General features: G+C 42.0%; 4 protein-coding genes and 2 pseudogenes across 5 annotated transcripts; 2 read left to right on the top strand and 4 right to left on the bottom strand.

The window, feature by feature from the left end:
• Positions 1-168253: 168253 nt before the first annotated feature.
• CD24 (CD24 molecule) lies at positions 168254-173096 on the bottom strand. The gene is made up of 2 exons (XM_044236248.1): positions 172939-173096; positions 168254-169921 (listed from the first exon to the last, which is right to left on the bottom strand). Exons 1-2 carry the CDS (start codon positions 173005-173007, stop codon positions 169757-169759), a joined length of 234 nt encoding a protein of 77 aa, XP_044092183.1. The 5' UTR covers positions 173008-173096; the 3' UTR covers positions 168254-169756.
• Positions 173097-205534: 32438 nt separating this feature from the next.
• Positions 205535-205909, top strand: LOC122898517 (annotated as a pseudogene).
• Positions 205910-208740: 2831 nt separating this feature from the next.
• On the top strand, positions 208741-223565 carry MTRES1 (mitochondrial transcription rescue factor 1). Of its 2 annotated transcripts, none has more exons than XM_044244632.1 (4): positions 208741-209104; positions 216321-216799; positions 218925-218997; positions 223037-223565. In XM_044244632.1, the coding sequence occupies exons 2-4, from the start codon at positions 216333-216335 to the stop codon at positions 223214-223216; spliced, it is 720 nt and encodes a 239-aa protein (XP_044100567.1). In that variant the 5' UTR covers positions 208741-209104; positions 216321-216332; the 3' UTR covers positions 223217-223565. The 2 variants fall into 2 exon arrangements, with proteins under 2 accessions (XP_044100567.1, XP_044100575.1); XM_044244640.1 differs by lacking the exon at positions 208741-209104 and adding an exon at positions 210135-210313.
• Positions 223566-234693: 11128 nt separating this feature from the next.
• On the bottom strand, positions 234694-265710 carry BEND3 (BEN domain containing 3). The gene is made up of 4 exons (XM_044244621.1): positions 265622-265710; positions 250602-250649; positions 249899-250101; positions 234694-237346 (listed from the first exon to the last, which is right to left on the bottom strand). Exons 2-4 carry the CDS (start codon positions 250636-250638, stop codon positions 235094-235096), a joined length of 2493 nt encoding a protein of 830 aa, XP_044100556.1. The 5' UTR covers positions 250639-250649; positions 265622-265710; the 3' UTR covers positions 234694-235093.
• Positions 265711-304973: 39263 nt separating this feature from the next.
• Positions 304974-560928, bottom strand: PDSS2 (decaprenyl diphosphate synthase subunit 2). Its single transcript, XM_044244610.1, has 8 exons — positions 560357-560928; positions 450915-451049; positions 408399-408597; positions 383755-383829; positions 351748-351921; positions 350674-350805; positions 331843-331875; positions 304974-305816 (listed from the first exon to the last, which is right to left on the bottom strand). Exons 1-8 carry the CDS (start codon positions 560650-560652, stop codon positions 305658-305660), a joined length of 1203 nt encoding a protein of 400 aa, XP_044100545.1. The 5' UTR covers positions 560653-560928; the 3' UTR covers positions 304974-305657.
• On the bottom strand, positions 491117-491312 carry LOC122897210 (annotated as a pseudogene).
• Positions 560929-576716: the final 15788 nt, after the last annotated feature.

The following is a 576716-nucleotide window of genomic DNA, read 5'->3' as shown; positions in this document are numbered from 1 at the left end:
ACCATTGTCTCCAAATAGGAAGCTTAATTTTAGGAGATATAAGGAGAATCTGTATGGTATAAGGTCTGTGATTCTTGTGGAGTGAGAAAAGCATGTCCTAAAATAATAGGTACCGTATTCTGTTCACGATAAACAAAGCCATATATCAGCTTGTGTGTGTATGTGAATAAATGGAAAATTTAATACCAGTTACCTCCAAAGAAGAGGAAGGGAAAAGAATTAAGTTTTAGTCTATATGCTTCTGTATTGTCGCAGTGCTTTATAACCAACAGTTCTGTGATTTAAGTATTTGAGTTTTTTAAAAATGATTTATTTATTGGGGTGCCTGGGTGGCTCAGTGAGTTAAGCCTCTGCCTTCCGCCCAGGTCATGATCTCAGGGTCCTGGGATTGAGTCCTGCATCAGGCTCTCTGCTCAGTGAGGAGCCTGCTTATCCTTCTCTCTCTGCCTACTTGTGATCTCTCACTCCGTCAAATAAATAAATAAAATATTTTTTTTTAATTTAAAAAACAAAAGATTTATTTATTTGAGAGAGAAAGAGAACACTTGTGCTTGAGTGAACATGGCGGGGAGGGACCGAGGGACAGAATCTTCAAGCAGAGTCCCTGCGGAGCACAGAGCCTGACAGAGGGCTCGATCTCACAACCCCGGCGATCATGGCCTGAGCCAACACCAAGAGTCGGACACTTAACTGTGTGAGCCTCTCAGGTGCCCCCAAGTACTTCTTTTTTTTTAATTGTAAGAAGAGATAAAATTATACTGATAATGAGAGTTAACCAGCTGTTCTATATATATATATAAGCAGTCTCTCTTCAAACAAACTGGGAGCAAAGAAGTGTTCTGGGGAAAGGCAAGTTTCTGAGACCCAGCAAAGCAAAGGACCCTCTGAGAGGAGTAGAAAGGATGTAGAAAGGGGAGTGATCCACAGTAGAAGAGGACGCTGAGGGGAGGGGTAGGGAGGGGGAGAGGATCCTGGGAAGAAATACAGAGACTCAAAAGTAAGAGGGAAACTGGACTAGGGATGCTTTGGGGGTTTCCCAGTGGAAACAGGAATAAAATACTGCTTTGGGTTTGCTATTTGGGGTGATGTACTTATCATTTGTCAGGGAAGTGGCTCATACCAGAAGCTTCCCGTTGGTCCTTCCACCAACATGGGGATTCTACTAGCTACTGAGTGTATCTCCTGGAATGTACATTATACATTATATGTATATATAATGTACATTATAATGTATATATTATATATATAATGTACATTATATATACACATAGATATACATATATATATACATATATATACATATATATATTATATATTGGCATTATATTGGCCTGTGGTCTCACTGGACCCCTTGTCAGAGGAATTCAGGTCAAGGCTTTATCATCTGATTTCCATAGCCCTCACTCAGCCGCATTTCTGGTGTAGGGATCAGCATAAACTCAGAAAGCTGGATGGTTTTCTTTTCCCGGTACCCAGTCACCCTAATAAATGTTCACTGGTCCCACTAGGCTAGGGGAAGGAGCAGGGTCCTTTCTAAAAGGGATCTGGGTCTGCCAACTGGCTTAGTTAAGGGAACTGGATAAGAGGTCATGTATTCCCACTATGGGGATGCAACTTAGATCTTTGCCCAGCAAAACTAGACGTTTTCTCCCTGTATATGTGAAGAACTGATTTAGTAAACTGCCCTTCCATCTCATTTCTGGGAATCTAGTGACCAATTTGCCATTTCCACAGATGCCTGCAAATGAAACAATCTATCTCTCCATCCCTGTGGTTTATTACGGTAATCACATTTACCTTGTCTCTCATGGTTCCACTGAGACCAGGGTAACCAATTCCATGATGGCATCGGCACTGCCGCCTTGGACCTTCAGAGAGATACCTCAGAGCTCTGCAAGGATTCTGATGCCTCCCTTACCAAGTCTTTTTTTTTTTAATTTCATTTATTTATTTGACAGACGGAGATCATAAGTAGGCAGAGAGGCAGGCAGAGAGAGACGGAGAAGCAGGCTCCCTGCTGAGCAGAGAGTCCAACGTGGGACTCCATCCCAGGACCCTGAGATCATGACCTGAGCCAAAAGCAGAGGCTCTAACCCACTGAGCCACCCAGGCGCCCCACCAAGGATTTGTTTTACTGCCTTGGTGAAATGCTTTTCACATCCTCACAGAGCATTTTGATTAGGCGACAGCTGAACCTGTTGGAGTAATTGATTTATTCCAACATTCCCATTTCCCTGAGCCTCTAGATTCCTTCCACTCTTACAGCCTTGCTTCTCAAAGCATAATGCGCAGACTAAACAACATCTTTGTGTCACCTGCAACCACTTTAGAATCTCATTCCTGTCCTAGACCTGCCAAATCACAACCTGCATCTTAACAAGGTCCCCAGGTGATTCATAAGCACATTAAATTTTGCTTTACAGCAGTGGTTCCCAAACTTTAATGTGAATCAAATTCATTTTCGAAAGCACAAATTCCCAGGGCTCAGCTCCAGTGTCCGATTCTATAAATCTGGGGTGAGATTCAAGAACTGCCATTTCTAACACATTCCCAGTTGACACTGATGGCTCCAGGTGACATGGTGAACCATTCTGTATCAAACAGGGTTGTATGTTACACCAGAGAATTTACAGAATTTCAACCTATAACACTGTAGGCCCTCATAGACTTTAGATGACTCCACAATCTTTAAAATCACTACATTTGACAGAACAACTGAATGCCACAGCATCTAGATCTTCCAATGGCTTGTCCTTCACTTACTTTTCATCCCATGCTATGACCATTGATGATCTGAAGATTGAGATACTACTGCATGCATAGACTATCAGTGTCTATTTCCATATTTTGAACCTCCCCATTCCCCACAAGTTTATCCCTTCAACTCCTCATACATGATCAACCCAACCCCAGAATCCAATTATGAAGCTCTATTTCCTGGTCCAAACTTTAGTATCAACTACTGCATCAGAGTACCAGTAAGAAATGGGTTATATGCTCAGATTAGGATAATTTAAAGTGGGAATTATTTACAGTGGTGTAGATGGGGTATCAGGAAATCACAAGAGAGAAGGCAAAACCCAGGAGCTAGTAGCAGTTAAGTGTTAGTGCCCTAGACTTCAGGAAGAGGGTCATATGAAAGAGGTCCCAATAAGAGAAGCACTGGTCTTCAGTCAAGGAACTCAGACAACCTGTGACAACCTTACAGAGGGAGCTAATAGAATAAATACCTTGTCCTCACTCTATCCCGTTTCCAGTCTCTTACCAGGGATCCTCAGTAGTCACACCCAACTGGAAGCCACAGACAAACAAGGCAGAGGTTATAGTCAACGAAGTCAATGAAGAGTGATCTGGAGAGGAAAATATAAGACCTCTAGCATGGTGGGGAGGGCTGTTGGTTTAGTTTTAAACAAATGTGCTTGTGGCATCTAAGCAGAAGTATTAAGCAGGTAGTTGAGTGGCTCTGGAGATTGGAGTAAAGTCTGAGAGCTGTACAAATTTGAGAGCTCTCAGCATATAGGTGAGGCCATGAAAGATGGTAAGATGACCTACGCAGAGTGTAGAGTGAGAAAAGAAGAGAATCTGAGGTTGAACCTAAGTAGTTCCAACATTTAAAAGTCAAGTGGAAGGGGCGCCTGGGTGGCTCAGTGGGTTAAAGCCTCTGCCTTTGGCTTGGGTCGTGACCCCGGGGTCCTGGGATCAAGCCCCACATGAGGATCTCTGCACAGTGGGGAGCCTGCTTCCTCCTCTCTCTCTGCCTACTTGTGATCTCTGTCAAATAAATGAATAAAATCTTTTTAAAAAAAAAGTTAAGTGGAAGAGGAAAATAAGGCAGAGGGACAGAGAAATATAGGCAGAGAGGTGGCAGAAAAAACAAGAAGAGTGTAGGCGCCTAGATACCACGGAAACTTGCTAATTTTCCCTAAAAGAAGGAAGGGTCAGCTTTGTTAAAGTCTACTGAAAAGTCACATAATATGAAGACTAAGGAGTGTCCCTGAGATTTAGAGGCATGAAGGTCACTAGATACTTTGATAAAAATGGTTTTAATAAAGAAGTAGGGGAGGAAGGCCTTGCAGGAGGCTAATGAATAAGCAGGTGTTGAATTGGGGCCAATGATGACTATGCAGCACTTGCAGTTTGGGTGAGAATGGGAAGAGAGGGAAAAAGTAGGGCCACAAAGAAAATGTGGGGTCCAGAAATGGGATGTTTTTAAAAAAGGAGTGACTAAGACATGTTTAGATGTTGATGAACAGAATATATGAGAGGGGAGCAAACCAAAGACAGAAAGGAAGGATAATTGGTAACATACCTTTTCTGAGAAAGTTGAAATCTGCAGCATGGGGAAGAGAGGTGACCTTTCTAGGAGAAGGGACATTACTTCCATCTTATCAGAAGGAAAGAACAAAGGATGGACACAGGCATAGGTGGCCGAAAGTGAGGTAATTCCCAACCTGAGGGCTTCTATTTCCTCTGGGAAATGGAGTGAGGGATGAATGGGGACTTAAGGCTTTGAGAAGAAAGTTTGAAATGGTTATTTCAGAGAATGAAGGGAGGGTGGACAATGGGGTTCCTGGGGGGTGGGGGACTGTTGAGAGTCAACAGAGGTAATGACTGAGAAGACCCTGCTAGGCTGGGGTGGTTTTCCCCAACTGTGCGTTGCTGCCTAGGTGGAGACGCGAGGAAGCTCTATTGTTGAGTTTTTCCAGGACTGATTTCTTTTCCAGGTGAGTATGAGGAAAAAACGAAATAGACCAGAAGGTTTAGGGTACTGGCAAGATAGTGACTGACAGAGTGGACCATGGACTCTAACATGGCTTCAAGGGAAACAAAGAGTAGACTGGTGGATAATGAAAAGGAGAGGGGCCGGCGGCCTAAGGGCCTCAGTAAACTGAGGTGTGGAGCAGGTGAATAAATAGGCTAGAATACAGTGAGAGGAAGTTGTAGTCACGGTGGGAGATTTGAGAGATGAGAAGGTTTAGGAGAAGTAGGTAGTGGAGAAGGTTCAGGAATTGAGAAGCCAAAGTATTTACTAGGTCATTGGTGGATATAGTAACGTCTCCTAGGAGGATGGCAGGGCTAGGGTGTGAGGGAATATTGTGAGCCAGGAGGTATAGTCCTTGGGGAATGAGAGGGAGTGTCTGGGAGGCCAGTGGATGAAAACAACACCAGAACTTCAGAGGAGAGGCCATTTTATAGTAATGTTTGTATGTGGTGCCCAGGAATGAGTCTATACACACCCCTCCTCCTGGGTGTGTAGAGTGCGGAAGAATACTTAAAAGAGTTACAAAGAAGCCATACTCTATGGGTAAAGATGGGTCTCAGTTCAGGCAAGGAGATGGAGGTTCTCCATGGGGCTGAGGCACCAAGAGCCCTGATGAGAGCAGAGGCAGTGGATCGGAAGAGGGATGAAGAGATGAGGCTTCAACTTGATCATGTTTGGGTTACAGCTTGTGAAAAAGCTGTCACTAGAAAGATTTCATTCTTATTTATTTAATTATTCATTATTTATTGAGAAAGAGTGAGCAGGGGTGAGGAGAGGCAGAGGGAGAAGGGGAGAGAGAAGATCTCAAGCAGGCTCAATGCTCAACGCAGAGCCCGACACAGGGCTCGGTCTCAGGACCCTGAGATCATGACCTGAGCGGACATCAAGACTCAGATACTTAGCCAACTGAGCCACCCAGGTGCCCCTGTCATTAGAAAGATTTCAAAATCAGTCTCTGTGTTCAGAAAGCATTATTTCTGCTTCTCAAAGACATGCACACATGCCAACTCTAATTGTCCTTCATTTTCAGCGGTGACCCTGTGTGTGTGTGGTCCGGCTCTGAAGAACAATGCCTAACCAGCAGTATTTTCTCCATGCTCAGGACTGTCCTTGGGCTTCTTTGGTTCCAGCTGCTGTTTGCTTAGTCTGGCATGATTTTTTTTTCCTTTGTGCCCTTATTTCCTGATTTGCCAAACCCTATGGTTTCAAAAGAATCCTCCCACCAAGGATGACTTTAGGCCTCTGTTGTCTGGATGGTTTTCTATGTCAGCCTCTCACCACATCTTTCGATCCGGGCCTTGAGCTTGTCCTCTAGTGATTTCTCTGGGCTGTTCTTTGCTGGCTTCACTTCTTGAATATCCACCCTCTGCCTTTACCCATTCCCAGGGGAATGGATGGGGTTATTGGGCAGCCGTGTGTCTCTAAGATCACCAGGTGGGTGACAGTATCAGCAATATCTATTATTAAGACAGGAGAGGACGTGGAACTAAACATTCCCAATTTTTAGTAATCCCTTGGATAGTTAAGCAAATTCTTCAGGTATTGTTAAGTAAAACAAAAGCCAGTATGTAAACAGTAGAACTGTGTTTGCCAGTTTTCCCTTTCAACTTCCCAGTCTTATCCCTTTCATCGTGATTTTCCTACTAATTCATAGAATGAAAGGTGTGACCTCATCTTGACAAACATCACAAGTGTGTGTTATTGTTTTTCTCAGTCTCTGTGGACAGGCCAGCTTAGAAGGGAAATCCCCTCACATGTGAAAAACACACTTAGCAAACTCATTTCTCTACACAACAGGACGACTGAGAATAATCATATGAGAGCATATTGCCATTTGGATAGCTTCAATCAAAACTCTTCACGTGATTTTTAGTTCAGTGTTCTCTCTTCCATTTTGTTTTGTTATTACTGTTTTGAATTTTATTGTTGCTGTTGTGTGAGCCCTCCACAATTTCCAGGTGGTGCTGTGTACGGATTGGCTCTATTATTGTCACTATGGTTATTCCCATCTATCACCTAAAATGCCTATAAACAGTCTCCAACAGCATGGCCCTTGCTGCCTATCGGCCTCCATCTCGAGGCCCTGGAGAAATGTCTGCCCCTAGAGAAAGTCCCATGGTGCAGCCCATCAGACAGAGTTTTAATCAGTTAGCTCATCAACCTGCTCTTTAGTAACACAAACAAAAATATAACTTACTGTTGCTATGGGCAATTTACTTCTAAATTCTTGAGATTTGTAACTCCAGAACCTCCCTGATATCAGAGGCACCTCTTCAGAGCCTGACTAGAAACTCAGCCTTAAAGGTACCCTCCACATATCTGTTCTAAAAATCTTACTGCAGGAGTTGAAGATATATTTTTCCTTAAAGCTACAACTGAAGCTGGCCGAGTTAGACTTAAGCAAGAGACTTAAATTTTATGCTTGAGGGAAGAGTTTTCTTGCTTTTGCTTTCTCCCTCTGGATATGAACACCTCTACACACGTAGCCTTATGCCAAGCAGCCTTCTTGAAACCCAAAGGGAACCAACCTTAAGATGAAACCTGTGTGGCAAAGAGCAGAGCAAGGAAGGAGAGAACATGCATCCTGGTTGACATCCTTGAGCTGCTGAACTCACCAGCTCTGGAGTCCACCCCACCCCCAGGATCTTGTGAGATAACAAATGTCCTTATATTTAACTCACATTGGTAAGCCAATGTGGGCTTGTGGGAAGTCTCCACATAAGTTTGAAAGCTCTCCCTCTGAGGCTCCCTCCTTTCTGGGATTCCCTCCTTCCCAATTTCAAATGGCTGCGGAAGCCCCAAACCCCTAATTTCTGAGTCTTCTGCTCAGTAGGATCACTACCTTCTTCCGGAGCTTTGTCTCCAAGCACGATGGGAAGGGCTTCGTGCCGTCAGAGGAAACACCTCCTCAGTAGAGATCTTACCCAGTGTGATTCCGTTTGTTCAAGGGTCCTATCTTCTCCAGAGATGGTTTTGGCTACGGAACCAAACCATTTTGTTTGCTCTCCTGGGCCTTAAAACATTTTGTTATATTTGTTTAGGGTCCAGAATTTATCATAGTCTTTGGCAGAACGGTTAGTCAGAGATGCTTTACTCTGTCATTGTCAGAAGTTGGAACTGACCGGAAGGGCCCAAGCTGGACATTAAAATCCCGAGTTTGGTGGGAAAGCTGGGCTATCCTTTACCTTGTGCCACACTCTCCCGTGTCTCTTCGCATCAGAAGGGGATTAATTTTGCTGAACCAAGGCTGAAAACTGAAAATTCTCCTGAAGGAATCATACTTCAAAGCATTATCAGTCATTCGTAATTTAGAATGGACAATCCTTTTCGGAGAGCAGGTTTTGATACGGGTTAGTGAGAAAGAATAAGAAGTTCCTGGTCACATCTGTCTCCAGATGGCAAGGGACAGAAAACTTGCCACAATTTTGACCTAAACAAAAGCATTTATAGACACATATAAGTTAAAACTCCACAGCAGGGCTAGTTCCAGACAGAGCTGGATTTAGGACTCGTAGAGGATCAACAGAACGTGGGTTGTCTGCTTTTGTTTTTTGTTTTTCTTTTGGTTTTGGTTTTTGTTCCCAGCTTTCAGACCTGCCTCCTGCGTGGTCAGGATTAATCCCAGCTTCCCGGGACTGCAGGAGGACTCCTCCAGTCCCGCCTCCTCTCAGGTGTATGGTACAGAGGAGAAAAGGAGAGCCTAGTTCCCAGTAGTAGCCACAAAAATCACGCTGCCTCTCCCAGGTTCTGCCTGGGTCCCTGGGCCACGGTGCCTATCTCTGGAACAATCACACGGCCATGAAATAGGATGAAATGATTGGCCTAAGGGTGGCTCACCTGCTCCACCCCACAGTCAGAAGGGTGTCAGTTCCACCGGCCCCTCACATACTGAGAGTGGGAGAGGGAGAGGGGTAGCCCCCCCATAAATATTGGGGAGTAGTGGGGGGTGGGACAGTCTGCCTGATAACTATCTGGCTTCTTATTCACTGTAAAGGCAGACACATGCTGGTGCAGAAACAACAGACGTGGGGAACCTGGGTGGCTCAGTAGGTTAAGCCTCTGCCTTCGGCTCAAGTCATGATCTCATGGTCCTGAGATGGAGCCCCACATCGGGCTCTCTGCTCAGCAGGGAGCCTGCTTCCTCCTCTCTCTCTGCCTGCCTCTCTGCCTACTTGTGATCTCTGTCTGTCAAATAAATAAATAAAATCTTAAAAAAAAAAAAAAAAAGAAAGAAACAACAGACACCCCCACCAAGATGGTTATTGGAAGAGACTGGAACGTGGGTAGGTGTCAGGCGTTTAAAAGGTTATATGCTAGAGAGGTAGGGAGCTGGAAAGAGAAAAGCTGCCTTTTTTCCCTCTTAGCCCATAGGCTCAGGACTGCTGGAAGCAGGTGCTATGCTGTATCATTGCTTCATGGCTGGCATGCTTGGGGACCTGCCATGAGTGAAGTCCATGAAATTCAGATGCCACAGCAGTATCTTAAAAAGGTATCAGGTGGAGAGTGGCTTTCAATGCGGAATCCAGGCCTCCAATTAGAAGCTTGTTCCACTTGCTAAATTTGGTGTGGGTTAAATGCCCACTGATCTCTTGTCCCTATAGCATTTCATCACTGTGATGAGTGCTCCGGGAGCAAATCCTCCCGTCCCCACCCTTTCTAACGGTAGGCAATCTGTATACCCTTAGAATTCTTTCTCCAGATAAATTGCCAGGCCTGCCTTTCAATCTCTTCCACTAGTGAGGGCACAATCCAAGGAAAAAAGAAGACGAACAATCCCAAGCAAAGCGATGCTTCCAAATGTTCACTGGCTTGGACAGCACCTGACCAGCCTCCCTCATGGCTCCAACCATCCAGCAGCCTTTGTTATGGGCGGGGGGAGACATGATACTCCCTTTTGTCTTCCCATCTGTCTCCCCTTCCAGAAAACCTGGGGTATCCCAGGCACCACTGAAAAATACCTTGGGATCTCTCAATCCATTCAGTCCTCATTGGTTGCTCCTAAGCATCTCCTGACTAGAACCTGGTCATTCCAAGCTCATGAAAGACTTCCTCCAGTAATTAAGAGCACTCTCCCTGATTTTCAAAAATGTGCGCACTTTTTAGTACCTAACACTTTTCTACCATAAGCATACCTCATTTTTACCGCACACACAAAAAATTAAAATAAATGTGGATATTCAAAGTTTAAAGATTCCCAGCAAGCTGTCCTCCCTTAGAATTTCCAGTGACCGACTTGGAAGTCGCTGTTCACAGCCTTTCGGGCTTTTTCTGTCACTAAAGTTATATATAATAATAAAAAGACAACATACTTATGACTAATTTTAAAATGCAACATGGCAGACGTGTCTGGAAAGAAGAATTCCCATCAGCCCTTTTTTCATACCCACATTCCTCTGTGAGGAATTCCTAGCCTTTTCAGGTAATCAGAGCACCCCTTCCTCCTTCATGAAATAACTCAGCTCACTTCCCTCAGTTTCACCTTCCTGGTGAACTGGTCTTTTGAAGGGTAGAGATATTCTGGTAGATTCTTCCTCCTTCCTGCTCTCCCACCCCCAGTTTCTGCACTTTCTCTGGGTCGCACTGCATTGAGGACACCTGTCGCTGACCTCATTCTCAGCTTTGTTTGTTTCCCTGATAAGATTACTGACCAGGTGCTAGAATCTTCGGTTTGCAGAGCAACTGCCTCGGTGCCGTTCCTGTGACCTACACTCTGGACGGAGCCGACTTCATTATTCAGGACAGGCTGCAGGTCCAGTTACCAGCAGTGGCCACCTCTGGGGCCAGACAGAAACTTGTTCAGCCAGTTCCCTTCTCTTGCTGAGCAGTTCCAAGACTGACACACACAGATTGACAAAAACACTGAAAGTGTCTGTGTTCCGGGAATGAATCCCACCAGAACAAGCCCGGTCTGTTGCCGGACTCCTATTCTCATTTCCTCTTCCCCCACACTCCGCCTTCCATCCTGCCCCCACCTCCCTTTGCTGCAAAGCTCTTGGACCATCAAGTTTGAATGCAGCATTGAGATGGTGATTAAAACAGTGTGTTATTTTCTGAAGGTCAAGCAACCTATGACAATAAAGCAGGTGTAAGGTATCAGGAAAACAGACGCGTGCTGCCTCCGCACTGGGTACAAACGCACAAATGGCTGGACTTTGAAGAGCCTCCACGTTCCCAAGAAGTCTTGGAGCATTAAAATTGATGACGGTGATTTAGTTGCCTTTCGGAGCAGCAAAAAGCGTATAACCAAATCCTCCTGGGCTTAGCCATTTTCAGCCCAGGCATATTAACTTGGCTTAGCTGTGCGTCTGCTTTTGTGTACACACGCACAGTATTTAACCACCAGTGCAGCGGGCCCCAAATTAAAACCATATTTCGTTAGCACCGCGTGTTCCAGCCTTAACAGTATTTATCAAAGGGGAAGCTGCTGGATTTATTGAAAGAAATGAACTTCACCAGGGTCTGGCAGGCCCAATCCTGAGAGGGAGTTCTGATTTTTTTTTTCTCCCTGCCCACAGAGCAGTGTTGCCACTGTTGGCTCCAGGCTGTTTTCCTTGCTTTGGGCAGTGCTCGCTACTGTGACCCGTCCGGTGCCTCCCTTCCAGCCACCTGGGGGCCTCACGAGACGTCATCAGCTCCACATCCATTTATCTTTTGAGGCCCTGTTTGTGTTCCCTTCCCTTGTGAGGTCTGTTTTTCCTCTCCTGCTCTCTAGCCTTGTTCTGAGCATCACCTGGGAAATGTAGCATCCCAGGTCCCACCCCTGACACCCAGAATCTGCATTTTAGCACAGATCCCCAGGGGATCTCAGTGCACCCTGAAGTTTGAGAAGCACTGCTCTACCCCCAGTAACTTTTCTACCAGTGGCTCTCCCTGGAGGTCAGGTTAGGCGTTTTGGAAATGCCTATAGGATGGGGGGGGGGTGTTGTCCCAATGGTGGATGCTGGACGGGAGAACTACTGACAACTGTGGGCTGGGTGGGTCCTGGACAGCCTGCAGGGGAGAGGACAGCCCCGTAGAAGGAAGACTTGATTCTTATGTTACATGGCTTTCTCAGGTGCTGCGAAGCAGCCAGGGAAGTAAGAAACCTATTTGTCACAATCTGAGTCTAGATCCTAATTCTTCTTTACACAAAGACACCAAGTATTGCTTGCACAGTTTTAATATACACTGAGTTGTGTAGGAATTCAACTTCTGTGAAAATTCAGGGAAGACTGCCTTTGTTTTGTTAAGAACTTCACCTCTGTTCAAAGCTCTGGAAACACACATGATCCAGGGCAATGCTGCTCACAGAATGTCAGTCTCCAGGGCAGTATCTCCACATCAGTCTGCATTTGTAGCTATCTCAACAGTGGCAATTTTCCATCTGACTACTTCATTACGTTTTTCGGTGTAAATGTGCCTGAGCAGTTATATATTAAAATACATATGATTTTATTATCATTAGCATTTTTTTCTTTCTTTTTTATATCAGAGTTGAGGAATTCATTATATAGTTGCTGAGTCATTTATATTATTCATGGCTTCTATTTCAGGAAAATAAAGGAACCATATAAAACTGTCTGTTACAAGAAGAGAATGTTGGGTCTGATCGGGCTGGGAACCTTGGCTGTACCTTCTTTAATTCTTCAACTGGCTCTAAGTACATACTGTCTTGAAATGTCGGCTATATTTTTAGACCATGCACAGGCTCCCCTACTAGATTACAAATATCCTTAGTGTGGGACTCTGTTTTATGATCTTGGTCTTCTAATCACACCCCTTAATACATCTCCTGAGCACCAGGTCATCAGTCACATGGCCTTTGGAGGACAGCCGTTCCCGGCATTCCCTTCTTTACCGCCTTCCTACTGGGTGCAGAGCACTGGCAGCCTGGAGCATGGTCATTAAGAAAGGGTTTGGGGGCACTTGGCTGGCTCAGGGAGTGGAGCATGAGACTCTTGATCTCAGGCTTGTAAGTTCAAGCCCCCCCCACATTAGGTGTAGCGATTATTTAGAAATAAAATCTGGGGCACATGGATGGCTCAACCAGTTAAGTGTTGGACTCTTGGTTTCAGCTAAGGTCGTGATCTCCAAGGTGGTGAGATCAAGCCCCATGTCAGGCTCTGTACTCAGCAGGGAGTCTGCTTGTAGAGTCTCTCCCCCTGCCCTTCCCCCATTCTTGTGCTCTTTCTCACCCTCTAAAATAAATAAATAAATCTTTTAAAAAATAAAATAAAATATGAAAGAAAGTGAAAGGAGGGAAGGAAGGAAGGAACAGAGGGAGGAAGAAGAAAGGAAAGGAGGGAGGATGGGGGAGGGGAGAAAGGGAGGGAGGGGAGGAAGGAAGATGGGATGAGATGATGGGGATTTTCATGGAAGGAGGTTTTCTTAGGAAAGAGTTGGGTTTGGGGGCAGGGGGATAGAGCAGTCAGTGAAAAAGATATTTCAGAAAGGGAAGCCAGGGCTGAAGTGAACTTGATCTTCTTCATAACTTTGTCAGAAAGAGGCTGCCACCATTAACAAAAAAACAATCCCACCAAAGTGTCTAAATAGACAACCCCCTGTTCCTTGGACTGCTCAGTTCCTAGGGTCAGATGAGAGGCCCTCGGTTGTCTCTAGCCCAACAGTCCTGCAAACAGCGCCCTAACATACTCCCAAGACAGCGTAGGCATAGGACTTAGGAGGACATGTGTTGTGATGAAAAATGCTGGTGGGGCCTGAGCTGACCTAGAGGCAAGGGGAGGGAGGGAGGGCCAGCCAGAGAACTGGTGAGGACACTAGAAAAAGAGGAAGGTGGGATGTGGCCCAGAAGAAAAGGGACCACATGACATTAGACTCCTCTCCGCCATTGGACAGCAGCTCGGTCTCAACCAATAGGCAACTCAGCTTCTCCTTAATCTCCTGTCACTCACCGGAAGGTCGCAACAGCCAATTTGAGACACATAAACAAGGCTGCAGAAATTTATCTTTCTGCCAGCAATGAAGACACTCCTTCTCCCCCCTGGAAGCCTTGGAACACACTCAAAGAAAGATGGGTGACCTTTTTGTCTGGCTACTGTGCGGACCGTATTTGCCTCTGGGCTTAGTGGCTGAGTTGGTAAGATCTGGAACAAACTCTAAGAGCCAGGGACAAACTGGGCACCAGACAGAACATCAAAGCTGGGAAGAGATTGCTCCAGCAACTTCCCTCTCAAGGTGTTTTCGTGTACCTCTTAATCCTTTTTCCTGGAAAAGGAGGGAGCTGAAGAGAGGCACAGAGGTCACACTGGAAAGGAGTTCCAGAATCAAATTATATCTATACATCTATAAACCACATGATTCGCTGAGTACCAGCTGACGTGCAAACACAAAAAGCAAAGCTCAATTAAACTAATGTGAGGGGGAAGGAAATTGTTCACTGAAGCCTGAGGAGTCCTGCTTGGCTAAGCAGGGCAGTCCAGGCCTGTCACGAAGAGGTGGGCAGAAGGCTCCTCTCCTAGTGACCCAGGGCACATGGATACGGCTCCCTTCCTTGGGCCCCTCCAAGGACACAGCTGCCCATCATGCCTTCAGAATGAACTCCATTCACGCTGAAGGAGAGCAGGGGGATACTACTTTTGCTTAGAAGTCACCTTAACCAAGGACAGCAAGGTAATCTAAGCATTCTGGTGCTAGAAAGGACTTTAGATCATCTCCTTCACACTCATCGTCTTCTAGGTAGGGAAATGGAGGCCTAGGAAGGAAAAGAGATTTGGACAATGTCTCCACAGAGACATTCTGGTACATTCTCCACAGAGTTGAGTCTAAGACACAGCTGACTCCTAGGCCCACCTTTCTCCCTTACCCCCTGTCACCTCCCCAGAGAACATGGTGGCTTTCCAGCTTGTTGCGGTTTTCTGACGGCCCTTGAATTATCAGAGCTCACATTCACCTACCCTGATTTTCAGCGGCCCTTATTGGGGCTGGATGAGGCTACCATCCATGCTGCTCCATGAGGCTCAGAGACCAGTGGGAAGGAAGTCCTTGTCTGAGGTCCGTTGTGGACTAGGAGAGATCCAATAGATCCCTTAGATCTATTGATCCCTAAAGGATCCCTGAAATTCCTTAGATCCAATAACCTATACCACTCCCTGAGAACTCCATTTTCAAGTTTGTGGGGGAGGAATGGAAACTCTTGGTGGACCCAACTAGTCATTCAGCAGAAGCTAACTCCAGCATGGGTGTGAGCAGTTGCAAACAGAACTCTTGGGCCAAGTTTGACTCTACGTCCAGAAGTTATGATCCAACCATAGGAAATAGCAGTAATTTGAGCACCAGGTGATTAAAATAAAAACTTAAAAAAAAAAAAAGGGAAAGAAAGAAAAAAGGAGAAAGAAAATAGTAACCTGCCAGGGTTGTACACAGGTGAAGGCTGTGTACAACCAGAAATACCCAGAAAAGAGGAGCTGCTTTCTTAGGCCCTATGCTATCCTTAAGGTGTACCTATCCGGCCCTCCTTGGGGGTACCCTTTCTCCCATAGAGTAATGAGTCACGGGGATTAGGATATGTGTCCACTTAAAGCCCTTACCTCACCTTCCAGACCTTTCTTTGATACCCAGGCTCCCAGAATTCCCCGCCCAAGGGTCCTGAGCCCATCTCCAGATCCTGCACAAGCGTCTCCTTGGGTACTGAGGATGGAATGTTCCACAGCTGTGCTCACCCCTAGGCCCACGGGGACAGCTCCTCACAGAGAATTGAACTTACGGGCTGGATTGTCTTTATGTGTGAGAAAGAACTGGGGGTGGGCAGAGAAAGGGAACTCCAGGGAGCAGATAGAACTCTGAGGGGTCCAAGAATTCTGTTTTTTTAGCTGGATTTACAGCTTTTAAGTATTTAGATACATAGTGAGCAAGTCTCCATTTGCACTCCCACCCCAGCCTCAAATGTTGGGAGGCTTTCTGAAGCAACACAGAAACTGGGTTCCTATGATTAGATGGTGGGGAGAGAGGGGGGCGTGGTTTTATCCATTGAGACATCACACCAGTAGGATCTAACCCTCAGCCCTACACTGACGGCGTAATTATCAGGCTGGCTGATTTTTATTCTTTATTCATATAAGACAGTTTGTCCTATTATATTACTCCTAACCAAACACATACCAAGAAATCTGCAGGTTCTACCAAATCAAGAATTGTTTCCAATACTTTTTGCAAATAAAGCAACTAAATTGTTGAGACTAAAAGGAGTTTATTTGTTTCACCCATGAAATAAACCACCCTGAAGAGAGAAAATTAGGATTAACTTCTTTGCACACACATTACACTACTCATGCTAAAGTATTAAAAACTAAATAGCCACAAATACAGCATACCAGCCAGACTCCCAGGGTTCCCAATTGTTCCTTAACTGGGTACACCTAGGATGGTACTATGAGCAGCAGCCCCTGGGTTGAGGAAAAATCCCAGAGTTCTGGAGTGTCTGGGTGGCACCACTGGTTAAGTGTTCCACTCTTGATCTCAGTTCAGGTCTTAATCTCAAGGTCATTAGTTCACGCCCCATGTTGGGCTCCCCGCTTGCCATGGAGCCTACTTAGAAAAAATAATCCCAGGGTTTATCCAAAATCCTCTAGGAAATCAATTAGAATTCCAGGTAAATTCACTGGAAGAAAATTTTTATCATGTAACAATACACAATAGTAGGTACAGATCTTAGTCTATAGATACGTACATTTTTCTTTATTTTTTCTATAACACATTCAATTTCTATTTCAGCCTCCATTTCACCAGAGACGTCAAAACCTTATCTCAATCAGTTCAGGGTTTTAGCTTTGTTCTAGTGCACTATGTGGTGTGTGTGTGTGTGTGTGTGTGTGTATGCATTTGAAGGCCTCTAGTCTTTTCTTTTTTCTTTCTCTCCTTTTTTTTTTTAAGGTATAATTGACATATGACATTATATTAGTTTCACATGTGCGATGTAATGATCATGTGTATTGTGAAATGATCACAATTAGTCTAGTTAACCTCCGTCAACACACATAGTTACCGGATTATTTTCTTGTGATGAGAACTTTTTTTAAAGAATTTATTTATTTATTTGAGAGTGAGAACGTGGGCAGGGAAGGGGTAGAGGGAGAGGCAGAGAACCTCCTTCAGACTCTACGCTGAGCCCAGAGCCCAACATGGGACTCCATCTCACAACCCTGAGATCATGACCTGAGCCGAAACCAAGAGTCAAGACGCTTACCCAACTGAGCCACCCAGGCATCCCATGATAAGAACTTTGAAGATCTATTCTTTCAGCAACTTTCCAATATGCAATGCAGTATGATTAACTACAGCTGTCAAACTGTACATTACATCCCCGTGACCTCTTTATTTTATAATTGGAGGTCTGGACCACCTTCACCTATTCCAGCCACCACGCCCCATACACACACCTCTGGCAACCACCAATCTAGTCTCTGTATCTATGAAATTAGCCATTATTTTTAGTTCCACCTGTAAATGAGCTCATGTGGTATATGGCTTTCGCTGTCTGATGTTCACTTAGCATTCTATGAGGGCCTTCTGTCCTGTGTCCACATTGGCCTCTGCTGAGGCACCATTGTCCATGCCCAGGGCAGCTGAGCTGGCTCTTGCTTCCACCCACTAAGCCTATTAAAAGCCAGCCACTCTTTTCTTTCCCTCTTGGCAGCATGGAAGTTGTTCTGTGGCTCCCAATCCACACTGTGACCTGGAAAATTCTGGGTGGCTTTCTCTACAGCCCTGCCCACTTAGGCATACCCCAAATCCATTTCTCTATCATCTTGCCACCTTCCTGGGACTCTACCCTAGAAGTAAGAAACAGGTCCCCCTTTCTCCCTTCTCACTGATTCCATCAATGGGTTCCATTGCCATGCACCTGGGACACAAAATCCCACCTGCAAGAATCCCTTAACGAGTACACAGTTGTACTTATCCTCTAAGCCACCTCCTCTACCAGAGAAACACGGGGTTTGGGGACAAGGACCTTCAAATAAAACACCATGTATTCCCAAATCTCTGGTATATATCGGGGTCCTTTCTTGACTCTCAGGGCTTAGATTCAAGAAACTCAAAAGCCAGCACAATAGACGTTTATATCTCTGTTCTCTGTTGAGTGTCCTTCACTGAGGCCATGAGCACACACTAACCTGCTCAAAGCAGCAAGGAGAGGAAAGGTGAGTGAGAGGGTGAGGAAAGAGTATTAGGAAGAGAAAGTTCAAAATTAATACCCGACCATAATAACAGCAGAGTTTGAAGTGTTTCCAAATTGCCTTTGACAGAATCCTCTTTCTAAAATACAAACAGGATGATCTGACTGTTCTTTTTCCAGCCTCCAGTGGCTCCTCATTGCCCACACAGGCAATACAAGAGCCTCTCCATCTGAGAAGTGAAGGGCCAGAACCATCGAATTATTTGTCTGGGAAATCTATCATTTGCATGTACAGAGAAAGCAAATATTTGTGTGGAATTTCCAACCCCTGAAGCATCAAGGCCCGGGAAGAAAACTGAACAATTTTCCAAACATCTCCAAACCCTGATTCTTTTTTTTTTTTTTAAGATTTTATTTATTTATTTGACACAGGGTTAGAGATCACAAGTAGGCAGAGAGGCAGGCAGAGAGAGGGGGAAGCAGGTTCTCTGCTGAGCAGAGAGCCCAATGTGGAGCTTGATCCCAGGACCCTAAGATCATGACCTGAGCTGAAGGCAGAGGCTTAACCCACTGAGCCACCCAGGTGCCCTCCAAACCCTGATTCTGACCCTGACTTGAGCAGAACTTCTGACCTAATTTTGGAAGATCTTGTTTCGTTTCTTAAATCAAATATCCTTATCCCGCTTGCACTACGGTTGCTCTGGGTCAACCCAACAAGGACACGAGCAACATGAAAAATACCATGAGAACAGTTTCAATGTCAGCCTGTTCTCCTTTCTCCCTGCCAGACCCTGGGTTCTCTTCTCCAAACTGCAGCTTGAACTCCTCCTTCAAGAAGCCTTCCTCTGCAGCTCTGTCCCTGTCCTAATCGTACCATGGCTTGTGTGAATAACACAGGTCCTGTCTATTACAGTTAAATGTGTTCATGTTGCTTTTTTCCTGTCTTCTTTCTTTTATCACCCTATAAAATCTCATGGAAAAAGCCTGTAGCCCACCCTCAATCTTGGCCACATCCTAACCACTTAGTGCAAAAGTCTGCGCAGAGGAAACGTAATCATTTTTGCAGTTTGATTTCTGGGTCTCCACCACAGCTCCTGGGCAATCATTTATCAGCAAGCAAATTAGTTATCAGAAAAACAGCCAAGGTTTCCAGACAGGATCATTTGTATTTCCACTGCTGGAAAAAAACAATACCCACCTCTTGACTTGCAAAGAGGAATTTCAATAGAGGCCTGCGGTCACGGCGTCACTGGTAGATTTTGTCTGAGAGTTTTGACACTTGTAACTTTTTGACCTGGAAAGATGAATCAACTTTTATTTCAGAATCATGCGTTCACCTAGGTTCCTTTAGCCTCAAGGTGTAAAAGCCAGACAAACGCGATCCCCAGCAACAATGACAACAACAAAACGCATATAGTCTCTGGTTGATCACCCACGGACACCATTCCTGAAAGCCAAGTCCCACCCCATATCCTACAGCATCCAGGATGGGCTCAGAAGTGGCTCAGAGGCTGTACCCATCCCAGGGATGGCCCCATCTGCTGCCAGAGCTGCTTCTCTCGATGTTTCTACTGATGCCCAGAGCCTGCTTCTTCTGCAGGAACTGCCCCACATCCGCACCTCCAGGTTTAGGCCTGTGAAGCAGCTAAGAATGGAGGAAGTGTCTCCCCACCGGCTTCCTTCTGTTGCTTACTCCTAGGTGGGCAACTTCACGAGGCAGGCCAGACTAGGGAGCTTTTTGAGGGAGGACACATTCTGTCACAGGGCCCCCACACCTGGAACCGTACTGCTTCAGGGGATCAGCTGTGCATCAGCTAGAGATAAAGCCAGCTCCATCTCCTGCTGGAGCATAGAAGGGGCCTGTGAGAGCCCTTTCTTCCCACGCCAGCACAGGCAGGCCCTCTGGACAAGGCATGCTAGGAAACTGTCGTTGGACATGGATAACCAGTGCTCAGACTGTACAGCTGCCAGTGGAGCAGATGGGCAGGAACAGGGCAGCCTGACCACTCTCCTGCCCTGGAAGAGGCAACCAAGAGGAAGGGGCCCTAGGAGAGGGTGCCACACCCCAGTGTCAGGGCTGGGGGTGAGTGGGACCCCAGGAGAGTGCCAGACTTCAAGGGGACATACCAGGGCCACCTGAGTGGCTCAGTCCTTGAGCGTCTGCCTTTGGCTCAGGTCATCATCCCAGGGTCCTGGGATCGAGCCCGGCACTGGGCTCCCTGCTCCATGGGAAGTCTGCTTCTTCCTCTCCCACTCCCCCTGCTGTGTTCTCTCTCTCTCTGTCTCTTTCTCTGTAAAATAAATAAATACCAACGTGGAGGCTGAACTCAGAGGAACCCTCCACAGGTCGCCCTGCCCTTTATCCCGCCTGGGGTCCTCTCTGCCACGCTACTGAGCTTCTCCTTTTCCTCTGTCCATTCTTGCTCATAGAAAGATCTCTGTGTGTCTTTCATCATAAGCACCAAATCACATCCGTAACACTCCTCCATGTTACCTTCACTTTCAATTTTACTGTCAAAATTCTTTTCTCTGCCCTCATTGCCATGCCCCGCTGTCCCACCCACTCCCAACCTTTCCCCGAGGAAACCACAAGTTGCACATTAAAGCTGCCCTCACCCATCCCATCTCCAAGTTTCCAGGGCCATGTGACCATCTGTGATCTCCTGTGGGGACATCGTCCAGTTCAAACACTTGACCAACAGTCCGCAACAGCGATGGCTTCCAGTCTCCCCATTCATCCCAGGCAAGGGCACACCTGGCTGGTTTCAGAGCCCCAAGATCCTCCCCTGTCATCCACAGTAAGAGAGGACCCGTCCCAGTAGAGGTAAAAGTTCCAGTGCACAGTCCACATCTCCCTCGGGTCAAGAGGGGGTGCCCAGTGGGGACTCATTACCTAGCAGGAGAGGAAACAAGGCTGAATGTGCCCAGAAGTTACAAAGTCAAAGAAATAATACTAATGAGCAGGCGCTGAGCTCTAAGCCCTGTGCTAAGTGACCGTGTTCACCGAATCACCACGGTAATCCTGGATGTGAAATGCAGTTACTATACTCACGGGCTCAGAATGGCTCCATAATTCACCCATGATCACACAGACCAAAATGGAGAGAATGACTTCAGGCATCTCCCTTCTGGTAATTAGGTAGGATGGGCTCCAGGAACTGGACGGAAAAAAGCAAGACCTGCTTGGCATAATAAAATAGAGGAGAGCGGCTCCTCTACAGGCCCGAGAACTCCAAGAAAGAGAGAGGAGACCTCCCTGGGAAGAGACTTCAGGGATCTGATACTTACGATGACCTGTTAGAAACGTGTCTGGCACAACTTGCTGGCATGTTCTTGCGCTGGCTTCGACAGAACCACACTTCCCTTCTGCGACCTCCCAATCTTCAGTGAAAGTCAGCCAGATGCGCGGACACCACCTACTACAGCATGCATGAACAGATGTAGGAGTTGCTTGGAGAACAAGATAAGGGAGTAATGTCTGGCATGATAGGAAGCGGGGGAGGAAGATGGTAGAAGCCATGAGTGGCAGGACAACACTGGGCCACTGGAGAATTTGACCTTAGCGGAACTGGAGGGAGAGGGGAACCATGCAAATGTTAGTGCCCTGGAGAGTCTTTGAACCTGGCTAGCAGGAAGCTTAATTCCCCCTGGAATTTGCAGTGGAGGCTTGAGTCCTTTGATGATGATCTTAAAGAAAAAGTGACATTCCCAGAAAGCTAAAGGATTTGGAAAGCCTCTGTTTTGCCTCGCAATTCTCCCAATGGAGTAAATAGCTCATTTTTTCCAAGTCATTTGAGAGGTCTGGAAGCAAAAGCCAGGGGCCTGACACGGGGTGTGACTGGCCCTCTCTGCTCCGACAGCTTCTCTTGAATGGGGACACCAGCTTCTCTTGAATGGGGACGACAGCTTCTCTTAAATGGGGAGATTCTACCTGCTTTCCAACCCCATCCCTTTACACACAGATCTTGGTCGAAAGCTCTCCTTCATATGGAACTTCCTGTTCTGTCTTACTCCCCATGCCAGAGCAATCGAAACCTCTTTCCTTGAGAATTGCAGTGTTATAAGTCCTAACTCTGTAGTCAGGCAGCCTAATTGTAGGACCTAAATGTCACTGGGATTCAGTTTCCTTATTTGTAAAATGGGTGATAATAATGCCTATTTCATAGTGCAGGATTACAGGGGGAAAAAATGAAAAGAGAAAAGGTAAAGTATCTAGCATGTAGTTAGCTTGCAAGAAAAACTGTATTACTTTTATGGTTTTCCTCACTTAAAATGGACACAGATTGCTTGTCTTAAAATCTAGAAACTGAAGGAAATTTTCAAATTAAGTTGCAATGGGCAACACATAAACCTTATTAAAGTTATTGAAAGAAAAGCATATGCATTTTAAAAACCAGTAAATCTAACATGTTATTTTCTTTATTATATCATCTCAATATAGATTTACATTGTTAAGTAGTGTTCCCCAAAACTTTTATAACCTATTAATTAAGTACTTTGATAGTCTCAAGACATAACTTAAGAAAATAAACAACTATAATCTAGCTGTCTGCATATTTTGACACACTATCATTACATGGTGTATTTTTAAATTAACAATGCTTATTTTATTTCTAATGACAAAAGTCAGCCTGCTTATTGTAAAACATTTTAAAATATAAAATATAAAAGAGGAACTAAAAATCGTCTGTACTTTTGACTATTAACACTTTGATGTGTCTCATCTTTTAAAAATTGCTCATTAAGGGACACCTGGGGGGCTCAGTTGGTCAAGTGTCTGCCTTCAGCTCAGGTCATAATCCCTGGGTCCTGGGATGAAGCTGTACATCAGGCTCCCTGCTCAGTGGGAAGCCTGCTTCTCTCTGTCCCTCTGCCTGATGCTCCCCCTGCTTGTGCTCTTTCTCTCTCTGGCAAATAAATAAATACAATTTTTTTAAAAATTACTCATCAAAATAAACCCACTTTCACTGAATACTACATAATGAAAATTTTCTATTTCGGGGTGACTGGGTGGCTCAGTGGGTTAAAGCCTCTGCCTTCAGCTCAGGTCATGATCCCAATGTCCTGGGATTGAGGCCACCATTGGGCTCTCTGCTCAGCAGGGAGCCTGCTTCCCCCTCTCTCTCTGCCTGCCTCTCTGCCTACTTTGATCTCTGTCAAATAAATAAAATATTTTTAAAAATTTCTATTTCATTATCGCTTTAAAATGCAACGTCCATTCTTGTATAACATTCTACAAAACATCTATAAATCTATAATGTAATTTACGTAACCATTTTCATATCTATCTATGTATCTATAAACACTTACATTTAAGGTATTTTTATTTTATGTACATAGAGCTGGCATTGTTTCTGCGGTAAGGTAATATATTGGAGGATCCATTCAAGGAAGTTCACCTTGTCCAACTAAATGACAGGAACACTGGCGGCACACACGGATGCTGTATTTCCGGGTCAAACTGTGCCAGTTTGAGCAGACATGGCAAAAAGGAGAACCTTGTCTGAATTTTTCTGGATGCTCCTGGTGACCCATTTTGCTTTGTCCAACGTAAAGAAGCAAAAGGCCATACACTTATATGTTTGGATTGCTTCTAATTGTTTCCAGTTTTCATGTGGACAAAATTCTCTCTCTCTAAATCTGTATGTTTCTCTCATTAGTTCCCATATTTCCTCAGATCTCCTAACAACCTATGTAGCAAATAAGAACAATGAACAATTCTGTCCAAATGACAGACGTACAGCTTCTCCACCCCCCGACCCCTTGCATAGAGGAAAGAACTGGACACTCTCTTCAAAGTCTCCACCAGTTTCTCTTGTTGCTCCTCTTGTTTATATTACTTAGTATGAATATTCATACATTTTGATGAAAAAAAATTAATGTATTTGAATATTGGGTGGTGCCCCAGAACCATCTAGAGATATTCCTTTGTATGTTCTATAGGTACCATATGTCCTTACTAAAATTCCAAAATCAAACCTTCACAGTTTCAGATAAAGCGATCATTCCCAATACTGGATCAATTATGATGATCTGGCAAATTAAAAAAAAAAAAAAAAACAGTGCTGTCCAGGCCCAGACCTAAAGATTCCCATTTCCCCCAGTTTTGTTTTGTTTATTTGTTTTTTTAATGTGCTTTTTATTTTGAAATAACTATAGATTCATAGGAAGTTGCAAAAAGAGTTCAGAAAGATCATGTGTTCCCTTAGTTTCTCTCACTGGTGACATCTTGTAATGAGGACATTGACATTGGTACAATCCCCAGATTTTCCCAGTTTTAAATCTGCTCTGTGTGTGTGTGTGTATGTGTGTGTGTCTGTGTTTCTGTGCAACGGTATCACATAAAGATTCATGTAACCACCACCACAATCAAGATATAGAACTGTTCCATCAGCACAGGGCTCCTGTGCTACCTCATCACTCTCATTGCCCCATCCTCACCCCTGTCCCCACTTATTTTTGAGTGCCCGAGAGGTATTTCACAGACGAATCTCAGACATGTTTCCCCCCTCCCTCCTGCTTGATGCTGTCACTTCCTTCAGACCTGAGGAAGGCCTGGTGCTTCTCCTTCTGCTATCTCTGTTCCCAGAGATAATGCCCAGAAGGCAGCTTCCAGGAAGCCCCCCAAACCCACAGACCTTAAATATGCCAAACAGGACTGTGATCTACGTCATTGACTCAGGATGCTCTCTATGAAAGAGAGAAGCTACCTAGTCTCCAGCTGTCTGCCACACTTTGCTGCCTTCGTCCCACCACAGGATGGTTATCTCTCAGAAGCAGGCGTCCCCTACCAGTTCTAAATGTCGTTCCCTTATCTTTGGAGGTCAGAGCTAAGCCCTGGGGCTGGGCGAGACAGACACTGCCCTTCCTCTTTTTCTCTCAACCTCTGTTGTGCGGGGGAGGGGGGTTGCTCTGATTAAAGCTTCTCCCTCAGAATTCTCAGTTCCCCTAGGTAAGCAGCCATCTTGGGGGTTAGCTGCACACAAGTTCATCAGATGCCATCAGGCCAGACTACAGAATCCCAGTTCAGGCTTGGCTGGGAGACTCCCTCCTGTCAGGATAAATGCAACAGCATTAAAAGAAACCAAAACTGCCAACTTGATTTCAGGGACAGTCATTACTTTAGTACATCCATGGTCCCAGTCCAAAGAAAGCTTTCACTGAGTCTAGCTTTGGTCAATGTGTTGGATTGTTTAAAGAAGCTAATTATCCTCTCAGACGAGATGTGCTCCTGGTAATTAATCTCTAGCCCTCAGCATGTAAGTTGCAGACGAGCGATGGGGGCGCAGAACTTAGGTAGGAGAACTGACATCGCCCAAAGCAGACATGGGGACTCTAGAACCTTCCTGCAGGTCAGGGGAGTATGTTTCAGGTAATGTAAGAATTATTCTAAGAGTACAGTGCTGCTATTGTGTGGCTCTGGATGTCAGCCAGCAGTAAAAGAAGGGCGTGTGTGGTGTCTGAGGTGGCTCAGTGGGTTACGCCCCAGACCCTTGATTTCAGTTCAGGTCATGAGGGTTGGGAGATGGAGCCCTGCCTGGGGCCCCCCTGCTTAAGAGTCTCTCTCTCCCTCTGCCCCCCATCCCCCATAAGCTCTCTTTATCGCTCTCTAAAAAAAAAAAAGAAGAAGAAGAAGAAGAAGAAAAGAGAAAGAGGAGGAGAAGGAGGAAGAAGGGGAGGAGGAGAAGGGCATGTGAATGTTGAGTTGGCAAGGAATGGACCACAGCGGCTTTTATACCCTGTGACCTCAGCTAAGCTGGTACTGTGTTTCTAAGAATTCCCTTCCCTGTATAGGTCTGGGTTAGTGTCGGCAACAAGAAATGCTTTGCATCAGATCTAGAAGGAGGAAGTGAACCCCATCGTCTTATTTCCTGAAGGTGGTGGCAAGCATACCAACATGGCCGCCGACGGTGGGCTTGGCTGGGGATGGTGAGGCAGCATGGAGACCAGAGCCCTCAGGCTTCCACCAGATCTCCTTTATCAGTCTCCCAGAGTCTTGATCCAGGTGCAAGGGCAGTCCCACGTCAAGGAATGTCCGCGACATGCAGGATCAAGGTTGGAGCTGAGGACAGAAAGATGCAGCTTGCAGTTTGTCTACAGGGTCTGTTTGTCCTTGTTCTGACCCACTCCCAGGGGTTCTCCTTGCTAACCCATAGCATCCTGGCTGCCCTCCCTCCACCCCAGCCCCCATCCCCGGCCCCAGCAACTTGAGGCTCAACTCTAGACGCAGGGCCAGCAGCACATAGAAATGGCCTCCCCCAGTTCATGCACATGCAAAGGGAGGCCCGTGGACACCTCGTTCTCTGTCACACACAGCGGTTCTGCATTTTTGATGAAACGCGGGTGGATAGCGAATGGTGTATTGATTACCTCCCAGAGACGTTCTGACTGTACTTGGAATCTGTGGATGGAACACAAGATCAGGTTTTAACTGTATGTTGACTGGAGTGCTGGAAAAGGAGCAAGAAATGAAAATGCCCCATGGAGCTGCTTGGAAATAGATAATCTCTATTCAGAAAAGCAAATCCTAAGCAACACGGGGGCCCTGCTCCCCTGACACTCAAGTACCCTGCGTGTTCTTCAAACAGGAAGCACCTTTATAAATGCTTAATAATTCATTTATTTGACAAATTCTGTATTGTTTGCCTCTCAGAGAGGTCTGCCCACACACTGTGCCCCAAATGGACTCAAACACATAGCAGCTATGATAAAAAACAACAACAAAAACCCACCCACACACACACAAAAAAAGCGCAATTGCTCAGGTATTTTTTTTTTTCCCCATCATAGCCCTGACCTCAATCTTCTTTCACTTTAATTTCATCCCCCAAACTCCAAACTCTGGGTTCTGAGGCCCTGACTCAGATCCCTGCCTGGGATCTACTGAACGTCATGTTTATCCACGTGCAGCCTGGTATTTGGACCTCAGTCTTCCTATGGACCCTTGCTCGACTTCGTCCTTTAGGCCCCAGCACCACCCATGACCTTGGCAGGAGTTCACAGCTTCCATCTTGACTACCCGGATGGCACTTCCCACTGAGAAGGAGGTGGTTGACATCCCAACACCACCGTCAGGAGCCAACAACCCAGAAGGGGACATAAGCCACATATGGAAATACAAATGTAAGCATCCAGGGAGGAAAGCACAAACTCATCCATCCAACCCAAGGTAATCAGGTGGGTCCTCTTAGGTGACATTTGTAGGACTAGTAAACAGCATATTTCAAGGTCCAGCAGATGAGCTGGGACGGTAGGAAGGGAAACATGCTTCAGAAAATAGAGAGAGCCAGAGAACTGGGGTATGAGGGCTTGCATGGATAAAAATCAGGGAAGTGATTAAAATAGTGCAGAGAAGAAAATGAGGAAATACATCCAAATTTCTATTTTCTAGTCTAAAATGAATGATAAGAATTATGAATGACAATCATAAGCCTCTGGTTTATTAATCACTTCAGACTTGTCTTTCACAAACCTCTCGCTGGAGCGACAAACACCTGAGGAGTGAAAAAAATAAATAAAAAAAACCAGGTGAACACAGCATGTTAGTTGGTTGCCCCCACACTGAGAGCACACCTGTGGCCACAAGAATGGGAGGAGACGGTCCCAGCTCTGTAGCTATGGGCGGTTTGGGAAAGCACAGCTCATCTTCTGGACTCTATTAGCACTCTAGACAGGCTGAGCTGGTAAACATTACCCACCAATGCATTTTTGAGGGGTGTCTGGGTGGCTCAGTTGGTTAAGCATCTGTCCTCAGCTCGGGTCATGATCCTGGGGTCCTGGGTTTGAGCCCCATGTCAGGCTGCTGAGCAGACTCAGCAGGGAGTCTGCTTCTGCCTCTCCCTCAGCCCCCATTTCCCTCTACTTGCTTCTCGCCCTGCTTGTGCTCGCTCTCTCTCTCTCCCCATCCCTGTCAAATAAATAAATAAAATCTTTAAAAAACAACAACAAAAGAATGCATTTTTAAACCCTATAAATAATATAAACAACTTCTCCAGTAAGGCATACAGGGACAAAAATGGCTGAATACATTTCTATTATACAGAAACACAGCACGATATCTTTCTGACAGCTTAGGAAAGTGGAGATTTCCCTAATTTAAAAAAAAATTTTTTTCTTTTAGGGACACCTGGGTGGCTCAGTTATTAAGCATCTGCCTTCAGCTTAGGTCATGGTCCCAGGGTCCTGGGATCGAACCACGCACGCATCAGGGCTCCCTGCTCAGTGGGAAGCCTGCTTCTCCCTCTCCCACTCCCCCTGCTTGTGTTCCCTCTCACTGTCTCTTTCTCTGTCAAAAAATAAACAAAAACTTTAAAAAAAATTTTTTTAAAGAACACCCGTAAAATCACCATTCCCTCTAGGAAATTATTTTGAATACATTTCTATAAGACAGGTGCGGTCCCTCACAGGATTCTCCAGATAAAAGGATAGGACAAATGTGAAATATTTGTAAGCTTATCTAATAGATGTTATTCAAGTCAATACATTTGGAGTAAGTTCCCCACTTGCTCACTAATGAAATCAACCCCAGCTAGAAAGCTTCTTATTCATGGTAATGAAATAGTTCCTCTCAGGTTCATCAGATTAAATAGAGATGAATTATGTCTAGACTTTTGGTAGACCCATCCAAAAGAATGTGATTTACTGCAGGAGAGCCAAATCGTGACACTGTGATCATAATATCATGCCTCTGAATTGATGGGAGCAAAGTAATGGGAAACCCTGGGGCCCCTGGGTGACTCAGTCACTTAAGCATCCACAGGTCTTGACATCAGGGTTGTGAGTTCAAGCCCCAAGTTAGGCATGGAGCCTACTCCAGGAAAAAAAAAAAAAAAAGTAATGGAAAGTCCTAAAAATGGAGGAGATGTGGGAATATTTTTTACATATGACCAGTATAAACCCAGGATCTACATGATTCAGTCTGTTAGTGGTATGGTGGTGAAAGACACACAGCCCAGAGGAAGAAAAGAATTTCAAAGACTCAAATTCTTTTTTGGGAAACCATGAAGAGAAGGCACGTACACAGCAACGTTCCTGAATTCTCCTACCCTCTCCGCCCATGTTGCCCCGAACTGCTCTTCTCAAGCATCTCTCTCCAACTCCGCCTCACAGGGTGTCTTTCCTCACCTTCCTTCCTCTCTTCTTTCTAACTCCTGATTATATGCAGTCGTACAACCCTTCTCCCGGTGATTCAAAAAGGAAGAAAAACCCTTGCTCTTTAGGAGGTTTCGGAAAGGAGGGAGGACACTGGGCAGACCATTTCGGCATTATTTTCAGCTCTCTGGGAAAAAGAGGCAAGCTGCAGACATTCCCACATGAGAATGTTTACTCTGTGGAGCACTCCCCCTGCCAGAGAGAGATAAGAGAACTTAATTTATACCGAGACCAGGGCTAGGGAACCCAATTCTGAGGCAGAAATGAATCTAGGACCACACGCTGATAAAAAAGTTATCTTTCAACCATCTTTTTTGGGCTGATCTATTTCTTTATTATGAGAGATTAAATAGAAGATTATAAAATAGTTTATAGGAGACAGTAAATAGCTTTGAAAATTAAGAGAAGGCAACATAAAGCCAGATTTCATAAATGCAACAAGTAAAGATAATATCCTGATGTGTATCCAATTATATTTCCTCATTTGGACAGTGTGAGTAATAGAGATTTCATGTTAGGTCAACTACAGGCGGGTCAGATGAAACAATGTTCTCCTTCATGTCAAGGTTACACCCTGACTCCAGAAAAACACACAGAGTTCATCCCTCACAAACCCCTGGTCCTCTGCCCGCTCTTCGGGTCCCATCAGTGTTCCAATATCTGTGAAGTCAGCTTTGTCATTTTTAAAGCAAAATTGTAAGCAAAATGTCGTTCTTATACATGCAGTCCAGGGTGCCAGGTGGGGACTGGGAAGGGGCAGAGCCTCATAAGGAATGAGCGTGCTGGGCTCGTCTGCTCAGCCTGGCAGGAGCTCCAGAACTGGCTGAAGAGGGAGGCCCCGGTCACGAAGCAGGGGTTGGAACCCCGGGGGCAAATGACTGGAAGCCAAAAAAGTGTGGCGAGAGGGAACCGCAGGACCCTCCCGGCCTGAGGTGGCATTTCCGGTGTGTGCTCAGGCAGCTTTTCTCATCTGTGCCCTGTTGACGTGATCCCAAGAGCAGGCCCCGGACCTAGGGCTTGTGAGGGATGAACTGTCCGGTGTTTTCCATGCTGGAGTCAGGGTGTAGCCTTCAGGGGAGGGAGAATATGGTTTCATCTGACCCGCCTGCAAATTATCTAACATTGTCTCTATTACTCACACTGTTCAAATGAAGAAATATAATTGGATAATTTCATCTGTGAAGGCCTCCCTGACAGAGAGTTCACACATCCCTCTGTGAAGGGGGAAAGCCAGAGCAGGACGGGGAGAAATGCAGGAGCACACTGGACCTTCCCTACCACCGACCCCCCAGAACAATTCAGAACAGCACTATCTCTGCCGGCCAACAGCTCTGCCCAGAGAATAAGCGGACAGAGCTCGCAGCCCACGGTGACAGACTCAGCCTTAAGCCAACCAGGCCTTCATCCCGGAGGGACTGTGATGCTGCTGCTGTAGAGAGATAAACGGAGTTTTCATCTGCTCGGAGATGCTGTATTACCATAGACTAGGTGATTGAAACAATAGAAACTTTAATTTCTCACAGTTCTGGAGGCTAGAAGTTCAAGACCAAGATGCCAGCATAGTCAAGTTCTGGTAAGAATCCTCCTTCTGGGGGCGCCTGGGTGGCTCAGTTGGTTAAGTGACTGCCTTCGGCTCAGATCATGATCCTGGAGTCCTGGGATCAAGTCCCACATCAGACTCCCTGCTCAGCAGGGAGTCTGCTTCTCCCGCTGATCTCTCTCCTCTCATGCTCTCTCTCTCTCTCTCTCTCAAATAAATAAATAAAATCATTGAAAAAAAATTAAAAAAAAAAAAAAAGAATCCTCCTTCTGGTTTCTAGCCACCCTGTCCCTGGGTCCTCACATGGCCAGAGAAAGAGAAAGAAAAAAGCTCTCTCAGCGGGGCACCTTAGTGGCTCAGTGGGTTAAAGCCTCTGCTTTCAGCTCAGGTCATGATCCCGGACTCCTGGGATCAAGCCCCGCATCGGGCTCTCCTCCTCTCTCTCTGCCTGTCTCTCCACCTACTTGTGATCTCTGTCTGTCAAATAAATAAATAAAATCTTAGAAAGAAAGAAAGAAAGAGAGAGAGAGAAAGCTTTCTCAGCTCCAGAGGATTCCCAAGGCCCCACCTCCTTAAAACCTTGAAAATCCTTGAAAAAGGATTTCAACATATGGATTTGAGGGGGACATAATCAGTCCAACACACACACACACACCCCATCTAGGCAGAGCACTCTAAAATCACACAGTGCAACAGTCAGCAACTTTCCACGGTGGTGGTTGCCCCTTTGTCTAAGCAGCCTTCCAGATGAAGGTCAAGAGTTCTGGTTTTGTTTTTAATCACAAGATACTGTGCTTTGATAAAGAGGTATTGCGGACTGAAGACTGCCTGGTGATACTACTAATTATGTAAATCTGAGAAAGCCATTTACCTGCTCAGACTTTCAGTTTCCTCATCTGAAAACCCACCTTGTAGGGTTTTCGTGAAAGTTAAGTGAATGAATTAATATATGAAAAACAACCGGCCAGAAGTGGTACCAAGTAAGAGTAGAGCTGAGAAAAATGATTTGCTTGGCTTTAACAGATGTTCTCCGCAGGTGAAAACTCAGGTTAGTGAGAAAGGTAGTGTGGTTGGTTGATACAAAGCAGCCCTCTGCTGCTTGCTGACAAATTTTGACTTTGCAACCTCGGGCCCTTAGAAGCATCCAGAAGAGGAGAGGCAGTCACAGGGCATCTTGGAGTGTAGCCTGCAAGGATGCTTGTAAAACACTCAAAGCTTGTTAAAAAGTCCACAGCCAATCTCTTCTGGATATCTCCACCCAGCTTCACTGAGCGACTGTACTTCTGAGGGAAACAGAGGCGATTTTAAAGCACAAAGGAGCTGCCCAAGGATTCCAGTGGTTTTCGGGGAGCAGGGAGGCGGGGATGGGATGTGCTTCCACGCAAGCTTGGCTGGAACTGACTGGGAACCAGACGGTGTGCCCTGAACAAGTTGAGAACGATTTGTCTCTAGCTTTGGTAAATAGTGACATCATCTTTTGGCATTTTTAAATATTCTATTGTTTACAAAGACTCTTGCCATTCATTTCTTTTCCAGGTTTGATAAAACAGGCCTATTTCCAGCCTGTATTAATCAAAACTCTTGAGTAAAAGAGGCTTATAGAACCTCTCGGAGAAAAACAATTCATGGCAGGAGGGAAAGAGAGCCCCGGCCGGGGAAGACAGCAGAACCAGGCTCCAGGTGGCCCACGTACAAGTGGGGACCAGGGTCAACCCCTGAACATATTCTAGTCTCCGCTTCCTCACCCGTGAGACGAACTGAGGCATCTTGGAGGTTCCTTTCAGCCCAGAACACTAAGGAACATGAGGACACATGAAGCAAACAGCTGATTTTACCCAGGGCTTGAACCTCATCTGTGGTTTCTGCTCCTTCAAGGGAGAAGGGATTAGCTGCCATTTAGACACAGGAATGCAGCACTTTGATTATTTTGGTGTCTGTTTTCACAGCCATTGAAGCTGAACCTTGCAGCCAGCCAGTGAGACCTGACCGGACCTCCCCTCTCACTGGAAAAGAAGCAGGCCTGGCTGATACCCGACACCACAGGGGTGCCAGCCCCCACCACCAGACACCCCTACAATTAAACCTCATCTTGTTGCTTACAGGGTGTGTGGCCTTGGTTAACCACAACCCTGCCTGAACGCCCCACTGGCAGGCCAGCTGAGAGCTGTTGCTTCCCATCTAGCCCCTAAGAGGCAGGATTAGAGAAGTTACTTAAAATGTTACAATGTTACATTCCTAAAGCCTCTGCGGTCACCCAGAGGGACTCCGGGCAAGATGGCTGCGCCCAGCTCCTTCACTCCTCGCCGAAACTAAAGTTACCTGTGTCCTTGGGGCGGCATGGTGTGGAGAAAGTGGAGTGAAACGAAAGCTTTTTTGGCAGTTAACTTGGGTTCTCTGAGCAGGTGGCAAAGGAAGAAAGCATTGGCTTTATTTTAAAGGGCAGCTAAAGTTCAGGGAGAAGAGGAAGTGTTGTTATTCTTAATTTTTCACACTCTCCCTGACCCCAGCCTCCATTCTGTAAATAGCCCAGGGTACCATTTGCTGCCAGCAGAAGTATATGGATACCTCTGGAAAGCTATGAATGATTTACAAGCTGGGTCAATAATTAAGTTGCTGGGGAATGAGTTCAATATACAACCAGCCTTAACTCTTTGAATTTCAGAAGACATGCTCCTGGGACTGGCAAGAGAATAACGGTGGGAAAGAAAACACAATTCACACAGATTTTAAATGCCTTGAGACTGTAAAATGTGTCAATCTGTTATTTGAGAAAAGATGATGGTGTTTCCCATCTTGGTCTGTGAGGACCTCCAGGACAAAGGAAACCTGGTTTATTGGTGAAAGTACCCAAACCCACAGCTTCTGTTCGAGCTCTGCTCTGGGGGCCGAATGAGTTCAGTGGACCCTCTCCTCAGGGACCTCTGCAACGGAGCTTTTAGGCATGGTGGATCCAGCTCATTCCTGAGGGGAAATCACCAACACGTTTGTCTGGTGGAAGGGAGTGTGTTTTAGGGACAGCTTCTTTTTTGTGCCTAGTCTACAGGTAGGTAGCACAGCCCCAGTTGTGCACTCTAGCTAAGGGGTCAGGCTAACAACCCTGAAGGAGTCAGCATGTGTGTGTGCATAAGTGTAGGCTAGAGAAGTTCAAAGAAGGAAGTCAGCCAGGCTTGGGAAGTCTTCCCAGGTGGGGCGGGGCTAGGCCGGGCCTCAGATGGTTGGAGGGATGAGGGACAGGACACTTGAGAGAAGACAATAGCTTCTTTCACACAATCCTTTCAGCCACACACCTATCCTGAGGCCTGCCTTCCATGAGCCAGACACGGGGCCAGCGGCTGGGGATACACCAGTGAGAGGGAAGGAGAGTGCCGGTTACGGGCTTAGCTGTTTCCCCCAAAATTCAGACACTGAAGCCCAACCCACAGTACCTCAGAATATGACTATATTTGGAGATACAACCTTTAAAGAGGTGATTACATTAAAATGAGGCCACTAAGACAAGCTGACTGATGTCCTTCTAAGAGGAAATTTGGACAGGAAGACATCAGGGATGCACGCATATAGAGGCATGACCATGTCCTCATCTGTGAGGCAAAGAGAGAGGCCTCAGCAAAAGCCAAACCTACCAACACCTTCATCTTGGACTTCTAGGCTCCAGAGCTGTAGGAAAATGCCTGTTGTCCCACCTGGTCTGTGGTACTTTGTTAAGGCAGCCCTAGCAGCCTAACATGGTGGCCCTGCCCTCTCAGGGTGTATAGAGAAAGACAAAAGAACAGTCATGCAATCAAGACATTAGTGACAAGAGCACCAGGTACCAGAAAGGAGAAGGACAAGGCACTTTGGGAACACCGGAAGAAGGCAGCTGGACAGAAGGCGCGCCCCTGAGTCCCAAAGCCCAGCCTCAGGAGGCAGAGCACTGGGAGACAAGCCCAAGCCACCTGTGGAGTGGTGGGAAATGTGGCCAATGAACCAGAGGATGCCACATGGCACGGTCCTTGACATGGGTGGACATATTCATGCTCCATCCCCCAGTATGGCGCCATTTTGGGTTTCTAAGAGGAAGAACAGCACAAGGAGAATAGTACTTTCGGGAGATTTTCCTTGCCAGCATGTGTTGAGGGGAGAGCAGGCCTCCAGCACAGGGGTAGAGGGAGGTGGTGCAGGGGGCAGGTGGTCCAGGGAGGAGGAGGGCTGAACCGATGTGGCACGAATGGCGGGGAGAGACTGTTCACGGAAAGCATTCTGAAAGTAACAGGTCTTAGTGGTTGATAGGAAACTCTTTTAATCATCTTGTCCCTGGAGTGGTCCCTTGGTGACATTGCTGACCTACAGAAAGTCCTTTCAGAGACCTGTCTACAGAGACAAGTGGTGCCACAGCACCAAGTTTTGTGCAAGAGACATAAAGCCCAAATGGGGAATTCATCTCTCACCTTCCTTCTCCATCCCCGTGCAATACACTACTGAGACCCACACGGCTTCTCGAATCTGCATAATGGATATCATAGTGTTGGGAAGGCATTTGCTTACTGGGAGACTCAGTAAGAAAGTAATACCTGGAGAGTGAGCCATCATGCACAAAGTCAAGTGATTCCTCTCTGAGGGCCTTCCAGCCTCTTGCTGCATTTTCAGCCATTCACAGCTGGGGTGGGCGGAGAGGGGATGTGGGTCAAGAAATTATGAAGTAACCAAATTTTCCATACTTACCCCCCTGAAGGAATCGTCATGGCTGATGGACAGAAGCAGGCCAGCACTTGCTTAGATCTGCTGGGAAGGAAATGAAAATATGAAAATCACCAAGGTTAAAAGTCCAGACAGCCTTCTGGCTGTCAAAGTCCATGGGCTTACAGAAACTTCCAGATAGAGATCCAGGACTGTCGAGTGCTGGACGAAGCTTATCAGTGGTGTTAAGAAGAGGGACGCCAAGCCCACAGTCAGGAAATCAGGGTGCCATGAGTCAAGTCTCACAACCCACAGACAGGGGCCAAGGCCCAAGCTTACGATACAGAAGGCACAGACCAGAGAACGTCAGCCCTCATCTGTCGCCATCTGTCAGCAGCCCAAGGTTAATTTGGAGATCAAATTAGAGGCACTGCACTCTGAGAGACCCACATTTGAAGTACTAAGTAAAAGCTGATATTAACACATGTAGAAATAAAACACGGAGCAGGAGAGTCCAGCAAAAAAATCTTGGCAGGGCTCCTGACTCTAAATGCATTCTTGGGATACTGGAGGGGTGCAGGGGAGAGTATTTTTAAAGAGGAGACCATGTGAGTCAACTATTTTGTGCATGGTCAGCAGAGTTTATTATTATTATTTATTATCATCATTATCATCATCATCATTATTATTATTATTAAAATCTCTTTTAGCATATGGCTTCAAGATGCTTCCTTTTGTACCAATTTAAAATATCAGTAAAGACTGCAGTCAAAGGTAGTAAGACCAGGGCGCCTGGGTGGCTCAGTGGGTTAGGCCGCTGCCTTCAGCTCAGGTCATGATCTCAGGGTCCTGGGATCGAGTCCCGCATCGGGCTCTCTGCTCGGCAGCGAGCCTGCTTCCTCCTCTCTCTCTCTGCCTGCCTCTCTGCCTACTTGTGATCTGTCTCTGTCAAATAAATAAATAAATAAAATCTTTAAAAAAAAAAAAAAGGTAGTAAGACCAGAAAAACCGGTCTATTTTATTTGTAATCAGTGTGGTCAGCTGCATGGGCACCTCCCAGGAGCCTGAGGAGACCGGAGAGTCTCAGACCCCAGCCCACACCTACTGAACCAGAATATGCAAATAAACAAGATTCCCAGAAGCCTGCGTGCCCAGTGTTTAGTTTAAAACGCAGAGCTTTAGAGCATGTTAGGCAAAAAGAAAAGTTGGGAAGGTTTGGGTAGCTAAGCACTGGCTTGCTTTAAATAGGAAGTCACCTTGTAGCCAGCTCAGTGCCCGCTCCCACTCACGGGGTGGGAGAACGAGCAGCTCCTGGGCCACAGCAAGATGGCGTCGGCAGTAATGGAAGACAGAGGAAAAGGACCTGGTTTCAGCTTCACCCCCAAAAGGACCATACAGGTGCTTCTCCTTCTGAGGGTAGTTATACATTCTGTTTTGTCCATAAAAGTCCAAGGCCCATATGATTATAGATGATGCAAAGGAAGCCTAAGCCATGTAAAAGAAAAATTATTTTTCCTTAACATGGGGTAACAATCATCTTCTAAAAATTGTTCTTGGTAGGATATGCCCCATTAGTCATTCTCTCACTTACTTTTCCAAAGAGACTGTGCCAAGATCATCCATGATCATTCCTCTGCTTTCAGCCTGGCTGAAGAGGAAATGTTCATAGTATCTATGACTTCTACCTGCCGGTGACTTGTACCAACCCAAGAAAGAGATGGTGTTCATTCAAAGACCTGCTTAAATTCTGGCACTTCTAGTTACTATGTGACCCTGGGCAAGTCCCTTGATTTCCTAAAGTGAAGAAACTATAAAATGCCAAGTGTTAATTATAATTAATTACTCAGCACAGCAGCAGAGCTTAGCCTGCCCTAATAAAAGCACCACCATGACCTCTGTGTGACAGACAAGGAGCCTAAGCCTTGAGCTGTATGGCCTTACGTCCCTCAGCTAGAAAGTGGCCGAGCCCAGACTGGGAGAGGCCAAGTCTGCCTCTCAAGAGCTCAGAGAATGGTTGCACCTGATGCCAGCACCTAGATGCCCAGAAGCCATTCTCTCCTTCCCAGCTCTGGCCACTCTGCCCTGTAACCGACATCCCTGCCCTTGAAGTTGGAACAAGTGAGGCAGATTTGCAGAGGGTCCTCGCGGACAATTTATGTTAGGAGAGTATTCAGTGTTCCCATAACTTGTCTTACTACCTTTGACTGCGGAAGTCTCTACTGATATTTTAAATTGGTACCTGTTCAATCTTCTCTCCTTTGCTTCTGAATCATTTGATTTTTCTTCCTGAAAAATCCAACCCTTTGTGTCAACAACAAAAATCTCGAAATGAGGTGGTAAAACAAATGACCCATTGACTCTCTGACCATAAAATAATGAACTTTCTCCCTCTCTCATCCCAGTCGGATTTCCTCATTACCCTGCTTCTTTTACTTTTTCCTTCCTTCTTTCTTTCTTTTTTCTTTTTTCTTTTTTTTTTTTTTTTTTTAGTGCAAATGAAACTGACCTTCAGTCTCCCTCCCAGGCTAGAGAATAAGGATGCCCTTAGGTTGAGTGAAACAGAGAAGGTTGAAACTGAAAGACAGAATAGATTTGAATTAAAACAACTTTCTCTCAAAAGCATTTAAGAGAGTTCAGCGAAGGTGAGGCATGCTGAGAATGCTGTATTTCTTGGTATCTTCTGATTAGCTTTTAAGATCATTAGTGGAAATGGCAGTATTGCTTGAACAGCAACCACATTCCTGGAGAGAACCAGGAAGGCGATTGCTGAGAATCCCAAGCAGTAACCCCACGGGCTTACCGGCTTCTTTAGTTTCTGTTCCCTCCCTCGGTGGCTTCAGTGACATCTCAGTGACCCTAGGGGCAAGATTTTGAGGTATGATTTCGGTGGCACTCCAACTCTGGACACTTTGCCTGCATTACCCTTAACTATTCCTCACACATCACATATTTCCTGGGGAAATATTGCAGGAAGCACAAAATGGCTGCATGCACACACATAGTCCTCACCACAATCCAGCAATGGCGCCTTCTATTATTACCCCATTTCGCATATGAAGAAACTGAGGTCTAGACAGATTTAGTAATTTCCCTAATACCATTCAATAAATGCTGGAACTGGAATCAAACCCAAATCTGTTTGACTTCTGAGCCTGGGTTAAAACAAAAGGTATCATTTCTGTTTTATCTTAATTCCTTGTTTTACGTCTACATTTCCATGATTGCAAGATAGCAGAGAGAAGCGAAAATCAACCCAACAAGAATGTTGTGTGGGTTCTTTTTTTTTTTTTTTTTCTTTTAAGTTTATATTTATTTATTTGAGAGAGAGAGAAAAAGCACAACTAGAGGGGAAGGTCAGAGGGAGAGGGAGAAGCAGGCTCCCCGCCAAGCAGGGAGTGCAAGGGGTGAGGGGCTCGATCCTAGGACCCTGGAATCATGACCCCAGGCGCTCTGTGTGGGTTTTTAATAACCACTAGTCTTCCTTATTACCATCTGGCTGGCCAAGTGGCAGCCAAAGCAGGTACCACCAGAATTAATATTCAACTGACTATTTCTGTCTGTCTTTTCTCAGAGGTGAACTACCTCGGAGTAATGATGGTAATTTTTCTTTGCTTTTTTTTTTTTTTTTTTTTTAAATCTCCCCCCAACAGTGCCACATTGTAAGAAAGAAAGATTGGCAATTGCTGAGTATTTAGTATGGACTAGGTCATCACACAGACTGCCACTCAATCCCTCCCAAACCTCATCAGACATCATTAATCAATCACACTACTCTTCCCTAGAAAGACGGAAGAGTGTCTCAGGATCCTTCTCAACACCGTGCTTCAGGCAATACTAGCCATCAGTTGGATCTGGTACACTGGGTGATCGCTGTCTGCTTCTGCTTGCCTGTGTTGCGGCTGTGGCTGGATACCTTCCGCCCAAGCCCGTTATGGGAGCACTGACTACCCAAGTTCCAGTTAGAAGTTATGCAAGGAAAGCCAAAGTCATCATAACGCAAAAACATTCACTAAAAGAACGGACCATTCTTCTATTTTATACCTCCTGAGCCATCCCTCTCCTTTTCACCGTAGCCAGTTCCCCTGAGGGGAGAATGTTATGTTCTTCGCGAACTGTTTCATAAGGAATACATGCAGAAATGCAAAGAGACGGCAGATGTGGAGAACTTTTCTGTGAAGTGGGTGAAGGTGTTATTGGCCAGCTGCTCAAATCAGACACGTGAAGCCCTATTAGCGAATGAAAATCTGGGAAAGTTACACCAGCCAACAACTGAAGAAGAGAAAATCTGAGGGTGATGACAGCATAGGGGCTTCAAAAGAGATCATTTAAATATCAAAGGACTGAGCTGAAACTCAGGGGAAAACTGATAAAGCCATGGAATATTTTGCCAAAAAAAAAAAAAGACACTGTTTATGCATGTACTGTGAAAACCAAACATAAAATGAAGGATTATGCCATCCCCCTGCACGAGTCTGTCAGGAAACAATTATGCCAAGAAAAAGAATCAGCGCCTCGATAGTCAACCTTGAATTCGTGATGATCTTTTTTTGCAGGTAATTCTAGACAAAATGAATTAGATCCAATGTTACCACTCATACTGAGTTTGGAATTTTTTTTTTAAAGATTTTATTTATTTATTTGACAGACAGAGATCACAAGTAGGCAGAGAGGCAGGCAGAGAGAGAGGAGGAAGCAGGCTCCCCGCTGAGCAGAGACCCTGATTCAGGACTCGATCCCAGGACCCTGGGATCATGACCTGAGCTGAAGGCAGAGGCCTTAACCCAGTGAGCCATCCAGGTGCCCCTAAGTTTGGAATTTAATATGGAGTTTGGAATTAAGGTGGGGGGGGGAATTTTGTTGTTTTTGTTCTGTTTAAGGAGAAACAAACTTTTAGTCCATACTTTTTTACGAATGAACTAAGGTCACAGAGTCAATGATTTGCTGAGGTCACAGAACAACTAAGACATGGTCCCAAGGATCCAGAGGAGAGGCCGATTTCACTTTTTCTCAGTCATGTTCCTGACCTGAATCTAAACTCCTCAGTTCCCCAGACATGATAATGGAAGTGGTGAGACTGGGTCTGATTCATTTTGTCTTGAATTCCCTGCAAATAAAACTTCATCAGGAATTCAAAGAAAGGCACAGTTCCCATCTCCTGCCCCACCTGTCTATCTCCCAAGAGATAAGGTGTTTCCGGATGTTTCTTTCCAAAACTGGGTAAGGCAAGGAAGAGAAACTGAAACACAGCCTTCGAGGTGAGGGCTTCTGGGCAGTGTTTCTATGGGGTTGAGACCGTGGACGCTGAGTCAGACCGAGGAGAATGTGGCTCCACAGAACACACCAGAGGCGTGACCATGGGTATGAAACAGCCTCTCTGAGATGATCGTACCTGCAAAGCACAGATGACAGTAGCCACCTCAGGGTGCAGTTTCGAGGTTCAAGTCAATGACTGTGTGTAAAGTACCCAGAGTAAGTCAGATTCCTATCCCACCACGCTGGGTCTCCTTCCTCCAAGTCTTGGTTCAGATCATTAGAGATGACCTCCTCCTCCCCTACTCTGTTGCTGCCAACCTGAGGCAGAACGGCAATGCTGAAGCCAGGTAAGGAGTGAGCCGCTGAAGGAGCGTGGCTCGGCTCCCACTGACCCCACCACCCCCAACAGACGTCATAATGGGCAGTGGCTGAGTCCTTCTGTCAACCGTGCAAGACACTTTTCCTGCGCTCAGCTACTGTCTAGGCTGAAGAGCAGAATCTCTCAAAAGTCTTTTGCCCCAAATCCCATTTCCAAATGGCCTCTGCTCTGGAGCCAACCCCGCAGGTTTTGTCAGCCAGGTCTTCAGGAGAAGGCCAGGTCTGGGCTCCCAGGCCAGGTGGTCACACGCCCGTCTCTAAAGCCAGGAAATAAGGTGCCTGGGTGAAGCCCCATTCCAAGGCTACTATACACAGGTATACACAATCATGACCCAAAGGAGGAAGTAGGTGAGGGGGTCAGGAGTGCCCGTCGTTCTTTGTCATCGGCTGAGGGGAAGGGGAGCCACTGGGCTATAACATTTCATGGGGACACCAGCCTTGTCCTGGTGTCAAGAGCCCTGGTATGTGTGCTTGGTTTTGGTACCATCTCCCAGCATCTGTTCCATTCTCGGTAATAGTGGTTCCCAAAAAACAGTGGTTCCAGGGACCCCTGGGGATGGGTTTCATGAAGTCAGAACTATTTTCATTAGAACACTAAACTGTTATTTATTCTTTTCAATCTTCATCTCTCAACTGGTGTAGAGAGGAGTTTTTCAGAGTTTTTATACGATTGTCTGAGGTCCTCAAGTGCTCTGATGATGGAATGTGTGTATTTTCTCATGTTTTTAAAATTTCTCAGCTTTAGGTTTTTTTAATAATTTTTTAAATTTTTTAATAAACATATAATGTATTATTAGCCCCAGAGGTACAGGTCTGTGAATTGCCAGGTTTACACACTTCACAGCACTCACCATAGCACATACCTTTCCCGATGTCCATAACCCCACCACCCACTCCCTACCCCCCTCCCCCTGGCCACCCTCAGTTTGTTTTGTGAGATTAAGAGCCTTTTATGGTTTGTCTCTCTCCTAATCTCATCTTGTTTTATTCTTTTCCTACCCCCCAAACCCTACACGTTGCATCTGCACTTCCTCATATCAGGGAGATCACATGATAGTTGTCTTTCTCTAATTGACTTATTTCCCTCAGCATAATACCCTCTAGTTCCATCCATGTCGTGGCAAATGGCAAGCTTTCATTTCTTTTGATGGCTGCATAGTATTCCATTGCGCATATATACCACATCTTCTTTATCCATTCATCTGTTGATGGACATCTAGGTTCTTTCCATAGTTTGGCTATTGTGGACATTGCTGCTATAAACATTCGGGTGCACATGCCCCTTCGGATCACTACGTTTGTATCTTTAGGGTAAATACCCAGTAGTGCAATTGCTGGGTCGTAGGGTAGCTCTATTTTCAACTTTTTGAGGAACCTCCATGCTGTTTTCTAGAGTGGTTGCACTAGCTTGCATTCCCACCAGCGTGTAGGAGGGTTCTCCTTTCTCCTCATCCTCACCAGCATCTGTCATTTCCTGACTTGTTAATTTTAGCCATTCTGACTTGTGTGAGGGGTATCCCATTATGGTTTTGATTTGTATTTCCCTGATGCCAAGTGATATGGGGCATTATTTCATGTGTCCATTGGCCATCTGGATGGTTTCTTTGCAGAAATGTCTGTTCATGTCCTCTGCCCATTTCTTGATTGGATTATTTGTTCTTTGGGTGTTGAGTCTGATAAGCTCTTTATAGACTTTGGATACTAGCCCTTTATCTGATATGTCATTTGCAAATATCTTCTCCCATTCTGTCAGTTATCTTTTGGTTTTGTTAACTGTTTCCTTTGCTGTGCAAAAGTTTTTGATCTTCATGAAGTCCCAACAGTTCATTTTTGCCCTTGCTTCCCTTGCCTTTGGCAACGTTCCTAGGAAGAAGTTGCTGCTGCTGAGGTCAAAGAGGTTGCTGCCTGTGTTCTCCTCAAGGATTTTGATGGATTCCTCTCTCACATTGAGGTCCTTCATCCATTTTAAGTCTATTTTCGTGTGTCGTGTAAGGAAATGATCCAGTTTCATTTTTCTGCATGTGGCTGTCCAATTTCCCCAATACCATTTGTTGAAGAGGCTGTCTTTTTTCCATTGGACATTTTTTCCTGCTTTGTCAAAGATTAGTTGACCATAGAGCTGAGGGTCTATTTCTGGGTTATCTATTCTGTTCAATTGATCTATGTGTCTGTTTTTGTGCCAGTATAGCAGTCTTGATGATGGCAGCTTTGTAATAGAGCTTGAAGTCTGGAATTGTGATGCCACCAACTTTGGCTTTCTTTTTCAATATTCCTCTGGCTATTCGAGGTCTTTTCTGGTTCCATATAAATTTTAGGATTATTTGTTCCATTTCCTTGGGAAAAAATGGGTGTGATTTTGGTAGGGATTGCATTAAATGTGTAGATTGCTTTAGGTAGCATAGACATTTTCACAATATTTGTTCTTCCAAGCCATGAGCATGGAAAATTTTTCCATTTCTTTGTGTCTTCCTCAATTTCTTTCATGAGTACTTTGTAGTTTTCTGAGTATAGATTCTTTGCCTTTTTGGTTAGGTTTATTCCTAGGTATCTTATGGTTTTGGGTGCAATTGTAAACGGCATTGACTCCTTAATTTCTCTTTCTTCTGTCTTGTTGTTGGTGTAAAGAAATGCAACTGATTTTCTGTGCATTGATTTTATATCCTGACACTTTACTGAATTCCTGTACAAGTTCTAGCAGATTTGGAGTGGAGTCTTTTGGGTTTTCCACATATAGTATCATATCATCTGCAAAGAATGAGAGTTTGACTTCTTCTTTGCCGATTTGGATGCCTTTAATTGCTTTTTGTTGTCTGATTCTCAGCTTTAGTTTTAATATGCTAAATATCAATGAAGGGAACCTATATACATGAAAATTCATGGGAGATCAGCAATAACTTTTAAGTATAACATCCAGGTCCCAGGTACAAACAAGAAGACAATGAAAAGCAGGTCTCCCTTTTCTACCCTGTTCCCCAGACCCCACGGTCCTCTCCCCAGAGGCAGACGCATCCTCCCCTCCCTGTGATGTCTTCCCCAGACAAAAGCACGTACAAATATGTGTGTCAAAGCACGGACAAATATGTGTGTCCCCGTGATCACCCCATGAACAGCACAGCGCTGTACACCTGCTCTCGTCTCTGATATGTCATTTGCCAGTGCAGACCCATACTGCCATCTACTCAATCAGGTCCTTGCTGAAGGACACCTGGCTTGTCCCTTCCCTCTTCTGCAACTTACCATGTTGCAATGACTGTGCCCATGCAAATGTTCTCTCACCTATGAGGCAGTCTCTGTCCACATCCCACACAGCAGCATTTAGTTAGCCAACCTGCTACTAAAAATCATGTAGGTGATTTTGTGTCCCGCACAAAGCTGGAACAAACATCCTTTCACATACATCTGTTAACATAATGTCTTACAAAGAAATTGCTAGGTCAAAATGTATTTGAATTTTAAATTTTCATCGATAGTGTCAATTTTCCCTCCAAAGAAGTTGCACCAACCGACATGTCTCCCAACTGTCTCTGAGCACCTCTTTCCCAACTGCCTTCTCTATGCTGTTTATTATAAAAAATTTCTGATCTGTGACAATCTAATCGGTAAAAAATATTATCTTGTTGTTTTAGTTAGCACTTAATTATTCATGTGTTCAGCCCTTTTTCTCTGTTTATAAATCATTTGGATTTCTTTTGTCAGCTTCTAGCTGTCCTTTGCTCCTTTTTCCTGTAGAGTTGCAGATCCTTTTCTTCCTGAGTGGTAAAACTGTTTAAAATGACATTCAGTAAATTAGCTCTTTGCCTCTGAGATAAATAGATAGATAGATATCAAATATTTTCCTAAGTCTTATTTGTATTTTGATTTTCTTTATGGTAATTCTTTGCTCTGCAAAAATTTAAATTATTTATGTAGTCAAACTTACTAGTCTTTTCTTTTATGGCTTCCAGATCTTGCGTCTCAGGCTTGGAAATTCTGGCCCCAGTGAGAGATGATTAAATTTTAAAATTCTTTCATGTTTAAAAAGAAAATTCTTCCATGTTTATTTCCAACACTCTTACCATTCCACTTTCTCACCCCTAAGTTTATGATCCATCTGGAATGCATCTTGGTATAAGGCATAAGAAAGCGGCAATGCATTTCTTTTTTTAACAGAATGGTTAGTTACTCAACCTGAGGCCATTTGTTGAATAAGCCATCTCTCCCTACTGACTTGAAGCAAGTCTTCATAGGAGCTTCTCTTGTTCCCAAACATCATCAACACAGGGCCTAGAACTTGAGAAGCAGCACCTGTTGCAGTGGGGGGCATTGGTCTGGACAGGAAACCGCCCTCCTAGGCAGGGCATGTGCATGTTTAGCCCTCTTTGTGCTGAAGGGGAGGTGCCTCTGGCCATCCAGCGCCCTCCTTACCAAGTGGGCTCCTCACCACCGGCCAAAGGTGGCTCCTGGTGCTTTATGGCAGCCAGAAATAAAACTCTCTACAAAGACATCATTTCGAAAACGAGCACAGTGAATGATATAGTAATATACAAACTTCATTTATAATTTTGAACCAAAAACTTGGAATTCAGGGAGGGTCATCAACAGAGAGGCAACTGGATATACTCAAAGGGGCCCTGGGTAGAGAGCTAGGGATCTGGCCTCTTGCATGAGCTGTGGGGTGGTGGACAAGTACTCTTTCCTCTTCTGTGCCCTCCTCTTTCTCATTTATAAAATATGGAGATTATGCTAGAAACACCTGAGCTTCCTTCATTGTGCTTCTTTCCAAAGTTTTTTTCTACTCTTTTCTTTTTTTTTTCTTTTTAGGTAATACTTACACCCAATATGGGGCTTGAACTCACAACCCAAAGATCAAAAGTCACACATTCCACCAAGTGAGCCAGCCAGGTGCTACCCCCACCCCACCCCCACCCCCAAGGTTTTTTTTGGTGAGATTCCCCTGAGCCCACAGGCATGCTCAAGGATTCCTTGACTTCCCTTTGCCCTGGAGGCCACAGATTACAACTCTAGGATGAAATTTCTCCTTTGTGTTATTATTATTCAAAAGCCTTTTCAAAAATTTCTCATGAAATGAGCAGTCTTCCACCTTCTTGGCCCTTCCTTCTTGGGCAACCTCTCCAACCTTACCAAGCTTCTCTTTTTAGTCAAAAGGCCAGACCAGAGGGACTCAAGCTTGCATGGTCCCCGGAGATCACTTGACCCTTGGGAAAAAGGAAATGCTAGGTCTGTCTTCGTAAGGAAAAGAGGCCCCTTCTGGGGGACATTTGATGCAGGCTGCGTGACCCAGCAAAGGTTTCCGAATGTAGAAAATTCAGGTTAAGGTTGTATTCATCCTGAAGCAACCAAATCAGGAAGTTCTCAAAGCAATCATTTCACAAGAAGGGGAGATTAGAGATTTAGGGTGTGGGAAAGATTGCTGCTCCCCCCCCCCAAAAAAAATTAGGATTGTTTTCTAGATGTCCAGAAATACACATTTAACGCACAAGGCAAGCTGAAATCAGAAGCCTGGAGCCTTTCTTTCACAAGCCTTGCTGAGAGTTTATTTCAATAGCGGGCTGCACAGATACAGATGGGATTGCAGAGGAGGAGTGGACAGTGTTAAATACTATGAATTTTGATGTGGGTGAGCTGCTGAGCAAGTGAAGATTCTCTTTAGACATATTCCTTAAGACTTCATTTTTTTTTAATTGAGGTATAATGATATACAGCCTTAGTAGGACTTTACACTCTTAGATAGGATACAGAAGTAAAAGAAGACAAAATGAAAAGAATCACGATATGCCTATAGGTCTTGGTATTAATAACCTGGTATTCTGGTTCCCCAAGAAGCTTCCAGTTTCCATGTTTGTGGACATAACAATTCAGCATTCAAAGGCTTAATTCTATTCATTCAGATTAAAGGCCAGCAGTGTTTCCATCGGGGGAGGAGATGGGGGGAGGGGAGACAACAGTGAATGGAAACTTCCACATTTTACTTTGCTCAGGTGTCTTATTTTTTATAACGGATATTATTTCCTTTAATATTTCAAAGAAATAAATTGTTAAAGAGCTCATCGAGTCATGTGCCTCCGTGAAGCAAACAGGTTCGAGGATACCACCTTGGTGAGGAGGGTTTGGCCAGTTTGCTAAACTCTGGAGTCTGCTGAAGCTACCCTTTGCCTTTGTGTCATCTGCTCTTCTCCCCTCATCCATAGAGATGACTTGTGAATGCAGCTCCTTTGCCCACCCACCACTGGGGCTGAAGTGGGAGTGGGAGGCCGGAAGGGCAAGTGTGGAAGGCGGGCCTTCCGGGGGTGAGAGACCCAACCAGGTCAGCGAGATCAGAGCTGGAGACACCTTTGTGGGATTCTCTGCTTCTGTCTTAGACCAGACTCTGCAATGGGAAGCCCGTTCAAGGTAGAAAACCATACCCTGTAGAACGAGGCAGGTCCTAAGCACCCCTGCCTGCCAGGTGGGCACTGTGAGGTGGCTCTGGGCCAGTGAGAAGCCACAGGGCTGGGAGAAGAGGTGGAGGAACAGGAGGGCTGCCCCCACCAGGAGGCCCAAGAAGCTCACCACGCAGCATATCTCTGGCTGAGAAAGAGAACTGATGAGTTTTACCAAGGGCCCTTGCACAGAGCATTGAGAGGGGCTCAAGGTGAAGAGAACCAGACAAATCTGACTCCAGTGACTGGAAGGCTGAGCTGTAGTCTCAAGAGCCCTGCTGCTCAGCTAATGGGTGTTAGGGTTGTTTAGTTTGGTTTTTCAGTTCATTAAAACTCTTCTCAAAACTCTGGGTTAAAGTGCACTCTTCACACAATTTTTCACTTCCTGGGGGGCTGGGGGCGTGGTAGAGGGGGGTTGGATTTATTGAATAACCAGTGCCTTTCTCCCCTCCCCACAAATAAAAGTGACATCCCCTTTGGACGTCTTGAGGGCATACATTTTGCACACACACAGAATTCTCTGAGGTAAACTTTCCAACATTTTCTGCTGCCTTGACAACCCTGCTGCCAGCCCAAGTCTATCTCCGATTCCTTTCTGCTGCTTCCACCAGCTTCAGCCTCAAATCTCATTGGCAGTTTCCGAGCCCAGATATTTTAGATAGCTCTGTAACTTGATACCCAGTCCCTCAGTGTCATTTTGAAACTTGAACCTGAGGTCACAACACTTCTACTTCAACAGTCTGCTCTGAAACAAAGACCTGGAACAGTGAGCACGTGGCTGTTGACCAAATCAGTGCCATCGGATTGATGACTGGCCATCCTTCTACATGGTTTAGGTGGCCTGTGGACTCTTAGATGGTCTCTGATAAGAGTCATAGCCTCCTTCCATAATACACTTACCTGACTTCCGCTGCTTACAGGAGAAAAGCAAAAATCAGACTCCTGCTTTACACCCCACAACACTCCCAAGGAACTCAGCCAAGTCTACAGGATCCTGAGTACCAATATCCAGACCTAGACACCCTAGGGATGAGGGAAGGGACTCAACCTTGGAGAAAGACTGAATAGTTGGGGCTCAGATCTATCCCAGGCTACCAAGTTCCTAGTCCCCCAGGTCTACTTGTCTCGATCGGCCACACCCTATATGAGCAACAATTTAACCGTAAGCAGACTCGAAAATTAATTTTAAAACTTCTGAATCAGCAACAGCTTCAGTTCCCCAAACCGGCATCATCGTAGCATCTTATCCTGGACAAACAGATGATAAAGATTTACTTACTTACTTACTTATCTGTTTATTGCAACTCTCTGAGGAAACTTGAGTTGATTAAAAAATAAAAGTTACCAGATGGTAGAGATCTTAGATGTGCACTTTGAGGCTGAGGTAATAAGCCTTTTGAACAAACTGCGAAATAAAAGACAAGGGGAAAATTCAAGGGGACTTTGGCACAGATTCTTTCTTATCGTTTCCTGATATGGTTTTCACATCAGATATTTAACAGCCCATCAATCTGATTATAGTACAATTAGTCCCAGTTCCAAACCTGATTAGCCACTCTGGTCTTGTTTCTTACAAAGATTAATTTTAGATCTTTCTCAATTAGGATGAAATGTCAACCAAAATGTAGTACATAAAAGTGTTATTAACATTATCATAATAACAGCTTATGCTCCCTCCACTCGAAAGCATAGAACACATTTGCCTACAATGAGTGGTGGAAACTCTTCTCTTCCCAACTTTAAAGAAAAGCGCAAGATGCTGGAAGGGAATATGAATGAAATATTCTGCTGAGATCCTTTTGCAAATGCTGCCCTAATTCATGCAAAATCAAATTTATCTCCACTAGATGAAGTTTAACTGGTTGAGGCCCACAGAGGTGACAAAGATGATGTATTAAACTCTTCTAAGAAATGATAACTATGGAAACATCCGTTGGATTCCATACTTTTCGATTTGCACAGCCAAATGCCCTTTATGAATTAACAATGAGATTTGACAGAACTGATTTTCCTTGGGAATTCTAGGAGATATTCTATTTTTAACCAGAAGCTTAAAAAGTATAGTGAAATCACTGCTTTACAGAAAGTCTACGTAAGACTTCAGGAAAAGTTCTCATCCAGGGAACAAATAAAATCGCAAAGATGAAGAGCGCATTGAGGAAATCACGCCTAAACTTCTTGACAGACAACAGTTGCTATCATTCCTCTATGCCATGAACGTCCGTGCCTGTATGATGGCTTCAGAAAAGAAATGAGAAACACAGCTTCTACACTATCAGCCAGAGACTCGAGAAAATCCCCAGTCACTGACACAAAGGCTAACCCTAGCATTTACATTCTGAACCAGTTCTAGGAATGAAACCTCAAATGCAAAGCCCGCGGTTTTATCTGATGGAAAAATGAATTAGAAACATCTTCAATTTACATTTTGGAAAATGAGAAGCATCAAGAAAAAGATTAAAACCATGTTTTATCCAACAACCCAGGAGCCTGAAAGTAATAACTGCTAATATTTCAGGCATTTAACCAATATTTTTGAGAAAAAGTACTAGAACCACACACGTACACACACACACGTGTGTGTGTGTGTGTGTGTGTGTGTGTGTGATCTTCTTTAAACAATACTAGGACCTACCAGATATAAATGTACAATTAAAGGGCTATCCTTACAAGGCCAGCTGGAAGAGGCTGTTCCTTCTCTCTAACACTGATAGATGCAGGAACCATCATAATGGTACAAGTGTAAAAATGGCCTCTACTTTTCTCTTCACAGCACAAAGTCTGTTAAGATGAAGTGATTGCAAGAGTTCATGTCCAGAGGTGTAAATTCAAGATGCATGGAACCCATCATCTCACAATAGGGAGTCATAATGTTTGCTATGTTCAATTAAGCAAATCCTACCATTAAAAAAGGATGGCAAGGTCTTAGCCCCAGGGGAATGCCAAGCATTCAGAAACCTCTGCAACTGATGCAGGAGGAAATGACCACACAGAGGAAAGACTCTACTGTGTCTCTACTGTGAGTTTCAGGGCCATGAATGGAGAGAAAGGAAAACCAGACAGAGCACCGCTCACCAGGCTCTGTGCCAGCCATGCTATCAACATTGCCCTGCAGCCCTACAGCAACAGTATTTATTTTACTGTTGATGAAACTGAGGTTCAGAGCCCAAAGTCACCAGCTCTTAAGCAGCAAAGCCAGGATATAAATCCAGATATCCCCATCCCTGACCCTCGCCATGACTCAAAGTTCTGTATCACCAGAACTGGGATCCTTCTGTCTCCCCAGTTACACACAGGATGAAAAGGTCACTCCAAGTGCCTGCCAAGCCTCAGAATCCAACATCTCATTCCATCCATTCCTTCAAGATCCACTAAGCACCTGCTACGCACCAAGGACTATTCTAGATGCTGGTGATAGGATGGTGAACAAAAACAAAGCACTTGCATTCAAAATAGAGAATAAAGAAATTACAAGTGTGTGCGTACCTGTGCGTGTGTGTGTGTGTGTGTGTGTGTGTGTGTGTGTTTGGATGAATGGATGGATGGATGGATGCATGGATGCATGGATAGACAGAAAATGTCAGATACCAAGAACAAAGAGTAAGCATAAGGGGATACAGAGTGGCAGGGGTGGTATTGTACCTCTGTTTTCTGTGGCTGCCATCACAAGTTATCACAAACTTGAGGGCTTACAATAACAGAAACTCGTTCTTTCGGTCTGGATGAGAGAGTCCAAAATCAACACGATTGGTAGGGCCTCCCTTCTTCCAGCAACCATCAGGGACATTCCCTCACTTGCCCTGCAGCTCCTGGTGGCTGCCAGCATTCCGCAGGGCTGCATCACACCAACCTCTGCCTACGTGTGCCCACCACGTCCTCTCCTATCCGTCCCGACTCACCCTCCGACTTTCTCTGCTAAGGACACATGTCATTAGCTTTAGGGCCCACCCAGATCATCCAGGATGATAGCCTCACTTAAAAATCCTTCATTTCATTACATCATCATGGACCCATTTTCCAAACAAGGTCACATTCACAGGTTCCAGGGATCGGGATGGAGAGCTGTCCTTTTGAGAGGCCACGATTCATAATGGGCTGCTGCCACTGCTTCTCATGGACGTGGTCAGGAAAGCCGAGTGGTCACTATTGAAAGGACATGGGGGCAGAGACCCGGATACAGTGAGGAGCACACATAGACACCTGGGCAAGAGACAGAGGGAGGAACGAGTCCAGGGACCCTGAGGTAAGAGCGTGCTGGGCGTGTCTGAGTCACAGCAAAGAGACTGTGTGGTTGGAACCAGCACGAACCTGGGGAGAATGACGTAAGAAATAAACCGTGGTGGACACCTGGGCCCCATATGACGGCATAACGGCTGATGGCTATGAGTTTTCACCATTGTGTGGCCTGCAAGAGGCCAAAAAATCTAACACTTGGATGATAGGACACGTACAAGGACAACACACTGCCTAGTGTCTCCAAATATTTTAAGAACTCTGGTGGAGAGAACGTTAATTATCAAAAGTTTCATTCTAGACTACCAACCATATCTCTCTACTCTATAAAATGACACCTCTGCAAGAATTTCCCTGACCTTACCCCTGTCTGAGCTACACAGCCTCCTTTTGTGTTTCCCTGGAACCCTGCGCATGGCTGTCCTGCAAACATCCTGATGTGCTGTGATGGGTCTCTACCAACCCTATCAGGCCAGGGGTATCTTCTACTCCGATCTACACACCTCTTAGGGACCGAAAACAGCTCATCTCCATATTCCCTCCACCCACACAGTGTCTGGTCTGCAACAGATGAGCAGTTAACATGCGTCCAAGGACTAGATGAATGAGCCAAGAGTGAAGATCTCATTTCTCCATTCTTGGAATGCCCCAAATCCAACTCCAAAGAAACTTCTAGCCCTGGAGGGCTTATGTTAACCTGGGAGTAAATGGAGCTAAGAATACGTTTATCTTCAATCCTAGAGATTAGTAAAATAAGAGACAGAGCTTTGTTTCCTATTGTCACAATTAAGACGTTAGCAAGCAGGAGACCTTGGTTCTGGTTCCATCTTTGCCAATGATTCTGTGACCTCAGGCAAATGACTTCAGTTCTCTGGGCTATGGGGCTTCCCCAAAAGGAAGAAGGGGCTGGACCTGATAGAACATAAAGCCGTTTCTCAGCAGAAGAGCTCCAGGCCTCCTGTGAAGTCCTCAAAGGTAAACCAGCATTATAATTACTCATTTAATTTCCAAGCTCCCTCTTGTCAATGTTCTCAGCTGGCTGTTGCCAACAACCCAGGCCCTTTCTGGACAACGTACCTCAGTCTGAGAACCTCTTTCTCTGTGATTCTCACTGCCTCGTCTTCTCATTTAGTTCTACTAAAGCCTATTTCTCAAACTTTTCTGCTGAAATACCCACCAAAAGCAGAAGAGAGTAAAGGAATTACTAGTATAAGAAATCCTGGGAGAAGTTCTAGGGGCTACTCTCTAGAGGCTAAGGAATTTTTTAAATTTTTTATTCTTTTTTTTTTTTAGAATTTTATTTTTAGGGGTGCCTACGTGGCTCAGTTGGTTAAGCATCTGATTTGTCCTCTGTTCCCTTGCCGTCCCCACGACCCAGTCTTCCCTCGACGCCCTCCGTTCCTTATTGCTCTGGTAGGCTGAAACCGGGTGGGACTTGGGCAAAGCTTGACTTAATATCGGAGAGAGCAAAAGGGCAAAAACACAGAGAACAAGAAGTTCAGGCGGACTTGGGAGGTGCTGGGCCCCCCCTGTCCACAGCTGGCTCCTTCTCAGACCTTGGTCTGGTCCATTCTCAGTGGAAATGCATGGTCAGCCTCAACCAGACCTCCACCTCACCCACGCCTTCCCGTCTTCCACAGGGAAGCCAACCCGTGAGCATCTGAGCAGGCCCAGCCCTGCAGCCTTCCTGGCCTCTCCTCGTTTCCCGGCTCCAGGCTCAGGCAGGCCCTGGGCAAAACCACAGTCCACTCAAGCTGCCCTACAGGGCCCTCATCTCCTGGTGCTGCCCAGCCCTTGCCCAAAGTCTATGCACGGTCGGATCCCGAAACTGATTCACGCGGAGGTGGAAGCGATTGGCAGCCTCAGGATGAACCTCTCTTCTAAACGGGGATCCACCCTGGAGACAGCAGCTGTGAATCTGGAAGGCCTGAGGAAAGGTGTCCCTCTGAAGAACACTGCGGCCCACCAGCCCCAACCTCCGCCTGCCACACGGTTCTCCTCACAATGTATCTGCCACACCAGCCTGCCTGTACCGGAGCCGCTTTCTGAGGATGACCCTTCCCTTATGGACCTTCAAGAATCGGGGTGCTTCTAGAAAAAGATAGCTCTGTGGACACACACAAACTCTCCGTGCAAAGATTCCCTCCCTCCCGCTAGAGAAGGCAGCCCTTTGGGCAGGCTGGGGTTCTGCCCCAATTTTGCCAACAATATGTGACGATAATTTATTACTATAGGTTGCGGCAAAAAGGTCCAGAATGCATTGCTGTGTCATAAAAATTATTTTGAGCAGAAGGCATTTGAGTTCTTGAAACCTCTTATCTGCCTAAAAACAGAGCCTCCTCAAAAAATTCAAAACACATCAGTTATCATAAACCCATTCCTTGGGACAGCTAGAGGTAAGAAGTCTCCATAACACCTAAACAGACATTGTCACAAAGCCCTCATATCTGCCCCAGGCCTTTGTGCTGGTCACAGAGAACCGTGGAGGCATGGGGTGGGGAAGTGGGGTGGCAAGGAGCTTCCCCCAGAGCTCTGAAATCCTCCCACAGAACCCCAGGTGTCTTGTCTCGTCACCTGCAGCAGACCTTGTCTTAGGCAAGCCTGGACCACATTTGGATGACCCTTGGGTTTTCCCTCATTGTTACAAAAAACCCCATCTTAGAAATGAAGTCTCTTTTTGCCCAGCTGGTTTTAGCCCTGCCCTAAAGCCAGCTTGCTTTTATTTCTTTCACTTCTCACAATGTTGGCAGAAAATGCTTTTCTCGTTTGCCTCTTATCTGAAGACTTTCATCCTCTCACTGTTCCCCTTACATTCTTTTCTTCCTAGAAACTTCTTATCTTCTGCCATCCCCCAATGCCTCCTCCAAGGGAAGAAAGCCAACTTTCCCCTTTGAGCATTTTACCAAAGAGTTTCAGGGTCACAGATGAGCCTCCTTGGGGAGGTGCTCGCTCCTTGGGATGTGGAAGCCTTGGGCTGTTCCCTGGGCAAAGGGGACAGGTTCCTGGAGAAAGCCTTGAGACCCTAGATAGTCTTTCTAGACGGTCCCCCCCCCCGCACTGTTGCCATAGAAATCAGACCTAATTTCTTCAGTGTTGATCTGCATAAGACTTTGTCAAATGCTATTTAGAATCACAAATGAAGAAGAGCATTTCCCTATACCTTACCAAACACACATGTTAAAAAGGGCAAAGAGTTGAGATAATTTGGAAATTTTTGTGACAATTTTGCCAACAATTTGTGACTATATTACTACAGGTTGCGGCGAAAAGGTCTAGAAAATACTGCTGTGGCGCAAAAATTATTTTGAGCAGAAGGCATTTGAGTTCTTGAAATCTCTTATCTGCCTTAAAAGCAGAACATCCTCAAAGAATTCAAAACACATCAATTATCATAAATCCGCTCCTTGGGACAGCTAGAGGTGAGACGTCTCTATACCACACCTAAACAGACCTTGTCACAAACCCGTCATACCTCCTGTGAGCCTGAGGTCTCATTCATCTCTCCAGAAAGTCCTTTGTTTTCCTTTAAGTGCCCTTCTTCCCCTCCCCCTCCCCATTAAGACAACATATAAGCCCTAAATTTTAACCACACCTTTGAGTCACATTTTTCTGTGAACGCCTGTACGTACGTTAATACAAACGCATGATTAAATTGTCTTGTCTCCTGCTAACTGTGTCAGTTTGATTCACAGACCTCAGAGAACAAACTTCAAGAGTTTAGAGGAAAAGCTTTTTTTTCTTTTCTGGCAAGGGTCTAAGGTAGATCAAGAGGAGAGAAAATGCTAACATTGACCTACTCTAAGAATGTATAATACTTCGCAAAGCATAAGCATGTGGAAAGTTGAAAGATTGCTTGGTATCCTTAAAATGTAAACTTTATACAAATCATGCAAATCAGTGTTTTTCTACTGCCCTTAAGGCTATTCCTGATGAGTTACATTTTGCATAATATCCCCAGTAAGCTTGACTTTTTTTTTTTTTTTTTCAGATTTTATTTATTTATTTGACAGAGAGAGAGAGAGACACAGCGAGAGAGGGAACAGAAGCAGGGGATGTGGGAGAGGGAGTAGCAGGCTTCCTGCTGAGCAGGGAGCCTGATATGGGTGGGGCTCGATCCCAGCACCCTGGGATCATGACCTGAGCTGAAGGCAGATACTTAATGACTGAGCCACTCAGGTGCCCCAAGACTGTAGTGTGTGTCAAGAGGAGGTACAACTCTGTTACTTCCCACTGACAGATTATATCAAATCACTGTTTAATCTGCTAATATACATGATATTCCTTTTGATAATTATATTAATTTTTTTTAAGATTTAAACTAGTTGTTACTGAAAACATACAAAATATTTAGACAACAAGCAAAATGAACGGACCAAACATTTGGTTGAATCTCAACAATTCAGTAAATAGTAACTGGAAAACACGAGTGCCCAACTTTTACATAAAACGTTCCTCCCTTGTCATAAAATTTAAGACAACTACAATACCCCCGCCCCCCCCCAAAAAAACCCAAAAACAAAACCCCACAATTCTTGGGAATCTATTTGTTGCAATAAAACTCTCTAAGAAAGAAAGCAGAAGAATGATGAATCTGGGCTAAAGGTGATCGTGACTGGAGAGGTGGCCAAGGGATGACATGGAAGTGAGGAGACCATATACTTAAATGGAAATCATTAGAAAGATCTTAGCTTTTGTTCAGGATGGTGGCTTCCGCAGACACTTATTGCAGTCTTTGACATGACTAAAGAACCAAGGAAATAAAGAAAACAGGAAAAAGAAATTGAAAAGTTCAGAAATGTGTAAATATATAAAACATATTGGGTCCCTACTTTAATGCCCCCAAAGGGTCCATTGTGCTTATATATCCTTCCAAAATTTGTCATTGTAGTGTTTGAAAGCATATTCTAATTCCCCATTTAGAAGCAACAAAGAGGGGCACCTGGGTGGCTCAGTTGGTCAAGGGTCTGCCTTTGGCTCAGGTCTCGATTCCAGGGTCCTAGGGTGGAGTCCCACAATGGGCTTCCTGCTCAGTAGGGGAGTCTGCTTCTCCCTCTTCCTCTGCCCATCCCCTGCCACACTCATTCTCTTTCTCTCCCTCTCTCCTTCTCATAAATAAAATATTTCAGAAAAGATGAAGAAGAAGCAGCAGCAGCAACAAAGAGCCAGCAAGTGCACTCCCAGAGAAAACAAGGGAGGTTTTGAGTCAAGTCGCTGGTGTTTACAGTGATACAAGAAGAGCCTCTTGAGTAATTTGCACAGTACAGCAAAGTCTTTGAAAAGCAGAGTAGAGTCTTAAGCAAAAGGCCTATTACTATTAGTAATGGAAACCCACAGCTTCCTCCTAGCTCAACCCAGGCTGCTCTTCCCTCAGAGCCGCTAAACAGACAAGTCTGGAAACCCTTTCTCTCTGCCCTGAGCTCCTCCACTTAGACCAGAATATTCAGACAGGCTAGTGAGGGCAGAGGGCTGTGAACATATATTCGTTGACCTCTCCACCCTCTACAAAACCACAGAACTCTCAAGGGCCACAATCCAGCAGAAGAGAGACCAGAGTTGTTGCTGTCTTCTCCTCCTCCTCCTCCTCCTCTTTCTTCTTCTTCTTCTTCTTCTTTTCTTTTTTTCTTCGTAATAGAAATGAGTATAAAAACTTTCTAGGTCTAGTCCCCAATTGGGAAGAAGAATTTGTTAATTCCTTATTCACAAGCTCTTCCTAAGACAAAGATCCCGCTTAGATCTTCCCAATGGAGACTGCAGCACTCCATCGATCTCTCAGCAAGCGACCCCCATAGCTCTTCCAAAGAAAAGATGCCCCCGCCTCTTCCCCGAACAGTCCACTTCCTCAATGGCACCCTAAGGAAGTTACAAATCTCACAACCCAACTTGACCTGCATGTGCAGAAAGTAGGCAGGAAATAGAGGTGAAAGAGGAAATTACACGCCTTGCAGTTACTGAGGGGGGCTTAGATCTCATTGCTTAATTTAGGCTGCTGGAATGCTGTCCCACCCCCACTGCCTCTATCTACCAACTGCCACCATTTCTTCAATAAGCAATTAGATTTAATTAACAGTTCACCTCAAGTTTGGACCAACCAGTAGTGTGCTGGTAAATGTTCAGCTGCTGGCTCTATGGGAAAAAAAAATCTGTAACATCTGTGCATTTCCATGGTGTAAATACTCCCACTACAGCTGATTTTAAGCTACCAAAATGATGTCGCAGAATACAGAGTTGGGAAATGATGTGCACAATCAGCTGCTTTGAGCAGGCTTCCTCACACCACTAACTATAATACTTTCATAATAATTTATCATTATTTCCATATGTAATTCTACAATTGGCTCATATTTTGCGGCCATGCCTCAATTTCTTCATTTTTATTTATTTATTTACTTGCTTACTTATTTAAGCCCAACTCCAGACTTGAAATCATGACCCTGGTGAGTCTTGGCTTAAGACGTGAGCCAATATCGAGAGTCAGATGCTTAAGCGACTGAGCCACCCAAGTGCTCCAATTACCTTGTTTTTAAGCGTGATAAAACAAGACCCACTTCCCCAGATGATTGTGAGAATCCAAGTGACAGGTACATAAAGTTTTTGATTTGTGTCAGCCCTTCTTCCCTTATCTCTTTTCCTACCTCTCACTTTATACCTTCATTCTTCTTCCTCAATGGAAGGCGTAATCCCATCAAGGATCCAAGCCCAGGAAAGTATTTCTTGGAGCCTTGGAGACAGAGAAGTGCTCCAGTTGGGGGCAAATGGGATTGCCAAGAGGGCATTTTCTTACAGAAAGATATTAGCAGACTCTATATGACATTGCAGTCTACACAATAAATGGGTCTAACAGCAAATGGCTCTGTGTCTGGTGTTCTCCATGTGGTACCCTTGGAGAACCTTACAGAAGTAGGCAGAGCGTCCTACCTGGGGGATAGAGCCTATGCAACAGTGAACGGATTCTCTGACGGCACTGACACCATATAGCACCATAGATAGAACATGGGTTAAGTAGGTTTTTGTGTGGTTGCCCCATTTCCTGTGGAAGGCATTTCTGTGGGAAAGTGCATTTCCAAATTGAAGCCTATTTAACCCATATTGAATTCAGCTATTAATATTTGGGGGCCTATAAATATATAAAAATAAATCCCCTCTATTAACAAATAGATAATATAGGAGAAAATTCTCTCCCTCAACTATGAAGCTTTACTTCTTTCTTTATAGTCACGTTTCTAGAAAGAGTGGTATTGACTTCACCTCACTCAGTAGGACACACAGTTTCTCTCTATCCACTTCCCTGACAAGCTCTGGTACAAACCACCCAAGGGTTCTGAAGTAGTTTTGAAGATATATTCATAAATTCTTTGATATTTGATACTTCTCCCCTAAAGGGGTGGAGTGCAATGTCCCTTTTCTTGGTTGTGGGCTATACTTGGTGACATGCTTCAGATAAATAGAATACAGCACAAATGGTTGGTTTTACCACTTTTAAGATTAGGTTATAAAAAGACCTCAGTTCTTGGATCAACTGCTATGGAGAAAACTACATCTTGAACAGTCCCTCAGAGAGGCCCACAAGGGAGGACCTAAAGCCTCCAACCAATAGTCATGTGAGCGGCCATCATGGAAACTAACTCTCTAGTCCCAGTCAAACCTTCAGAGACTGCAGCTCTGCCTGACAACTTGACCTATAAATTTGCAAGAGACCGTGAGCTAGAACCACCTGGTTAAGCTGCTTCTGGATTCCTGACCCTCAGACACCAGAAAATAATAAATGTTTGTTGTTTTAAGCTGCTGAATTTTGGGGTGATTCATTATACAGCAATGGTAAACTAATACATCTCTCTAAAGAACAGATCCCATGACTATGTTTTTATCCTTTACCTGACTCAAATTCTACCATGTATAATGCCTCCTTTTCTTTTTTCGTATTCCGTTTTGGAACCATGAAGCCCTGTTTGTCCTTACCTTCTGTGTACACCCACCTCTCATCATCCTCTCCTCTCTGGCCTTCCCAGAGTTCTGCTTTGATTCTTTCCTCATTCTACATGCACTACTTCATCCACTCTCATGACCTTGATGAACAATTGTATTCTTTTGAAGACAGGTAGCAACTTACACTCTCAGAAGCAGATGAAGTGTTGCTTTAAATAGCTGGAAAGCATACAGCTGGAATAGCTCATAGAATTCCTAGATCTGCAAGAATTTGGGCCCCAGGGACCAGAATCCAAGGCTCAACTCTATCAGGACATTTTATCTCTGACTACTTATTGTAGCTGCTTGCTTTGGCTTCTCTTTGAGTGTTTGCTGCATTCTTTTCCTGCTACAGATCAGCCATGCCTGCAAGCTGGAGGAGATGGCCCCAGGATGTCAGTTCCACTGAGACCACATGGAGTAGTAGAGAAGTCTTTCTAAAAAGAAAGGATAACAATCATACACAAATGTCATGTGTCCACCATACTGGTAGGGAGGGGTGACTCCATCACCAGCCTAACGCTATCTCCAAAACTCCAGAACTATACATCAACTGACTCCCAGACATCTCCAGCAAGATAGTTGTTGACTGCTGTATTAGTTTCCTAGAGCTACCATAATAGAATACCCAAAACGGGGTGGCTTAGAACAACAAAATGAACTATCTCGAAATTCTGGAGGCCAGAAGTCCAAAATCAAAGTGTTGGCAGAGCCAAGTTCCCTCTGAAGGTGCTGGGGAAGTATCTGTTCTTGGTCTGCCTTCTAGCTTCTGGTAGTTCCTTGGCTTTTGGAGGCACCACCCCAATCTCTGCCATCATCTTCACATGATGTTCTCCTTGGGCACATGTCTGTCTTTGTGTCCAAATTTACCAGGCATATTGCATTAGGGCCCTCCTAATGACCTCATCTTAAATTGACTACATCGGCAGAGACTCTATTTCCAACAAGGATCCCATTATGATGTATTGGAGGTTAGGACTTCAATATATAAATTTCAGGGAAACACAACTGGACCCATAGCAGGCACTGTCAGAACTCCAATAAAGAATCCATTATCTTTGCCTGTTCTCTCCCTCCCTGTTCCCTGAACCAGTTCTCTTCCCCCATATACCTTGTCCTGGTTGTACACATCACCACATGACTGTGGTCCAAACCAGAAATCTGCAGTAATTTTGGTCTTCTTTTTTCTTCCATATTTCATCAATCAGTAAGACCTGCCAGGACTACACCTTAAATGTCTCTTAAATAGATGCCCTCTTCGCCAATCCCAGAGACACTACTTTAGCTCAGCTTCTTAATAGTTCATGTCTGGATGTTACAAACACTTCCTAAATGATCTCTTTACCTCCAGTTTTGATTCTCTGTCCTGCCCCTCCCCTTTACCCTCCCACCAATCCATCCAAAACCCAGAAACTTGTATAACCTGTCAAAAATATAAAATAAAAGTTTTTCATCACATCAGAACTTACTCGATAAGGCCCAGTAATACCAGACAAATCACAAAGTTCTTCGTAAAGCACACCAGGCCAATACAGTAGTCCCTGCTCAGACTCGCCTCTGGCCATTCTTCCCTTTCACCTTTACACATAATGAGGTGCTTGGCATTCTCCTAAGATTGAGCCTCTCTTCTCCCCACCATCTGCCTGTCAAAGCCTCCTCATTCTGTAAGGTGCAGCTCAGTCACTTCCTCTGGGAGGCCCTCTGTCTTGGTCTGTGGAGGCTGCTGTAAGAGAAATACCATAGACTGGGTGCCTTCAACACCAAACACTGATTTCTCAACAATTCTGAAGGGTAGCAGTCCAAGATCAAGGAGCCAGCAAATCAGGTGTCTGGTGAGAACCTGTTTCCAGATTGTAGACAGCCGCCTTCCGTCTGTTTGCTCACTTAAAAGACAAAGAGAGAACAAGTTCTCTTTGGGCACCAATTCCATCGTGAGGGCTCCACCCTCATGGCCTAATTATTTCCCAAAAACCTGTCTTCAAACCCGGTCACACTGGGACTAGGCTTTCCACACATGGACGTTTGGACCACACTTAAGGTCAGGAACTGGTTGCCAGGAGAACTTTCAGTCCCCACCCACTCCCTTCCTTTCCAGGGAGGGGAGAAGGGCTGGAGGTTGACTCAGTCACCAAAGCCCAGTGATTTAATTTATCACTCATGTTTATGTAATGAAGCCTCCATAAAAACCCATGTGATAGGGCTCAGAGAGCTTCAGGGCCAGTGAGCACATGGAGGTGTGGGGCAGTGGTATGCCTGGACAAGGCATGGAGGCTCTGTGCACCCTTCCCCACATACCTTTCCCTGTGCATCTCTTCTAAATGGCTATTCCTGAGTTGTATGTTTTTATAATAAACTGGCAATCTGGTAAGTAAAATGTTTCTCTGAGTTCTGTGAGCCATACCAGCAAATTAATCATACCCAAGGAGGGGGAGCAGGAGAATCACTGATCCAGTTTTCAGTCAGGAGCACAGGTGACCACCTGGGCTTGCATTTGGCATCTGAAGTGGGCGACAGTCGTCTTATAGTGTTGGGGCCAATTCCACGTTAAAACCTGTTAAACCCCTGGGGCCTGCCTGGGCCTACTTAGCCATAGTGACTCCATGTTGTTTGTTGTTTAATAAACGCCTCAGCAGTTACTAGTATCGGTTCCGGGTAACCGTTACTAAAACACACAGGTAGAAGACATGCAATCAGCCAAAGCCACATACGTAGAGGTCTGCGGTTGCACCCTATAAAACTAACCTGTAAGACCAAGGAGGGGGTCGCTCTCTTCAGAGGCGGCCCTGGCCGGTCAGTCTAACTTCCAATGCTTGGCATAGAATAAGGCTTTGCATAACTTTCACTTTGTCTCAGTCTTGTTCCTTTGATAATGGACCCAACAATAGGACTGATCCCTTATCCCATGAGAACTCCATAATGCTATCTCCAGGTAGATGTCTGTCAGAGTAAGTTAAACAGTAAGACACCCAGCCAGTGTCCCAAAATTGCTTCTTGTGGTGGGGAGACTATCCCCATCCCTGCCACCCCCCTCACCCCTCTGGCCCCTAACTTTCAAATTGGAATTAGAATCCTTTTAGGTATCAACCCTCCTGGGCAGCAATGGGTAAGGAGCCCGATACCATCCAAATGAATCCTCTCTGGCACCAGTGCAGTCGACCAGCCGCAGGCAAGGGGAGGCTGGCAACAGGCGGGGGGTGATGACTCAGCTCCCAGGGTGCTCCAGAACCCGGACAGGGCACTAGCTGAGGCCCTTTGCTGGGATCTTTCACCCCAGCTCTTCCCAGAAGGCCCTTGTCCATGGGCAACTCCAAAACGAACCAGCTAAGGGCCAGTGATGGAAGAGTTAGAATATTCAGTTCCGGGCACAAGGGTGGCTCAGTTGGTTGAGCGACTGCCTTCAGCTCGGTCATGATCCTGGAGTCCCAGGATTGAGTCCTACTTCAGGCTCCCCGCTCAGCAGGAAGTCTTCTTCTCCCCCTGACCCTCGCCCATCTCGTGCTCTCTTTCTCAAATAAATAAATAAAATCTTTCAAAAAAGAAAAAAGGAGATGAAGAAGAAGAAGAAGAAGATCAGTTCCTATCATGTGACTATGGAGCCACAGCCTCTCTCCTTGAGACCTTCAGCCCCAAAGGACAGGCACTGTGTCTTCAACTTTGTAGACCCAGCACTAAGCACAGGGAGGGTCACACAGAAGTGACGGTACCAGTAGCTTCATCTATTGAGCCTTGTCTATGTATCTATGCGCCACACACTCTGGTAGGAGCTTTATGTGTACTCAGTTTTAACTGTCATGAGGTTTTATGACATTAGGGCTATTAATATCTCCATTGAATAGATGGGGATACTGAGGCACAGAAATACCAAGAAATTTGCCTGAAATTGCATACCCAGTAAGAGCAGAACAAGGATTTGAACCCAGGATCTCCAGTTCTACAATCTATCTTAGGGGGTTTGGGGGATGTTTGTTTTGGTTTTGTTTTTTGTTTTTTAAGATTTATTTATTTATTTGAAGAGAGAGAGAGAGAGAGAGAGAGCATGCACAAGTGGGGGAGGGGCAGGAGAAAGAGAGAGAGAATCCTGAAGTTGAGTACCCGCTGAGCATGGAGCTCAATGTGGGGCTCTATCCCAGGGCCCTGAGATCATAACCTGAGCCGAAATCAAGAGTCAGCAGCTTACCTGACTGAGCCACCCAGGCACCCCCATACCTCAAGCTTTTATACTCTATGGCCTACCAAGTAATACTGATGAATCTTTATAAACAAAATTAAAATGGTAATACCCTCATTTCATTTAAGTATACACAAAATCACTTCGGGGGTATCCAGGAAGTTATCTCAAAGCTAGACGTTTTCATCCTCTAAAGCAGCCGAAACATGAAACCAATGTTGGGGCAGTTCCCAGGCCATGGGTGCTAAGAAGCCATAGAGAGAGAAAGTTATAGTGTTTTTTTCACCCTTGAACCCCAAACCAAAAACCATGAGGGCAAAGACTCCGATGCAAATTTGTGATAGAACCAGTTCTCACGTGGGCCACTGTTATGGGTTGATTGTTTCCCCCCAAAGAAGACATGTTGAAGTCCTAACCCCCAGTACCTCAGAATGCGACCTGATTTGGAAATAGGGTCTTTGCAGATGGAATTAATTCAAAATGATGTTGTCAGGGTGGGCTCTACTCCAGTGTGACTATGTCCTTATACAAAGGGGAGAGAAAGACACAGTGACAGGCATGCACACAGAGGGAACACAACAAAAAGTGAGCATAAAAGAAGAGACTGGAGCAACTACAAGCAAAGGAACACCACAGATTACCAGCGAGCCACCTAAAGCCAGGAGTGAAGTCTAGACGACCAGATCCTTCTTCACAGCTCTCAGAAGGAACCAGTCCTGCTGACTCCTTCATCTCCAACGTCTAGCCTCCAGAACCCCGAGATGATACATTTCTATTTACACCACCACCCCAGACCCAGGTTTGATACGACAACCTAGAAAATTCATACAGCCGCTTTTTGTAAGCGCTTCTAGGTGACTAGAAGGTGGAACAGCAATAATGGTACATGATTTTCCTGATCAATGCCAGGAGGACAGCAAGGGAATGCAAAGCAAGAAAGGTAGGGATGAAGAGTGCAAATCACCATAGGCAGAGGAGTGTTTCATATGACCTCTGGTTTGATCTTCCATCTTAAAAGATGGATAAGATTAAGTAAGAGGAGAGGAGAGGATTCTAGAAGAGGGCCCAGCACCAGCAAGGAGACGGCAAGTGTGTCTGGGTGTCTGGAGAACCGTGGACAGTGTATGACTTAAAGGAAGGGATTTGGTAGAGAAGAATTGGTATGTCAGTTGGCTTGTAAAAGTGAAAATCTTAACATATGGCCTGATTCCACACACCAGAGATCAACAGCCATGTATCTAAACAGTATTTTTTCATTAAACACGTGCTTTTGGACGCTTATTGTGTTTGCCAAGTGTGGGGATCACTCATGAAACCTCAAGACAAACTAGGTTTCGTCTTTGATGACAGCAACAGTCAATTTGACTTTCCAATCTACTGTGTCAACTTGTAGCTCGGCTGAGTGATTTCTTTAAATGGCTGCAGTACGAAACTCCTCAAATGCATAGCAAGTCCTCAAACGCATACTTTGAATAAGGAAGCAAGTATTTATTATGGGACCCTAAAAATGCGCATGACGTAAAGTCATCTAATTTTATAAGCATGCAAGTACTGCCGTACTGAACTACCATATCTAATGCCATCAGAGGGTTTTGAGAGGAAATCCATCATTGTACTAAAGCCTCCCTGACGTCCTCCGTCCGGTAAAGAAAGCCAGGAATGAAATGCAGCCCTCCAAAAAGAGATTTTTTTAAAAATTCCTGGACTTCAGTTCTCAATTTGGAGGTTTATTACATTTCTTGTACACTCCTTCATCTCTCTATAATTACCATCTGTTTTATTCAGTTCTTATGACTGCCCAGTTCTACTGCCAACTTAAGTAATGTTTACCTTCGCTTTAGTCAATATTTGCCATTTTTAGTAAATGTTATACCATTATACTGCTTAAACATTTATTAAGCAGTTAAAATGGAGTCTTTACCTCATTTCATATTTATCTTTGAACAGACCAGGTCCAGCACAGATGAGCATCACAGAATTCAGAACATATATTTAGTTGGCTTGAGCAAACGTCCTTCGATACTTGGCAACGTAGGGGACCCGAGCAGTTGCACAAAGAGGAACCAGCCTGGACAAGAGCCAGGAAGCCTGTTTATTCATGACCCTACCAACTCCAACCCTTGTTGGAAGAAACTAGTCAATCTGAAATAAAAATTAGAACTTAGCTATTAATTAATCTTGATGCACACGCCGAGTACATCAGTATGCCCAGAGCAATCTAATATTTCTCATATTCTACGTTGCTTTTTCAGCTGGTAAAATTCTGGAAACACAGACCTCTTCCTCCTGTAGCCACAGTGAGTCAGCTTCTGTGTGGCCAAAGCAAGCACATAGAAAAGAAGGTAGGTAAGGAGAAGGAAGACTTACAGCTTTAATACCAATAAATTCTTTGGATCCCACCAAGAAAGAACAGAGGAAAAAGACCCTCTAGTGAACAGCCTGGGACCCGAGCTCACTCATCCTGTAAATATTTATGGACCGTCTACTATGTGGTACTATGCCAGGGGCTAAGATTATAATGTTGAGAAAACAGACTAGATTTCTGCTGCTTTGGGGAAAGACAAAAAATAGGCAAGTAAGTAAGAAAAAAATCAGATGTTGAGAATCACAAGAAATTTTAATAGGATAATTTGATAGAGAGTAGACTGCTATCTCCTGTGCATCCACCACCCCAGAAGACCCTTCAAAGGGCTGAAAGCTTAGTCTGAAAGACTAGAAACATCTACCCATTAGAAAATCAGGGAGAAGAGCATGCCCAGCAGAAGACACAGTTAAGCAAAGGCCCTGAGGCAGGAAGGAGTCTGGCCATTTCTGGGAATAAAAAGAAAGTCAACTTTTCCCCCCAAATGTTCATGATGATCATGTATTATTTAATAATAAGAAAAAATGCTATTTGGGGAAAACAGTTCATATCCCTTGACATTTGCAGGCATCAATCTTAGTAAAATTCTGAATGAAGAAAAAAATTGGGGGTATACTGCTACTCCCAGCAGCATCATTAATAATAGTGAAAAAAATAGAAACAACCTAAACGTTTAACACTAGCTGAGTGGTTACAGAAATCTCAACATATCCATTATTGGGGATTAGACAGTCATTAAAGTTCTCAAGGATTTTGAGATAATGCTAAATGAAAACGAGCAGAATACAAATCAATGCCCTCAGCTATCTAGAAATTTTAAAATAGGGAAAAAAATATAAAATGTTTAAAATAATTGTGTTTGGGAGCAGAATTATTTTCCTATCTATTCTGAATTTTCCTTTAATGAAGATGAATTGCTTGTATGATTTAAAAAAAAAACAACTTGAGACTTAAAATAGAATACTTCTTTGCTCTCCACTTTGGCATCCCCCTGCAGTAGACAGACATATCAGCAGATATAAAATCTATGTACGAATGACTGTGTAAACACCAATGAAGCACACAGGATGTAAATCAGGGGCAGTGGGTGCTGACTCACAGCAACCCATGCCATCAGCCCAGAGACTGCACCGAGCAGTTACCATCTGGCTAATACATGAAAGAGAAAAGGCAGGAAGCAGTGGAAGGAGACACGAGATTTCCAGATTCCGCATCCTGGAAGGAATGGAATGCCCCCACTGGGAGGGCACAAAAGAGGGAAAAGGGAAAATTCTGGCAAGAAACTCGGGGAGAATGCTAGGGTTCTGAAATTCAGAACTGGAAAAGAACAGGTGTGCGTGCTGTCACAGGTCAGAGTCCCTGGAAAACAGATTCTGAGATAGAGTTTGCGAGTACGTAATTTGTTGCTGTTGGGAGTTAAATTTTGCCCCCTAATGAGATAAGTTGAAGACTTAACCCCCACACTGAGGCGTGTGACCTCTTTTGGAAAGAGGATCTTCACAGTTGTAATTGGTTAAGATGAGATCATACTGAATGAGAGTAGGTTCTAAACTTAAGGCGGCCGGTGTCCTCAGAAGAAGAGGGCAACTTGGGCGCAGACAGGGAGAGCGCCACGTGACAATGACAGCGGAGATGGGGATGACACAGCAACAAGGAACGCCAAGGATTGCTGGCAACACCGGCGGCTAAGAAAAGGACTTGGAAAAGAGTATCCCCTAGAGCCCTGAGGAGGGAGCAAGGGACCCTCCAGAACGGTGAAGGGATAAATTTCTCTTGTTGTAAGCCACCCCCTTTGCCATACTTTCTGTGGCAGCTGTACATAGAGATAGAAATACATAGAGCTGGGAAGTGCCCTAAGCAGCTGCACACGGGAGGGGGCAAGGGAGGCAGGTCTGCAGAGGGAGGCCTCAGACTTCAATGTCAGTGCAGAAGTGGCCTTAGCCCCCAGGAAACTCAAGTGTCGGGAAGACCCTGTAGAAATGCTCCCAATAGAGGCAAAGGGTCTTTGTGTCTCCAGCATACAATTATCATTGGATCAAGGCTGATGCCAGGAAGGGTTGGAACCTTGGCTGAGACAGCTTCCTTCTGCTGAGGGCAGGCTCCAGAGAAAGGCTCAGCTGGGAGCCGTCAACCTCCAACACTACCAGCCGCTGAGCCAGAAAGGAGAGCTGGGTGGAACCCCATACACCATTACTGGTGGTCATTTTGTTTGAGCTTGGGAAGGGCGCAGGGACACAGAGACAAGGGTCAGTTTCTTTAAGGACCAATTAAGTCAAGAGAGAGAACTGGAAGCAGGGGAGGGGCAGAGAGAACAGAAAAGATGGGGCTCTGAGAGCTTGAAGAGACTTAAGGGGCTTATGGTCCAACCCTACAAGCCCACGTTGGACTCTATCCAAAAGCCACCTTCTGTAGAGTGACTCTTTCCCTAGAAGATGGAGAAGTTCTTCTGCATTGTCAGCTACGATCAGTCTTCCTACGGCTCAGTTTTTTCCACTTGGTCAAACAAAAACCTTCCTTTTACTTTGTTACTTACTGATTGTTGACAGACAAAAGATTTGCTGAGTTTTATGTTCTGCCGTTTGCTGTTACTTATTTCCTACTACACGCATTCTCTCCCAGCTTCTTTCCCAAACCACAGCTGGGACTCTGTGCTCAGGAGCACCAGGGAATGCATCCCCCTCTCTCCACCGGGCGGCTCTTCAAATATTTGAAGACACTTTCTACGTCCTCCCTAAATCTTATTTTCTCCAGGACAAATATCCCCAGGACTGGAGGAATTCTAAGTTCCTGTCCTGCTAATAGGATTCAATTACACTCCGTTTACTTGATCTTCTTTACACACCAGTGTTTCAAACATTTATTCAATTAGCACATATTTAGGAAGCATCTCTTGTGGGCCAGGCAGTAGGTTCTGGAGATGCACAATAAATAAGGAAATTCCTGCTGCCTGAATTTATCCTCTACAGGAGAAAAGAGAAGGAAATCTCTCTCTGGTATTACCAGTGAAAAGAATGGCAGTTGAGCGAAGAGCAAAAAGACAAAGGACAATAAATGTGTGGAGAAATGGCAAGACAAAGGACAAGGGGTTTGGGCTTTTGAGGCAGTGCACTGTAGGAAGATACATATATGGGGGAAACGAATGATAATTATTTTGGGGTTTGTGGTATTGTGATTTATAATAAGAAATATATATTTGGTCTTCATCCTGTTTCTGGCACAGAGCTTCTAAAAACCATTGGAGTTTCCTAAGCGAAGAGAGCTATAAAGGTGTCTCTTGTGTTAATGAGGTGACTTTTAAAGATTTATTGATTTATTTCACAGAGAGAGAGAGTAGGGGGTTTGGGGGAGGGGCAGAAGGCGAGGGGGAGAGAGACTCTCAAGCAGACCCCCTGGTGAGCAGGGAGCCTGACGTGGAGCCCGACGTGGGGCCCGACGTGGGGCTCCATCTCATGTCCTGAGCCGAAATCACAAGTCCAGCTCTTAACCCACTGAGCCACCCAGACGCCCCCAATAAGGGGACTTTTAGAGAGCGAATGGGGGCTGGTCTTCAGGGGAGCCAACCATGGGATGTGAGGGTTGGAAATTTCAGTCCCTCCCCTTACCTCCTGGGAGGGGAGAACACTTCGAGACTGGCCAGTCTCTAGAGATTGGTCAGTCACCAACGGTCAGTGATGTCATCAACCACGCCTGTGTAATGAAGCCTCCGTAAAAATGAAGTGGATAGGACCAGGAAGAGCTGGAGTTCAGAACACGTGGAGTGGGAGAGGCAGAAAGCAACAGCTGGAACGACGGAAGCCAGGGCTGAGCGAGTATGATGCTGGGAGTGTACGAGGTGAAGGGGCTCTGAGTACTAGCGGGGTCCAGAACGTGACTGAGAGGATGAAACTCCTTGGAAGCAGACAGGCCCGGATCTGAGGGCTGCAGCTGTTGTACAGCTTGTCCACTTGCACACAGAAACCCATCAAGGCCCTGAGGCTGCCCTTCCTGACATGGCTGCTTCGAGTCGCCAGCTACGATCCATATATTAGCCATCCCTCCCCGCTGTTGTCATCAGAACAACCTGTGGGGGCATCCCGGGGGGCTCAGTGGGTTAAAGCCTCTGCCTTCGGCTCGGGTCATGATCCCAGGGTCCCGGGATCGAGCCCCGCATCGGGCTCTCTGCTCCTCAGGGAGCCTGCTTCCTCCTCTCTCTCTGTCTGCCTCTCTGCCTGCTTGTGATCTGTCTGTCAAATAAATAAATAACATCTAAAATAAATAAATAAATAAAAGAACAATCTGTGAACATTCCTTTTACATTACTCTGTAAGTTGCTGATAGAAATACTAAATAGGTCTGAGTCAAATATTTACCTTGAACATGCTTGGGGAGTTCCAAAGATGCTTTTATAGTTATGAAGGATTTTGTTTTATATACGTAGGAAGAAATGTCAAGATGACGTTCTATGTACTCAGCTAACTAATCCCTCATCTCCAGTCACTTTGCCATGATGCCTTGATCATAAGGCCTGGCAGAGGGAGGAGGGCGAAGTATTTATCTTATGGTTTATTTCCTGGATTTCTGTCATGTACAGGAAAGTCATAGCTCCTGGAATCTACTGAGTTTAGGTCCTATAAATGATAACAGGCAGCTTCTCCCGCTGACCTCTCCCCTCTCATGCTCTCTCTCTCAAATAAATAAATAAAATATTTAATAATAATAATAATAATAATAGACTCTACATCTCTCAATAAGTTATATACAAAATCCAAAAAGGCTCTTGGGCTTTCTAGCAGTGATGTTTTAATTCTGTTGCACCTTGACCTGATAAACTCAAATTTCTTATTCAAGTCTAGGATGCTAAGGGGGGTGGGAGGGGTCAGGGAGGGAGAATGAGCGGGTGCTGCTGGGAGCCAGCACACCCGGAGTGCAGGGAGCCTAGAAGGATAGACACAGGGAGTCAGATGAATGAGATTCTCACATAGGCCCTGCTCTTCTTAGCTTCTGGGAAGTGGGCAGGCCACTGATCTGGTTTCCTCTCTCCTAAGTGGGGATTACACTACTTGAGTAGCCTTGGCTGAGTAGGTTAGCCTGGGAATATAAATGACGGATGGGAAAGTGCTTTGTAAACTCTTCGCCAGTAGAGATATGCACCATGTTTATTAGAGAAGACCTGTTGGGCCTGCCTTTCAAACCTTCAGCAAGTCTTTGTTGCTATTAACTCTTTGCCCATCTCTGCGCATCACCCTTCTTACCAGCAAGGTCTCTGCAAAACCGGGGCCATCTGAAGAGCTGCTTAATTCTGGCTGCTGAGAAAAAAAAAAAAATTCTGGCTGCAGAGAAAAGCTTCTTGCCAACCTAACCCAACCCCAAGCCTCTCAGCCCACCTCAGCACCAGGTAGCAGTGAGAACAATCTGAATGTACAACACTTTCATGAGTGATTTTAAATGTCCCAAAGGCGGGGGAGGGGTGCAGCTTGGGAGGAGGAATAAGAGTCAGTTGACGCACAGGAAACCTTCTCCCCAAGGCCTCTCATGAATGCAGCTGCTCCCCCAAAGCTCCCTTGTCTCTTCCTCTACCCCCTGCTTTCCCCTCTTACTTGCATTTTTCATTGGTGTGTGGCTGATAAGCTGATGCTTCTCTCCTCCAGTAGCACCAACTGCCCATCGCAGCCCAGAAGCTCAGCTTTGAACATTCAATAAAGGAAATGTAAATACTTCATTTTTTTTCCGTTGACATTTAATTTTCCAAGCCACAGCTGCCTCTGTCCTAAAACTATGTATTATATGGACTCAGAGGGGTAGCCGGAGGAGAGAGAGATCTCCAAGCCTTCACCTCCCACTCTCCTTCAGCTCCTGGGGAGAGTGCTATCCCAGGAGAGCCTCTGACTCAGAAACTGGAGTTCCTGGGTGGGCTGCTGGCACCAAGCTATGGCCCACCTCCTCCTTGTCCCCCCACAACAACCACTCAATAGGTTTTAGTCCCTAGGCAGATAAGTGGCTGATAAATTGTCCGGTAACATGTAGCTGTTAAGATAACTAACAGCATGTACCTGCTGTGGGGTATTCAAGGGAAAAATGACTCACTCACCTTGGAAAAGTTTAAAATCTATCGGTCTAGGTGAAGAGGGTTTCTTATGTTCTCATACTCAAAGGACCTTAAATTTGGACAAGACCTCAGGAAAATAAAGGTCTATCCCCTGCCTTTCAGCAGGAAAAATATCTTTGCTTATAAAGCCCTTGAGGTTCAGACACGTAGAGTAATTTTCTCAAGGTCATACATTTGGCTGGGATAAGAAACAGGTCTCCTCCTAGCCTTCTGGTTCTCTGTGAGAGAACATAAGATAATGTTCATGTACTTTCTGTTCAGAAAGCAGCTTTTGCCTTCTAAGACCATCAACACAAAGTTGTGAAATTGATCACCCTATAGTTCTGACTCCCCTTAAGATACTTGGGTCATCTCAGACTGAGGCCAATTAAACCCTAAGAGCTATGTTTCCAAACCATTGGTGAGCAAGGAGAGAGGACAAAGTAGACACCATCTGTTCTAAGGAGGGTAGAGATACTGTTAAGAGGGAAGAAACAAAGTTTAATAAGCAATGAAACAATCATGTGACAGCAAAAGAAAGGTTTTTGAAAGCATTAAACAACAATTTCTTTTTTAAAAATGTGGTACAGTGGGAAAAGGAAGAAGCAGGAAGTGGCCTCGAGGAATGCAAGCACAAAGGCATATTGATTAAGAAGTGTGGGTAGTTGCATGAAACAAATACAAAATAAAGCCCAGAACAGGTTTGACTCTGCTGAGACATGAAATTATAGAACATGAAGCTCCTTCCTTTTCGTCTCTCTGGCTGTCACGCAGGTACTTCTCTCACGGTGTGACCGTGCACACACGCACACACACGCACACACACACACACACACACACACACGGTATGTATTGTAAGTGCAGCACAAACTCCCACATCAAAGCTCATAAGCATCCAATTTCAAGGTTGTTACAAGGCCAGAACTTAAGATAGGTTATTTCAAGAGCTTTTCCTCAAATGTTACCAGCTAGAAAAGTACTTTTCTCTGTCTTGCCTTTACATTCAGTTGAAAAGTCCTTTTGGGGGTGTCTGGGTGGCTCAGTGGGTTAAAGCCTCTGCCTTCGGCTCAGGTCATGATCTCAGGGTCCTGGGATTGAGCCCCGTATCAGGCTCTCTGCTCAGCAGGAAGCCTGCTTCCCTTCCTCTCTCTCTCTGCCTGCTTCTCTGCCTACTTGTGATCTCTGTCTGTCAAATAAATAAATAAACTTTAAAAAAAAAAGTCCTTTTCATTTTTCCTCATCTCCCTGAGATAGAAGTCTGTGACAACATTAGGAGTGCTAAGATGGTGAACAGTAGTGTTCTTGTGTGTTCCACTGAGCAAGAATTTAAATCTACCAGCTGGACTCCTGCTGGTGAAAACCCCACCTCAGAGGTCTGCCCTTGGGGCAGATCAGCACTGGCCATACTTTCCTTGACCGCCCATTCCAACCGTATCCTTCTTCCCACACTCTTTTCTGATCCATCTTGTTTTCTTTTAAGTAGTAGACTTTATCTTTTTAAGATTTTATTTATTTATTTGAGCAGGGAAAGAGGCAGCAGCGCAGACCCCACTCAGCTCAGAGCCTGAAGCAGACCTTGATCTCACAGCCCTGAGATCATAACCTGAGCCAAAATCAAGAATCGGACACCCAAATGACTGAGCCACTTAGGCACCCCTAGACTTTATTTTTTTTTTTAAGTTTTATGTTTGCAGGAAAACTGAGGGAAAAGTATAGAGTTCCCATATATCCCCTCCTCCCTCTCCCAGTCCCCCTATCTGTAACATCTTGCATCAGTGTGGTACATTGACTATAGCTGATGACCAATACAGATACATGACTATCACCAAAAGTCCATAGTTTACACTAGGGTTCACTCTTTGTGTTGTACTTTCTATGGGTTTTGACCAATGCATAATGACATGTATCCAACAGTACAACATCATATAGACTAGATTTGCGGTCCTGAAGATCCTCAGTGTTCCACCTGTTCACAGTTCCTCTCCAAATCCCAGAAAACCCTGATCTTTTTAGCATCTCCATAACTTTACCTTTTCCAGAATGTGACATAGTTGGAATCATACAGTATGTAGACTTTTCAGATTGCTTCTTTCAGCTAGCAATGCACATTTGATGTTCCTCCCTGTCTTTTCGCAGTCTGACAGCTCATTTCTTTTTAGTGCTGAGTAATATTCTATGATCTAGCTGTCCCTCAGCTTATTTATATATTCACATACAGAAGGGCATCTTGGTTGCTTCCAGTTTCAACAACTATGAATAAAGCTGCTGTAAATATCTATGTACAGGGATTTTTCTGTGGACGTACCTTTTCATACCCAGAAGTGTGATCCCTGGACCATCTGGTAAGAGTATGTTTAGTTTTATAAGAAACTGCCAAGCTGTCTTCCAAAGTGGCTGCACCATTTTGAATCCCCACTAGTCATGAATGAAAATTCCTATTGCCCCACAGCCTCGTCAGCATTTGGTATTGTCAGTGTTTTGGATTTTAACCATTCTAACAGCTGTGCAGTGGTATCTCATTGTTTTAGTTTGCAAATCTCTAGTGACAGGTGACAACAAGCATCTTTTCATATGCTCATTTGTCATCTATTCATCTCCTTTAGTGAGGTGTCTGTTCAGATGTTTTGGCCATTTTTTTTTTTCAATTGAGTTCTTTCCTTATTGCTGAGTTTTAAGAGTTCTTTATATTTTTTGAATACCAGCCCCTTATCAAACGTGACTTTTGCAAATATTTTCTCCTAGCCTGTGGCTTGTCTTCTCATTCTCTAAAACAAAAATACATCTATTTTTCTAAATCAGTGTGTTTTCTATCTTTCCCCTCCCTGTTTCCTTGGAAGAATCTTCTCTGTCTGAAAAATGAAGAAATAGAAAGCTCTGTATAAAAACCCTCAAGGCCCTAGGAAGGAAGCCAGACCAACCCAAGAATTCCCAAACAACCTGACTATTCAAGTCCTGAAGCCAGACCAACCCAAGAATTCGCAAACAACCTGACTATTCAAGTCCTGAAGAGAATCAACTATGAGAAGCTATAGCACTGGACCAGGAAGTAAAAGCCACCCTGGTGTCAGCAGAGCCTAGAATAAAGCACTGTGAAGGAACCCAGAGACGGGAAAGATTTCAATTCTCAGAGAGCTCCAAGCTTGGTGATGTGTGGGGTATTTCCCAGTCACTATTCTTTCCTCTCACGGGCTCAAGGAATGTTGTGCCTGACGAGCAGAGGGACCAGCTCTTTCTTCTCAACCCATGAACTCCACACACAAAAAGAATTAATACATCCAGTCTAAGAGAGCTGAAGAGGAATATGGTTACATTTTACCAATAAGTCATCATTTTCCACATTGGTTCCACCCTGGACTCTGTCAGAGAAACTGAAGGTGTTCTCTAACACAGCCCAGACCACCCCAAGAGGCCGTGTGGGCAAGACCCTATACACACACACACACACACACAGAAGGATCAGAAATACCTAAAGGTATTCTGAAGGAGAGGAGGTCTGAAATACCTCCTCTCCTTCAGTCTCATGTTTGCCCTGATTACCTTGCAGAAACTGGAGGAACTTGTCAAGTAGGTTTTACCCATTTGTTGGCTTTTCACTGTTGCCAAATATAAGTCCCAGGAGTTGTGTTTGATTACTCACTCTCTCTTTTTTTCCTTAAAGATAGATTTATTTATTTGAGAGAGAGAGAGAGAGCACGCACACAGGGGGAGGGGCAGACAGAGAGGGAGAGAGAGAATCTGAAGCAGACTCCCCACTGAGTGGGCCCCCCCCCATATGGGACTGGATCCCAGGACCCTGAGACCATGACCTGAGCTGAAATCAAGAGTGAGACATTTAACCAGCTGAGCCACCCAGGTGCCCCGTTCACTCACTCTCTTGACTGTGTGAGCCTCTTTCTATCACGCATAGTGGAATAAAAGAAGCTAACCCCTTTTAGTGCAACAGGAGGCACCTGTAAAATCTGCCGTAATGGATCCCATCTGATTGGCCCACTGGTCAGGCAAGACCTAGAAGATTCATCTAAAAGGTGAACTGACCCCATCCACAAAATTCAGAATAAAATTAAAATTAAACTATAGAGCAGATGTTGGAAAGTTAAAAATATTTCATTTCTTATGATGGCTACATCATCACTTTTATATTTATATATCAAATCATTTACCCTTTCCTTTTCTCTCTTTTCCTTTACCTTTCATTTACTCTCTCTCTCTCTCTCTCTCTCTCTCTCTCTCTCTCTCTCTGCCTCAGCTGGGTGGACTTTAATGATCCCAGGTAAAAGGGCCCAGCTATGTCTGGGTCCCATTGGACAACTACCCAAAACCTAAGAATGGGCCAGCCCAGTCCTAGGGTCATCGAAAAGTGCCGAAGAAGACCGCATACTGACAGACATCATTAATTCTTAGGGTTTTTTTGTAGTCTGCCCTATCTTTTCTATCATAAACTACATAAAAGTATTATATTAACATGATGCTTTGCATGATGGTGGCTGAAAAGGGAAGAATATTTTGCCTATTACCAAATACTTCTTCCAGATAGCTAACAAATCTGTAAAAATGAAACATTTGTATCTATTAATAATAAACACTCCTGAATTGTCACATGTTCTGGCTCCTCGGCCATTTAAAATTTGAAATTTTTAAGGTAGATTTTTAGACATCTTGAGGATTGGGAAATAACTAACTTTCTACCAGACCTTAAAAACTGTAATTTTTTTTTTCAGGCAATTTAACCTTTACATTGCTTTTCATATTAATTTGACTTTGCTTCCCGCCCCACACTCACCTCCTCATATCGTGTCCCCAGTTCTCCTAGCGTGGACTGACAGTTTCCTGTCATGGAAGCCACGAGCCACTGGCACTCCAGGCCTCTCAGCCAGCCCAGTGGGAAGCAGAGTATGGCGCTCTCTTATATCTGGGAATCAGAAGGTAAACTGCAGTCTGTATATTCACAGGTGTATAATGACTTAGGGGAAGTAGGTATTTCCTTCCTTGGGGGGAGGGGGTTCTTCAAAAATAACCCTCTTTCGGGACAAACAGTTTGGTTTAAGTACTTCCCTGACTAGATTCTGAGGAAAACAGGTCAGGAGACTTCTGTCTGAGGGATCTATTACTGGGGATGAGGAAGGGACTCATCCGATTGGAGTCAGAATGCAAAGTAACACTCCCATCACAAATAGCCAAACCTAGGTCTCTCCCCTCAAGGAAAAACCCTTAAGTTTGTTGCTCCCCAGGTTATAGAACACAGTAAACCCTTGAACAATGCGGGGGTTGGGGCGTCAAAGCTCATGCAGTCAAAAAGCCACATATGGGGCACCTGGGTGGCTCAGTTGGTTAAGCCTCAGGTCATGATCTTTGGGTCCTGGGATCCAGCCCCGCATTGGGCTCTCTGCTTAGCAGGGAGACTGCTTCCTCTTCTCTGCCTGCTTCTGCCTACTTCTGATCTCTGTCAAATAAATAAATAAAATCTTTTAAAAATAATAATAAAACAAAAGTAAAACAAAAATCCACATATATAAATTTTGACTCCCCCCCCAAACTTAATTACTAATAGTCTACTGTTGACCAGAAGGCTTAGCAAGAATATATACAACACTTTTGTTAGAAACTAAAAGAATGTTATTAAATTCATAGTAGGGATGCCTGGGTAGCTCAGCCGTTAAAGTGTCTGCCTTTGGCTCAGGTCATGATCCCAGGGTCTTGGGAACGAGCCTCGTGTCATGTTCCCTGCTCAGCAGTGGGGGGGGTGGGGGGGTGGGGAGGGTCTTCTTCTCCCTCTCCAACTCCCCGTGATCATGTTCCCTCTCTCGCTGCCCCCCCCTCTGTGTAAAATAAATAAATAAAATCTTAAAAAAAAAAAAAAAAGAAATTCATAGAGAAAAAAAGTACATTTATAGTACTGTATTTAATGAAAACAATCCATGTATAAGTGGCCCCATGCAATCCAAACCCACATTGTTCAAGGGCCAACTGTATAATAATGAATATCACTAGCACTGTTGAAGAAAAATGGTAGTACTGCCCACAGCTGTGGAGTAAAATAATCAGACTCAGCCTAAGATGAAGGACTTCGTTCTCATTTGTATCAGTTTGCTTACTAAAATTCTGACTGTTGTGACAAAGTAATTATGTAGGGTAGGAGCTATTTCTTACAGCTGACTTTCTAATAAAGCAGCCCCAGGGGGCTAATCTACCAACGTTATTGGGTAAAGAATTACAAGTTGAAGCACAATGGTAAATAAATGTACCGCTGCTCTTACCAAGTCTGAATACACTAAAATTAACGTCCAGAGCCTAGCAGTACAATTAATTTTGATATAATGCCCAACGTAGAGCGTGGGCGGACTTGCTAAGTCCTGAACAGCAAAGACAGGGGAGGGAAGAACACAGAGCCTGAGGCATGCAAGGACTGCACCTAAAATTCATGTCCTAGCTAATCTCCCCCAGATCTTCTGGAATGTAACTGAATGAGGCAGAAGTGTCCTCCGCACTGGTACTTAGAGGATGAAAGGGTTCTTTTTCATGCTGAGAAATTTAAGGGATTGCTAAACAAATGTGGATTCCACCCTGAATGCCAAGGCTAGCAGGCCACGCAGCAAAGGTAAGACTCTGGGCATTCATTCAAGGGAAGGTTTAAATGTTTCTAGAGCAGAGATAATGTTTCCAAACAACCCCCCATCCCCACCCCCACCACCGCGATGTCATCCAAAGGTAATTTTGTGGAAAACATTTTGTAATGTATACAAATGCCAAATTGCTATGTTTCACCTGAAATGAACATAATATCATACATTACCTATACCTCCATTTTTTCATGTAATTTTGTATAAAATGTAGTTTATGTATAAAATGTTGACTCAATACATATTTGTATTTTCACAAATATTCAGTAAGTGCTCACCTATAGTTCTAAAATTAATTTCAATGGCCCCTTGTACCTCATCAAAGCAACTGGAACCCTGTATTTAATTTTTTTAAAAGCATTCTAATATGTCCCAAGTTCTTAAGTCCCAGAGGAGGAGAAGTAGGCAAAGCTAAGCCCTTCACAAACAGTAACAGAAATGATCTCATTAAGTACCACTGTCCAAACACGTCTGCTCTTCAAACAGACCAGGTAGTGAGCGATCCAGTGGAAATGCTGGTTTCTGTTTTATCTCCTCCTACAGGCTTTTCTCTTCAGCTAAAACTGAAGCTTATGTTCTTTACAGGGATCACTTGTTTAAGAGGGAAAGAAAAACATTCCACAGAAATTGCTTTCAAAACTAAAAATTATGGCTTAAATAATGCTATCCCTATTGGTCAGAGCCTAAAATATAAAATCAGCAACACAAAAAGACCCTTTAAACATTCACACTAAATTTCCTCCTAATTCTGGCTTCCCCTGCTGCACCCCTCCCTCCTCATTTAGGGCAACACAAGCAATCTCTGTTCCCAGCAGGTGTTTAAGAGGAAAAACAAACCCCCTCCACCAATGAACTCATTAGGAGCTATTAGTAATATGTGGGATCTGTTCAATGCAACAAACTTTTTTGTGCCTCTGTTAGGTTCTTGGGATAGATCAGTGAAGAAAATCATGAAGAATCTCTGACTTTGGGCAGCTAACATTCAAATAGGAGAAGAATAACAATCAGCATAAAAAGTAAACTATTCAGTAGGTTTGAAGATATTCAAGAGAATGGGCGGGGTGCGCATCATTGAGAAGCTGAGCGCGGATGTCTCAGGGAAAAGCTTTCTGGGCTAAGGGAAGAGCCAGAGCAAGTGCTGGGATGTTGGAGCGCAGCCACAGCGTCCAAAGAACAGTGAACATCAATGTGGCCATAGTATGGTGAGGAGGATGGTGGTGAGAGAGAAGCTCACAGGGGTGGAGCGAGACTATGGGAGGATAGCAGAAAGCGTCATCCCAAAATATGCCTCTTGGGTATAAAGATTATCTTGAGTTAATTATTTTAAGAAAGAGCGGACACAGGAGAAGCTCTGAAAAGAGAGTCAAAGTCACTCTGTTGCAGTGGGGTGTTGTAAGGGACGTTCACATTTATAAAGAAGATTTCCATTTGCAAGTGGGTCGCCCTGTCTGTGCAGAAAATCTAAGTCACCAGAGACTTACCGATGGAGATCTCCCCACACTCTTTTGTGGTCGGCTGAAAGTGATATTTCAGCTGTAGTTCTACTCAGGTTTCTCATTTTTTTCCTTGGTGTGTCCCACCTATCTAAAGTTCTGTTTTTCTCTTGCTAATCTTGTGTTATAGGGCCTCAGCCAAGAACTAAGGAAGATAGAAGGGAAATTCTCTTTCCTCCCCTACACAAGGACCCCAATTCCCCCCCCCACTTTTTTTTTTAAGATTTTACTTTTAAGTAATCTGCACACACAGTGTGGGCCTCGAACTCACAACCCTGAAGACAGGAGTCCGACACTCCACGGACTGAACCAGCCAGGTGCTCCCACTCCCAACCCCTGCCACAATTTCCCCTTCTTAAAGACTTCTTGCAGAGGTGGTTTTTATCCTGGAAAGATGACACGTCTGTCAGCAGAACTCTAGTCCCCAGAGTGCTTGTCCCATGTCTTTGAACATCAGAGGATGAGACAGGGTTTAATTTTCCTAACTTGCATAAATCAGCCTACAAATTTCCATTTATTGCCGCCTCCTATCTTAACATTTAACTTGGAAATGCTTTCTAGTAATAGCTCTTCCTTCCTATTTGCATAAAAGATCTTCATTTTGGAACTTCCTGCCCTCAGATGAACATTGTAAACTTTGCCTTTCTGTTGGCTATCAAACTGTTGACTCTTAAACATGACATTTGCTTTTGGTTCAGACATAAAACTTTCTTCTCCAGCCACACTTTCATCCCAGTTATGAACTTTACCAACTAAGGTATTTCCTCTTTCGAAGCCCATCCCTCATCCGTCCACCTTCCACTGCCCCTCTCACTCTTACTCCTCTGTCCCCTCAAAAAAGCACAGTCATCTCTGTTATTCAGAGGGGGGTATCCATCTGTGGCCCATGTATACCCTTTACTTACGAACTTCCTTCCCTGGTTAAGTCATTTCAAGCACCATCACCAGAGAAAAGCTGGAGACCATATTTTAAAAAACACATTCACTTAAATGTGATTGAGACAATGCCATTATTTCACCAAATTTTATTTTTCTCTTATGGGGCACTACATTTTTCAGCTTACCTTGAAGTTCTTTTGGACCTGATGACTCTGTACTGGCCAATAATGGGAGATGGGTAAAACAGACATAATTAATTCACTCCCTGGTCTGAACATTAAAATATATCATGCAGTTCTACATCCTCTCTTCCCTTTTTTCAATAATCTTAGAGGCTACATGTTGAGCTACATCACAAAAAGATGGCAATATGGTTCTCAGAGTCTCCAGAAAGAGTACCCCTGATGACCAACATCTGAATCTACTTTGGTTGCTAAGTCACAAAGCCATGGAGTTTCAAGGGTTGTTTCTATAACCTAATCAGGATATTCTGTTATCATGTTCTACCTTTTTTTTTTTAAGATTTTATTTATTTATTAGAGAGAGAGGGACCATGAGCAGGGAGAGAGGAAGAGGGAGAAGGAAAACACTCCACTGGGCAGGGAGCCCTACACAGGGCTCAATCCCAGGACTCTGGTATCATGACCTGAGTGGAAGGCAGACACTTTACCGACTGAGCACCCAGGTGCTCCCATATTCTACCTTGTTTTATTCTTGTTCTATTCCCCTCCACCTCCCAAAACAACATTTCATAGATGGAGAAACCAAGGCTCACTGAAGCCTTGGTCTGATTAAGCAAGCATACTGGAAAATGAGGCAGCCAGCTCTCTGGCCTCTCCCTACCAGAACTACCCTGCTATTCCTGGGGCTCTTGGTATACACTTTCTGTTCTTTGTCATGTAAGGAAGGGAAAAAAACCTTTTTCCCTCCAGCCTCCTCAAATCCCTGGCTGGGGTTCTTAAGTTAAAATGACAAAAGACAGATAAACAAGAGGAAAAGAAAACAGGAGTTTGTTAACATGTCTGTTGTGCATATACAAAAGAGCCCTCAAAGAGGTATTTCGTCTTAGAAAAAGAACAAAGAATTTTAGAGAAGGGTAAGACAAAGGAAAAGGACTTTAAGTTGCTAGGGCAGCAAATTATGGGAAGGCGAACATTGAGAAAATAATGGAAGAGTCTATGGCCATACCACCCTGAACGCGCCCAATCTCGTCTGATCTCGGAAGCTAAGCAGGGTCGGGCCTGGTTAGTACTTGGATGGGAGAAAATAATGGAAGATAAGGGCTAATTAGTACAATCTGATATGTAGATGACTCTGGTTCCGTCTCTGGGCTCATAAGGATCTAGAGTTGTCTCCAATGGTTAACTTCTGTCCTTCCTGATAGAGAGGGGAGCAGGGGACACCTCTACAAATTTATGCCCTCCTTTTAGGTAATGGGGGAGGGCAGAGAGCTTTTCTTGTACTGTATCTGCCTTTTCTCAATTGCCTCCAGCTCAGAATAATTCTTATTCCAAAGTGGTACATTTTGGGGTGACATATTCTGCTACCCTTCAGTAGTGGCCTACAATTTTTTTGGACCATTCATCAGCAATTATCCTACACTTAACCTCTTCAGAAAGGTCATATGTAATTAACCACCATAGCTCTGTTTAATGGTCAAGAAGAAGTAGAGATTCCCACTGGGGAACAACAGCAGACTTCTCTGATGTTTAGTTTATACAACCAGAAGAGCCACAAGTTTCCTGCTTCTACGCAATAAGGCAAAACAAACAAAAACAAAAAGCCATATATTAAAACCAGGACTGTACAGAAGAACCAAAGCAGAAGTCACCAGATGCTATCAAAAGGAACTGAAGCAAATCAACATTAATTCAGGCTTCTCCTGTACTGTGTCATACAGAACCTTTATGCCATCTTGTCATTGTGCAACATGCTGTCATTTATAAATAACGCCTCCCAAGAGACACAGGGAGTATCATTTTCAGAGTTTCTGTGTGTGGACATGCCCAAACTTTAGAGATAACATGGCAAACATTCTTATAGTCAGTCTTCCTTCCCTCTATCAATAGCATCACTACTTACCCAGTTATCAAAGCCAGAAATCTGAGTTGTCATCCCTGAGTCATCTGTTTCCTTCACCTGACAGCAAGTCCAATAATTCTTCCTCCACAGTAATCCTCATCTCTGACCTCTCCTATCCATCTTCAATGTCATCTCATCTCTTACCTGAATTAATGAGTAACTTCTTAATTTGGTCTCCCAGCTCCCACCTGAAACTTCTATTCCCCCAATCTCCTCAGCAAGGTGATCCAAAAACATAGATCAGACCATCTCATCCTTTCACTTAAAATTCTTAATAGTTTCTTATTGCACTTAGAATAGGATCCAAACTCTACTACAATCTCCAAGATTCTGCGTGACCTCTGCCTGCCCATCTCTCTGGCCTCATCACGTAGACTTGTTACGACTCCACTAACAGGGCTTCCAGCAGCTCTATCTCACCTTTGCTCTGGGATTTGCTCTTGCCTCTACCTGGAATGCTTCACCCTAGATGCCCTCATAGCTGGCTTCTTTTCATCCCTTGGGTTTATTTTTAGTTGTCACTTCCCCAAGGAGGCTTAACCTGACTACCTTCACGAAGAAGGTCGTTCCCCCATTATTCTCTAGCATGGTACTCAATCTCCTCAGAAAACTTACCACAGTCTATAGAAAACTTATCCATCTGTTTTCTTGCCTTCCATCTCCACTAGAATGTTGTGTCCACAGAGGTAAATAATAATAGCTAATAATTTCTTTGTGCCAAGCTCTACCGTAAAAGCTTTATATATGCAAGCATTGCCTGCCAAATTATCTCCCAGAAACAACATCTTCTGTTTTTTAATACCCAAACTTCACAGAATATATGTATCTCTCAATTTAGAGTTTGTTTTAAGCTGACGGAAAATTTTATATTTGTATCTCCAAAAGTTCAATGCAGTTTAGCAAAAACTGAGGGGGGAAGTTTTCCAGTTACCTTCCAAATTCAAGTGGTAGAACAGCAGCAACACTCATAGACATTTTGAAAAGCACAGGGAGTATCCACAGAGGGGGCATAGTCTTTCGATGTTGCTGATGCTCAAAGTGACCTCACAGTGTCATGCTCAGAGTGAGTCATGCTTTGTCACTGGCACCTGTCCTGAATGCAGATACGAATGCTTTCCATATTGAGCCACTATTTTTGCTGAGAGCTGTACAATGAGTATGTGAAAAGTTCAGAAAGTTTTGAAGAGAAGAGTTGATAAGAAATTAAAGGAATAAAAACAGTAATTACAATAGAAGAGATGTTACTGTACATAAAGCAACTGTTTTAATTCTTTGGTGATAGTATTTTAAACACTTTGCATCCTAGTGTGACCATTGTTACTAGTACATAGGTGTGTGAAGGAAAAGAAAAAACCTTTTTCTCATAGGTTACGTCTTGAGAACCTGCAAATTAAAATGACAAAAGAGGAGTCCCTGGGTAGCTCAGTCAGTTGGCTGTCTGCCTTCAGCTTGGGTCATGATCCTGGGCTCCTGGAATCCTACCCTATTTTGGGGTCCCTGCTTGGCGGGGAGCCTGCTTCTCCCTCTCCTCCCACTCTTGCTCTCTCTGATGCTATCTCTGTCTCTCTCTTTCAAATAAATAAAATCTTTTTAAAATTTTTAAAAATTAAAAACTGACAAAAAATGATTAACAGGAGAAAAGATAGATTTTTATTCACATATATATGGAGTTCACTGAAAAATGAGACTCAATGAGACAGAATTTAGAGTTTATATATCATCTTAATAGGGGAGGGGGAGGAACAGAGAAGCACTTCTGGGAGAACAAATGACTTCTTAGAAAGAAGGGGAGAAAGGCCACTTATGCAAATGCTTTTTGAAAAATAAATATGCCTTTAGAGGTGCCTGGGTGGCTCAGTGGGTTAAGCCTCTGTCTTCCGCTCAGGTCATGATCTCAGGGTCCTGGGATCGAGCCCCATATCGGGCTCTCTGCTCAGTGGGGATCCTGCTTTCCTCCCTCTCTCTCTCTGCCTGCCTCTCTGCCTACTTGTGATTTCTGTCCATCAAATAAATAAATAAAATCCTTAAATAATAATAATTTTTTAAAAAATTAAAAAATAAAAGAAAAATAAATATACCTTTAGAAAAATAGATGGAGGGCGCCTGGGTGGCTCAGTGGGTTAAGCCACTGCCTTCTGCTCAGGTCATGATCTCAGGGTCCTGGGATCGAGTCCCGCATCGGGCTCTCTGCTCTGCAAGGAGCCTACTTCCTCCTCTCTCTCTGCCTGCCTCTCTGCCTACTTGTAATCTCTCTCTGTCAAATAAATAAATAAAATCTTTAAAAAAAAAAAAAAGAAAAATAGATGGAAGATATGACAGTTTGTGACAATGTCTATCTGGATGTCATGAAACCTGACATCATCTCCAAGAAGAGAATATTAGAGTTGCTCCCAGGGATGGTATTTATAACTATTGAGCTCTTTTGTAAGACTCATCTTTTAGGCAGACAAGACTGCTTAGAAACTCAGATGCCATTGTTCAAAATAACTCTTATCCCAAAGTGGCATATTTTGGGGTGGAATACTCTGATTCCTTCAGTTGTTTAAGTGTATTTTAGTTAAGATTTCAGAAATTGGGATCTTGAATTGATGTGTAATGTATTATAATTTTTTTCTTTTTAAAATAATGTGAAATAGAACTCAGCATCTTCACACAGAAAATCTAATTTTTAGATTCAGATCACTGATATATACTGAGATGCCAGTATTAACTCATCTAAGCAAATGTCTATCTTATGTGGTAGGTATTTTTATTGACCTTCCCTCTTTCTGTGAGGCATGTAAAGATTCAGTAACAAACCCAAGATTCTAATGGGAATAAGTAGTAGAGCTGGACCTGAACCCAGGAATCCTGAATCCAGAATCTATCTTCTTAACTACTCTAGGGATAAATGGCCTCTCCCAAGGAAAGATCCACAACCATCTAGTGCCCTGTATGTGTCCCAGTGCTTGACAGAGCTCAACCCTCTGTAGTAGCTAATCAATTACTTATCCCAAATAAATTAATTAATGAGTTGAAGAAAAACAGAATTTTTACCCATAAAATTATTTTGCACTGAAAACAATTAGCAAATGCAAGAAAGGTCTCTCTGCCCTCCTCCTATGCTGTGTAAAGACAGGATATAAATTCTCCTTCTTTGAAGACAGACTCTTACCAGGTGACAGTGAAGAAATCCATAAACAAACCTTATTCCATTGGTTTCCTGCCATATATTCAGCTTCCCATAGTTTGCCACCCTTGGAAACCTAAAACTACTTCCTTTTGTCCTGCATTTCTCTACAAATTTATTGTTCTTTGTTGAAGATGCTACATAAGCCAGAGTTCTAAAGCATCTCCTTGAGTTACTCTGAGTTTCTCCTGTGTATAAATTAGACGTACATGGTAATGAGCTTCTGTTTGTTTTTCTCCTGTTAATCTGCTTTTTGTTACAAGGGTCCCAACCAAGAACTTAGAAGACTAAAGGAGCAAGGATTTTTATTCCTCCCTTATAGATGAACGGATGGTTAGATAAAAATACTTTTACTACAATTTGCCAAGATAACTGGCCTATTATCTTCAAAGCCTTCAAGATCCTGAAAGCGTTCCTGAGGAACTCTTCTAGACCAAAGAAAAACAAAGAGATATGACAACTAAATGCAATCGTGACTCTGGATTCGATCCTTTTGCTATAAAGGATGCCAGTGGAGTAGTTGACAAAACATGAAGGGGGACTATGGATTAGGTGACTGCTGTGGGACTGATATCACACAAGAATGACACGCAGATTACTTCAAAGTGGAAACATGTGAGCTATAGCAAATGCCCAAAGAACTCCTATGTGGTCAATTTTCCCTTATCTGACTGTCAGAACTTTGGGAGAGTCAGCTGTCACAGCCCCTGCCAGAGAGGTCTCCAATCAGGGAGGCCTTACCTTGAACACCAGCACATTCCAAAAATTGTGTCAACAAGCTTCAATCCCAACCTTACATCCTTTGAAGCCCTAAACACAACTACCTGCCCCCTTATTAAACCGATGTATAAATACCTACCTTAAGCTGTCTAGGTTACCTCTTCTTTTTTTTTCTTAATAAAGATTTTATTTATTCACCTGTGAGAGAGAGAGAGAGAGAGACCACAAGCAGGGGAAACAGCAGGCAGAGAGAGAAGCAGGCTCCCTGCTGAGCAAGGAGCACAACATGGGGTTAGATCCTAGGACCCTGGGATCACAAACTGAACCAAAGTCAGACACTTAACTGAACCACCCAGGCATCCCCAGCTTACCTCTTCCTCTGAAACCTTCCACATACATAACAAACCTTCCTCCTGTTAATCTATTGTCAGTTAATTCACAGCTCCCCCCACCTCCCGCTTCAAATGTAAAATGGTAGAAGAAAATCCCCCCAGCATAATTTATCACTGTCAATTTCCCAATTTTGATGGTTATATTATAGTTACAAAGGAGTGTCCTTGTTTGTCAGGAGAAAAATTGGCTTCTGTGAACACTTTTACTTTTACCATGACATCTGCAGGAGTCTTTTTGCTGCTGTTGTTCTAAGTTGTGAGTTAAATAAAGTTTGTACTCTCTTACATGCGGGAATGGGCAAGTTATATGTAATGGAAGGATGGGTGATGTTGGCCACATATATCGAGACTATAGTCATGCCTGTCAACAGAAGCCAGAGTTAGTGGAGCCCAGGGGAACTTCCTCCAGGCTCAGACCCCCTAAAGGTCATGTGCTTCAGGCACCAGTGGTAAAACCAATTAAGAGAGGAGCAAAGGTTAGAGATATTTATTTATTTACTTACTTACTTACTTGGGTGCCTGGGTGGCTCAGTGGGTTGGGCCGCTGCCTTCGGCTCGGGTCGTGATCTCAGGGTCCTGGGATCGGGTCCCACATCGGGCTCTCTGCTCAGTGGGGAGCCTGTTTCCTCCTCTCTCTCTCTCTGCCTGCCTCTCTGCCTACTTGTGATCTCTCTCTGTCAAATAAATTTTTTAAAAAATTAATTATTATTTATTAAGAATTTAATTCCAGTGTTGATCACATACAGTGTTGTATTAGTTTCAAGTGTACAATATAGTGATTCAACAATTCTGTATATTACTCAGTGCTCACCATGATAAGTGTACTCTTTTTTTTTTTTAAGGTTTTATTTATTCAGGGATGCCTGGGTGGCTCAGTGGGTTAAAGCCTCTGCCTTCTGCTCAGGTCATGATCCCAGGGTCCTCGGATCGAGCCCCGCATTGGGCTCTCTGCTCAGCAGGGAGCCTGCTTCCTCCTCTCTCTCTCTGCCTGCTTCTCTGCCTACTTGTGATCTCTGTCTGTCAAATAAAATAAATAAAATCTTTTTTTTAAAAAAGATTTTATTTATTCACCTGACAGAGATCACAAGTAGGCAGAGAAGCAGGCAAAGAGAGAGGAAGAGAAGCAATCTCCCTGCTGAGCAGAGAGCCCGACACAGGGCTCAATCCCAGGTCCCTGAGATCATGCCAAGACGAAGGCAGAGGCTTTAACCCACTGAGCCACCCAGGTGCTCTGATAAGTGTACTTTTAATCCCCGTCATTACCTGTTTCATCCACCACCACCACCCACCACCACCTCCCCTCTGGTAACCATCAGTGCAAAGGATAGAGCTTTGAGTGGGTTTTACTCTTATGCACATTTTGACTTCCTCATGTCCCACCACAGGCCATTACCATCACCTTGTACATCCACACTAAAACCCATCTGGGCTCCCCAGAGTGAGACTGAGGGCAATGCAGGACTTAATGAGTGGGCTCAGAGCATGGCACCCCAAAACATGGCAGTTTAACATATTGACTATTTTGAGTTAAAGGCACTTGAAAAACAACAGGTGTAAGAAATGCGCTCTGACTTCCCCTTTCCCCCCCTGAAAAAACAGGAGATAAAACACCCATATATAACAGGCCTTCCCTGCACCGGGAGGAAAAGAACCTTCTCATGACCAGAGAAAAGGAGTCAAGGCCAAGAAGAATTTATACAAACATTGTCAAAGTTACCCTTATCTTCCTTTAGTCTCTTCCTACATTTTAGCTACTTTTCTGTAATTACTACTCTTTGTTCAATCTAGTATATAAAAATGTAGGCCTTCCCACTTTTTGGGTCTTCATTTTCCTGTGAAGGCTCCCATGTACTTATAAAAATAAATTTGTTGCTTTTCTTTTATTATTCTGTCTTATGTCCACTTAATTCTCAGGTCCAGTCAGAGTTCCTAAGAGGGTAAAAGAAAAGTTTTGCCTCCTGTGCAACCCTAAAAATGTCCATTGGGGGAGGAGGAGACAGGGCTCTGAAGACTACTGCCACCAAAACAGAATTTTGCCTTCTTTTTCTTTTCTCAACAATTTACGGTCACACATTATTTGGGTTATTCTCAACATCAACCGACAAAGTAAAGTGTAGAACTGACCATATTTATAAACATAGTCTGTTTCCCATGACAAATTACTTAATTTGAGGAACAATGTAGATTCTTGGCTCCCCGGTCCCCCCCCCCGCCGACACAGAGGTAAATGCTGCCAGTCTCAAGGATGTATTTTAATTCACTTTCATATATTAATTTGATGCAAAGACATCATTAACTCCCCCACCATACCTTTGTTCTCCTGATGCTTCCTTTTATTGCCTGGGCATCTTGCTGACTATCACAGATTAGCGAGGGTGGCTCTTGTTTTTGATACACTTTAAAGGCCCAGTGGGGCTTCTAGGTTCTTCTTCACCTCTCTGTATCAGCCATAACTGCCTGAGTTTATGTTCTATTTGTTGAGTATCACTTTAGGCTTTATTTTCACTGTGTGGAGGATTTTATCACCCTACATCGACCCAGTTACTGTGCCCATTTAATTATATTGCTTAACTTTCTTATTTGGATGAATCTTTCAGAATCTTAGAAAGGCAATTAGACTGGTTCCCAAGATTTTACTCTTCACACTTAAGAATTTTATTTAAAATGATCATGGTTGTTAAAAAAAAAAAAAACCAGACATGGAAAAATTTTTGGAAGAAAATACATCAAAATATGTTTTTTCTTTTTAATTGTCTATATGAATTTGTATTTTATTTACATTAGAAAATGTACTTACCTTGTTAAATAAAATGAACAGAGAACATTATGTTTCTTTTTAAAAAATCTTATATATATCTTTATTGGGCAGTCAGTTAAGCATCTGGCTCTTGGTTTCTGTTCAGGTCATGATCTCAGTGTCATGGGTTAGAGCCTACGCTGGGCTCTGTGCTCAGTGGGAAGTCTGCTTAAGTTTCACTCTCCCTCTACCCCTCAAAACTATGTTCTCTCTGTAAATAAATATATAAATCTTAAAAAAAAATTTATACATATCTTTAGGTCAAGGTGAAAACTGGTAGTCCTGGTTTACATACGACTTTTTCCTCTAAAACAGCTGTAGAAAATATTTCTCTAGAAATAAAAGGGGGGACCCCTGGGTGGCTCAGTGGGTTGAGCCTCTGCCTTTGGCGTGTGTCATGGTCTCAGGGTCGTGGGATCGAGCCCTGCATCAGGCTCTCTGCTCAGGGGGGAGCCTGTTTCTACCCCCCCGCCTGCCTCTGTGCCTACTTGTGATCTCTGTCAAATAAATAAACAAAATCTTTAAAAAAGGGGGGGGACATTTCTTTGATGCAAATCTGATTCCCTATCAACTCTCAGTATAAGATTAATGATGTGATCCCACTGGAAAAAATCCATTCACTAAACTGAGCTTTAAAAAAGTTGAATATTCAAAAATCTTTTAAATTTTTAAAATAATAAAAAATACAAAAAAATTCAAAGATTGAATAAGGGGTTTCCTGGCTGGTTCAGTCAGTAGAGCAAGCAACTCTTAATCTTGGAGTCATGAGTTTAAGCCTTACACTGGGCAGAGAGATTACTTAAAAGAAAAAAAAATAGTTTTTAAAAAGGTTATAGGAATTTTGGAGGGGAGGGGGCTGAGGGGTTGGGTGAACCTGGTGGTGGGTATTATAAAGGGCACGTATGGCATGGAGCACTGGGTTTGGTGCATAAACAATGAATCTGGAACACTGAAAAGAAATAAAATAAAATAAAGAAGAAAACTTTCAGTAGTGGGCGCCTGGGTGGCTCAGTTCGTTAGGCCGCTGCCTTCGGCTCAGGTCATGATCTCAGGGCCCTGGGATGGAGTCTCACATCAGGCTCTCTGCTCAGCGGGGAGCCTGCTTCCTCCTCTCTCTCTCTCTGCCTGTCTCTCTGCCTACTTGTGATCTCTTTCTGTCAAATAAATAAAAATCTTTAAAAAAGAAAAGAAAACTTTCAGTAGTGATTATGTAGCACTTTTAAAACGTGTAGATGAACTCAAAACAATACTGTAGTTTCTGTTAATAAAGTACTCCTCTGCCTCTCCACCTATTCATTCAGCAAAGCATCCAATTCCTGAGCCCCCTGAGGTCTTAGGCAAACAATTGTGATGAAGACAAACTCATCCTTGCCATTCTGAAGCCAGCAAGCTGTGGGGAACAGCAGCAATGAAACAGGCCATCAGGAGATTACACTGGGGGAGTCATGGAACCTGAGATCAAAGACAGGGGTAGTTGGACGTAGTAGATGACCTCTTTGGACAAAGTCCTCATGAGCTTACTTAGAATTTCCCAAACTTACATTATATATCTAATTTTTATTTTATTTTATTTTTATTTTATTATTTTATTTTATTTTTATTTATTTTTTATATTTATATTTATACTTTATATATTTTTTAATTTATTGTTTTATTGTTTTATTTTATTATTTAATTTAAATTTTATTAAAACTTGTATTAATTCCTATAAGTTAGCCTACAGTGTAATGTTAGTTTCAGGTGTACAATATAGCAATTCAACACTTCCACACAACACCCTGTGCTCATTACATCAAGTGCCCTCCTTAACCCATCACCTATTTAGCCCATTCCCCACCCACCTCTCCTCTGGTAACCTTCAGTTTGTTCTCTATAATTAAAAGACTGTTTCTGGGTTTCTCTCTCACTCACTTGCTCACTCTTTGGATTAGTGTTTTTGTACTCTTTGGGTAAATACCTAGTAATGCGATTGCTAGAGCATAAGGTAGTTCTATTTTTAACTTTTTAAGGAGGTTCCATACTGTTTTTCACATTGGCTGTACCAGAGGTTATAATTTTTTTAGATGCAAAGTCCCGGGTAAGTCTTACTGGCCCATCCTTTAACTGGAAAAGAACAGCCCCCAGCTCTGGATGGAACCCTTCCTTGATAGCCCTTATTGCAGAATATTGGTGTGATCTGCTCCCCACCACCTCCACCCCAAAAATGGAGATAATAGGTCCAATTCACTTAGTTGTCTTGGTGTCTAGCTCAGGACCTGGCCCATTTACTATATTTAATATTGATGAGTGAACTGTTTACTGATGAGCAATGGAACCGCACATCCTTGCCTTATATGAGAGTCCACGGGGCTCACTCTATGAATCTAAGGAATTATGAATTACTGAGAATTAGTACTCATCTCTAGTAAAGAGTAGAAATTAGAGAGCTTAAAGCTATTATTTCTTAAGTGCAAGTGCATAAAATAGCTCACATTATGTAACACTATGAGTGTGTCTCCTGATCTTATCCAGATGCGGCTATAAAAAACGGTGGCTTGAGATGGCCCAGACACAGAGATAGCCTCACCGGGCCAAGGGCTGCCATGCATCCACACGTGAACATAGCTCTCTCATCTGCCAGTGAGCATCCCAACATTTCTGGTCCAATTTTCTTTCTCCCCAGCTGTACCCCAGCCTATGCTGACAAGGCACCCCCGCCACATTTCTTCCTGGGCATGGTGCGAAGGCAGAGACAAAAAAGGAGGCAAAGAGTTTATAGGGGAGGAAAAAAACCTTCCCCGTACTCTCCTACTTTCTCCAGCTGGAGCCTTGTAAATTAGAGTGACAAAAGACAGTGGATTACAAAGAATTAACAAGAGGATAAGAAATGAACAAACCAGAAGTTTATTAATATGTGCTTCATGGACACACACGGGAGCATTCAGTGATGAGTAACTCACAGGAGTGGTATAGTATCCTGGGCTTAAATAGCATCTTAACAAAGAACAGTATATTTTTAGAGAAATAGCAAGACAAAGGAAAAGGACTTTGAGTTGTTAGGGGTGGCAAATTTTGGAAAGGCAAATATATGAGGAACTAATGATAAATGAGGGCTAGTATTTACAGGTTACAATCGATTCCTTTAGTACCATCTCTCGGCTGATACACGTCTAGACTTGTCTCTAGTGATTAACTTCTGTCCTTCCTAGTAGAGAGGAGGGGACACCTTTACAAATTAACAACCTGCTTTGCAGAGAACTTTTGTTGTATCTTTTTCTTCTCAACTACCTACAGCTCAAAATAACCCTTATGCTAACGTGGTATATTTTGGGGTGGCATATTCTGCTGCCTTTCCAAGAGGTTCAGTCAATCTACATCCTGAAGAGACCTCTGAGCTGGGAGCCAACACACTGAGGCTGATGAGAAAGTGTTTTGAGCGGATGCGCTTGCCAAGAAGAGGGTTCTGAGAGTGTGGATTACAACAGAACTTGTAGAGGAAAGAAAAAGGGGACATGAGAAAGCAAACTAAGGATTACGACCTGGATCTTCTTTAAAGTCCTTGAAGAGACCAGGATAAAGCACATTTCTTGTTTATCTATTTTTCTTAGTTTGGGCTGCTCTAACAAAATACCACAGACTGGGTGGCTTACAAAAAGCAAGAATTTATTGTTCATGGTTTTGGAGGTTGGACATCCAAGACCAGGGGGCCAGCATGGTTGGGTGAAGGCCCTCTTCGAACTGCAGACTTCTTGTTGTGTCCTCATGTGGCAGGAGGGGCTAGGGAGCTCTGTGGGATCTCCCTCATAAGAGCAGTCATCCATTTTTGAGGGTTCCATCTTCATGAAATAAGCACCTCCCAAAGGCCCCACCTCCTAATACCGTCACCTCTGGGTATTAGAATTCCAACATACGAATTTGGGGGAAGAGGTGGTGGCAGGGACACAAATGTTCAGGCCATAGCACCATCTATCTCTCTACTTTGCCTTTTGGAACTGTACTTATTGAAACATGATGCCATTCCAAGACTGATTGATGAGGCCACAGCATTCCTAGATACCTAGATACCTCTACTTGGTCTTGATGAGAACTGATGGGCATCTCCCCATGTCCACACTGAACTCCTTATCCTTTTTCCACAACCTACCCTACCCACAATTCTCCTTAGCTGATGGCAATTCCATCCTTCCAGATACTCGGGCCAAACCCTTGGTGTCCTCCATGACTCCTTTCCTCTCATCAAGATCTCCTCCAGGCTTGACTTTTCAAGTACATCCAGAATCTGATCACTTACCACATGGTTCCTCCCAATTTGAGCATCCATTATCTTAAATTACAGCAATGGGCTCCCAACTTGTCACCTAGCTTCTACTCTTGCCTTCCTACAATCTGTTCTCAACAGGGAAACCAGAATGATCTTTATCTACCTTCTCATAAGGTACAAAAGAATTCAGCTCATTTATCTCCTATGCTTAAAATGCTGCAATGGTTTTCTTCTTCCTTAAGATAAAAGCCAAAGTCCTTTTAAAGGCTTAGAAGGATGTGTTCAGCCCCCTCCACCCCCACTTTACCGATTATTCTTTCTTTGGATAACTCCTCTTCAGCCATAATGGCCTCCCCACTCTTGTGCACACACATGGGACACATTCCAGCTGAGGAGTTTAGGGACCCTAACTGCTCCCTCTGCTGAAACTCACTCCATAGCCACAAGGCTACCTTCTTCCCCTCATTCAAGTCTTTGCTCAGGTGTTATCTTTTTTTTTTAAAGATTTTATTTGACAGAGAGAGATCACAAGTAGGCAGAGAGAGAGAGAGAGAGAGAGAAGCAGGCTCCCTGCTGAGCAGAGAGCCCGATGCGGGACTCGATCTCAGGACCCTGAGAACATGACCTGAGCCGAAGGCAGTGGCTTAACCCACTGAGCCACCCAGGTGCCCCTCTTTTTTTTTTTTTTAAGATTTTATTTATTTATTAGAGAGGGCTCAAGTTGGGGGAGCAGTAGGCAGAGGGAGAGGGAGAAGCAGGCTTCCCACTGAGTAGGGAGCCCAATGCAGGGCTCGATCTCATGACCCTAAGATCATGACCTGAGCCAAAATCAAGAGTCAGATGCTTAATCAACTGAGATACCCAAGTTCCCTCAGATGTCACTTTCTTAAAGAAACTTACTCCTTTCCAAAATTGCACCTGTCTTGAGCCCCACATTCCTGATCCTTTTATCCTGCTTTATTGTTTTTAGCATATAACACCTTATCTATGCTGCTAAGTGTTCAGCCTGACCAGATTATAAACTCCATGAGTCCAGGAGGATGGGTGTCTTTATTTTTATCTCTACTTTATCGCTATTACCTGGAAAAGTGACTAGTGCAGAACAGATATTCAGTAAGTGTTTGCTGGATGACTGAATGGAGTCAGTTTACACCAACAAGCAATCAAGGGTGGCTCTAAAGGAGGGGGCCTACCAGTGCCAGGCACAGCCCTCCCAAACTGGAAATGAGGAGCAAGAAATATGCCTAGTGACAGGTACAGGCTGGGGAGAGAGGTCAACCTCCAGGACACCCAGCCATCTGGCACACAGACTTTCATCCTTGTTATCAATCTGCTTTGCAGCAAGACAAAGGCAAGGAGACTATCGTCGACACAAGGTGAAGGCAGGGTCTATGTTTCATTTTGTCCAATGGCCAGACATGTAAACAGGCCCAAACTCCAGGCCAGATGAGGACAGCTGGATGGTTTTGACTAAAATCTTGACTATATTCAGTACACTCATACATAGATACACTTTATAAATTCCTTTTGGAAGGTGCCAGTGCCGGACCAATTGGTCTCGAATGTAACATCTGGTGGCCCTTAGCAAGGTGAAAAGAAAGGACAGCCAGATGGAGACTGGCAAGTCTCTTCATCTTTTCCAAGGAGCCATGTTTTCCCACTTGCCATTAAGATAAGCACAGTGTTTGCCCCCTTCTCCGAGTATCAAACAGAAGCAAACGTATCTAGTACTGCACTCCCAGGGCTTCACCAGTGAGCTGAAAGCCAGCATTGCAAACCAGCTCCATGAGAACTGTGAAAAAGATGTATTCATAAGGCCTGGGGCTGGGAAGGGGAAGGTGATGCTATAGACATAAAGAAGAAAATTGGTATATTTCCAGATGTCAAATGACTACGGGCTAAAATGTGTGCCCCCAAAATTGAGATGTTGAAGTCCTAACCCGCACTACCTCAGAATATGTTTATTTAGAGGTAAGGTCTTTACAGACAGTCAAGTTAAAATAAGTCATTAGGGTGAGCCCTCATCCTTACGAACATATGGGAACCTTCTCCCAGACACGCATGGAGGAAGGACGATGGGAAGAGGCCTAGAGAGAAGACGGCTGCCCACAAAACAAGGAGAGAGGGCTGGAAGAGATTCTTCCCTTGTCGCGTTCAGAAGGACCCAGCCCCGCTGACACACGGATGTCAGCCTTCCAGCCTCCAGAACTGTGGGACAGTACACGTCTCTCGTTGAAGCCACATGACTGGCTGTGCTTCCTTGTTACCGCAGCGCTAGCAAACTAATACCACTAGAAATATATATATACTTTACTGTGTAATAAACAGATAATCCTGCCTCTTCTTACTTCGCAGACATTTCAGAACCTGTTATGACCTAATCATTCGTTATGTCATGCTGGGCAACAGACACCATGGTATCACCAATATCTCCTCCAGGGTTTGCACGTTACAAAAGAATGTGAAGGATGGTTCGTTACCTTTGGCTGCCTTCGCCAACCCTCCGTTTCCCTTCTTTCCAGAGTCCTCCCTGGAAGCTGGAAACACTTACCTTTCTTCGCCCAATGCCCACGCTTCCAAACCTACCACCCATCCTCCTCAAGGCAAACGTTCTGTCTCCTTTCAAGAATATGCTTCGCTAGTGATTCTTTCTGGCAAAACTAGACTACTCTCTTTCTCCATTCTCTCTGAACCATCAATTCATGCCTTTCGGGGTGGGCCTTCCACAGCCCATTCCATGGCAGATTTATTGCCCATTCCATCTTCCTTTTGCACGATTTAATCTGCTGTATTTTAATTGGGTAATAAAACTCTGTGTGCCACCCAGCAAAATTCCAGAGCAAGCAATCACCAGGGACATTCTCTCAGCAGCCAATTTCTAATTATTTATTCAGGCCCACAGCCTAATTCCACCCCTGAGTGCAGTGGTTCTGAGCTGCTGCACTCCCTGTTTGTGGAGGGGGAGGGGGCCTGGGTGGCAACTCGGGATTCCCTGTGTGCACATCCCTAAACAACAGACGGTCTCTGCATCCCAATGGCCTTCCTACCTGACAGAGGTCTTCTCTCCTCTGCTGTCACAGCAAAGGGGAAGATTGCCCTGGGACCTAGCTTTGGCACCCCACCCTCACCCCTACCCCCACCCCCACATTGCTCGGGAAAGAGATTGCCAGCCTGGATAAGGAAGTGTCCCTGATACTCAAGGAAAAACGGGGACTAATCAATTCATGGTGTCATGGTTCAGAACAACTGGAGAGCCATCTGGAAACAAACGGACACAGAATTAACTCCCTGTCACTAGAAACACTGAAGGGCAGCAGAATATGCCACCCTAAACCGTAGGAGTTCAGGACATTCCACCCCATATATGCTGTTTTGTTAAAAATATGACTTTGTTATTTAATTACTTTGAGCTGTAGACACTTGAAAAAAAGCAAATGCTGGGACAGGCTTTCTCTGAACTCTCCTTATCTCCAGATCCTCCAAAAGGAGCTCAGTTGTCCTACATCCCCTCCCAGGAGTTTCCTTAACCTGGAAGACTAACTCCTGTTACAAGGGAGGAAAACAGACATCAACACTGCACCCAAACTTTGTCCCAAACTGTCATACCTCCCATCTGTTCTCCTAAGGGCCCATTCATCTTTCCTACGAATCACTTACTCTCCTCTGAGAGGCCAACATTCCCCATATCCTTTCCCTAATAAGATATTTAATTCTGAATTCTAAGACACTTCCAGGGGTCACTCATTTTTCCCTGAGTGTTTGCCATGTATATATAACATATACATGTTAATAAACTTCTGCTTGTTTTTCTCTTGTTAATCTGTTTTTTATTACAGGAGTCTCAGCCAAGAATTCAGAAGACTAGGAGAAAAATTATTTTCCTTCTGTGTAATAGCAATATAAATATGAATTTGTAAGAATGTTAGGATAAAATATAGAAGAATTTTTCATAACTTCGAATAGATTTGGTCTATTTGTCCAAAATCCAAAAATCTTAAAAGACTGATATGTTGGCTATATAAAAATTAAAATTTGTTAAAAATGTGCATTCCTTTCTAAAAAAATATCATAAAAAATGTCAGAAGATAAATGACAAAGGGGAAGGTAGGGGAAAAATACTCATAACTTGTGTCACCCTAATATTATACAGTAGATGCCCCGACAGATTAGTAAGAAATATCCACAACCCAAAAGAAAAAGCTGCAAATGTCTTAGAGAGTTTGTTGAAGAAAAATAGAGTGGCTCTTAAACTTTTTTGTAATGTTCATTCTATTCTAAAGGAAATGAAAACTGAAATCACAATGAAAATTTTCACCATTTTATCCATTTTTCACCAATCAGACTACCAAAAGCATGATTTCATCATATGTTGTTCTGGGATTATAAAATGGTTTGATTTCTAAGATGATAAATTTGTCAGTATCCATCCAAATTAAATATATATATACCCTTTGACCCTGGGAACTTATCTTCCAGATACACTTACACATGGGAAATAACAGCTTGTACAAGAGTTTTGTATGAGGCATTGTCTGTAGTAGCCAAAGCTTGGAAGCCACATAAATGTTTATCAAAAGGAATCTGATTAGTCAATTATGGTAAATTTATACAATGGAATATTCTTTAGCTGTAAAAAAGAATGAAGTCCTTAATGAATCAAGATGGAAAAATCATGCAAAAAACGACAAATGCATAAACCACGCCTGTGTGTAAAGCAGGCTGTCATGTATGTTTAAAAAGGATCCACAGAATAAAATATATTTTATAGGACTTACTTACACACAGAAAATATCTGGAAGGAGGGGGCATTTGGGTGGCTCAGTCCGTTAAGCATCTGACTCTTATTTTGCTCAGGTCATGATCTCAGTGTTAGGAGATGGAGCCCCAAGTTGGGCTCAGCACTGGGCATGGAGCCTGCTTAAGATTCTCTCCCCCTCCTTCCTCTCACTAAGAAAAGATAGATAGGTAGATAGATTGATAGATAGATATAGATATCTAGAAGGATAAACAAGAAAGAAAGAATAGCGGTTATTTGTTGAGGAGGATGGGAACTGAATAAAGAGAGATAAGGTAGGAGAGAGTCTTGTTTTATAGCTTTTCGTAGTTTTTGATGTTTGAAACATGTGAATCTGTTACCTATTCAAGAGGCCAAATTAAAACGGAAATCTGCTGAGGTGAGGGTAGGAGAGAGAAAGGATCTGGATTATACCCATAGTGTGGTTTCCTGGCAACCAAAAGGCACCAAATCCTCCCCCCCCTTTGTCTAGAGCCTTCTACGGTGATGCTGGCACTAGGAGGTGGGGGAGGGGAGAGAAGGAGAGGCAGCGTTGCCTGACCTCACATCCATGCAGTTCTGTTTTTGGCACTGTTGTCAAATGAAACTATACATACACCAGGGTGTTTATACGTGTGAAAACATTGCTCCACTAAATGCAAATATTTTACAATCCTGTTTTGTCATTTCCTCATATTTAAACATCTGCCAACAGCCAAAACGAAAATCACTCAGCCTCTTTTCACCCCTGAAAAAGCCTGCTCATTGAGCTTTTGTCACATCTCTATTTTTTTTCCTTCTGAAAACATCCCCCGAGTGTTCACTCTACCCAAATTTCAGTTGAACACAAATAAAAGGCCAGGGCACTCATGGACAACTCCTCTGGGTACTGCGCCCTCCCCAGGAGGTTCCAATCCCTCCAGCTACATCTTAGGGAGGTAAATAGAGACCAGATGCTGCTAGTCCAGGGTACACATGCTCCTTCTTAGTGATTCGGCCTCAACAACTATTTAATGAGGGACTGCAAGAAAGGTACCTTACTCTAATGAGAATCTTACCCACAGGGTTTCTCAGATGCAGACCCTCCATTTTGGTTCCATTTTCGGTCATTCTTAAAAAGAAAGGAACAGGAATTTGTTGGCAAGGAAAAGGAACTGGGCGTCTTATAGAAAAACGAAACATAGCATAAAGAATGAATAGTAGAGTCCGAATTCCCCTAAGATATTCACTTCCAATGACAATATATTCTATTCTTATTTACTTAAAGTGTCATGCAGTACAAAGATTATCTAAAAATTGATGGGATGGGGCGCCTGCGTAGCTCAGTCTGTTGAGCGTCAGATTCTTGACTTCGGCACAGGTCATGATCTCAGGGTTGTGAGATCGAGCCCCAAATCTGCTCGTGCTCAGCACAGAGTCTCCTTGTCCCTCTCCCTCCCCCTCTGCTCCTCCCCCAACTTTCTCTAAAAAAAAAATCTTTAAATCCTTTAAAAAAGAGAAAAACTGATGGGAAAGATAGAGTATAGAGTGTTCCAGAGATGGGATAAACATAAGATTCTATGAAATGAAGAAGAATTGTCAGAAAAAGCCTAGCTGCTTTCTTTGGGTACAGCCACTGGTCATAGATCCATGGATGCCTGGGATAAAACTTCTGCTTTAAAGCTACTTTCAAAGCATGATTTGAGTAGAAGTACTCATATTTAGGTACAGATTGATTTGGGGAAGGGGAGCCAACCCAAAGAACAGTCTATCATGTCCTACGAAAAGGGGGCCTGAAAGAGCCACTCCACCCATGTCACTAAATACTTGGTAGAAGAGGTCCTCTATATAAATATACCCCATGGCCCCCAGCTCACCTGCCCCAGCTGATTCTCCCCACCAGATGTCCCACCTCAGCATACCTCTCCAGGATCTAGTGCTGCTATGTTGCTGATGGCCACTCTTCCAGAGGCCATTACAACAAAATTACGATCGTTTTTCACCTAAAATCTAGGGCCTTGATTGTGGGGAGGAAAAGAGGTTCCAGGGAGAGATACAGAATGTTAGAAGAGGCCCAGTGAGGCTCATTCCTGTGTGAACCGCCCAAGTCCTCAGGCCTTGATCAAAGCAGAATACTAGGAAAATGGGAGGCACCTACAGTACATCCTTGACTGTCCTCCTGGGTCTCTGGGGTGGAAGATGAGCTTCCACAGGGGTTAACTTTCCCTAATGGGGAAGAGAGTTATAAGTGTCACACCAGGAGATGAAAACACTGAACAGAAATTCAAAAGGGACTTCCAAAGGCCATGTTGAAAAGAAGTCAAGAAAGCATAGGTCAGGGCCAGGAACTAGTAAGACCTTGGAAATTTTAACAGTTTCCTCACTTTTGCTTCTTCTTTTCTCTTTCTGTTATCCTTCCCATTAGCACAACTTTTAAAACCTTTAAAGCAAGAACTGTCTGTGGCTTTGCTGGGAGAGCAAAATTCGATCAGAGGGTGACACAGCCAGAGAGAGGAAAGAAATCTGAAGGAGCAGGGTGAGTGGAGAAGTTTGGGAGATGGCAGGTGGCTATCCTAGAAGGACAAGGGGGCAGCAGCTTGGGCTGTTAGAGGTCCCAGAAGCTTAGTAATAAAGGACTTGTTTCTTGAAAGCTTTAATTTTTGTGTCATTGTATATTTTTTGTTTATTTGTTTATAACCTATTTGTTCCATAAAATATTTAAGTAATAGGATATAAGAAATGTGCAATAAAATATAAAGCGAGGAGCAAGAAAAAAAAGAGGTCATAACTCCAAGAAAATCAGAACATGTCTACACGAGGTCCTACTCGGTTACTTAAGGGCAGGCTCGGATCCATCTCTGAGTTTCCAGGCTCCTGCAGAGGAAAGGGAAATCAAGTGGATTACCTGATTCTCCTTGTCCATGAGAAAAGAAGCAAACAAGCAGTTGTTGAGGTCAAGTTCTTGTGGGCTTTTTTCCCTCTGGGGTTTCATGGAGTAGGGCAAGAGGGATATGGCGCCACCATCTCTACATCATCATCTAGAGGAAAACTCAGAGTGTACCTTACACATACTAAGAGAAACAACTCAAAAACAAAACCCACAGATAGCATTTCAGCAGGAAACCCTCTCCTCATCTCACCAGAAAGCGGCAGAGCCAGATTTGGAACTTGCGTCATGGGATGTCAACTCCTGTTTTGCTTCTCACCTCCTTTCACCTACCAATTTCCTACTCCTCTTTCAGTCTCAATTTAAACCTCACTTCTTTTTTTTTTTTTTAATTATTTTCATCAACATATGATTTATTTTTTTTTAAGATTTTTATTTATTTATTTGATAGACAGAGAGAGATCACAAGTAGGCAGGGGGGGGGGGAAGCAGGCTCCCTGCTAAGCAGAGAGCCCGATGCGGGGCTCGATCCCAGGACCCTGAGACCATGACCCGAGCCGAAGGCAGAGGCCTAAACCACTGAGCCACCCAGGCGCCCCAACATATGATTTATTATTTGCCCCAGGGGTACAGGTCTGTGAATCATCAGGTTTACACATTTCACAGCACTCACCATAGCACATACCTTCCCCAATGTCCATAACCCAACCACCTTATCCCTACCTTCCCTCCCCCCAGGAACCCTCAGTTTGTTTTGTGAGATTAAGAGTCTCTTATGGTCTGTCTCCCTCCCGATCCCATCTTTAAACCTCACTACTTGAAAAAGACTTTCTCGGGGCCCCTGGGTGGCTCAGTTGGTTGGGCAGCTACCTTCAGCTCAGGTCATGGTCGCCGGGTCCTGGGATCAAGCCCCGCATCGGGCTCCCTGCTCTGTGGGTGAGCCTGCTTCTCCCTCTCCCTCTGCCTACTGCTCTGCCTACTTGTGGTCTCTCTCCATCTCTCTGATAAATAAAATCTTTAAAAAAAAAAAAAAAGAAAGAAAGAAAGAAAGAAAACAAAAAACTTTTTCTGACCCTGGACTGGCCTAGGCTCCTGGATTTTCCTTATCTTTCACACGTCACATTATTCTTTGTTTTCACTTTTTTTTGGTGTCTATCCTTACCAAGAGACTAAAAGCTCATGGGAGCAGGGACCATATGATCATCTCAGTAGATGCAGAGCAAACATTTGACAACATTCAACACCCATTCATGATAAAAATCTCTCAGCAAACTAGGACTAGAAGTAAACTTTCTCAACCTGACAAAAGGCAACCAAAAAAAAAAAAAACAAAAAACTCTAGAGCTAATATCATACTTAATGGTGAACGAGTAAATAGGTTTTACACAAAGATCAGGAATAAGGCAAGAATGTCCATTCTCATCACTTATATTCAACATTGTATTGGAGGTCCTAGCCAGTGGAATAATACAAGAAAAAAAAAAATCAAAGGTATCTAGATTGGAAAGGAAAAAATAACACTGCCTTTATTTGCAGATGACGTGATATCTATGCAGAAAATCCTAAGTGATTTTCCCATACTGATTAGTAAATAGAGCAAAGATGGAAGACACAAGATTAATACATAAAAATTAACTGTATTTCTACATACTAGTAATAAACAATTGAAAATTAAAAGGCAACAAACTAAAAAAGCTTCAAAAATTGTGTAATATTTATGGATACACTTAACAAAAATATGCAAGACATGTAAACTGAAACTTCAAAACATTTCTGTGAGAAAATAAGGATGACCTAAATAAACAGAGAGACATTCCATGTCATGGATTAGAAGGTTCAATATTGTTGAGATTTTAATTCTCCCCAAATCAATCTATGGATCCAAAGTAATTCCAAGTAAAATTCCAGAGACTTTTTGGTAGAAAAGCTAATTTGAAAATTCATATGGAAATACCAAAAAAAAAAAAAAAAGGCAAGAATAACAAACAGTTTCAAAAAAGAACAGAGCTGGAAAACATACCTTGATTTCAAGAGTTACTGGGAAGTCATAATAATCAAGATGGTGTGATATTGCACAAGGATAAACACATAGCAAGAGTCAGCAAACTTTTTCTGCAAAGGGCCAGACTGTAAATATTTTGGGCTTTCTAATCTGTTTGAACTCTGCCTCTATAGCATGAAAACAGTAAGAGATGATACTTAAAGAAATAAATGGGCTCTACCGAGTTCCAGCAAAACTTTATTTACAAAACAATTAGTGAACCAGATTTGGACCTCAGGCCATCGTTTGTCAACCCCTGAAATAGACCAATGGAACAGAAGAAGCCAGTACAGAAATAGCCCAACAGGTATAAGGCCTCTCAACTTTCACAAAGGCGCCAATATATTTAAATGGAGAAAAGATAACTTTGTCAATGAATGGTATTAGAACAATTGGACAATCGTATGAGGGAAAAATGAACCTTCAAACCACAAATAAAACAGCAAAACAAAACCTCAGAATGAATTATGGACCAAAATGCAAGAACTACAACTATAAAATTTCTAGAAGAAATAGAGGAAAATACAGGATAAAATCTTTGGATCTTTGGGTTAGGCAAAAATTTTTTAAATATGGGGCACCTGGGTGGTCGTGGGTTAAGCCGCTGCCTTCAGCTCAGGTCATGATCTCAGGGTCCTGGGATCGAGTCCCGCATCGGGCTCTCTGCTTAGCAGGGAGCCTGCTTCCCTCTATCTCTCTCTCTGCCTTCCTCTCTGTCTACTTGTGATCTCTCTCTGTCAAATAAATAAATAAAATCTTTAAAAAAAATTTTTTAATATGAACAAAAGCTCTGGTCATAAAAAAAAGGAAAATGGACTTTATCAAGAGTAATCTCTACACCCAACTTAAAAAGAATACATTGCTGAACATGCAATAAGTTGTGACTGACAGATTCAAACTTGTTCCCGGCCATCATGGTGGCCTGCGAGGCCAAAAGATTTTTCTGTATTTCAGTTTCTGAATTGCAAAAGGAAAGTTGAACAAACATATCTGAGTGAAATCTTTACACAGACCCTCATACAAACAATGTAAAATAGAAGAGAACTCACCTATGCAAAGTGTAAGAGACCTACCTGACTTGCCTCAAGAGAAATGGGTTCATGTAAAGACCGACATGGCCAGGAACTGGAACTGGGTATTCCCGAAAGCACAGAACTTCTGAGAACAAGACCTTCCCAATATCTCTGCTTCTGTCTGCAGTGATCTGACCTCTCCCTTTTTATAGGCTGTCCCCTCACTCCGTTAAACTCTTTCACAGGCCTTTGTATCCTTGGCCTGGGCCCTACCTTAGAGCATCACCTCTCCCTCTGCTGCTACTTTGTACAGGTTTTCAGTATTTCTTGTTCCACATGCTCTATTCTTATTGGCTCCATGCATCTTGACACGCCAGCTCGTAGGTGGCTGGTGAGCCTATGGATTTGCTTGTACCCTGGTCCAGTCAGCTGTGGTGAGGGTTCAGAAAAAAGGATCACATGATACAAAGTGCTTTACTATCCAGGCAGAATCCATCGAACATTTCAATTCCAAGAGTACAAGTAAGCAAAAAGACTGATCTGTCCACAGCCGCCATTACTTCTCCTTGTCATAGAATGATGCTGATGTCACAAAGGAGTATTCTAGGGGCAAATGGAAGGCCCCATGTCATCAACAGAGCATGTTCTGAGTTCTTAAAATTATATTACATTCAATTTTTTCATAATGTGACTGTAATGGTTAATTTTATGTGTCAGTTTGGCCGGGCCATGGGGGACCCAGATATGTGCTTAAACATTATTCTGGGTGTTTCTGTGAAAGAACTTTCAGATGAGATTAGCATTTGAATCCAGGAACTGAGTAAAGGAGATGGCCCTCCCCAATGTGGGTAGGCCTCCTCCATTTCACTGAGGCAGAGTAAGAAAGAATTCACGTTTTTTGCGTGTCTTTTGCATTGGGATATTGGCCTCCTTCTGCCTTCAGACTCTAGACTCAGACGCAGGCAGGAGCTAAACCATTGACTGACTGGGTTTCCAGCTTGTAGACCTTGGCACTTCTCAGCCCCATAATTGTGTGAACTAATTCCTTATAACACATACTGTTAAAGGACAAAGATATCAACTGAGTAAATCTGAAAATCTAATTAGATTTATTAAGTGATTCACAAATTGGGTAGCATCCCATCTAGCAAGTAATGGGGAGCTTCCAAGGAATTGTACAAAAAGGAAGGTTTTCCTAAGAAGAATGGGGCAAGAATTTACTAGCAAAAGAAAAGAAAGAATTGTTCCAGGCAAGGTCATCTTCCCTCAGGTGTAAGGGCAAGGGGACTTATTAGGTATATTATCTCACCTTCCTTCGGGAGATGTTTAGAACCCATGTGACAGATTATCTCACGTACTAATCAGAAAATTCTTGATTGACCAGTTAAGACTTACATTTCTGGGGTAGGTTGCAATGCAGTTAGGTTAGGTATTAAGCCCCAGTTTGGTGACTTGGCCTAAGTGACGCCATTTTGGGCTTGTGGTTTTTAACAATACACACCCACATACCCATACCCATATACACACATTCTATGGGTTTCTATTTCTCTGGAGAACCCTAAGTAAAACAAGGACTCAAGTGTACAAAAATCAAACCAACACAAAATAAGAACAAATGAAAGTATATCTCAGGGGCGCCTGGGTAGCTCAGTCAGTTAAGCTAGCTCTTGATTTCTGCTCAAGTCATGATCTCAGGGTCCCGGGATCAGGCCCCATATTGGGCTCCGTCCTCAGCAGGGAGTCTGTTTGTGGATTCCTTTTCTCTCCCTCTCCCTTTGCCCCACCCCCCATCCCACTTGCACGTGTGCTCTCTCTCCTCCTCTTTAAAATAAATAAGTCTTTATGAAAAAAAAAAAAGAAAGAAAGAAAGCATATTTCATCACAGACTTTGTGATTCTTTATACAGAGCTATGGGACTCAGTACTGCTACGGTATCTTACCTTATGCCCTCATCTTCAGCAAGATGGAGAACAAGACACTGGAAACATTTGAATGAGCTACATGTTCATCTCCATTTCTCTCATCTGTCACAAATCCATCCCATCAGCTCCCCACAGCATAAAATCTTCATAACAGTTAATCCTCCTCAGCCCAAAGAGAACTTCATGAGCCATATGTAAAATACAGTCTCGATTTCGTCTTCTTTCCCCTGTTTAATTACTCACTTCATTTAGTTTTATTTTTCTCTTTCTCATTGGACAAAGACAACTTTGTATTTGGTTAAATTAGTCTAAGGTCTAATAATAAAGGAAGAATGTTTCTCTTTGACATTTATTAGCATGATGAAAATTCCCAAATGGGCTCTGAACCGCTAATATCTATTTCTTGTTACAAACAGGCTCAGATCTTTTCTCTCATTAAGCACCTAAGACGATCCTTCCTTCCTGCCAAAATGATTCCTGTTGGTTTTCTGTTAAGGCACTGCTTGGAGAAGCAGCCGCCAGGGTCAAATGCAAACAGGCCCTGGGAACTTGCTCACTTAAGTCAATAGGTAGTGCATATGGGTCCAAAGAAACACCTTTGCATTATGCTCAGCTGCTACAAGTTACACATTTTTTAAAAGATTTTATTTGTTTATTTGACACAGAGAGAGAGATCACAAGTAAGCAGAGAGGCAGGTAGAGAGAGAGAGGGGGAAGCAGGCTCCCTGCTGAGCACAGAGCCCGACGTGGGGCTCGATCTCAGGACCCTGGGATCATGACCTGTGCCAAAGGCAGAGGCTTAACCCACTGAGCCACCCAGGTGCCCCCAAGTTACACATTTTTACAACACATATTTTTCCAAGATGTCCTTTCTCATCATTCTACACTCATGGCTAGATTTCAGTCCAGGGAACTGTTCAAATCTGAAAGTGCCTCTTGCGGTTTTTCCTGATGGATTGCTTTTCGTAATGGGAAGTTAAAAAAAAAAAAAAAACTAACAGTTTTTCCTTCCAACTAAGTCTTTTTTTTTTTTTGAGAGAGGGAGAAAGAGAACGAGCATAAGTTGGGGGCAGAGGGAAAGGGAGAACCCTGAGCTCACGACCTGAGCCAAAGGCAGGTGCTTAACCGACTGAGCCACACAGGTGCCCCTCTCTCCAACCAAGTGTTGATAACCAAATGAAGGCAGTGTCAATAAGATTGTGAAAATAATTCTTCTCAAAGGTCTCGTAAACCACTTCCTCTGGCACATCAGACCTAAGACTGCCTGTGTGAAGGGGCAGGAAAGATCCCATTTTCTCATCCCAAAAGAATTAAACACAAGTTCTGAGCCATGTGTAGTCATCACTTTAAGCCATTGACCATTTTCTTTCCATGCCTCTTCTTTTTAACGTCGGCTCATATCTCTTTCAAATGTGGACTTGTTCTCTTATGAAGACATTTTTTACATGGGTATATATTGATTTATTATACTTTGGAAATGTACTTTGGAAATGGGAGTGTTTTTGTGTAAAGTACGAATCACTAAGAGTAGTACTTGGCTCTTAGCAGGCTAATGTAGTCTAGTGGAGTCTGTGCCCTCCCGGGAGTGTGAAACCATAAATCCTGTCACTCTGAACGGGTTTTCTGGCAGAGTCTAGACAATTCATGACATTCAACATATTGTAGCTCCCATAGGCACTTCAGGAATCATCACCAGGTTGCAAAATGGTTATGAAATTAAGGTTTATCTGATGTGTCAGATGCTTTCAATAGCCACTCATTCCCCACTGTTGGCATTAGCTGTTAGTTCCTAAATACGATCCAGACGTGGATGGTGGTAATTAACAAAATCTGTTTGCCATTTTGTATTTCTCATGCAATTCTTGTCCCTAGGCAGTCTCTCTCCAGTCAGAGAAATTGCAGGGCAGTTCCTAGATATCATTGAGTCCTATGTCCCCTTTTCACAGAGATTCCACAAAGGTCTAGAGGAAGCTTAATGTTGGATAATCAAGTAAAAATAGTGCGATAGGTATCATAGATAGATACCATTCTCTTTCATGGGATACTCACAAAAATCCCATGAAGTAGGGAAGATGGTTGCTACAAACATTGCGTGTTAGTTAGGGCAAAGGCCAAGCTACTATTACTAAGAAGCTAACAATACAGTGGCTTAAAGTGTAAAGAAATGTATTTCTCATTCACATGATAGCGTTGAGGTGAACGGGGCAAGTTGATGGTACAATTCTGCCTCACACAGTTATCAGAGATCCTGGTTCTTTCCATTGTCGTGCTCTCCCACCCTCTCAGGCATTTTTATGGTCAAAGTGAGTGGGCAAAGATCCATCCTGACAGGGGAAGGGAGCCCACGTGAAGCACACCCACTATTTTGAGAACAAAGCCCAAAGTGGCACACATCCCTTTCACTCACATCCCATCGGATAGAACACAGACACATGGCCACCTTGACTTTCCAGGAAGCTGGTAAATGTAGGATAACAGGCCCACAAAGAAGGAAAGAACGGATTTCAGGGGATGACTAACAATTCCCATCAAACAATTCTCATTATACAGCTGAGGGACTTGAGACAGACATTAACACAGACTTAACTTCTCCTAATACAGAATTAAGTCATTAAGTGGTTCACTTGCAAGATATTATATAATTTCAAAGGATTCTTATACCAAAATAAAAAGGAGCATGATGAATGTGTTGGGGTTTTCCAGAGAAACAGAACCAATGGGAAGTGTACATGGAGAGAGACCAATTTTGAGGAATTGACTCACATGATTATGTGGGGTGGCATGTCCAAAATCGGCAGAGTAGCCTGGCAGGTTGGAGACCCAGGGAAGAGCCTTTGTTGCGGGTCCACTCTGAATGCTGTCAGCTGACAGAATTCCTTCTTGCTCCCGGGAGGTCAGTCTTTTTTCTCTTACAGCCCTCCACTGATAGGATGAGACCCACCCACATTATGGGGGGCAGTCTACTTATTTAAAGGCCACATATGTAAATATTAATCCTATCCCCAAAACACCCTCCCAGAATCATCCAGAACAGAATTCTGGCAAATATCTGGGCACCATAGCCCAGCCCAGTTGACACAGAAAATTAATTGTTAAACATTAACCTCTCAAAATCTCTTTCAGCCCCCTGACTACATGGAATGCACCTGGTACCTAATTGTGACTCTGCAAGGAACTTGAACATCTCTGATGATCAGCTTGCCCCTCCGTGTCAGCAGAGGAAAGGATTCCATTGTTCCTCTCACACTGAGAGCATAGTGGGAAGCAACAACATGTATGACGATGTAGAGCTTTTATAAATTTTAAGTACTGCTATTGCATTATTTCCCCCCACAGACTGGTCATTCCGTCCTTCAGGAGGCCTACAGATACAACTTTTTTTTTTTTTTTAAGATTTTACTTATTTGACACAGAGAGAGAGCACAAGCAGGGAGAGTGGCAGGTAGAGGGAGAGAGAGAAGCAGGATTTCCCGCTGAGCAATTGAGCCCCAATGTGGGGCTCATTCCTGAGCTGAAGACAGACACCTAACTGACTGAGCCACCCAGGCACCCCCTGATACAACATTTTAAAAAGGAGAAAGGAAAGAGATGGGCGTGGAAAAGGAAAGAAGGTGGGGGAGGAGGTACAAAGCACTCATTCACCATACCTCCGCTGTCTTTCCAAATGCTCCCTGTAAGAACACTGCATTTCATCCAGCATTATTCTCATCAAAAATTTACTGTCTTGTACTGTATTAGAGGCTACATCCAGCTAGGGCAATGAACATCAGCTGAAGCACACTTATAATTAGAGTGCTTGAAAGCATTCGCTACCAGGTGTTTCACCAGCTGAACAAACAGGAATGATTTGAAAAATCAATGTCAATAATTTCTAGCCATTTCCTAAAAAAATTACTTCCCATCTGCACATTGCCTAGTGTTCTGGAAATTGGTGCATTGTGGTGTGCTCTGTTCTGCCAGCGAAATGCTGCCCGAGTCTCTGTCAAAGACTAGAGTTATTTACCTGGATGTGAATTTCTGCATGTCCTTGGCATTGTGCCGAGCTCCTAACCTGGCTTGGCTCACTGCCAATTCCATCCCCAACTATCCTGGGCTCTCCTTCCATCACTGTTACCCCTTTATGATCCTCAAGCCAGTTTCTAAAGCATCAGTCTCTAAGGTTTTTGTTGTTATTGTTTTATTTTGGTTTTTTCCCCAAAGAATCTCACTGCTGTGTTGGGCGTAGAGTGATGAGTCCAGCTGCCTTCCAAAGAACCCTGCCTCTTAGGAAGAAATGTATGGTGTTCACATCACTCTTTTTCTCATGATTATAGAATCTCAGGACTGAAATAGAGAAAGTGACTTAGAGTTTTTCCCCCTCCTACCAGAGGCCTCCAGGTGGTTGTGCCACGTTTGAACAAACCCAAGGTGGGGAACTTGCCTCTTCCCCAGCCAGCCCCAGTCCCTCTTAACACCAGGCTAACAAAGAAAAGTATCTTCTTTGTGTCTACTCGAATTGATTAGCTAGGGACCATATAATAAAACTTTATCCTGCTAGTTAATCATCTTTCTAACATGAGCAGATCTTTTTTTTCAAGATTTATAGGTAATTATGGGGCGCCTGCGTGGCTCAGCGGGTTAAAGCCTCTGCCTTCGGCTCAGGTCATGATCCCAGAGTCCTGGGATCAAGCCCCACATCGGGCTCTTTGCTCAGCTGGGAGTCTGCTTCCCCCCTCTCTCTGCCTGTCTCTCTGCCTACTTGTGATCTCTGTCTGTCAAATAAATAAATAAAATCTTTAAAAAAAAAAGATTTATAGGTAATTATGGGTTTCATTATTAGCATACCCCAAATACCATAATATCTATGAATCTAAAACTGGTTAACAAAGAAGGTGTGTGTGTGTGTGTGTGTGTCAAGCCAAGTTATTTGGGTGATTCTTACTGGCTTTATTTCTTTTAATATTAATAATGATGTCAAGTGGGGCACCTGGGTGGCTCAGTGGGTTAAGCCTCTGCCTTCAGCTCAGGTCATGATCTCAGGGTCCTGGGATCGAGCCCAGTGTCAGGCTCCTAGTTCAGCGGGAAGCCTGCCTCTCCTGCTGCCGCTCCTTCTGCTGCTTCCCCTTCTTGTGCTCCCTCACTCTCTCTCAAATAAATAAATAAAATCTTAAAAATTAAAAAGAATAATGATGTCAAATGGTTTAAAAGTCAAAAAGAATAAAAAAGCATACAGTAAAAAATCTCCTTTTTTACCTCTTTCATCCATCCGAATAGTCCCACCTCCCCTTCAAACAGGAAGCCCCCCTTACCAGTTTCTTGAGTAGCCTTCCAGAGACTTTTTGTGCAAACAGATACAGATAGGTACTCTGTCTTCCTTTTATAAAACTGGAAACACACCATACACACTGTTCGGCAGTTTTCTTTTTTTCTAAGAATGTATCTTTAAGATTTGTCCATATCCGAACATAAAGAGGTTTTTTCACTTTTCTTTTTTTTTTTTTTTCTCTTTAAGTAAATTCCACACCCAGCATGGGGTTTGAACTCATAACCTTGAGATCAAGAGTCAAATGTTCTTTTTTTTTTTCTTAAGAGTCAAATGTTCTAACAACTGAGCCAGTCATGTACCCCAAGAGTTTCTTATCTGTATAGCCCCATAGTAGCTATAAAGCTACCACCCTCTGGATGTGTCATAATAGATTTAGGAAGGCCCCTATGGAGGAACATCTAGGTCACTTCCTTTTCTTGCTGTTACAAGAAGTACAACAATAGCTAACATTGTATAGATATCATTTTGCATATGCCCAGGTATATCTATTGATTAAACACTTTTAAATGAACTGTTGTGTTAGGGATGCCTGGGTGGCTCAGTTGGTTAATCATCTGCCTTTGGCTCAGGTCATGATCCCAGGGTTCTGGGATTGAGTCCCACATCTGGCTCCTTGCTCAGCAGAGAGTCTGCTTCTCTCTCCGCCTCTGCCTGCCACTCTGCCTGCTTGTGCTCTCTCTCTCTCTCTCCCTCTGACAAATAAATAAATAAATTAATAAATAAAATCTTGAAAAAAAAATCTTTTAAATGAACTGTTTTGTTAAAAAATACGTTCATTTCGTGGCGCCTGGGTGGCTCAGTTGGTTGGGCGACTGCCTTTGGCTCAGGTCATGATCCGGGAACCCCTGGATCGAGTCCAACATGCGGCTCCCAGCTCCTCAGGGAGTCTGCTTCTCCCTCTGGCCTTCTCCCCTCTCATGCTCTCTCTCGCTGTCTCTCTCTCAAATAAATAGGTAAAATCTTTAAAAAAATAAATAAATAATTAGAGTAAAATACATTCATTTCAAATTTTGCCAGATATTGCCGAATTGTCCTCTACAGAGGTCATACTAATTTATCACAACTACATAAAGAGGCCTTACCAAACCAATTTTTATAAAATATCAGAACATTTACCGATCTGATATGTGAGAACTCATACGTAAGTATAATTTGAATTTGGGCATCTTCTATTATGAATAATGTAGAACATTTCTTTAAAAATATTTGACAAGTTTTTGCATTATCTTTTCTGTGGATGCTAGTGATAGCATTTCCCCAATCTTTCTAGTAAATGGTTGTTTATTTTTCTTAATGATGTGTAGAAATCAACATGTTAAGAACATTACCCCATTGTCTGTGACATGAGTTGCAATATTTTTTCCAACTTGTCTTGTGACTTCGCTTATAGTAGTTTTTATGCAAACATGTTAATTAATTGAATCTATCATTTTAACAATTTTATTTAATACTTAGAAAGGTTTCACCCTTCCTATGTTGAAGGGTTAAAATAATTTTCCTAGGTTCTTTTCTCATATTGGCGTTGCGTATTATTTTAACATTAAAATCTTTTATCTTTTTTAAGAAGTGTATAGCATGGATGTCTATTTATTTTCTTCTAGATAACTACCTGTTGTCCCAAACACTTACTGATGACTGTCTATCTTCTGTAAGCTTTATTTAAACTATCACAACACGTAACAGGGGCAGAGAATCTAGAACCTGTGGTTTTTGTGAAGGAAGGGTGATGGGAACACAGCTGCACCCATTATTTCTGAATTGCCCATGGCCATTGTCATGTGACAAGATCCGTTGGGTTGTTGCCACAGAGCCTGCATGGCCCAAAAAGCCAATATACTTAACTTTCTGGCCCTTTGCAGAAAAGTATGCCAACTCCTAATACAGAAGGACAAAGAGAAGAGGAAGAAGAAGAGAGGAAGGTAGAAGCAGGGAGGGTAGAGGAAGAGAAGAATGAAAAATAGAGGAGACATTCAGAAAATAAATGAAATGTTCTTGGCATTTCTTAAAATTTCTTGAAAATTTCTTGAAATTTTCTTGGCACTCTGCAGAAAAAAAATATATTCCCAAGGAGAAAAAAACTGAAATGAGAGTGTGGGTTTATTTTCCTCTTTATAGTCTTCTCCCTCAGTAGTACCCAAGGAGCTTTATTTTATTTTTCTGTTATACTGTGGTCCACTTTACAAAGACCTACAAATCTCTCATCGTATTTTTTTCTCCCAGTCGAGGCCAGGAGTCCCTACAGAGGTTCTGAGTCTTGTACTTGTTCACATATTTAATGAGGTGTAGAAGGACAAAGGGGACCTCTTCGGGATGTGGAAAGCTGGGGATCCTTTTTTAACACATCTCTTCGGGATACTATGTGCTACCCTCTTTCAAGTTTCCTTTCTTATAGGATGGACAAGAAACCCCTCTAAACTGGCTTTTATTATTACTTTTTTAAATGTGTTGTACAGGACCCAGAGGATTTTTTTTTTCCAGAAAGGAAAGTATAGTGTTTCTTCCTTCTAAATATTAAACAACGGAATTTCCAGTCCAGTGTCTCAGTGGGTTACACACGCTTTTTAATGCTCCAGCTGTTTCCCTTCTTTTCTCCGACGAGGCAGTTTTCTACCAGCTACTCACTGATCTCATTAGGACCCTGCTGGCACCCGAGCATTTTCCACCCTCTTCTGAAGCAGCTAGGAAGCACCACTTATTGCAGGCAAAAATTATCCTGACCTGCAGGAAGAGAAAAAGTGCAGTAGGAAGCATAGCATAGAGTCCCTTTATATGGTAACTGTACTGGACTAATAAACTCTAAAATGCTTCACGAATACTTAATTTATATTAAACTATGTCTAGTTCTGCACTCCAAAATTTAAAGAGTGTCCATATATTATTAAAATACTCAAAATAAAGATTATACGTAAAGAACATTGGTATTTTTCAGAGCACGTTTACATACATCATTCTCTTTGATTCTCAGTACAATCAAAGGGGTATGGCTATGTCCCATTTCATAGATGAGGAAACAGAGTCACGGGTAATTTGTTTCATTTTTATTAAATGTATTCTGTTCTACATAGTTAAAATATTCACATTACTCACAATTCAAAAGGCACATAAAGCGGGGTGCCTGGCTGCTTCAGTCTGTAGAGTGTGCAATTCTTAATCTCAAGGCCATAAGTTCAAAATATGTTGGGCATAGAGTTTACTTTAAAAAAAAACTTTTTTAAAGGCACATAGAGGTATACAGAAGCAAACCTCCCTCCACATCTCACCCCAGGTACCCAGTTTCCCTTCCTGGAGGCAACTGGCCTGTTTCCTATCTAGCCCCCAGGAGAGATTGTATGCTTATACAAGCTTACATAACTACACATGGTTTTCTTCCTTTTTACATAAATATGTGGTTCCGACCTAGCCTTTTTTCATTTTGTGGCATGTTCTGGAGATCTTTCATATCAGTATGTAGTGAACTTCCTCTTTCTTACATTTTCATAATATCCAATTGTATAAATGTATAATTTATTTAAACAGTTTTGTAGTGATAGATTTTCATGTTGCTTCCAATCTGTTCTTAATGAGTAAACTTATGTGTGTGTCATTCACACATTAGCAAATGTATCTGTTGGATAATTTCCATGTTGGCATGCACTTAAAAATTTGAGAAGTATTGTGAAATCTGTAAGATTAGACAGAAATTTTAGGTGATGTAGCCAAGACTGCTGAGCTAATTTTTGATAGATTTAAAGATAAAACAAATGTTTGCTAACCAGAAAACAGGAACTGTGAGGAATGGCATATTTGAGGGAACACTAACCTTTTATGAAATATAATTAATAGAGGCATCTGCAACAGAAGAAATGGAGGAGTTACCTTTCTTGCCTAGTCCATCCTTCTGCGCTACCTCTTTTGTACTTGTTCCCTGAACCCAAGGACCAAGTGATGGGCTGACCTGAGCAAGCCTAGATGGGCCTACCTCCTGGCAGCCTGAGTCTGTGAGTCTCAGAGATAATGAGTTGTGGACTCCTCTGCCTCTACTGGCATTGGTGAAATTAAAGTGATTTGCCTTAAAAAGTAGAAGGCTAGGAAAAGAAGGGGAATATGTGGAGGAAGTCCTTCAAAGATATTGCTCACCTGGCAAGATGGCCTCAGTAGAAGGCTTGCATTGTGAGTTACTGTCCGTGGTGCTGACAAATCCCTATGGGCTGAGGCAGGGTTGCTTTTCCTATTCCCAAGGCATTAAAGTCTTCTACAAACCCTCCTGGGAAATTCTGAATGGGAGGGGAAGGAAACAATTGAGGGAAACAAGGACGAGAGGTTGCTTAGACAGGCAGAATGTTTGTGAAGTTGGATTCAGAAGAACAAAGGATTGGTATATGATTTAGTATTGTTTATAAATCATCACAGATAGCGAAAGATAATTCTGTCCCCTTTGTGATGAGGGGGACATATGCAAGCTGCCTTATATGTTCCCTTTGAATTAAAAAGGAATTAAAAGAAGATGTCCCCTCAGATTAAAAGAAAAGTTGGGATTAAAAAAAGAAGAAAAGACCCATTTATATGCTGCCTACAAAAGACTCACTTCAGAAATGGACACATAGAAATCCTTGAAAAAACTCCCTGAAAATGAAGGGATGAAAAAAGATGTGTCATGCAAATGGAAACTGAGCGAAAGCTGGGGTAGCCAAACTCATATCAGACAAAATAGACTTCAAAAAAAAAAAAAAAAGACTAATAAAAGACAAAGATGGGCATTACACAATGACAAAGTGGTCAATATGGAAAAAGATATAACATTTATAAAAATTTATGCATCCAACATAGAAGCACCAAAATATATAAAGCAAATATTAACAGACCTAAGGGAAGAAGTTGACAGCAATATAATAGTACGAGAGGACTTTAATACCCCACTCGCATCAATGAATAGATTATCCAGACAGGAAATCAATAAGGAAACATCAGCCTTAAACAATACATTAGACCTGATGGACTTAATAGATACATACATACCATTTCAGACAAAAGCAGCAGAATGCACATTCTTCTCAAGCTCATATGGAACATTCTCCAGGATAGATCACATGCTGGACAACAAAATAAGTCTCAATAAATTCAGGAAGACTGGAATCATACCAAACATCTTTTCTTGCTTTCTTTATTTTTTTTTTTCTTACCAGGCATCTTTTCTGACCACAATGTTATGAAATGAGCAATCAATCACAAAAAGGAAACTGGAAAAACAACAAATACATGGAAATTAAATAGCATACTATTGAACAACTACTGAGTCTTAGGAAAAAAATCAAAGGAGAAATTTTAAAATACCTAGAGACAATGAAAACGAGCTTTTTTTTCAAAATTTTAGTTATTTGACAGAGAGAGATACAGCAAGAGTAGGAACAAAGCCGGGGAAGTGGGAGGGGAAGAAGCAGGTTTCCCACTGAGTAGGGAGCCCAATGTGGGGCTCAAACCCAGGACCCTGGGATCATGACCTGAGCCAAGGGCAGATGCTTAACGACTGAGCCACCCAGGTGCCCCAGAAATATGACAGTCCAGAATCTATGGATGCAGCAGAAGTGGTTGTGAGAGCGAAGTTCATGGCAATACAGGCCTACCTGAAGAAATAAGAGAAATTTCTAATAAATAATCTACCTTTACACCTACTAGAAGAAAAAGAACAAACAAAGCCTAATGTTAGTAGAAGGAAGGAAATAACAAAGATCAGAGCAGAAATAAATGAAATAGAGACTAAAAAGAAAATAGAAAAGACTTAAAAAACAAAACTAGCAGCAGTTTCTTTAGAGAGAGAAAGAAAGCTCAAAGAAATAAAATAAAATAATGAAAAAGAAGTTACAATTGATAGAAATACAAGGACCGTAAGAAACTACAAACCAGTACCTGCCAACAAACTGAACAACCTAGAAGAAACTGACAAATTCCTAGAAGTTTATAATCTTCCAAGATTGAGTTATGAAGAAATAGAAAATCTGAATATGGGACGCCTGGGTGACTCAGTTGGTTGGACAACTGCCTTCGGCTCAGGTCATGATCCCGGAGTCCCGGGATCGAGTCCCGCATCGGGCTCCCAGCTCCATGGGGAGTCTGCTTCTCTCTCTGACCTTCTTCTCACTCAGGCTCTCTCTCACTATCTCTCTCAAATAAATAAAAATAAAATCTTAAAAAAAAAAAAAAAGAAAATCTGAATACACCAATTACTAGTAAGGCGATTAACTCTCCCAACAAATGAAAGTCCAGGATCAGATGACCTCACTGGTGAATTCTACCAAACATTAGAGATTTAATACCTACACTCAAACTCTTCCAAAGAATTAAAGAGGAGGGAGTACTTCCAAACCCATTTTATGAGTCCAACATTGCTCTGATACCAGTAAGAAAAGAACACCACAAAAAAGGAAACTACAGGACAATATCCTTGATGTACATAAGTGCAAAAATCCCCAACAAAATATTAGCAGACTGAATTCAACAATATATCAAAACAATTATACAATGATCAAATGAGATTTATTCTAGGGATGCAAGGATGGCTCAGCATTCGCAAATCAATCAATGTGATACACCACATTACAAAATGAAGGATAAAAACCATATGATCATCTCAATAGATGCAGAAAAAAACATCTGACAAAACAAACAAAACCCAGACCCATAGAAACAGAAAAAAGATTGGTTCCTGCCCTAGGAGGCAAGGGGTTGGGGGTGGGCAACAGGGGCGAAAGGGAGTAAGAAGTACAGTCTTCCATAAATATGTCAAGGGGATATAATGTTCAGCATGGAGAATATAGTCAGGAATAGTGCATTACCTTTGTATGGTGACGGATGACTAAAAAAAAGAAAGAAAAAGAGAAGTTAAGGTTATAGAAAGAACTACAGAGAGAATCATGTGGAATTTTTTGAGTGGGCAATTTTAGAAATAAGATGGATTGCCATCTGCTTGAGCTGATTTAACTATAATCCTGTCAAAGACTGAGAATAGACTGGATAACCTCCCAAGAGCCTCTCAATATTTGAAGTTACGACTTCAATGAAAACATTCATCCTACCCTTGCTCTTTATCGCTATTTGAGCTTCAGGGCAGCCTGGATTTAAACTAAAGTAACATCACAGGCTGTAATGATTATTTTTGTCTTATCTAAAGTCAGTTGCCTTCAAGTGTTGTTTTAATACACATAAGAAGTTAATAACTTTCTCAACCTGTCAGTTCTTTCCCTAGCAGCATAAAAGTATAATACAGAACATAAATTCAATAAATTCCATTCATTCCTCAATGCTGCCCTACAATTGAACAATCTTCCATTCTCATGATTAAGTCTAAAACATATTCATGTCTTGGTGCAAAAAGAGAAAAAAAAAAACCTTTGGATTTATATGAAGTTTAAGTATAAGATATAAAGGGGTTTTTTTACTTTTTTTTTTAAGATTTTATTTATTTATTTATTTGTCAGAGAGAGAGGGAGAGAGAGTGAGCACAGGACAGAATGGCAGGCAGAGGCAGAGGGAGAAGCAGGCTCCCTGCCGAGCAAGGAGCCCAATGTGGGACTCGATCCCAGGACGCTGGGATCATGACCTGAGCCGAAGGCAGCTGCTCAACCAACTGAGCCACCCAGGCGTCCCTACATTTCTATATATATATATAAAATTTTATTTTCCTAATCTGGCAACTTATTCTTTTTTTTTTTATTTTATTTTTTTTTTTTATTTGACAGAGAGAGAGAGAGAGATCACAAGGAGGCAGAGAGACAGGCAGAGAGAGGGGGGGAAGCAGGCTCCCCGAGAGCCCAATGCTGAGCTCGATCCCAGGACCCTGGAATCATGACCTGAGCCGAAGGCAGAGGCTTTAACCCACTAAGCCACCCAGGCACCCCCCCCTTTTTTTTTTTTACATTTCCGTACTTGTTTTTGTTTACATTTTTTTAAATGCTGGATTTTCAGATTGGAGGGAATACATAATACTGGGGATTGGGCTAGAGATTCCATAAAGGCTAGCATTTATTTTCCAATATTTTAATGGCCTCGCCGGCAATGCAGTTGACTTTGAGTGCTTGGCTGTGACTATAATCATTGCTGCTACAGGGACACAAGGGTTTTGAACTATTTTGGGGAGTCCTTGCTTATGAGCAGTCAAAGCAACATCCAGATGTCAAGTCACTAGACAAAGTCTCCAGGGGCCCCTTCTGGTGCACCTGTTGCCACACAGTGTGAGATTTCTCCACAGGGAAAGTAACCTATTCTCCCCACGGGTTATCTGAGTCTGCCTGTGGGCACTGACTCATAGCCCTTCTCATATTCTAGTCTTAGAAACTGCCCTTATGTTGTACATCAAATTTCTCTACTGCAGGTTTCTGACTCAGCTCCAATCTAAAATCCATTAGAGAAAAGAAAACCTTTAAGGGAAAAGAATGTCATCTTTCTTTTAGATCCCTGGTTCTCAACACTTTCAACACTTTCTTTTTCTCACACAGAGCTAACACAATGATCATCTCTCAGCACACTGCCGTGATTCTCTGCCAAGGTGAATGAGAAAAGCAGGAGGGCATGTCCCTTTCTGTTCCACCCAAAGAAGCTTATCAAAAGAAGGGGAGGGTGGGCGGTGAATTTTCTAAAACTTCCCAAGTGTCTGATGTGTATTCCTGGCTGGATAGGGGATTTTTTTGTTTTGTTTTTGTTTTTGTTTTGTGTTAATGTAGGCTCCCTGACCAGCACGAAGCCCAACACAGGGCTTTCAACTCAAAACCATAAGATCAAGACCAGAGCTGAGATTAAGAGTCAGCCGCTTAACTGACGGAGCCACCCAGGCATCCCATGGCCGGATAGCTTCCGTGTGCAGTGCAGTCGGTCCTGTGAAACAGCTACAGGAATGAGGACACATGACCTTGGTGGGGGAGGGGAATTCAACGACCATGCTGAAGTGGAAAAGTGGAAGGTTATACTTTGGTAGTTATAAAACTGCAACTACTCAAAGAGACAAAGAAATAAGCCTGCTCCACAAAAGCCTTACTGAAATGAGCACATACGTTAAGTATCATTCCATGTTCCTTTCCCTTTCTAAAAGTATTTTTTAATACAAAGCTTAAAGATAAAAGCAGTGTTTGTTTCCATTGCCACGCAGTATTCTAGCATATGGACAAACTCTTAGGTTTGATTCCTTTCCTTTAGGTGTGAAGTGGTTATTTTGGGATATTTGCTTTCCCATCTCTGATTTAGAGTCAGTTGTCAAGTTTCTAAAAAAAAAAAAAAACAAAAAAAAAACTACCGGGATTTGGATTAGAATGGCATGAAAACTGACATGAATTTTGTATTGAATTTTGTATTTTGAATTGACCTATTTATGTTACTGAGCATCTTTATCATTGAACATAATATAGACCCCCCCCCCTTCTCTGGGTCTGCTTTAATATCTTTCCAGGAAATTTTATGACCTGGCATATCAAGACCTTACTGATTCTATTTATTCTTTCCCTAGTTTTTATTTGTTACCACTGTGTCACCTGCCTTTTCAAGCCCTATTTTCTCACTGTTGCTGGCGATGATAACTATTGCATTAATGGTGATGATGAGAACGGTGACCGACGTGGAGTGCTCATTTGCTATATGCCTGACATAGGTCCTCTCGGGCTATGCTCGCGCTACCTGCTCCACGAGCTGGGACAGGAGCTACCACGCGCAACATGCGGGCTAGGAACTGATGAAGTCAGCACCGAAGATGGGAAGTCCGCCTCCAGAGCACACTCGCTTAAACACAACATCCCGTTCTTCCGTGTGTTCTTGAATTACTTTCCCGAAACTGCTGTAACAAATCACTGCAAATCGGGTGGCTTTAAAACAATGTGAATTTATTCTCTCATAGTTTGGGAGGCTAGAAATACAAAATGCGGTGGGGCCGTGCTCCCTTCCGGGACTCTAAGGAAGAACTCTTGCTGGCCTCTTCTGGCTCCCAGAAGCTGCCCAGCAGTTAGCACATCACTCCAGTCTCTGCCTCCCTCTTCAGCCCACCTTCTCCTCTGTGTGTCTAATGTCTCTCTGCCTCCCTCTTCTCACTGGATTTAGGGCTCACCTGGATAATCCAAGATAAGCTTCTTCTCTCAAAATATTTAATGTCGGTGCATCTGGGTGGCTCAGCGGGTTGAGCCTCTGTCTTCAGCTCAGGTCATGATCTCAGGGTCCTGGGATCGAGCCCCGCATCATGATCTCTGCACAGCAGGGAGCCTGCTTCCCTCTCTCTCTGCCTGCCTCCCTGCCTACTTGTGATCTCGCTCTCTGTCAAATAAATAAATAAAATCTTTTTAAAAATATATTTAATGTCATCACATCACTTGCCAAGTAAGATAATATTCACTCTTTTTTATATAAAGTAATCTGTACAAGGTTCTGGGGATTTGGATGTGGACATATCTACTGGGAACCATCATTCAGGCCAGTACAATCCCATAGAAAAGCAACTGACTCTTACCTACACATCCAGCCACCTGGCTATATTCTCTGATCAATTCCAGTGAATATCTGTCAACCCATAAGTTTTCTTTGCACACAATGGCATCGCCTGTTCGTTATCCAAATCTGCTCCTTTTTTGAGGTTCCATATGGCGTGCATAACGCATGCTACCCTATTATTATGACAATCAACCCAAACAACAACAAATGTTTACTGAGTGTTCACTAGGTAAAAGACACGGTCCTGGGTGATATGCGGATCTGATGGATGACTAAGATATAGCCACTGCCTTCTTGAAAACATACTAATTGGGATGTGGTTTTCTACAAGATAAAACAAAACCATTAAGCAGCAAAAGGAAGCAAGGTCACAATTCCCTGTGCAGATCCAAATTTCATTCAAAAGAATTGCTTTCCTTCTGCCCCTACTGGGCAGGCATGTGGCCTCGCCCAGATGTTGGGTCACCATCACCCACTCTCCTTTGTTTTTCTCCTTGTTTTGGACAAACGTCCAGGGCCCAGCCCACGGTCTGAATCAGGAGTATAATGAGATTATATGTGAATGGAAAAGGAAAAGCCAAGCAGAAGCTTGCAGCAGAGCCTCTCTTGCTCACTCTGCATTTTTCTGCATCTGGCAGGGCTTCCTGGCTCCTCCATAAAGCAGAGATTACCGTGGTCATGAAAGACTCTGAAATCTTTCCCAGAAGCCAACTGCCAGACTGAGAATTCTGATGGAACACACAACAAATGGATAACACATTATTTTCTTCCCCACAAAGAGAGCAAAAGGTTATGCAAATTAATAAAAGAAAATAGAAGCATGAAATTTGGATTAAGGAAGACATTTTTAGCCTGACTTTCAACTGTCTACAGACAATTTTGAAGTGGCTTCAAGTTAGCTAATCCATTGCATGGATTACTACCCCCAAATTTTCCAGTGGTTCATAAAATGGGATGTATAATAAAATCCACTTGTGTAAGAAAAAAAGAAAGGTATATTTATGAATAGAAAAGACTATCAACTATGACTATCTCCTAGAAGTGTGATTTTAGTTCTCTTTAATTTTCTTCCTTTTGAGTAACTATTTTCTATAGTGAAAATACATTACTTTTAATAATATGTTTTAAAATATGTTTCAAAGAGTACCTGGCTGGCTCAGTTGATAGAGCATGTGACTCCTGATTTCAGGGTCGTGAGTTCAAGCTCCACATTGGTTGTGGAGTTTATTGTGTTTGTTTGTTTGTTTTTTAATTAAAAAAATAGGGATGCCTCAGTGGCTCAGCCGTTAAGTGTCTGCCTTCAGCTCAGGTCATGATCCCAGGATCCTGGGATTGAGCCCCATATCAGGCTCCCTGCTCAGCAGGATGCCTGCTTCTCCCTCTTCCACTCCCCCTGCTTGTGTTCCCTCTCTCAATGTCTCTCTTCCTCTCTGTCGAATAAATAAATAAAATCTTTAAAAAATAAAAAATTAGGGGCACCTGAGTGGCTCAGTGGGTTAAGCCTCTGCCTTCGGCTCAGGTCATGATTCCAGGGTCCTGGGATCGAGCCCCAAGTTGGGCTCTCTGCTCAGCGAGAAACCTGGTTCCCCCTCTCTCTCTGCCTACCTCTCTGCCTACTTGTGATCTCTCTCTGTCAAATAAATGAATAAAAATTTAAAAAAATTTAATTTAATTTAATTTAAAAATAAAAAATAAATAAAACACAATATTTTATCTAATTGAAAGATATATGTTAAAAGGGAACCATTCTGTCCATGATATGGCATTCCACAGAAACCATATTACTAAATAGTGCTAGTGAACAGACAAGAGAGAGACCCAGAATTAGGAGGGGATGTCAGATATAATCAATCTCTGAAATTGAAAATCATAAAATTCTGGGGGACCTGGGTGGCTCAGCTGGTTAAGTGGCCGGCTCTTGGTTTTGGCTCAGATCATGATCTCATGATTGTGAGATGAAGTTCTGCATTGGTTTCTGTGCTCGGTGGGGAGTTGGCTTGGGATTCTCTCCCTCTGCCCCTACCCCAACCTGTGCCAGCACACACTCTCTCTCTCTCTCTCTCTCAAATAAATAAATAAATCTTTTAAAAAAACATAGCAAAATTCTATAAAAATAATGTCATGTATAGAAAGAAGATCATAGGCCAGGTTGGCAAGACTGGATTATCTCCCAAGTTTTCTCTCATATTATAGGAAGTTAGGTCTCAGGAACACATGAGCTGACAAAAAGTTCAGATAAGGATCCCAGGAGGGGTCCTCTTGACCACTCTCATGCTTTCCTGAGCTTGCATTATCAGCTCTATCGTCAATCATAATTTCTTTACAGGAATCTTTTTAGCCACTTACGCATTTTAGTTATGTTAGGAAGTAGAATCTATAAATCCCTGAAACTGTGTTCACGTAAATCTACAATAGGTCAAAATGGCCTGGAGGACAATGAGAGATGGCCACCACACACCCTGTGATGTGGGGCTCTCCTGACATGAGAACACTTTCCTCAGGATGCTTCCTGACAAGAGGCACCATTGCCCAAACTCCACACAAGTGAAGTGCCAGAGATCAAACCATATGGTAAATATCAGCAAGGCGTAATACCTCCATATTTTTAGATAAAAACAAATATAAATAAATATTTTAATATTTTCTTCCCACCCTCCAAACAATTGTCTGCTCCCCTCACCTTGCCACAGTGATCTGGTGAAACTAAAGCCAAAGACATGGAAGGAAAAGGAAAAAGGAAAATGCAGGGAAACATGAAGAGAGGAGGGAAATGAAGGGGGTCAGCCCACTTTCATATGTAATACAGAGAGACTCCCCCGTTTCAGAAAATCCTTGGTCTAACCAAAGTTAAAATAATAGGTCACACAGCACCACACATAATGTAACCCTAGCCATATCAGCCACAAAAAATACATAAGGCTATGAAATTATTCTATTTCTCTACACAAAGTCACATCCTCACTGAATTTTTGTTACATGGCTAAAAAATAAAGTATTTACTAGTGAAGGATCACCTGTTTCAGAACAATTACAGCTAACAACAGCACTAAGTTAAACAAAATCCTACTAAACAATAACTGCATTTGAAGCCCTGGACTATTCATCATTTTAGGAACATACGCTTTTGCTGACGTATTTACAACGGGAGAGCCTTCCTTTTTTTTGTTTTTGTTTTGTTTTGTTTTGTTTTTTGGGGTTTTTTTTTTTGTTAATAAAACAATAATACCCACAGGCTTTCCACTTCTCTGTTGGGAGGGTGTTGACTTGGAGGCCAATCCAGCCAACCTGAGATAAGTGTATTTCCTGCTACAGAAAGGCCTCTTCACCTTCTCAGGTCACATGACCACATCTAAACAAAGATGTTAGACAAACTGAGGGTTTTAAAAGAGTTGATGTGTTGACTTGGAATTTGACTTGGAATTGGTCTCTCCAATACATGACCCTGAAAGTGCCCCTTGGGAGGTCTCGGAGACCCATCCTTGGAGTATCAGGGAATGGTTTTGGACTTTTGGAACTTACTTTTATTCATTCTACTGTTGTCAATTGGCTCCAGAGAAAATATGAATTGGAAGTACCAACACTTTACCTGTCATGGTACCTGAAATGCCACCATTTTAAGGTCTCTTTTTGGTTTTGGAGCCTTGCTTGTTGTCTTGTCCTATACTACAATATGGCACCTTAATCACACAATCTTTTCATTGGAACTTGACGAGAGCCAGGTCTGGTGGAAAGAATTTCTATGGGACTTGAAGATAACATAAACATCCAGAGATGGTCAACAGCGGGGAAATAGAAAGACAAACCCTGAATGGGAAGTTGGGAAGTCCTTGTGGTAAGCCTTCCTATGCACAGTTCTCTTTGGGACTAAATAATGGCTCTTTGTTACTGAAGGATTCACCTATGACTGACACCTAGTCCAAACTCCCTCTTCTTGGTAAACCAGACCAGCTTCTTGGTAAAGAAAGGGGGAGGTGCTGTCAGGGGTGGAGACAAGTAATGGTTCTTGCAACAGAGCTAAATATAATGTAGTCTTACCAAGCCAAGAGACCCCATAGCCACTAACATTTGTATTACCCATGTTAGCTTCTGTGACCTCCTGGATTAATGTGATTGATGGGTTGGTCTCTGGGATCCTTCTCCTTTCTCACTCCCCTCCCTTTGCCTGCCTTCTTTTCTCCATCCTAAGGTGTAACCTTAGGACAAGTGCCCTGCTGGTACTGAGCATCTGAGGAAGAAATGAACATGACTGGGAATTGATTGGTTTTGTGTTAAGTCCTAAAGTCTCTAAGAGATGCTAGATGGCAGAGGAGTAGTGGACTAAAATGACATCAGGTCCCAGGAGTTCAGCTAGATAGTTATCAAACCATTCTGAACACCTACAAACTCAAAAGGAGATCAAAGAGAAGAAGAGCAGCAACTCTAGGAACAAAAAATCAACCATTTTCTGAAAGGTATGACATGTGGAGAAGTGAATCTGAAGTGATGGGAATATAGACTGTGGGAGAGGGCCTGGCTCTTGGCAAGCGGTGGAACAGCAGAACATAAAATCAGAACTTTTAGAAGTCTGCTCCACTGAGGGACATCGCTTCAGAGGCTAAGCAGGGGTGGAGCCCTTGCAGGAACAGTGTGGTTTCAGATCCTGCGGGGTCACAGAAAGATCGGGGTGCCTGAGTGTGGTAGAGCTCCAGGTATCAGAGTGGGGAAGCCAACTACAAAGACAGAGCCAAGGACTGAGCTCTCAGCTTGGGGTTACCTTAAACCATGATCCACGGCACAGTCAGGCCACTGCTCTTTGAGCAGGGACCCCAAAAGTGGCAGATCCAGGGAGACTCACCTTCCTTCTTTGGAGGCAGGAATCTGCTCGGTTTGGAGACTCCAAACAGGGCTGTACACCAGAGACAGAAATGCTCAGTCACAGGTTGGGTGAGCAAGGAGTGCAGCTGGAGACCAGGGAGACGGGAGTGATTGACCACTTTTCTCTGAGGGCACAATGAGGAGTGGGGCCCCAAGCTCTTGGCTCCTCTGGGCGGGGGATTGGGAGGCCGCCATTTTCAATCCGTCCTCCAGAGCTCTTTGGAAAGCATTCAGGGAACAAAAGCTCTTGAGAGCAAACCCCAAGCCAATTACTTAGCCCAGCCCCTGGCAGGGGTGGTGCAACTCTGCCTCTGGAAAAGACACTTGAGAGTTACTACAACAGGACTATGCCCCAGAAGATCAGCAAGAACTTCCAGCCAAGATCAAGCTCACTGATTAAGGAGAACAGTGGAATTCCAGAGGAGGAGAAAGCAAAACAAAGAATTCATGGCTTTATCCCCATGATTCTTTAGTCTCCCAGAATTAAATTTTTTAATTTTATTTTTTTCTTATTCTAATTTTTTTAACTTTTCCTCTTTCTTCTTTTAATGTTTTTTAACTAGTTTACCTTAACACTACCTTTCTGAAGAAAAAGATCTTTTTAAAGATTAAACCTTCATTATTATAGTTATATTTTATCCATCATTGTATATAACCTTATTTTTTGTATACATATAGGTTTTTTTTTTCCTAAAAAAATTTTGGGATACAATCTCTTCTAATAGATCAAAATATTCCCTAAATCTAGCACAGGGCTTTGTACTAGTCTCCAGCCTGAGCACATTCTCTCCCCCCCTTTTTTTTTCCTTCTTTCTTTTCCCAACCAACTTATCTTATCAATTCCCTTTTTAGAATTTTATTAAATTTTCATCTGCACAGTCATATTCTATCCCTTCATTGTGTTTACCCTTATTTTTGTATATACATAAGTTTTTCTTTCTTTAAAATTTTGAGAGGTAGTTTCTTCTAAGAGACCAAAATATACCCAAAATCAAGTGGGTGACATACATACATATTTTTTTAAATTTCTTTTTACCCCCTTTCTTCTTCCCCCAGTTTGCAGTCACCTCTGATTTGGTTAGCATACATTTTTCTGGGGTCTTTGCCACCCTTTTAGTATTTTATCCTCTCATTCATATATTCTTATCTGGATAAAATGACAGGACAGAAAAACTCACAACAAAAAAAAGAACAAGAGGCAGTACCAAAGGCTAGGGACCTAATCAACACAGATATTGGTAAAATATCAGATCTAGAGTTCAGAATGACAATTCTCAAGGTACTAGCTGGGCTTAAAAAAGGCATGGAGGATATTAGAGAAAACCTGTTTGGGGAGATAAAATCCCTTTAGAACAAATAAAAGAACTAAAATCGAACCAAACTGAAATCAAAAAACTAATTAATGAGGTGTAATCAAAGGGCACCTGGGTGGCTCAGTGGGTTAAAGCCTCTGCCTTCGGCTCAGGTCATGATCCCAGAGTCCTTGGATCAAGCCCCACATTGAGCCCTGAATCGGGCTCTCTGCTTAGCAGAAAGCCTGCCTCCCTCTCTCTCTGCCTGCCTCTCTACCTACTTGTGATCTCTGTCAAATAAATAAATAAAATATTTTTTTAAAAATGAGGTATAATCAAGAATGGAGGCTCTTACTGCTAGGATAAATGAGGCAGAAGAGAGAATTAGTAATATAGAAAACCATATGATGGGGAATAAAGAAGCTGAGCAAAAGAGAGACAAACAACTACTAGACCATGAGGGGAGAATTTGAGAGATAAGTGATACCATAAGATGAAACAATATTAGAATAATTGGGATCCCAGAAGGAGAAGAAAGAGATATAGGGGCAGAAGCATATTGGAGCATATTATAATAGAGAATTTCCCTAATATGGCAAAGGGAACAAGCATCAAAATCAAGGAGGCACAGAGAACCCCCCTCAAAATCAATAAAAATAGGTCCACAACCCGTCATCTAATAGTAAAACTCACTAGTCTTAGTGACAAAGAGAAAATCCTGAAAGGAGCTCAGGACAAGAAGTCTGTAACATACAATGGTAGAAATATTAGATTGACAGCAGACTTATCCACAGAGACCTGGCAGGCCACAAAGAACTGGCATGATATATTCAGGGCACTAAATGAGAAAAATATACAACCAAGAATACTATATCCAGCTAGGCTATCATTGAAAATAGAAGGAGAGATAAAAAGCTCCCAGGACAAGCAAAAACTAAAAGAATTTGCAAACACCAAACCAGCCCTACAGGAAATATTGAAAGGGGTCCTCTAAGCAAAGAGAGAGCCTAAAAGTAAGCCACAAAGGAACAGAGACAATATACAGTAATAGTCACCTTACAGGCTATACAATGGCACTAAATTCATATATTTCTTTTTTTTTAAAAGATTTTATTTATTTATTTGACAGAGAGAGATCACAAGTAGGCAGAGAGACAGGCAGAGAGAGAGGAAGGGAAGCAGGCTCCCTGCTGAGCAGAGAGCCCGACACGGGACTCGATCCCAGAATCCTGAGATCATGACCTGAGCCGAAGGCAGCGGCTTAACCCACTGAGCCACCCAGGCGCCCTAAATTCATATATTTCAATAGTTACCCTGAATGTAAATGGGCTAACTGCCCCCAAACAAAAGACACAGGGTATCAGAATAGATTTTAAAAAATATATATCAATATGGTGTCTGCAAGAAACTCATTTTAAACCTGATGGCACCTCCAGATTTAAAGTGAGGGGTTGGAAAACAATTTACCATGCTAATGGACACCAAAAGAAAGCTGAGGTAGCAATCCTTATATCAGATAAATTAGATTCTAAGTCAAAGTATATAATAAGAGATGAGGAAAGTCACTCTATCATACTCAAAGGGTCTGTCCAACAAGAAGATTTAACAATTTTAAATATCTTTGCCCCCAACATGGGAGCAGCCAACTATGTAAACTAATTAATAACAAAATCAAAGAAATACATCGACAATAATACAATAATAGTAGGGGACTTTAACACCCCCCTCACTGAAATGGACAGAACATCCAAGCAAAAGATCAACTAGGAAATAAAGGCCTTAAATGACACACTGGGCCAGATGGACATCACAGATATATTCAGAACATTTCCTCCCAAAGCAACAGAATACACATTCTTCTCTAGTGCACATGGAACATTCTCCAGAACAGATCACATCCTGGGTCACAAATCAGGTTCAACCAGTACCAAAAGATTGGGATCATTCCATACATGTTTTCAGACCACAATGCTCTGAAGCTAGAACTCAATCACAAGAGGAAAGTTGGAAAGACCTCAAACACATGGAGGCTAAAGAGCATCCTAGTAAAGAATGAATAGGTCAACCAGGAAATTAAAGAAGAATTTAAAATATTCATGGAAACAAATGATAATGAAAACACACTGTTCTGAACCTGTGGGACACAGTATGGGCAGTCCTGAGAGGAAAGTATATAGCCATACAAGCCTTCCTCAGGAAACAAGAAAGGTCTCAAGTACACAACCTAACCCTACACCTAAAAAAACTGGAGAAAGAACAGCAAAGAAAGCCTAAACCCAGCAGGAGAAGAGAAATAATAAAGATCAGAGCAGAAATCAATAAAATAGAAGCCAAAAGAACAGTAGAATAAATCAACAAAACTAGGAGGTAGTTCTTTGAAAGAATTAATAAAATTGATAAACCCCTGGCCAGACTTATCAAAAAGAGAAGAGAAAGGACCCAAATAATAAAATCATGAATGATAAAGGAGAGCTCAAAATCAACACCAAAGAAATACAAACAATTAGAAGAACATATTATGAGCAACAATACGCCAGCAAACTTGACAATCTGGAAGAAATCAATGCATTCCTAGAGATGTATAAACTACCAAAACTGAACTAGGAAGAAATAGAAAACCTGAACAGACCCATAACCAGTAAGGAAATTGAAGCAGTCATCAAAAATCTCCCAACAAACTAGAGCCCAGGGCCAGACGGCATCCAGGAGAATTCTACCAAACATTTAAAGAAGAATTAATACCTATTCACCTGAAACTCTTCCAAAAAATAGAAATGGAAGGAAAACTTCCAGACTTGTTTTATGAGGTTGGCATTACCTTGATCCCAAAACCAGACAAAGACCCCATCAAAAAAGAGAATTACAGACCAATATCCTTGATGAACACAGATGCAAAAATCTCACCAAAACACTATCCAATAGGATCCAACAGTACATTAAAAGGATTATTCACCATGACCAAGTGGGGTTTATTCCTGGCCTGCAAGTTTGGTTCAACATCTGCAAATGAATCAATGTGGTACAATACATTAATGAAAGAAAGAACAAAAACCATATAACTCTCAATAGATGCTGAAAAAGCATTTGACAAAGCACAGCATCCTTTGTTGATCAAAACTCTTCAAAGTGTAGGGATAGAGGGTACATTCCTCAATATCATCTATGCCATCAAATAACATCAAAGCCATCTGTGAAAAACCCACAGCGAATATCTTTCTCAAAGGGGAAAACTGAGAGCTTTTCCACTAAGATCAGGAACACAGCAGGGATGTTCACTATCACCACTGCTATTCAACATAGTACTTGAAGTCCTAGCCACAGCAATCAGACAACAAAAAGAAATTAAAGGCATCCAAATCGGCAAAGAAGAAGTCAAACTCTCACTCTTTGCAGATGATATGATACAGTATGTGGAAAACCCAAAAGAACCCACTCCAAAACTGCTAGAACTCATACAGGAATTCGGTAAAGTGTCAGGATATAAAATCAATGCACAGAAGTCAGTTGCATTTCTATACACCAACAACAAGACAGAAGAAAGAGAAATTAAGGAGTCAATCCTATTTACAACTGCACCCAAAGCCATAAGATACCTAGGAATAAACCAAAAAGGCAAAGAATTTGTACTCAGAAAACTATAAAGTACTCATGAAAGAAATTAAAGACACAAAGAAATGGAAAAATGTTCCATGCTCATGGATTGGAAGAACAAATATTGTGAAAATGTCTATGCTACCTAAAGCAATCTACACATTTAATGCAATCCCTATTAAAATGCCATCAATTTTTTTCAGAAATGGAACAAATAATCATAAAATTTATAAGGAACCAGAAAAGACCCTGAATAGCTAGAGGAATGTTGAAAAAGAAAGCCAAAGTTCGTGGCATCACAATTTCAGGCTTCAAGCTCTATTACAAAGCTGTAATCATCAAGACAGTATGGTACTGGCACAAAACAGACACATAGATCAATGGAACAGAATAGAGAACCCAGAAATGGACCCTCAACTCTATGGTCAACTAATCTTTGACAAAGCAGGAAAGAAAGTCCAATGAGAAAAAGACAGTCTCTTCAACAAATCGTGTTGGGGAAATTGGACAGCCACATGCAGAAAAATGAAACTGGACCATTTCTTTACACCACACACAAAAATAGACTCAAAATGGATGAAAGACCTCAATGTGAGAGAAGAATCCATCAAAATCCTTGAGGAGAACACAGGCAGCAACTTCTTCGACTTCAGCTGCAGCAATTTCTTTCTAAAAACACCACCAAAGGCAAGGGAAGCAAGGGCCAAAATGAACTATTGGGACTTCATCAAGATCAAAAGTGTTTGCACAGCAAAGGAAACAGTCAACAAAACCAAAAGACAACTGATATAATGGGAGAAGATCTTTGCAAATGACATATCAGATAAAGGGCTAGTGTCCAAAATCTATAAAGAACTTATCAAACTCAACACCCAAAGAATAAATAATCAAGAAATGGGAAGAAGACATGAACAGACATTTCTGCAATGAAGACATCTAGATGGCCAACAGACACATGAAAAAAGGCTCCATATCACTCCACATCAGGGAAATACAAATCAAAACCACAATGAGATACCACCTCACACCAGTCAGAATGGCTAAAATCAACAAGTCAGGAAATGACAGATGTTGGAGAGGATGCAAAGAAAGGGGGACCCCCTTACACTGTTGGTGGGAATGCAAGCTGGTGCAGTCACTCTGGAAAACAGTACGGAGGTTCCTCAAAAGTTGAAAATAGAGCTACTATATGACCCAGGAATCACACTACTGGGTATTTATCCTAAAGATACAAATATAGTGATCCAAAGGGGCATGTCCACAATAGGCAAACTATGGAAAGAACCTAGATGTCCTTCAACAGATGAATGGATAAAGAAATGGTACACACACACACACACACACACACACAGGAATACTATGCAGCCATCAAAAGAAATGAAAGCTTGTCATTTGCAACGACGTGGATGGAACTAGAGGGTATTATGCTGAGCGAAATAAGTCAGAGAAAGACAACTATCATATGATCTCCCTGATATGACAAATTTGAGAGGCAGAGTTGGGGAGCTTGGGAGGTAGGGAAGGAAAAAATGAAACAAGATGGGATCAGAAGGGGGACAAACCATAAGAGACTCTTAATCTCACAAAACAAACTGAGGGTTGCTGGAGGGAGAGGAGTATGGAAAAGGTGGTTGGGTTATGGACATTGGGGAGGATATGTGATATGGTGAGTGCTGTGAAGTGCGTAAGCCTGCTGATTCACAGGCCTGTACCCCTGGGGCAAATAATATATTATATGTTAATAAAAATAATAAATAAAGTCTCTAAGAGACAGAATCTTCTTCCTCCAGAGGAATCTGGAGACTTTCAGAGGCAGAATCTACCTCTACCAGATAGCTTTTGAGCAGCTTTTGAGTAGTTCAGTTCAGTGTGCAGAGAATTATGAGACTCAGTAATCAGGAAATCTGTGTCATTTAGTAGACTGCTTAAAATGCATCTATAATTTGTTGGACTTTGTTGGAAATTGTGCCAGCACTGAAAGTTAATTGCTAGATGTTTGGATAGTAAATACATATGCTGCTTAACAACACAAATACTTAGCTCCCCAAATATGTTTGATTAGTTGCAATATATGTGCTGGTCATTAAAGATCCTAGACAACAAGATGATATGTGTTATAAATTAAAATCAACAGAAGAAGCAATAATAAATATTGTTAAAGGATTTTAAAATCAAATTTCCCTTGATGTCTAGTTAAGCAGGAAGCAGAGATCCTAGTTTCTAGTTGTTACTTTTCAAAGGCTTATTATGAATCCACAAGAGGCCACTTGCTACGATGGAAAGTTCATTGGCTTGGTGTTAGATAAGGTATCAAATCCTGTTCTGTGACATGCTAGTTGTGTAACTTTGGACAAATTTCTTAACTTCTCTAAACCCATTTGTTTATCTGTAGAATGAGTTGGTGAGAGGATTAATCAGACAATGTAGTTGAGATGCCAAATGACTTCCCCTAGTAGGAACTAACTATAAATTGTGTTCCCCAGAATTCATATGCTTAATCCCTAATCCTTGATGGGATCTTTGACAGGTAATTAGGTCATAAGAGTAGAGCCCCATGAATGGGATTAGTGCCCTTATAAGTAAGACATGCGGTAAATGTTCTCTTTCTCCACCATGTGAGCGTATAGCAAGAAGGCAGCTGTCTGCAAACAAGGAAGAGGGACCAAACTGGCCAGCACCTTGATCTTGGACTCTCCAGCTTCTAGAACTACGAGAACCATTAGAAATAAACTTCTGTTGTTCAAGCCACCCCATTTATAGTGTTTTGCTCTAGAAGCTTGAACTGAGATAGTACCACTGTATAATAATAGAGCAATAGAATGGTATTATATTTTTTCCCAAGCATTCCCTTTTACCGTTGGCTTTTGGTTCCATTCAGTCATGCAGATCATTATGTAAGATAAGAGCAGAAGGTAGAGAAAAGGAGTGTATTTATCTGATTTTCAATTTCAGAGGCCAAGGCTTTGAAGGGAATGGATAGACAATAAATTGTGATTATAGGATAGGCAATATATTGTGTTATAGGGTGATTATAGGATAAATAAGGAGGCCTTCCCCTCATCCTAAACCAAAAGGATTTTCTGGGCTAGAGGAAGGATATTACCTTTGAAGGCAGGAATATGTATAGGGTTGAATAAAGAAAGAGGTGTTGAAAGTCTCTATAAGGAATGGCTAAACCCCCCAGGTACCCCAACTCCCTCTGCCTGCCTAGTCAGGTGACATCTACTCTCCAACCCTGGCAAAAGTCAAAGTCTTAATCTCTGCAAGATTGGTACATAAAAGCTCTAGGTTTGTGCATAGCAGGTACAGGTGAAGGTATGGATACGGGATTATAGAGAAAATGAGGATTTTTTAAAAGATTTTATTTATTTATTTGAAAGAAAGAGAGACAGAGAGAGAGCATGAGAGGAGAGACGTTCAGAAGGAGAAGCAGACTCCCTGCTGAGCTGGGATCCCAATGCAGGACTCAATCCCGGGACTCCAGGATCATGACCTGAGCCAAAGGCAGTTGCTTAACCAACTGAGCCACCCAGGTGCCTGAGAAAATGAGGATTTAATGAAAGTTGAAATTTTGAATGAGTCTTCCAATCCTCTTTCTTTGGCAATCAAAACATTGACAGCCAGACTTTTACTCCCAGGGAGAAGATTGGAGGGTATGTTTCTGTGGAAACTGAACAGCTCCAGGAAAATACATACAAACACTGATTTTAGAATTTCTACCTAAAAAAAAAAGTCTTATTTCTCTACATTGAATCCCATAAGTCAACGATTACTGACCCCTGCCACATACACATACCTAGAATTTCTGATGAACTCTTGAGTATTTGTTTCTTGGATATCCAGAAATTACCAGACATTTGTGGAGAACCGCTAACAGGAAGAGAGAGAAAAGCAAACAAACAAGACACAGAATAAAAGAATCTTAGAAAAAACAGGTAAGGCAGAGAGCAGAAAAAAATATCAAAAATTTATCATAAATATCCTCAGAAAAACAAGAAATATAATTCATCCATAAAACAAGAACAGAATGCTCCGAGAATAAAGGAATAACCAGAAAACAAGAAAGAGCTGTTAGAAGTTTAAAATACAATAGCTAAGGTGAAAAAACACTAATTAATGAGAAGATAAAGTTGAATATATTTTCTATCAATAATGGAAAATATGAAAAAAAGAAGGAAATCAGAAGAGAAGGGCCTGGCTGGTACAGTTGGTTAAGTGACTGCATCTTGGTTTCGGCTCAGGTCAAGATCTCAGGGTTGTGGGACGAAGCCCTGTGTCAGGCTCAGCACTCAGCACGGAGTCTGCTTAGGACTCTCTCGCCCTCTCCCTCTGCCCCTCCCACCACCACCTGCACCACCACCCGCTACCCCCCCCACCGAGCATTCTCTCCCACTCCAATAAATAAATAAATCTTACAAAAAGAAAGAAAATTAGAAGGAAAATCCAAGAAGTCTACAATCCAACTATTTCCAGAAAAACAGAAGAGAAGGAACAAAAGGGAGGAATTTATTAAAGGAATAACATAACAATATTTATTAGAACAAAAATAGTTCAGTAATGGGCTCATGGCAGGTTGTCATGAAATTTCGATCATCAAGGAGAACTGGAAGCAAATACAAAAGTCAAACAACAATGGGATAAATTAGTTGCAGTTCACACTAAAATAAAGGGTTCTTCTTTCTAAAACATAAAGAGCTCCTACAAAATAGTAAGAAAAAGACTAATAGCTTAATAGAAAAATTGGCAAGAATTCACATACAGGGAATTTTAAATGGCCCTTGAAATATGAAAAAATGACCAACCTAACTAATTAGAGAAATAGTAATTAAATCTCATTGAGACATCTATTCACCTATGAGATTAACATTTTTTTAATTAAGATTTTATTTAGAAGCTCCTAGGTGACTCAGTCACTTAAGTGTCTGCCTTCTGCTCAGGTCATAATCCCAGAGGCTTAAGATCTAGATCCTTCTCCCTCTTCCTCTCCCTCTCCCCCTACTCATTCTTTCTCTCTCAAATAAATAAATAAAATCTTAAAATAAAATAGTTATAAAAAGTAAAGATTTCATTTATCTGTGAGAGAACACACTAGAGAGCCCACTTTGGGTGTAGAGATAACTTAAAATAAAAATGCACATATTTTTTAGCCAGAAATTTTACTTCCAAATTTTTTTCCTATACATAAACATAGGTAACAATGCTTATGTATAACATTATTCTCTTCAGCACTGTTTTAATGAATAATTTTTTAAAACTTATATCAATAGAAGATAGGTTAAGTAAACTATAACATATCTATAAACTGGCATACAAGGCTGAAAAAGAATGAGGTCTGTGTCATTTATGAACTAAAATGTAAAGTATATTAGTTTATTTTTTTAATTTTTTAAAGATTTCTTTTTAAGATTTTATTTATTTATTTGACAGGGAGAAATCACAAGCAGGCAGAGAGAGAGGAGGAAGCAGGCTCCCCTCGGAGAAGAGAGCCCAATGTGGGGCTCAATCCCAGAACCCCGGGATCATGACCGGGGCTGAAGGCAGAGGTTTTAACCCCCTGAGCCAACCAGGTGCCCCAAGATTTTTATTTATTTATTTTTTTAAAGATTTTATTTATTTATTTGTCAGAGAGAGAGGGAGAGAGAGCGAGCACAGGCAGACAGAGAGACAGGCAGAGGCAGAGGGAGAAGCAGGCTCCCTGCCGAGCAAGGAGCCCGATGTGGGACTCGATCCCAGGACGCTGGGATCATGACCTGAGCCGAAGGCAGCTGCTTAACCAACTGAGCCACCCAGGCGTCCCCCAAGATTTTTATTTTTAAATAATTTCCACAACCAACATGGTGGTCAAACCCACAACCCCAGATCAAGAGTCACATGCTCTACCTACTGAGACAGCCAGATGTCCTGGAAGATACATTAGTTTAAAAAGCAAGGCACAAAGGGTGGCTCAGTGGGTTAAAACCTCTGCCTTCTGCTTGGGTCATGATTCTGGGGTCTTGGGATCGAGCCCTGCGTCGAGCTCTCCGCTCAGCGGGGAGCCTGCTTCCTTCTCTCTCTCTGCCTACTTGTGATCTTTTTCTGTCAAATAAATAATAAGATCTTTAAAAAAAAAAAAAAAAAGCCCAGAACAAGATATAGAATATGTGTATTAGTTCAATTTCTGTGTAACAAACCCACCCAAAACATAATAAAATATCCATTTCATTATGTTCGCAAGTCCTGTGGGTCAAGATTTCCAACAGGGCACAGGGACAGTTTGTCTCTGCTCTGCCGCAGCCTCTGAGACCTGGGCAGAAAGGACTTGGAAGGACTTGATGCCTGGAGGCTGGTATCGTCTGGTGACTTCAGTCACAGGTTTGGCAATAAATCCTAGCATTTGCTGAGACCTCAGTTAAATTGCCTACGTGTAGCCCCTCCTGTGGCCTGGGCTTTCTCACAACATGGTGGCTAGATTTCAAGAACAAGGATCCTAAGAGGCAATACAAGGTGACTGCCACGTCCTTAAGGCCTGGGGCCAGAAACTGACCTGTTCCTAACCACCATATTCTGTTGGCTGAGAGAGTTACAAAGGTCCTTCCATTTGGCGAGGGGACATAATAAACATCATTCTCATTGGGAAGAGTGCCAAAGTCATGCTGTAAAAAGAGAAAGTGGGATAAAATATATCACAGAGTCATCTTTGGAAAATACAGTGTTTGTATAAAAAAAACATATATTTTATATATATATAAATATATATTTTTAATATATATATCAGAATATCTCTGTAAAAATACATATTTATATATATTTTATATATATCAGAATATCTGTGTAAAATATATATATGTATATGTATATATATATATATAAAATATCAATCAGAATATCTCTGCAGGAATGCCTGAGAAAGATCTAAGACCAATTGCCCCTGGAAAGGAGACTAAATTGCTAGCACACAGGAGTGGAAGGAAGAGTTTCACTTCACACCATTTTATACCCTTTTGAATTCTGAACAATGTGAATTTGTTACTTATTCAAAATATACATTATATATCCCATATCCTGCCAAAGATAGAGATTATCCTAAAAGCTTCTAAAGAAAAAGAAAAAAGCAAGTCATATACAAAAAATCAGGGCTTAGAGTGACAGCAGGCTTCTTTGGAACCTAAAAGACAAGGGAAAATTCCTTTACAATTTAAAGGGAAATGGTTCCCAAACTAGAATTGCACCCAGAGTAGCTAACAATCAAGTATGGGATAGAAAATAGACATTTTTGGGCCTCCACGGTTTTTAAATTTTTATCTTTCATATACCCTTTTATAAAAAAAAGAAAACTACTATAGAGCTTTAGCTACTAACGCTCTATAGGGAAAAACATACAGGGAAGAATTACTAAATAGACTTCTATTATTAAATAAAATATTTTTAAAAGGGGTGCCTTGGTGGCTTAGCCGGTTAAGCATCTACTAAATATATTTTTAAAAAGGATGTGTTAAGGGGCACCTGGGTGCCTCAGTGGATTAAACCTCTGCCTTTGGCTCAGGTCATGATCTCAGGGTCCTGGGATCAAGCCCCACATCGGGCTCTCTGCTCAGTGGAGAGCCTGCTTCCCCCTCTCTCTCTGTGCCTGCCTCTCTGTTGGGTGAAAGGGAACAATGGGGGAAGGACAAAAGCTACAAAAGAGCTAAGTCCTCATCCTTTGTAGAGAGAAGCCAATATAGGTTCAAAATTAAAATATCACGAAATAGATGCATAACCATGTCATTTAGAAACCAAGAGGAAAGTGGCTTAAAAACATCTAAAAAGGTTGAAAGTGTTTGCCTCTTGATAGGAATTAGGGATGGGTCAGAAAATAATAATGTACTATATGTTGACTAATTTAATTTTTTTTAAAAAAGGAATTAGGGATGGGAAAGGAAAAGACCAGACTATTTTCATAATAAAGCCTGTAGAACGATTTATATTTTTTAAAAATATGTAAGTTTATTTTTTAATCAAAATTATATTTAAATTTTTCAATTAAAAATTTTAAATATGGTCTTAGAAACCAAAAAATGCTGCTATCATGGGCACCTGGCTGGCCGGTCGGTAGAGCATGTGACTCTTGATCTCAGGGGTCTTGAGTTCGAGCCCCATGTTGGGCAGAGATTACTTTAAAAAAAATAAGGACTGGTGTCTAGTAAGCATTCAGTAAGTGATTACTAATGCTATTATACACTCAGAATAGCCTTCATAAAGGAAATACAAATCAAACCCACAATGAGATACCACCTTACACCAGTCAGAATGGCTAAAATTTACAACTGAGGAAACAACAGATGTTGGTGAGGATGTGGAAGAAGAGGAACCCTCCTACACTGTTGGTGGGAATGCAAACTGGGGTAACCACTCTAGAAAACAGTATGGAGGTTCCTCAAGAACTTAAAAATAGAACTACCCTATGACCCAGCAATTGCACTAGTAGGTATTTATCCAAAGGATACAAGCATAGTGATTCAAAGAGACACCTGTACCAATGTTTATAGCAGCACTGTCTACAACAGCTAAATTAGAAAGAGCCCAGATGTCCATTGACTGATGAATGGATAAAGATGTGGTGTATATAAATAGAATGGAATATTACTCAGCCACAAAAAAGAATGAACTCTTGTCATTTCCAACAACATGGATGGAACTGGAAAGGATAATGCTAAGTGAAAAAAATCAGTCAGAGAAAGACAAATACCATATGACTTCCCTCATATGTAGAATTTAAGAAACAAAACTGATGAACATAAGGGAAGGGAAGGAAAAATAAAATAAGATAAAAACTGAGAGGGAGACAAGCTCTAAAAGACTCTTAACTATAGAGAACAACCTGTGGGTTGTTGGTGGTGAGATAAGTAGGGGGATAAGGTATTTGGGGGATGGGCATTAAGAAGGGCACTTGATGTGATGGGCACTGGGTGTTATAAGCAACTGATGAATCCCTAAATTCTACCCCCAAATTAATAATCCATTACATGTTAACTAACTTGAATTTAAATAAAGCAAAACAAACAAACAAACAAACAAAGAGAAAGGAGTCTCCCTGAGTTGATGAACAGTATGTACTAAAAAAAAATGAGCATGGAATCTAAGGGCCCAAGAATGTGCCATCCCTCTATGATGCTCCATCTGAATACCAAGCAGTCTCTCTACATCACAACTCCCTTATCTTTAATACCACACACTATATTCCTATCAAAAACCAAGTGTGTATATTGCCTAAAATATTTACTCCAGGCCATATCCAAACCTTTAGGATTGATGCAGACTCTGTGATCTTTGTTGGCCCTACCTGTTGTTTCCCTTCTGTGGGAACTGTCTGTGCTGCCAAATCAGAGGTGGGTGTATGATCTGGGCTGGGCGAAACAGAGAGCACTCTGCCTCTCTATGGTCAGTGCCCTGACTGTGATCCTCTCTGGGATGGGATCCACCAGAGTCCAGACCCAAGAATTTATCCAGCTGGACCCTATTTGCAAAACAGAAGACTGAGCCATATATTCAAGTAGTCAGAAGTGTTTATAGCATTGGCTCAGGAAAAAAAAAAAAGCTGACTGACCTTAAGCAAGTCACTTAAACTCTGCTGGAAGAAAGTTCCTTCTTCTATGAAGTGCTTTGATCAAAACCATCTGGAAGGTTCTGACATTTGGAGAGGAGAACTCTACTTTTCCTGTTATCCAGGCATTGAACCAAGACAACCTGTCAAGCTTCAGTCTTCTGCTGTAAATTTAGTCTGATGACTACTTCTCAGTCCAAGAATGGAGTTTTCCAAGAACTCAGATGACTGCAACTGGGTCTTAACACAAAATCAACTGTAATGTCTCCTGAGCACTTTCTTAGATTTTTGAGATTGGATGAGATGTGTACATCATTGTATTCTCAAAAGTCTGGTTGCAGATACAAATCACTAAACTGGCAATCTCTTATCCTAAGACAATTGCCACTCAGTGTTTGGTCTCTAGCCTCTACTATAAAGGTTTTACACACCATCTGATACTACTCAGCGATAAAAAGGAACTATTGGTCCATGCAACAAATTGGACTAACGTCCAGGGAATTATGATCAGGGAAAAAAAAGTAATCCCAAAAGGTTACATACTGTATGATTCCATTATTCAGCAGTTTAAAGTGATGAAATTTTAGAAATGGAGAACAGATGCATAAGTAGTTGCCAGGGGTTAGGGACAGCAAGAGGGGTGGGGAAGGGAGGTGTGGTTGTGAAAAGCCATATGAGGCATCCCTTTGGCATTGGACCTGTTCAGTATCTTGACTAAGATGGCAGATACGCAAGTCTATGCATGTGATCATATTGCATAGAATTAAATACACACATACACATGCACACACACAGATGAATGCTAGCAAAACTGGGAAATGTGATACAATCCGTGGCTTAATGTTAACATGCTGGTTGTGATACTATACTATGGTTTTGCAGAATATTACTGGTTATGGAAACTGGACAAAGTATGCACAGCATCACTCTGCATTATTTCTTACAACTGCGTATGAATCTTGAATCAGCTCAATGAAAAAATTTAATTGAAAAATAGGTTTGGGTGTCTGAATGGCTCAGTCAGTAGAAATGCAATCTCAGTGTCAGGGTTATGAGTTCAAGCCCCATGTTGGGTGTAGCAATTACTTAAAAATAAAATCTTTTCTTTTTTTTTTTAAAGATTTTATTTATTTGACAGAGATCACAAGGAGACAGAAAGGCAAGCAGAGAAAGAGGGGGAAGCAGGCTCCCCACCTGATGAGCAGAGAGCCTGATGAGGGGCTCAATCCCAGGACCCTGAGATCATGACCTGAGCCGAAGGCAGAGGCTTAACCCACTGAGCCACCCAGGCGCCCCCAAAATAAAATCTTTTTAAAAAATAGGTCTGTTTTTGTTCCATTAGAACCAGGCAGGTAAAGCCTTTTCCTGATAATATGAAGAGTTTTATTTATTTTTTTAAGATTTTATTTATTTATTTGAGAGACAGCATGACCAGGAAGCAGGGCAGAAGAGGAAGAAGAGCTAGTGGAATCTCAAGCAGACCTGGCTGGGCACAGAGCCCAACACAGGATTTGATCCGACCACCCTGACATCATGACCTGAGCAGAATGACCTGAGCAGACATCATGACCTGAGCAGAAACCAAGAGCCTGACACTTAACTGACTGAGCCACCCAGGCATCCCTGAAGAGTGCTTTCTTAGCATGAGACCCCACTTATCCAAATAGGCTTGCCCCCATTTGTGTAGACCTTGAAACCACAAGAGAGTCAAACCAATTAACTATCACTGTTCCTATATTACATGAGTCTAATGCTGGCCAGGAATATTTAGACTTTATTCTCATAAATACTAGGACTTATTCACAAATTCAAAAAGCACAACATTTGGGGCATTTGGGTGGCTCAGTGGGTTAAGCCTCTGCTTCGGCTCAGGTCATGGTCTCAGGGTCCTGGGATCAAGCCCCGCATCAGGCTCTGTGCTCAGCACGGACCCTGCTTCCCCCTCTCTCTCTGTCTGCCTCTCTGCCTGCTTGTGATCTCTGTCTGTCAAATAAATAAATAAAATCTTAAAAAAAAAAAAAGAGCAACATTTGATGAGACCCTAAATGTTACTTTTCTAAACTGAGATGGAAATTGGGTTCAATAAGATTTTAGGCAACTCTGCAAGAAGCCTCACTCACAAAGGACCCACCAAAAAAATCCTTCAGTGGCATCATATTAAAGATATTTAGGTCAGAGTCATACCAAATATACAGAATTAGGAAGACAAAAAGGGAAAAGGAACAGGCACAGAGGAAATTAAAAGTAATTGTAGACAGATATTTTATTTAATATGATTAATATATACAAAATCTGAATACAACTAAACATTTTCTAAGAATACATAATTAATAAATGTTACTACAGATAACTAACTGTGGAATGGAGAATCTTGACAGAGCAGTTTATCTTTTCTTAAAGTTTTATTTATTTATTTGAGAGAGAGCCCAATGTGGGACTCGATCCCAGGATGCTGGGATCATGACCTGAACTGAAGGCTTAACCGAGTTTTGTAAAACCAAGGTTTAAAAGGGTGTTTTAAACATGACAAATTATGTATTTATTATAGCGGGAACTTTAATAATAAAATATAAGAATCATTTCCATAAAAATAAAGAACAAGGCAAGGTGCTCTATTATTTAATCTTGTTCTGGCTAAAACAATTAGAAAAGAGAAAAAAGGTGTGTAAACTATTGGAAATAAAGAGACAAGATTGTCATTTTCAGAAAAGACAATCAGCTTGTTACCATCATTAGGTGTTAGAATCATTAGAGAGTTCTATTAAGTGGTCAGATTCACATAAAAACAAAGCTTTCTCAATCACACCTCAGTAAAGCTAAATTTAAAAAAAAATAACACTTCTTCTAGGCTGACAACAACCAAGTAGAAAAAATTAAAAGAGATGCATAAAAGAGAAAGATGCTAAATAAATAATCTGCAAATTAAAGATGAAAACTATAAAACACCAAGGAGCACTGAAGAAAATAGAAATAAATGAAGAGAAATGCTGTGTTCGTGCATGTGTACCACACATTCATTTTGTTTGTCCTCGTCACTGTTAACTGCCTTTGCCCCCCACCCAAATCCAAGCCCATGTTTCTAGAACAGCTGAGTCCCTTTCTCTGGGTTCCCTGATCATTGTGCGCAGGTTTCTTGGGACTATCACCCAAAGTGTCCTGCCTGTCTCTAGCCCAAGGTATAAACAAGCTACCCGAGGAAGGATCACTTCATTCTCTTTCAAAACCTGAAATTTGAGTGAAATGCCTCAAAGAGAGAAAGCTGGTGGAGATGAGAGATGTGCTGAAGTTGCGGTGGGCTGGCCCCAAGTCCCTGTGGCTACTCTGCTCCTTTTCAACCCCAGATCTGCTCCTTCCGCTTCCCTTCACATCTGTGAACCACTTCCTACCCTTTCAGAAATTCCTTTTTGTATCTTTTTCTCTAAGTCAGCCCAAGACTGTTGCTGATATTTTTCAGCCAAAGAACTGTAACTGAATCAAACAGAAGGACATAGTATCATAAAGATGTCAGTTACCTCTAAATGAATTTATAATTCAATACAATACAGATCAAAACAATAACAGAAATGGAATAAAATGGTTTTCAAGTTCGTTTTGTAAAGCGGTACTCAACTCTGGCTACACATTAGAATCATCAGGGGTGGGGGATTATAGTCCTCTATCCCCAGACTGCACCCCCAAACAAACCAGGACCTCTGGGAGTAGGGTAGGGTTATCAGTGTTTATAAAGCTCCTTGAGTGATTATGATGTTCTGCCAAGGTTGAGAAGGACACTGAAGACCAGCAAGAAATGTCTGGGGAAAAGAAAGAAAAGAAAAACAAGCTGGTTTGTCCTATCAGCAATTGAAATACATTATAAAGCTATAGTAATTAAAACAGTATAAAATAGCACAAGACCAACAGACAATTCAACAGAACACATACTCCAAAAAAGAGTCAAGTGTATACAGTTTAAAATATAATAAAGGTGGCATTTAAAATCGGTGGAGAAAAGATGGACTACTCCATAAGCAATGTTGTGACAACTAGCTAAACATTTGAAAAATCTGAAACAATTAAAATAAACTGTAGATGAATCAAATATGAAAATGTGAAAAGTAGGGCTCCTGAGGGGCCCAGTTGGTTAAGCAACTGCCTTCAGCTCAGATCATGACCTGGAATTCCAAGATCGAGTCCCACATTGGACTCCCTGATCAGGGGGGAGTCTGTTTCTCCCTCTTTTCTCCCTCTGACCCTTCCCCTTCTCGTGCTCTCTTTCTCTCTCTCATTCTCTTTCTCTTTCAAATAAATAAATAAAATCTTTTTTTTTTTAATGTGAAAAGTAAAACAATGAAAATGTGTTGGTTTTGCCTGTGTAGTATATATTTATCCTTTTGTTAATAAGGCTGAGGATTTGGGGGGGGGTGGGGAGGAACCATTCATCTGCAATTTTCAATCCATTTGAGTGGGGCTTAAATAAAAAAATAAAAATATATTAACTCTCCCCAGAAACTAAGTAATATGATAAAAAAAATAATGAGATATCACTTGTTGAGCATCATATTGGCAAAATAATAATGTTTCTTGGTAGTATCTTCTCTTGGTGTTAGAGTGCAGAGGCTAGACCCTCTCAGAGTACCCATAGGAGGAAACATTGTAAATGTGTATACCCTTCATCCAGCAATTGAACTTTTGGTAATATGATACAAGCTTACCAGGGGCCACAACCACAGAGAGGTACACACAAAGATTTAATTGGTAATATTTTTGTTTCCATGGTGAAAAACTGCAAACAAACTAAATAAATGTCTTTCAAGAAGAAAATATATCAGGGACGCCTGGGTGGCTCAGTTGCTTAAGCCGCTGCCTTCGGCTCAGGTCATGATCCCAGTCCTGGGATTGAGTCCCACATCGGGCTCCTTGCTCGGCAGGGAGGCTGCTTCTTTCGCTGCCTCTGCCTGCCTCTCTGCCTGCTTATGTGTACTCTCTCTCTCTTTCTGGCAAATAAATAAAATCTTTAGAAAAAAAAAAAAAAGAACATAATATATCTATCCATGTGTTGACGTTAGAGATTTCCGTGACCCTTCATCCTCAGTAGGATGGCTCTTATTAAACACACACAGAGAAAATAAGTGTTGACAGGATGGGGAGAAACTGGGACTTTACTATGTGCTGTTGGTGGAAATGGAAAATGCTAAGGCATAGAACCACCACACGATTCAGCATTTCCACTTCCGCTTTGAGTCTATACCCACAAGAACCAAAAGCGGGGACCCCCAAGAGATATTTGTATGTCACATTCCCGAGAGCATCTTTCACAATGGTCAAAAGATAGAAGCTCCTTGAATGTCCATCAGTAGATAGAGAGATAAGCAAAATGTGGTGTATGCATACAGTGGAGTATGACTTAGACTTTTTTTTTTAAGATTTTATTTATTTATTTGACAGACAGAGATCACAAGAAGGCAGAGAGGCAGGCAGAGATAGAGGAGGAAGCAGGCTCCCTGCGGAGCAGAGAGCCCGACATGGGGCTCGATCCCAGGACTCTGGGATCATGACCTGAGCCGAAGGCAGTGGCTTTAACCCACTGAGCCACCCAGGCGCCCCATGACTTAGACTTTAAAGGGGATATTCTGACACAGGTACAACACAGATGAACCTTGAAGACATTATGCTAACTGCAAGAAAGCCAGTCCCACATGGACAGCCTTTGTATGATGGCACTTATAGGCGGAATTTAGAATAGTCAAGTTCATAAGCACAGAAAATAATGGTGGTTTGCCCAGGGCTGGGGGAAGAGAGTGAGGAGTTATTGTTTAATGGGGAGCATTTCAGTTTGACTAGAAGAAAAGAGTTCCAGAGATGGATGGAGGGATGGATGGTGGCAATGGTTGCAGAACCGTGCAAATGTGCTTAATGCCACAGAACTGTACCCTTCAAAATGACTGAGAAGGCAGATTTTATGTTGTGACTATTTCATCGAGTAAAATTTTTTTTCTGGGAATAAAAAGAGAAGTTTTTGCTCATTTATTTTGATTTCCTCAGGATTTCTCTTTCTTGTCATTGTCTGGGAAATTTGCTTATACGATGAGTCATTCAAGAACGGTTGTGAAACACAAATTTGGGGGAGAATAAATGGGAAAACTTCCTAGAGGTCATTCTTCATGGTCACATTTATAGTTTGTGATCATCAATCATTTTCATTTGTAATCATTGTTTATAAAATAGGAAGAGTCCAAAAAAAGTGGGGGTTGGAGAACAAAGGCTTTTAAAATATCAAAGAAGATCCTTACCCCGGGTTAATCACAAATGCAATTATGCAAAAAATCAAGTGGTGACATCATATCTTAGTTTACAAATCACTTCTTTGTGGGGTAATTTTCCGTATTGGAATTTTGTTTCACATTTTCTCAGCAGTTCCACTTCATTCCCAGAAGCTAGTTGCTCATGAAGAAACCAGTGGCCCGATCATGCATGCCAGGGACCCAAAATCTGAAAGGATTCACTTGGCTAGCCAAGAACACTTACCTAGAGGCGATCTGACTCCTTTCTCAGGGCTGGAACAAAGCAGTGAAATATTTCCACTCAAAATAGAAAATGCAATCTAAAAGAAATCCTGTTTTTTTTTTCTTTTAAAATAAGAACACAAGCAGAAACAGGTTGTGGGACTGTGGATTGCCTGACACTGTGGTTTAAGACAAGAATTACAGCGTGTGTTTTAAAAAAAAAAATCTTCACTGGCACTAGGACCATATGACAAATATTTCATTTAAAAACTGTATCTAGTGCAGTTGCTTAGTATAGAACATGATCAGGACAGAAGAGGAAATACGGCCAACTTCTTGTTGGAAAATCAAAACACCCAGCCATCTGAAAGCAGATCAAATACCTTCCCATAATGTCCATTTAAATATGTACTGAGGTCTTTAGACACAAAAGCACCATTGTAAACACAGGAAAGGACCACATGTAACCTGATCCAAGGAGCTAGTTGACTTTGTAAAGGTCCCTATTTGCAACCAAATTCAGCAAAGCTGTTCACAAGCAATACCGGAAGAACAGGAAAACTCCGGGTAATAAAACTGGTTAAGATCATCTGCTCTCCGTGTTCTCATTCGAAGTCCGTCTTCCTGGGGATGTCACTCCACCTGTTGCAGAGGTTCATGGAGACTCATTTTGGTGATTGCGTACCAAAGCTGTTTGACTCTGTTTGCTTAACTCCGGTAGTTGGTGAGAGATTTCCTGAATAAGTTAAAGGGACAGGACACGTTCACATTTCTGAGATCCTCAAACTATTCTCATATATGACCCCCAAATACTACATCACAGAAGTACTAGCAGAGGTCTGCCCTGCTCTCGTTCTTGCAGGTGGTGATAAGTTACTCATTCTAGTAATTCCACCATCCATGAGCACGTATTTAGAAGTGGAGTAGCACCTTGAATCTAATCAATACCAGTCCTTGCTAAGAAACCTCCAAGATCCATCCAACGGCACTCTAGAGGCTTGGCGAAGGCAATGCTAATAAATCAGTTGACTAAAATAATCAGTTCTTGCTATCTAGTACAGCTGAAAATGGATGTACCTTCATGACCCAGCAACTCCGTAAGTAGATATAAACTCTGAAAAATAAATGCACGAAGAGACATGTTCTAGAATGTTCACTGCAACACTCTTTGAGGTAGCATAGTTGGGAAAATCCTAGAAGTCCATCAGCAAGAAAAAAATGCATAAATTGCACATAATTATATAATCGAATACTCGTAGAAGTTAACACAATGACTCTTGTTGTTAGTTTAGCTCTTCAACACATAATTTTAGCAGATAAAAGCAAGTTGCAGAATATTTCAGTCAGTATACTACCATATATAAATTCTAAGACATATGGACAAAATAATGAAAATTTAGCAATAAACTTAAGTGTTCCTAAAGAGGGGATTGGATAAATTAAAACAATATATTCATACAATAAAAGATTTTTTAAATGATAGTGTAAATCTCTATTGTTAACACTGAAAAAGGTCAATGATATTGATGTTATTTTCTTCATTTTCCTAAGGGAAAAAGCATCATGTACATGATGAGCTGATTTTTGTTTCAGAGAAAGTATGTGTGTATACATAAAAATTAACTCTGGGTATTTCTGGAAAGCAGGATACCTGATAGGCTATATTTTCTTCTTTATATTTTCCACATTTTTCTGATTTTTTTTTTTTGCAACTAGTAGTATTACTTTTACAATCAGAAAAAAAATTTTTCTACAAAAAAGAAAGAACAAAAACCCAACATGGCAGATTTTATTTCCGAAGATGGCTGCACTAATGTACATTTCCTCCCGTATGTTTTTATTACAGTAGGACATTGACACTGCTCCATAGAGAAGTAGGAACCTCTGTTCCTGTCCCTTGAAATATGGGCCAGACTTTGTGACTTGCTTCCAATGAATGGAATGCAAAGAGATGGCATTATTTCCAAAGGTAGTTCTTTAAAGATGATACAGCTTCTGCCTGATTTGTTCTATCTTCCTCATTCTCTCTCTCTCTCTCACTCTCCCCCCACCCCCTGGGAACCCAGCCACCGTGTCATGAATTAGCCCAGGCCACATGGAGAGGTTTCATGGAGATGTTCTGGCCAAAAGCCCAGGGAAGGGCTCATCCAAGAGCCAGCATCAGTCACCAAACATGGGGGTGACCCCACCCCAGCTTTGATTCTTCCAGCCAAGTCCCCAGACACCTCTGTGCCTTGCTCAGAATCTGTGAACATAACAAACAGTTGTTTTGTGCCGTGTATTTTGGCATAATTTGCTACACAGTCCTAGAAACGGGAACAAACACAGCAAGCAATATTACAGATTGTTTAAGGCTGTGTATGCAGTGAAGAGCAAATCAATGGACCAAAATAACCAGTTCTTGCTCTTTAATATGGCTGGAAATGAACATATCCCCAAGACCTGGCAACTCCATGTCTACATATAAACCCTAAAAAAGTAAATGAACAATGAGTAATATATGAGAAGGTTCATTGCAACCCTGCAGTAGGACTATCTGAAAAAACCTAAAAGTCCATCAGCAAGAAATTAGATACATAAATTGTGATGTAATTGTGTAACAGAATACTCATGGAAGGTAAAATAAATGAATTATATATGAATTCAGCATGGACTAGAATTACCAGATTCTTTATAATAACTGCTTCTAGGGGCATGGGAAGAGAATGGGACCAGAGAGAAGACCCCATGGGACTTCACTGATGTGTGGTATTTTTCTTTATTCAGCAAATTTTTTTTTAATTTAAATACACTTAATTAACATATAATGTAATATTGCTTTCAGGCGTACAGTTCTGTGATTCATCAGTCTTATATAAGACCCAGTGCTCATTACAACACATGTTCTCCCTAATGTCCGTCACCCAGGTAACCTAGCCCCCCACCCACTTCCCCTCCAGCAGCTCTCAGTTTGTTTCCTATGATTAAGAGTCTCTTATGGTTGGGGCACCTGGGTGGCTCAGTGGGTTAAAGCCTCTGCCTTCAGCTCAGGTCATGATCCCAGGGTCCTGGGATGGAGCCCCGCATCGGGCTCTCTGCTCAGCAGGGAGCCTGCTTCCTCCTCTCCCTCTACCTGCCTCTCTGCCTACTTGTGATCTCTGTCTGTCAAATAAATAAATAAAATCTTTAAAAAAAAAAAGAGTCTCTTATGGTTAATCTTCCTCTCTGGTTTCATCTTGTTTTATTTTTTTCCTCTCTTCCCTTATAATCCTCTGCCTTGTTTCTTAAATTCCACATGTCAGTGAGATCATATAATTGTCTTTCTCTGACTGACTTATTTCGCTTAGCATAATACACTCTAGTTCCATCCATATCATTGCAAATGGCAAGATTTCTTTTTGTTTTTTGATGGTGACGTAATATTCCATTGTATATATATATAGCACAACTTCTTTATGCATTCATCCATCAATGTGTGTGGTATTTTTAATGATGAAGGGTAAAAAGAAAAACAAATTTTAAAAAATATCAATTTGGGGGCGCCTGGGTGGTTCAGTGGGTTAAAGCCTCTGCCTTCGGCTCAGGTCATGATCCCAGGGTCCTGGAATAGAGCCCCGCATCGGGCTCTCTGCTCAGCGGGGAGCCTTTTAAAAATTTTTTTAAATGAAAGCTCAAGTGATCATAATTGCCCATGTACTTTCCTGTATTCATTTTCTCCCCACCACACCAAAAATAAATCTAGTATTTAAATTTTAGGGGCTTTAAGGACACTGGGGTGGCTTAGTGGGTTAGGCCTCTGCCTTCGGCTCAGGTCATGATCTCAGGGTCCTGGGATCAAGCCCCGCATCGGGCTCTCTGCTCAGCAAGGAATCTGCTTCTCTCTCTGCCCCTCCCCCCCAACTTGCACTCTCTCTAGCTCTCTCTCTCAAATAAAGTATTTTTAAAAAAATTAAAAATCCCTCCACACAAAACTAATCATTTAAGGCTTTGACTTAAAATCCTTGACAATTTCTTCTTATAATTGGAAGGGGGTTGGCTAGGAAAGTTACTTTAAGAACTCAATAGGGACACCTGGCTGGCTCAGTCAATGGAGCACACAACTCTTGATCTTAGGGTTGTAAGTTCAAGCCCCATGTTGGGTGTAGAGATTACTTAAAAATAAAAAAAAAAAAAAGTTCAGTCAAGGCACAAATTGATGCTATAATTATTTGTAAGACCTTTCTGGATAAAAAAAAAAATGAATTAACTTAAAAGAAACTAAGCTTTTAAGTGAATTAAGCTAAAATTCCTCCATGATAAATTGAAAGCCTGCTTCTCTGGTCCATATTCTATACGGGGGACCAGTGAGTTTTAGGACAGGTTATTCCAGTGTAGACTATGGTTTTGTGTATATCATACTGGGGAGAAATCCACCAGGTATTTCATTAGGTAATCTGCCCCACTCCTGATCTATCTCTGGGCCTGTACTGTCCCTGGGTTACACTAAGTTGTGGTGACTCCGTACAGGGTACTGAGGCTTGCTGGGAGCCTGTCCCCAAATGTGGGGGACAGGACCATGGAGCCATTCTACAGATCAAGAGAAGAACCCTATAGGATATGGCAAGAGGGGGAGCTAGGATGTCACGGAGGGGCCCCTACATTTTATCTTTGCCTTCAATTTACTATCTGAACCAAATGCATGATTCCCTGTCACAAGCAGGGCCCTGAAAACATATGGCACGCCAAAAGGGGGGAACTGAAGTGGACCTCATGAAGGAAAGATCTGCAAAAACATTGGCAGGGTCAAGGGAACCACAGACGAAAGGTAGAGCACACAGTCCAGCAACAATGAGAAGGTCTGACCTCCATCAGGCTCCAGGTGTCACTGGAGCAGGGAGAGGCTGTGCCACAGAAGACGGGCACACACACACCCAGGGACAGCACACAGAGGGGGGCCACTACCATACAAAAGCCTGCGCTCTGAGGAGGTCAATACCTCAACCCTCTCCTCCCACCCTCCATTCTCCTGCCAGGGCCTCCCAGTAATTTCCCCAACCAGTAGTCTGAGGTCAAGGGCACCAGAGGATGGCAGAAAAAGAGACAGAGATGGCATAAAAAGTGGCAGAGCAGGGCAGAAAAAGGCAGAGAAGGAATCCAGGGGCTAACTAGAAGATTAACCGTCACATTTCCCCCTTAGAGAAAAGAGAAAGATGAGGGTATCCATTCTCTATGGTAGGCAGTTGGATTGCCAAAAAAAAAAAGTGCAAGTGGCAGAGAATATGGGTGAAGATCAAATATTCGAAACCCCTAAACTTCAGGTTTTGCAAATGCTAACAGGTACAGAATAGCTCATGTCTAGGAATCCCTGGTTACTTAGAAAAACATCTGAAATCATGTTTGAAGTAGACTGTAAGTCAAATCACTTAATGTTTGGGCATTCTAAGGTTCATGACTCTATTGATTATTTTCTGTGTTGATATATGATAGATGCATAGATACACAGAGATAAAGACATTAGAACATATATACAGATCTATAGAATGTATCCTACAAATCGAGAACATATGGGATTATATATTTTATATACATATATGTGGAGAAAACATATCTATGTATATATGTGTGTTTATATATGTACATGTATATCTATTTCTATAGATCAAAATTTTAATGGTTATAGGTGAGCGATTGGTAACTTCTGTGTCACAAAATTTCCAAGCTAATATTACTGCATGCTGGTGGAAATTGATATGACCTTTGTAGCAGACATTGAGGCAATATATTATCAAAAGCCCTAAAAATGGGCACAGCAAAATTTTTTAAAATTGATAATGTCCATTGCAAGTACTCTTACAGGCTGCTAAAGGAAATATAACTTTGTACAGCTTCTTTGGATGTCAATTTAACAGTATCTCCTAAAATTTTTCATGCACCTATACTTTAAACTATTAATTTCATGCTCAAAGAATTGAATATGTGGGCGCCTGGGTGGCTCAGTGGGTTGAGCCGCTGCCTTCGGCTCGGGTCATGATCTCAGGGTCCTGGGATCCAGTCCCACGTTGGGCTCTCTGCTCAGCACGGAGCCTGCTTCCTCCTCTCTCTCTCTGCCTGCCTCTCTTCCTACTTGTGATCTCTCTCTGTCAAATAAATAAATTTAAAAAAAAAGAATTGAATATGTACACAAAATACATGTATATGAAGAATGCTTATTACACTGTTGTTTGTAATAGCACCAAACACCCGTGTCTGTACATACATATGTATATATATATAGAGAGAGAGACATACAGAAATATATCTGAAAACCACTTAAATATCCATTACTCAAAGAACGACTGAAAACCTGGTCCCATGTCAGGGATCACCATCCATTCACTTGCGTACCCTGAAAACCTGGGAGACAATCAGCACCCCTCAATGTCTAGAAGAGAAAGGGGCTGGCATAGAGTCCTTGATCAATAAATATTTTTTAATGACTCCTTCTCCCACACAAAGGCTCTCCAATCCATTACCAAGGTGTGTTGATTTTATTTTCTAAGTACATCTCACATCCGTCCACTTCTCATCTCTGCCGCTAGGAGTGGCATCTAGCTTTCACCTGGATTGTAAAACAGCCTTGTTTGGTGTCTCTGCCTCTACTCTGGCCACCTTCCAATCAATCCTCAGCCATCTTCCCAAATAAAGATCTGATTGTATCACCCCACTCCCAGTCCTTCAGTGATTTTCCATTTGTGTTTGTTCACTAGGGTTAACGTAAGAAAATACCACAGGCCGAGTGGCTTAAACAACAGAAATTGATTTTTTTTTTTTTTTTGGCCATTCTGGAGGCTAGAAGTCCAAGATCAAGGTATTGACAGGGCTGACAGCTTCTAAGACCTCTCCCGTCTCATAGATGGCTACCTTCTCTCAGTCCTCACATGGCACTCCCCTGTGAATGTCTCTGTCCTAATCTCTTATAAGGACACCAGTGTTATCGAATTAGGGTCTACCCAAATGACTTCGTTGTATCTTAACTACCTCTTCAAAGGCCCTATCTCCAAATACAGTTGTATTCTGATATCCTAGAGATTGGGACTTGAACATACGAATTTGCAAGATACACAAGTCAGCCCATAACACCATTGCCCTTGGGATAAAACTGGAACTGTGCCCAAGCCTGCACTGTAGATCTCTGCTTTGTCCCTTCATTTCCATGCTTCATTGGGCCTCATGCTGTCTGCTATGTTCCTGGAGGCTGAGCTGTATGGACAGCATGGGCTCCTGTGCTCTCCAGCTTCCAGAAGGGCTGGGCAAATGGGAGGAACTTCCCCCCTGGCTTCCTCTCTGCCAGGTCACCTCAGGTTGGCTGCGTCCTTCTCCCGAAAGCCACAGCTTCCACCCACTAGACCTCTCCACACAGTGACCAAGTGGATTCCAGTACCTGTTCCTTCAAACGATGGGGGTTAAGGGCTCCTTGCTGGTGCTAGCCCCAGGATGATGCTGATTCCTACTAGTCTTTACTAAACCCCGCCCACTTCTTTGTAAAGCCTCTTCATTACTGTCCTCATATTACCCAATTGGAAGTGTCATCTGCTTCCTGCCACACCCCTAATACAACATTTGCAAAATCCTTTATGGTCTGGCCCTTACAAAGCTCTCCGCCCTCTTCCTGCTCCTCTATCCTTCCCGCTTTTTCTGCTACAACCACCTAGATTTCTTTCAATTCTGCAGATAGGTCCACCAACTTGAAATATTAACAAGTCTATGTTCCTGTTATTTTAAAACCATTTAAAATTATGGGGCACCTGGGTGGCTCAGTCAGTTGAGCGTCTGCCTTGAGTTCAGGTCACGATCCCAGGGTCCTAGGATGGAGCCCCAAGTCCCTGCTTCTCCCTCGTTCTCTCCCTTCCCCATCGCTTTCTCTCGCTCACTCTCAAATGAATAAAATGCTTTTTTAAAAACTATTTAAAATTACATGAAAATGTATGTAACATTTTGTCTTACATCAAGTTCCCAGAGAAGCAGATGCTGAGAGAAGATCTGTGTGCAGGAAATTTATTGGGGAATGTGTAGCGATCAACACTTGTGAGGGGCTGAGGGAAGCTGGACTGGGCAGAAGGAGCCGTGGGGCTGGGACACACTGCAAATGCAGGCCTTACCTGATCCCATGGGAGCTGGAGCTGAGATGGCCCTTCTAAATAAATTGGGATTGAGACCAGAAGATAGGTTTTTGGACCTCCACACCCACAATCACTGGAAGTGAGCTGACCCTGGTGGGGGGACATAACCTTAGGCAAGGCAACTTCCTTCAGCCAATAGCAGTCATAGGAAGAGACTCAGTAGTGAGCTGTCAGTCATCAACACCCTCTGAAGCAGGGAAACAGTCCCCAGGTCCTGAAGGGAGAATCCAGATGGCATACTGCAATATCCACCAAGAAATCCTACTCCCGAGAATTCATTAAAAGGAAATACAGGTCTTGGGGCGCCTGGGTGGCTCAGTGGGTTAAAGCCTCTGCCTTCGGCTCAGGTCATGATCCCAAGGTCCTGGGATTGAGCCCCACATCGGGCTCTTTGCTCAGCGGGGAGCCTGCGTCCTCCTCTCTCTCTCTCTCTCTCTGCCTGCCTCTCTGCCTACTTGTGATCGCTGTCTGTCAAATAAATAAATAAAATCTAAAAAAAAAAAAAAAAAAGGAAATACAAGTCTAAGCAAAGAGCTAGGTACAAAGATTTTTATTGAAATATTATTTATTTATATTCTGGAGCAGATTAGATACAATCTATATATCCAATGATAGTACGTTAACTGACAGGAATTTAAATAAAAATTTGGGGAAAGCAAAAAAATCCAATAAAAGGAAACTACTTAAAAACTGTGTTGCTAAAGTGATCAATCACGTGATACATTAAACTTCCCTGGTGGTCTAGTGGTTAGGATTCGGTGCTCTCATATGATACATTATTAAGTGAAACAGCAGGTTATAAAACAACTTTGTTGAACTACATATGCTTTCATGTACATATATCTGTATAGACAAATAGGGGAAAGAGACTGGAGACGATATCAAAATGCAAATTGTAGGGATGCCTGGGTGGCTCAGCTGGCTAAGCATCCAACTCTTTGTTTCAGCTCAGGTCATGATCTCATGATGGTGGGACTGAACCCCACACTGGGCTCGGCACTCAGCACGGAGTCTGCTTCAGATTCTCTCTCCCTCTCCCTCCCACTCACTCACTCACTCTCTCATTCTCAAATAAATAAATAAATAAATAAAATCTTTTTTAAAAAATGCAAATTGTAGTCATTGCCAGTGGTGGGAGTGACTCGTACTTCTTTTTTTCATGTGTTTCGCAATGAACATATATTGCTTACATAACTGGAAGGAAACAATAAATGTGGGGATTTAGAAATTATTGTTGTTGTAATGGCATAGAAGAGTAATTGTTTAAATTGTTTTGCCTTGTAATTTTTTGCTTAATTAAAACTTAAATGGAAGCCCCCAAAGGGAACCATCACCATGGAAGTGTACTCCTTGGGAGAGGGGAGGATGGGGGGGAGACAGGAAAGAGCTGTGGGGCACAGTCTGTTTATCTGTCTCCTTCACCATTTACCCCATGCCCATATGCCTTTGTTGGGTCCCTTCCTAACCTCCTTGAAAATCATAGACCTCTGTGGCCTGTATCATGGATTCAGTTGTTTGTCCAACATCCCAGTTGGATATGCCATGGCTGCTATCCAGCCCTGAGCAGTCTCCTTAATTTTCACGACATGATGTCCACTTTATTGTATGTTTAAATGTAAAAACATATGCATTTGCTCTTAAACAGCAAAAGGAAGAGCTATACCTCATGATCCCACCAGAGAAGATAATCCCAGACTCTCAAGGAGACAATGATAGAGCAGTTGGCTGAAAGCAAGGGGCCACATGACCTGGGTCGGATACCAGTCTACTACAGGGTCACCTTGGGCAAGCTACGGAACACCTTCCCATTTTGGTTTCCTCATCTTAAAAGGTGATGGTGATGGTAGCAGCACTGACCACATAGAAATGCTTCAAGTATTGGGGCACCTGGGTGGCTCAGTGGGTTAAAACCCCTGCCTTCGGCTCAGGTCATGATCCCAGGGTCCTGGGATCGAGCCCCACATCAGGCTCTCTGCTCAGCAGGGAGCTTGCTTCCTCCTCTCTCTCTGTCTGCCTCTCTGCCTACTTGTGATCTTTCTGTCAAATAAATAAAATCTTTAAAAAAAAATAAGAAGAGGAACCTTAGAAATGCTTCAAGTATTAAATAAAAGGATATATGTTAAAAACATTTAGCATGACTGGTACATGGCATTTACTATTATTTTCTGCTCAATCCATATCAAAAGTTCATTCATGGAGAATGTTGTCTACAGACTCCTCTAAACATTCGGAGGTTTTTTTCCTTACAAATATTCAATTTTAGAGCTGCATATTTGGTTAACACCACTTTAGCTCTGATAAAACTGCAGTTGATCCTTGAGCAACACAGTTTTGGACTGTGTGGGTCCACTTATGTCCAGATTTTTTTTTTTAATAAATGCAATATGGTAAATGTATTTTCTTTTCCTTATGAATGAGTTTGGGGTTTTTTTTTAGTATTTATTTATTTGACAGACAGAGACAGAGTGAAAGAGGGAACACAAGCAGGGGGAGTGGGAGAGGGAGAAGCAGGCTTCCCACCAAGCAGGGAGCCCAATCTGGGGCTCCATCCCAGGACCCTGGGATCATGACCTGAGCCAAAAGCAGATGCTTAATGACTGAGCCACCCAGACACCCCTCCTTATGAGTTTTTAAGGAACATTTTCTTTTCTATAGCTTACTTATGGTGAGAGTACAAAATATAATACATATAACATACAAAATATGTGTTAATCAACCATTTTTTGTTATCAGTAAGGCTTCTGGTCAACACTAGGCTAATAGTTGGGAGATTTTTTTTTTTTGCTAATTTAATTCAGTTTATTATATATGTTTTATTGAAGTATAGTCAGCATACAATGTTACATTAATTCAGGTGTACAACCTAGTGATTTGACAAGTTAATGCATTACGCTGTGCTTACCACAAGTATAGCTACCATCTATCCCCACACAATGCTGTTACAATACCATTGACTATGCTCTTGATGCTGCACCTTTTATCCCAATGACTTAGTCCACAGCTGGAAGCCTGGATCTCCCACTCCCCTTCACCCATTTTGCCCATCCCCCTCCACACCCTTCCCTCTGGCAACCGTTAGTTTTTTCTCTGTATTTTTGGGTCTAGTAGTTATGTTTTGGAGGGGAGTCAAAAGTTATTTATACACAGATTTTCAACTGTGTGGGGGGATGGGAGCCCTTAATCCCCTTGTTGTTCAAAGATCAGCTGTCCTGCTCAATTAATCTTTGCTATGTCACTTGTCTTGATGAAAATGTTAAGAAATAGGGGCGCCTGGGTGGCTCAGTGGTTAAGCCGCTGCCTTCGGCTCAGGTCATGATCTCAGGGTCCTGGGATCGAGCCCCACATCAGGCTCTCTGCTCAGCAGGGAGCCTGCTTCCTCCTCTCTCTCTGCCTGCCTCTCTGCCTGCTTGTGATCTCTCTCTGTCAAATAAATAAATAAAATCTTTAAAAAAGAAAATGTTAAGAAATAGACTTAAGAAACAGTTCTGCTCATCACAAGGATGGTGTTAATGATGTTGACCATATTTACCTTGAAGTCCCTTCCTAAGGACCCATACAAAAAGCTTTCCTCAGACCTCAGGCCTTCTTGTTTACGCACGTGTTTTAAATGCACAAGCAATTTAACTTCTGTTTGGAGTCATGGCCCCTTCCTTCAACTGGCTATAGGAACTATTCAGAACCTCATGACAAGCATTCTTGAATCCTATCCATGAACTCATGGTTTTTTCCTACCCCTATTTATTCTCTACCTCAAATTCCTCATGTATTTGTAACCCAGTATATAATGCATAATTCTATAACCTGACTCAAATCTTTTATTAGAACAAGACAGAATAAATAAGCAAATAAACAATAACTGTGTACTGATAAACACATTGTTAATGATGAGGCTACAAAGGGGAACTGTTTCCTGATTGCATTCACACCCAAGTCTCAACCAGAGTTGTGTCACTGGTTGTATTTCACAAGCTTCATGGAACAGTTCAAAGTTGTTGCAATCTCATTTAAGATAAAAAACAACTATCACTTAGGTTGTATTAATCGATCATTGAGAGAAACCTTCTCAGAGTCTTCATAAATTGTGGTAGGGAGCAAAATGACAGCTGAGTAACAGAACAAATGTATATGAATGCCCAGTGTCTTCTAGAGTAACACCAATGAACTTGCATAAATTGTTGTAAGCTCAGCATAGGAGTACTGAGCCTAATTTCTCACAAAAGGTCTCAGGAAAAAAAAATAAGAAGAAGAATAACATTCTGAATCACGGAATATTTTAAGTTGAATGGAATCTTAGTATTCTAAAACTGTAAAGTACTGGGTACCTGCGTGGCAATGTCGCTTAACGGTCTGCCTCCCGCTCAGGTCTCGACCTTGGGGTCCTGGGGTCCAGCCCCCTGTTGCACTCCCAGCTCAGCCCGGAGTCAGCTTCTCTGCCCCGCCCCCTCCCCGGCTCCAGCGCGCATGCGCGCGCTCTCTCAAATACATAAAAATCGTAAAAATAAATAAATAAAACTGTAAAGTATTTCTGAAAAGTCCAATCCTCTTGAAACCCACAGAGGCTTACAGGGGCCATGTAGCAAGTTTTCAGATGCAGGACTGGGCTCTGGATCTGATGATGACAGTGTTTCAGGCACTAGGCACGAGACCCAGATGATTCTAGCATAAATCCACGTGTCCTTTTGGATTTCTGCAGAAACCCAAATGAGAGGCTAGTGGAAAGTCACCCTACTTGTCACCAGGCACAACCACCATGTGAACACCTTTGCTACAGGCACAACGGCTTGAAGATCCTGGTCAGGACGGGTCTGACTCTATCCCCTGCCAGCCCACGTCTAAGAAAGCAGAGCCGCTCCGACCCACTCATGGACCTGTGCTTCCCAAATAGGCTGCACTTCAGAATCACCTGCGGACCTTTTAAAAAGTACCAATTAAAAAAAAAAAGTACTGATGACTGAACTCCATCCAGACCAATTAAATCAGAATCTTCTAGGTAGGTAGAGGGGGCAGATATCACTATTTTTTTTAAGATTTTTATTTATTTATTTGATAGAGAGAGATCACAAGTAGGCAGAGAGACAGGCAGAGAGAGGGGGGGAAGCAGGCTCCCCGCTGAGCAGACAGCCCGATGTGGGGCTCGATCCCAGGACCCTGAGATCATGACCTGAGCTGAAGGCAGAGGCTTAAACCACTGAGCCACCCAGGCGCCCCAGATATCACTATTTTTTAAAAAATATTTTATTTTGGGGGGCGCCTGGGTGGCTCAGTGGGTTAAAGCCTCTGCCTTCGGCTCAGGTTATGATCCCAGAGTCCTGGGATGGAGCCCAGCATCAGGCTCTCTGCTCCACAGGGAGCCTGCTTTCCCTGCTTTCCCCTCTCTCTCTGCCTGTCTCTTTGCCTACGTGTGATCTCTGTTCATCAAATAAATAAATAAAATCTTTAAAAAAAAAAAAAGATTTTATTTTTAAGTCATTCCTACACCCAAGGTGGGACTCGAATTCACAACCCTGAGATCAAGAGTTGCACGCTCTACCGGACTGAGCCAGCCAGGTGCCTCCAGACATCATTATTTTTTTAAAAGCTTCACACATGAGTCTAATATGCAGTCCGAGTTGAGAACCATTGTCATAGTTGATAAGCAGCATGCTTATCTGATGAAAATGAAGCAGCCCCGAAACCAGCCTATTTAGAAATAGTCCTAACCACCTTTTCATGCTTCCCCCATGACCTAATATAGTATCAAAGGTCTGTCCCTCCCCCAGTTACCCTGGTACTAAGGTATTTCTGCTGGCTCTTTTCCCTTCTCAACATTAATTGAGCACCTACCCTCAGTCACACATCAGGTATCCAGAAATGATTATGGCACTGTTCCTGCCTTCAAAGAGCTCACAGACAGGTCAATACAATGTTCATATATTAACAGAAAAGAATGCTAGCCAGAGTTTATCAAATATGAACTAGCAATGTACCAGACTCTGCTCTAAGGCTTTGCCTGTTAACTCACTTAATTCTCCCAACAACCTGATGAGGTAGGTACAGTTACTCTCAAGCCCATTTAGAGACAAGACTTTCAGGCCACAGAGAATGCCTGTAATCAACTAAGCTCTTCAGCGAATCATAGAGAGGCCTGGAGGCAAACTGAGGTAGCCTGGCTTAAGCATCCAAACCTTTAACTGCCACGCTGAGGTGGATGTGTGGATGCGTTCACAGAAGACATTGACATTGTTAATTCAGAAAATGGGGAGCGATCTAGTGTGATTAAAAAGTTGAATTGGAGCCAGACTGTGAAAAGCCTAAGGACCATGAATTGGGATGGGGTTGGGGGGGTGGTTTCTATTTTACCTTCTATAGGCGGAGGGTAGCCAGCCAAACTTGTAAAACGAGGAAAACAGTGATCAGATCCACATTTCAGAGAAGAGGCACAAGGTGGAAACACTAAGAGGGAAGGACAGGAAGGCAGAGCTTCATCAGAGGATGCGAGGCAGAAGAAGGCAGGGGGAGGGAGAAGAGAGGTGGGTCGCCTAGACATTTCTGACTTGAATTGACAGGATCTGGGGCTGATTGGAGGTGGGGAGAGAGAAAAAATCTCCGAGGCTTGTAACGAGAGCGACTTGGCAGGCAGGTGTTCTGAATAGAAAAGCAGCAGGTCTGTGGAGGGAAGGTAATGAGTTCAGCCTTGGACATGTTCGGTTCCTTCACACCTTAGCACCTGCCAGTAGCTGAGAAGCATGACAGCGAAACCGCATCAGATCCTTTGGGCTCACAGAGGTATTTCTTTCCAAAATCATAAATATGGAAACTTTCTCAAGGTTCTTAGAAATGCACCGATTTTAAATTTTAGGTGTAATTTGAAGAGACACTGAAAGGCAAACCATGGCAGGGACTTCGTTGTTTCAAAAAGTACCATCCTACCAAAATTAGAGAAAAAAATATTCTCTTTATACCTTTATACCGGATATCCTTCCGTAAGGAAGGAATCAAAAATAATCAAGCCAACCCCAAATGAGATTTATGAGAAATGAAAAACACATACTTTTCGGCTACCTCGATATTTGAGTCTGTTTTATTGACGGTGGTGGTGGCACTGGGTGTGTGTTTGGAATGCTTAGTTCTAAATGGATTTTTCTCATCCTAACTTTATGACATAGCTCTTCAACTATCTGCTTGTCTCTAAACTGTTTGTTTTTATTTACTACGTGGTTCAGGAGACACCCATACAGTGAATATTCATTGCATAATTTAGCTATAAATTATGACTAGTATTTACATGTGAATGTTTGAAGTATAACACCCAAATATAATTTAGAGTAATTCTCTGATAAATACAACAGCCCAGATGAGTTTGAAATCATTTTCAGGGAGTAGTTGAAAAAGGTATTTGATTTCCTCCTCCATGAGCACCGATAATTACTTTCTAAAGCTATCCCCAGATTTTGGGTTCTTTTCTATAAACTTGATCAAGGGTTGGGTGTGATGGTCACTTTTAGGATTTCAGAACAAAGGCCTGCCCTCCTCTGCAGACAGGAAATCTTCCTTGAGAATCAAGATCCTACTCATCACTGGGCTTTGGTAAACACCAAACGCTTAACCACGGACCACCACGCACGCTGAGCTGCCCTTCCTGAACTTGGAGTACTCTAACCCACTGAGCCATACAGCTGGGTGTGCGCAGCAGCACTCTACCATCAAATGAAAGTGGCATATATATGACATCGGGCTTGAAGATACAAGTTACGTGAAGAAGTGGCCCCAAACGCCCACGGCCTCCATTCCTGTGACATCGCCTTCACTCTCCCAGTCTGCAGCTTCCTGGGGAGTTCCCATGACCAGTGGACTGAGGAAGAGAAAACATGATTCTGGTTTACAGGGTCTGCACAATATGCAGGCACCACCCCAAATAGACAGCGACCCTCTACAACTCCCTTCTGGGACATCCCTGAAGGACAGTGGTAAAGGAAAATACTCCAGGGGTGCCTGGGTGGCTCAGTCAGTGAAGCTTCTGCCTTCAGATCAGGTCATGATCCCAGGGGCCCAGGATCGAACCCCATGTCAGGCTCTCGTCTCAGCGGGGAGTCTGCTTCTCCTTCTCCCTCTGCCTGCCCTTCCCTGGCTTGTTCTCTCTCTCTCTCTCTCTCTGTCAAATAAACAAATAAATATCTTTTAAAAAGGGAACTACTCCAGTGGGCAGAATCACAAGCACTGTAGCTGGTTGTTCATTTTGCCTGGAAAGAGAAATGGCCTTTCAGAGGGGTGGGTCTGTACCAGCTCATGGGTTGAAGCCAACAGGTTGGCTGATGCACTCAGAAAGGACATGATTGGAAACTTGGTGACAAGGCAGGTGGGAAGGAGGTAAATGGGGAGACATCTCTGAATGGGAAAAGAGTGTTAAGATACTTGTGTCCTGGGGCGCCTGGGTGGCTCAGTGGGTTAAGCCTCTGGCCCTCTGCTCGGATCATGATCTCAGGGTCCTAGGATCGAGTCCCACGTTGGTCTCTCTGCTCTGGCGGGAGCCTGCTTCCCCCTCTCTTTCTGCCTGCCTCTCTGATTACTTGTGATCTCTCTCTCTCCATGTCAAATAAATAAATAAAATCTTTAAAAAAAAAGATACTTGTGTCCCGGGGTGCCTGGGGAGCTCAGAACCAGACTCTAGGTTTCAGTTCAAGTCATGATCTCAGGGTCGTGAGATCGAGCCCAGCAACGGGCTCTGTGCTCAGCATGGAGTCTGCTTACGTTTCTCTCTCCCCCTCCCTCTGTCCCTCCTGCTCAGGCTCTCTCTCTAAAATAAATAAATTTTAAAAAAATTAAAAAGATATTTGTGTTCCATGTGAATATTCACCAAAAGATGACCTCAGCAGAGGAGTGTTTTAAAAAACAAGTGGATGAGATGGCCTGTTTTAGGTGTACCAGTCAGCTTCATTCCCTGGCCATCGCTGTCATCACCCAGTGGGTTCGTGAACAACGTGACCATGGTGGCAGGGATGGAGGTGATGCACAGGTCCAGCAACAGGGCCTTGTATTCAGCCTGACCCGGCTACAGCTGCTGCTGAGTGCCCAAACTGCTGCAGCAGTGACCAACACTGACGCCCCCACATGGCACCACTCCTGGGAGCGATCAGCCACGTGGAATGTTGATTACATTGGACCACTTCCACCATGGAAGAAGCAGCATTTTGTTCTTACCAAATAGACACTTATTTTTGGATATGGATTTGCCTTCTCTGCATATGTTTTTGCCAAAATGCTTGTGAATTTACAGAATACCTTACCCACCATCATGCTGATCCACATAATATTGCTTCTGATGAAGGAACTTGGCCAATGATGAGTGGCAATGGGCCCACATCTGTGTGATTCACCGGTTTTACCATTTTCCCCTGCCATCCTGGAGCAATGGATTGATAGAACGGCCTTTTGAAAACTCAAGTGACAGGTCCAGGTAGCGGGCAATGTCTCAGGGCTAGGACTTTGAATTCCAGGAGGCTTTCTATGCTCTAACCATGGTGCTGTTTTGATCCCATAGCCACAATTCGCACATCCAGGAATCAAGGAGTGAAAATGGGAGTGGCACCACTCACTATCATCTCTGTGATTCACTAGCAAACTGTATACTCCCTGTCCTTGAGAACTTGTGCTCTGCTGGCCTAGAGATCTTAGTTCTAAAGGAAGGCAGACTTCCATCAGCAGACACAGCAGTGGTTCCACTGAACCAGAAGCTGAGATCGTCACCCAACCACTTTGAGCTTCACAAGCCTCTGAATCAACAAAGAAGCTAGTTAGTTACTCTGCTGGGTAGAGGGACCGATCCTGACTACCAATGGAAATTTGGGTTGCTAAGCGACAGGACATCTGGAAAAACAGAGCTGTTCAGGCATCTCTTATACTACCACGTCCTGTGATTGAAGTGAGTAGAAAACTACAACCAAATTCAGACAAAGGTTTAAGTCACCTCTCCAGGTTAAGAAACTTGACCAGCTGAAGTGCTTGCTGAGGGCAAAGGAAATATGAAATGGATGATGGAAGGCAGCTATAAAAACCGGCTATAGCCACGTGACCAGTTGCTGAAATGAGGACTGTGAATTATATTTCTTCCTTATGTTTGTATATACACTCACATGCAAAGAGCAAATTTGTTTTCTTCCCTCATCATCTAACCTTATGTACTAGTAACAATCAACTTTGTATCTCAGCATTTATGTGGGTTATCAAGACAAGTGAGAATGACCAAGAGATTGTCGGGGGTTGTATGCAGGATAGTTCCATCGCATTAGATGTATCATCTTGTTATTGTCCTTGTTTGTTAATTAAGTGTGGTTCAGAGTGGAGTGTGAATGCCAGGTTGACAAGGGGTCGACTGTATGATCAGTTCATGTGTCAAATTGGGTAGTCCCACCGCTCAGCCAAACACTAACCTATGTGTTGCTATGAAGGATTTTATAAATGTTTTTAATGTCTGTTATCAGTTGACTTTGGACTCTCCTACTCTGGGTGGGCCTGATTCCATTAGCTGAAAGGCCTTAACAGAACTGATTCCTTGAAGAGGAAACTGCCACCTGCAGACTAGTTCCCACTTACTCCCTAATTCCATCCTGTCTTTTCTGGCAGTCCATGACCCGCAATAAATATGGTAGAACTAGGAGTCCAGGAACACACTAGAAGGATCAAAGAACTCTAGGGGGCGCCTGGGTGGCTCAGTGGGTTAAGGCCGCTGCCTTCAGCTCAGGTCATGATCCCAGGGTCCTGGGATCGAGCCCCGCATCGGGCTCTCTGCTCAGCCAGGAGCCTGCTTCCCTTCCTCTCTCTCTGCCTGCCTCTCTGCCTACTTGTGATCTTTGTCTGTCAAATAAATAAATAAAATCTTAAAAAAAAAAAAAAAAAAAGAACTCTAGAATATAAAAGAAACAGATAGAAGTGACAGCTTAGGAAACCAAAGTTGACTTGTGGACCTCAGTGCAGATCTAGAAACAGCGCCAGTAATTAAACAGACTCAGGAACTTAGTACATGTTCCCTCCATCAGAAATGGCACCAAGACCATCCCTAATGATGCAGCCCAGAGCCCCTGACTCACCACCCTGGCCGGTTTGCCTCACAGCACTAAGTGACAACATACTGCTTATCTGTCATCATATACATTCTCTTTCCCAACCAAAGTAACTTGCCCAGCAAGTTCAGCATTCCATTTTCAGTACCCTGGAATGCAGCTGGTGCCCAAGTTGTTGAATAACTAGGGGAGTATACAATCTTCCTTCCCAGCTTTAACATGACCACTTTCAGATTAATTCTTTAGTCAAAACCTCCTGCTGCTATGCAATGCAATGCGAAACAGCTCTACTGTAACGTTCTGGTTAATAGAAAAATATGGATATATTCTTAATAGCTTAAATAGACTCCTATAACCATGATAATCTGCAAAGTATTTGCTGCATCAGAAAAATTTAAAATTCAATAGGGGCATCTGGGTGGCTCAGTTGGTTAAGCATCCAACTCTTGCTCCCTCCCCAACCCCTCCCCTCCTCTAAAAAAATAAAAAAAAAAAAAAACCTTAAAATTCAACAGATTGCTCTTTCAGCCATTTCTTTTTATTTACAGTTTGTGTTCAATGCAAATCAATTCCATAACATGAGAAGTTACTATGAATCAAAGCATAAATACACAAACACAATATACAATCCAAAATAGATGTACAGCATTCAGGTATGAAACAAAATGGAATGTTCATTCACACACACAGTAGCTTGAGATCAGTTGAATATGGTTGTTCTGGTAAAGGTTCCTAAAGATGGGAAAAAATGACTTTGGTTATCAAGACTACTGCGGCCATATTAAATACTGGAACATCTAAGCATCAGTGTGTGACCATGCGAACAAAAGACCTTAGAGTGTCTATTTTTAAAAAGCTTTCTGTGCATCGAGGAAGTTGTAAAAAGATTTACTTGCCAGAATCAAGCCCACTTTAGGCTTAGGCCCAGGTTCTAACTATCTAAAGATACTGACTAACAGAAAGTATTCCAAATGTGGCTATTCTGATTCAGAGTTAAAAAAAAAAAAAAAAGTATTTACAGAAAAGAGTATAAAATTTTCCCAAATTTAATGTAAGCTTCCAGTCTTCACTTCCCAAATACTTGATTTACAATTTTGGCTTCTGCACACATTTTGCCTTTTTAATTTCAAGATTTGTTGATTTTACCTTCAAAACAGATCATTTTTTAAATTACAAAATATTCAACATATGCAGAAATGAAAAGCATTTTGAAGTTAGCGGAGGTCAATGTTCCTCTACTCTTTGGAATCAGTTTAGTTAAATGACTCTGGCACTCTTGAATACGAGTAAGTGATCAGTATATAAGCAAAATTTACTCATTATGCTTTAATCGGGGGGTAGATTCCAATCCATCATTGCCCTGAAACATGTCAATTACTATATAAAAAAATCAAATGCAATATCAAATTCAAAGCCTCAGAGTTGAAAGAGTTCAGTTCCCAAGAAACAGTGATAGCTTAACAAGGTAAAACTTTTTATCTAGAGTACACAGGCATTAAGTTAGTACTGCTAAAACAATGCATTGAGGATTTACAGTAACTCCTGGAAGTTCCTTCTAATGTACGAATAAATAGAATGAGGGAAGCTTTCTGTATTAACCGTTTTCAATGGCCTTGAAGATTTAATGAACCGAATGAAAACTGAATGTGTTCACATCTCATCTTTTACATCTAGGTAAGATAAAATCTAGTCTCGTTTTCAAGGTAGAATTTTACATGTCCATACTTCTTAAGCCACATTTAAAGAAATTATCTCTTAACTAATCTTGGATGTTGTCTCTTCATCTTGTACATGGAACTCCAGCAGATTTAATAGACATTCATCATCTAGTCAAACCCTTTACATGTTCTTCAAACCAATCAAATTTGGGATCCTCAACATTTTCGATGTCAATAAAATAAGGTGTGGAATTAGCAGATACGATGAAGACCTGTTTTTCCTTGTCACACTGGATGTCTAGACGCCATTTGGACTGGGTTTAGAAGATGGGGAAGTATAGATGTTTTTGGCCTGAGTCTTTTAACAGTAGAGCTGTAGAAGGGAGAACGAGATTGCGAAGAGACTGGCTGTTGACTGCAGAGCACCGCCAGTTGGTGTGGTGGTGGTATTAGCTGGATTGGGAGCAGTCGAGGTACTCTGGGAGGAGTTGTTTGCAGTTGTCATATTTGTTGTATTTGAATAAATCTAAAATATACAAAAAGTTACACTGGTAAATTTCCACATGTCACAGCTGCCTCTATGCATCCTTAATATGCAATGAGATAAAAGAGAGATTTCTAGATTGCTCTTCCCCCATGGTTTCCTTACCTGTCATTTAGTTCTGAATTCTTGCTTAGTTCCGTTAAGATCGTTCTTTTTTTTTTTTTTTTTAAAGATTTTATTTATTTATTTGACAGACGGAGATCACAAGTAGGCAGAGAGGCAGGCAGAGAGAGAGAGGAGGAAGCAGGCTCCCTACTGAGTGAGAAATCACAAGTAGGCAGAGAGGCAGGCAGAGAGAGAGGGAAGCAGGCTCCCTGCTGAGCAGAGAGCCCTATGCGGGACTCGATCCCAGAACCCTGGGATCACGACCTGAGCCGAAGGCAGCGGCTTAACCCACTGAGCCACCCAGGCACCCAAGATCGTTCTTTTGATTCAGCACAAACTACCTACAGATGCCTACAGGACTGCAAAGGTAGCAGCGACCAAAAACGTTCCTCTAACTATTAACTTCCAAGAGTGTGGCTTTATTTTTAATTCTTTTTGAAGAAATAAAGGACCAAGTTAACTAATCTAGATTTTGTGATGATGCCAACTTACTGGCATTGCAAATGATTTGCCCTGGTCTCCCAGTAAGGGGAAGCTTTGAAAGTTGCAGGAGTAACTTGGATTCTAAAATACTGTAAAATCTGTATGTTTGTCAAACTGTCTATCCTGGATTTGCTAGGTAACTTTCCCATACCCATTTAACAAAGCCTTGGATTTAACTTAAGGGGACACGGGATATATTATCTGCTCCCTTGAAATCTTGAAATTATATAGATCTATATAGTTCTTCTCAAAAGTGGCCACAACATTTGTTTTAAATTGAAAAAGATGATGTCTTTCCTGAAGCAAAAGACTTCTCCCCCAAACGCCATGGAATCAGAATGACAGCACAAAAGACACCAACAGGGTCTGGTGTTAAGTTTTCACCAGAAACAGCCTCCCTGCCTGGTCATTAAGTCCAATGCTGTGGCCAAGAACCAACGTTCCCCCAGTGTCCCAACGCCTGAGTGGCACCATTCACCACACTGATTTTTCAAGTCACGAAATGCACAGTCCAGCAGGGCACGTGATAATCTCTCCTTTGTCACAGAACAAAGGCAGATGGGAGATTTCAGCTCTCCCTGCGAGGGAGGGTTTAAGAGGGCTTCTGATTACAGACAGGAGGGAGGATGTGGCACCAGGCAGGTCTGGGCCACATGTCCATTTTGCTGCGGATGATCCAAAGATAAATCCGTTCTATAGCAGCATCAGCTCCCTTTGTTGTAAAACCCATCATTAAGCAAATATGGGCTTAAAATGTATTAATCCTACCCAAAATAAAGGAAAATCTTGGTCAAGTCCAACATGCTTACTGAGCACCTACTGTGTGCAACATTCAGCTTGTCCTGCCAAAGAAATGGCACTCCCTAAAAGGAAAGCATTAATAATACGGGAAATTATCTAAACCAGAGCTGTTTGGGGACAAAACCTAGTTTGGGATGCCTTATAGGTTATCTGTTCTCATGTATACAAAGACCTTATAGTGTGAGTGCAGCGGGTGACCTTTGTCAAAGAGTCTAGTGCACCTATAGGAGAATCTAAAGGTCCTCTACACCAACAAAAGAAACAAATGTTAATGTGTGAAATTGACATTAAATAAAAATTTCCCTACCAAACTAGATTTACCTAAAACCTCCCTTTTGAAATTTTGGGGTGGGGGGAATCTGGTCGGAAAGGAGGTGGGGTGCGGGTGAGGGAGATCAGCACGTTTTCTGCGGCCGCGCCCCTCCCCCACGGAGGAATTGTGAAAGGCTCGGGAGCGCAGCCGACCCGCAAGACAACAATAGGGTACAGTTACCCGGCCCGCGGAGGGGAAGCGGAGGAGCGCTTCGCTCTCCCGCTGCGCTTTCAGGTGAGCACGGCGGCTGTCTGGGCGACCAAAAACCCGTCGCACCTAACTTCTCGGAGAAAAAGCTCAGGAGACACTCCTCATAAAGCCCCACTGTAAGAGGCGGGGAGCCCCACGTTCCCACCTCTGCCCTCCCAGAGCGAGCTACTGGAAAAAATTGACCCTTCTCGCCCCCCGCCCCGCGCCCCCCACCCCGCTCGGTTCTCCCAGGCTCAGCCCCCAGCTTCCCTCGAGGAGGCCGCGCAGCCACCTGCGGGGCAGCGCAGTCCTCGTTAACCGCGCTGACCCGAAATCGGTTCCCGGGATAGAGAATCTGGGAGGGGGCGGCGGCGATGGGGACAAAGCCTGCCGGGGACTTGACTCGGGACGGCAACGTCCCACCCGCCGCCTGCCCAGAGGTAGCCGATGGGAGTTACCACGGGGTTCCCAGGTGACAAGAGATGGACGTGTAATTTAAGGTCGGACCCGGGAGAACGCAGGGTAAGGAGCGGGTCCCCGCCCAGGCTTCAGCCGGGAACTGCGCGGGACTGGGGTGGGTTAACAGGGCCCGAGAGCCAGGGCTTCCTCGAACCAGTTAAGACGAGGATGGGTGAGAGCGGCGCCCCGAAGGGGATCGTCCCCTCTTTGTGTGGTGCTCAGGGGGCGCGAAGACACTCCTGGAGAGAAGCGGGGTGCCCTCCCGGGACAGCCCGAGGTCTCCGGACGCTCCAGAGGTGGGAAAGACACGTTCTCTTTCCCGCTAGGGCCTCGGACCTCTGGGAGAAAGCGGGTGGTGGACTCCAGCCGGCCCGGGAAGGAGCTGCTCGGGACTCGGGGCAGGGCAGGGGCCTCCTGGCCCACGCGCGGAGGGGCATTGTTCCCGGGGCCGCGGGAGGGTGGGGGCAGCCCGCCGAGGGAGCGGAAAGTGGGCTCCACGTTGCCCTTCCCCAGGCCAGATATTGCGGGATTCTCTCTCCGCAACCCCAGTCGGCTGCCCGCGCTGGGGGCGCAGGTCGGTCCCCTGGGGGCGGCTCCGACCCCCCCCCCAAGGCGCGGCCCCCGAGCCCCGCGGGCGCCAGGGCCTCACCTGCGTGGGTAGGAGCAGCGCCAGAAGCAGCAGCCCCAGTCCGAGCCTGGCCACCATCGCTCTGCCCATGTCCGCTCCGTCGGCGTTGGTGCGCGGCGCGTCTCACTGGATGCGGGGTGAGTGGAGAACCGCTGGCTCCGGGCGGGCGCAGGCAAGGTGGGGAGCGCGGCCGGCCGGCGGGACCTTATATACCCGGACAGCCACAATAGCCGTGACGTGGCGCCGCCCGCCCACCCGCGCTCCCCTCCGCCGTCGCCACCGCCCCCCGCGCGCGCCCGCCGGCCGCCTCCCCGCCCTCCCCACCCCCTCCCCCGCCGGGCTCCCCCGCGCCCCCTCCCTCCGCCGCCGCCCGGGAGACCCCGGGGCGGCCGGGCCGCGGCAGGTGGGCGGCAGGGTGCCGCCGGCTACTGGCATGCTGCTTTATGTTTCCCCGCGCCGACTGCGTGCAGGCTGGCACAGGCGCCCGGCGACTCCCACACAGGACCCGGGGCGAACTCGCGAGCCACACACGCCGCTCCCGGGGCCCGGCCCAAGTTTCCTTTGTTTCCCCGGCCCTGCCATCTTACCCGCCCCCCCACACACACACACCCCCGAAAGAAAAGTCTGGGGCTCCCGCGCGGCGAGCAACCTTAGTCCCGGCTCCGACCGCGGCAGGGGCCCCGGGGGCGGGGGGCTCCCTCGGCTCGGGGTTCCTCAAATCCCTGCACCGGAGGAAGGGGGACTGTGGGGGTCTTCTGGGGACCCGGGCTGGTCGGCGGGGCTCGCCGGCGGCGCCCGGGCTCGGAGCAACGTGTGCGCTCGGCCTCGCGCCCACCGCGCCCGCCCAGCCACTCGCTTTGTTTTTCGAGCTCCTGCGTCGGCCACGCTGTGTGAGCTCCGGGGCGCATCCCCGGTCCGCATCCTCCGGAGAGTTGGGGAGCCGCCCGCCGGGTGCGGACTCGCTGCCCGGACGCCGCGAGCGACCGGGTTTTGGTCCTGGCGCTCCTCTCTGCCGCGGCGGGCGAACAGGGGCGAGCAGGCGACAGCCCACCCTGAGGGGTGACCCACTCCCTCCGGCCCTACAAGCCCCGCTAATCTTCCCCCACGCGGATTTGCTCCCAGGCCCTACGCAGGGAACAGGAACCTCTCTGGCGGTCCTATTAGAATTCACCGCCCCTCTGGAATTCCTGGGGACACACTTCTTTGGTCTCTGTTGCAAAGCACTTGCTCGTCTGGCGTTTAAAGTCAAAGCTTTTGGGACAGGCATTTACTTCTACGTAGCTGCCATTAGGCAGTTGAATGAACAGGCGCAAATAGATCAGTCATCATTCAGCAGATTTTAGTGGAAGGTATTTTCCAACCATTCTGTTGCAAAAACTTTAAAGCATACAGCACACTGCAGTTATTTTCGGCTTAATTTTTATTATTGCAGGACTTAATCCTTGTATTTTAAGTTTGCCTGGGTGTTTTGCAGTCTTTAAAGGAAACAACAGAGATCAAACCCTACTAGTAGGGTTTCAAATTGTGAATTTGTTTAAATTTCACTTTTCCAGAACAGTCTTGTAAAAACAAGCTTAGTTTTATGGAAGCAGAGTGACATGGACTCCACAATAGTGGGTCTTTGACTGAATTGGTCTGTGCCTTAATGGTCAGTCACTTTAACTCGGTAAATTTCCACTTTCCGTATGTGCTTGGGCACACAGGAATTTCTGCCGTGCCCCAGTGGACTTTCCCGTTAGTGTTTCCACGCTGTATAGAAATAACCGGTTCAGCTTCTCCACTCTTCTTGCTGGGTGTGAATGAATGGACTGTGGCTCAGGAGTTCCTGGTTCGAAGGCTGAGCTCATAGGTTCTCCGGAAGCTGCTTATTGAACTAAATGGTGGTATTCATAGGACCCATTTATTATGTCCTTTATCTTTTTTTTTTTTTTTCCCTATTCTTCCTCCCCGTCTGCCTCCTCCCTCCTCTTCGTTATTAATTTAAGGAAATGGACAGCAATGATCAAGAATACAGACTCTAGAGTCAGACTGACTGGGTTCAAATCCTGACTGTGCCAGGGAAAGCCTCAGTTTCTTCATCTGTAAAATGGAGATAATAGAATCACACTATTAGTTATTGAAGAATTAATGTGGATGAGGTGTTTAGACCAGTGCCTATCTTTTTCTGGGAGCTCTCAGGTGCAATTTGCTCTCGCACACAAGGAAGTTCCCAGGAACCAAAATGTACGCACCTTCTTTGCAGCTGTGTGATTTGTGGAAGCAATAACAAGCATCAAATAGGACCCAAAATTGGCCAGGCACTTGGGATCTCTGCTTTGGGAGCCACTTCATCACCAGCTAATGAGACTGCCTAATTCACAAAGCAAGGCCTTTCACATCTGCCTAGCGGTTCCCCTGGGCATCCTCCAGGAGGTGTGGCCCAGGGCTTTGGCAGTTCTGGACCCTGGAGACTTAGCCCTCCTGGAAAGTCATCCTCACAAATCCCCACCACACCTGATTTTCTATTTGGCAGGAAACTCAAGAAATCTCCCTGAATTCCTCCTGGATTCTTTGCTCGTGCTACTAAATTGTGAATCTCATCAGTTCTCCTAGAATTTTTCCTAAGACACACATCCAATTTCCTTTTTTTTTTTCTTTTTTTTCTAAAGTAGGCTCCACACCCAACATGGAGCTTGAACTCATGACCCAGGATCAGAAGTCCCATGCTCTAATAAATGAGCCAGCCAGGTGTCCTTCCAATTTCCAATTGTTACAGAGAAATTATTTCACGGAATGATCTCGAAACCAAACGATAAAATAAACTGAGCTATTTGTGGAAAGTCATAACTTTATATTTTAATATTTTTTTCATGAGATGGCATGGGACCTACCTTTTTGATGCTAGTTCTCTTATGAGTACAATACAAAGGGAGCAATACGCACAATTTCTAAGTGCAGAACTGTGAGGAATGGTAAAGAGCCAGACAGGCATGCCTTCTAGTAGACTCCGGAGTCAGACCTGGATTAGAATCTGGCCTCATCAACTCTTGAACAGCCTGACTTTGGGCAAGTTTCCCAACGTCCCTACACCATGAATTCCTCACCTGGCAATTGATTCCCAGCTCACAGGAGTATGAGTTTTACTGAGATAATGTGTATGGTTAGCAGAGTGCCCAGCACACAGTAAGGACTCACTAAGCTGCCCCGCCTCCCCCGCTTCTATTGCCACAGGGCATATCCATTATCATGTGGGTTTTTAAATGTTTCATTTGTATAGCCCTTTCTCTTTTTTTTTTCCAAGCATCTTTGCATGTGGCATTTTATATGTGCACCTATGAGGTCACTGAGGTCGGTGGCATTAGTTTCATTTACATTTCCGAGGGACAGAGAAGTTAAGTAACTTGCCTAAGGCCACACAGCCAATTATGGTGCCTCACCTAAAGCTAGAACCACAGCATCCTGACCCAGGTCCCAGGCATTCTCTGCTTTGCCCACAAGAGTGGAGACCATGTCTTCTCGACCTCATAGCCTCTGCACCTAGCATTCAATCAGTATTTGCTGGTTCAACGGACTCCTGTTAAAGGAGCAGGTTAATTTGTTTTTTAAGGTGAACTAATAAAGCCTATTTCTAGGATAACAGAAGATGTGCCTTATACCAGAAATGGTAGCTGGGATAATCAAATATTTCATTTAAATTCTATTCTACTATATGGTGCTAGTCTTATTTACGTTCACAATATCTTTCCCCCATTATTTCATGCCACCCTAGATTTGGCTGGCATTTAACATTTTAACTTATCCGGATTTTTCAGCTAAGCCTTGTTCTGTACTAAGAACTCCAACCTGTTTTCAGCCGTGAGTTGACAGTGAAGGTAACAAAGTGAATTAGCACTTCTAACAGAACGGGGTTCTAAGTCTCGGTGATGGAGCTCGATCAATCCGCTCATAAGGCTCAGCCTGACTCTGTGGAGACATGCTGCCCCCTGCTGGCCATAAGGACGCCCTCAGCTCTAACTGTCAAACAATAAAAATCTCTTTGTGCTGATTTTAAAAGCCTTGAATTTTTGAAGCCCTATAAAGCTAATAAACCACAATGAACTTCTTTAACTTTTAGTTCTTTTAGTTCTTTTTTCCCCTCTAGAGTCTCTCAAAGAAATTCTCTCAGGTCTTCAGCTCCATCCAAATAAAAAAACAAAATGTAAAGTGAAAGAATTGTGTGCACAGAATTGCATCTGTGCATTTTCAGATGCAAATTGGGTAGCAGGATGCTTACCTCTAAGCATCCGGGGATTTTTTCTTAAGGAAATGGAAAAAAAAAAAGAAAGAAAGAAAGAAGGAAAAAACGAGGCAGCAGCAACTCTTAATCTCCTTGGCCAGAATTTAAATTCAGTGTCTCCGTTGTGTTGGCAAGGGTGTGAGAAATCAGGCCCTAGCATCAATGCTGATGGGATTATGGAAAAGAATTTAACGTTTATCAGTATTAAAAATACATGTCCCCTTAGACCTACCAATTCTGATTTTAGGAATTTGCCTACACATATACTTGCAGATATGCAAAAGGATATATGTTCAAAGATTTGTTGCAGCACTGTTTACAACCACAAAGGATTGGAAATCAACTGATTCTCCAAAGGCTGAGGCCCAGCTAAGAAATGATAGCATATCCTTATCATGAAATAGTATAAGCCATTTAAAAGAGAAAAAGAGTATTACATGTACTACAAAGAAGAATCTCCAAGATAAATTCTTAAGTGAAAATAAGGTACAGAAGAGTATGTACAGTATATTATCTGTGTTTAGAAAAAAAACTAGACAGAAGAAGAACATTTCCATAGAGATAAACAAGAAATTGATAGCTTGCCACCAAGGAAGAGAACTGGTTTCCCAGAGCAGAATATTAAGACCCATTTTTTTGGGGCGCCTGGGTGGCTCAGTGGGTTAAGCCGCTGCCTTCGGCTCAGGTCATGATCTCAGAGTCCTGGGATCGAGTCCCGCGGTTAAGCCGCTGCCTTCGGCTCGGGTCATGATCTCAGAGTCCTGGGATCGAGTCCCGCATCGGGACTGCTCAGCAGGGAGCCTGCTTCCCCCTCTCTCTCTGCCTGCCTCTCTGCCTACTTGTGATTTCTCTCTGTCAAATAAATAAATAAAATCTTTAAAAAAAAAAAAAAGACCCATTTTTTTTCATTACATACTGGTTTGCACTTTTTGGATTTTGTATCATTCTTCATTCTCAAATAGATAAAATCATTTAAATAAATTAACAACCCAGTACATTCTGGGGCCTTCCCTCCTGGACCCCCATAAAACAAGAGAGTAGAAAGCCCACCTTCTCCAGCCCCAGGGTCATGGGTCATGGGGATGTATCCCCCCCCCCCCCGCAGCCTTCCTTCCATCATTCACAGGTTTTTTTTGTTTTTTTTTTTTAACAGAAATTATAGCATTGCCTTGTTTCATCCATCCTATGACAAGGGAGACCCATTCTCGGAGGTCCAGATGACACACTCAAAAAAGCTCCCAGGAAAAACAAAGAAAAAGAACTGAACTGTAGGAAGAATAATGAAAAAAATCCCCTGGCAAAGCTTCAGCTTCCTCATTTTATTCTCCCTGTGGACTGTCCAGTTGGGGAGTCTGAGCAGGAAGAAAAGCTTGGAGTTGGGCCTCACTTTCCCAGAGGAAGGCCTGAATTGGGTGGGCTCATTCCCTTTAAGGGATCGTTTTAGTCAAGGCCTAATTGAGTCATTAAATTCTAGTGTAAATGATTGAAATCTCACTTCCGCCTCACAGAAAAGGATCTCCAGGCCACAAAAGTGCTGTACATTATTTGCCATTCGCCTGTGGCCCCGAAATGGTCCTTTGCGTGGAAATAATGCAGTTGGAAGAGTGGGAACGTATGTGCATTTTTCATGCCCAGATGACTTTGTCTTACTTCCATTTCTCATTGTTTTTCCAGGTTTTTCCACTTTTCTGTTAGGTTTAAAACAAGAGGGTCCCTTATGCACCAAGAGATGACTAAAGTTTTAGGTAGCCAGGATGATTGGATTAAAGCTTTTTATTAACCAAAAGAATGTTGTAACATATAATACAAGGGTACGTTTAATGAAATGTTACACTAAGCCTGAAACAGGGACCACATTTTCAGACTTCGTGAAATCCTTTCTAAATCTGTGAACGCAGTTGCTCAAGATTCCACTCAACGGTATCTAAAGCAGATGCTGCTTACATCTTATCCAATGGAGTCTTTAAGATGTCACTCTAAGGAAGAAGCATTCTGTAATAGTCAGGCATTAAAATAAAGCCAGATGAATTTAATTAGCTAGATTGAAGAGCAATGTCTATTGAGAGCCATACATTTGTATATAGATCTTTGAGTTTAAAAAAAGTTTCTTTCCATTTTTTTCTTTCTTTTTTTTTTTTTTTTTTTTTTTTAAGATTTTATTTTTAAGGGACGCCATTTTAAGGGCTCTGTAGGTTAAGCGCCTTCAGCTCAGGTCATGATCCCAGGGTCCTGGGATTGAGTCCCACATTGGGCTCCTTGCTCAGCAGGGAGCCTGCTTCTCCCCCTGCCTGCCACTCCTCCTGCTTGTTCTCTCTCTCTGACAAAAACTTTAAAAAGCAAAAATGATGGGGTACCTGGGTGGCTCAGTGGGTTTAAGCCTCTGCCTTTGGTTCAGGTCATGATCCGAAAGTCCTGGGATTGAGCCCAGCATCAGGCTCTCTGAAGGAAGGAGGGAACCTGCTTCCCCCCCTCTCTCTCTGCCTGCCTCTCTGCCTACTTGTGATCTCTGTCAAATAAATAAATAAAATATTTTAAAAGATTAATTAATTAATTAATTAAATCCTTTTTAAAAAAGGTTTTATTTTTAAGTAATCTTTACACCCAATGTGGGGCTCAAACATACAACCCCAAGATACAACTCCAGCGGTCTCATGCTCTACTGACTGAGACAGCCAGGTGCCCCTCCTCTCAATATTCTTTTATATATTTTTTTTTAGATTTTAAAAGCAATACATGTCCAGTGTAGAAAAATTTGGAAAATGCAGAAAAATATGAGTATCATATTATACACCTGAAAGTAATGACATTATATGTTAATTACACTTGAATTTAAAAGACTATTAAAATTACCCACAGCTCACAAGTCAGGAGTAACCACTCATAATCAACTTCTTAATTTATTTTTGCTTCTTTATATCTGTATATTTAGAGTTTATTTGTTTTGCTGAATGAGGAGCAAATGTCCATAGAGTTTTCTATCTTGCTTTTTTCATTCAGTAGAAAACAGTGAAAATTTTAACCATAAAATTTGAAATTACATCATAAGATTAACGAAATGATGGGAATGACCTGTGCAGGTGACCAGTCAGATCCAAACCGACACAAGCGCTGGCTTCAATTTGGTGCACCTGGTGGCATCAGCCTGATTCAGATATTGATGGAAATGATTCTGGGCTTGGGGGTTGACAGGACTTCCGGGACAGCAATGGCAATTTCCAGAATCTTTAAGAGCTACAAAAACACTGGAGCAAAACTTCACTTCCCTGCTTCCCAAGAAAGGATGTCTGTTGTTTCCCAGCCCAGCCTTGTCCTCCTTCTACATTCCCCACACCCCCAAAGATAAGGACTCTAGTGTACCTCAGTAGAGAAGGGGAACTAATTGAAGAGATGCAGTCACTTTGTATCTGAATTTGTGTTCTCTCAGAACATGTTCTTGGCAGGTTTTACCAAATTTTTGTCATTATATATTCTTCAAGACATTATTCATAATGACTATACAATATTCTAATTAGATATTTATTTCTATTATACATAACATTATAAACATCCTTATGCATGTGTTCTCTTTTCATTTCTAGTTATTTTCGTATGATATATTCCTAAAAGTGGAAGTTTGGGTCTTGAAAATAAACTGCCCAATTGTCCTCTAGAAATTTACACTCACACCACTAGTGAGAGTGCCTAATTCACAAGCCTTTGTTAAATATGACAATTATAGTGTAAAAGATACTTTTTAATTTCATCGGAAAAAAGATGTCATTTTTATTTGCATTTTCATTGTCAGATTAAACTTTTTCCCAGCTATTTATTAACCATTTGGAATTCTCTTTTTTTATGTTTATTATTAGAGAGAGAGAGAGAGATGGGGGGGGGGCGACGGGCAGTGGGAGAGAGAAAATCTTAAGCAGGTTCCACACCCAGCATGGAGCCCAATGTGGGGCTTGATCTCAAAATCCTGAGATCATGACCTGAGCCAAAATCAGAGTCAGATGCTTAATTGACTGAGCCACTCAGGTGCCCCAGAAAATGCTTTATTTGAAACCCTCCTCTCTGGTGAATTCTGTTTGTGGTTTAAAGAAATATTTAATAGGGGGCGCCTGGGTGGCTCAGTGGTTTAAGCCTCTGCCTTCAGCTCGGGTCATGATCTCAGGGTCCTGGGATCGAGCCCCACATCGGGCTCTCTGCTCAGCGGGGAGCCTGCTTCCCCCCCTCTCTCTCTGCCTACCTGTGATCTCTCTCTGTCTATCAAATAAATAGATAAAAATCTTTAAAAAAAAAAAAGAAATATTTAATAGATACTTAGGGAAGTACTTGAATGAAATAATATCAAAACTATTAACCTGTTTTGTTGTTTGTTTTGTTTGAGGGCTAATCTGCGTGAGATAATAGAGGACATGTAGAGGGGCGCCTGGGTGGCTCAGTGGGTTAAAGCCTCTGCCTTCAGCTCAGGTCATGATCCCAGGGTCCTGGGATGGAGCCCCGCATTGAGCCCTGCCTTGGGCTCTTTGCTCAGCAGGGAACCTTCTTCCCCTTCTCTCTCTGCCTACCTGTGATCCCTGTCTGTTAAATAAATAAATAAAATCTTACCAAAAAAAAAAAAAAAGAGGACCTGTAGAATGACACTGCCACAAAGAGTTCCTCATTCTTCCCTAAATTCCTCAAACTCTCCTCTACAGGAAGGTACAGATATTTTCAACTAATATGTTTAAAGGTATAACAATTAGTTATTCTACCCAGGGTACTCAAATGTCTTGGTTACCTTTTAGCTATTCTCAGCAACTTAGTTTTTTCTGTCACAGCACACTGGAGAGTTATAACAATTACATTCATATCGGGAGCTCTAAACAGTGGCAGTTCCCTGGGAGTCACATGGGAAGCACATGCCTGGAGGAAATCAGACCTTTCGGAAGGGTATGGTTTGAAGGTGTCTCCTGGAGTTCAGAATCACTAGCCGCAGCATTTTAGCTTTTTTTTTTTTTTTTTTTAAGTAGGCTCCATTTCGAACGTGGGGCTTGAACTCATAACCCTGAGATCAAGAGTCGCATGGTCTACTGACTGAGCCAGCCAGGCACCCTGCATTTCAGCTTTATTAATTAGCAGTAAAGGATGTAGCATAAGTTGTAAAGCATTAATCAGTAAATCGCACACATATGACACAAGGAGTAAACAAATAATTCAAAATAATTAGCATTTATTCCCTGAATGTGTAGCTGCCATTGCAAATAAGTTTTAAAAGTCGTGCTTAATTTGCAATTGTTTTTTCCCTTTAATTGCATCTGCCACCTGCTCTTAATTTGAAACAAATTAAACCCCGAAGGCAGCATCCAAAAGTAAGAGGACTAAGCAGATTTCACCTCTGGGCAAAAATTATACAACAGTTTCCCCCATCTTCAAAAAGAGTGAATCATTCTTTTCCAAAAGTGAGGGACTATTTTCTGTTTCAATAGCCTGCCCCAGTAAGTGACGGCGTGATGCTTGGATGTAACAACCAACTCTCTCCAGCATGCTACCTGAAATTCCTTGGAGCTCGATGCCAGTGCTGTCCACCATAAATACCATACAAGCCACATATTTTAAAATTTTCAATTTTTAATAGGGAAAGCGCTTTATTATTATCATTTAAGTCTGGGTCCTCAAAGAAAGCAGAGGCTAGAAAATAAGTTTTGCATTTGTTTTTACAACATTATACTTCATACCTGCCCTGAGAGAAAGAATGAAAGGCAGTTTCCGGAAGGGTTAGGTGACCATAATACCAGAGGGCTCCCAGGAAGTTATCTTGGAAGTAATCTTATACTCCTCCCCCCCTCAGTTGCTAGCCGGAGATCATTTCAGCCAGTCAACACAAAGACTCAGTCCTTTCCCTGCACGACATTTTATCAGAGCAGGAGGTTCAAAGGAGGGTGGAAGATGGGAGCATTCTCCCAGAAATTCTCCAGTTTCCTACTTGACCACTGTGTGAAAAGGATCCGTTCCCTGTTAAATTAATTAAACCAGGAGCCCATTAGAGTGAGGTAGCTCTAATGCCTTGGCGGTCTACCTGAGCAAACCCAAACCCAAGCCTATAAAAGCTTCAGGGTTATGAAACTGAAATCTGAAGACAACCAACCACAAACAGCCAACACGCCTTTCCCAAATACGGCAACTGCTTAAGCTGTAGCCAATCGAATAATTTCCTGGCTTTGCTTCCACGTCTGTTCTAGGAAAGTCTTCCCCCAGCTCCTACCAGTGGAGTTCTCCTTATCACTTCCGGTCTGGTGTGGCCCAACTGGAATGGATGTTGGCTCAAATAAATGCTTTGTCATTTTAATGTGCCTCAGTTTATTTTGTAACACTCCTGAGTGTGAGCTGGCAGTCCAAAGAGGAGTCTGCCGCTGGACAGCTTCTTTACTGACCTGAGTATCCCACATGCAAGCCGGCGGGCTCACTCCAGCATCTCCCCGCCCTCTCTGTGCTATATAGCACTCAGTTAGAACGCAAATTAAATATGCAAATGTGCACTTGCCTCAGTTGTTCATGTGGTATGTTCACGCATCTGTTCTCATGCCTTCCCCTGTCACCGAAGAGCCTATCCTGACTTTTTGCTGAAATTTCCTGTCCCATTCCCCAACTACCTCCTCGAAGTTTCTCTCTCAATATTACTCTTTTATCTTCAATTCAGCCTATTAATAGTAAATGTTAAATGTGAAGTGCTGGGCCATGGGCTAGTGAGTCAGCCTCACCAGGGGCTGGAGGCATTCCCCAGAGCAGAAGCCAGGGACATCAAAGGCCACCAATGCCCAGGTCAGAATTGTCCGCACACGATAAGTGGACCCTGTGAATTTGAAAGAGGGGCTTTAGTCTTCTCAGTGTACATACTCATATATGTAGACATGAATGAATCAGAGTTATTTTCCCCTTCTAGATCCAAAAAAATGATCTTGACTCTGGGAGGGGAGGTACTTCCATTAGTGTGCCTCAGGCAACCTGAGGTACACCCCACCCCCACCCCCATCATTTCACAGCAAGACTCTAGGGACATCCCCAGTCCTGCTGAAGTGGAACAAAGCTCCCAAGTCATGGTTCCCCCGGTGACCATAACCGGTAGTACTAAAATCATGTCCTAAATCTACATTTGTGACTCACAGTCAGATGAAATATAAGATTCATAAAATATATATTGGAACCAGGGTGGATAAATGATAGTGCCTAATTTGATTTTATGTGTCATAGTGGGAAGGAAGGTGTACTTACAAAAATGTCCTCGTTCCTTAAATTCTTGTAGTAGAAAGAGTAACATCATTTTAAAATTCACGTGATACCGAGTATCATGATACGACACCATCATTCTCCACCAAATCACTCGTCTTCTACAAAGAATTCTGGGAGGCTAAAGTTTCATCTATCACCTAGACCTGAGGTAATATGTTTTTAATAAATAAAATTCCAGACCCAGAGGGTTACAGACTGAACGTGTCTCCTTCAACACTCATACTGTAGGAGAGCTAAAATATCTTCCTAAGTTCTTGCCTAGGGCCCTTGTAACAAAAGACGGATTAACAAGAGAAAAACAAGAAGGCTTTTTTACATGTATACTCCATGTACACATGGGAGACACTCAGGGAAAAATCTAACTCTTGGGTGGCTTAGAATTCAGGTTTAAATACCATCTTCAGGTAAACTTAAGAAAAGGAAAAAAAAGAAGAAAAGAGGAGAAGGCAGCTGGTTAAGGATTTGCCTTTGGCTGAGGTCAAGATCCAGAGTCCTGGGATAGAGCCCGGCATTGGACTCCCTGCTCAGTGGACAATCTGCTGCTCCCTTTGCCTCTCACCCAGCTCATGATCTCCCTCTCTCTCTCTCTCTCTCTCAAATAAATTTTTAAAAAAGGGGGGGGCACCTGGGTGACTCAGTGGGTTAAAGTCTCTGCGTTTCGGCTCAGGTCATGGTCTCAGGGTCCTGGGATTGAGGCCCACATCAGGCTCTCTGCTCAACAGGGAGCCTGCTTCCCTCTCTCTCTCTCTCTCTCTGCCTGCCTCTCTGCCTGCTTGTGATCTGTCTGTCAAATAAATAAATAAAATCTTTAAAAAAAAAAGAGAGAGAGAGAGAGAGAGAGAAACTCTGCAGAGCTCTCATCCCCTCCAGACATTGAATCTGCTGTCGCCTTGAACCTGAACTTCCCTGCCTACAAAACTGTGAAAAACATATTTGTTGTTTATAAGACACCTAGTCTATCACGTTCTAACAACCCAAACTGACCAAGACACAGGGTGTAGACATACCTCAGCCTGCCCTTAGACCAGATTAGGGGGGCTCCTGGCCTGTGCCTCACCACCTGGGCTACCAGGATGCATATACTCTGTAACCAACACTGGTCAAGCCCCTGGAAAATGCTTCCCCAACCTCTCTCTCACCCTTTGTACTCAAGACAAAAGGCACCTGAGTACGAATGCCAGGACAGTTAGCGGGTTGTGCTACTGCCAAAGTCAAAGACAAGACATTGCTTTGGGTTGTGAGAAGCAGGTGAATGGCACAAATACTTAGGTAAAAGAAAAACAAAACAAATTAACTTGTCAGTCCTTCCTCTGAGATACTGTGAGTACGGAAGGTTCTGGCAGGACAGTCTGTAATTTCTCAGGGGGCTGAAAGTCCATTTTCTTGCTTCTCTTCATGTTCTCATTTGTGTTACTGGAGGTTCTCATGACTTAGGGTGGTATTCAACACAACTGCCCGTAAGTACAAGGGAACATCTTTATGATATTAATTATAGATTTGCACACTCATAAATTCGCTGTAACAAGCATGAAGCATGATACCAATTTCTTATACCGAACACCAAACACCAGAGCTTAAAGTACTTTGTTTTGGGCACCTGGGTGGCTCAGTCGTTAAGCATCTGCCTTCAGCTCAGGTCATGATCTGAGTGCTGGGATCAAGTCCCATGTCAGGCTCCCTGCTAGCCGGAAGCCTGCTTCTCCCTCTCCCACTACCCCTGCTAATAGTGTTCCCTTTCTCACTGTCTCTCTCTCTGTCAAATAAATAAATAAAAATTTTTAAAATAAATAAATAAAGTGCGTTGTTTTTACTAAACTCTTCAATAGCATTTAACTAAATTTTCAAAAAATATATCTATAATGTCAGATTTATGGGGCGTGTGGGTGGCTCAGTCGGTTGAGCATCTGACTCTTGGTTTTGGCTCTGGTGGTGATCTCACCGTCATGAGGTTGAGCCCATGTAGGGCTCCATGCCTAAAAGAATCTGTCCCGGGGCGCCTGGGTGGCTCAGTGGGTTAAGGCCTCTGCCTTCAGCTCAGGTCATGATCCCAGGGTCCTGGGATCGAGCCCTGCACTGGGCTCTCCGCTCAGCGGGGAGCCTGCTTCCTCCTCTCTCTCTGCCTATCTCCCTGCCTACCTGTGATCTCTGTCTGTCAAATAAATAAATAAAACCTTAATAAAAAAAAAAAAAGAATCTGTCCCTCTCCCTCTGCCCTTCCCCCACTGGCAGGCACAGGAGCGCTCTCTCTTTCTCAAGATAAAATAAATAAAATCTTTTAAAAAGTAAATAAAATGCCAGATTTATTTTTATTAAAATGTGATATTATTAGTCAATAATTTGTTCTTCTTAGTTATTTTGAATATTTTGGAAGAAAGTATTATTTAATATATGCATTCCAAAAAGTTAAATTTTTCTACATTTGGTATTTATTCTAATATACATCTGAATGTATATTCAGTATTTGAGCACAATTATATTGATTTTCAATCCTTTAGATCATTGCCCAAGATCCTGATAACACAGTGATTTTGCTGAAGTAAAAGTAAGAAAAACAGATAACAGAAACATTTATAAATTATGTATTTTTTTTGTCTTCCCCAAAATCAGTAGCCCATCAAAAGGACATTCAGATATGTACAATAATCATTAGATTTAGTCATATTTCAGCAACTTTCCGTCATATAGAAGCATTTGCTTTAAGCATGTTTTATTTCTGTCATTATGAGGGTTTATTTATCAATGTAGGAAGATAAAGCAAATTTTATTTATTTAATTGTTAGCTTGATTTATAGTTTTTAAATACTCAGACACTTGGAATGTACCTCCATTTATATGCTTGCTCTGCCAGTTAAGTGACCTAGGAAGAATTAGGTGCCTATTATTAAATCATCAGAATTAAGAGTGGAACTTCCTGGCACATTTACTCAAAACTGACATCCCCACAGTCATTCAGATAGGAGATGCCCTTTTAAAAATGAAGCTATTCCTAAAAATTCTCCATTTATAATGCTGTCTTATGATAGGATGTCATGGACAGTAACTGATAAATCAAAGACATCCTTTGTAAAGTTATATACAGAGAGGTCATATATCATAAAGGAAAGAGAAAAACTTAGCAAGAGAACGAAAGCAGATAAATTGAAGTAGACATTTTAACTGTTGTTGAAAGGACCGTATCAATGAGCCCATAATAGATAGGAGGGTGAGATTTTGGTAGACTTAATCGCCAGGAAATGTGGGGAGCCTGGGTGGCTCAGCCGGTTAAGGGTCTGACCTTGAGGGGCGCCTGGGTGGCTCAGTGGGTTAAGCCGCTGCCTTCGGCTCAGGTCATAATCTCAGGGTCCTGGGATCGAGTCCCGCATCGGGCTCTCTGCTCAGCAGGGAGCCTGCTTCCTCCTCTCTCTCTCTGCCTGCCTCTCTGCCTACTTGTAATCTCTCTCTGTCAAATAAATAAATAAAATCTTTAAAAAAAAAAAAAAAAGGGTCTGACCTTGATTTCAGGTCAGGTCATGATCTCAGGGTTGTGAGATTGAGTCCCGGGTGGGGCTCCATGCTGGGAGGAGCCTGCTTAAGATTCTCTCTCTCTGCCCACCCTCTCTCTCTCCCCCTTTAAGAGAAAACAAATTTTTTTTCAGGGAAATGAGAAACCAGTCACTTCTAGAGACTTGGAAACACTGTGGAAAGGCAGGTAAGAAAAAGCAACTTGGTAACAGAAAATGGGAGCAAATGTGCAAGGGAAAGAACAGGAAATCAAAAGTGTTGAGCACTCACCATGAGCTAGGCCAAGTGCAAAGCCCATAAAGGACCTTAACACTTTTCAGCTACATGACCCGCCAGGCTTGCCTTTTTTTTTTTTTTTTTTAATACGTAAACTCGACCCCAAGATCAAGAGTCACATGCTCCACCTGAACCAGCCAGGTGCCCGCACTCCCACCAACCTTATTAGGATTTATTACATTCAAACTGGCATGAAGGAGACTGCCTGGAATACCCACTAATGAGGAAGGCAGGCCCCACCTGTGCGCCCCCCTCCCCGCAACCTCCTCCCCCTGCCCCAAGACAGCAGCCATGTCATGCCCCTGGGCTTTTGCATATGCTTTCCTGGGCTGGGTGCCTGAGTCCTCTGGCAAACTCCTATGTCAAACTTTAAGCCTCAGCTCAAATACCACTGTCTCTGAGAAGTCTTATTAATTCTGCCAGGCCCAGCATGTTTATTTCCTCTTTCGACTTCCTTAAAGCCCTTCATATCATCATGCATATTAAAACATACCCTGTGAGGCACCTGGGTGGCTCAATTGGTTGAGTCACTGCCTTCGGCTCAGGTCATGGTTCCAGAGTCCCAGGATCAAGCCCTGCACTGGGGTCCCAGCTCGGCAGGCAGTCTGCTTCTCCCTCTGATGTTCTCCCCTGTCATGCTCTCTCTCACACTCTCTCGAATAAATAAATAAAATCTTTAAAAACATAGCCTGTTGCATTACAGCGATCTGTCCTTTTGTCTGTGTCCCCTAGACAGTAGCTTCTTGTGGGCAGGGCAATATCCTGTAAGATGTCCTATACCGTCTAGAACATACTCGGGATGTAATAGAGGCACACGACTGACAGAATAATTGAGTGAACAAACATACACAGGTAAACAGACAGGTAAACAACTAGTGTGTATCTCTCTCACACCTGAGTGTTTTAGTTAGTCTGCTGGAGGTCTGAGCAATACCCTCTTTTTTCTTGGCAGTATCTTTGAGACAAAGGAAACAAGGGAATTCAAATGGCTTATGTACGACACGTGTCAACTTAAAATGTGACAAAGATCACTTTAGACCAGTGCACCACCAGGGCACCGCCAGAACAGTGGAAATGTTCTGATTTTGCACTTTCTGATGTGGTAGCCACTAGCCACATGCAGCTACCGAGCCCTTGAAAAGTGATAACTACAAATGAGGAACTGAATTTTATATTTTAAATGATTTAAGATAACTGCATGTGGCTGGTACCTACTGTATGGGACACCATAGCTTTAGACAATCATTAACCCACAAGGCAGTAGGGAAGCTCTACTTCATTGTCATTTTTCTACACAAAAAACAAAAATCAAGGACGCCTGGGTGGTTCAGTCTATTAAGTGACTGCCTTCGGCTTAGGTCATGATCCCAGGGTCGTGGGATCAAGACCTGTATCGAGCTCCCTGCTCAGCGGGAAGCCTGCTTCTCCCTCTGCCTGGCGCCCCCCCTACGTGTGCTTGTCCTATCTCTATCTCTCTGGCAAATAAATAAAATCTTTAAAAAAAAAAATCAGCCGGGCGCCTGGGTGGCTCAGTGGGTTAAGCCGCTGCCTTCGGCTCAGGTCATGATCTCAGAGTCCTGAGATCGAGTCCCGCATCGGGCTCTCTGCTCGGCGGGGAGCCTGCTTCCCTCTCTCTCTCTCTCTCTCTGCCTGCCTCTCTGCCTACTTGTGATTTCTCTCTGTCAAATAAATAAATTAAAAAATCTTTAAAAAAAAAAATCAGCCACTGACAAGCTGATTAAACTTTCTGCCTCGGATTGTATTCACCTGTAAATCTAACAAGAGGAACTACAGAAGAACGACATCTCAAAGCTCCATGAAAGGGCACCTCTGGGCTCAGTTCCCTTCCTGCCGCAGCAAATCCTCCCGGGGGTCGGGGGTGGGGCAGCTGAAGGGAGTACCCCCACACACCCCTTCCCAAAGTGGGAGGGCAGACGGTGCTTACGCACCCACCCACGTGGGTTCAGGGGTTTCCTCCGCAGAGTTATAGACGATAGGTTCACTCCACTCTATGAGTCATGAGGATCACACAGAAACACCCAAAGTCTCTGGGGGAAGTACCAGATGCTAAATCTTAGAGAAGAATGGCAGAACGTCTCACTAACGCACAGCAATGCATCTTGCAGCCCCTTCCGTTCTCCAGCTGGAGCAGCCTGGGGTCGCCTCCTCCGTCAGGGATAAGCTACTCAGCTTCTTTCCCTGGGCTTTTTCGTGCCTGGAGAGAGTGAGGCTTTGTAAACCCTGCGGCGCTTATCATCCGGTTTACTAGGCCTGATTATCTAATTTTCACCTGCGGAAAGAAAGCATTTTGCAATCGCTCACCTCCAAGGACGGAAAACGCCAAATCCAGGTTCTCGGAAACAACGGGGCTCACCTGAGCATAACAGCTTGGAGAGACCTGAACAGCCCCTTTCTATTAAAAGGGATGGCTCGTGGGGGCGAGGGGAGCACATGCACAATACCAACACTTGAGGACAGACAACATGGGATGGAGAGAAATGGGGTCGGGGGAGAGGTGCGGTAGCTCTAGGCCTGTGCTTCTCAAACTTGACCAAGTATCACAATCACCCCGGAAGTCCTGTTAAAAGATGACTGGGCTCTACTCTGGAGTTTCTCCTTTACTAGGTCAGGGGCAGGAGCCTAGATTGTGCATTTCTAAGTCCTCAGTGATGCCACCACAGATGATAGTCCTATCACACTTTGAGACCCACGGCTCAAGGTCATTGCCTCGGCCTCCAGCTGCTTTTCAGGCAGTTCCTTACAGGGTTCCAGTCAGTTCCTCAGAATGAAAAGACAGGGTCTTTTTGTTTGTTTTTTTATTTATTTGACAGACAGAGGTCACAAGTAGGCAGAGAACCAGGCAGAGAGAGAGGGAAGCAGGCTCCTTGCTGAGCAGAGAGCCTGATGCGGGCCTCGATCCCAAGACCCTGCAATCATGACCTGAGCCAAAGGCAGAGACTTAACCCACTGAGCCACCCAGACGCCCCTGAAAAGATGTTTATAAATGTGTGTGTGCTGACAGACAGGGGGCCTACTTCTGTGTTTCCCCATTGTGCACTCCCCCTGCCACCTCGCTTCTGCCCAGACCCAAGCACAGAGATGCAGACTGCATACGTGGGGCCTCTGCCATGAAGGCCATCTGGCGGGAATGTCTGGAAGACCTTTCGTTGATTCCAGCCCCACGGCCAGCACCCTTGGCTGGAGAGCATGCTGGCCAAGAGCACCCGCGTGCGCTGAGGGGCTGTCTTCTCCTCAAAGGATCACAACCACCAACCCACACCCCCCACCCAGCCCACCCCCCGCAGGACGCTTGTCAAAGAAAGAACAACACTCATAAATGTGTAAGGGTTTTTGACAAAGGTCTGCCTTGGACATGTTCAAGAGGAAGCTTACCTTTGCACAGAAAAGCCAAAGAGAAGGGTGACAAAACTGTCCAATTCACTGAAGGGTGCTGGAGAGACACCCTATGTGTGAGCAAAAATCAGGAGTTCATCTTTTTTTCCTTTCTTTTTGCTAACGTTTATGTATTACTTACCACATGCCATGCACTGTCCTAAGTAAGTACTTTACATATATAACCTCATTTAATTTTCAGCTTCCTTCATGATAGGTATACCTTTTTTTTTTTTAATGTATTTATTTGACAGAGATCACAAGCAGGCAGAGAGGCAGAAGGAGGCTCCCCACAGAGCAGAGAGCCCGATTCGGGGCTTAATCCCAGAACCCTAAGATCATGACCTGAGCCAAAGGCAGAGGCTTTAACCCACTGAGCCATCCAGGCACCCCAAGATAGGTATACTTTTATTCCCCTTTTACAGTTAAGGAAACTGAGGCTTGAGGTCAGATGACAGGGCCAAAGTCACACTGCTAATAAGCAGTAGAGCCAAGATTCGAATCCAAGATACCTGGCTTCAGAGTCCATGTTCATAAGCATCTCATCATTCCAGAGGACTCTGTTGTTTTCTGTTCATCCATTTATTCATTTGTCTTGAGGAAGATTACTGACAAGAATGGAATACTTGGGTGGCCGGCATACACAATTCCCAAGAGGAAAGGCTCCTTGCGAAGCAGCCTCAAGCTATCTGTTGCTGGGTAACCGTGGAATCGAGGGAAAGCGAACTGGAGCTGGAGAATTGCAGTGGATGCTGACAGCCAGCGCCGGGCCCCCAGCTCCTCTCACTCAGTGGACAAGATTTGTGTTGACCAGCGGCCAGTGAGAAGACATGGCCAAGTTTTTAACCAGGTTCTTACCTGAATCTTTCTTTTTTTTTTTTTTCTCCCTGAATCTCTTTCTAATAAGCATTTATCCTGCCCCTGCTGTGTGCAGGGTAGAAAGGTAAACGGCCAGAGAGCACACCATCATTTATCTTACACTGGGACATTAGTCTGCTAGATGAGACCAGTGAGTGCCTTCCCACTTTCACCAGAGCCTGGCTGGAGATATGGAAAATAGCTATTTGTGTCAGGTATCCTAGTGAATACATTGCACAGTTAAATTTTTTTTTAATATACACCAATGTTTTTTGTTTTGTTTTGTTTTAGATTTTATTCATTTGAGAGAGAGAGAGAAAGAGCGAGAACACGAGTGGAGGGAGGGTCAGAGGGAGAAGCAGACTCCCACTGAGTAGGGAAGCCTGATGTAGAACTCGAACCTGGGACTCCGGGATCATGACCTGAGTTGAAGGCAGTTGCTTAACTAATTGATCTACCCAGGTGCCTTACACCAATTTTTTTCTTAAGATTTTATTTATTTATGGGGTACCTGGGTGGCCTGGTCAGTTAAGCATCTGACTCTTGATTTCAGCTGAGGTCACGATCTCAGGATGGTGAAATCAAGCCCTGTGTTGGGCTCTGTGTTCAGCGGGGCATCTGCTTGACATTCTCTCCTTCTCCCTATGCTCCTTCCCCTGCTTGTGCTCTCTCTCAGTCTCAAATAAATGAATCCTTAGATTTATTTATTTGAGAGTGTGTGAGCGTGAGCAGGGACGGGGTGGGGTGGGGAGGCACAGAGGGGCAGGGGGAGGGACGGACTCCTCGTTGAGCGAGGAGCCCAATGCAGGCCTCAATCTCACAACCCTGAGATCATGATCTCAGCCAAAATCAAGAGCTGGAGACTCAACTGACTGAGCCACCCAGGTGCCCCTAGAGTTAAATCTGAATGCACATCCCACGCAATATTTGGACACATTATACTAAAAAAGTATTGGTTATTCATCTGAAATTGAAACTTAATTGGTTTTCTGTATTTTTATTTGCTAAATATTGCATCCTTGTACAGATTATCTTTAATCCTCACAATAATTGCTTGAGGTCGCCACTATCACCATCTACGTTTTACACATCCAGAAACTGGAACACAACCTAGGTAACACGAATTCACACATCTATCTGTTAACATATACTTAGAAACCAAGATTCTTTTTTTTTTTTTTTAAGATTTTATTTATTTATTTGACAGAGAGAGGTCACAAGTAGGCAGAGAGGCAGGCAGAGAGAGAGGAGGAAGCAGGCTCCCTGCTGAGCAGAGAGCCCAATGCAGGGGCTCGATCCCAGAGCACTGGATCATGACCTGAGCCGAAGGCATAGGCTTTAACCCACTGAGCCACCCAGGCGCCCGAGAAACCAAAATCTTTTAGGCTACTTTGTTTCCACCAATAGCCAATTTTGTGCTTGTTATGTTGATAACTACCATTATCTGTTTCACTGGATCCCATTGCCTGGTCTTGGCAAATTAACAGAATATAACCCATTCACTGACCAACATGCAAAGTTCTGGGTCCTGCTTGTCAAGGTTAAAAAGAGAGTCAAGTGTTGTGCAAAGGGAAGATAGGGATAGCATTTCCTCATTATGGAAAAAATCAGATCCATCATTTCTTTTTTTTCTTTTTAAATTTTATGTATTTGAGAGAGAGAGAATGAGTGGGGGGAAAGGCAGTGGGAGAGGGACAAGCAGATTCCCCACTAAGCATGGAGCCCAATGCAGGGCCAGATCCCAGGACCCTGAGATCATGACCTGAGCTGAAGTCAGGTGCTCAACCAACTGAGCCACCCAGGCACCCCCAGATCTGTAATTTCCAAGGCAGTGTGACTTATTGAAACACACAAGGGAATGAAGACCAGATTCTGGAAACAAGTGATGCCAAAGGAGGAATGTCCTACAGCTCAACAAGCAATCTGTTCTAGGGGACAGATGGCATTAACAGCATTGTAAGTTTATACTCAGGAACATCTGAGTTTGAGATTCTTCAAAAAGCAATAGCCTTGTCTCTTTGAATGACAATTAAAGCTGCCTGACAGTGAGTGAGTGAGTGAGTAAATTTAGCCTGGTTCTTTGTGATACTGAATCCTTTCAGCTCTGCCTCAGACTCCCATTATCTGTCATTTTCTCTCAGATGCTAAAAAGAAAACAAAGCCCATCTACTATTGTGCCAAAGCACTGGAAACACCACTGATCTTCCCCTTTAGCTCAAAGCAAAGGCTTCCCCCTGCCCTGCCCCCAACAAACTTGAATGGCTTCTCAAAACTTCAACATTAAGTAGTTAGGAACAGTAAATTTTAAGGTTACTAACATATGACACAACTACTTATGGTGGCTTTTATTTTTCCCAATTTTTTTCTCTTACCAGAAGCAGGAATTTAATGACCATGCCATAAGATCTGCTTCTATTCAAGCTCTGGTTACATAGGATTGAGCCATATGAAATCGCTATCTTTGTAAGTCAAAAATTATCAAATAGCAGCAGTCTCATATGGTTCAACCTAATATAAATACGCAGATAATATCTGCCATTTGCAACAATATGGGTGAACCTGGAGGACATTATACTAAATGAAATAAGCCAGACACAGAAGGGAAAAAAGGGCATGATCTCACTTATATTTGGAATCTAAAAAAGGCAAATACACAGAAGCAGAGAGTATAACAGTAATTACCAGGAGCAGGAAGGTGGAGAAATGGGCAGATACTGGGAACAAATCTGCAGTTCTGTGCAATGAATAAGTCTAGAAAGCTAATGTACAGCATGATGACGATAGTAACACTGTACTGACTAATGGAAATTGACTGCAAGAGTAGATTTCAGGTGCTATCATCACACACACAGAAACAGTAACCATGTGAGGAGAGGATCCGTTAATGAGCATGACCGTAGCAATTATTCCACTGTATACGCATAGCACATCATTGTGTTGTGCACCTTATTTTTGTCTGTTGTATGCTTTAAATACAAATTTTATTTAAAAATAAAAATTTTAGGGGCGCCTGGGTGGCGCTCAGTGGGTCAAAGCCTCTGCCTTCAGCTGGGGTCATGGTCTCGCTAAGCGGAGAGCCTACTTCTCCGTCTCCCTCTGCCTGCCACTCTGCCTGTTTGTGCGCTCTCACTCTCTGTCAGATAAATAAAATCATTTAAAGATTTTATTTAAAGAGTGAGAGAGTGAGAGAGCGAGAGAGTGCACAGGAACGGGGAGGGACGGAGGGAGAGGGAGAAGTAGGCTCTCTCTCCCGAGCAGGGAACCTGATGGCCCCTCCTCCCCCACCCATCCCAAGACCCTGGGATCATGACCCCAGCCGAAGGCAGATTCTTAACCAACTCAGCCACCCAGGCGCCCCATAAATAAAATCTTTTTAAAAATTTAAAAATAAAAATAAAATTTAAAAAATACATAAGAGGGGCACCTGGGTGGCTCAGTGGGTTAAGCCACTGCCTTCAGCTCAGGTCATGATCTCAGGGTCCTGGGATCGAGTCCCGCATCGGGCTCTCTGCTCAGCGGGGAGCCTGCTTCCTCCTCTCTCTCTCTGCCTGCCTCTCTGCCTACTTGTGACCTCTCTCTGTCAAATAAATAAATAAAATCTTTAAAAAAAAATACACAAGATATTTTAAAAGACTGAAAAATACACATGATATATAAATAAATATACAGTCCTCCTTCATTCCTTCATTCATTTCAACAGTAATAACAAAAGATTCTCTAAAGTTTCTTAGTCGCCTATACAATATGCACACAATATAGATCTCAGTAAATTGTGGGATGGCAGAGAATAAATAGCGGCAAGGAAGTGTTCGTGGAAGATTAAGACAAAGTATAGATTCAGAGCTTGAACATAATTGCACAAAACATGAGAAGCTGCCCCTGAAGTTACTCCAAATTACATGGTTCAAAGAACTGACGCTATCCCTGGCCAAAGAACTTTTCCTTTTCATTTTACTAATAAGCTATCGTTTTTTGGGTTGTCCTTCACACCAGTGTAGAGAACAAACAAAAAATTAAGAAGCACATTTATTTAAAAAACTGTCATGTCCCCCAATATAACTGTTGGTACTTAAATATATTTGTAGGGGGAGATGCTGAGAGTATTCCTCATTGTTTCGTGTTTCGGATCACTTGCTTCCTTGCCTGTTACTGACATTGTCATTACTATTGACTCAGATCCTTTGAACAGGGAACCTTATTAGGTTTGTGCAACTTTGAGGGAATGAGTTGTAACCAAAATATGCAATAGATTTCCTCTGTTATGGGTAGAAGGAAAGAAGCCAACAGCATCTGCTATAGGTTTTTCATATCCTAAGGTGATTATCATAGGAATCTATATTCAGATATTTAGTAAGTGTTCAACAAATTTAGTTTATTTGCCATTAATCAATATAGACCAGTAATCCCAACTGTGGCCCAAAGAATGTTATTGAAAATACTTATGGGATACAGTTAAACTAGTCCTCAGAGGAAAACATAAATGCTTGTACTGAGAAAATAAAAGTGGTTGAGCTAATTATCTAGCTAAGGAAATTAGAAAAAAAACACAACAAAATAAACTGAAAGAAAGAAAAAGGAAGGAAATGATAAAGAAAAAAATAAATCCATTAACTAGAAAACACATATATTATCAGAGGGATTTATTAAAAGCCAAAAGTTGGGTATTTAAAACTATTAAAATTGACAACCACTGGAAAGACAGATTAAGAAAAAGAAAAAATAAATAAGATGGAAATAAATAAATAGGGGCACCTGGGTGGCTCAGTGGGTTAAGCTTCTGCCCTTGGCTTACATCAGGAGCCCAGGGTCCTGGGATCAAGCCCCACCTCAGGCTCTCTGCTCAGCAGGGGGCCTACTTCCTCCCCCCGCCCCACACCTGCTTCTCTGCCTACTTGTGATCTCTTTCTCTCTCTCTCTGTCAAATAAATAAATAAAATATTTTTTAAAAAAAAAGATGGAAATAAATACACTAACATTTCAAAAGATAAAATATTATAAACAATTTTATGCTATTTAATTGGGAAACACATAATGAAATAATTCATAGAAAACTTAAACGAATTCAAGAAGAAATAGAAAGTTTGGGGGCACCTGGGTGGCTCAGTGGGTTGAGCCTCTGCCTTCCGCTCAGTCATGATCTCAAGGTCCTGGGATCGAGCCCCACATCGGGCTCTCTGCTCAGCAGGGAGCCTGCTTCCTCCTCTCTGCCTGCCTCTCTGCCTACTTGTGATCTCTCTCTCTCTCTGTTGAATAAATAAATAAAATCTTTAAAAAAATAAAAGAAATAGAAAGTTTGTGTAGTCCTACTTAAAAAAAATAATAATTTAGGTGCCCCTGGGTGGCTCAGTCAGTTGAGAGTCTGACTCTTGGTCTCTACTCCTGTCATGATCTTGGGGTCCAAGGATCAAACCCCCCCGCTGGGTTCTCTGCTCTCAGCAGGGAGTCCACTTAAGGAGTCTCTCCATCTGTCTGCCCCTCCCACCACTCACGAAGGCACGCTCCTTCTCTCTAAAATAAATGTATCTTTAAAAAAATAAAAGTAGGGGCGCCTGGGTGGCTCAGTGGGTTAAGCCTCTGCCTTCCGCTCAGGTCATGATCTCAGGGTCCTGGGATCGAGCCCCACATCAGGCTCTCTGCTCGGCAGGGAGCCTGCTTTCCAGCCCCCCCGACCCCCGCCTATGTCTACTTGTGATCTTCTTATTTCTCTGTCAAATAAATAAATAAAATCTTTTAAAAAATAAATAAAAAATAAATTAAAAAAATTAAAAAATAAAAGTAATTTAATCTGTAGATTAAGAAATCTTCACACACACAAACCAATACATGCAGATACAGTCTTCCAAACTTTAAACAGTTAAGGTTATTCCAATCTTACACAAATTCTTCTAGATACAAAGGAAAGCGACATTCCCTTAACCATTCAATGAGGCTGATATAATTGAAATTCTACAGCTATACAAGGATGGTGTAAGAAAGGAAAGTTGAGAGACTAATCTTGCCCATAAACACACATAAAAAATCCTGAGCAAAATATTAGCAAAAAAATTTATAAGAGGGGCGCCTGGATGGCTCGTTGGGTTAAAGCCTCTGCTTCACCTCAGGTCATGATCCCAGGGTCCTGGGATTGAGCCCCACATTGGGTTCTCTGCTCAGCAGGGAGCCTGCCTCCCCCTCTCTCTCTGCCTGCCTCTCTGCCTACTTGTGATCTGTCAAATAAATAATTTTTTTTTTTAAAAAAACAACAAAAAAGAAATTTTTTAAAAAGTTCATAAGATGGGGCGCCTGGGTGGCTCAGTGGGTTAAAGCCTCTGCCTTCGGCTCAGGTCATGATCCCAGGGTCCTGGGATCGAGCCCCACATCGGGCTCTCTGCTCAACGGGGAGCCTGCTTCCTCCTCTCTCTCTGCCTGCCTCTCTGCCTACTTGTGATCTCTCTCTGTCAAACAAATAAAATTCTTAAAAAAAAAAAAAAGTTCATAAGAGTGTTAGCGTGGACCAAAAAACACAACCCTACTATGTTATCTGCAAGAACCCCATGTTATGGTGTACCTGGGTGGCTCAGTTAAGTGTCCCAACTCTTGACTTCAGCTCAGGTCAGGATCTCAGGGTCTTGAGATCAAGCCCCATGCTCGGCTCCAGGTTTTATGGAATCTTCTCTCCTTTAGTTCCCACTATTCTTGGTCAAGCCATTTCAAAGAATGAAGACATGAACCAGACAGAGTGATGGGTAGCAAAGGCAAGTTTATTGAGTGACAGTAAAGTTTATTGAGTGATAGAATACAAAGCTCCCAAAGAAGGACGGGGCCCAAGAGGATCGCCACTGTTGTTTCTAAGATTAGGGATTTTTTTTTTTAAGATTTTTTATTTATTTATTTGACAGACAGAGATCACAAGTAGGCAGAGAGGCAGGCAGAGAGAGAGAGAGGAAAGCAGGCTCTCCACTCATCAGAGAGCCCGATGCGGGACTCGATCCCAGGACCCTGGGACCATGACCTGAGCCGAAGGCAGCAGCTTAACCCACTGAGCCACCCAGGCGCCCCCTAAGATTAGGGATTTTTAATTGGATTAGCCCCAGGAGCCTGTTACCCCATCAGGTTTTTGTCATCTATCACATGGGAAATGGTTCCTTCTTGGGTGATGTAAAATGCTTTTAAGGGTAGTTTCCTCTTGGTGTGGGGTGGGGAGGTTGGGAAAAAGGCTTCCCTGCCTTTCTTCCAACTCTCCATTATCTGCTCAATGCAGAGTCTGCTTGTCCCTCCCCCCCCCCACTTACGCATGCTCACGCACTCTCTCGGTCTCAGATAAAATCTAAAAACAAAACAAAACTTCACTTTATTTTTTTTTAAGATTTTATTTACTTATTTGACAGAAAGAGAGAGATCACAAGTAGGCAGAGAGGCAGGCAGAGAGAGAAGGGGAAGCAGGCTCCCTGCTGAGCAGAGAGCCCGATGTGGGGCTCAATCCCAGGATTCTGGGATCATGACCTGAGCTGAAGGCAAAGGCTTAACCCTCTGAGCCACCCAGGTGCCCCTCACTTTATTTATTCTTTTTTTTTTTTTAAATTTTTAGATTTTATTTTTAAGTAATCTCCACACCCAACATGGGGCTTGAACTCACAACCCCCAGATTGAGTCACATGTTCACCACTGACTGAGCCAGCCAGGGACCCCAAGGAATCCACTTTAATTCTAAATTTCATAAGAGAATCTTAAAAAATTTTTATGGTTTTTTTTTAATATTTTATTTATTTATTTGACAGAGAGAGACACAGTGAGAGAGGGAACACAAGGAAGGGGAGTGGGAGAGGGAGAAGAAGGCTTCCACAGAGCAGGGAGCCCGATGGATGCAGGGCTCAATCCCAAGACCCTGGGATCATGACCTGAGCTGAAGGCAGCCACTTAACAATTGAGCCAGTTGGGGTCGTGTGATCCAGTCCCACGTCGGCTCCCCACCCAGCAGGGAGTCTTCTTGAGATTCGCTCCCTTTCTCTTCCTCCTCTTCTGCCCCTTCCCCTCTGCCCCTCTCCTCTTGCACTCTCTCAAATAAATAAATAAAATCTTTTTTTAAAAATCCATAACACAATTAATCACACCATATTTAAGGAGAAAAACCATATCATCTTCTCAAATACATACAGAAATAGTGTTTTGAGGGACACCTGGCTAGCTCAGTGGGTGGAGCATGGGACTCAATCTCAGGGTTGTGAATTCGAGCCCCTTGTTGGGTGTAGAGATTACTTGAAAAAATAAAATCAGAAAAGAAAAGAAAAAAGAAGAGAAACAAAAGGAAAAGAAAAGAAAGAAATGGTATATGATAAGACTCAAAATTCATTCATGATTAAAATCTATAATATTCTAGGGGCACCTGGGTGGTTCAGTCAGTTGGGTATCCAACTTGATTTTGGCTCAGGTTGGTCATGATCTCGGGATCCTGGGATCAAGCCCTGTGTCAGGCTCCCTGCTTGGCAGGGTGTCTGCTCGAGGATTCTCTCTCCCTCTGCCCCTCCTCCCACTCATGTGAGCTCTCTCTCAAATGAATAAATAAATCTTTTTTAAAAATCTATAAATTATTCTATAGCAAAAGAAGTATAAAAGGGTGCTGCTTAATCTGAAAAAAAAAAAAAAAAAGGAATGCCAAACCATTTAGTAAATATATATATTTGGAGGAGGGGGTTGGTGAGGGACAAAGGCGAGGAAGAGAGAGAATCTCAAGCAGGCTCCACACCCAGTGCTGAGCCCGACACATGGCTTGATCTCACCACCCTGAGATCACAACCTGAGTCTAAATCAACAGTAGGATGATTTAACTGGCTGAACCACCCAGGCGCCCCATGCAAATATCACTTTTAATAGAAAAAAGCATTCCTTTTAGAATCAGGAAAAATGACACTACCACTGCTTTTGTTCAACATTTACAAGAGCACTGAAACAGTGAGATAAGATTTAAAAAGTACAAAGTCTGGAAAGGGTATTACACACAGGAAAAAATGTTCAATATCACTAATCATTATGAAAATGTAAATGAAGGGGCGCCTGGGTGGCTCAGTGGGTTAAAGTCTGTGCCTGAACCTCAGGTCATGATCCTGGGGTCCTGGGATCGAGCCCCATATCGGCTCCCTTGCTTCTTCCTCTGCCCCTCCCCCCCCACCATTTTCTCTCTCTCTCTCTCTCTCTCTTTCTCTCTCAAATAAATTTTAAAAAATCATTTTTTTAAGATTTTATTTATTTATTTGACAGAGAGAAATCACAAGTAGGCAGAGAGGCAGGCAGAGAGAGAGAGGAGGAAGCAGGCTCCCCACTAAGCAGAGAGCCCAATGCAGGGCTCGATCCCAGGATCCTTAGATCATGACCTGAGCCGAAGGCAGAGGCTTAACTCACTGAGCCACCCAGGTGCCCTCAAATAAATTTTAAAATCTTAAAAAAAAAAAAAGAGAGAGACAGAAGAAATAACAAGTGTTGGTGAGGATGTGAAGAATGTAAACTGGTGCAGCCACCATGGAAAAAAGCATAGAGCTTTCTCAAAAAATTTAAAAGAGTAATAGCATATGATCCAATTATTCCATTACTGCGTATTTACCCAAAGAAAATGAAAACACTAATACAAAAAGATATGTGCACACCCGTTTATTGTGGCATTATTTACAATAGCCAATATATGGAAGCAATCCAAGTATCCATTGATAGACAAATGGATAAGAAAGATGTAGTGTGTGTATGTGTGCATATAAATATATATGTATAGGGGCACCTGGGTGGTTCAGTGGGTTAAGCCTCTGCCTTCGGCTCAGGTCATGGTCTCAGGGTCCTGGGATCGGGCCCCACATCAGGATCTCTGCTCAGCAGGGAGCCTGCTTCTCCCTTTCTCTCTGCCTGCTTGTGATATCTCTCTCTCCCTCTCTCGCTCGTCAAATAAATAAATAAAATCTTTTTTTTTAAAGTATATATGTATAATATATGTTACATATGTATATAATATGTAATATTTCATATATATAAGACTATATGCAATCCATACATATTTACATGTATGTATACTTACACATATGTAAATATATGTATATACACACATACACAGCCAGAAAAAAAGAAGAGATCATGACATTTGCAACAATATGGATAGACCTACGGGGTATCATACTAAGTGAAGTAGGTCAGAAAGGGCAAGACAAACACCATGTGATTTCACTCATACGTGGAATTTAAGAAAACAAATGAGGGGTGCCTGGGTGGCTCAGTCAGATTAGTGGTTGCCTTTGGCTCAGGTCATGATCTTAGGGTCCTAGGATCAAATCCCGCATCAGGCTTCCTACTAAGTGGGAAGCCTGCTTCTCTCCCTCTGCCTGCTGCTTCCCCTGCTTGTGCACACTCTGTCAAATGAATAAGTAAAATCTTTTTTAAAAAGGAAAAGAGAAAATACAACCGTGTACAGACAGACAAAGCTAATATGTAGTAACAGAGGTCAGCACAGCGATTCTCTTTGGCATTGTTCACTGGGAGGAAGGATGACAAAGCCTTCTGGTGTGTTAGAAATGCTCTATGTAGATCTTTTTCTGTATGGTAATTATAGGAATAAAACATATGCACAAGGTCACTAAGCTTATACTTAAGATTTGTGCATTTTACTATGTAAGTTTTACATCAATAAAAAAGTCTTCAAAATGTAACTAAATTCTACAATTTGAGGGGCACCTGGGTGGCTCGGTGGGTTAAAGTCTCTGCCTTCGGCTCAGGTCATGATCTCAGGGTCCTGGGATTGAGCCCCACATTGTTCTCTCTGCTCAGCAGGGAGCAGGGAATAGGGAGCCTGCTTCCTCCTCTCCCTCTGCCTGCCTCTCTGCCTACTTGTGATCTCTGTCTCTCAAATAAATAAATAAAATCTTCCAAAAAAATTTTTTTCAATTCAAAAAATTCAAAATTCAATTAAAAAAATAATTTTTTTTCAAATTCTACAATTTGAAAGGGCAAGAAAAATAGACGGTACCTAGAAATACATAGTTTCCGGGCGCCTGCGTGGCTCACTGGGTTAATGTCTCTGCCTTCAGCTCAGGTCATGATTCCAGGGTCCTGGGATCGAGCCCCACATCCGGCTCTCTGCTCAGCAGGGAGCCTGCTTCCCCCACCCTCTGCCCGCCTCTCTGCCCTCTTGTGATCTCTTTCTCTCTGTCAAATAAATAAATAAAATCTTTAAAAAAAAGAAAGAAAGAAAGAAATACATAGCACCCGCCCCCTTTACTCATGGTGTTTCCCTTTACACAATTTTAGTCGTCTGCAGTTAACCATGATCTGGAAGCAGACGAGCCTCCCACTGACAAATCGTCAGGTCAGGAGTATCTTGCTGCCCCACCACAATGCCCACGTCATGCACCTGACTTCATCTCATCACCTGGGCCCTGTATCATCTCACATCAACACAAGAAGAAGGAGGAGTACAGTATAAGATATATTGGGGGATGAGACCACATTCATATAACTTTTATTGCAGCATATTGTTATAATTATTCTATTATGTATGTATATTCAAAATTCCAATAATTTTACTCCTAAGTCTATACCCTCTGAAAATTTTGGTTTATATGTTTGAATGATGGTTCATGGATACATTTTCCAATATCGTGAAAACAAAAACAGAAGAACAGAAAAGTAACCACAGTCCACCAACAGAAGAACAAAAAGTAAATGATGGTTAAGGGGTGCAGGGGTGTGGGAGGCACAGTTATTCATTCCACAGTTATGGAATGAGTAAGTCAAGGAGATGGATGGCACAGCACATAGCATATGGTCAATGGTATTGCTAAGTGTTGTGTGGTTACCGCGCCTGGGTGGCTCAGTAGGTTAAGCCACTGCTTTCGGCTCAGGTCATGATCCCTGAGTCTTGGAATCAAGTCCCACTTCAGGCTCCCAGCTCCGTGGGGAGTCTGCTTCTCCCTCTGACCTTCTCCCCTCTCGTGTTGTCTCTCATTCTCTCTCAAATAAATAAAGAAAATCTTTAAAAAACAAAACAAAACAAAACAGGGTTGTATGGTCAAGATGGCAGCTACATTTATGGGGAGCATAGCATAACGTATAGAGAAGTTGAATCACTGTATTATACACCTGAAATTAGGGTAGCATGTGTATCAAATTCAATTAAAAAAATAATAATACTGGTATGGACACCTGGGTGGCTCATTCGGTTAGGCATCTGCCTTCAGCTCAGCTCAGGTCATGATTCCAGGGTCCTGGGATCAAGTCCCATGCCTGTCTCCCTGCTCAGCGGGGAGCCCACTGCTCCCTCTGTTTGTGCGCGTGCGCTCTCTCTCTCTCTCTCTCTCTCTGACAAATTAATTAATTAATTATAAATCCTGGGTGGTTCAGTCATTTTCAGCTCAGGTCATGATCCCAGGGTCCTGGGATCAAGCCCTGCATCAGGCTCCCTGCTCGGCAGGTAGCCTGCTTCTCCCTTTCCCACTCCCCCACTTGTGTTCCCTCTCTTGACGTGTCTCTCTCTCGGTCAAATATATAAATAAATAAATAACACCTTAAAATAAATAAATAAATACACACACACACACACACACACACACACACACACTGGGGTGCCTGGGTGGCTCAGTGGGTTGAAGCCTCCGCCTTTGGCTCGGGTCATGATCCCGGGGTCCTGGGATCGAGCCCCATGTTGGGCTCTTTGCTCGGCAGGGAGCCTACTTCCTCCTCTGACTCTGCCTGCCTCTATGTCTGCTTGTGATTGCTGTCTGTCGAATGAATGAATAAAATCTTTAAAATATATATATATAAATTATATATATAAAATATATAAATACAATATATATAAGTATATATATATTTTTTAAATTTTATATATATATATTGGCAGTTCAGCTGCAAGTTTTGAAGATGCCGCCCGGGGGCGCCTGGGTGGCTCAGTGGATTGAGCCGCTGCCTTCAGCTCGGGTCATGAACCCGGGGTCCTGGGATCAAGCCCCGCGTCGGGCTCTCTGCTCTGCGGGGAGCCTGCTTCTTCCTCTCTCTCTGCCTGCCTCTCACCGACTTGTGATCTCTGTCAAATAAATAAATTAAATAAATCTTTAAAAAAAAAAAAAGAAAATGAAGATGCCGCCCAAAGTTAAAAGCGGTTTAGGAAAAAAGCGATGGAGCTACCTCCTGGAGTGGTCGCTCTTCTGACAAGAAGGCTCAGGATCCTGAATGTGGCAGCGATGCAGTAAAGGTCACACACTTTTCCGTGTAAAAAAACAAGGGAAAACCAGGGGAGCCACGGAAAAGTTAAAGTCTGGAAAGACATCCAATGAAGTGGCTTTCATGAAGATAGAGCTGGGTAAAGGGGTGACCAGAGGTATCATGGTGGGACCATTTCCAGAAGCAGCATTTGCCTTGCCTATGAGTGGGCTGGGTAAGTCTGTGTTTATAGATCCTCCAATTAAAATAAAATTTGGATATCATCTTATGGTGACTGAAAGGAGAAAATAAAATTCTACAAAAGACTGAAAAAAAATATAGTGGCCAAAAAATGAAAAAATAAAATCATTTAAAAAATAAAATTGTTTTTCTCTTTTCTGAAAAAAAAGAAACAAAAATAATAAATTATGGTATAGTTACACTAAAAGAAATGGCTGAACTATAATCTGGAGGCAGCAGATCAGCGACTCAATCTTAGAATTCTAGTGTTGAGTGAAAGAACAAGTCATCAACAGATGGTGTATCACATGTGACCTATAATATGACATCATTTAAATACATTTCAAGAGCAAAACTCAGCAATATATTGTTCGGGAAAACATAAGCACGTGATTTTTTAGAACTAGGTTTTTTAAGAAGACTATTTGTTTGAAAGAGACAGAGAGAATGCACAGTTAACAGGGGATGGGGGTTGCAGAGGGAAAGAATCTCCAGCAGGCTCCCAGCTGAGTGTAGAGCCCAGTTGGACATGGGTCCAATCTCTTGACCCTGAGACCATGACCTGAGTCAGACACTTAGGGGCACCTGGGTGGCTCAGTGGGTTAAGCCTCTGTCTTCGGCTCAGGTCATGATCCCAGGGTCCTGGGATTGAGCCCCACATCAGGCTCTCTGCTCAGCGGGGAGCCTGCCTCCCCCTCTCTCTGTGCCTGCCTCTCTGCCTACTTGTGATTTCTGTCTGTCAAATAAATAAATAAAATCTTAAAAAAAAAAAAAAAAAAGAGTCAGACACTTAAATGGCTGAGCCATCCAGGTACCCCTGTAAGTATTCTTTTAAGAAAGCAGGGGATTGGAGCAGCTGGGTGGCTCAGTTGGTCGCCTGTCTGCCTTGGGCTCAGATCATAACCCCCAAGTCCTGGGATCCAGCCCTACATGGGCTCCTTGCTCAGCAGGGAGTCCACTTTGCCTTCCTCCCCTCCCCCCACTCTCTCTCAGTCGCGCTCTCTCTCGCTCTCAAATAAATAGATTTTTTTAAAAATAGTCCATTCGGAAGGAAGGAAGGAAGGAAGGAAGGAAGGAAGGAAGGGAGGGAGTGAGGAAGGAAAGAAGGAAAGAAAGAAGGAATGGCAAGCATCATAAACCCAAATCAGGAACAGGGTTACCAGGATCACAACATGGCTGACCTCCATGGGAGCCACATCTGCCACAGGTCACAAGCATGATGCAGGTAGTGAGTTCTTGGGAGTTCTGGTGGTACCTGGTTTACCTTCACTGGGAAGACAGGTGAATGGAAAAGGCAACTACACAGGAAAGTGGGCAAGGGTATAAACTGGCAAATGAAAGAAGAGAAAATCTGACCAACGACTATACAAAAAGATACTCAATCTCACTACCAATCGGGGAAAGTTTACGAGTTAAAACTAGGTGTCATTTTCCATCCATATAACTGACAATATTTTAAAAATCTGATGATATGAACTATTGAGAATTGGGGGATGGAGGGTGGAATATGGCCTTCCTGAGCCTGTACAAATGTAAATTAGGCCATTTTCAGTAAGATTGAGGAAAAACAAATGTATACTCCCAACCCCACACACTACTTGTTAATCTCCCAGCAGTTTTTAATATTAATTAGCATTTTAAGTTAAAAACTAACTCGATTCATCTAATGAAATCAAAGGCCAGTGACCAAGCTGGGTCTATGTAACCCATTATCACTGTATTCTTTTATCTCCTCCTGTAATCACACGTGATCATACAGTAATTTTGTTGATTAAAAATAATACTGATAAACCCCTATTACTGGCAGATTTAACAATTTATCTGTAACCTTCTACAAATGACTTAAACTAGTAAATGCAACTGTATATCACCCAAAATGTCAACAGTATAAAGCCAGTTGACAGTTGTATGAAGTTGTATCATTTCAACATTTGAAACAATTCGTAACCACTTTCTTATCGTTCAAATGCAACCAAATAGCCACTGTGTGTAGCAAAGAGGAAGCTGTGGATAATAAAAGTGCAGAAAACTTGGGAGCTGGTGAGCACGGGAAAGAGAAGGGAAGATGCTCTGATAACGGGCTATTTTTTAAATTTAACAGAGTACGTATCTGTTATTAATAAACATATTATTTATTAACACATTAATGTGGGGGCATCTGGGTGGCTCAGTGGATTAAAGCCTCTGCCTTCCATTCAGGTCATGATGTCAGGGCTCTCTGCTCAGCAGGGAGCCTGCCCCCACCCACCTGCTTCTCTGCCTGTCAATTGTGATCTCTGTCTGTCAAATAAATAAATAAAATCTTTAAAAAAATAAAAAATAAATTAAAAAAATAAAGATTAACGTGGATATGTGTCAAACAGGTTGTCCCCTTGAAGTACTTTCTTTGGTTTCTGGTTCCTCTTCTTACGTTGCCAAAGGGCTATTTCCACAAGGGCTGTGGCTAAGCAGTCTTTTCAGACTTTTTATCTGGCCATGTAATCAGCTACTGCCGGACAGTTAAGACCCCGTCACCTTCTGAATCACTTTATTCTAGAAAAGATGTTGTGAACTTACCTTATTTTATTTGTAAGTTCTGGCGGGTATGTACATTTTTCTGGAGACAACGTTATAACTCTCAAAGATGTTCAAAAGGGTCTGTGACCCTAGAAAACCCAAGGACACTGCATGAAGACAAATTCTCCTCAACCACGTGGAATCCCGCGGCACCATCTTCCCGGCTCCACTCCGCCCAGGCCAGGCCTCCGCGCAGTCCTCCGAAGCGTGATCTCCAGCAGGTGTCGCTGCGTTGCCGCCGCCGCGCCCGTGAGCCCCTCCCGGCCCGCTCTCGCCGCGGCGGCGCCGACGGAAGGGGCGGGGCGGGGCAGGGCGGGGCCTGGAGGCCCGGGTGCGCCAGGCCGTGGGGAGGGATCGAGGGAGGGAGGAGCGGTCCCCGAGTGCTAGTAACTGCGCCCCTGTCGGGCGTGTTGTGACCCCGGCTAGAGCCCACTCTGTTGCTTCCTGGCGCGCACTCGTGAAGTAAGGGCGCGACCGGCGCCTCTGCCCTGCCTGCGCTCCTGCCAGGACTCCGCGTGAATCTCCCGCGTCTTGCCCCGGCCCGGCCAGCCTCGGGACGCCTTGTGGACCCGGGGGCTGCGGGGACCGTGGGGATCCGGTGCGCCGCGGCCGTCCGCGCTTGGGCCCGGCCGCTACTGCAGGCTCCAAACGCAGACCCAGAGCTTGAGGACGCAGGTGTCCAGTTTCCTTTGACCTTGAAGACCCGGGAAGGTGCGCAGCCCGCGGGGGTGGGAAGTATGTCGGGACAGCCTCCCCAGTTTCCGCGGTCAGACTGAGAGGTCCCCAGAAGGGACGCTTTTCAGCGGCAGTAGGCTGCAGTTAGACCGGGTTCTTAATCGAGCAGTTCATGAACAGGCTCGCGAACGTGGAGCGATTCCCAGTGTCCCGCAGGTCAAGGGCCGCGTTGCCTCTGTTCCAGACGTTGCTTTGCTTACAGGCTTCGGCTCGTTCACTATCTTATCTACCTGAAGATCTGACCACAGACCTCCGGGCTTCCTGCCGTTTTCCTCTCCACTACTCAGTCCACACCATTGGCAAAGAACTCTTAAAATAACACTTCTGTTAGGTCATTTCCCCGCTTAAGATCTTTCTATGATTCACATGCTCTCTGGGTCAGGTCCAAACTTCGATAGGTACGGCCTTTGGAGAGCTAGCCTTTTGCTCTTCAATCCAGCTCCAGCATTGTGGGATCTTTTCTGGATTTATTTTCATGCTTCATTTCTGCTGATCTACTTTCATTCCAGTGGTTAATTAAGCACTTAACCGTGTGCTACACTGTTGTAGGCAGTTGGGATTCAGCAGAGGAAAACAAATAGGGGTGAAGATTTCTATGCTTGAGGAGTTTATATTCTATTAGGGAAAACGGTCCAAAAAAGAGAAAGCCGGTAAATCGATAGGTGAGAAGTGCTATGGAGGGGAAAAAATAGAGCAGAGTAAGAGGGCAAGATGCTTATTAAATAAAATTGGAATGAATGGACAGCATTGAGGTGATATTTGAGGAAAGAGTTGAAGAAAATGAGTTATGTATGCAGTTGTCTGGGGTAAGAGATTTCTAGGTGCAGCTGGGGCAAAGACCTTACCCAGAAATGTTCCTGTTGTATGTGAAGAGCATCAGAAAAGCCAGTGAGGCTGGGCTTGAGAGACCAGAGGTTGAGAGTGGCAAGACATTGGAGAATGGGGGGGGGGGGACCAGATCCCATAGAGCCTGTAACCTTTTCTCACTGCTTTCGTAGGAGTGATACAGTATAAATTACTTCTTGAAAGAATCACAGCTCTGTGGAAAATGGACCCTGTGGAAAATGGCCTTTATAGTATTGTTGTCATCATCTGCCATGATGGTTTAATCTGTGGAAGTGGTGAGAAGTGATGGGATGCTGGACGTGTTTTGAAGATACAGCCAACGTAACTTCCTGACATTGGGTATGGGTGTGAGGGAGGGTCAGGAATGACTGAAAATGTCTGTTCTCAGCACCTATAGGGGTAGTTATCATTCATTGAGATGGGGAAGGCTACAGGTGGAACAGATTTAGGGTTGGGGACATGTCAGGAGTTTGTTTTTGGACCTGTAAAGCTTGAGGTACCTGTTACACACCCAAGTGGAGAAGTCAGGCATTTGGATATTGTGTCTGGGGTCCCCAAGACTGCCCCTAGGTTCACTGATTGACTGGGAAGATTCAACAGGACTTGGCTGTGGCTGGTGGCTTTGATTTACCACAGCAAAAAGATACAAAGCACAGTCAGCAAAGGGAGAAGACTCATAGGACCAAGAGTGCAGGAAACCAGCTGGTCTTCCAAGAGTTGTCTCCCAGTGGAATCAAAAAGGATATGCTTAAGTCCCCAGCAACAGATTGTGACAACATGTGTGAAGTTTGTCTATCAGGGATGCTCTTTAAAGCCTCTGCCCAGGTGTTGATTGCCTTTAGTCACATGGGCACTGTCTGCCTGGCATGTACCAAAATTCAAGACTCCCAGAAGGAGTGCTCGCTTTGGCAGAACATATACTAAAAAAAAAAAAAGACTCCCAGAAGGAAAGCAGGTACTCAGCATAAGAAACTGTACAGTTTAGACCCAGTGAGTGACTCCTGTCAGTTCTGAGAATGCTGAGAATCCAGAAATCTAGGTTTCTAGAGGCCCACCTTGCAAGCAGGCCTTTCTAAGGATAGACTCGAGCCTGCTGTATTAACTCTTATGCACAGATACACATGTCTGGAACTTGGGAGAAGCGCCTGGAATAGGGATTATAGCTTGGGGAGTAGTTGGCATATAGGAAGCGTTTAAAGCCATGGAAGTGTTTGGTGTCTTGAGAAGCATTTGTCAAAGCTGACAGAACTGAGCTAAATAACGTGAATGTAGAAGAGAAGCAGGCAAAAACTGAGCCCTGGGACCCACCAACATTAATATGCCTGGGAGAAGGGAAGAAACAGCAGGTAAAGTGGGGGGAAAACCAGAAGCAAGGTGTCCTGGAAGCCAAGTGAAGAAGAGGGGAGTGGTCCGTTGTCTCAGATGGCTGCGGCCAAGTCAAAGGAGATGAGGAGTAACATGACCTTTTGGACTTAGAAAATGAGAGGGATTAAGAAGAGTGTAGACAACTGTTTCTGAGGAGTTTTGTTGTAAAGAGGAACTAGAAAAACTGTAGCTGGGGGGTAGTGGGATTAAGAGAAGGTTGGTTATTCAGTGAGAGAAATAACAGCATGCTAATGAGAGTAGTCCGTTAGAAAGTAAAAAATAAAACAGTTGTAACTTGCTGTTTCCCCAGAGTTCTGTTTCAGGCTTCCTTTGTCATTAGAACTCTTCTCTGGCATCTCCGCTCTGAGCTTTAGCCTCTGCAGGATCCAGCCTCCTTTGGACCTGGGTTTTCACTCCAGTTCTCTGACCGCCAGTTGACTTGACCACATTCCAGTTGAGTAGCCGTTCCTTGAGGACAAGGACTGTATGCTTTATGTGCAGGCCTAGTCTAGTGGGTACCTGGCATATGCAGGCAAAAATTAGGTTAGTGTGTTTTCTCAGTTTTACGTTCCTAATGTGCCAGTGTTTGCCAGAGTGAAGCAGATCACAGAAAGGGAGTAGCTAATCAACACAGAGGTAATGCTTGGCTGGACATTTTGGTTATGTTGTTCTTCTACGTGAGTATGATATTAAATAGTCACTTTGTGCTAGTAAAAGTTTCCTAGTGTAGGTAAATATAATGTATTCGTGATATATTCAAAAAGCAGCACATATCCAGGCCTTCCTCATAAATGATGACAGTGTGGTATAATGGCAGAACTTTGGGAGGGACATGTGGGATTCCAGACAAGACTTCCCTCCCCCAGCATGTCTCCTCTTGGGATTTCTTCTAAGTTGGGGCAGTAATTCTTCCCACTCCTCTGCTCCTGAATCTATCCATTCCCTCTGATATTGCACTTGGTCAGAGTTGGTTTTTGTTAAAAAGAAATGAGACATCTATTTCATGGAGTAGCAGAAAGAACAGTGGGCTTGGAGTCAGAAGACTGACAGTTCAGCATGGTGGTAAAGAGCCTTGACTTACCCAGGGAGCCTGGGTTTGAATCCACTTAGTATTTTTTTTTTTAAAATATTTTATTTATTTGACAGATCACAAGTAGGCAGAGAGGCAGGCAGAGAGAGACCTGTAGGGGGAGGGGAGCAGGCTCCCCGCTGAGAAGAGAGCCCGATGCGGGGCTTGATCCCAGGACCCTGGGATCCTGACCTGAGCCGAAGGCAGAGGCTTAATCCACTGAGCCATCCAGGCACCTCAGATCCACTTAGTATTTGTGTGATCCTGTCACTGAGATGGGCTGTTAGGAAGGAATAAATGAATTAATAGGTAGAGCGGGGCCTGACCCATAGTAAACAATGATCGTTAAGAAGACTTGTCATTGGAATCCTGGCTGTACTGGTTACTAGCTGTATGAACTAGCAGATTGTTAAATTGCTCCAAGTCTCATTTGTGCTCATCTGTAAAATGAGGGCCCTGTGTAAAGTGATCCCAGAGAGGCTGTCGTTTCCATCTCTGCCCACACATGCAGCCCTGGGAGTATTGTTCGCCCACACTTGCAGCCCTGGGAGTATTGTTCATTGTGGGGAACGTGCAGCCAGGTTCTCAGCTCGTGGGCATGCGTACAGCCTTTGGCGTCACACCTGATAGCAAAATAGGCTTTGCTGAAGTTACTTAGGCCAGTGTTTTAAAACTTTTTTTTTTACTATTATCTATACTAAATACATTTTCCATTATGACCCAGTGTGTGTGTGTATACTTACATGTGTGTATATGTATTACAATGAAAGTTTCATAAAGTAGTATTTACTCTGGGGCACGTGAGTGGCTCAGTGGGTTAAAGCCTCTGCCTTCAGCTCAGGTCATGGTCTCAGGGTCCTGGGATCGAGCCCCACATCGGGCTCTCTGCTCACTGGGGAGCCTGCTCCCCCCCCCCCGCCCCCGCCTGCCTCTCTGCCTACTTCTGATCTCTGTCTGTCAAATAAATAAATAAAATCTTCAAAAAAAAAGACCGTATTTACTCTTACCGTATGTGATATACTGTAATCTACACATTTCAGTTTTAATTCTTTTAAAAAAAGATTCTTTTTTAATTTAGTTGTGTGACAGAGAGCAAGAGAGAAAGCACGGGAGAGCACAAGCACAGGGAGAGGGAGAAGCAGGCTCCTCGCTTAGCAGGGAGCATGACGCCAGGTTTCAGGGAGCGATTCCAGGACCCCAAGATCATGACCTGAGCGGAAGGCACATGCTTCACTGACTGAGCCCCCCAGCATTCCCAGTTTTGGTTCTTGAAAAATAAAAATTTTATAATGGCTCATGACCCACAGTTTGAAAAAGATAGGCAAATTATCATCATTAATGCCCATCTTTATCTTCTGTATTATAAGAGCATCTTATTAACCAGTCATTTCTGAGGTTGATAGTAGAGAGCTCTGGCCACTTAGGGTTAACCTTCTTGTGTGTTTCGGATGGGCAGAAAGGTATGAAAGGCTTTCCCCATGAGAGAATTACTTTTCTTGGGGCGCCTGGGTGGCTCAGTGGGTTGAGCCGCTGCCTTTGGCTCGGGTCATGATCTCAGGGTCCTGGGATCGAGTCCCCATCAGGCTCTCTGCTCAGCAGGGGGCCTGCTTCCCTCCCTCCCTCTCTCTCTCTCTGCCTGCCTCTCTGTCTACTTGTGATCTCTCTCTGTCAAATAAATAAATAAAATATTTTTAAAGAATTACTTTTCTTAAAACTACACTGTGAAGAATATATGTTAAAATTTTAACAGCCATTGTCATAGAGTGAATATGGATGGTTTGAGTTTTCTTTTATTCTTTTCAAATTATCTACCTAAAAATATGTTTCACATAATAATCATTAAAATCTTCTTTCTCTTAAATTATGGTAATAAGAGTAGCAATTACAACTTAAAAAAAATCTTTACTTGGCAAAAAGTCCACCATTAGGTAACTTTTTCTTTTTCTTTTTCTTTTTTTTTTTTGTCTGCACCCAGTGTGGGGCTCAAACCCATTACCAGAGGTCAAGAGTCACATATTCTACCAACTAAGCCGGCCAGGAACCCCTTAATTTTTGATTGTAGTGATACATAAAATACAAAGTCTAGGAACTACTGAAATACACTATTTTCTTTCTTTATCCCTGTTTCTATAAAATATAAGGGTTTTTTCCTATGCATAGTTATTATTCATTCTAGATAGAATATGTATAAGAAAGATTCTTTGTCTCAATATTTCTCTTTAAGGGCTTCCGATAGTTTCCACTCAGTATTTTAGAGCACTCGTGGATTTTATAACATTTAAAAATTATTTTAAATTCTAGTTCTGGGGGCACCTGGGTGGCTCAGTGGGTTAAGCCTCTGCCTTTGGCCCACCCAGGTCATGATCTCAGGGTCCTGGGACCAAGCCCTGCATCAGGCTCTCTGCTTGATGGGGAGCCTACTCCACTCCCCTCTGCCTCTCTGCCTACTTGTGATCTCTCTCTCTCTCGCTGTCAAATAAATAAATAAAATCCTAAAAATAAATAAATATAGTTCTGTTGAAAAATAACCCTTCAATTATGCCTGCTTTATTTCTCAGTTAAGACTCAGATTGGGGTCCCAACAGCAATGAGATAGAGTTGAGCTCATTGTTCATGCCAATAAAAATAAGAGCCAAGATGTTAACAAATACAACTTGGGGGGCACCTGGGTGGCTCAGTGGGTTAAGCCTCTACCTTCGGCTCAGGTCATGATCTCAGAGTCCTGGGATCGAGCCCCACTTCTGGCGCTCTGCTTAGTGGGGAGCCTGCTTCCCCCTCCCTGCCTGCCTCTCTGCCTACTTGTGATCTCTCTCTGTGTCAAATAAATAAATAAAATCTTTATATATATAACTTGGAAGTTGCTATGTGCTTTTGAGTGGGCTTATAGGTAATTGGCTGTTGTAGACTTTGTGATGAAAGGAGGAAGGAAAAATCTTTGAAACCATCACCAAGGAAATCTGTCTGAAGGTATAGCCTTGGCACCGTGGAAAGTCATTCACAGACTTAAGGTTTGAGGATATGGACCATATCGCAACCCTTCTGATATTACTAAATTATGGCCTCTAAAGCCATCTTGATGTACTTGGGAGAGGTTGCTACCATAAGATGGTTTCTTTGAGGTAACTTAGGGATTGGCTGCTCTCTGGCATGTCAGCACCTTAGTGTCTTAGGAGGCGCCTTCCTTCACTACTTGCCAATGCCTCAAACAGTAGGAGAAAGATGGAAAAGAAGGTAAAAGGTAACTGTCCAGTCTGCTCCTTGCTAGCTCTGATTTGCTGGGGTTAGGGGTTGAAATAAAGTCTAGAGATTCATTCTGGGTTTCATAAAGTCATGACGTGGTGTCCTTCCTTGACAAAGTCAGTATTATAAGGATGTAACATAGGTCAGGAAATAGTCTTTCTCTCCATGAGATTTTTTTTATTTTAAGGTTTTATTTATTTGAGAGAGAAAGAGAGCGAGAATGAGGCGGGGAGGGTCAGAGGGAGAAGCAGACACCATGCTGAGCAGGAACCCCCCCCCCACAACTCCCATCATGACCTGAGCTGAAGGCAGTCCCTTACCCAACTGAGCCACCCAAGTGCCTGAGATCATTTTCTTAAAACCCTTGAGAAGAAGTGTTAATATTTTTCAGTAGTAATCAGTTTCCAAGCCAATTTGGCCGATGAAGAAGAGGAGAACCGGTGTGTTCACACATCTTAGCATATCTAGTTCCACCCTCCTGAGGAAAGCACAGCTAGACGACTCAACCATGGAAAAGCATGTGGCCCTGGCTACGTGCAGACCAATGTGGTCTTTTGTAGGGGAGAATAAGTACAGTACTCGTACGGCGTGTTCGTGGTGTGCATGGTTTATGTTGTAAGAATGCCAGGACGCTGCACTTGTGACATACAACGGAATTCTTGTCTGTTGCAGGTTATACGCGCCATGGCTATGACGGGTGTCAGATTCCCTGCCAGTGTTCTCAGAAAGCCAGACGCCTGGATTGGACTGTGGGGCGCGCTGCAAGGGACACCTTCATCGAAACTCTGTGCTTCCTGGAATCGATACTTCTATTTTTCTAGTACCCGGTTAAACACATCAAATTGTAAAACGGTCCTCCGTAACATTTTCTCGCTGAGACTCCCAGGCCTTGTAGTATCTCCAGAATATATTTTCCCCCTTTCCATAAGACTTAAGAGTAATGTAAGCTCTAAGAAGTCCACCAAGAAGACACTGCGGAAAGCCGAGGATGAGGAGGACTCTGAGGAAGAGAGTGACCGTGAGATGAGTGAGCAAGAAGAGGGGCTCGAGGAAGACCCCAGTGTGGTCAAAGACTACAAAGACCTGGAGAAAGTGGTGCAGTCTTTTCGGTACGATGTCATCCTCAAGACAGGCCTAGATGTCGGGAGAAAGTAAGTCTGACGTGCATTTTATTACAAAATGCTTTGTCGTCTTGTCATTTTAACGCAGGAGTTTCCATCACTCAGCCCGTCTGTGGTGAGGGGAGCCACAGATACAAGAGGACCTTCCGGTCACTTGTTGCAGTTTCCTGCTACAGACGAGAACCCCGACTCCAGCAGCAAGGCAGGGCACTGCCGCACATCCCCCGTGCCATATTTCCCTGATTCTAAGACAGTCGACTCTTAAGATGAGCCGTCGATTTAATACGAGCGTCTTGAGGAAAGTCATGACCACGTTAGAGTATATAGCAAGAGGAAACCACGCCTGGGTTTCACAAATGCCACAGGGTAAGAAGGTACCTTTTAGAAACAACAGAAGCTGTGCCATGCGGTCAAGAACGCAGGCTGTGTATCTAGACCCTTCGTGCTCTGGGTGAGCCTGGGCGAGTTCCTTGAATTCCCTAAGCTTCGGTTTTCTCATCTGTAGAATGTAAAGGAGCACCTACTTTAGAATCTGGTGCTTCTCTGCCTAAAGCATCTTAGTGGATGGAACTAGAGGGTCTTATGCTAAGTGAAATAAGAGAAAGACAAATGCCATATGATTTCCCTTGTAGGTGGAATTTAAGAAACAGAAAAGATGAACGTAGGGGAAGGGAAGGAAAGATAAGACAAAAACAGGGAGAAGAACCATGAGATTCTCTTAACTCTAGGAAACTGAGGGGTGCTGCGGTGGGGAGGGGGTAACTGGGTGATGGGCATTAAGGAGGGCACAGGATGGGATGAACACTGGGTGTTAATGCAACTGACGAACCCCTGAACTCTACTCTGAAAGAATGTGCTGTGTGTTAATTAAATTGAATTTAAATTTAAAAAAATAACAGAGCAGTGCCTGACACATAGTAGGTACTCACTGTTATGTTAGCTGTTACGAAGAAAATTCTCTGTGTTCAATATGTAGTGCACAGAGATGGTAAGTGGAACTTTCAGGATTTCTTTAGTATTCTTGTTCTCTCTGCTAGAATAATTCCATAAGAATAGTGACCTTCAATGTTCGTTCATTCGTTTAACAATTGTGTGCATACTGCGTGCAAGATAAGAATCATGGTATGGATAATATGTTCAGATTTCCATGTGCAATTTATACCTTTATGGCTTAATTTAATGGCATAGTCTAATTTTTTAATCCATGACACTTAAGGACTCGTAAAGATAACTGAGCCCTTGGCCTCCTCGTGGGGATTTACTGAATATGCTCTAAAATCTGGCCAGCTTGTAGGGGGGGCTCCCTCTCCCCCAGAGAAGTAGCTGCTGCTGTTGCAAGCAGAACCCCAGATGTTAACCACCTGGAGTCCGAGCGGCAAGAGAAGAGCTCACTGATTTCTCTCCGCACTCTCTCCTGGTCTGGTTGCCCTAGTGACTGAATGGAGAGATTGGCGGCTGCGGGATAGGAGTTTCCCCACGTCAGTGCAGACTCACAGAGGATTTGTTAATGGCCTCACCATACATGCGGTGCCTGTTCTTTTCCTCAGAGCCTGGAGCCCTTTGGTGGTCATGAACGCTAGGAGCTCCCACTTTGCAGACAGCTGCTACAGGAGTCGGGGCGGGGGGTGCCCCGAGCCCTCCCAGAGCTTACCTGCCCAGTGATGTCTGCGCGTCTCTGCCGCAGTTTGGCGTCCGTTCAGAAGGGCCCCTGGGTCTCGCTGTTTGAGATAAACATGGGGGCAGTTGACTCCCCCTTTCCCAGCAGTCAGAACGGAGGCTTTGTGGAGAGGCTGGTCACTGTCAGAATGAGCCTTAACGGCAGCTGTTTCTTTATTTTTTTTTTCAGACTGGTGTAATTGTTTTGAATGTATTTTTTTTTTTTTAAAGATTTTATTTATTTATTTGACAGAGAGAGATCACAAGTAGGCAGAGAGGCAGGCAGAGAGAGGAGAAAGCAGGCTCCCTGCTGAGCAGAGAGCCCGATGCGGGACTCGATCCCAGGACCCTGAGATCATGACCTGAGCCGAAGGCAGCAGCTTAACCCACTGAGCCACCCAGGCACCCCTTGAATGTATTTCTATTTCAAAGCATTTGACTTTTTTTTTTTCTTTCTTTTCTTTTTTTTTTTTTTTTTTTTTTTTTTTTTTTTTTTTAGCAAAGTGGAAGATGCATTCTACAAAGGTGAGCTCAGGCTGAATGGGGAGAAATTGTGGAAGAAAAGCAGAACGGTGAGCTATTCTGACAGCAGATATTTTTGTCTCTTTCTCTGCCAGTACTCAGTGCCACCCCGACTTCCCCTCAGGGGCATCAGTGACCCTTTGTGTGTGTTTGCGTTGCACGCTCTGTGACTCCCCAGAGGCCTGGTCAAGCTAGTGAGAATCACCAGCCAACTTGGTGACATAGACCACTTGCTCTTCTGCAGCCTTGATGTCCTTAAGAGAAAACTTGCCTTTTTTCCTTAAAATTTGAAGATGGACCACTATCACAATTGGCAAAAATCCGTAAACTGACTCATTAGTCCCATGAAGAGCTAATAATGAGACTAAGAAGAGTTGATTGTGTAGCAATCCCGGTGGACGGCTGTTAGCTGAGTGGGTGTGTGGTTCTGGTCAGTTCAGCTGTACCCGCGACACTTGCCACATGCCCTGCTCTGTGCGCAGAGCAGCCATTAGAAAAGACACTTCCTGTTTTCTAACAGGTCCATAGCAGTACTGTCGTTAAGAAATCAGGTATAAGAAAATGTATTTCCGGCATCCAGTGTTGTTATAAATCATACATACACACACACACACCACACACATATATGTGTGTGGTGTGTGTGTGTTTGTAAATTGTGTATTGTAGAAATAAGTTGCATGTGTACCTACGTCTGGAATTGGTAATACTAGTATTTATCTTTGGGCCATTATGGGTTATATTTTCTTCTTTCTATTTTCTTAATTTTTTTAAGTATAGATCACTTTCATAATTGGAAAAATAGTAATGATGGTAAAAGTTAACGAAGCACAATAAAAAGTTGTTTGACAGAGACTGTTTAAAAAAAGTTTGGAAGGGGAATGCCCGGTGGCTCAGGTGGTTAAGCATCTGCCTTTGGCTTAGGTCATGATCCCAGCGTCCTGGGGTCAGGGGGCTGCAGGATCAGCAGGGAGCCAGCTTCTCCCTCTCCCTCCTCTACTCCTGCTTGCTCATGCACACACTCTCTCTTTGTGTCTCTCCATCTCGAATGAGTAAATAAAAATCTTTTAAAAAAAAAAAAAGCTTGGAAGACACAGACATACGAGGCATCAGCAGACATAATCTCACTCTTAGTGTCTAGAGAGCAAATGTTCCCGGGAAGTCAGACACACTTTTGTAGGTGGCTTCGAAGCTTGTTTCATGTTTCACAACTCCCCTGGGGATGGAGGGCTTGAGCTACATCCTTTTGCTGTTGGCCATGGATCCGGATCAGCACTGAGGCTTTCTTCAGAGACCTTGCTCTCTGGGATCCTACAGGCTCTCATGGCTAAACAGACAGGAGGAGGGGGCACTCCCCAGTGCTCGTCCCAGCCGTCCAGTCCCACGGTCCATGATCTGTCATGGCACCCGACCCGGCAGGTTCAGCACGTCAGTCATGGCTCTGTGAGCTGCGGGAAATCAGGCGCTACAGACGTGCCTCTGGAGATCAGGCTCCTCTTCTCCCATAATTGCTTTTGCCTGCTTGTAGCCCTGCCCCCTCTCCTCAGCTGCAGTGTTCCTAAGACGGGACCTGCTCTGTGAGCACCACGCCTCTGTGCCAGGGCCTCATTTACAAACGCCACAAGTCCATCTTCCCCCCTCTGCTTTGAGACATTGTTAACTACAGTCTAATTGCTGCTGCTGCATTCTGCCTTGGGTGTTCTCTTGTCTCGGCTGCCTTCCAGATTTCTCCTGAGGGTCAGCAGAGGAAGGGGCCAGTGTTAACACTCGACTGCCTTGTTACTAGGAGGCCTGTAGCCATAGTAACTGCAGCTAAGGGGAGATTTGAAATGTAGATATTTGGAACAGCCCTTAATCCCAACCAGTGTTGCTTTGTGTCTGCTGTGCTGTCTCCCGCATGAAGGAGGACAGGCCCTTGCAGGGAATAAAGGACACCTCCCCTTCTGAGGCCGGCCGCACGGGGCTGTGCCTGGCCACCGGCCCTGAAGGGTCAGGCGGGTTTGTGGTGCTGCAGCTCCGAGCAGGCCGCCTGTCTGTGCCGTGGCGAGCCAGGGCCTGCTGACTTACACAAAAGGACTGAAGCTTCCTCAACTCCCCGCTCCCCGGGATTGACTGGCTAAAAGCCTGCGTTCCCTGCTCACTGCCTTAGAAGTAAGCTCCCAGAGGCCTCTGCTGCTCAGCCACACGCAGGTCACACAGCAGATTGTGAAGGGATACAAAGGAGGGTTGCAGTTGGCTCTGTGTATCTTTTGTATCACATGCATATGTTACTTATTAAAAAGTGAATTTTAATAAAGCCATGCTGAAAAATGTAAAAGCATTTGAAATGCTCTCAAACCTTGTATTTCTGGACATTGATTTTTTTTAAGATTTTATGATTTTAGAGAGAGTGTGAGAGAAAGAGAACACAAATGGGGTGAGGGGCAGAGGGAGAAGCAGACTCCCTGCCGAGTAGGGAGCCTGATGTGGGATTCGATCCTGGGACTCCAAGATCATACCTGAGCCAAAGGCAGACGCTTAACCGACTGAGCCACCCAGGTGTCCCGGACATTGATTTTAAATGTCCACACAGTTGGGACAAATGGTCATTTTTTTTTTTTTTTTCTTTTAATTGAACTCATGAGAACTGTAGGAGGACAGACCATCTAGGGGGTCAGCCCATCCTTCAGACCCAGGGGAGAAGCAGCCTCCATGCTTCCTTGCGGTTTGAGCCATTTTGCTTCTTAGCCCAGAGGGGAGAAGGTTAATGGTTTATAACCAGCTGCTGCGTGAGTTTCGCATGTAATTACTCTAGGCTGATGAGTGTGGCGTGGTGGCAGAGGTGCACATTCCCACGTTGTAGACTGAATACTGGGCCCTTGAATGGGTGGGAGAACAAATACGAGTTTGCCCAGGTAAGGTGCAGATGTTTTTGACAGCATGAATTTAGGACTGCCTCAGAGAACATTAATCAGAAAATAAGGTAAAAGTGGCACCATATTTCTTAAACAGAAACCCTCCAGTAGACTCTCAAATGGCCATGTATGCCCACTTTGAGTCCATGGCCCACACATGGGGTTGCTGCCCACCTCCTGGGAAGCAGTGGTGAGTGGTCTGAGGTGGCCCCAGTCAGTCCTAGCAGAAAGAGCATAGGACACCTGGGTCCGTTTAGCTCCTTCCCGAGTCAGTGGGCAGATCCCACTGAAATCCTGACCTGCCAGGACCAGGTGCCTACCATGGGCTGTCCCTGGTGACACTGCTGTGACTGCCCTGGGACATGACTGGGACTACTCAGCCTGAAGGTCCCACCTGGACAAGAACGGGTTTGACGTTAGCCCTTTGAACCCATTGAGTCAGCATCCAGATTGATCCTTCTGTCTTTGTGAACTGAGTCCTGTCTTCTTGATGATGTGGCATCACCGGGGCTAATCAGTGCTAGAGAAGAAGTTCACCATTTCTCTAAGAGATACAGCTGAATGTTCTTCCATAGCGGCTAGTTTTCAACAGACTGCCCCATCCCCAGTTGCATAGCTCATCTGGGTCGAAATCAATGAAAAGTTACACTGGAAGTTATTTTCTCAGCGCTGGCAGTAATTACTATGCACGTACTCTCTCTGATTGTGCCCCACTTTCTCTGCCTCTTGTCACCGTTACCGAAACAAATCCCTCCGTGTGTTGCCTTCAGTCATCCAGTAGAGGTGAGTGAGTGGGACACACCACACCAGAGCTGCCATGAGCAGGCAGCTGTCTAGGTCTGATGGAAGGACACAGATGGCGTTGGGCAGGAGTGTCGGAGGCATCCTCTGAGCGAGGCCCTTTCATCTGGAGGCACCATTGATAAGGGACGGTTTCAGCAGAATCACTAACCTTTCTCACATGGTCCTCTGGGTAATGATGGTTCCCGGATAAAAACTCAAAGCAAGGACATTTGTGGGGCACCTGGTTGGCTCAGTCAGTGGAACATGCAGCTCTTGATTTCAGGGCTGAGAGTTCAAGCCCCATGTTGGGTATAAAGATGACTAAAAAAATGAACTTAAAAAAAAAAAAAAGACATTTGTATTAGCCTGCGTTTCCCAAAATGCAATGAAGGCTGAGTTTTCTTTCCATTTTCAGGTGAAAGTGGGAGATACATTGGATCTTCTGATTGGAGAGGATAAAGAAGCAGAAACAGAGACAGTAATGAGGATTCTCCTGAAAAAAGTGTTGGAGGAGAAAACAGAAAGTGAAAAGTACAGAGTGGTGTTACGCCGGTGGAAAAAGTTAAAGTTGCCTAAAAAGAGTATGTCTAAATAAATGGATTGCTTTATATTAATAAAACTGCTTTCTAGTGATGGAGGGAAGGGCCAGCTTCAAAAGAGGACATTTTTATTAAAATAAAGTCACCTCACCTTTAGTGGAATCTGCGGAGCTCTTTTATGGAAATGGGGATCCATAGCTTGGAGACACTGCCCGTGGCCTGGAATCCTCTCCAGAGCTTCATTTGTGCTCGCTTTGGCCTCATTTTGGCCTCCTGAGCATGAGATATGTCCTGAGTGAGCTAACCCCAGAGAGAGTTTTAATGCCAAGCCTGCTGTTCTGCACAGTAACTACCTCGGGAATCTGTGTGAAATAAACTGGCCTTGTTGTTTGTGCCTTCGTTTCAGTTCTGTCCCTGCCGACCAGCTTCCCTGGGTTCAGACTTCTTAATGGCAAAACCAGTTGAAGTCAAGGTCACCCTTCATATCCTTTGGGAGACCCCTTTCTCCACCAGCCCTTCTGAATTACCGATTTGTGAGCTTTCGTTCCCTTCAGTTTGTCTTCAGAAGGATAGATACGTGAAGTTGTTCCAGCTCACTGCAAATGGGCTAGTTAGGGCCCATTTAACAGTAATCGTTTAGGGCAGGGAGCCCCAAGAGGCCTTTTTTATGGCATTCAAGAATGGTTTTTACATTTTTAAAACATTGTTAAAAGAAGGAAGGAATATATGAACCGAGGCCTTAGGTAGCCCACAAAGCCTAAAATATTTACTATCTGACCTTTTACAGAAAAAAAAAATAGGATGACCCGTGTCCCAGCTTAGGGTAATAAGCTGAGAGTTTAATTTTCAGGAGAAAGTATATTTTAGTAGTAGGTTTTAAGGGAAACACAGATATTATCAACGAAGAGAACAAAGAGAGACCGATTATTCTAATTCTCAAGAAAGTGCTGTAAAAAGGAGAAAGCCTAAAAAAATAATAGTATTAGAAGGGACACACACATAATGCACATCATCTAAGAAAAGGACATCTGCAGAAATAAATTGGTTTGTAGACTCCCAGGAACAGTTTCCTAGCACTTGAAGAGTCCACTCAAGTAGAGACCCATTAGATGGTGTCACGGAAAAAAGACTGGCTGTGCCTGGGTCCTTTTATTGCCCTCTAGGAATTCTTTTCTTTTTTTTTTTTAAGATTTTATTTATTTATTTGACAGAGAGAGATCACAAGTAGGCAGAGAGGCAGGCAGAGAGAGAGAGGGAAGCAGGCTCCCTGCTGAGCAGAGAGCCCGATGCGGGACTCGATCCCAGGACCCTGAGATCATGACCTGAGCCGAAGGCAGCGGCTTAATCCACTGAACCACCCAGGCGCCCCGCCCTCTAGGAATTCTTGAGAATTCAGGTTAACTGACAATGAAGGGAAACTTCTGTGGCCCAAAGCAGGGGGATGTCTGGGCCCATAAGTATGGAGGCCTTAACACCTTGAATTTCAGAAGACTCCAAAAAACTGATCTTTATTTGAAAGCTTAAGTAAGCTCTCAGGAAGAAAGACAACATAATGTGCAAAGCAACAGAGGGAATGTTTCCGTTTTAACACTTGTTAATTGGGCTTTACTGAGTTACCAGTAAAAACTTTAATTTTAACAGGACTTAGTTCTGAATTATAATTTAGGAGACTAATGTCTTTACTTTTTCTCATTTCCTCTTCCTCTGCCCCTGTCTCGCTCTCCCTCTCTCTTCCTCCTTCCCACTCTCCTCTTGACTTCTCTTTAGAAAGTTGTAGAAAGACTAAGAAGTCTTGTGTGGTGAGTGGCAGCATGACCTAGGGATGTGTCAGGGTCCTGGTTTTTAGGCTCAGTCTTGTCATTAGTAAGTCGGGTTACCTTGGTTACAGTTTGACCTCCGTCTCTGGGCTTCAGCTTCCTCATTGGTCAAATGGGGACCGGGGTACTAATTGTCATGTACACATTGTCATGTGTTCAAAGGAGGGAGAAAATCAAAATGTGTTTGTTGTATGAGGTAAGAGGAGCTATTGCTAGCTAGGAAGCAGGAAAAGCCACTTGAAAGGCTTTTTGAAGCTTTTGGTAATTAGGACCTCACCTAGCTATTTGCAGCGTTTGGGGCCGCACCCAGACCTCTCTGTTTTAAAAAATCAAACTAAAAAAAAAATCTCATGGAGAATGTTGGTTTGGCGAGGGCCCGGGCAACAACTGAGCTCTTACAGTTGTCTGCAGTGCGAGGGACTTGGAACACGGTTATGAAATAGCAGAAACAAAAGCAGTCCGTAAGGATTCACAGAACTCTCAAAACTCACCCAAACGATGGTTGCTTTCTATTGCCCCGTGGCGACACCACCTCCGTGAAAATTAAAATTGGAAAAGATTTAAGATGTATATGTTTCTAGTGCAGTGGTTCTCAACCAGGGGTGATTTCACGTTAGGCAGTGTCTAGAGACCTCTTGGGTGTCACAGCCTGGGGGTGGGTGGTTAGGGACATCGAGTAGATAGGGACCAGTGATGCCTCTACATGTCCTACAGTGACAGGACACCCCACAACAAAGTTACTGGACCCCAAATGAGTAGAGATGAGGTTGAGACACTCTGCTGTAATGGGACGGCAAGTTTTTGGTTTTTTTGTTTTTTTTTTTTAAGTTATGACTACTTTGGTAGAGGCTGACCTAGCCCATTTATCAGTAATGATGGCTAATTCTTTCAAAGAAGTCGCTGCCCTCTAGGAAGTTCCACGCTAATAGCATTTCTCTGCCAAATAGCACCTGTTGTCTTCCCTGGAAAATTATATAGATGGCTAGGCTATCGTTTCTTCATCTTTTTAACATTTTGTAGAGAAAAGTAGACATTTGGGGGATATTTCTTAAGTCACAGTTTTTTTGGTTAGTGATGACTGGGGAGATGGAAACAGAAGTAGCATTTTCTAAGAAGCTGAAAAGAAAGATTGCGGTTGGGGGTGCTGGTGTTGACGTTCCGTGAAGCTTCTAAAGGTGCAGCCTGAATCCGGCAAGTAAAGGGACACTCGGCTCAAGTTCTGCCTCATCTCGGTCACGCACATTTGGCTTGCAGAAAGGTGCCGTCAGATTATCAATGAGCTTACTGACAGTCACTAGGGAGTAGTGTAGGACAGTAGAAACTCCCTGGCGTGGACTTGAGAGCGGAAAGAGGGCATCTCCCCAACTGCTTTTAGCAGGTCACATAGGAAGCTTGGAGTCACCTGTGGTAGTATTTTCACCTTGGAAATCGCAATCATCAAAAACCAGTACTTATTTTTCCCTTGGAGAGTCATTTCTTAAACTACCAGCACATCACTGGGTGGGACTGCGGATACACACCCAGAAGTTTCCCACTGGAAGGGCCTAGCACTGTGGGCGGAGCCTCATCCAGCCCCAGGGACAGCCGGCTTGCTCCCCTTGGCTAGTCTAGGTGTCAAGAGAGGCGGTTACTTTTACCACGTGTTCTTCAGTAAATTATTTTCCTGCACAGGAAGGGCCCCCACAACCTGCTGTCCTTCTACTGTTGGTAGCTGCTACTCCGTAATCCGCCCCCTGGAATTTCTCTGAAGGCCCTGAGGTTGGAGGCAGCTTTCTGAGACTGCCGCTTTCCTGTTCCTCTCAAAGACCTGCACGTTGGGTTATGGGGTTTTCTCTTCGTTTTTGGTTAAGCAGGCGTATCAGAAGCAGGCCAGTGAAAGTAGGAATTTGCAAGGACATGCAAATGCCCTCGAGGACAAGGATCACGCAGGATGCCCTTCTCGATTCTTCCGTAGAGATGACATCTGTACCCAGTGGGCCTTCTATCTTGGGACTTTATTTTTTCGGAGAGAGTGTGGGGGTAGGGAGCTGGTGGGCAGATGGAGAAGAGGAGCGAAAGACCCTTAAGCAGACTCCACACCCAGCAAGGAGCCTGGTGTGGGGCTCGATCTCCTGACCCTGAGATCATGACCTGAGCCAAAAAATCAGAGTCGAATGCTTAACTGACTGTACTATCCAGGAGCCCCTCCTGGGACAGAATTCTTTTCTTTTCTTTTTTTTTTTTCTTTTTTAGAGATTTTATCTTTATTTGACAGAGAGTTCACAAGTAGGCAGAGAGGCAGGAAGAGAGAGAGGGGGAAGCAGGCTCCCCGCCAAGCAGAGAGCCCAATCTGGGGCCTGATCCCAGGACCCTGAGATCACGACCCCAGCCAGAAGCAGAGGCCCAACCCACTGACCCACCCAGGCGCCCCTGGGACAAAATTCTTAAAGATGATGAGACCTTCCCCAAGGCAGATAAGTGAAGCCCCCAAAACTGCAGTCAGGTTAGAACAGCAAGTGTCTAAAATGGGCCATTTCTGTTTAGAGTTCTGGACTGGGTAATAGTGATTTCCAGAGCCCCACTCAGAAGGCTTCCTATTAGACACTTCCTGCCCCTTGCAATGCATAGATTTTTCTTTCGGACGTAGAGGAGAGCCCTTACCTCTTGATTCTGATGCAGAGACGCAAAAGGTGAGGCTAAAATGACAGCAGCCAACTCTCCTTTGAAGCAACACAACCAGCAACAACCCGACGAGAAGGCACCCGTCGCCACGGGTCCTGCATCGGCCGAGGCACAGGCCCCCTCGTGCCCACGCTGTGCCTGGCTGACGCTTCCCCGCATCCACGCCAAGGAGGAGACTTAGGTTTAATACCTGTGTCAGAAGTAGCAGGAACCGAACACTGGGAAGACCAAGGCTATGGAGCTCTGCAGCCGGCATTCACAGCCTCTTAGCGGGAGCGTTTCTAGTCTGGGAGAAGCAGGAGAGTCAGGAAGCTGTGGGCCGGAGCCCAGCCCTCCTCCATCTGCTGTGGCCTCAGCTGTCGGCACTGAGCCGAGGAACCCAACTTCGCAGTCCGCTTATTACCCACGTGCAGCTTGGAATTCGGTTTCAGGCAAGAGAGGTTAGGTTTGGTGGTGTTTACCACCAGAGCCTTCTCTCCAAGGCCTCCCAACTACCAATTAATGAGTTGAGGACTTGTTAGAGTCATGGAAGAGTGCCCAGGAGATAGCCGGCATTACAAATACTTTTGCAGGGCTCCTGGGTGGCTCAATGGGTTAAGTGCCTGCCTTTGGCTCGGGTCATGATTTTGGGGTCCTGGGATCGGGCCCCATGTCGGGTTCCCTGCTCGGCGGGAAGCCGGCTTCTCCCTCTCATTCTGTCACTCCCCTCTGCTTGTTCTTGCTCTCAAATAAATAAATAAAAATCTTAAATATTTTTGCAGAATGAACGCACTTCCTTTAGAGGACGAAATGATTCTTACTGTATTTCTCATTCTGCTCTCTGCACTGAAAGCTTTCTCAAGTCAAACACTCAGGCAGCTCCTGGACAGTCAGCACAACCCAAGTTAAACGCCAGGTTTAACTGTCCTAGGCAGAAGGACGGAGAAGTTTACTGCACACAGCCACGTGAGGCGTGGCACCAAAATCCCCGAGCACGGACTTCGGAGTCAAGCCAGTCATCATTAGCAGCACCTGGCTGGGCCAGCTATCTGACCTCGGCCAAGTCACTCAACCTCTAGAAGCAGCCCTGTCTGTAAAATGGGGGATAGAAACAGGGTTCCTGTGAGGATTAAATGAAATAACGTATGTCAAGTCCCTAAGCCATTAGTGGGCTCAGAGAAAGGGAGCGCTTACAAAAACATGAACTCCCTATAATTTAAGGACCCATTGTCACTTCTGACAACACAGCTGCCACACTGTAGGAGCTTCTGGAAGGATGAGCTATGGCATGACGTGTTCTCCACCTCTGTCAGGGACACAGTTCACTATCCGGAACACAAACTCCCTTTAGAAGAACAAATGAATTCTTATTCCTTAAAACCAATGAACAGGCCTCCCCCTGTAAAACTAGGCTCTGGCAAAAGCCACGTTTGGCCAGTGCTCCTAGGCCATGCTGCGCAAGCATTTGTAAACCTGCGTCTTCCTGCTGACCTGAAAAGCTAAGATTTCATTTATTGCTAGTTAAGAAACAGTTTTATTTGAACACAATGGGAAACCATTTATTTCACCTGAGATCTAGTTATCATAATTGGAAAAGGGCTAAGCCATCGGTTTTCTGTGACACGCACAGCCTACCTTGTGAAGTCACTGGTGCAGGGACCCTCAGAGTGTGGCCGTGGACCAGCAGGGCCAGCATCACCTGGAAACTTGGCAGGGATGCAAATTCCTAGGCCCCATCCAGACCCACCAAAGCCTACTCTGGGGATAGGGCCCACTGGTCGGCATGCCCTCTGGTGGTTCTCGCTGCAGAGGGCCCACTAACCGCTCCTGCTTGCAGCAGCCCTTCTGGAGCTCAGCCCTTGGCCCTTTTGCCAGGAGAGCTGCCCTTTTCCAACCTGGGGAAGACCTCTAACAAGGACCAACAAGCCCCTCTGCCTCACCTGGGACTAATTCAGCCAAACAATCCATAGTTCTAGAGCTTTACAGAATGGGGATGAAGCTGGACAGCAGTGGAGACCCACACCCTAGCTCCTGGTCTTCCCTGGCCTCTGCTGCGTCCCTCCTGCCCCTTCTCCTGAGGACAAGCCCACCGCCACTCTCACGGGAACGTCTCAGGTCTGCCCCAAGGGAATCCGATCCCTGGCGGTTCCTTTCACAGACTCTTCCCGGGTGTGCTCACTGGTCCCAGAACAGGGCTCTCCACAGTCGCCGGTGATCTCACACAGATCTGAAACCAGGACACCCACATTGGAGATCAGACAAACTGGGGCTTAGAGGACGTGGGTGGTCAAGGACACCAGGGACTTGCACTTGTTTTCGGATCTGAATCTTTGTGTGCTATGGCTCAGAGGGTGTTCAGCAGCCAGACTGGTGTGCTGTTGCAGAAACAGACCAACGGGCTTAAACCTTGACACCGCAGTTCACCAGGAGCGCAAACTTGGGCAAGAAACCTACTTCCCTCTGCTTCCTCACCACAACACAAATCATGGTTCCCAAGACACTCGTTTTTAGGAGAATTAAAGGAGAGAGTATATGCACCCCTCAGGGCTATACCATACCTTTCTTAATAGACACAATTCTGGAACTTACCTCGAGGGTTTTTTTTTTTTTTTGAAGATTTCATTTATTTATCTGACAGAGAGATCACAAGTAGGCAGAGAGGCAGGCAGAGAGAGAGGGAAACAGGCTCCCCGCTGAGCAGAGAGCCCGATGCAGGGCTCGATCCCAGGACCCTGAGCTCATGACCTAAGCCCACAGCAGAGGCCTAACCCACTGAGCCACCCAGGCCCCCCCACCCCATAGGGTTTTTGAGACCATCATTAAGGCTAGGCTCTCAGCAGTGTGGCCGGCACATGTATGTACTTGGTGAATGTGAGGGGCCGTCACAGCGCGTAGGGAAGGAGAGTTCGTCCCGCCTTTCTCACCACTGGCCGCAGGGGATGGGGGGGGGGGACAGTTACGTTTGTTTAGAAGCTTCCCCAAAGAGGCCATTGCCTGTCACCATTCCAGTGATCATGATAATTAACTTCGTGTGTGGTTCTTATCTCCAAGAACTAGATTTTATAAGTAAGCTCACAGATACTGAAATTCTATGACTTCTCTTTTGGGCAGAAAACAAACATACCCACAGCCAGAATGCAAAGAATTTAGTCTTCCTTCAATTCTTGCTTAAACTTGTTACTCCAGCCCCCGACTGGCCCTAACCTGCTGACGAGGCTTTCTCACACACACACACACACACACACACACACGTCAGGATTCACAGCAGAGCAGAGTCCCTGGGAAAAGTAGCCCAATCACCAGCCACAAGTTTCTATCTTCGTGACCCTCGGCCAAAAGCAACGTTCCTCTGACGGCTTGAGATGGTATTTTTACTATGAATATGAAATAATTTCTAATTAGCCGAAGAGGAGAGCTAAGAAAAAACACATAACCGCTTGTTATCAGTTAATAATATGTTACCTTTGAGGAACTAAATCCCATTTACTCCAAAGTGAAGAGAAAAAAAAGGTGGGGGGGGGTTGAAAGTGGGGGCGCAGGCTTGGTCCTTGGTCGCAGACCTGACCAGTAAAGGTATGAAAAGGTCACATGCGCCTCTCACTGTGTGGCCAGGAAGTGGTTCGTGTAGAAAAGGATTAGAATTTATTTGGCAATTTCTGTCATTCAGTTGCAGCCAACTGAAATCCTGTGAACTGTGTCACAGTCACCCTGGGGCGTAGAAGCTTGAGAGGCTGAGACACCCCCTATCCCCCTCTCACCCCCCTACCCCCGTTCCCATCCTTCCCTGGAAGGGGCTGGGGAGGCCTCACAGAAAGAAGGAAAGACTAGACCAACACAGGCTCTGAGCGACCTGGGCCCTAAGAAAACAAGATGTTACAAAGACCGTATTTTTTCTATTTTTATAACATTTTATATAACTCATAAAACAGTGCTTGTATAAAAATTCACACAAAGTTTGCTAGAGAGCATACAATTTCCAAAAATGTCCTGGGTTTTTGTTACATTCAGTTTTCTAAGGACGCATTCAAATCAATGGTAAAATGCAGACATTATGCGGTATTTCATTATCTTTGGTAAAACTATTCTCATTATTTTGTCTCCTCACAGTATTAACTCTGATATCCACTTTGTGCAGGGTCTGCTTTCACTAGGATGTCAGAAAAACATTAAGGCTGGATCTACACGAGGCAAGTATTTCCAAATGGTATGAACGGCCCCTGGACCCCCACCTCCACTCCGCACTCCTACCCACACAGCCAGGCAGGGTGCGAGATCTCATGAGGGGTCTCGAGACCCCACTGCAATTGTACAAGAAGCCAACATTGCAGGGTGCGGGGGTGGGGGTGGAAACCGAGGCCATCTCTGTAGGAACCCAAGTGGCCGTGCTGTGGTGTGGGCAGGCCAGTGACTCTTACCATTTAAACAGCGAATTCTTTCACCACTAAGTAGATCCCATAGGTTGGTGGATGATTGCTGCGGATGTGGTAACCCCTCCAACCCAAACATAAAAAGAAAGGAAGATCTGGGGCCAACACCGAAGGGAGAGGGGCACACTATCGCCCATGACACTAGACACGACTTTATTCCCTGTCAAATGTTTGTGGTCATGTAGACACAGCCCAACTGGACTGAAGCAGGATTAGAAACTTAGTACATTCATGACTACCTTCATACATTCTTTTAAACTTACTAACAGAGAGAACGAGGGACACTACCAGCTACCGTGACTTGCTATTTTCCTTAACATCAGAATGTGTCTGTGCTAATTCTTTAGTCCTCCAGATACAAGGGGAAAAAAAACAAAAACAAGTAAAAGAAAAAAAAAAAAGAAAAATTTGGAATGGGAAGGGGGAAGGGATTTACCAACACATTTTATGGAAAATATTAAATTTTGAAAAAGTAAGTATTTTGTACTTCTATTGCTTCATGTAAAAAACTGCCCTGGGGCCCGCCAGTATGGCCAGAGAACTGAGGAGGCCATACAGACAGACGCAGGACCTGCAGGTGCTTCCTGATGAGACAGTCCGGAGGGACAGGAAACAACTCCCAGAGTGTGTCCACCTCTCTTCACTAAAAGGGACTCTAAGATTAGGGGGTGGGGGTGGGGGGCGGGGCGGGGGGAGGCCCTACGCAGGAAAGGTATTAAGGAAACCACCAAAACGCAGTTTCCAAAAACTGAACATGCTCTAGGTTCTGAAGAAACACATCTCATCCCTAGAACGTGTTGATTTTTCTAACATGGGGAGACAGGACTTATTATTAATAAAATGATTGTGCTTCTGAAGTTGTAGGGTCGTAGTCCACCCTCTAGAAAGCAGGGCAATTTTCACATGGCTTGGAATCCTCTCGGACACATCCTAGAGACCAGGACAAATTCCACGGCACTCTCCAACCCACAGGGCCGGCGGGCCAGAGCCCCACTGCCATCTTTGGGTAGGCCGTGCGCAGGGGCACGCACATGCGTGTGTGTGTTGGAGAGACTAAGGCATAGAGAAAGGCCCAAGTGAGGGGGAAAAAGTGGGTTTCCTGGCTGCTCTAGTCCCTTCTTTCCAGGCACAAAGAGGCTGAGCTCATTGCTCATGTAGGTCCCCTTCATCCCACTTAAGTTTTTTAGATAGAAGAAATGTGTGTGCACATGTGCGTGGGTGTGGGTGTATGTGAGAGTCATTAGGTCCCTATGCATTTCTAAATTTCAATAATTTGGGTCTGCAGTTTCAACAGAAATAATCTGTAAATGGCATTTAAAAACAAATTTACTAAAATCAGACTGGCAACTTTACATTGCTCAAAATCCTGTCATTTAAAAAAAAAAAAAAAAAAGCCCTCTGGGTACAGGCAAAATCATGTCATATAGCCACCAGAACTAAAGTCCTTATCAGTTGTATAGAGAAAATTCACAGATTGTTTCTATTATTTCTGCATCTTAAGGTAGCAAACATTAAGCCACTAGATTATTAACTCTGCAACATTCCACAAGGGTTTGGGGACCACCCTTTGTGATTAAGTTCATTTTCCAAGTTTCTGGTATAATGTACTTGATTTGGGTGACACCGTTTCCCTTCCCTCTTAGGGCTTTGGAACCCAAAGTCAGGTGGGTAAAAGAATATCATTTTTCAGAACTTTACCTCTGGGGAATTTCCTGATTGATGTCCCGGAAAATTTGCCACTGGCAGTATGACCTTCCCAACCAGTGAGGAAAGAAGGTATGTCTTACTCTGAGGCCAGGGGACTGGCCAGAGACATAGGGTAGCAGAGCTTCTGGGGGTCTGAGGTGACAGCTGAGTGGACTCTGGGAGGGGACGGGGGAGCCCCATTTGAACGACCTGTGACCTTCCAATGCCAGGTATCCCCAAGAGGGCCCGAGGCCTGGGCTTGCCCTGAGGAACAAGGATGAGCTACTGACAGGAGGGGCTTGCACTGAGGTGTGGGGGGAAGCCACCAGACAGCTCCCAAAACCCGAGTGTTGCACAAAAACACACACGGAAAGTAAACAGCTTTGGTGAGCCCAGAGGGGGCCCATCCTTAAACAAGAAGCCAAATATTCACACACACTCTTTTCCAAGGAAATGTGTCTGCCCCTCCAAAGAGCATCCTTGTGGAGAGAGGGAAGGGGGCAGTGGAAGGACACAGCTCAAAATGACATTGCGTACGCGTTTCCACGTCTACCTACATTCATATCATCATCATCCAGTGTTCTCATCTAGAGAGCGGGCACAGCATTCTACCAACACGGCCACGGGGAACAGGCCAGGTCGCGAGGGCAGGCCCCCTCCTCAGCACCACAGCGGAAGGGAGGGTGCAACCACCGTGGGAAAGGAGGTCACACTTCTCCATCCCCTCGACTGCCATCCGAGGGGCATCTTGATTCTTCCAAAGTCATATGTAAAAGACAAGGTCAGTAAAATTGGTCTCTATGCCACCTGAAGTTATTATTAGCCATCATGCAGGAACGTGGCATTTCTAAAAATTTCATAAATCTGAAACCATCTTTAAAAAAAATCCCAGCAACCGAAGGCATCTTACAGTACTTTGTTTCAAATATTTAAAAGATAGTTTTTTTAAGTAAAATGGCCCCCAAAGAGCCCAATGATTTTTTTTTTCTTAAAAAGGGTTTCTCTTTAATTAAAAAAATGGATAAAAATGGAAGATGTAAAATGTGGGAAGAGGAACAAGAGAGTCGCTGACTATGCATTTGGAGTTGCAGCGGGTGGGGTGGTGGATGGAGAGACACGGCCAAGGAGAGAAGGGCCGGCTCCCGAGGCCTCTCTGCTCTCCCGGACTCTGGCCGCACCCCGGGGACACGGGACTCAAAGTCGTGAGGAGGAGACACGAACGCGAAGCTTCTGTCCCTCCTGCGGCTACGTGGTATCCACGTGTGCAAACCGAGCGAGCCCCTCCCCGCCGCATAAGGTGCGCGTCTGCGGACGCCCCTGGCGCGCTGGGAGAGCACGCACAGTCCCCGGGGGCGCCCAGCCGTCACTTCTCCACCTTCTTGGCCTTCTTCAGGATGTCGCATTTCTTCCTGTTGGGGCGGCGGCACCGCTCGTCGATGCTCGGGATGCACTCGTAGTGCCATACCTCCTCCATCTTCTCCACCGGGTACACGGCCTCCACGTAGTGGCGGATGAGCCGCAGCCGCGTGGGGTCCAGCTGCTTCTTGTTGCAGGCGCCGGAGTGGTTGTACTGCAGCCGGAGGTTCTCGGCCGTGAAGAGTTCCGGGAAGAGCCTGACCAGGAGCCGCGCGGCGAAGTTGCCCACCGACAGGCTCTGCTGCACGATCTCGCGCACCTCCTTGTCCGACAGCAGGTACGGCGGAGGCACCGGGAAGTCGGGCGAGGGGACCACCAGCTCGTCCAGGGGGATCTTGCAGAAGTCCTTGCTGCTCCTTTCGGGGGGCAGTGGGGGCCCCTCGAACTCCTCTCGGAACCGCTCGGGGTTGATGGCGTAGCTCGTCAGGTCCCTGCACTCGGGGCCCGGCACGTGCACCTTGCGCTGCTGCTGGTAGGAGCGCCGCTGCTCCGTGTCGCGGCGCCGGCAGCGCTCGTCCAGCTTGCCCACGAACTCCAGCGTCCAGACGCGGTCGTTCTTGGCGCGCGGGTAGAGCAGCTGCACGTAGTGGCGGATGAGCTTGATGCGGGACGGGTCCAGCTGCTTCTTGCCCAGGGAGCCGCTGCAGTTGTACTGCTTGCGCAGGTTCTCGTGCGTGAAGAGCTCGGGGAAGAGGTGCACCAGCAGGCGCGAGGCGAAGTTGCCGATGGACAGGCTGCTCTCGTAGATGCTGCGCAGCTGCTCCTTGCTGAGCAGGCAGTCCGTGCCCGGCACCTCGAAGTCGGGCTGCGGGATCTCCAGCTTGTCGAAGTCGATGGGCACCAGCCAGATCTTCTTGGACCGCCGGCCCGGGCGCTCGCCCTCAAAGCTGTCTTCCACCTTGACCACGGAGATGTCGTCGGGCAGGCTGGAGGAGTCGTAGCAGTCGTCGCGCGCCGGCTCGCCCTCACTGCCCCCATCCAGCGCCAGGCCCTCGAGCTCGTCGTTGAGGCGCTGGGCGCACTGCTGCAGCCAGGCCTCCTCCTCCTGCACGTCAGGGAAGTAGATCTCCGTGTAGTTGCGGATGATCCGCAGCCGCTGCGGGTCCAGCTCCTGCTTGCCGCCGTCCCCGTAGCAGCTGTACTGCTCGCCCAGCTTCCGGTGGTCGAAGAGCTCGGGGAAGAGCCGGTGCAGGAGGAAGACGGCGAACTCGCCAGGGGAGGAGGCTTCGTCCAGGAACTCGGTGAGGTCCTGCGTGTCCACCACGTGGTCTGAGGCGATGGTGCTGCTCCGGTCCAGGGACAGGGCCTCCTCCTGGTCCTTGTTATCCAGGAAGTGGCTGGCATCTACCTGCTCTGCCTCGAAGAAGCTGGCCACCTGGCCGCTGGGCTGGCTGTCCTCCATCTCCCGCTGCGCCCAGAAGCGGCTAAAGAAGTCGTTCAGCTGGGGCAGACACTCGGCCTGCCAAACGGCCGTGTCCCTCACCGACGGGTAGTAGACCTCCACATAGTCGCGGATAAGCTGCAAGTGCAGCGACTCCAGCTTGCGCTTGGCCGCAAAGCCGCATGCGCTGCAGCCGCGGGAGAAGTCCACATCGCTGAAGAGCTCCGGGAAGAGCTGCACCAGCAGGCGGCAGGCCAGGTCGCCGCCCGACAGGCTCTGGTCCACGATCTGCTTGAGCTCCGCCGCCGTGAGCTGGTACTCGGGGGGCGGCTGGAACTTGGCCACCAGCTCAGTGGGGCTCACCTGCTTCTTAATACGGCTCACCTCCAGGGAGAGCAGGTCCACCTTGCTGTGCAGCTGGGACATGTTGGAAGAGAGCGTGTTGAGCATATAGAACATCTTCTGGATCAGAAAGTAGATGTTGGGGTCCCCGTCGGCAGTGGCCGCCGCGGCGGTGCCGCCACAGTCCCGCTTCTGCGGCTCATTCAGGAGCCGCAGGGGTGAGGGGCTGTTGCTGGAGTTGGCCTTGTCAAAGAGCTCGTACGTGCCCAGCAGGTCGCCAGCGGGAGGGTTCTTCTTCTCCATGATCTTGTGTGAGATGCCGTACAGGGGCTTCTTGTAGGACGGGGTGCTCACGTCGCCGCAGGGCTCCTCCTCGCCAGGCCACGTGGAGCCCAGGTTCTTGCCCCTGCCGGCCTGCTCCCCGTTGCCCTGGCAGGGCGAGCTGTTCTCACGGTTCCTCATGCCTGCGAGGAGGGCCTGGAAAACAGACAGCGTGTTAGGCTCCGATTTACTACACCATGCGTGGGTCCGAGGCACACAGGGGTGCCGAGGACCCCCCCTCGGACGTGCATGAGGAACCACTTCCCTCGCCCTGGCTCACCCTGCCGGGCCAGGAAGGCACGGCTGACACAGCCCTACATGCCCGCACGGAGTGGCTCCCTCCTCCTAGTCCCTGATGGAGGCTCTGGCTCAGGCCCTGAGGTGAGACGTGGGGAGCACAGAACGGGGGTCTGCGGCAACTCTACCACTGCCCAGCGTGACCTCTTATCTCAGACTGCGAAAGGGCTGGCCCAGAATGTCCCAGATCCCATGCAGCTGTGGGCTGCACAGGGTGACAGGTCCGCAGGTTTCTGAGGTGCCATCTCCTGCTGGCCCTGCAGCCTTTCTCAAAGAGCTGCAGGAGACAGTTAAGCCCCAGTGTCTTAAGGCGGCCACTGCACGGAAGGCATTCACGCCTCTCCCACGCACCTACAAAGCTACCTGCCCTGTACCCTCCGCCTTGCTCCACAAAGGGCAGTGAGAGAATTAAGCTCTACCACACTCATTTCAGGGACTATCTCTCTCCTCAGCTCACCCAAGGAATGGCACACACACTGTGCAAGTCCACTCTGCTGGACCCCTCCCCGCAAGGGCAAGCTCGAGATCCCCTTTAAAGACCCCAAAGCTTGAATGCCAGCTCCACCACCAGATAGCCACCAACGCCGGCCAACTGAGAACCCAAAGTTCTCAGTGCTTTCACCAGTGGTTTCCCCTATCACCAGGCCCTGAACATTTTATGTATATAAGGACAAGAGATTTGTAACCCAGGCTTAAAGGGAACCCAATGGAAAAAAAAAAATCATCTGTTCAGCAGATGCTGCTAGAACAACTAGATATACACATGCAAAACCACACAACCCCAATGCCCATCCTCTGTGTGCCATGTAAAGAAATGAACTCAAAATGCATTGTGGGGGCACCTGGGTGGCTCAGTCGTTGGGTGTCTGCCTTCTGCTCAGGTCATGATCTCGGGGTCCTGGGATTGAGCCCCGAATTGGGCTCTCTGCTCTGCAGGGAGCCTGCTTCCCCCTCTCTCTCTGCCTGCCTCTCTTGCCTACTTGTGATCTTTTTCGGTGTCAAATAAATAAATAAAATGTGTTTTTAAAAGGAAAAGATATGCATTGTGGATGTGAATATAAAACCTGACTTAAATTTTAGCACTTCTAGAAGAAAACTAAGAGAAATTCCTTATGACCTTGGCTTGGGCAAACATTTCTTTTCTTTTCTTTTTTTTTTAAAGATTTTATTTATTTATTTGACAGAGAGAGATCACAAGTAGGCAGAGAGGCAGGCAGAGAGAGAGGAGGAAGCAGGCTCCCTGCTGAGCAGAGAGCCCGACGCGGGACTCGATCCCAGGACCCTGAGATCATGACCTGAGCCGAAGGCAGCGGCTTAACCCACTGAGCCACCCAGGCGCCCTGGGCAAACATTTCTTAGTTATGACACCACAAGCATAATCCGTAAGAGAAAAAAATGAACAGGGGCACCTGGGTGGATCAGTCAGTTAGGCGTCCGCCTTCCACCCAGGTCACGATCCCAGGGTCCTCAGAGCGGGTCCTGCATCCAGGTCCCTGCTCCTACCCCTCCCTCTGCCTGCCACTCCCCACCCCTGCTCTCTCACTCTTGCTATCTATCTCTGTCAAAATAAATAAATAAGTATATAAAAAGGAGATGCTTATTAGTATCACTTATTAGGCCACTCGGGGGATACCTCACCATCCCTACCAGAATGTGTACGAGCGAAAAGACGATACCCAGTGCTGGAGATGCGAAGGCATCGAAACTCGCACACACTGCTGGTGGGGCTATGGAATGGAGTAACCACTCTGGAAAACAGCTGGCAGTTTCTTAAAAAGACTTACACACCAATGCTCACAGGAGCCCCAACTGTAAATGGCCAAAACTGGAAACAACCCAAAATGTTATCAGCAAGTATACAGACAAACTGTCCTATATGCATACAATGGAGTATTACTCAGCAACAGAACTGATACAGTACTCACGATGAGTCTAAAATAATTATGCTAGAAGAGGCCAAACAAAAGAGGCCCTACTATAGGATTCCACTCATAGAAATTTCTAGAAAATACAAACATCGATAGGGTGGGGACCAGGGGGTGGAGGAAGGAGACAAAGGGGCACATGCAAACTTTATGGTAGTTGGGGATTCGTGTTATCTCGATTGTGGTGATGCCCTCCCTGATACAAACAGATGTCAGAGCTTCTCAAATATTGTGCCATTCCTTTCATCTCAGTCCCAACTTCGTAAGGCTGGTTTTTACAAATGGTAAACTTGACCCAAGCCCTCCCTGGAATGTATTTTTTGAGGGTTTAATTAGGCAGAAAAGCTAACTGGTGAGCGCGGGTGGGCCTCAGGGGAACTAACACACAGGGCTGAAGCACAAAGTATTTGCTCTTACTGACAGGCGTGTGCCCCAGGCAACTGCAGAACCGGGAGGAACAACTGCATCCCCACGGAGAATACGGTTGGTGGAAGGTGGCCAAGGCTAGTGCTTCTGAAACTCCCATCTATGTATGAATCACCTGGGATCTTGTTAGAATGCAGATTCTAGTCCCTGGGCCACATTTCTTTTCTTTTCACTTAGTTTCTTTCATTCATTTCTTTTACTAATCTCAACAACCAATGTGCGCCTCGAACTCGCAACCCTGAGATCAAGAGCTGCATACTCTTCTGACTGAGCCAGCCTGGCACCCTCGGGCCTGCCGTTCTAACAAGCTCCCAGGTGCTGTGGGTCCTCTCTGAGTGGCCAAGGCCTGGAAGACAGCACCTGCTCTCAGGTTGCCTCAGGCAGATTCAATGTCACCTGTAAGTCTTCAGATAATGAATGCCGGCACAAAACAGTATGTGACGCGTTTTTCTCGTGTAGCCTAAAAAGGGCAGGGAGAAGCCAAGCTCAAGAGGCCTGATTTATGAGGGCAGGTGAGTAATACATGGGTTCAGGTGAAAACAGAGCATGAGGCCACATTAACATACAAGACTTTGATCTTTTTCAACCACCCACAGGTTATATTTCATTTTATATTCTAAATTAATGAATTACTTCCTGGACCCTCTCTTTTAAATAATGGAAAAATCTGACTCACATAGAGGGAGGTTAATTTTTCTCCTGCCTCTCTGTTGATAAGAACCATGCATAAGAATAGCTACTTTACTCCATAAGTACCTGAAGAGAGCTGGCCAATACTTTCCTCAGGGTTTGTTTGTATAAGCTGATGACTGTTGAGAGGCGGCCCCTGGCCCTCCTCCCCTGCTCCTCCTCCCAGGCACTCGCTTCTCAAGGTCCGAAGACCAGGGGCCCGCTGACCTGGGGGGAGACTAGCGCAGATGGCCTGCCACCAGACCCTCCCCCTCCTGGGGTCTCCTCACCCGGCCGTATCCTCATCACACTGCAGGATTGCTCCCATAATGGGACCAGGTCATTCCTGGTCCCCACCCAGGACCTTGCACAGTGCCTGGGACACAGACACAGACATGCTCAATTCCAGTGTCCCCGCCAGACTCCTGGATGGCTAAAGCAGGGCACGGCATTTGGCCATTCTCAAACCTATGCTTGAGAAAGAGGAGCTGCTCAGACAGGGCACCAACTTTAGGAATAACATGTCTGTCGAGAGGTATAAAAGCGTGGGTAAGATCTTAGCTCACTCAGCCTGTCTTCTGTGACCTTGGCCAAATCAAATGGTTTTTCATGCTTCGGCTTCTAGAAACTCAGGGATAAATAATGGTAGGTCTCACAAGGTAGTTATGAAGACTTAATGAGATAATGTGCAGAAAGCACTGAGCCCTGTCTGAATCATAGTAAGTGCTTAATAAATATTCACTGTTAGAATATAATTATTATTACTATTCCCAAGCCAGTGCAGGGGGGCCTTTTATTAAACTAGCTGTAAAGATGACTCTCAGCCAGTAAACAAATGGAGGACCTCCCTGCACTGCCTCAGGGTTAAGTCACTCCCAGAAGGCACTTCGAGGTCAGTTTTGCCCTAATGGCTGGGGGCAGGGGAGGGGTATGGGATAACCCCGCTGAAGGTGTGGTTTTAAGCTCTTTACAGTTCTTTTGTTCTGCTACCAGACAGAAAGCAGAGGATTAAGAAGGGAGGGAGGCTCACACACACACCTCAGAAACTTGAGAAAGGAGGGGATGGAGATGAAAATCTTGATCCCAACCGGGTATGGAACTAGGGACCGTGACCCATTAGTAAATGATGAAGTTGATTTGGTGGGTCATAACCAGCATAAGAAGAAAGAAGGAAGGGAAGGCAGAAGAAGGAAAAGAGGCAGGGAGAAGGGGAAAAAGAACAGAAAATAGCAGGGTGCACTGCATATGGCAAGTAAGCTTGGGAAAGTTCTGTTTCTCTGTGTCTGCATACAAATCCATATACGTGAGCTGTAGTTCTAACTGTTCTAAGTTATTAGAACTACCGTTGTGGGTCACTGCTGAAAAGCACTGCCGTAGGGGGCACCTGGATGGCTCAGTCGGTTAAGCTTCTGCCTTTAGCTCAGGTCATGGGCCCCAGGTCCTGGAATCAAGCCCTGCATCAAGCTCCCTGCTCAGCGGGGCGCCTGCTTCCAACTTCCCTCTGCCCCCCAACTCATGCTTGCTCTAATAGATAAATAAAATCTTAAAAGCACTGCCCTGGGGCAACTGGGTGGCTCAGTGGGTTAAAGCCTCTGCCTTTGTCTCAGGTCATGACCCAGAGTCCTGGGATCGAGCCCCCCACATCTGGCTCTCTGCTCGGCGAGGAGCCTGCTTCCCTTCCTCTCTCTCTGCCTGCCTCTCTGCCTACTTGTGATCTCCGTCTGTCAAATAAATAAATAAAAATCTTAAAACCAAACAAACAAACCTGTCATGCTTTAAAAAAAAAAACACTGCCCTAATAAATTCCAAGTGTCTTACTTGCTAATTCCTGTAGGCTGTAAATTAAATTTTAGCAACTTATTCAATTACACCGAAATAATTTTGCATGTCCTGTGGATCATGAGATTGCCATGATGTTCTGTATTTTCATTCCTCAAATATAAAGGAATTTGAGTTTCTAATGGCAGTCATTTAAAAAAATGATAAATATATTGGGAGTTATTTTAGAACAAGGGTCTTTGCCTTACAAGTGATCCCACTAATACATCATAAAATAAGATTCTGTGCAGAGGTCACTAGAAACTCACATGCAATGCAGCAAAAGTACCGCGTTCTAGAGAGCGGGATGCCCTCATTAACACCCGGTATGGAGTGTAAGTCCGGAGAACGTTTTCTGGTTCAATTGTCTCAACAGCAGTAACGAAGAGAAGTCACTGCGCTCCCCCACATTCCTCCGGCAGGCGGAAGGCCAGGGTATATCAGAACTGGAAATCCCCTCTATAACTCTCACTGTTCAGGATCATTAATAAAAATATTTCAGTTTCTACTAAGCACATTAGAAACACTGCCATCAAATAGAAACAGTTTTGGCTAACTTGCGGGAAGAAAAAATTAAGTTAGAGTCCCAGTAGAGGGCAACATTCCTCACTCCCAGAGACCTTAGATACACCATGCAACACAAAACACAACACGAGCCCCAAAGAGAAGGTTCTCAGATAGCCCCACACTGGTGTCCTGTCAACTCCGTGTTCCAATTAATTCCACAAACGCTGCCAAGGCGACAACGGGCTGGCTACGTTTGCTGCTGCTGATAAAAATCTCTGCTCAGCTGTCTAGGAGTATCAAGAAATCTTTAAATCTGTGCTACTTGGCACGGGGTTGTCTGGCTGACGCCGTTCCCAGTTCTCCAAGGCTCATCTTCCAGCCATATGGGAACTCTGCCGCAGGGCTCCGGCTCGCCAGTGCCAGCCTCTGTCCTGGACTCGGTCGGGGCATTTCAGATCCCCGCTAGCACCCTCAGACTCAAGAGGGAATGCCCCACCTCTCGCTGGGGGGCAGGAACACAAAGAGGCTGATGCTGGGCTGATGTGAGGATAAGGCGACCATGGAGGGCAGATTCCACAGGTCCGTGCCCAGCTGCGTCTCAGGGACGGGGTCGCCATGGAGATGCTTCAAGCATTAAACATCTTCTCCGGGGCTCCAAATCCAAGCAGTGCCAGGAGGCAGGTTGGCCAATGACGAGGGGCTAACTGGGGCCCAGAAGAGTCAGCAGACTAGAGCACCCACGGAGCAGCCTGCCTTCCAGAGGGAGAGAAGGTGGAGAATGCGTGCGGCCTCCAGGCCAGACCCTAGGAGTCGGCTCCCAGGGGCCTCCCACATCAGTGATCAAGCCAGAGGCGGCGCTTACCTTCTTCATTCTCAACAGAATGTTTCTCTCCATCATCGCCATTATCCCATGACCAGCTACGGTTAGCAACAAGGTCTGGAAGAGCTCTCCGCTGCCACGCAGACCCAGGGAGGGAACAGGACGGGATGCCTGACATCTGGCAGGCTCTCGGGACCCAGGGAAGGAGTTAGACCATCCCCCCCGACCTCATGGTTTCTAACCCTTGGGTCATCCTTACACTGTTCCCGGATGTAGAAACTGCTGTGGGGCCTGAAGGAGGAAGCTGGGAGACAGAGCAATTACACTGGAGAAGACATGAACTGTCAGGGCAGGACATCTTCAAAGACTTCTGCCCACATCTTACACCCCCGCAGCCCTCAGAGCCCCCCGCCACGGTGGGTAACTGCACAGCCTCACACTGAGCAGGCTCGGGAGCACTACCTTCCCCGAGCCTCGTTACGGTGGGAATGGCACAGCACCTATCCGCCGCGGCTGCGACAGAAATTACTGTGACTCTCCAGCTGGTACCACAGCCATGGCCACTGAGGAGGTGTTCAGAGTGTTTGCACTGCATGAGGGAGATGACATTTCCATTCTCCAGTTGGAAAAACAAAACACAGTGACACTTGAGAATTAAAAACAAACAAAGAAGCGAAAAACCCCAGGAGAACAAGGCTAACTCCTGCCTGGCACACGGGTCTTGAAAGTCGCCCCCAATTCCACGAATAAAAAGATGATTACCAATAAAAATGCTGGCTACTCACCTCCCACATCTGCTGTATTTGGCTATGAAGCCCTTTCCAGTGGAGGTGCCAAGTAAGTCTTTATACAGTCCTTTGTTATTTTTTCTGAGGGAGGCTCTGTGTGTCTTCTAAGTACTATACTCAGTGTCACCATGAACACCTTGTCAGCACTGACGGGAGCTGGAACCCGACGTACCTTTGCCATCAGGCCAACCACGCAAATCCCACCCCCACCCTTCATCCTCCTCCCCTGTCCTCGGGCGTGGGGGAGAAGAGGCAAGGCGGTCTAGGCTCTGGCTTGCATGGTTTTCAGAATCAAGGACACTCAGCCCGGGGTGTCCTAAAGGGTGTTGGATGGTCTCCCTCGGCAATGCCATGCCCTTTCCGTTCTGATGCACGCGGAGGGAGGCAGGAGAATGCTGACCTCGAAGGGTGGGAAATGGAGATGGGGGCTGCCAGGCGGTTCTGAGGGCTGATGCGGGGCAGGCCCCGGGCGGGGCTCCCTCACACACAAGAAACTGATGAGAGGAGCAGAATTCGCTCTCATTACCGCGGAGGAACTTGAGAGTCTGGGAGGTCACAGAATTGGCCCAGGGCCCCGTGGTGAACTCTCCGCATCGGACTCCCAGGTTAACGATTTCCTGTTCCTCCGGGCTGGATCAGAGGCGATGGGGCTCGCCTCCCCAGGAGCTGGGAGTGAGGGATCCAGTCCATCCTGATACTCTGCACCAGGAACAAGGCTGCCCCCTGGCATCCCGGTGCTTTAACTTCTATGCGGAAGGGACTCATCTGTCTGGTGGGAGCTGTTAACTCTCTCGTCACTGGTTTGTCATTTGGACTGAATACGGAATGGTGCCCTTTGTCAAGGCGACACCCCGTCACTGCTCATGAACTTCTTTTCCACTTTTTTGGATGATCTCTTGTTCCGGCCTCCTGGCTCCTCTTGTCTCACTCTGGTAAAAAAAAAGCTACATATGTGGTCGTCCCACCTCCCCTCCCCCACCCCCAATCTCACCCCTGCTGCCTTATCTGTTAAGAAGGATCAGAAAAAATTCAGGGGGAGGGGCGCCTGGGTGGCTCAGTGGGTTAAAGCCTCTGCCTTCGGCTCAGGTCATGATCCCAGGGTCTTGGGATGGAGCCCCTCTCTGCTCTGCAGGGAGCCTGCTTCCCTCTATCTCTCTCTACCTGCCTCTCTGCCTGCTTGTGATCTCTATCTGTCAAATAAAATAAAATAAAATAATAAAAAAAAATTCAGGGGGAGAAGGATAAAGGGCTACTCGCTATGTTGAGAAATCAACATGGGGCGCCTGGGTGGCTCAGTCATTAAAAGTCTGCCTCTGGCTCATGGGATGGAGCCCCACATGGGGCTCCCTGCTCAGCAGGAAGCCCGCTTCTCCCTCTCCCACTCCCCCTGCTTGTGTTCCCTCTCTCACTGTGTCTCTGTCAAATAAATAAAAATCTTAAAAAAATATATCAACATATACTATAATTTCATAAAACTGATGGATTGTTCTAAAATCCCAAGGGTACTGAGGCTATTGATTTACTGACACATCAACTTACACAGACTTTTAAAAGGAAATACTGCCTTGAATTCACACGACACCGTTCTCCAAGGAGCTCCAGAATTTCAAAAAGGTTCATACTTATATTCTTTTTAGGGAACAGGAAGCAGTCCATGGCTATCAACCTCACTTTCCATACAGTAAGAATAAACAAAACTAGTAGAATACCCAAAACAAAATCCAGGATTTAACCTGTCTTTTCCAATCTAAAATCTAACAGGTTAGAACTGCCTGCTGTCTCCAACCTACTGAAAAGTAAACGTATCTGCCCAGTAAGAATATGTAAATTGGACAAGTGATATTAGAAATATTCAAACACATTTGGTTCCCTTTTCTCCAAAGGTGTCAGAATTCCAGGATGATGCCTGAGGTCCCAGCTGAAGCTTCCCGCCTCATCTAACTGGGAGGCAGCAGCAACCTTCCTGTACTGCTGGGGGAGATCCCTGCACCGTGGCCCTCAGTGGAGTTCCAGCCCAATGCCAGGTTTTTTCCTGCCTTGCTACACATACTGAAGGATTCAACCAAAATACAAATCGTTAAGAACCTTCTTCTTCCCTCTCTGCCCCCAAGAATGCGAAGATACTCCCTTCTCTGCGAGGCCATTCCAAGAAAATCGTGCACAATGGAAGGATAAAGTGACCCCCTTTGCGTAAGAAAACCGGACCACCCCAGGCTCTCCACAAAGGTCACAAGCCAGGCAATCGAGGCCAGAGTTCTCTCCTGGTGTGCTTGTTGTTCCTGACTGTGGGAACAAACAGCCACCACTGTGTGAAAGCCTTGGGGGAAAAAGCCGCTTCACAATGTGCGATTGCCGCTCCTACCGTCAGGGCGAAGTCTGTTCTTTCGGCCCCGCGTCCAGGGTAGCCCATGGGACTTGCTTTGGCCAAAGGGACACCAGCTAAAGAGGTGACGCAAGCAGAGGTGTGAAAGGTGTCTGTGCTCCTGAGCTTGGCCTCCCTTGCTCTAAGAACCCTTCTGTGTTACATGAACAAGCCTGGACCAGCCTCCCAGGGCTGAGAACGTGCAGAAAGGGAAGCTGCAGCGGGCAGAGCCAGCTTAGCCGAGGCCCCAGACGCAGGAGGGAGGCCATTCCAGATCACCTCGCCCCAGCCGTGTCAGGCCAAACCTGGAACTACCAGCTGTCCCCCAGAACCGCCAACAAATACAAAGGTGGCCATTTTAAGCTGCTAAGGTTTGGGGCAGTTTGTCCCACGGCGAAGGTGAACCAATACACTCAACTCTGCGTTCCATTTCTGGAACTCTGGCTTTGCTTGCGCACTTGAAGGAGTCCGCAGAACCCGTCTGAGGCAGAAATGTAATGTGACACAAATAAGAAAACGTTTTCGGGAGCTCCTTTAGGAACTCAGCAGTGCTTCTTCTGAAGCTTCTCGATACTTGTAGGATGACCTCTAGGCATCTAACCCACAGAAACACTCACAGAGGGCACTGGATTTACGTATACGGCTGGTCCCTGCGGCCGTACTTGGGATAACATGGGAGTGGAAAACATCTAACTAGCAATCATTAGGGGAAAGGATAATAACTTACGGTGTACAATGAAACATAAGAAAAGAGTGGTTCCATGTTTTTCAATAAGCTCTTTGACGAACAATCTTAGAGCCCGTATTCAACCAGCACGAATCTCACTCAGCAATGAGGAGTCTGAGGTTTCCTCTGCAATCATTACTCAGGGCACTGGAGCCTGCTAGCCACACGTGAAACTTTCCCCAGAGTCACAAGGCATCCAGCAGGCAGCCGGTGCAGGCAGCCAGAGCAGCCAGAGCCAAGGGCGGGAGATCCATAATTAACCCTTTATTTAAAATGCTCATACAAGGGGCGCCTGGGTGGCTCAGTGGGTTAAAGCCTCTACCTTCGGCTCAGGTCATGATCTCAGGGTCCTGGGATCGAGCCCAGCATCGGGCTCCCTGCTCAGCCTGGAGCCTGCTTCCTCTTCTCTCTCTCTGCCTGCCTCTCTGCCTACTTGTGATCTCTTGTCTGTCAAATAAACAAATAAAATCTTTAAAAAAAAAAAAAAAACTGCTCATACAGGGGCGCCTGGGTGGCTCAGTCCATTGTCTGCCTTCGGCTCAGGTCATGATCCCATGGTCCTGGAATCAAGCCCCGCATCGGGCTCCCTCCTCAGAGGAGAGCCTACTTCTCCCTCTCCCTCCGCCTGCCACTCTGCCTACCTGTGCTCTCTCTCCCTCTGTCAAATAAATAAATAAAATCTTTTTTTAAAAAATGCTCATACAAAATATAAAATAAAGTAAAATAAAATTAAAATTAAAATAAAATCCTCATACAGGGTGTCGGGGTGGCTCAGTCAGTTGAGCATCGACTTTTGGCTCAGGTCATGATCTCAGTCCTGGGTCCTGGGATCGAACCCCACGTCGGGCACCTTGCTCAGCAGGGAGTCTGCTTCTCCTTCTCCCTCTGCAGGGTGAGGGGGAGAGCAGTGATCTCCCATTCTCTCTCTCTCTCTCAAAAAGGAAAAAAAAATGCTCATCTAGTTATAACAAATTTCAACTTTTTTCCTAGGTGGGCATTATTGATTTTTAAAAAATGTATTGCTGAGGGGCACCTGGGTGGCTCAGTGGGTTAAGCCTCTGCCTTCAGCTCAGGTCATGATCTCAGGGTCCTGGGATAGAGCCCTGCATCGGGCTCTCTGCTCAGCAGGGAGCCTGCTTCCCCCTCTCTCTGCCTGCCTCTTTGCCTACTCGTGATCTCTCTCTCTTTGTCAAATAAATAAATAAAATCTTAAAAAAAAAAAAAAAAAAGTTTAAGGTGTCTGCCAGCCCATGGGGAGGCTTGGAGGTGGAACATCCCATGCCAGACCCCTGATGTCCTAAAGCTGCCACTCTCTCCTTGGCCTTAACTGTTCTGAGTGCATGTCTTATCTCCTACCTGGACTTTAGGCTGCTAGAGGGGGCCACCATGTCCAGTTCCACTGTCTCTCTCTCTCTCAGAATTTAGCCAAGTTCAGGGGCACCTGGGTGGTACAGTCAGTTAAGCATCCAACTCCTGGATTCATCTCAGTTGTGCTCTCCGGGTCATGAGATCGAGCCCTGTGTCAGGCTCCATGCTCAGTGGGGAGTCTGCTTGGGATTCTTTATCTCTCCTTCTCCCCCTCCTGCTTATGCTCTCTCTCTCAAATAAACAAATAAATCTTTTTTTTTTTTTTAAGATTTTATTTATTTATTTGACAGAGAGAAATCACAAGTAGGCAGAGAGGCAGGCAGAGAGAGAGAGAGGGAAGCAGGCTCCCTGCTGAGCAGAGAGCCCGATGCGGGACTCGATCCCAGGACCCTGAGATCATGACCTGAGCCGAAGGCAGCGGCTTAACCCACTGAGCCACCCAGGCGCCCCAATAAACAAATAAATCTTAAAAAAAAAAAAAAAATACATTTAGTCCAGTTCAATCTAACCAGCAGGTGAAGAAAAAAAAATAGAGCAAGTTCATAAAATTCGTAGGTTAGGGGGTAACAGGTATGTTACAAAAGAACTCCCTTTGTAAAAAGATTCACTGAGTAAGTTCTCCTAATATAAAAGATGGGCTTGATTTAGGAAAAGACCTCCCACCCCCCAACTTTTCCAGGAATCTGTGTATAGTGTGTACTCCATAAAATGCGGGAGGCTTTTCCTAACAACCCTTATTATCGAGTGGAGCGAAGCAAAGCAAAACTCAGAAGCGGTTGGGTTGTGAAGGCTCCCCTAGCTGCGACAGGAATCCAGACACCTGCAAGAATTTGAGTTAGAGAGCACACCTTCCAGAAGTCTAAGCCAGAGATGGGACAGCTGCAACAGAAGCTTTCTCACGCCCAAGGGTTCAGCAGTCGCCCAGATACCCACAGGCAGAGCGACCGAGCATCTAACGAGAGGGTCAGAGCCCAAGCGAACAGAAGGGGCTGGGCCCTCACCTCGGGAATCAGCCGCCGCCTCTTCACGCCGGGGACAGAGTCAGGCTGGCCATCGCCGCCCAGCTGCTTTCGCTTGCTGGAATCCTGGAGGGCAGTGAAGACGCAGTCCAGAGGGTGCTTCTCGGAAGACCTGGAGCTCACCGAGCAGTCCAGGGCGGCATCTTCGGCCTCTGTCTCCACTTTCACAGTGTTGTTTTTTAGAACTGTGGCAGAGAAGAAACAGGGCTCAGCGGGAAAGACCACTGGCTGCTTGGAGGTTAGCAGGGTTCCCTGAGCCACAGGCTGGGGGCGGGCTGCCCTCGGACACTACCACTCGGACCATGAAGTCTAGGAACAATTAAACCGCGCTTTCCAACCTAGTGATCTTTGTCTTACCGCGTTAGTGCTAAGACAATAAAACCACGTTCAGAGAATTTTTTGCTCAAAACTGGTTTGAAAGTCCTTTTTGGGGGGGAAAGACAGGAGACAGAAAGAAATAAGTACTATCTCTGAAATGATACTTTTAAAGAGTAACTCGGAAAAGATACATAAGACACCTCTAGCAGGTGTATGGGTGGAGGGGGATGGGAACCAGGGTTGGGAGGAGAAGTTCCACCGATATTTCATTATGTAGCTTTTTATTTTTGAACCATGTAGTGTTTGGCCTAATAAAAAAATACTAAGTTAAAATTATTTTTAAAAAAGAAGCTTTTTTTTTTTTTACCTTCTTCTACATCTTCACTGAATTCAGTTGAGTTCATCTTCTATTCCACTAAATAAAAAGACAAAGACAAAGTCTTGATTTATTGCTTGACTTACTTCTTAATTTTCCATACCCATGAGAAATTCCCTTACCCTCCCACCCCTGGCTCTGGGTCATGGAAGCTGAGCTGACACTGTTCCCTACCATCATGGAAAGCCACATCCTCTGAGTTAGAAGCAGCCAGGCCTTCTGCGTACCCTGGGAGCGCTTCTCCAGAACTCCACGTGGGCAGAATGGGTCCTAAAGCATCGACTGAGTCACTTTCACACCGAGGGGGAACATTATTTGAGAAAATCAAGTCTTACGAAAGACCTAAGTTCAGAGGATCTCCTTTTAGTCCTTGCTTTCTAAATTCCAGCCACAGACTGAAAAGGCGGACTAAGGATGTAGGGGGTGGTTCCTTGGGACACGAGCAGGTGACAGGACTGACTCCAGGTGCTCGTCCAAATGAAGACGTGCTGTAAGTGGAAGTACACCCTGGCTTTCAATGATGTAGCGGAGGGGGAAAAAAAGTAAAATATCTAATCACACTTACGTTGATTACATGCTGACACAATAATGTCAGATTCACTGGGCTAAATAAAACTTTATTAGAATTAGTTTCACCTTTTTTTTTTAATGTAGCTACTAGAAAATCTGAAACTACTTAAGTGACTTGCATTCTATTTTTATTGGATGGTGCTGGTCTAGCCCTTCCTTCCAAAGCAGCAAGAAGATGCAGTGCGGGTTTTTAAAGCTCTGTAGCGCCACAGAATCTGGCCCAAACCCTTCTTTTTACTGATGAGGGAACAAGGCGGGGGGTGGGGTGGGGAGAGGAACAACAAGAGTAAGGGGCACTGTATGGGCTGCAAAGGTCAGGTGCGGGGCCCCTGACTCCCACTGCCTGCGCCAGGATGGAACAGACACCATGATTAAAAGTAGCATTAAATCTCTGAGATTCCCCCCAAATGACATAACAGCATTCATAAACAGAATAAGGTGTACATGAGGCAGTAACGCTGGAAAAGAAGACACTGACCGCCTGTACTACTGACACTGAGTTGTGCATCCCACAACTGATTAAGCCGACTGCAAATACGGAGTTCCCATTCCGATTAACCCTTTGAGGAGAGCAGGACTAAGAAGTACCTTTTCAGAAATTTCTAGAAGAACAGTGCTATCTACAAAGTCCAGTAAACTACTTACCAAATAGCCATAGAATGGTGTGTGATTCTCGGTTTTAGTTGGCGGGGAGGCAAGAAAGAGGGAGTGAATCTAGGTAAACTATGCACACAGTTAACAGCCTCAAAATTCACTAATAATAGCAACATGCGTATGGTGCTTATGATGTGATGTGCTATCCTCAGAATGTCACAATAACTTTATGACAGGCACAGTTCTTTCCAACTCTGTATTACTAATTTTCAGAGAAATGAATAAAAAATTTAAGATTTATCTGAAACTGCAATTACACTGAAAATAATTCCTATTTACCGAAGTATCTGTTATCTGAAAAACGTAACACACAAGACGGTATTGAGGAAGATGATAAGTCCAATTCAAGAGTCAAGAGTACCAACGGTGAATTTTAGCAAATACAATTTCCATTGAATTGCAAGGGGGAAAAACCCCACTTTTGATGTCGCCCCCCCCCCAAGGGGCTGGGAGTAGTTAGGGTGGGTGGAGCACAGGCAGGCAGGTGAACAACAGTCTGCAAGCGGCGAGGCAGCCCACACCGGGGAGAAGTTCAAGCCCAGGCAGGGGAGCTTCATACAGAAATGCACTGCAGGCCTTGCCTGATGCCAACGGCCCTGGGAGACCCCGCCCCACGGTCATGGAAATCCAGAGCAGAGGTGAGAAGCAGCGGAACAGATGGGCAGGACTGAGTGAGTCTTAGGGCACAGCATGAGACACAGATAACTGGGGAGAAGCGGTGGGAAAGGGAGGAGGAGGTGGATGGCTCACTGGGGGAGAGAAAGGGTCAAGGTGGAAGAAAAACCACAAAGACTCAAAGACACTAAGCAGAGGACATTAAAAGGACAAGCAAATCCTGGAAGAAAACAGGTGTTGGTGAAAAAAACACAGCAGACAGAACCACAGCGCCCAGCAAGGCCAGCACAGTTATCTACAGGTTATCTGCCCAGCTGTTCCCGGAGAGCAGCAGGGAGCTGGGGAGGCAAGCGTGGGCGCGGGCTGGGTCTGGGGCAGACCAGTGGGGCTGCAGCCCAGTGCTGGGCGTACACTTGGCCGGGATGGGGGCTCAGGAGGCAGGAAGGGTGTTTTCTACACCACACTGTGTCACTAGCGCAGGCATACAAGCACCTGGTGAGGAAAACAGTGAAGAGCACACTCCTCCCGTGACCGGGGTGGGGGGGCAGAAAGTCAGAAGGGGGGTGGGAAGGCTCCCAGTGGCCCCCGTCCTGGGCACTCAAGACACCCAGAGGGCATCTGCTCTGGAACCAGTGTCACCTTAGACCAGTGACAGATGCTAGATTAGCACGGAAGTGACCCAGACCACAGCACAGCAGGCCCCTTACCCCCAGCCAGCAAAGCCGCCCCGCTCCATGGGAAGCTGGGGAATTTCCCGTTGGCAAAGGCAGAAGAACCCACAACTGCATCTGACTGTGTGATGGGGACAGGAGTGAGGGTCCTCAGCCAACACCACAGCCCGCCCACCGCAAGCCGGATGCACGGCCACGTCACTAACACTTCATCTCGCCCCGAGCTCTCTGAATCCCAATTTTACCAATAAAGAAACCAAGGGCATTATTCCTTAAATCTAGACAATTCTTATTGTCAACTCTGCCCCAATGAAGAGAGAAAAAACTATACTTATAATATTTTGATTATGGAAACACAATATTTGCATATGGAAGGGGGGGTGGGAAGGGAACACAGGGCAGGTAACTTGACCCAGGGTCACCAAGCTGCTCGGTGGCAGAACCAGGATTCAAAACTAGCCTTTGTCTCTCTTCAGTCAGCCCCCTGGGGCGGAAATCACAGAATCCTCATTCGTCCAGTAAGGTGGTTCTGGTGAACACGGGGGCCAGTTTCCAACCTTGCATCCGTCTGTCCAACGGCAGCTGAACACCCAAATCTCCCTCCGTCTGCACGGAGCTACCTGGAAAATCTGTCTATTCCATGCTTAGACACAGACTCCACTCCACAGGGCAGAAGAGATGTCCAGGGGGACTCCCAGCCTCCCCGTACTGACACAGTGACCGCACAGTGGGAGAAAGGACAGGGACATCACACGGCCACTTCCACACATGGCTCCCTCCATTTCCTGGTCGTCTGCCCAGATGAAGGTCACAAGGCTGCCCGTCCGGGGTGGACACCGTGCGCCCAGAGGCCGAGCATGCCGCAGGAACTGTAGGTTATAGTTACCAACCACCACGGCTCCCGCCCGCTGGGGCTTGCTCTCACCGTCTCGCAAGCTGTGAGACCACCAAAGTATGCACCCACGTGTTCCTGAGAATCAGCTTTCTCCCCCAAGGGGTGGCTGTTCCATGTCCCCCAGAAACCCCAGGCCAAGCCCAAAGGAATGCTTAAACAAATGAAGGGAACAAAGGTCAATGAGACCCATGTAGCCTGCTGCTGCCTCTAACGAAAATATCGAAAATATCGCAGGCTCTACAATACCCATGAGCTCTTGGAGGGGGCTCTCAAACAGGACCAACCTCCAGGGGTTAATTTAGTAACTGAAAATGTTCAGTTATTATTATTATTATTTTTTAACCGAACAGCCTAGGAAGCCTCAGGGTAAATGACGGTCATGGGTACAGAAAGGTTTAAATGTTGCAGAGCTCCTAAGAGTATATATGATTTTATTAAAATGCCTAATAGTCTCGATCCTTCTGCACGGAGCGAGACGGACAATGTTCAGTTTTCCATGCAGGGCACACAGGCGGGAGAAGATTAGAATGTCATCAGAAAAGCCTTCCGTTTACAAAAGGCACAAAAGGGAGAGTAATCCCAAACGTTCAGAAATAACAAGATGCTTTAGCCACTCAAATATCAAATTACAAAGGCTAAGTTGCTTAAATTGGCTACATAAATGCAGTCACTGGCAGGGCTCCCTCCGTGCCTCCCGCTGAAATGCGCCTAAATCTGATGCCTGAGTATCAGCAAGCTCCTGCCTCTGGCAGAAGAAAGTCTAGGAGGAGGGACAACAGGGGAGACAGACGGTGAGAATCACTCATGGGGGCAGAAGAATCAGTTCTCAGAGATGCCACGAAGAAATGGAAACATTGAAAAGATTTACAAATTACAGGTCAATATCTATTTTTGGAGTTCATTTTAAGAAGGAAAGATGCTTAGGGTCTTTTTTTTTTTCCTTTTTTGACAAGAAAATGCACACACGAGAAAGAAAACTCATGAAGTATAAAAAGGAGATTTAGGGGCACCTGGGTGGCTCAGTGGGTTAAAGCCTAAGCCTTCTGCTCAGGTCATGATCTCAGGGTCCTGGGATGGAGCCCTGCATAGGGCTCTTTGCTCAGCAGGGAGCCTGCTTCCTCCTCTCTGCCTGCCTCTCTGCCTACTTGTGATCTCTGTCAAATAAATAAATAAAATCTTTTAAATAAATAAATAAATAAATAAATAAGGAGATTTGGTTTAAAAGTCCACTGTCGGGCACCTGGGTGGCTCAGTGGGTTGTGCGTCTGTCTGCCTTTGGCTCAGGTCAGTGATCTCCAGGTCCTGGGACTGAGTCCTGCTCGGCGGGGAGTCGGCTCCCCCCCCCTGCTCTTCTCCAACTCGTTCTCTCAGTCTCTCTCTCTCAAATAAATAAATAAAATCTTAAAAAAAAAAAAAAAGTCCACTGTCGTCCCCACCCCCCGCCCCGCCCCGTTCCCAGTCACTGTGAGAGGCAACGATGTCAGTTTTCTCGCGCATCCTTGCACAGATGTTCGGGGTCAGCAGATCTCAGAGCGTGAACCGTGTCCAGCGGTTGCCAGCGCTGGCTCGTCCCCACGTGCACAGCCTGTGCGTCCCTCCCCAGCTCCGGGCGGACTGATACCCTGGAAATGGACACTTAAAAACAACTTTTTTTGGGACGCCTGGGTGGCTCAGTTGGTTAAGCAGCTGCCTTCGGCCCAGGTCATGATCCCAGCGTCCTGGGATCGAGTCCCACATCGGGCTCCTTGCTCGGCGGGGAGCCTGCTTCTCCCTCTGCCTCTGCCTGCCATTCTGTCTGCCTGTGCTCGCTCGCTCTCCCTCTCTGACAAATAAATAAAAAATCTTTAAAAAAAAAACAACAAAACAGCTTTTTTTTTTCTCTTTTTGGGGAACCACTTTACAAGTATATTCAAGGCCTTTCAAGGGTTCTATGAGATGAAAAGTGTTTTTGTAACACTGAGGTATTATTGCCTCTTTTCTCTCATAGGCATGCAGGAGAGCTTTCCAGACGCTCCATGAAGTGTTATTTTGTGAAAGACTGACTACAGAGGCAACCAGGAAAATTCAGCTGCCTTCTATTGAGCCGGATATTAAAGAGAGATGCAAGAATGTAAACAACATAGGGGCACCTGGCTGGCTCAGTTGGCAGAGCCTGCAACTCTTGATCTCAGGGTGGTGAGTTCAAGCCCTACACTGGATACAGAAATTACTTAAAAAAGGTGCGCCTGGGTGGCTCAGTGGGTTAAGCCGCTGCCTTCGGCTCAGGTCATGATCTCAGGGTCCTGGGATCGGGTCCCGCATCGGGCTCTCTGCTCAGTGGGGAGCCTGCTTCCTTCTCTCTCTGCCTGCCTCTCTGTCTACTTGTGATTTCTCTCTGTCAAATAAATAAATTAAAAAAAAATTAAAAATTAAAAAAAAATTAAAAAAAAAGAAATTACTTAAAAAAAAAACTTAAGAAAATAAAAAGGAATATAAACAATACCAATCTTTTCACTAACATTTTTTTTGGGGGGGTGGAATAATTACCTTTCATTAAAATACTACTGATACTACCTTGTAGTGGACTTATTATGGTTGTTTTTTAAATAAATTAAAAAATATTTAGGGGTGCCTGGGTGGCTCAGTGGGTTAAAGCCTCTGCCTTCGGCTCAGGTCATGATCCTAGGGTCCTGGGATTGAGACCGAGCAGAGAGCCTACTTCCTCCTCTCTCTCTGCCTGCTTCTCTGCCTACCTGTGATCTCCATCTGTCAAATAAATAAATAAAATCTTTAAAAAAAAAAATTTAGGGGCGCCTGGGTGGCTCAGTGGATTAAAGCCTCTGCCTTCGGCTCAGGTCATGATCCCAGGTCATGGGATCGAGTCCCGCATCGGGTTCTCTGCTCAGCCGGAGGCCTGCTTCCTCCTCTCTCTCTGCCTGCCTCTCTGCCTATTTGCGATCTCTGTCAAATAAACAAATAAAATCTTAAAAAATAATAATAATAATAATAAAATAAAAAAAATTTAAACACCTTTCCATTTTAATTTCTTTTTTTTTAATTTTTATAAGATTTTTATTGATTCATTTATTTAGAGACAGAGCATGCAAGCCGGGAGGAGACGCAGAGGGAGAGAGAGAATCCCAAGCAGCCTCTGAGGTAAGCGTGGCGTCGGGCTCAAATGCGCAACCTGGAGATGATGACCAGAGCTGGTTGTCCCTGACACTCAACAAATCAAGTGAGCCACCCAGGCACCCCTCTGTTTTAATTTCTAACACAGTAAATACTGACAGATGTAACCATACAAACTAAGACTCTTTGGGGTCTTAATAATTTTTAAGCATATAGAGATGCTGAAACTGGAAGGTTTAAGATCCTGTTCCTTTTTTTTTTTTTCATTTAATAGAGCACAGAAATTTCTCTATCATTTCTTCTTTTTCGTTTGCGTTTCCCCCAGAAACAGACTGGGAGACAAGGCTCCAGAATAGTTTCTCTGGGAGGAGACAGTCAAGGTCACGGTAACAGGCTTCCTTCCGTGGGGGAAGGCGTTCCCTGTCTGCGGGCGGTGCTGAGGGCACCAGCCGAGGAGTCCAACAGGCCGGCCCGACTGCCCAGCCGTTCTCTTCTGACTCCTCACCTCACTGTCCGTGCTCTGCGCCCTTGGCGGACAATCAACAGAAACAATAGCTTACGCCGTGTAGAAACTAACTGCCCCAGCAATCCTATGAGGTAGAGACTCTTGTTAGTCTCATTTTACCCATTAGGAAACTGAGGCACAGTTTTGGAAACCAAGGGGGCCTCAGAGGTGATCTCCTTTTATAGGTACAGGACCCAAGGCTCAGAAAGGCTGGGAACATGCTGAGGCTTCCCTGCCCAGTGCTGGAGTGACCACACTCCCCCACCGCGCACGGGAGCTGCTGGTGCCAGTGTGGGGACCGTCCTCTGTGCAGGGGGTGACCGACCAGACAGCTGACTTACAAGGACTGATCACAACCAACAGCAGCAGAGATGCAGGGCCCGGAGGATGAAGATGAGACTCTGGGAACCTCTGTCGGAGGGGAAGATGGGTAAACAGCACGAGATAAAAGTGACAGGAAGGAAAGAGCACTCAGAACCCCAAGGTTAGGAGATATTACATTAGGGTTTCTATAACAACCATAACTCAAATCCAGTAAATACAGGCTGCCTGCCACAGCTGTGCAGAAGACCACCAACGCTTACAATTTTGTGACCTGGATATAAATAATTTCAAGCTCTGGTATGTACTTATCAGACTTTTTCTTTGGAGGGAATAAGTAACACTATTCTAGGGGGGAAGAAATCTACTTTGAAAATAACTTTGTCGGGATTCCTGGGTAGCTCAGTGGGTTAAGCCTCTGCCTTCGGCTCAGGTCATGATCTCAGGGTCCTGGCACTGAGCCCTGCATCGCGCTCCCTGAACAGCAGGGAGCCTGCTTCCTGCGCGGTTGCGCACGTGCGCATCCCGCCCCCCACCCCTGCTTGCCTCTCTGCCCTCTTGTCTGTCAAACAAATAAATAAAATCTTTAAGAAAATAATAATAACTTTGTCAGTGCTTAGATGTGCAAATCTTGATCTTCCTCATCACTTTGAGCTTATAAGGACCTTTAACCAAATCTTTGTCCTTTACGGAGTCTCCTACCCTTGAGTGTCACAATGCAGAGTTTCCACGCTAGGCAGAGGGCAGAGGCTCTCAGGTTAAGCACAGGCAGGAATTGAGTAGAGACTCAGGGAGGAAATCCTGGTGCAGAACCCTCCGCAGCCCTGAGCTGTTATTATTCACTGATCAATTTCACAAAAAGCTGCAGAGAAAGTAGGAGACATCAAACTGAATGGGACCTAGGTTGAGATCCCCATTGATCACTATCATTATTTCCATTATACAAAGTTAGGAAGTCAACTTCAACACATTTTCTCAACACGTGAATTCGAAAACCTCTATTGACAAAAAGAGCTGAGCATTAAATTATGTGTAAAGATTCAAAATCAATTGTTCATTACCGGACTATCCAGTCAATAATAACCTACTTCAAAGTTTGCTGGGGATATGTCAACTGCATAATTAAAAAATGCCATAAAGCAGCTGGAAGGAAATATGCCAAAATGTTAATTACCTCCAATTAGGGGATTATGGATGATTTTTTTCCCTTAATATTTCCTTCTCGTTTCCAAATACTCTACAGTGGGCATGTAACTCTTTGAAAATGAAAAAGAAGTATTTTAAAATTGAAAATAAGAAGTATTAAAATATGAATATAGAACAGAGCCAGGCCATAGTCCCACTTAAGTCCACAGACAGCAACATACTCATTTTGTAAAATCAAATCATTCAACTTTTAAACATTTAAAATATGGATAATCTAAGAAACAATTTAATAACTGACAAACTAGGAAAGGCCTTTCATTTCATATCATTCTCTGAATTATTGACTCTGAAGGTCAAAAATGCTCCTCAGTGTGGGGAGAAAGAGAGATCCGAAAAAGTCTCAGCTCATAAACCTGGGTGAGAATAAGAAGGTGAAGAGATTGGTTTTTGAACCATCAGGAAATGTCATTTCCTGGTGGGTACATCATAGGCTCTATCAGTGCACTTGCCTGATTCTTGAAGGATTTTCAAAATAAGGCAAATTTGGGGCGCCTGGGTGGCTCAGTGGGTTAAGCCGCTGCCTTCGGCTCAGGTCATGATCTCGGGGTCCTGGGATCGAGTTCCGCACTGGGCTCTCTGCTCAGCAGGGAGCCTGCTTCCCTCTCTCTCTCTCTGCCTGCCTCTCCATCTACTTGTGATTTCTCTCTGTCAAATAAATAAATAAAATTTTAAAAAAAATAAGGCAAATTTCATGGTAGGAAAAAACAAAACAGAAGTTTAAAATAATGAGAGCAAGTCTTCTGGATCAGGGATGGAAGGCGGGGTCACCAGAGGGTTTGTGGCTGGCCAGAAGCTTAACAACTCGCCAGGGCAGAGGCCTTGCTTTCTGGATCTCCGTATTCTGAATGACCACTGTTCAATGTGGTCCTTTCTTCAGGGTTCTCTTGTGGTGTCTGGGAGATGTTCTGACCCGCCTCTGGGGCCCTCCTTCCCTGACTCCTCAAAACTGGCCCCAGCTGGGCAAGCAGAGGCCTGCTCTGAAGGGCCTGGCTCCTGCGTTAAGCAGAAGGAGGCAGTGGGGAGAGGGACGGTCAGGAGGTCTGCAGACCTGAGGAATGGCTGGACCACAGAAAAAGGAAGGTGTGGTGAGGTGACTGGTTCAAGTGGGCAATAAGGAGTCACACAGAACCTGTCGTGGGGAATTCTCCTCGTGGAGAGCTGAAGACCAGACCACAGTAAGGAAAGGAGGGGTCATCTGGTGTAGTGATTCCTTGCCAATGCCCACTGCCTTCCCAGGGTTATGGATCTCTTCCCTAAGTGTCCTACAGGTGTCCAAGGGACAAAGTTCTCCAGTGCTGCTCAGAGGGGGCTAGGAGTGGCCAGGGGTCTTCTCATCAAGTTCTTTCCAGAGAACCTGTGCTCATGAGAGGGCAGCCAGACCAGTCCCCTTGGTGAGAGCAGTGTGATGCGAATCTGAGGTACCAGGGGCTTGTGGCTGGCCAGGACTCACCCAGGACCAGCAGCAGGCCCCGAAATGGGAAGTACTTGGGCTTCCTGAAACCTCGAGGTTCAAATCCCAGCCAGCTGACTCAGGATTCTAGCCCACTAAATCAGAAACGTCCACTGGACTTAGCACCGGCCACCAGCGTGAGGTACAGTCCAGGAAGACGGGGCCCAGCAGCCCTGACCTCCTCACGCCACATGGCGGGGACAGATCTTCCTCCTTCCCAAATCACGTTCTCAAATGCAAAGTGAGTCAAACTCTCACCACAGGAAGGGTTGCTGGAGAATGGGAGCCCCAGAAGAGCACTGTCTTTAGAACCTGGGACCAGGGAGCTGGGGACTGTGCCGGCTGCCACATGCAAGGGGTAAAGCGGGGAAAATACGCTTGGACCGTTCCTGATAAAACATCCTCGGGATTTCAAAAAGGTAAAGACCTAACAAAAACTCACCTCATCCTTTTCACAAATGCCACAACTCATCAGACTTTGTGATACTTCTCTGTCATATCGATTTTAAAAAATAAGCAGAGAAAAGGAGGGCAGCAGCTCACATTCTGGAAGGCTGGCTGGCAGTCTGTTCCCCAGGTGAACCCACACCATCCTTGCAAGAGCCCTCTGACTCTTCAGGCAGAGAACCAGGGAGGGCAGCGCGGTCTGTGCCTCACTTGGGGTGTGGGGTTATCACAGAGAGCAGGGCCCCAGGTAGGCTCCGGGGCCTCACTTCAGCCTTCCAGAAGAGCCTGAGGACTGGGGCATGAGTGCGCCACGCTGTTTCCTCCCTTCCTGCCGAGTGCCCATTTGTAGGTGGGCTCTGGTGCAGAAGTCACCTGGTCCACGGGCCCCTTGGACAGCCCGGGATCCAGGCTCTGGACCACCAGAGCAATGACGAGTGCAGCTGATCTTGAAGAAAATCGAGAAAAACCTACCGAACTTCAGGGTCAGAAAGAATTGGGTTAAAACCCTGGCCCCGCTACTGTTCAGCTTATTAACACGGGGCAAGTGGCTTCCCCACCCTCGGTTCTTTCTTCTGTAAAATGGAGTGGAACATACTACCCTACCTAAGGAATTTCTGTGAAAATTACAAAGGAGAAAGTGACTGGCACATAGCACCTAGTAAATGTTATCCATTTTAAGGCTTTTTTAAATAACAAGATTTTCGGGGCACCTGGGTGGCTCAGTGGGTTAAACCTCTGCCTTCGGCTCAGGTCATGATCTCAGGGTCCTGGGATCAAGCCCCGCATCAGGTTCTCTGCTCAGCGGGGAGCCTGCTCCCCCCCCCACCCGCCTGTCAAATAAATAAAATCTTTAAAATAAATAAAGATTTTCAAAGTCACCATAATACTGGATAGTTATTAAAACTACAAAATTAAGTAATATGACAAAGCGTTTGACAGTTTAGTGACTTTTCTTGAAAACGAAAGAAACGAAACAAACTGGAAGGGGGTGAAATCAAATAAAATGCTCTCCCTAAGGACAGAAAGAATGTTCCCATGCCATCTGCTCTTGCGGGGCGCAGGGCTCTGCATTTACAGGATCAGCTGGGAGTCCCGCGGCTCTCGGAACCCAGCCCTCTTCGCGCTGGCATCCCGCCCCTGGGACTTGTAGGACATGTTTGCAATTTGTTTTTATTTTTAGACACATCTGCAAATGCAGTTTGAAAAATACCAGTCCTCACAAAAAAACACGGCAATTTTCCCCCGAGTTTTCGAAAGCTGTAATTGTTGCTGCCTTCCTCAGTCGGAGAACAACCGCATCTTCCAGCAAGGCCAAGAAGCGCGACCTCCGCCCGGCGGGCTGGCCCGCCTGCAAGCTGCTGTCTTACCCTTCAGACTGTCTTGTCTGAACCTGAGGAAGCACGATGTCCTCCTCCTCGGCTAAGCCACACTCTCAAAGCCTTCCTGAGGCCAAGAGGGGCTACCTTCCAAAGAACATCAATGGGGAAAGTTGCCGGACTTGTAACTTTAATCTCGGCACCCAGAAGCTGGGGCTCAAGGAGGGAACCAAGGCCAGCACACCCTAGCAGTCACCCATGTGACTGACTGTACGGTGGTGACTAATTTTCCTAGGAGGTACAAGCTGAGTTTCCTCTGTACTTCCCACTTTTTTCGGAGTACGGCGTCTTGTGACCACATGAGCTAATTAGAGTTGGGGCACACCCCCTACCCACCCCCATGCCTCCATCCTTCCCATCACTACTAGCTCCGTGCTCAAACCAACATTCCCCAACACCCAGGACAGAGCGGGGGCCCCCTGACGGGCTGCTGGAAGAGCATACGACGCTCGATCTCGGGGCTGTGAGGTCGAGCTCCACGCAGGGTGTGGAGATTACTTATATAAATAAAAACTTGGGAGAAAAAAAAAAAAGGCCAATGAGTAATTTATTCAAATTGAGCAATCAATGCAATTACAGACACTGATGCAACTGTGTTTCACTGGCCCCTGAAAACCTAACAGGAGAGAGGGAAGAGCAGGGCCATTGGTAGAGAACAAAGAACTGAGAGGGTTTATTTTAAATACAATGTTTCAAGTTGGATTGAATAGGAGGGGTGGTCAGCTACCAGGTGAGCTGCTGAGAAAAACCCAGCTGTTACAAACCCAGGTTTGTAACACATCTGATCATTCAGGGACTAACATGCCAGGCATGAAGTACAGCTCCCAGCGAACAGCGCCTCTCCTGTTTGACACCCAGGAGGCCTGAGGCCAAGCAAGCAAGCAAGCAAGCAAGCAGCACTCTTAGCACGACATGTGGGGGTCATGTGTGGCGGCTTGTTCCAGAAGCCCCAAGAGCCCGGAGCTGAAATCATGTTGCAAGAAATACCGGAGCATAAGAAGGGACAAGAACAACTGTCCAGTCTGGAGGGGGAAAGAAATAGCAAGAGCGAACGATGCTCACAAAGCCCTCTATAAAATATCCCATTTGGAGGGCACATGTGTTGTGACTTTATATTTTATTAAAAAAAATATATATCACACAGTAAGATTCACTCTCTGGGGGGGGGGGGCGGGGAGGTACACAGTTCCATGAAAAAGAACATGCGTATACACCCCTGTAACCACCGAGGGGGGAGGAGGCAGAAAAGTTCCATCAGCCAGAAGATTAATTCTGCAAATAATTCCCCCAAACTTACATTAGCCAATAAGGGGCACAATGAATAATAAGGGAGGCCACCACAATTCACCACCTGTCATCTCAACCAGGTGCCAGGAAAAAAAGGCTACATCCCAGCCTCCCATCCATGAACACCAAGTTATTTTTGCTGCTTGGCTAGCAACCTTCATGTGTTTCTACATTATACAATTTTGCGGTATTTAAAAGACACATGCCCAGATTTTTCATCACGGTGTCAATTCAATTCATAAAAGCTTCTTGTTTCCTTCCTCATTGCTTCAGGGGCTTTTTAGCTTTAAAAAGTGGCAGGTGGGACATTCTGCAGGAGATTAAATTTTCACCTCAGCAAATCTGTCAGGGTTGATTCTAATTTTTCTCTTCCTAATTATTAAACATTCTGTAGTTCCTCTGCTCATGTAAAGGATGTTCTGGAACCTGGAAGAGCACCACCAAAAGGGGCAGTACTAGTTAAGTGTGGGCAACACAGTACCCTCTAAGAGGTTACTGGGATGAAGATCTTGTCTCTTATAGATCTTGTGGTCTCTGTTCTTTGCGGGAACTACTGCTGTGTGCGCGGTGGGGGAAGGGAAGGGCATAAAACTTTTCTGTACAATGTCCTGTATGGTGATATGAAACCATGAACTAGGGACGGATGATTAAACAAAACAGAACAAAAACCAAGGGGGCTGGGGTACGGATTAACAGAAGAATCTCCTCCATCCCTCTCTCACATACCCAGCAAGCCAGAGAGCTCACTTCCTTGCCTCAGTTTCCTGCAGCCACAGCTTTCTGGCACGGTGAACAGTCAAAAGTCACTTTAAGAAGTTGAACATTACCAACTGCGAGGTGCTTATTAGCTCTATTCCGTGCCCCCTCGTCTGGTTAGCCTTTGCGTGTAGAATTCTTCCAGCCGGGCCACCTGAGCAATCAAACTCTCTCACCCCCGTAAAAACACCTTGTAAAAAACTAAGCCGCGACACACAAGGCCCTCACCAGCGTTGCAGCACAGCTCACCGATAAGGCGAGGGCAAAGTCTGCGTGGGAACTCGCGTTTACAATTAAGAGGGAAAGGGGGCGGGCGGTCACGAGGAGCGCCGAGCGCCCTGGGCTGCAGCTTTGCGGCCGGCCGGGAAGGCCCCGCGCCAGGCCGGGTGCACACCCAGGGCGCCGGGCCCGCCTCCAGCTCCTGGGCAGCGGGAACCGTGAACCGCGCCGTGGACAGCGGGGGAGGGAGCGCTGCGCCCCCTGGCGGCGGGGCCCTTCCCTATCCGCTCCGGCGGTCGCCGGCACCGCCGGCCTGCCTAGCTCCATTTGCAGACTCCGGAGGCAGCGTCCCTCCGAACGGGGGCTCCTCCGGCCTCCAGCTCCCCGCTCGGCATCTCCCTCCAGTCCCCGCCCCCTGCTCCTGCTCTGACACCCCCTCGTACACGCCGAGCCGTGCCCCGCCGCAGCCCGGCCGAGCGCGAGTGCGGAGCCCACCGCGGGCTCCGCAGAGCCTTCCGGCGGCCCCGGCCGCTCCATCGCAGCGCCAGGCGGGGGTGCGGGGCCCGCGCACCGCGCGAGTGGGGCGGGCGGGCGGCGGCGGCGCGGACCGTTCCACTCCGCGCTCCCCCCCCGCCCCCGCGCGGCGCGCGTGCTCCCCGGAACGCCATGGAGCCGCCGCGTTCGGAGCGGGCACAAAGGGGCGCGCGGCACAATGGGCGCGGCGAGCCCGTGGGTACTGGGCGCCCGCTCGGGCGGCTCGGCCCTGCGCGGGGGTGGGCGCTCCTCCCGGCGGGCGCGCTCAGGGCAGCCCCCCTTCGCGTCCCCTCCCCTGCTCCCGCCCCCACCCCGGCATGGATGTTGCAGCCACTCGCCCGTCCGTCTTGCCCCGGAGCCGCCACCGCGCGGCCGGCTTGATCCGCCCCGCACTTACCTGGGACGCGAGTTGTGTACTTTGCAGAGCGGGCCCGCGCCGAGTTTGGGCGCCACGTGGGGGGGTGGGGGAGCGCGGGGCCGGGGAGTGGGGGCCGCGCGCGGAGGGCCTGGCCGGGGCGGCCCGGGGAGTTGCTGGGGGCGGCGGGAGGGCGCCGTGTATTTTCCCCTCTCTTTGTGTGTGTCCGTGCGCTGCGCTCTCGCGTGACGTGACGGGACTCCGTGTGTCATTTCCGCACAAGGACACAGGAGCCCCCGCTGCAGTGGAACCACAACCCCTCCGCCCCCACCCCTGGCCCGCCCCTCCCCCTCAGCGGGGCACACGCGGGACCGGCGGCGGCGCTCGGGCGTGAACGGCCGCGGCGGGGAGCTGGGGCGCGCACTCCGGGGACCCGGGCGGCCCTGCGCGCTCGTCCAGCGCCGCGCCGCTCCACGTGGGCCCGCGCCGGCGGCTAGCGGCGGGGGGCGGCGGCCGCGCAACCCACGGCGCGCCCGGGCAGCGCTGCCTAACAATGTCCCCTGCACGCCGTGTGCTCTCCCCCCGCGAGTCATCGCTCTGAAACGTGGTTGCTCAGCCCCGAGGAGTTTGACCTGAAAAGCCTCTTTTTCCACTTTTTTTTTTTTTTTCCCTCCGCGGGACGGCGACTGTTGCGGGTCGTCTCCTCCCCTCGCGCCCGCGTCTCTCCCCAGTTTTCGGCATCCCGGTCGTGGCCCCGCACCCCCCCACCACGGGCGGGGTGTTCCCGCGCCGCGATCCGCACAAAGACCTCGGGGCGCCGGGACCCGGGTGGCTCCCGGGGCCCCCGCGAAGCCGGCATGGAGTCCGGCGGGGCGCGGGAGAGCGACCCCGGCGCTGGGAAACGCAGGCTCTGGCCACTCCCCCGGCAGGGTGGCCGCCCTCTGTTGTGAGCCGGAGCGGAAAGTCACCCTTCTACTTGGAACCCGAAGTTTTGGGGTTTGAGGCCACAGAGCAAGACATTCAGAAGTGCGCGCGCTCGCAGACCCACATGCCACCGACAAACCCACGGTGTATCTGTGCCGAGCGCTTAAAATAGAAAAACACGAGTCACCAGTTCAATAAAGGCTGATTCTTTCTACTCCTAACTCCCGGACTGTAGATTGCAAGTTGATAAACACGAAACCTACCCCTCGGGTATTAAGATTCAATGACTTGAAGGGGTGTGGTGTGTGAAGGTCAGGGAAGCCCAATCCAACAGTTAAACCACGTTTACATTTTAGGCAAACAATGAGAATGTAGATTTAAAAAAAAAAAATCCTTTAATTTGCCGGTCGGAGTAAATATAAAAAGAAAAATGCAAATGATCCCATCTGCTGCTCACAGCTGACTGGCTGCAGGAGCGAGCCATGTGGCCCAGCCCTGCGCGGTCAGTGAATAGGTAGAATAGATTTTAAAAGAAGGCATATGCTGGCTCCTTGCTGCCCAGTTGCGGGGAGGGTTTGAATTAACGTATAGGTCTGGATTACCGTATCCTCCGGACCCCTCCAGTTGGGAATTTAGTAATTATGCAAGTTCTTTCCCTTCGGGTTTGAAATCAAAAGGCGCACGGTTATCTAAGACCTTTGAGGAACTACGTGGAACATTCTGGAGGCTGCATTTGGATAGCCCATTTTGAGAAGTCAGTACTAATTGCTATGCAAAATTAGCAAGCCTCGGGGAGAACCGAGCTCTGCATCCAGGGGGTGCTTTTATAAAAGAATCTATACGTGCTCAGTGTCATTCAAAACAGGATGATGAAAAGAATGGGGCCGAGATAGCAGCCCTTCAAATTCAAAAGACTTGAGACGCCCTATCTACATTTAAAATAGGGCGGAGGGAGGAAGGGAGGAGGACCGCTTGGGGGAAGAATGGTTAATTTATACATTCCCAGAAGACGGAATGGAGGCGCTTCGGTTTCTGCCGGGAACTTGACTTTTACACTCGCACATTAAATAACATGTATAATACGGCATATCGCTTGACTCACTTAACAGATACAGCAGTTTTAGTCTCACCTTCAATTTAATGTGACAGTTATAATTAGAATTTAAAGAGTATAAATTGCATTTCATTAGTTCAGTTTTCTAGGATTTCCCAGTAGAAGAGTTAGGAAGAGTTAAGAGTAGCATTTAAGCTCACTTTGCATTTTTAAACCACTTTGCAGAAGTGGTTTAAAAACGTGAAATGACCTTGTTACATTTTTACAAAGGGGATTAGATGAGATAGGTGTTGTGACGATCTATAGCTTTAGCCGGCCCTCTACTGTAACAACTGAGGTGTTTAGAGAGGAATTTAATAAAACAATTGAAATAAAAATAGAAACCAACATTTCCTTGTGTTTGAAACCAAGAATTTTGTCAAATATAGTTTTGTTAATAAATAGCATCTCAGGCAAGCAGCATGCTTACCTGACCGCTGACTTTTTAAAACATCTTAGAGAAATGAGAGTGACCTTGAATATTATAAATGACACATCTTAATTTGCATAACTGGATCAATCTACTTAACAAAGCTGTTCATTCCAAATAAGTTATTAACAAAAAAGGAAATCATTGCTATCTAGGAAATGACCTACCTTCAAATGGTTTTGTATGCTCTTTTTGTTTTGTTTCATAAGGGAAAATAGTATATGAAGTTGAAGACAACAGCTAAAGCTGCATTGGAATAGTTTAATCTAACTTGTATTTTGGAGGCTTTAAAAAATAGAAGGTCTGGGGGCGCCTGGGTGGCTCAGTGGGTTAAAGCCTCTGCCTTCGTCTCAGGTCATGATCCCAGGGTTCTGGGATCGAGCCCCACGTCGGGCTCTCTGCTCCGCAGGGAACCTGCTTTCTCCCCTCTCTCTCTCTCTGCCTGCCTCTCTGCCTACTTGTGATTTCTCTCTGTCTTATAATAAAATCTTTTTTTAAAAAAATAAATAAAAATAAAAGGTCTGAAAAAAATAATAGGTCTGAAAGTTCATGCAAATAAAAGTAATGCCTTCTGAAAAAAAGATGAATAAACATGGAGTAAGATGGGGAGAGGAATGACAATTTCTGCCCAACACAACCCAAAGTCCGTAGGAGTGACGACGGGTCCTGGTTCATGGGGATGTGCGTAAAGACCTTAAAAATAAATAAATAATAAATCCCTGGGTTTTAGATATCTGCTTTATTGGAAATTTCTTAATTAGAAATGCAAGTTTTCTTTGCATTGGAAATTAGAAATGCAATTTTTCAGGTTTTCAAATTAGAGTTGTTGCAATTGATCTAAGGAGCTCATTTCCAATCTTACCTGAGTCAAAAGCAGCAGGGAGGAGATGGGCTCCCTGACCATACAAAGGATTCACACAAAACACTAGACCAACTCAAAAGGAGAATTGCACAGCCTTTAATAAAGAATAGGATATATACATAATGTAAATATATAATTCAGAGTGGCAGACAGACAGGCATTAGGTTTCAGTTATCTTGTAACTGCTATTCTAAAGGTTTTTATCATCGCTAAAATATATTTATAGTTGCCAAGACAATATTTAGTAGGGCTTTTCCCCCCCCCTCAGTGGTTAAGTCTTAAAACAACGCAACAGATTTCACTGTTACTTGTGAGACATTTCCACTTTATTTCTTGCCTGCTGGATGTATAATTTTGCCAATTCTTCCACTTCAAACAGAAGTAGCTGACAGATCCAGATTCCATGAATACTGACAACAGAAAAGTAAGAAGGAAAAAAAGAAGGGAAGTGGGAACACGTATAAACTTCATTAAATAGAACTTATGGAAAGACACACCTTGAAAACTAACTTGCAAAACTGGCTTTTGTTTGGGAAATTAGGCTCCGGGAGTTCAGTTTAACCCTTTGTGTACTGGGGCGTGGGGGCGGGGAGACCTACCTTTAGTGGAATCCAGAGGAGGTAAACGACCCAACATGGGGGAAAAGATTAAGTTTTGAATGAAAATGCTGCAGAGAATTTGTGCTGGGCAGTTCTTCTGCGTGGAAGGACTATTTAATAATTTATAGCAGCTTGCGATTTTAAGTACCCAACACAGCCATTAAGATCTGATTTTAGCTGAATATCTGGCTTGCACAATAGGATTCTGCAAAAAGAAATGTTAGGAAGAGGGAAAATCACTGCAATCCCTCTCTCAATTTCAAGCCCTTGAGAAAACAAATGCCAATCTGAACTATAGCTCATCCCAAGCCCAGAGTGCTGGCTGGAGGCATCGCAGGCCCAGGGCCCCCGAGCCCAGAGGGGCGCCCAAGGGCCTGCAGTCAGGAGTCCCCACACTGATCACACAGCTGTGACTGGCAGGAAGCAGGGAGTAAAGGGAGGCCGCTTTCCCAGCCAATCGGTGCCCATTAAAAAAAGAAGAAAAAGAAAACATACTCTCCTAGTAACCAGCCAGTTTTTAAGGAATTATTTCAGGCTGTGGCTCAAAAGAGCCTTTAAATGAAATGATATACATACACAGATACATCTTTTTTGGTCTTAGTTGACCTGCCTAAAAATTTTTCTATACAATGAACACCTCATAGAAATGAACTCAAGGACCAGTGATTCTATTTCTAAGATTCCTTCCCGGGGAGATACTCAACCAAAGCTACATCTGCAAGTCTGTTTATTGCAGGATCGTTCATGTTAGCAAAAAAATGGGAGGGGATTTGAAAACCTGCTCAATAAATGACACATGCCAGGCATACTACACAGGCTTTAGAAAGAGAAGTACTTTTTCTACAGAGACAGAAGAAAGTCTATACCACCTTACTGAGTAAAAGACAGTCAGAGATCTATTTGAAAGAAGACTTGGGCTGCCTCGGTTTTGACCTCAACTTTCTAGTTCGGTTCTTTCCAGTTTGTCTCTAGGCTCAGTCAGAAGACCTGGAGGGCAAGACCATCCCTAGATGTGAACCAAAACTACCCCTGAAGCAATAAGGACCAGGCTGAGCCCGTCAGACCCCACCCAGGACTGACTCCCGGACAATGATCCTTTTGACCTTCTCAGCCTACCTGTAGGTACCCGCCCACCTTTGCACCACATTTTTCCTTATATAAACCTGGAAGTCGTTCCACTTTTTTGGCCATAGTTTCCGAGAGGGAACACACCCTTATTTTCTGCTATTGGCATCTTTAAAGTTCCTTTTTTGTGCAGGGTGCCTTTCTGGCTCAGTAGGAAGAGAATGCAACACTGGATCTTGGGTCCTGAGTTTGAGCCCCAGGTCCGGGCATAAAGATGATTAAAAAAATTTTTTTAATTCCTTTCTTGTTCACCACCACTTGTTTCTCTGCCTTTGGATTTTGTCAGTGGCGACGGGCTGAGCCTGGTCTGTTTGGGATTCCTGGAGCCAGGTGCCCTCACACCTCTGTGTGCCATGTGTAATCCTGTTTTTGTGTTAAAAAAAAAATGCACATGTTATTTCTGTATGAGAAGACTGGGGAAAACAGGGTAGCCAATGTTACAGGATGGTAGGGAGAAAAGTGGGATGTTCACTTGTTCACATAATACCTTTGTGTCATGTTGGGTTTCATTTTTTCTCACAATGGGCATCCACTGCTTTTGCAGCTTTGTACTCCCTTCCCACAGATGAAGGCCTGAGTCGTCACCAGGGCCTGCAGAGGGAAAGTCTACCGAGAGTAGCTAAGTCACGCAGAGCTGGTGTGAGAGTCTGGATTTTCTCCTGTCACCAGGCTCCCCTTTATCTCCATGTTCTTAGTAGAAAACAGAAAGATCTTAATACGGCTCCAAAAGTAAAAACGGCATTTGGCTGCAAAATTTGGGTCTCCCCTTCCCCAAGCTTCTGAATTGTCAGTATCTTATGTACATATGTATTTAATCAGAGAGAGCACAAGCAGAGGGAGCGGCAGGGAGAGGGAGAAGCAGGTTCCCCACTGAGCAAAGGAGCCGGATGTGGGACTTATTCCAGGGCCCTGGAATCATGACCCGAGCAGAAGGCAGGCAACTTAACCCATTGAGCCACCCAGGCGTCCCATGAACTGTCAGTATTTTAGAGAAGTAACCATGACTGTACCTAAGGATTTCCCTAGAATCATGGCACATTAAGGTCTGAGAAATAATAAATGCTAACTACTTGATTATACCAAGAAGGAAGCTGAGGTAGAAAGGAAAGGTGACTTGCCCAAGGCACACTGGCTTCTGGAATGATGTTTTTGGGTTTCTCTTTGTTATTCCTACCAAAGGCCTGAGTAAAAAAAAAAAAAAAGAAAAGAAGGAAAGTCAAGAGGCCACAAAAAAGTGAAATACACTAGGTCTGTGCTTTGCAGAGCGTTTCTTCAGAAGAGCAGCCCCTGCTGCCAGCCGCAACCTTCGGTGAGCAGCTTAGCTCTCTTCCTGGAGAGGCCTCGGGGAGTCCAGGTCTGGGCCACAGGCCCCTGCTCTACTTCCGAGGCATCTTTTCTTTCCTGGTCATAGAGGCTGTTAGGAACTCAATTCTGACCTCCCCCTAAAAGCATGTATTGAAGTCCTAACCCGTAATATAGCTCAGAAAATGACTATATTTTTTAATAACTTTTTAAAAATTGTATTTATTTTTTTTTAAAGATTTTATTTATTTATTTGACAGAGAGAGATCACAAGTAGGCAGAGAGGCAGGTAGAGAGAGAGAGAGGAGGAAGCAGGCTCCCTGCTGAGCAGAGAGCCCGATGTGGGACTCAATCCTAGGACCCTGAGATCATGACCTGAGCCGAAGGCAGCGGCTTAACCCACTGAGCCACCCAGGCGCCCCCAAAATTGTATTTATTTATTTTTGAGAGAGATGGAGAGAGAGTGCGTACACACACAAGCTGGGGGAGGGGCAGAAGGAGACGCAGGCTGGATCCCAGGAGTCTGGGATCATGATCTGAGCTGAAGGCAGATGCTTAACCGACTGAGCCTCCGGGGTGCTGGGAGGACTGTATTTAGAGATAAAGTCTCTACAGAGGTAATTAATGTTAAATGAGATCATATGGTGTGCCTCAGTCCAATGACTGGTATTCTTTTTTTTTTTTAATTTAAATTCAATTAAATGGGGCGCCTGGGTGACTCAGTGGGTTAAAGCCTCTGCCCTTCAGGTCAGTCATGATCCCAGGGTCCTCGGATCGAGCCCCACATCGGGCTCTCTGCTCCATGGAAGCCTGCTTTCTCCTCTCTCTCTCTCTCTCTCTCTGCCTGCCTCTTTGCCTACTTGTGATTGATCTCTGTCTGTCAAATTAATAAAATCTTTAAAAAAAAATTCAATTAAGTAACAGATAATACATTATTGGTTTCGGAGGCAGAGGTGAGTGACTCATCAGTCTTCCACAACACCCAGTGCTTTTACGTCACGTGCCCTCCTTAGTGTCCATCACCCAGTTACCCCATCCGTCTACCCTCTCCCCTCCAGCAACCCTCAGGTTGTTTCCTAAGATTAAGAGTCTCTCAAGTATCTTAAAAGCAGAGGGAGAGTCACTAGCGATGCGCACAAAGAAATGGGGACATAAGGGCCATCAGGGGACGTGAAGAGAAGGTGGCCATCTGCAAGCCAGGGAGAAGGGGCCTCAGGAGAAACCAAGCATGCCGGTACCCTGACCTTGGACTTCTGGCATCCAGAATTATGAGAAATAAAAGATCTGTGGTTTGAACCCCTGAGTCTGTGATATTTCGCTACGGCAGCCTGAGGTGCCTAATACAGAGACTCTGTTCCCGGGAAGCTGTAAGAGCCTTTCTGTGAACTCCGGGAGGCAAGACCATGTCCCAGCGCTCCATTTCCAAACACCGGGCTCCTGCCTCAGACATGGTGGATTCTCACCGAGTATCTGCTGCAAGGATAAATGAGTCACTGTTAGATATCATGTTCCATTCCTCATCCTTTTTTTTTTTTAATAGATGAAGAAACAAAGGGTCGAACATGAGGAACAGAATGGGTCCTAGTCTGCATGAATGGTGTCCGGAAAATGTCCCTGTACCCCCCATGCCGTTAGAAGGGACAAGCCCAAAAGCAAGCAGCTAATCAAGGTAGGATCCGCGCCACGTGCCAGGACGGCGCCCCCCTCCCCGATATAGAGCCTCATGAAGTTCACAGTCATGAAGTTCTTTCCATTGTGTCTTAGTGTGCTCTGGCCACCGTAACAAAAATATGCTACACTAGGGATCCAGAAATGGATCTTCTCACATTTCTGGAGACTGGAAGTCTGAGATCAGAGCACCAGCATGGCCGGGTTCTGGTGAGAGCCCTCTCCCTGGTTTGCAGACAGCTACTTTCCCGCTGTGTCCTCACATGGTGGATAGGAAAAGAGCAAACTCCCTGGGTATTTCTTCTCACTGATCTTGGGGCGCCTGGGTGGCTCAGTGGGTTGGGTGTCTGAACTCTTGGTTTCAGCTCAGGTCATGATCTCAGGCTTGTGAGATTGAGCCCCGTGTTGGGCTCCACGCTCCGCAGGGAGTCTGCCTGGGATTTTTTTTTTTTTTTTTTTTTTAATTTATTTGACAGACAGAGATAACAAGTAGGCAGAAAGGCAGGCAGAGAAGGGAGGGGGGAAGCAGGCTCCCCACTGAGCAGAGAGCCCGACTCGGGGCTCGATCCCAGGACCCCGGGATCATGACCCGGGCCGAAGGCAGTGGCTTAACCCACTGAGCCACCCACTGCCTGGAATTCTTTTTCTCCCTCTGCCCCTCTCCCCTGCTTGCGCATGCTCTCCCTCTATCTCAAGTAAATAAATTCTTCTTTTTTTTTTTTTTTTTTTTTTTTTTGGCAATGAGCGAGATCACAAGGAGGCAGAGAGACAGGCAGAGAGAGGGGGGGAAGCAGGCTCCCTGCTGAGCAAAGAGGCCCATTGCAGGGCTCCATCCCACAACCCTGAGATCATGACCTGAGCTGAAGGCAGAGGCTTAACCCACTGAGCCACCCAGGCGCCCCTCAAATAAATAAATCTTTAAAAAAAAGCACTGATCCTGTCAGGAGGGCCCCACCCTTAAGACCTCATCTAAGCCTCATTATCTCCCAAAGGCCCCATCTTCAAATACCATTACCCTGGGGGGTAGGTCTTCAATATATGGATTTGGGAGGAACATAAACATTTACGTTTGTAGCAATAACGCTTTCACATTTGGTCACCCTGTTTGCCTTTGAGCACGGATCCGAGAGAGGGGGGCGTAGACGTATCACCTCCCCGCATGGCTCTATCCCATTTTTGAACAGATGAAAAACACAAATGTCCAGAGAGATTACGTGGTTTGTAACTCATCCTCTCATGTAACCCACAGTTACTGCAGACCTAATATGTGCCGGGATCTAGAAGCATCAGGCGGTTGGCATTACCGGCATTACAGCCCAAGTACTAGTTCTTCTGCTGTTTTCCAATTCCGGCTAGTTATTTCCCAGTTTAATTGTTCAAAACAGAAATAGTGCTGACTATAATAGAAATTCACCTTTTCCTTGCAGAAAATCCCATTCTACTGTAAGACATGTAGGAGTGCTAGAGCTCTCCCTGCCCGGCCAGGCGTTTCTGCCTCTTCTGCCTGTGCCTTTGAGGTTTCTGGAGTCTCCTATTCAAACACCTGTTCTTCCTCCAAAACCTCCTCTGCTGTGTTTTCACCAACCCCTTCCCCACCAGGGGGAGTAGCACCCGGGTCTATGCTCCCGCTTAGACCTTTTTTGCAGACAGCCCTTATCTCAGCCAAAGTGGTCTTACCTGATGGGACTGTTATTCATGTCTTTCAGATACCCTTGGGCAGGACTCCAGTGTGTGTCCTGCTGCCTTCCGCACTAAGATTCTCAAGGGGCTCTTCCCTGCTGTGGCTTGGATACAGACTGTAGATGGGGGCCAAGCCATGATACACGGATTTAAGATTGCATGTGGACAATTCCCGGCCTTCCTGGGCGTCCCAGACCTACTCCAGAGGAGGACTCTGAAGGAGATGATGACAAAGCCACACAACTGAATCTTCTCTTTTTGAAAAGTATACAGGGGTGCCCGGGTGGCTCGGTCGGTTGAGCATCTGACTCTTGGGTTAGGCTCATGTTGTGATCTCAGGGTCCTGGGATCGAGCTCTGTATTGGGCTCTGTGCTCAACACCGTCTGCTGGAGACTGTCCCCCTCACCTTTGCCCTCTGCTCCTCTCCCTGCTGGTGCATTCTCTCTCTCAAATAAGCAAAATGGGGCGCCTGGGTGGCTCAGTGGGTTAACCCTCTGCTTTCAGCTCAGGTTATGATCCCAGGGTCCTGGGATCGAGCCCCACATCGGGCTCTCTGCTCAGCAGGAAGCCTGCTTCCCCCCCCTTCTCTGCCTGCCTTTCTGCCTACTTGTGATCTCTTTCTCTCTGTCATATAAATAAATAAAATATTAAAAAATTAAAATATAAAATAAAATAAGCAAAATGTTTCAAAAATAATAATAAAACAACTAGGGGCGCCTGGGTGGCTCAGTGGGTTAAGCCGCTGCCTTCGGCTCAGGTCATGATCTCAGGGTCCTGGGATCGAGTTCTGCATCGGGCTCTCTGCTCAGCAGGGAGCCTGCTTCTCTCTCTCTCTCTCTCTCTCTGCCTGCCTCTCCATCTACTTGTGATTTCTCTCTGTCAAATAAATAAATAAAATCTTAAAAAAAAAAATAAAACAACTAAAAGAATACAGGCTGGATGGTGTTTTTCTTTGCTAGGGCTGCCATCGCCAAGTGTCACCAACTGGGTGGCTTAGAACATCAGAAATTTATTATCTCACAGTTTTGGAGTCAAGGAGACCAAGATCAAGGTGTTTGTTGGCTAGGCTGGTTCTTTCTGAGGGCTGTGAACAAGCATCTGCTCCAGGTCTCTCTCTCAGTGCCTGGTAGCCTCAGCTGTTCCTTGGCTTGTAGATGGCATTCTCCCTACGTCTTCGCATCATCTTCCCTCTGTACGTGCCTGCCTCTGTGTCCAAACTTCTCCTTTTTATTTATTTTATTTTATTTTATTTTATGAAAGATTTATTTGAAAGAGCACAGATGTGCCTAGGGTAGGGGAAGGGCAGAGAGAATCTTCAAGCAGACTCCCAATGAGCAAAGAGCTTGAGACAGAGCTAGACCCAATGACCCATGAGATCATGACCTTAACCAAAATCAAGAGTCGGACACTCAACTGACTGTGCCACCCAGACGCCCCCAAACTTCTCCTTTTTGTAAGGACACCAGTCATACTGGAGTAGAGTCAACCTAATGACCTCATCTGAACTTGATCATCCTCAAAGACCTTATTTCCAAATAATGTCCCATTCACGGATACTGAGGGTAAGGATTTCAATGTTTTTTGGAGGATTCACTTCAACTCATGGGGAAAAGAGTACTATGTTCACCCAGACTCTGTCCTAGCATCCCAGAAACCCAGGGTCCCAGAGTCAATGTTCTGCTGACGATGTAACTTCCTCTGCTACCAGCACAAACCTAAGGATTCTTATAAAACTTGTCACTGCAGGAAACTGCCTTCCCTCTTATTTTTAAAGAATATGCCTAATTTGGGCGCCTGGGTGGCTCAGTGGGTTAGGCCGCTGCCTTCGGCTCGGGTCATGATCTCAGGGTCCTGGGATCGAGTCCCGCGTCGGGCTCTCTGCTCAGCAGGGAGCCTGCTTCCCTCTCTCTCTCTGCCTGCCTCTCCATCTACTTGTGATTTCTCTCTGTCAAATAAATAAATAAAATCTTTAAAAAAAAAAAAAAAGAATATGCCTAATTTAATTTTGCTGCTCCTTGGAGACTTGGCCATTGCATTCATATTTCCATCCCTCTGCCCAATCACTGTCCTGCAAATAGCGACTGATAATAAATGCTGTAGACTTGCTTGCTAGCTATAGAGTGCCGGGCTTATAAAGTCACACAGATCTGGATTTGAATCCCGACTCCAGCGTGCACTAAGTGTGAGATTTTGGAAGCTTGTTTCTGATTTGAGTTTCCATTTCTATTTCACAGCACGGGGCAACCCCGCCCTGCAGGGGGGTTATAAACAAGGCGGTTAGGTGTAGCACTGCTACAGGCTGGCAGAAGGTTAGTTCAATAAAGGAGAGCTGTTATTTTTATTGGTTATAAATGAGGGGAGCAAACTATTGAGATAACTAACCCGGGCACATAACAGTTGGGGTTTGGAAAAACACATTTCTGGTTTAGCAGCAAAAACACAAAGGTTCATATGCCCAACCCGGATGCTATCTGGAAGATACCCATAGAACCCCATGTTATTTTATTTATTATTATTTTAATTAAAAGGTGTAATTTATTTATTTGACAGAGAGAGAGCACACAAGCAGGGGGAGCAGAAGGCAGAGGGAGAGGGAGAAGCAGGCTCCCTACTGAGTTAGGAATCCCATGTGGGGCTCTATTCCAGGACCCTGGGATCATGACCTGAGCTGAAGGCAAACACTTAACGACTGAACGACTCGGGCACCCTGCCCTAGAACCCTATTTTAAATCAAAACTCCATGCAGGAAGGGAGAGATACCATCATATAATTCTAAGACAGGTGATGGTCCCCGAACCACAATTCTAGTGTTCATTATCTTTCCCCCATCCACAAGGAAAAGAACAACACGTCCTGCTGTCTTTCCCCAGGACAGGCTCTGGTAGCCTCTATAACGAGTGCACATTGGGGCCACTAGAGCCCTGAGCTAAGTAACCACGCCAGTGAGAGAATACAGGTATCGCATGCAGTTCTGAGTCTGTCCATTTGTGTGTATGAAATAACCACGTTTATATTTTACTTTCTATTTTAAGCCCCATCGTTTCGGAGTCTTCCCCACTCTCAGTGGGCTTCCAAGGGCCTCTCTCCTCTAGGCATTTGCCCACCTCGGTTCTGGCTAAGTCATCCATCATTCTGCTCACTGTCCCCTGCGGGCAATGGCTCTGCCAAGCCTGACCGGGGACACCGTCATCTCTTTGCAAGGCTGCCTAGAACAGGGATACTTGATGCAATTGCCTAAAGCAAGCACCAAGAAGAATTCATGGGGGAAGCCAGTGGATTGCCTATTCAACGCATAAGATCATCACTTCTACAAGAAAATGCACTAGCTCCCTGGGTTCTTTCAATGTGAACCATCTTTAGTCCATCTTTTGTTTCTCCATTAATGGGGGAAATCCTGGGTAAAGAGGAGCATCCTCTATTCCTCTATTGTCCAGAAAACAGCAGTGGAAGTGTTAGGGTGATTAACACTTGGGGTCAGCAGAGGGATAAGGCAGGGAGCAGTGGGGACTCTGGCAAACTACAGGGTTCATTCCTTATCTAAGGCAGGCAGCCACTGGGTGTCATTACAGACCGAATCCAGTACGGCCAACTCTGCCAATTACTTCCGAGAAACCCAAACCTGGAATTTTATGTGAAATTGCCCAGATTTTTAATGTGAATGTCTACAATTCACATGGCCAAACAAAGTCAGGTCTGGCCCACAGGCCTCTAGTCTGCGGCCATGGCTCACACTGTGTCTTCTCGAAGGGCAGGCCTGCCTCCAGCCAGCTTGCTGGAAAGCTCCCCCGCCAGCCCCTGCTCCTCTCCACCGCCCTGTCCGGGATCCTCCTGCTTTTGCCTTTGGCTCAAGTCATCTCCTTGCTGGGGCTTATATGCTTTTAGAAACGAAAGCTTGAGGACGATTTCCACTTTCCGTTCCATCTCATTCCTTCACCAAGACAATAAACCCAGATGGGAATTTCTGCTTGGAGGCAGGGAAGAGAAAGGGAAATAACAGGAGAATAAAAATATAGATTACTACCTCAAAAATATGATCTTGCCAAACATATGTGAGTTGACGTTATCTATAGAGCAGTTTCAAGATTTCTCGGTGGCTTCTAGGGAAGCACTAGGACAATCTTTTAGGAAGGAAATCCCCATTCAGCCAACTAATCAGATTCCAGTTTTCACAGTAAAATATAAGTATCTAACACAGGGTCTTCTTAATCATGTACTATAATGTAGCATTTACTTTTATTAGTACAGTACCTTGTTTTCCTGATTCTGCCGGGGGCAATTTCTGAACTCAATAAAAAGGTTTTGAAAAGTAGGTCACATCTTGGAGGTTTATCCATCCAAGTTAATAGTAAACACGTGATACTAGTTATTACCCAGCCGTCATTGGTTTAAAGGATTAACATTACCACTGAGCCGTTACTGGTTTAAACGACTAAAGCCATACAATCCTTGTGCTCCGGGAAGATGATAAATTTGGGAGCAGAAAGTTCAGACTCAAATCACCTTTGTTTCATCATTTTCTTTGGTGGTGAGAGAGAGAGATGTTGGTGTCCCTGTGATACTGATTTGAGTGGTCAGGAGTGAGGCAAGAATATTAGAAGTACACCAGATGGAAATCGTTCAAATAAATGACCTTATTACCCTCCTGACATATATAATCAGCACGGACCAAAGAGGAATAATTGCCCTTTGGAACTCACATGTGTGAATTTGAGGGGAAAGGGACCAGAGGAATCTAATAATCTCCATTACTTGCTTCCCTTGGGATATCCTACATTAGAAATTAGAGAGGTCTGAGGTTACTTTTCTTTAATAAAATTAAAAAAAAATTTTTTTTTTAAAGGAAAGTATTAGCTTCAGTAGAAACAAGTGACCTATGCACAGGGCAAGGGAGAAACTCCTAACCAGTTTGGGGATAGATAAGGCACTTAAGTTGTGATTCTCGAAGACTCACACATTTGGTATTTCCTGAATTCTCTTTCTGGAGATACTGAAGTTTTCAAATGGTATCTGTAATAAAATATGTTACATCCAAGTTGCTAGCCAATGATTTAATAGCATTTAAACGTTAAAAAATGAGGGCGCCTGGGTGGCTCAGTGGGTTAAGCCGCTGCCTTCGGCTCAGGTCATGATCTCAGGGTCCTGGGATCGAGTCCCGCATCGGGCTCTCTGCTCAGCGGGGAGCCTGCTTCCTCCTCTCTCTCTGCCTGCCTCTCTGCCTACTTGTAATCTCTCTCTGTCAAATAAATAAATAAAATCTTTAAAAAAAAAAAAAACGTTAAAAAATGAAGACACACAAAAGGTACAGCTTCTGTACCCATGCAAATTCTTTGTAAGATGCTTGTTGCAATCCTAGCTTTTAGTAAGTAAACTTTGTACTTAGGGAAACTGCATTTATCCAGCCTTGACATTGGGTAAGTAAGTAAATTATTTCAGTGCCAAAGGGATCGCTAGTCTAGGCTGGAGAGTAAGTGAATGTGTTTTCCCAATGGCTACATTCCCAGAGAATTTTTGCAGGGACAGAATTTGGCTGATATCAATTGTAGAGGGAGGTGGGGGAGGCCATTTAGTCCCTAAATTAGGGTTGTGCACCCATGCAGTTGGCAGGAGAGGGTGAGAATTCTCTGGAAGACAGCCTGACTGGTTTTAATGTGACAAAAGCTCTCAAAATTAAACAAATATTTATTGAACACCTATGACTGCAAAGCTTTGAGCCCTTTCAGGAATTAAAAAATGGGTAAGTCAAGTGCCTGTCCTCACAAAGATTTCAGTCTAGCCAACGAATCTACCACGAGCCCTGAGAACTGGAATATGAAACAGAAGGCAGCATCAGAGGGAGCCCCAGCGTGGGCGTGAGTGAGCAGCTGGCTCGGGAAGTTTCCATGAAGGACGGGGCTGTCCTGAGAGGCTGCAGAAGTCTGAGCGGGATTCTGACCCACAAACGCTGGGTGAAGGGCATTCTGAGCGGAGAAAATCCTGGGCAGCCACTGAGCAGGAAACTGCAGGCCATATTTGGAAAACTATAAATAGCCCTTTGGAGTAAAAACCAGAGAGCCTGTGAAGTTAGAGTCCAGGCCTAAGTAACAGGTAAGGTCAGAACAATAGGTAGTGGGCAGAGAAGGTGTGCTGCGAATCTCCGCAGCTCGACACTCAGCTTGGTGCTTGACAGTTTCATCCAAGACAGATGTGACCTCTTGCAGTCACAGACCAAGAAGAGCCTGACCTCAAACAGTAGCTAGCTCTGCTGCTCTCAGCAGTGCCCGTCTCTCGGGCTGCCTGTCTCCGCCTCGGTTTAGAGACCCAGCCATAACGCACAAGTGCAGGGACGCCAGGAAAAGGGATGGGGGCAGAAACAGAAATGTAACCAATAACTGACCACTACCGTGTTTCAAGGCTTGCCCTTCCATGCAGATGCTGAGAAGCCCAGTTTGTGGGTTCAGGGAGCATGCCTATAATACTGGAATAGGGCATGTTTATATAAGGAAGGAAAGGCTGCCCCCCACCCCTGCCCAAACCAGGAAATTTTTTTAAAAAGATTTTATTTATTTATTTATTTATTTGACACAGAGAAAGAGAGATCCCAAGTAGGCAGAAAGGCAGGCGGGGGGGGGGAACGGCTCCCCACTTAGCAGAGAGCCCGATGCGGGGCTCGACCCCACAACCTTGAGATCATGACCTGAGCTGAAGGCAGAGGCTTAACCCACTGAGCCACTCAGGCACCCCCCAAACCAGGAAATTCAACAAAGAAGTAATCAAAGAAGTTCTGAGTGTGTTGGATAACAAGAGATCATCCACAAAAGGCAACTATAAATTTGAGTTTTCATAGCATTCATATAATAGGGTTAATATTCTCCAGATGAAAATTTTCTCCTTTTCATGTCTTCCTTTTATTTTCCTGCTTGAATTTCAATTAGTCTCAACCTAATAAAGGCTTTTGATAGCCAACCAGAAACATTTGCAGTAATCAAAGGCTTTAAAATAAAAAAAAAATATATATATATAGTGCTCCTATGTTGTGGGCATTCAGGGGATCCTTTATAAGCACAGTAAAACCCCCATAATAAGGCACGCATCAAAAATATAATTTTAGATATAATGCAGAATTGGCAACTGGCTCCCATTGTGGGCCTAGCCCATATTTGAGAACAGGACAGGGATAAGAGTTGGGGTGGGCGTTAAAGTTCTATGCTGAGGTTGGGGATGGGGATCTTGGCATGGAGACCAAGGTCATGAAGGTGAAGGAAAGGCATGTAATAAACTTGTTGCAGAAAAAGAGAAAAGTGAAGAGTGAGTCTATGGGTTTCAATATTCTCCAAGGCAAATCTCTGAATCTGGCCAACTAACTGGGACATTTCTGAAATTACTGATGCTCTACTGCAGCCTCCGGCCTCAGAATTGTCCCAACAATATTTAAATTGGAGCCAACCACCACCACCAGGTGGCACCAAATCACAGCTTTGTCTGGCCGAATTTAGACATGGCAGCTGGACTCCCAGAATTCCTCACCAGCTAGCTCCACACTGGTCATTTTGTTGTTGACCTTACAGAAAGCTGTGACCTTATGTTTCACATTACTGAATTCTTTGGCTCTCACTTATCCAATTACAATAGGGTTTTAGTGAATTAATTTATGATAACCAAAAATCAAGGCAAGTACTGTCTTAGTGGACTATAGGAAAAGGAGACTAAATTAGATATTGATTATTTTATACACATTAGCTGATTTAGTCCCTTCAGCAACCTACGCAGTTTAGGTTGAATAAGGATGAAACCACCACTTCTATGGGCCAAAAATTGTCAACTATGGACATCTTCACGTAGTTTAATCTGATAGTTACCATTAAACTATTCCTTTGGTGCTGGGTTCTACATATACCTCATAGCTTTAGCTTATTAACTGAATTATTAAACATATCGATATATTTATTTTATGTGCTTAATCTTTAATTTCAGAAAGATGTGGCTAACATCTTTTTTTTTTTTTTTAAGATTTTATTTATTTATTTGACAGACAGAGATTACAAGTAGGCAAGAGAGGCAGGCAGAGAGACAGGAGGAAGCAGGCTCTCTGTGGAGCCGAGAGCCCGATGTGGGGCTCAATCCCAGGACCCTGGGATCATGACCTGAGCCGAAGGCAGAGGCTTTAACCCACTGAGCCACCCAGGTGCCCCGTGGCTAACATCTTTTAACAATAACTTGACTTTATTCATTTCTCCCCCAAAATTTTTTAAGTTGTTTCTTTGTATATTTTGATGTTGTATTGTTAGGTGCATACATGTTTGTTTGTTTGTTTGTTTTAAAGATTTTATTTATTTATTTGACAGAGATCACAAGTAAGCAGAGAGGCAGGCAGAGAGAGAGAAGAGGAAGCAGGCTCCCTGCCGATTCCCAAATCCTGGGATCATGACCTGAGTTGAAGGCAGAGGTTTAACCCATTGAGGCACCCAGGCGCCCCTGCATACATTTTTTTTTTTTTTAAAGATTTTATTTATTTATTAGAGAGAGAGAGAGAAAGCACAAGCAGGCAGAGGCAGAGAGAGAAGCAGGCTCCCCACTGAGCAAGGAGCCTGATGTGGGGCTCCATCCCACGACCCAGGGATCATGACCTGAGCCGAAGGCAGCAGCTTAACCAACTGAGCCACCCAGGCACCCCCCTGCATACATGTTTTTTTTTTTTTTTAATTTTATTGATTTATTTTACGGAGAGAGATCACAAGTAGACAGAGAGGCAGGCAGAGAGAGGGAAGCAGGCTCCCTACTGAGCAGAGAGCCCGATGTGGGACTCGATCCCAGGACCCTGAGATCATGACCTGAGCCGAAGGCAGCGGCTCAACCCACTGAGCCACCCAGGCACCCTGCATACATGTTTTTGATGGTTATAGTTTCTTCTCTATTCCTTTAATCAGCATATAATGTCCTTCTTTGTCCCTATATTTTTTTGCTCTATACTCTTTATTGTCAGCTATTAAGATTTTTCCTTTTGGTTCATAATTTTTCCCATCTTTTATTTTTAAACTTTTTATGTCTTTTAAGTTTCTCTTTTAGACAACTTACTATTGGATCTTACTTTTTAACCCAATCAGAGTGTGGTTTTGTTGTTGTTGTTGTTGTTTTTAAAGATTTATTTATTTGAGAGAGAATGGGTGTGGGTGGGCAGAGGGGCAGAGGGAGAGGGAGAAAGAATCCCCAAACACACTCCCTGCTGAATGCATAGCCTGACATGGGGCTTAATCCCAGGACCCTGAGATCACAAACTGAGTGGAAATCAAGAGCTGGAGGCCTAACTGACTGAGACATCCAGGTGCCTCCTGAGTCTGTTTTTTTAATTAGTCAATTTAATTTTTTTTTTTTTTTTTTTTTTGGTCAGAGACTGAGAGAAAGCGAGCGAGCACAGGCAGACAAAGAGGCAGGCAGAGGCAGAGGGAGAAGCAGGCTCCCTGCCGAGCAAGGAGCCCAATGTGGGACTCGATCCCAGGACCCTGGGATCATGACCTGAGCCGAAGGCAGCTGCTTAACCAACTGAGCCACCCAGGCGTCCCTAGTCAATTTAAATTTTTTAAAAAAATTTTAATTCATGTAGTTAACATACAGTGTTTGGTCAATTTAATTAATGTATATTTATTATAATGCATTCCAATATAAGTACTTATTTCTGCCATTCTACATTTTTCATTTACTACACATCTTATATGTCTTTTTTTTTTTTTAAGATTTTATTTATTTATTTGACAGAGACAGAGGTGAGAGACAGAGGTGAGAGAGGGAATACAAGCAAGAGGAGTGGGAGAGGGAGAAGCAGGCTTCCCACTGAGCAGGGAGCCCCATGCAGGGTTCTATCCCAGAACCCTGGGATCATGACCTGAGCTGAAGGCAGACACTTAACGACTGAGCACCTAGGCACCCCACATCTTATACTTCTTTCCCCCTTTCTGTATTTTTTTTTTTTTTTAGATGGGGGAAGAGGCTGAGGGAGGCAGAGAGAGAGAAAATTTTCAACAGCCTCCACGCCCAGCACAGAGTCCAGTGTAGGGCTTGATCTCACAACCCTGAGGTTAAGAGTCACATGCTTTTCCAACTGAGCCAGCTAGACACCCGCGATTAGATATTTGTATATACAATTCATCCTTGAGCAATGTTGGGGCTAGGGGCACTACCCACCACAGTTGAAAATCCATGTATAATATTTGAGTCCCCCCCAGACTTAACTATTAATAGGCTACTGTTGACTGGAAGGCTTACAGAGAACATGAACAATTGATTAACACATATTTTACATGTGTTATATACTGGATTCTTACAATAAAATAAGGTAGAGAAAAGAAAATCATAATGAAAATACATTACCAGTACTGTATTTTTGGGGAAAAATCTGCATATAAGTGGACCCACACAGTTCAAAGCTGTGTTGTTCAAGGGACAACTGTATTATGAGATGATCACCACACTAAGTTTAGTTAACATCCATTACCACACAGAGCTACAGTTTTTTTTTCTTGCAATGAGAGCTTCTAAGATGTATTCTTCTAGCAATTTCCAAATATGCAATACAATATTATTCACCAGAGGTACTATGCTGTACATGACATCCCTGTGACATATTTGTTTTATAAATGGAGGTTTGCACATTTGACCCTCTTCACCCATCCTCCACCCCCCAGCCCCTCACTTCCACTCCCATCCCCCATCCCACCCCCCCCACCCCCACCCCGGCAACCACCAATCCATTTTCTGTATCCAAGAATTCAGGATTTTGTTTTTGGTTGTTGTTGTTGTTGTTAAAATTCTACACATACGGGAGGTCATGCAGTATTTGTTTTTCTCCATGGGTTTTTATTTTTCTGGCTTTACCGTTGAGCATTTCAATCTGTCTGGAATCTGTCTTACTTCGAACCTCATGTTCTCTTTGTTGCACCAGCAAGAATTAGAATATCAATGGAACCTTAGAAATGTGACATCTACCCCCACTGGATCCCAAACTGGAAAGTATGTGAGAATTACTTGGAAGCTTTTGAGAAACGTGATCCCTGCCCCTCACCTCTGGAGGTTCTTGCTCAGGACATGGTGGGGGCAGGGGGGGCGACCCTGATACTAACACAAGTCCCTGATTTTGATGCAGGTGGTTCACATACCACATTGTGGGAATATGGTTACCATGTAGCCCCATAACTTCCCAAATGATAAGCTTTATGCTTGTCTTTGACTTTAAATATTGCTTTTTAAAGATACACCCCTTGGGATGCCTGGGTGGCTCAGTCGGTTGAACATCTTGCCTTCAGCTGGACTCATGATCCTGGGGGCCTGGGATTGAGCCTGGCATGGGGCTCCTTACTCAGCAGGGAGCCAGCTTCTCCCTCTCCCTCTGCCTGCTGTTCACCCTGCTTGTGCTCTGTCAAATAAGTAAATAAAATATTAAAAACATAAAATAAAGGTACACCCCTGGGGTCCCTAGGGGGGATAAATAGAGGATACACGCCTGAATTGGTGCCAATCATCTCTATTTAGACTCCTTTTACCTCATATTGTCCTATATGCCTAGAAAAGTCTCTAGACCCACCTTTTTTTTTTTTTTAATATTTTATTTATTTGATGGAGATCACAAGTAGGCAGAGAGGCAGGCAGAGAGAGAGAGGAAGGGAAGCAGGCTCCCCGCTGAGCATAGAGCCCAACGTGGGGTTCGATCTCAGGACCCTGAGATCATGACCTGAGCGGAAGGCAGAGGCTTTAACCCACTGAGCTACCCAGGCGCCCCGTAGACCCACCTTTTTAAAAAGAGTTTTTATTTAAATTCTAGTATAGTTAATACACAGTATAATATTAGTTTCAAACGTACAATATAGTGATTCAACCTTCCATACGTCACCCCGAGCTCATCACAGGTGCTGTCTTTAATCCCCATCACCTATTTGACACCTCCCCCTCACTTCCCCTCTACAATTTGTCCTCTACAATTAAGAGTCTGGGGCGCCTGGGTGGCTCAGTGGGTTAAGCCGCTGCCTTCGGCTCAGGTCATGATCTCAGGGTCCTGGGATCGAGTCCCGCATCGGGCTCTCTGCTCAGCAGGGAGCCTGCTTCCTCCTCTCTCTCTCTCTGCCTGCTTCTCTGCCTGCTTGTAATCTCTCTCTGTCAAATAAATAAATAAAATCTTTAAAAAAAAAAAAAAAAGAGTCTGTTTCTTGTGGGGTGGGGGGGCTCAGTCAGCTAAACGGCTAAACCAGAGCCTTTGGCTCTGGTCATGGTCCTGGGGTCCTGGGATTGAGCCCAACATCACACTCCCTGCTCAGTGGGAAGTCTGCTTTTCTCTCTCTCTCTTCCTCTGTCTCCCACCCCAAGCTCATGCTCTCTCTCAAATAAATAAATAAAATCTTCCTTAAAAAAAAGGTCTAGGGGTGCCTGGGTGGCTCGGTTGTTAAGCATCTGCCTTTGGCTCAGGTCATGATCCCAGGGTCCTGGAATCAAGCCCCACATCAGACTCCCAGGTTGGCAGAAAGCCTGCTTCTCCCTCTCCCACTCCTCCTGCTTGTGTTCCCTCTCTTGCTGTGTCTGTCAAATAAATAAATAAAATCTTAAAAAAAAAAAGTGTTTCGGGGTGCCTGGGTGGCTCAGTGGGTTAAAGCCTCTGCCTTCAGCTCAGGTCATGCCTTCAGCGTCCTGGGATCGAGCCCCACATCAGGCTCTCTGCTCAGCGGGGAACCTGCTTCCCTTCCTCTCTCTCTGCCTGCCTCTCTGCCTACTTGTGATCTCTGTCAAATAAATAAATAAAATCTTAAAAAAAAAAAGACTTTCTTAATTTATCTATTTTCTTTGCTTATTTCTTAAAATCCACATATGAGTGAAATCATACTGTATTTGTCTTGATTTATTTTGCTTAGCATAATACTCTCTAGCTGCATTCATGTCATTGCAAATGGCAAAATTCTGTTCTTTTTCATGGCCGAATAATATTCCATTATATATACACACTACATCTTCTTTATCCATTATCAGTTGATGGACACTTGGGTTGTTTCCATAATATGGCTCCTACAATGCTTCTATATGCTGCTATAAACATAGGGGTGTATATATCTGCTATAAATGCTGCTATAAACATAGGGGTGTATATATCCTTTTGAATTAGTATTTTTGTATTCTCTGAGTAAATGCCTAGTAGTGCGATTGCTGGATTGTTGGCTAGTTCTATTTTTAAGTTTTTGAGGAACCTCCGTACTGTGTTCCACACTGGCTGCACCAGTTTGCATTCCCACCGACAGTGCAAGACGGTTCTGTTTTCCCCCACATCCTCACCAACACCTGTTGTCTCTTGTGTTGTTGATTTTAACCACTCTGACAGCTGTGAGGTGGTATCTCATTGAAGTTTGGATCTGTATCTCCCTGATGTTAAGTGATGTTTAACATCTTTTCATGTGTCTGTTGGCCATCTGCATGTCCTGTCTAGACCTACTTTCATAATCCATATTCTTCTAATGAGAATATGCAATCAACTGCTCCTTTACCTTCTCTCTATTTTACTTGCTTGTTTCATTATAAAAACATGTTTCCTTTACTGACCTTTTACTGACAGCTTCTGTAATGGGTACAGGGATAGGGCATTTGGGCAGTCGGCCATTTTACTACTACGCATGACTTTCTTCATTTCTTTAAGAAAGCAAGAAGAAACTTGGGGAATTGGCCTGATATCACATCCAATGGAGAAGTCAGTATTTGAATGCAGATCTGTGTATTCTGTTTGTTATATCTCCCACTGACTTCAAAGAGAATCTGATCCTAAGAAGTTCATATGATAGTGGGGAAGAAACAAATAATCTCACTCTCTGGTCATCTCTGTAGGAAAGACAGTGTTTTGCCCATAGTAACACTTAGTGAACGGCAGGGAAAGAAAGCATAAACTTATTCTGGTTTCTTCTCTCTCTACTCATGATTTCCAAGTCAGGGGAATCAAAATCTGGTAAAACAAAAAAGCACCAAGAGGACTGTTTGGGAAAACACAAATTTGGAGGCGAAACAGAAAGAGCCTACGTCCCACAGTGAGTTTCTTGGTCTGAACAGCTACTGTTGCAGGTGATCAAAGTGACAGGTCCCATTATGTGAAAATGTCCATTACAAGCTAGGGGTACTTTCATTTTACACTCTTTAATTTTCATTTTTCTGATTAAGTCAATGCAACTTTTAAGCAATACAAAAATGTAAAAACATAATATTAGACCATTTTCTATTTCCTGTACTCAGTTTTATAAGGCTGGTGTTACACATAATAGAGCAAGCAACTATATGTAATTGTAGAAATTACTGCTAGGCATTTGCATATGAAATATACACCTTTTACTGCCTCTAGTTGGCATTGTTAACTAGGTTATAAATAGTACAGCTGACACACTGCAAACAGAAAGGGCTTTTTGATGGGCACATGCTATGAATGGAAGAAGTGTTCAAACACAATGTTTAAGTTGGAAAGCTTTCATTAGAACTAGCCAAGGGGGAAAATGGTTTATTTCCTAATCATAGCCTTGCTGAAGAATCCAATCATATAGAAAGATTTATGGTAAAGCTTTCTAAAAACAGATATTTATGCTGCTATTTGGGTAAACAAGTGATACATCCAGTCTATAAACATATTTTAATAGCGTTGATGGGCACTTTTAAGAAAATTGAGCTGGTCCCTTTGGATTAAATAATCTCTTAGCGTGTATGCATGGAGAGGCAGAGGAAGTAATAGGACTAAGAGACAAGACTGGAGAGTGCATTTATACCACTCTTGAAGATAAAGCTCACAATAGGGCCTTTGGCTGAAATCATCTACTAGAATTTGAAATTCTAAAAACTATTTGAAAAGCTTTAACTATTGAGGCAGAACAAAAAGATGCCATTCATTCTGACTGACCATAAAAACTAAATTAATAGGGCAGTATTCTTGCTGATGTTTTATATTGCTTAAGGGCAAAAATTCAACAGTTACCATGAGTGCTATTTCAATCATTACAAGGTGTAGGTACAAAGACTGGTGATGTGGCTTTTGTAAATGACAAATCTAACATTTGCAGACACTGTATTTTTGTGGAGTGTAATAATTTGGTTTTCAAAAGTTTTGTTTTGTTATGACTGAACAGCAACTATGACACAGAATTTTGATGCTGAACTACTCATCCAGATGACAGGAAAGGTGAGGGGGCTAGGGACAAAATTTTCTTCCTACACATTTGTTTTTAGGCATCTATATTTGCCTTAGTGCCTTGATACCATGGTGATAGCTTAGCAACAGCTAGATACAAATTAAAGTAATCTGTCATGCCAGCTTCAGATCATAAAAAGTTGGTAGGTAGATCACTGGGAAGAAAAATATAAATGTTTAGGTGTTTAATAGTTTAGTCAAAAAAAGATTTGTCTCTCTACTACCCGCTCTCATCTAGTTCTTCATTATATATATAAAGAGATACAAATCCCAGTGTTGTAACTGATAAGGCAAAATTTAAGCCTTCCTTTTTTCTTTTTCTTTTTTTTTTAATAGAGGGGTCACAGTCCCATTCTCTGTCTCATCTTAAAATTTTATTTATTTTTGTAAAGATTTTATTTATTTACTTGAGAGAGAGAGTGAGAGAACACAAGCACAGAAGGAAAGAGAGAGGCAGACTCCTTGCTGACCAGGGAGCCCAATGTGGGGCTCAATCCCAGGGATCTTGACCTGAGCCAAAGGCAGCTGCTTAACCAACTGAGCCACCCAGGTGCCCCTCCCTTTTTTTTTTTTTTTAAAGATTTTATTTATTCACTTTACAAGAGAGAGGGAGAACACGAGAGAGCACAAGCATGGGGAGCAGCAGAGGGAGAGGGAGAACCTGGTTCACCACTGACGAGGGAGGTCTGGGGCTTGGCTCCAGGACCTGGGATCATGACATGAGCTGAAGTCAGATGCTCAACCAACTGGGCCACCCAGCTGCCCCTGAACCCTTCTTAAATAGGGAACAAAAAACCACATTTCAACATTTCTTAAATAGGAATTAATGACCACAATAGTGCATGTAAAGTGTTTTACACAGACAGTTCAAAAGGATTTTTTCAATTTCTTTCTGTTGATGGCTATTAGGAAGACAAAGTTACATAAAATAAATACCTTGGGGCCAGAAGACTTGGATAGCCTGACAGATACTGCCATTTTTATTTTTAAATTATTTTTTCATTTTTTTTTTTAATATTTTATTTATTTGAAAGAGAGCAGAAGTGGGGTAAGGAGTAGAGGGAGAAGCAGACTCAAGTGGGGTGAGGGGCAGAGGGAAAGGGAGAAGCAGACTATCCGCTGAGCAGGAAGCCCGATGCGGGGTTCAATCCTGGGACTCTGGGATCCTGATCTGAGCTGAAGGCCGATGCTTAACGGACTGAGCCCCCCAGGTGCCCCAGATACTGCCATTTTAAAAGCCAACCTAACACATGATGCCTTTCATTGTCTTTATCATGACAGTTTGTATGTAAAGCAGAGAAAATAAAATCATCTGAAAGAAAGAAAGTTACACTTGGAAAGCCAAGAGTAAATAAAATCACTTTGATTTTTAGGGCTATTGATTCTATTTCAAATACTCCCAAATGATAAAATATGAAGCAAATAGTTATTAGCTAGTTGAACGGAGATGGCAGATAGATCTCAACTTGTGTGCTGGTTCTGAAATTTTAATAGCTGCTGCCTGGTGTGCTGTGTTAAAAGATTCTGAGGTTCTGGAGGAAAAAGGGCTGTGAATGGCAAGTACCTATCAGGATGAAACGGAGACTAGAGGGTAAAAGACTCGCTAAGTGGAATGTGGGATGTGGAAGGGAAGTAGGTTGAGCTCAGAACACCCAACACAAACTCTACATTTTTTTTAAGCCTTACATTTTATTTGATTTATTTATGTATTTAAAGTAAGCTCTAGGGGCACCTGGGTGGCTCCGTCATTAAGTGTCTGCCTTTAGCTCAGGTCAGGGTCCCAGGGTCCTGGGATCAAGCCCCATGTCGGACTTCCTTCTCAGGGGGGAGTCTACTTCTCCTTCTCCCTCTGCTCCTCTCCCGTTTGTGCTCTCCCTCACTCTCTCTCTGTTAATTAAATCAATAAGTAAAATCTTTAAAAATAAATAAATAAAATAAAGTAAACTCTATGCCCAACTTGGGGCTGGAACTCACGACCCTGGGATCAAGAGTCTATGTTGAGCTAGCCAGATGCCCCTTAAGTCTTACATTTTATATTAAAATAAATGCAAAGCTTATATTTAATTCCATAATATGTGTATTTTATATGACATAAAACTTAAAAAAATCATTTATAGTTGAATTACCTAACTTTAGCTTTGTGTGGGGAAAATAATATGCTCTTAGGTAACGTGCATCTTCACTCTGTGGCCTCCCACAGCACCTGCAGCCTGCCGAGGATCGCTGGGAGTCTCTGCTCCCCATTCAGTGAAGACCACACCTAGAAGACTGAGAGAAGTAAGAATGTTCAAATTGTGCATGATAAGTTAAGATTCAGAGAAGGTAAGTAACCTGCTTGTCAGTGGCAGAGCTGGGATCTGAAGACTCTAAAGGCCAGTTTTTCTTTTTTTAAAAAGATTTTATTTATTTGTTTAACAGAGGGATCACAAGTAGGCAGAGCAGCAGGCAGAGAGAGAGGGGAGAAGCAGGCTCCTTGCTGAGCAGGGAGCCCGATGCGGGGCTTGATCCCAGGACCCTGAGATCATGACCTGAGCCAAAGGCAGACGCCTAACGACTGAGCCACCCAGGTGCCCCTAAAGACCAGTTTCTTAACAAAGATTCTATCTATTTTTCTCCAAAGATAATTACCAGGATTCTCTGGGATTCACAGTTTGGTACTAAATTATTATTTTTTTTTTTTTAAAGATTTTATTTATTTATTTGACACAGAGAGAGAGATTACAAGTAGGCAGAGAGGCAGGCAGAGAGAGAGGGGAGGAAGCAGGCTCCCTGCTGAGCAGAGAGCCCAATGCGGGACTCGATCCCAGGACCCTGAGATCATGACCTGAGCTGGAGGCAGAGGCTTAACCCACTGAGCCACCCAGGCGCCCGGTACTAAATTATTGACCTGGGGAGGGGGGTCAGACTTTGGAGGCCATAGAAAACTGTACAGTAACTAGTAAGTTGGCAATTTCACTATTGCTTTAAAGAAGAAAAACATGGTTTCTGTTTGGAGTAATGGAAAAGCTGTGGAAGTAGATAGTGGTAATGGTTGCACAACTGTGTGAATATAATTAATATCACTTAATTGTACACTTAAAGTGACTAGAATGGTACACGTTATGCTTAAAAATATATATATATACATATATTATATATCCATAATTAAAAACGAGGAAAAGAAAATCATGACTCATGGATTAGAAGATTAATATTTGGGGAACCTGTGTGGCTCAGTGGGTTAAGCCTCTGCCTTTGGCTCAGGTCATGATCTCAGGGTCCTGGGATGGAGCCCAGCATTGGGCTCCACTGCCCCCCCTACCTCTCTGGCTACTTGTGATTTCTCTCTTTCTGTCAAATAAATAAATAAAATCTTAAAAAAAAAAAAAAGGAAGATTGATATTGCTATGATGGCAATTTACCAAAATTATATCTATATATTCAGTACAATCCCTGTCAAAATTCCAGAAGTCTCTTTTGTAGAAATGGACAAGCTACTCACAGAACTTTTTTATGGAAATGCCAGAGTGGCCAAAACAGCTTTGAAAAAGAATTACAAGTATAAATGGGGAAATCTGAACAAGATTGATGGTCTGTAACAATCTCATTATCTTAGCTGTGGTACTGTATTACAGTTTTATAAGATGTTACCATTGGGGGAAACTATAAAGGGTATATGGAATCTCTCTGTGTTATTTCTTATAACTACTTGTGAATCTACTTGTGAAATGTGGGGCACCTCAGTCTGTTAGGCAGCTTTATTTTTTTTTTAATATTTTATTTATTTATTTGAAAGACAGAGATCACAAGTAGGCAGAGAGGCAGGCAGAGAGAGAGGAGGAAGCAGGCTCCCTACAGAGCAGAGAGCCCGATGTGGGGCTCAATCCCAGGACCCTGGGATCATGACCTGAGCCAAAGGCAGAGGCTTTAACCCACTGAGCCACCCAGGCACCCCGGCAGCTGACTCTTGATTCTGGCTCAGGTCATGATCTCAGGGTCATGAGATCAATCCCTTTCGGGACTCCCAGCTCAGCGGGGAGTCTGCTTCTCCCTCTCTCCTGCTTGTGCTTTCTCTGTCTTTTTCAAATGAATAAATCAAATCTTAAAAAAAAAAAAAAAAAAGTTAACTGAAAAAAGTAAGTGGGAAGGCTTACATTTCCCAATTTTATTTTATTTTTAAAAAAAATTTATTTAGGGGCACCTGGGTGGCTCAGTGGGTTAAGCTGCTGCTTTCGGCTCGGGTCATGATCTCAGGATCCTGGGATCGAGTCCCGCATCGGGCTCTCTGCTCGGCAGGGAGCCTGCTTCCTCCTCTCTCTCTGCCTACTTGTGATCTCTCTCTCTGTCAAATAAATAAATAAAATTAAAAAATATATATATTTATTTATTAATTTATTTGACAGAAAGAGAGCAAGCACAAATGGGAGTGGCAGAGGAAGAAGGAGAAGCAGGTTCCTCACTGAGTAGGGAGCCCAAAGTGGGGCTCGATCTCAGGACGTGAAGATCACGACTTGAGCTAAAGGCAGACACTTAACTGACAGAGCTGCCCCAACACTTCCCAATTTTAAGACTTAATATAGAGCTATAGTAATCAAGACGGTATGATACTGCCTTAAGGAGAGAAAGAGATCAATGGAACAGAATTGAGATTCCAGAAACAAACCCTTATATTTATGGCCAATTGATTTTCTGCAAAGTTACCAAGGCAATTCAAAGGGGGAAAGAATAGTTTTTTCAACAAAAGATTTCTCTAGAACAAGTGGATATCCACATACAAAAATTTTTGATTTAATTCAGTGGTTTTCAATGGGGGTAATTTGGGCTTCTCAAAGGGAGAGTATATTTGGCAATGTCTGGAGACAACTTTGGTTGTCCCAACTGGGGGCAAGCGTGCTACTGACACTTACTGGGTAGAAGCTAGAGATGCTGCTGAATATCTAACAAGGCACAGGGCAGACCCCCACAGCAAATGACCCAGCCTGACGTGTGAACAGTGCTGAGGACAAGAAACCCTGATTTATCTCACACCATATACAAAAAATAACTGAAAATTAATCATAGACCTAAGCTTAAGAGCTAAATATATAAAACTTTAAGAAAAGAACATTAGAAACAATCTTTGTCATTTTGGATTAGGCAGTGATGCCTTAGATATGACACCAAAAGCATGATATGTTAAAAAAAAGTTAACAAATTGGACTTAATCAAAATTAAAGACTTTTGTGCTTTTAAAGACACCATTATGGGGGCACCTGGGTGGCTCAGTCAGTTAAGCATCTGCCTTCAGCTCAGGTCACAATCCTGGGGTCCTGGAATCAAGTCCCACATTGGGTTCTCTGCTCTGTAAGCAGTCTGCTTCTCCTTCTCCCCCTTCCCCCATTCATGCTTGCTCCTGAAATTAAAAGCAAACAAAAAAAATTCCATCATTATGAACATGAAATCAGGTAATAGAATGGGAATAAAATATATTTGATAAAGAACTTGTATCCAGAATATATTAAGAATGCCTATAACTCGGGGCGCCTGGGTGGTTCAGTTGGTTGAGTGTTTGACTCTTCCTTTTGGCTCAGGTCATGATCTCAGGGTTGTGGGACTGAGCCCCACATCGGACTCTGTGCTTAGTAGGGAGTCTGCTTGAAGATCTCTCCCTCTACCCTCCCTCTACTTGCACATGCTCTCTATCTAAAATACATAAATCTTTTAAAAAATGCTTATAATTCAATAATAAGACAATAACCCAATTAAGAAATGGGCGAAATGTTTGAATAGACATTTCACCAAAGAAGAAATATAAACAGCTAATATGCTCATTAGAGGATGCTTAACATCATTAGTCATTAGGGAAATGCAAACAAAAATCACAATGAGATACTATCTCATTTCTACTAGAATAGCTATAATAAAAATGAGACTATCAAGGGTTGGTAAAGATGTGAAGAAACTGGAATCTACATGTGTTGCTGGTAGAAATGTAAATGATACTACTTGGGAAATAGCTTGGCAATTTCTAAAACATTAAACATAAATTTACCATAAATTTTACTCTTAGGAATCTAAGAGAAATGAAAACTTGTCCGCACCAAGACTTGTTCTTGAATATTCATAGCAGCGTTATTCATAATAGGTAAAATGTAGAAACAACCCAAATGCCAATCAGCTGGTAAACAGATAAACAAATGTGGCATATCTTTATCATGGAACACTATTTAGCAGAAAAAAGGAGTAATGATTAATGCTACAAAATGAATAAACCTCAAAAACATGATGTTAAATGATGGAAACCAGATGTAAAGAAGTATAACTCCATTTACATAAAATGTCCAGAGAAGGCAAATCTACAGATGGAGAGTAGATTAGTAACTGCCCAAGGATTGACTGTGAGTGGGCACAAGGGATCTTTAACACTGAAATGTGGTGATGTGTTCACAACTTTGTATACTTACTAAAAATCATCCAATTGCATAACTAGATGAATTTTATGGTATGTAAATTATACTTCATTTAAGCTGCTTTTAAAAAAGAATGCAATTAAAGCAGTCCTGATGTTCATAAAAAGGAAGGAAAGAGGGATATAAGGAAAGAGAAGCATAAACAGGCAGCAATTAGAAAGTTCACAATAAATTGATCATATTCTGTGTATATGAGCTCAGGTTACTAGGCAATTCATGATGTAATTATGGTGGCAGAAATCAGCAAAATGCTGTTTTGAGTGAGAAATAACGCAAACAGGAAGTGAGAAATAGTGAGGAAGTGAGGTGAAAAGGAAGTGAGAAATAATGCAAATAGGAAAATTATAACGATTAACTTAAGGAAGGAAAGATTTCAAGTGTAGCTTAATTCTTTGAGAGCTTAAAAAAAAAAAAAGACCCAAATGAAACAAGATAATAACAAAACACAATAAGCTCATACTTTTACAGCAAATGATCGGAGTCAGATATAGATTATTTTGTTTCCCTTTGAGCAGACCCTAGAAGTTTCCTTCTCCCAAGTCTTCTGTAAGGGAAGGACATTTTTTCCTTATTTCCTTCTAGGTTCTTTGGCTGGCTTAATCATTAAATAGGCAGAAAACAGATTAACAGGAGAAAAGCAAATTTAATTTTGTATTTAAGGAGCCCATAAAAATACGAAACTCAAATAATAACCAAAGCAAGCAGCTTTTATACCTTTTAGACAAAGAATTAATTTGTGAAGAGCTGACAAGACAAAGAGGTTGGACTTGGGGGTAGTAGTGAAGAAGTAACAAAATTTGTTTCTATGGCCTTCTCAGCCCTAAATTCCTATCTCTTGTGATGAGGATGTCTCTCTTCCTCCTGGTAGAGGAAGGGTACCTTTTACATGGGAGATTTATTTCGTTTTCAGAAGGATAAAGGAGGGTCAGAGGGTCCTTCTTGCACAGGCTGTTTCTCAATTATTATTATTTTTTTTAAGATTTTATTTTTAAGTAATCTCTATACTCAACATGGGCCTTGAACTCACAAGAGTTGCATGCTCATCCTACTGAGCCAGGTACCCCTCAAATACCTTCAATTCAAAATAACCAATGTGCCAAAGCAGCACATTTTTGAGTGGCCTATTTTATTTCCCTACACTTTCTTTTTTTTTTTTTTTAAGATTTTATTTATTTATTTATTTGACAGGTAGAAATCACAAGCAGGCAGAGAGGCAGGCGGGGGAGGGGGGAGCAGGCTCCCCACTGAGCAGAGAGCCCGATGCAGGGCTCGAATCCAGGACCCCGAGATCATGACCTGAGCCCAAGGCAGCGGCTTAACCCACTGAGCCACCTGGGTGCCCCTACTTCCCTACACTGTCAAGCAAAGATGGCTTCTCATCTCCTATGAGATCGTTTCTCTGTGGTCTTTGCCAAGAGCAGAAGGTATGATTATTGACTGAGGCTCTTTCCTTCCTTAGATTGTGAAATTCAGTGGGAAAGAAGAAGTCATTATTTTGTAGGAATGGAACCACCAACGAAAAAGAAAAATTAATTGTTCAAGTTGCAGAATTTTAAAGGAATTTGTTCCACAGTTTTTTGTATTGTTTTGGTTCCACAGTTTTAACCTGCTACTAGGAAGAAACCACAGGAGTATTATTTTTCCAAGTTCAAAGACTTTCTTTGTAGCAGGTTAGGAGGTTTTTTTCTTTTTTTTAAGATTGTATTTATTTATCTGAGAGAGCAAGTGAGTGAGAGAGCATGAGTTGGGGTGAGAAGGTACAGAGGGAAAGGGAGAAGCCGTCTCCCACTGAGCAGGGAGCCTCATATAGGGCCCCATTGTAGGTTCCTGAAATCAGGGCCGGAGCTAAAGGCAGATGCCTAACAGACTGAGCCACCCAGGTGCCCCAGGTTAGGAGGTTTTCTTTTCTTTTCTTTCTTTCTTTCTTTTAAAGACTTATTTTATTTATTTATTTGACAGAGAGAGAGAGCATAATTAGGCAGAGAGGCAGGCAGAGAGAGAGGGGGAAGCAGGCTCCCTGCTGAGCAGAGAGCCTGTTGTGGGGCTCGATCCCAGGACCCTGAGATCATGACCTGAACTGAAGGCAGAGGCATAACCCACTGAGCCACCCAGGTGCCCCAGGAGGTTTTCTTACGGAGTATTTAACGCATACCTATTTATACTGCAGAATCCGACCAGGAATAGAAATTTAGCTGCCTTTAGAACTTAACCTACTTATTAATAATGGTTATAAAAACTGCAACATCATGGAAAAATGTTTATGATATGTTATGTGAAAACAGCAGGACCCAAAGTTAAACGTATACTATAATTAGACCCATGCAAAAAAAAAAAAAAAAAAAAGATATGCATGATAGAAAAGGCTGAAATAGAAACGAAATGGTGAGATGATTATTTTAGCATGGTGAGACTGTGAAAGATTAATTTTTTTCTATTTCCCAAAAATTTTTAAAAGTTGTTATTTACTTAAATGTGTTCAAGCCCCACATTGTGCATAGAGCTTACTTGAAAAATTTTTTTTGTGGGGGGGGAACACCTGGGTGGCTCAGTCAGTGAAGCGTCTGCCTTTGGGTCAGGTCACGATGCCAGGTACCTGGGATCAAGTCCCGCATGGGGCTCCCTGCTCAGTGGGGAGCCTCTTTCTCCCTCTGCCTGTAGCTCTCCCTCCTTGTGCTCTTTCTCTTTCTCTTTCTCTCTGACAAATAAATGAATAAAATCTTATTTTTTTTTTTAATGTGCTCAAAAAGTGAAATTTTAGCTACCCCAACAGTCAAGGCAGGGGTGACCCACTTGTTTGCTCACAGGATGCACAGTGATGGGTTCACTGTCAGTCCTGGAAATGAGCAGATCAAGCTGAAAGGAAGCTGATGTAGCTTTTCTAGGAAGATGGTCAGCATCTCCAAAGAATGAAAAAGAATAAAAGCCTGAGAAACTTTCTCTTTCTACAGAAAAAGAAATATGAACATGCCGGGGCACCTGTGTGGCCCAAGGTCATCATCCCAGGATCCTGGGATCGAGCCCCACATCAGGCTCCCTGCTCAGCAGGGAGCCTGCTTTTCCCTCTCCCACTCCCCCTGTTTGTGTTCTCTCTCTCTCTGTCAAATAAATAAAGTCTGAAAGAAAGAAAGGAAGAAAGGAAGAAAGAAAGACAGACAGAAAGATGGAACTATGAACATTCCTTCACCAGGGCAGGCTGAAAACAGCACATCAGCGCCCCAAGGGCAGGTGGGGTGATCTAGAGAAAGAGGTGGATCCCACCATCAGGTCTGGCCCCTCTAGACTCTCCCCAGGTGACACTTGGTTTTTAGTCACCTTTATTATGTATGTATGTATGTATGTATTTATTTATTAAAAATTTTATTAATTAGAGAGAGCACAAGCAGGGGGAACAGCAGCGGGAGAGGGAGAAGCAGACTCCCTGCTGAGCACGGAGGTCGATGAGGGGATCCATCCCAGGGTCCTGGGATCACGAACTGAGCCGGAGGCAGTCCTTCAACTCACAGAGCCACCCAGGTGCCCCTTCAGTCACCTTTAGAAGCATTTTATCTCCTTAATGGAAAGGCAGGACCCATTCTGAAAGAAGAAAACAGTTAATTTGAGATCAGGACTGAAGGTAGGGAAGAGAAAGAGGCAAATGATTATTTTGTTAGATTGCTTTATGCTTGTAAAAGAAAGTGCAAATAGCTTTAGTATTACTAAAACATGATTAACAATAATGGAAACTATTAATAATAATGGAATGACAATTATGTCCTCACAGTTTAATGAATTCAAGAACCAGTCCAATTCATTTCTGCCCTTTTGTGCCTTAACAAAGGTGTGGCATGTCTGCTCTACCGTGAGGGACAGTCATTCCAGATTATAAAGATAGATTCTGGAGCATCTATTGGTCAGAAAGGTGATCTTAACAATAGGATTTCCAAGTGGGAAGATAAATGAAGTGGCAGGAAAGGAGCTTCCTGAGATTAAGAACTCTAGGAAGGAGCCTGACAACAGTTTTCTGAAAAGCAAGGTTCTCTTTATCAGCGATGAACTTGCTGATTAGCTAGAGTCTTAAACAAAAAAAAACAAAAACAAAAAAAAAGGAGCGGTATCCTTTAGCTGTACTTTTGTTGATCAGACATAATTCACCCACACCTGCTTGCCCGGAGATGGCCATGTTAGAGCACCTTCTCAGACTTTGAAGAAAGATCATCATGGATTACTCCAACTGCTTTGCGGTCACTGGAATTCAGTGTGTTGCAGATACTGGGCCTAAAAAAAGGTCTCTATCTTTTTGGAGATTTTTTTTTTTTTTTAAAGATTTAATTTATTTATTTGACAGAGAGAGAGAAACAAGTAAGCAGAGAGACAGGCAGAGAGAGAGGAAGGGAAGCAGGCTCCCTGCTGAGCAGAGAGCCCGATGTGGGACTCGATCCCAGGACCCTGAGATCCTGACCTGAGCCGAAGTCAGCGGCTTAACCCACTGAGCCACCCAGGCGCCCTTTTTTGGAGCATTTTGTACTACTGTATATGCCTTTTATCCCAACTTGTTGCTGTCACCCACATCCTGGGCCATAGCAGTAATACTGTCATGGGTAAGACACAGTCTCAAACATTAGAGAATGAGACCTGCACCAGGCCAATCATGACATTGAGAGTTTATTTTTCGGTGTGCCTACATAAACCACATTATGTGAGCAAGAAAACATGAAGGGGATTTAGTATTATCAAGTAAAACTTACAACAAAGTTTAATGATAGTCATAAACTGTATCTTCTTTCAAAGACCTCATAATGGGGTGCCTGGGTGGCTCAGTGGGTTAAGCCGCTGCCTTCGGCTCAGGTCATGATCTCAGGGTCCTGGGATCGAGTCCTGCATCGGGCTCTCTGCTCTGCAGGGAGCCTGCTTCCTCCTCTCTGCCTCTCTGCCTACTTGTAATCTCTCTCTGTCAAATAAATAAATAAAATCTTGGGCGCCTGGGTGGCTCAGTGGGTTAAGCCGCTGCCTTCGGCTCAGGTCATGATCTCAGGGTCCTGGGATCGAGTCCCGCATCGGGCTCTCTGCTCAGCAGGGAGCCTGCTTCCCTCTCTCTCTCTGCCTGCCTCTCCATCTACTTGTGATTTCTCTCTGTCAAATAAATAAATAAAAAATCTTTAAAATAATAAATAAATAAATAAAATCTTTAAAAAAAAAAAAAAAAGACCTCATAATGGCAAACAGCTCACTATCGAATCCGTATCTCACGGATACTGTTTTTGTATGCCAGGAAACAGGGGTTCGAAGTTGGGGACTTTAAAAGCAGAAAACTTAGTGGGGCGGGAAACAGCTTTTTAGTTTCTGGGAAAATAGAATGTAAGTGTTTAGAAAAGAATGTCTCCCGGGGTGTGACTAAGAGATGGGTCGGGTATGAAGGAGGGCGGAGAAGGGGGAAGGACCTGCACAGAGTTGGGTCAAGGTGTGCCCAGGGAGAGACCTGGAATGCTGAGGGAAGTGTGGCCGCCATCTGCCGGAAGGCCATCTCAATGTTGTGCGGGGAGGGACCCAAGGAATCTATTCCACAGGATTCTCGGGGCACCTAAAGCTCCGCACTGATCTAGGTAGTGGGGGCTGGTAGGGACCGGCTGCAAGGGTTAGAGTCAGGAGACTGTAAGAAAATGTGTTGGGGACGCTGAGAAGAAAAAATATGGAGGCAGAAGAACACACAGCATGAAGGGAGGAAGTTCGTTTTGGGGATCCGGAGGGAGGATGGAACATATATAGTCAGTCAGCAGAGGAGAGACTGAAGATCAGGAATCGGGGCAGGAAGGAGACAGGAGGCCACAGGCTCGAGATCTTGGAAAGCAGGGAAGAGAGGCAGAGGAAGAGAGAACCAGACGCTACCTGGAAAGACTCTCTGGTGGGGAGGTGGGGCAGGCCAGGCGGTCAGAGGTGGTCCGCTAGGCCTGCTTCTGCATCTGGGGAGGGTCAGAGGCTTACCCCCAGGGCGTGGCTGCGGGACTGGAACGAGAGAGCACGCGCTCAGTGTGCGCACAAGGCCCTCACCGTGGCAGCCTACACACACGGGAGCCAGACAAGACTGACGGAGAGGAGGACAAGACTGTGGCTGGTCTTAGGAGCCTGAACTGAATGAGGTTTGGAGGAGCCAATTTGCAAGTTGGGGGGACCATGTGGAGGGGAGCAGCACAATGGCTGATGAAGGAATTCTTCCCCTCTAGCAAGAAACTGGGGATGGTGGGGGGGCGACGGAGACGGGGTGGAGGGGACAATCTGAGGCCAGAGTCTTACCTGGTCGGCAGTGATGTCCCTGGCCGCACCCAGGTGGTAGACTAAGAGGTGTGATTAGGCATGTCTTGGTGCCCCAAATTTCTCCCTAAATTATCTGAAATTATAAGGACATAAGAGTTCATAAACATGGGGCGCCTGGGTGGCTCAGTGGGTTAAGCCGCTGCCTTCGGCTCAGGTCATGATCTCAGGGTCCTGGGATCGAGTCCCGCATCGGGCTCTCTGCTCAGCAGGGAGCCTGCTTCCTCCTCTCTCTCTCTGCCTGCCTCTCTGCCTACTTGTAATTTCTCTCTGTCAAATAAATAAATAAAAAATCTTTAAAAAAAAAAAAAAGAGTTCATAAACATCTCTATAAAGAAGGGGCATGAAGAAACACTCTCACCATTTAAAGCTGGAGAGTGAATTACCCAACAGCGTTAGGTTTAACAAAAGCCCGCGGAGAGGTTGGGAGTGAGAACTTGGCTGAGCGGGAAGACAGAGCCAGAGCTCCCTCAACACTGAGGGCAGGACACCTGAGCCAGGGGAGGAAAGGTCCCAGAGAAAGCAGAAAGTCAGGTGCCTGAAACAGAAGACTCCAGGATTACAGGCCATACAAGAGAGAGCTAGGAATATTGTAGGCCCTAAGCCACGAGGCAGTGTCGGAGGAAATTTGCTAGTAAGTTTTATGCACCCCTTCATAGCCTCTCTCCCCCTGGGTCTCACCTTTCCTCCTCCCTGAACCTCACAGATCATCTCCACCATCCAGGGTCAGAAGCGACAGTCTTTTAGAAAATAAAACAAGGCCGGAAGGCATACATTCTCTCATTTATTTAACAGAAGAGGAAGTTGAGGCTCAGGGGGAAGTGACTTGCTCAAGGTCACCCAACAAACCAGCTGCTAAAGCAGAAACAGAAGAGCCCAGGGATCTTAGAGCACCCGACCATCTGCTTCAGAAAACTGATAGGTTTTCAGAAAACGGACAGGTCGGGGTAAGTTCCTGCACATCTAGAGAACAAAAACCAGGACTCCTCCTTGGTGGAAGTTAATGATTAAAACCTAGTCTGATCTAATGTGGCTAACCAGAGTTACTAATTAAGCCAATTTCTTCAAGAAAAGACCGTTTCAAACAGAAAAGCATTCTCTGAAGCTAAATCTACAGGCGTTCAAGTTGTGGTAGCACGAACTATATGATTATAATATTTTAAGTATATTAAAAAATATTTCATAATACAATACCTTAACCTCTGCAGCTCACATTTTCTCTTCATCGCAGGCCACATGCTGGGTCCTGATAAAATGGTTTCGTAACTTTGGGGGGAAGGAATTTAACTAAAATAACTTCACTTAGTGTTTGAGTGAACGAGGTAATAAAATCTGTTTGCTGTGTTCACTGTCTGCAGATAGGGCTGTAATTACACCACATAAGGAAGAAAGGTAGCTGAGTCTCAATCTGGATCATTTATGTAAACTCAGCCTTCTTGTCCACGGTCTTCTCATATTGCATGCAGGCAAACCACAAAAATCATCTCCATGAACCACACAGAGACGGTGTCTGATTGCAGGCCTGTGAGATTGCTTGTATTCTCTCTGTAATTGGATGTCTGTGGTTCAAGACCAAAATCTGACATTCTGAATTTAAACAAAAAAAAAAAATTGCCAGTTTATTCCCCAGATCAACAGTTATGTATGTGACACTCGTAAAAGTTGTAAAGGTATTCTCTAGACTGAATTATGACAAATGAATACATCCTCCTTGAAAAAAAAGCATCCCGTTTGGCTTAAAAAAAAAAAAAAAAGTTTGGGTCTTTGAAATGCATTTGAAAAAAAAAAATTGGTCTTCTAGAAAGAAAAGCAAGCCATTCCTACTACAACCAAGTTAACATATGATAACATTTTAATCTCCTACTTCAAATATTTAGCATTACTTTTTCAGCAAATTTTTCCTAAAAAAAAAAAAACAACCCTTACCAAAACAAGGAGTGCAAGTGTATTCATACTGTACCTACGGATACCGAGACGTAATTGTAAGGAGACAAAGCACATTTGTTTTTCTTCATTATCAAAACTATCATCCCTTATAACAATTGGTCACTAGTTTTTGATTTGACAGTCCTCGCTGGTTGGCACCGATGGTGTTTCTCTTGACACCTGCCGCTTCCAGCTTGCTCTGCCCTCTCTAGAAGGCAAACCACAGGCCACCACCCCGGCGCCATCCCGGGCTCGGTCCAATCAATAAGGACTTATTTCCTGTCCATTTGCTGAGGTCACAGGAGCGAATCTCATTAATTATTTCTGCTACTGCAGCCTCAAGTGTGCTGCTGGCGTGACAAGTGAAAACTGCTTGACCTTTTTTCTTCTAATTTTGTTTGTAGCAGTTCCAAAAAGGAGGCAGGATTCATTTACCAACATGATAAAAGGAAGGGGGAAAAATGGATTATGATTTTAAAGTCATTAACACATTTATGCCATCACGAAAGCTCTCCAGATCCCCTCATTCCCCCGGTTTTTTGCTTTTTGGTTTTTTCCGGCTAACGAACAATAGTGTCTTTTTAATTTGGTGTCACGAAAATCTGGTCACTGCAAACACAATGTTTTCTAAAGCAGATCTGGCCTCCGAGGGAGGAAAGCTCTCCAGGGCCTCCAGTGCCTTGTTTCCATGGTAACGACACAGGTCAATAGCTGAAGTCACACCTTTGCCAGCTTTGATTGTTTCCCGCAACTGTTAAGAAACAAATGCACAATAAAAGTCAGTTTTTCAGGTACCACAGTTAAATTGGGGAGGGGAGGTGGACACGGGGCGGGGGAGGGGGGGCACAGTGTGGATTCGCTGTTTCTGCTACGTTCTTTTTGAGGTAAAGAGGACACCAGTCCCTAAAGGTTTGGAGGCACTACCGTTCCCTAAGGCTGCTAGGTGTCTGGGCTCCGGAGGAACACAATTGGCTCCAATCAGCCTAATGACGCCTCCTCCCCCGCTCCCACCCCTTGATATCCTGAAATGTGCCCCTCTGGGGGATGGCGGTAATGAAGGCGGAGGGCATTTACATCTCTGGCATTTTGAATGCAGCAGCCTGATATTCTTACGTGAGGAAGGCTTCATTAACATCCTACTTAGTGACTTTTTTTTTTTTTAATGCTATATGCTGACACAATAGTCCGTATGAAAATTCAAGAAAGACACCTTAGTTGAGGTCTGAACGCTACATTTTTAAAACTAAGAGCCTTTATTTGACTGGGAAGAATGAACTGAAACACACCTTTGTAAAGGATAAAGGAAACTCTTGCCAACAACTGGAGTTTATTTCTAATCCCTCTTTTGGATGACAGGGAAGGGCCAATAATAGGGTTACCCTACAGAGCTGAAAGAGATTTATAGTGACTTGGTCAGCCTGCTTCCTTTTCCCCCAGTTCCCTCTTCTCTTTCTCAGTGAATACCTCTACCTAACTCCCTAAATCAGAAACCTGGCGGGGGGTGGTGGTGGTGTCCTCCTTCATGCCTCATTTCCGGTCAGGCCCTCTGGCCCCCAGAGATTGGGTGAGGCCAAGGGACAATGTTTTTTGTTTTGGTTTTTGTTTTTAAATAACAGGAACATTCAGAATTGTCCTCAGTTGTTTTTTTTTTTGTTTTTTTTGTTTTTTATTTATTCATTTATTTGACAGACCGAGATCACAAGTAGGCAGAGAGGCAGGCAGAGAGAGAGAAGGGAAGCAGGCTCCCTGCCAAGCAGACAGCCCAATGCGGGGCTCGATCCTAGGACCCTGGGACCATGACCTGAGATGAAGGCAGAAGCTTTAACCCACTGAGCCACCCAGGTGCCCCCAAGGGACAAGTTTTAGTCTGTGAGTCGAGGGGGATGTAAGTCACTTCTGGGCGGTAGCATTTATTTATTTATTTCTTTAAGATTTTATTTATTTATCTGACAGAGAGAGATCACAAGTAGGCAGAGAGGCAGGCAGAGAGAGAGAGAGAGGAGGAAGCAGGCTCCCTGCTGAGCAGAGAGCCTGATGCGGGACTCGATCCTGGGACCCCGAGACCATGACCTGAGCCGAAGGCAGCGGCTTAACCCACTGAGCCATCCAGGTGCCCCCGGGCGGTAACATTTAAACCGTCTGCATAAATCCTCCAGAGCCTTCCCCAAGGTGGCTATATTGCCCAGCCACACTGGAGAAGTTCCTCGTGCTGGATTCCAGAGTGACCACAGTGAGCGCCACGGTGCCTCTCCTACCTGCGTGGGCCCTGGAGCATGGGCAAGGAACACATCTTGTTGTTTGAGGCCACAGAGATTGTGAGGTTGTCTGTATCCATCTGGATGGACGGAGTCTCTAGGTCCGAGCCATTCCGTCTCTTTTAGAGCTCTCAGATTTGTCCTCCCCTCTTCATGCTCACTGCCGCGACCTCCGTTCAGACGACCATCATCCCTCGCCTGACTTGTTTGATGCAACCACTTCCTCAAGAGTCTTCCCACCACCAGATTTTGCCCCTGGACTCCATCTGTCATGCTGCCAAGGAGAGCTTTATAAAATGCAAATGTGATCTTGTTTAAAACCCTTCACTACTTTCCAATACCCCTCAGAAGAGTCCAAGCTCTCTCATAAGGTCACAGAAGTCCTTTCCTGATCTAGCCCTTGCCCAGCCTGGGTTCTCCCTTGTTCTCCCATCATCATTATTGAGGGAAACTGCTCGCAGCAGTTATCTCCCCTGAGACTGTTCCCGTATCTCCCCACGTCCTTCAAACTCCCCAAATTCCACTTGAGCGGAATATGATCAGCTAGGCATGAGAGCCCTAAGAAGCTGGGTGCCCCTTCTTTCCCTTGGGGCTCCTCAAGTGCCCTGTGCCTATCTGGAGTACAGCATTATTTTTTTTTTTAGATTTTATTTATTTGACAGAGACACAGTGAGAGAGGAAACACGAGAAGAGGGAGTAGGAGAGAAAGAAGCAGGCTCCGCGCTGAGCAGGGAGCCTGACGTGGCCCGGACCCTGCGATCATGACCCGAGCTGAGCACAAGGCAGACGCTTAAGGACTGAGCCACCCAGGCGTCCCCTGGAGTACAGCATTATTATACAGTGTTGTATTTCTCCATTCCCTTGTCTATCTCTTCCTTAGACTTTAAGCTACTGCATACAGCCGTAACATAAAGGAATAAAAGAAACAATCTGCTTTATTCCTCTAATTACACAGAGAAGAAAACAGAGGCTCAGAGAAGCTCGGCAGCTCACCCAAGATCACAGGTGAGGAGTGGCACAGCTGTGGTCAGAAGCCAGGGTTTCCAACACCCCGTCCCGCAGTACCGAACACTACACTCTGCCAGAATCTCACTGCCCCACAGGTATTGCCACACACTGCACGTGAACTTCAGGACTATTTCAGCCCAGGATGCCCTGGTCTCTTGCCAACCACTGAACGCATGAAGGCACTCAAATGGTGGATTCGAATCCCACTATAGCTTTATAATCTTAGAGGAGCCATTTAACTACTTGGGGTAATATCAGCAGCCCCTTGTAGGACTGTTGGAGTCAACTACCTGAGACAGCACAGAGTGCTAGACAGTGTCTAAAACACTACAAATATTACAAACTACTTAAGTCTTCTTCCTCCTCAGGCCCTTAGAAAGCCAACCCATCCAAAAGATGAAGTCTTTTGTAGCTTCATGCACAACAACCTCAAAGGTAGTTGGAGTTGGATAAGGAAGGAAGGAGGGAAAAAAGGGGGAAGAAAAGCAAAAGGGAGGGAGAGGTGGGAGGAAGAGAGAACATGCTCTCAATTTTCATTATCTTTAATTACCCCAAACCTAAATTAGGCCAACATTCTGTATTCTACACTTTAGGTTGGTACCTGCAGGCACGTGCATAATAAATGCATGAGTGGATTTCAATGTGCAGACGTTAACTAAACACTTATGTGAAAGTACGATGATCCTTCTCCACTTCATGGATCAGGAACTAGTTAAGGGTATACTGTAAAAAGCAGGAGAACTACAGGACGAATAAAGGACTATAAATGATCAAAGAAATAGAGATCAATTGTAATTAGAAGAGATTCAAGAAGACCTTACAGGGTAGTGAGATTTGAGGCATGTTTGAGAATGTTGGTAAGGAGTTACAGGGTTGAGGGGAGCAAGGGAATCTTATCGAAAGAGCTTAAACAAAGGCACAGAGGAGACCAGAGTACAGTGTCCAGGGAAAAAAGGTAGATCGGTGTGACAAGCCTTACAGGGATAAGTAACAGGGGATCCAGGAGGGCTCTGAAAACTAGGCTAAGAAATCTGAATTAAAAAAAAAAAAAAAAATTATTATCAAATATTTAAAAAGTACAGAAAAGTTCAAAGACTAGCACAGGAGTTGGCAAGCTGCAGCCCCAGGCCCAATCTAACCCCCGCTGTTTTTATAAATAAAGTTTTATTGGCACATATCCATGTCCGTTCAGTTACATACTGTCTGTGGCTGCTTTGGGCTCTAGTGGCAGAGCTGCAGAGGTGAGCAGCTGCTGCAGAGCTGTACGCACCCACAGAGCCTAAAATACTTCCACCTTCGCGTTCTCAGACTGGCTGCTGACTCCTCGTCTAGTGCAACGCATGACCACATCACTACTGACAGTCAACAATTGTCAATATTTTGCTATTTTTGTTTTATCTACTTGTATGTATGTGTTTTCTCAACTGTTTGCAAATAAGCTGTGGGCAGTGGTATGCTTGCTGGTAAGTTACCTCTCCAAGGGAGGAGAAAAACCCGGTTTGTAGCATTTGCAGATTTTTGTGGTATAAAAACTCCCATCACAGCTGATCACAAGAGACCAAGGACGGTGGAATCACAAAATTCTGAAATATTTAACAACAGGCTCTGAGCTGGCAGGACTTGGCTTGAACACATGTTGGGCTGCAGTAGGCTTCACCCTTGCTTTGACTGCAGCTCCTAAGAACTCTCTCCTGCATAACCAGAATATTGTCACAACTAGGAAAGCTAACAATAATTCTCCACCATTGTGTTATATCTAGTCCATGAGCAAATTTCCCCAGCTGGCTCTAAAATGTCTTTGTTAGTGTTTTTATTTTTTTCCCTGATTCATGATAAGTCCTGCTTCACACACTGCATTCATCTGTTACGACACTTTAATAATTTTCTCTCCTATGATATTGCCGTTTTGAAAGGATCAGGCTGTGTTGTGCAATTGCATTCTACATTTCTCTCCCTCTCTCTCTTTTTTGAGATTTTATTTATTTATTAGAGAGAGAGTATAAGCAGGGAAAGCGGCAGAGGAAGAGGAAGAAGCAGGCTTCCTGCTGAGCAGGGACACTGCCTCCGAGATAGATCCCAGGACCCCTGATCATGACCTGAGGTGATGGCAGCCTTTTGACAGACTGAGCCACCCATGCATCCCTCACCTGGGGAACTTTAAAGTGCAGATATCAAGGCCCCAATCCTAGAGATGGATTTAACAAGGCCTAAAAATGCTTCTTAAGTCATTCCAATGATTAGCCAGATTTGGGAGTACCTTACCTGCTGGGGAACATATTTTGAGTTACTATATTTTAAAACAGTTGGGTTGGGGGCGCCTGGGTGGCTCAATCAGTTAAACATCTGCCGTCAGCTCAGGTCATGATCCCAGGGTCCTGGGATGGAGCCCTGCATCGGAGCTCTCTGCTCAACAGGGAGCCTGCTTCTCCCTCTACCCTTCTCACCCCTGCTCGTGATCTCTCAGATAAAAAAATAAAATCTTAAAAAAATAGTTGGGTTGGTTTTATACTTTTAAAAAAATATTATAGTTAACATTAATGAACTTTTTAAAAATATATATATTTTTTAAACTTTATTTATTTATTTGACAGAGAGAGAAAGATCATAAGTAGGCAGAGAGGCAGGCAGAGAGAGAAGGGAAAGCTGAGACCATGACCTGAACCGAAGGCAGAGGTTTAACCCACTGAGCCACCAGGCGCCCCTTAAAAAATATTTTATTTATTTGACAGAGAGATCACAAGTAGGCAGAGAGGCAGGCAGAGAAAGCGGCGGGGCGGGGGGGGGGTAGGAAGCAGGCTCCCCACTGAGCAGAAAACCCAATGCAGGGCTCAATCCCAGGACCCTGAGATCATGACCTGAGCCAAAGGCAGAGGCTTAACTTCCTGAGCCACCCAGGCGCCACAAGGGTTTATACTGTTTTGACCACCATGTATTGTGCACCTGTATGGCATGGGTGTGTAGCAGGTGTGGGAGATACAAACACAGCTGCTTCCTCCGAGGACCACCTGTTAGGGGGCTGCCCTAGACCACATATTAGAGCTGGAGGGGGTTGAAAGGACTGCTGAGGGACTGGACCTACAACTTTGGTTCTAAGAGATGCAAGAGATAAGACCACAATTAGAAAAATCCTTTTTTTTTTTTAAGGTTTTATTTATTCATTTGAGAGAGAGCGAGAGCGAGAGCGAGAGAGAGAGAGAGAGAGAGACAGAGAGGGTACAAGCAGGGGGAGAGGCAGAGGGTGAGGGAGAAGCCGACTCCCTACTGAGCTGGGAGCCCAATGTTGGGCTCAGTCGCAGGATGTGGAGATCAGGACCTGAGGTAAAAGGCAGATGCTTAACCATCTGAGCCACCCAGGCACACCGCACCATTGGAAAAATCCTTTCCACTTTTGCTTTCACCTGCATTTTGACTGGGCAAAGCCTTAACAAATGCACAGACAGAACTTTCCATATTAGGATACGGCTAGAAGAGGCTGGCATGCCCTCTGGCCTTTACGGCGTGAAAAACATTTTTAGTTGTAGGGTGAGTGATGTAAAAAAATACAAAAAGGTGAATTACCAGTCTGTGTTTTTACTTCTCTGATATAGCACTTTAGGGCACTAATATAATTAAATCTCTAATTAAGTCAACTGAATAATTATGTAAGTGCAGCATCACCTGCAATAAATTAGGTCCAAATCCCTTGCTAGAGGATCCAATTAAAGACATTAACACAGAGAGAAAAAGATGCAAAGTACTTAAAGTTAAGTGCATTATTATTTAACATTTATTAAAAGGTGTTATTAAACACCTTTTCAGTGATAAATGTTGCTTTTATGAGACCCTTTTGAGAAATCATCATATGCTTTTGAAAACCATTTGGTTAAAAAAATTCTCTTAAATAGTCAAGACAAGCCCCTGCCATGAGATCTAGGCAGCTTTAGCAGAAGTGGGTGAGACAACTGCTGCTCTCCAATGAAACCAAAGAAAGACTTTCAGACCTGGTAGAAACCCAAGCCCAGTCTTATCTTCTCATCTCATTTTACAGGAGAAGGTAATTATGATGAGATCGGCTGAGGGGTAAGAGTCAACAACAAATCTGAGAAATAGCCTGGGTTTCATTTCTGCACACCCAGAGCTGTTCCTCTCTATAGCACTGGAACAGAATTGGAGAGAACCCCAAGTTTTCCTTTGCCCAAACAGAGAAAGTGCTATAGAGAATGGGGATGCTGAAACTCATCTGGAAATTAGGGTAGACCTTGCTCTGTAGGAACTGGATAATAGAGACTAGGGAAGTAGAAGCAGTATGTTAAAGGGTTTTTTTGGTTTGTTTGTATGTAATGGTTGAAAATACTTGAATAGGGAGGAAAGGTAACAAATGGCGGCCATGCTGTTACGGAAGGAGACCACTCATCTCCTTTTTTTTTTAAAAAAAAAAAGATTTATTTATTTATTTATTTGACAGAGAGAGAGAGATCACAAGTAGGCAGAGAGAGAGAGAGAGAGAGGAGGAAGCAGGCTCCCCGCTGAGCAGAGAGCCCGATGTGGGACTCGATCCCAGGACCCTGAGATCATGACCCGAGCCGAAGGCAGCAGCCCAACCCACTGAGCCACCCAGGAGCCCCAAGACCACGCATCTCCTAATCGAGTGGGAGAAGTGGACCATGCTTCCCTAATGGCGATTAAGAAGATGGCAGAAACTAACATGCAGTAATGATAAAGGACTCCAACCTGGTACTAGACTCAGTGAAAGAAAGGACTAGCACGCATGGTTTTGGACACCCAGACCACATATTAGGAAAGCACATTTAAAAATTAGTGAAAAGACTGCCATGATTCCAAGAGATCATAAATGGAAATCGTTCAAGGGGGATGAGAGCCTCTGACAAAACTAAATTTCAACTATGGTCATCATTAATTATGAAAGAGTCCAAAATAAGCAGTTACGGAATAAGGTCTCTTGGGGCTCAGACTGGAAAAGGCCCAGGTATGAAGAAGCAGCATTTTGCCTCCTCCATTGCTGAGCCTGGGCCGAGCAGCTGTTCTGCACAGAGCTGCACTGTGGAGATCGGATGCTATCCCTGATTTGAAGGAGCTGACAAAGGAGAGGTAGAAAGCTGTGAGAATTGTGTGGGAATCCACCCCTAAGTCTGTATTATCACCAGGACACTTGCCACACATGTTTTTAAAGTGCCATTCCTCACAGAAAAATGTTCCGAAACAACCTCATCAGAATCTGCTGAAGACTGATGGGGGGTGCGCAGGGGAAGGAGACGATGACAAAAATAAGAGGCATGAAAATATCAAGGCAGTATGTCAAAGAAGGACAAGTGCTCTCAGATAGTCCCAAAAGATGGCGTAATATTAAGAGAAGACAAAGGAAACAGAAAAAAGGAATGAATTAAAAACTGTAAAGATGAAAATAAATTCCATGAAGAGGGGACTTTAAGGATGAAACAGCCCGTTACAGGTCGTCAGAGAGGAGGCAGCTACCAACCTGCCTTAGGTCTGGCTTCCGGTATCCTCTGCATTTTAAGGCCACCGCCACTCCCATTCCGAACACAGTATTGCCCTTTTGGACAAATTCCTGCATGACACCCTCACTGAGACTGCTCCCCGCCAGCAGATGTCTCACTCGTTTTGCCTGATACCTCTCGCGGCACTTCCCTTCTCCGTCTTCCTCCTCACTCTGGAAACCCAGTTTCCAGTCTAGAGCACCTTGACAGAGGCATCCACTTACCTCGGTCCTCTTCATGCTCCCAGTGCACACAAATGGTCCTTTCCAGCTACGGAAAGACCTAAGAAATCTCAGAGATGAGAGATTCAACTGACGAAGGTCTTCAAACACAGGACAAAAGAAAAAGATGAGGACAGAGGTGCATCTGGAACAAAGGCCACTCACTGTTAGCTTCAGAAACAGTAAAGAGAGTATATTTGGGTTTTATTTTATTTAAAGATTTTATTTATTTGACAGAAATCACAAGTAGGCAGAGAGGCGGGCAGAGAGAGAGAGGGAAGCAGGCTTCCTGCTGAGCAGAGAGGCCGATGCAGGGCTCCATCCCAGGACCCTGAGATCATGACCTGAGCTGAAGGCAGAGGCTTAACCTACGGAGCCACACAGGCGCCCTCTTTCTTTCTTTCTTTTTTTTTAAGATTTTTTAAAAATTTATTTGAGAGAGAAAGAAAGCACAAGCAGAGGGAGAGAGAAAGGGAGAAGCACACTCCTTGCTGAGCAGGGAGCTCAACATGGGACTCGATCCCAGGAACCTGGGATCACGACCAGAGCCAAAGGCAGAAACTTAACCAACTAAGCCACTCAGGCACCCAGTCAACTATATTTCAATAAAAAAAGAAAAACAAAAAAAAACCCCGATTTGGTTTCTTTCCTTTATCACAGTTCCATGGATTACCTGAATGAAGACGGAGAAGAAATATGTACTAGATTTTAATTTTCAGATGTCATATAGCCAGGAGAGAAAGCTAACACATGGATAGCATCAAATCTTAATGGTTTTCACATACTGAAAAAAGACGGAGACTCGCGAGATGCAATGTACAGGGATAACTGTATAGTTCTACAGGTTCTATAGGTTCCAAAAATTCATTGTACAAGTGTGAACCTCAGTTTGACAATGACTCATAAAGAAGTGGTGAGAATCTTTGCTAACCACATTCTTTATATAAGCCAAGATGGTGATATAGATTCAAGAAAATTTAGAAAAAAGCCCAAACACAAACTTTGGCAGCATCAACAGAGGTACATATCCAAAACACAGGCAGGAATGGTCAGGCTGTACTGTTTGATGGTCAGTTTGTGGTTAGAAAACTATGTTCTGTCCTGGGTGCTATGGCCACGTATCAAGATGGGCATTCAAGGTAGCCTGGCTCCAGTATTAGGATGAAGAGGTATTTGTAAACACGCACCTAAGGAATGTTTAACCTGGAGGAAAGGATTACAGGAGGAGATGAAAGCCATCTTCCAGCACCTGAAGTAATCAAATGGAAGATGGAACAGTCCTGTTCTGTACGCTTCAGGAGACAGAACGAAGAGGTACAGGGTGAAATTTCTGGGAAGCAGACTTCAACAACAGGTAAGAGAGAGTTTTCAAACAACTAGAGTTGTCTAACAAGAGAATAATTATTTTTCACCAGCTGTGAAGCCCCTGTTTTTGGAAGTCCTCAGCAACTAGATGACCACATCAGAGAAGGGATGAACAAAATTCTTTTTTTTTTTAAAAAGATTTTATTTATTTATTTGGCAGGGGGAGATAGAGGGAGAGAGAGAGAGACTGAGAGAGCACAGCAGGGAGAATGGCAGGCAGAGGGAGAAGTAGGCTCCCTGCCGAGCAAGGAGCCCAACGTGGGACTTGATCCCAGGATTCCAGGATCATGACCTGAGCCCAAGGCAGACAGATGCTCAACTGACTAAGCCCCTCAGGCGTCCCTATGAATAAAATTCTTAGCAGATGTGGGAGGTGGAACAAGGCAGCCTTCAAAGTCCCATCCAACTCCAAGATTCTAGCTGATAGTGCTTCAATTGAAAGGTCTTCCCAACTTCTGATTGGCAAGACTTGGTACAAAAGGAAAAGCTGTAATTAAAACTTTTCTCTAATATGATAAACATATTATGATAAACAAACAAGTTGCAAACCACCTAAAAAGCATTCGTTTTTCCTCAGAACAACAGATTATCTGCAAGAGTCTGCAGAAAGAAAATCTACTGATTTAATTAAATATCTTATTTCAGCAAAAGAAAGGGGACGAAAATAAGAGATTTTTTTTTTTTAAAGATTTTATTTATTTATTTGACAGAGAGAGATCACAAGTAGACAGAGAGGCAGGCAGAGAGAGAGAGAGAGAGAGAGAGAGAGAGGGAGGGAAGCAGGCCCCCTGCTGAGCAGAGAGCCCGATGCGGGACTCAATCCCAGGATCCTGAGATCATGACCTGAGCCGAAGGCAGCGGCTTAACCCACTGAGCCACCCAGGCGCCCCGAAAATAAGAGATTTTTAAAAAAAGATTTTATTTATTTATTTGACAGAGATCACAAGTAGTCAGAGAGGCAGGCAGAGAGAGAGGAGGAAGCAGGCTCCCTGCAGAGCAGAGAGCCTGATGCGGGACTCAATCCCAGGACCCTGGGATCATGACCTGAGAGGAAGGCAGAGGCTTTAACTCACTGAGCCACCCAGGCACCCCGAAATAAGAGAATTTTTAGTTCCTTCCTCGAGCACATGAATTCATGTGCCAAAGGACAAGAATGATACAATTCCCAATATTAAAATAGCCCATAGTCATAACAATACTAGCAATAACAACAAAGACAACCTCACAGTACTTATGTGTGCCCAGCACTAAGACAGACGTATCTTCAATCTTTACAACAGTCCTATGAGGTAGCTACTAACATTATTCTTATTTTACTGATGAACAAACTTAGATAAGAGTTAGCTTGCTCAAGGTAACATGGAAGATAAGTGCTGGAGTCAAGATCCAAATACTTCTTGCTCTTAAGCAGCATGGTATAATGCTTTTCCTTTCACTCGTATGTGAACTGGGAGGCATATCAATTTCATCTGGAAGAGAACACCTATCTATGTCAATAATGTCCTTTGCAAACCTGTGCCCCAAGGGCAAATTTTTTCAATATACATCATAGATTTTTTTTTTTAAGATTTTATTTATTTATTTGACAGGCAGAGACTACAAGCAGGCACAGAGGCAGGCAGAGAGAGGGGAGGGAAGGAGGCTGCCTGCTGAGCAGAGAGCCTGATGCGGGGCTTGATCCCAGGACCCTGGGATCATGACCTGAGCCGAAGGCAGAGGCTTTAACCCACTGAGCCACCCAGGCACCCCTACATCATAGATTTTTAAGAAATACATTAAGTCAAATAGCTTTGGATAAAATTCTATTTACAGAGATGATGGAAAATTGAAGCCATTGTTATATTAACCACGTGCCTCTATAACAATATATACATTTTTTTAAAAACCATAACTAAAAATGCCATATGGCTGCCAAACAAATGTCAGTAAGAACTGGAAATGGAAAATTTCCACATTTCTGCTAAGAAAAAGGCCATAAATATTTTAATTGATTAGGTATATTCTTCAGGTCATACTTTTTTTTATTTTTTTAAATTAAGGCCCTGAATAGGCTCAGATATCATCACCTCCACTTTTTAAGTCACAAAACTCACATATTTTTACTTAACTCCTTAATATTGAAAACTTATTTTTACCAAAAATCTCAACCAAAGATACTGACTGCAGTAATGGCACCTGCTGTTTCACACAATCACAGGACATCATTACCTCGTGTCATTTTTCACTATACTTTATTATTTTTTAAAAGATTATTTATTTATTTATTTGCCAGGGGGGTGGGGAGAGAGAGCAAGAGAGGGCGCGTGCACACAAGCAGGGGGAGCGGAAGGCAGAGGGAGAAGCAGGCTTCCCAGTGAGTGAGGAGCCCAACGTGGGACTCGATCCCAAGACCCTGGGATCACAGCAGAGCTGAAGGCAGCCGCTTAACCAACAGAGCTATCCAGGCGTCCCGTTTTCACTATTTTTTTTTTTTTTAAAGATTTTATTTATTTGTCAGAGAGAGAGAGGGAGCAAGAGCAAGCACAGGCAGACAGAATGGCAGGCCGAGACAGAGGGAGAAGCAGGCTCCCCGCCAAGCAAGGACCCCGATGTGGGACTCGATCCCAGGACGCCGGGATCATGACCTGAGCCGAAGGCAGCTGCCCAACCAACTGAGCCACCCAGGCGTCCCCGTTTTCACTATTTTTAAAAACCAATCTTGGGGGCCACCTGGGTGGCTCAATTGGTTAAGCGTCCGACTCTTGATTTCCGCTCAGGTCATGATCTCAGGGTTGTGAGACTGAGCCGCTGTGTTGGGCTCTGTGCTGGTTGTGCAGTCTGCTAGGGATTCTCTCTTTCCCTCTCCTACTGCCCCTCCCCTCACCTCATGCACATGCCCTCTCTCTCTCAAAAAAAAATTAAATGAAAGCAATCACAGGGCTCATCATACTACATTTAAGTCATTGGATGGGGAACTTGGGTGGCTCAGTTGATTGGGCGCCCAACTCTTAATTTTGCTGGGGTCATGATCTTGGGGTCACGGGATCAGGCTCTGGGTGGGTTTCTGCACTCAGTAGGGTGTCTGCTTGGGGATTCTTCCCTCCCTTGCTTCTCTCCTGCTTGTGGTCGGTCGCTCTCTCTTTCTCTAAATAAATAAATCTTGGGGACAAAAAAGTCATTGAATAAAGGACTAACTAATGAGTTCAAATTGACAAATATAATTTAGCCCATACTTTAACATTTTTCCGTTCTCTTATAAAACATCAGAGTATTTTTTCTTTTGCAAAATAGTGCGGAAAACTCCTGCAATATGTATTAAGCTTTACAATACTTTTAAAATAAGTTCTTTGTATTCTTTTGCAGAATTAAGATCATTTTGTATAATTGTATGAGCATGTGTGACACACACGGCATTCGTTACTCTGCTCTTCTTTTCCCTTGCTGAGTCTTGGAACCTGAAGCCCGTGGAGATGGGAGATAAGAGAAGAGGTTTGCTCTGGGAGGGACAAAATGCTGCTACTTCCATATACAGCAGTTTTTCAAGAACCAGAGCAGAAAACCCCAGATGAAGCCACACAGGAACCTTTTTTTTTTAGGAACCTTTTTTAATCCAATAAGGGGATGAGGTCTCCTCCTAAGACCCGTTAATCCATTTCTACTGTTTCATAATATGAAAAACAACTGTAGAGAGGCAATGAGCAAACGTTAGTAGGGAAACTGTAGACCTGGACACGTGGGATCTTGGGCTAGGCAACTTCTCTAAGCCCTCAACTGTAAAATTGGAAAGATCGTATCATACCACATGAAGTGATTAAGAAGAACAAATAAGATGATGTGTGGCAATAAGATGATGTCCCGGGTGGGCCAGGTGAGATCTGTTTCAGAGCTCATTTCAAGACACAACATCTTAGCAGAGCACATTTATGAGTCTGTGCTGTGGACTACTATCCACAAATAGCTTCATAACCAAATAGCTCATTTCATACAAATGATCATATCTGAATATATACATCCCTATTATATGTACAAATAATCCAAAATCATACATTCATATATACATATGTATAGAGTTCAGTACCCCTATATATACATGTATATGCATGTATTTAGAGGTATTTTCCTGTAGCTAAAAACATTTTACTGACATACTCAAAACTGACCTAAATTGTTGACTCTTTGACAGAGAATTCAGGCAAGGTAGTGCTTCCTTCTCAGGGCACCTGGGTGGCTTAGTCAGTTGGACGTCTGCCTTCAGCTCAGGTCATGATCCCGGGAACCTTGGATCAAGCCCCATGTTGGGCTCCCTGCTCATCAGGGAGCCTGCTCTGCTTCTCCCTCTCCCTCTGCCCCTCCCCTGATTTATGTGCTCACTCTCTCTCAAATAAATAAAAATAAAATCTTAAAAAAAAAAAAAAAAAGTAGCGCTTGCTCCTTAAGAAAGACAGTTCAACTTGTATGTAGCTCAGGGTAGGAGCCGATGTACCTGATTCCAAAATGTAATTAAATGGACGAAAATGTGCAATTTATTTATTTATTTTTAAAAGATTTATTTTATTTGAGAGAGTGTGTGCATGGGCTGGTAGTGCGGGCGGGACAGGGAGTAAGAATCTCAAGCCAACTTCCCCTTGAGTGCAGAGCCTTACGTGGGCCTTGATCCCACCACCCTGAGATGGCCTGAGCCAAAACCAAGAGTCAGACGCTTAAGCAACTGAGCCACAGGCACTCAGATGGACTACAATGTAGAATTTAATTCTTAGTTTATAAACTTCCATTGGCATTTCATTGGAATTTGAGGTTTGTAATATGGAATTATATTAAATTGAGGCTTAAATTGCATAGGAGAGCAATCATGCCTTCTGAAGGAAAATTGAACTATTTATAAATAATCTCAGATTTATCTGTATTCTGATTCAAAAATAATTTTTTTATTTTTAGTATTATATTCCAAAGAGGAGCTTAATTATACACACTGAAATTCAGAAAGCAAAACATAGAGGTTATAGACTGCCGCAACGAGCCACTCTTTGCCTGTAGCTTTTTTAAGGAACTCTGTAATCTCATGACGAATATTATGCTGGTTATTTAATTAAAAAGAATATTGTGGGATGAGAGCAATCACGTCATGTAGGTATGTGACAGTCCTGGGGGTTATTTGTGGAACACATAAACTACGTGCATACATTTCTTACGTATCCATTTCTTAACTCCTCCTTATGTCTCAATTTTTCGTCTGCTTTAGCATTTGGATGCTGGTAACTGGGGATCACTTGCCTCAAAACTACTATCACTACCACTGCTGTCTACAAGACCCTAGATTTCTAACATCCTAACAAGTATCCTGATACAACATGAGCTTAAAACACATTTAAGACTTCCATCACTAGGGGCACCTGGGTGGCTCAGTGGGTTAAGCCGCTGCCTTCGGCTCAGGTCATGATCTCAGGGTCCTGGGATCGAGTCCCGCATCGGGCTTTCTGCTCAGCAGGGAGCCTGCTTTCTCCTCTCTCTCTGCCTGCCTCTCTTCCTACTTGTGATCTCTCTCTGTCAAATAAATAAATTAAATCTTAAAAAAAAAAAAAAAAAAAAGACTTCCATCACTAAAGTCCATGTCCAACAACAGAAAAACTATCTACTGAGGTTACAGTGGTGACATTATCTTCCAGGCAGGTTACATCAGACTGGGGGAATGCAGGAACCAGCATACGGGGTGAAGAAGTTACTGTCTGTGCCATGTAACTATCGTCATACCTGTGGGATGAACACTTCTTCCAGAAGGAGATCTCTACGATACGGAGTTACGGAAGGTGTATTTGTTAACATAGATCCTTGCCTCCCTCAAGAGAATGGTAATGAGAAGTCATTTTAAATGTTTATATCCATAAACCTTTCTTTGAAGAGTGAAGAATGCTTGCCAATTAAAAAAAAAAATCCCAATAATTATTGCACTAGATCAGCAAACATAAATCGTAATATAGTCATTTACAAGATAATCCCTATTTCTGAGACAAGAACAATGTTGGATTTTAGAATGAGGCATCACGTCTCCCGGATGTTCATAAAACCAGAGCCTGCATTCAAATTCTCCCTTGCTTGTTTCATAGTAGGTCTAAGCCCTCTGAGAAGCAGTATGGTGGTAAAGAGTAGATCCTGTGGAGTCAGCGAACCTGGACAGAATCATGACTCTGTGAGATAGTAACGGTGTGGACATTGTGAGGTTATTTGATCTCTTCCCCATAAAATGAAGGGATTCAAAGATAGAATTCGATAGAGCCATCTGATCAAAGTGTTTTGTGTGTCTTGAGCAGAGTGCACAATGAGAGACGTGTACTAGGGTAGGCATCGCACGGAGATCAAAGCACATAGAAAGGCCTACAACCCTTTTAAAGAGGAGCACACAAGTCTTTTTAGCTGAATCCAAGATAAAGGTGAGTATAACTTCCTCAGACCTAGGACTGGGAGACCTTCTACAGGGGGCACCATCGCACTATGCAGGAATCTGTCTTTTAGCGGTCCACCTCCAGCTTCGTTATGATCCGGTGAATAGATAAGATCTTTCATCAAGCCAGCAAGTCAAAGATTTGTGGGAAAGAGACAGGATCCACTTGCCCAAAAGCTTTAGTAGCATCTTACACATCACTATTCAATGCTGCAGTTCTTGTAATCTCTACCATTATCTCAGTAATTCTGTTTGAAAAAGGAGGTGGCACTGCCACCTTGCCATTTCAGGAAAGGCAGTTCAGCTCTTCCTGATGGGGCAAGTGGGGAAATGTGGGGGAATGTGGGGGAATGGCTTCACATGTGCCAAGGAAACAGATTATAGCTTTCTGATACCGATCATGCTGAAATCACAAAAACCTTCAAATCTGTATAAAACCAGGCTGTAAGATGAGTGTCTGAGTTTGGAAGTATCAATCTAGGTAATGACAAAGACCTGTTACTTACTGAAACCACATTCGGGGTCTACGTGGGGGTGCCCCCCTTTTCTTTCTCTTCAAGAACGTAATTTTGGAAAGCCCATGCCTTGCCGCTGTTTTTAGACAAGGAAAGGGAATGGTATTTCCTTCGATCTACTTAAAACAGTTTCAATGGACGAAACAGGCTCCTCTAGGGGACAGAAGGCTCTATCCTCCACATAAAGGCATATAGGCACGTCCTGTGCACAGGTGGCTCCTGAGGCCACTAACTGGGAGCAGTAATTGAATCCAGCTCTCCCACAGTGCAGAGCAGTCACCCACAGAACCAGCCTGGAGGGCATTTTTAGTTCGCTTTCTAGACTACGATTCAAAAGGTTACCCCAAGTGAATCTTTGTTTCAACCCAGGGAGTGCAAAGCATAGAGGATGTAACCATCTGATTGCAGATATACTTGGGAGGGAAAAAGAACAAAGGCAGAGCCAAATACGCTTTATGAATGAAAAGAACAGAATCGAGGCACAAACATTTGGTTTATCTTGGGTTATTTCACTCATTCTATTCTATTCTAATCCAACAAATATTTATCTGGTACCCAGTATGTGTGCCAGGCACTGTGTTAGGCCCTCAGAGTACAGTGGTGAGCAAAACCGGACACGATTCCAGGCTTACAACTAAAAACTGGTCTTCACCAACAATCTAAGTCTGCCGTAGCTTCCTGATGAATGACAGATATTATGTAGCTATGTAATTTTTTAGATGTCAGCAATTCAAAATGGTAATTTTAAGATTGAGAGAGACTGTCCCACTAAATATTATTATTGTGAACTAATTCCTCAGTTTACATATAAAATTAGAAACCCGAGATCAGTGAGCTAGGAATATACGATTTGAAGGAAAAAAAAAAGATCTGCAACTATGTAGAGAATTGAATTCAAATAATATCAATAGTATTGGGGTTAACAATGGAGAGAATGGCACATTTTATGATGTCACAAAGAGGCTTATTATTGATAGAATTTAATAATATTATTCATGATCCACAGGGGAACAGAGATTATGACCATCAAGTCTGTTGATGCCACTGAGGTGTGTGGGATTGTTAACACCTCAGAGAACAAGAATCTAATTTTAAAATAACATTAAGAAATTAGAGGAATAGATCATCAAAGCAAGATGATAGTCACTGGGGATAAATGCAAAATAACATACTCAGAGACTTAAGGAGGAAAAAACTAGCTTGATGACTAGGGATGAATGCATGTCCAAAGAGCAACTGTTTTGCAAAAAGACTTGAGGGCTCATAGTAAGGCATGACTCTGGTTCAAGATACTAAATATGGTATATGGAGCCCAACATGGGGCTTTGAACTCATGACCCTGAGATCAAGGTCTGAGCAGAGACCAACAGTGGGACTTGCATAACTGGACGGAACCACCCAGGTGCCCCTAGAATTTATTTTATTTTTTAAAAATCATTTACTTAAGAGAGAGAGAACACGAGCAGGAGGAGGGGCAAAGGGAGAGGCTGGCTCTCTGTTGAACAGGGAGCCTGATGTGGGACTCATTCCCAGGATCCTGAGATCATGACCTGAGCCAAAGGCAGATGTGTAGCAGATGGAACCACCCAGGTATCCCTTCTTATCTGGTTTTTAGGGAAACAAAAGGTGGAGGTGGGGTTTCAAGCTTTCAGATGGCAGTCTTGGCAGTCCCTTCTAGCACATGTGCTAGAATCCCTGTGCTGTGGTTAGGTCATCAGATCAACACCCGCAAGGCCTGCTCCGTGCTAGCTTTCTGTTTTCCTCAATTGTCTTCCATCACTTCAACCACTACAGGCGGTCTAGCACAGAAACTCGCAGTGTACAAAAATGACATTTTCCAACCATGTATTTCTGCCTATTGCCACAGAAGCAGACATGCAATTTTTCAGGAGTCTAAAATTAAATTCTGGTTATGTCACTAAACACATGATTTCAGGCAAGTTACTTGTCAATTCCCCGCAGTGCAGGTCAAAATTCTAAATCATATGTGAGTCCACATTTCAAAACCAGGAATCTTAAAAAGAAAATATATTTATTCGGGGAGCCTGGGTGGCTCAGCTGTTAAGCATCTGTCTTAGGCTCAGGTCATGATCCCAAGGTCGTGGGATAGAGCCTGGCATTGGGCTCCCTGTCCTGCAGGGAGATGCCTCTCTCTCTCCCACTCCCTCTATGTTCCCTCTCTTGCTGTGTCTCTCTCTGTCAAATAAATAAATAAAATCTTACTTAAAAAAAAAAAAGAAAATGTATTTATTTTAAAACATGCTGAAGTGTTATCACCTTAATGCCCATAATTATATTTTTAATGCTTTCTTCCAGTCTTTATCAAAATTTTACATAGCTGCACCCATATCATCATGGTATTTGGATTTTCTTAATTAAACACTATGATAAACACCTCATTTAATTGGACTACAAGTCCTTTATGGGAAAAGATGGGAGAAAATGACCATGCTTCTATACAGTGTCTGTTGTTACCATGAAAACAGAAATCCTAAATGTAAAGACAACTTCAGGAGGTTAGAGGAAACGAGAGGTTTAGTACATCCAATGATGCCGTATGGACCACTCTACCAAAGGAGCTAATGTGAAGTCCCAGGGTAGGAGAAGCAGCATCTGCCCAAGAAAGGGGTATGCGGAAGAGAAAACACAGTAACATCTGGTCTCTCAATGTGCCAATGTGAAAAATTCTCAGAGCCAGTTAGCTAGGGTTATGAGAGAGAACGAGCAGGCAAAAACCGTCTGCCAAAAAAAAAAAAAAAAAAGGAAAAAAAAAAGTCTGGCTTTGTCAGTAAAGAAAGGACAATAATATTTACAGAAAATTTTCTATACTCAAGCTTCAAAAAAGTAGAATTTTGGACTCAGTCTGCAGCAAAATGGTGGGAGCAATTTATGGATAATAAAAGAAAAAAAAAAGACGAACAGGGGCAAACCTTGGAAAGGAGAACCATGACACGAGAGGAAAGTCTCTTTTTTCTTCTTGAAGGGAAGTGATGATATGCGAGCAAATGCAAATGTCTGCGGACAACCCTGTTTGCTGGTGGGAAGAGAATTTTAATGTGTACCCTATGCAAATGCGTTTTATAATAAAACAGAATGTGCGAGGCCTTCTGAGGGCGGGGAGGGAGGAGAAGAGCGGCTCTGGACACCGAGCCTGAGTGTGGTGGGACACAGTCGGAAGCTCGTGCTTCTCTGCAACCCTGAACAGACCCCAGCAGAGAGGGCATGTCAAAACCCCCCTCCTTTAAAAATAATCTCTCTCTTACGTTCAACCGAGAACTGGATGCGTAATGAATTAACACCTGCAAGATCTTTCTTTTCCTGGTGCTTAACCTTGAGCAACTCTATGCTTAGAGCAAACCTCAGAAGGAAGACATGAAAAAAGCAACTCTCTCTTCTGTACTGCATCGTGGGGAAAATTATTAGGAACTGCCCAGGAAAAGACTAGAGAGGACTGTAAAGAAAGCTCCTATAAACCATTTATTGTCTTTGTGTCAAAATTAGCATGAAGGTCAATGAAGCTGCCCCTTCAAGGCCTGGTCCAGGGTCTTGTGAAGGAATGAGCCGGTGGCCAGCAAAGCGCATGGCTGAGTCTGGTTTTGACCACCTAGGTACTCTTTATTCCTGACTGGGTATCTGCAGCAATTATTATTTTTTAAAACAGATTTTATTTATTTATTTGACAGACAGAGATCACAAGGAGGCAGAGAGGCAGGCAGAGAGAGAGGGAAGCAGGCTCCTCACTAAGCAGAGAGCCCGATGCAGGGCTTGATCCCAGGACCCTAGGATCCTGACCTGAGCCAAAGGCAGAGGCTTTAACCCACTGAGCCACCGAGGTGCCCCCATCTGCAGCAATTATTAAAAAGAAACTGGGAGAGAAGTCTGCATCTCTAGGCTGGAGAGATTTAAGCAGCCATTTTGGAAGTGTTAAAAAATTAAAATTGTAGAAAGCCGAACCATAGGTGCCATGTTTTGCCTGAAGTGGTAAAAATACCATCTGCCTCAGTCTTAGCAGCAGCTTGTTTCGAGGAGCAGTACGGCTGAACTGCAGGCATACGCTCAGCTCCAGCTGGGGAAAATACACAGACGTTTGTAGATGTTTTTCTAAGCAAGAGGAGTCAACATATTCGTTTTCTTTCCGACATATATATGTTACCATAGCAAACCAAGCGTGAGTGGGGTCCGAGAAGCTTCTCCACCAGTCCCAACAAGCACCCATGAATTCTTAACAGTTCAATAGGTGGCACTCTTTCCTCTAGCTCCACACTGAATCCGCAGAGCTTGACCCTGGGGCCGGAAGCCCAGGGAGCAGGGAATGGAATCTGAGATACACCCCCCCCCGGGGGGGGGCTACAGACCCATCGCGGTCATTAAGATCCCCATTGCATTGTGCATATGAGCTCAAGTGCTAGCACCAGCTTTCTGGGTCATACTCACTTCGGATAATTACATTCTGTCTTCTAGAACTTCCTCAGTTTTAACTAGGGAAGGAAGATGTTCCTCCTTGTTCTATTTTAGAAGCTACTGTGTGGAATTGCCCTACAGTGACACAGCCGCCCCCGTCCTTGCCCCGACTCCAGGTGGATGAGTTTCCACAATAGGTAGAGTGCGCCTATGAGTGTGTTAACCACCTGATAGAGGGGGGCGAGAGGTAATGAATGAATAGTTGTTGAGTACTTTGGTATCTTAAGCTGAAAGGCACCGTGGGGGTGTGAAGCATTCATCTCTGCACTCGATTGCACCAGGCGCTCAATTAAAAAGTACTTCCATTTCTTATCTGAGTGATTGAGTATAGACCACAGTTTTGCAGAAAGCGACAGTCTCAAGATTCTGCTGAAAATGCTGTGGAAACGACCACCTCTTCTATCTCTCCCTTTACCTCCTCGCCCTGCTAAGACCCACAGATTTTGAGAGATGGCAGGTGAGGCCGCAGAGCACACGGCCAAAATAATTTTCCATGGTCCTCGAAATCGGATTTTTCAGATAAAATTTGGTTTTGGGGTAAATAACCACTTGGAAGTAACAAAATTTCCAGCCATGAATACATTTCATGATGATCTCCAGAAATGGCTGCTGAGTTTTTCCAGATGTAGTTTTTACAGATAACCCTACAAGGGCAGCCCTGAGCTGCTAAGCATGGGGCCTCCGTCGGTCAGCACGAGCACCATGATCATGCCGAACAGAGAGGAAGAGACCTGGGGTCATGATATGTATCACTATGGGCCCACAGTCCAGTACACGGAGACAGTATCATAAACTGCACCCTGCAGGCACCTCCCCCATACGTGGAAGGGATGGATATAATCTCTTTTTCCCCCATGTTACTTGGGTGTAGGTCTGTGTAAGGATGATACATCTAGATTAATTGCCTAGATCAAGTACGTGGCCCTTAAGTGTCAGAACTGTGCCACATATTCCAGAGGGCTGGGCTCTGTTTACCAGCATGAGAAATCTTGTCATTAGGCACTTTGGAAGGCAACCTTAGGGCTACTGACTGTTGAGATGGACTGTGTTATATAGTCAGTGTACTCTTAAAATAGTTCACTGAAGTCTACAATACTCCATTCCAGACTTCCCAGAACTGCCTGCCCTTCTAGAATAACACTAATGCAACTCATGAGCATGTATTTGCCAACCCTCCTATATAGAAGCCTGTGTTGGGTGCAGAGGATGTTACCATGAACTAGGCCCTGCCTTGAGAGCTCTGTTGTTTCAGCGAAAGAAAAAGCAGAAACAATCAACTCAGTGAAAATGATAATTTTAGATGACTATACATGTTAAGAAAAAATAGGGAAGGGGGGTGGCTACTCTATTATTATTTTTTAAAGATTATTTATTTATTTGAGAGAGAGAGAGAGCAAGAGAGTACACACAGGGTGAGTGAGAACACAAGCTGGGACGAGAGGCAGAGGGAGAAGAAGCAGACTCACCGCTAAACAGGGAGCCCGATGTGGGACTCGATCCCAGGACTCTGAGATCATGACCTGAGTCAAAGGCAGATGCTTAACCTCCATCTCAACTAAGATGGAGTTACTCAGGTGTCCCTGGGGAGTGGCTACTTTAGATAGGGAGGTCTGGGGGGTGCCTGGGTGCCTCAGTGGGTTAAAGTCTCTGCCTTTGGCTCAGGTCATGATCCCAGGGTCCTGGAATTGAGCCCCGCATCGGGCTCTCTGCTCAGCAGGGAGTCTGCTTCCTCCCCCGCCCCCCCGCCTACTTATGATTTCTGTCTGCCAAATAAATAAATAAATAAAATCTTAAAAAAAAAAAAAAAAGATAGGGAGGTCTGAGTCGAGGAAGCATGTGAAGGCAAGGCCTGCATCAGTCTTGCTCATGGTGCACAGCGACTTGCACATACTAACTGTCCAATACATAGTGGCTGGGTGGACAAAGTGGAAGAGGGAATGAATCTGGACCTCAGGTCTACAAGATAAGAACGCCCACCCCCCTTCCCCCCCCACCAAGAAGAATGTCTCCTCTCGAATTTGGAATGGGCCCGAAGAACTGACCAGAGCTTATCTCAACCGCTTGCTTTCTATGAAGGAAACCAAAGGAAGACCAGAGAGGTTAAGTGATCATCAAATTTTGCAGTGAGTTGGTGGCCGAGCCTCTGCTTGGCCCAGGGGTGTCTTCTATCTGTGCATCATATTTTTTCCTTTCTCTTAACCTCTTCAATTGTCATGTGCCTCTGTAATAAAAAATCCTATGGGAGTTCTCTGAGTCATGAATAAACATCAATTATCAACACTCTATTGCCAAGACTTTTCCTGACTTTTTTGGTTACCTTTCTTTTACTGTCACAGAAAAATCTCAGCCTTTATCTCTAAGATAGTATATTACAGTCTTCCCCAGTTTTTTTTAAGGTTTTATTTATTTATTTATTTGATAGAGGCAGACACAGCGAGAGAGGGAACACAAGCAGGGGGAGTGGGAGAGGAGGAAGCAGGCTTCCCGCCAAGCAGGGAGCCTGATGTGGGGCTCGATCCCAGGGATCGATCCCTGGGATAGTGACCTGAGCGGAACGTGGACGCTTTACCGTTTGAGCCACCCGGGCACCTCCCCCAACAATCTTTTTAGCCCTGTTTATATCCATGTTCATCAAAAGCATCCTTCCTCTCCAAGATAAAAGAACCCTATACCAGATTTTCTCCTCAAACTAACTTCATGCATCTTCTCTTTTCTTACTCTTCTATTTTCTACATTCATCCGTTCCCTCTATGCCTTCCTCCCTCATTCAGTCACTCACTGTTTACCATGTGCCAAACGCGAGGCTAACCAGCAAGTATACAAAGACAAATAAGACACTATCCCTGCCCTCAGAGAGCTCATAGTGTGTGGTCGGTCCCATAAATGGGGCATCATAATATTAGAGTAATGGCCTGAGAGATGCATGGTGTATTAAAGAATGAAGGAAAGCACTTGATCCAGCCTGGGGAACCAGGAAGGACCACCTGTAGGAGATGATCCCAACTGAAGCCTTACATAAAGCACCGGGGTAGCTGATAAAGGGGGAAGGGCATTTCAAGCAGAGGGGACAGCTTGAGTCAAGGCACAGAAAACAGAAACAGTATGTTTTGTGTGATCTGATGCTACTGGAGCACAGAGTGGGAAGAGATGATGCTGGAGAGTCCCTCTAGGGGGTGAAATCATCTGGCAGCTTTGAATTTGCATTATAAACGACATGAGCCAATGACAGGTTTCCATAAATCAGGTTTAGGATTTAGATAGACATTCCAGCTAGTAATGGACTTGCGGTGACAAAGTCATGAAGACCAGACAGTAGGTTTTCCAGTCAGAAACTCAACATAAATAATGGAAGACAGATCAAGGTGGGGGGGGGGGGTTGGATTTAAGAAAACGTAGGATACCAAAATGGTGTGACTTGGTAAAGAACCTGGGGGTGAGGGAGTAGGAGCTGTCAAGGGCACTTCTAAGATTCTCACAGGGTTGACTGGTAGGATAACAGGGCCAACATCAGGAGAGAGAATAAGTTAAAAGGCCAAGAGATACAACATGAGTGGACACTGATGTAAACCATGGACTTTGGGTACTGACGATAGGGTGATGTAGCTTCTCTAACAAATATGTCACTGTCCTGCAGATTACTGATAATAGGGGAGGCCATGTGTGTGTAGGGTCAGGGGATATGGTACCTCTTGATACTTTCTGCCCAATTTTGCTGTGAACCTAAAACTTCTCTTAAAAATAAGGTATTTCTAAGATTGCCTGACGGGCTCAGTTACAAAAGCATGCAACTTTTGATCTTGAGGTCATGAGTTTGAACCCCACACTGGGTGTAGAGATTACTTAAATAAATAAAACTTAAAAAAAAAAAAAAAAAAAAGACCAGAGATGTCACGCAAGATGGTGAGTTCACTTTAAGATGCCTGTGGGAGACCCAGGAGGACATATCCATGGCCCGAGTTCCGGTACATTAAGGCTCAAGTAGACATCTAAGAAGAGTGATGCGTATGGAGGCCCTCAGTTTAGAGGTGCTCTTATCTAGTTTTTCAGAAAGGAAGCAAAAGTTTGTGAGACAGAGAGAAGGAGGGACTGCATCTCAGTCAAGGAAAAGAGAGCAAAGGCACGGAGCCATGGGCGGACACCCCGTGGGCCGTCAGGAGAGCACGAGGTTCTGGATAAGCCCCGAGAGATCACGGTGGGTTTCAGCTGTCCCACTGCCTGCCCTTACTGCTCGTATTTCTTCCTCCTTGTCTTCGAGTGCAGGTGTGCTTACACCCGGGAGACTCCTGATTACTGCCTAGACCAGACGATTAGCATGTTCCTTTGGCCAAGCAGCTGTACGCGTCCCACGCTCCCGCTACAATGTTCCATTTGTCCCTGGGGGGACACAGAACGTGACCCAAGTGTGTTCAGAGGCTTGCACTGGTGCACTGCCAAGGCTGCGTGTCGGAACGATCTGTGGAACCTTTTTTCAAATACTTCCTCCCTCCCCCTGCCTTGCTCTCTCCACCAGGGGATTTTGATCTTGGTGAACAAGGGTGTGATGCTGCACTTAGCCATGTGTTTTCCAAAGCTCCAGAGACTATGTGAAAACTACTACCTTTAGGAGTCTAAGTTGGCTCTGTGTGGTCCTTCTCACGTATTATCTAATGGCGCTAAAAAGTCAAAGATGCCAAAGGCATCTTTCTAGCAATGGTGAGTGATCTTCTCCACTTTGTTTTTCCTCATTGCACTTGCCAGAACATGACTGTATATGATGTATCCATTTAGTTGTTTATTGGTTATCTATCGCCCACACTGAACTGTAAATGTCCCAAAAGTAAACACTTCATCTGGCTTACTGTTGTAGTCTCGACACCACCAAGGTCTAGATGAATGAAGTAAGCACTGGGTAAGGACACTTACCTGCGGACGCCTGTTATTTAACAGGGAACATCCCTCAACTTTGAAAGGGATGATTTTCTTCTGACCTTTCAAATATAAACAAAAACCACACACCAGACTGGAATGAATGAAACTGTACAGTATATATAAAATCTACTTACCTTAGCATAGTCTAATCTTCCTTTCTCTCGAGCCTAAAGTAGAAAGAAGGGGAAATTAATTTGTTAGTTCTTTAAAAATTATTTAGTGCTTCTATAACTTGTACTTCTCCAAGAATAAAGGTCGACACTCTCTCCCTTGGCTCCCTACCATGTATCTCTTTATACATCTACATAGTTGTATCTCTACACAACTATACACATAGCACTTTTAAACACACTGAAAAGTTGAAAGAACAGGAGAGGAAGCACACGTATATACTCTATCTAGACATGGCAGTGGCGGACATCATGACTCTTCACCCCGCCACGCTTCAGCACGTCTTATAAGCACAGAACGTCTCAGACATGACGACATGACTGCTACCCAATGTTAAAAACTAACAATAATTCCATATTATCTGAGATGCAATCCATATTCAAATTTCTCCTATTGTCCCAAGAATATCTTTTTAGTATATGTGCTGTCGAAGCGAGCACCCAAGAATATCTTTTATAGCTTCCCCTCCCCAACCAGGATTAATCAAGATTTACACACTGCACATAGTTTTTGTATCTCAGAGGTAGTCTTTTTTTTTTTTTTTTAAGGTTTTATTTATTTATTTGACAGACCGAGATCACAAGTAGGCAGAGAAGCTGGCAGAGAGAGAGGAGGAAGCAGGCTCCCTGCTGAGCAGAGAGCCCAATACGGGGCTCGATCCCAGAACCCTGGGATCATGACCCGAGCCAAAGGCAGAGGCTTAACCCACTAAGCCACCCAGGCGCCGCGAGGTTGGTCTTTTTTTTTTTTAAATTTTTAAAAAATATTTTATTTACTTATTTGACAGATAGTACAAGAAGGCAGAGCAGCAGGCAGAGGGAGAGGGGGAAGCAGACTGTCTGCTGAGCAGGGAGCCTGACACGGGGCTTGATCCCAAGACCCTGGGATCATGACCCGAGCAGAAGGCAGCCGCTTACCTGACTGAGCCACCCAGGTGCCCCTGAGAGGTTAGTCTTTTAAATCTAGACTAGACCCTTCTCATTTTTCAAGAAGTAAAAATAAAAACTTAATTTCTTCATGAAAATCATTGACTTTTTAAAATTTTATTTTATTCTTATTTTTTAAAGATTTTATTTATTTATTTGACACAGAGAGAGACAGTGAAAGCAGGAACACAGGCAGAGGCAGAGGGAGAGGGAGAAGCAAACTCCCCCCTGAGGAGGGAGCCAGATATGGGGCTTGATCCCAGGGTCATGACCTAAGCCAAAAGTAGACCCTTAAGAACTGAGCCACCCAGCTCAGTGGGTTAAAGCCTCTGCCTTCAGCTCAGGTCATGATCCCAGGGTCCTGGGATCGAGCCCCGCATCGGGCTCTCTGCTCGGCAGGGAGCCTGCTTTCCCCTCTCTCTCTGCCTGCCTCTCTGCTACTTGTGATCTCTGTCTGTCAAATAAATAAATAAAATCTTTAAAAAAAAAAAAAAAAAAAAAGAACTGAGCCACCCAGGCGCCCCTTGATTTTAATGTCTACACCCAGTGTGGGGCTCAGACCCACGATGCCGAGATCAAGAATTGCATGCTCCGGGCACCTGGGTGGCTCAGTGGGTTAAGCCGCTGCCTTCGGCTCAGGTCATGATCTCAGGGCCCTGGGATCGAGTCCCGCATCAGGCTCTCTGCTCAGCAGGGAGCCTGCTTCCCCCCCCCCCCCCGCCTGTCTCTCTGCCTACTTGTGATCTCTCTCTGTCAAATAAATAAATAAAATCTTTAAAAAAAAAAAAAAGAAAAAAGAATTGCATGCTCCACTGGCTGAGTCAGCCAGGCACTCTGAAAATCTGACTTTTTTGATTTGCCATATTATTTTTTCACTGTCATTTAACTTGTCCCTGTTTTGCTTGCAAACTGAAAGCTAGGTCCAAAAAAGCTTGTTTAAATGTTTCTGCCATGAGTACTTTATACAAAATATTACAGACTTAATACTGTATCAATTCAGGAGGCACAAAATGTTAGGCGGTCCCACTTTTAGTAAAGCTATGAATTTGATCACTTGTTTAAGGTGGTGACTATCAGATGGTTCCCCTATAACAACATGTTTCCTCCTGTATAAACATAAGTAATCTGTGGGGCCAGTGTCTCCTCCACTTCCTTTGGCATAATTTTTATTATGTTGTATTATGTTGAAAGACCCCCACCTCCACCCCCCAGCCACCCAGAGGTTAGAGAGAAGAAAGGTCGAATTGAAAACAACATAGGGGTGGTTGGGTGGCTCAGTTAGTTAGTCATTTCACTCTTGATTTCGACTCAGGTCATGATCCGGGGCGTGAGGTCACACAAACCCCCTCACTGGGCTCCACGCTCAGCACGGGGTGTGCCTGGGATTCTCTCTCTCCTTCTGCCCGCCTCCCACCCCCTCTCACTATCTCTCTCTCTCTCAAATAAAATAAATCTTTTTTTTTGAAGATTTTATTTATTTATTTGACAGAGAGAGACACAGCGAGAGAGGGAACACAGCAGGGCGAGTGGGAGAGGGGGAAGCAGGCTTCCTGCTGAGCAAGGAGCCCGACATGGGGCTTGATCCCAGGACCCTGGGATCATGACCCGATCCGAAGGCAGATGCTCAACAACTAAGCCACTCAGGTACCCCTAAAATAAATCTTAAAAAAAAAAAAAGACATTCTAAATGGGGTCAGAGTTTATTTAAAAATATTTTATTATTAAAAATTTAAAATTAACACATACACTCAAATGTATTATATAAATTTCCTAACATAGCAATCAGTGTATTAATCTTTGTTGATCTGTCAGCTCATTTTTGTAGAATTCAGAATAAAACTCCTGCTACCTCAGAGTAAAAACTGTTCGATTTGCAAACAGGTTAGGTCTTGAGACCATTTTGTTCTTTACTACTTGAGAGAAAAGATTTTATATAACATTCATCTTGACTCTTCTTGCTTCTTTAGAATCCTTTAAAAAATGTTATACAAAGATGCCTGCGTTTTCTTTCTTATTTTCTTTAATAAGTAACTTAGAAGAAGACACTGCTCAGGTAGTAGCCACTGGCACCAACACACACCACTCTAAGTTAAAATTGTGACTTGAATGTTTTCTATGAAACAAAAGTTTTCTGCAACCAATGTATTATAATGAAGAATTCAGGGTTTTCAATCTGCTCTTCAAATTTTTTAGGGATCTAGATTTTCAGTGAACCAGGAAGAGTTTGAACTTAGTCCTGAGATGGATTATACCACAAGGAATAGGAGTCCGTTCTTGGAGAACTGTGAAAACTAGGCTTATTCTTCCTTCTGCTCAGCTCTTTTATTTTTTATTTTCCATTTTTTAAAAAAGATTTTATTTATTTATTTGACAGAGATCACAAGTAGGCAGAGAGGCAGGCAGAGAGAGGGGGGAAGCAGGCTCCCTGCTGAGCAGAGAGCCCGAGGCAGGGCTCAATCCCAGGACCCTGGGATCATGACCTGAGCCGAAGGCAGAGACTTTAACCCACTTGCTCAGATATTTTACATTTACTTGTTTGTGTGTCTGTGGACATTTTTTTCCAGAATAGCTCTGTCTACACTCAAAATCCCTCTTTCTCCACTCTAATACCCACAATTCATTAGGGAGCCTTCATTACGTCCGTTCAGTGCACTCATGAGCCAGCTACTAAACTTTGTTAGTGCGCGAACACGAACAGGCTTTGATCCATGGCTTGTGACCAAAATTTTAGCAAAAGCATTTCACAATTTGCTTAGTCTTTAAGTTCTCAAACTCCCAGCTGTCTCTTGCATTCATTTTAGGTTAAGAGATATCTGACATTGAGACTGAGCCTATGGTCACAAGCTTTCTACCACAGCACTTTTCAAAGGATGCACGAACGGGGAGCTCCACAGAAATAATTGTTTCTACTGTCCAACAACTCATTCCCACAACAAATTGGCCATTCCTCACTACTTTCAATTTTGTTCCCATTCGAACCAGCATAACATTCTGCGTCTTTCAACATCCTTTTCTTCCAGTGTTTAACGCAACAGGTATGTTAAAAGTGTTGGAAGTGGTCTTTGTTGAAGGCTAGAAGTGGAGGAGCTTTTGTATCTTGAGGCTGTTAGGTAAGGAGTGAGGGAGAAACCACATAATTTATGATGACTCCGGGTGGACTTCTCCTTTTGGAGGTATGAAGTCGCTTTCCAGTTTGTCTCATAAAACCAAAACCGAAACCAAAACCAAACCCAAAACCCAAAACCCAAACCAAAACCAACAGCTGTTCCTTCAGGTGGGAAGAACCTGATAAGATAGTATTCATAGATAAGAACACTAAAGGGTCCTATCAGAAATTTTTGTAAAACCATTGTTTCCCTACTTGGATTATAAACAAATACTCCTAGAGAATTCTATTACTTTGAGGTACTTGTGCTTTATCAATCACAAGCTATTTTCAAACTCTCTATTTTATTTTGCATAGCTAGCTTTGCTACCAACCCCTTACCCAGTAGAGATACACTTTGCTAGAGATGGCAGCGGAGAAACACCATGTATGTAATCCACATCTGTTCAATATCAGCTCTTAAATGTTTTGAAAGCTGAGAGATTAGAAGCCTACATAAAATGACAGCACGGTTCCCGCAGCCATTACAACCTGAACAGACTTTAGCTGTTGATATGCAGCTCCCCGGAACGTCCTTTTCATTTTATCACAACAAACATCCTGTTCTGTGAAACCATTTCATCCTTGACTGCTCTAGCTTGTACATAAAAGTATGAGTTATTTTATAAAACAAAGATGATAAAGATTTAAATCTTTTTGGTAGAGAATATATATGTATTTCCAGCCATGTGTGTTAATATCTATGTAGGTCATATACATACCTAAGAGTATATATATTTTGACACAAAATTTTTTTCACAGAAGGCTTTAAGAGCTTATAAAAATAGAGCACTTGAGAAACCAACAGCAATGGTGATTTAATCCCCTCTATAAATAATATTTCCCATTAAACAGTACCTATTCTTTTTTTTTTTTTTTGGTAAAGCAGTTAATTTGGGAGGGGTCATAGTTTCTCTTTGGCCAGACAACCACTCGTTCGCTAAATTCACCAAGCATCTCCTATGTGTCGGGTACCGTTTAGGCACTGGAGACACAGCCATGAACAGAACAGATCAAAATCTCTGCCCTCACGGAGCTTATACTCTAGGGGCTGCACAGGCTTCACATACAATCTTCCTCCAAGACTTAGGCTCTCTGAGAAGAGACAACTTTCTCTCCTGCTTACAAGTGCATTTCATGTGTAGATCGGGACTAGGGTCAAGCACATGGCCAATAACATCTGGTGAATGAACGCATAGACGGATAAGTGCTTTTTCTTAAATATGTTGGTTATGTCCTATCTATTCAGGAAACTTACGAAGCAAAGTTCATTATACTCACTCCTAGTTCTAGGAGAGTGGGGTGTCTAAGGATGTAGTTAGCTGGTATTTGACAAATCATTTTCACCTGTCTTAAACAATACCATATGCTCACTGTACTACCCAGCTGCTGTTTATAAGTAGGCTAAGGAGGGAAATCTATGGACTATAAATTCGAAAAATTCCTGAAAATCAAACAACAAAAGGATAGAACAGAGAAGACTGATCTAGTAGCTTTCTCATAGAAACAGTGGTTTAGTGTAATTCAGTGCCTCAACCTTGAAAGCAGTTGGTTGAAGCGGAAAGAGCCTAAAACAGACTCCTCGGGACATTTCAAGAGCCACACTCAAAGCTTAGGGTGCTAAGAACGCCCTGTCTATGGAGGAAAGCAAGTGGCTAATATCTTGCCAGTAACCACTCCGAAAAGCACTGTGCCCTCCTGGGAAGATATGATATGCTGTGTGATATGCGTGAAGATATGATATGTTAGCAACTATGGTTTCTAGCCCATAATACGTTAATACCTCCAACAATTAAAAAATTTTTCTGTGCATTTTCATCTTCATTTTCTTCTCTGTAAAATAAGAGTGTTGAACTAGACGCTATGTTCCCAAATGTTCTCTCTCATAAATGCTGGACTGGTTACCGGAATCACCTGGATGGTTTGTTAAAAATACAGAGCCTCAGTACCCTCGCCCTGAGCTTCTCACTCATTTGAAGATCACTGGTCTGGACCATTGTCTAACGCCCTTTCAATTTATTTTATTCAATTTATTCTTCCGTATGCATCAGTGTTTACTTCAAAGGCTAAACTAGAACAACTATATAAACTCCTTAAGTCTCAAGGAGAATGGAGTGCTATAACTTTCCCCTCTTTTCCTGACATCTGCCACTTATCATGTATATTTCTAGCAGAGCAAGATATTATTAAAATAACTTTCTCGCTGGGGCCCAAAATAGGCTGATATAAAATAAATCCAGACTGTATTTCAACAGCCAGCAGTCCTGAACCTCTTCCTGCCACACTGCTCGTCTCCAGAAGCCACTGTAAATTCTCCCGTACACGACAATTCCCTGCGGGCTTCATTACCAGGGTCTTTAAAAGGGATTCAGTCATCTTTTTGCCTCCTGTAGGTGTGCTTCTTGTCAATCCAGGTCAGGAGAAAAGAAAGTAATTTTTCCCAGTCTTTAGCAGTTCACAGAGAATGTGTGGTTTGAACCTTGTTTTATCTTTAAAAAAAAAAAAAGTGAAAATAGACAAGCTAGTGTGTCAGTGCTTACACCAGAGGCCCCCTCAGACAGCTACAGTGAGCGCTGTAAAACAATATTCTGTACGAGAGAGAGAGAGAGGGAGAAGCCAGCATTCTGAGTGAGAGGATGCACAGAGGGATTAATTCCAAAGGTTTATACACCCGTCTCTGCACACCAAAGGCAGACAGATTCCCTGTTGGTAAGTAATGGATGTACAATGTGGTCTTTTACTTTAAGAAACAAATGCTTTCTTATAAGTCAGGTAACAAAGAAGGATTGGATGACATAAATGAACTGTTTCCAATGTTCAACTACTGCTATCTGGACTTGAAGGCTGGAGATGGAGAAACCTTGTTCTGAAAGTAGAAAGCTAATATTCCACAGCAGGGAGTCCAGAAATTGCTAGAGACTCATCAACTCTACTTACCACGTTATTCTTCCCAAATGCTAGCAGCTATATTTGGGAATAACAGTCGTTTTAAAAGAGATTCTCTTTTTAACATTTTAAGGAAAGAGGCGCCTGGGTGGCTCAGTCGTTAAGCCATCTGCCTTCGGCTCAGATCATGATCCCAGGGTCCTGGGATCGAGTCCCGCATTGGGCTCCCTGCTTGGGGAAGCCTGCTTCTCCCTCTCCCACTCACCCTGCTCTCATTCCCTCTCTTGCTATGTCTCTCTCTGTCAAATAAAGAATAAAGAAATAAAATCTTAAAAAATAAAATCTGTCAAATAAAGAAATAAAATCTTAAAAATAAATAAGTAAATAAAATTTTAAGGAAAACTACCTTTCACCTCAAACTTTTTTTTCCTCAAATTTTTTAGTGGAGACAACATCATGAACACGCATTTGCCGTCTGCCTACGTTACTCAATTGCTAATATTTTGTCACCTTTGCTTTTTCTTTGGATGATCATTTGCTATCTATCTGACAGTAAGTTGTAGACATCATGATGGCTCATCCCTGAATACTACAGCATTTATCTCCAAGAACGATGTTCTTCTGCATAACCACAAATTCCTTATCATATCCACCAAGTTAAACGCTTCCTATAATGTCTAAGAAGTCTAAACTCAAATGTTTCCAGTTCAGCCAATAGTGTTGTTCAGAGTGGTTTTCAACCAGATCCAAGGTCAAGTTAGAAATCATACATTCTTTTTGGATGTCATGGCTTTTAAATCTCTTCTAATCTATAAGAGTGCCTACACCACACTTTTTCTGTTCATAATACCACATCTTTTAAGAGTCCAGGCCAACTGCTTTAAAGAATATCCCTTACCCTGGATTTGTCCAGTTGTTTTTTCGTGGTCAGATTAAATGAAAACTTTTTTTTTTTTGGGCAAGATAACTACATATATGATGCCGTATACTTCTCCATTACATCAGGAGTCATACAATATGTTTGTCTCATTATTGGTGAAACTAAGTTTGTTCACTGCTTCTCTTTGTATTTAATAAGTAATCTGTGAGATGCTTTGAATCCGTGAATATTTGGTTCTCTTCTAAGCATTCATCCAATTGTCTTAACCTATTATCCATTAATAATCCTTGTTTGAATAAAAGATGACTTTGGTGGCTGCAAAAACAATGACACTTGAAAGGTCTTTTGCAGAATATCATTGGCTCCTTTAGAAAAGACAGGTCTTGGGGCGCCTGGGTGGCTCAGTGGGTTAAGCCGCTGCCTTCGGCTCGGGTCATGATCTCAGAGTCCTGGGATCGAGTCCCGCGTCAGGCTCTCTGCTCAGCAGGGAGCCTGCTTCCCTCTCTCTCTCTCTGCCTGCCTCTCTGTCTACTTGTGATTTCTCTCTGTCAAATAAATAAATAAAATCTTTAAAAAAAAAAAAAAGACAGGTCTTACTGGAAAGAAATTCTCTGTGCATCTGTATTGGTAGAAAGGGGTGGAGTTTAGTGTTATACATGAATGAAAAGGTTTATCAGGGGACAGAGGAAGGGAGGAAGGGTAGGACCTCCATCCTCATCCTAGAATGGTTTGGGTAGAGTGTATGAAGATTTAGAAAGCTTATAAATCAGGGGCACCTGGGTGGTTCAGCTGGTTAAGTGTCTGCCTTCAGCTCAGGTCAAGATCCAGGGTCCTGGGATGGAACCCCGCATCAGACTCCCTGCTCAGTGGGGAGTCTGCTTCTCCCTCTCCCTCTGCCCCTTCCCCAGCTTGTGCTCTCTCTCTCAAATAAATAAAATCTTTAAAAAAAAAAAAAAAAGAAAAGAAAGCTTACAAATCAGAATCTATTAGATTTGCTAGTCCCAAAGTTTAAGCAGTTGAATTCTGGTTTGGCAGGAAAAGCAGGCCTTATACCAACCCAGCTTTCCAGTTACAAAATGGGAAAGGTATCAGAATAGAAAGGAAGAGGGCAGGCTTCTTTGTGATCCTGATCATTCTTGCCTATTGTAAGACAGCACAGAAGGCATCTGCAAGAAGTCAATACCATTTAGAACTGGACTTCTATGTTACCCTCTCTTTTACCTGGGAAAGCTTATCTTTGGAGGGGAATGTGAAGGTTTTTTGTATTCTTCTTCTTGGGCTACCTGGGAAAAGAGGAAGCAACAGACAGGTGCACAGAGGTCATGGTGTCCAGTTAAAAAAAAGAGGAGGGTAGGGGTGGCTGGGTGGCTCAATCATAAGCAACTGACTCTTGATTTTGGCTCAGGTCATAACCTCATGGTTGTGGGATCGAGCCCTGACTTGAGCTCTGTGCTCAGTGTGGAGTCTGCTTGAGATTCTCTCTCCCTTTCTCTCTGCCCCTCTCCTCGTTCACACACTCTCTTGCTCAAAATAAGTAAATAAAACCTTTAAAACATAAAAGAAATTAAAAAAAGAGGAAGGACTTGCATTATCTACATAATACATTTTTCTTTATTCAGAAATCTTGTCATCCCTTTGCAAAACCTTTTTTCTTGCTATGCTTTCTTGGAATCTGGAAGAGTCACAAAATTTAAAATTTCAAACACAGACAAAATCTACCCACACTGCAGAAAGGCCAAGAGCAAGGAAATCAGGCTGAACATAGAACTGAGTTGTTTCCTCCAGCGGCCAGGTTCCAATGTGAAGGACACCAACTCTGATGATGTCACAAGCTCACAATGTCTAAAAACCAAATTTATGGGGCACCTGGGTGGCTCAGTGGGTTAAAAGCCTCTGCCTTCGGTTCAGGTCATTATCCCAGGGCCCTGGGATAAAGTCCCGAGTCCAGCTCTCTCCTCAGCAGGGAGCCTGCTACCTCCTCTCTCTCTCTCTGCCTGCCCCTCTGCCTACTTGTGATCTCTGTCTGTCAAATAAATAAAATCTTAAAAAAAAAAAAAACCACCCAAGTTTATACCAGTTTTTCCACTTAACTTTTCTATTTTTATTAATGGCATGACTGTTCCTATAATCTAAGTTTGAAATCCTTGTTTTCACCTCTGACTGCCCTCCTTAGTACACACCTGCCGGCTTCTCCCTACCATACCAATTTTCAGGCCTTGTACATTTTCTCCCCTGAAATGCGTTTATTTCTCCCCCAGCCCCCAAGATTTTGAGTAATCTCTACACCCAAGGCAGGGCTTGAACTCCAACCCCAGATCAAGAGTGATCTGATCTAGCCAACTGAGCTAGCCAAGTGCCCCTCTCTGAAGTGAGTTTTATACTTATCCTTCTTTTTATTGCCAACACTCTGATCAGTACTTTTCTCCTGAACTTATCAACAGGTTCCCCAAAGCTTCCTAACCAAACTCCTTCTCTCTACTATTTCCTTCTTCCTTTCATCCTATAGGACGTAGTAAAAAATATCTCCCTAAAACACATTTCACCTGGCTCAGAAACTTTCAGTGTCTGCTCCCTGACCTGAATCAAATTCATTTTCTGCAAGCAAACATCCATAGTCTTAATATTTTAAAGAGTATAATTCAGGAGTCACTGAGTACATTCAGAATGTTGTGCAAACATCCCCACTATCTAGTTCCAGAACATTTTTGTCGTATTGTAGCACATATCAATACTTCACTCCTTTTTACGGCTGGGTAATATTCCATAGTATGGACATACTATATTTTGTTTATCCATTCATCATTTGATGGACGTTGGGTTGTTTCCACTTCTTGGCTATTGTAAACATTGCACATCTCGACATTTATGTACATGTTTGTTTGAACCCAAATCTTTAAACACACGCATTACATATTATTTCAGAGCAATTCTTTGCCTCTCCCTCTACTGCCCTATATTTTTTCACATTCGAGCCAAACAATAATACTTGTATTTCTTTGAATACAGTGCACTTGACCACCTGCATTCCTTTTTCATGACCTCTGTTGGCTAGGAAGCCTCTCATTCCCAGCTTTGCCATTGAGATCTTCTTCTTCAAGGACCCCCTCAGAGATCGCCAATTTCCCAGATCACTTCTTGACTTTCCTCTGTGCTCTCTAAATGACATCACTACAGTATTCTTTGTATTTGTGTATTTCTTTTATTCCCCTCTTTAAGAGGCCACAGACAACCTGCAGGCAATTTACTTCTATATCACCTATACTCGAGCACTTTGTTTCCTTAAAAGTAACAGAAAACCATAAGAAATATTTTATTTTATTTATTTTTTTAAGATTTTATTTATTTATTTGACAGAGAGAGAGATCACAAGTAGGCAGAGAGAGAGAGAGAGGAGGAAGCAGGCTCCCCGCTGAGCAGAGAGCCCAATGCGGGACTCGATCCCAGGACCCTAAGATCATGACCTGAGCTGTAGGCAGCGGCTTAACCCACTGAGCCACCCAGGCGCCCGTAAGAAATATTTTAATTTAGGAGATCTCTAGAGCCATTTCAGTCTTTGTGGTCTCATATACAGTCCCTTCAAAGGCCCAAACTGTCCACCCTCTGTGGTAGAGGATGTCAATATTATTCCTTTTGAAAGAACTCAACAAGCGCCCAGGTGACTCAGTCATTAAGCATCCCGGGATCCTGGGATCGAGCCCCGCACCAGGCTCCCTGTTTGACAGAAAGCCTGCTTTCTCCCTTTCCCACTCCCCCTGCTGTGTCCCCTCTCTTGCTGTGTCACTCTCTGTCAAATAAATAAATGAAAATCTTAAAAAAAAAAACCCTCAAAATAACTTAAATAATTAGAAGCATATCAGGTAGTGTTAACGAGGACTCTGCATTTCTCTCTTTTGTTTTAAGAATATACATTTGTTATGTTCATGTACACCAGCCTTGACTAGCGATCTTTGCTTCAGGTTTTGAATGAGAAATAATAGCCAGATACCTAGGGATGAGTGAGTTACAGCTCAGCACTGGTAAAATGTAGTTCACTTAAGGTAGTTTATGGCCAGTTATGACAGTGTCAGAATGTCACAAGCCTCAGTGACATTTCAGTACTTTCAGAAATAGCCAGGAGAATATAATCATAATTCCTATCTCTTCAGTGACTTATAATGGCCACAGAAAACTAGAAGGATCATTAAAAATAAAGCTTGCTGACCTGCAGCAGCCCCCGGACTCCCTGAGAGAGTCAGAGCTCTGTGGTTCTCTGAAGGATTCTACTTTCTTTTATTATGAATCAAAATGGTAACAGAGTAATGACTTCACCTCCCTCGGGTGAATCACCCATTCACTCAGTATTTTTACCTGATCATTATTTTTTAGCAGCGACAAATTTAAATTTAAAATTAAGGTAGAATGTAGTACGGAAACATTGTTCAACAAATATTTTTCAGCTGTTTCAGGTTTGGCCTAGTGCTCTTAACTGCCTCTTACTAAAGGGGTGTGTGTGTGTGTTTGTGTGTGTGCATGCACGAACACACACGCGCACCTGCCTGTTAACGGGTGTGATGGAAGACAGCTATCTAAGCTATCTAATCTTGAGACTTAGGGAGTTGAGGAGGAGGTAGCAGGGCCTGATATGAAAAATTCCAGAAGTTTCTTCTTCCTGGCTTCACAACGATGTTGAATGGGAATTAAGGGTATGTGATCTCGTCTTCCCTGCCATGTCTAGTCATTAATTCTTACTCTCTCCAAGCAGGAAATCGAAAGGGTAGATGGGACACAAACCTGTCTGAGTAGAGCAGGGAAGTAATTTTACATGTGATAATAAGAAATCATAGGTGACTTCCATCAATGAGAGCAAGACTTTTCCATTTCTCAGTGTCACAGCTAGTATCAAGCATCTAATAGAGATTAATATTTTTCTTATAATGCACTTCTTACCTAAGAGACCTATTTCTTAGATTTATTTGAGAGCTGAAAATGACCGCAGAATGATCTAGTTCAACAGCATCATTTTACAGAAAATAATAACAAGGACACGAAAGACTGATTAAGGTTATACAGATGCTAGCTGAGTCCGAACTAGAATCAAGGTCTTCCAAAACCTGGTTCTCTCCATTTCTGCTACACCAACTTGACTTTTTCTATTTAACAAAGCAGAGCTGCCATCAACCAGTATAACTCTGTGAAAACCATACCATACACACTTTTTTGACGAGTATTAACTGGATGACTATTCCAAGTAAGTCACTATGTCAGCTGCCATAGATAATTCAAAGGTGAATTCATTGTTACCCTTAAGGATCGTGAAATAAAATTCAACACCTGAGGAGGAAAGGATCACAAAAACGCAGTTGGGGTAAGTGGAAAGAGAGTATTAGAACTAATTTCAGGATTAATAAGCAACCTCCTTGAGATTTAGGATAGAAAGTCCCTCTCGAGTATTATACTAATTGTGTCCCCTAACTCTGACTAGGGGGCACTCACAGAACATTATCATCATTTAGAGCTTTATATAAACATGAATATTATAATTTAGAAGATAAAAATAAACTCAGGTAAGGAGGCTTTAACCTGAGGAATGTTTCCCCTTGCACGACAACAACCAACTTCCTAGTTCTTATTTATTTCAGATGAATGAATCTTCTCTTCACTAGCAATCCTGTTCATGACATGGAGCTATAAGAAGGGCCTGAAGCTAACTGGAGAAAACCACATGGCCTGGTGGGGCTGTGAGATGGACCATAAGCTGCCAGGCTTTCCAAAACGATGAGGATCTAGACAGTATCACAGGGAACCTAGGCTGGTGGGCAAGACAGCATCTGCTCACAGACATCATCTTGGCAGGGTTTGCTGACCTCTGGACAAGATCTATTTGGTTTATTTGAGTTACTGCCTAAGGCACTGGCTATTTGGAAAGGATATCCCTCTGAAAAGTTAAAATCAAGTTGGAGACAGAGATTTGGAACTATTTCACCAGCTGTTTAGGAAATCCTGGATTCTCATGTTGTCTACATTTAAGAATTTGTATGCTTGCAAAGAAACCAAAAATTAAATATGTCCCTGTTCTGTGAAGCTTCTTTAAAATTCACATCTCCGAGATATATATATATGTATGTATGTATGTATATGTAAATAGCCAAGGGAGAGTTGGTAGCTTCCATTCAACATATTTAGCTGGATCTTTTCAACCAAAATGTAAATCTGCAATGTATTCTAATGTAACCCAATTAGAGTTACTAACACCATCTGTATATATATTTTTGGTTCAGCTGTCAAAAAACACACAAATACACCCTAGTAATACAATATTCAATAGTTGTATATTTCATTGTACTGTACTTCATTTAACCTTTTATCTATTTTTTTTAAAAGATTTTATTTATTTATTTGAGAGAGAGACATAGAGAGAGAAGGAGTAGGACGGGGGAGGGGCAGAGGGAGAGGGAGAAGCAGACTCCCCAGTGAGAAGGGAGCCTGATGTAGGGCTCGATCCCAGGACTCCAGGATCACCACCTGAGCAGAAGGCAGATGTTTAATCAACTGAGCCACATAGGCACCCTCTTTTTTCTATTTTTAAATGGGCTAATTTTTCCTTTTTTCTTTTTAGAGTTACTATTTTAGTACATATTTTAATAGGTAAGTCTTGGTTCACATCTGATCTTTCTTGGAGGATAGATTATTGGAAGTAGAATTACAATAGGAAATATACAATTTTAAACTATATGTTTTTAAATAAAAGCAAACACTGTATTTAAAAAGCCAACTTTAGGGGCACCTAGGTGGCTCAATGGGCCAAGTGTCTGCCTTTGGCTCAGGTCATGATCCCAGAGTCCTGGGATCCAGCCCCACGTGAGGCTCCTTGCTCAGTGAGGAGTCTGCTTCTCCCTCTGCCCCTCCCCCTGCTCACTCTCTCTCTTAAATAAATAAATAAAATCTAAAAAAAAAAAAAAAAGCCAACTTTAAGACTTCTAACAAAACAACCTAGCACTCTCCAGACCTTATCTGTTCTGTGTCCCTCTGTTTAGCTGTTTCTTTTGCTGTCTACCTTCAAACAGTCTTTTCCTTGATTTTAAGGTGCAGACATTATCTATTGATTCTACCATGAAAGAAATAATTACATTTCTTACATAATGAAACATACTCTTTTCCCCTACCTTCCTCCCACTGATTACCCTCTTTGGCTTAAATCGACATTCTGTATTTATATTTTTATGCTGTATAAATATTATTCTCTAAGCCATGTAGAGTATTATGTTGTATTTCCTTTCTTATACATTGAAAATTCTTTCACAACAGCTAATAACTGCTCATCTTCATTCATATGTTTAATGTGGCTGCTTTAAAACCTGGCCCCAAACTCTTTGACATTCTTCCCATTGCCAGGTGAGCCTACAAACTGCTCTTGATTGTGGGCGGGCTTGTAGAGTGTTCGATAAGACACGATGGGAATGACTGTGTGTGACTTCTGAGGCTGGTTGGAGAAGAAGATGCAGTCTCCACCTGGTTTGCTGGAACACTGTTAGGAGTTCTGAGCTGGCAAGTTCTAAGGCTGCCATGCTGCAAGGAAGCCAAGCTAAATGGAGGAACCAGGCGTGAGCACTCTGGCTGGTCAGCAACGTGGTCTTGACATCCCAGCCCAGGTGCTAGCGTGAGCTGAGTCTCCAGATGCCTCCAGCGCCCAGCACTGCTGAGTCACCTCCCCGCTCCGGGGCATTCCAGCTGAGGCCCCCGATGTCAGGGGGTAGTCATCTCGGCGTGCTGTCCAAACTCCTGACTCATAAAATTCACAAACGTAATTACATCGTTATTTTAAACAGCAACACTTAGTTTTCTAGGTATCTCTGTATTTGTCTTTAATTCTCAACACGGTGAGCCTGGGTGGCTCAGTAGGTTAAGTGTCTGCCTTCGGCCCAGGTCATGATCTCAGGGTTCTTGGATTGAGCCCTGCGTTTGGCTCTCTGCTCAGCCGGGGGTCTGCTTCTCCTCCCCCCTCGGCCCCTTCCCCTGCTCGTGCTCTCTCTTTCTCTCTCAAATAAATAAATAAAATCTCTCTCTTTTTAAAAAAAGATTTAAGGGGTGCCTGGGTGGCTCAGTGGGTTAAAGCCTCTGCCTTCGGCTCAGGTCGTGATCCCAGGGTCCTGGAATCGAGCCCCGCATTGGGCTCTCTGCTCAGCAGGGAGCCTGCTTCCTCCTCTCTCTCTCTCTGCCTGTCTCTCTGCCTACTTGTGATCTCTGTCTGTCAAATAAATAAATAAAATCTTAAAAAAAAAAGATTTAATTTATTTATAAGAGAGAGAGAGAGAGAGAGAGAGAGAGAGGGAACACAAGCAGGGGAGTGGGAGGAGAAGCAGGCTTCCTACTTAACCAGGAATCCCAACACTGGGCTCGATCCCAGGCCCTGGGATTGTGACCTGAGCCAAAGGCAAACGCTTAACAACTGAGCCACTCAGGTGCCCCAAAAAATAAAATCTTAAAAAAAAAAAAATCCTCAATATGGTCAAGCGTATTAGTTTCATTGTTTTCCTTAGAAAAATCTCTCCTGGAGATCTCTGTCCTCTTGTTCCAATCTGGACTGGAGGCATCACCATCAGCCTAGGACGTGCTTGGATGAGAGACAGAGTGGCATGTCACTTGTTACTTAAAGATGTGAGCCCAGTGGCAAGGCTGCCTGGGTTTGAATCCTGGCTCCCTGCTTGCTAGCTGTGTGACTGTGTGCGAGTTAATTTCTCTGTGCCTCAGGCTCCTCATTAGTAGAGGGCTTGGCACATAATAAGTTCTCTTATTGTTGGCGTTATTAGTTTATTATCCTTCCTTTCATGATGTCCCAGGAATTCGCACTGCCTCCAGCCTATGTCTGGATCCCCTAGTTCCTAGATTCCATGTCTTTCTCTTTCTTGGTTACTTCCTTATTTTAGTAAAACACATCACTCGAAATACATCTCTTGAAAAAAAGATGCTTGGGAGATAAAGTTTTTTGAGACCTTGTATATCTGTTTTGAATTGTCTTTATTTAACACCACACTTGATAATGTGACAGTCATAAAAGTCTAAGTTGGAAACAATTTTCTCTTTGAATGTTGAAGCTATTAGTCCATTGTCTTGAAGCTTTCAGTGTCACTACTGAGAGGCCTTTCTGATTCTCCATCCTTTGTATGGTAGGTTTTTCTTTTTCTTCCTGGAAGTATTAGGTTCGTTTTTCATTCCCATTGTTGCAAAATGTGATAATGATGTGACTTGGTATGAGTCTTTTAAAATTAATTATTTAAGGCACCATTTCAATTTGGAAACTTAAGTCCTTCAATTCTCAGGACTTTTCTTTATAATTTTTTTTTGTTGTTGTTAATTTTTCTTACCTCCATTTTCAGTTTTCTTTCCCTGGGACCCCTAATAAATCTAGGATCTGTTGAATTGGTTCTCTAATTATTCTTATCTCTTTTGCTGACCTTCTTATTCAACTTTCTGGGAAATTTTCTCATTTGTATCTTCTATGCTTCTGATTTAAAAAAATTCTGCTTTCATATTTTTGTATCTAATGATTCTCATTTCTTATTCTTGGATTGTCCCTTTTTATGTATCATCTGTTCTTATTTCCTGAATTTAATGTCTTTTCTCATTGAGTAGATTGATTATAGTGCTTTTGGAATGTCTTTCTTTCTTTGCATGGTCTGTTTCCTCCAAGTTCCCTTTCCATCAGTTTGCCTTTGACTCATTCCCTCATGGCACAGGCTTTTCTCAAATGCCCAGAGGTCCTCTATTACCTATTCCATTTCAGTTGGATATTCTGTGCACTTGGGTACTCTTGAGGCTTGACAACTGGTGGGCCTCCCCGTAGGAGGACTGGTCAGGGATATGGCACAAGGGAGCCCCAAGCAGGTTCGTAGGTCTTTTCTCCTGGGCTTGACAGTTTCCCCATTTTTCTACAGGTAAATATGAGGGATTTTAAGCAGGCTGATGGCATGTCGAGAGCCAATAAGCCAAGAGGGTTAGGAGGGAAAATCTTATTGTTCCAAATGCAGATATCACATAGGCTGTCTTTGCTTGAAGTATGGCTGCTATCCCCACCCTCAGTTGTGCCTAGTTCCCTAAGTCTAGTCTCACATTTACCCAATTGATCAGAACCACAAAGCTAAGTACATTCCATGAAGTTCTGGGTAAAAGGGCAATACTTTGTGATTCTAGAGTTTCTCGATTAAAAGAAAATTAAAAAAAAAATTCCCTCTCATCTTTTACACCTTTTCTCCTACAAAAAAAAGTAGGAAATTCACCCAGTTTAAGGCCCTTTTACCCTCTGACTTTACCATGCTTTTTTTTTTCTTTGATAATACCTCAGAATTGGAGTATTCAGGGTCCAAGTTTGTTTTAAAATAACCCAATGAGCTGACAGACGGAGCTTCTGGAACTCTGCAGCTTGTGCTAGAGTCTGCAGATGGGAAACTGCCGTCAGTTAAAGGGTGGTGCTATTACCATAGCCCAATTTTTGAAAGCCTTTAGGGGAAAAAAAAAAAACACCTCTGAATTAATTAGCAGCCACCACAGGCCCTGGTTTTGTGCTGCAGTATTCTAAGAATCCAGAGAATAAGAAAGTTAATCCCTAACTTTTAACTAACATTTGCCTCTTAAAAATGCAGATTATAGGGGCGCCTGGGTGGCTCAGTGGGTTAAGCCGCTGCCTTCGGCTCAGGTCATGATCTCAGGGTCCTGGGATCGAGTCCCGCATCGGGCTCTCTGCTCAGCAGGGAGCCTGCTTCCTTCTCTCTCTCTGCCTGCCTCTCCATCTACTTGTGATTTCTCTCTGTCAAATAAATAAATAAAATCTTTAAAAAAAAATTGCAGATTATAAAGTAAGAATGTTACCTGTTACATGAAAATGCTCTTAGATGGCTTCGCTCATCATGAAATACCAATTATGTTCCAAAATCAACTAAATACTCCTCTACTGATACCTAAAATAGGAATAATTTTGTTTTACCTCTCCAATCTGCTTAATCCACAAATCTCTTCCAAGAAACTCCTGATGTAAGACTACGGGAGCTGAGTTTAGATTAAAAGCCACGGAGTCACTGGTCTTTTCTTTAATAAAAGGCTGGAGATCAGAATTTATCTAGGAGGAGTAGTTAAAAGAGTTAAATCATTCAAATGTACACACACTAGTACCTTTTAGTCCTTTCAGAAAATACGAGTTAATGCAGTGAAAAACAAAGCTAAAGGAATACAGCTTTAGATAAACTTTAATAAAGCCAAAGAACAGTTCATAGGATTAACAATAATCTTTAAAATTCTTTAAAGTAATTTTTCCCTGACACATCTCCTTTTTTATTTGGCAGCAGACTTTGTTTTACTTTTTAAGTCAAAAGCAATAATTTAAATAAAGTTTAAGTAAATGTATCTGCTTAATAAATGAATCTAAGATTTAATAAAATATATAAAAATTCATCTGGAGATATTTTATGTGTATGTAACATATGTACGTATTTTCTCCTCTCTTAAAAGCTATTTACACAACATTTAAGAAATACATATCAAATGGAATTTTTAAGTTACATATATACAGAGACAGCAATGTAACAGCTAACTTGATACTTTTTATATTTCATTATGTCCATTCAAAAGAATCAATTTTTAGAATTAAAGCTTTCACTTTTACTCCCTATATTTCTAAACTTCATTAACTTTCCATAATTTGTTTCACATATGAAACCATAAGGGAACCGTAACAAAAATGCAAATAGTCTTTCATTCTGTAAATGGCAACATTAGGTGTTATTTAATAATTTGCAAGAGTTCTCTCAAGAACCCTTTCAGGTAGTAAGAAAAGACAAACATGACAAATACGGTGTAAGTTGTAGCTTTCTGTAAGAATTACATAGTACCCACCAATCATACTGTTTATATTATGTAACAATCACCATCTATGGCTGATAGGTTTTAAGCGCACAATAAACATTTTTTTTGAGATATAAAAGCAGCTTATTAAATGGCAAGAAGTTTCCTATGTATCATTTTAGCTATTTAAGAACTGGAAAAAGAGAAAATGTGCAAATACCTTATGACTCATGGCCATGTGCTTCCCATACTGAAATGCCACATCCTGAACGTCAGCATCATGCTTTGCTAATTCCATGGCAGCCTGGCAGCTCTTTGCTAATAAGGCTCCATGGGAGAGAAAAGCCTGCTTCTTCCAAGTCGATATTCCAATATCTTTTGTGATATGATTTTCCTAAAAAAATGCAACAAAGCCAGGATTTTACAAATGCTTTAGGAGTGATTTAATTGTTTTGGATTTTGGTGAGTAGAAGAGTTAAGAAATGCACTATTTAACATACTCAGGCTAAAAAATAAATAAATAAATAAATAAAATAAAGACACTCAGGCTACTGCAATAAGACAGAACTAAAAAGATGCTAAATCCCAGGGATACCTAAAGAGAACTAAGGAGACAGGAGCTGTTGTTCTAGGGTAATGGCGGGAAAAATGAAAGCAATGCTGAAGTAAACTGTATTTTGAACTAGGACACGTCTATTAAAATTTATTTGTAGGAGAAGGCAAAATTAGAAACTTGCACCTCCAGACTAACTCCCTTCTATATTTGCATAAGTTCTTGAATGCTGGTATCCCAAAATGCAAGACTATTGCCTTTAACTTATGCGGAAATGTCAAGGGCATAACGAAGAAAATGCATTGTCTTAGAAAGTTCAACAAAAAAATCACAGAAGACGTAACCGGTTATCCAACCAAATTTATTCCCATAAGAAGAAACAAGGACATATGGGAGTATATAAGTGTAGTTTATTTAATTTCAACTTTTAAATTACGAAATCATTGTAGTATCTATAAGTATATACACACTGGGGCACCTGGGTGGCTCAGTGGGTTAAAGCCTCTGCCTTCGGGTCGGGTCATGATCCCAGGGTCCTGGGATCAAATCCCTCATGGAGTTCTCTGCTTGGCAGGGAGCCTGCCTTCCCCGCCCTCCCACCTGCCTCTCTGCCTACTTGTGATTTCTGTCTGTCAAGTAAATAAATAAAATCTTTTAAATATACACACACCTACTGCCTCTAGACCAGTTATGTACAGTAAAAATAAAATCTAAGCCACATAACGCAATTTAAAACTTGCCAGTAGTTGCATTAAAAAAGTGAAAAGAAACAGGTGAAATTAATCTTAATGACATTTTATCTATCCCAATATATCAAAAATATGATTTAATATATAATCAACATAAAGTTACTGGGATATTTTATATTTTTTTATACTAAATTTTCAAAATCAGTGTGTATTTTACACTTAGAGCCCATCACCAGCCACATTTCAAGTGCTCACAGGGTACAAGGAGTTAGAGGCTGCCCTACTGGACCAGTCTGTTCTAGCAGGGGGCTCCTGGAGGACAAGAATGATGAACCCTTTATGCTGTTCCTTTGAGACTTCAAATGAACTAGAACCCATCCAAAAGGATTAACTAACCCAAATACTTTCTACCCATACCATAATTCTTCTCCTTCCATCATTCTTTGAGGACCAAATTAACAAATAATAAGAAAACAGGACAATGAAAAGGTCAGTTCAGATCTAGTCTATTTCTTTCACCATGAGGAAGGGCACTTTCAGCCCATTGGTTAGATCAAATTCCCAGCTTCGTTTTATTTATTATGCCTTTAAACAAGAAGAAAGTTTCACTTATGGCAACAGTTACAAGTGTGCAAAATAATATTGTGTAATAATAAAAGAGGCCACCCAAGGGAGAAACAGTGCATAAGAGTTTTATAAAACATTAGGCCTGAATAATAACATATTTAATTTTACATGTTTGAAAATGTATTTTTAAACGTGTGAATTAACATACCATATTAATTAATCAAAGATAGAAATCATATTATCTCTCCATATATATACTAAATAAGCATTTGACATAATTCAACTCCTATTTTTGGGGGGAGAACCTAAATAAAATAGGAACAGATGTGTATTTCTTTAATATGATGTGTGTGTGTGTGCACGTGTGTCTGTGTGTCAGCCCTAATGTCAGCAAATACTTTATAAAGAAACATGAGTCTTACTAAAGTTAGGAATAAGAAAAAAGCACAACATCACTGTTGTTAACAGTGTAATGGAAGAGGCAAGAAAAGGATGTATTAGAAAGGAAGATTTTAACTCTTTCTACTTGAATACAGTATGACTGCATATTGGGAAAAATGAAGAGACTCAACTAAAACCTACAATAAGCAAAATAATTCAATAAAGTAGAGGCATACAAAATGAATATATTATTAATATAATAAATGTATTAACCATAGCTTTCATGCATAAAAAAAATCAGAAAACATTATAAATAGGGTCTTTTCTTCTATTATATCTATGAAAACAAAGAATAAAAAGCTGGCAATAAACAGGTAAAAAATTGATATGAAGAAAAATGTTAAAATCTTAGGGAGGAGGGGCGCCTGGGTGGCTCAGTGGTTTGGGGCCTCTGCTTTTGGCTCAGGTCATGATCCCAGAGTCTTGGGATCGAGCCCTGCATCGGGCTCTCTGCTCAGCAGGGAGCCTGCTTCCCCCTCTCTCTCTGCCTGCCTCTCTGCCTACTTGTGATCTCTCTCTCTGTCAAATAAATAAACAAAATCTTTAAAATAAATAAATAAATAAATAACCTAGTCACCCTCAAAGGGTGATAGTTTAAAAAAAAATATTAGGGAGGGAACACAAGTAAGTTGAATGAATATAAAAATATATCATGTTTAGAGACACTATAGTCCAGGGATGCTTGGGTGGCTCAGTTGGTTAAGTGTCCGCCTTTGGCTCAAGTCACGATCCCAGAGTCCTAGGACGGAGCCCCACATGGAGCTCCTTGCTCCATGGGACGCCTGCTCCTCGCTCTGCCTGCTCAGCCTACTACTCCCCTTGCTAGTGTTCTCTCTCTCTAACAAATAAATAAGCAAAATCTTAAAAAAAAAAAAAAAAAGACAACCTCATAAAGTTTACCCCAATTAAACTAAAAAGACCTTTTTCCTGTTCTGACCAGACAAGCTGATTCTAAAGTTCACACGGAACAAACAAACGTAATATAAGTAGGCAGGAAAACGATGAACAAGAACAGTGGGGGGTGGGTGGGTGGATAGGCCAGCGAAAGATGTCTAGCCCTATTAGGCATTACAAATCTCAAGATACCACGTATTACACTATAATTTTAATTATAAAATTTTAATTTTATAAATTATAATTATATTTTACAATTATAAAATTATAATCATTATATATAAATACATAAAAATTTATATAAATTATATAATATATAAACTTACTTTTATATAAGTTTATATATTATATTAATATATTATTATATATAATATATACTATATACAATTATAATTATAATTATAAATTATAAAAATTTTTTAAAAAGTATACTTTTTAGACAGAAAGACAACTGAACAAAATAGTCCAGAAATCAAACTATATATAAGAATTTATTACATTTTAGGGAAAAGTTGGACTTTTTCTGTCAATGGTGCTGGTATAACTGAATAGCTACCTAGAAAAAAAATAACAGATTGATCTGCATTTACTCTAAATGTCAAAGACAAAAGCAAAGCAACCAACCACAAAACCACAGGGATTGTGAGAAGACAAAGGACGATGAGAAAAAGTATTTCCATTTTCTATCACAGACAAATGGGAACTCTCCCTGCGCTAAGCTAATAAAGTCTGTGCCCCCTGCACCCAACTCTCCCCGAATGTCACCTTAACATGGCTGAAGGCATTCTGCAGATGTGGCTGAATTCAGGATGTTGAGATGGAGGGATCATCCCAGATTAACTGGGTGGGCCTATGGTAATCACAAGGATCCTTTGGGAGGAAAGCAGCAGGGTCTGAATCAGGTGTTGTGATGACAGAAGGGGAGGGGGAGGGGAGGAGGAAAGAGAAGGAGAGGGAGAGGGAGACTGGAAGATGCCATGTTGCTGAATCGGCAGATGGAAGCTGGGGCCACAAGCAGAGGAACGAAGGCAGAAATGAGAAAAAGCAAGGAAATGGATCACTCCTAGGGCCTCCAGAAGGAAAGGCACCTCGTCAACATCTTGATTTGGGGGCTTCTGACCACTGGAAAAAATTGCCCCCTCTGCAGAGCTTTACTGAGTGTTGGTGAGGCTCTGGAGAAACAGGCCTGTCAAGCACAGCTCATGGAGTGGGGGGATTGGGTGGCAACTGCACCATGTATCCATGAAAATGACAACTGCATTTGCCCTGTGACCCAGCAATCCCATTTCCAGGAATTAATCGTACATCTAAGCCCACACACATGTGAAATGAAATACATACAAGTTTATAGTCTATTGTTCACCCAGCTGCAAGGGTGATCCTTTTACAACTTAAGCCACACAGACCACACTGGCCTTTGTGCTGGTTCTTCAGGCAAGCTCTTCTGGGGCCCCTGAACTTGCCCTTCTCTGTCACGCACTCTGCCCAGATGTTTACAGGGTTCAGTTCCTCATCACTTTGGGGTCTCTGCTCAAATTTCAACTCATCTTTAATAGTCTCCCTCCCTCCCTTATCACCCCCTATCTCCTTACTCTGCTTTAAACCTCTTTTCCGTGGTTCTACTAGACTCCTCATATAGAATGCTGCCTGCACAAAAGCAAGGACTTTGTCTGTTTTGCCCTCTACTACATTAGATGTGCAATAAATATTTGCTGAACCTTTATCTTTCTTTTGATACTCTTCTCTTTCTCTCATTTCCACCTTCCTCTGTCATCCCTAACTTGGAAATAATAAAGAACTGAAATAATTCTCCTAGAACACCTTCCTAGCACTCATAGCTCCGAGAAAAACTGCAGCATATCACTGAAGGCACTCCTTTTTGGTACCAAGCAATACTCCAAGCCCCATCTCCTACCCAAAATAGTCCTTTGAAGGCTGCTTTCCAGCAACACAGAACAATTTGCTGTTTTCTTGAATAAAATATGTACTTTCACACTTGTGTGAATTTAAAAATATTATTCCCTTCAAAAAAGATTACATCTCCTCCCATCCCCTTCCTATTAGATTGAATAATCCGGTTCAAACATTGATTTTTTTTTAATTAAAGGTTTTATTTATTTATTTGGCAGAGACAGATCACAAGTAGGCAGAGAGGCAGGCAGAGAGAGAGGAGGAAGCAGGCTCCCTGTTGAGCAGAGAGCCCGAAGTGGGACTTGATCCCAGGACCCCGAGATCATGACCTGAGCCGAAGGCAGAGGCTTAACCCACTGAGCCACCCAGGCTCAACATCGATTCTTTGAGAAGCATTCTCAAATACTCCCACAAACCACAAACACTTTCCTCTCTAAACCAATGTTACCTTACTTACATCACAACATAGCATTGCAGTCTTTCTTTCTTTCTTTTTTTAAAGATTTTATCTATCTATTTGACAGAGATCACAAGTAGGCAGGGAGGCAGGCAGAGAGTGAGGGGGAAGCAGGCTCCCCGCTGAGCAGAGAGCCCCGACTTGGGGCTCGATCCCAGGACCCTGAGATCATGACCTGAGCCGAAGCAGAGGCTTATCCCACTGAGCCACCAAGGCGCCCAGCACTGCATTCTTTCTGACTTGCAGATTGCTTATCTGTCTTTTCTTGACTAGGGTAGACCTTGTGTTAGGCATCTTTGTATATTTTTAATCACTTAGGCCATCTTTCATCTTCAACAAATGTTTGCTGAATGAATAGAATTATGTTTACCTGTTGCATTTCTTAAGTATTTACACACTCTTTAAAAATTTTTTTTCAAGGGCGCCTGGGTGGCTCAGTGGGTTAAGCCGCTGCCTTCGGCTCAGGTCATGATCTCAGGGTCCTGGGATCGAGTCCCGCATCGGGCTCTCTGCTCAGTAGGGAGCCTGCTTCCCTCTCTCTCTGCCTGCCTCTCCATCTACTTGTGATTTCTCTCTGTCAAATAAATAAATAAAATCTTTAAAAAAATAAAAAAAAAATTTTTTTTCAAGCTAATGAGTAGATGTATTCATACAACGAATGCTAATCGGCAACAAAAGAGAAGGAACTACACACACACACGCCCTGCATTGGATGAATCTCAGAAACATTAAACTAAGTGAAAAAGGCACAAAAGGCCACATATTGTATGACTTCATTTATGTGAAATGGAGATTAGCGGTTGCCTAGGCTGGGGGTGGAAACTGTAAATGGGCATGAGGGACCTTATGAGGGTGTGTGTGAAAGTGTTCTAAAACTGATTTATGGTGATTACTGTACAACTGGATACGGTTTCTAAAAATCGTTGAATTTCATGCTTGAAATGGGTTGATTTTATGGTATGTAAAATATAGCTCAATAAAGTTAAAAAAGAAAAAAAATGAATGAGTAATATTTTACATTTCTTTGTCTTAAATGCTTAAATTGTCATTTCAACAATTTCTATGACTCTCAATTAACTTTTCTGTGGCTTGTATACCATCCTCATTTATTCATACAAGTTTGACTTAGGTTCTCAGATGGGTCAGGTTCTCCGCCAAACAGTATAGATACGAAGATGAACGGTCTGTCCTCAAGAAGCTCACAGTCCAAGGACAGCATGTATAACTATATCTACATAAATGTATGGTTAAAGCAATATGATTCTGTTTCAGAATAATTTTTGCAGGGTTTCCAATCAAAGATTCAGTTTGGTTCATTACATTTTCCTTATTGTGACTAAGATGTTTTATTATTCATTATTTCTACATTTTAAATTACACAAGTGATACGTGATCACTGAAAAAAAAATTAGAAAATTCAGATAACCAAGAAAACAATTAATTTATAGTCCCTAGAAATCTATTTGTCTAAGTTAATAAGGGTGTAAGTTAATAATTTTGCTTCTAAGTTAATCAGAACATTTATTCTCTGAACATTAAATTATTACATACTGTGACCTTGGTTACAAATGAAACCAGGTCCCTCCATTCATTTCCATCAGCTTGCCATGTATGTATTATGAAAGCACGCTGTATTACAAAGGAAAAAGGAATGTACAATTATAAAATACCAAGAAACTTGTTTGATAACCACATTCAAATCAGTATCTTCACACATCAGAGATACAGAATTGGTGTGAAATGAATGAATGTAGTCAGAGTAAATGAGATTTAGATATTCTTACAGCATCGACTTACATATGTGTAGTTTTTACTGAAGATTTATTATCCATAAAAGGAAGACACAGTGAATGAATATTTACTTTTGACGGGATTTCCTTTCTTCCATAAAGGTAATATATACCCATATGCCTATCGAATGACTGTCAGACAGAAGAACGTTGATTTAAAAAACGCAAGTCTCTCATCCACGGTCACATGACCTTTTTGCTCAAGTAAGGCTGGTTCAAATAACACACACACACACACAAACTGAAGCCTGCAAGACGATGTTGGCCTGAGATAGTGGCACTGGTGGTTTTGCTCAAATATAATACGCTGTTCTGCTAACTGAATTGTCTGGGGGACGTACTTTGAGTTACAGGAAAGTAATACATTGTATGTAAGTATTCACAGGAGACCAGAGTGTGTTTATAAAGTGGCTTGTCAGATTACAGAACAAAAGCAAATTAACTGATGCAGGAAGATGACAAAGCCCCATCTAGAACTTGCCAAGTCAAACTTCTACCTTTCATACTATCAGAAAAGAAGAGTTTGGATGATAAAGGAACTGGCTATCTGTTGAGTTAAAAAGCACTTCAAAGAAAGGATGCAAATAGCCTATTTTCATGCTTCCTACTTCTGATACATGCTCAGAGCCATTATCTTTACAAATGCAGCATAAATTTGGCTCTGGTGAGAGACATGATCTCTCTAATGCCCCATTTTACCATTTTAAATGTTTGCTTTGAGTTGCCGTTTTTAGCTATTTTGAGAAGTTAAACAAGATCCGACACAGTTTACTAGCCTTATTTAAAAAAAAAAAAATTAAGTTCAGGAAATTCTCAATAAGGACTCTCTAAATTTAGGGATAAGAAGGAAGCAAGGGGGAGAATGAAGTCTAGTACTTCCTGGGAACGAGCTATGTGATGGCATTTTCACATTCACTATTAAATTAGCTCTCAAAAATCTTAATTGTCATTATTCCTATTTAAAAGTTAAGGAGGTTTGAAGACTATATTTTGACCAAAATCAGACACTCGTACATGACAGAGATGAGTCTCAGACAAATAGCAATTGGATTCTATTTTGCTTAATACATAATAGAAATATATGAAAAATCTTTTGTACTTGGAAAAGTAGGTTGTATTTAAGGATGAATGACATGTTTTATCTATGTATCAAAAAGCTATTTTCAACCTGTAAATTAAGTCTTTTAATAATATCCATTGAATAAATCCAACAGTCTAGAGTATAAGATGAGTAATGAGTTTAGGAATAGCAGACATCACAGGTATTTTTTTAGGAATCCCTACGGAGGAAAAAAAAGTATAATATTTTTAACAGAATCATCTAATAGGCTAAAATAATTTGCTCTGATTTATAATCCAAGCACATGGGAGACAGTGAAGTAGGTATCTGGAATCTTTATATCTTTGTAAATCATGGGAGAGAAATTGGTAAGATTTGATTCACACGTATAACTAACATTGTTTTATTGTTTTTTTAAAAAAGGATTTTAGGACGCCTGGGTGGCTCAGTGGGTTAAGCCGCTGCCTTCGGTTCAGGTCATGATCTCAGGGTCCTGGGATCGAGTCCCGCATCGGACTCTCTGCTCAGCAGGGAGCCTGCTTCCCTCTCTCTCTGCCTGCCTCTCCATCTACTTGTGATTTCTCTCTGTCAAATAAATAAATAAAATCTTAAAAGAAAAAAGGATTTTAGTTATTTTTTTAAAAAAGATTTATTTATTTATTTATTTATTTGACACAGAGAGAGAGAGAGAGAGAGAGAGATCACAGGTAGGCAGAGCAGCAGGCAGAGAGAGAGGGGGAAGCAGGCTCCCTGCTGAGCAGAGAGCCCGAGGTGGGGCTCGATCCCAGGACCCTGAGATCATGACCTGGGCAGAAGGCAGTGGCTTAACCCACTGAGCCACCCAGGCGCCCGGATTTTAGTTATTTATTTGCCAGAGAGAGAGAGAGTGAGAGAGTGTGAGAGCACAGGCACGGGGAACAGCAGGCAGAGGGAAAAGGAGGGTCCCTGTGGAGCAGGGAGCCTGATGTGGCGCTCGATCCCAGGACTCTGGGATCATGACCTGAGCCGAAGGCATATGCTTAACCGACTGGATCACCCAAGCGTCCCTAACTAAATACTGTTAAAAAAAAATTGCCTCTAGAGGGCCATCTGGGTGGCTCAGTCAGTCAAGCATCTGCCTTTGGGTCAGGTCATGGTACTAGAGTCCTGGGAAGAGCCCCACATCGGGCTCCCTGCTCACTGGGGAGCCTGTTTCTCCCTCTCTCCCCTGCTTCTACTCTCTCTCTTGTTCCCTCTTTCTCCCTCAAATAAATAAATAAATAATCTTAAAAAAAAATTCTTCTACACCATAAAGCTATTAAAGCATCACTCACAAATTAGAGAGAAGGGTTACCAGGGACTTCTTGGTTTTGAGCAAGCCAGTCCCTTCCTGCCTTCTGCACTAGTCAGATCTTGCTGAAATGTGTAGGAATGACCACCCTGGAAAGGGGTCAGGATGGAGAAGGGAAGTCCCTTTCACAGCACAAATCCTTCAGCAGGTGGTATCCTTGGGAAGGGGGAAGCTCTGAACAGCTAGAGGGCAGCAGATAGTTTTCGGATGGGTTGCGCAGTAGGGGCAGGAGGGAATTCTGACTAATTCTTTGAGATGAGCATACTGGACAGCACCACGTGCAAATGCTGTCTGCTCTGAAATGCACAGTGTCGGTGCTGCTTGGGATACCATGGGTACGTGCGGTAGATGCAGGGGGCTGATTTTTCTGCACGCTTACTATATGCCAAGCACTGTGGATTTAAAAATCAGGCATTACTTCTTGATGATTAGAAGTTCAGCATTAGTTCGGTTTCAGTACACAGAAAGTAGTTTGGTATGTGAAAAGAGAGCTGTGCTTATAGTACAGAGAAGGGAGTGAATACTTCTATTAAGGAAGATAGGGGCGCCTGGGTGGCTCAGTCATTAAGTGTCTGCCTTCGGCTCAGGTCATGATCCCAGGGTCTGGAGAGAGCCCCGCATCAGGCTCCCTGCTCAGCGGGGAGTCTGCTTCTCCCTCTCCCACTGCCCCTGCTTGTGTTCTCTCTCTCGCTGTATCTCTTTGTGTCAAATAAGTAAATAAAATCTTAAAAAAAAAAAAGGAAGAGTTAACGAAGACTGTTGGAGCTGAATTAGGTTCTGAATAATAAACTGGAATTAGCCTGGAAGGTAAGGTAGAGGATGACTTCGGGGCATCATATTAGTCCCAAACTGTTGAAGCCTACTGTGGAGGGGTAGGTGAGGAAAGAGAAGGCTATTCAGATAGGTAAGAGGTTCAGAGGTTTGTATTCTTATCATTTATATGCGGGGGAAACTGTTTTCAGCAGGGAAAGATATGATTACATGTGCAATTTAGGTGGGTTGCTCCGGAGGCCATTTAGATGGGGGGCAACAATGGGAAGCTCCATTAAGGGGTAAAGTGTTACATTCCAGGTGAGCAGATCACAGGAAAGGGGCAGCTAATGGAGACTGAGTCAAGAACAAGATGAGCTGCTCAAAAAGTGAAAACAAGATAGCTCCCTACTGTGGACAAGACGCTGCCCATCTAGGATCCACACCACTCTCCCTCCTTACTAACAAGACCTCATTTTGTTCGGGTCTCACAGCTCTGATGTATAAACCAGACTAACAGCACCTTGGACAAATCTGCCATGATTGATGGTTCTGGGACCTGAACCATCCCCACCCACAGTCTTTCCTTTTATGTAACCACACCCTTATATATACCCTCAGGGCATGACGCCCTTGACCTGTCCAGGAGATAGGACAGGGGCACACACCTAAACACTGTCCTCGTGGTGGCTCCCTAGAATGTACTCCCAGCCTCTTGGCTATAAAAATAGATCCTAAGGGAGGTGGGGTTGCAGTCTTGCTGCTACCAAAGATACGCTTCTGTCCCTAAGTCCCCCTGATAAGCCATTTTTCATCTAGCTGAACTGGTCCGCCTTTTTCTTTGGTCTTACAGCTCACTTGGCCTTTGGAGGTCATCTTGCACCGACCCCCCCCCGCCCCTGGCCCCGTTTCATGGGATAGTTGCCAATGATTACCTTAGGGATGGGAGTGTGGTCTAACTCTAGCCAATGAGACAGGAGGAAGTCTACCCAGGAGGCTCCTGGAAGGAGACCTAGGTGAAACTACCAACTGTTTCCTTGGGATGTTGCTCCATCTCATTGAGACATACCCAGGACTACTGCAGCCAAACTGCCAACAACAGCCTGGTAATAAAGAGGACACCAAGAAGGCAGAGGCAAGAAAGAGACAAGCAGAGACAGAAAACCTTGATATCGTGGAGCTGTCATGTTAACTCTCCCTGATGCCCCGAATTGCCTAGAACCTGCATGTCAGACTTCTAGCTTCCAGAACTGTGAAAAAAAATTTTTTTGTTGTTGTTTAAGCCACCCAGTCAGTGGTATTTTATTGTGGCAATCCAAGCTAACAGAAGCACCTTCTGCATAAATGTCAGGATTGAATCATGGATGTTCGGAAAGCATATTTACTCTGTTCCTCCCAATATCTTTCAGCACAGTCTTCATGACCATCATGCTCACATAATGCCTTAAAATACGTTGGAAAGATCTATATTCTGACAATCTATTTCTTTTTTAAAGATTTTATTTATTTGAGAGAGAGAGAGCATGAGAAGAGGGACCTCTGACCCGAGGAAGAAGCAGACTCCCTGCCAATGAGGGAGCCTGATGCAGGACTTTATGCCAGGACTCCAGGATCATGACCTGAACTGAAGGCTGTTGCTTAACCAACTGAGCCACCCAGGTGCCCCTGACAATCTATTTCTGCATAACAAACCACCCTACACCTTAATGGCATAAACACCACAACCATGTTATGATTCTGCCTCACAGATTCAGTGGGTCAGGGATTTGAAAAGGAACAGAGAAGATGGCTGGTCTCTGCCACGGGATTCTTGGGGCCTCAGTTTGGAAGACTAGAAAAGCTGGGGATCATCTACCTACTAGGGGCTGGGACAGCCGGGTTACCAGATATCCACTTCCAACAAGATAGCTTATTTACCCACACCTCCGTGAGGCGCTTGGGGGACTGAGGACAGGAGCGCCTCCCTGTGGGCAAGTCACATGACTTCTCCCAGCAAGGTGGTTGAGCGGCTTGAGTTCTGAGAGACCAGGCAGAGGGAGTGTTCAGGACAGCAAGCATTCTAAGAGACCTTTTTATGACCGAGCCCAAGAAGTCGTGTAGTGTCACCTCTATAGTATTTTATTGGCTGAGGTTCTCACAAGTGCATTGAGATTCAAGGGGAAGGGACACAGAGCCTTACTACTTGATAGCAAATCATGGGAGGAAAGTTAAAAAAAAAAAAAAAATTGTGACCTTTTTATTTTTTGAAAACCACCACACTCTATTTTTTTTTTTTTTTTTTTTTTAGATTTTATTTATTTATTTGACAGAGACCACAAGTAGGCAGAGAGGCAGGCAGAGAGGGGACAGGAAGCAGGCTTCCTGCTGAGCAGAGAGCCCGATGTGAGGCTTGATCCCAGGACCGCGGGATCATGACCTGAGCTGAAGGCAGAGGCTTTAACCCACTGAGCCACCCAGGCGCCCCCACACTCTATTTTTTTAAGAGTGCTCAGGAGAGCAATTGATTTCTCTGCTCCCTTCTGGTTATGGGGTTGGCCAAGAGGATGATACAGAAGATGGAGTGAGGCAGGGGGTAAGCTTGGCGAGGGGTAAAGGACGACGGCTCTGCTTTTGACCTGAGAATCTGGATAAACAGTAGTGTTCTTCGCGAAGCCAGAGAAGAATGGAGTGGGTTTGGAGGGAAAGAGCATCTATCTGGTCTTATGTGTACTGAGTCTGACATGCCTGTAAGAGCTCCAAGAAGAAATATTGAATGAGCGGCAAAATATTTAGCTCCAGAGCTCAGGAGTGGTCTGGGATGGGGACATAAATTGAGACTCTCTGGCATACAGACAGCTGGTAATTGAAGGCTTGGGCTTCATTTTCTGAGAGGTCTATTCTTGTCCTGTGATCAGAATGGTATTCTGTTAAACAATTTACATGCTTAATAGTCATGTTTTATCTCTCAGGCAAATAAACTGCCTCTTAAGATGTTTTGCTGTGATAGCTATCACTAAGTGACCTGGAGTACCTCTAAATGGTGTACAAATTCAATTTAAACACTGAACAAATAAAAACATTCACCAACCAGACCCACTCTAAACTTGAGGGTCTACTTAATTGAAAAGACCATTATATGTACTAAGCTGTCTCAGTCACCAATGGCTTTTTGCCTTCTGAGTATCTGTGTCAACCTTCACTTTTCACCTCTATCTAACTAACCTCATACTCCTACATTTGATTCTCATATGTTTACTTCACAATACATTTGCTGCTATTAAATAAAAACATTTTGTGGATTAAAAAAATAGATACAGTATTATTGCTTAAATGTGCTGGGCACCTTTGTTATTTTTCTTTAAACTGTATGGATCTACTCTTATATGAGTGATACATCTCACAATAAAAAAAAATTTTAAACCACTCTCAGTAGCCTTTAAATGTGAAAAAACTCAACATTTTTATTTGCAATGAATGATTTAAGACTGTGTCTACTTTATGAAAAAAGGATGTTAGTAAAATTATAGGTATTTATTATCACCACCACTAGCATCTTCAAAGTCTTGGATATGGGAGTGATATAAGCTTGAACAGATGCCCAGCAAACAATAAAACATGACATGGCATGTTTTATTAGCTCGTTAATACATGCCTTGGGTGCAGTGTGAGGGATAGGTTGTGAGTAAATGTACCAGTGAAATACACCCCAGAGTATCTTAATGCTTTTATACAGCACTCACTATTTCACTTCTAAATCTCTTAAAATACATGTTTTCTTTTAAAGACAATTTTTACACACACACACACACACACACACACACACGCACATGTGCATACACACATGGGATATTTTTAACTTCAAAAAAAGGAAAATAAAGTTTTCTTACTTCTAATCTACAAAAGAAAACTTCCAATACGAACTCCCCTCCACTTTGAAAAGATTAATTAGTTTCTTGGAACTCAACTCATTGATTCTTTAGTTAACCTCCTTTACCCACCTTTATCCATGTTTATAGGAAGGGTCTGAAAACCCAGGATTTCCCACACTGTTTTGTGTTTCTGTTTGCGCACTGCACAATAACGTCCCTTTAAGAAACACTGTGTTCCTCTCTGGCCACCTGAGGAGGACCGCCATCACAAGCAACATGGTTAACTATCACCACGAAGAAGTTCATGACCATCTACCCTCCTTCAGTGGAAACAAATGCTCATTGCTTGCCCTTCATCCTAGGAAGGCAACAGTAACTACAACAGAAATTAAGGAAAAACTTGCTAAAAGGTACAAGACCACACTGGATGTCATTTTTGTACTTGGATTCAAAGCTCATTCTGGTGGTGGCAAGACAAGTGGCTTTAGTGTGACTTATGATTCATGGACCCCAATACAGTCTAGCATGATGTGGCCGTATTGAAAAAGGCCTCATGAAAACAGTGAAAGGAACACAAGAACAGACTGAAGAGAGTCAGGGGGGCTGCAAAGGCCAAAGAGAGTGCTGGCAAAAAGGAGCCGATTCTGCAATGACTTGACCTGGGTTAATTGTGCAGATTTTTCACAAGGATTACTATAAGCTATAAAAACTTTAAGAAAAGCACAAAAAACCCCACTCACCCCATTGTAGATGTTTCATGAACAGCCCTGACATGGCCTGCCTGAAATGCCAAGTACCAATCCTCTGCTCTCTTGAGCTGGAGGAGGGCTGACAATCCAGTTACTTAGTAGCTCCAAGCCCTGGAAGGCAGCACTTGGGTCCTCAGGCTGGAAGCTTCTAGTCAACCGCTCCAATCAGAAGCTTCATGATGGGCTGGGCCTGGACCTCCAGGTTCCCATGGATGGTCTGACTCTCTCTGACTCCAATTTACTCTTGGTATAGCTACTCCAAACTCAGTGGCTTCCAAACAGTCATCACATGCACGTGTCTGTGGGTCAGATAGATTCAGCTAACCTAGACTAGCGGTTCTGCTTCTCCCTGCATGTTTCTGGGTTGGCTGGAGGGGCTCTGTTCCAAGTGCTTCTCATTTTTCTTGTTCCAGAAGTCTAGCCAGAACAGGTTTTCTCACAGTGATTGCAGAAGCCCAAGAGAGCCTCCTGTTGGCCAAAGCAAGTCACATGGTTGTATGCAGGGGTCGAGGGCATGCAAGCACACCCTGCCCGTAGTGAGTGAAGACTGCAGTTAAACGGCAAGGGACATGCAAACATGTATTGTTTCACAATTCCTTTGGTTCAGAATTCTGGAATGGCTCAGCTGGGTGGTTTCAGCTTGGGGCCTCTCAACAAAAGACTATCATCTGCAGATAAAGAGACTGAAACCAACCTGTATGAGAACCCTGTATTTCTAATTATTGTCTATTACTTTTAAAACATATTTTTGTGCAACGCAGTTCATTTCACAGGAAAATGCTATTTAGAGGGTACTATGCATTAAAACAAAAGTCTGCACTACATAAAGAACAGGTTAAAACATGATGAATGTCGACTCAATTCTGCAAAACACACAGTGGGACGGTAAGAAAGCAAGAGACATAAACTGTCAATCACTTAGTAAGTTGAGAGAGAGAATACCTGCTGAACTCCTGGGCCCTTGCCCCACATGGGCTTCCACTGCCAACAGTCTTGTCTGTCGCTTCAGACCCATGTTATTTCAAGGCTCTTCCAGCTGGCCTCTCCACTTCCAATTTCTTTGGCTTCCATTTGATCCTATTCACAGCTTCTACAATAATCTTCATCACAGCTCTTCTCATTATATAAGATCCTATGGTGCATTCCCCTTTATTTTAAATCCAAACTCCCCAATACAAATGTTCAAGATCTACTCTGACTTATGGATTTTTTTTTTAATTTTACCAGTGTATTTATTTTTCCGAGTTTGGATTTTTCTCTCTCTCTTAAATTATGTTATGTTAGTCACCATACAGTACATGATTGGTTTTTGATGTAGTGTTCCATGATTCATTGTTTGTGTGTAACACCCAGTGCTCCATGTAATCCGTGCCCTTCTTAGTACCCATCACCGGGCTCACCCATCACCCCACTCATGGATCCCTTTGAAAATGATAACCTTTCCTAACAAGGCCCCTTTGCTATAGCTCCAACTACAACTCTGTCTCCACCTTAGTTCTCAACACCCACATACCTGATGTGTCCAAGCACAGATGCTGGTACATAATAGGTACTCAATAAAATTTGTAGGATGAGCAGGCCTAGAATAATACTTGGGTAACCCTAAAATAAAGTAAGTTTCTTGGTTTTAGTTGAGCCTGCATCCAAGGCACCCGTATGTTGGTGTCATATGTGTTTTCGTACTACCGGTCTGTCTCTTGGCGCTTACCTCCAACCACTCTACTATTCGTCCTGTGTGTGCCAGCTGGGTAGGCCTTCCTTCTGTTCTGTGGATACATTAAGCTGATTCGTCGTTCAGGCCTTTTCCTGAGTTGCTTCCTCTTCCTGGAATGCTTTTCCCTCTGTTCTTTTTTTTTTTTTTACACAGTTAGCTGCTTTTCATCATTCAGATTTCAGCTTGAAAGTTATTTCCTCAGAGAGGACTTCTATTCTATTCTATTCATTCAGTCTAGAGGAACTCCCTCAATCCCTCACTGTCATGTCTCCTTATTTCGTTCTTTGCATACAATTATACCTATCAGTTATTTCTCTTGGTCACTTGTGTATATGTTTATTTAGAGGTGGCCTCTCCACTAAGATGTAAGCTCCCCGAGGGCAAAGATGTCCTATTCACTGAGCACTTGTATCGCTAGTGTCTGCCACAGCAGATGCTCAAAAGGTACGTTAAATAATGAATACACAACACCAACGCGCACAGCCAACTTCCCGATGCCAACAAACCCCAACAACTTTGAGTTCCTTTCTACTATAACTTCTAAGGCTCAACTTGAAAGAAAACTACCTCCTCTAGTAAGCGCCCCTGAAATAGTGTGAACTCTTAATGCTGCCCTTTCTCCTGCCGATTTATCCTGTACCATAACAATTTCCATGTGGTCTTACGGGTAAATTGCTCCCAGTGGTTTTACGTGCATGTCTTTCCTCTAAGTTACGTTTATCATCAGGCCCTTGAGGGCAGGTCTGTGTTTTTGGCTGTAGCTTTGTTCTGAAGAATCCAGTAGCACTCAGTGTGCTGCTGTTGTGCACACAACAGCAAGTCATGTTTACTAATAGGCACTTTATCAAAACTGCCTAATCTATCTCTATGGCTCATGTAGGATTCATGGTAACAATTCAACCAAAAGTCAATGTGAAACACTGTCTAAGTTCTCAAATTCAATCTCTTTATTATGTTGAAGTATCAGGAGACAGAATTTTACTCTCTCAGTTTCCATCAAAAAGAAATATCTTCACCGAGATATCAATTATTACACATCCTCTGATTTCTGAGAAGATGTTGGGAAAACTGGTGTTTCCAATTCTTTAAAAAATTATTTATTTATTTATTTATTTGAGAGACAGAGTGTCTCAGAGTGTCTCACGAGAGAGCACCAGTGAGTGGGGATAGGGGATAGGGGCAGATGGAGGGGAGAGAGAATCTCATGGAGACTCCCTGCTGAGTGGAGAACCTGACATGGGGCTCAGTCACATGTCTCTGACATCATGACCTGAGCAAAAACCAAGAGGTAGACACTTAACAGACTTGGCCACCCAGGCATCCTGGCTGTTTGCAATTTTATGATGAAGGTATTTTTTAAAAAAGAGTTTATTTATTTATCTGAGAGAGAGAGAGTACACAAGCAGGGGAGAAGGAGAAGCAGACTCCCTGCAGAGCAGGAAGCCCAAGACAGGGCTCAATCCCAGAACCCTGGGATCATGAACTGAGCTGAAGGCAGCCGTCTAACCAACTGATCCACCCATGTGCCCCTATGAAGAAGCAATTATTAACCATATTCATCAATGGGCCTACCACATATATCCCTATTTGTTTAATTTCAGGGAAACATTTCTATACAAAAATTATCTATAGAATTAATCATCAAATAATGACAAATTCATTATTCACAACACATTTCTCTTTCAGTCTTAGTCGGAAAGAAACGATGTCAAATTCAAAGTCTACTTAAAGCATATCGTGGTAGGTCTGACTACAGTTTCAATTTCCCTTCCATATTCTCCATTCTACTTTTATTTTCCTAAACTTTTTGTTTCTTTGTCTACCCAAACTAGTCCACAAAAAGGAATTCCCACATTTACCTCTCTGGAGCTCTTGACTCTTCTATCCGGAGAGTCTGCCAACAGCTCAACATTAATCTGATTCATCTAAATGCATCTACTTCTCTCTATAACCAAACCTCTGTTATGTCAAATCTATCATCATTTTTTTTTTTCCAATAAACCAGGTGTGAAATACTGGAGCCACTCTTGATTTCTAATTCTCATGAAGTACACATGGCAATAGACACACTAAAGTAAGCATGAAGGGTACCAGCAATATAAAGGCATCATAAAATTTATAGGAGGAAAATTTTATATATATATATATATATATACACATATATTTGTATTATATATATTTAAAGATTTTATTTACTTGACAGAAAGAGACACAGTGAGAGAGGGAACACAGACAGAGGGAGTGGGAGAGAGAGAAGTAGGCTCTCTGCACAGCAGGAAGCCCGATGCGGGGCTCGATCCCAGGACCCTGGGATCATGACCTGAGCCAAAGGCAGATGCTTAATAACTGAGCCACTCAAGTGCCCCTATATTTGTTATTTTTAAAAAAGTCATTACAACACAAATAAAAAAATAAAGTCACAAGGACTGGCTCTGCCACCAATATGGAGTAGCAGACTGGATTTACTCCTCCACCTGAAACCATTAAAACATTGGACAAAATACATGAAACAAGAGCTTTAATACATTTGAAGTCAGGCAACAAATGACCATGATCTCTAATAAATGGGAAATAAATGAGTCTTTTTTTTTTTTTTAAGATTTTGTTTATTTATTCGACAGACAGAGATCGCAAGTAGGCAGAGAGGCATGCAGAGAGGAGGAAGCAGGCTCCCTGCGGAGCAGAGAGCCGGACGCAGGACTCGATCCCAGGACCCTGAGATCATGACCCGAGCCGAAGGTAGAGGCTTTAACCCACTGAGCCACCCAGGCGCGCTGGGAAATAAATGAATCTTAACAATTGTTCCAGCTAGTTGCCTAGAGAGAATGCCAGGTCATAGTAGAGCCTAACAATCAGTCTCCTTGAGCTGAGGAGATGGTTCAGCATGTCTAGAGAGGCCAAAGAGGTTTGAAGTACAGGCTAGTTTGTATAGGGCAGAGTTCTCAAGATAGGAGAGCTACACTGAGAGCTCTGGAGATGTACAGAGGGTTTCCCTGAAGTCTCCAGCTGAGTATTACCAATGCATGGGTGCAGCAACACTATTAAAGTCTGAGGAAAGAATCATTCAGAAACTACAGAGGGAACAATCCCTAGAGCTCACACAAGGCTGGGAATAGTTCCTGTCCCCACAAGTCAGAGTGGGGACTTGTATCATAATTCATAGGGTATCAGTAGAGTACTCAGAAGGGGTTTACCTTAGAGGTGGGGAAAATTAGCCCTGGGCCAAATGCTATTCTGGTCCTGCCTAACAAAACTCAAGAGTAAGACCTGAAAAGATCAAACTTTTTCCAGTAACTTAACTGAATTCTAGAAGAACACTCAAGAATATTTACAGAGATACAAAAATATTTGGAATCCAACAACATTAAAATCAGTGTCTAGCATCCAATCAAAACTAGCCAAGCATGCAGGGGTGCCTGTGTAGCTCAGTTGGTTGAGTGTTTGCCTTTGGCTCAGGTCATGATCCCAGGGTCCTGGGATTGAGCCTCAAGTTGGGCTCTCTGCTTAGTGGGGAGCATGCTTCTCCTTTTCCCTCTGTCTGCTGTTCTACCTGCTTGTGCTCTTTCCTTGTCAAATAAATAAATAAAATATTTAAAAAGGGGTGGGCAGGAAAACTAAATTTATAATGAGAAAAATCAATTGAAATCAACTCAGAAGTGACACAGATGATAGAATCAGTAGACAGGGATATTAAATAGTTCTCATAACTGTGATCCATATGGTCTAGGAGCTAGAAGAGACATTGCACATATTAAATAAAAACATAGACGATATATATTGGTGAGCTTGAACATACACCAATAGAAATTATCCAAAATGAAATGCAAAGAGAAAAACACTGAAAAAAAAAATACAGCATCAGTGGGCTCTGGAATAACACTAAACAACCTATTACACAAGTAATTTGAGTCCCTGTGAGAAGGAGAGAGGAGGACAGAAAAAATATTTGAAGAAATAAAGACCCATATTTGACAAAAACAATAAACTCACAGATCTACGAGGCCTAATGAACCCCAAGCACAAGAAACATGAAAAACAGGACACCAAGGCACATCATAATTCAAATGCTCCAAATTAGTGGCTAAGAGAAAATCAGAAACAGTGTGAGAAAATTTAGACACATTATGTACAGAGGAACACAAATAAGGACAGCAGCAATTTTCTTGTTGGAATCAATGTGAGAAGACAATGAAGCAACATCTTTAAAACACTCAAAGAGGGGCGCCTGGGTGGCTCAGTGGGTTAAAGCCTCTGCCTTTGGCTCAGGTCATGATCCCAGGGTCCTGGGATTGAGCCCCACATCGGGCTCTCTGCTCAGCAGAGAGCCTGCTTCCTCCTCTCTCTGCCTGCCTCTCTGCCTACTTGTAATCTCTGTCTGTCAAATAAATAAAATCTTTAAAAAAAAAAAAAAAACACTCAAAGAAAAAAAAATGTCAATCTTGAATTTTATATCCAGTGAACATATCTTAAAAACAAGGTCAAAATAAAGATTTTTTTGAGACATAAAAGCTGGAAGAATTAATCACCAGGAGACCTATACTATAAGCAATGTTGAATGAAATCTTTTGAGAAGGAGGAAAATAATACTACATGGGAATTTGGATGACTGACAGAAAGAAATGAAAAGCACTGAAGATATTAACTATGGGGATAAATATAAATGACTTAAAAAATTTTAAGTCCCTTTAAGATATAATCGAATGTTTAAAACATTGTATTGCAAGATTTATAATGTATATGGAAGTTAAATACATGAGAATAACACAAAGCCTGAGAGGGAAGAAGTAGAAATAACCTTTTGTAAGCTTCCCTGTAAGTAACGGTATTCTATCACTTGAAACATGACTGTGATAAGTTAAAGATATATATTATAAACTCAAGAGTAACCACTAAAAATGCAGCAAATAGTTGTAGTTAACAAGAAGGAGGCAAAATGGCATTGTAAAAAATAATGTAAGAGAAGGCAGAAAAAGAGGAAAAGGGAAGAAAGAACAAATGAGATAAATGGCAAACAAATAAGAAGATAGCAGACTTAAACTGAACCATAAAAATAAACACATCAAATGTAAATGATCTAAACACACAAAAGGTAGAGATTGTCAGACTAAATTAAAGAGCAAGATCCAAATAAGTTCTGCATATAAGAAGCCCACTTTAAATATAAGAACAGTACAAGGATGGAAAAGATATACCATATCATAATTTTAATCAAAAGAAAGCTGGAGTGGTTATATTAGTTTCAGATACGGTAGAGAACAGAAAAAAAACAAAACAAAAGAAAAATCAGCAAAGAATATAACTAGGGCTAAAAAAAGAGAGAATGATAAAAGGATCAAATAATCAAAACATAAGGATCCTAAAGGTTAATGAGCCTAAAGCAGGGCTTTGAAATACATGATGGAAAAACTGATAGAACTATGGGGAGAAATAAAACAAATCCACAATTATAATCAGAGACTTTAACATCCTTCTCTTAGTAACAGACAGAATGAACTTAATGAAAACCATTTCAGACATAAAAGACTTTAATGACACTATGAACCAATCTGACTTAATTGATATTTACATAGCACTCCATAAACAACATCAGAATACATATTCTTTTTAAGTGAACATTTACCAAGATAGATCATATCTGGGTCATTAAACAACTCTCAATACATTTAAAATAATTTAAACCAGGGGCGCCTGGGTGGCTCAGTGGGTTAAAGCCTCTGCTTTCGGCTCAGGTCATGATCCCAGGGTCCTGGGATCAAGCCCCGCATCGGGCTCTCTGCTCAGCAGGAGGCCTGCTTCTCTTCCTCTCTCTCTCTGCCTGCCTCTCTGCCTACTTGTGATCTCTGTCTGTCAAATAAATAAATAAAATCTTAAAAAAAAAAACAATTTAAACCATATAAAATATGTTCCCTAACCACAATGGTATTATAAATCAATAACAGAAAGACATCTGGAAAAATCTCCAAACACTTCAGAAACTAAATAACAAGGTTTTAAATAATATGAGTCAAAAAAAAAAAAGTCAAAAAGAGAAATTAGTAAATAGTTTGAACTGAATGAAAATTTAAAAACAACATAATGAAAATTTGTGGGATGTTACTAAAGCAGCACTCAGAGAGAAATATATTGCTTGAATGTCATAATAGAAAAGAAAACAGGTCTTGGGGCACCTGGGTGGTTTAGTCGGGTTAGGCCTCTGCCTTCAGCTTTGGTCATAATCACAGGGTCCCAGGATTGAGCCTCACATTGGGCTCTCTGTTCAGCAGGAAGCCTGCTTCTCCCTCTCCCTCTGCCTGCTGCTCTGCCTGCTTGTGCTCTCTCTCTCTGTCTAATAAATAAATAAATAATCTAAATTAAAAAAGTGGGGGGGAAGAAGACAGGTCTCAAATAAATGATTTGAGTTTTTGAGTTTAAAAAACTTAAAAAAAAAAAAGAGGAAATAAAACTAAAGTAATCAAAAGAAAGAGTATAAAAAGGAGTAAAAGACAGAAAGTCAGTGAAACCAAAAGCCGGTTCTTCAAAATCAATAATATTATTAAGCCTCTTGGGGCAGGGAATTAACAGTACCAGAAATGAGAGGAGTGACATCACTACAAATTCTCTATATATGAAAAAGATGATGTGGGGATATTATTTAAAACTTTATGCGGGCATCTGTGTGGCTCAGTGGGTTAGGTCTCTGCCTTTGGCTCAGGTCATGATCTCAGAGTCCTGGGATCAAGCCCTGCATCAGGCTCTCTGCTTGGTTGGGAGCCTGCTTCGCTCTCTCTCTGTGCCTGCCTCTCTGCCTACTTGTGATCTCTCTCTGTCAAATAAATAAATAAAATCTTAAAAAAAAACCTTTATGTTAATAAATCTGACAACTTACATGCAATAAACAGTTTCTCCATAACTACCAAGGTTCACTCAAGAAGAAACACATAACCCTAAATAGTCCAACAGTTTTTAAAGCATTAAATTTGTAATTAAAAAACAAACAAACAAACAAACTTTCCCACAAAGAAAGGTCTGATGGCTTCACTAATGCATTCTATGAAACAATAAAGGAAGAAATAACACTAATTCTAAAAAAAATTTTTTTCAAAAAAAATCAAAAAGGAGTTGGCCACCTGGGTGGCTCAGTCAGTTTGGAGTCTGACTGTTGGTTTTGACTCAGGTCACGATCTCAGTTATGGGATTGAGCCCACATAGGGCTCCACACTCAGCATGGAGGCTACTTGTCTCTCTCCCTTTGCTCCTCCCCAACAAGTGCAAAGGAGGAAATATTTCCCAATTTATTACTGATGCAAAGATTAACAAAATTTTAGCACGTCATATTCAACAATATAGGAAAAGGAGACCGCATCAGGATCACATGAGGTTTACTCCAGGAATGCAAGGCTGGTTTAACATTTGGTAATCAATCAACTAACTCACCATATTAATACACTAAAAGAGGAAAACCTAAAAGAGACAACCGAAAACAAAAGAATATGATCCCCTCAATAGCTGTAGGCAAAATACTGTCAAAATCAACATTAATTCCTGATAAGAACTCCCAGGAAATTAGGACTACAAGGGAACTTCTTTACTAATCAAGAGCCTCTATAAATAAAACCAAAAGCCTACAGCTAACATCACACTTAATGGTGAAATACTGAATGTCTTCCTCCTAAAATTAGGAGGAGCAGGGCAAGAATATCCATTCTCAGTAGTTCAATATTGTGTTGAGACAATCAGCTGTTGGGTCTGAGATTTTGCTTTACCTTACATACAAACTAATGAGTTAGCCTGTTTTAGGGAGGCTAACAGAAGACACAAGACTCCTGGATCAAAGACAACAGACTATATTATTCATGGTACAACAAGAAACATGAATCAGCATATTTGTGTTGGTTACTCTTGGTCCGAAGTCCTGAAGGGGCAACAATGTGGGCTCAGATGGAAGCTATGCTTCAGTGGATTTGCATTACAGCTTAAAAAATAGTTAATGAGTTTTGGGGATTATTGCTTTTGTACCAAGCCATAAGCAAGCCTGTTTGGAGTAATGATATGTTTATTATCTTGAATGTGATGATATTTTCACTGGTGCACACATGTATCAAAATATATCAGACTGTGCACTTTGTTTTTAGTTTATTGTACATCAATAAATCTGTATCATTAACTTAACAACTATTTTTGGGTTACTACTAATGTGTTTGGTACTGTTTTGGTATTGGGGATACAATGGTAAACAAAAACCCACCTCCTATAGAGCTTATATACTTGTTGGAGAAACCATAAGGAAGATATCAAATGGTTAGAACTGTGATTAATAAGGTAAAGGCATTAAGTAGGGTGGCTATTTTGGATTAGGTGGGAGGCTCGTTTCTGAAAATTATGGTATTGGTGTAGAGATATGAATATAAAAAGGGGCCAACTATGTTACAGCGGAGGAAGAATACCCCTAGCCCTTATTATTTTAGTTTTCCATCTCTCTTCATATACCTCTAATCTCCTGCAAATCATCATAAAGACCACTGATGAGTTAGCTTTCCCAAAGGTTAATTTGATTATGTAATTCTTTTGTTTAAAAATCTTTAATCCCTCTCTTATCTCAAGAACTAAATCTGGATTTAGCTCTAAATCTGGCATTGCAAGTCTTCAAGCATGTGGCAAAAGCTACCTTTCCAGTATTCTTATGACTCCTTTATTCTAATATGGATGAAACTCTGATCTTAAATATGCCTCTCAACTTTTGATCATGTGGTTTCCTCTGCCTGGAATGCCATCCTTCCCCATCAACAGATATCCTTCCCATCCTTAAATGTCCACCTCATGGATCACATTCTCCTTGATGTCTTTTCTGGTTTCCCCAACCAGAAGTGACTTTTTGTTCACATCTTCCTCCTGTTATGTTTTTCAATGGTCAAAACTCATATTTTTACTGTATTTTAGAAGATGGCATTGGGCTTTGCAGGTAGGAGCTATTCTATACCTTCCTGGTGGACTGAATTATCTTATTTTTATATTTTACTTGAAAGCTGCCAAGGGATTAAAGGAAGATAAGCATAAAAAATACATGGAGAGTTTTCTTTCCTACTTCTCTCTCTCTCTATTATAAATTTATTTTTCTAAAAGAGATAGAGAGAACACAAGCAGGAGGGGCACAGGGAGAGGGAGAGAGAGAATCCCAAGCAGACTCCATGCTGAGTGTGCAGCCCGATGCAGGGGCTCAATCTCACAACCTTGAGATCATGACCTAAGCTGAAACCAAGAGTTGGCTGCTCAACCGACCGTGCCACCTAGGTGCCCCTTTCCTCCTTCTCTTAAGAGAATAATCTACTAAAAATATATGTTTGGGAAAAAATAGAATGATCTTTGTAATTTTAGTGACTCGGTTAAAACCAGTTCAAGAGAACTGGATTCTCTTTAAAACCCTCTCACTTTCCTGAGACTAGAGCCAAGCCAACATGAGCAGTCCTAAAGACAGGAAACAGGTGTGCTGTTCCCCCTTTCAACACCAACATGGGTTGATTTGATTCTCAAAGAAGGAATAGGAGTGGATGGGATATAAATAAGGAATCAGAAAAAGAGTGTGTAGTGGGCTCTAAGACCACCCCAAGGTTTGACGCCTCACAGGTTAGGAGGACTCATAGGACTCAACACAGAGTCAAACTCATTGTTGATTACAGCAAAAGGATACAAAGCAAAACCAGGAAAGGGAAAAATGTACATGAGGTGAAGTCCACAGGAAGCTGGGTGTAACTTTCCAAGAATCCTCTGTCAGCGGAGTCACACAGGATGTGAGTGATTCCTCCAAGAATTAGTGCATGTGATAACATATACGGAATGCTGTCTACTGGGGAAATTCATTGGAGACTGAGTGCCTGGTTTTTCTAGTCTAGCATATACCAAAATTCCAGACTCCCAGAAGGAAAGCAGGTATTCAAATTAAACCACAAGGGGGGTGCCTGGGGGCTCAGTGGTTAAGCTTCTCCCTTTGGCTCAGGTCATGATCCTGAAGCCCTGGGATTGAGCCCTCCATCGGCCTCTCTGCCCAGCGGTAAGCCTCCTTCTCCTTCTCCCATTCGCCCTGCTTGTGTTCCCTCTTGCTCTCTATCTCTGTGTCAAGTAAATAAAGAAAATCTTAAATAAATAAATAAATAGATGAATGAATGAATATTGAAAACAAAACAGAACAAAACAAACCACAATGTTTGCAGAAACAGTTTGGGCACAGTGAGCCTCACTTACAGTTAGATAATGGTAGAGACCCTCCTAAAATCCACGTACCCAGATGCCAGCCAAGTGTCAACCTTATAAGAAGGTTTTCCTTTTTTTAATTTTGTGGGGGTTGGGGAGCAAAGGGAGATGGAGGAAGATAATCTGAAGCAGGCTCCCCCACTGAGCACAAGCCAGACGCGGGGTTCTATCACATGTCCCTGGGATCATGAGCTGAGCTGAAATCAAGTCAGATGCTTAACTGACTGAGCCACCCTGGCACCCCTTATAAGCAGGCTTTTTTTTTTTTTTTTAAAGATTTTATTTATTTATTTGACAGACAGAAATCACAAGTAGATGGAGAGGCAGGCAGAGAGAGAGAGAGGGAAGCAGGCTCCCTGCTGAGCAGAGAGCCTGATGCGGGACTCGATCCCAGGACCCTGAGACCATGACCCAAGCCGAAGGCAGTGGCTTAACCCACTGAGCCACCCAGGTGCCCCTAAGCAGTCTTTTCTAAGGACAGCAAACTTTTTCTGCATAGGAGTACGTTGAAAATATTCTTACTTTTGATTAAAAAAAAAATCTTACTTTCAGGTTTGTTTTTTTTTTTTTTTAGCAAACAGTGTGAAATAGAGCAGAGTAATGTACAATAAGTTCATTACAGTATTGTTTAAATTCATAAAAAAAAAAGAAAATGGGGGAAGTATCTAAAAATTGTGGAACTGTTCACTAAATTAGAGTATAGTAGTAGGGAGAAATATTAAATAGCCATTAAAATTAAGTTTAAGAGGTGCCTAAGTGGCTCAGTGGGTTTAGCCCCTGACTTTGGCTCAGGTCATGACCTCAGAGTCCTGGGATCGAGCCCCACGTTGGGCTCCCTGCTCAGCAGGGAGCCTGCTTCCTTCTCTTGCTGTCTGCCTCTCTGCCTGCTTGTGATCTCTCTCTGTGTCAAATAAATAAATAAAATTTTTTAAAAAAAATTTAGGGGCACCTGGGTGGCACAGTCACTAAGCGTCTACCTTTGGCCTGGGTCATGGTCCCAGGGTCCTGGAATCAAGCCCCGCATCGGGCTCCTTGCTCGGCTGGAAGCCTGCTTTTCCCTCTCCCACTCCCCCTGCTTGTGTTCTGTCTCTCGCTGCCAAATAAACAAAATCTTTTAAAAAAAATTAAGTTTAAAGACTTTTAGTTTATATTTAGTTTTTTTTTTTTTAAGATTTATTTATTTGACAGAGAGAGATCACAAGCAGGCAGAGAGGCAGGCAGAGAGAGAGGAGGAAGCAGGCTCCCTGCTGAGCAGAGAGTCCGATGTGGGGCTTGATCCCAGGACCCTGAGATCACAACCTGAGCCAAAGGCAGTGGCTTAACCCACTGAGCCACCCAGGCGCCCCTTATTTTTAGTTTTTAAAGACTCTGTCAGAGAGACAGCACAAGCAGAGGGAGCGGCAGGCAGAGGGAGAAGAAGGGAGCAGGCCAATGTGGGACTCAATTCCTGGACCCTGGATCATGACCTGAGCTGAAGGCTGACACTTAACCTACTGAGCCACCCAGGCACCCGAGAGACTTTTAATAACCAATCCTGAGAAATAAATCAGGACAAAAGCTTTTCAGAGTAACTCTAAAATGAGAGAAATACAGAATGAAATCTAGAAGGAAATACACTTAAGTGTAATCATGATTCATTTCTGGGGAATGGTTTATGTAAAATAATTTTTATTTTCCCCTTGACCTTTCTCTGTGCTTCCAATTTTTATTGAACAAACATGCAGTTACTCTTCTAATTAGAAACAAGGTATAAGATAATTATGTTAAAAAGAGTTTAGATACAAAGGTCTGTGGATTCAATACCAATTTTGCTAAAATGTAAAATATTTAGTGTGTACAGTGAGTAACATGAATACAATGTACAAGGCAGAACTTGACTGAGGAACTCCTGGGATGGTAAACAACCATTGCTTTTAAAATGCAATTTTTCTATTTAATCTGCTTTTTCTCAATTAGCTAACAACAACAAAAACAGGTAGAAAGAGAGGAAAATTATAAACACCGAAGAAAGCACATGGTTCATTTTCATTATAAGGAAAAAATGGCTCACACACTAGCAAACAGAAAAATAAAAATGTTATTTTTCAATGGCTAGAACAAAGGATGAATTTCTATAATTACTTCAAATGTTTACAAGATCACAATTTACCTATGATCTGTCAAGTATTATTGACACAAGTCACCTCCAATTCCCATAGTTTGAAGGAGGATTAGGAAACTGCAAAGTCCTTCTGGAGAAGGTGGTTTTGAACGTTCTGCTGTAATTCCCCTCCATTTGCTTTGAATGCATCTACTCTGGTCACAGAGATACACTCCACAGAAAGCTATTTTTGTACTACCCAGGTTCTCCATCACTGCATTAAGTAGCCATATAGAAAACAGACTGCTATTGTATTCTCTTCTCCCTAGGGAGGTGAAATGGTTTGCAGCTGATTTTCAATCACAAAGCAATTCTTTTGTGTACTGAATTGGCCCACGGCTACGGAGGTTGTGCCACTCACTTCCCACATGACCTCCACTTGTGGCTGCTTCCCAGTCGTGCCAGAACATGAAAACCTTGAAGGCACTTCATGTGGGGCAGTGCTCTCTCTGCTTCTGAAGTGATTCCTGGGCCAAGTCCGAAAACCCAAATTCCGAACAGCCATTGCAATGGCCAGCACACTTAAGAGGAGGGGGATAAAAGCCAGAATTTTTCTGGTTAGGAAGGGAAATGTGGTTAACCTAAATTGGACCTGGGGTACAAATGGAGGCATCGAGAAGCTCTCCCACAGCTTTGGTTCAACTATGCATTCTGCTTCCATTATATTAAAGACATACACACACACACACACACACACACACAAAACCAAAAAGGCTCCTTAAATGGTTTGGCTATATTCAGAAATGTAATTGCTTAAAGAAGGTCTCTAGTGCTTGAAAGGACTGTGTTTGAGGAGATGGCAGGGAAAGAGGGCAGATGAACAAAGCATCGCTACAGATTCTTTTGAAGAAAACTAGCTAATCAAAGTCAGCAATTAGTGCTTGCTAAGTGGCCGTGAGCACATGATCAACAGTCCTTCAAAGACTTTTGTTGCTTCCTCTTTTCTCTTTCCCAGGAAGAAACAGATTATATGTGGGACTTGGAGTCAAAAAACCTGGGTTCAGATCATGTCACTGTGAAATGTGCATCAACAAATAGTTTCCAGACACACAGCTTTCCTGTCATCCGTCATCCCTGAATTTCAGGTTTTTCCTCTGTAAAATGGGCACACCGACACATGTTATCCTTTCCATGGGTGAATGAATGTACAGGAAGAGAGCATAAGCACACCGTAAAGTACTATCTAAGCATTTATCATCGTTGCCGTGAGGTCTGCCTGACATATAGGAAGTACTTAACAAATGTTCACAAAATTATTAACAAATTAGGCTAATTATAGTGGACAAAGAGTAAGAGCGAATAAATAATAAGTCAAGAACCCTAAAACCAGTAACAGCACTTTTGCTTACAAATTAAGATACTTGGGGCGCCTGGGTGGCTCAGTGGGTTAAAGCCTCTGCCTTAGGCTCAGGTCATGATCCTAGGGTCCTGGGACTGAGCCCCACATCGGGCTCTCTGCTCAGCGGGGAGCCTGCTTCCTCCCTCTCTCTCTCTCTGCCTGCCTCTCTGCCTACTTGTGATCTCTGTCTGTCAAATAAATAATAAAATCTTAAAAAAAAATTAAGATACTTAACTGTAAACTATTACTCTCTTCCATGGAACGAAATTCAACATCTTGGAACCATCCCAGGGGAGACCAATGCCTCAACCACCAGAAGAGGTCACTATAGTCATCACACATGATGAGATCTCAGGTATGGCAGAAGGACACTAACAAATGGGGTTTCGTAAAGGTAAAGAGGCAAAAAATGAGAGGTGAAGAGCCTGAGCTCTGGAGTTCAAATCTCAATCTTAAATCTTAAATCTTAAATACTTGAGCCAAGTATTTAAGCTTCTCAGTTTTCACATATGTAAAATGGGGAAGCAGTGGCGTCCACTAGCTGGCTTTCTGTAAAGGTTAAATGAAGAAACACAGATGAATGACTTACCATGGTGTTACGTGCTCAGCTATCATCATCTTCATTATACTATGTACAAGGCAACTTCCTACAAGGGAACTAGACCGAGAATCCTCCTATTTACAATCTGCTATGTACCCTCAGCAATGGTAGTGAAGTATGCTATGTTTTTGAAAAATGCAGCAAAGGGGGTCCCACTGTGGTCCTACATACTGACAGGCCCCCACATAGCACTAGACTGCTTAGGTGAAGCTAGATATGCCTACTGGGAGCTATGGTTCCTTGAACCAAATGTTAGCAGACGTTCGAGGTATAATTCTTCATATTTTACTTACCATTCTCCGAACCATCCAGAGTCCCTGGGTTATACTTCTACATTTCTTAGGCAAGTTGCTCATGCTCTATGTTTCATTTCCAGTAAAATCTGTCTTTCTTTTTTCAAATGGAAATGTCAAAAACCCTAAGATGTGCATACGTGCATATTTTCTCTAATCTGCAGTGAGAGAAATCTTGCTAATACAGACGCTAAAGAAGTTAGAATAATGAAACACTAAGATAGGAATCCTGTGTAACAGTATATACCGTGGTAAATGATGGTGGTGGTCAATGAGGCAATTGCTTCACATTCAATATCCTACTGAAATGAAATAACTGCATTTTAAAGAAATAAAACCTAACCCATAAGATGTCCTGTTAAATGAGTCAAAAAACCTTAATTCTAGATCTATATAATTAATCAAAATGATTCAACTGCACAACTATCCTACCTCTTATCACTGAGAATTTAATAACGCAGTAAATTCTGGATCTTGCCCCCCAAAAGTCGTCTTCTTCACATCATGTCCACTCTTCAGGGACATGGAAGGCCCCTTCCTCTGGGGGACAGGCTGGGCCCAGGCACCTCAGCACAAGCTGCTTCTCCAGCCTGCCTGGTGACGGTGCTACCTGCCAGCCAGCAGCATCCTGGAGTCTACTGGGCTGCTGTAGATTGAACAGACTGTGAATCCAGCCAGAGGATAAGAGGTTGTTTTAATTGGCTAAATCTGCTATGTACTAAGCGTATGGCCATGAATTTGTAGCCAAAACACTAATCTAAAAAAAATGTCATGTACAATTTAAACACAAAACAAGAATGACATTTTCGCTCATCAATTCTAGTTTTGCCACGACGGTTTTTAGCTTAACATTTTATAACGAATACCAAATCCTTACCTTTGCTGAAGTAGAATTTTCATGGTATACCCCTTGTACCAAGTCCATAAGAGCACTTGCTATAAGTTCCACAACCTAAAAGACAATAAAAAACATTAAAAAAAACAATTATACAATTTTTGCCCCCGTTTCTACCTCAAGAGCCTTAGTAGCAAGACAGTATTTGTGCCTGATGGAAAAAATGGGGTTATATACAAAAATCCTGGCAAATGGCACTGCCCACCTGGATATTAGAGTGGTGATCCAATTTTTTTTTTTCAGGCATAATTAAAAAAAAAAATCTTACAAGCATAGCATTGAACTAATATACATGAAAATCCAGTAATAGCCATTTTGAACCTAAGCTTAAATTTTAGATACCTAATGAAATCTTAACACGATTTATTTTCTGTATGTTTATTTCTGTCAGGTGGATTCTTTTTCAGTATCTTCATTCTGGGAGCCATTACAATGCTAATTTTCACACTTAATACAGAAAGAAAAGCAAAAGCAAAAGAATGGTTAACCTTTCAAATGTGTTCATTCTGTTGTCCTTAAAATGCACTGTGGATCTATTTGGTGTAGGGCCCCTGGGTCAAATGTACCATAAACACTGAAAATTTTTACAGAACTGCGATAGTGAAATCATATTCATCAAACCTGTATTATTTCCAAGGCTCAGGCTATTAAAAAAAAAAAATCAAGCAAAATCAAAAGCTTTGAACTTGTTCCAGAATGTAAAACAAGCAGAAAGCAGTCTCTTTGGAACTCTGTACAATTTAGAATTGTTTGCATAAACCATCTTAATTCAGGAGAATAAAATAGTGGTATTTACTCTAATGTTCAATGCAGCCATTTCAAACAGATTTTCCTCAAAGCTGCCCCAACCGCTTCTTACGAAGTCTTAATATCTTGTATATTTAGCTTCCTATATTATGCAGTTCCCGTATCTGATTCCCACTCTCTGCTTCCTAAAATTCAGCTCAGTTCTGATTGAATTAAAGGATTTTGTTTCAGCTTTTATCATTCTTGTAATTGAAGACATTATTAACCCAAAGGAGACAGACCCAAACAACAAGATACTTTAATCTCAGGTACTCTAGATTTAATAAACATTTTCTTAGAGGCAAATTATATTAATTTGTGGAAAAACTTTTTTTTTAACAAATTTTAACACATGGACATTTATCTCCAAATTTATATTTACATTCATACTGTTTAACAGAGACAAGGCTGCTGATAGGGAAATTCTGCTGATTAAAGGCATTTTTTCCCCTAGCTCTGCAGATGGGTTAATTTGTAAGACCTATACAAAGTCTTTTTTTTTTTTTTTTTAATCACATTGCCCTTTAGGTAACCAAATACTTAAGAAATATTGTAGCAATATGAGCTGCAGAGGAACTAGAAGGACAATGATCCTACAGTGTTACCAGATGTGTTGAGTTATTTAAGTGGGGAAGAAAGAAAATGAATGGATTTTTTCCCCCCAAAGGTATCAGATAAGCCCTATTCCCAAATCCAGGAGGATAGAGTATCGCCAATAGGTCTATGAAAAGATTGTAACTAAATGCACAGCATCAGATTGGATTACAGTTTATACAAGCAACATCCCAAGGTCCCCCTGATGGCTGGACACGTAATACAGATCAATCACTCACTAAGAAATGTTATGGTTTTGAAATAGTTTGAACTCTGAGACCAGCACTGGTAAAGTGAAGAGCAACTTGTAAAGAGAAAGTCCAATGCTCAGTGTCAAGATGATGGCATGAACTTTTAACAATGACTCTGGATAACTAGACTATGCCTTTACTTCCTTGAAATTCCAGACCAGGCAGAAGCAACAGGAACATTTTATTCTCTCACTCTTTTTCTCTTTAATGTAATTAGCAAATATAGGCAGAACTGCACTTACAAGTTCACCATTTATAAACAACCCATATTTCCAAATTAGCCTTACTTATTTGAGCAGAACACACCTCGAAAGCCAATGTCGAGCACTGAGGAAAAAGTTTTGGAGTTCCCTGGGTTAACAAGTGTTGGAAGGTAAGTGATTATGAAAAGCAGGAATAGCCTAGGGGACTTGAATGTTTCCCAGGCACGGGTGACTTACTCAGTGCACATGTAAATCTCTTTCCATTGCCTGAAATGTTGACTTTACTTTTAAAATTATCCAGAGATGTGTTTATTATTCTCCTTTAAAACTGTAATATTTCTAGAAAGACCACAAGACTACCAGCTACACATACTTTAACAAGACCACTTAATGATCTGAATGTTTTTCAATATATGGCTAACTAACATAGGCATTCACCTGTTTTGGTACCTGATGTACTTAAAAGTAAGAAAGAACCTGCATTTTTTTTTTTTTTAAGGATTTTTATTTATTTATTTGACAGAGAGCAAAGTAGGCAGAGCGGTAGGGAGAGGGAGTGGGAGAAGCAGGCTCCCCCACTGAGCGGAGAGCCCAATGCAGGGCTTGATCCCAAGATCCTGGGATCATAACCTGAGCCAAAGGCAGAGGCTTATTGACTGAGCCACCTAGGTGCCCCAGAAAATACCTGCTTAATGTTCTCCCTCAGCTTCTTGTGGAGTGATTTGTTCCAGCAACCACAAATGGTAGCAAGGATGGTAGCAGCCAGAGAACCCAGAAGCTTAACTGCCAGATCTCCTGGGTCTAAGAGGCCAAGCCCCAAACTTCTTGGTGCTCTAGATAAGATTCAAGGACTTCTGCTCCTTAGGCTCAGGGGGGACATGCAAATTCATCCTTCCTTCCTTCCTTTCTTAGATTTTATTTATTCCATTGCAATAGATAGAGGGAGAGAGAGAGAGAGAGTGACCATGAGCAGGGGGGAGAGAGAAAAGGAGAGGGAGAATCAGACTCTCCATTGAGCTGGGAGCCTGACTCGCGGCTCAAGCCTAGGACCCAGAGATCATGACCTGAACTGAAGGCGGCTGCTTAACCATTTGAGCCACCCAGGTGTCCCACAAATATTTTCTACTACAAAAAGAAGATAGACTAAAAGCGCATTGATGTTGGCCACTCTTGGGAGCCCAACAAATTAGAGGACTATAATGAAACAGAGCAGGCATTAGGAGCCAGAGGATCGAGATTCTACTGCAAGGCCTACTACTAATTCCATTGTGAGATCTGGGGCAAACCAATTAATTTCTCTGAGTTTGGGGTTTTCCCAACTATAAAATGAGGGAAGTTGCAAAATATAACTCTTTAAGGTCCCTTCCAATTCTGATTCTGAGCTTCTAGAAATACAAATCTAAGTATTTATAATTAGGCATGTAAATTTGAAAACTGCTTTTTTGTAAACTTTGATGAGTCATCTTTGCTTAGATTATTATTTTTAGCTGTTCTCTTCACATGGACCTTTCTCTGTATCTGAACTCTGATTACTTTCTTTGTCAAAGTGTTTGCACCCAGTCGCCCTTGGTTTCAATACCTAGAAGCATAATGATACATAATGGAAACAATTTCCATTTTCTGAACCATTCCCTTTTTTAAACCATTATAACTGGTAGTCCACCCTACCAGCTGACAAAAATGTCCTCCGTGGCTTAATGAAAGGTCAACACTGCTGAATTCTGGGTCTTGAATGGCTCTAATGCTTGGGAAGAATTCACACTGCTGGATTCAGAATGATATCAGGTTCAAGTACAAAGTTGAGTCAAACTAATGGCTCTAGTTGGATGCATCGCTTCCTCTCTAGGAGTGAATGTGGAGGACATATAGAAGAGAATCTGTCACTATTAATGTTATGAAGTTTACTTTAGCTGTCTAGAAAGTAATCAAACAGGAGAAAAGTCTCTTTATTTCTGCATTTCTGGAGGGTGCAAGAATGGCAGAAATGCTTACCTGCACGTGCAATACAAAAATGATTTTCTCTACCATTTGTCCTGTTGAAATCTCACTATACAGCAATGCTATATACTCTCCCCCAATCTTCTGAGTAACACCCTAGATTTCAGTGAGCCAGAAGTGGTAACTTCAGACTGTCCATGTTATGAGCTGGCTTCTTGGACCATCCTGTATGGAATACATTTATTATTACTATTATCTTATTGAGCTGTAATTGATGGAATGAATTTCTTAAATGGTTAATTTAAAGGACAAATTTCATCAGTCTCAGGGGAATATGTAATTGATTCATTCTTTATCTTTTGGCAAGGGTAACTGCAATTCAAAGATTTTTCTTAACTGAAAAGCAAAAGCGATGTATATACCCTTGCAAAAGGTGTTGCGGTGATTATGCCCTCATCTGTACTAAAATTCTTTTTTTTTTTTTTGTACTAAAATTCTTAACATAAAAAACAGGAAATGGGAGAAGTAGGGGCAGTAGGAGAACAATGACCAAAAGACATCCTCACACTGCTCTACAAAGATATCTGTAATATCTTAAGGAAAAGAAAAAAGCTGGTTATAAAACAGAAAAGCACAATAGAAATTTTGTAAAACAAAATGAGGTCAATCTATGTGTTTATATACGCTGAGAAAAAAGTCTGAAGGGACAACAAAACATTAATAAGAATGATAATGTTAGTGGTAAGCTCCTTGATGATTTTTAATTAAAAAATGTTCTTTTTTCAAAAAAACAAAAACAAAAAAAAACAACAAAACAAAAAAATGTTCTTTTTTGACTTTTCAGAACTGTTTAAGTTTATAATTGCTAAACTTGTCATGGCTGAAATTTACAATGTACTACATTTTCTGACTCCTTTTATTGTACTGCTTTTATGATCAGGTAAAAGAATAACCCTATTTCCATGGGCAGGGGTGGGGAGCTGGGAAGCATGCTCTGCTTTTCGTCTCGGATAGCCTTCCTGAGCTGGGTCCACAAACCGATTTCTGGAAAATATCGATCAGTCAATAGTCCTTGGATTAGCAAAAATAAGATCAGTAAGTGGTGGTAAGCCTTCTGTGCAGACAAGCTGCGCCTCTCTCAATGAACGTGATCGAGGAGTACTGTCAGTTAGCATTTGTCAGACAGAACAGTCTCAACCGAGTCGTCGGTGGTTAACTAGTAAACCAGACCACTGGAGAGGACCAAAGGATCACCTATCCCAAATTACAAGTAAAATATAGCTGTATATTTAGACAAATGCGGCTCAATGAAAGCTCAAGCCAGCATAACCCGAGGTTACGTAGTAAGGTATAGTACGGTTGTATTTTAACTCACTTAAAAAAGGCTGCTATGTACTTAACCTGTTTGGTATATAGAAACTGTGGAGGCTATTACAGATTTATAATCATCATTCAAAAACTTGCGCCGGAGAGGTTACTTTAATGACAGTTTTTACTACAGTGTGGAATGACAAGACAACGTGTGATCTGTCACTCTATTTAGGAGGCAAATGAACCCACAGCCCCTCAGCCTTTACTACTCTTAACAGCTGCTAGCAAAGGAAACAGTCATGTGCGTGCACGCATCTGCAGTGCTGACGGCATTAATTACACACAAATTTATTACACTCCTTCCCCCACCTCCAGGAAGAAACAGCAATGCATGAAGCAGTAGCAAAGGTAAAACGGCCTTGGGGAAGAATTAATCCTTATATACATCTTGAGAGGAACAAAAGACATATTTAGCATAAATATGTCCTTTCCAAAGAGCTTTGATATTTCAAGGGATAGTTAGGGTTTTTTTTTTTTAAGATTTTATTTATTTATTTGACAGAGATACAAGTGGGCAGAGACAGAGAGAGAGAGAGAGGAGGAAACAGGCTCCCTGCTAAGCAGAGAGCCCGATGCGGGGCTCGATCCCAGGACTCTGGAATCATGACCTGAGTCGAAGGCAGAGGCTTTAACCCACTGAGCCACCCAGGCACCCCAAGATATTATTTTTAAGCCACAAAAACTATACTGTCGGGAAAAATGCCTTACAGAAAAACAGCCGAAGAGCCTGCTAATAGTAACCAGGGCGGCGAGCTTCACTCTTTCTTTAGGTCCTCTTCCCGCAAACGAAGCATCTGAGAGATGCATTTAAAGATGGAAAGATTTACTTATGCCACCAAGGTGAGGTAGAGGAATGGGTGAAGGAGCAGCGCTCTCCCACAGAGACCAATAATAACATCTAACATTTGTAAAGCACTTTATCATTTACAAACTGGGTTTAAGCAAACGATTTTGTTCCAGGTGGACTCAGTCCCCAGAGCTCAGCCAGAGCTTTCAGGCTGGCAGCCTCAGTGGAGACGAGACCTCTGAAGAACACAGGGATGAGCGCAGTGGCCAGCCAAATCAGGGGTAAATCTACTCACCCACCACCTGGGCACAAACAACCCAGATGAGTCCTAATCTGCATGCTGATTAATATAAATGAGTAGCTTTAATAAAGCCATTGATGAAGTCTATGAAAGAGTGGTTCGCTCCACTCCTTCCTATGAGACAAGGACCAGGTTTAATGAAGACAATGATGAAAGGTCTGTTGTAATAAACACATCACTGACTCACAGGAGTTCTGGAGGAAGCTTCTGGGCAGGCTTTTTGAAGGGGGCCTTTTCAATGCTGCCAAATGTGTAAGACCGTGCTTATTTGTGGGAGGGAGAGCAATCTGTTCTAGTGAGCTGGAAGTTCTTTCTGGCTAAGGGGGAAGAGCAGAGAGAGAAATGGCACAACCAGTAGGACAGGTGCAGCAAAAACTAAGCAAATTGATAATCTTAATTTTTAATTTAGAACAGCTGATACATTGGTTGATCGCCTCTAACTACTGGTAACATTTGTCAAAAAGGGCTCAGAAAATTCAGTGAGCTGAAGAAAAGTTTAAAAATCACTTAAAAGATAAAACTTAAAAGAAATGGGCCACAACTTCAGGAAAATGGCTTGAAAATGCAGTGTTGAAATTTAATACTATATTGGCTAATTCATTCCATAAACATTTGCTGATAGTTCACTGTGTTCCGGGCACTGTATGAATGAAACTAGTTATGATCTTATAAATGACATTACTTTGTCACTGACCACTTAGAAGGTTAATACATAGATGAGCTACATGACCCTGGGCCAGCCGTATCACTTTTCTGGGCCTCCGTTTGCTTATCTAGATAAGAGGGATCTGCATTTTATCAACAGTAAGCCCCATGACCAGAAATGCGTAACTATGTAGCTGTATACATTTTTTATTCATAATAATTGTAAGGATGATGCCAAAATATGATTTCTTTCTTTCCTTTTAGATTTTATTTATTTGACAGAGAAATCACTAGTGGCAGAGAGGTAGGCAGAGAGAGAGGGGGAAACAGGCTCCCCACCGAGCAGAGAGCCCGCTGCGGGGCTCGATCCTAGGACCCTGAGACCATGACCCAACCCGAAGGCAGAGGCCTAACCCACTGAGCCACCCAGGTGCCCCTCTTTATTTCGTTTTTAAGATTTTATTTGAGAAGCAGAGAGAGAGCGTGAGAGAGCACATAAGTAGGGGGAGAGCCAAGGGGAGAGGGAGCAGATTCCCCACTAAGCAGGGAGTCTGATGGGGGACTCTATTCCAGGACCCTGAGATTATGACCTGGGCTGAAGGCAGAGGCCGAACTGACTGAGCCACCCAGGTGACCTGGATTTCTTTCAGTAGCAATGATAGAGTGATCCAAAAATACTTAGTTCACTTTTTCAATGAAGGTGCATGGTTACTGTACTGTTTACTACTAAAGAACAATCTTTTATTGACTTAAACAGTGACTAGGTTCCTGAAAAAGATTTTAATTTAAAATGCTTACACCAAAATGAAACTTTTTATGAGAAATAAAGGAAAAAGAGATGCTTTCTAGTGGGTTAAAAAAAGTTGGTTGTGCTAAATATTTTGCATTACTACAAAAACTGTACATAGTTGCTGGGAACTGAATGCTTAGTCATAAAAGAAAGTAACTGTAACATCAGTTAGCAGTTTAATTGCTTTTTTTTTCCACTATCTCCAACACAGGAATTTCTGTATATGAAGTTTATTGTACTCCGGATGTTCCACACTTAGCGGCACCATTACACATTGTTCTGACAAGTTCTCAGAGAGAATTATGTCTGCTATTTCAGTGATGTGCTCTCTTTTCCCCCACGTGGCTGATAACCTCCATTTTGCTTTCATTGCTTCTTCCTTTGATGCCACTCTCAGTGATGTTAAGTGATATTTTCCAAGTGTGATCTTACTTAACAGTTAATCCCACCTTTGAGAAACACAAGTTCATGATGTGAAAACTTCAGCACACCAGAATCGTGGTACATTATTTCACTCTGCTGAAAGGATGCTGCTAGCTAGAACATGGACTAATACTATGAACTTTTGAGATTTTAAGGCTGCAGCCACAAAGGAACTATATTTTATATTATGACACTGTACATGCATGCATGCATATGTATAAAAAATGAGTGAACATTTTCATAAAACAAAAATTTCATTATCCTTCTATTTTCTGTGTTTCATTAAAAAAAAAAAGTGTTGATAATGATTTGCTAAAGTGATTTCACTACCCACCCACAGTGATCTGTACTTTGAAATATTACCTTATATTTGCTGGTATGTCATGTATAGCTCCTACCTTGGTTAGCCATCTTAACTGCACCCAAGGTCCCCAAATTTTTGACAGGCAGTTTACACATTGTTAATTCTGAAACAAAATTAATATATATAAAGGTGTTAACTTCTTATCACTTTATTTCAAAAACACTTAAATATGGAACTGAAACAGAGGCAGAAGTTAGGTTAAAACAGAATCATTCTCAGGTACTATGGGATATAGTGTTAGGACATATTTCCATCTTGATTTATATACATCACTAATATTGACTTTTAGCTTTGATCTTACTAGATAAATGAAAAAAACAAAACCACATTTGGCAGAGTTAAAAATCTCAGGATTTTTCTAAGATTCATACATATATCTTGCAAATTCCTGGGATCCCATGTCTTTTGGATAACATTGTTCAATTTTTAGTTCAATTAGTTCCTCTTCAAACTGGGCTACATTAAAAGACAGATGTTTGTGATTTAGAGACATCCCAAGGTTTGCACTTCAAAGGCAACCACAGAAATAAAAGCATGACTCATATGCATTAAAATCCACGCATCTTGTCTAAAACTGTAATTGTATTTCTTCCAAATACCTTTGCAGCTCTTCAAAATCTGTGAATCAATGGAATTCTAAAAATAACTGGCTCTACTGGTACTGCCTTCTAGAAAATTAGTTAATACTTTTTTTTCCCTTCTCCTTCAAAAAACCATGTAGTAGAAACTTTAGACTGGCTGCATGGTACCCCTGAATCAAACAATGGATACCCTTGGATTAGAAATTCTCCAATCTGCAGAGATACAATTGATTTTTTTTATTATTATTGTTGTTGATATAATTCACATGAAGACTGAAAATAGGTGATATAATTGGCTTTTAAACCGGTACTTTAAACTGGCAGATGGAAGAAATTCCCTACAGGTCATCAACTTCCTGGTGGACAGACACTCAGAGAACTGTCCATTGTGCACGATGGCATTTCACCTTCTTATGGCTTAACACAACAAACACAAAAAATTTTATTGCATTACCAATCGTTTTTCCAATATGTGAATCAGTTGTATAAATCATAACTATTTCAAAATAAATTTGCACAACTATCACTTCGTTTAATCACTATTTTCAGAAATTTACATTTGCATATCCCCTTATGACTTTTAAAGTTTGAACTTGAACGAATTAAGCCATATCAGTTTCCCGGACAAACAGGCCTTAAAGGTGAGTTTATTAATTTGGGGTATTGTTTTATTTTTAATTTTTAAAATTTTTTTATTTTTTTTAAAGATTTTATTTATTTATTTGACAGAGAGAGATCACAAGTAGGCAGAGAGTCAGGCAGAGAGAGAGAGGAGGAAGCAGGCCCCCCGCTGAGCAGAGAACCCGATGCGGGACTCGATCCCAGGACCCTGATATCATACCTGAGCCGAAGGCAGCGGCTTAACCCACTGAGCCACCCAGGTGCCCTGGGGTATTGTTTTAGATGGCTGAAATGTGCATTTATATCTCTAGGTCTTAGACATTTATAAAACATTTTCAATTCTCTTTTACATCTCTGAGTTTATAAACAACTTTTTCTTGATTCTTTTGTTTTTCTTCCTATTTCATGACATTTTCTGGATCTGGAGATATATATATATATATATATACACACACACACACACACACACATACATACATACACTCTTTCCTACAACACTCAGATTTGTAGAATATTGTCATCAGTAAAGATATAGGAGATGGAATAATGCCTTTGTTACACAGATGAGGAAACTAAGAAAATTAAGTTGTCTTTGCTTACTAGTTATTTCTCTAAAATGTTTCTTAAAGTTCCTATTGATGTTTGTACTGAACTATTTATTTCAATATTTAAAAACTATTAATTATTTAAAACATTATAAATTCCAATATTGGTAACTGCAAAATTGCTGGCAAAAAGAAGTATCATTGTTCTTAGCTGGTGTGCTTGTTTTCTACTTTAGTTAAGCATGAGGATTTTGGAGCCACATTGCCTTTAAAATTAGACAGCAGCTCTACCATTTCCTCTAGGAAATTACTTAACTCTCTCCCATGCCTCAGGAGAGATTAAGTTAGTTAATACACACAGAGCATTTACGGTGTCTACTACTTAGTAGGCATTCAAAAATGTAAGTTGTTAATATTATTTTTTAATTTTTTAAATGTTTTGTACTAATTTTAAAGAATATCCTACATCATGAAGTTTCTAATTTCACCTGTAAAATGGAATATTAAGACATTAGAGGTGCATGCCTGGCTGGCTCAGTCAGTAAACATGGGACCCTTGATCTCAGGGTCCTAAGTTCAAGTCCCACGTTAGGCATGGAGCTTACTTAAAAAAAAAAAAAGAAAAGAAAAGAAAAAAGAAAGACATTAGATAAACAGTCTAGAGAAAAAGATGAATGTTCTCAATTAAAACCTGAGAGATAAAATGAACTGTCCAATGTTAACTGGCCAATTAAAAACAAAACAAAACAAATGATAGAAACTAGGTCCATAGACTTCTACTTTGGAGTTCTTTCTACTTTTGTGGCTAAATAGGTCCTCTCTGAGAACTATAAAATAGATAAGGGCTACACAGCTAAACACATCATGAAAACATCAGTTTCACACAGAAGTGAAAGCTGGAGCTCCTTAGGAATGATGTATTTACTCTGATATTCTAATTAGGAAAACTGTCCTTTAAATATCAAAGATGGCCACAGAGCATAGTTTTGGTGTTTACTGATGACTGACTTGCTGTGCACAGTGAAAATGGCCCCAGAACAAAGACAATTAAGCCACATGAATAACAACAAACAATGCATTTTTTCCAAAATGTTTAAAAAGAAACTTTCTTGGCACAGCCATACTTTCCAACAAACCCACTTTAATGTGTTCATAGTTTACAGTATCAGAAATGACCTCAGGGTCAGGCATTTGTCAGTTAATGGCCTGTTGGGCTAATGGCCTTCAGCTTTGCCTTGGGCACACGAGTCCTCCATAGGTCATTAGCTGCCAGGAAAGGGCTCTTCCCCAATCACTATTGCTAAATAAATAAAATTTGCTCCTGGGTTAAAGCCCCATAAGCCAACTTTGGCTTAGAGTGAATTTTTTCCATGAGTATTTACAACTCTGAGGACCCAGGAAAATGATGGAAATGCTAAAACCAAAATTATATCAACACAACTAAGCTATATGTGGCTACTAATGATAAGCAGTCACATGGATCCTTTTGGATGCTCTTACCTATTCTTTTGCTTATGGGGTTCAAATTTGGTATCAATCTTATAGAACCAGGCACCAGATTACAAACGCACCATTTTGGAATTTTATCTGTAAGTCAGTTGTTTGGAGCTCATACCTCATTTTCCTAAAATTCGAGGTTATAAATGGTGGGTAGGTTCTCAGGGCAGCCCGTAACATTAGAAATGCCATACACTTATAATTGAAAATCAAATAGAAAACCACAATCTTATAATACTTGCAATTAAACAAAACAGGAAAACAAAACTAAACAGGAAATATTTTTTAAATGGCCTTTAAACATTGACAGTTATAGGGAAATTTGGTTTAATAAGAAAATGAGGGTAGAGACACTGGTTCTTTCTCATATCCACTTCATTTCTAATTATATAACTTTCCTTATTCTTTTTGTTTTTGTTTTTGTTTTTAACTTCCCTTATTCTTAACAAAAGACCATTCCAAGCTTCACTCTGATGTTTGTCAACTACTCAGTAAAGTTTCTTGGCTGATTTTTCCTTTGAAAGGAGCACAGAAAAAGCAAAAGGATTGATAACAATTTTTTCTGAAATAACAGGTAGGAAGATAAAGAATGAAAAAAACAGGAAGAAAAGGGTTGAAGAGTATGTGTATATGCTCTGAGGATTGCCTGAGATGAAATTAACAGATTTGGGAACAATAAGAGACAAAGAAACAGGCATTGAGGACAAATCTATGGGATAAAGGAAGGACGAGTGAAGAGATGGGAGGTCAGGCAGCTGACAATGGAGGGGAAGGGATCAGCTGTTCATCTACCCAGTACTTTTGTTAACTCCTACCTCTGGAAGTTCCTTGAGTAAAATCATTAGAAAGGCAAAAGGAAGAGTACTGAATAATTCAAGCTGAAAAGATTTTTTTTCTCCCTCTGGCTTTAGAGAAATAGCAATTTATGCCAGTGAAAATGGAGAGGAAAAAAAAAAAAGCTGGCTTCTGATTAATTTTATTTCTGGAAAGTAGAAAAAGGGATCGACAAAACTGAGGTTATTAAGTATACTATGAAAGTGCCATACCAACGTATTTCTACCTCTCATGGCCAACCAGGGTGTGGGCTTCAACTCTACCCATTTTAGAGAATAGATTTTTTTTGTAGAACACAGACTTTTTAAAAATGGGCTTCTTTGAATTCCAGGCAGATGGAAGAAATTCCCTTCTGGGTCATCAACTTCCTGGTGGACAGACATTCAGAGAAGTGTCCATTTTGCATGACGGCATTTGACCTTCTTATGGCAAAAGACATTTCATTCCATTGTTTTATAGCACCCAAAGGGCAAAGGTCAAGTTTTTAATGAGATCATAAATTTTAAAAGAGCATAATATTTGTCTTCTTGTTTCTAGTACACTTCTCAAACACCAATCATTTATCACTTTTGCTTTAAAGATCAAGAAAGTGGCTCAGAATGAATATAGTGTCTGTTTAATAGTTAGCTATGTTAATTAATTAAAAATCTGGAAAAACTGGGGGATTCTGAGATTATAATTTTGTCGTAGCATTTTGGCTTCTTTAACTGATAGGGAGATAGTTGCCTTTATTGTTACAACATATGACACCCAATTACCTTCTGCATACCTTTACTCTAGTCCTGAAAACCAATACTTGAGTGGGTTATATGTAGAAAAAGAACATTAATTTTGAGTGGGAGACCAAAGAGGCTTAAAGATATTAATCAATAATTTCAACAAATAAAGCAATAATTTCACACAGGGTCATAATATCTATTTTAAATGAATATGACAAAGAAAATCTCAAATTTCCTATGATATATAACATGTTTCCAGGTTTCACTTTTTTTTTTAAGGTAGGCTCCATACCCAATGTAGGGCTTAAACTCATGACCACAAGAACAAGAATGATATGTTCTACCAACTGAAACCCCTAGGTTTCACTTTTTTTTTTTTTTTTTTTTTTTAAGAGAGACGGAACATGTGCATGAGTTGAGGGGGAAGGGGGCAGAGGGAAAAAGAGGGGGGGAGGAGAAGAGCATCTTTATAGGCTCCGCACCCAGCATGGAACCCAATGCAGGGCTCAATATCACAACCCTGTGGTCATGACTTGAGCCAAATCAAGAGCTTAACCGACTGAGCCACCCTGGTGCTCCACATTTCACTTTTTTTTTTTTTTTTAAAGATTTTATTTATTCATCAGAGAGAGAGAGAGGGAGAGAGAGTGAGCACAGGCAGACAAAATGGCAGGCAGAGTCAGAGGGAGGAGCAGGCTCCCTGCCGAGCAAGGAGCCCGATGTGGGACTCGATCCCAGGACGCTGGGATCATGACCTGAGCCGAAGGCAGCTGCTTAACCAGCTGAGCCACCCAGGCGTCCCATCCACATTTCACCTTTTAACATGAATTTGAAAGTAGAATTAATACAACAAATAATATAAACATCAAGTAACCAATAGCAGTCTCTTTATTCAAATATATAGATGGTGTAAAAGGAAGAGATTTATATGCATAAATTAAACATTATTTATACAAACAAAAATCTTCCTTGTAAACAACATATTTATGCCTTTAGGAAAACAAAGTTAACATAAGGAAATACATCAGCTATGTAAGGAGTACATCTGTGCCCCTGGTTATTTAGAAATATAAATCACTAATGCTTAATAGAACAGTCCCCAGGAATGACATCACGATAATGTTCGGGGGTACTCAAACAAAACCCAGGCTAACTCACATTCTCCCACCTGATGTATAGTGAAAGGTCCATTAAATGAAAATGACTAAACAAATAGAAAAAAAAAAAACAAACCATGGTGAGTTCAATTTTTTAAATACTAGAGTTATCACTATAGATGTAAAATGAAAGACTTTAAAAAAAAAAAAAGATGACAAGTAGTAATCCACACAGCCTTATTGGTACTGTGGCTTAATCCTAAATACAGATCCAGTCTACAAAATAAACAGGGACCTGAAAAAAGCCTCTAATGGTCAGCCAGATTTTTAAATTAGAGTGCTTTTCCATTTCATGTTTTTCCCCCAATTATTCAGCATATCTGGTAGCTTGATGCTCAGACACTAAAATTCTAGACTCTGGTATGACCCCATCATTCCAGGATTCAGTGATAAGTCTACATGAACACAACAGAGAGCAACTTATTCCAATGGAGTCAGGGAATTTATGGCTTAAAAAGAGGCATTTTAAAGTCTCAAAGCCTAGGGTTTGTGGATAGTGAAGTACCAGAACAAAAAGCTGTCCCTGGCTTCCATAATTGAAAATGAATGAAAACTCAAAATACTGATTTTTAAACTCACTCTCGAATTCAAAATTTTGTTAATTCACACTTAATGTGACGACAACTATAATAGTAAGAAGACAATTACCAGAGGATTAATATACCAATTTCTATACTTAGAGATATTTAAAAATCTAAGTGTTACCTAAGGCAATTACCTTGAAGACCCCTAATATCTTCAGGGAAAAGCCAAAGGGAGAATAATTGACTTTGCTAATTTTACCCTTGGCAATTATAAAACAGCTCTGAATTTCTTATCACTGCAGAACTCTTGTTCTTACTGTCTGCCCCAGAAGAAGTACAGAAATAAACACATAATGCAGAAATTCAGACAAGAATACAGTAGCATTCCCCTTCTCCTTCTCTGACTGCCTCTCTGCCTACTTGTGATCTCTGTCAACTAAATAAATAAATAAATAAACTAAAAAAAAAAAAAAAAAACCAAAACCCAACAAAAAAACCCAGTAGCACAAGAAAATGGAAAATTGGTAGAATGAGTAAGTCATAAAAAATTAAAGTTGCTACAAATACACTAACTTTAATTACCAAGTTAAATACAGACCCTCAAAAAAAGCTGTCACTGTGAAAAGAGTGACATACTATATACAGAAATTCTGTATTAAGTTCTGTCTGCTCCCTCACTGCTGTGGTCTGTCTTTTCATTGCCTTTTTTTTTTTTTTTTTAAAAGATTTTATTTATTTATTTATTTGAGAGAGAGCAAGAGTGAGAGAGCACAAACTAGAGGGGAGCAGCAGAGGGAGAAGGAAAAGTAGGCTCCCTGCTGAGCAGAGAGCCTGATGCAGGGCTGGATCCTAGGACCCTGGGATCATGACTGGAGCTAACGGTCGACACACCACACAGACTGAGCCACCCAAGTGCCCCTCTCTTTTCACTGCTATTGCTGACAAATTTTTCTTTTCTTCTTTAAAGAAAAGTACAATTGACATACAATAGCCTATTTTAAGTGTACATTACAGTAATGCAATCTTTAAAAAAAGAGATTTATTTTAGAAAGAGAAAGAGAGAATGGGGAAGGGGAAGAGAGAGAGGGAGAGAGAGAATCTTTTTTGTTTTGTTAAAGATGTTATTTATTTATTTGCCAGAGAGAGAGAGAGAGAGAGAGAGCACAAGCAGAGGGAGTGGCAGGCAGAGGGAGGCCAGAGGGAATCTTAAAGCAGACTCCGTGCTGAATGCAGAGCTGGACATGGGGCTCGATCTCACAACCCTGAGATCATGATCTAAGCTGAAACCAAGAGTCTGACACCTAACTGACTGCGCTACCCAGGTGCCCCAGTGATGTGGTATTTTGATACAGTGCAGAATGAGCTCTACAAGAAGTCTAGTTCACCATACAAAGTTATTACAATATTATTGTGTTCCTTAGGCTGTATATTACATCCCCATGACTTACTGATTTTATAACTGTAAGTTTTTATCTCTTAATTCCCTTTATCTATTTTGACCACGAAAACCCCACCTCTTTGTTTCTTGTACCTATGAGTGTTTCTGTTCTGTTGTTCATTTGTTTTGCTTTTTAGATTCCACATATAAATGAGATTATATGACATTTGTCTTTCTGAGTCTGATTTATTTCACTTGGTATAATACCGTCTAGGTCCATCCATGTTGTCACAAATGGTAAGATTTCACTCCTTTTATGGCTGTGTAATAGTCACACACACACCCCCCCCCCATATAAATATATATAGCACACGGTATATATACTGCAACTTCTTTACCCATTCATCTATCAACAATGTTTCTTTCTTGTAAGAGAAAATTAAAACATCATTAAATAGAAATCTACTAAGGCATTCACCACATGTATAGAACTTGAAAAAATTTAACACTGCCCCAAAGAAATATTTATCACTATCTCCTCCTCTGCCTAAAAAATGTTTGATTAGTACTATCCTTAAAAGCTTCTGGGAACTCATTTAATAAAATTAGTCTTCTTCTGAGGTATAACTATTTTCCTTAAAAAAAAAAATAAGCTGTCAAGTATTTAAATGAAAGGAATTCATTCTGAGTACAGAAGATTTGCTTTATCAAAGAGAATTCTTGACTTTCAAGAACTTTCGTTACCCCGTATAATCTCCTCAGTTTAAACTGGTGTTCACATGGTTTGGAAACCATGTAGTATGATTAAAAGAGAGGTACTAAGAGCCTAGATTTGTAGAGACCAATTATAGACCCCTGGACATGGTACTCAAGATGTTCCACAAGAACTGATCCAGTGAAGTATCTTTTGAAATGGACCTTCATAGAGCCTTTAAAATTTTCTTCAAATTTTGAAGAACAAGAAACAAAAGGATCCTATTTTGTTTGTTTGTTTGTTTTTTTTAATGAACAGAATGGTTGCATAGAAGAAAGGCTTCAATTCAACACACAATTATCACATTAAAAAATATATATACCAGAGTGCCTGGGTGCCTCAATAGGTTAAGTCTCTGCCTTTGGCTCAGGTCATGATCCCCGGGTCCTGGGATCGAGCCCGACATTGGGTTCTCTGCTCAGAAGGGAGCCTGCTTCCCCCTCTCTGCCTGCCTCTCTGTGTACTTGTGATCTCTCTCTCCGTCACATAAATAAAATCTTCAAAAAACAAAAACAAAACAAACAAAAAAACAATATACCATGGACTAAAAAGGAAAAAGAAATTCCTCACCAAAAAGGTCAATAAAATGAAAATCTAAAAGTGCAAAACGGTGCAGAGACCATGAAGGTATTAGAGCTCACAGAAGAGGAAGGAAAATGCCTGATCATTCTTATTTCAAGGAGAAGCTTCGGGCTGAACTGTTGTTTGGATATGCTGTTTTTATTTTGTGTGTGTGTGTGTGGGGGGGTGGTTTTCTTTTCTTTTTTTTTTTTTAATCAAATACTGCCACTGAAATCCAGTGCCTAATGGAGCAGATGGTGGAGGTCTTAGACTCTGGAACATTTACAGTGATGCTTCTGAATGCAAAACACCAAGAGTGTTTCACAAACTATGAAACAGAATTGATTTTGATGGGAGTAAAGCTTCCATTTTCTCTGAACTTGAACTGCACTGAAAGAAAGATGTGTGAATGATGCAAGCTAGCTAAGAAAAAGGAACACATTAAACATCATTCCCATAAAGTGAGTTTGCTAAAGCAAACAAATAATTGTTTATGTCGTTACAGTATGATTATATTTGTATGAAATACCATCTTCTTAACCTTATGTAAGATTTCATCAGAATAGCTTCAAGTATGTTAAAACTAATGATTAGAGAAAACAGAAATTTGTTGAAAGGCAGTAAGTCTCGTTTTAAGGTGGGGCCAGGCTGTCAGCTAATTACTGAAATGTGGATCTAGTTACCAAATCCTGAGCAGCTCTTCTTCTTAGGTATGTGGGTCTAACCTACGAGTGAGTGGCCAGTGCCAGGCACCAGAAACTATACCAGGCCTGTACCTTCTGAGGTCTCCTCCTTTCCCAAGACCTAAAGTTCATCACAGACCACAGCAGGTACAGGTCAAGAGGAAAGATGGATGCTGCCGTCAGAGAGGGGCTCTCAAAGGCAATGGACCTGTCATCCTTCCACTACCATATGAATTCCAGTTAAGGAGAGGATTTAGTGAGATACATCAAAGCAGACTATACACATAGAAAATAGAGCAATTTGAAGGTAAATAAAAATAAAAAGAATACCCAAATGGTAATAAATCTCTAGAGGGAGATCTGAGATGCTCTATTTTTCCATTTTATATAATCAATTCATTTCTTACTCTGGCTTCCTTTCCATGTGAATATAAACTATATATTAAAGGTACCATACCATTTTCCCCTACAAATCAGCAAGTCCGTCTCATGAAAATATGTGCTAGCCAAAAGTGTGATGGGGAGATAAGGCAGAATGCTCTTTGTCTCCAGTATCTGTTATGTGTATCTTCGAGACTTTTGTCTGGGCACATGGCTACTCACAAGAAAGTTTATATTTCCTAGTCTCCCTTATAAGTAGGTGTGGCCATATAATTAAATTCTGGCCAGTTGGTAAGCAGAACCATCCTAAGTGACTTCTGAGAAATGTCTTTAAAGAGGTGATACTGTATAGTTTATCATCCAAACTGGGACACTTGAGAATAAAAGGGAGTGCTAAAAAAAAAAAAAAAATTATCCTTTTTGAAACATGTATTTATTAGCAATTGACTTTACTCTGTTGGTGGACTTGTTAACAAGTTCTATTCAAAACCTATTTTCAAAAATGAAATTTAAGGGGCGCCTGGGTGGCTCAGTGGGTTAAGCCGCTGCCTTCGGCTCAGGTCGTGATCTCAGGGTCCTGGGATCGAGTACCGCATCGGGCTCTCTGCTCAGCAGAGAGCCTGCTTCCCTCTCTCTCTCTCTGCCTGCCTCTCCGTCTACTTGTGATTTCTCTCTGTTAAATTAAAAAAAAAAAAAAAAAAAAAGAAATTTAAAAAGAAAGAAAAACATATATCCATGTAAATTAAAACAAAAAAACTCTATATTGATTATTTGAATATTAAAAAACAGCTAGGAGAATAATTTTTTTTTAAAAGATTTTATTTATTTATTTGACAGAGGGAGACACAGTAAGAGAGGGAACACAAGAAGGAGGGGTGGGAGAGGGAGAAGCAGGCTCCCCCTGAGCAGGAAGCCTGATGCGGGGCTCGATTCCAGGACCCTGGGATCATGACCTGAGCTGAAGGCAGACGCTTAATGAATGAGCCACCCAGGCACCCCTAGAATAATTATTCTTGGTATCTATTTATATACTTTAACTCATTTCTTAGCCATATCTGTCTCTAATATTATGTAACTGGCATTTCTCTGAAGAATGTGCTTTTATTTTATTTTAAAAAGGTTTTAAGTAATCTCTACACCCAACATGGGGATTCAACCAACAACCCAGAGATCAAGAGTCACATGCTCGGGCGCCTGGGTGGCTCAGTGGGTTAAGCCGCTGCCTTCGGCTCAGGTCATGATCTCAGGGTCCTGGGATCGAGTCCCACATCGGGCTCTCCGCTCAGCGGGGGGCCTGCTTCCTCCTCTCTCTCTTTCTCTCTGCCTGCCTCTCTGCCTGCTTGTGATCTCTCTCTGTCAAATAAATAAATAAAATCTTAAAAAAAAAAAGAGTCACATGCTCTACTGACCAAGCCAGACAGGTGCCCCTGAAGAATGTGCTTTGAAAAATACAGCATTTTGGGGTGCCTGGGTGGCTCAGTTGGTTGAGTGTCTGCCTTTGGCTCAGGTCATGATCTCAGGGTCCTGGGATCAAGCCCCTTCTTGAGCTCCCTGCTTGTAGGGAGACTGCTTCTCTCTCCTCTCTGCCTGTGCTCTCTCTCTTTCTCTCTCTCAAATGAATGGATAAAATCTTAAAAAAAAAAAAAAGATATATATACATATATATATATAGTATTTAAGAATAAAACTGCCAGGGTGCCTGGGTGGCTCAGTGGGTTGGGCTGCTGCCTTCGGCTCGGGCCGTGATCTCAGGGTCCTGGGATCGAGTCCCGCGTCGGGCTCTCTGCTCAGCGGGGAGCCTGCTTCCCTCTCTCTCTCTGCCTGCTTCTCTGCCTACTTGTGATCTCTGTCTGTCAAATACATGGATAAAATCTTAAAAAAAAAAAAAAAAGAATAAAACTGCCAGCAATATTCTTCACAGAGCATCTTATGACTAATTTGAAATTATTGATAACTTCAATTGATTCTTATTGGTAGATCATAATATTTTTATTTATTTATTTGACAGACAGAGATCACAAGCAGGCAGACAGGCAGGCAGAGAGAGGGAGAGGATGAAGCAGGCTCCCTGCAGAGCAGAGAGCCCGATGCGGGACTCAATCCCAGGACCCTGAGATCATGACCTGAGCCAAAGGCAGACACTCAACCAACTGAGCCACCCAGGCACCCCAGATGATAATATTTTTAATTGAGAAAATGCTCATTCTACAGATTCTAGTTACCTGGTAAGCTCTGAGCACATCTGCCAGATGGAAGAGAAACTCAATTCTAATTTTTAAGATATTGTAAAGTGTAACTATTCCAGCCCAAATATTTTCAAGGTACTATCTTTTTGCTTCCTTCAGAGTACCTTTCTTTGACAAATATTTTTATAAGACAAAGCTTGTCAAATAAATTGCCTCTATGATTCTTCTGAATGTTTTTACTAAAATTAGATGCTACAAAATCTAGGCCTTCTCAATTTCATTTTACTTGTGTGTGTGTAATTTATTCAAAATAGCAGCCATACCAAGGTATTCTTCTTGCAAGGTGAGATATTCCAAAGTGCAATTATAGAATTGTAAATTCTAATCTGGGGTAGCATTTGAGATCTTACTATTTATTTTGTTCTGTTCCTCCCTTGTTTTTGTAAGGAAAAATTCCAATGGAATTTTCACTCATTGTTTTCACTGTAATTCCCTAAAACGTTCATTATGTGTTCTATTTGTTGAAGACTTCAACATTTCTAATGGATTTTGAGCAAGATGTCACCAAAATCTTATGATTCATGTATAACAAAATTAATATTTTGTTATTATACATATATAATGTATATATTATATATAATACAATATAATGTTGGGTATAAAGATTTTGAAAATCTGATTAATGGTAGGCAATAGAGACAGAAGGTACCTACTGTGGTGCTGTATTTTTGTACTCAACACCAAAATCCTCAAAATCTTACAGTTTGAAGACTTGAACATTAAAGATACTTGTAAATTTTAATAATAATACCTTCTATTTCAATTAATAGAATGTTAATACTTGTTAAGATGCGATTAGGAATTATGGGTACATCATAGTGAATTCCAGCTACTCCATAGTTTCACAGTGTAGCAAGGACATTTTTTTTTTTAAAAGATTTTATTTATTTATTTGACAGACAAAGATCACAAGTAGGCAGAGAGGCAGGCAGAGAGAGAGGAAGGGAAGCAGGCTCCCTGCCGAGCAGAGAGCCCGATGCGGGGCTCGATCCCAGGACCCTGAGATCATGACCTGAGCCGAAGGCAGAGGCTTTAACCCACTGAGCCACCCAGGCGCCCCAGGACATTGTTTTTACCACAACACTGTGTGTGCCTCACCAACATGTGTACTTGTATTATTATTATAAACTAATATTGTTCTCTCCTATGTAGAACGTTATTTATTTAAGTTATCTCTATACCCAGAGTGGGCTTAAACTTACCACCCCGTGATCATGAGTCGGATGCTCTACTGACTGAGCCAGCTAATCACCTCTTCCATGTTGTACTTTATTTTTCCTTTTTTTGAAGATTTTAAAAATTTATTTGACAGACAGAGATCATAAGTAGGCAGAGAGGCAGGCAAAGAGAGAGGAGGAAGCAGACGCCCTGCTGAGCAGAGAGCCCGATGCGGGGCTCGATCCCAGGACCCTGAGATCATGACCTGAGCCGAAGGCAGAGGCTTTAACCCACTGAACCACCCATGTTGTACTTTAACCCATGGCGCCCCCCCATGTTGTACTTTAAATTGAATTTCTAAACTCACTCATAATGGTTTTATCTTTGATAGAGTATACTTCCAAAAGCTTTACCTTGGTCCCATAGTGGATGGAAAAAATGAAACATTTTTTTGAATTAACTAAAATGATTTAATACTTTAAGTGCCAGGCTGGCACTCAACTAAAACTGTAATTATTTAATTGTTTCCAACATTTTTCTTCTGCCAAGGGAGCCAACAAATATAAAGTGATTGCTTACCTTCTCCTATGTGTACATAAAAAACCTGTAGATGAGAATGAGTGAAATTAATCTGGAAAAACAGGCATTTGTCTACAAGTTAGGTTTCATTATTTTCAGCAGATTTGATGCTTCCTGTTTTCACGTGGTTAGTGATACCAGTATGGCCTCTGCAGTGGATAGTAAATGCCAACATTCTGTGCAAATTACACATTCCTTATCAACTTTCTCAGTACTTTAAAAAATGAAATGTATAGTTTTAGCTTATTGCTGCCAAAAGGGTTTATTGCAAAAATAAAGTGCTGCCAAACAATAAAATAATTATAGGTTTATATTACACAAGCCAGCGTGCTCAGTTTACTCCCTACCCTCTCTGATCGGTCTCTATTTCCCACAGGTACTTCACCGATGCCCTACTTCCCACCTTACTCTGTTTCCCACTGGACTTTGGGACTGGTACCTAGTAGCTTGGTGACTCTTGTAGGCCATGGTACATTTGGGAGATACATCAAGTGGCCAGCTGGGGCAGCAATGTCAAATACTTCTACACCCAATTCAGGAAGAAGTTAATGGTTAATCTAGACATTCACTGCCCTTTGTTCTATGAGCAGCTGCCCCGTGTTCTGTTCTTGAATGGGAGGTATATGAAAGTGTTGGGAAAAGAGATGAATTATTGCTGGTTGTCCTCCAGATTTAACATCTACATGAAAACATTCTCCATTGTATATGGGTCTCCCATTCTACTAGCCACACTAGACAAAAACTGAGGCAGAGGTTGGAAGTATAAAGTAGACATCTATGAAACCCATCCTGGCTCCTCCTAATGTAATTATTAGTAACTGTTCTCTGTTAAAAGAAGAAAATCCAAGACAAATGTTAAGTCATTTGGAATTCTGGGACAGTGGACTTACACTGAGACTCTCCTTAGCAAAAGAGGATGTACCCTCTCTTGACTTTCAGGTGAAGGAGATCTGCTTTTCTCTGTCTTCCTCCTCCTCCCTTCCTATTGACTGGAGGAAGAACATGATGGCAGCTATCGGGGCCAAAACTACAGAGTAAGATAGGGATGGCAGAGCAGAAGACAGAAAATGCCTTTGCTCCTGACTTTGGAGAATCAATCCAAGACTATACTGCCTAGTCCTGGATGTTTTTACATGAGAAAGGATAAATCCTATCTTGTTCTGACCACTGTTATTTTATAACTAAATCTAACTCAAATTCATATACAAGGAATATCTCTACAATTTTCTAGAGAGCAGCTTGGCAGTATGTATCAAGAATGCTAAAAATGTCTAAACCCTTTGAGCCACTTTTAGGTACTTATCTGAACAAAATAATCTGGAAGGAGGGATACTACTGTGTAAAGATGTTTACTGCAGATCTGTTTATGACAATAAAAAATGAGAAGCAACTTAAGTGCCTAGAATGAGACATTTGTTAAATAAATATTACATCTAAATAACTGAATATTATGCAACCACTAACAAATTTGTGAAAAATATTAATAACATGGGAAAATACCCACATCATAATATGAAGTAGGAAAAAATAGGCAGGATTATACATGTAAGTTCTTATATATGTAAGTTCTCACCTATGTTACAAAAAATTCACATATATAAAGGTAGGAGTAAGCAAACAAAAAGCTTGAAAGGAAATACATCACAATATTAATAACAGTGATTATCTCTGGATAGTGAGGCAATATAGGTAATATCTGTTTATATATATATATATATATTCTCTCTGTTAAATATTTAACACTATTCTATAATGAACAAATCATTATAACCAGAAAAAACCCGAGTTAATTTCAAAATTCTTTGCTCGCATTTATCAGCTTTACTGGTGTTGACACTGCCACCACCATCATTACAATTTTACTGAGCATCTCCATGTGGGGAGCTGGGGCAGCGGGGCGCACAGACCTCCACACCTGAAAGTCATCCAGACACGAGTAACCTGCCCGCCATTACCTTGGTGTTTTGTAGCAACGCTAGTCCATTGCAGGCATTTGCTAGAAGAAAGTCTCCACTCAGGATAGCGATTTTATTTCCAAACTGCATGTCTTTCAGTGGTCCATCAGAAGATTGCAGCTCATTTAAATTTACTATGCCACGATGCACGAGGAGAGCAGTATGGATAAGTTCCGTGATCTCTGCCAAACTTCTTTGACTGAAACATGAAGGTGAGACTTGGCTGAGTGTCAAGAATACCACCGTATCAGTAATGGCAGACTTCAGTGCTCAACAGCAAACTATTTCAGCGACTAGTCCCTCTCCCTCTTTTTTTTTTTTTTTAAAGACTATTCCTTTTTAATGAAGTTTTAAATAGAGGCCTCTCCACTGAGCAGTTTTGGATCTATAAGCAGATCTTGACATGTTCCTTCCCGAGAACATTCCTCCCCCTCCCTCTCATGAATAACCAGGACTCCCAGAGAGAAGCTGCTAGTGGGGCAACCCTCTACAGTTCCATTTAGATACTCTGTTACCAGCATACCCTTCCCACCTGTAGTTTGAGGATTTCTGAAATTCCCTTCTAGTACCTGAAGAAACTCCAGTTTAAGCAGGACCATAAACCTCGTCAGGCATTAAGTTAAACACTTTCATATGTTATCTTTTTAATTCTAATCCAAAGCTATGGGATTTGAAGGTGAATAAAATGTGGTCTCTTTCTTCAAAGACCTTACATATCAGAATAAAAACCAAGATATATACCTACAGTAGTGAATAAAACAGAGAAGGTCCTGGAGAAGTTTATAGTATAGTACTGTTTCAGAGGGGATGTCAAGAAATGTTTCTTTTCCCCATTTTAAAGATTTTACCTTATTTGAGAGAGAGAAGAGAGAGCTCTAGAGGGGGTTACAGGGGGAGGGGCAGATGGAGAGGGAGAAGCAGGCTCTCAGCTGAGCAGGGAGCCTGACTTGGGGCTCGATCCCAGGACCCTAGGATCCCATGACCCTGGGATCCCAGGACTCCATGATCATGACCCCAGCTGAAGGTAGATGCAGACCAACTGAGACACCTAGGTGTCCCAAAATATTTCTTTTCTTATACTTTTCTATACTTTGTACATTTTCTACAATGACAAAACCATTACTTTAAAATCATAAAAGCCCAAACAATTATCAAAATACTTAAATTTCACAACCATCCTATGGTAGGTATTACTAACTCCTTTTTATAGGTGAGAAAATCGTTGCACACTGTTAAATGACTTTCCCAAAGGCATACAGTAATACAGAGCTGGAAATCTGTTGGAATCGGTTACAGATGACTTCACGTGAATCGCACCACTTGGTTTCCATGCTCCTGTGTTGTCCTTTCCACGCGGACTCTGGGCTTAGCCATGTGACTGAATCATACTTCGTCACATCCATGTCACGTCTCCTCCTTGATTAACTCTGAGTTGATTAGCTGACTTGCCTGGTCAGCTGGATGTCAGTAAATGTGGGACAAAGAAGATGGGTGAGTATTTTTGCACTGGGGGCTACTCTCTGGGAATGCTGTCCTGACATTACATGTGAAGAAGCCTCATCGGGCCTCCTTGAGAATGAAAGACAACATGCAGGGAAGAAAGCCCAGCTTTCCTACCCATGCTCATCCTCCAGCTGACCTACCAGCTAAATGCAGCCACATAAATAAATCCAGGAGAAACAAGCAGAGGATCAGTGCAGCCAACCCACAGAACTATGAAAAGTAAAATGTTTCCTGTTTTAAGCCACCAAGTTTTGGGGCAGTTTGTTATGCAACAGACAACTGACAGGGACTTCAGAATCCAACCTATTTCCACTATACCAGGGTGCTCCCTAGATTGCCAGTTGCAAGATTTAAAAATTTTCTCTGAAGAAGGTAAATTTGTGCTGGCCCTTGAATGACAGGTATGATTTCTATAGCTGGAGAGAAGGGGCAGACACCACAGTAGGAATTAGGAACCCCAGAATGATGAAGAATAGGAATCAAGATTGGGTGAAGGCAAGAGGGGAAGACATGACCAGAGGATGAGGAGGTCATTTTGGTAAAAGCATAGGGTCTGTATGGATAAGTGAGAAGTAGGAATCTAGAGCTAGATTATAGCAAGTTAAAGGGTCTGAATTTTGTTACACAGGCAGTGCTTTTGAGAAGGAGGGATGATATATTTTTTTAAAGTGCTTTAGGAAAAATATTCTGAAAGTGATATGTAGAAAAATCTGAAAAAGTAGACAGTGAAAGTAGAGACATCAGTGAGGGAGGAAGCTATTACAAAGGCCCAAGGGAAATATAACCAAGGGGCCTGACCTAAAAGTCAAATTTAAGCATTTGAACGAGGACGACCTTAAACATGAAGACAAATAAATATAAAATAATCAAATAATAAATATGAGACTTTTTAATCCTGTATTAAAGACTACTGAGAAGTTAACAGAAAACATTAAAAAACAAACAAAAGGAGCTAACGTTTAGAATTAGCCTTTACAGGGGTGCCTGGGTGGCTCAGTGGATTAAAGCCTCTGCCTTCGGCTCAGGTCATGATCCCAGGGTCCTGGGATCGAGCCCCACATTGGGCTCTCTGCTCAGCAGGGAGCCTGCCTCCCCATCCCCTGGCTGTCTCTCTGCCTACTTGTGATCTCTGTCAAATAAATAAATAAAATCTTAAAAAAAAAAAAAGAAAAGAAAAGAAAAATCACATTTTTAATTTCTTTTGTTAAAAAAAATCAAAAGAATATGTAAAAATGACCCAGGGGATATAAGGTACTTGATTACAAATTAGGGGAGTAGGAGAACATGAACCAGTGAGTTAAATAGCTTCTAAATAAAGAACATATTCATAGTGTAGATGGAAACCTCACTACATCCCAAAGAAAATCACCAATGATAGAGGCTTAGAAGACTACTCAGAAGTTAACAGAAAACATTTAAAAACTAACAAAAGGAGTTAACATTTAAAATTATCCTTTAAAAAAGTAACTAAAAGAAAGGAATAAAAACAGTATCTTGTTCACTAATTTATAATACCAACACTGAAAATCCATAAAAAAGTCACGTTTCACAAAAATCACACAATGGGACTGTCAGCAAGTGTATAACTTAGGAAGGGTTAAGCACTGGACAGATGTTTCATTCAGTCAGCTTATGAAAGAACATAATAACCATGTATGCAAGAAGTTGTAGGTGTTTTGAATTACTCCGAGGCTGAAACCAAATAATTGTGAGCTTTTAAAGGAAAGCATTTATAATCATAAAACAGCATTCATTAAATAAATAGAAATCTTTAAATGCCACGTGGTCAGAATCAACAAAAACAATTGTAATAGTAAAAGTGAAAAGCCTTAATTTGTACAGTATGCCCCATTTACAAAGAACTTCCATTTCTATTATCTACTTGTAATTCTAATTCCAGCAGGTCTAGGGAGGTTAAATACTTGACCAAGAATATTCAGTATGTAAAGGACAAAGCTGGAACTCAGAGCCACATTGTCACAATGACCAATGATAATTTAAAATGTTTATTTGCAGGGGCGCCTGGGTGGCTCAGTGGGTTGAGCCGCTGCCTTCGGCTCAGGTCATGATCTCAGGGTCCTGGGATCGAGCCCCGCGTCGGGCTCTCTGCTCAGCCGGGAGCCTGCTTCCTTCTCTCTCTCTCTGCCTGCCTCTCTGCCTGCTTGTGATCTCTCTCTGTCAAATAAATAAATAAAATCGTTAAAAAAAATGTTTATTTGCAAATGAACAGTAAATGAGAAGGGAAAAAAGGCCCAAGTTACCAATGTTACCAACACTGGTATATGCCCACCAAAACTTGTCCAATTTTGATCCCTAGTTCTAAGCACTACAGAAGAGAATTTTCCTTTCTTTCTTTCCTTTTTTTAAATTTAAGATTTTATGTATTTATTTGACAGAGAAAGAGAGAGAGAGCACAGGCAGGGGAGCAGCAGAGGGAGAGGGAGAAGCAGGCTCCCTGTAGGGAGCCCGATGTGGGGCTGGATCCCAGGATCTTGGGATCAAGACCTGAGCAGAAAGCAGACGCTTAAACAACTGAGTTACCCAGGTGCTCCAGAAGAAGATTTTCGAGAAAATAAATTATGAATAGATTTGACTCCTTTTGTTCTTACTAACTTGGAAAAGTAATCAACTTGCTTCCCAATCATTTGATCAGAACCAACTCAAGTGATTTAGCCAGTCAGGAAATCTGGATAACAGTTCTACTTCTGCCTATGACATCACACAGTGGAGGGGCAGATCTCTTAAACTCTGAGGTGTGCAGTCTTCTCATCACTGAAGGAGAAACAATTCCTTCCAGTTCCCAAATCCTATGATTCAGGGATTGACTGACTAACTGACTGATTTTAAAGATTTTATTTATTTATTCGACAGACAGAGAGCACAAGCAGGGGAAGCAGCAGGCAGAGGGAGAAGCAGCAGCAGGCTCCCTGCTGGGCAAGGAGCTTGATGTGGAGGGGCGGGGGGCGCTGGATCCCAGGACCCCAGAATCACATCCCGAGCCAAAGGCAGTTGCTTAACTGAATGAGCCACCCAGGTACCCCCGATTCAGGGATTTAAAAGTTAGCTAGACTGGCAGTTAACAGTTACAAAGAGACCAAAATATTGCTATTAACACTACTTTTTCTAATAGAAAATAGAAATGAAATGATTTGTCATCTTTGAAATCTGTCCTGCAATTCCACTATCTGGTAGTGTGCTCTCAATTTCTAAGATTTTATCATCAGATAAACAACTCCAGATCACATTATGCCAGAGTATAATTTAGGGTATAGCAGAGAAGTAGTGACAGTATGAAAGAATCTGGGAAATTTTTCTTCTCATTATCTTATTCCTGTTTTAGCCAACCAAAGCAATCTAGTAAACTTTCAACATACTGGGTTTTAAAAATTATCTTAAATAAAAGTCTTCATGCCATTTTATGTACATATATTTTCATACTCTTGGGTATTTTTCATGCTAAATCTTGATTGGAAAAGAGTCACAAATGAATACCACTTATGTTAAATAATCAGAGTAGGGAAGTAATTACCACATTGAATGAAACTGAGGATTAATCAATGTTTCTACAAAAATTTTCACCAAATCACTTTCTTTCAGTTACACTAAACAACTTCATCTGTTCTGGTCCATTTTTTCCCCAACATTTCTCCAAATTTTTTTAGCATCCTAGGTTTTAGACGGGATGATAGCAGCCATTGCTAGTCACCTATCCATTTTTATGTTCCTCGCTACCAATGTACCTTTGATTATATATGGAGTGACAAAGGACTCACTTAAAATTACCTCTCCAAGATCCCCTGAGGCCAGTAGTGATCATGTAGCACAGTCTGGCCAAAGACTGTAAGCAGAAATCTACTAGGAGGAGCTTCTGAGACATCTCCTGAGTTCCTGATGTTAGGGGACAGAGTCAGTTGGTGTGTTATGTACTTCTGGAAATTTGGGCTTACCCATTCTTCCTGTCTGGAAGATGACCCAAATACTTTCCTGCCTAGAGGATGGCCCAGAAGAGACCTAAGGATCCTAAAGGGGGCCCCCAACCTAAAGACGGTAGAGCAGAAAGAACAGAGAAGCTTGGGGCCCTAATGACTTACTTCTTCGAGGGCTATAGCAGCTCTGATGTGTTCACCTCTAGTCTTCTTGTTAGTGGAGATAAACACTGCATTCTTTTAAGCTACCATTGTTAGAGTCCTGTTATATGCAGCTAATAGCTTCCTGAAAGCTATGGTTAGTAAAAATTGTACCATAGAAGATAACAAAAATATTTTATGTTCATATTTATGTACTCTGGTTTTATTCACTTAGTATTTCTTAGAGGGCCCTTGGCTGGTTTGGTTGGTGGAATGTGTGATTCTTGGTCTTGGGGCCATGAATTGGAGCCCCACACTGGGTGTAAAGATTACTTAAAAAATTTTAAGAGTTTAAAAAAATAATTATCTCTTGGAGATAGTTCTACATCGTTTACAAACAGAGAATCTCCCTGTTCTACTTACCATTTCTACAGAAGTCTACTGTATGGGTGAGTGACACAACTTTTTTTTTCATACAACTTTTGTTGCTACAGGGTGAGTGATAAATATATTTTTGTATGAAGAATTTTTAGGACTCAGTCCAAGTTTTCCCATACTTTCCTAGAGTTAACCCCTTCTGTGCTTGAAAGTCTCTGAACAGAGTTTTATTTACTGTACTATCCTATAATTATTTCTTTAGTCATCTATCTTCCTGCTACCCTTCTCCCTCACTGCACTGTAAATTATACTATCTCATTTCTCTAAGCTGTCTACAAATGTTTGGTAAATGAGTAACTCTAATTATCAGTCAATTTTATAAAGGTATAGTGGATTATTATGATTCTTAGTTTCAAAAGGGAAGGATGATATCAACTACAAAGTCAGGTTCATAGAATCAGAGTTCAAAGTGACCCTAGAGGTCAATTAAGCTCAATTAGCCCCATCCAGGAATGAGTATAACTACCTCACAGGAACCAGGTCTGCTGATAAGCAGTTTGAATTATTAGAAATTGTCCTTTTTATTAACTTGAAATCTTTTCAAATGTTTTACATGTTTAAGCTGGCGTTAAAACAGTAGAAGGGTCAATTGTGTTTCATTACACAGGCAAGGGAGATAAAAGACAATGAAGCCTTCTTTCCCTTTTTTTTTTTTAACCTTTTTCTTCCTCCTTCCCTCCTTGCTTTCCTTCTTTTTGAGAGGTTAAACTATAGTAAAGAAAAGTACAGATTGGGACGCCTGGGTGGCTCAGTTGGTTGAGCAGCTGCCTTCGGCTCAGGTCAGGATCCCAGCATCCTGGGATCGAGTCCCACATCCGGCTCTTTGCTTGGCAGGGAGCCTGCTTCTCCCTCTGCCTCTGCCTGCCTCTCTGTCTGCCTGTGCTCGCTCGCTCGCTCTCCCTCTCTCTCTGACAAATAAATAAATAAAATCTTAAAAAAAAAAAAAAAGTACAGATAGTAATATAACAAATACATAATATTCCATTTGGAAATAACAAAGGTTTATACTTTGTCATTTTTAACTGTTTTTAAAGATGCATTTTTAAAAAAACCTTTTTATTCTGAGAATTTTTAAATATACCGAAGTAGAAAATGTGGCATAAAGAACCTCTGTGGACTCTAATCTTGCTTCAGCCGTACCTTTCACTCTTCTTGCCGACTATTATGAAGTAAATGCCAGGTATCATCTCATTTCATCTGAAAATACTTCAAATATCCTATTTTTTTAAATGCCTAAGAGCAATTATGGTTCAAACTTACTAAATTATTTATTATTAGAAATGAAAAAGATCAGAAATTAATTACTAAATTACTTTGAACCAATTAACTACTGTATGCTAAGTATTTCATGAAAAATAATTTTGCAAGCATAACAATAATTCAGTTAACAGATTAATAAATAAAATGATGTCAAACTCACAACAGCTTCTGAAGTAAGCATTATTATCTCTACCATACAGAAGGGAGATAGGCTGGTAGGCTAACTGACTTGCTCAAGTTCATATAGCTAGTGAACTACAGAGCCACAAGCTTGGGGCTCTCTAAATTGTTAGGGAAAAGACAGATTATTTCTACAGAAGATGTTAGCACAAATGGCTGTCAGTTCAGGGAAAAAAATAATAAAGTTATATACTTACCTTGCATCATAGATAAAAATATATTTAGATAGATTAAAGATCTAAATGTGAAAAACTAAAAATTTAGGAAACCATTCTTAATGATCTTGGGGGGAGAAAGTCTTGTAAAATAAAATGGGAAGTCAGGAAGCCATAGAAAAATAATGGATAAATTTGAGGAGTCAGAATGTACAAAAATGTTTATTAGTGAAATAAAACATAAAAAAAGACTCAGGCAAATAGACTTGATATAAAGTATTTGCAACACATACGGCAGACAAAAGATTGTATTCAAAATATGTGTGGAGCTTACTGGACAAGAAATTATTAAGAAACAGATAAACAGCTCAAGCGCAAAATAGGAAAGGATATGAAGAGGTAATTTCAGAAGAAATACAAATGGCAAAAAAAAAAAAACCCCATATAAAATGATGCTCAACCTCACTAATAATTTGAAAAAGGAGTATTATAAAAATGAGATAATATTTTTAGTTCATTAGCTTTGCAAAAATAGAAAAGATAGAAATGAGTAAGTAGGAAGATGAAGACACATGTAATCCATCACTCTAGTCCGCCACTTAAAACCTGCCAGGGGCTCCCCATCTCATTCAGGTTAGATGCCAAAGTCCCTATAATGGACTCCAAGGTCCAACACAATCTGTCCCAGTTCCTCTACCTCCTTACCCCTCTGAATTCATGTTACCCTCTTTCCTCCTTGCTCACTCTTCCCCAGCTACAATACTTCTCTTTGACTTTCCTTGAACATGCCAAGGCTGTTCTTGCCACAGTGCCTTTGCCCTTTCCTCTGTCTGTACCAGTCTTCCCTATGTATCTAACAAAACTTAGTCACTCGCTTCCTTTAGGTCCACACAAAGTATACCTGCTCAGAATGCCTTCTTTGACCACTTCACTATAGCAGTGACCCTCCCATACCCACCAGATGTCCCTACTCCACTTCTTGCTTCCCCCCAAACCCCCCATTGCACTTCTAGTCCTCTGACATGCTAGCTGTTTTGTCTGTGCTTTGTTTCCCTCTTCACAGCCCCACAGAAAGGAAGCTCCAGAAGGGCAAATGGGGGTTAATGGAGAAAAGCACGTAAGAGCAAAAGAATTCTTTAACCCATTTTTTTTTAAAGATTTTATTTATTTATTTGACAGACAGAGATCACAAGAAGGCAGAGAGGTGGGCAGACAGAGAGAGGAAGAGAAGCAGGCCTCATGCTGAGCAGAGAGCCCGATGCGGGGCTTGATCCCAGGACCTTGGGATCATGACCTGAGCCGAAGGCAGAGGCTTTAACCCACTGAGCCACCCAGGTGCCCTGAGCAAAAGAATTCTTAAAATATACTTTAGGTGTGCCTGGGTGGTACAGTTGGTTAAGGATCCAACTCTTGGTTTCAACTCAGGTCATGATCAAGGAATTGTAAGATTGAGCCCTGCATCAGGCTCTGCACTTAGCACAGAATCACTTTAAAAATAATACTTTAAGGGACGCCTGGGTGGCTCAGTTGGTTGGACGACTGCCTTCGGCTCAGGGCGTGATCCTGGAGTCCCGGGATCGAGTCCCGCATCAGGCTCCCAGCTCCATGGGGAGTCTGCTTCGCTCTCTGACCTTCTCCTCGCTCGTGCTCTCTCTCACTGTCTCTCTCTCTCAAATAAATAAATAATAAAATCTTTAAAAAAAAAAATAATACTTTAAAAAAATACCCAAATATCAAAAATATCAAGACATATGAACTATAATAGAAAGGAAAAGTATATGTTTTCAATGTCAGGTAAAAGAATCATTCTTACTGATAACCTTTAATCATAACTGTTAAATACTGATTTTTAGATAAGTGTGCCAGACCCAAAGGTCCAAGAAGTTCATTCAATTCATTGCAATAATTACAAAAACATAATAATTTTCTTACTCTGCCATTTACTCATGTTGAAAACCTAAGTGAAGATGGGACTTTGAATTTTGAATTTGCCACGATCACAGGATTCAAAATGAATGTTGTTTCATTCTTACATTTGGACATGAGAAATCTGATTAAAAACAGGCTAATCTGAAACCAGAAATCTCAATCACTGAAAGCAAAATGCCAAAGCTGTAGGCCCTAGTAACGAAGACCTCCAAATAGAGATTGAATCAGAGGTTCAAGGGCTGTACAGAATAACCAGGTCTTATTTCCAGCTCTGACCACACACGTTAAGCAATCACTGAAAATGCTGAGGGCTCTATGTCTCTTTTAGGAAAACTCACCTGAAAATCTAAGTTAGAGGCTGGTCTCATTCAAGGAGATTCAGTATCTGAATTTATGTTAAAATCTTGCCATGACATGAAAATATAAGATATAGAAGTATGCGTGTGGTGGGATAGGGGGAGACAAAAATCCTTAAGTAGTATTTCAGCAGAAACCTTTACTTATTTTTTTTTTTAAAGATTTTTATTTATTTATTCATTTATTTGACAGAGATAGAGCACAAGTAGGCAGAGCAGCAGGCAGAGGGAGAAGCAGGCTCCCCGCTGAGCAGGGACCCGGATGCGGGGCTGGATCCCAGGACCTTGGAATCATGACCTGAGCCAAAGGTAGACTCTTAACTGACCAAGCCACCCAGGAGTCCTCAATAGAAACCTTTAAAACAAAGTTCTCTCAGGGTGCCTGGATGGCTCAGTCGATTGAACATCCGCCCCTTGATCTTAGCTCAGGCCTTGATCTTGGGGTCATGAGTTCAAGCCCTGTGTTGGGCTCCATGCTGGGCATGGATCTTACTTAAAATAAGTAAGTAAATAAATAAAAATAAAACAAAGTCCTCCCATATGTAATTCTGAATAACTGGTAGTTTTGCAGAAATATAATTTTAAAATAATCCCAGCCTAACACAAAGACTTCTGTCTCTTGATTTTTTCTAGAAAGCAAGCTTAGTATATTTTAGATTTTTAAGTAAAAACTGTATATATTTAACATGTACAACATAATGTTTTGATAAACATATACACACTGAAATAATTATATGGTCAAGCTAATTAACATGCCCATCTCCTCACAGTTACTCCCCCCTCTTTTTTTTTTTAAAGAAAGCTCAGTATTGATGTATTCTGTAATTAGTTCCCTCCATACCTGTCAACCAATCTACAAAGAAAGGAGCTGCCTTCAGCGGTGGCAGTCATACTTGAGAAAGCAGATGATGTTGAGATTCAGTAAGGAGTCACCGCAGTTATTACTAGAAATTAGCCAACTGAAACAAAATCTGCAATACATTTTGTCTTTATGCACGAACAGAATAAGGCTCTACTTAGTGATCAACTAACACTGAAACTAGTAAAGCATAACCAAGCCAGGTGACTTACTGTATTTAAGAACATTAAAAAAAAAAAACAAACCATCATTTTGAATAACTAGACACAAGCTTGACTGTCAACACATAATTATCCTGCAGGTCAATGAAATGTTGATGATGAGGTGAGAGAAAGCTATAGACCAGAGGCTATTCTCTGGTCTCTGAACATAGTTTAAGCTGGGTTGTTTTCTGCCAGAGAAGCAAAGGGAAATCGTAGCTAGGCATCCTTATCTAGGTCTAGAAAAGTAGTTTTTCATTTGGGTATCACAAAAGGGGTTAAAAATACTCCAGACTAACAAAAAAAAAAAAAAGAAAAAGAAAAAGCCTAACAAGACATCTGGGTGCTGTGACTGTCACTGTCAGGGCAGCCCTCGGAGGGAATGCCCATATCAATTCGGTTTATCAGATGGACAGCTGATCAACATTAAACAGACTTGCTCTGGGCAGACTGAGCTGAGCTCCCTGACATGAATTCCAATGAGAGCCCTCCGCACTCCACCACTGCGCTCTGCCATTTTTTACTGTTGCAGCTCCCTGGACATATGGGAATCCCTAGTGATGAGCACATAAAGCTGCCTCTAACTCAAGTGACGGCTCATTTCCCCTGGCTGAAGGCAGACATTAATATCCTGAGGAGATCAGACCCGCCTCCCTGACCCCCATCTACCGAAGCAAAACGACTGTCCTATTTCTTCATTTAATAAGCTTTTAATGAAGAAAACCCAACCCCCTCTCTGACTGCAGCACAGTTCTACATGAAAAGGTTATACAAATACATCTGATTCTGGGTCAAAGTTTTCCAAAATGTGTGTCTCCCTCCCCACTGGAGAGTGGATTTTGTCACTCGCCCGCCCATGGCGCTCATTCTTCTGCTGCATTCCGAGCCAGGACTCGGGCTCTCTGCTCCGATAATGATCCACTGTCTCCACGTGATGGCAGGTGGAGGGTGAGAGAAGTGAGTACAAACAGCACGCGGGCGTCTCCATTTTCTTACAAACCTCTATCTTCGAAGGTGCATCATGGAGCTCTGGAAACTGCTTTGGGCACAACCCAACTGGGCCAAATGACAGGCCAGTGACAACCCAGAGAGTACACAAGAAAATACTTCGGAGCGAAATTCGAATGGAAGGAAACTAACAATATTTGTTATATTTATCAATATTATTGTATTTATATATTTATCAATATTATAATATATTTGTTATAATATCCCTCCACTCTGGGGAGGGAAAAAAGGAAGGATACGTGATGGCAGGAGGTGACAAGGAGGTTTTCACCTGTGAATCATGGCGCTTGCTTATAGACGAGGGGACTCTGAATCACTACTGAAGTTCAGTGCCGAGCCGTGCCCACTGCCAGGGCTCCGTGAGCTCTGAATTGCTTCACGAGAGGCTAAAGTTGGAATTTTCCCTTCTTTAGAGAGCAAGTCGGGGCTAGGAGAAATGTGAAAGCTGCATGTTAAATGGGGCACAGGAAGCACTGTAGGAAGGAAATGTCATTCTCAAAGACCTCTCCAACTAAGGAACAGAAGGCAGGGATGGACTGGAAAGGGAGCCTTGGTTTGGCCTTCCCTTAGACTACCAAATGTGTCTGAGGCTGGAAAACGGGAAGGTGAGGTGAGCATAAAGGGGCAAAGATCCATTTCCGATGGAAAACGGTGTCAAGGCATAGCGTGTATGTGGATATGCATTAAATTAGATCGCTTACGTGGCTATCTAATGGACCCAGTATCAAGAGCCTTAAGAACAAATCCTAAATGTTCCCCCAAAATATTTCACCAGGTCTGGGACGCCTGGGTGGCTCAGTTGGTTAAGCAGCTGCCTTCGGCTCAGGTCATGATCTCAGCGTCCTGGGATCGAGTCCCACATCGGGCTCCTTGCTCGGCAGGGAGCCTGCTTCTCCCTCTGCCTCTGCCTGCCTCTCTGTCTGCCTGTGCTCGCTCTCTCTCCCTCTCTCTCTGCCAAATAAATAAATAAAATATTAAAAAAAAAAATATTTCACCAGGTCTTTTCATGTATAAAAGTAGAGTGTCTCACCAGCATGCTTACACTACAGACAATAGAAGAAAGCCATGGCAGGTACTCAGCAAGCAGACAATGGCACAGTTCATAACCTACTACATCCCAGATACTATAATTTTTACATAGCATCTCATTTAATCTTCACCAAGTTTAGTTATTAACCCAGTTTTATAGATGGGGAAATGGATTTCCACAGGGGAAAGAAAGGCCAGTGAGTCTATAGAAAACATTACCCAGGAGAGGCAGAGACATACAATCTGAACGTTAAATGGAAAGAATATTTAAAATCAAATGACACTTTCAAGTACCTCTTTAAACGATTAGATCCTACAAAATACTCCTATTACCATGCATCCTACAAAATACTCCTATTACCATATATAAACCTATTTTCAGTACAGATACAGCTATAAAAATTCTTAATATGGTCATTGGAGGCTTTTTTTCCCCCTAAACAGCTTTACTGAAATATAATTTACATATCATAAAATTCACCTGTTTTAGGAGCACAGTTCAATGCATTTTAGTATTTACAAAATTGTCAACCATCACTACAATGTAATTTTAAACTTTTCCATCACCCTAAAAAGACAAACCTTATGCTCATTTAGAACTATTCTTTATTTAGGCTAGTTGTCTTGATTTTCACTTTAGTATTTCAAGTACTTGGAATTTTTAAAGAAATTAAGTATAAAGGACAGCAACAGAAAATGGAAATGTCAACATAACTTTTCCTAAAAAGAATATTACAATCTGTGGCAAACATATAATGTGTACATGATATATATATTCTCCACAGCCAAATGAATGACCGACCAATCCAGTAGGTGTCTGGAAAGCCATTTTTAAAAAAAAATTTCTTTAAGATTTTTAAAGATTTTATTAGATTATTTATATATTAGAGTATTTATTATTATTTATTAGAGAGAGAGAGAGTGAGGATGAGGAGAGGAGCAGAGGGGAAGGAGAGGGACAAGCAGCAGAATGTGGATCCAACACAGGGCTTGATCTCACAACCCTGAGATCATAACCCTGAGATCATGACCTGAGCTGAAACCAGGTGTCCTGGTAATACTTGTTTTTAGAAAACAGACTATAAGGTATTTCAAAGGATCAATGCAGAAAATGGCATACACATATAACTGTCAAGCAAATTACTTTGAAAGGCAAATGTATACCATTTATTTATGCACAAAAAAATAAACCTTATTATTTTTTGTTCACACCTCACCCCTCAGGTAACCCTTAAGCTTCACATTTCTTCTTTTGTATGTTTTCTGTTTACAACCACAGAAACAACAGAAAATGGTCCAAAGGCGGCCACAGCCCTGCAAGCAAAGGAGTAATACATATATACAAAGTAATAAAAAAGTCCGGAATTGGGGGCATCTGGGTGGCTCAGTCTGTTAAATGTCTGCCTTTGGCTCAGGTCATGAGCAGGAATGTCACATTTCTGCTCAGGGTCCTAGACTCAAGACCCGTGTCAGGCACCCTGCTCAGTGGGGAATCTGCTTTTCCTTCTCCCTCTGACCCTCGCTTGCGCACACGCGCTCTCAAAAATGAATAAAAAACCTTAAAAGTCCGCGTTGTAATATAGATGTTATTAAAAGGTATCTCTATTCATTCTTTCAAATTATATCACTATATTTAATTCCAATATGGGCTTAATGTGTGTTCACTGGGATAGAAATCCACAACAACCACTGATTTCAAGTGAAATAAGTGTGCCATCCAAATTTCGGTTTCACAGAAACGTGAGATTAAAAGATGAGATTCAAACTCACCTCTTTTTTTTTTTTTTAACATTTTATTTATTTGAGAGAGAGAGAGAAGAGAGCAAGTGAGAGAGCACAAGCAGGGGGAGTGGGAGAGGGAGAAGTAGGCTGAGCAAAGGAGCCTGATGTAGGGCTCGATTCCAGGACTTCGGTATCATGACCTGGGCCCAAGGCTTAACCAACTGAGCCACCCAGGCAGGTTCCCCTAAAACTCACCTTTTTAAAACATCACAACTATCAAATGGTCTACTTGGAAAAATGCAGCATATAAGTCAGATGAAAGCGTACCCTTACTGCAAAAAAAATCGGAACAATATAAAAGTCTATAGAGCTAAGCTGTTCAATGTGCTGGACACTACCCACATGTAGCCAGTAAGCACTTGATACAGTGCTGGTCCAAATCTAGATTTCTTATAACCATTAAAGACTTTGTACCAAAAAATTTTTTAAAAATCCCAGTAATAAGTGTTTTACATTGATGACATGTTGAAATAATATTTTAGATATATTAGCTTAAATAAAATATATTACTAGTATTAATCTCACTTGCTTGTTTCCTTTTATAGTTTTGGTGTGGCTATAGCAAATTTAAAATTCTATTTCTTTTTTTTTTTCCAATTTATTTATTTTCAGAAAAACAGTATTCATTATTTTTTCACCACTCCCAGTGCACCATGCAAGCTGTGCCCTCTATAATACCCACCACCTGGTACCCCAACCTCCCACCCCCCCGCCACTTCAAACCCCTCAGATTGTTTTTCAGAGTCCATAGTCTCTCATGGTTCATCTCCCCTTCCAATTTACCCAAAAGCACATACCCTCCCCAATGTCCATAACCCTACCCCCCTTCTCCCAACCCCCCTCCCCCCAGCAACCCACGGTTTGTTTCGTGAGATTAAGAGTCATAAAATTCTATTTCTGCAGGGCTCCACCAGGTTCACCACCCCTCCGTCCTGCTACCTTCCTTAGAAGTTATCTTTCTTATAGCTTAGCACATTTTCTTTCAGACTTTTGCTATATGTTTAAAACATGTTTATAAACAGCAAATGCATTTACAAACAAAGCAAATGCTATGCATTTTCCAAATAAAAATGAGTTCATTCATACTTGCTGTACTGTCACCTGCTTTACTCACTTAACATAGTTGGAAGAATTTTGTTGCTATATATAGGACCACCTAAACCTTTTTAGGGGGGGACCACCTAAATCATTTTAACGATGGATATTTATTTACAGCATAGATATACCATAATGTTCTCCAGACTCCATTAATAAATATTTCGGTCATTTCCTATTTTCTATTATTATAAACAATGCTGCAGTGAACATCCTCATACATGTATTTACGTGCCTATGTTGGAGTATTTTTGTAGGATCTACCCCTAGAAGCGAAATTACAGAGTCACAGTGTAACACTTAAAATTGTGTTATATATTTCTAAATGGTTATTCTATTTTTTTTTAAAGACTTATTTATTTCTTAAAGAAAAAGAGAGACTCTCAAGCAGACTCCCCACTGAGCATGGAGCCCGATGCGGGGCTTGATCTCACAACACATGAGATCATGATCTGAGCCAAAACCAAGAGTTGGACGCTTAATGACTGAGACACCCAGGCACCCCTGGGCTATTCTATTTTTAAAACAGAAAGATAAGTGATTTGGTGTGCGACAGTCTATCATTTCTCCATGAGTCTCTGAAGTGAAAAGGATATGAGCTTCATGTCAGTGATCTGGGGAAGAAAAACAATTTTAACTTATGTCGTGAAGTCAGCCCAGACTTAGCCAACTGCTTGTTATGGTGGATACCTCCAGGGTGATTGCCCTGATAATGATTCAGTTTTCTCTGGAAATAATGCTCCCTCTCCATCCCTGCCCTGAGACCATATGGTGAGTCATAGCTGTCTTGTCTGTTCTATGTGGCCCTCAGTTTTTCCTACCCAGCTGGGTGACCCAGCGCTGAACACCCAGCCCAGTCAGGGGCACTCAGATTCTTTCTCTGGTAAATCCGAAATTCAGGGTTATCAGAGAGTTGCTAAAGGCAATGCTCCAAAGCAGCACTTACCAACTTTAGTTATTTTTGTGTTGTTTTTGTCATTTCCACGTGATACCATGTGTTTTCTTACATACTTAGGTTCTTCTTTAAAACTTATCTTTAAATCCTTTTTTAGGATTTTGTCTAGAGCCACCACATAGCAAAGAGCTAATGAAATGCACATTCTGGAGCCATCCTGCCTAGATCCACATCCCAGCTCGGCCACTTAGTAGCCGTGTGATCTTAAAGCATTTGCTCGACCACTCTCCGGGACCAGTGCTTTCGTCTGTAAAACAGAAATAATGAAAGTACACGTGTCTAGTCCTAGACTTAAACAACTGTGTATACTGTTCTTAGAATGATACCTTTACACAGTAAGTGCTCCACAAATGCTAGCCATTACTGCTTTTAAATCAATTTACCTTTCTTTTTTTTTTTTTATTTAAAGATTTTTATTTATTTATTTGACAGAGAGAAATCACAAGTAGACAGAGAGGCAGGCAGAGAGAGCGAGGGAAGCAGGCTCCCTGCTGAGCAGAGAGCCCGATGCGGGACTCGATCCCAGGACCCTGAGATCATGACCTGAGCCGAAGGCAGCGGCTTAACCCAATGAGCCACCCAGGCGCCCCTCAATTTACCTTTCTATTGAAATAAATCTCTAGAGGAAATGTTACATCCCAACTATCTGGTTGGTACAGGTCAGGAGTGAACTGCCTGCAGAGCAGCAAAACAAAAACCTGTGGCGGCAGAGGGTCACCCACTATATACCGCAGGTATTCTTATGAGGGTGTCCGGGGCTTGGCATAGACCATAGTTCCTTGGACTTCTGGATGCCTCTTTTAGTGATGGGCAATCCTTCCCTTCCCTCTAGTTCCATTCCCCACAACTCCCCCACCCCCTATGTAAAAGATGAAGAACCAGCAGATCAGAAAGACCTACTGAATTATGTCAGGTTCCATAGATTGGTACACATAGGTTGTAGAGAAAAGAACTAAAATCCAGATGCCCTAATTCTCATCCTGTGCTTTTTCTTCTACAGTCAATATATTTATTTTATGAGCAAAGAAAATACTTTTTTTTTTTTTAATTTATTTACTTGACAGACAGAGATCACAAGTAGGCAGAGAGGCAGGCAGAAAGAGAGAGGAGGAAGCAGGCTCCCCGCTGAGCAGAGAGCCCCATGCGGGGCTCGATCCCAGGACCCTGGGATCATGACCCGAGCTGAAGGCAGAGGCTTTAACCCACTGAGCCCCTCAGGTGCCCCAAGAAAATACTTTTTTTTTCCATATTGATACCTAATCTTCTCAAAAACAAGACAAAACACCGAACCACTGGCTACATATTTCAAGTAATCTCAGTGCTATTTATCCCCTTTGCAAATGAGAGGAAACCAAGACTAAAGCGTGGGGGGAGATGAGGTAACTTGTAAGGTTCTGCAGCTCACAGGCAATAAAGCCAGAATTTAAAATCAGAGCTTTCTGATAGCAAAACTGTTTAGATAAATGTAATTCACCCTAAAGTATCCATGATTCATGATTATTCCCACAGGTTCTGATGGGGAGGAGCAAGATAACAACAAGAGGGGGCAGCAGATACTGGAGGTGGTCGATGATCAAGGGCTGTGGGGAGACAGGGACTCAGGAAACAAAACCAACACCTTTCTACAGCTGAACTTGGCCCAACCACTGCGCCTTCTCCTCCCTGCAGTTATCTCTCCCTTCTCCTGTGTCTAACCATGGCTTCTCACGCCGGCCTTCTGGATGCTCATCTCTGCTTCTGGGGGAGTTAAGTAATATGGCTTCTTAAAATATGTATAAAATATACATGCATTTGAAGAACATACATTTAAAAAAATAACTGACAAAATACACTCTAAAAGGATGATCAAAGGCGCACAAGGTTCTGTCAGTTCTGTTATTTTGTGAGCTCCCGGGATATGCCAGGCTCGGTGTTTGATGCCACTTTTCCACCAAAAACCCATCAGAATCCTGCTCTCAAGGGGCTGAAAGCCTGGCAGGGATAGAAAATAATAAACAGAAACAGAGACATCTGAAAATGTCCCCTGCTCACCTCAGAAAATACATCAACTTTGTAAAGGGATAAAGCTACACACGCTGGTCAGCAAACACTTTATTCTGGCTTTCAACCGAAAGACCACAGAGCATCTTTAAAAGTCTGGATTTAAAGAATTAAACAGAGAACATGAAGCTCATCTAATATAATTCAACTCAGAGACAGACACTTCTGCCCCCTAAGACTGTCTTAGAAACAAGCAGCTGAGAGTGTGGCTACCTCCAATGTTGTGCTTATTCGGCCAAACTCTACGATGTTCCAAGTTAGCTGATCTTTTTCCATTTCTTGTGGGTTTTATATTGCCTTTATACATCTCCATATTTAATCATCTTGGCCCTCTGTTACCATTATTGTCTTCCTTGGTACTGGTCTAGTTCATTTTTATGTCCATACTACGGTTTTGTCAAAGAAGACCAGCTTCCTTTCATCTGTCTGCATTCTTAGACATTCTTCCAGTCAAGTCCGATCACTTAAAGAGTATTCGAACCCTACAGTAATTATTTTAAAAATACCAACTCTTTTCTTTACAAATGAATTTATCTGTAAGTAAGCTTTTAATTAGGTAAGCTGAAAGGAATAAGATAAACCTAAAATATCTGAGTATAAGCCACCAACTTCACCACTAAAACCCTCCGTGATACTTGGGGAGCCTGGGTGGCTCAGTCGGTTATGTGTCTGCTTTCAGTTCAGGTCATGACCCTAGGGACCTGTGATTGAGTCCCACACTGGGCTCCCTGCTCAGCCTACCCAAATGGTTCACAAGCCAATTTAGAAGTCAAAGACTAGCAGAAAGAAATAAGAAAAAAGAGTCACTTAATAAACACTCAATTCAGATTACATATAACCCTATTACAACAAGCTAAAATATGTTCATCATAATATAAAAATTTCATGACCATGAAATAGCCGTCTGAGTTAATTAATGGGAAAAAGCTTTACAAACTAAATATTTTGACTATTTGTGACTTAAAATTCAGAACCAATGAAAACAGAATGGTCAACCTGGATTATCTGATTATCATTAACATCCATAAATTTATTAATGTGTTATTATTTTTGTGTGTCAGACCCTAGGAATATATTCGGGGCAGAGGCAGGGGTGGGGGAGAAATGGGAAGGCTCCATGGAAGAGGTGACAGGTGAGCTGGGCTTTACTTAGAAGAGGGACACGGAGCTCAATGAAGGCAAGGATGCAGCTTCTCGCCCTGACTGGTGCCCTGCGGGGCTGCCACAGCAGTGCTGGGGGACGCGGCAGGCGGGGGTGGGGGGGCTCTCCACTCAACTTGCTGCCGCCTGCCACTGGTCCCAACAGGGCTCACTGCCCCTGCCAGACAATGAACAGAGTCGACAGCTGCCCTGGAATGGTTGGAGAGAGGCTGCAGCCAGCAGACAGAAACAGGAATATGGGCGGAGCGTAGGTTTAGGACAAAGGCGTGGGTGCCTCCTCGCAGACAGGGCCTGAGAGGGAAAGAAATGAGAACAATACAAGAAAGGAGAGAAGTCCAGGAACACCCTTCATCCTCCGGCCACAGCCTCAAATGACTTGGATAAATTAACAGACCAAAATGACTGAATTGCCCCTATTTGCCAAAGAGTCATTTTCACATAGAAACAAAAGAAAATTAACATACTTCTATTTATATTTTGCTTCACTGAGGTTAGCTATACGAAGAAACAGTGAGTTAACAGTTGGGTCTTAGGTACCTAAGTCAAATATTCACAGCCAGTTAATTATCAGAATGTCAAGTCATTATACCACCTAATTTCACCAGCATACTTACCTCTGGAACAAGTGCCCTGCTGCGGTCCAAAACAGAGACCTACATATTAATCAGAGTGGTGTGACAGAATTAACTCAGTTTGAAGAGAGCAGAGAAATGAATTACCTAACTCAGCTCTTTGTCTTCTTTCTCATTCTAAAGAAAAGAATACAGGGAAGACTTAATCAGGGGAGGACACAGAGATATTCTGGCTTGTCCTTTTAGCAAGCCCTGTTAAAAGATAAAAATGTACCTACAGTTTAGCCTTCCTGGGCCTTAAGTTTAGGTATTAACTTAAACAGTTCATAATTGAACTGCTTTCCACTGTAAAGGTTTTGCCCTACCACAAGCCCTTCTCCACAGGAAAGGACTGAGCCAGGAATCTCGAAAGGAGGGATACAAGCTCTAGTGCCAGCACTCGGGAAAGGGAAGGATGCTGGGCTGTTCCCTCCGGGAGCTAAAGGTAGGTGGCTGTCATTCTGAAATACCTGATAACACCAGCAGTTTGATTTCTTTGTATTTCTGCAAAGAACTTACAATTATTCTAATTATTTTATTACATATTGTTATTATATGGCATTACTCTTTGTTGGAGATTTAGTGTTATTAATTACAAACATTTCTTCATGTAATATTTGATTTTAGCCCTAAAGGAAGAAGATCTATCCAGCACTACCTGTACATGTTTTATACAGTTTGATAATATATTAAGTCAAAGGAAAATTACATTAAACTCTGCTCATTAAAAACACATTTAACATTCAAGTACATTTAGCAAAAATAAGCATATTTTGAATAGTCTGTTTCTTTTCTAAAGCACAGTTTTGACAGAGTCTAGGGTAAAAAATAAATAAGACACAGTGCAGTCCTTGAAGGGTTTGCAATCCAATTAGGAGAAAGACAAAGGTAGATAATGTCAACGAAGTATGGTAAATACACTGCAGTCATTAAGAATATGTTTGGGGTAAGAAAGACCTGATTTAAATCCCAGAGCTGCCATTTACTGGCCATGGGATCTTGGCTAAATAATTTAACACCTCTGAGCTTTATTGTCTTCATCTATATAAAGGGGACATCACTACTGACCCTTTACTACTGTCATGGGACACGAATGAGGTAACACGTGTGATGCCTGGCATGTGGTCTGTGCTCAGTACATGGCAGCTATTACTGCTATGACCACTAATGTTTATAGAGACTTCCGTGCAGTGTGTATGGGAGCCCAGGGAAAGGGAACTTAGCTCAGCCTGGGGGTTGGGGAAGGTTTCCTGGAGAAGACGAGGATTCAGCTGTGTCTTAAAGAATAGCAAAGAATTAGTGAGATGAAGAGTGGTAGACCTGGGTGTTCCATGCTGAGGAAACACTTGATATTTGCTGGCAGGTGTAGTGTAAGACTAGTCATGACTCAGTTTCCCCTTTCCTTGGCATCCTACAACATAGTTGCTTCTTCCTCCACATGGTTTACCATCTAACCCCCCGCAGCCCCAAAACACCCATCTATCCCCTCAACCGCTGTGTTGGTTTTGTCCTTTTAAATATAATTTAGCCCTACAAAGGGAGGCAGACCAGGCCTCTCTAGAACCCTACCTGCTCTCTCCCTTTGTCTTAGTGCTATAAGCAGAGGTGACAGTGTAGCTGGTGGCTAAGAGTTACGGCTCTGGAGTTAGACTGTCTGGCTTCAAATCCTGGCCCCATCACTGTGTCGCTTTGGCCAAGATGCTTCACCTCCATATGTTTCAGTTTTTTCATCTGTGAAATGGGGATAATAATCTCTAAGGGTGCTGTGAGGATTCAGTGAGTTAATGCATGTAAGAAAACTAGAATGGGGTCTGGATGCTAACAGGTATTAGCTATGAATTATGGCCTAACAAAATTAAAACTCTGTGATTCATGGACAGGACACCCTTGAGAAAGCAGAGAATATACCAGATTAGAAATGTGGTCACCTGTGTGTGTGTGGGGAAGAATGAAGAAGCAAGAATAAAAGGGCAAAAAAAGAAGTATAATGTCAACAGAACAGCTAGTTGACATAAAAAAGTACTGCATTAAGTTCATAGGTTCTTTCAAATGATTATTTTATTTATTTTTTTATTTAAAATATTTTATTTATTTATTTGTCAGAAAGAGTGTGCACAAACAGGCAGAATGGCAGGCAGAGGCAGAGAGAGAAGCAGGCTCCTGGCTGAGCAAGGAGTCTGATGTGGGACTCGATCCCAGGACCCTAAGATCATGACCTGAGTCAAAGGTGGATGCTTAACCAACTGAGCCACCCAGGCGTCCCCATTTTTAAATTTTTTAAAAAAGATTTTATTAATTTATCTGTCAGAGAGAGAGAAAGAGAGAACACAAGCATACAGAGTGGCAGGCAGAGGCAGAGAGAAAAACAGGTTCTCCACTGAGCAAGGAGCCCAAATTGGGACTCAATCCCTGGACCCCGGGATCATGACCAGAGCTGAAGGTAGCTGCCCAACCGACTGAGCCACCCAGGTGTCCCTCAAATGATTCTTTTAGAAAATTATTTATCTTGGGAGAGGAGGGGGAGAAAATCCCAAGTAGACTCCCCACTGAACATAGAGCCCAAAACGGGGCTCAATCTCATGACCCCGAGATCATGACCTGAGCTAAAATCAAGAGTCAGACACCCAACTGACTGGGCCACCCAGGAGTCCCTGTTCTTCCAAATGATTCTTATAATAGCTGTGGTAGGTAAGTAGTATTGTGCCTATTTTTACACATGAGTACATGGGGGCTCAGAAAAATCAAGACACTTGCCCAGACAAACCAACAGGACCATGATTTAAAACTATGGGTGGATGAATACAGCTGTGCTCTCCCAACACCTATGTCTCTTCACCAGAACGGTAAAAATAGGACTCCATTTCCTTAGAATGAAAATTGTGATATCAAACTTCACATTGCTGAGAAAAAACACGAGTTGCCTATGTTTTTATATCATTTTCTAGACCTAGTCCAGGAAATAGAAACATGTGCCCATGTTCTGATTTCATGAGCTATGCTAAAGATTTCATTTCGTACAAATCATGAGCTATATACATAAAGCAAGAGAACCTTGTCAAGAAGTTTAGAGTCTATTACAATTACACAATGTGTAACAAAAATATTATTCTCAGGGTGCCTGGGTGGCTCAGTCAGTTAAGCATCTGCCTTTGGCTCAGGTCATGATCTCAGGGTCCTGGGATCGAGCCTCACATTGAGCTCCCTGCTCAGCAGGGCATCTGCTTCTCCCTCTGCCCTTCCCCCCCGCTCATGCGCTCTCTCAAATAAATAAATAAATAAAATGTTAAAAACAATTATTCTCTAGAATTCCAACTCTATATTTTCAGACACAAAATGACCAGGCCTACATTTGGTTTATAACATGAGGTAGGTCCAGCTCTAATCTCTGAGTTACACTTTTTCAAGCTTAAATATTAGGTAAGGTATTCTGTGGGTCTTTAATATCCCTGTGATTCATATTCCATATTTTTAAAAAGATTTTATTTATTTGACAGAGAGGGGGAGTAGGGGAAGCAGACTCCTCACTGAGCAGGGAGCCTGACATGGAGCTTGATCCCAGAACCCCAGGATCATGACCTGAGCCAAAGGCAGATGCTTAACCAACTGAGCCACCCAGGTGCCCTCCTATTCCATATTAATTTGGCTTCTTAGGTATTTATTTCCTACCAAAGAACAGAAGTTTCTTATAACAAAATGAGAGTAAAGTTAGAAAAAAATATAGTTAAAGAAAACCATGGAAAAGGTGAATAATATGAGACTATCTGGCTATATATAAAGCATTAACTTCAGGAATTGAACCCAGAAGCATATACTAGAGTCTTATGGATCTTTTATATACATAGAAGGACTTTTCACACTGCCACTTCTTTGTTGATAGGAATGCTTTCCTTGGGGCACCTGGATGGCTCAGTTGGTTAAGCGACTGCTTTTGGTTCAGGTCATGATCTCAGGGTCCTGGGATCGAGCCCATATCAGGCTCCAGGCTCAGTGGGGAGCCTGCTTCTCTCACTCTCTCTCATGTAAATAAATAAAATCTTAAAAAAAAAAAGGAATGCTTTCCTTAAGTGTGGAGGAAAATCTCTTCCCTCTGTTTCTCTCTCTCTCTCTCTCTCACACACACACACACACACACACACACAGGTCTTGTCACATGTTGGTCCTATGCTGATGAAAAAGTACCAATCCCCAAGGGAAGCTTCAAATACCCTAAGACAAGAAGCTGCAAAGGTTGGGGGTTGGAGGGTGGTGAGCAGACGATCCTCTATAGAGACACTTTCTATACATATATACTATTTTTTAAACCTAAAACATATATAATTTTTTCTTTAATTACAGTTTCCCATACAACCATTAGTAGATTCCAGTGATGCAAGCCATATTTATTAGAGGCAGCATGTCAAATAGGAGTTGACAATTACAGTCTCTATCAATACATATTATGCCAGACGGTAATGAGCCATCCACAAAGGGCTAGCCATCCAAAATAATCACGCTGCTTTCCAGAGAAATGTCGAAGAGGTTATGGTTTATTACACAGTGCTCATTACATATACAGTGGCAGCATTAGCAATTTTTCCTTCATTTGCGTCTCATTTAAGGATCTGCCCCCACAAGCACAGTCAAATTAGTACACAAGGTTAAAACCATTATGCCCAGAAAAAAATTAAGTTGTATTTTATTTTACAGTAATGGTGGATCAAAGGTCCTTGGAATCTATTATTTGCGAAACCATTATCTAACACAGAATATTAACAAAAGGGAAAAGAAAAGCGATGCCCTGCTAGCATGGCTTTGACAGGAACAAAGACAGACTGTTTGAAATAAGCAAACACCACATTACTTAATTAAATGCCCCTTAAAAAAACTATTTTAAAAATAACACTAAGGTTGTGACATCAACTGACAAAAGTCACAAAATTAAAGTTAATGATGAAGCACCAACCTGTATTTTCAAATGCCTCATTTACATCAATTTATTTTTAAACATTTTTTACTTTGCTTTTGTGCTCAACTTGGTTATAAATTCACTTATTGCTCTAAATACTTATTTTCTTAAAAAGATAACCGAGTTTCTTATCTTTGTGGCAAACCCACATTTACTGATATCTAATGAATTGGGATTTGGGCTATACTATAACTAGAAAGGTTTGGTCAAGAGGGGACATCTTGGAGTAAGTTACAAATATTAAAAGATACTGCTAAATAACAGCTTCTTAATAGATTTTGTCAAATCATCAGATAACCAATTAACAGCATCTGAACTGAGATAAATAGTTGTAGCGAAAAGATCTTTTGAAGATGTTTCTGAAGTCCTGACTGGTTGTTAATGACCTGTTCAAATTCATTACAATTAGAAAGAAAATATTTCAAATAGTTTCTCTATATGTTATTATTAACAGCCTGTAATTGTAGTCAACATTTGAGGACCCCCCACTTCTCTTTAATGGGCATTTATGGAAAGCCTGCCACAGGTCAAACTCTGTGATAGGCTCTGAGAATTCATCCAAGAAAAAAAGAAAAGAAAGGAATAAAACCATAGCTCAGTTCTCAAGAAGCCAGATGGCCAGCCAGATCAGGGAAGGGTTTAGAGAGCAAACCAAATGATTTTAATCCTGGGCAATAACTACTATCCTAGAAGTAAACACAGAGTTCCAAGGGAGCCCAGAGGAAGGAGGCCTCACCCAAATCTTGATGGAATAAGGGAAGGAGTTCCAAAGAAAGCAGCTTTTTAAGTGGGACCCGAAGGATAATTCTACCCAATAGGGAACGGTAGGGGAGATATATGCTGGGAATGTGGAGAAGTAGAGAGTGAGGGGGGCTGAAGTGGGGCTGTTTACTGCAAATCATTAGAATATACCATTTTAAGGAATCTCTTTTATTTTATTTATATATTTATTTTTATTTTTTAAAGATTTTTATTTATTTATTTGACAGAGAGAGAGAGAGAGAGACAGCGAGAGAGGGAACATAAGCAGGGGAGTGGGAAAAGGAGAAGCAGGCTTCCCATTTGAGCAGGAATTCCAACACTGGGCTCGATCCCAGGACCCGGGGATCATGACCTGAGCCAAAGCAGATGCTTAACTGACTGAGCCACCCAGGCACCCCAAGGAATCTCTTTTAAACACTGGCCCAGATTAGAAAAAAAATCCTAAAGTTGGAATGATGGACTTTATGAAATAAAGTCAGCAAACAAGTTCTAGAATAGTTCAGATAACCATGTTTTAAATTTTGAAAAATATTATCTTAAGGAATAGATTACCTGGTCAGGTCCATGTATGGTAAATCAAATTTCAGAGTGGATAAATGTATTATCCATTTAATGTTAATTAAGTCTGACTGAATAATTTTTTTTTAAAGATTTTATTTATTTGACAGAGAGAAATCACAAGTAGATGGAGAGGCAGGCAGAGAGAGAGAGAGAGAGGGAAGCAGGCTCCCTGCTGAGCAGAGAGCCCGACACGGGGCTCGATCCCAGGACCCTGAGATCATGACCTGAGCCGAAGGCAGGGGCTTAAGCCACTGAGCCCCCCAGGCGCCCCCTGACTGAATAATTTGACATGACCAAAATCTGAATTTCATTGGCTATTCTAATTGATCTTTACCACCACAAATGAGGGCACTATGCTTGTTTTTTTCTCCCTAAACTGATGAAAGTATGAACTATGATGTGTTATATATCTAATATACATGTCTATGATACAATGTATGTATATTTTAAAAATACACATTAGAGATAATAAACTTTAAAAGGACCGAGAGTAGACTGATTTAATTCTTTTGGTATGGTACCCAGTACAGTTCAGAGTAATCTGTTACCTACAAAAGCATTTTTTCCAAAGATTTATTTATTTGAGGGAGAGAATGAGACGGCAAGCAGAAAGGAAGAGGGAGAAGGAGAAGCAGACTTCCCGCTGAGCAGGAAGCCTTATGCGGGGCTCAAGCCCAGGACCCTGGGATCATGACCTGAGCCAAAGGCAGACGCTCAACTGACTGAACCACCCAGGTACCCAAATTCCTAGATCTTTAAGGATTCTTCATAGTAGGTAAAGAATTCTTCACGTTAGTGTTATCTTCCCCTTCCCAAATTGTCTAAGGAGTCCTTCATTCACCTCTGGATAAAGGCACATCTGTTTTTTGTTTTTTTTTTTAAAGATTTTATTTATTTATTTGACAGAGACAGATCAAAAGTAGGCAGAGAGGCAGGCAGAGAGAGAGGGAGGAGGAAGCAGGCTCCCTGCTGAGCAGAGAGCCCAATGCGGGGCTTGATCCCAGGACCCTGGGATCATGATCTGAGCCGAAGGCAGAGGCTTTAACCCACTGAGCCACCCAGGGGCCTCAAGGCACATCTGTTAATAAGTATTCAAATTTTCCTTCGCTTCGTACACATTGATAAGATGTAAGAGTATTATCTCAAGGTCATCAGATGTTCAGATTGTCAGTTACAAGTGTACCTAATAAAATGAAAAAAACTGAGTAATTATTAGTTTACCTACGAAGTGTGTTTGGTAATCAGACTCTTTTCTCTAGGGGGGTGGGAGAGTAGCAAAAGGATATGAGAGTGGTTAGGAGACTATCGTCACAAAGTCTATCTACACTGGTTGATTGTCTGGCATCCTCTTTCTCTCACCAAGGCATTCTAAGAGAGAATCGCTGTCCATTCCAATACCACATTTAACAGGAGGCCAGAAGAGGTCAGTGGAGAGTAGTGTTAGGGATCCCATTCTCCCACCCACAAGGCACACTTCAGGTCTCAGTCTAGTCCCCCCTCCCCACCCCCCTGCCCACCACCCAAAAAGAAGAAAACAGAATAAATCATTATACTCAATTTTTTACTTTGCCACAAACACAGATGACTTGAAGGTTGTTGTAATATTTGACTTAAAAAAGAAAAAAAAAAAGGTTTGAAGTAGAAAACAAATTCTTCTGTGTGGCTGTAAAATATAAGTTTTTATACTAAAAAGTTGCTTGAAGAGGACAATGACAATAAAATTGATAATGCCTTGATATTCCTATTTTCTCTGAGATAATACTCCATTATTTCTCAAAAACATACGAGTTGTAGAGGTATAAAAATTCCCATTTAAATATATTCAATATCTGATTATTTGTGTTACGGGAAAAAAAAAAAAAAGAGAGAGAGAGTATGGGAATAAGAACTAGAAAGTCCCCAGCCTCTAAACTGTTTCTAAAACAAACAGGAGAACAGAAAAACTAAACATGTTGTTTTGAATGTTTTAAATATGTAAATACGAATTTTTCTTCTCTTTTTACCTTCAGGGAAGTATAAACTACATAGAAAGCTCTACGCCCATTTAGGGCGCCTGGGTGGCTCAGTGGGTTAAGCCGCTGCCTTCGGCTCAGGTCATGATCTCAGGGTCCTGGGATCGAGTCCCGCATCGGGCTCTCTGCTCAGCAGGGAGCCTGCTTCCCTCTCTCTCTCTCTGCCTGCCTCTCTGCCTACTTGTGATTTCTCTCTGTCAAATAAATAAATAAAATCTTTAAAAAAAAAAAAAAAGAAAGCTCTACGCCCATTTAGAGTTGAAGAATTAGAAGAAAAAAGACTCTGGACTTTCAAATAACAGCTCTTGTGTCTTTACTTGGCTCTCTTAGGAACTTCCTTCACTAAAGGCCCCCTATCAAGCGTAGATAGCATCTAAAAGCAAACCTTGGCTAGTCCTTCACAGAGGAGCTACCTTCCCACCAAACTGGAGGTCATGGTTTTGGGCATATTTATTGAGGATAAGCTGGAGAGGCACAGAGAGAATGTAAACCACGAAAGACTATGTGGTACCTGACTTTCGGGCTTTCTGAATCGAAGAGGGGAATCAGTAAAATGAGAGAATGTTCAGGAAAGAACTAACATAGGTGGCTATGTTCAACACATTACAAAGAGGTCCAGGTTACCTTGCCTACCCCCCATTATTCCTGAAGAAAATAACTTCCAGCCAAACAAACTTTGCATAAGGTACCTATGAAAATAACTAGCTGACTATGAAACACTGCAGGGGTGTCAAAAAGAACGGGTTTTGCATCATTTAAACCATAAACTGAACTAAACCCTAATAATTTATTACTATTCCACTGAAATTCCCCCACAATTCTGATTTTTCAGCTTACTGTTTTGGTTAAATTAAAACTGCTCTGGCCTAGCTACAAAGAGAGAGAGAAAAAGTAAATTCCCATTTAAAAAAAATCCTGAACTGAATGTTATAAAATTAAATACAGAAATGCATTTTAAGTGCAAAGACTCCTTCCACTGTTGCCAGTAAACAACTAACAAAGGGGAGTTCAGTAATTTCACAGCCGTATTTTCTCACTCTCCTACACTGAGAACACAGTCGTTTGCATGGCATAATAAGCTGTAAATTATCAACATTTTTACATAGCCTGCTGCAAAGAAAAGTCTGCCAGCTTTCTGCTATATTGGATAGTGTTCAAGTGATTAACTATAGCTTTGGAAAGAAGGGGTGGAAACTTGTTTTGCGTCTCAGTTTGTTGGTTCTCTTATGCACAGCCTCTAAAAATCTGTTACATCATTATTTGCGATGAATATGTAAGTAATTACGGTAGAGTAATAGACGCTATTTCTGCAGGATGTAAATTATCCATGGACAGCAGCATATCTTGTAGGTGCATAATTATCCAAGTATTTCCCTGAAACCGTGACTCCAATGAGTATGAATTTAGTGTTTTTTCCAATACCAAAATTTGTAGCACTGAGTACTTCAAGATTAATGACCAATGAAATACAGTTTGTTCCTGCTCTACAGGAAATGCTCATTAGACAGAACATCTTCTTAGGGCACAAGTCTGTCTTAGAAAGTGGCTCGTGTATCAGAGAAAACATACAGTTATCGGTTTTTCCCAATAGATAAAGAATAAATCTGTGAAAGGAAATATGGAGTTAAAGAGATACGGTTTGCAAATGTAAACGTTTTTATTTTTAAATTGTAGAGAGCGATCCATACTCAATATCAAAACAAAAAGAAATTTTGTCTCAGTAAATCAACCATAGCTCATGGAGCCCTTGAGTGCCTACCATAATGCGAGGGCTTTGGTGGCCAACGAAAACCTGGTTTCCATCTAACTACACAATTCTGCACCACGGAACATGGAACATAAAAATCTGTGTTTACTGCTGAGGATGTCAAGATGAGTTAGAAAGTATATTTAGGGCACCCTACTCCAGAGGCCAGGTACAGTAATGGAAAAAGCATGGGTTCTATGGTCAAATGGGGTTTCTTCCTTTTTTTTTTTTTTTCTTTTTTAAAAGATTTTATTTATTTGACAGAGAGAGAGACAGCAAGAGAGGAAACACAAGCAGGGGGAGAAGGAGAGGGGGAAGCAGGTTTCCCGCCGCTGAGCACGGAGCCCGATGTGGGGCTGGAACCCAGGACCCTGGGATCATGACCTGAGTTGAAGGCAGATGCTTAACGACTAAGCCACCCAGACATCCTTCAAATGGGGTTTCAAGCCCAATTCTGCCATTCACTTACACTATAAACTTGTTCAAGTTATTAAATTTCTATAAGCCTGTTGCCCAAGAAAGGCAATTTTTTCTTAACTAATGTTATAAGATTAAATAAATTAACATTTAAGCACATGGAACTGGTACCAGATATTTAAAAAAAAAAAACGGTGTTAGCTATAATAGTAATTACTATTTTTCTGGGTTTATCATACTCAGCCTTGCACATAGCAGGTGCTCAAAAAATGGTTTTTGACTGAATGAATGAATTAGCCAATGAGTGAATGATCCAATGAGTGAATGAACAACTCTAGTAGAGGGATGATATAGGAACAGAAATCATCCCAAGACATACAAGAAGTGTCTCAAAGATACAAAATATAACAGAAGGCTCACTGGAGACATGCTGAGTTAGAAGGTCTTACCTCTAGAAAGTAATGTCTAGTGGGAAGACATATACATAAATTAGTCATTACAAAACAGTGTGTTAAGTGTTCTAAAAACTCATAGAACATTCCCTCTAGGTTCTGGCTTTAATAGAGACATGGCTTTTCCTGGAGTACTGAAAGCCCTGTATCTTTGTGAGTGGATATACTTCACTACCTATAAACCACAGGCTGAGGAGCTGAGATGTGGGGCCAGTACTCTCATTATTTCTTCACCATCTCGAGAAACCCAATTATCCTTCGGACTACTTTCCACCGCCACTCCTCTCCTCTGTAACTCTGTTTTCCTCAGTCTTTGGCATCTCAGCTCAGTTTTGTTGTTTTCCTGGTTGACTGCAATCACATGAACTCCCCATCCCATAGTTTCTCATCTACTCAATTCAGTCTCTCCTATATTCCATCAACCTCACTCTTAGGCACAACTGGAACTTATCTTTCAGGACTGTTCTACTTCTAAAATGTTCATTGTGAATCTCCTACTTTCTTTCTACAAACACCTAACCTCTGAGCTCTCTCACTGCATTACTACTCCAACCCCGAATATGAGTCATCAAGACCTCCAGACCTTGATCACAGTTTTCTCCCTAATTTTGGACTCCCTCAGCTTCACTTCCTTGCTCATCAAGCCTAAATAGTATATTTTTTTAGTTTATTTATTTATTGAGTAATCTCTATCCTCCGTGGGACTTGAACTCACAACCCCAAGACCAACAGTCATATGCTCCTCTAACTGAGCCAGCCAGGCAGCCCACACCTAAATTATTTATTAGGTCAAGCATTCCTTTGCACATACCCTTCTCTTGGTGGCAAAGAAAAACCATGATCATGCTTTTACCTTCTCCACTTCTATTCTAGGGCTGCTAGAAATTATTGTGTTAAGGAATTTGCATTTAATCCTGCAGGGAATGAGACACCAGTGAAGAATTAAGGATATTATACCCCGCTTACAAACTTAAAAACTTGAGCAAAGGAGGGAATGGGGGAATCTTAATAAAAGAAAATGAAGGGGCTCCTGGGTGGCTCAGTGGGTTAAAGCCTCTGCCTTCGACTCAGGTCATGATCCCAGGGTCCTGCGATCGAGGCCTGCATGGGGCTCTCTGCTCAGCAGGGAGCCTGCTTCCCTTCCTCTCTCTCTCTTTGCTTACTTGTGATCTCTCTCTCTGTCAAATAAATAAATAAAATATTAAAAAAAAAAAAAGAAAAAGAAAATGGAGACCCAAGATACCAGTAACTTCAGGGAGGAAGGATGCCAGGATTAGAGATAACCAACCTGAGGATCTGCTCTTTTCCTCTATTACAACCACCACCCAGCTACATAATCCAAGAGTGAGAAAAATCCAAGAGCAAAGTGGAGAAGGGAGTTCCTTGGGCACCGTGGATGCCAGTACTCTAGTAGCAACTTATGCGAGAGATGTTAAGGATTATCGGTCTTCAAATAAGCAACTTTAATTTAATTAAATATGGAAGGATTGTGGACCCAAGAGTGAATATGGTTATAGCTCTAAAAGTTAAGTTCCAGAAACAGAGCTCTAGAAATGAAATTGCATCCAGTGTCAGATGGCTACTAGATGCATATTATTTTTCTACCTTGTCACTAGAGGCCGGAGACTATTTCTTACTAATATTCGCAGACCCAGCCCTGTGCCTTGCAGAAACGAGGTAGTCAGGATGTGCTGTGTTGTACCACACGATACTTGAACCTCGCTGAATACATGTCCTATGGTTCAGCTCCTGGACCTGAAGCCCATTATGATCACATCTTATAGATAAGTAAGATAGGTAAGTAAGATAGATAACTTATAGGTAAGTAAGAGCAATTAAGGGACTGACTTACGTGAAATAGCCCATCGGTTACACATTTGGGACAAAAACCCAGATCTCTAGCCCTTACACACACATCTCTATTAAACCACACTGTCTGCTAGTGTGGGGTGCCTTGGGTCTGGGTTCAAAGGATCAACAGGAAGGATGAAGCTATTAAGCAAACTCTGCTACTAAACATTTTGACTGTACACCTTCTACCGCACAAAGCTAACATTTTGAGTTGAAGAATTAGAAGAAAAAAGACTCTGGACTTTCAAATAACAGTTCTTGTGTCTTTACTTGGCTCTCTTAGGAACTTCCTTCACTAAAGGCCCCCTATCAAGCGTAGATAGCATCTAAAAGCAAACCTTGGCTAGTCCTTCACAGAGGAGCTACCTTCCCACCAAACTGGAGGTCATGGTTCATCTAAGTGTCAAGAATTAAGCCCTGTTTAAAATGTAGAATTAGGGGCACCTGCATGGCTCAGTCAGTCGTGCCTGCCTTTGGCTCGTGTCATGATCTCAGGGTCCTGGGATCGAGCCCCACATCAGGCTCCCTGCTGAGTGGGGGGAGTCTGCTTCTCCAGAACTCTCCCTCTGCACTGCCCCCTGCTCGTTCCCCCTCCAAATAAATTATTTTTTAAAAAATTAAAAATAAAGCTTTAAAAAAATGCAGAATGAGACACCGGACATTGGCTTTGACAATGGCTTCTTGCTAGTCAACACAGCCCTTCTTTGAGGAAAAGATTTAAACTTTTTCACCAACACCAAAGCAATTTATGTGGTGTGTTTTTTGCTGTGATGTAGTCAGGCAGGCTAATCTATAGCAAGATATTTATATACAATAAGCGAACTCTCAGCTGAGTAGATTAGTAGCTGAGCCCACCTACTTTTTGTGGTTAATTATACTTGTTTGGTAAGAGGCTGTTCTTATTTTGTGTTTCTCCAACAGCTCTGGTGAAGTAATGACTTGTGATGTACAGTATCCTGAACATAAAGAGCCTTCCCCTTTCTTTTTCAACATATAATTGCTGCATTTGTGCACACTGTGTAAGTTGAAAATAACAATAAAAAGTTAATGAAGAAAATAAGCACTGGTTGTAATGAATTAGTAATATTGCTAGATTTGTATCTGGAGTTTATTTTTATTGTTGTAAGCAGAATACAATCAATAGGAATATGCAACCAAAGTGCACATGCTTTCATCTCTTGAAATCTCTCTGAAAGGGAGCTGAGATATCTTTAGGAAATTATCTTCAAAAGCCTACTCTAAATTCAATTATTTGGCATAACCATTTTAAATCACTGTCAGTAAGCACTTCTCATTTTTAAGGTTCTTGTAGTACAAAAAGATGAATTTTTAAATAGGTTTTTATTGCTTTGTAAGTATGAAATATAACTTCCTTTTAATTTTCAAGTTAATTTTAATCATACAAAATAATAGGAATAGATTTTCTTTACAAAAAAAAATTAAATGTTCCAAATAAAGCCCCCTTTGATGATTTCTCTATAGCTGTTCCCAAACCTCCTCCCTTCCTACTTCTTCCAACTATCTTCCCACTGTCATCCAGGTGGGTGACGTTTCTTCCAGACTCTTTTCTAGTATTTACATATGTCCTCCTAAAAAAACCAACAAACATAACTATGTTTCTTGCTATACATTTCAATATTAATTATTTCACATCAATGTATTTGAGAGCCCAAAATGAATATAATCAATGTGTTCTTATTTAAGCCTCACTTCTTTTTTTTTTTCCCTCAAGATTTATTTATTTGAGAGAGAGAGAGAGAAAGAGTGGGCATGCATGAAGGAAGGGCCAGAGGGAGAGAATCTCAAGCAGACTCCTCTGGAGAGGACCCAGAGGTAGAGGTCAACCTCAGGCCCCGTGAAATCATGACCTGAGCTGAAATCACAAATTGGTTGCTGATCCACCTGAGCTACCCAGATGCCCAATCCTCATTTCAAAGGTATTTTTTGATTTGGTCAATCTCTAAGGTATATATATATTTTTTTTTTTTTAATTTATTTATTTGACAGACAGAGGTCACAAGTAGGCAGAGAGGCAGGCAGAGAGAGAGAGGAAGGGAAGCAGGCTCCCTGTTGAGCAGAGAGCCCGATGCGGGGCTTGATCCCAGGACCCTGAGATCATGACCTGAGCCAAAGGCAGAGGCTTAACCCACTGAGCCACCCAGGCACCCAGTATAAATGGTTTCTTAATTTTGTTAGGCAGTTTTAAGTACCAGACAAATTCTAATGTGAGGTATGAAGGTGAAGATGGATAGTCTACTGTTACCACGACTAGACGTCATCAGAAATTAATTCATGCCACACTAAAAAGATAATCATGAACTAAAATATTTTCAGCTGAGACCGAGACTTATTCCCTAAATTTAAAGATTTATCAACAACAAAACTCACTTCTTTTACCACTTTTAAAATTTTCTACCGTTCTTCTTAAATTAAGATTTCATTTGGGCCTCCAAATATTCTACCACCACTTCTGTGACAGCATCCCAAGTCTGACAAACTTCCTTGTAGAGGAGAAATCACTCTTAACACGAGTCATTTTATTATGATGTTTTCTAGATTTAACTTATAGTTATGTTTATAATGCTTTTTTGGTGATTAGTTCTAAAAGCCCAACAATGACCTTAGGATATGATGATTAATTTAACCTTAATCAACTGAATAATACACTGAGTTAAAAAAGAGAATTAGCACAATTTCCAAGAAATTGATGGTGTCCATTTTAAGATTTTATGTATTTATTTGAGAGAGAGAGTAGGAGGGAGAGGGAGAGAGAATCTGAAGCAGACTCCACACTGAGTGCACAGCCCAGTGTGGGACACAATCCCATAACTGTGAAATCATGATCTGAGTCAAACCAAGAGTCAGACGCTTAACCAACAGCCACCCATGTGCCCCGATGGTATCCATTTTAACAAGTATGGTAAACCTAAGAAAGTAAATCATTTTGCTTCACTCTTGCTCTCTTTGTTAACAACAACAACAAAAAAATCTATACTTCATGCATTTTCATAGTCTACTTGATCTTGTCAAAAAGGGGAAAAGAAAAAGTTCAGGTCAGCCCAGGGACTCTAAAGCTCTCATTCTAATAGCAGGACTAAGCTAACCACCAGTTTTTTGGTAAAAGTGCATTATGAAGTGCATAAGTAAAACAAACATACAGTTAAAAATAACTCAGACAACTGAGGACATAAAATGAATGAAGTTTCTCTCATCCCGTTTCCCCCAACCAGTTGCCCATCCCCAGAGGGGACCACAATTAACTCTTTGTGTCTCTTTTTAAAGCATTTTCCATGTGTAGAAAAATCCACCATTCACCCATTCAAGCCCCAGTGGGATCAAACTGTAATACGTTTCTGCATCTTGATTTTTTTTCTTGATTCTTCAAGATCTTTCCAGATCAGGCAAACAGACCTCCTTAATGCTTTTAAACATCCATCTGATACTCCCTTGCGTCAGTAACAACGTGGGCTCTCTTGGTGGATGCTTTGATTGTTTCCCTTTTGGGGGGTTGCTGTTGTTCTTGCAAACTACGCTACAAAAAATTCTTATACATACATCTTTGAGCATTTGTGTTAACACATCAGCAATTTTGCTAAATCAGAGGGTGGTTGAATTAGAGTAAAGTTTATAGTTGAAAATGCTATAGCTACCCCAAAGCTAGGAAATGTAGTCTAGCTGAATACTCAGGAAGAAAAGAAAATGTGCTTGGCAAACTTCTTCCAATCTCTTTTATCAGTTAAATAAGAGGTGTTGGGAAATTTCAGGCAACAAAGGTAGAATGAAAATATGTGGTCTGTTTTATAACTGTTAGTTACCAAATTATTTTCTAAGTAACTCTATCAATTAATGTCCCTACTAACAAAGCATTCAAGTGCTTACTTCTTACACACTCACAAATACTGGGTCAAACTTTTTAATCTTTGCCAATCTGACAAAGGAAAACAGTGATTGTGTTTTAATTTGTCCATTATGATGAATTCCAGACTTTTCCACCTGTTGTTTACTAATCATCTAAGATTCTTCTTCACTAAACAGCCTGTTCATTTCTTTAGTTCATGTTTGTGTTGCATTATCTTCTTCTGGATTTATAAGACCTTCAACCGATTTGTTCATTAAAAATCGGTCCTTTGGCTTATATGTTTCAAATATTTTTGTAACTGGCATTTTCTTTTGACTTTACAGTAATTTTTTCCACTTATGTGCAGTCAAATGTATTTTTTGTTTATAGTTTCAGGGTTCTGGAACCTTTTAGGGAGGTCTTCCTTGCTTGAAGATTAAATGATAATAAAAATTTAAAAAATAATAATTTAAAATAATTGTTATTATTAATCAGCCATGATCTGAGAGTCACTGACTGCCATCTTTGTGTTAGGAATATACTGAGTGCTGGGGTAACATGGAGAAAATAGATAATCTGAACTGTGTTTCACAGCACACGAAGTACACAGTCTTCTGTTATCAGTATTACAAATAAATACAGAAAATAATTGGTCCGTAATTTTATTTTCTTCCTCATCAGCTCACCTGTCACCCAGGAGCAATACTGTCACAACACTGGTTCCCCAAGAGCAGGTCATTCTCCTCCCTCTGGAAATGGGAATTGAGGACAACATAAACTCAGAGGAGTCTAAAACCAGTAAAACCTCAAGCCATAGAGACGCTAGAATGGGTGCTGTGGATAACAGAGGTGAGCAAATAAAAGGCACTGAAAGAAGGAATAGGTCAAAATATAAAGCAAATAAAGTTTTAATGGGATTTTAAAATATTTAAGGGTGCCTGGGTGGCTCAGTCGGTTACACAACCAGCTCTGTGATTCCCACTGAGGTCATGGACCTGGCTGAGGGGCCAGGGCAGGCTCTGTGCTCAGCAGGGAGTCGGCTTGAGGATTCTCTCTTTCCCTCTCCCTCTGCCCCTCCCCTGCTCTCTCTCTCTCAAATAAATCTTAAAAAATAAGATAAAATTAAAAGATGAAAAAATTAAAAAAAAGATGAAAAAATTTAGTAGATCATCTGTAGTACTATGTGTGTTATCTTTTTGTATTTTCAATGATATTCCACTAATACTTTTTTCCTTTGAAATGTAACTTTACATCTCACTTTATGTGATAACTATGTTGAAAATTTGAGGCTTTTTCATATTCCATGAAAAGTACTTTAGAGTTGGCTTTACAGCTCATGTCTTGAACTAGAAGTGTCAAAGGACATAATAAGGTACAGCCACTGTGAGACACAGTCCATGTTAAACTACTACTATAAAATGTGTGATTCCAAATGTGTATTTTGTTTGGCCTACTACATTTATGCTCTATGGAGGTTCGGCCGTGCAAAGGTCTCATTTCAATCTCTTCTACCAGAGTTAACAAAAGATGTTGGGAAATTTCAGGCAATGAAGGTAGAATGAAAACATGTGGTCTGTTTATAACAGTTAGTTAGACAAGAAATAATTGAATCAATTCTTGCTAAAACAACCGAGAAAGCTGAAGTATTCATAAAGAAAATTCACGTAACTTTCTTTAAACTTAATAATTACATTTCATTAGAGATGTCGATACTTTTTAATATCATATTTTATATATTGTAATGATTTTTTGTACATAAAATAAAAATATTCTATCCTTATGATAGTAGGAAGTTATAAATGTATCTTCTTAGGAGTGGCTATGGATACCTGGCAATTTAGTAATACTCTTAAAGATTAATTTTTTTATTATTGAAATATAGCTGACATATAATGTTGTATTAGTTTCAGGGGTGCAACAGTGATGTGACAATTGCATACATTACTCAGTGCTCACCACAATCAGTATAGTCACCATCTGTCACTATACATTATAGTATTGCTTTTTTGATTGATCACTTTTGCCACCAATTTTTTGAAAGCCAGGATTAGAGGAATAAAACTGAAGTCCACAGCCTTGTTGGCAAAAGGCTATGGTAGATGTTTATAGTAAAGTTTTATAAATGTAGCTCTCTTACCTGTTTTTCAAAATGTAATTACTACATTTTAGCCTCACTTCTGCCTCTCTTGGCCATTAAATGATACATTTCCCAAGCATATCCACAGGTTATATCCATCATTTATATCCTTAAGCCAAACAAAAGAGGTCACCTAACATACTTTTGGTCCCTTAGGTAATTTATTCAGGTCCCATGATCTGACCTCAAAGTCAAGTTTATGAGAGAAAAACACAAACAATGTAAATCCCAGAAGTTTGGAGGTGAATTAAAAAGCTCCCAAGTCAGTACTTCTCTCAAATGTTAAATAAGTCACTGTGGCATTATAGATACAAGCCTCCAGCAAAAGTTACACTTGAACAATTAAGGAAGCAAGAGCCAAATAAATGACTTCAGGGGTAGAGAAACAAATTAATGGTTTCTCATAGTACTGTGCCAAATTACATTTTCACATTAACAAGTGTGTAAAACACCCAAGCATCACCAAAGATTTACTAGATTAAGTTTGATTATAGAAAATAGCTTGCAACAACACACCAGGATTATTTGTTAAACATACTTATGGATTCTATACACTTGGATGTGAAACCCATTTATATTATTTATAAAGTTTTTATATTCATAATGTACCACCTACTCTTTTGTAAAGTTTTTTTTAATAGTTGTTCATGTTATAATAATCATCTGTCACATGTGTTATATTCCTCTGAAGGATCAGAAGGAGATGCAACTGTTTCTTAGTGGCTAGATGTGAAATTCAAAACACAAGATCACATCACAGTGCCCCGTCCACATACAGATATCACCACCTGCCTAGTAGAAAGGGGGCGCACTTTGGAGTAAAAGTAGGATTTACATACCAACTCTATCACCTTCCAACTAGAAGATTTTAGATAGTTCTTAACCTCAGTCTTAGCTTCTTTTACTGCAAAATAGGGATAATTCATTTGTGTAAATATTTATAGAACACCTATGCATCAAATAGTACTTTCCAAGGGTTATTTTTATTTTAGGATGAGAGATAATAAAACATAGCTGGTGTTTATTAAAGAGATGTAGAGTCACCCAATTGCAAGAGCAGAGGCCCGACCAATCAAATAGGGTCAAAGTGGCAGACTGAAAATCAACAGAGTTCCTAAAGGAAACAGAGACACATGGGATACAAGGTGCTACGGAGTCCGTTTGCTTTAAAGGGATTAACAACATTATTGGTACTGATTACAGATCTTTATGTATATTCTCTGGTTAATTCAACTAAACTCAATCAAGGGCTCTCTACAAAACTCCTAGGGTAAAGTTTTGAGCTCTAATTCAGACCGGCTGGGGGAAGGCTGTAGCTGTATAAAAGATTTGCCAACTTACTTTCCATTCAGACATTTTTCAAAGACATGCTTACAAGAAGAAGATCCTTTTTGGCATACTAATTTAATGGATAGCCTAACCTATATGTGAAATAAATTCTTTGAATCAGACTAGAAAAGCAGAATGGAATCAAGAAAAAAAAAGAAAAAAGCATATGAAATTTGGAAGGAAAAGAACTGTAGTTGGATCCTCAACTTGTCTCATTTGCCAGTTGGGCCACCTTGAAAAAAATCACAAGATTTTTGAATCTCAGTCTGCTCAAGAGTAAAATAAGTATAATGACAACTCTTACCTATAGCATCTTGGTAAGGATCAAATGAGATAACTAATAAAAATGATCAGTAACCTACAAAACAAATATAAATATTTCACAGTGAGTAGGGACTGAAAACAATCTCAGGTACCCCTTCTGGTGAAGATACTTGCATGGATAAATGGTACAAGGTTTGCAAAATTATCCTGGCTGGAGGAAGGGTCCAGCAGTGATAATTCTGATTGCTTGTTAATGAGGAAAGATCATTTGGCTTCATACCTGGTAAGCAGCAGTCATCTCTAAATATTATCTAAGAAAAAAAAAATGTATGGATAGGACTAGTAGGGGGAAAAAAAAAACAAAACTAAGGTGTGGGTTGATTTTTAAAGTAAATCCATGAGATATAGTAGCCGAAGGTCAAACTTCCCAGAAATGCTTCTTTTTGTGAGGAAAATTTCCTTGTCACCCATATTTCTGGAGTGGTTTTAATTTCATGTGCCAAAGTCCACCTGCAGGGGCTACAGAGAGGCTCTAGGGAGGCTTTTAACACAATGTCAAGTGTGATAAATACTAAATTAAAAAAAAGTTGTTACTGATACACTATTACTAAAAAATACGCAGTGATTTTTTTAAAGCAATGATTTTTTTAAAAAATAGAACTGAAAATTTTAAGTATGTTTTATGTTGAAGCAAAAATGACTCATACTCACACATTTGTTTTTTAGTCTAAATGTGTAAGAGAAAAAATTTCTTATTCTAGTGAGTTTAGTTAAAAACCTTTTCACCATAAAAATAAGCATAATAAAATGATATGGCACTGAAGTACATTCATTCTCCTAAGATGACAGTTGCAACATTATTTTATAGTTAGGTATCATTTTGAGTAGGTTTAAAAATCATAAATCCTGGACTATGTCTCTGTAGAGAAATACCATGATGGTGAAGGAGGGGTAGTCACGAATAGAAAATTTTAAATGGCTAGAACAGAAATGAAAGTTTTCAACACAAATGTATAGGGAAATTTACCAGTTACGCATGGAGCTGCTAAGTCTATTAGACTTGTTAAGAACAATAAAAATACATTTAAGAAAGAGGGGGGTGACTGGCTGGCTGAGTCGGAAAAGTGTGCGACTCTTGGTCTTGGGGTCATGAGTTCGAGCCCCACACTGGGTGTAGAGATTGCTAAATAAATAAATAAGTAGACTTTAAAAAAAAAAGAACAATAAAAATACATTTTTTTTTAAAAAGATTTTATTTATTTATTTGTCAGAGACAGAGGGAGAGAGCGAGCGAGCACAGGCAGACAGAGAGGCAGGCAGAGTCAGAGGGAGAAGCAGGCTCCCTGCCGAGCAAGGAGCCCGATGTGGGACTCGATCCCAGGACCCTGGGATCATGACCTGAGCCGAAGGCAGCTGCTTAACCAACTGAGCCACCCAGGCATCATACAAAATATGTTAATCTATCCGTGAATCAGAGAATGACAAAGAACTAAACAGTGAGCTCCACTGACCACTGTTCAGTAAAAGGAAACACAATTTAGAAAGTCAGGTCAAAAGACTAAGTTCTTCTTACCATGAATAGATCCCACTGACCGTGTCATAGTTCTGACATGAAGTGTTCGTGCTGCTGGGCCCAGCTGCTTTAGAAATAAGTAGCACCACCAAGCCTCGCAACTGGAGGTTGTGCCGGCTATCGTGTACGAGCCCCCTGCCAACAAAGAAAGGAGAGGATTAATATACTGTTACAGGATCAGCCACATCAAGTTAGGAAGTTGCTACTATTCACCAGACTTCCAAATCAGAGAATGGGACTCAGCGGAAAGAAACAGAAGTAGGGGAAGAAAGAGCTAATATAACAGAAAGCAGTGAGTTCAGGAAACGACCAGGGAAACCAGTGGCTGGCATTAAAAGTGACAGGCTCCGATTGTGAGGCCTAATGATCTGGCTCCTTCCTCTTTCTGGGTCTTCCTATGGTCTGGACCTTCCACTTTACAATCTCAACTGTTTGCTCAACCCATAGTTTTAAACTGCTCTACGGTAGCTAATAGCAACTGAAATACAAATTATATGGCTTGGGTGAAGTGATATTATTTGGTGATGATGGTGCGAAAGGAGAGTGGTAAAAAATGATTTCTGGGGGCGCCTGGGTGGCTCAGCGGGTTAAAGCCCCTGCTTTCGGCTCGGGTCACGATCCCAGGCTCCTGGGATCGATCCCGCATTGGGCTCTCTGCTCGGCAGGGAGCCTGGTCTCTCTGCCTGCTTCTCTGCCTACTTGTGATCTCTGTCTGTCAAATAAATTAAAAAAAAAAAAAAGATTTCTGTCTTCACAGGTAGAGAAGATGATCAGAGAATTAAAGTGACAAATCCAAAGGACTTAAAAATTTATTTGATAAGTAAAATGGAAATGTATGCCATCAGCAAGTCTTGCCATTTCCTATTATTTATGGAAAGCATTATCATTCTAGACAACAATATGGCTTTAACTTAGCATGTCATTTTATTTTTGCGATGAGTATTGAATTTTCATAATTTCTACTATAACTAAGGCCAGGAATACACTGTTTTTTTTTTTCCTCAAATATTGTAAATGGTTGTCATATAAGAACTAAATGGCAACATAGAAAGAAAGAAAGAGAGAAAGAAGAAAGAAGGAAACTATGGGCAATATATTATAATAAATTAATATTTAGAAAAATGCTAATGAGTACTAATCAAATAGATATTATGCATACGTACATAAATAACACACGAATATAGTTCTTGAGTGTTGTGGAAAAAAGTATTAAAACTGTATTATACTTCATTAAATTATTAAGCCCTCTTTGGTAAATGTTGAACAAAGAATTAATTTAAATTAATTAAGTTAACATAGCCAAAATTAATGAGTTAGTTCATTACTTAAGAAAAATCATTGCCCGTCATGCCTCCAAACAGAAATTTTAAAAAGGGCCCCTTTGTAACCTTCCTGGTTTCAAAATCAGGCAGATCTTCAGGCTTTCTGCAAAGGAACAGATATAGCTCTTTCGCTAATTATACTTTCCCCTCAATCTAGTGATCGTCAGCAAGTTTGAGGAGTTAGTAATTTTTAAAAGGAAGTTCTAATTTCTTAGGAAAAAGCAGCTAATTTATAATAATTAAGTTCTACACAACAGAAACAAATAATCATCAGAAATATCCAAAGCTTCTCATTGTCATGTATCTCTCCACTTAAATCCTGTAGACCCAAACCGCAGGGAGGCTGGGAAGCACCTTATTTTATAATAAGTAAATGTAAAGTGGGAGCAGGAACACTTCCTAACTTTTCTGCTTTGAATTACAAATTTTAACTTAGGCTGCTAGATCCTTATTAATGCACTGCCCAAGGTGAATCTTTATTCTTCCCATTTTAGATAATAATATTAAGGAGAAGGTCTGAATTGGCTCTTAACTGGAGAAAGGGAAAAGAGGAAGATGAGGCTGTATGAGTGTGCTTATGTTTTGGGGGTTGAACCTGGGGAGAGGGATGAGGGATATAATAACACAGTAAGACCTCCAAGAGGGTGAGAAACTGGAGAAAAGTCTGACTACATCATGCTAATGAAATAGCTCTGGTAACAGTTTTGATGCCTTCCTCAAAGTTCTCAGAGATGGGACCTTCCATAGGAGACACACACACAAACGAAGAAGAAAGAAGAAAGAGGAAAGAAGAAAGGGGCGGGGGGAGAAGGAGGGGAGGAGGATGAAGAAGACAAAGGGCAACAAATACTCATATAGTGCTTCATATATGCCAGGAACTGTTCTAAGGGTTTACTATATATTAACTAAATTAATTCACAAAAACTCCAAGAGGAAAGTACCACAATTACCCCAATTTTGCAGATGAATGAGTTAGAATGAGGCACTCAGAGAAGTTAAGCAACTTGCTCACAGCGGGTAGGCAGTAGAGCCTTGACAAAGCCAAGATCTGAGTCCAGACCAACTGACTCCACAATCTATATACACTCTTTTTAGAAAAAAAATTTTTTTTTGAGATTTTGTTTATTTGAGAGGGAGAGAATGAAAGAGAGACTGAGAACACAAGAGGGGGAAGGTCAGAGGGAGAAGCAGACTCTCCACGGAGCAGGGAGCCCGATGCGGGACTGGATCCTGGGACTCTGGGATCATGACCGGAGCCGAACGCAGTCACTCAACCAGCTGAGCCACCCAGATGCCCTAGAATCTATATACACTCTTAACCATTACGCTCTCATGACTCTCCAATCTGCTTCATCTCATGTACAAAACTATTTGCTAATAATGAGAAGACTGTAGCTTTAGAAATAGGTTTAAAAAAAAAAAACAAAAAACAAAAAACCTCCTCTCATTCACTAGCTGTAGGACTCGGAGACTGCTACCTCCGCTGTAAAATGAGGCTGATGATGTCTACTTTCCATCGTCATTTTATGGAAGAAGCAACAAGAAGAAAGTATCTAATATTGTGGAAGCATGTGGTAAGTGATCACATAATCAGAAAATTACATTCGCTGTCCTTATTACTTCTTTGCCACCTATTTTTTTTCTCAACTCATATTTTTTCTTTCTTCTAATCCATTTCTACTCCTGTCTCTCAAAGTCTAGCCCACTCCACAGGCATACATAATCGCCTATAAATCTCCTCTCCTACCTCCCAAAATAACAAAAGTCGAGGAATTCTTCCCCCACCCCCTGCAAACTTCATCACGCATCAGTGAAACATTTGCCACTTCGAGAAAGCATTCTGAAAAGGTCAGGAAGAGACACTGTAGTGGACTGGCTGACAGAAACCAAGGGAAGAGTCAGAAAAGCCCACCTTCTGACAGTAGTTAGCGACCCGGAGAAGAGCTTAACAGCTTAAGTAAATTAAAAAACTGCTTCCAAACACCACTTCTTGAAATTTACTTCATTAACACCCTTAAGAAAAAAAAGCACCAAGATAAACTGATAATGTCTGCAGCTCAAAAATGAGCTCACAACCAAACAAGAACAAGAACTTTTGCTTCTGAGCATAAAAAAATCCTTGGGATTCTATAATACAGAGATACTAGTTCTCATCTAGATCAGGCTGTACTCTGCCTGAAAAAGGAGGAGTTTCTCTCAGTGCCTCTCTACAGGAGGGACACTGATGAGCCAGAGCATGGCTAGAAGACGGAGAATTCCTCTAGTGCCACATGCATGCCTGTAGAAAAAGCTCTGGAAGCTAGCTTAGAGAACAGTTAGGTTGGTGTTCTCAGATTTATCCAGGCAAAGAGGCAGTGAACGCTTACAGCAGGTTAGGCATGGTGTAAACAACAGTGGAGGAGGGCCTCATGGTGAGCGCTGGTGAGCTGTGGTCTCCCTTGTGATAGATAAATAGAGTCTGGATTAAAAATCCCAATAAAATGTGGCATGAGCTACTTTACAGGATGAACAAGGGCTGTGGGAGCACAGAGAAGGGGCCACTAACATAAATGGGGGCGGAGAGGGGTGAAGGAGACTTCCCTGAGACTTAAGGATGAGGAGGCAGTAGCCAGGGGAGCTAAACCTGAAAGGGGAAGTGAAGGGGCAAAAAGAAGGTATTCCAAAGAAGAAACAGTATGGGTGAAGGTATGGAGGAAAGACGGGGGTGTAGCTATTTCCAGAACCAACATGGCAGGAGCATAGCATGTGAGGGGAAGAGCTGGGAGAACAAAAGCTGGCGGAAGGCATGAGAGGGGTCTATTCATCTGAAAGGGCTCCATCTGGGTAGGAGACAGAACTACTATAGAAACTGACACAACTGGATAGAAAATATGAAAACAGAGCAGGCCAATATTGATTCAACATGAAGAAATTAAAAAACAAACAAAACAAAACAAAAAAACCAAAGCAGCCTCTGGTGATGCTGAGTCCCATTAACAGAGACATTTGGGAAACTGCACAGCCCCTGACATACACGCCTGGACTATTTGAAATTTGAAGTTTCTTCTTCCTCTGGGATTCTTCATGATCTTACCTCACTTATTTAATTATCCAATACTCTACAGTATATATAATAGGTCCCCAAATTGGAAGAATCCTTTATTGTCATCAAAATTAGAATGTCATGAATGAAAGCAATATTAATACCTTGAAATCTTATTTACTGAAGTTCTATAGAATTGTGTTCCTTTTAGCTCATGTCAACTAAAACCTCATCATTCATTCATTCAACTAATTCAGACTGGACTCTGTCCATAAATTAGGCACTGTGTGAGGCACAGACACAATGGTGAGCAAAACCAGGCATGGAGCTTGTGGAACTTGCAGGCTAATGGAAAAGGCTGGAAATAATGGAAGAATCACAGAGAAATGCAAAATTACAATGGCAGTAAATGCCACAAAGGAAAAAGATGATACTGGGAGAGTTTACAAAAGGGGAACTGACCTAGCGAGGAAAGTCAGAGGCTTCCATGAGGAGGTGATGGCTAAGCTGATACCCAAAGGCAGAAGAGATGTAAGAGGGGTCAGTGGGATGGGAACAGACACGAGGAGTATATCTGCAACACAAAACCAGGCATATGTGAGGCTGAGAGCACTGTATGAAATGAAGCTGGAGACAGATGGGACTAGACCACATAGGTTAAGCAGGCCACGTGAAGACTTTTGCTCTTTATCCAAAGAGTGGTGAGAAGCCATTGTAGTTTTTTTAAAGCAGCAGGTGACATAATCAGATATTTAACAACAAAAAAAACAAAAAACAAAAAATCTTATCATCAGTGGAAAAATGACTTGGGTGAAGAGGAAGGAGGAAAACAAAGTAGGTATAAGGAGCCGTGTTAGGAGGCTTTTACAGTAGTCAATGAGAAATGTGGGGGTAGAAATATGGGGGTGGACAAGTGAGAGAGGTACCAAATCTAAAGTAATATTGTAATTCAATTTAAATCGATGGTGGATACTATGTAGTCCTGGAAAATTAGCCAATATGGATAGAGCACTAATTTCAAATAATATCATCCTGAAAAATCTGTAGCTGAATTTGGGGGCAGGGTAGGAAGGACTTGGCCCCCTCTAAAATTCTGCTCTAGATCTACAACAGATAGAAAGAGCAAACACACACTAATATTCTAATGGCTACACTATTTCGTGATGGACATAAGGATTGAATAGGTGAAACTCCGTGCAACCCAGCTCTATATCCTTCTCACATTATGGTTTTATGGCTAACCGCATCATCATATCTTTCCACAGCTACTACCTTCCTTTCAGTTTTGTATTTCAGCCCTCAAATCATAGCTATGTCCCCCCCCCCACACCTCTTTTTTGAAGGGGAGAGGGAAACTGAGAGAGGGGGAGGGAGAAAGAGACAATCTTAAGCAGCCTCCCTGCCCAGCACAGAGCCCGATGCAGGGATTGATCTCACCGCCCAGAGATCATGACTTGGGCCAAAGTCAAGAGTTAGACGCTTAATGGACTAAGACACCCAGGCGCCCCTGACACCTTTCCACGTAGCCTCTCAAATTCCATTTCTTCAATATATATGTACCAAACATGAGAGGCATACAAGAAGTAAGTGATATAATTAAAGAATTATAATAATAGGTTCTAATATGTTTAAGCTGAATAATAACAAGCAACAGATACCAAAGGTAGCAGAGTAACAAAAAGCTACCAGTACACAGAAGAAGAAAGAAAAGCGTTTCTCACTAGAGGTGCTCCTGACAGTAGAGGTAGCATTCAGATGGAGCCCGAGGGTTGGTCAGACTCCCCTGAGCAGAGGACTGGAATGGGGTTAATGGATTGGAAAGAGTGGTATCCGAGGAGAAAAAAGACAGGTTATGCATGCTAAGAAGGTAGAAGAATGAGGAGCAGGTTCCGGAGCTGTGGGGGCTACCCACCGGGCAATATGTGAAGGCGAAGAAGCCCAGAAAAAAGACAGCGTGAAGAATGAAGGGCTTTCAGAGTCAGGTTTGGAGGTGGGACTTTAGTCTGCAAGCAATTTGAAGGCATGGATGGTTTGTCAGCAAGGGAGTAATGTGATCAGAGCTAAAGACTAAAACTGTTATTCTGGGCCTGATATTGTTACTCTGGCAGTAGCGCATTGGGTGCGATGGAAAGGACAGGGAAGATTAGTTCGGAGTACCTTCTTCCAATAGTCCAGGTGGGAGATAATGAGGGCCTCAATTAGGGCAGCGGCAGCAGCGATGGAAAAGAAGAGCTGAATGATGGCCACAGCATGGACGTGGAACAGGCTAGTCTGGCCAGCTGACTGCATGAGGGGCGACCCTCATGCAGTGAAAGAAAGATAAGGGATGAATGTGAGGTTCAGACCTGTTTCCCGGAGATGATGATGCTAGCATTCATGGGGACTGGAAGAAAAAAGAAAGCTAATGGGGAATTAATGAGCTCAGTTTTGGACATGTTAACTTTGAATGCAAGAAAGACTTCCAGATGGAGATGCCCAGCAGGTAGCTGGAAATGCCGTGGCTACAGATTTGGGAAGCATCTTCGAAGAGGTGATGGCTGAATTAGTAGGAATTGATGGATGAGTTTTTGAGAAGAGAAAAGAGGGAAGGGAAGGGATGAGAGGGGAAAAGGAATCTTGGAGAATTCCTTCACTTAGGGGACAGAGTAAGGATGAGTAACCAGCATGAAGGAACACAGTGGGTCCACAAAGAAATAAAAGGGGTCTCTGCAGATACCCAGAAAGAAGTGTGAACAAGCATGCATGATGGAGGTCATTTTGGACCCCAAAGCCTAGACTCACTCAGGCTTTATATGGCCTTGCTATTTAATTATTGGCTCACAGGTACTATATACCTCACAGGCCTGTGGCAACCTTGAAGGTATTCAGGCTTGCCATCTTTGGATGCCCTGCACCTAGCAGAGTAACTGACATAGAGCAGGTCTCAAAAAAAAAAAAAAAAAAACACGCAAGATGAGAGAATAAATAGGTTCAAGAAGTAGAACAGCAGATTCTCCATCTCACACATCCCACCCAAACAGCCCCACTACTATTCCCGACTTTCCTCATCTCTTCTGTTCTCCATTTGCCACATTGAGCCAGTCAGCTCTGCGTCTTGAGTCCCTTTTCCTAAATCAGAGTATATTCTTTAAAAGCGACAGCCACACAGGAGAAAAGCCCCAACATACTCTAAAAAACAGGCTGAGATTTTAATGCTACACTGGAAAGTTACCATATATGAGAATTATACCACATTAAAGGATCGACTCCTTAAGTTTTAAATAGAGAGAACTCAATATACTGGAGTGTTTATGTGTTTTGTTTCCTCATTTAGGAGAAGTGAATGAATTCACTGCTGCATCAGTGCCCGTGAGAGAAGACTGTCCTCACTTTGAACAGAAGGTAGGGATTAGTTCCAGATGGAGAGTTGAGGTAGGATGGCAGAACTGGGGCATGAGAGAAAACTTTTGAGATGTATGTTCAAGAGTTCAGAATTCTAACTTATGCTATGATCCAAATCACAATCCTCTGGTACATTTATAGTCAAATATTAAGGAAAGAGTTTAGCCATGTACAAAGAAGGGACCATCACCTTTGAGTCAGCTCAAAGTGCCTCGAAATAAAACTAAAGGCAAAAAAATCGGTACCACTCAGACCCCCACAATAAGAACTCCCTCAGGCGCTAACACCTACAGCTACAGAGCTTTACTATTCTATTACGCCACTTTAAATATATCCAATTCCAATAAGCCAATTCAAACAATGTAAGCACCAAAGATAAATGTCAAAACTAACATACAGGAGGTGGGTTGATCGATAATATTCCTAATAGCGCTTTAGGACAGTGACTGCAACTCCTAGACACATTTTTTTTAAGGTTTATATACAGAAAACTGAGACGTCAGGATTGCCTGAAATGTGCACAGTTTTTGCCAAAGAAGCATTAGAAATACTCTGATCTTTTCTAATTTTTTTGAATGCTGACTACAACCTGCTAAATTGATTTTGTACTAATGAGTTGCAACCTGCAGGTTTTTTTTTTTTTTTTTTGGAAAAAGTGTTTTGAGTCATGTAAAGTATGTGATACATAAAGTCAAAAGAACTGGAAGCATAATGTAAAATTAATTAAGTAGGAATAGTATCATCACCATTTAAAAACAAAAAAATCTGTCCATATACTAGAACAAATTTAGTGTTGCAAGAAACCATTAAAACTTTTTTAATGACATGGAAAAATACTTAAAATGTTAAATGAAGATAGAATATAAAACTGTATACATAATATCTTAATTATGTTTCAATATATGCACATATATATGCATATAAAGAAGGCCAAGGACAAAAACTAGAAAAAAATATGGCAAACATTAATGTTTTAAATCTGGGTATCATTATATAGGTGTTCCATATACAAAGTGTCTCTGTATTTTTCTGTACATTTAAAATATTTGTTTAAGAAATGAAAAGGAACAAGATAGGAAGCAAATACCCCTATATGATAATAAGCGTTAATCAACAGATTTTTAGATTAAGGGTGATTTATTTCCTAAAATGCGTAAGAGCACAGATCTCTTTTTAAGTCTGGAGAAAAAAAGTACTGTATTTTAAGAATAACAGAATTTTAAGAAGGCAGATGACTTACTATATTATAGTTGTGTTTTTCATTTCAAGAAAAAAAATTAACCCACATTTATGAACCCCAGAGTCCTATGTTGGGTTCTCATATTTCACCTTTAATTTCTCTAAGAGTTAGACACGAGGCCAATGTTTAAACGATATCAAAGAAGTGCTGTTAAAAAAATATATAATTAGCAATTCAATGACAGTAATATTACTCAGTTGTAAAAGAAAAAAATTAACACTCATGAAAATTGTTTTAAAGCACTATAATTTGAGGGAGACTAAAAATAGTCTGCATGTCACAGATTTTTATACAAAATTAGCAGAAGAACTGGAAGCTAATTTCCATTGACAAAATGACCCAAATTGTATTATTCCTGCTATATCCATCCTGAGACTAAACTGCCCTAGACTTGAAACAACTTTAGGGCCTGGGGTGACCAGCCCTTAGAATCTGGGAGCTGTGGCAGTCACTGACATGGCTCGAGGGCCACATGTACATCCCACCCGAATTAAATCCCTAAGGGACATAAGGGCCACGGAACTGTCTTACCAAAGCCCTTCCAAAGCTGCAATTAGGTTTGATGGGCATGTGGCAGGAGACAGGTGCTGGGGAAAAAAAAAGTAAGAGAGAAGAGAAAAGTAGAATGGGGGTGAGGCATAGTAGTTGTTGAGCAGGGCGTGGAAACCAAGCCAGGAGCTTTTCAGAAATGATTATTAACACCAGTAGTTTGATGATACGTGATTGAAATAAAAAAGAAGTATAAAATAATGCCATAACTGATCAAGTCTGCAGCAACATTGTAAGCTGGCCGCACCTTAGAATTAAACCATACCACCAGGAAACAAACAAACAAACAAACAAAAAACCCCATGAAGACTTTGTACTCAAATGATAACTGAAGATTTAAAAATATGAACATAGAAAATTAGGACCATTTAAAAAAATAATATTTTGATCACACTAAAAACTGTTAAAATTATCTCATACAATAATTTTTATATACAGACCTCTTTTATTCACATTTTTAAAAAGCACTTTAGTGTTGAAGCAAAGGGGTAGAAAAATTGAGTGTTGGAACACAGGCATCATTACACTCCACAGACACACCAGACTCCCACCACCACTCATGCGGGGCCCCCGGCTAAGAGCTGGTGCTGTGAATTACACCTCCTACCACCATCCGTCTGCACAGGGAATAAATCAACCAAACATGAATGAGTGCTCCCTTAATGCTCAGTGCTTTTCTCAACTTGCAGTCCTGATTTCAATAGACTCTGCCACTCAAAAAGAATTGCTCTCAGATTAATCTTCCATAATTTTCTCCGGTTTTACTAGGCTAGTATATAAGCACAGGATTTTTTTTTAATTCAAAAAGAATCTCTTTAGGGGAAAAAAGACTGTTTTAACACAATACCCAATTTGTTTAGTACCTGGGGGTCTGAGTCCTATTAGCTAATGAAGGTGGTCCAGCAGCGCAAAATTTAGAATATTTGCTTGAGAACAAGTTGGAAAAGATGAAAAGGTAAAAGGTAAAAGCTTGAATGAAATGAAAAGATGAAAAGGTAAAATATAAAAGGTAAAAGCTTTTACATAACACGAAGAGGTGAAGTCAAAAATAAAGATACGAAAGCAGATGGGAGAAGCCAGTAAAGATAATCAAGTTGGAAAAAAATGATGAAACACCTTACAGATTAAGAGTTAATACATTAAGGGCAAATTGGGGTGAGGGATGGGGGTGCAGCAAAGTCAAATGCTAGCATGGATTTTGGCAGGAGAAAAGACTTTTTTAAAAATGAAGAGAAAAGCAATCAAAACCTAAAACCATATTGTTGCAACACGATGGTTCAGAAATCAAGTGCAAAATTTTTAGGAACATCTTCTCTTCTTCCAAAATCAACACTGAAGTCAAGGTACAGAAAACCAAACCATGGGAGAATTAGAAGTGACAGGCGGTGGGACACAGACTGCCTGTGTTCATCTTTCACAGAATTTCCACAAGAGAAAAGACCTGATGACTGGCAAAGTTCAAACCTATTAGTTCTTATAATTGCAAATATTGCCACCCAATAACATTAAGACCTTATAAATACTTAAAATAATCACAAGGGCACCTGGTTGGCTCAGTCGGTGGAGAGTGTGCGATACTTCATGGTAACTTCAAGCCCAACGTTGGGGGTAGAGATTACTTTAAAAAAAATAATAGGGGTGCCTGGGTGGCTCAGTGGATTAAGTCTTTTTAGCTTAAGGTCATGATCTCAGGGTCCTGGAATCGAGCCCTGTGTAGGCTCTCTGCTCAGCAGGGAGCCTGCTTCCCCCTTTCTCTCTGCCTGCCTCTCTGCCTACTTGTGATCTCTGTCAAATAATAAACAAAATCTTAAATGAATGAATGAATGAATGAATAAATAAGCAAACCACTAACAGAGGTAGTAAAGGGGAAAGACTACTATGATAGTGGCATCTTCCAAATTCTGTGTGTCAAGAGGAAAACAGAATTCGATTTTTTATAGTTTCATTCACATGTTATTCATTAATAGGAAAGGCACCTACTGAATGAAGAGAGGGATGGCTTGGGATAAATTACACACACATATTATTCTAGGCAATCTGATAATCAGATAACAATAACACTTGCTGTACTCTATAAGGTCACAAGGCTCTGGGAAGAAATCTCTCATTTATTAGACTGTCACCAAGCTTCCTTTGGGTAGACTGACTGTCTCATCCACCCTCTTCTATCCCCAGGCCTTCATGGGTGTTCACTCATCTAACCTGACAACCATCCTGTGAGATGGTAGTTTGCTTCATTTTATAATGAGGATACTGAGAATCACGGTTTATTTTCTGTCAGTGATTATCACTGATACACTACATAGTTGTGTTCATTAATTTCAGTTATTTGTCTTCCTTGACTAGAAAGTAAGCAAGTTACAGCATATTTACTTATCCACGGTCCTATCTCCACTGCTTAGAATAGTGCCTGGCACACACAGACATTCAATAAATACTGAATGAATGAATGAATAAGGTAACCTGCCCAAGATTACATAACCAATAAGTGAAAGACCTGGGCCTCAATTCAGGTGTCTGCCTCCAAAACTCGTATTCACCCAACAAGAAATAATGATCATAGCAGCATCGCAATACAGAGAGTAATAAAAAATGAATGTGGGCTTAGAAACAGGGCTTAGAAAGTACCTTACAGGTAAGAAGTGTGAAAAAAAATGTTTCAAGTTAACTTCTCCAAAGCACCTCTTTAAAACTTCTTTCGATTACAGGTCTGGTGCACTGAGAGCTGGACAAGCAGTCGGGTGCAGCCTTCTCCTTAAGGTCAAGTTCAACAAGACTCACAGGCAGCACAGAGTCAGAGGATTTGCGGTCCATTAAACACAAGGCCATGGGAAGCCTTGAATAGCGCCCATTCACACAGAGGCTGAGTAAAGTTTGCACTGCAGTGAGAGTGCTGTCCAGGTTAGAAACCACAACTAAAAAACAACAACAAAAACCCTCACAGACTGCAGGAGTAGCCAGGCTCTACACCACAGCCAAGGAGTCTTATACTGGAATGAGCATCTGCATGGGCCCGGTTTGTGGCTTATGGCCTTGTGCCCTTTTGGTGGCCTGTGACAATCGATCCCCTAAAACAGTCCACAAAATCACAACTTTTAGGGAAGGCAGAGATGACATTTTTCACCATTTTTTACCCAACACTTTGGATCTTCTCCTTGAAATTGGGTGGAGTGTGAATTTCTCCATGAATAGAGTTACTTGAATAATTTATATACATTCTATGTTTTTATTTCTAGGAATATATTAAAATAAGACAGGAAATTTACATTTAGAGACTTTTTGTCCCCGTCCTAATAGCTGTATTTTGTCCTAAGTCATACTAAAATAATTCATTTTTAAAAGGTACAAGAGAGTAAAGGGTAGAACAATAGCTGTGAAGTACTGGGAAATGTCAAAAATGCTGCGGTCATGATTAAGCTTTGCCACGTTGGGATGCCATTCTGCACCCCCCCCCCCCCGCCCCAGTTTTCCTTCTGGAAGAGTCTGGGGCACGAGCTGAAAAGGTCAGCCCTTATTTCACTAGAAATGAGAATAAAACTAAAGACGTAAGTCATTGATTCTCCCTTCCCCACAAATAAGGTAGTGGAACTTCTGGCCATCCGTCTGCCTATCCTTTTGACTGACTTTCTGAGGGCAAGAGCAGGGGCAATGGGAGTGGGGGACGGGGGGCAAGTTGTCAGTTTTACAGCACATACCGGGGGCGACGCACTTTACGGGCTGTATTACAGTTATTATTACAGTTATCTCCAGTTTACCGGGTGAGAAAGCGGAGGCCTGGAGATAGATTGGTTTCTTGTTCAAGGTCAAAAGTTAAGTGGAGAGTCAGAATTCCAAATTGGGACTATTTGACTCCAAAGATGCTCCCATAATTACTGGCTACGTGTTGAAGTTTTTTCGGTTCCCAGGGACGAAGAACGTGGAGGCAAGAACAGGACTTCAAAGTGAAAGGACGGGTGGAACTTCGGAGTAAAACAAACAAGCTAGGTTTTGTTTCCTGTTGGTACGAGGCTGAAGAGCCTTTGAACAGTCACTGGAATATCAAACTAAAACAAAACAGCTATTGTTGGTTTTTAAACTCTCTAACCACTCAAATAAAAAAATTAGGGTCTACATTGATTTCAATGTACAGACTTGTGGTATACTGTTTGCTTCATATTTCTAAACTCCATCAGTATCAAGGTCACTTTAGCACCACAAAGAATAAATAAGCCAAGATTCTAAACACTGCTCTTTGATACACTGGGAACCCATTCTTGTTCCAGAAATAAACCCAAGTAATTGGGTTTACCCACTGATACACTGGGAACCGTTTATTCCAGAAATACATCCAAGTAATAGCTAATATCTACTGCATGTACTACTCTTCGCACTCTAAGTGCATTTACTCACTTAAACCTCATGCAAGGTTGTAGGATACCATTTTTTATTCTAATTTTATAGATGATGAACTGAGACACAAGGAAAGTAATAACAAGTGGTAGGGTCAGGAATCTAACCCAGGCATTAGGATTCCAGAAACTACATCTTTCCTCACCCTCCCTGCCCCTTCTTAAAAATCAATCTCAAACTCACAGCAAAGTTTCAGGTACAGAACAAAGAATCTTCTTTTCCTGAACCATTTAGAAGTCAGTAACACATCACTACCATCTAACTCTCAGGCACCATGTAGATTATGCCAAAGACCCCAATCATATTCATTAGAGCAGAAGGATCCTGTTCAGGATTATACATTGTACTTAGTTGCCATGTCTCTGGTTTCCTTTAATCTAGAACAGTTTCTTAGTTTTTCCTTGATTTTCAAGGCCTTGATGACTGTGAAGATTACAGACCAGCTATTTTGTAGAAGTTCCCTTGGTGTGGGTTTCCCAGATATCTCTTCATGATTAGATTCAGGTTGTGTTATCTTCGGCAGGAATATCACAGAAATGATTTAGTGTTTTTCCCACCTCAATTTCAGTTTGTTTCTTCACAGCAGATTTTCACTGTGACCCTTTGATTAAGGGGGTATCTATCGTACTTGTCCACAGTGAAGACACACTTTTCCTCTTGATAATTAATAAGTTTTGTGGGGAGGTACTTAGAAACTATACAAATATCCCATTCTCACTTATCAGAGAACGCCAGACATTGGTGAGCACTTATAATCATTGCTTCTCCTGAGCAAATAGCTCAATAAAGTAAAAAAAAAAAAGCGGGGGGGGGGGGTTCTGGGTGGCTCAGATGGTTAAGCATCTGCCTTTGGCTCAGGTCCTGATCTCCAGGTCCTGGGATGGAGCCCCACGGTGAGCTTTCAGCTCAGTGGGAAGTCTGCTTCTCCCTCTCACTCTGCTTGTCTCCCTGCTTGTACTCTCTCTGTCTCTCTCTCTCTCTCAAATAAATAAATAAGTCTTTAAAAAAAAAAAAGAATTGGGAAGATAAAAATGTATTGCTGCAAATTTTCTTAAATGAATAAGAAAGAAAATTTGAGGTTTAATTGATAAGCAAATGACTGAACAGTGACAGTTTCAATATTTGAGATATACAGTCATTATCCTGTCCCTGAAAAAAACCCACATCTAATAATAATAATAATGTAAAAGGTAAAGAAAAAGGTCACAAATAGAGATTTTGTGTTATATAATGGCTTTTAAAAAGATACTGCAAAATAAATATGTTTTCAAATTTAGCAGAGAGGGAGAAACTAGGGATGACAAAAATTTGAAGAGAGAGAAAAAAATTTTTTTTACCATATTAAAAGTAAAGAATCAAATAAAACTGAGAAAAGTAATGGGACAAAAGTAATTACTTTCTCCACATTGCCAATAATACTCCAAACCTTATGAATTCAAGGACAATGATAAAAGTATGAGATCTTTGTGTCTCAGCACATGTCAAAAACCTAATGAATTTGATCCTCAAGTGTAGGCAATGATTCCTTGGTATAAAGTTCTAGTGTGGTTATGTCAACAAAAGCGGTATTATTTGCATCATCTGATATTAAAAGTTTCCCCCTTCCCTCAAAAGTAATCAAACTAATACTAGTTTTAAAGATCAGGTGAACACTGTAGCTGATATATTTCAGGATCATTTTGGTTTTTTTTTTTGTTTTTAAAGATTTTATTTATTCATTTGACAGACAGAGATCACAAGCGGGCAGAGAGGCAGGCAGAGAGAGAGGAGGAAGCAGGCTCCCCGCTGAGCAGAGAGCCGGATGCGGGGCTCGATCCCAGGACCCCGAGATCACGACCCGAGCCGAAGGCAGCGGCTTAACCCACTGAGCCACCCAGGTGCCCCAGGATCATTTTGTTTTGTTAGTCACACACAGGTTGAAACTAGAAACTTATCAATAGATGAGTAAGGCCTATCAAAATGCTTGACTATTTGGAATGTGTTCCTCATTTTGTATTTTGATCTGTGCTTGCTGAGGGGTTCTAACTGTTGCATAGTATTCAAGAGCTGAAAAGTGATCTATACTATACAAGCGCTGACAGTCTTCACACTATACCTGCTCGCCATTCAGTCTGGTCTCCAGATGTGATATAAACACTTTGCAAGCTATTGCCTGCATAAAAAATTGGTAAAAACTACAGTTTTTAAGCAAAATTATTTCAGCTCAACTCAAAGGTCTAATATTTTCATTCTTTTTGGACACTGTTATTCTCTACGTCTGCATTCTTCCAAAATGTTCTTTAGTTAACTACAGTTGGATCCAGTACTTTTCCTTCCAAACAGCATTAACAGAGCCTTCTACTGATAGACATTTCTGAAATATCTTTCCACTGATAGAAAAATATTTTCACATTTTTATGAGACTTTAAGGGAATGGACTAATAAGCCAAGACTTTTTGGTAAAGAAAATCTCCAGAAACATGATTAAGTTTATCAATTCAGAGGCCAGCTCACTCCCATTTTGCAATATCACAATTTTAAAATGTTACTAAGGGGGTGCCCAGGTGGCTCAGTCAGGTAAGTGTCCAGCTCTTGATCTCAACTCAGGTCTTAATCTCGGTTTGTGAGTTCAAGCCCCACACGGAGCTCCACGCAGGGCTTGAAAAAAATACTTAAAAAAATATATTTAATTATAAAAAATTTTAATTAAAAATATTACTAAGAAATGCATTTTATTTTAAAACAAACCTACAGAAGAAAATGCAGCAAAAACAGTCATGTGCTTCAAAAAGAGCAGAAAATTAATCTATTAAATTAGTATTGTTTTCTGAGTTTATCTTTAAAAGAGTCTTAAACTCAGGCACCTGGGTGGCTCAGTTGGTTAAGCAACTGCCTTTGGCTCAGGTCATGATCCCGGAGTCTCAGGATCCTGGCCGGCATCAGGCTCCCAGCTCCATGGGGAGTCTGCTTCTCCCTTTAACCCTCTCCTCGCTCATGCTCTCTCTCACTGTCTCTCTCTCAAATAAATAAATAAAATCTTTTTTAAAAAAAGGAAAAGATTCTTAAGCTTTATAAGGATGAGTGATGATTATCTTAATTTTTCAATATCAAAGAAAAGATTCACACAAACTTTACTCTACCAAATATTCCTAAATAACTCAACAATAGGAAAAACAAACAGAAAACCTTAGTTTGGCATTTATAGTTGAATACATTAAAATAAGAATTTTTTCCCATCTTTAAATATAAAATTCAGTTATACATTTTCTATATTACACTTTGCATATTTTAGAAGATTCTAAAATTCTATTATTAAAAATTCTTTTATGAATATGTAACTTTAATGCAACTTACAGTAATTATTCCTTTTGTTTCCTTTTACTGCAAAATAGTTCTTGTATTTATACTTATTATAATGGAATATTTTTTAATAGCCACACTTTTTAGAGTCGGAACCTGTTTAAAGCCAGTACTTCCCTGCTATAATTTTTTCTCATATCAGCTAACATGACGGCAGTAACTAAACAGAGTTAGCCATGGTATTTACCTTATAACTGGCTTTCCTCCCAGCTACCATGTTATTATATTTGTTACCTCTTTAGACTCCTTTTAACTGTTACATCAGTAAAGTTTTTCTGAAGAAGCAAAGCCTCTACTTATAAAAAATAGGTGGTCCCCTCAACAGGATAGCATTAACATTTTCTCCCCAGTTCCTGAAAATGCCAAAGTCTCATATATTAAGAGTCCCTCAACTTAATTTATGAAATCTTGAGGTAAAATATCACCTTACAAATAATAAATAAATTTGAAAGAAAAACGAAAAGCACTGGAAATTTAAAAATGTACTTTTCTATTCTTTTTTCTCAGGAATAAAGCTTTCGATTTTAAAAGGTTGGAGATTTTAAGCAAACACTCAGTGGTTTTGGAAATGTGGTTTCCATGGCAACCAACATGGTCTTCTTTATATAGCATAAACAGATGGTAAAGAGTGGTCATGTTTGTTTCTTTGCCAGTATATCAATAAAACTGCTGTAATACTGTATTGAATACACTTGAACTATTGAATAATTCTCATATACTAACCACAGAATCTAGCAATTTAGACAGACAAATAGAATTAACGGGTATCTGAGGTTTTTTTTCTTTTTAATAAACACATGGGGATCTTGAACAGTGAAGTCACTATTCTATATGCCACAGAGTCAACAGTCTCCCTTGGCAAGACTCTGTACAAATGTTTTCTCAGCACTTGCCACGCAGAGCCTATCACCACAAATATGAATCTCAGGAGGAGAAAATAATGGATTGAGATAATAAAAAGGGAACCATGACTGTAAATGCATTCCTTGGCCATCTCTTCTTGAAGAAGAAATGAGAAATTAAGCAGCACAGAGAATTTCTTTACCATAAACCATAGGTTGCAAAAGCAAATGGCAAAATCGTTAATTGAAAATTCGATTTCACTCCATGTACACAGCAGCGGCTTTCAGAGATGCAGGTGCTCTGAATTCCACAGGTTTAACTGTGGTAACTTGCTAGGTACTATTTGCTTAAAAACTCAACTAAGCCAAGAAACTAGAAATGGGATTAGTCTGGCAGTAAAAGTTTGAACAGCCAATTCCTACATGTATTATCGACGCATTTGCAGCGGCAACCCTGGTATCTGGAAGGCAGGCAGGCAGAGGGGGCTGTCTGAGCCTGTGGCTCCACGGGAACACTGGCAGCCTTTCTTAACAGGCCCATCGTAGAGGCACTGACATCTTTTCCAAGCGAGGGGGGGAATGCTAATATTAAAAAAAAAAGGGGGGGGGATAGTATTTACTATTTTTAATTCTATCAACAGCCATCCGATTATACTTATAAAACAACATTCAGTAAATGGTAACTGTCCTGTATTCTCCCTTTCGTGCATCTATCCCTAAATATGCTGACTTTCATCATTTGTAAATTCTTTCTTCGCTTCTCACATCAAAGCATGTTCGTTGGAAGTGAGGTACTGCATTTTGCGGAACAATCCACGATGAGAATTTAGAAAAAGGGTATGCATATTTATGAACGGAGTGAATTTGGAGGATGCAAAGTATATCATGGTTTAACTGAGAAACAACAACAACAAATTTCATTTCAAATATTTTAAGAGTAGAAGAGACTGTCCTAGATTTATATTTGACTCACTGGGAAAAAAAATTTTTTTTAAATTATGTATCTTGGATGAGCTACAGTGAACTCCACAGTCTCTTAAAACTGCTGCCATAACACAATTTGGGGAAATTATTTGAACCTGCGGAAACTAGGAAAGAGTCTCCTTTCTCATATGAGGCTGGAGAGTCTCCAACAAGGTTCCAAACTCACTCACCCAAAAAACCTACACGCCTACCTACAGTGAGTGATCACCACCCCAGAGACCAGGTAATCGGAGGTCCTTTTCAGAAGGTGATTTTCAATGCGTCTGACTGAATAGCAACCGATAGCCCCCAGCTTTGTTTATCTTCTCCTAAGAGTGGTCTCAGCCCTGGCAATCAAATGGAATCAACTAAGAGCTTTAGATATAATGATAGGAACATCCTAGGCATATGCCAGTTTAGGCAAAAATCACATACCCTTCAATATGTCAATAATACTTCAATTAAAAATTTTTTAAAAAATAAAACATTCTCCTCAAGTGTGATTCTAATGAGCACCAGAGAGACAGTGATTTCATGTTTCTCTTTACCCCTAATGAGAAAGAGATCGCAAATCACCACTTTTATCTTTTCAGGATACACAATTCAGTGTTAGATTTCTTTCTTTTTTGTTTTTTTAAAAAGATTTTATTTATTTATTCGACAGAGAGAGAGCACAAATAAGCAGAGCAGCAGGCAGAGAGAGAGAGAGAGAGAAGCAGGCTCTCTGCTAAGCAGGTAGCCAGACGTGGGGCTCGATCCCAGGACCCTGGAACCACAACCGGAGCCGAAGGCAGTCGCTTAACCAACCAAGCCACCCAGGCGCCCCACTGTTAGATTTCTTTACCACTGCAGAGAGGCACGAGATTGAAGCAGAGACATTGTTGTACCGAATTATTTGGTATAGTAAATTTTACTATAAAGGAATTCAGCAAAATACAAGCCTGAGGTGTGAAAAACCTTTCCCTATGAGTGATTCTAGATAGTAAGGTTTACCTCTTACAAAGATTAACATTATCAGCAAGACTTGTGAATAGCGAATTTTCACTTCTTTTAGGATGTATTCAGTGTCTGAGCTGGTTACATTGTATTTTCTACCCTCAGCAGTCTCAGAATAAATGCAGCAGTGTAATTCTCACTTCTGATGTGATCTTCTTTTTTCCCAAGATATGATATGATATTCTCTTTTTCAAGAATGGCCTTTAAACTATCACCAACAGTAGTGAAAATTCAGGTGTCTGGAGAAGGAAAAAGCTACAGAGATAAGAAGGATGCTTTTCACCTTCTGAAGCACACATATAAAAACAATTCTTCAAAACCTGTTAATATACTGTCCCCAAGAGAGTAGAAATGAATGCCATAAAATCACAAATGTTATTTTGGGCCACCTATGCACGGCAAACTTCTACCACACAGAAACTCACAAATGTCTGGTAGATTGTGATAATAGTTCTTTGTATATATGGTTTTGCCCTTTCAAATTATTTGCAAGAAGACCAATGACCTCTTGCTTCATATGAAATAGTGAACAGAAATAAAATAATTACAAATTCTCCCAGCAGTCAGCAAAAGAAAACAGGGAGAAGAATAAACTTAAATAATCTCAGAGGATAAGCCATGATGTACCAGGGCCTGGGAACTGATCTCTACATTTTTGTTTGTTTGTTTTCTTCCACAGGCTGTTGAAATTTCCACAAGTCATTTATTTTTTTTCTTGACAAACTTTATTTGGCTATTTGTGTGTCTGGTACTATTAACGCATCATAATTTTACATCAAATCCTCATAACATTACATGATTGAGGTTTAATTCTAAAAAAAATTAAAAACACACAAAACAGGAAAAAATATCACTCTAATGCATTTGGGAAGAAGCAACCTATTAAAGAGAATAATTGTGTCTGGCAGAATTCTAGAGATGGCAGAAAACAAGAGGAAACAACATTTCTTAATGTTATTTAAATATGCACACAGGAGACAGGGAGATTTGCTAGGACAGAGAATCAACAGGAATTCTAGTCTTCCTGCACATAAAATAGAGCTTCATTAACAATAAAGGAACAGGTGTCTTGGGACCCATTTATACAGGCTATTAACTATTATGAGCTGCTGGTATCCAAATTTATTTTAGTACTAGGCAACTGATTAAAAATAAATACAAATTTAAATTCCATCTATTAGCATGTGAAAGCAATGCCTAGCTTTCCAGAGTTTAATTTAATACAAAGGTATTTTTCTATCATCCTGATCACAGAGGATACTGAAGTCATATACAACATTTCCCAAGTCCCAAAACAAAGATGTTCATATTAAACCTCATTTGAATGTGAAAAATTGACAAGTGGCCTTTTGTCTTGAACTGACAGGACCAAATAAGCTTCATTTACTAGGAACTAAATTTTTTTTTAAAAAAGATTTTATTTATTTTTTTGTGTGAAAGAGAGAGAGGTAGCACAAACAGGGGGAACGGCAGGCAGAGGGAGAAGCAGACTCCCCACTGCGCAAAGACCCTGATGTGGGGCTTGATCCCAAGATCAGGGATCATGACCTGATCCGAAGGCAGATGTTTAATGGACTGAGCCATCCAGGCAACCCAAAGAACTAAATTTTTATTCAAACTTAAAAAATTATTAAAAAATAATGAAACAAACACACATTTATCTTTTTAAAACTGGAGGAGGGAATCACACACATTCCTGGCTCTAAATCCAGTGCATTTTACATTATTTATTTTGAAAAATCTGAGTGGCAATGGCTATTCTTTGATAATTTTCCTGTCTCATCTATAAGTACTGATTAATAAACTGAACATTTGAACTTTAATGAAGAATCACCTGTACATCTTTTTTTTTTTTTAAAAGATTGTATTTATTTATTTGACAGAGAGAAATCACAAGTAGGCAGAGAGGCAGGCAGAGAGAGAGGAGGAAGCAGGCTTCCCGCCAAGCAGAGAGCCTGATGTGGGGCTCGATCCCAGGACTCCGGGATCATGACCAAAGCCGAAGGCAGAGGCTTTAACCCACTGAGCCACCCAGGCGTCCTCACCTGTACATCTTATTAAAAAATATTTAGAATGTTAGAGTTGAAACTGCAGCAGGGACAACCTAGTTCAATATACTATTTTACAGAATAAGAAAACAAGGGTCAGAGAGGCTAATTTGCCTAAAGTAAACATAATAGCAATATTTCAACCACATAAATTGTCAAAATACTATTATACTGTAAAATCAGTGTAAGAGTACCTATCTTCCAAAGATGGTGTGAAAATTCAGTGTGGTAGTTGTTGATGTTACTTCAAACTATCACATTTATCCGCACCCAGTTTTTTTAAAAAAATAATTTGGTTTATTCACTCATATGTTTTCTGATAGTGGTATTATTTCCACTTATCCATAAGTAATACATGATTATTCTATGCTTTGTGCCATACTCTATGGAGAATACAGGTGGTGGTATGGCATGATCTACAACCACAACCTAGTAAAAGCCAGTGCAGAAATGAAATGATAAAGAACTTGAGAGATTGGTGAGAAAGTCAAAGAGAGAATCACGTTGCTTAAAAATATGGTGATATTTTAAACGGAGATAAATTGATAAGACCAGGGTTTCTCAGTCTTGACGCTTGAAGCTGGTTAATTCTTTTCTGTAAGGGTTTGTGCCCTGCAGGCTGTTTAGTAGCTTTCCTAACCTTTACCGAAGAGATGCCAGTAGCATCCTCCAGTTGTAATAATCGGAAATGTCTCCTGACACTGCCAAATATGCCCGGGGGTACAAAACCATCCGTGGTTGAGAAACACTGGATGAGACAGACTAATCTACCTTATGTTGCTTTTAAGCTAAGGATACATATTAAATATCACCAAGAGGCAGGCAAAAGCAAATCTGGAGCTTCAATATTCTTTTAAAGACAGTTTTGGCTCCATGGCATCAAGCATTACGGTACTGAGTAGAGGAATGAAACCACAAACTCCATATCAAGGTGTGGCTTAGGTTTTGATTCTACAGTTTTCTGCCACTAACTGTCAAAAAGTCCAAAGAAATATGAACAGGTTCCTGTTCCTAATGGGAGACAGGCTGGTGTTCAGGAGCAAGCCAACCAGCTCACAGGTAACCCATCCAATGGCCTCAGAGCATTGAAACCATGTGCTTTCATTCTCTGTATATGAATTCTGAGGGAAAAAATAGTTATAAAACCAATCTCAAATATCACACTTTCTAAAGATACCAAAAATACTTCAGATTTATCACACTGCAGGTTTCTAAAATGTTCATTTAAGAACCAAATAATTGAGGTGATGAGCAAATGTCGGATCTATTGAACACAGCTGACCCTGAAATGACAAGGGATTATAGATGCTGACCGCCTGCATCGTCAAATATCTATCTAGAAAAAAAAAAAATCAACATAGAACTTCCGGTTCTCTTTAAACTTCATAGCCTACTGTTGCCTGGAAGCCTTACCAATAAATAAATAGTCAATTAACACATATTTTGCATGTTGTATGTATTATGTACTGCACTCTTAAGTAAGCTAGAGAAAAGAAGATGTGAGTACGAAAATCATAAGGAAGCAAAACTATATTTACAGTACTGTATTCATTGAAAAAATTCACACATACATAGATCTGAGCAGTTCAAACTTAAGCTGTTGAAGAGTCGTCTATATGCGAAGGGGAAGAACTAACCTCTGCCTCTTGCTCTCTGCTATGGCATTCACATCTACTAAGTATGAAACTCAGAACAACTGCTTGGTAAGGGTAGCACCTCATTAAAAATCTGGGGGCATAGGGCAATGAAAGTACAAGAAGACCACCAAGAGAGAAAGATGGAAAGGACTGTTTGACGGTCAGTGACCAAGCATGAGATCACTCAGGCTCCATTTTACAATGAATTTGGGCCACTGGAGGCACCGTCCATGAGACAGGCCTGCCTTTAGTGCCCGTCTACAATAGTGGAGGCTCTGTACTGAAAAAAAATGAAAAGTAATCTAGACAACTGATGAATTTAGCAATCATAATTATCAAGGGGAGAGTGCTGCTCATTTTGGTTTTATCTTCACTTATAAAGTTACCAAATGGTCTCCATTTCTCATACTCAACACACTTTTATTTCTTCAACATTATGAAAGAGAGTGGTCTGTGTTTTCACAAAGGGATGCCTACAGGCTGAAAAGTTCTGTTAATACTGTTTTGTTTTGACTCTATGTATAGCGGTATCTCCAACATTGTAAAATTGGACATAATTTGCTAAATCTGAATTTACATACTGGGCACTATTTCCTTTAACAAAGTCTAATTGGAACAGCATTTTATGGTACACGAACATTTAATTTCAAATGTTAGAGATAAAGAGAAATTGATTTAGATAGAAGATAACTTATTTTTAGTTGCAAAAAAACCCTGTAATGCCAAAGTATTTTGCATTTAATGCTGATTTAAATGTATTATAATATTCATGATATATGGTAAATACCCAAGTCCTATATGAAAAAACTTCATTGTAAAAAAACTAGAGAATTTTAAAAATAGATTGATTTATTTTTTTGAGAGAGAGAGAGAGAAAGAGCTTGTGTGAGCATGCACGGGGTGGGGGGGCGCAGAGGGAAAGAGGGTCTTAAGCAGACTCTGTGTTAGGCATGGAGCCTGACGGGGGGCTCAGTCTCACAAACCTGAAGTCACAACCTGAGCCAAAACCAAGAGTCTTGATGCTTAACCAACTGCGCTGCCCAGATGCCCCTGAAAAATTAGAATTTTAACAAAATGATGCTTCACATTGTAAGGAATGTTCTCATTAAAAAATAAATAAATAAACAATTTGACAAATGCTATTAAACCTTTTACTGATAAAGTCAGATTCCTTTGATATTCCTTGAATAATCCCAAATACTGAAGATAAACATGAAATGCTAATAAATTTCTAAATCTATAAAAAAAAATAAACTAGCCCTGCATTTTAAGTCAATATTGTGGATATTTCACACAGGTACAGGATTAATTTAACAAACGATTCTTGAATTACACCAGGCAACATGCTGCCACCACTGAAGAGGAAAGGGCTCTAAAGTAGCTGATGATCTCTGATTCATTTCATTTTTAAATTCATGTTTCAAGGAAAATTTTTAGGGTTGACATTTTCTACTTGACCTTACCAATGTCTTTTCTCTAAAGTATTACTTCACTTGAGTAACCAATCATTTATGTTCCTATACAATGTTAATGAAAATGCCCTCCAAAAGGCTAACCAATGAGACATTATTTATACATAATACAAACATAAATACAGGATCACAAACGGAATATAACCAAAATCACTGGTGCTTTAAAATGTATACAGAGGGGCACCTGGGTGGCTCAGTAGGTTAAGTGTCTGCCTTCAGCTCAGATCATGATCCTCGATTTTGGGATTGAGTCCTGCATCTGGCTCTCTGCTCAACAGGGAGCCCGCTTCTCCCTCTCCCCTGCCTTCTGCTCCCCTTGCTTGTACTTTCTCTGTCAAATAATAAAATCTTTAAAAAATGAAATAAGATAAAATGGATATAGAGATTTCAGACTTTATTACGATGGAGTAAAGTGACTGACAAATCCTCCCTCAAAAGGCAACTATAAAACTGAATAAAATAGTTAAAAGCAGTAATTTTAGCACTCAGGAATTCAGAGGCATGTACTTCGTGAAAACCATGAAAATTCAGGGAGAAATAGTGAGAGTCTATGATGATTTTGCCAGGGGCTGCTCCCATCTCCACCTCTGGCTTTGTCAGTACAAGTAGCTCACTCAGGGCAGCACAGGGCAGAATGCGAAACCAAGAAGCATTGTCACCTCTGCCACAGAGAATCCCCTGATGAGCAATGGCAGGAGTGGCATTTGCGGCAAGCGGCAAGCTAAACAGACTGCCAAGGATTTAGCAGGGAGTTCCAGCAGGTAAGACAGCCAGAGAAGACTGAACCCCACATGTTTTGGGATTGGCCAGAGGTCATGTGCATTACTACAGAGACAGAGAGGGACCCTGTGTCCCTGGCTAATGGAGCCTGTGGCGTGTGCAGGTGAGACATGGGAAGGCCCAACAGGAAGTAAAAGCCAGGGCAGACTGAAGACTGAAAGCGCTTCCCAGCTCACACACAGATCTGTCAAGAGAGATTAGAAGCCTTACTGGCTCAAGGAGTTTTATTATAACTTCTGATTCATCTCTGACTGATCACTGAGCTATATAGACACAGGGCAATCCCTCAGAAGCCAGGTTGACAAAAACAAGGAAAAAATTGTCGGTCGAGACATCAGCAGCTGCACACTGCAGGGAAGACACACTTCAAAGGTTTAGTCCAGGAGTTATCAAACAAACAACCAACACTTCCAATGGAGGAGTGAACACTACAAACTCAAGTTGCTACAATACAGTACCTCAAGTGTCCAGTACTCAACAGAAAGTTATGAATTATGCAAGAAACAAGAAAATGTGATCCATAAAAAAGCAGTCAATAGAAAATGTCTCCAAGTGTCTCTAGATCTTGTATTTAGCAAAGATTTCAAACTTTCAAAAGATTTCAAGCTGTTATAATAAACATGCTCAAAGAAGTAAAGAAAGCCATGTTTAAAGAATTAAATGACCCTGACAACAGAATCTCAGTAAATGTTGAACTTTTCCAGAGATGAAAAGTACAATAAGTGAAAGGAAAATTCATCAGAGAACCTCAATAAATTTGAGATAGCCAAAAAAAAAAAAAAAAAATCCATGAATTTGAAAATAGATTAGTAAAAATTACATGATTTGAAGAACACAATAAAAGATTAAAGATAAATAAACAGAGCCTCAAAGACCTATGAGGCAATATTATGGGCACTAATGTATGTGTAATAAGACTCTCAGAAGGTGGAAAAGCACTAGGGCAGAAAAAATACTTGAAGATATATTGACCAAAAACTTCCTAAATTTGATGAAAAACAGTAACTTATAGAGCCAAGCTCCCCAAATGAAACCCAATGCAGGACAAATGCAAAATACCTAGACACATCATAGATAAACTACTGAAATGCAAAGAAGAATACTGCAAACAAAAAAAGAAAAATGACTCAGTACAAAGGAACTACAATAAAATTAATGACTGATTTCTCACCGGAAACAATGGAGGTCACAAAAATGCTGGGAGTAAAAAAGCTTGGCAACTAAGAATTCTGTATCCTGTAAAATCACCTTTTAAAAATAAAGTGAAATATGGGGCGTTGGGGTGGCTCAGTCATTGAGTGTCTGCCTTAGGTCGGGTCATGGTTCCAGGGTCCTGGGATTGAGCCCCACATCAGGCTTCCTGCTCAACAGGAAGCCAGCTTTCTCCCTCTCCCAGTCCCCCTGCTTGTATTTCCTCTCTCGCCGTGTCTCTCTGTTAAATAAATAAATAAAATCTTTTTTAAAAAGTGAAATAAATACATTTGGAGATAAAAAAGAGAAAATTTGGTATCAGACTTGCTTTACAAAAAACACAAAAGGAAGTCCTTCATGCTGAATGAAAGGGTATCAGATAGTAATCCAAATCTACATTAAGAAACAAAGAGCACTAGAAATCGTGAATAGATAAATGAAAAAAATTCCATAAATATATTTTTTCTTATTTCTTCTCTAAAATTTCATAAAAGATATTGATTATACATGGCAAAAATTGCAATACTGTATTGATGGGTTTACAACATATACAGATATAAAATATATATAGCAATAACACAAGCAAAGGGGAAAAGGATATATATCAGAGCAGGTTTCTATATTTTGCTGGAATTTAAGTTATCATTATTCTGAAACAGACTATGACAAATTAAGATAAAGACTATAATTCCTAGAACCACCACCAAGAAAATAACTCAAAATCATATAGTTAAAAACACAAATGAGCAATCAAATTATATACCAAAATATACCTATTTAACATAAAAGAAAGGAGTAAAGGAGGAACAGAGGGGAAAAAAATGACATGAGACAAATACAAAACAAATAGGAAAATGAGAGACTTAAAACCAATCATATCAATAATTAGATTGGATATGAGGAACTAAATAACTTCCTCAAAATGTAGGGAGAATCAGACTAGATTCAAAAATAAGAGCCAACTGTTTGTTGCATCTAACAGACATAGATAGGAAGACAGGAAGACAAACAGATTACAAGTAATAGGACAGAAAATGATAGACTATACAAACAGTAACTATAATAGAGCTGGAACTGCTATATTAGTATTAGACAAAATAGACTTTAAGGCAAGAAATGTTACTGGAGACTATGAAGGACATTTCATAATCACAAAAGGAACAGTGCATCACAAAGATGTAATAACTCGTTATAAGTGTATATAAACCTAACAATAGAGACACAAAAGGAAGGAAAAACTGAGAACTAAAAGGGGAAATACGTAATTCACTAATAATAGTTGGAGATTTCAACATTCCACTTTCAATAATTGATAGAATGACACAAAATCAACAAGGATATAAAAGATTTTAACAACACTACCAATAAACATGATATAATTGAGATTAATACAGTACTCAATACAATGAGTGCAGAATTCACATTCTTTTTAAAGCACACAAAGACATTTCTCCGTATGTTGGACCACAAAACAAGTCTCAATAAATTTAAGAACATTGAAATCATTAAAAATGTGTTCTATGACCACAACAGAGTTAAGTCAAAGATCTTGAGTTGAAAGATATCTGGGGGGGGCGCCTGGGTGGCTCAGTGGGTTAAAGCCTCTGCCTTCGGCTCAGGTCATGATCCCAGGGTCCTGGGATCGAGCCCCACATCGGGCTCTCTGTTCAGCAGAGAGCCTGCTTTCTCCTCTCTCTCTCTGCCTGCCTCTCTGCCTACTTTTGAGCTCTCTCTCTGTCAAATAAATAAATAAAATCTTAAAAAAAAAAAAAAAGAAAGATATCTGGGAAAACCAATATATTTAGAAATTAAACAATATATTTCTAAATAGCACAGAAATTATAAAGAAAATTTAAAAATATTTTGAAATGAATGAAAATGAAAACACAATGTATCAAAATTTACAGTATGTAACTAAAGAAGTGTTAGAGGGATATTTATAGCTTGTAATCAGGAAAAGCCTCAAATTAATAATCTGAGCTTCTACCTTAAGAAACTAGACAAAAAAAGGAAAGCTAAACCCCAAGCAAACAGGAAAAAGGGAGAAAATAATAAAGTTCAGAGTGAATATCAATGAAATAAAATCCAAAAAAAAAAAATCAACAAAACCAAAAAGTGGCTATTTGAAAAGGTCAATAAAATTGGCAAACCCAGGGCACCTGGGTGGCTCAGTAGGTTAAGCCTCTGCCTTCGGCTCAGGTCATGATCTCAGGGTCCTGGGATTGAGGCCTGCATCCGGCTCTCTGCTCAGCAGGGAGCCTGCTTCCCCCACTCTCTCTGTCTTCCTCTCTGCCTACTTGTGATCTCTCTCTCTCTGTCAAATAAATAAAATCTTTTAAAATTGGCAAACCCTTAGCTAAACTAATAAAGTAAGAGAAGACACAAATTGCCCAAATCTGGAATGAAAGAAGAGACCTCACTACTGACCTTCAAGCACTAGGACTATAGGGGAATATTACAAACTGCTTTATACAAAAAGATCAGACAACTTAGGGAAAAAATGGGCAAATTCTTAGAAAAGAAATTGCCAAAACTGAGTCAAGAAGAAATAGAAAATATAGGTAGACTTAAAAGTAAATAAATTATTAATTAAACCCTCATGACAAAGAAAATCCCAGGCTCAGTTGGCTTTGCTAGAAAAATCTATCAAGTATTTAAAAAAGAAGGTATCAATACTTCACAAACTCCCTCAAAAAATAGAGGACAGAAACTTCCCAATTCATTCCATGAGGCTAGCACACCGAAGTCACACAAAAACATCACAAGAAAACTACAGATTAATATCACTAATGAATATAGACATAAAAATCCTCAACAAAATATTAGCAAACTGAATCCAGAAACATATAAAAAGGCTCATATATGATGATCAAGTAGGATTTATCCCAGAATGCAAAGTTTGTTTAACATCCAAAAATCAAGTAATGTAATATATTATTAAAGGACAAAAAAACCCATAACCATTTCAATAGACACAGAAAAAGTATTTAAGGGGCGCCTGGGTGGCTCAGTGGGTTAGGCCTCTGCCTTCGGCTAGGGTCATGATCCCAGGGTCCTGGGATGGAGCCCCGCGTTGGGTTCTCTGCTCTGCAGGGAGCCTGCTTCCTCCTCTCTCTCTGCCTACTTGTGATCTCTGTCAGAGAAATAAAGAAAAAATCTTTAAAAAAAAAAAAAAAAGAAAAAAGAAAAAGTATTTAACAAAATCCAACACCCATTCACAATAAAAACTTTCAATACATGGAGAACATAAGAGAACATCCCCCACCTAATAAAAGGCATCTATGAAAAACCGACAGCTAACATCATAAAATGATTAAAGAGTGAATGCTTCCCACCTAAGAAGAATCAGGTAAGAATGGCAGGTTTTGCTACTTTTTTTCCAACATTGCACAGAAGTTTCTAGTCAGTGCAATTAAAACTTAAAATATTAAATTCAGACTGAAAATGAGAAAAGAAAAATGTGTTTATACAAGGATGATTGTGTAAAATATCCTAAGGAATCTATAATTAAAATACTATAATCTATACATGAGTCTAGCAAGATCTCAGGATACATGATCAATATACAAAAATCAACTGTATTTTTATATACTAGCAAAAAACTAAAAAATTAAAAAACAATTGTATTTACAGTAACATTAAAAAGAATACTAAGGAATAAACTTAACAAAAAAAGTGTAGTATTTGACACTGAAAACTATAAAATTTTACTGACAAAAATTAAAAGACCTAGATAAACTGAGAATCATTCTATTTTATAAACTGGAAACCTCAACTGTTAAGATGTTAATTCTCCCCAAATTGATATTTAGATTCAACACAATCCCCACCAAATTTCCAGCAAACTTTTTGGTACAATGATTCTAAAATTCATATGGAAATGTAAAGTGCCTAGAACAGTCAAAATGACTGGAAAAAAAAAAAAAAAGAACAAAGTCGGAAGACTTATACTCGCTGCACTTAACTATAAAACAACAATGATTACGGTAATGTGGATTACCTAAGGACAGGCATACGGATCAAGGGAACAGAGTTGAGAGTAAAAACTAAATCCTTATATTTATGGTCAATTACTTCTGATAAAAGTGCCATGACAATTCAATGGGAGAGAGTCTTTTCAACTCATGGTGCTAGGATAGCTGAATAGCTATATTCAGCTATATATATATACATACACACACACACACATACATACATACATACACACATATATATACAGACACATACATATATATACACGTGTATGTGTATACACACACACACACAGCAGTTTTACTTTTTTCCTAATCTGGATACCTTTAATTTTTCATTGCACTGTTTTTATGTCATTTTATTCTTCCCTTCCCCTAAGCTCATCTACCAATAAACATGATATAATTGAGATTAATGCAGTACTCAATATAGTGAGTGCAGAATTCACATTCTTTTTAAAGCACACAAAGACATTTCTCCATTTGTTTGACCACAAAACAAGTCTCAATAAATTTAAGAACATTGAAATCATTAAAAATGTTTTCTATGACCACAAAAGGGTTAAGTCAAAGATCTTGACTTTTTATTTATTTTATTTCTTAAATTCCGCATATGAGTAAAATCACATGGCATCTATCCTTCCCTGTAAGTATTTCTAATTAAGCAAAATGAACTATTAGAAAAGAGACAATATAAATATTTCTATAAAACTTATTGAGTGATTTTAAAGAATTTAGTGTTCTAATATGCAATTTTAAAATATAGACAGATTCCCAAAAGACATTCAACAATGAGAAACTGTTTTCTTGAAACTTAAAAATAAACCACAGCTTTGAACTTCTGAGTTGTGGAATTGCTGAAGTGACTGAAGAAGGAACCAGAGACCTTTGAGAAAATCACCCGACAACCCATCGTTAACGGTTAGCTCTGGACGGTGCTCAAGAGTTGTGGCAGGTTGGCCAAAACTCTACAGAGTCATCATCTGAGATCCAGATATTTTTAGTACAGATTACTAGCAAGGTCTTGGGTAATTCAGAGAATATTCATCAGCGATCAGTGGGATGTGTTTCAATGAAAGCATCAGCTACTCTTCATTGGATCTTTTACACAAGATCACCTTCAAATGCGGTCCCAATCTGAAGAAAACACGACCACACAAACACGGCCATCCCTACCAGAAAGATTTCCACAAAGAAATTAATGAGTAAAACAAAGCTTCTTGATCTGCAGTTTCCATCGGGAGTTTTGCATTCAATAACATCTGCAAAATTTAAGAATCTCTAAAGATAGAATGGTGTGGTTTACAATGTTGAATTTTAAGTCTGCCACCTAAGCAAAACTGGAGTATATTTCAATGATAAGGGAGTACATATTAAAGAATAATGAAATTTTAATTTCTCCCTCTCTGGTTACAATGCAGGGTATCCAAGTATCAATTCTGTTCTTTCCCCATTTAGCAAACATCAATTCTGGACCTACAGATAACAACTCTAGAATAATGTATTTTACTGCCTCCTCTCAAGTGGCAAAAAGCAAGAGAGTTCTTTATGACACTAAGAAAATCCAAGTAACTCTGAGCCTCCAGTTTCCAGTTCATAAGCAGAGCAATCCTTTTACCTCTTTAAATATAGATGTAATGAATGCTTTAAGAAAATGTCAACTACCAGAAGCCAAAGAAAAGCACAGCAAATAGGAGAATCCCCTATAAAATATAATTAAGGAAGGTCTATTTATAAGCTACCACAGTTATTCAACTTGGATAAATGGACCAACATCTTTTTACTATAGGATTAGGGTACCCGAAATTCAAGTATAATGGAAAAGGCTTTAGGATATTTTAGATTTTCTAACTCCCCAATTAAGGGGTGTGATTAAACTGAATATAGCAAGATTCAAAGACTGTCTGAAGTGGCAAAGAAAATGTGCAGCCTACATATTCCCATATTTTCATTTATTTCAACTGACAGTTACCCTTGTAATCTACTAAATAATTATTCTAGCTCTTATTTTTTTTTCAAAGTAAATGTAAAATGCTCCCTGACATCTTGATTTAGGTTATTTTAAAGTGAAAATACTCCTGTGGGTTGTAAAATTGGTAACTATACATTACTAAGAATTAGTAAGAATGAAAGAAGACAGATAACTCCAGAACCAAAAAAAAATCGGCTGGGTCTTAAAGCATCCTAGGGTCCATGATACTTTAGATGCCAATTCCTTAAAAGAACTATTTTCAAATTAAAAAATTTGTTAAAGGCTCTAACAAGAAGGAAAGGGACCTAATATCTATTGAGTTCCTATTCTGATGCAGACACATGCTGGAAATACACACTATCTCTCACAATGTTTGGAACAACCCTGACAGGCATTTCCCCCCTTGACTTACAGATGAGAAACCTGGTATTTAGAACTTGCTTACAGTGGGACCAAGGCAAAATTCAAAGCAAGGACCTCGGCTCTAATTTTTTATCTTTCGCATCTTACCACAACCATTTAAAACATGAGAGACTCTGTTCTTTTGAAAGATCCAATTAAGAAGAAAGTAATAGCCATTTATCATTTGCTGTTATTACAGACTCCCCACATTCTACTGGGCAGTCAGGAAGGCAATCAACAAACAAGCTGGAGGCAGGACTCCCAGGTGTAAGTTTCAGCAGGCACTTTCTTTTTTAGATCCCAGCTCTTGGTTTCTCTCTTCTTGCAAACTCATGGTTTAATAGTCAATAAAAATGAGTGAATCACAAAGCTTGGTAGGATAAAGAACATCTAGGTAGACTGGTTTTAGGGAAAATTCATAACAACTGGAGTTTGTCAAAGGGCAAGGGATGAAAGGGGCAAACAAATCTCTTCCTGGATGAAAATACATTTCTTCAATATCATATAAGTTATGCCAAACCATTATTCTTCTACATTAGCAAGTGAAAAATTTTGATTAGGTTCCAATCAAATAAGTAATAAACTTAGAGCAGAATTTAAACGACTACTTTCAAATTCTATGCCTCAATTTTTCATGTCTCCCAATATATATAGGCGATTGTAAGAGTTTCAAAGCTAAACCTATGCACTTAACTATTTTTTTTCTTAATAAATCTAATAATCCAGGGTGCCTGGGTGGCTCAGTGGGTTAAGCCTCTGCCTTTGGCTCAGGTCATGATCCCAGGGTACTGGGATCAAGCCCCACATCAGGCTCTCTGCTCAATAGATAATAAATCAATATTAATATTAATAAATATTATCTATAATAGTACCTATAAACAAAAAGCAATGTGTTAAGTTTCTATTTTAGGGCTTATTCTTAATCTAGAGATAGCTTACAATCTTATTTTAATCTCTAGTGTTCCTTGTACTTTTACATGATCAACCAGGAATTCTCAAACTGGACCCATTTTTTCTTCAAAATTGCCATCAACAAAAGGAGAAAGAAGCAATCCTTCTTCTAACCTAATGTCTACAAGGACCTGAAAAGAATATCCCCAACTTTCTCTCTGCCAGAAACCACAGTTTGTTAAAGCACAGAAATTCTGGCTCTACGGATCGATTCTACTGCTTTTTCTCACTCTGGCTGACTATAAAGCAGTTTTATTTTCATTTTGTGGGGAGGGGCAGAGGGAGAGGGAGGGAGAATCTTTTTTTTGGGGGGGGGAGGGAGAATCTTAAGCAGGGTCCACACCCAGCACAGAGCCAACACTGGGCTCAATCTCACCACCCTGTGCTCAGGACCTGAGCTGAAATCAAGAGTTGGCAACTTAGGGGCACCTGGGTGGCTCAGTGGTTTAAAGCCTCTGCCTTCAGCTCAGGTCATGATCTCAGGGTCCTGGGATCGAGTCCTGCATCGGGCTCTCTGCTCAGCAGCGAGCCTGCTTCCTCCTCTCTCCCTCTCTGCCTGCCTCTCTGCCTACTTGTGATCTCTGTCAAATTAATAAATAAAATCTTAAAAAAAAAAAAAAAGAGTTGGCAACTTAAACAGCAGAGCTACTTGGGTGCCCCTAAAGCAGAAGTTTTAAAAATGAATCTCTGCCTCATTTCCACATCTAGATTACTACTTAGGACAAGAGAAAAACCTCTTACACCTTAAGAAAATGTGGAAGATTTTTCTCTTTCAAAAGGAGGATCCTGGGGCACCTGAGTGGCTCGGTCAGTTAAACAGCCGACTCTTGATTTCGGCTCAGGTCATGATTTCAGGGTCAGGGGATCAGCCCCACCCTGGCTCCGTGCTAGCTGTGGAGCCTGCTTAAGATTCTCTTTCTCTCCGTCTGCCCCCTCCTCTCTAAAACAAACAAACAAACAAAAAAGGAGGATCCTGTGAACACCTTATAAATTATCACCAATTAAAACAACTAAAGACATCTAATATTCTTAAGCACTGTTATCAAAGTTAATTTTGGATGTTAGGTATAAAAACTTGTTCTCCTAGGGGCGCCTGGGTGGCTCAGTTGGTTAAAGCCTCTGCCTTTGGCTCAGGTCACGATATCAGGGTCGTGGGATCAAGCCCCTCCTCAGGCTCTCTGCTCCGCAGGGGAGCCTGCTTCTCTCTCTCTCTGCCTGCCTCTGCCTACTTGAGATCTCTATCTGTCAAATAAATAAACGAAATCTTTAAAAAACAAACAAACAAACAACTTGTTCTTATCCAAACTGATCACTGGACTGATCTAATTTTTGATTTTTTTTTAATTTTTATTTATTTATTTGACAGTCAGAGTTCACAAGTAGGCAGAGAGGCAGGCAGAGAGAGAGAGAGAAGAGGAAGCAGGCTCACCACTGAGCAGAGAGCCTGATGCGGGGCTCAATCCCAGGACCCTGGAATCATGACCTGAGCTGAAGGCAGAGGCTTTAACCCACTGAGCCACGCAGGCGCCCCTAATTTTTGATTTTTGTAATGTGACATAGAATTTATGCAGTCTTTAGTTGAGAAATTACTGAGAACCTACTATGCACCAGGCACTGTACTAAGCTGTGGAAGTAAAGAATCAAGTCCAGCTGCTATCAAAAACATAAGCCCAAGACTTAGATTGGTGGCAGGGAGCCAACTAGGGTGTGAAATGTCAACAAAGTATGTTAAATGCTACAGTAGTAACTTGCACAGCTTATCACAGAGTACAGGAAATACCTCCTACAGATGATGCTTGGACTTGAGCTTTCTTCATAGTATTTCTTTTTTATTTTGAGAGAGAGAAAGAGAGAAAACATGAGCAGGGGAGGGACAGAGGGAGAGAGAGATAATCTCAAGCAGACCCCACACCGAGCTTAGAGCCAGACATGAGGCTTGATCCCATGACCCTGAGATCATGACTTGAGCTGAAATCAAGAATTGGATGCTTAACCGACTGCACCAACCAGGTGCCCCACTGCATTTTAAGAATTTCCTTACTTTCTCTCTGCAGTCTTCTAAAACACATATTTTCTATCCCCCATCATATTTTTCTCTGTCTCAAATTCTTGAGATGCTAATCCTCCTGATTCCTTCTACTTATGCTAGGTGATGTCCACAAAGTTATCATTTCTGTTATGAATTCTCCACTAAGTTTTATTTTCTTTGAGATAATCTTTTTTCTTAAGGATTTTATTTACTGATTTGAAAGAGGGAGAGAGAGAGCGAGCATGCAAGCAGGGGGACGGGCTGAGGGAGTGGGAAGGGGAAAGAATCTTAAGCTGATTTCACATGGGGCTTGAGCTCACTACCCTAGGATCATGACATGGGCTGAAACAGTCAGATGCTTAACCAACTGAGCCACCCAGGTGCCCCCCCCATTTTTAAGATTTTATTTGAGAGAGAGTGAGCACAACTGGGGCGGGGGCGGGCAGAGAGAGGAAAGGGAGAAGCAGGTCCCAGCTGAGCAGGTGGTCTGACACTGGATCTCAGGACCCTGGGGTCATGACCTGAGCCGAAGGCAGATGCTTAACTGACTGAGCCACCCAGGCACCCCTCTCTGGGATAATCTTATATGGCCTAGGTTCTGAAAGTGATACTCCAAACTAGTTTTGCATTTGTTAACACTAGAGTCCCAGCAGACCAAATTATAATATGGTTACCATGGAACCCCCCACTCCTGATTCCAGGCTTGAACATGCCATATCACCCCCGGAGGATAAACTCAGACTTGAAACTCACAGCAAGACACAAGTTGGGGGGTGGTGGCAAACTGTATTTTTCAAATTTGGCTGCAAATACACCTCCCCTTTCAAACAGTCTTCATGTAAGACCCTGACATTCCCCCCATGAAGTGGTAGGATCTATGTGCTCTCCCTCTTGAAGCTAGATGGGCCCATGTGATAGTCTCAACAAGCAGAATGTGAGAGACGTGACTCTGTCACTCCAAAGGCTAGCTCATAAAAACACGGGTGCGCTGGGTGGCTCAGTCAGTTAAGCGTCTGCTTTCAGCTCGTGTCAAGCCCCACATGAGGGAGCCCCACATCCGACTCCCTCCTCAGCGGGGAGGTGGATCATCATCAGGTCATGATCCCAGGGTCTCGGGATCAAACCCCCACATCTGGCTCACTGCACAGTGGGGAATGTGTTTCTCCCTCTCCCGCTGCTCGTCCCCTCCTCATGCTTTCTCTCTCTCTCTCTCAAATAAATAAATAAAATCTTTAAAAAAAAAAAATCTTACTTTTCATAGAAGAATTTTGTCACCATGAATCTCAAGCAGATATTGTCGGAAAACTATCCCTCTGTAATAAAACAATATTGCATGCCAATACGTGATATAAAAGTTTTACTGGACAAACAATATAACGTCCTTCAAATGTATGGTACCAGCACCGTTGCTAAATTTACCTTTTTGAAACTGCAAACTTACGAATATGAACCTCAGCTGCCCCTTTCCTCATACATGTGGCAAGGTGTCATGCCCTCTACCTGAGTATCATAGGTTCACCCTTCCCCTGCTGACCGCAAGACAATTTTTAGGGTGTGGGGAAAGTGCCTTCAGTTGTATTTGTGTATGACAAAAAGCCTATTGTTTTGATGTATGAAGGAACCAGAATATGGTTCCTTCTCTTCTGGTTCCTTCTCTGGCCGGGAATCTCTGTCCTCCCTCCTTCCTGTAATACAGTCCTTACAACTGAAATAGTCTTATTTTTAAATTCTAAAACTGTGGCTTTGTTTTCTTCAAGAATACACCATTTCTTATAGTCTTTCTCAACTTTCTCTAGATCACCTTTCTCTGTGAATTGTAGTCCTCCAGAGGTTTTGGTTTTCAGGAATATGCAACTCTCCATATCCCCTGAGAGTTCATTTCCTGTCTCTGAATGGACATTAACATTCAAGCTCCTATTCAAGAGGGTCTATTTTTGGTCTCTTTCCCTCAAAGGTCATCACCACACTAGTTTATAATATGCTTACTGCTGTAACTTAGAGATACATTTTCCTTTTTGGAATCTTGAGATCTCCCCCTTTTTCTTATGAGCCAAGCTATGTATTTAAACTGTGTTGTTGGTTGTTATACACTATTTGGTACCGTTGGGTACTTGTAGCAATAGGAATTCCATATTATCTTATTCTACCATGTTACTAGAAAAGCAAATTCCTCAGGGAAAAGGAAAACACTCTATGTAGCGGAACAGCATCTGCAAAGACTGAGTTGAACAACTTGGTACATCCTGGAACTCTTAGAAATCTGCTGTTGTTAACAGGGTAAAGGTGATACAAGGCGATGAGTGGCAAGAAATAAGATGGAAAAAAAGACAGTTGCTAGATTATAAGCACTTTGTAATATAAGCTAAGGAGTTTGAATCTTTTCTGTAGGGAATGGGGAGCTACCAAACAGTATGAAGACTATTTCGACAGATCATTCAGCAAATCATATGGGTAATGGATTTGGGTTGGGGAAATGATGGGTAGGTCTACCAATAGAAAGATCATATAGGTATCTTATTGGCAAACAAAGACCAAAGATGAAGATCTGAGCTATGGCAATAATAACAGTGACTGAGAGGCAAGTAGAAATTAGAAATGTCAAGAGTTACAATGAATAGGAATTGTAGAATCGAGAAGAAAAAAACAATCTAGGCTACCTTCCAGATCTGCAGTCTGAACAACCAAATGGATAATGAGATCAATGGGAAAGTAGGAGAAATGGTTTCATATGAAGAATTCAATTTTAGACACATGGTTACCATCCTGATACAGACGGCAGGTGTGCAGTTAGATATCCTTGCCATAGGGGAATTGTGGAAAATGAAGTATCCTAATTCCACTGTGGGTTCCATTTTTATTCAAGGAAACTGTATGCCCAACAGTATCTGGTTGACATTAACAGCTTCAGGAGGCCAAGTGTGGTGGCTAGTATGAGCTAATCCTCATAACCCAGGAGAATGAATTTAGGCCATACTAGCATAGCAATTTAGGAGAATGAACTTAAGTCTCTGAATACAGATATCCAAACTACAGCTATGGCAACCGTCTCATGTCTTTGAAGACATTCTGTTTTTTTTGTTAGAAAGACACCTTTACTGAAGCTGTATCATTCCAACACATGCACTAAGAAAGGCATTTAAACCTCATTCTTCCTGAGAACAAAAGGAGCACGAAATGCCCAAGAAGAAAAAAAAGTAGTCCAAGTCAGAAATAAAATAGACCAGTGTCCTTGTCAGATGATGACCCATGGTGTTACTTTTTATTTTTAAAGCCTGTCCTTTCCTTCCCCAGTGAGACTAAGAAAGAAAAAAGAAATTTATAAAGTCCCCAAGGAAGACAGATACTAAAAATTTTTCAAGTGCCTTAGAGTAAAACTCCTCTTTTGTTGGATAATTTTTTTTCTTTCAGTTTTTTATTTTGGCATAATTCTAGGCTCCCAGAAAAGTTGGAGAATTAATACAAGGAATCTCTATATACTCCTCACCCAGATTCCCCAAATGTTAACAGCTTACCAATTTGCTCTATTATTTTCTCTCTATAAAATCCTCACTTTTTCCTAAACTATTTGAGAGCAAAATGCTGACAGGATACCCTTTAATCCTGTTTTATTTCCTAACAACAAGGACATTCTCTTATATAACTACAGTATAAAAATAAATATTGGGAAATTAACAGTGATACATTATTATCTAATCTAATCAACAGATTTCATTTGGCTTAGCCAATTATCCCAATAATGTGTCAACAGCAAAAGAAAACCCCAAATCACACACCGCATTCACTTGTTACATCGCTTTAGTCTCCTTTAATGGGGAACAATTCTTTAGTCTTATTTTTTCAATTAGCAATAATCGCGCCTCGGACAAACCTCATTGGCTACGATACTGCCACTGCGCAAAGCTTAGTCTTATTTTTTAACTGAAGTACAGTTGGCACACAATGTTATATTAGTTTCATGTTTACAAAACAGTGATTCTACTTCTCCATGCACCACAAGTGTAACTACCACACTGCCATACAACCCTAGTACAATACTAGTGACCACATCCCCTATGCTGCACTTCTATCCCCATGATTCTTCATTCCGTAACTGGGAGCCTCTACCCCTACTATCCTTCACCCATTTTGTCCATAAGCCTCCTGCCCCCAGCCAACTGCCAGTTTGTTTTCTGTACTTAAGGGTCTACTTCTGTTTTTTATTTATTCATTTGTTTTGTTTTTTAGATTCCACATGAGTGAAATCATATAGATTTGTCTTTCTCTGAATGACTTCTTTCACTCTGCATAATACCCTCAAGGTCCATCCATGTGGTCATAAATGGCAAGATCTCATTCTATTTTTATGACTGAGTAATATTCCTGTGTGTGTGTGTATAAATACATAATATACCACACCTTCTTATCTATTGATGGACACTTGAGTTTCTTCCATATCTTGGCTATTGGAAATAATGCTGCAATGAACAAAGGAGTGCATATATCCTTTCAAATTAGTGTTTTCATTTTCTCTGGGTAAATAGTAGTGGAATTATTTTCAGTTTTTTGAAGAACTTTCATACTGTTTTCCACAGTGACTGCACCAATTTACATTCCAACTAACAGGGAGTGAGGGTGTCTTTTTCTCCACATTCTCACCAATACTTTTTTATTTTAGCCATCCTCATAGGTGTAAGGTGATATCTTAATTTGGTTTTGGTTTGTATTCCCCTGATGATTAGTGACATTAAGCATTTTTTCATGGGTCTCTTGGCCATCTGTACATCTCCTTTGGAAAATATCTATTTAGGTCCTCTGCCCATTTTTTAAATCAGATTTTTTTTTGGGGGGGGGTTAAGTTGTATATGTTCTTTATATATTTTGGCTATTAATCCCTTACTGGCTATATAATTTCCAAATATCTTTTCCCATTCAGTATGTTGCCTTTTCATTTTGTTGGGTTTTCTTCACTGTGCAAAAGATTTTGTTATTTTGGTGTAGTCTCACTTTTGTTTCTCTTGTCTGAGGAGACATATCTAGGAAAATGTTGCTAGAGGAGACGTATCTAGAAAAATGAAGTCAAAGAAATTACTGCCTATGTTTTCTTCTAGCAGTTTTATGGTTTCAGATCTCACATTTAGGTCCTTAATTCATTTTAAGTTTATTTTTATGTATGCTGTAAGAAAGTGGTCCAGTTTTCCCAACATTGCTGATGACTCTTTCTCACTGCACATTCTTGCCTCTTTTGTCAAGATTAATTGGTCATATAATTGTGGGTTTATTTCTGGGCTTTCTATTCTTTCCATTGATCTGTGTGTCTATTTTTGTGCCAGTAACATATGGTTTTTACAACCACAGCTTTGTAGTATACCTTGAAATCTGCAATTGTGCACCTCTAGCTTTGTCTTTTCCAAGATTACTTTGGCTATTTGAAATGGGTTTTTTTGTGGTTCCATACAAATTTTAGGATTATTTGTTCTAGTTCTATGAAAAATGCTCTTGGTATTTTGATAGGAATTGCGTTAAATCTATGGACTGCTTTGGGTAGTCTATAGATTTAATGCGATTTTAACATGTGTTCTTCCAATTCATGAACATGGAATATCTTCCCATTTGTTTGTGTCATCTTCAATTTCCTTCATCAGAATTTCGTATTTTGGGTTTTCAATTTACAAAATAATTTCTGGTGTTGTTGCATTTAGATTAGAGCATATAGCCTGTAATATTTCCATATTATAACACCTGATGTTTACTCTTGTGATGTAAATATGATCAATTTTTGTGAATATTTCATGTGTTCTTGAAAAAAAGATTTTCCAATACTGGAGCTTAAAGTTTGATATATATACACGTACTTATCTATCCTCATTGTTTATTTGATTATGTTGTTTAGGCCTTCCCTATATTTACTTCTGTCTTATATTGGAAGTGGCTTGCTAAATTCTCCTATTATAAAGATTTTATTTATTTATTAAACTGACAGAGAAAGAGAGAGACAGTGAGAAACAGAACACAAGCAGGGGGTGAGGAAGAGGGAGAAAGCAGGCTTCCCAGAAAGCAGGGAGCCCAATGCGGGGCTTGATCCTAGGACCAGGAGATCATGACCTGAGCTGAGGGCAGACACTTAACAACTGAGCCACCCAGGTGCCCCTAAAAACTCTCCCATTATAAAGAGCAAGCTTATGTCTCCTAGTATGTTCCGTATTTTTTGCTTCATGAATGTGGCTGCTGTGTTACCTATTGTATAGATCCTTGTAACTGTTATATCTGCATTTTGAATTGGGACTTTTTGTATTGAAATGTGTTCCTTATTTCTAACGTCTTTTTTTTTTTCTTTTGCCAACTTATACTTTGGTATGAGGATTTTTTCATTTGCCTGGTATTTCTTTACTCATCCCTTTATTTTTAGCTTTTCTGATTCATGTTGTTTTAGGTGTGCCCCTTGTATACAGCATATAGTTGGTTTTTTGGCTAAATTGAAAATCCTTTTTTTGTTACAAGGTAAGCTCAGGCTATTCACACTTATTAATATAATTCGTATGTTTGGTTATAATAGTACCACATTTTTTATTATTATTAAATGTAGTATATTTATATCTACTATATTTTCTTTGTATCTGTTTTTTTAATTGTAACATTTCTTTTATACTTAGGAAAGATCTTTGTTTCCCTATTCTAGTGATTGTTGTTGCACTTTATATACAGAGAACTTTAGTGTGAGGTTTGATATCTAACTGGCTAGGAGTCAGGCTGTGCTTAATTTTTGCTGCAACTGTAGGTGTCAGAGGCTTTAATTTCCTCCAGTGTCCTCTTTTTTTTTGTCTCCCTTGTTATCTTTAGGTTTCCTTAGAAACTCCTTCTTAAATCTGGTCTGTGTCTTGCAGCTCTCAGTTTTAGTGTGGGAAAAGCAGTACCCATTAGGCTATATCATATGCCATCCCCTCATGTCTCTTTATCAGTCTACCCTCTCAACTCCTAACGTGTAAGCTTCCTGACAGCAGGAGCCTTATTTGCCTTGGTCTAACTTGGCATATCCAGTGAATAAAACACTATCCATCACATAGTAGGCATTTAAAAAATGTGTTATCCATTACATAGTAGGCATTTAAAAAATTAAAAAAAGATTAATGAACCAAGAGATAAGGTGCTTTTCTTAACTCTGAAGTCCTTATCATCCATGTTTTTTTGTTCATCGCCAATTGAGACAGAAGACAGCTTTAAATCAAAAAGCTTTTAAGCATATGTAAAATACTATCAAATACTCAGTAACAATAGGATTTCTTTGTGGCAAAAAAAAAACAAAAACAAAAACAAAAAACACCCCTGACTCACCATCCTGGCCATTTTGGAAATGAGTTTTTTTTTTCCTTTTTACCTCATTTATGGATATGTTCCATTTTCTTATAATCCTACTTATGTTTATTTACTGTATCCAAAAATTGAAGTATTAAATTTATTAGGTGTTGTTTAAACAAGCCTAGCAGTCTGATTAAAGGCACAATTTAATATTTTAGAACATTTGACACATTAAAGACCACAATTAGATTATTCTGGTTAGATATGCTGTGACCTAGCTTCATGCAAGGCAACCAGAATGCTTTTACTATGAAATAACTTTTGCAGCTGTACTTCATGACTTCCATATTAGGATGTCAATATATTCTTTTAATATACTTCATCCTACTTATAAATATTTCATTAAAATTATAGCATTTAATTAAAGTATATTCCAATATACAAGCCAACATTGGCAATATACAAGCCAATATGTTAAGATAAAAAGAGTCTACTGCAAATTTTTTACAGTTACAGATGAATTTTTGAGGTTTAATAGTAGCTACACAGTTTATATGCAGTATTCACAAAGGAAGACGGCAGAGAACTTACTAAAAAGTAATGTTAAAAAAAGTTCAAACATAATTAGATTAGGAACTTGAACTTCATCTTGAAAGTAATGGAGAGCCAATGAAGAATTTTAATCAGAAATGTAGCCAGATTACATTTACATTTAATAAAAATTATTTTAATTCCCTTTCATTGTACCATCTAATTTCTTTTTTCCTTATTTATTGTGCTTCTGTAACTGGAATATAAGGTCCCACAAGACTACAGGTCATGTCTGGCTTATTCATTGTTTTTTTCAGATTTTATTTATTCATTTGAGACAAATAGGGAGAGGGCACAAGTGGGGTAGGGGGACAGAGGGAGGGATATAAGCAGATCCCCCATTGAGCAGGGAGCCTGATGCTGGACTCAGTCCCAAGACCCTAAGATCGTAACCCAAGCCAAAGGCAGACACTTACTCAACTGAGTCGCCCAGATGCCCCTGACTTATTCATTGTTATATCCCCAATACCATATAATGCAGGTGCAGTAGGTAAACAAGCATGACTAAATGAATTAATGTAAAGAATCAGTTAAGAAGCTAATGCCTTTTTTGTAGGGGGGAGGGGAGGTGGTGGAAAGGGAGTAGAGCTGGGCAACAATAAAGTGTTAAGATCTAAACCAATGAATTGTCAGTGGGGGCACAGATATGCAAGTTTGAGAAATATTAAAAAGTGAGACTTAAAAACTGGTAGCCAAAAACATTTAGACAAAGAAGAAAATCAAAAGGTAAAAAGTCACTTATGAAATTTCAAAACTTAACCACAAAGGTACCATTATAAAGACAGTATGGTAATAGTGTCAAGACAGACACTTAGCTCAATGGCATAGAGTCCAGAAATAAACTCTTATATTTATGGTCAGTTGACTTTTTAAAAAAGATTTTATTTATTTATTTGACATAGAGAGATCACAAGTAGGCAGACAGGCAGGCAGGAGGAGGCAGGCTTTCTGCTGAGCAGAGAGCCCAATGCGGGGCTCGATCCCAGGACCCTGGGATCATGACCTGAGCTGAAGGTAGAGGCTTTAGCCCACTGAGCCACCCAGGTACCCCTGTACACTTTATTTTTATTTATATTCTTTTTTCAGAGAAAGAGAGAGAGAGAGAAAGCACATGTACCTGCGCATGAGTGGCTGGAAGGAGCAGAGGGAGAGGGAGAGAGAAACTTAAGCAGGTTCCGGGCCTAGCCTGGAACCCTACACAGGGCTTGATCTCACAACCCTGAGACCATGACCTGAGTCAAAATCAAGAGTCGGACACTTAACCAACTAAGCCAACCAGGCGCTCCTGAACTGTACACTTCAAAAGGGTGTTATGGTATAGAAATTATATCTCAATAAAGCTGTTATCAAAAACAATGACACATTACTTGTGGACTTCAACAGATCATCCCATCCCCCCATCCCTATGCTTTCCAGTTGACTGATGCAAAATGCTCAGTCCCCACAAACAAAAACACGCTAAAACTCCTCCAGTTGTATAAACATAGGCCTGAAAGTTAATGCAAGGAACAGTTAGAATGTGAAGTCCTTGAAGGCCATAAAAATCAACATTACAGTTCTAATTCCTTTCATTCCTGACCTGTTATTTACCTCTTATCATAATATCTTACACATAGTAAGTGCTCAATAAATGTTTGCTCAAATAAATCTTCAAATAAGAGACGAGGGAACCAGAATGATTACAAAGCAGTACTGTTATAATGAGGCTTTCCAGATGAACAATAATTTCTGAATTTCACTTCTTCTATTTTCTTTTTAAAGATTTTGAGCAGGGACTCAGACATGGGGCTCAATCCCAGGACCCTGGGATCATAACCTGAGTTGAAGGCAGATGCTTAACCGACTGAGCCACCAAGGCACCCTTGAATTTCACCTCTTTATTTAATTGTCAGCCAGAGACTTTAGGAGGAAAGATTTAAGAAATCTTCAGTACATGACCCTAATAAAGGATACTATCATAACCTTCTAGAATGTTTTACTAAAAAACATCCTTCATGTAGAACAGCTCTAGAGCAGAGTTGAAGCAAAACACAAGAAACACTGCGTTACTAACCTGTTGGAGGAGGAAATGAGTTATTCTGGTTAATACCAACTTACTGTATACAAATGAAATGAAATGTGGGCGCCTGGGTGGCTCAGTGGGTTAAGCCGCTGCCTTCGGCTCAGGTCATGATCTCAGGGTCCTGGGATCGAGTCCCACATCAGGCTCTCTGCTCAGCAGGGAGCCTGCTTCCTCCTCTCTCTCTCTGCCTGCCTCTCTGCCTACTTGTGATCTCTCTCTGTCAAATAAATAAATAAAATCTTTACAAAAAAAAAAAAAAACAAATGAAATGAAATGTAAGAAAATACTGAACAAATTGTGTTGATCATAGTCTTATCTTTCTTTCCTTTTTTTTTCTTTTTTTTTAATATAGTCTTATCTTTCTTGAGTAAATGAGAAAACATCTGGGTATCCTGTACTGCCTTAGGGTCATTGCTTTGACCAGTTATCATTATTCTCCACGTTGGGGTGTTGTTCCAATGTGTATTCAGCTAGGAAGTTTCAGTTGAAAGAATGCCAGGTAGACCAACTTTTATTATAGGACGGTGAAACCAAGAAAATTGATAGCTCAAGCCTGCAAGCTGAAGCATCTTTAAAAAAATAACAAAAGAAAGAAAACGATAGGTAATTTACCACTAAAATGAAAGGAAACAAAGGAAAAGCTGAATAAAAGCTTAAATAAGAGGAATGTTACCATTTGGGAATCCTTACAGAGGGGAGGGGTCGAGAAGGAAGTTTCATACAGCCCTTCAAATATGAAATGTTTGATTCCTGGTGGGATGTAAAAAGAGGAGGAACAGAGGGAACTCTGCAAATGCTATTTTGATGAAGACATAAAAAGAGAAAAGTCTATTATCTCTTTGCATCATTCAGTGGTTTTCTCTGTGTCCATTTCAAGAAGCAGACAATTATACTAGGCCAAACACACATGGATGCACAGGTATAATGCTCCTTTAGACCTAGGTAGGTACACAGCAGCACTTGTATGTGGCCTGGAACTTTCATCAAATCTGTAAGTTTGCAGGTGCTGCCAATTTTACGTTTAAAAGCACTTCTGTAGTGTTGCTGGGTGGCTCAGTTCACTAAGCAGCTGCCCTCAGCTCAGGTCATGGTCCCTGAATCCTGGGACTGAGTCCTGCATTGGGCTCCCTGCTCAGCAGGGAGCCTGCTTCTTCCTTTCACTCTGCCTGTTGCTCTCCCTGCTTGTACTCTCTCTGGCAAATGAATAAATAAAATCTTTAAAAAAAAAAAAAAAGCTCTACTGTACATCAGGAGAAATACACAGTCCAAAACATGCAACAGGACTGCTTAGTGGAACAAGGGATACCATTTCCTGAAAAGTATAATAACAAGTCTACAAAAAATCATACGTAAGATTTAAAGATCTTACACATTAAATGTTAAGTAAATAGAACATCTACCTTGGAACTTCACGTTAAATGAAGATAAGGTTAACTTCCCTTTTCCCCAACATCTTCATTTTTTAGCCTGAAAAGTAAGCTGTAAATTTTCTCCTCAAAAATGAACACATTTTAAAAAATTGAGGTTGTATTAATTATTGAATAAATAGTTACGTGTGTTCATAGGGAAAAGAAGTTGACACTGAAGGCAGTGATCCACTTTTCTTCTGGGGTTCTCATATTTAGAAATCAAAACAATTTATAAAAAATATTATACAATGAGAAATAGATTTAAAATTTCCAACTTATTAAATTGTTGTTATTTTAAAATATACTGGATACATGCAGAAAGGTTATAATTGTAAAGAGCATTGTATTGGAGATGTAGTTTTTTTTAAAAAAAAATCAGAAGTTGGAAGGTATCCAAGACGTCACCAGTCCAAATCTCATTTTACAAAAGAACCAACCAGTGCCAACGGAAGCTGACTGACTCATCCAAAATGCCTGGTAATCTCAAGATTAAGACACAGCACAGTTATAATATTTTAACATGAAAGCTAACCGAATCACATTCAACCAGGAAGAAATTTTTCAAAGGTACAATCAGTTTTGTTCCTGCACGGTAAAGTGATCTTCTGAGTTGGAAAGAGAACATGAAGATCAACCAGCAGTCACTTTCAGTAACAAAGGAAATCTTCATAGTATTTCCCCAAGATCTAAAGCAATGAAAAAGGTACGAATGAACCAGAAAAGCGCCAAGGTAGGGTTCTTCCTGCAAGCATGTTACATCTGAATTTAATCTAAGAAAAGGAAAATCACTAGTGGAGCAATTTAATTCACAAGCCGCTTCCCCCTCAAATAAGTCTGACAGGTTTTGTGAATTTTCTGCCAACCACTGCACTCTGCTTTTATATCCTGACCATTGTGGACTCGACATTCCCCAAAACGGTCTGAGACTTGACCTACTCAGACCCTGACATCTGGAAACTGCATTTTTACCCACTTCTCCCCACCACCTGTGAAAAAGACCAAAAAGGTTGGCTGGCTGTTCCTGAAGCTGAGATGACAGGCTTGTAGAAGCACCTGTGACCTCTGACCTGCAAGCACAATTCTCACTTGCAAGACTAAGTGAAGCAGCAGCCTGGATTTCTAGAAATATTAGCAATTTCCACTTAAATGAACCATCTCTAGAAACCCTGGGTAGATTAACATGAATGAGCTGCTTAAAATTTTTCTCAGCAAATCATTAACTCTCATTTTTGCTGACACCTTTAATTTCATATAAATAAGAAAGAGTGATTACAGAGATAGGAAGGAAGAATATTTTTTAAGGAATAAAAGCATTATTTGCTCGGTTTGGCTTCAAGGTAAGGTAAAAAGGGCACTTGCCTAAGGGTAACATGAGGGATGCCAAAGGTAGAACCGAAATACCAGACCCCAGAATCCAAAGAATAAATATGAAAATTAAGATAACACTGAAGCATAAAGATCTGAAGGATAACAAGCACCCTCAATTATTTTGTGGGAGTCCCAGGGACAAAAACTGCCTTCTGGTCCTACTGACCATCCCTAGAGGCTTTAACTGTGAGTCCAATAGAGAACTACATCAGAAGCTTTAAGGATTTCATTTTCCCCAACTCCTGATGTATTAAGAAAGGTCCAAAATACAGTTTGCGACTAAATGTTAAAAGATGTACAGAATTACTTGTGGTGCCACTGAAGAAAGTGATTAGAAAACTAGAAGAGTGCTATCAAAATGAGTAAACTCACAGAGACTAGCACTCATTACATGATGTCGATCCAATCCTAATCAATTGAATTACTTTACTCTAATTTCCTTTACCTATTTATTTCCTTAATTACCATTATTGAAATTGCATGATCTAAAATTATGTTCTGAATGAGAAAAGTCTTACCTCTTAGAAAAATCCCGGACCCAATTTTCTCACCAATAGTCACAAAACATAAGAAGAGAGGACAGAATATGTCAATGTTTACTTCAAAATAGCACACTTCTCATCCAAACCTGGACACTACTGGAAGTGAAAGGAGGCACTATTGAAAAATATAACAGGCACAGACGCAGAGCAACAGAACTCTCTCATTCACTGCAAATGGAAATACAAAAACGTGAACAGCCACTTCAGAAGACAGTTTGATGATTTCTTGCAAAATCTGACACAGATTCACCATACAACCTACCAGTAATGCTCTTAGGTATTTACCCAAATGAACTAAAAACATATTCATGGGGTACCTGGGTGACTCAGTCGGTTAAGTGTCTGCCTTCAATTCAGGTCATGATCTTGGGTTCCTCAGATTGAGCCCCATGTCGGGCTCCCTGCTCAGTGGGGAGCCTGCTTCTCCCTCTCTCTCTGCTGCCACTCCACCTGCTTGTGCACTCTCTCAAATTAATAAATCTTTAAAAAGATAAAATAAAAATAAAAACATGTTTATGCAAAAACCTATGTGTGAATTTTTATAGCAGCTTTATTCATAATCACTAAAAACTGGAAGCAAACAAGATACTGCTGAACACGGGAATGAATAAACAAACTGAGACATTCATACAATGTAATACTACACAGTGATAAAAAGGAACAAGTTACCAATTTACCCAAGGTGAACGAATCTTAAAAACATTTTGCTGAGTGAAAAATGTAGATCTGAAAGATTACAGATGATTCCTTTCATATGATATTATGGAAAGGGTGCAACTAAGGGGACAGAAAACAGTTAAATGGCTGTCAGGGGTTAGAGCAGTGCAGAGTGGTTTACTAACAAAAGAGACACGGGGATTTTTAGGATGCTGAAATAATTCTGTATGGTACTGAGATGGTGGATACATTACACTGCATATCTGGCAAAACCTAAAGAACTTTGTAACACAAAAAGTGAACTTTAGGGGCGTCTGGGTGGCTCCGTCGTTAAGTGTCTGCCTTCAGCTCAGGTCATGATCCCAGGGTCCTGGGATCGAGCCCCGCATTGGGCTCCCTGCTAGGCGGGAAGCCTGCTTCTCCCCCTGCTGCTCCCCCTGCTTGTGTTCCCTCTCTTGCCGTGTCTCTCTCTGCCAAATAAATAAATAATACCTTAAAAAAAAAAAAAGAGTGAACTTTAATGTATGCACATTTAAAAAATCAACCGAGAGATTAGGGGTGCCAGGATGGAATGCAAAGACGTCTACCTGTATGATAAATGTCTAACATAATTTCACTGAAGAGGGTGCAGGAAAAAAAAGAGTTGCCCTAAATAAGTTTAGAAAATTATGTTAGACTTGAAACAGTAAAGCTAGAGACAAAGGAACTATATATAAACCCTGTTTTTTAGTTGGTTGTCTCTCACAGAAGGAGTTAACATTTCTTTTTTTCCCAAAGATTTATTTATTTAAGAAAGAGAGCCCAGGAGCACACAGTGGGGGAGGGGTAGAGGTGTTAAGTAGACTCCTGGTTGAGGAGCCCAACGTGGGGCTCCATCTCACGACCCTGAGATTACAACCAGAGCTGAAATCAAGAGTTTGATGCTCAACTGACTGAGCCACCCCGAAGCCCTAGAGTTAACATTTCTAAAACTGCTTTACACATACACTATAGTTGAACAAGTAAGTCAATGAGTGATAGATGTGGGAGCCAAGTTATTCATAGTTGGAGAGGGAAGTTACAGATAAACAAAGTGGGAAGCTAGAAAAAATCCTGTGGTACGAAGTTAGAATCAGCAGCATTAGTATGAACCCACATTTAAATGGACACAAATGGAAAGATACAGAAATAATGATAGATATGTATGTATGTATGGGATACATGTATTTCCTCATTCTGTCTGTTGAGAGGTCCTAGAAACAGAAACATTCTTGTAGCAATGAGCACACTCACTGCCCAGTTACTGGTTTCTTTTTTTTTTTTTAAAGATTTTATTTATTTATTTGACAGGCAGGCAGAGAGAGAGAGAGGAGGAAGCAGGCTCTCTGTGGAGCAGACAGCCCGATGTGGGGCTCGATCCCAGGACACTGGGATCATGACCTGAGCCGAAGGCAGAGGCTTTAACCCACTGAGCCAACCAGGCGCCCCCCAGTTACTGGTTTCTAAATGCCATTATCCAATAAAAATCCAGTAAAAAGAACCAGAACTCCTTGGGAAAATGGCTGCTTCTTAGACTAGACTATGGAAAATACAAGAAGAAGAAAATACAAGAAGAGCCCAAAGATTTGTAGCTCCACAAAGCAAGAAAGAAGAAGGAATGGAATGGAATGGAATGGAATGGAATGGAATGGAATGGAATGGAATGGAATGGAAAGGAAAGGAAAAAACGATGTTCCCAGACAAACAAAAACTAAAGGATTTAGTGACCACTAAACCAGCTTGGCAAGTAATATTAAAGGGGCCTCTTTGAGGGCAAAGGAGAGACCAAAAATGACAAGGACAAAAGGATCAGAAAAAAATCTCTAGAAGTAATGACAAAACAAATAATAAAACAGCAATAAAGACATATCTGTCAATGGTTAACTCTGAATGTAAATGGACTAAATGCTCCAATCAAAAGACATAGTGTCAGAATGAATTAGAAAAGCAAGACCCATCTACATGCTGCCTACAAGAGACTCATTTTAGACCTTAAGACACCTGCAGATTAAAAGTGAGGGGGTGGAGAAACATTCATTATGCAAACAGATGTCAAAAGAAAGCTGGAGTAGCAATACTTATATAGGACAAACTAGACTTTTTTTGTTCTTGTAATTTTTTTTTAAGATTTTATTTGTTTGTTTGACACAGAGCGTACAAGCAGGGGGAGAGGCAGGCAGAGGGAGAGGGAGAAGCAGGTTCCCCGCCAAGCAGGAAGCCTGATGAGTGGGGAGCCCGATGAGTAGAGAGCCCAATGTGGGGCTCGATCCCAGGACTCCAGGATCATGACCTGAGCTGAAAGCAGACACTTAAATCAACTGAGCCACCCAGGCACCCTGTTCTTGTATTGTTTTTATCCTGCTTTGGTATCAGGGTAGTACTGGCCTCATGGCCTCTATTTCATTATTTATGAGATTTTGATAAAGACTGCCATGAATTTTTTTTAAATGTTTGGAAGAATTCAACAATGAAACCCTGTAGTCTTGGGCTTTTCTGTGGGGGGTGATTCTTGATTCCTAATTCAACTTTCATTTTTGTTATTGATCTAAGAAGATTTCCCATTTCTTGGATTTAAGATTCATGATTCAATCTTGATAACTTACACATGTTTAGGAATTGTCTGGGTTTTTTTTCCTAAGTTATCAGATTTGTTAGACTATAATTGTTCTTAGCAATCTATTATCACACTATGTATTTCCGCAGTTATCTGTTGTATTGTTTGCTCTTCCATTTCTCATTTTGGTTTTTGAGTCTTCTCTCTTTTCTTAGTTATGTGGTTAAAGCACTGCCAATTTTTTTTTAAACTGGTCATTATTTTCGATGTTATGTTATTGTTTATTCTGGTCTCTATTTTATGTCAGTTTTTTTTTGTTTTGTTTTGTTTTTTCCTTCTGCTACTAAATTTCAGCTAAGTTTCTTCCTTTTTTAATTTCTTGTGGTGTGATGTTGTTTATTTGACCATTTTTTCCTAACACAAGCATTTATAGCATAAATTTCACTCTAACATCTGCTTTTGCTGCATCCCATAGGTTTTGGAATTTTGTGTTTTTCTTTTGGACTATTTTGATTTCTTTTTTGGCCCACTGCTTGTGTAGTAGTGTGTTGTTCAATATTTACATATTAATATTTAATATTTACATTGCAGATTTTCCAGCTTTGCTTTCAGTTTTGTACCATTGTGGTTGGAAAATATACTTGGTATGATTTTAGTCTTCTTGAATTTGTAATGTTTGTTATGTATCTTTTTATGTGATTTAACCAGGGTATTCTTTTGTGTAAACACACACACACACACACACAAAAGAATGAGGGTATGTCAAAGGGACATAGGAGCCAACCTGAAAGAACTCCCAATGACCAAACCTAGAACCATCTGAGCAACAAAACAACATAATAATAGATAATTAAAAGTATAAAATACACATGAATCCATGCTGATAAAAATAAATAGCTGAAGAAATAAATAAGGGAGAAAACAGAGATCTTTCTTACAGAACAATTACAAATAATTTATGTAGTTAGCTCCTTTTGAGAGTGGGCTGGACTTACTGACTTGCAAAAAATAAGAATATGGGGGCTACAGGTAACCTTACAGTGAGAAATGTGGCAAATATTACCTTGGTCAGATGATCAAGGTTAACATCAAAAATGATGTCATACTAACAGAATGTACCCCTAACATTATGGGATAAAAAGGGGGAATTCATCTCTGGGCTATCATTCCTTAAAAAGAAAGAAAGAAAGACAGACAGACAGACAGACAAGACAAAAAAGAAATAGTCTCAGTCTATATAAGAAAAATATCAGGACATCTAAATGCAATGTAGTATTCTTATGATTGAATCACAGGACAGAAAAATAACATTAGTGGAAAAGCGAGCACAATCTGGATAAAATCTGGAGTGTAGTTAATACTAATGTATTACTGTTGATTTTCTTAGTTTTGACAAATGTGCCATGGTTATGTAAGATATTAATAACAAGAGAAAACTGGCTGAGGGGCGTACAGGAACTCTGTAATAGCTTTGCAAGTTTTCTGTAAATCTCAAATTACTCCGAAACAAAACGTGTTATTTAAAAATTACGCCAGGAAAACAGATATAAACCAGACCTGTCCTGGAAAAGAACAGGATATTATTCTTATCGGATGTATAATCCAAGTCCACCTTCGCTTTTAATATTCTTTGCTGAAAATCTGGAGAATAACAATTGAGTTTGTGCTATTCAGTGACCAACGAACAATCTAATTGGATTCCATCACTGCTAAAAAAAATTTTAACTTTTTAAAACTTTGTTATTCCCAGCAGCATGAAATGCAAAATAATGCTTCAAACAAGGCTCTTCGAACTGATCGGGGTGTGGGGAATGCAGAAGAAAAGATAATTTATGATAAAAAGACTCTTTACTTAGAACTTCCTATCCAGTGCTTGCTTTGGCAGCACATATACTAAAATTAGAACTTCCTATCCATTCAAGTTTTATATTTAGGGCTTAAGTATTTTACTCTTGTGGAAGAGATAACAACAACTTGGCTATTGGAAAAGAAATCCCATTATTCATAAGATCAGTGATGAAGTGGGAGGCCCACAACACTGTACCTACAGCTCAGGAGAGATAAGAAAGACAGACAAATTGGTAGAGTTCAAAAAAAAAAAAGACGACGACGACGACCGCTTATAAGGATAAACGGGAATAAAGGAAGATATGAAAAACTGACCAACCACATTCTATCCTGGCTGGTAGCAAATGGACTACATTTTAAATTAACTCTTTGTACAACTCAGTCTGCTGTGGTAAGGGCTAACATTCTCCTTAGAGAGTTCCGGCTGCCAGAAATAGTTTCTATTCCAAGCAGGGAGGGTGGGGAGGAGAAATTACAGAGCGGGTACAGAAATCATTTGGAAGTAAATATTTTTCTTGATGCTTTTCCCCCTTCAATAGTTGTTTGGGGGGGGTAGGTGTTTTAGGGAATTAAAAGTATTTCTAATATACTAAAATGGGATAAAGTCACATATTTCATTGGAGGAGGGAGGCACAGCAAACTAGAAATACTTAAACAGTGATTTTCTAGAATGGCCAGTGTACCAATGCATATCATAACTAAACCTAACAGTAATAGAATACATATTACCCTTATTTTTTTTTTACCACAAATTCTGTTTTATTCATTAATATACTCAATAAATATTTTATGTTTATGTTAGGTATTTTTTTGAATAGCTCTGTAGGTTTTAAAAAAAATACATGCTCATTATTTAAAAATTCAAGCAATTTAAACACGTACAAAAATGACGGGGGGGATCATCCTACAACCTACCTCGCAGAATTTAACATTTGGTGAAAAGAACCTAAAAATCTCTCTTTACCATACACATTAATAAATATTCTATACAAAACACTTTAGCCACTTCTGAAATAAGAAAAACTTCTTTAAAAAATAGAATAACCAGCTATGAAGTTTGAATTTTATACCAATACTAATCCTAGTTTCTTATTAAAAATAATCTGAGAATTCAGTTAATGATTTTCCTTCACCTAAAGTATACCTAACAGAATTTTTCTCTGCCTATTTCTACTTAGCCTATAGGATATAAAATGGTCAGCTATGACCTGCAGCAATAAAAAGGAACAGTTAAACAAATAAACAAACAAACAAACCCTAAACAGGGCGCTGGGATGGCTCAGTAGGTTAAGTGTCTGCCTTCAGTTCGAGTCACGATCTCAGTGTCCTGGGATTGAGCCCCGCATCAGGATCCCTACTCAAGGGTTAGACTGCTTCTCCCTCTCCCTCTTCGCCTCCCCCTGCGCATGACAGCACATGTTTTCTCTCTCAGGCTCTCTCAAATAAATAAACAAGATCTTTTAAAAACACAGTTAAATACTGTTGAAAATCACCTTATAAGGGGGAGAGATGACTGCACAAGCAGTTTCATATTTCTCTTGAATTTCTGTGTTCACCTTGAAAATTCTCAAAAGAAAAATTTTCAGACATTTTCTTACTAAATACAATTTTAAAGCAACTTGAGCATGATTCATTAGCTTAAATGTGAATGTGAACAATGACAACATTTAAGGCTTTCACAGATCTGAATTTTTAATGCAGAAATAGAGTCAAAGAATTTTTCACAAGGGAAAAGCAAACATGACTCTCTTCCTCCTTCTTCCTTTTCACTCTCAGTTATGTCAAAATCAATAACTGGGTCTCCAGACTTCCATCCTGGCCTCCCTCCACTTTCTCTCTACCCCACCCCAGTGTCAGAAGTACAGGCACACCCAGGATTGATCCCAGAACAAATCCACCAAGACCTCAAACTTGGCACTCCACTACTTGGAGTTTAGCCTCTGTTTTGACTCCTTTCTTGCTGCCCCATACTCAATACACTGTTTTTATACCCTACTTGGGAAGTGGCAAAATGGGACACAACTGCCCATGTCTCTACTTAAGTTTCTTATCAGTATCATTTTGGATATTGGTGGGGCTGTTAATCTTTTCAAAAACCAGCACTTGGGGACACCTGGGTGGCTGGATGGGTTAAGTGTCTGCCTTCTGCTCAGGTCATGATCCCAGGATCCTGGGATCGAGCCCTGCGTCAGGCTCTCTGCTCAGCAGGGAGTCTGCTTCTCCATCTCTCTCTCTCTCTCTCATATAAATAAATTTTCAAAAAGCACATTTGGTTTAATTAATTCTTTTCTATTGTTTGTCCATTTTCTATTTCACTGATTTCAGCACTTACTGCATTCCTTTTCCTTACTTTGGACTTACTTTGCTCTTCTTTTCGAGTTGATTCAAGTAGAAGATTAGACCACTGTTGTAAAACAATAAAGTCCCTGTAAGCATTGCTCTCATGGCATCCCACAAATTGACACACCGTCTTTCATTTTCATCCAAAACACAATTAAACTCTGGACAACACACACTGAGCTGTGCTGCCTCTAGCCCGATACGTGAAGAAAGCTGTTTTGAGAATCTTGACTAGTTTTCTAGTTGTTTACTGAGACAAGGCAATTCCAGTTCTGTCCTCCCTCCTGGTGACAAGCAAAAGTCCTTCCTCATCATATCTGACTGTAAGTCAAACACTATACAGAACTGTAGGAACTACTGTTAGTATTGTTTTCCACAGAGGTTTGCCCTTACCTCTGCTAGGCCACAAGGACTGAACTGGGTTGGTACTAGAATGCCACTTTATTTATTTATTTATTTATTTATTTGACACAAGTAGGCAGAGAGGCAGACAGAGAGAGAGAGAGAGAGGAGGAAGCAGGCTTTCCGCAGAGCAGAGAGCCCGATGTGGGACTCGATCCCAGGACCCTGAGATCATGACCTGAGCTGAAGGCAGTAGCTTAACCCACTGAGCCACCCAGGTGCCCTGGAATGCCACTTTAGCTAGAACTCACGCACCTCTACTTTCAAATGTCTCGAGGGTAAACCGTCAGCTATTCAATGCAGGCCCCCTCCTCAGATTAGTGGTTGTCAGAGTATAGACTGTGGACCTCCAGAGGTCACTGAGAGGTTTTTGGTTTATTGGGGGTTTTTTTTGGGGGGGGGTTAGTTATAAGAATAAGATATTATTTGTCTTTCTCACTGTGTTGACACTGACACTGATGGTACAAAAGCAACAGTGGATAAAACTGCTACAGTCTTAGCACCAATCAAGGCAACAGACAGCGACCATATAATTATATTCTTCAGTGCCATGCATTTACAGGAAGAGAGACACCAGTTTTACTAAAAAAAATGCCCTTGATGAGAGGTGTCTGGATGGCTCAGTTAGGTGACTGACTGGATTTCGCCTCAGGTCAAGCTCAGGGTCCTGGGATGGAGCCCCACGTTGGGCTGAGGGGGAGGGGGAGTCCACTTTAGGATTCTCTCTCCCTCTATCCCTCTTCCCCCTGCTCTCTCTCTCTCTGTCTCTCTAAAATAGTCTTTTTTTTTTAATCCCTGATGAAATAATACCTAATTTTATTAAATCTTTGAGTACACATCATTCTGATAATCCAAGTTACAAGCGGGAAAGCAAGCATAAAGCATACTGCTGCATACCAAAGTATGGCGTTGTCTCAAAAAAAAAAGCACTCAGGTGAGTCTTTGAGCCATAACTGAGTTAGTGGTTGCCCCCACTCCCTCCACAAAACACCATTTTTCCTTGAAAGAACAACCAATAGACAAATTATGGTCTTTTGACTTAGGTATTCAGCAGATGTTTTCTCAAAAATGAATGCAGTGAGCCTGTTACTTCATGGGATAAAAATAACAGTATTTGTTGTCAACAATAGAAACTGAACTTCTAGGCAAAGATTAGAATTGCAGAAAATTTTATCAGCTACCACAGCTTTGACAACTTTCCAATACTTACGACTTTTCTAATGGGATCAGTGGTGGTATTAAACAAATATGATGTGAATTGTTAACATATTTTATAAGGAAACATGTCAGTATTTCAAAGATTTGCATACCTCAGTGAACCAGTATTTCCAAATGACCAATGCATGATACACAAATATGGGTGGGTAAAGGATCCATTCAAAATACAAGACAGAACAATGGATTTTAATATAATAAGTACAAAAGTTCATTGATACGGTTTTGGATTCCATACTGCAACTAACCTTTAAGAAACTACCACCTGTCAAGTTTTGATGCAGGATCAAAGAAGAATATTCACAATTATCTGAAAAAGCTATTAAATTACTCCTCCCTTTTCCAACTACTTATTTATGTAAGGCCGGATTTTCTTCTTTTACTTCAACCAAAACAAAACTTTGCAACAATGAAAGGCAGAAACCGATATGAAAATTCAACTGTCTGGTATTAAGCCAGAGACTGTAAACTTATAAAATAATTCACTCTTCTCAATAATATATTCTTGTTTTGGAAAAATGTAATTATTTTCCAAAAATTGCTTATTAATGTTAATAGGTAATGATTTTATTATTTTAAAATTAGTATTTCAATAATTTCTTACTTTTAATTTCCAAATTTCTGATACAGTATACATCATAGATATAACCCATGGAAATAGGTGGGGGGGGACAAAAGGGTGTGCATTTTGGGCTTGCTTAGATTTCCATCTGTCAAAAAAGCCCACACAACTGTTAAAAGCGCTTCTGATTTCTCTTTCTCCCTGCGGACTCCCTCTGCCTGGCTAAACCGAATCCTAGGAACATGCCCATACTTGGCAACTGCTCTCAGGGAAAAAAAAAACAGCTGGCCATCTCAGTTCACATGAGAAGGGCTCTTGCCTCTCTAAAATTTGAGTTTATCTCCTCCTCTTAGTTTCCACAGCTCTCAGAACTTTCAAAATAAGATTTTTTAATTTATCCATTTCTACAAAGGAGCTATGTCCTGCCACTACTTACTACAATCTACCCAGACATCTTTTAATCCACTACCAAACAATGACAGCTAACACTTGCATATCACTGACTATCTGCCAAGCAATATTCTAAGCATTTTAATAATGCTTAGAACTCATTTAATTCTCAGGACAACATAAGAAGACATCCTCACTAAAGTCACACTGCCCATAATTAACAAAGCCAGGATTCAAATTCAGGCAGTTTGGTTTTAAAGTCCATGTCTGTAGCCTCTAACAAGTTACTCTTTGCCATATCAACCATGTATTTTTCCCCCCAAGAGACAGCCCATTTTCAGGACTACTATTATCACCTCAAGGCAGAAGATGTCTAAATTTGTATCTCTAGGTCTAACCTGTTTAACTCTTGCTGAACTTCAAGCTGGATATCCATCACATCTAAAACCCAATGCATCTTCTTCACTCCCTGAAAACTTCCTTTCCCAAACTTTTCCTTTCACTGCGCTGGTTCTTCTCCATCCTTTCCATCTTTGCTCAGTCTAGAGAAGTATGATTTTCCTTTCCTCACAATTTCAAAAAAATATCTATGCCAGTAATCCCCACTGATTCACAACCAAGTGTACAATAGGGCCCAGAAAAACATTAATATAATGTGCTGATCCTATTTAAGACCCATCCTTAATTCTGATACAGTTCCTAAATTTTACTGTCAGAATGTTTTCCTTTTATGAAATAGTGATAATAAAAGTAAGTTTTTAAAAATATTTTTTCTTGGTAAACTAAAAAGTTGACAACACTACAATGACTCCCAAAGTTATCTAATTGATTTGAAAATTACTAAACCAAGAAATTCACCAGTTTCATCAACCTATCAGGATCTGCCTCTGACTCTCCCACCTCTTCTCTCATATAGCAAGATGTGACTATTTAGGTATCTTGCTCAGACAGGCCCAAACAAAAGTAATAAAAGTTAGTAACTTTTGTGGCTGTATCAAAAAGTTATAAAATGTATAAAATTGTTTCCAAGTTTTAACAAGTTGGCTTTTCAAAACATTCAAGGGGCGCCTGGCTGGCGTAGTCCAAAGAGCGTATTACTCTTGTTCTCAGGTTTAGGAATTCGAGCTCCACACCGGGTAAAGAGATTACTCAAAATGCCCCCCAAAAGATACTGCTTTCTAACTGCTTTTAGACCCAGTCAACTTTCTCTAAACTCACTTCCTTCCCACTCACTATAGAGCTCCACTTATGTTATATAGTGAGCAAAGAAGATACTCTATTTCTAACAGCTTTGTTCAGAAATATTTTTGTGGTCTTCATTATGGTAAAATCGCCTTTACCAAACAGTTTGATATTTATTCTCATTTGATTCATAAACTCCTACATGGAATTCCAACAATTTTTGCTTTTGCCCCCATGCAGATAGCAAATAACATGCTTTGAATAAGAAAATACAAAAGTTAGAACAAATCTGAAATATCTACTCCAAACTCTTCATCCTTAAGACTCGTATACTTAAAGTCACATAGCTAGTTAGTGAACGACGCAGTTGAGACCAGAAAGCTAAGCCTTCCAGAAATCTAGGGAGTTGCATGAAAGTCTAATGCACAAGAGAAAACCCAAAAGGTAGATAGAATCAAGATGGAAATCATTATATTCCTAGAGTAAAGCAGGGAAATGGGGTAGGACAAGGCAGGCATACGCATCAACAAACAGCTTTACTAGTGGCCGAATGAAGCTGGATTGGTTTGGGTCCACAAGGACTGAAAGTCACGCTGATATGCAAGGCTCCAGGGGACATGAGAGAGGAGGAAGAGCAAGAAGCCAGTGTGGATGATGAACCAAAAAGAATCTATCCTCCTATTTAGTTGCTAATAGGAAAGTACAATGCAGCCTAAGATTATAGAGTTTGGGGTCATCAACAGATAAATGAATCAACAAGATATGGTATACCCATACTATGGAGTATTATTCTGCCATAAAATAGAATAAAGTTCTGATATATGCTATAACATAGATGAACCTTGAAAACATTATGCTAAATAAGCCCAAAAGATGAACATTGTACAAGTCCATTTATATAAGGTATCTAGAAAAGTCAAATTCATAGAGACAGAAAGCAGAACAGACATTACTTACGGTCTGGGGAAGGGTGGGGGACGTGAAGGGTTATTGTTTAATGATTACAGTTTCTATTTGAGATGACGAAAAAGTTCTGGAAATGGACAGTGACGAGGGTTGCGCAGTATTGTAATATACTTAATGTCAGTGAATTGTACACATAAAAATTGTTACAATGTTGAGTTTTATATTCTGTATATTTTACCACAATAAAAACATTTTAAAAATCTAGAATTGTGGAGGTGTAAGGAATTTTTGGTTTTCTGTGCCATTAGTCAACATGTCAACTTATTAGTTACAGGTTATCTTCCCTTAAAAACTTTTTCTTGAGGGGCACCTGGGTGGCTCAGGGAGTTAAAGCCTCTGCCTTCAGCTCAGGTCATGATCCCAGGGTCCTGGGATCGAGCCCCACTTCAGGCTCTCTGCTCAGTCGAGAGCCTGCTTCCCCCCTCTCTCTGCCTGCCTCTCTGCCTACTTGTGATCTCTCTCTCTGTATAAAATAAATAAATAAAAAAAATCCTTAAAAAAACCCAAAAAACCTTTTTCTTGAAAAAAAAATTCAAACACTTTCTTTAACAAACAGGTAACATACTTCAATAAACTTCAAGGAATTATAGGAAGCTCCAGAAAACAGTAAAATCAGCCCTGACTGGGTAGTACTGTAGTTCTTACTAAATGATTATCTAACTATCCTATACTGATTTTTTTTTTTAAGATTCTATCTATTTATTAGAGAGAGAGAAAGCATGAGTGGGAGGAGGGGCAGAGGGAGAGGGAGAAGCAGGTTCCCCGCTGAGAAAGAAGCCGGATGTGGGACTCTAACCCAGGACCCCAGGATCATAACCTGAACTGAAGGTAGATGCTTTACCAACTGAGCCCTGCAGGTGCCCTCCTATACTAATTTCTGTAACACATCCACTGCCATTTAAAAAATCTCATTTGCCAGGAAAGGAGACCAAAGACTCCCTTGATCAGGATGCCATAGGGATAGAAGACCTCTTAGACTGTACAACTGAGTAGTTCAACAGATCACTGATTTTAGTCTCTGTTACCCTTAACCTCACAGTGTTCTTCTCCTCACCTGGGGTCACAATCCCAAATGCCTGAAGAAGCCAGAAACCAGGCAAGGAATATAAATTAATGAAGTGATGGGATGGCCCTTGAAGGATGGGGGAAGACAGAAAGCTACCGCAGCTGAGAGGGCATCTGGCACACCGATTGACTACGGCCAATTGCTGCCACATGGAAATGCCAGTCCACTATTGCTATGCTTTCTGACTTTTCAAAAAAGACTGGAGATTCAACTTACTCTATTTCAACTTACTCTACAAGCAAAACAGATCTGAGAACCCCAAGTAGCCTACAGACCCCCATCTGTGTTTTGTGCTTTACCCACATCCTTCATCAAGTTGTGAAGGAAAACAAGATCTCCCAGTTATGCAGATCTCAGTTTGGATCTAAGGACTACAATTCCCTAAGAGCGAGGCAGCAGACAATGTTCAAGAAATATAAAGAAGCCTAAAGAGTAACACAAGTAGGCAACTGTTTTTACAGGAGCATCAACTGCTTGATTGATTTATTTTTTTTACTTGACATGTATGTCTTTTATTGTATGTCGATTATATTTCAATAACTTTCATTTATTTTTCTGACTGAAATATAATTAACATACAGTGTTATATTAGTTTCAGGTGTACAACACAATCATCCAATACTTCTTTCTATACATTACTCAGTGCTTACCACAATAAGTAGAGTCACCATACATTACCATCTTACTGATGGTACTTTTCATCTCTGTGACTTACTCTAGAACTGGGACTTTGTCCCTCTTAATCCCCTTTATCTGTTTCTCCTGTCTTCCCACCCACCCCCACTCTGGCAATCACCAGTTCGTTCTCTGTATTTAAGAGTGGTGTTTTTTTGGTCTCGTTTTTTTCTGTATGCTTTGTTTCTAAATTTCACATATCAATGAAATCATATGGCATTTGTCTTTCTCTGTCTGACTTATTTCACTTAGCATTATACCCTCTAGTCCATCCACGTTGTTTATATTACAAGATCTCATTCTGTTTTATGGCTTAGTGATATTCTATTGTAAATATATACCAAATCATCTATGGGCACTTGGGTTGCTTCCATATCTTGGCTATTGTGAATAATGCTGCAATTAACACAGGAGTGCATTTATCTTTTCAAATTAGTGTTTTCAAAAGATACCCACTAGTGAAATTACTGGGTCATATGGTATTTCTTTTTTTAACTTTTTGAGGAACCGCCATACTGTTTTTCATAGTGGCTGCACCAATTTACGTTCCCACCAACAAACACATGAGGGTTCTTTTTTCTTCACAATCTCACCAACATTCATTATTTCTTATCTATTTGATTTTAGTCATTCTGACAGTGTAAGGTGATATCTCGTTGTGGCTTCAATTTGTATTTCAAAAGGCAATTTTCTTAATATCTACTTAATATATGAAAAGTAAAAACCTGGCACTTAAAGTATATGTTAAAATAATCTGTCAGCTTTCAAAATGCAAAGATCTGAGATTTGGCTATGGTAACTGGGGAATACTGGAAGAAAAGACTATGCAGCTACAACATAATTTTTAAAACTTTTCAAAAACACCCTACAAATCACACAATAGGGAATATGACCCTAGTGATCAACAATAAACCTCTTCTCTATGCCATAATGTGGAATGTCTGTTGTATCACCTTGGATCTCATTGTCTTGAATTCTACTAGATTTTTACAAGTTTGGTTAATATTAACACATACAGATCTGCAATTGTATGTATCAATTCCCAGATTCCACTTGAAAGTTTCTATTCTGTTTATTTTTTTTAAAAGCCTACTACTTGATTTAAAAAAAGAAATGCAATTGGAAAGAGAAAAAAAATATTTTGGCAAAAAAGCTGCTTTCTTGCAGTTTGACTTAGATACAGTCACCAAGAATAGTAGAAGAATAAAAGCTATTTTCTCCTCTTTTCACAAGCTAGTTACTCCTTTTCAAAGGTAACCCTTTCTTTTGCAAGGAGAGTCGGCATTCTTCTTTAAATTTGATCCAGCTAATTTATTCACAAACAGTATCATTTCCTTCTACTAAAGACAAAACACATAGGAGGATCTAGCTATTATGTGTTTATGTGCTAGGCATCATGATTGGCACATAATAGGTATCATGTCATTTAATGCTCACCTACTATATGAAATAGGTACTTTTCTCTCTGAACAAAGTATATACCTGGTCCCTGCTCTCAAGAGGCTTACTTTCTAGTAGAGAGACAGATGTTAAATAATCCTAGCAAAGAATGTACAAATACATTTAAAACCAAAGTTAGGAAGGAGATGAATGCACCCAAAACTCGACCTTATCTAAGGAGACTTCTCTGCAGAAGTCACATACTGTCAAGATCAAAGGATAAGCATATTCTAATTAGGTGAAGTCTCCAGGCTAGAAGAATAGTGTGAGTAAAGGCCCTGTGATGAAAGGAAACACAATGAATTTAAGGGAGAAAAAAAAGGCCAATGTGGCCAAAACAGAGAGAACAAGGGGAAGCATGCTGTGTGTCAAGGCTGAAGAAACAAGCTGTCTTGGGCTTTGCTACTCACATTAGGAGTTTCAACCCTTGGAGCAACAGACGCTGCTGTTAGGAGAAGGAGGAGAGAAGATGATCAGATTTGTGGGTATTTTTTAAATCAAAAGAATACAAAATAAAAAAGGTATATTATCACACTCCCAACCTGTCACTATTTACCTGATTTTCTCCGCCCCCACAGGTAATCAGTCTTAAGTCTTTCTTATGTAGTGCATCTATCCTGATATGAGGACACACACACACACACACACACACACACTTCCCTCCTTTCTTATATAAAACAAAGTATGCTATACATATTTTTTTTAAAGATTTTATTTATTTATTAGAGAGAGAGAGGGAGAGAGAGCAAGCACAGGCAGACAGAATGGCAGGCAAAGGGAGAGGGAGAAGCAGGCTCCCTGCCAAGCAAGGAGCCCGATGTGGGACTCGATCCCAGAACGCTGGGATCATGACCTGAGCCGAAGGCAGCTGCTTAACCAACTGAGCCACCCAGGAGTCCCTATACATATTTTTCTGTACCTTGTTTTTTTCACTTAACATATCTTTTGGTTTTTTTGCAACTCATAGCATTCCATTGTTAGGATGTACTGAGGTTTATTTAACCAGTCTCCCCAAGGATGAAAAGAAAAAAGCCCACAACTACTGTTGGATTTTGCTACTACGATCTTATAAGTAGGACTGCTGGGTTACAGGATAAATGCATTTGTAATTTTGACAAATGCTGCTAAATTGTACACTCCTATCAACAATGTATGAAAATGCTTGGACAACTGATGGCTTTATCAAACTTCTGGATTTTTACCAATGTGGTAGGTAAGAAACTGTATTTTACTGATATATCAATCTGCATTTCTTTTTTAAAGTAAGATTGGGCATTCTTTCATATGTTTAAGAGCCATCCATATTATCTATTCATATCCTTAGCCCATTTTTTAAATTTTTAAAAAATTGTTATTAACACATGATGTATTATTTGCTTCGGGGGTACAGGCCTGTGAATCATCAGTCTTACACAATTCACAGCACTCACCGTAGCACATACCCTCCCTGGTGTCCATCACCCAACCACCCTATCCCTCTCTCCCTTGGCCCCGAGCAACCCTCAGTTTGTTTCCAGAGATTAAGAGTCTCTTACGGTTTGTCTTCCTGTCTGGTCCCATCTTGTTTCATTTTTATCCCTCCGTTCCTCCCACAACTCCCCGCCCTGCCTCTCAAATTCCTCAGACCAGAGAGATCATATGATAATTGTCTTTCTCTGATTGACTTACTTCACTTAGCATAACACCCTTCAGTTCCATCCACGTTGTTGCAAATGTTAGCCCATTTTTCTACTGTGTTTCTGTGAGCTCTCTTAATGTATCTATTTGCCTGTATTATTAGTGGAAAATTTTTTCAACTTGTATTTGTCTTTTTTTTAATTAAAAAAAGTTTTGAGATAGTTAACATAAACACTGTATTCATTTTAAGTATAAAACATAGCATAGCAATTTGATATATGTCTATATTGCAGGATTACTACAATAAATCTAGTTAACATTCGTCACCACAATCTACATTCGTCTAACCTTACCCACATGGTCTCCTTCTAGTCTACCCCCCATATTCCTGAAGAATATAAAAATGGACGTGAACATACTAAAAACACGCCATGTCCTTGAATAGGACGTCACAGTATCATAAAGTGCTGATTCTCCCATACTTAGTTTATTAACTAAAGTGATCTAAATGAAAATACTCAAGTAACTAAGTATAAAGTGCATACTGGACCCTGAAAAACCTTGAACTAGAAGGGCAATGAGGGGGGACTAGCTCTTCCAAATATTAAAGTATACCATAGATCTTTAATTAAAGTAATGTAGTACTGGTCCATGAATGGGCAGACTAATAAAGCAGAACTGGAAATTTAGAAATTAGTATATTCACATCCACTCTTTTTTACAAGATTTTATTCATTTGTTTATTTATTTGTCAGAGACAGAGAGAGAGAGCACAAGCAGGGGAAGCAGCAGACAGGAGAAGAAGGCTCCCTGCTGAGCAAGGAACCCAACATGGGCCTCAATCCCAGGACCCAGAACCTGTGATCATGGCCTGAGCTGAAGGCAGATGCTTAGCGAACTGAGCCACCCAGGCACCTCTGTTCACATCCACTTTTATATTCTTCAGGAATGGGGGAGGTAGTCTAGAAGGAGGCCAGGTGGGTGAGGTTAGATGAATGCAGATCATTTCTGGTAACTGAAGGATCCAGAGGACAGAACTAGAACTAGAGACAGAACTAGAGACAGAATAGAGCGGGTGAGAGGAGGGCACAGAAACATTTAATCACCTGGTGAAGCCTGTGCCACAGAGGCAGGGCGGGAATGGCTAGAAAGTCAGAAGAAAATCAAATAAAAAGTGTTTTGGGGCACCTGGGTGACTCAGTGAGTTAAGCCTCTGCCTTCGGCTCAGGTCATGATCTCAGGATCCTGGGATCAAGCCCCACAGCAGGCTGTCTGCTCAGGGGGAGCCTGCTTTCCCCTGGACTCTCTCTGCCTGCCTCTCTGCCTACTTGTGATCTCTCTCTCTGTCAAATAAATAAATAAAATTTAAAAAAAAATTTTAAGTGTTTTTCAAGAAAAAAGAAACTGTCAATAATCCAATTAGAACAAAGATTAAAAGAAATCCATTAGATTTAGTGATGTGGTGATCATTAGTGATCTTTGTAAGATCTATTTTGGGGAGTCTTTTATAATTTATAGCCTGGAAGCCAAAGGGGGACTACACTGCAGTATGGCCAAATAAGACTATTTTGCTCTGATCTGATCCTGAAAGTCAAGCCACTGAATTCAGAATATAACTGCAGAGTTATTATTCCTCAAATGGAACTCAAATATAGTCATAGAAGGGGGTTCTTGAATAATTCATATCCTAACAGCTATAGAGTGAAGAGGATGGCAAACATGAAGCGCATTTTTTTCCCAAAGCAAACGAGGCTATAGCTTCAGAGAGGGTTTGGCTCAGAGTTAGCCCTGCTAACATTCTCAAGCACAGCGGAAAGCCCCAGGAAATAGGTAGAGCCCACCTGAACAGGATGCACAGAACAAGCCCCTGGCTGCTCAGAACTACCTCCTTCTGCATCCCTGTCAAGATACCACTGTCACTCTCCCTTCAGTCTGATCTGAAAATACTAAATCTGGTCTCTTTTGGCTTAGTTCCAACAGAAGCAGCCATTGAAGGGTTCCCCGGCAGAAAAGTAAGCCTAACAATGATGACTAATTCTCTCCTAATATTCAGACAGGAGAGCACACAGAATCTAGCTTCACGGAGATAGCAAAAGGGTTCCAGGAACAGAGGAGTCAATAAAATAGTAACAACGCCTCAGTCAGATCCCAAGTGGGGCTGAACAGGCCCTAAAGAGAATATCCCATAGGAAATTCCAGAAAGCTGGGATTATGAGGATGGAGAACATACGTGGACTAAGGCAAGGCATTCAAGGGACATAATCACAACATCTTAAGGGAAAACCTTAGACGTGACCTGGCTCAGAGAGAATGCTTAAACAGAAAGGAAAGAAGAAAGGTGATTTTACAACACTATTTTACCACTCAGACTGAAGCCAAGTAAAACTAGGACTCTCAAACAGAAGTGATTAACTGAACAATTCCTACGTAAAAAATAAAAAATTTATAGTTCCTGCAGAAATCTTCAGAACGGAAAGAACTTCCAAGTCCACCTAAACTGATCTGCATGCCAAAAGAAATTTCCAATGTGGAAAAAGAGAGTAAGTGAAATAGACCAATATCTTTTTACCTTCCTTTTTAATACAAATTTGGACCAAGAATGGAAACAAACAAACAAAAATCACAGCACTGAAATGCAGAACTCCTTCTTTCTACTGCTTATGAGCTTACGACTGTAGGCACATTTGACATTTGTGGTCACAGTGTCATACCAAAAACACTAGTGAGGTCTCTTCCAGGTGTAAGTTGATCCTTGTTCAGAAAAAGAGGATACTACTCTCAGATAAGGATTATTATCAACTTGGTTTGCCGAAGATACTGGATCAGTAGATTCAATTAAAATCGTTAAGGTAGAGGTAGAGGGAAAAAGGGTGTCTGAAGCAGAGAAGGCAGTAACAACTCCTGATTGTAACTCCACTGAGGAGGTGGATTATAAATTTCTTTAGGTGATTCTACACTGTTTTGTACCTCCCAACCTTTAGCCCCATTCCAAAGCCCCCTAATACAGTGGTACTCAGAAAGATCTGGGTCAACAGAGGTAATGGAATGCTACAAACTTCTACATTATTATGTGGAACTAGTGCCAGAAGTCATTCGTTCTTAAGTGGTGGAATGGAAGAAGGTACTGCACCAGAGAACTGTATTCTCTTGGCGAAACCCACTCCTCCATACCAATTCTCTGCACAAGGTTGTCTCAAAGGAAAGAAACTGGGGCTGGCTCTTATTTCAGCTTAATTTGCATAACTCCTTTTCCGAAGTGGGGGGAGTAACACAGGATATTAAAGGATGTGGTTGCTATTCTGGGGGGCCAAACTTTTTCTTTATAGAATTAGAATTGTGTTAATTCTTATCGTGGCGGGCGGGCGGGGAGGCAGCAAGGAATAAATCACGGATTAGTACATTATGGTGACAGTTTATTCTATTTACCATAACGGGGGAAATGCATTTCACTCCTGTGGTAGAGTAACAAAGAACTCTGTTCCTAGGCATGTGCCTAACTCATATTTCAAGAGAATGAATTTGGGTTTTGCTTTTTTTTTGAGAGAGAAAGATAGAGAGCAGAACAGGGGGAGGGGTAAAAGGGGAGGGAGAAGCAGACTCCCTGCTGAGCAGGAAGCCCAACCCTGTGCTCATCCCAGGACCCCAAGACCATGACCCGAGCCCAAGACAGACACTTAACAGATGGAGCCACCGAGGCGTCCCAAAGAGTATGAATTTTTAAGCACGAGATACCATCAACTTACAGCAGGCAAGGTAGGAGCATGCAAGTCATGAAGTGGGAAGTAAATAGAAAAGAAACCCAGTGCAGGCATTTGAGCGTAATAAATATAATAGCAATCTAGAAGATGAACGGTTCATGTTGTTTATGATTACAGACTGATTATTCCTCTAAGTGCAAAGGCTACCCAATAAGTCATATCTGGGTTGATTTGTTAGCAAGGTACTTTCACCAGATAATAAATTAGAATGTAATTAAAGTGCATTCTGTCTGTTTATCATAGACTAAGATAGCTTACTATAATTCTCAATTATCTGCATGAACACACAACATGACAGCATAGTGAATAAACCTTCTAGCAAGGGGCAATAAACATCTTAGGACTGCATTAAAATTACCAGATTTCTTCTCCAGTCCTTTTAAAAATTTGTTCCTAATTTTGATAAATTATATAAACAGAACCAAATTAATTTGGTATTTGCTTGGTACAGTAAGTCATACAGTAAGTCTGGACTTGTTAAGTCCCTGAACTCTTAGCTTGTTAGCAATCTGCTAAGGGCAGTGACTAAGTCATGAAAGATGTAAAGGAAAATGGAACTGAATGCTTACCACAAACTTTTGTTAGGTGAAAAATCTTAAGCATAGAAAAAAGAAGAATCACAAAGGAAAAAACAGGTAAGAATAAAAAATTTTTAAATGTGTGTTTAAAAAAATTTGTAGCATATAAGGCAATAATTTCACCATAAGAAGATATCTTAAAAGTTAATAAATAAATCATTCCAGGAGAAATACATGAACAAAACACACAAAGAAAAATGAACAGGAACATGGAAAAATTTTTGAGTAGATTAAATTTAAATCAGGATAATGTTTTTTTCACCTATCTAATTAAGAAGTCTTTTTTAAAATGATAATAACCAATTTTGGCAAAGACATACTAATGCTGGTGTTCTCATACATTGCTGATGGTGCAAATCAATTAGAACTCTTCAAAAACATACTGTGAGAGTTTGAGTCAAACATTACAAAAAGGTTTTTTTTTTTTTTTTTTTTTTTTTTAAACAAAAAGGCTTTTAATATTGAGCTCAGTGGGCCCAGGTGGCTCAGTCCATTACGCAGCCGACTCTTGGTTTCAGCTCAGGTCCTGATCTCATGCATGGGTTCTGGGATCTGGCTCCATGCTCGGCTCCATGCTCTGCCCCTCTCTCTCACTCATGCATGTGTACATGCGTGCTCCCTCTCTCTCTCCCCCTCCTTAAAATAAATACATAGATCTTTAAAAAAAAATATGGCTCAGTACTCCCACATCCCGGAATCTATCTATCTATCTATTTATTTATTTATTAAAGATTTTATTTATTTATTTGACAGACAGAGATCACAAATAGGCAGATAGGCAGGCACAGAGAGAGGGGGATGCAGTCTCCCCACTGAGCAGAGAGCCTGATGTAGGGCTTGATCCCAGGACCCTGGGATCATGACCTGAGCCGAAGGCAGAGGCTTTAACACACTGAGCCACCCAGGCGCCCCACCTGGAATCTATTTAATAAATAAAAATACTATCGCAGCTTGATCTATCAATAATAGGAATCTGAGATGAACCATGAGAGACTATGGACTCTGAAAAACAATCTGAGGGGTTTGAAGTGGCGGGGGGGTGGGAGGTTGGGGTACCAGGTGGTGGGTATTATAGAGGGCATAGCTTGCATGGAGCACTGGGTGTGGTGAAAAAATAATGAATACTGTTTTTCTGAAAATAAATAAATTGGAAAAAAAATAATAGGAATCTGAAAAGACATAAAAATCCAACGACAGGGTAAAGATAATGTTAAATATGTTATAATCACAGACAGACTATTGTGTAGCTATTCTAATTGATGGTTATGAAGACTTAGCAGAAAAGGATAAAAAACTGTATATGCAAGATGATCACATTCTAATAAAAACGCATATTAAAGAAGAGTAGGAAGGAAAACACTGAAGTGACAATCCTTGTGTTAAGCCGGTATGATAGGCTGAATAAATGTCCTCCAGCCCCAAAAGGTGGCCAGGTCCTAATCCTTGGAAGCTGTGAATGCTACTTTACTTGGCTGATGTGATTAAGTTAAAGATCTTGAGCTGGGGAGATTATCCTAACTACCTGGATGGGCTCAATATAACCACAAGGATCCTCATAAGAGGAAGTTCAGAGAGTCAGAAAAGGAGATGAGATGACAGAGGCAGAGGTTGGAGTGATGTGGCCACAAGTCAAGGAAGGTGGGCAGCCTCTAGAAGTCACAGAAGGCAAGGAATGGATTCTCCCTCAAGTCTCCAGAAGGAACTCAGCTCTACTGACCTCTTCATTCTAGCCCCTAAGACCCATTTAGGATTTCTGATCTCCAGAAAAGAGAATTGCCTTGTGTTATTTTAAGTCAATAAAATTGTGGTAATCTGTTACAACAGCAACAGAAAACTAACATAGATGGTAAGACTGCCCTTTCTAAACTTTCTGCAATGTTCATATTACTTTTATTGATGCATTCTAATATACAAAGTTAGCTAAAATTTAAGATTCTAGATGAAAACTGCCTATGCTGCAGTGGCTCTCAATCCTGGTTGCATTTTAGTATCAAGTAGCCACCTTTCAGAGAAAAAAAGAAAAGAAAAGAAAAGAATACCAATGCTACAGTTTCTCTTCATTCCCACAGATTCTGATTTCATTTTTGTTAGGCTCAAACATCAGTACTGTCTTAAAGCCCCACATGCTAAGGCACAGCCAGGGTTGAGAATCACTACTCTGGTAAAACAACTCATGACTGACAAGTGTCTCTAACCCAAAGCAAAAATGTTTATCAACCTAAAACCACATCTCTTTAAAGAATCCTGAGGACACTCAGCAACAGTTTGTCTTAGCTTAAGTTGAGGTCTAGGGCTGCGCCCTCATCTGATCGACACTGTCAAAGGAAAAGAAAAAATAAAATCACCTCTTCTACTTCCTTAATGAACTCCATTTCTGGAGTTCAAAGGACTCTTCAGATATAAGATGCTCCAAGAAAAAGGCTCTTAGCTGCTACCCAAGGGCCCATATTCAAATTAGAGTAGTTCACAAGAACGATTGTGCATCCTTTCCTTTTCTACTGACAATCCACTTTATTATAAGACTACAAAAACAATGTCAGATAGTTAGTCTTTGAATTTTTTACAGCATATTCTTTCAATGGTGTTGACTAGGCAAGAAGAGTCAAGTTGCTCTGATCCTGTGTTCCTTGAAGTCATATTTTCCCTCCACTTGCCAGGTATCAAGCCATATATTAGTAAACAGACACACAGACAGTTTGGTATATCTGTGAGCAAATGTGTAACTTAGAGCTTTCAAATGTGAGATTCTCAGCTATAGAGAAATTATTGATCAAATCTTATGCATCTCTCGGTCAGCTCAGAGCACCACTTCCTACTCTTTCAGCAGGAAAATCCACATATGAGAGACATCGTTATCAACCAAGTGTGTCCAAAGATTGATCTCCATAGCAACTGCAACTCTGCCACATGTAGTGTATAAGGCACCGGCGTTAACACCACATGCACACAAAGTGTTGGTATTATGTAGTCCAGACTGTGGTTGCTGTAGAAACCTAAACCCAAGTCCCTGACAACAGTGGATAAAATGAAAATGAAAACAGCAACAGAAGGGTCCTTGGGTACGTAGCCATCTACTCCTTTGCTTTCAAGCAGGATAATGCCATTTTAAATGCTATATAATAGTCTTCTTGATATGATCAGAGGAATATTTTCTACAAAAATAATGTTAAATGATGTCATGTCTCTGTTTAACATTACGAACCATTTCCTATTCCCTGAAAAATCTTCCTCCCACCCTGTGTTCAGCTGGGGTTCAGAAGCTCACCCCAACCATGTACTATCACCCTCTACTGGCCTCAGCCACAGAGAGTCCCACACACAGGCAATTTGGAGAGGTGCCAGGTTTTGCTGCCACAGCACAACCACTATGACAGCTATAAACAAGTTTATTCTAAAATAATTATGCAAAAGACAAAGTAGGAAGAATCACTTTGTCTGATTTTAAGCCTTACACAGCCATCAAAATCAAGACAGTGTCATACCGGCAGAAGAACAGAAGCATAGGCCAATGAAACACAGAACCCAGATATGGAGCTATACAAATACACCAACTGAGTTTTTTTTTTGTTTTTTTTAAACTTTTTTTTTTTTTAAAGATTTTATTTATTTATTTGACAGAGAGAGACCACAAGTAGGCAGAGAGGCAGGCAGAGAGAGAGAGAAAGGAGGAAGCAGGCTCCCTGCCGAGCAGAGAGCCTGATGCGGGACTCGATCCCAGGACCCTGAGATCATGACCTGAGCCGAAGGCAGCGGCTTAACCCACTGAGCCACCCAGGCGCCCCACACCAACTGAGTTTTGACAGAGGTGCAAGAGTACCTCGGTGAGCCGGGGTAGTCTTTTCAATAAATTGTGCTGAAATAACTGGATATTCACATTCAAGGAAAAAGAACTGACTTAGTATCATGCTATACACAAAAACAAATGCAAAATGGATCATTGGTTTAACTGTAAAGCATGAAGCTATACAACTTTTATTTTAATTATTTTTAATTTAGGCAGCTTTACTGAGGTATAATTAGCATACAATAAACTGCATGTATTTAACATGTACATTAAAACTTTAAAAGAAACTATAGGTGAACATTGCGACCTAGGGCTAGGAAAAGACATTACATAAAATTTAGGAGGAAAAATATATAACCAAAAAGGATAGTGAATTATATTATGGTATATCCATACAAGGAATACAAGGTGGTTGTTAAAAATTAAGTTCATTTAGAGAAACAGGCAAGATGGCGGAGGAGTAGTAGACGGGGATGACATCAGGTTGTAGTTCAGCTAGGTAGTTATCAAACCATTCTGAACACCTACAAACCCAACAGGAGATCCAAGTGAAGAGCAGCAACTCTAGGAACAGAGAACAGACCACTTTCTGGAAGGTAGGACATGCACAGAGGTGAATCCGAAGCAACGGGAAGATAGACTACGGGGGAGGGGCCGGCTCCCAGCAAGCAGTGGAGCAACGGAGCACAAAATCAGAACTTTTAGAAGTCTGCTCCACTGAGAGACATCGCTCCAGAGGCTAAGCAGGGGGCGGATCCCTTGTGGGGACAGTGTAGTCGCAGGTCCTGCGGGGTCACAGAAGGATCGGGGGTGTCTGAGTGTGGCAGAGCTCACAGGTATGAGAGAGAGGAAGCCAACTACAGAGACAGCCGAGGAGTGAGCTCTCAGCTAGAGGTTATCTTAAGCTATGATCGTGACACAGCTGGGCCACTGCTCTTCGAGAAGGGACCCCATAAGTGGCATATCTGGGGAGATTCACCTTTCTCCTCCAGAGCAGCAGCACGGCAGGAACCTGCTGGGTTTGGAGACCCCAAATGGGGTTGTACGCCAGAGACAGAAACGCTGGGTCACACTGGGTTAGCTGGGGGGGAGGGGACAAGGGAGCGGCAGTGATTGACCACTTTTCTCTGAGGGCACACTGAGGCGTGGGGCCCCGAGCTCTTGGCACCTCCAGGCTGGAAATTGGGAGGCCGCCATTTTCATTCCTGTCCTCCAGAGCTCTACAGAAAGCGTTCAGGTAACAAAAACTGTGAGAGCAAACCCGAGCAGATTACTTAGCCCCGTCCCTGGCAAGGGTGGTACAATTCCTCGTTGGGCAAAGACATTTGAGAGTCACTACAAAAGGCCCCTCCCCAGAAGATCAACAAGAACATCCAGCCAAGACCAAGCTCACTGATCAAGAACGTGGAACTTCAGAGCTAGGAGAAAGCAATGCATGGAATTCATGGCTTTCTCCCCTTGATCCCTTAGTCTTGCAACTGAAATTAAATTTTTTTAATTTTATTTTTTTTTCTTATTCTAATTTTTTTAAACTTTTCCTGGTTGAACATTTTTTAACTAGCTTATCTTAACAATACCTTTCTAAAAAATAATCCTTTTTAAACCTTTGTTATTACAGTCATATTTTATCCTTCATTGTATTTAACCTTATTTTTTGTGTACATATAAGGTTTTTTTCTTTTTTTTCTAAAAAATTTTGGGATACAATTTCCTCTAATACATCAAAATATACCCTAAATCTAGCAAAGGGTTTTTTTTTTTTTTTAAAGATTTTATTTATTTATTTGACAGAGAGAGATACAAGTAGGCAGAGAGGCAAGCAGAGAGAGAGAGGAGGAAGCAGGCTCCCTGCTGAGCAGAGAGCCCGATGTGGGACTCGATCCCAGGACCCCGAGATCATGACCTGAGCTGAAGACAGCAGCTTAACCCACTGAGCCACCCAGGCGCCCCAAGCAAAGGGTTTTGTTCTAGTCTCCAGCCTGAACACATTCTCTCCACTTCTTTTTTTCTTTCTTTTTATAACCAACTTATCTTATCAATTCCTTTTATAGAATTTTTTTAAATTTTCATCTTTACACTCAAATTCCATTCTTGCATCACATTTACCCTTATTATTGTATATATAAGTTTTTCTTTCTTTAAAATATTGGGAGGCAGTTTCTTCTAAGAGACCAAAATACACCCAATTCTTCTCCACCCAATTTGGGGTCTCTTCTGACATGGTTAGCATACATTTTTCTGGGTCTTTGCCACCGTTTTAGTATTTTGTTCTCTCATTCATATATTATTATCTGGATAAAATGACAAGGTGGAAAAACTCACCACACAAAAAAAGAACACGAGGCAGTACCAACGGCTAGGGACCTAATCAATATGGACACTGTAATATGTCAAATCTAGAGTTCAGAATGATGATTATCAAGGTGCTGGTTGGGCTCGAAAAAGGCATGGAAGATATTAGAGAAACCCTGTCTGGAGAAATAGAATCCCATTCTGGAGAAATAAAAGAGCTAAAATCTAACCAAGCTGAAATAAAAAAGCTATTAATGAGGTGCAATCAAAAATGGAAGCTCTTATTGGGGATAAATGAGGCAGAAGAGATAATTAGTGATATAGAAGACCAAATGATGGAAAATAAAGAAGCTGAGCAAAAGAGAGACAAACAATTACTGGACCACGAGGGGAGATTTGGAGAGATAAGTGATACCGTAAGATGAAACAATATTAGAATAATTGGGATTCCAGAAGAAGAAGAAAGAGAGAGGAGGGAAGAAGATATACTGGAGCGAATTACTGAGAGAATTAACCTAATGGCAAAGGGAACAAGCATCAAAATCCAGGAGGCACAGAGAATCCTCCTCAAAATCAATAAAAATAGGTCTACACCCCATCATCTAATAGTAAAACGTACAGTCTTAGTGACAAAGAGAAAATCTTGAAAGCAGCTCGGAACAAGAAGTCTGTAACATACAATGGTAAAAATATTAGATTGGCAGCAGACTTATCCACAGAAACCTGGCAGGCCAGAAAGAACTGGCATGATATATTCAGAGCACTAAATGAGAAAAACAGGCCGCCAAGAATACTACATCCAGCTAGGCTATCATTGAAAATAGAAGGAGAGATAAAAAGCTTCCAGGACAAACAAAAGCTAAAAGAATTTGTAAACACTGAACCAGCTCTACAGGAAATATTGAAAGGGGTCCTCTAAGCAAAGAGACAGCCTAAGAATAGCAGACCAGAAAGGAACAGAGACACTATACAGTAACAGTCACCTTACACGCAATACAATGGCACTAAATTCATATCTCTCAATAGTAACCCTGAATGTAAATGGGCTAAATGCCCCAATCAAAAGACACAGGGTATCAGAATGGATAAAAAAACAAACCCATCAATATGCTGTCTACAAGAAACTCATTTTAGAACGAAAGACACCTCCAGATTTAAAGTGAGGGGGTGGAAAACCATTTACCATGCTAATGGACATCAAAAGAAAGCTGGGGTGGCAATCCTTATATCAGATAAATTGGATTTTAAGCCAAAGACTAAATAAGAGATGAGGAAGGACACTATATCATACTTAAAGGGTCTGTCCACAGGAAGATCTAACAATTTTAAGTATTTATGCCCCTAACATGGGAGCAGCCAACTATATAAACCAATTAATAACAAAATCAAAGAAACACATCGACAATAATATAATAATAGTAGGGGACTTAAACACCCCCTCACTGCAATGGATAGATCATCTAAGCAAAAGATCAACAAGGAAATAAAGGCCTTAAATGACAGAGTGGACCAGATGGATATCACAGATATGGTCAGAACATTCCATCCCAAAGCAACAGAATACACATTCTTCTTTAGTGCACATGGAACATTCTCCGGAATAGATCACATCCTGGGTCACAAATCAGGTCTCAAATGGTACCAAAAGACTGCGATCATTCCCTGCATATTTTCAGACCACAATGCTCTGAAGCTAGAACTCAATCACAAGAGGAAAGTTGGAAAGAACCCAAATGCATGGAGGCTAAAGAGCATCCTACTAAAGAATGAATGGGTCAACCAGGAAATTAAAGAAGGACTGAAAAAATTCATGGAAACAAATGATAATGAAAACACAACTGTTCCAGATCTGTGGGACACAGCAAAGGCTGTCCTGAGAGGAAAGTATATAGCCATACAAGCCTTTCTCAAGAAACAGGAAAGATCTCAAGTACTCAACCTAACCCTACACCTAACGGAGCTGGAGAAAGAACAGCAAAGAAAGCCTAAACCCAGCAGGAGAAGAAAAATACTACTAAAGATCAGAGCAAAAATAATGAAATAGAAACCAAAAGAACAGTAGAACAAATCAACGAAGCTGGGAGGTGGTTCTCTGAAAGAATTAATAAGATTGATAACCCCCTGGCCAGACTTATCAAAAAGAAAAGAGAAAGGACCCAAATAATAAAATCATGAATGAAAGAAGAGAGCTCACAACCAACACCAAAGAAATACAAACATTTATAAGAACATTTATTTTTAAGATATTTTTTATTTATTTGACAGAGAGAGAGAGATAGAGAGAGGTCACATGTAGTCAGAGAGGCAGGCAGAGAGAGAGGAGGAAGCAGGCTCTCTGCTGAGTGGAGAGCCCGATGCGGGGCTCGATTCCAGGACCCTGAGATCATGACCTGAGCTGAAGGCAGAGGCCTTAACCCACTGAGCCACCCAGGTGCCCCCATTTATAAGAACATATTATGAGCAACTTATGCCAGCAAATTAGACAATCTGGAAGAAACGGATGCATTCCTAGAGACATATAAACTACCAAAACTGAACTGGGAAGAAAAAGAAAACCTGAACACACCCATAACCAGTAAGGAGACTGAAACAGTCATCAAAAATCTCCCAACAAACAAAAGCCCAGGGTCAGATGGCTTCCCAGGGGTTCTACCAAACATTTAAAGAAGAATTCATACCTTTTCTCCTGAAACTGAAAACAAAAATGGAAGGAAAACTTCCAAACTCATTTTATGAGGCCAGCATTACCTTGATCCCAAAACCAGACAAAGATCCCATCAAAAAAGAGAATTACAGACCAATATCCTTATTCTCACCAAAATACTAGGCAACAGGATCCAACAGTACATTAAAAGGATCATTCATCATGACCAAGTGGGGTTTATTCCTTGGCTGCAAGTTTGGTTCAATATATGCAAATCAATCAATGTGATACAATACATTAATAAAAGAAAGAACAAGAACCATATGATACTCTCAATAGATGCTGAAAAAGCATTTGACAAAGTACAACATCCTTTCTTGATCAAAACTCTTCAGAATGTAGGGATAGAGTGCACATTGCTCAATATCACCAAAGCCACCTATGAAAAACCCACAGCAAATATCATTCTCAATGGGGACAAACGGAGGGCTTTTCCACTAGGGTCGGGAACATGGCAGGGATGTTCACTGTCACCACTGCTATTCAACATAGTACTAGAAGTTCTAGCCTCAGCAATCAGACAACAAAAAGAAATTAAAGGCATCTGAATCAGCAAAGAAGGAGTCAAACTCTCACTCTCTGCAGATGATATGATACTTTATGTGGAAAAACAAAAGAATCCACTCCAAAACTGCTTGAACTCATATAGGAATTCAGTTAAGTGTCAGGATATAAAATCAATGCACAGAAGTCAGTTGCATTTCTATACACCAACAAAAAGACAGAAGAAAGAGAAATTAAGGAGTCGATCCCATTTACAATTGCACCCAAAACCATAAGATACCTAGGAATAAACCTAACCAAAGAGGCAAAGAATTTGTATTCAGAAAACGATAAAGTACTCATGAAAGAAATTGAGGAAGACACAAAGAAATGGAAAAACACTCCTTGCTCATGGACTGGAAGAACAAATATTGTGAAAATGTGCTACCTAAAGCAATCTACACATTTAATGCAAGTCCTATCAAAATACCATCAATTTTTTTCAAAGAGATGGAACAAATAATCCTAAAATTTATAAGGAACCAGAAAAGACCCCGAATAGTCAGAGGAATGTTGAAAAAGGAAGCTGAAGTTGGTGGCATCACAATTTCAGACTTCAAGCTCTATTACAAAGCTGTCATCATCAAGACAGTATGGTACTGGCACAAAAACAGACACACAGATCAATGGAACAGAATAGAGAGCCCAGAAATAGACCCTCAACTCTATGGTCAACTAATCTTTGACAAAGCAGGAAAGAATGTCCAATGGAAAAAGGTCTCTTCAACAAGAGACTTGGGAAAATTGGACAGCCACATGCAGAAAAATGAAATTGGACCATTTCCTTACACCACACACAAAAATGGACTCAAAATGGATGAAAGACCTCAACGTGAGAGAGGAACCCATCAAAATCCTTGAGGAGAACATAGGCAGCAACCTCTTCGACCTCAGCCACAGCAACTTCTTCCTAGAAACATCACCAAAGGCAAGGGAAGCAAGGGCCAAACTGAACGATTGGGGCTTCATCAAGATCAAAAGCTCTTGCACAGCAAAGGAAACAGTCAAGAAAACTGAAACACAACGGAAAAAATGGGAGAAGATATTTGCAAACGATATATCAGATAAAAGGGCTAGTATCCAAAATCTATAAAGAACTAATCAAACTCAACACCTAAATCCAATCAATAAATGGGCAGAATCCAATCAATAATCCAATCAAGAAATGGGCAGAAGCCGTGAACAGACATTTCTGCAAAGAAGACATCCAAATAGCCAACAGACACATGAAAAAGTGCTCAACATCACTCGGCATCAGGGAAATACAAATCAAAATCACAATGAGATACCAACTCATATCAGTCAGAATGGCTAAAATTAACAAGTCAGGAAGCAACAGATGTTGGCGATGATGTGGAGAAAGGGGAACCCTCCTACACTGTTGGAGGGAATGCAAGCTGGTGCAGCCACTCTGGAAAACATTATGGAGGTTCCTCAAAAAGTTGAAAATAGAGCTACCCTATGACCCAGCAATCGCATGCACTACTGGGTGTTTACCCTAAATGTACAAATGTAGTGATCTGAAGGGGCACATGCACCCAAATGTTTATTGCAGCAATGTCCACAATAAACAAACTATGGAAAGAACCTAGATGTCCATCAACACGTGAAGGGATAAAGAAGATGTGGTATATATATAAACAATGGAATACTAGGCAGCCATAAAAAGATATGAAATCTTGCCATTTACAACAACATGGATGGAATCAGAGGGTATTATGCTGAGCAAAATAAGTCAATCAGAGAAAGAAAAATATTATATGATTTCCCTGATATGAGGAATTTGAGAGGCAAAGTGGGGGGCTTGGGAGGTAGGGAAGGAAAAAATGAAATAAGATGGCATTGGGAGGGAGACAAACCATAAGAGAGTCTTAATCTCACAAAACAAAACTGAGGGTTGCTGGGGGGAGAGGGAGTTATGGAGAAGGTGGTTGGGTTATGGACATTGGGGAGGGTATGGGCTATGGTGAATGCTGTGAAGTGTGTAAGCCTGACGATTCACAGACCTGTACCCCTGGGGCAAATAATACATTATATGTTAATAAAAATAATTTTAAAATTAAGTTCATTTAACATTAAAAGCAATTCTCTATATTCTACTATATGAACAAAAATATATACATGGAGAAACTCAGTTTTATAGTCTTATAGGCTATACATCAAATTAGTAATACTAGCCATCTCTAGACAGTAAGATTATGGGTACTTTTTAAAATAAATTTCTATGCTGTCTAACAGTGAAATGTTTTATATAAAAATGAGATTAAATTATTAAACTCAAGTAACACATACTAAAGAATAAAGAAGGTTAAAGACCTACTTGATTGCTTTATCTCCCAGAGAAAAAATAAAAAACTACCCCTTCTGATCCAGAAACATTTGCTTTTTCTTTATGATTCCTCCAGGTTCCTGAAAAAATGCCATTCATTTCTAAAAACAAACAAAATGTGACCAAATTTGCTTTAAAAAAAAATCCATGCAACCCAAGGGCTGTGTATGCCTATTCACCATAAATTTGATAAACTCTACATCTCTATTTTACCTAGGTGTAAACAGAAATGAGTACAGATTTAATTTTTTTAAAGCTTTTATTTATTTATTTGACAGAGAGAGAGAGAGATCACAAGTAGGCAGAGAGAGAGGAGGAAGGATACTCGCTGCTGAGCAGAGAGCCAGATGCGTGGCTCAATCCCAGGACCCTGAGATCATGACCTGAGCCAAAGGCAGAGGCTTAACCCACAGAGCCACCCAGGCGCCCTTGGATTTAGATATTTTTAAATAGATAATTTATTAAAATATACTCAGATGTGTACTCTACAATAAATATATAGTAAAGGAAAGATGGACTAGAAAAAGGGAAAAGAAAATAGAAGGGAAAGAGTGGTATCTTCCTTAACTTGATCTTGAGAAAAATATAATCACTTTAGTTCTGACGGTAAGAAAGAAGGCCTATGGGAAACCGTTTCCTCTTTATATGTAATTTGTATGACGATCAGAATCTGTGAAAGCTTATTGATGCTTTGGATTTACCAGAGCTTTCTGTGCAGTTGAAAGTCAAGGTTTCTCAAGTGGAGACACATGGCTCCTTTGTGTGTGTTCTTTCCCTCATTGAAACTGCTTGAAATGTCCAAGTTTAATAATATAAACACTGCTGCTTTTACAGTGAATATCCTGGATGGCATCACTTTCTCTATGCCTTCCAATGTTTTAAAAATGTTTTGTTTTTGATTTATAGGCCTGAATTAAGGAAAGTTACACTACACAGAAATAATCAAGAGGTTTTCTCAGGCTCCTTAAAGTTCTCCCACATGGTTAACTGCTGATTTTTACCCAAAATCAACATGACGCTAACTCTACTCTTTCTGAATTCCACACATGGTATTCCAGTGAAAGGGAAGGGCAGAAATATATTCTTCCTATTTTCCATCAATCCAAATTGTACCCATTCTTCAAGCAGCTGCTCAAAATTCTTCCACAGAACTGTCTGGTTTAGTCAGCCCACAATGGTCTATCCCTGACCTAACTCCTATTACACTTAACTAAATCTTCCATTTGGCAATCTCTAACAACTATGATGAAATTATTTTTATTTTACATTATCACCCGAGCTTCACAGATTTATATCTAGATTCCTCAAGAATACTTTATGTCCTTGGAGTATGGAAACCCTTTTTATGTCAACAAATCTGACACTGTGTTTTAATACACAATTGATGGTCAATAAATATTGGTTGACTAACTGCAACACAGCTATCCCTTCCATTTCCTCTCCTGAGTTGACACTAATGTGTGTGTGGTTTTTTTCCCAATGCTTAGCTATTATCCCTCCTCCCTACTTTCTGTCTTATGGACAGAACTACAAAGCAGAAACTGACGAAAGGGGCTTTGAAGGGAATGGTTTTCTCCTTGTCTCCCCACAGCAAAACCTGTTTAAACATGGGAAAAGAGAATAAAACTAAATGTATACCCATTGTTCAAAGTGAAATAGCCACCATTTAACAGAAAACAAGCTACCTTTCTTGGAGACTATTCTTAAAGGGGAAAACTGAAAGAGTAACCCCTGTGCACTACCAGATAGCTTTTCGATAAAAGCCTATGATAAAAGCCTCAGTCCGCCATACTCCCAAACTCCACTCACGGCTTGTGGGAGCCTTTATGAATTCAAAGATATTTTAACTGATCATGCAAATTCTATCTATTCAAAAAACATTTTTCAGTGCCAGAAAGGCTTTATGATTAGGGGTCCATTCTTTAAAGAATATTTATACTGCCTAAATAACTCCAGATGTTTTGCTTTGGTTTTTGGTTAAAGGGTGGGGGCAGGAGGGCAGAAATCAAAATGAGGGCCCTCCCAATTAGAATGTTTGCCATTCCATCCTAAACGAGCCCTTTCTTATATTTCTGCCTGGATGTTCCAGAATTTAAACTTATGACACTCATGTGTAATGCCAAAATATGAGGACTTTGATAGGACTACTACTTAAAAAAAAAAAAGCTCATGGATAGCTTACACCTAAATTATTTTTACAAATCACAATCATATGAAACAGGAATTGCTTCCTGCATTTGTAATGAATTTGCCAACAGTATGAGGCACTATTTGTAGACAGCTGTTTTTGATAAAGGAGCAAATGATGGAGTAAGAAACTCTACCTTTTTTGCAGAAGTTGTACACCTGCTGATTAGAATTTGTTCTCAAATTCTTAATCCATAATATGAGAGCTAATATATGTATGTATATATATATATATTAGAATTTTTAAAATTTTAATACAGTTCCAATCAGTGTGCCAGTTTCATTTATGCTCCTTCACTGCCAAACGTGGGGGGGCAGGGACTGCTTCAGTTTCTCCCCCTTCTCTTTGTGATGACCAAGGTATAAAGGCATTTCTGCTGCTTTAAACTTTAAACTTCACATTATCCTTATGTTTCCTGATCTTGGCAGATTCTGTTCACCTGGTCTGTTCACAAGACCATTAAGTTCCTGATTTCTTCAATTTTCGAGGGGTGCAGGGGAGCACAGCAAGTGGCAAAAAGCAAGGATGGAAAAAGAGCTAGACCTGTTTCTGGGCAGTTGTGGGCAGTACTATATACTACACATAGTCAAAATATTCTAAAACATTCTGATTACTCAGTAGTGCATTGCACCGCCTCATGAGGAATTTTATACTACTCTTCTTGGTGTCTTCAAGAAGGTGTATGCCAGTCCTGGGAAGATTTCAAAATAAAAAGACTCAACAGTATCGCTGTAATCCATCCCTAATAAATTTTACAGCTAGGAAAACTTGCCCCACCTAATTTTAATCGATCCTGCTACAATTTAAGTGCATTTTTTTTCTCTGTCTTTGGGAGGAGTTGATCACAATCTCCAACTATGATGTTCCACACTATGAGGAAAAACATGTAAAATAAATATCATGATCTAATCAAAGTAATGACTCAAGCAAAGGTGAGGAAAAAGGCAAAGTCCTCTGGTTGGAAAAAGTTTTACTCCATTCGATTAAATTCTGTGATTACTTACTAAAGGCTTTTTATGTATCAAGTATATTCTGGACGATAGGAATATAGAGACAAAGTTATTTCTTTCAAAAAGATCATAGTCTTAGAAACACTTATATTGCTATCAGAGGTCCAAAATAAAGGGTCCAAATAGGCCAATTAATCCATGAAGTGGTCAGCTGTAACTGCATCTCAAATGGTGAAATGAAGAGCATATGCCCAATCTTTTTTTCTCCCAGCTTTACTGAGCTTTACTGAGGAATAACGGAGAGATGTACTTGCATATATTTAAAGTGTACAACATATGCCCAGTCTAAAGGAAGCAGCCACCAATTGACACCAGCTGATCAAAACCATGGAGAATGAAAGCTCAAAGGTGTCATATCTTCTGATTTTTCAAAGGGACAGAAAGCTGGAGAAATGAGCAATTTCAATTGGAGAAACGATGGAATACTTATCAAAAAGGCTAATACTTGACTCAAGTCCTAAGTTAAGCAATGTTTATCAGGTATGAATATAGATGGTTTACTTCCTGTGGCTCCAGCTTAGGGTGGAAAATGGAGAGAGTGGCTGAAGTGACTAGAAAGGAAGGATGTTTTGCCATGCACAAGTCAAATTGTATCCTCCAGAACATGGGAAGCTACTAAGGAGTCTGTCACTCTGTATCACAGGTTAGAACTTATCTATCTGCAGGAAACTTACCAACCTGCCATTCAGTGAGATTTCAAGATCTGATAGGCATATAAAGAGCCAGGCACCTTGCTTATGATCCAAAAAACTAGACTGGGCATCACCATATCTAAACATTTGTCTTGGGCCCCTAACTACTGGGACATCTAAACGCCCCATGGTCCAGTAGCAGCAATGACTGCTTCAATGCACAGCAGCCAATTTACCCATGGAGAGGAGTACTGGAGAGTTTTGGGAGATCTACCACTCCCAGATGTTCCCCCTTAATCCTGGCAAGGGTAAAAAAGTGACGGTACCTTAATCATTGTTAAAATGACTTAGAGATTATAAAACCTCTCGAAAGACATTATTCTCACCCACCTAAGAGACCCTCAACTCCCTATTTTCTACTTTGTCTGGGTTTGTAACCCATCCACAGTGACCAATTGTATTCATATTTTGAAACCCTCTATATTAAATCAATTTCAAAAGTTCTAAAATCTAACTCAGGGCCACATGTTAATCAGCAACTACTATTTTCTTCATATTCCTAACCCATTAGTTAATCCTATTTTACTGGCAAGTCATTAATGAAAATATAATAAACTAATGCAAAATTAATCTACATTTTGCTCCAGAAAGGATGTTTATTTTTGCCATGGATATTTCCTATTTTCCAGTTAGGGAGGGAGAAATAAAACTATGTTGTTACCTAAGTCTTTCATTCAAGACTCACAACAACATAGGTGCTATTATGCCCATTTTTGCTGGTGAGAAAACAGAAGGTCTGAGTAGTTAACATGCCCAAACAGCAACTAATAAATGACAAAAGCCAAGGCTGACTCCAGTTCAGTCATCTTCCAAAGCTGTGTTTTCCAATACACCACACACCTTCAGCTGCTACTATTTCTCATGCTAACAGTCCTAGGCCTCCATTTCTACCTTATATTTGTACAGTGCAGCCTATCTTTCAAACTCCACCCCAGTTTTTTCCTAAGGTGACCAGGTAAATGCAGGAGTACTTTTAAATCGAAACTAAAGTTCTAAGGACAGGGGACGTCCACGTGGCACAGTCAGTTAAGCATCCAACTGAGGTGGAGGTCCTGGAATCAAGCCCCACATCAAGCTCTGCACTCAGCACACGCAGTCTGCTTGAGATTCTTTCTTCCTCTCCCGCTCGTGCTCTCTCTTCCTCTCTCTCTCTCTCCCCAAAATAAATAAATAAACCTTTAAATAAAATAAAATAGCTTTATACAAAAAAATTATAAGGCCAGGACTACCAATTTCTTAGATGTTCATTTCTGGAGCTCCTTTCTATGTACTCACAAAATTGTATCATACACATTCTATTGTCACTCTTGTGTTTTAATCATGGGTACTACAGAACAAAATGTATTTGAGAAAATACATAATACTTAAAAATAGTAGTACTACATAAAAATGCTTTTTTCTTTTTTAAGATTTTATTTATTTATTTGACAGACAGATCACATGTAGGCAGAGAGGAAGGCAGAGAGAGGGGGGAAGCAGGCTCCCCACTGAGCCGGGAGCCCGATGTGGGACTAGATCCCAGGACCATGAGATCATGACCTGAGCTGAAGGCAGAGGCTTAACCCACTGAGCCACCCAGGCGCTCTACATAAAAATGCCTTTTTGGGGCACCTGGGTGGCTCAGCGGGTTAAGGCCTCTGCATTCGGCTCAGGTCATGGTCTCGGGGTCCTGGGATCGAGCCCAGCATCGGGCTCTCTGCTCAGTGGGGAGCCTGCTTCCCCCTATATCTCTGCCTGCCTCTCTGCCTGCTTGTGATCTCTGTCTGTCAAATAAATAAATAAAGTCTTTAAAAGAAAAAAAAAAGCCTTTTTTTTTTTAAGATTTTGTTTATTCATTTGACAGAGAGAGCTCACAAGTAGACAGAGAGGCAGGCAGAGAGAGAGAGATGAGGGAAGCAGGCTCCCTGCTGAGCAGAGAGCCCGATGCAGGGCTTGATCCCAGGACCCTGGGATCATGACCTGAGCCGAAAGCAGAGGCTTTAACCCACTGAGCCACCCAGGCACTCCTAAAAATGCTTTTAATAAAAGTTTTTTATATACTATAAATTAGTCCTGTGAAAATAAATGACATTCCTTTTAAATATACAGCAAAAAAAAAGAACATCAAGTTAGAAATGGTGAAGATTTGTGAAGCCCTTTCAATTTCGAGTATAAATTAAATTTCATTTACTTGTTGATACTTTAACCATTTAAGATATAGAAAGTACCTGTAACAGAGCCCCTATGTTATACAGAATATGTTCATGCAAATTATCAATGTTTGAAAACTTCAAAATACTACTGTTAAATTTTGGGAGTATGGTATAATACTTATTATACCTACCTCTAACCTCACAACTCTGGAAATAAAACCAACTCAGTTTGCTTAAAAAAAAAAAAAAAATCTTTGGAGCAAATGAAATAAACTTCCAAGGAGATTCCAAAAGAATGGTAATTTTTAAAACTATTTTAAAATATTTGTTTAAATGAAGTTTCAGTATAGAGAAATAGAAAAAAATGAAAGGCTTTGAGTAAGCTTTGGTGAGTCATAGGAAGAAAAGCAAGTGCAGCTGCACTCCATAAACTAAAGATTTGTATCTAGAACTTCAAATAAGTACTAAATCAGACACAGCTATCTGAATGGTTAACATCTAGTGCCCATTTTAAAACCTACTCCAAGGCAGCTATTTTTAGAAAAACATTCATTAAACTCTTCAAACCACAAGCACAGATGAGTAACTAAAGAGCCTCTAAGGTGTTACACACACACACACACACACACACACACACGCATGCACACACACAGGAAAATTCTGTGTAAAAGGATAAAGAAGGGATAATTATAGAATATAACAGTATTGATGAAAAGCAGCTGGCAATACATCAGTGATCAGCAATATGAAAAGAGAGAGAGATGGATATCTGAATCTTAATTCATTAAAATATAAGCACAAAGAGTTAAGTATTATAGCACTTCAAAACCTATGATCAATTTATCCTTATTAACTGGGCCCCAAATCACACAGACTCATGAGTATTCCTCATCCTTGAGTGGTATATGTTACATTTTTAAAGGATAAAAATTCAGTCATCCGTTATTGCCTTAAATGATTTGTATTAAAATATCATTTGAATATGTCCAAATATAGAAATTATAAACACCGTATGGTTATAGTTCTTATACAACTAAAATAAATAAAATTACAAATTGAGTACAAAACTTGGTCAAATTGTCATTAGTTTACTATGACAGATGATGGTACTTGACTTAAACTAAGTTGCAATTCCCAGTATGAAAATGGTTCTGTGCTGGTAGTTCTTTGGAAAAAGCGAAGCCCATGGTGTAAAGATGTGATTCACGAACCACTTTTCTCTATTCAAACTATCAACTTTTATTCATATAACATACTGTTCTTCCTCAGTCTCCCAACTGGGCCCAGAAGATTCTCCCTTCACTCTTGACACCAGAAAAGGACTGGTAAGGGGCACACTACAGTCATTACTAACCGTTCCAACAGCTCTTGCTAGGGCTAAGGATTTGGGTGGGAAGAACTGCAACTGACATGGACTCCCTAAACTCAGAAAGTGCTGGGAGGAGCTCAGGGAAGGTTGGGTGGGTCCAGGTGGTAGCTGTTAATTGCCAGAAGCAAAGTGGACATGGTGATCCAACAAGGCAGCAGGGTAATATTCGGTAATCTCGGGCTTTGCTGTGATAGGCAGAAATCCCTATCTATATTTCATTAATCAGACCCAAGAATTCAAATGAAGGGCCATCCCACTAAGATCTGTTTGGATTTAAATAGCTAAAAACAAACAACTCTACATTTAGTGAACAGAGACCAGTATGAGACACTTAGAGAGTCATGACCTCTGACCCAAAGCCAAGACCCACAGTTGTTAAATGAATTGGAGGCCAATTCCCTTATGGAATACCTTTTTTTTTCAAATGATCTTTAGCCATTTACCCAGGTAATCATGAGCAGTTGAAAGGGAAATACCCAATGCCCTCAATGATTACCTACTAGCTCTGAGCTAACATTAACTCTTAGGAATTAAGAATACCCCACTGGCCCATGGTCAGAGTGACGACTTATGAGTCATGCAGAGAGATGGAGTTCCAACTCAGCCTCTTCTCACAGTAGTCATTGTGAGACTAACACATCCTACTTTTCAGATATTCCCACAAACTGACAGAATCCCACAATGGCTCTCTGGCTCAGGAGGAAGGAATATTACAGTAAAAAGTACAACGGAGAAGCTGAATGAATTCCATTTCTTTATCAAAATCACTGCATTTTTAGGGGAAATTTCTAAAATTTCTAAAGGAAAGGTGAGATGTTGACACCAGACAAAGGGGTAACAAGTTCTGGGTGGGACACTCCTTGCTTAAATAGCAGGTGTACATACTGCCCTCCTACCCTACAACATTATGACTGTATAGACAAGTCAAAAGATGCCTCCACCTATAATAATGTGTTGAACCTGTCAAAAGGACCCAATTAATACCACACAGCACCCCCCCCCAGCAGTTTTGGAACAAGGCTATGGCCCCTTCAGCAAGCAAATGAAGTAACTATTTCCTTTTGAGAAAAATCACCTGGCTCACTAGTAGACTGGTGAAAACTGAATACAACAATGTTATATGACCATGCAGTCCTGTAGCTCATCATTCATCATTATTGGATGCATTTAATTCTAAATTCCAGCAGGCCATCATCAAAGAAAACAGACGCAGGCCTAAATGGGATCTGAATGCACAATTATGTTGCCTATCAGATCATGTACACTCCTACATGCCATCTACCCCTCAAGCTGCACCAATGGCTTCATGCAGCCACTAAGCTCAGGATTAAGCGGGGGGGTGGGGGTGTCCTGCCCAGAACCTATTTTCCCTTTGTCTCATTACACTTCATCTTCCTTTAAGGAAATTCCTTTCCCTTATTCTGTGAGGTTCAAGTTGGTCTGAAATACAGTAGTTACCCTAGTTACCCCCTAACTGACCAAAGGAGAGGGCAATGACCCAGGCAGGGCAGCTCACAGTATAACATTTGCCAGTAAAGGAACTGATCTACAATAGTCACAAGATGAAAAAAAGGCCAAATTAATCTTCCCTTATAGGAATTTGAGCTTTGAGAAGCCATATGAGGACAAAAGGCAGCCAGAGCCAAAACTACCTGAAAACAGTGCTGTACTGCAGAGAAATTGTCCCCAAATTCATGCTTCTGATAACCCTTAGAGCTTCCCCAGTTTCCATTCTTTCTAAGGCCTGGTTTTCTAACTCCCCCTTTGAAACTGTGATCTACCTAGTGTCTTTCCAATAAATTTCTTTTATTTGCTTTAGTAATCCAAAATCAATTTCTTCCTTTTTAATCAAACAACACTAACATTATTCTATATCCCCTTCCTAAAAGATAATAAATCCCTATGGCTTCAAATCTTACCCTCCAATTCTAGCTCATGTCTACTTCCATTAGGAGCACTGGAGCCATTCTAACTGCATTCTGGACATCTCCACATGCCACAAACACTTCAAGTTCAATAAATCTAAAAAAAAAAAAAAAAACAACCTCCCCCATACTCTGTACCCAAACATGCTTCTCCTCCTGTATGCCTTCTATCAATTAATGGTACCTCATCATAGTCAATTATTTAGCTCATTCTTAGCTTAGCCTCAACTCTGTTCTCTTACTTTCAAAATTACCAAGTCCTGTCAACTCCACTTTGCAAATGTACCTTAAATCCATTTTTGATAATTCAATTTCACCACCACTGCCCAAGTTCATACCTTACCCTCATATTCCTTTATCACCAAAAACACCTTCTCAATTTTTAATATTTAACTCAAGTCATTTCATTGAGCATTCCTGATTCATTAGCCCCCTGCCTAGTGGACCCCTCTATTCTTTGTGTCTTCATTTTACTTGAAAATACTTTTAGTCCAACATTTTATTACACTTATTGTTTTATGCATCTATTTCCCTTATTTGAATATAATTTTTGTTAAGGGGTAGGGGAGTTGCAGTTCAGTGCCTTGTGCTCTTTGAATCCCCTGGTAATAAACACAGTACCTGGCCACTAGGGGACACACTTGACCAGCTGCTGAAAGAAGAAATGAATGAAGAATGAAACTGGATCCCTATCTTACACCATTCACAAAAATCAACTTGAAGCTGGTTAAAGACTTATATGTAAAACCTAAAACTGTAAAACTCCAAAAGAAAACAATGAAAAAGCTCCTTGACATTGGTCTTAGCTCTAAAAACAAAGGCAACAAAACAAAAAACAAACAAGTAATACTATATCAAACTGAAAGCTTCTATACAGCAAACAATCAACACAATGAAAAGGTAACTACAGAATGGGAGAAAATATTTGCAAACCATATATCTCAGCAGCAAAATCATAATAACAATAATAATCCAATGAAAATAAGGGCAAATGACCTGAAAAGACATTTTTTCAAAGAAATCAGAGATGGCAATCAAGTACATGAAATGGTGCTCAACACTAATCATTAAGGAGATGTAAATCAAAACCACAATGAGATACTGCTTCACACCCGTTAGGATGCCTTTTACCAAGAGACAAGAGATAGTAAGTGTTGGCAAGGATAAGGACAAAAGGGAATTCTTGTGCACTACTGGTGGGAATGTAAACTGGTACAGTCATTACGGAAAACAATATGGAGGGTCCTGAAAAAATTAAAAACATAACTATCCAGAAAATCCCAGTTCTAGGTATCCATCTGAAGGAAATGAAAACACTGTCTTGAAGCAATACCTATACTCCCATGTTCAGCACTATTCATGACAGCCAGTATATGGGAACATCTTAAGCCAAGATAGGGGAATGACAATTCATTGACTGATAAATGTTAATGAATATGTGATATATAAACACACACACACACACACACACAAACACAGAGTGGAATATTATTCAATCATGAGAAAGAAGGAAATCCTGCCATTTGCAAAAACACAGATGAACCCAGAGGACATTATGCTAAATAAAATAAGCCAGACAGGGAAAGACAAATATTGTATGATTCCACTTATATCTGGAATCTGGAAAAAAGGGGAGAAAATGCAGAGGTCAAACTCAACCCATATAAAAAGACAGTAGAATGATGATTACCAGGTACTGGGGGAGTAGGAAAATTGGGGAGATGCTGGTCAAAGGATAAAAGCTTTCAGTTGTAAGAAAATAAGTACTGAGTATCTAATATACAGCATGGTGACTATAGCTAGTAACACCCAACTGTATACTTGAAATCTACTATGAGAATAGATCTTCAGCATTCTCACCACACACACTAGTGCACATACAAAGGTAATTATGTGAGGTAATCATCCTACAAGGTATACATATATCAAATAATCGCATTGTACACTATATATAATTTTACTTGACCATTCACCTCAATAAAGCTGTGCAGGGGGAGAGAGGACTGGATTATAGCAACCTATAGAGATAACTAGATTATAGCCAGGCCTTCATGACTCCAGTTTATCTTTTCTGCAACCCACAACTTTCATAGCTACAAAAATCAGCTTTCAAAAGACATATCTATTCAAATCTCTCTACCACTTAACCTTAGTGGTCTCCGCTGATCTCAAAATTAAATTAGATCTTAACACTACATAAAGAAGCTCCTCAAAATCTAGCTACAACTTTTCCTTTTTCGTTTTATTTATTTATTTATTTATTTATTTATTTGACAGACAGAGATCACAAGCAGGCAGAGAGGCAGGCAGAGAGAGAGAGAGAGGAAGGGAAGCAGGCTCCCTGCTGAGCAGAGAGCCCAATGCGGGACACGATCCCAGGACCCTCGGATCATGACCTGAGCTGAAGGCAAAGGCTTTAACCCACTGAGCCACCCAGGTGCCCCTCCTTTTTTATTTTTCAAAACAACTTTAATTCATATCAGCTTTATTCACAAAAGCCAAAAGCTACAAGCAATCAAAATGTTCATTTAAGGTGAACAGATAAACAATTTGCTTATATCCATGCAGAGGAACACCCTTCAGCAATAAAATGACACATTCAATAACAGTCACTAACAATAAAACATACACATTTTTAAGTGTACAGTAAAATGTTTTGCCAAATGTGTACATCTGTGTAACTGCCACCACAATAAAGATATGATACATTTCTAGTATCCTAAAAATTCCTTTGTTCCCGTTAAGGCCCCAAGCAAACAACTAAAGTGGATGCTTTCCGTCAGTATAATTTTACCTATTCTAGATTTTCCGTGTAAATGAAATCATACAGCAGGCATTCCTTTGTATCTGGCTTCTTTCACTCAGCATAATGTTCTTGAGATCCAACCATGTTATTGAGTGAATCATTAATCAACTCATTTTTCTTTCTTTTTAAAAATTTTTTTTTAAAGATTTTATTTATTTATGGGACAGAGAGACAGCAAGAGCAGGAACACAGGCAGGTGATGTGGGAGAGGGAGAAGCAGCCTCTCTCCCAAGCAGGGAGCCCAACGCAGGGCTCGATCCCAGGACCCTGGGATCATGACCTGAGCCAAAGGCAGACGCTCAACAACTGAACCACCCAGGGGCCCCTCATTTTTCTTTCTGAAGGATATTCCATTCACCTGAGATAGACATTTAGACTGTTTACGGTTTATGCCTACAGTAAATAAAACTGCTCTGAATAATTGTGTTAAAATCTCTGACTGCAGGGACACTTGGGTGGCTCAGTCGGTTAAGCGGCTGCCTTTGGCTCAGGTCATGATCCCAGGGTCCTGGGATGGAGCCCCACATCAGGCTCCCAGCTCAGCAGGAAGTCCTCACTCGCTTTTTCTCTCTCTGACAAAAAAATAAATAAAATCTTAAAAAAAAAAAAAATGACTGCACATTTGTTTCATTCTCTATCATTTCAATACGCTGCAGTGGGATTGCTGGATTATAAGGTACAAGGGTATGCTTAACCTTTTTTTTAAAAAAAGACCAAATAGTTCTTCAGAGTGGCTGTACCATTTTATAGTCCCATTAGCAGCATAGGACAGTTCCAGCTGCTCCACATTCTCACCAACATTTACCGTGGTCAGACTTCCTAAATTTAGCCATTTTTGTTTGTATGCAGTGACACCTCTTTCTGGTTTTACTTTGTTTGCATTTTGAGGTGACTGATGATGTTAAGCATGTTGTCATTTTCAGTTTTACTAACTGGCTAGGTAACCTCTTTTGTAAAATGTCCAAATCTTTCCCAATTTTTGAGTTGGTTGTCTGCTTTAGTTTTAAGACTTCTTTGTACGTTCCAGCCCTTTGTCAGACATGTGTATATATATATTTTTTAAGATTTTATTTATTTATTTGACAGAGAGAGATCACAAGTAGGCAGAGAGGCAGGCAGAGAGAGAGAGGGAAGCAAGCTCCCCGCTGAGCAGAGAGCCAGATGTGGGGCTCCATCCCAGGACCCTGGGATCATGACCTGAGCTGAAGGCAGAGGCCTCAACCCACTGAGCCACCCAGGCGCCCCCAGACATGTGTATATTTTATCCCACTCTGTGGCTTGCTCTTTTCTATCTACCTATCTATCTACCTACCTGCCTATCTGAGAGGGAGAGAGCACTCACGGTCAAGAGCAAGAGGGGCAGAGGGAGAGAGTCTTCAAGCAGACTCCCTGCTGAGCATAGAGCCTGAGGAGGGGCTCAACCCCACAACCCATGAGATCACGACCTGAGCAGAAACCAAGAGCTATATGCTCAACCAAATAAGCCACCCAGGCACCCTACTGCCATTTTATTTTCCTAACAGCATTTTTTTTAAGTGCAGTTTTAAATGTCAATGAACTCTAGTTCTTTTTTTCTTTTACACTTCATGCTTTCTAAAAATTCTCCACTTACTTCAAAGTCACAATTTTTTTCCCTGAGTGTTCTTTTAGAATTTTTGTATTTTAGTTTTTATGTTTAGGTATAGGATCCATTTCAAGGTCACTGTTCTTTATGGCATGAGGTTTTTCCCCCAACGCCATTTGTTGAAAATACTATCCGTTGCCCACTTAACTGCCTTGCTACCTTTGTCAAAAATGGATTACCATATATACCTGTGGGTCCATTTCAGAACTATATTCAGTCATAGTGATGTATATGCCTGTCTGTACACCAGTCCTTCAGTCTTGTTTACTGTAGCTATCTAGAAGTTTTGAAATCCTGTGATGCTAGAATTGCACGATTATATTTCAAAATTGTTTTAGCTATTGTGAATCTTTGCAATCACAGATTAATTTTAGATCAGCTTATCAATTTTGACAAAAAAATCAGCTGTAGAAATTTTGATAGGGATTATGTTAAATCTATAGATGAATTTGGGGAAGAAGAGACATTTTAATAATATTAATTCTTCCAATTCATGAACAGGGTATATTTATGTCATCTTTAATTTCCCCACCAGTGTTTTATAGCTCTCAATGTACAGACTTTGTATGTATTTTGTTAAATTTATCCCTCAGCATTTCATGTTTTTTATATTACAGCGAACATTTTGCAAATCCATTTTCCAACTGTTCATTGCTGATATAAGAAAACACAATTGGTTTGTATATTTTGACATTATATAACTTATGCTTGCTATACTTGCTTATCAGCTCTAGTAGCTTTTTTGTAAATTCTTAGGGATTTCCTAGCATGTGATGTTATTTAGTAATTAAGACTTGCTGTTATTTTCTAACCCAATGTGCTTTTAAATTCTTTTTCTTGACTGGCTAGAACTTCTGGTAAAATTTTAACAGAAGAGGAAAGGAGAATATCCTTGAGTCCTGTCATAGAAAACATTCAGTCTTTCACTATTAAGAATATTAGCTATAATTGTTCATGGAGCCTCTGTATCAGATTGGAAAGGTTACCTATTGTTATGTCTTCAGTTCACTTATCTTTTCTTCTTCAGGGTCTAATCTACTGTTGAGCCAATCCAGATAAATTTTTTCCTTTTACATATTGAACTTTGAGTTACAGATATTACTTTTTTCAAAAGATTTTATTTAATCATTTGACAGAGGGCAGAGAGGCAAGCGGGGGGTGGGGGAAGCAGGCTCTCTGCTCCATGACCTGAGCCGAAGGTAGAGGCTAAACCCAGTGAGCCAACCAGGCACCCCAGATATTACCCTTTACATATTTTTTCCATCACATGTATTATTATTCATGCTTTCTTTTAAAAACTTGAGGATAAGAACTCTCCTACACTGTTGGTGGAAATGCAGGCTGGTAATACCATTCTGGAAACCAGTATGGAGGTTCCTCAAAAAGTTGAAAATACAGCTACCCTACAATCCAGCAACCACACTAATGGGTATGTACCCCAGAGATCAAATGTAGCAATTTGAAGGGTCACCTGCACCCCAATGTTTATAGCAGCAATGTCCACGACAGCCAAACTATGGAAAGAGCCCAAATGTTCAGAAACAGATGAATGGATAAAGAAGATGTGGTCTATATATACAATGGAATATTACACAGCCATAAAAAAAGAAAACTTGCCACTTGCAACAACGTGGGTGGAACTACCGGGTATTATGCTAAGTGAAACAGGTCAATCAGAGAAAGACAATTATCATATGATCTCACTGATTTGTGGAATTTAAGAAACAAAACAGAGGTTCATAGGGGAAGAGAGGAAAAAATAAAACAAGACAAAACCAGAGAGGGAGACAAACCATAAGAGACTCTTAATCATAAGAAACAAACTAAGGTTGCTGGAGGGGAGGTGGTGGGGGATAGGGTACTTGGGTGAGGGACATTAAGGAGGGCATGTGATGTTACAAGCACTGGGGGTTACATAAGACTGATGAATCACAATCTATACCTCTGAAACCAATAATACATTATATGTTAATTAATTGAATTTAAATTTAAAAATGTTTTTAAAATTAAAATAAATTTAAAAAATAAAAACTTGAGCATATTTATAATAAGTCTTGTCTACTGATTCCATCATCAGTGTCTTACGGGTCTGTTTCTACTGACTGATTTTTCTCCTGGTATGTCATATTTTCCTGCTTCTTGAAATGTCCTATAATTTTTTTTAAAGATTTTATTTATTTATTTGACAGAGAGAGATCACAAGTAGACAGAGAGGCAGGCAGAGAGAGAGAGGGAAGCAGGCTCCCTGCTGAGCAGAGAGCCCGATGTGGGACTCGATCCCAGGACCCTGAGATCATGATCTCAGCCGAAGGCAGTGGCTCAACCCACGAGCCACCCAGGCGCCCCTGTCCTATAATTTTTAATTGGATGTTGGATATTGTTAAATTGTGCTGTTGAGTGACTGGATTTTAATCTTCCTTTTATGAATTTCGGTGTGCGGGGCGCCTGGGTGGCTCAGTGGGTTAAAGCCTCTGCCTTCGGCTCAGGTCATGATCCCAGGGCCCTAGGATCGAGCCCCACATCAAGCTCTCTGCTCAGCGGGGAGCCTGCTTCCCCCATCCCCCTGCCTGCCTCTCTGCCTGCTTGTGATCTCTGTCTGTCAAATAAATAAATAAATCTTAAAAAAAAAAAAAGGAATTTCGGTGTGCTTTGGCAGGCAGTTAAACTACTTCTGGGTTAGCCTGATCTTTGCAAGACTTGCTGTTTAGTTTTATTAGGGAGGTTCTTGACCAGTCTGCCCTCTAAAGCTTTATCCCTATTACTGAGGCATAATTTTCTGGGGTCTTCACTGAGGGCCTGGCTGTTCAACAAAGTCTTTCCATAATGTCCAGTTAGAATTCAGATGCCTCCCAGCTCTGTGAGAACTCTGAGAACTGCCAGCTTATAGCTCCCCAGCCTCACGGACTTTCATCCTACGTATGTGCTGCTCATACTTCAACAATAAACTCAGGTGGGCCCCTCAGCTGTCTGGAGCCTTTCTCTGTATACTCCCTCTTCTTCCATATTCTGCCCCACAATTTCCTGCTGCCTTCGCTTCCCCAAAATCTGATCTGTCTCAAACTCACCGATACCACCATCCTCTGCTCCTGTTCCTCTCTCTGTGTGGCTATTTGGAAAATACCTCCCAGCACAAAGCCAGAGTGATAGTTTTCATCTCATCTGTTCTCCCTTTCATAGAATCACAACCCTATACTTGCTTCGTACTCCAAGAATACAACTGTTTCATATTTTTTGTCCAAATATGTTCAACCTATCCTTTATGTCTCATCCCATCCCATGTTCAGACCACACCAAACTACTACTTCTCTACCGCTGACTAAGCAATTTCTTCTCTTTTATGTCCCTGCCTTGGTCATTTCCTTTCCATCCAACATGACCCAACTCTTAGGTCATCTCATCTTTGAAAGTCTTCAATTTTCTGTAGAGATTTTTTTTTTATCCCTGTCTCTACAGCATATCATTCACACATACTATAGCATATATCCCAAGGTACTCTCACTATTAGCACATCTCCCCACTGAAATGAATTTCAATAATGAAAATTGCTAACACTTGGATACTTTTTAGGTGCCAGATACTCTTCTAAGCACTTTACCTATATTTACCCATTTAATCTTCATAAAACCCTAAGATATAGGTACTATTATTATTCTCATTTTACAAATGAGGAAACTAAAACACAAAAAGGTTAAGGAAATTGCCTGAGATCACATAACTTGGTAGTTGTAGAGACAGGATATAAATCTAAACAGTCTGATTATAGAGCTCAGGCTCACTATACCATCTCTGATGAATTCCTGAAGGGAAGCAACTGTGTCTTATTCTTGTTTGTACATTCCATGCCAAGAACACCTCAAATATTTGTGGAATGAATTAAAATTTTTAATTTTCTCCTAGTCATCCAAAAAAAAAAAAACTCCTTCATAAGTAACGCAGGTTTTCAGTCGGTAATTACAGAACTGAATCTAGAAAAGGTCTTTTATAAACATGGAAGAGACTAAAATTAAATTTCTAATAATAAATTCAAAGATCTCTGAAGAATTTTAACATGCAGAAAAGACTAATAAGGCTTTATAGGTAGCCAAGTAACTGTAGTGAACTCGGGAACAAAAAGTGTCTGCCAAGGAATCAACACCGCCTTAGAGAGAGATGAAATGTCATAATTTGTCTCCATTAAACGATACTAAATTAGTCCTACCTATGTAAATGTGCAATAGAGATCAAGGCAAAAGTAAAAAGATAAGAGTATTTAAACAAAAATTTAATCCTAAAAGCCAAATATGTCAATAGTAATCAACGAAAACAAATAAGGCCATATTACTCAATATCAACTATGTATAAACAACAAAAATTTAATTCTATGTGAAAAAAGTAAGTCATTACCTTAGAAACAATAAAGTGTCCTCCATATGGTTATTAAAAACATTTCAGTTCTTGACAGTAGGTATATATAAAACTAAAAGTACTTCAAACAAAATAATACAGAATACCCTGCCTTTCAAAAGTTCACATTAGAGCCACTTTGCTTTACAAAAGACATATATTAGTTCACTGACCAAAAGAAATACAAAGAGGATTTTCACTTTTATGAAAAAAGGCAAAAAGCAAAAATAGCGTTCAACGTTTGTTTTGCAGTGAGCCGTTACAGAAGCAGCACACACCCGGAGCAGCGAGACTGGAACCACCAAGATCCTTCCCTGGGAACTATGCTCAGCATCTTAGCATCAAACTGCTGTAGCTTTGAACTATATCTGTGAGCATCTGTGCTTTATCTCGATTTATTTTGAGCATTCGTTAGCAAGATGTGTCCTAAGATATCAAAAAAAGCCTAAGGGAGATTATTTTTTGGGTCTGGGAATACTCAAAAAGTTTTCCATATAAATTAATGGTAATTGCTTCTTTTGCTTGATGCCATTTTGGCTTATCGAAGGTTTCATAGAAACGCTCTACTTTCAGATAGTAGGGGAGATCTGTAATGATTTATACAGAAATTTAAATGATTAAAAATAAAAAATATATATTTTGCACTACTGGATAATCACATTTAATCAGCAAGGTAATAACAAACCATAGGGTACAAGTTGTGAGGAGATAAGAGTTGATGTACTGTTGCCCTGTTAAACCCCCACCACGTTACCAATCTACATCACATACCTGGCCTTCTAGTCCATCCCACAGCCCACTGTCCAGTTAAACAGGTCCACAATATCTCATCCAAAGTCCCTGAAACCAATTCAAAATTTTTCTGATTTTAGGAAAGTGCATTCTCCCCTGCACTCCAGTAGGATCTGGGGCAGCACCCTGTAATCAAACACATGAATATTTCTGCAGCAAAAAATGCATGAATATTCACATTAAGTGGAATAAAGAAAGACTATAAATAATCGCTCATCAGTTCAGGTCAGATTTATGAGCATGAAAAAACATTCTGTTTTCTGAGCCTTTAGGATTTTTAAATAATAGGAAAAGGATCATAGATCTGTGTTACCACATTGCATCCAATCTGCTCACTCCCTGCTTGAGAAATGACAATGGCTCTCTTACCTGCCATATTCAATTACAACACTAATTTCTATACTAGTATAGAAATGGCAACACCTTTGGAAATCATTTATAAAAGCTCCTTACTTCATTGCTTAGGAAACTAAAGCCCAGAAAACATGGAATAACTTACCTTGGGTCATACCGTTACGTACTGACAGAATAAAACTAGAACATGCAGGTCTCCTGTCTCCTAAGCCTACTGCTTGTTTGTTGGTTAATTCACTCATTCATTCTCTCTCTCAATTCAAAGTGATTCTTTTCAGCTTTTTAAAATAATTAAATAATTACAGACTCACAGAAAGTTACAAAAATAGTATAGAGTCCTATGTATCCTTTATCTGGCTTTCCTCAGTCTTCAGCTATAACACAGTATATGAAAACCAAAAATTAACATTTGTCCATTAGTGTTAACAAAACTACAGACCTAGGAGCCTGAGTGGTTCAGTCAGTTGAACGTATGACTCTTGGTTTTGGCTCAGGTTGTAATCTCATGGATTGTGAGATCAAGCCCCACGTTAGGCTCTGCGCTCAGCATGAAGTCGGCTTCGATTCTCTCCCTCTGCCCCCATCCCCCTGCTCTCTCTCTCTGTCAAATAAATCAATCTTAAGACAAAACAAAACACAAAACTACAGCCTTATTCCATTTTCAGCATTTTTCTTAACCTGTATTCATTTATATGTGTCAGTGTACATAGTTTTAACACCTTTATTCCATGTAGAGATTCATGTAACTACTATCAAAATCAAGATATTGGGGCTGCCTGGGTGGCTCAGTGGGTTAAGCCTCTTCCTTCAGCTCAGGTCATGATCTCAGGGTCCTGGGATTGAGTCCCACATTGGGATCTCTGCTAGGCAGGGAGCCTGCTTCCTCCTCTCTCTCTCTCTCTTTCTCTCTCTCTGCTTGCCTCTCTGCCTACTTGTGATCTCTATCTGTCAAATAAATAAAATCTTTAAAAAAAATCAAGATACTGAAATGTTTAAAAAAAAAAAAAAAGATACTGAAATGTTCCATCACCACAAAATACCTCTTTGTATTTATATCCTCCCTGCTGCCCACTCTGTCCCTGACTCTAGCAAGCATTAACCAGTCCTCCATCTCCATAGTTTTGTCATTTTGAGAATGTTGTATAAATGGAATCATACAGTATTACAGGGGCCAAGGGCAGGCTGTGCCAAGATTGGCTACTTTGGCATGAACATTATTTTGAGTTAAAAGCAATTGAAACCCAGCAGATCAAGGAAAAACTCTTCACCTCCCCCTCAACTGCATGCTCATACCAGGAAGAGAGCTATTAACAGAGACTCCTCTTTCCCTGAGAAACTTATCTGAATAATTGGACAACATTTGTTTCCAAATATCTCCTTTCACCTTCCTGCTAATGGTCTTTCTCCCCTTTGTAATACCCATACTCCTCCTCCTCTTCTTAGCCCATATAACCATCTCCTTGCTTCATTTCTTTGGAATTTCATGTCTATGTGAATTCCCCACATATATGCTATTAAATTTGATTTTCTCCTGTTAATCTGTCTCATGTCATTTTTTCTCCATGTCATTTTGATTATTAGTCCAGCTAGAAGGATCTTGAAGGGTAGAGGAAATTCTTTCTTTCCGCCAATATATAAACTTCTGAGATTGACTTTTTCTTTGTGGTAAGACACACATAAAACTTACCATCTTAGCCATTTTTTAAGTGTACAGTTTACTATATGTTGTGCAACCAATCTCCAGAACTTTTTCATCTTACAAAACTGAAACTCTATGCCCTTGGCAACCACCATTTTACTTTCTGTGAATGGGACTACTCTAGATTCCTCATATCAATGAAATAATACAGTATCTGTCTTCTTGTGACTGGCTCATTTGACTTAACATAATGTCCTCAAGGTTCACCATGTTGCAACATATGCCAGAATTTCCTTTTTAAGGCTGAATAATATTCCATTATATGTACACAATATTTTGTTTATCCATTCACCTACTGATGGACATCTGGGCTGCTTCCACCACTAGGCTATTGGAAACGATGCTGCCATGAACATGGGAGAATGGACATCTCTCTGAGACCCTGCTTTCAATTTTTTTTGGCTATATACCCAGAAGTGAAATTGTTGGATCACATGGTAATTCTTTAATTTTTCTGAGGAACCACCATACTGTATTCTGTAGTGGCTTTTTACATTCCTACTAGTAGTGTGGATTGACTTATCCCATTCACCCTAATTCTTTCCAGATTCATTCGAATTGTTGTATGAATAAATAGTTCAGTTATTTTCATTGTTGAACACGGTTTCATTTCATGGCTGCAATATCGTTTGTTCAACAGTTCACCACTGAATGACATCTGGGTTATTCCAATTTGGGGCTATTACATATAAAGTTGCTATAAACATTTGAGTATAGGTTTTGACCCAAGTTTTTACTTCTCTGGAGTAAATTCTCTGGGGTACGATCACTGGTTTGTATGGGAAGTGTATGTTTAATTTTATAAGAAACTGCCAAGCTGTTTCTCAGTGCGGCTGTACCATTTTTACATTCCCATCAGCAGCGTTAAAAGAAATCTGGTTTCATTTCTCTGCATCTTCACGAGGACATCAGATTGTCAGTACTTTACATTTTAGCCTATCTAGCAGGTAAGTAGCAGTTATCTTATCATGGTTTTAATTTACATTTTTCTAATGGCTAATGTTATATATGTTTACCTGCCACCTTCTCATATACTTACTTGTCATTTTTACAGGGTCTTTTTGCTCATTTTCTAATTGTCTTGCTTACTTTCTTTTTTTTTTTTTTAAGATTTTATTTATTTATTTGACAGAGAGAGATCACAAGCAGGCAGAGAGGCAGGCAGAGAGGAGGAAGCAGACTCCCCGCTGAGCAGAGAGCCCAATGTGGGGCTCAATCCCAGGACCCTGGAATCATGACCTGAGCCAAAGGCAGCCGCTTAACCAACTGAGCCACCCAGACACCCCTACAAAGACTTCAATTTTGATGAAGTCAAATTCCTGACCCTTTTTTTTCTCTTATGAAATGGGATTTTGGTGTTATGTCTAGTAACTGTTTACCTAGCCCCAGATCATAGAGATGTTTTCTATTTTTCTTCTAAAAGTTATACAGTTTTACATTTCACATTTAAATTCATTTTACATTGATCTCACAGGTATCCATTTTCCTTTTTTTTTTTTTTCTTAAGGTGTGAGGTGTAGGTCAGGGTTCTTTTTTTGCCAATGGTGTCCAATCATTCCAGCACCTTGTTAAAAAGACTATTCTCCCTCCACTGAATTGCTTTTGTACCTTTGTCAAAAATCAATTTGGCATATTTGTGTTGATCTATTTCTAGGTTCTCTATTTTGTTCCATCGATCTGTCTATTCCTCTGCCAATACCACTGTCTTGATCAATGAAATTATATCTATGACTTGACATAATGTAGAATGATTCCTCCTGCCTTCCCCCTCCCAATATTGTTTTAACTATTTTAATTCCTTTCTTGCTGTTCATTTTACTTTACTGCACTTGCTTTTCAGGTCCTCCCTTTACCCAGAAGAAGTATGATAGCCTAGGGAAGAAAGGAGAAAAAAGAATCACAAAGGAAATGATATGTAATATAATACAACTACCCTAAAATATTACCCATGTCATTTCTTCTTTTTTTTAAAGATTTTGTGTATGTATGTGAGACAGAAATAGCGAGCACAGAGGGAGAGTGAGAGGGAGAAGCAGACTCCCCACTGAGCACGGAGCCCTCACGTGGCTCAATCTCATGACCCTGAGATCATGACCTAAGCCAAAATCAATAATCTGGTGCTTAACCAACTATGCCACCTGGGTGCCCCAAGATTTTAAATTTAATCTCACTTCTGAATGTGTTAGAGTACACTTCCAGGCTCTTTTTCCTTTCATGATGAGATGGCATAGGCAAAGAAAGAGAAGGTAGTGAGAATAAATTATAGTGATTTCCTTACCAAAAATCCCACCCTTCACCTAAATTTTAGGGTATTAGACATAATTCATCTCTACCATACCATGCAGATTTAAACAAAAAGTAAAATGACCCAAGGGGTTATAATATTGATTTAAGTCAATAATAAGACACCCAAAATATGAAACTGTAAAAGAATTTACAAAGTCCAGTTTCCTATGTTTAACTAAATCAACTACAGGGGGTCTTTCCATCCTTGGCTAACATAATGACAGCATCTTCTTTTTTTTTTTTTTTTTTTAAAGAAAGGCAGACTGCCAAATGCAGCACTGCATTTGGATGTGTCTACAGTCTTGGAAGCTTCACTACCTTACATTCTCCTACAAATGGACCTTGAGAGCTTTTTTGGAGGTCCTAGCAGGGGAGTACAGCTACTCGTATATCCTTGATGGAAAAACAGTCCTCTCCTCTATCAGGGTAGGTCGTCTTCTTCAACAGAGCACACAGCTTCAGGAGGGACCCACATGGAGCACTGAGAGAGGAAGGGGACACCTACCTAGCCAGCCAGATCAGCCGAATCAACCATGGCAATCAATGGGGTGACAGATGTTTCAGCCAGATAGCCCTCACATCCTTCCTCTTAATTATTAATGCTTTGCTGATGAGATTTCAACAAAGTAAGGTGTACATGATTCAAAAATATATAGTTGCTTAATCCATGTTTTTAGCTATAATTTACAATAATCACAGTCTGCTTACCCTTTGGATCAAACGCTTGGTCCGCTACTAAAACAGATAAAAATAGGACATCCTCCCCCAAAGGTGTTTTTGTTCTGCCCATGAGTTCAGACAGTTTAAATTGTGATACACTATCAAAGAATAATAAAACTACATACACGTTAGCTCTTCCTTTTCTCACAGAATAAAACAACGCATACATGTTATCACCTTTACTGCAACTTATTTATTTTGTTCCTCTCCACTTCTTTCACTGTGCTATGATACTGGGCAGTCAGGGCAGGCGACAACCAGGAAATTTTAGAGCCAATTAGTCTTACAAGCTTTCATCTAGTGTGTCTCCGGTGGCTTTAGAAGGCATCTTCTCCAACACCCCTTCTAATGCTCTGGCAACTAAGTAGATGAATTACAACTCTCAGAATATACACATTAATAAGGCCTTTTCCAGCTCTGCCCTTTTAACTTCAATGTTTTATTACAAAGACAATAATAGGCACAATGCAACGTACTATTACGAGCCCTGCCACTAACACTATTACCACCACACGCAGTGAAACCCACTATTTGATTAGCAAAAATTAAGAAACTTCAAGGTTCTAGTGCTAGGAGAACATGGAGTAATCTGAACTCAGACATTGCTCAGGAGAGCAGCAGCTGGTACAATCATTTTGGAAAGCAAATTGCTATTATTTACTAAAACTGAACACGTGCATACACTCCTCCTCCATCTAGTCTCTCAAGACAAGTACACCTGGAGATATGCGAAAGCACATTCACAGCAGCATTTTTCATAAAACAAAAATGCAAACCACTCAAATGCTGATTGAGAGAAGGCTATGGTATAGTCAAACAACGGGATTTCATACACCAGTGAAAAACTAATGAAGTACAATTAAGCACGACATGGACAAATCTTAGGAACAATTACGGATAAAAAAGTAAGCAGAGCAGACTACAAGCAATAAGCTACCATATTTATAAATTTCAAAAGTGAGCAAAATTTAACATATTATTTAGAGAAACACCAATATAACTTTTAAAAAGGAAAAACAAACACAAAATCCAGTACACGGGGATTCAGGGACGTGGACTGTGGAGTACAGATAGTCTCAGAAGGATTGGTAGTTACAACTTTTAAATTAGATGGTAAGCTCATTAGTTTCATTAATAAGCCTTAAAACATGTAAGTACATATGAGTGTGTGTGTGTGTGTGTGTGTGTGTGTTCTGAGTGTATAACATCTAAAATCTACAGAGAATTAACCTTCTAACTACAGGACAAGTTTAGCCCACTGATAAGATGATATTCCTGATACTGGAAACAATGCCAACAAGTAAAATCACTTTATTGTTATTTGGTCACTTCTGTAGTAACAAAGAAATGACAGGTGTCTCAAAAAATTATACCAAGGGGGTAAGCAAGAGAAGTGGGAGTGGCTGGAAAAGAGTAACATAAGGGATCCTTGTGGTGACAGAAATGTTCTGCATCTTGACTGTATCAATGTCAGTAATCTACTTGTGATACTAGAGTATAGTTATGCCAGATGTTACCATTGGGAGAAACGAGTAAAGGGTACATTGGATCTCTATTATTTCTTCCAACAGCGTGTGAATCTATAATTACCTCAAAATAAGTTTCATTTAAAAAAGGAAAACGGGGGAAATAAAGGTAATTTTTGTCTAGGATTTCTCCACCTTGGTACTATTGACATTGGGAGGCCCGTAATTCTTCATTGTAGGGTCTGTGCTGGGCATTCCAAGGCGTTTAACTGCATCCCTGGCCTCTACCTACTAACGCAGGCCTCCAGCATGCCCCAAGCATGACTCCTCCATATACTACCAAATGTTCCCGAGAGGGCAAAACTGCCCCATCTGAGAACTAACTACAGCTCTACTCACAAAAGCAAGAGCTGTGGAAATGTTCCCAGTTGAAGGAGATGAAAGAGACATGACTATTAACTGTAATATGTGATCCTAGGCTAGATCCTGAACTAGAGAGCAAAGAATACTATAAAGGACATTTCTGGGTCAATTAACAAAACTGGAAATCAATGGTATATTAATAAAGTATTCTATCAATATTAAATGTGTTTAAATTGATTACTGTTAAGAATATTCCTACACTTAGGAAATACACAATTACATATTTAGGCATAAGGGACCATGATGTATGCATTCTACTCTCAATTCATTAAAAATGTGTGTATTTACACATAAATGTAAATAGTATGTACATATGTTTAGAATAGGTAATCTGATTAAACTATTTTATTAAACTATTTTATTTTTATTCTTGCAACTTTTCTGTATGCTTGAAATTATTTTCAAATAAAAAAGGTTTTTGTTTATTTGTTTTTACTGGAAGCATAAGTTGTGGTCTTAAAATCCTAATAGCAAGTTTCACAGTAGTAGTGAAAATAGAATAAGTGATAAAAATCCCAAGAGGACAGTGACTACTGACTGATCTTACTTTAATCTATCCTATTTTAAAAAAGACCATTTCCACAAAGTGACTTACACCCACATCCCTACTCGATTTCTCTACAAGTCACTGAGGCATTTTTACCCTCAATAATTAAGAAGCAGAAACGCGAGAAGACTACAGGTGTTTTCTCAAAACTAAACCACTTATCCGCTCAGCTGAGCAAATGGAGAAGAAAGTTAAGGTGAGCGGATTGGAGAAGAGACGACATCAAATGTCCAGGAGAGCTAAGGAAAGAAAGGGGTAAAAAGAAATAAGCAGGGAGTCAGTCTGAGCGAGGCAGGGGGTGTCGGCCAGGAAAAAGGATTCGAGTGGGTTCGAGCGTGTCAGGAGGATAGGGAGTAAGTAGCTCACCTGGCCGTGGTAAGCAGAGGGTGCTGAGTCCCCACCAGCTTCCGCACCTGCATAGCGATGTTGCTGAGCTCGTCGCTCAGCAGGCAGCGGAGGCTCATGAAAGACGTGGGATAGCCCACGATCTTCTCTGCCTCTGACACCACTTGGTTCCAGTGGCCCGGGGACCTGGAGGACTGACCACGCCAGGAGCCCACCGAGGAGATGGTATCGAGGGACGGGGACCACCACCAGCGACGCGGGGAACCCGACACCCCGAGATAACGGGGCAAGCGCAACAGCAGCTGCCGAAGGCTCATAGTTTGAGTCTGGGAATGTCGGGGACTTGGGGGTGTCCGGAGGTGGCACGAGGAACAAACCAGGGGCAGAGAAAGAACTTGCAGGAACTAGAAGAAAGCGGCAACTCCTGACCCTCAGAGAAGGGTGAGCTCCTGGAATCGTGACCAGAAAAGCACATTAACTGCAGCTTTCAGCGCTTCGGGTTATACAATCAACTGCCGGAGCTCAGCACTGCCCCCGGCTATCTGGGTAGAAACCACCGCGCCTGCTAAATGGGGGATGCCATATTGGCGAGATGGAATACGGTCTGTCGTAAAGATAGAGGCGGGTAGTTCAGGAGCAAAGACTGTTCCCTACTTTATGGCACAGTCGTGAACACCCCTGAAGGGGCGGGGCTTTGGCGGTGAGTCCCGGAAGGCGATGGGGTAGGGCGAAAGCTTAGCTTCTCCCGCACCCCCTCGTCCACCAAGGTTGGGAAGACTTCGGTTTCCTGGGAGTCGGTTAGGTCGTGGAAGCGGCCGAGTGGTACACTCGTGTTCGGAGCTTCGGCCCAGTCTGATTCATCGGAGCATGCCCAACGCCCAGCACAGAGTGGCTCACAGAAATATTTGTGTAATGGACGAGGGTCGGTGTCTGCCAAGTCGTTTCATGGCTCCCAGCCCTCCCGGAAGGAAGGGCGCCAGGCAGATGTGCCGTTCCCCTGGGAAGCCTTTCACAGCTGTCCACCTAGCTCGGGTAGTGGACCGGTGTGAGGGCGGCCTTCAGGGCGACTGGCCTTGGGAAGCTATGGTTCGCTACTCAGTAGTGGGACGCAAAGTCTAGGCGTGTGACTGAGCCCTCTTCGCCCTCAGTTCCCAACCGGACGGAAGGTGGCGTGGCCTGGCGGAAAGGGTTCTTTTTCCCCAAGGAATGCCCTTGATCCTCGTCTAATCACCAGCCTCCCCGCTGCGTCTTGGTTTCCCGCTGTGTACCGCCCGGGCAGAAGCAGCCATGCCTCCACAGGGGTGCAGAAAGGCCCGGGCCCACGCTCTCTTGCCTTTTTTCCCTCGGAAGCGCGCTTTGATTCACCACCAGGATTCAAAACCGGATCACCGACCGTAGTGCTTTTCACTTACGACTCATGATTAGCTCATTTTATCCCCAAAATAACTCCATTAAGTAGGTAGTGTTAGTATTCTCCATGTTTCATGTGAGAAAACTGAGGCACATCCAAGTGGTGCAAATGGTCAAAGGCCACACCAGGCCTTTAACAAGGGTGTTATCGCAGGCCGGTTTCTGCATCCATGCTCTTAACCACAGCGTTACGTGAAGTAACAACCTACTAACCATTCCTTACTCTTTATTGCTGAGGGGAAGCAGTCAATGGGGTTGTCATTCAAGCAATGCTACCTTTTCTTTTTTCAGGTATACCTAGTATCCTGCCCCTTTTCTCATCACCCAAAGCAAGTGTTTAAAAAAAAAAAAAAGCCCTGGTTAGCGGTGCCTGGATGGCTCCCTGGGTCAGGTAGTGATCCCAGAGTGCTAGGATCCAGCCCAGCCTCTGGATCCCTCTGAGCCTGGAGCTTCTCCCTCTCCCTCTGCTCTTACACCCTCCCTTTTTCTCTCTCTCCCCAATACATAAATAAACAAACAAACCCTTGTTCATAATGAAAGATGTGTTTACCCAATTTTACACTCTTAAAAATAGCTTCAACATTCAAAATGCTTTCAAATTTATGATTGATATTTTTCAAATTAGTATCATGCACAATACTAGACTAGATTCAGGCTACAGATAAAAATGTAGACTTAAAAAAGGACGAAAAGAGTACTCATTTTGCAGAAAGATGCTTTTCTCTACAAATATTTAGCCTCAGACTCCCTTGGAATAGCAAATTTCCCTTGTGATTTAAAAATCCAATTTTATTTCCAAAAATTCACTTTTAGGCATAACTTCTCAGGGGTACCCTGTAGATGAAATGAATTAAGCTTGAAAGTGTTAAACACAGTCTTTGCCCACAAAATAAGGCAAGCTGAAGTTCAAAATAATTCCTGTGGAAGAGATAACAAAGTCCTGGCAATAAAATTTAGCTCTGCTCTAGATGAAAATAAACGTGGAGAGTGAGCTATCTTACCATTTCAAAAAGTTCCAAGGCCTGAGCTTCTGGGTTATCCAAGGTGAAAGAAGTCATGAAAAAATGAAGAGAGATAAAGGCTGAATATGATAGATTGTGCACCTGAGGCTGTTTCTTCAGAATCACAGAACCTTAAGACTAACTTTTCATGCAATTTCCTTAATACCAATTCACAGCATGTACTTTAATTTCTCCACAGAAACCAAATGCATTATTCTCCGGTCATACTCTATTAACCAAGTTTTTGATTATTCATGGGACTTTTGGTCCCATTTACTTTAAATAATCAGCACTTTCTTTTATACTTACAGTTAAAAGGTTGCATTATACCTAATGATAATCCGCTTGTAGAAGGTTAAAATGGTATTTATTCCAGATAAATATATCACTCCTTTGAGTCTTTCTGACTAAAGAAATTTCTGAATTGATAGTGACTTTTGGGGGAGCAGGGAGAGGAAGTATCTGTGATTCTGTCATTCCTCTGCCACTGGTAAGAGTCATTTTGCAAGTGTCTGCAAATATGTGCATAAAGAAAGAGTGTAGCAGAACTTCTCACCCTTGGTACTACTGATGTTTGAGGGCATAGATTCTTTGTTATGGGGAGAGGCTGTCCTGTGCATGGTGGGATGTTTAGTAAACATCCCAGCAGAAGCCACCCCCCCCCCCGAGGCTGTGACAACCTGATGTGTCTCAGAACATTGCCAAGTGTGCCCAGTGGCCAAAATCACCCATGGGAATATAGGGAAATGGGAGATGCTGAAAACAAACAAACAAACAAGAACAAAACAAACAAAAAACAAGGACCATTGATGACACTGACTCCCACAAAAGCAGCAAAAGAAGAGGTCCTGCGTGTGAGTAGCCTTGCGGGTTAAAATGGTCACACCACAACCAGTGGAAACTTCCAGCCATGTACAGGGACTTCTCCATCTCCTTGGATTTGGGGTTGTTTAGGAGACAGCAAGCTGACAAAAGATGGTCATGGTTCCTCCTTCACCTTTCTCAGGATCCTGAAGTTGGTAAAGTGCCAGTAGATTTCACTTACTATCCTCTCTGCATTCTGCTGATCTTATAAACAAGTTGAGTTATATTTGATGTCCTTTTCTTTGGCTGGAAACCTAAGCCAGCCTTTGGAAGTACAAGGTCTTAACAAGGATGGTGTATGCTTTGGGCTTTGGCATTTCCATGATTAAGTGAGTGGACGTAGATAGGGACACAGCAGCCACCCTCCTTCTACCACCCTCAACACAATCACCTATTGTTTATGCTAAGAAAAGTTCCTCCAAAAGCAGTTGAAAAGCACTATGGTGTATCTTGGGGCAGAATGATAAAAAAGAGGCAAATAATCAAATTAGCAACGACCTGAAAGTTTGACCGTCTACTGGGCTGCTGGCTGTGGAGAACAGGGACAGCACATGTCGCCAGGGAGATTGGAAAATAGTTCACGGCATCTATGGAAGGGAATTTGATAATCCCTAAAAAAATTACGTGTGCATTTATACTTTGACCCAGAAATCCCAATTCTAGGAACCCTTTCCAAAATACAAAATGACTTATGCACAAGGTTATTTAGTGTAATATTATTTATAATCATGAAAGATTAGAAACCAACCAAACAATCAAGGGTAGGGGAGTGGGTGAATAAACTGGAGTAGATCCATACAATGAAATACACTGTGTAACTCTAAACAGGATGTAATGTGAGCTCCAAAACATGGGTTAGCTTTAAAATAATAACAGGAACCAAAAACACACCAAGATGCAGAACAGTACAGTATTTTTTTTGGAAGATAGGTGAACTATGAATATACACTTGCCTAGATATTTGGGTTGGGAAGAAACAGCTGGAGGGGACAGGTATGGAACAGACTACCCTGAATATACCTTGACTATATAGTTTTGAATGTACAGTCATGTAATGCATTGTGGTATTGGTCAACTAACAAAGACAACAGTCAAGTCTTTTATTACACAATCTGTAAAAAAGTAATTAATTTTCCTAGAGGTTCCAATTACATATCCCAATTTCTTATTTGTTATTTAACTTTGTTTAGTTTTTGTTTCTTTTGTTGTCCTGTTCTTCATTTTTTGTTAGTGCTATATAAATGATCTGTATTTAAGAAATAGTCATGTATATGTTTTACATATCTAAATAATTTTCAATTCTAAAGAAACATGTAATTGCTAAAATTTGAAAACAAGCTGAAGCAAATGATCTAAACATATATTGAGTGGGTGGCATAACCACAGTAAGTAAATAATGAAATGATTTTAGAAAATAGTGTTTTTACAGTGCATTTATAGGGGAATATATTCTTGGGATAAAGAAACCTACAAAGAAATCTTAAACTTCAATCTGCGGTCTTTTTTTTTTTTTTAAGCATTTTTTAAAAGATTTTATTTATTTATTTGACAGAGAGACAGAGAGAGATCACAGGTAGGCAGAGAGGCAGGTAGAGAAAGGGGGGAAAGCAGGCTTCCTACTGAGCAGAGAGCCTGATGCGGAGCTCGATCCCATGACCCTGAGATCATGACCCAAGCAGAAGGCAGAGGCTTAACCCACTGAGCCACCCAGGCGACCCTCAATCTGCGGTCTTATTGCTGGTAGAAATATAGATCTAATTATCTTCGAGCTATGCTTATACATTATAGGTAAAAACAAATGTTAGAATTGTTAGGAACAATGAGGAGATAGACTCCATGTAAAATTACAGTTAAATTGGAAATAGTATGAACTTATATAATTTTTCCTTTTCAAAAATGTTTCTTAAGTCCCAATAAGAAAAGTTTTGCATCTGGGGAGTGGGGGAGAAGCATTTACTTGTTTTGTCCCTTGAAAAGGCCTGGAAATAATGATAACCTTATAGCAATGACCACTTTTAGTACTCATAATCATACTTTTAAAACACCATTCCCTGTTAAAAGAGATGAGTCCTTTAAAAAAATGGCAGATTTCAGGGCTGGGGCAAGAAATGTGCCTGATGAGCCTGGGACACCCTGTTGTGCCAGAAATCAGGGATTCTATTATAGTCTAAAGTCTAGGGGCACCTGGGTGGCTCAGTCATTAAGCGTCTGCCTTTGTCTCAGGTCATGATCCCAGAGTTCTGGGATGGAGCCCGGCATCAAACCCTGCATGGGGCTCCTTGCTCAGCGGGAAGCCTGCTTCTCCTTCTCCCACTCTCCCTGCTTGTATTCCCTCTCTCAGTGTGTCTCTCTCTGTCAAATAAATAGATAAAATCTTTAAAAAAAAAAAAAAGTCCAATGAGTCAGGTCAAAGGGACAAAGGAATCAACATAAAAGGAGCTCCCACTAGCTGCTTTTATGGACAATCTGAGCATCAAAACAGAGTAAGAACTATAACTGATCAAGATTCACTGATAACATATAAACCCTTGAGTTAGTTATTAGACACAACTAGGGCAATACTCTGAATATTTTCAATATCATGAAAGAATTGAACATTTATCCTGTCTTCCTGTAAGAATTGTACTTGATGGTGACTTAGTCCGGCTCACCCCCTTGAAAGCTGAATCTGAGACAAGGGCTTACTTGGAGGTAGTTTTATTTTGGATAGCCACCTCAGGAAGCAGCAGTGGATGACTAGGGAGAGTGAATCACAGGAGGTCTAATACAAGAGTGTCTCCGAGTTAGTCATTGCTGTGGGAAAGGAGGCCTTGAGCCTGCTGGGACTCTGAGTTGCCATGTAGAATATATTTCATCACTGTCAACTTGGTGCAAGAGAGGGGCAGCTGTGGACCAGCTCCTAGCCTCCATTGGTCCAACTTTCCCCTTTGGGGCATTGGCCCCCTCACACTTCTAAGCTGTCATGTGAGCGCCAGGCAGATATCGCACCCTCATGGAGTCAGAGGCGCTCGGGGGCAGAATGTGACATGTAGGCAATGCATACATGGAGAAGGGCTGTCAGGTTACATCCGCAGGAAGCAGGTTGCTTGGGCAATGGCTGGAGCGACAGGCAGGCTGAGAGGGTGTAAAACAGGGAACAAGCCACTTCTCGTACACAGTCCAGGCTGATGAGGTTAAGTTCTTCTTCCTAACATAGTTCTGTCTAATAAAAGAGGAAGAAAGGATAGAATGGAGAAATCGGCACTGAAATCATCCACTCGGGCAGCAATCCTCAAAAGATGAGAGGCTGACGGGAAAGAGCAGAGGAGCCGTGGAGACACTCCTGGCGTCACTAACTGACGTCAGCTTCGCTAGGTACGGGGAGTTGGGGGGGCAGGGATGAGGGGCATGGGGGTAGGGGGCCGACACAGCTGTGCCTTATGAAGTATACAGCACCACCTAGGAAGCATTTTTGCCAAAATAGTGGACCCTAATTCTCATCGAGCCAGTAGGTCTAACTTCCAATTTTCTAGAAACACAGGAGGAAGTGGAGCAAGGGAAAGAGCTCCTGGAGGAAACAAACAGACCTACCCAGCCTGTCAGATGTCCTACAGCCAGCTGACTGAGTTTCTTCAACAAGGCAAGGGGATGAGACAGGATGTGTTAAAGGACTCCTGTACATTGAGATTTTGAGAGGCACAGTGAGTATAACGTGTGGACCTTATTTGGATCTTGATTCTAACAAACCAACTGTAAAAAGTAAATTAGGAGGCAATTAAAGAAATTTGAATTCTAGTTTTAGTACGTTGGATATTACAAAGGAATTATTAACTTTATGAGTATGTCAATTAGAACATTTCTGCATTTTTAAGTATATAGGGGTAAAACAATACAGTGTCGGGAATTTTCTTTGAGACACTTCGGGAGAGGAAAAAATAGACAAAGCAAGAATGCTGAAATCTACGAAGTTGCTGATTCTGAATATTGCATATGTGGCATTCCTTACACTATTCCATTTTATATATGTTTGAATATTTTCATAATAAAATATTTTTAAAGAAGCAAGTAAATCTTCTCGTTCTTTTTGTTTTTTTTTTTAAATGAAAGCAAGTCAAATGACTTGCCCAAATTCATAAAGCTGAAATGCGGTAGAGGTGAGAATTAAAGCTCAAACTCCTCTCCCTCCTTCCCCTGTGTCCTGTTGTCTTCAGAACTGAACGCACTTATTGATTTATTCGTTTATTTTCCGAACTCAAGTGCACGTAATTGCTTCTTGACACACTTTTATCATTGGTCCACGCATTGTGCTTTTTAAAAATTTTACGGTGGGGGTAAACAGCCTCCAGGTAGTGCCCAGTGATCCCTGCCTTCTGGTGGTACCACCTGGTGGTGTCCCCTTCCACATTGTCTTATGGCTGATCTGTGTGATTAATAGTATCCGGCAGAAGTGACTGTGTCACTTATGATATTAGTTTTGTAAAAAACATTGCAGTTTCCATCTGGGGCTCTCTCTTGCTCCTGCTCTCTCCCTTCCTCCCTCTTTGTCTCTCTCCCTCCACACACATACCATTTGCTCCGAGAGAAGCCATGCCATGAGTAGTTCTATGGAGAGGCCCATGTGGTGAGGAACTAAGCCTCAGGCCAACAGCTATGTGAATGAGCCATCTTGGAAGTGGGTCCCCCAGCGCCTTCAGAGACTGCAGCCCTGACTCATAGCTTGACTATAACCTCATGGGAGGCCCTGAGCCAAAACCACCAGCCTGGCACATGCACAGATGCCTGACCCTCAAAACTTTGTGAAATAACAAATGTTTGTTGTTTCTTTTTAAAAGGATTTATTTATTTATTTGACACAGAGAGAGAGGACATAAATGGGGGAGAGGCAGAGGGAGATGCAGACTCACCATTAAGCAGGGAGACCCAATGTTGGGCTTGAACCCAGGACTCCAGGATCATGACCTGAGCCCAAGGCAGATACTTAACTGAGCCACCGAGGTGCCCCAAATGTTTATTGTTTCAAGTTGCTAAATTTGTGGAGAATTTATTATACTGAAACAAATAACTAATACAATGATCTGCTGATCTTTGTGTAGTGGAATACATGCTGGGAACCCACCATCATTACAGGAACTAGAACATTGACGATAGAATTGTCAGTGTGGACCTCTCCATCCCATTCTCCTTCCTCAACCCAAAGTTATCTTTATCTGGAACCTTGTATTTATCATTCTCTCTCTATTATCTCTATTTATCCATTATCTGTTATTTGTCATCTCTATCATAATTTAAAAAAAAAAGAACTTAATAATACATGCATTTCTAAAAAGTGTATTATTTATATGTATTTGTTATTTTTATCTTGAAAAGAGATTCCATGCTAATTCCCATGTAATTTCTTGTGACCTCTTTTCTTTACTCAATGTTGTTTTATTGCGATTCAGCCATATCGGCATGTATAGTGGCAATTTATTTGTTTTGACTGCTGTATAATATCCACTGAGTGAATATATACACACTTTATCCATTCTCCTGTCAATAGACATTTGGATTGCTTCCACATTTTTTTCTGTTACAACAATGTTGTCATGAAGAGGTTTACAAATGCCTCCAGGTTCATGTGTCAAGAGTTTGTATCTAGCATTGGAATTACTGGGTTATAGGATACGAGAATACTAAACTTTAATAGATAATGTCAAATTGCTTTCTAAAGTGGCTTTATCAATTCACATTTCTATCACACTCTCTCAACACTTGATGTTGTCAGCCTTCTTTTTTTTTTTTTTTTAAGATTTTATTTATTTATTTGACAGACAGAGATGGCAAGTAGGCAGAGATACAGGCAGAGAGAGAGGAGGAAGCAGGCTCCCTGCTGAGCAGAGAGCCCAGCCGATGCAGGGCTCGATCTCAGGACTCTGGGATCATGACCTGAGCCGAAGGCAGAGGGTTTAACCCACTGAGCCACCCAGGCGCCGCTGTCAGCCTTCTTAAAATTTCGAACAGGTACAAAACGGAATCTCATTACAGTATGTTCTGTATTTCCCTCATCACTGAGAAGATTTCTGAATACCCTTTCCATTTTACAGATAACCCTCAAAGATGAAATGGGAAAGTGTATATGACTATAATTCTTCATTGTAATTTTTCTTTTGGGTTTAATTTTTATTTCTTCCCTTCTTAGATCCTCACTCCCTAGGTACACTATAGTCCTTTCTTGCTATCTCCTTCTGATGTTCAGTGCATTTGACCTTAGAACAACTGCAGTTAGGGAGGAAATAGACCAAGACCTACTCTCCTTTTTTTTTTTTTTTGCTAGTTTCTCTCCCCACAGGGCAGCAATGTGGAATTGACTAGCAGTGCTGCTAGTTAATTTCACACTAGGATTAGCTCAATAGGGGAAGAACTTGGTCTTTTTCTTTTACAAAAGCTCTTTCCAGGAGGCTGTTTTCTTTTAGGAACATGGAATGACAGAAAAAAAAAAAAATCAGCTGAGAAGGTTTTCACTTGAACACAGATGACATTATAAAAGGTCAACAGTCTGGGTTCTCCAGCTCTGTCCTGAATGACTGTATGATCATAGGCTAGTCATTAACTCTTATGAGGTTAAAATTACTCATCTATAAACAAAAGTAGATGATATTTTGGGTCCACTTAAGTATCAGAGTCTTTTTATTCCATGAATGAAATTAAGTAGTAGACTAATCTGATTTTATGGTCATTTCATGCTCTCTCTCTCAACCAACCAACCTGATTGATCTTGGCATTGACATAGATTGAAACTTGAGGTCCACAAGGAAGATTTCAGAGAGGGCTCTAGTATTCTTCTTTAATTGTTTTGTTTGCCACCGCACCCCATTCTTAAAACAATGTCTGCGGAAGAATAGACACCACATGAATATCTGTTGGTCAGTTAAATGAGTAATGAATGAATGTGCTAAGTCTTTACTCTTTGTTCCCATGTTCGCTCCACAATCACACTCAAATTCAGAAGTTATTTGAGTTGTATTTGATTTGTCACGAGACTGAGAACCCCAAGCTAAAGAATATCTCCTTCACTACAAGTTCAACTAGCTCTCCATTGCTATTTAAACATCTCTCATGATGACCAAAAATTACCACAACCACTCAAAATCTCTGGGCTTGAGGACAAGGTATCAGTATTTTTGGAATATTCCTTGGGGGATCCTAATATGCAGCCAGGGTTGAGAATTACTACTCTAGAAAAATTATAATCTAGTCTTTCTCTGTTATTTTGTGTTGGTTCTGTCTCTTTTACTCCCCCTTCCTTTCTTCCCTTCTTTTCCTTCCCTTCCTTTCTCCTCCCTTTTCTCTTCTCTTCCCTTTTCTTTCTTTCCCCTTTGCTTGCTTTCTTTCATTATTTCTTCTCTCTCTCTCTTTCTCTTCCTTCCTTTCTTTCTTTTCTTTTTCTTTAAAAGAAATTCATAGGTCAGACTTCATTCCCTAGAGTTAGAGAAATTTTGATAGAATTGTATGTGCAGAAAGCCCCTCATTGTGTTGCATATAATGCATATACAGCTAACAGCAGGTGAAAGGGAGTCATGACATACTGCATTTGTTATATGTACAAAGATTGATTACCTCAGACTATAGAGTTGGCAAAGCATTTGGTCAGTAACTGTTGCCCTATAATAATAAACACAAACCCTAAACTATCTGAAAATATTTCCTCTGTCTTAAAATATAGTTTCCCCCCTACAAGTTGGAAAATATTTCATTCAGGGATGGATGTATCTAAGGGTGAACAATCAAATCAGCATGATCAGTTAATTCGAAAAAAATCACTTTTCACAAATTTAGTGATAAAACTCTGTCAAGCCATTCTTTTTTAAGATTTCATTTATTTATTTGACAGAGAGAGAGAGCACAGGCAGGAGGAACAGAAAGTAGAGGGAGAGGGAGAAGCAGGCTTCCAGCTGAGCAAGGAGCCCAGTGTGGGGCTTGATCCCGGGAACCTGGGATTCTGACCCGAGCCAAAGGCAGACACTTAACTGAAACACCCAGACGTGCCAAGCCCTTCTTTTCATAAGTTCAATGACCAATTCAGTCAAATAAGTCAATTTAAAGCCCTATGTAGACTCACACTAATTCCTTTCTAGAAATAACTATTAGAAGTCCCAGAAATTAAAGTTGACATATTCAAAGCCTATTATTATGTGGCCCATAGATAAATCAACTTTCATAAACTATTTGTTTGCCAAATAAACAATAAGACAATGGATCTGAACAGAAAGAGACAGATTGAGAAAGAGAGAGAGAGGATTCCATCATCAGCCTTGGCAACATGGAAGCAGAGATACCAACTTGCTGGGCTGAAAAGAATTTGCAAAAGACCTTCTGAGAAGATCGGGTAATTAGGAAGAATCATGTAAGGTCATTTCCCAAAAGCTGACTCCCAAATAAGAGAAATGCCATTGTCAACTTCTACAGTGTCAGAGTGGTTTCTGAAAATTATCCTGGCTTAAATCAATCAGAAGAGCTTGCTGTGATGTTTTCTGCTCTTTGAAATCATGCCACTAGCATCTGTAATAAATATGCTTGGGTATTAGAGGGCTGGTATGACTACACTGAAAGTAATAGGTTTGAAGTGCATGACAAAATAAAAGGAACATGCTGATGTCAAAAGGAGTAAGAATCCTTTTATTTTTCTAGGAATGAAAGTGTCCCAGTTCCCAAAGTCTAAACAAAGAACAACTCTACAACAGTTTTTCCATGGAGAGTGACAAAATTTGGTGATTAAGGGATCAGACACAGGAGGCAGATGCCCTGAATTTGTATCCCAGCTTTGTTATTAACCAGTAGTGCAATACTGGGCAAATTATGTAATTTCATCTCAGTACTGTGCCTTTCTTAGGTCTAAAATGGGAAGAACAATAATATCTTTTTTAAAAAATATTTTTATTTTTATTTATTTGACAGATCACAAGGAGGCAGACAGGCAGGCAGAGAGAGGTGAGGGGGAGAAGCTGAGCAGGGAGCCTGATGAGGGGCTCAATCCCAGGACCCTGGGATCATGACCTGAGCTGAAGGCAGAGGCTTTAACCCACTGAGTCATCCAGGCGCCCCAAACAATAATATCTTAATCAATGGGTAATTTTAAATATGAGCATGAGTTCATAAACAGAAAGTACTTAGATCAGTGCCTGGCACATAGTGAGCTTAAACATGAACTCCCATCACTCTCCACTATATACATGTAGGTCCTCATAACTTCAAATCAATTAAAAAAATACAGATATAAAGTATTTTGCTCCTTACACTTAAGAAGAACAACTGTTTCTTTTTTTTTTTTAGATTTTATTTATCTATTGACAGAGAGAGATCACAAGTAGGCATAGAGGCAGTCAGAGAGAGAGAGAGAGAGGAGGAAGCAGGCTCCCCGCCGAGCAGAGAGCCCGATGCGGGACTCCATCCCAGAACCCTGAGATCATGACCTGAGCCGAAGGCAGCGGCTTAACCCGCTGAGCCACCCAGGTGCCCCAGAACAACTGTTTCTAATTCCAGGCCAAATGATACAATTTGCCTACTTAGGGTAAGCATGTATATATATACAAAAGACGACTGGAACGCTAAGTTGCTTCTGTATACTGTGGTAATGCTGTTTTAAGGATATTTCCAGTTAGGTGGCTTAGAACATATCATTTTATTTTAGGAATCTAATCACTGTTGAAGATGTCTTCTGAGCTAGACTTTTCTTTTGGTGGTGTTTTTGTGGTGTTTTTAAAGATTTTATTTATTTATTTGACAGAGAGAAAGCACAAGTAGATGGAGAGGCAGGCAGAGAGAGAGAAGCAGGCTCCTAACTGAGCAGAGAGCCCGATGTGGGACTCGATCCCAGGACCCCGAGATCATGACCTGAGCTGAAGGCAGCGGCTTAACCCACTGAGCCACCCAGGCGCCCTTGTGGTGTTTTTAAATGGGTGTTTTCTTTTCTTTTTTTTTTTTTTTATTATGGTGTTTAAACTTAACACAAAAGTAGAAAAAATAGGATAATGAACTCCTATGTACATATTATCTAGTTTGGGAAATTACCAACATTTTGTACTCCTTTTCCAAACAATGCTAAAGTATTATGAAGCAAATCTCAGATATCATAATATTTTGCCTCTAAATATTTTAAAATTTATTTGTAAGAAATAAAAATTTCCTTAAAAAAAAAAGAAGCCATCATGCAATTTCACCTCACAAGACTTCCAAAATCCTTAATATTCCAATTGTCTCAAAAATGATTTTATACAGTTGACTTGGTTAAGTCAAGGTCCAAACATGCATTGCTTAAATTGTAATTGGTTTGTTTTATATTGTGGAAAATGTTTCAAGTTTATACTTATTATAAAAGGGAATGAATGATCACAGCTGCAATTTGAAATTGGAATCATCATAACAGCATAGAGAAAGCTAGAGTGAGAAATGGGACCCTCACAGTGGGTGCGGAGTTTACTTCTTTTTTTTTTTTTTTAAGATTTTATTTATTTATTTGACAGAGAGAGATCACAAGTAGGCAGAGAGGAAAGCAGAGAGAGAGAGAGAGAGAGAGAGAGAGGAGGAAGCAGAGAGCCTGATGCGGGACTCCATTCCAGGACCCTGAGGTCATGACCTGAGCTGAAGGCAGAGGCTTAAACCACTGAGCCACCCAGGTGCCCCCAGAGTTTACTTCTAACACTGACATAAGATTCTTTTGCTACTGTAGAAAGAAGAAAAATTATAATTTTAAAGTACTTATTTTAAAGGAAGCATATATGAAGTTCAAAAACGGTCTGTGGGCATTCCAGGACACTAAAGCTGCATGAGCTGGTCAACATCTCAGTCTTAGAAGTTTCCTGGAGGGTGCCTGGGTGGCTCAGTGGGTTAAAGCCTCTGCCTTCAGCTCAGGTCATGAACGCAGGGTCCTGGGATTGAACCGCATCGGGCTCTTTGCTCAGCAGGGAGCCTGCTTCCCTTCCTCTCTCTCTGCCTGCTGCTCTGCCTACTTGTGATCTCTGTCAAATAAATAAATAAATTAAAAAAAAAAAAAAGACGTTTCCTGGGTATAGATCTCCTTCTTGCTTCTCCTCTAGCCCAGACTCTCTCTCCTCTTCCTAACAAATTTTCCCATGTAATTCTTTTATGATAGTTGTACCTCAGTTCTCTTATTTTCTAATTATGCCTCAGTTTTTTTTTTCTTTCTATGCAGGATATTTGAATGCCTTAAAGCTTGAGTCTAATGTTTTTATTAGACTTAATTTTTAAAAAATATTGATTTAAATATGACTGGCACTGACATCTTTAAGTGTTTTTACAAGGATAAAGTTTATTATTATTTTGTAGATAGTTACCCAGAATTACCAGAATAAATGAGATTTCCCTTTCCAAGTAGGTCGAGAGCAAATAAGTAACAAGGGTAGTAGTATTGAAGTAGATAAAATTTTAATGTATTTCTATGGTGGGGGGGATCTAAAAATAAATGAACCCACATCCTTCTGTAGATGTCTATGATATTACTTCCTGCAGTGATGAAAACGTATAAGAAAATCATCTTTATTGATTAGGATCTCAAAATAGTCAGAGTCTTTGATCTTACCTACTTATTTTCCTCAGGCCCCATTTATTATTATAAAATTACCACTGCTTCTAGTTTCCCTTTGTAATGCCTCCTGGAGTCTGGTTTGTTAAAACTATAGAGAGTGATAGTTAAGATTCGAGGCTCTGGAATTAGACCAGCTGGATTCAAATCTTGGCTTCATCATTTTCTAACTGTATGACTTTGGGTAAGTCACTTAACCTTACTGTGCTTTGGTTTACTCATCTGTAAATGGGTGTAAAATACCTGTATATCTACCTTATTATGTAATATATTTGATTATAATTCAGAAATGTTTACTCCCATCTCTCCTGGGGTAGAGTGTTTTTTCTTCCCTGTGACTGTTAGTCTTGGTCATGGAGTATGGGCAGGAGTGACAACGTTCCAGGTCCCAACCTGGCATCGGGTGTTTTCACTTCCCGTCTTGCACGCCTCCCATCACCATGAGAAGAATATGACTCAGCTAGCTTTCTTTCCAGAGTGACAGAGGCATATAGAGCAGATCTGAACCTAAGACACACCCTGTCGCCGAGTCTCCCTTGTCCATAGCCTGAAGTAGAGTTATGCAACAGAGCCCAGCCTGGATCACCCAAACCACAGTTGGTCCAGAGACTGATGAGAAAGATGAGAAATGCGGGTTGCCGTAAGTTACTGGGTTTCAGTAACAAGGCATTATTGTAGCAATAGCTGACTAATACGTAAGACTATTAGGAGGAGCAAATGAGATACTTTATGTAAGTCGTTTAGCCTAGTGGTAGGCATATAGTCAGTGCTCTGCTCAATTAATGTTTACTGTTCTTATTCTACTAATTGTCACAATTATTATTATTTTGCTTTTTTCTGGGTGAAGATATGCAAGTTATATACTGTGATAAATTTATAACACAACATTAGGCCAGGTATAGTGAGCAATGCTCTGAGTTGGCTTCCACGCAGCTCCTGGCATTGACTGTAGATGGGCTTCATCTGGGAGATGCTGACATCTCTCAAACTCACTCATGGCTCGTGTGTTTCTACCTCTTCCCTCCTTGAGCTTATTTATCCTCTTACCCAGTTCAGGGGCATGTGTGAAAAACTTGTTTCACAAGTATGCATCCAAATATTTTGTTTTATGTTTATGCTAGTGGTTACTGAAATCCAATTTTTGCTGTCTTTGTTCCCTGATTACCCCCCAAATAATAGAAAACTAATATTTAGCTATATGGTCTGTGGGGAAGGACAGATAGAGGAGAAAGTCCCTTGGGATATAAGTAAAAAAAAAAGTAAAAAAGAAAAATATATATACATAGTAGCAGGAGGGTAGAGGTAGGTTAAGAAGTAATGAGAAGTCACAGCTTTATCTTTTTCCTAGCTTTGGTTATTATATAGATTTTAGTTTCCATTACACTTAAGTCTGAAGTTATACTGTTACCTACAATGTGCTAAAGAGAAAGCATGTTTATCAAGAAGACTCTCAGTAAAAATATGAGCCCCACATCATCACATACATGACATCAAGTTAACAAATATTTATTGGGCACCTGTGATGTATCCTGTGCTGATATATGATAAC

This window comes from Neovison vison, chromosome 1 (genome assembly GCF_020171115.1).
Source record: "Neovison vison isolate M4711 chromosome 1, ASM_NN_V1, whole genome shotgun sequence".
NCBI classification, from domain to species: domain Eukaryota; kingdom Metazoa; phylum Chordata; class Mammalia; order Carnivora; family Mustelidae; genus Neogale; species Neogale vison.
This window is presented reverse-complemented; position numbering and strand designations above follow the sequence as displayed.

What these genes read in the sequence shown, in the direction of transcription:
- MTRES1 (XM_044244632.1), top strand. Translation starts at nt 216,333, where the DNA reads ATGGCTATGACGGGTGTCAGATTCCCTGCCAGTGTTCTCAGAAAGCCA. An exon ending in GGCCTAGATGTCGGGAGAAA is followed by an intron (nt 216,800 to 218,924) that starts GTAAGTCTGACG and finishes TTTTTTTTTTAG; the next exon opens with CAAAGTGGAAGATGCATTCT. An exon ending in TGTGGAAGAAAAGCAGAACG is followed by an intron (nt 218,998 to 223,036) that starts GTGAGCTATTCT and finishes TTCCATTTTCAG; the next exon opens with GTGAAAGTGGGAGATACATT.
- CD24 (XM_044236248.1), bottom strand. Translation starts at nt 173,007, where the DNA reads ATGGGCAGAGCGATGGTGGCCAGGCTCGGACTGGGGCTGCTGCTTCTG. An exon ending in CGCTGCTCCTACCCACGCAG is followed by an intron (nt 169,922 to 172,938) that starts GTGAGGCCCTGG and finishes TGTATATTTTAG; the next exon opens with ATTTATTCAAATACAACAAA.
- PDSS2 (XM_044244610.1), bottom strand. Translation starts at nt 560,652, where the DNA reads ATGAGCCTTCGGCAGCTGCTGTTGCGCTTGCCCCGTTATCTCGGGGTG. An exon ending in CCTCTGCTTACCACGGCCAG is followed by an intron (nt 451,050 to 560,356) that starts GTGAGCTACTTA and finishes CTTTGTTGGCAG; the next exon opens with GGGGCTCGTACACGATAGCC. An exon ending in GGATTAAGCAGATTGGAGAG is followed by an intron (nt 331,876 to 350,673) that starts GTAAAACAAAAT and finishes TTTCTACTTTAG; the next exon opens with GCTCGAGAGAAAGGAAGATT.
- BEND3 (XM_044244621.1), bottom strand. Translation starts at nt 250,638, where the DNA reads ATGAACTCAACTGAATTCAGTGAAGATGTAGAAGAAG. An exon ending in CAGTGAAGATGTAGAAGAAG is followed by an intron (nt 250,102 to 250,601) that starts GTAAAAAAAAAA and finishes TCTCTGCCACAG; the next exon opens with TTCTAAAAAACAACACTGTG. An exon ending in GGCGGCGGCTGATTCCCGAG is followed by an intron (nt 237,347 to 249,898) that starts GTGAGGGCCCAG and finishes TCTGTTTTCCAG; the next exon opens with GCCCTCCTCGCAGGCATGAG.